This window comes from Diuraphis noxia, unplaced genomic scaffold (genome assembly GCF_037042655.1).
Source record: "Diuraphis noxia isolate RWA-SAM2 unplaced genomic scaffold, SU_Dnox_SAM2 contig0002, whole genome shotgun sequence".
NCBI classification, from domain to species: Eukaryota; Metazoa; Arthropoda; class Insecta; order Hemiptera; family Aphididae; genus Diuraphis; species Diuraphis noxia.
The window spans coordinates 79,131,765-79,589,873 of NW_028301712.1; the positions used below are offsets into that span (position 1 = coordinate 79,131,765).

Below are 458,109 nucleotides of genomic sequence, written 5' to 3' on the forward strand. Positions count from 1 at the left end.
ATGAACAAGAATTTTTTTATCGACAATCATTTAAAGGTAACTAATTAATATCGAAATTTTCTAATGCCAATAAATAGCTCAAAAAGAGTCAGATTTTTTAAAATCTTTATGGTGCTTAAAAAATTAAATAATGGTAATATAAGCATTAGATGAAAATGTATCAACAGTTATTTACTTAAGAGTTACACCTAAAACCAACAATGGAATTTGTCAAAAACTAGTATTGCCTATAAATCTCTGTTTTTCCTTATTTTTTTTTTCGTTTTCAGAAATATTTTACTTTTGACCCTTCCCCTTCTTAAAGTAGTAGGTAACTAGATTCACTATACTGCCAGAAAAGATGCTGATGTAAAAAATTTAAGCATTTTTACTGTTTCTAAAAAACAGACGTCAGACACACAAAAAAAACACATCTTTGTAGTTGATCAGGAAAATCAATACATTTATCGTTTTACTCGAAATCTAAAATGATCTAATCGTACATGTTCTCTTAAAATATGAGAATTTTAAACGCCAAGATATAACTAATAAAATATATAAAACTCATGATAAATTGGTGATCACTGATTAGAATGAAAAAGCAAAACTAATTTATAAAATTTTAATTATATATTATTTCCTTTTGAATAAATAATATGTCACCACATAATATTTTTAATTTGTACTTACAGTATTTAATTTAGGTAGGTATTCAATTGTTGGTACTTTGGTAGTCATGTCTTGTAATCAATGATTCAAGTATTTTTCATACTTAACACACATACATACATTATATTCCAAAAATGATTTCATGTAAGCAAGTGGCATATAAGTATTTACAGTCTGCATTATTTAATAATCACCATTTTTAAATATAAAATACAATTATTATATAGGTACATTTAAACAATTTTATTATGGCAATCAACATGGAGTAGGTATTTTAATTTTATAACATCTAAAATAGAATAAAAAGTGATAATTTAAATAACATGTGTGATTACATGTATATATATATATGTTGTACATTTTCATTATTAACTAAATAAAATAAGATAACAATTATCTAAACATATATGTTAACTGGAAATTTAATATATAAATAACACTTAGAGTGAAAAACAAAATATTTGGATTAACTAAAACTAAATAATTTATTTGACCAACAAAATATAATTACTAAATATTTCTATTTGCATGATTAACAACTTTAATCATGAATATTTAGTATTTATACGTATAAGATATTTATTATTTATTTATAAATAAAAATTAGCTAATTACCTACTTCTAGTAAAATTAGTCAAGTAAATTATTTTATTTAAATAGAATAACAATACATTAAAAATTAGGTAAATAATAATATAAAAATCTACATCAATGGTTGAGCAAATTTGTTCTTGTTAATCGGATTGAAAACAATAGGTTTGTACATTGAATTTTTATTTTTCATAAATGGTTGTAGAGAATTTACACCGACTATAGAGCTAGCCGGAATTTTTTCATTGGTAACTTCATTTAATTCCTAATAAAAATAAAAGTTTCATTATTATATATTTAATACCAATGCATAAAAATGTTTTTTCCCAAAAGATATTTACTTTTTCGTTATTTTGTTTTTGTTTTAAGCTTTTTATAATATGTATATAATCAAGATTGATTCCAATGTTGTTGTTTTCTCGATCAGATATTGGACTGGCTGATCTAAATGGTACAAAATAAAAACACAATTATCCTAAAATTTAAGACAAACCAAGTAACATTTACTACCAACCTATATTGGTGAAATGGAGACTTGAATATTTGACTAGAATACACACTTTATCCCGAGCTCCATACTTGCTAAAACCTGAGTTAGAATTGTTAACCAAAGCACAATAGTAGTTAGTATTGCATTTACAATATATTTTTTGTTAAGTTTATTGATAACTTGTTGAAATTGTTAGGTTATTTTTTTATTTGTCAGGTAAGTAGTTAACAAAGTAGATATGTAAAAAGTTTTATAAAATAAAGAAGAATGGCTGAAATATTATTTTTAATTTCATAATTAGGTATAATTTAGTAACTTTTTTGTGCATTATAATTTGTTGTTGAAAATGCTCAACTGATAATAGCAAAATTAGGTACTCTTTATTTTAGCCAGTTATCAATTTTTAAGACAGTTCAATTGAACTACCTGAACTATGTGTTAGGTGTCACAGCATATATTAGCTAAATAGCTAATATTCCTTATTTTTAAAAATCTAACATTGAATTAACCATATCCTAAAATCCATCTTTTTTAACACTTAACCTAATAACACCTTTACAATAGTTGTTTTTTTCATTAATAGGCATTGGTTTCACTGATTAAGATTGTATATTTTTTTAAATTATTTTATAGCTTTTACCAATGCCTTATAATAATAATAAGTCACTTATTGAAACAAGTAAAAACACTTTTTTATTACATTTGTAGAGTTCATAACAAAAAAATAATTTTATGACTAATATTATAAATTAAATAGTTTTAAGTCAAAGTTATACCTAATATGCAAATCTTACAGAACATTTAATTGGTTAAAAAAATTTTCAAAAATTAAGGTTGTCATAGAAATGTAAACGATCACCATTTTTTATATTAATAGGGACTTCTTTACTAACCTGTTCATCGTTTGTTGTGTTTTGAAGTATTAAAATATATATTTAAATTAATTAGTCATGCGTTTCAAATTCACTAAGTGGTAAGTAGTAAGTAGTATGTTTTTTTATTAGGTAAGTAATATATTAAGTTACATAATTGTTAACTTTAGTCATCAATAGTAAATATGGTTTATGGTAAAAGTTGATGATTATCTACCTGCTTCTGTGCTTTGTACGTGAAGTTGGCCGAGTAATCGACACAGACACTTCTGAGTCGGAACTTGCGACAGAATGTGGTAGGGCTCCTTGAGCAAAGTCTCTTCGGTAGTTTCCAGATGTTGGTGTTGATGATCCTTTTTCAGTTCCATTGCATTGTTTACGTACAGAATTTGGTGTCACATACACCGGAGTACTTTTTGGCATTTGGTATACAACTTTTGGATGCACAGTTGTTGACTTTTTTACTGGAGTTTCTGAACGGTTATTAGATTCATGGTCAACTCTAAAAAGTGATCAGCTTAGTTAAATGTAATAGTTTGTTAATAAATATTTTCAATATGAAATAATATTTACCTAGAAGAGTTAAAATCTTTGTAATCACGCCTTGACTCCCGAAATTCAGAGAGTACTTGAGTACTAGATGGGAGTGGTTGTGCCGGTTCTCTATCACCTTGTGTTAATGTATACAGTCTCAACTGTTGACGAATGTCTGCTTTTTCTCTTTCTCGTTTTCGTTGAAACTCTTCTTCTACTCGGCGCATAGCCTCCATTTCACTTAATCTCTGGCGTTCTATATTAAATTATTTAAGTTCAATTAGAGGTATATTAAAGCGCAAATAAATATATAAATATTATTACCTTTGTACTCTGCTTCTTTTGATAATTTTTCAGCTATTTTCTTTCGTTCAATTTGCCTGATTGTACTTTGAAATGCAAACTTTTTATTTGTTGATTTTTGATGTTTTGTTCTTTCATTTATGACTGGTAACTCTTCATCCTCCAGGTCGTCTCTTGTGAGGTCCTCACACGACTTTGATACAATAGCTTTGTTTTCAGGCACATTTTTTGTATCCCTATAAATTGGATTTGTATTTGAAAAGAGTTCTAATAACAGTTAATTAGACGTTTAAATATACTTTTGATATAAATAGTTTAACGATTTATATTCAGGCAAATACATAGCTCGTCTGCCTGCAGCTAAATATGAAAACTTTGGTAAAGATGACATAGCCAATTCTTCATCAGAAGGTTCATTTCCATTTTGACATTCTAACTGACTCCAATTTTGTGATGGGAAATTACCAACTAAACCTGATTGATGCAATGAATCTGGTACACTTCTACTCAACACCCAGTTCTCATCCAACTTTGATTTGTTTTTATCTGTCGATGTTTTTCCTCTATTTAACTTAGATTTAAAGTAACCATTTGATTTGGGTGGGTTCATTGGTGAAAAATCTTCATTCTTTATAGAACATAATAAATGGTATTGTTTTAATAACCATAAAATATTCTTATTAAGCCATTGGGTAACAAAAAAACTCACTAATTGCCCATATCTTTTATCAATTCCTGTACTTTCATCTCTGGGTAGGGATAAACAGAAACTTGGCTTAGCGACTGTACGAGTTCTTGAAAATTGTGTGGCATCCAAGCTTTGTGGTGAAACTGGAGCCGAATCCTCCAATCCTCCATCTGAACTTGTTTCTTCCAAGTCTTGCTGTGGAGTCCAAGCAACCTAAAAGTTATAATAGTTTATTAAACTGGTATTTTTAAACATGTTATTTATGTATTACCTGTGAATTATGAGCTGAATTAGGACTAGCGTCTCCAGAAATACCACTATCCCCAGATTTATCACCTGAATTATGAGGTTGATCTATAATTGGTATCAAATCTTCCTCTCCACCGCTACAAATAGGACTAACTGGTGAAGGACTTTCTAAAGCAGTGAGCAAGCGCCAAGCAGCTGTTGGACTAAATCTAGGGATGTCGAACTGTTTTCTTGGTAATGTAGGTCTTAGTTGAAGAGATATGTCACCACCACTCTAAAATATTAAAATATTTATACATAAATATAAAAATACTTAGAAGTTTTTACAAAGTTAAGGGTTTTTTATTATAATAAAATTAATATAAAATATTTTTGCTCACCTACCTAAAGTTTAGAAAGAAAAAATGCAAAGAAAATATCAAATTACCTTTCATTATGTATAAATAGAGATATATACATTAAGAGGACTCGAATGTGTTGTCTCCGTCTTACCCACGTACGACATACGACATGGACAACTTTCGCTCATTAGTATTAGTTTTGATATTAGATTGGCCTATGATCAAACTTTTAAGTAAGAACATTATCTGTTTTTTCTCGCTGGCTATATTTTGTTGGGATATTTTAATTTTTAAGTGAGTTATGAGCATTTTAAAATATTATTACTTTACACACTCATAACTCAATTAAAAATTAAAATATCATAAAAACCCAATGAGAGAACACAGATAATGTTGTTGCCTAAAAGTTTGATAATAAGTAAATTCGCTCTAATATCAAAAGTAACAGCACTCTATTGAAACTGGTGAACGAAAATTTGTCATACCGTACGTGTGTAAGAAGACGGAGACAACATATGCGGGTGCAAAGTCCTCTTAAAAAAAATATTACATAAAAATAATTAAAATTAAAAAAAAAAAAAAAACAAAACTTGGCTTAATAAGAAAAAAAAAATTAAATAGTTGATTAAATGTTGTGCTCACAGAATGTATGATATTGAAAGTTTAAGACAATTCAGAGCATACTTCTCATGTTAATAATAATTACTAAAATAAAACTGTCTTCGGGGTTTTATACCTCGTCTGTTGGGCCACTGCTAGCAATGCTATCGGAAGGCGAAGCGTTTGTTTTATTAAAGCTATCAGCGAATCGATCGACGTCTTCGGAGGATCTGTTGATCTTTGTCGTATCGTTGAACTCGTTCATACCGAAGTAGAATGTTTTCGGTTTAATATCTGGCACGCTATAAACAACGCAAAATACATTATAAACACTTGAAACGTTGAAATAATTGATTGACCGGCTCTTGATATGGGGCATACCTTGTTTTAGGATTCGCTCTCTTTTCGTGGTTCTTGTTCTCGTCGTTGGAACCCGTGGCTGACGAACCCTCGCCAGTGCATCGGACGTCATCGTCGTCTTGTACTTTTGTAGAGAGATTCGGTATCGACCTGGACATCCGTTTGGCCCGGTCGGCCATTAACCGTTGTCTGTTTGAGTTCACCGGGCTCTCGCGATGTTTGTCATTGTCGGCGACCACAACCGAACGTTCCTCGGAAGCAGGATTGGACGAGCTTTCTGATGCACGGCCAACGGGTGGATGGCGGAATTCCTTTTCTCTCAGTCTTTCTGTCACACGTTTCAATTCGGCCTGTAAAAAATAAAACAGTTGGCCGGTAAGTTAGTATTTAAAGTCATTACTAAAAAAGTTCGGTTAACCTGCAGTGACTTAAACGAATACGTCCGTAAAAAAAAAAAATAACGCAATATTTGTACGAACGATAAAGCAGCATTATATATTATATATTACAAATGAAAAAAATTTGTCTACAAATGCGTTTTTTTTCTTTTTTGTATTGCGTGAACATTACGCCAGAGTGACGATCCCTGCAAAGATCGTATTATTTCGCGCGCCTGGACCGGTACAGTCAATTTGACGCGTGCCGGCGGATATCCTATTATTCCTACACCCGCGATCTATAGCCATAGTTGCTCGACCTATTGAGTAACCGGTCCGCGCGACAATGGACGTCCCGAATAGCTGCGCAGCTGCGGCATTGTTATACACAACAGTAACCTCGCTGTGTTTAAGAGTAAAGTATAATATGCGGAGGGGTCAAATATGCTAAAATATTTTGTTGTTTAGGGGAGGCGAAGGTTTAATGGTGCTAAAAAAATGTGACGATTTTTTCGATGTTGTATAATAGCGAAAACCCTTATATATAATAATAGTGCGTGCATTTTAGATTGAATTATATAGTACACATACCTATATAATATATATACTCCATAAACTATATCATGTTATATGCTGCAATACGCACTAAGCTGTGTTATTATTTCAGAAAATTTCGATAATTATTCTTTTTGTCATAACCGAACAAAATAATATGGAATGACGCGTTACCAACACTATAAGTGTATATCGGAAATATAGTGAATATCATATACAACATATAGATGTGCGTACACGAATGAGTCTATAATTTTCTACATCACAATTAGTCGAAAATTATGTGTGTATTTACATTTTTACAATATTCTAAGATGTAACGATGAAGATGTGTAACTTACATCACGCGATATAAATAGAATATTGTAATTAAATTTGCAGAACCCTAAATTCAATTCAGTTTTATTAATCGATGTTCACTTAGACTGTTTCCGCTGCCCGATTGTAATAAATTGTCATTCACGAAAGTGGTAAAAGTTGAACAACTGTATAGTATCATAATTTATATTATATTATGGGATTTTTTTTCAAATTGTATAATAAAGAAAATACGATATAGGGACTACCAATTGAATTGAATCTTTTAAAAACTAAACCGTTTGGAAAAAATATAATAAAAGTTAACTCACTTGAAATTGCGGAGAAGACATGCTTCGATGAAGATTGCTAGGTTGTGGTTTAACTTCAGGCTGAAACTCTGCGTTTTTTAATTCATCTCTACTGACTTTACGTTTTGTCTCAGCTCTAGTCTTAAATAACCTCAATCTTGGCATACCATTGTTTTGACTAGATCTGCTATTATCCCTGTGATTTTCCCAATGTTGATACGAGTCCGGCGAAGAGCTGTCCATCTAAGAAACAAAAACAAATAACTTATATAAAAATATCGATTTCACATCAAATTCAATAGCTAGGTACATCAAGACATCAGTAATTTAATGCCAGGAAGATATTTTATTTGAAGTTATATTTTAATTATGTCGTTAAATAAAAAATTAAAAAATACAAATACGTTAAGGTTATCATAACTAATTATACTTATCATAACTGGTTATAATATAGACGTACGTCTTGAAATGCATGCTATGTATATATTAGTGTTTAAAAATTTCATGAAATTTAGAATTGAAAACATTTCATGAAATATTTTAGTAATAATCATATATTAATGTTTTAATTTTTACGTATAATTGTCATAACTTAACTTCACAACTTTATAATATTAGGGCAAATAATAACTAACAAATCATTGTTAATGGGTTTTTTTTTTTGTTAGGTTATTGATAATCAATCATCATTAATATTTGCATAGAACAAATTTTAATGTTTCACGTTTTTGTGAAATATTTCATAAGATATTTCATAGTTTCATATATACAGTGGCGTACCCAGGATTTTCGAATGGGGGGGGGGGGGCTAAATCTATATCGGTATTCGGTACCATAATAAACACAACGTTTATGCTTTGCTTATACTAGGTCATTGTTACTAAAGATGATACGTTGTATTCAATACCGGTTTTTAGAAATATCATGGTTTGTACTTTGTCTTTTTTAATATAAAATGTATTCCAAAACATGGCCAATGGGAGGGGCTGAAGCCCCCTAAGCCCCCCCTGGGTACGCCACTGTATATATATATATATATATATATATATCAAACGCGGTAATAATCAATATATACAATACTATCTACGAGTATATACTCACTCCGTTATGATGCAACGAAGATGGAGGCACTTGAGGAGCTCTGTATTTCTTTTTAGAACGGGACATCCTGCCTTTGACAGCGCCATTGTCTCCGTGATTGTGATGATGTTGGTAACCCATCGGTGGTAGTTGGCGGGAGTCTGAAAACCGTAAATCTGGTTCGCTGGTATACATATTGTATCCCATACGATCTCGTCTACCATCCCTAGGTACGTGTCTCTGAATCTCATATCCATATCCATGTTGGATCTACGACAAAATTGTATCTAATAATAAATATTTAAATTTTCCACCAAAATTATTATTATTATTTTAAAGTTATTTAAATTATTTATTTTATAAATTTGTATTAAAGGTAGAGTGAGAAATATTTTAATTTATATTTAAATTATTTGCTGTATGCTGTATTAATGCTACCATTGTTGCAGTTTTTGATAGTAAATATTTAATGACGGTTGTATTGGCTAATCAAAAATTGAAAATTCCATTTTTGGGTTAGTTTAAATAACATTTTTTTGCAGTTCAATGGATAGTTTTTTTTTTTAAACTTGCAATTTGTTAAATATATTATTTATAAAAATACAAGTAACGTTGATAATATTGCCAGATATTTGTAATAAGGAGTTTTAGATAGGCAAACGTGGTACATGTGTGCTTAGGTGCAGTGTGTAAAGTATCATAACTATTTTTAGTTATCATAATAATATTATACCATTATTAATATATTTTTATCATAGCAAACATGATTTGTATATTATATTTATTTTAACAAGATTTTGCAAGGTTTAATTTTTAAAATTAAATAACGGGTTCATGGTCAGAGTTATGTTTTATGGAATTATTATAAGTGAAAGATTGATTGATATTATTTTTCTTCTGTATGACATAAATTTAATTTAATTTTATTGTTGGTTAAAAATAAATAGCATAACATACAATTAAATATAATCATTAAATACTCATAATCATTATTATTTTAATCTGTTTCAATCATTTATTTATTGTATTAATATTCACCAAGAGTTTTTTAATAACGAATAATTTGAATCTTGCCACATTTCTCTCTTATTCTTATATATTTTATGATGTCGTTTTAATTCTCCTATATATTCGGTATTGTATTGTTAACTTTAATTTGTTAGTCTAATGTGAATGATTTTTATTCTTATTTCATATTTTATTTTATTTTATATACTTATTGAGAAATGTTTTTCTTTTTTCGAAAGGATGTACCTATACAAATATTCTTGTTTTATTCAAAAGTTGTATTTTAAATTACTATTATTATTACATCTGTTAACTCTCTACTCCATCACAAGCTTAGGCTTAAAGGAGTAGATATATTTCTTTATTTATATGATTTATTGTACAAATAAAAAAAAAAAAAAGAAAGAAAAGAAATACGTATAAACTGAAAAAGTAAGATAATTTTCAAAATACCTGTAATACTATTATACGGATTATATTTACAATTTAAAAGTAACAACTCAGGTAATTTATACCAAATTATGAAATACTTATTATACGTATATTATTCAAACCAATAAATACCATTGACTTACTTCAATAGTTAAGTAAAACTATAGGTGTTTCTAGTACACTGAGCTAACCATTTCTGTACCAATAATTATTCTAAAATAAGTTAAAGATCGATAAAAAATTCGTAGATATTATGCTGAGCTCGCGCGTAAAAATACATTTCACACAATAGTATAGGTATAATAATTATATAATTATAATAAATCTATAGATCGTGGATTTTCGTGCAATTATTTATTGTTCTCTATTTTATATTTTTATCGTTTTCTGCAACAGGAAGTGGACTTTCTTGTTTGTATATTGTTGAGCAATTTTAATTTAAAAATGATTTATTTTGCAATTATTTTTGCAATTTTTATGATTTTTACTGCATATTATACGGTCAATTGCGATACTGTTTCGAGCATAGACACATCCCTGCTTTAGATCATATAACTGAATAATAGTTAAAACGACATCAGGAAAATCGCAAATATTTTACTCACGTCGTCCGGGTGCAAATACTCGTACGGCCGTTTGCCGTTTATGGTGCCGGCCGCGTGCAGCATGGACCCGTTTTCGGTGGCCCTGAGCCGCGGTCGTTGTTGGCCCGGCACGTTCGGCGGCAGCACTTTGGGCCCGGTGATCGGTTGCCTGAAGTACTGAGAGCGCGGGAACGAGTACGCCCACGAGTGCGGCGGTATCGACCGCGCGTCGTACGACGTGCTGCTGCCGTGACTGTTCGAGTTGCCCATCGCTGCGGCGAGTGATTGCTGTCCGACTGTGCGACGGCGTTGTGATGGAACAGGACACGAAGACGCGTCCCAACCTCGCTCTCTGTGCGGCGCGGCGTTACACCGACGATCGGGTCCTCATCTAAAAAAAAAAAAAGAAAAAAACGAGCAAATTAAATTATGTAATAATCGACGGCTTGATGATGTATAGTGTAGTACAGCCGATACACATAAAAAAGGATAGCGTCGTCGACATATATAGGTACCTGCAGAGCAGTAAGACTAAATTTATTTACACAAGATTTAGAATTTTAATATTCCGAAGTTTTTTTTTCCTCTCTCCGTTTCAAATGGTTCACATACGTATTATGTTTTAGGTCTCGTGTAATTAAATGGAAAACTGTACTCCAATCACGTGAGAACGTTCTCCATATCGGTTTTAACATTTAAAATATACGAGCTTTTAAGTCTTATGTGTTTTTTAATTTTTTTTTTAAATTATTTATTACGTTATGATGGTTTAATAACGTTTGAGTATATAATTATTTGCGTTTAAAATTCATTAACAAAAAAAAAAGAAATGCGTTTATATAAGAACAGGCGGAACGAACTAAAGTGTTTTTATTTTTATATTATTTTAATTTATGCATTTTAGGCGTATTTAATTGTGGAACTTTGGTGATCAAAATATTATTTATGTACAGGTAACGTACAGGTACGTGGTTGCGTTTTTCCGTATATCATTTTTACTAGCGACCGGCTAACGTTTCGAATTTCAAATTTACTGTTGAATACTATTCTTAATAATTATAATTGGGCAATAATATCATGATTATCATATCGGGGAAATTAAAATTCGTTTTGAAAAAATAGAAAATAAAAACAAGTGTGAAACATACTAATTATAGGTAATGAGAATGGGAAATAAAGTCGTATTCGTCGAGTTCACGTAATAATTATTTTACGACTCGTAAAATAACATTCAAATTAGTTACGTTGCATATACAATATACATAATACATTAAACTTAATGTTTATATCGCATATATATATATATATATATATATATACATATTTATTACTATAATACAATCGTACGACGAGGAATAGAATATTTTAAGCCAGCTAGACGACTATTACGATATTAACGACATATTTGTCACAATCAAAATATACATTGACTCGAAATCGAATGTAGATTATATCCAGTATATAGAAATATAGTCTACACCTACATAATTTGTCATAGAGTGTATCCAATTGATACATTGTATAAGTATAGTGTTTGAAAGAAGTTCAATATTATATCGCCTCGTCTTAAATGTGCATATAATATTTATTATAAAATAAGTATAAGGAATTGTATATGTAATGAATGTAAAAATAATAGCCATGATGATATACAGCATTTGATCAGTAAGGAATGTGTTAAAAAAAAACAAATTGTGTTACTATAACACTATAATAACATAACAATGATTATAATATTAATCACGTTTATTATATTATGTGCATAATACAATACATTGATCACCATAATAAGGGCTATTAAAATTATTAATTTATTTAAATGAATTAAATTTATATTTTATTAATCGGCATTAATATGGTTTAGAAAAGTAAGTTTATACTATGTATTAAAGATTTAGTCGCTCGTATATTCAGTTAATGAATTAAATATTGTATATAATTGAATAATATTATTTAATATTTAATGTTATAAATTTATAATTAATAAACATAAAGTATTGCACCTATAATGGCTCTCGATCTATTTAATTTGAAGGGGAATCTCCTAATTAAACATTTAAAATGATTTTTTATTTTATATTATTTAATGTCATGAAACGTTAATCCCACGGATTGTAAAAAAAATTGTTGGTTTTCTGCAGTGTTTGAACATAAACGTTTATTATAATATTATTATAGATAAATTCATTTTTAATGCACATTGCATGTTTTAATGGCAAATGTTTATGACATTTTGCTATGACATTATAATATAAAGTAATTTTCAAGAACATAACATGAGAAAAAACTCGATACTTTAACCTATAACTGTATCTCCAACAACAGAGCACCATCTTATACAGCCAATTAAGTCTCAAGTCGATTTAAAAAAATAATATATTATGTAATTTTTAATTTTAATCTTATCAAGGTTCGATTTTTCAGATGTTTGGCACACTCAGGTAGTTGGGTTTTCAATAATTTTAGAAACTCGCTGTGAAAATCCAAGGTGGACGTAATCACCGGTATTTCCTGATTATAAATTATATTATTATATATAGAATAGTGGTATCCGCCTTATTAGTCTGAAGAACACTCAAAGTTTATAACACGTGTACTCAACAAATCATTAATTATAAATATTATAAATTCTTATTATATAGTAGTTACAATGTATAATCAATGGTAATATATCTTAACATTTTAAACAACGGCGCATCAATGAAGTCCCACCTGCACTTTGTCTAATTGATTCGGAAAATATGCTAATATTTAGAAAATGGATTGGAAATTCGTAATTAGAATTTGCAAAAATTGAGTCGATAACTGCAAATTAGGTTTTAGAATTATTAAACATGTCTTATGATATAAATAGTAGTTTTATACGCTGAAAGCCATATGGCACATATTTTGAATTGACCAGACAAAAATGTCAACACGGGGCCAACCTCACGAACATATATGATCCAATATACTGACATACAACTCTAAATGGCTGTCGGAAAATAAATAGTAAAAAAAATACCTCGAAACTAGCGGGTGCGTCCTCCTGAAACCCGTTCTTGAACATGATTACACGATAACTGTTTACATGATAAACGTAATATTTATCATGTACATTGCAGTGGCACGGCAGTTTAAAAACAATAATATATTAATATAATTATTGTACGCGCGTGTTGTGCGTTCTCTCGTCGGCCGCCGCCGCCGTCGTCGTCGCAGAAACCTTATCCTTTTAAAATACCGATGGACGTATAATACGTCGGTGCAGCACTCTCCTTGTGACAACAGCACACTGCGCGGACGGCGTTCGGGTCGGCCACTCGGACGGTTTTCGAGGACGAAAGCCGAGAGAGCAAAAGACGGTAAATCTCGATTTCCTGACGCAAACACGCGCCTGACAACCGGCCACCGCACACGAACTTTGCAGCGCGATATCGAACACGCGTCCGCGGACAAGGAACAACACGACCGTGGCGGAAACGATGATACACGTGACGAAGACCGCCGATAGCGTATATTATACAGTTGTTTGTTTCGGAAGGAACGCTATACGCGTATATGTATTATATTATACAGCTGCTGTGTACGACACACGGCGAGACGCGTGTTGCGTGTGTGTTCCGTTACCGGGTCGGTTCCGGCGAGACACCGTTATTATACGGCCGAGAAGCGAGAGACCAAGAGAGTGATTGACTGAGAGACCGGCCGAGAGAGAGTGAGTGAGAGCACTGAGAGCGATAGCGATGGAGCGCTGGCTGGAGACGAGCGTAAGCCGCCGCTGCCGACAAGTCGCGATCCCCCACCACACGCGCTCGCGGCGGCGGAAACTATAACGCCGTCGTCGCCGACGTTTGCAATCGCTCGACCCGCCAGCGTTAGCCGCCGACGCGTCTCGACTCGCCGCGCGATCGCAATAAATAACGACAAGTATTCGAAACACATAATATTATCATAATAAACAATAATAATATATCATATCGGTTGCGGGCATAACATTTTTTTTTTCTAAATTCTTTCTCTACAGTATCGCGACTCGTCCGCAAGCCCACGCGCGAAAAATTTCACTCGTTTTTTCCCTTGCTTGTTTACAGTATCGTTCCACCCCCCCCCCCCCCCTCCGAACATAATACATACATACAAACATACTTTTCGTAAGATCGGTGTTTATATATTATTGTATATACATTTTTCATAAAATTATATTAAACTATTTACATGGTGATAAACAAAATATATGCACAATACGCGTTCTAAATTAGCGCTGAATAGGCGTATTGCGTATATATATATATATTATATTCCTATAAATAATACCGTTGTTACTTGCGCACGGAGCGTCGCATGTTTAAGAACCTCATAATGTCATAATATACGAGATTCGCGGACGGAAACGTTCGGAAAGTCGTCGATGAAACATTTATCAGCAAAGTTCTATATAAGGTTGCACAGTCCGAACACGATAAGCTGCACGCCGACTATATCCTGCAAGTAGTTTTTGGTAAAAAGGCCATAATATTTCATTCTTATATTAAACGGTCCATACAGTTTTCTCTATATTCAATTATAAATCACGTCGTTATCCTGATTGAGAATAGTGAGAATCCATATACTTTGTTATATGAAGAGAAAAAATATTTTGTACAGTACAAGTGGATCGAGTCCCGATTTGATCCATATTTTGCCCCGACGATATGCGTGCCACCTGCTTCCCGAGGATTACACACCGCGCAAGGTAAGATGCAGAGATTTACCTTTAATCTATATATATTATTCACAGGCTCGTTTTAGGAATAGACAATTTAAGAAACGCATTTATGGCCGTTGGTAAGAAATTTATTGTATTACCGACATGACTATACATATAGTAATGTAGTAATACAAGTGCAGAATCTAGGAAAATTTGAGTGAAAATATAAATGCCATACAAAATATATACAAGCACTCGAAAATAATATGCCAAATAATTTTGTTAAATACATGATGGGTACTTAAAGAATTAAATGTGGGTAACAATTCTATAGGCGAATCACCCTGTATATATAAATTATAATTTATATAATATCGCGAGCAAGAGGTATACGATTAGCAACAGTAATCCGTCTCCGTGCTACGCAAATTATATTTCCACGCTGCCTCTATAATATAACTACTTAAAAAACAATTCTCAGCCACGCATTTCGTGTGCGTTTTTCCGGAACCACGGAAAACGTTTATTATACATCCGCACGTTGATGCAGATGGCAGTGCACGAGCAGAATAGTCTTAACCTCCGCGCGAATTCGTCGAAAAATTTAGTGCTAAATGTGGGGACAACAAAGTACAGCTATTAATAATGACAATCCATACGTCTTTGAAACAGTCGCTGTAAAAAAAAAAAAAAAAAACTGAGCACCGTCAGTGGCGCCAAAGTCCTAAAAATCTAGTAGGGCGAAAAATATTTCAAGAGGCCCAACATCTTAATATCAGAAAAAATGGCATACCGTGGAGAGGAAAATGGTCAATATGAAGCGGCCATATCTTAAATTTTCAAAATATAGTACCTTAACATAGGGTTCGGCGCCACTGAGCACCGTGGTTTGGCATAATACGTTAATAATTATGTAGGTATACCTACATGATATAATTATGAGCACCATGCATATTCGTATATAAGTGAGGACGGTTTAAGTTCGAAAGTCTGGCGCATTCTTTTTATTGGAAGCCGACAATCGCATTAATCTCGACTAATATATTTTGTCATCTCTATATTATATTGTAATCCCTTAATAATATACACAATAATCATATAGTACAAGTGTATAAAATTTCGTTTCTAGAGGTTACAAAATTATTTTTCGTTTCTATTGCATAATTGCATATATAATAATTTATTATGTACTGCACCTATATATCTACAATAGTATAGACTATACAGTATGTAGGTTGTAGGTACTCACGGGAGTCGTGGTGAACTCAAGAGCATATTTTATGCGACGATCGACCGGGATGAAACACGTGTTTTGTGATCGTTCAATAAGAAGTCGAATGACTAATGCACGTATTATACACTTTCTTAAATTATTTTCGCGATGATGTATTATGACATATGCCTATGAAGAATGTGAATTTATCTAAATATGTTAATATTTCGTAAGGTACGAGCGAGCGAGTTCTGTTTTAATTTTCACTACTTATATTATGTAATAAGTAAATTAGTTATAAAAACCGTGTATTCATTGTTATACAATAATTACTGTGGCAGAAGCACTGCCGTCATTGAGATAGGTAAATAAGAAACTCGTAAATCGAAAAGTTTTTATCTCACGCGTCCAGATGATAAATAAATTGTCATAGTTAGTGTTTTGTAAGTTACGTTACTTGTTGCTACAGCCGGCACCGCCCGCATCCATTTTGTGCAATACTGCAATCCGACCGGTATCACGGACGATTTCCTTCCTTATCTAACCCGTACAAATGCGATAAAACAGTTTCGAACAGAATATATACGATAAATGCTCAGAATGCAGTGGTTTAAGTATTACCTATGTGTCGTCGTTAACAAGGAAGTAGGTTTTGAAAAAATGTAGGTACAACACATAATAATCATTGTACCTACTGATAAAATATTATAACACCATATAATATTATTTAAATAGGTCATAAATACGGGGTATCATTATTGTTCCCGTATCCTGTACCAGGACCAGGGCCATGGGCATCTAGTACACTATACCTAATACGTGACATGTGATACATAATTCACATGTATACCAATTATATTAATTTATTATAATATGTATATTGGTACAATGGTACTCAATATCAAAAAATGTGTACAACGAATCTATTTACTTACTTACGTAATTCATAACTATATATAATATATATATATATATATATTAAATAATATAGATTATTTTTAGTTTAATTTTAATTATTCTTTTGGAAGATTCCATCACTGAATGATTTTCCTCGTCTTGTGTATCATGGCGTGTTGTTTTATATTATTATGCATATATGTTTATCTTGGTCATATTTTTTATTTATTGTGTGAAGGTGAACAAATAGAGATTTAAAGTTTTCTTAATAAAAGAAAAATTAATTTTTTTTTATTATTTCTTTTTCATATTGATTATTATTTACAAGAAAACTGGTTCCATACAACTACAATCTAGTAGAGGTAGGTTCCTAAGCTTAGGTATCTAATGTTTAAACCTTATCATATAAAATATAGATTAATAATGATTAATGAGAAACATTACGCGATATCTTTACCTATACTATTTAACCGAGATGGATACTATAATAGAGCATTGACTATGAGGCACATTATAATATTATTTTCGATCGTTAAAATAGTTGACAGTTTTATTACATTTGTTAATTTTAATACAGGCATCATAATATAATGTTGGTTTGATGGTTAGATTTTTTTTATCATATGTTTGTGTACTAGGTATAGTAGGTAATTTTTTCTCATACAAATTGGCCGATAATAATTTCACTGTAGCATATTTTTGCAGTTAAGCTACAACGTATACTACGATGGCAACGATTCAGCCATGTGACTCATGTGACCAACTTTTCTACGTACCTACACTGATTTATGGATGAGAACAATAAACAGGTTATTTTCTTATAGTAATTTTATATATTATTGTACTAGCCGTTCAAATATATATTATTTTTATTTTTTAACTGTTATAATAGGTATACGTATAAATAGTAGTAAATCTAACGTATAATATAATATTGTATTAATACTTTTTTTCGTATAGAATAAAAATTCAAAATATCATTCACCTCGACAATCGACATTATGGTATATTACTATATGTCAGTATAACTTACTAGTTATACTGACGATCTATGGGAACCATTTAGGTATTAATCCAAAATTAAACAATTATCGTCTATACTTCTTATAACTACCGAATATATGCATATGTAGTACAAAACTCTACGGGTAGTCTGCGGTTATAAAATTCCACGAGGAACAGTTTTTTTTTTTCATTATTACAATTTGTTTCACAACAAAAAATATGCAACAACAAATAACTGCAACGCGCCAATATTATAATATTATTATAAGGTAGGTACGTATTATTTGATCGTTTTTCATACGATACTTATAATTAATAAGTAATTTATTAATTACATGTGCACTATACACAATTACAATATTATTGTAGTTGCATGCATCCGTCACCGTTGCACACGTCATCACCGTCATTTATTAGTGATCGTTCACCGCCGTCTTTACATTACACATAATCGTACGCGTTATCGTATTGCCCGCGGTGCTGCGAAAGATTCGAGCGAGAGAAAGCAACGTAATATATGAATGACAATTTATAGTCTCGGATAATCATTACTTTTATATTATTATTAATTTGATCGACGTCCAATAAGTGAAATGTGAAGGTCGATGGCCCGCGCGCGATTCGTCATCGGACCGGTTCATGATGGGTTTCAGACGGTGGCAAAAATAAGCACGAAAAATTGTGCATGCATACGAAATGAAAAATGTACATATTTTATACGTCGACGTCGACCGTAAAAACAGGAAGAGAGTGAAAGGGGTTGCGGCGGCGGGCACTGATCGCGTAATTTAACGGTTAATTTCACCGGTGGTTCAAGCCGGCGGCGCGGGGTCCTACGCACTATTACTGCACCTAAAGCGGCGAGCTCACATGTGCAAACACACACACACACTCACGATAATAGTGTAATATGCAATATGTAATATGTCTAGCCCCGAGACGTGCGCATATCGTTTCCAACGAAAGCCTCATGCCGAATGGAAATCGAGATGGCTTCGGGCTGTAATATCGCGGTTCTGGGCACCGGAATAGAAACCAAGTACGTATATTATACCTACGCCTCGGGATCAATTATATATTACTATATTATATCGTATTCCGATATATTATAAAATATAATCTGGCCCTCCACGACGTGCATAACACACACGTGTAACTCGCTGAGAAAAGTGAAAACCCATCACCCATCACGTCCTAGGATTGGTATATGTATTATATATTATTACGTATATTGTGCGTGCTATTACGACGTACGTATCGTTGTCAACAACCCCTTTCTCCGAGTGCCTCGAGTCTGTTCCCGGGGCGTCGTTTCGATAGCTTTCGTTGACGTTGAGAAACGTCTGCTCGAATTCCGACTATATATACGCAAAACACTCGTACTATTATATATTATAGACTGTGCAGCATTTTGGTTTTACACGTTTGCGCCGTGACTTGGTTCGTAATACAATAAAAGTATATGAGTAACGTATTATAAATGATTACAATAATTAGGGCTACTGGACGATTATGATATTAAAAAACTTAAAAAACAAAACGTTAATACCATATATATATACTTTAATCTTATATCCAATCTATAGTCTATACGGAATCTAAAAATATCAAGGTAAACCCATAAAAAAAATCAAATGTGACATTGAATAATGAACGTTACAAATTATGTCATTCATTATCATATTTGTTCAAAATAAACTATACACTTTTAACAGATTTTTATTATTTATTTTTTTAAACTGTTCCTATTTCATATATTATGTGCATTTGAGTGAGGTGTGACACGCCGACAATATAATAATCCAAATATAATTAAAGTATTGGCATATTGCCGACAGGCGTATGTATGTAAGAAACTTTTTTTTACTTAAATAATTTATGACACGATTGCGTACTTGAAGAAAATTCCATCTGTACGCAGCGAATCAATAATAATACAAATTATAATTATTTTTTTAGATGTTCTTTAAAATCTAGAATTCAAAAAATAAGGAACTACTTACAATGAATAATAAATACTAAAAATTACTTAAAATAATATGAAAAAAAAAATGTTCAGTAAAACCATAAAGGTAACTTCTACGTCGTACCAAACAGATTTATAATTTGTTTAGTGTAATTCAAAAGTGTAATGTGATGTGCGAAACTAAATGAATAAATTAGAAATATGTAAAAGTCATGATTATCCTAAGCCCATAATATAATAACGATTAAAATACATCTCAGTTTTGGTACAGCAGTGTTCCGCCCATATAATAGGTTTATACAATGTGCATTATTATTTCATTCATGTATGATAAAGATGATTAAGAGATGACAAAAAAAAATTTTTTTAGGTGGGGGTGGCGGGGAGTGAAATAGTGTGAGAGAGTTAGTCATGTGTCGTATAACTAACACCCACCACTTACTTCTTTACCGATAGTCTGGGATGTATAATACATTGGTGCTAAAATATTTTAGCGTACACGAAAATAAATCGCTCATTTCGTTTGAAATTCAAACCGTCAAATCTTTTAGTTGATAACTGCTACGATAAATCGAGTCAATTGCAATATTGTGGCAATTATTATTCGGAAGCTACAGCTGCGGGGCGTATATTGTTAATTTACTGCGCTGCGCAGCATTGCCGAAAGAAATCCTCGACCAGAGGAAAACGCGCGCGCACGGAAAAAAAAGATAAAAACGTTCCTGCTCGAAAATAATAGCAATATGATCAATATAGGTAATGTTATAGATTTTTAATATATTATGCATATTATACACTGCAGAGTGCTGACAAGACCAGCAGACATTCAGCTGTTTACGCGTACTCGTATACTGCATTCTGCAACATTATATAGACGCATTATAACGGTTATTATGGAATATTGCAGCGCATAATATATATGTTTATTATATCAAAACGCCGTCGTGGAAATATATTATATATTAGTTATTAAATCGTTCAGAAATAAGAATCGTGATAACCAGCGGTAATATTGTTTTGATATACACGGAAACCTAATACGAGCGCTATAGTTTCTAAAATGGGTTGATATTAACGACTACATTCTTGAAACAATCACGTTTCTGATTGTTGCGGCGTAAAAATATGAAATAATGGTAACAAAACAAAATATTATAATATAATATATAAATAGAGCATTATTATATATTTTTTATGCCACGTCGTGAAAAGGGTTAAGATTTGATACTAATGTCGCGCCGTTTTTGTAATAAGGACAATATTATTAATACATTGTTCTTAACTAATATTACAAGCTCAGGTCTGTAGGTAGATTGAATTTCACGGGCTAAAACCTTATTAATATATAATAATAGTCTATATAAGAGTAAACATATAAAGGCACATAGGCAAATATTATATCGTATTATGTATAATATATTTTATCAGCGATTGCGGTATAGAGGTAGGAGAAAATTAGCGATCAAGGAATAATTTTTTCCTGTTTCGTCCAATATCATTATATGGATAGATATTCATTATAGATAATCAAATTTTACATTTGTAGTTAGTTTTAAACAAAATATTTTAAGCTAAATGAATCATATTTTTTAATTTATTACAATTTAACGCAACAGGACTATGTTTTCTTATTAATGCAATATTGTCGACAATTGTATGCATAATAAAGTATTAAGTAATCATTTTTTCTTCTAAAATAAAAACTTTAAAACGTTTAAGTTATTTTATTACGTTAATAATTATAATTGATTTAAAATATTTCAATAAACGCTTCTTTATTCGCTAAATAATAAAAAGTAACAAATTGGAGAGCTGTCTAGCTTATGTTGTATAATTTTTTTGAAGGAGGATTTTTTTTTTAAATTTGATTCCCACATAATACAGAAAAACATTAAAATAACAATTGCCCATTATTATTACACTAAAATACGTAATATTTTTGTAATAGGTAGATATTATTATCAACAGTCATATGTGAACTCTTTTAAGGATTTTCTAATTTGTTAAAATAATTTCGTTATTATTAATTTTATTGTAGTACTTACGTAATGTAAAAAAGTAAGATAGGAATGTGTTTATATAATGTTTATAATAATAATTACAATAATAAATATTATGTTTATAATATCATAGGTATTAAGTGTGGGAGTAGTCGTTTTTCAATGATAATTTAGCCATACGAGTATGTTTTGATAAATATATAAGCTGTCAAGGACGACGAACGTAGTTATTTTTCAAACGTTTGATTTTCACCTTTTACCCTCAACGAGTACTGCCGGCACTGCCGCCAGGTCATAATCGGTGGATATTAAATTGCAAAAACCAAAACAGATTATAAAAAGCTATAGAGAAAATCGTGACATATAATAATGTTATTACAATTAACGTTATGACGTGCTATATTTTGTTTTCATGAGCGTGGGGTTCGAGTACCCTGCAGAGGCCGACCAACACTCAGAAAATTGTGTTATAATATCTATGAAAAACGTATACTAATTTAATGGAAATCGGGTATGATTTCGAGCCAATTATATTTGTTCATAAAAACATGAATATAATTTTCATTAAACTGCGAAGTATTTGGTGCTTATAATTAATTTAATTCCAAATTTCATTATTCTAGATGACTTTATACTCAATTTAATCATGTTAAATTGAACTAACTAAATTACATACTAAATCACATCGCAATATACAGCGTTCCCATAGACTTTACTATGCAATAATTTTATGATTTTTTTCATAAATCTTGAAAAGTCATAATAGTAAAATATAGAATTAAATTATTATTTACTCTAGAAATCTAGAAATATGTTATGTCATAAAATGATATACCATGGTCTTTATGAATGCAAAGTTTAAAATTATTTAATTTATTGTGGTTTTTTTTTTTTTAAATATTTCAAGTACAATCTAAATATTTATAATTATTACATAAATAACAAAATATGATTTATCATTAGAACGTATAATTTAAAACTATATACCTAAGTAATATCTTAATGATTTTTGTTCGAAATTGCTTATTTGTCGAAAATACAATATTAAATATTTCAATGGTAACACCTATAAATGTTTAATCTTTTTTTTTTTTTTTGATTTGAACTTTCAGTGATAACTATTATAGTTCAAAAATTAAGATTATAACTTAATGTTTAATTTTTAAAATATTATACTTAATTTGGATTTTATTTCAATTAAGTTCCTTATTAAAAAATTAAAAAATAAAGCAATGTTTTTATAAAATAAAATTATAATCAGCAATTATTTTATCAAGTAGGTAGTTTAAAATTCTTTCATAAATACCTTTTAATTTATTATCATTAAATATTATTTAAATGAAATTAGTAAAAGCATTTTTTAAATTTAAAAATTTATTACGACAGTTATGTCACCTACCTATCACTTCTATTGGTAATTATAATAATCACTGATATTATAATGTAATATAAAATAAATATACGTATATGCACTGTCGTAATGTTTTGGTTACAAAAAAGTTTAATTTTAAAACTATTACTTCATTGGAATTGGCCAATAAAAAATAGTATATTATCACGATCTTAAAAAACAAAGCACTATTTTGTTTTGTTATCGATCATATTATATTATATTTATTTCCTTATCAACCAGCATAAATCAGTTTTCGTCAAGACCCGCGGGGTGTTACAAAAAAGCGGCAGTTTGTGTTGAAAAAATATGTATAAGAAAGTTAAAACATTAATTATAGAAACCGAATGGTCCTCACTAACTATACTAGCCAGTGTAATTTATTTTTTATTTCATTTTAAAGATTTTTGATTTCATCTTATTATTTTAAAAAATATTGCATTTTTTACTACCTACACGTTTTGTTTTATGTCAAATTGTTTGCTAAACATATGTATTTTGTAAATTTATTACATTGTTTTATGCATAGAGACTTTACGAGGAGTAAAAATGTACTGTAAATGAATTAGTAAATACGAAAGTTTTTTTGAAGAATTTCCATGCAGTACTCATACTTTCTTCAGAAATGAAATAATATACCAAACAAATATCAATAACATTGAACGGTCAATTTACCGTTTAGCCAATAAAACATGAATAAACATGTACTCATCATGCAACGATGCCTACATGGTTTTTATCCTTATTTAGTTACTTACCCTTTGCGATGATGCGTTTATAATTTTTTTAACTCCGCGTCTTTCGAATTGTTCTGTAAAAAAAAAAATACGTCATCGATTAGTTAAATATTTCAATATAAATAATAAATATATTTTATATAGATAAAAGGAATATGAGTGAGTCAAAATTCGTTTGAAATAAAAAACAATTAAATGATTACAGAAGTAAAAACAATGCGTTTCTGTTAAATAAAACATTTTTAACCACTTTCTCTCGATTCCTTATCGAGTGACACGAGCTAATCTAAAATACGGATGACACTACAGTACACATATAAGAAAAAAAAATCCAGCTGAAGGTAAACGACCCCGCTTGAGTCGGTTAGCCTACATTTAAACTTTTGCGGAAAATATTTTTGTAATAAAAGTCCATTGATAACATAAACACAACACAAAATCGTAAATTTTTTAAAGAACTCATAATGTACAAAAAGAAGTGCTTTCAAACAAAATAAATATTATTTAACTTTTAAGATAAATACATTATAAACTCATAACAAATATAAAGACATCACAATTCATCGGCAAACATTACATTACACATGTAAGAGAAAAAAGCCAATCTTTCGTTAATCGATACTTTCAAGCCTATTATTGTTTTCTCATTTCTCACATAGGATCAAACCAGTATAATAAACGCATTTATATTATTTAATATGTGGTTATAACAATCAGAAATCACTAATCATTAATCAGTATTCACCATTATTCAATTATTATTATCTAAATGAGTATTGAGTATTTTTATTAATTCATTCGACGAGAATTTAATGTTGATTTCAAAGAGTAAATTAACTTCCGATTTCTATTATATGATTAAAATCAATTTACAAACAGAAGGATTTCGTTTTTCTCGTCTCATAAGATTGCTGATACCTCTCTCTGTCTCTCTCTCTTTCTCTCATACTGCACTCTTGCAAGCTTCGTGAAATTGCTTATTTCTCACGCGGATTTCAATTATTGTTATTATCATATACATCTAAAACCACACGCGGTACACCGGGGTACTGATGCAATCCTAACCGTTAATGCACGTATATGTATATATAGTCAGGTAAATACAACATACAAAATATATTCACTTGACTCTGTACTTGACAGATATGAAGTAATATCGGCAATGAGAAAAGCGAATCTTTCAAGTGACGTATCTACGATATACAATAATATGCACAAGTATACGTTCAATTGAACTAAAAATCATTACCAAATGTAGTTATATCATTTTTGCTATAATTTTTTTATAATAAACTATTCACTTTCACTTGTTATTTTTAAGTATGTATTTCTAAAAAAAAAAATTATAGGTATACAACGAATACGACATAATATACTAACTATAAAATAATAGTAGATAGGTACTTTATAGCGGTAAATTTAGTTATATTGATTGATATACCCTATCATTTCACAAACGAAAAACCTTCGAATTGCAAACATTGACAAATACGCAAACCGTTCGATATTGTGATCTAGTTTGTGAATAGTTTGCTACGGTTTTCTTATTGTACATGTCTTTTTAATTTTCCTCATTAAAAAAAAAAAATATACGATTCTCAAGATTTGTCGAACGTTCATTGTAAACAATTTACCAAAGTTGTAATACAACATCGTTGTTGACCGATAAAAAACCAACAGTAAGTATATCGTTGTGAGCATTTTTGTTCTCATCGCTTATAACCCGTAGGCCGATACGGATCGTCGAACATCACAGTTCTCCTCCAGTCGACAGGAAAAAAACTCCTTGTAATGATTATCGTTTTTCCATTGCTGTCTTTATGCACCGGAAGAGTAAATTAACAAGGTCAATGGTTCGGAGACGAAGCAATTTAAACTCAAATGACTGTAGCATCAGCAATAGTGTACCTAATATATTTTTTACGTATTGATGCGGTTAAAAACAGTTGGGAGATGTTTTTAGATGGGCAAACAACGAATAGTTTTTAAAATGAGACCATTTAGTTCCATGTTAAATTTGATTCTTGACATCTGTCAAATAAACTTAAACATAACGCAAAATTAACGAATGACATATAAGACATAAATGTATTGTTTTTTTTTTTTACAATGAAAAGAGAGTTAGAAAAAATATAAATATTAAAATATTAAACTATTCATATTTATCTGCCATTCTTTTGAATGTTGATAATTTTATTGTATTTTTTCTAAAATGCCCAATTAAAAAATTCTTTAAAAAAAAGGATCGAGACAATAATATAATTTTTAACAACGAGTAATATACGATTATTTATATTATTCAATTATATTTTTATAACCAAGAAACAATAATTCTATAATATTTTTTTGGTAGTGTTGACAATATAATCAATATATATATATCGTATACTTTATAGAATAAATACGAGTTTTAGTTAGTGAAAGCCTATTTGTCTTTGAAACCAAAAAGTTAATTTCATATTACCACACAATAAGTGTACACTTAATTAAAAGTTTTATCTAAATATTTTTAACTGACACTCCATTTCCATAAGACCTTAAACGTCTGTCGGTTTAAACAATGATATTAATTAATATAAATAACAATTAAATTATAAGACATTAAATTTCCTTTATGTTTATAAGTAGGTTTCTCCGACTGTATAGATAGCAAATATTCAAATTTAGTAGTCACAATAGTTTTCTACATTGACAGTTTTAATACGTCGAGTGCAATCATGGATAATATATGTGGACGCAAACATAGCGACGAGTACATACCAAATGCATTTAAAAATAACGTCAATATAATATAATACGTTTAGTTTTACGAATATATAATGTTATGTTTACGTGAAAACAACCGTGAGCGAAAATTAAATTCTCATCAACGCCTGTCCTTGGAAGGTCGCACATCATAATAATGGTGCATGTACATACCTGCCAAATGCGCGTAGGTATACTTCAGGCATAGTACATAATATACAATATTTGAATATAGGTAGGCACCTCTATATATTATGATGCTGCTAATGTGTTGAGTACAATATGGTTTTCGAGAGGTATGCGAAATAATTACGATCTTCGAGTATTTACGTTTTAATAATTTTAAATAAAACAACGCACGCGACGTTGGTTTGTACCTATATATTATATATTTGAGTATACGATGTTTGAGAGGCCCCCATTGTTCGTGTATACAGCTCACGACGGTCAATTAAACAACGGCGTCAATTTCACAACACCCGAAACAATGTGCCGTGTAATATTTCAATACCGAAATAATACTGGGTCGGTCTATTGTTTTCCTGGACCGCGATGGTATCGTGTACCACGAGTCCACGACCCGCCCGAGAAAGGACGTTGAGAAATTTTAATTGTTATGAATTATGCTATAAACTGCCAGTGACGACGACCTAGCGCATAAACGGTGAAATAGATTTCAATTGTTTGAAGATATAACATTATTATTTTCAGAAAAAAATTCAAATGTTCAAACGAAATCTTTGATATAACTATGCAGCGGACTATTAGTGTTATAGTTCAACCGAAAATGATAACTAGTTTCAATAATCTACAGGCGTATTTGCTCTTAAAAAACTGGTTTTGAAATTAGAAAATAAACATTGGCGGCCAATAATAATAATATTGTCAACGTATGAGCAAAATATATAATTATACGTGCCTGTATATATATACATATATATTCGTTTCATCAAAACATTGCCTAAATGTGGTTATATAAAAAAAACACTCATTTTATCTTCAAATCATAATATGAAATACCTACTTAAAATTCAAATGTATTTTTATTTTTAATTTAATTTATAATTTTTCAGCGTATTATTTAGGTAATGGAATAAATAATTACGAAGAGCTATAAACTAAAATAATATGGTTGTGCATGGATTGAATAAATAAGTTACGGTGGAAAGTTTGAGTGAAAAAAAAAACGAAAGTTTAAAATGGATAATCTATTTCCATCATAAGACATAAATTTGAGTATATTAGGGCGCTAGCGCTAGTACTACGTTACATGAACCGTAAGTTGTGTTATTTTTCACTATTATACTAACGTACGATGTAAAACAAATGGTTCCCACGGTATCGTGGTTAGTTTTGCAACTGTGTGTAGAATCTTGCAGAACAAGGTTTGCTACGATGGAGATTGCCTCGTAATACATCAATAGCCCAATGGGTGTGTGTGTGTGTAGATGTGTATAATGTTTATGTGTGTATGGTGGGTCATTATGCGATCTCGAGACGATTAATCATTCGACTCGAGGTCCTATATAGATATCAGTAATATGAATGTATACAATATAATATAATCTATATACATATACACGTGCGTCGTAAATATGCGATCTAGAAATTGGCGGCAAAGGCTTCTTTAGATTTCCGATTTAACTAGAGCGTGACAAGGATATGTGATTGCATTGGTTATTAGTTTATTACGTTTTAGAAAAAAATATTATAATTTACAATGGCATGTGAAAATAATTAATAATTTATAAAATGGCTTAAGATACTGTCGCAGTGAGGTACAAAAATCACGATATAATAGATCATAGTTCTCACATAAAACAATTTTTCATTCACGTATTGTCATGAATTCATGATATACTATTTTTTTTTTTTAAGCTTTCACAATAAACATAGATAACTACAGTTAAATATGTTACAATGAAATATGTATATATAACAATATATTGGGATAAAGTTGTTTGCATATTTTCCAATTATTATTATCATTAGTTGTAGGTACCTAGTATGATTGCTATTATTAAAAAACTATGAATAATTTTATTAACTCGACGTTAAATAATGATTCATATTATTAAATATGATTATTTATTATTTTATTTCAATTTATTTTTTAAAGCATAGTTAGGTTTCAAATTCGGTTGTATACGGTCAAAAACACATCTTTATATACATCAGCTCTGCACATAATAAAACGAAAACTACGCCACGATGATTGAGATTCGTACAGCTTCATTACCCATTACTCACACTCCGTAAATTCGAGATTCAACCTAACAATAGGTGCAAAGAATCTTCGAAAACTACAGTTACAGTATAATACTTGAAATACCAAAAACACCTAAATTGATATTATTTTAATATAATAGTGGATTATACATCATACGCCGTCAGGATTCGCTTTGACGTGCTATATAATATAATAACAATTGATGAGAGGTAAATATTGGTCAGCCCAATGATGACCCAAATGTACTTGTACTCAAACACAATAACACATTGCACACGCAGAAACACAATAACAACAACACATCTAACGACGGATAAGATTAAATTGTTTTATTATAATGTATTATAAACTCATTAATAGGTGTTCCTAACAACAGGCGTTTTTTTTTTATCTCACTAGCCTCTTCCGTGCCCATAAGCCCTCTTGTGGGTTTGGCGTCGTCGGGCGTGAGCTATATAGGATAACTGCTTGGCATGCGATCTTGAACGGAATACTCCAACGGCGACGACAACAACACCAAATGGGTTCGTCGCAGCTGCAGTAACTCTACCTACTTGTACAACGTATATTAATATATAGGGTGTCTCGTCGCATTTGTCATTTCACGCACATTCGTTCGAGTAATATAAAATACTCGGCTAAAATTTAATAATCACTGCAAATCACAATATTATATTTGAATACCTACCAACATATTGGTAACTAGGTATAGTAATATAACACTCTTGAATTATTTAAGATAACTCTAAATATTATAGAACCAAATTCGACGCGTCGGCAAATGTATTATCGATCGGGCAAGACACGCCATGTATAGTGTGGTAATCGACGTGCTGCATGTAGTCACAAAATTAACTTTAGGTGTTGCAATACAATATTTTTGCAAAACCAAAAGTACTCAAGTTTGTAGGTTCTAAATATGTAGTATTTTTTAAGAAAAATAATACTTAATAAAGATCAAAAATCGATACTAAAAATTTATTTTTCAATATGACGATAAGGTGGAAGGTGGTTGTTATCATCTGCACGTTGTTATTACCACATGCAAATCATCATACCTAACTATGATGTACATCAATATAATATTGTTGAAAACATTTTAAAAATACGTATCGACTCTTTTCACACACATTTTTGTAGAAGAGAATTAAAACATTTAAAACTGTTGTGGGACATGCAAAAAAGAGTGATTGAATATAATAGCCATTACGAGATTAAAAAAAAAAAAAATGTGAACCAAATTACACCACCGAGACATCCTATATATATATACATATCACGTGTTTACAGGCATCACAGGTGTGAGTACAGTATATAGGTACCAACTTTGTGCCCCCACGCACGGACGCTAATATTACAACCCGCGAAATGCGTCGGAATGCTTCCAAGGCGAACGGGTCGAGATCCTCGACGACGACATTGTAATGCCGCTCGCTCCCGTGATTTACCCCGCGGCCACGCGATCACCCCATAAGTGCTCGTGTTTGTTGTGTTTTTTTCCAGTGCTCTCACCTCGTCTCAAACGCTTAAGACGCACGACCGCTGTATAATAATTGGCCAATGTTCACTGTCGTAGGTATTTTATATGATATTATGTAAATATAATATTATAATATTGTAAACACAGTGAGCATACGCGCGACTAATTTTAACTACTTTAATAATATTAAAATACTTTAATGATATTCCATAAGCGGATGCCAAAACGCAAATTAGACTGCAGACATAAACAGTAAAAACATGTTTTAACAATCAACAAAACTAATTTATCATACAATTTGCGTATTAATTCGAGTAAATCTCATCTCCGTTTTTTTAAATAGGTACTATAATATTATGTTGATATTGAAAGAAAAAATTTAAATAAAAAATTTAATTTTCGAAATTGAAATTTGGTGTTGTCATGATAATAATTGATAAACGATGTTACCATATTCATTGCATAACATTCTGCTCTATCGATTTTATAATTGATCATAGACGACAATTATAAAATAATTGCTGCATCAGCATTAAATTATTTCATAACATCAACACTGCAAAATCATTGGAAGAACTTTTTTTGCGAAATATGCGCAATTTGCGTTCGATTTTCGGCAGTAATTTAGTGGTTGTTCAACAGACGCACGTGCACACACCTATATATAGAGGCGAAAATTATATTTTCACACTTACACATATATATTGTAATGACTAATGAGTAATCACGTAAATATATTAGGTACTTTAAAATGGCGCGTAGGTCATATATACTCGTACTCATACATATACATACATATTGCACATATTGTTTTATGATGATGTTATAGATATTTAGTATTCGAAAAACGATCGTAAACTGTAGCGACTGACGGTCATTTTCACGGTGTTTCCTACATAGAAATACTATTTTTTATTTTTTTTTTGTTCAACAATGAAAAAAATAACCATGCAAAACATAAGTGACAATAATATTTGCACGGTTATACTATAGGAAGTAAGTAAATGCTACAATGTGCCAACCTTATCATTATAGCGACATTCAATATTTCATTAACCTACTCTTTCATCACATTCAATAGGTAATTTTCGAATAAAAGATTATTAATCGTCGTATTATAGGTATGATTATGTGTGTAAATAATACAATGCTCACCAATAAAAATAAAAAATTTTCTAACGCCATAAATTGACTTTTAAAGGCTATAATTATTATTGACACCTAGCATAAAAAAAAATAATCCAACAATAAAAATAACATAATATATATGATATCCACCAAACATAATAATATTTGACAGTAACTCCTCATAATAATGGTCATACGTATCATCGTATAATATGTATTATAATATAATATTGTATTAATTTAGTTATTAACCTCTGTAACATTATTTATTTACATTCATTTGACACTTACAGTATAGATATTATAGACTTTAGTTACACTTAGACGCCAAAAACCAGTTGTATAAGGAATTTTTAAAATTGACATATAGATATTGTTTTTTTAAAAGATATTCAGACGGCATACATTATGTTCCCTACGCCAGGATGTGTGTGCAATACAACTATATTATCATATTATACGATATACGACGATTTCGATTGATGGAATATAAATCGTGGTTGGCAAATCTCGTAGAGCACGTAGGCACTCGGGTCACGAACATTATGCGCGATCAGAATTTTCTTCTTTTGTATGAGGCGAAAAAGCAATCTTTAGAGCACGTTTAAGTTTGTTTTTGCATATTCGATATGAATTAAAAAACGACGACAACCTTTTGTAGTGTTGTGGGCGTTCGACTATAGTGATGCCTTGGCAAGGATGAATGATTTCTGAAATCATCGTCGAATACGCCATTGTGTCGAGTATGCGAATTTATTATTTAAATTTATTCATCAGTGTAGTATGTAATAATTCATAGAACGAATAAAAACGAAAAATCGTGTCTATAAGCAGTTAGGTAGTATGCATATATACGTACTGTGCACATGGTTTCAGTCAAGTAAACTTTATTTATTAAGACCGTACTGATCAAATAAATAGTCAAAATAAAAAAAAATTATATTTCAAATTGGGAACTAGTTGCATTTAAAAAATGTAATTACAATGTAAAACTTGTCAATTTCCTGTATAGGAAGTTAAAATGGTAGTTAGTAAATTTACAATTATTTCATATTTCCGTTGGACCATCTTGGTTTGAATTAGAGAAACTATATTATTACATTTTACAGTTTAAGATCATTAGGAATACTCAAAATGTTAGATTACATAATTATATTTGTCAGTATGTTTATATATCAGGCCATGTAACCGAAATAAATGATGGTTTCATTACATTTTTTTTAAAACATATACGCCTCTAAAAGGCAATAATGCCTATTTATTTTTAACATCCGTATGCGATATTTTTTTTATATATTATAGTAATAATCTATAATTCATTTTTGCGGTTGTAAACATGTGTATGAAATGAGTTCTTATTAAAAATGATAACAGTTGACAAACATAACATGTTTTATCGCTACACAAATTCAACAAACACAGGTACAGATGGTAAGCTTATATGCTTACAAGTTACAATCGGCCACAACAAAAAGTGAAAGGAATAAATGAAATACTATAATAGGTCCATGCATACATACACACTATATATATATGTATTATGTATTACATTCGTGTAAGTATATCTCATGTGATTACACCACTTTGTAGTTTGTAGACCAATAGGTACTATAGTAGATCGTATTGCTGCGGTGTCTTGAAACGGAATCTAGAAAATTGAAATCATATTCTAAGAGAGATTCATTATTTTGAAATCGTAATATCTAGGCATTATAAGGTATTAGAGTGCAATTTAAATTATTATTAATGATTAATATTTTATTATTATTACTAGGTTGGCGAAACGAAATCGACTATCAAAAGTATATATTGGATATAAAATTTAAATACTGTATTATGCAAGATTTTTCCATACCCGACGACAGTATTATGTTATATTGAAAACGAAATACGAAAATCCGTAACGTTTGATTAAAAGATTCTATATAATTAAAATTTAAAATACATCTAACCATAACCGGTGCGGTCCACAGCGTGAAATTTCATCCTGCAAACATCACACGATATGAATAATAATAACCCATTAGCGCGCTACACAAGAAACATTTTCTTCTACGACTACACCACGCAATGGATATAATATCATCATCAGTCATCACCTCATGTGTGCTTCACATAAGGTTTCAGTACGTCAGCTGCCAAATATATATATATCAAAATACCAATAATAATATAAATTCAAGAAATAAAATGTTTTAACTTTTTAAAAGAAAATGATTTGTAAAATGTAAATTAAATTAGATATCTACAAACGTAATCCTCTAACACAAACCCCTAACTAAATTTTACTAATGGGAGACTCTTTTGTTAATAGGTACCGTAACCCAAATAATGTTTTTATTTCCTACTTCACATAATATACTTATTGTGCTTCATTGTATAAATTGTTTATTTCATATTGTACTACAATAGTATAAATACATAATTAATAATTCTTTAGTATTTTTTTTTAATCAACTAGGTATAATATTGATTGTTTAAGACATAAACACAGAGACTCGATGGATCTAAATAATATTATAATTTACAGATAGGTACTTTTTTTTAGACTACAGCTTTGACTTCGGCGTTATTCACTATAGCCTATACCTACGTTTTCATCATTTATATTTTAAAAGCAAATTACAAACTGTGCAAAACGTTTTTAATTTATGAATTAATGAATTAGTCAAAGTACTTAAATTATAAGTACAAGCAAATGAATTATGGATAATTTACTGTATAATATTATAGCCGTGAACTTGACGATGAAACGTAAATCGCAGTTTGGCCCGCTAAATAGTCGAAAATGAGCAGCCGGGTACCGCACTGTCACCTCTATAGTCGCTGGCAAATCGTTTTGCGTGGAGAGGGAAAGAGTGGACGAGTGGAGCGTACCGAATCATTCCGCTCGAGTTATCCGGCGCCGCCGGTGAACCTTATCGCGTGTGCAAGCAGGTGTCACTGCCGATAAAACCATATACACTACAGGCGACGACGTCGTCCGTCTTTGGAGTCCTGATATACATTTTTTATCGTCAAATTATAGTCCATCCCTCTCACCACCACCCACACACATGGCCGAATATGATGATGGTTTAACATAACGGTAGCAAGTTTTTTCTCGTGTTAAATAGGTATATATTCTCAATACCCGTTAGTGTGTAAACACGATGAGTAAATATTCGATTTTCGGCCAACAAATAACTATTATCCTCGCTATTATCTATAGCTAAATATTATAATCTGCTAAACGTATACACATAATCGTATAACACTATAATATTATAATGATTAAAGGTATATAATATATATTATACCTACTCTAGAAAAAAATACAATCTCTATTATAACGCGATATTTGTTTTTCTTTTAAACTTATACTCATCATAATGCCAAACAATTCTCCATAAAATCATTATACGAAATTGTTTATAAAAATGCGTACAAACATGATATTAGTGTCGTATATCTGCAGCTGCGCAGTAGTATGAAGTCTAAAAGTAAATCTTTACCGCGACGCCGAACTAATGGAAACCGGAAACTTAATATACAAAAATCTTATCCTCATCGAACAGCTGAAAATATATATTTTATTTATCGTGTGAAATTCAATTATTTTTTCATTTGTTTCGTTTCGAAGAAGAGCGAAAGACCGGCTCATCGGAACGAGCGGATATTGAAACACTTCCGAACTATTATAATACATCCGTTACTGTTATAGACGATGAGAGTGAAAGCAGATGTTTACAATTAATAATAATGAATAACAGTTAACATTATTGTAGGAGAACGTTCATTAAAACGCTGACGAGCCCGGAAGAAGAACGCATGACGTTACTCATCGAAAATTTACAGAAACAATGATGTACTGCAAATAGTGCGTAGTACTAATATAGGTATTATACAATGTAAATATACTTAATTTAAAAGAAATCGTTTGAATTGCATCGTTTGAAATAACTAGTATATAAGCTGTAAAACTGTATTGGTTAGTAGTTAGGTTACTGTATTATGATATTAAATAGGTAATATTCCTTTCAGAGCAATTGACTTTTGAGTCTGTGGAGAGACTTTAATGGTCGCACACCACATCAACATTCTACGCGGTGTAGTTTTTGTTAATTTTCTTCAAGTTACGCTGTTGCCGTATAGCATACGATTATTAAAATGTTTAATAACACATGCAAATTAGCTCATGATTTAAATCATTAGTAAATTGGCCAACATGGCTTAATGTTAACTGTACGCTTAAGATTATCAAGATAATACGCGTGATACGCGGTGGTAACTGTATATAAATGCGATATCGCAGCGGACGTTCAACTCTACGTAAATTACGAAAAAAAAAGTTGTGTCAATAAAAGTAAATAATACGAGAAGACAATAGTTTCATTTTCTCAAAATAATAATAATAAAAAAAAACAAAAAATAACTATCAAATTTCAGGAGTAAAGTTTCGCGATGTTACTTCTTGTAATTAATATAGGTACATATATCATATTGTTCTACAGTCGCCGAGAATACGAATATATGGTGAGCATATATATGTTACGGGTAATGTTAACATTTGGATAAAGTCGACATTAGGCGGATAATGCAAACAATATAATATAATATATGAGCTTAATATTTAACTTGATTGCACGACATTTTCGTTATAATTTTACATCCTATACAAAACGCTATATAAAGCGAAAATTAAACTCATATATAACTATATAAGTACATTCAATATTGCTAATAATTTAAAATGATTATATACATTTTTATGGTTGTTAAGACATTATCCAAAAGTTCTTGGATGATATCATATTACCCGGTTAATGTTACCATTAACCAACATTTAATTATATCCAAGGCAGGTAATGTTAACAGTTGGTAATGTATTAACATTACCCGTAATATATATATAGGCATATAGCTAATACCTACATATAAGTGCAATATTATAAGTACAATGTATAGTTAAGCTGTATAATTGTTCATTTTATTTCCTTTTGTGAATTTTACTTTATTTATCAGACTTTAATATAATATAATCATATAATTGTTTACCTTTTCATCCAATACATATTTCAGAATACATGCATTTAGGTACGTACGCATTATTATAGTCACATATAGTATTACACACGTATAAGACAGAATTCGTTCACCCTAAAACTGTAGCTACGTGAGATTAACACAATCCCTTTACTATATTGACACGTCTACAAAAATATTATATAATATGTTCATTTTTATTTTAGAGATTTGAAATTTCTAAAAAGGTTTTGTTTCCTCACCTCGCACGAGCGTATAGATACACTATACGTAGGCTGTGATTCGTATAATATTAAAATGTTTTTATATACACTCACTTGGCCATTATCATAATTTATCATTCAGTTTTGAAATCAAATCAATTGTTTTTATGTCCATCATATCATTTCGCGACACATTAAAATATATCAGGTCAGTCATCCACCAGCATAATAATATAGTTTGTATACCTATAACCTATGTATATATACTTTACTAGGTATATGTATACATTTCAGAACCGAATTGATGACACATTCCAACGCGTTTCGGTGAGAGGGGGTAGTCTTATAAGTTATAACTACAAACTGTGATGAGCGTGAAGATAACATAATAATGTTAATAATAATAACAACAACGACGACCACGACGACAATAACAATAATTTAGAACGTTGAACACACGACAGAGTGTACAATATAATATACACGACCGACCGACGTCGGTTTTGATTGTCCGACCTAATTACGCGCGCAAAATATAAGTTTAATGTATAAGGTACCTCTTCTATATATAATATTATAATACTGTAGCATATATATATATATATAACTGCACGGCCGATCGCGTGTGACAGTGACCGCCGCGAACAGTGTTATAATATTATGTATACAGTTGCATGTCACCCCGGTTGTGGTCGATCTCAAAAATGGTGTACCAGTGTATAAATATAACTGCACCATCATCACATACGACATTTACGAGCTCGAGGAGTGTGATGTATAGTTACTTGCCTGTACTACTATTTTTTAAATTAAATTTTTACGAACGTTGCGCAGTGCACACGAAGGTACCAATTTTTAAATCATAAGCGAGCAATACGCCGATAGAAAGCACATTTTTTTCGATAACCACAAATAAAAATAATATATTGCTGATAATATAGGTTCACACACATTTGTACCAAATTGTGGTTTTTATTTCATTTCCTTTTTTTGTACGGTAAAATTATAATGTCAGTGCACGTGAAAACCCTGACCTACTACACGTACGGCCATAAGAGTTGTCGCTCACCATTTTGTCTCTATTTTACAAAAGAAAAGGTCCAACATTAAAAACTGTTGGACGCAAAAATAAATAGTTTGATTTTAGATCCGTAAACTTGAATAATGCTCACACAATATAGATTGTAATATTAAGCAGTAATATTGAGCTGGTTAATGTTACGACATATTGAATACAGGTATTTGAAAAATTTCTAAGAATTAGTATATAGCATTCGTAAAGTACCCACAGAAACACACAATAGATAATTATTTTAGTGCTGCTTCTAAAGTATATAGGTGACTGCGTGCAATAAACCTTAATATGTCAGCGTGTGTAAATTATTTTTGATGGATATAATATTGTAGGATTTTTCAACGAATGTTGCAAAAATACAGGTTGATTCACCATGCATGCTCATTCTCACTTTTTCTTTGATAATGAATTTATCAAAATTCTAATTTTTAGAATTTCTACTTCAGGGGCGTCATTTGGGGGTGGCAGGGTGTGCGGTTGCACCCCTTACTTTTAGAATGTTACAATTGGCCTGCGCCTTGCTGAAGCCTAAAATAATGCACGAGCCACGAATGCTCAATTATTTATATGATTAAAATCAAATTGTAATAACCGGTCTATATAGTGTATGGAAATAATTGAATGCAGGATAATATACGTATGTATATCTATTTTCATATGGCCTGGTGAAATTTCAAATGGCCTGCTTTAAACTTCGCACACCCGAAAATAAACATGAAATTACGCCCCTGTTCTACTTTTCAACTCTTATATTAATCACTTATACTTGAGGATCATAATTTTTTTCAATTATTAAAATTTGCATGGTGAATAGCTCTGTCTCTATCTACCTGTAATAGATGAATCTATATGATAAATATTAAATACAGTATACGATGAGTTAATAGCAATTGCACATTACGTGGTATAATGGTGGCAATTTTGAGGTGCGTCTCTCACTAAGGGCATATGGTATTGTACTCTGAAAATGCTTATATATAAATTTACCTCACTCGGTTGAAATTAACATTTGTTCTTACTCACAAATTTCAAAATTTATGAGAATATGATGTGGTGTATATCATTTTTATTTTAATGTTAGGTATAAATAAGCTAAAATACTTCAATAACATAAAACAATAATTATACATTTAACTTTTTTTTTTTTTTTTGTTGCGATTTATTACTGGTACATATATTGAAAATAATAAATACAAGCTGTGCGAGACAACTGAGACAAGTGTTAAAAGTAATAAAGTATTAAATAACTAATAACTGAGAATTTATTGAGCAATATACACGGGTGTATTTACTTTTTATTGTAAGCCAAGATGTAAACATTGTTATTACTTAATACATGTTACTATAAAATAATCTGTTATAGAATGACGCGTTCAAACATTACAAGGTATGATGTGTTTTTAACTGTTAAATTTGAAATCAATTAGACATGCTTTAGTTTGTTAATCATTTTATAAACAGTGGTAACAATATAACGTCCATGATGTATTGATGTGAATAAAATGTATCCTTGAATTATATAACATGCGGCTTATTCACTCATAAATCTCGTTAAACAAACATACATACATGGTTTCATCGATGATCAACAACACTCTTAAATGTAATCGTAATAAAATTATGAATCTACGAATTGAAATTCGTATATAAATGTGTATTTGATTAACCAGTTGTACATTACACACATCTGGCATGTACCTATCAATAATATGTTCTTAATACGTATTTAGCTGAAGATGATAATATGATTTATAATCGAATACCTACCTCTTCTTAAAATATGTGGACGACAATAATTGAATGAGAATAATAATCGACATGTCGACCTTGTTTTTTTGTATTATGAAACGAGGCAAGTAAGTCGACGATATCGCGTATGTAAAATCAGTTTCCGGCTATGACTAATTTATAAAACTGCAACGTACTTAATGTATTATTTTGGACTGATTGGAATGATAAATAAAGATTTCTAATCGTCTTTGAACATACACATTTTAATCATAAAAGTAGGCTTTATTGTTGCTCTATTTGTCGAAATAGAAAATGTATTTGTCCGGTGAAAAAATGAAGGAACAAACAACACTATAGGCAGGTTAAAAAAAAAAGTATTTCCATATTATGTGCGTAGTTTTCTCAACTGAACATGACTTCTCGACTTCATGCCTTATTAGTTATTATAGTATTTAAAAACGATCGCTATATTATTCTGCATACATTGTATAACTGTAGTTTGTTATCTGCGCGCGTAGGTACGAATTATTTTGTTGCTCCTCCGAATTGAATCGAGGCCTGGTCCTATACACATGCTATAACACGGCGAAAAGAGATAGTCCCTCATTTCTTAAAGACATACGCTACACGCGCTGCGCCTCTAAACATTTTAAAATGTCAATAGAAGTCCGCCGCGACAAAGGTGCGGCACTTATTAACGACTAGTGTTTTCTAGCTGGACATTTTCTCTTTGTTAAATCTCAACCATGAGCAACTAACATATTTTAATGGGCCATCAGACGTTATAGCAATCGGCATAACTATTATACAGGCATCTATTATTTATAATATGGGTTGTACCTGCTATTGCCTTCCTATAATATATTTACATTTTACCGATGATATTTTAAAATGGAATAATGGAACGAGTTTAATGCACAACGTACCATGATAATGCGCATTCTTATTGATGTAAATTTACATGATGGTTCGATCAATAAAATTCACACACATATAAATCTATTTAATATTATATTCTGTGTATGTAATATATATTTTGGTTAAAAGGTTTTGAAAGCACGTTGTAATGAGTCCGCTCACACGGTCATTACTCATAAAATAACTTACCATCACATGTTACCGATTTTAGTTAATTGTCGAAAGTTACATAGGTACGACAGACCAACAATTTGAAAAGGAAACGATTTAAGATTACGAATTAAGTAATGTGTATATTATTTCACAACGACGAACGAGGAACATATAACATATAACATATATTATTATTACGACAAACGCGCCTACTATATTCGCATCGTTTATGAATTAAGACATATCTCATTCAATACAATCGTATTATACATTTTAAATAGTTATTGATGGAAGGTTGACAATAAAACATTATTTTCTCATTTATATCAATTAAGTTGTAATTTATGATTTATCATATCACAACAACGACCGTCCAAACATATCACTTTTATAAGGGTTGGTTTTATAGAATTTCCTTGTTGTAAGTTATGAAGATATCATATTATAATAATTTGTTTTAAAATAATGTATAACACTCCAGTGCGGAAATATAATTACGTAAGGAGATAATATTTTTTATCGATTAGCATAAATGCATAATATTATATTATGGTCTTGCCGACACGTAAATGAACGTCATATTATTCAATAATATATTATATGTACTGTGTAAACATGAATTTTTTCGATTTTCGTTAATTAATCATATGCTGCAGGTATTTAAATGTGTATCAGTGGCAGCGTTTTCACTTTCTCAAGAATTCCTCTTATTGTAACTGCTGCATGTGCAACCCTCGGGGCGAACCAGATCGTGTGGGTCGCCGAACCACTTTCGCATTCATCCGGCCATCGCACCATTATTATTACGGTATTATCGTGTATACCAATATTATAATATGTATCGCCATGTGTATATTATTATGCATGCCGAGTAAGAGATATTAAAATATTATCTAAATGAGCCGGTTATCGTATTTTTTTTTTTACTATTCGCGAAGATTGATTAACGGTAATTGTCCGATAAGTTCAAAATTATACAGCAGTCACGCATAAAGATACAAATTGGTGAAAATAATTCGATTTAACGTATTCATATTTAGTGTAAAGTGTATACTGGTATATTATATATCTACTATCTAATATATGTTTTTTCTTTATGTAACAGCCGCGGCCGGTCTCGTAAAGAAAAATCGTAATTCAACATTTTAAATATTTTTCTAAACATGACAATGCTCATTAGAATTACCGATTTAAATTATATAAATTCGTAAATAGAAAACAAAATCAAAAATATAATATAAAAATTCAATAATCCGGTATATTATATTATGATATATTTTAATTTAACATTTAATACTATTATTTTATCATTGTATGTACACAGGGCAGGAGTTTACAGTATATTTAACATAATAGGTACATCTATAATTTAATCGTGTTTTTTTTTTAAATTATTGTTTGGCATTAATTAATTAAAATAAACATTTAAATTTATAATTATTTACCGCCGAAATATATTAACAAACACATATGAATATTAGTATTCAGTTTCGCTAGGACATTTCCTTCAAATTGAACAATATGAAATGTATATTGAAAATATTTTTGTTTTTTATCATATTATAAGAAAAAAACTTTATTTTAAGGTTAGACAGTTACTAATTGTCCATCATGAATATAATGTGTATACATCAAAGAAAACACAAATTATTAAATCAAACAAAAATATGCTAGGGAGGGAACACAATTAATTTTCCTCTAAGAAAAAAGAAATGTACTTTCCATTTCTTCCACACATTTTTTATACTTGAATCACATCTACTTACCTCCAACTATTATTTATTTTATTTGTTTTATGCATGAAATGATGACAACAATACTTAGGTAATTAATAATGTGCGATCATTTGCAGTATATTAGATTTTAAAGTTAAGTTATTATACCTAGTTATGAATTATTATTATAACAATTCATATTTCACTATTTTTATCTCAATGATTTTCAATTTTAATTTAATTCATAATTTATGTTTATCATTGTATAAAAAATATATGGAACAATGTTCTTGGCCAGACAATGCTACATATTATACGGTTTCAAGCTTTGGCCTAAAAACAAGCTAAATAAAGGGACTGTATATTATTCCTCTTTACAAATATTTAAGCTACGAGCATATTTAGGGGATACCAATCTACGAATAAAAAGGGAAAATAATTTCAGATATACTAAATAAAAATAACTAATGATCAATAGTTTGTAAACCTCTTTCTGTAATTCATGATTGCAGTATAGTTATTGTTTTCATTTATTGATTTATTTATTCAATATACGAGTAAATACTGTAATACGTGATTAAAAATTTTGTGAGATAGAACGAATTCAGATAGCAATGAAGAAAACATTCTTCACATCTTTAACTATCTCATTAAACGAAGATAAATTTAAAAAATTTATTGATAACCACATCGGTATTTATTAATTAGTAATTCGATGTGTTCATAATGTAATCTATAGTTTTCTATTTAATATAAATAAACGGTATTTTGCATAATATAATTGATTATACTTCCAGAATTCCTCAAGTTCGTCGCTATATTATATTATTATCATGCTGTATCTTTTAAATAATTTATATAAAAAAAAAAAAAGTTTCCAATACATATTAAAACCAATAAATTCCTCCGCACTGTGTAAGAATCAAAATATTCTGACACGGGTATACATGTTCGATTAGTTGCATATATGTATATAATCCGTTGGAAACAGTGAAAGTCCAGTGCCATAGGACCTACCGATTGTTTCGTGTCTTCGACCGGTAATGAACTCGACGTAGGTTTCGAATGCCCTTGTTTAGAACGGAAACACCGAGAAAGCTGGATACTGCCGGCGTTCGATTATCCCGCCAAAAATTAGCCGAAAAGCAAAAGTGATATCAAAATCAGGTAAATTCAATTTCACTATGATATCACACTCGCCGCCGGTGACGATAATGCAACCGCTTTATTGTACCGGCAGCAAAATCAAAAGTTGAAAACAATAAAATACAGTTATTGAAATATTGCAGTATATAGTTAATATAATGATAACAGCTGCAGATACCCGAAATTTTAAATTGTGTCGAAAAATATAATATTATTCTTGTGTTTTGCGAGTTTTCTATAAAATATTCTCCGTTGCAAAGTCGAATTAACTACAAAATAATGACATACCTATACTTAACTGCAGTCGGAAAGTAGAGTTTTATAGGTACCTTATATATATACATACTTATAGAGAACCCGAGAAGGAACTGCTGTTGGTAATACTTATCCTATTATATAGGTACCTACCTATGCTGACATAAATGACAAACGGTTTGCTGTTAATTTTTGAAAAAAAAAAAAAGAAAAGAATACCACGCGTGTAGAAAATTCATCCGAATGATAATTGATAAGTACATGTGCTGCCTAGTATCTATATAATGAAATCATTAAACATGACTACAATATAATATATATATTTATCGGTTTCAAGGTTAGAATAGGATTTCTTTTTTTATCCCGCCGGTGTCCATATATGTGTCGTCTGTAAATACGACATATTTTGAAGCAATATAATAAATATATAGCAGTATAATATGTAGGTACCCATTAGATGGTCGTATCTATCGTGTGTTTTAATAAATTAAGTCGTACGTAGACTTTTACGATCGGATATAGCGATAATGGTAATAATATGACACCGCACGAGCCGTGGGACGTATACCTATAACTATAACACATGATGTGTACACGATAAACGATATTAATGAAATCATAAAAAAAAAGAGTCGTGTGTGTACCTATATGAGCGATCATGTTATATTCTGTATAGAAAACTATGTATTGTACATGTATCTCTAACCTCTCATCCATGTATATATGTATATATTATTACATTACGAATATTATGGTTTCGGACGAGCAGAGAATTACGATTCTCGTCGTTTAATCGAAACCGTACCTATATACGTACTATGTATTAGGTATATGATTGGTCGGTGGAAATGCGTTTTCTAAACAATTTATAATGAACGGTTGCGGACACACGCGTAACTGCGTAAGTGCAATATACATAAAATATAATAACAATATTATATTGTATTATAATACACTCGTAAACAATAATAATAACGCGTTATCGGACGGAAAATATAACGATGTGAACTTGTATTGTACACTGTATACCACTGAACACGGAGAAAATCAATTTACGCGCAAAAACGTTATTTTCTCTACCGTTGTCTGCGATCACTATATATGAACGAACGATTTGCTTATGTCTTCGCGATATTCTATTCGTGAATATCCTCTAATGCGTGCGGTCCAAGTACTCGAATTTACTCATATCTATTAATGTTTTGGCTTTTGCAGACGAATTTTCGACGTTACCTCGTAGAGAGCGCTAAAAACTATTGAACTTATAATTCATGGATAACAGTGCTGCAGCGTTTTCCGATACAGTGTATAATATAAAAGCCACAAAGTGTTAGTTTCTAGTCGGCTTCAATTATTATTCACCAAAGTTTTTCCTATAATCTATTATGCAGTCGACGCATCGCGACCTTGTCTTGATTATTGGTATTCATATTATCGTCATCGCATTAAACGACAAACCTCATCGACTGGATCGATGATTAAAGACACTGCGGTATTTAAACGATCAACGTCCTCGACAATTATAACCGCATTGGAAAACGACAATATCCGTGTTTGTTCGCAGGTGTGATGGATACCCAATTTCTATTGAAGTTTCACCGTCGATGTAAACATTGTTAAACACTGACACGCGGGCGTGCCTAGGGAAGAATACAATTTTAGAGTCGACAATAACACACGGCCATTATAGTATGTAACGTGCATAAACACGCCTTGCTGTACTTATATGGACGTCTACCTGCAATATTCAAAGTTTATAACCAGTCCCCAGCTAGAAAAATATAGGCAAAATTCTCGGAGGATTGTTCAAACCCCGTTTATAGACACCTAACCTCTAACCTGGATAGTGTGAACTCATACAAAAATTTTGAACTTGGGGTACTGGATTGACGGAACTCGTATAAACCATCAATTATTATTACAAAAGAAAAAAGTCTACTATAATTTGAGCAGATATATTATATCGAATGGAATCGCTCTTATAAAATTCGGAAATCGTTTAGTTTACGTCGTATTCAATCGGTCACGTACGATTTACCAATATATAACGTGCACTCGTCCACTGACCCGACGGATATATTTCGTTGGAACTATCCGTACATGCCACAAATTCGTAATGCACATGAGTATATAAAACGTTATAACATGATAGTGATGAGACGTATTCACGTATATGATGGTGTTGTTCTCGTGAGTGTTTATTTAAAATAATATTATAATTTATACAACCCACACTGCAAGAGCTTATAGTATAGGTATACTAAAATATAGTAATATTCGTATCAATGTTATTGCTATAATTTATAATATATATATATATATATATATGTGTGTGTGTGTGTACAGACGTATAAATATATAGGTCACGAATTACCGCGAGCACCGCCGCACCGGATGATACATCGCGCCGTCGAACGGGATGTGTGCAGATTTATTAAGTAGTTTATATTTTTACACATCTACCTATAACATAATATTATATTATACGTTTTGCGCACCGATCAATGTCGACGATCTTCGTTTCCGATTTGCGTCGATCGATCGGAAGGACGCGAAACCCGTTACGTTCGCTTCGGTGTATATACATATTATATTATTATTATTATTATCGTTATACATATATTGTTATTGCACTAATAATGACCTGGTATTATCATATTACACATTATTACACGTTTGGTCGGTGACCGTTTTCGTTTGGCAGATTTTAATAAACGGTCCGACGACGGCTTCCGAGTTGCCACTTAAATAGCATACATTACAGCCACTGGCGTTGAGTATATAAGATTGAGTACTATGTATCGACACATGATAATAATACGAATACGTAAATACCTACACCTACCTTGGACTTGTGCGAAAATACGCGGCAAAGAGATTACAGGTTACTGGACTAACTAGTTAGTCGCATGATCGTAGCAGCCCACAGATATCGGGTGGTGGAAGGGGCAGACTTTTTTGTAAAGAAAAAAAATATCTTATTCACAATGTATAATACTATATACATGTATAATGTAAAGGTACGTATATACTGATTTCTTAATTTTCTAATAATATATTTAAAATTTCGAAAATAATAATGTATCTATAGGTACCTATTATTATACTTTTTTTACTTAAATTTATTATGAATATAGTAATGATACTCATATAATTTTAACTGGATTTAATTCATGTTGAAACAATTTATAAAATTCCTAAAATCTGGAGCGCCATAGTGAGTAGCCAGTATTAGTTATTAATCATTTAACTTGATAAAAAATTATTTTTTGGTTTTTGGCACATTTTTATTTTTACAATCAACCTTTTTCGCGGCTCGCAGAAGAATGCGAAACTAACGTATATGGGGTGTTTGTGGGTTGCGGGCGTCCTTCATAAAATAACAGCCTTCATTTCGGTTTTTCTATTATACCTATACATGATAAACTAAACCGTCTTCACTGTATGTGATTTGCGAAAAAAAAAATGTAATAATCTGGACACGCCTATATAATAACGGGTAACAGCAGTACGAATTGATTGTGTATTAATGTCGATTCTCGTAAAATTGATCGTTTCGATGGTAGGTCGTAGGTATAATATTAAAAATAAATACCTTATACCTCCTGTATACCTAGGTATCTTCTATAATATACCTGCGTAAAAGTCTCCGTCGAACGAATTTTTCCATTTTTTCTTATTTCTCTTACGTATAATTATACCTGTATATAAATTTCATATATATGTGTGTATACGTATCACATTTTTCGAATTTTCGAGTGACTTTCACGTTTTATAAATCGACAATGATTGCGATAGGAAATTCGGACGTGAAATGTGCCACAACCGACGGCCGATGTTTTTTTTCTTTACACTTACATATATATATATATATATATGTTTAAAGGTAATATACGTACTTATTAATTGTGCTACATATTATGCTGATAATGTATTACATATTATATTATTATGCAGACACGATGCGTGGCGTTTAGAAACAAGCTTAGCGTTGTGGTTTTGTCGTTTAAGAACCATTGGGCAGTTTAACATATAGAATATAGATGCCTATAATACCTATAGGTACATAATAATATACCGTTACTGCGGTCACCTTGAAATTTAAGCATATGCGTCGTGTATTTATCACTTTAGATGAAAGTGCGTGTGAGGAGGAGGAAGTCCTTCCGAAAACGTTTAGACACGAAAATATTGCCGTTTTAATAATGTGATATGAAAGTGATAATCCAATTAAACAACATAAACAACGAGTGGCCAAGAACTGTTCGGTTCTGGTGTGTAAAAACATTGCCCGCGGTTTTTGTGCGCTATAAATCAACAAAACGTTGCTCAAGGTTTTATATAGGTATTTTTATCTTATAATTTTTTACAGTCAGTTCAGCAGTCATATGAAAACGAACCCGATCGTCTCGAATGAAAACGATTTTACGACACTGCAGAAACTCGTTAGTTCGTTACAAATTCTTTAGAGTTTTAAATGTCACCAGAACGACGTCGGACGTTTCATAAAAAAAAAAAATAATAATAAAATAGATGCCTCTAATGCTATTAGCTATATTAGTATACACGAAAGTGGGGGTATTCTTTTTTTAAACTACTATGTCTGGATTATCGGTTCAAATAATTCTTAATATAGTTGTATTTTAATTTTATCTCACAACGGTTTAATTTTTCTCTTCAACAATAAACATAAGTACAAATTACACGTTTACTTACATTTTTTTTTTTTAGAATTCAAGCAATACATTTCAAATATTTTAACCTTATTAGATAAAACTATTATAAGTATTAATTTCATAACCTTATAAGAAATTCAACAAAATTGAAATAAATATATAAAATATAATAATATCTATAAAAAAACACAAAATATTTATAACTAAAAATATCTTATTATTCAATACCCATATAAATTGCACATTTATCTGTTAAGTACCTACCTGTCCTATATACCACTATGAATTATAAAATGTACCATTCAAATATATTTCGCATTGATGCACAAAATCAATTTTTTTTAGAAATATTATTTAAATCGAACGGCATTAAACATTTTTAAACTAGGTGGACGGTGCACTACTCGGTGTTGATGTAATAATTTGTGAACACTTATGAACTATTACGCTGTCTTCAACAGAGGAATTCCAATCGGTCACGGCCGTGTTCGAGAAACATAGTAAACATCAAAGAAATTCGTATGCACAGAACAAAAGATCACTCCAGTCTCCTCTTCTCGTAAGAAGGAGGGAATTGATATGGTTCCCTTCGATCGACATTTTTCTGCGGATTTTGACCCAAAAAACAAATAGATCACAATTATTGTTGTTTTTAGGTACATAATATTGCGTTTAGCGTACGGCTACTGACATATATTATATTATGGATTATAGTATAGATTATGGTAATGCATCATACATCACAAAAATAAAAAACGTACATCGCTCCAGTAAATTGAAAAAAATCTGAGAATAAAAAAAATCGACTAATAACTACACGTCTTATTGTTACGGGTTAAAAAAAAAATACAGTTTAATATAAGGTTAAACATTCATAAATTGTGTTCAATTGCATGAGTACCGACTGTTAACTTGAATAATAGGAATTTCAATGTTGTCTGTTATAGTCTATTAATTTTACACTTAAAGAATCGTTATTCAGAATATTTTTTGGGCACTTATAAATATATGTGCAATGTAAATAGTATATATACCTATATAAAAAGACTTCTCGTTTTTTCACATTTTTCCTCGCGATTTTTCACATTATTCACCCGACTTCTGACGCTAACAAACCAAAATCCCACGTATGCTATATTGGGTATACCTACTATAATAAAATAAAAATAAAAAACGTAACCGTTACAACTCTTTTACACCGGAAATAGGATTAACAAAACAAAACAAAAAATGAATCCATTTCCAGTGAAAGCCCTCAAGTGAATTTATTTAAAGCAATTATTTCTCAAGTTGTTTCACATAGGTCCGCACATTTATATACATATACATTATACATAAATTAAGGAGTTATATATTTGTGTAATAATATGTGTACCTATACATAATATATAAATTTATTATTTGACGTAGGTACGTGTTTAAATTTTGTTTTCCTCAAAGTTCGTCTTATAATGGTTATCAAATAATAATTTTACTACACAGTACACACGTTACAATTAAAAAAAAGAAGAGCACATTTTGTGATAATAATTAATTTAAAGTTGATGTAAATCACGCTTTCACCAGATCACGTAATGTCGTCGCTCTGATTACAACACGCACCGCCACTGCTGGGTTTTGTCTCATAATAATAATCTGTTTTTGTGTTATAATTTCCATTCGTACGCATATTTATTACAATATATTATTGTACAACAAATACAGGTTAATGCTGGCACATTCAAATAAAATAATACATTTATTTTATTCAACTTGTAAATGATAATTTACCTGTAATCGAGATATGACATTTATTTTAATGCTCATCTTATATAACGTATAAAATTATGTATAAAGTATTACCTATACAAAATTATACGTTTCGTATAAAGCAAAAAGTGTCACCGCTAGGTGGTTTCTATTTATCAGCCAATTCACGCGCTTAATTGTATATAAAAAAATCATTTATATATATTGTATTTCCAATTAAACATATAAAAAACTCAACCATACAGTTATAACTATTTTGCGAATGAAAATCGTTTTTATATTATTACGAATAAGTTTATTTACGTTTTAATCGAGCTTCTAATGATTTTATCTTCTAATTAACAATTTACTTTTTGATAATAATCATAGTTAATTAGCATGCCTAGTACAATAGTGAACAGACTAAAGATAGGAGCTTAATTCAGAGCAAAGTCATAGGTAGGTGTTACACTTTTCCCATACACTGATATATTGGTAGGTATACATTAAGAAGTAAAATATTGTATATATAAGCACAATTAAAGACAACAAATCATCTTATTTTGTAAATATATTGGTATTTACCTACAACTCAATCTAGAAATACCAATGTATTCATTCATAATATGTAATATTGATATTAAATGTTTAACAGTTGCTGGAGCTGTAACAAGAATAAGAAAAATAAAATAAAAAATGAAATATACATACACAAACACTGGCGTAACTTAGAGTACATTTTTTTTTTTTATAAAATGAGACATGCTAAATATTTTTTTATCAATTACGTATATAGCTATTAAATTGTATCAAAGTTGTACGAATATATAATATATAAATATTTTAATGAATATACGCACTGATAAATAATACTCAACGAAATCTAATGATTAAAAAAAATATATGGTAACTTGAAAATTGTAATATAACTAAAGTTAAAACTAAAAACAGCTAGGAAAGCAAAACAAAACCTATATGACCATAATTTAAAATTATACGATTCCACCTATGTGCATATTATATTAATATATATGTGTCAACGCTGAATAATAATAACACTTGAAGTGTTTGAACTTCACATTTAGATCTCCTATGTTTAAATACACTGATTTGTAATATAGGTATATTTACAATTATCTTTAGAAAATCTAATAAAATATTTACAACTATTATAGTAAGCGCGTTTATTAAACGTTAAAACGTAAAACGTGTACTTACTAATCACTATAAATCGTAATCGTTTAGGATACAAAAAAAAAAAAAAAACAAGTGAGCACAGTTAACTATAAGATCATATCTTAGAGTTCATGGGTTGGTCTGCCCTATAAAAATAAGTATAGGTACTTATAGGTCACCACATATAGTACCTGAATTTATATATATATACGTAATTTGTCTGCAATACCGTGCGATTATTGTAGGTACAATAATGTAATATGTTTGTTTTGAAAAAAAAATATGAACAGTTGGAGATTACGAGACTAAAACGCGTAAATGAGTCTGTGAATTCTATACTACGCTAAAAGTGTTATTATATAAATTATAATAATATTGTTCTAAACAATAATATAAATGAATTATCATATAGAGGACATTATAAATTATAATGCACGCAAGTATTATAACATGCTATAGTGCAGTAAATGTAAATTCCAAGGATTTTCGTGTAATGGATCCGTGAAATATGAGTAATATGACGGAATTGTCTATATTCCCCATAGATATACCTTTAATCACGATTATACGCTCAGGTGTGCACGGACGGACCAATTTAACCTTCCCGTTTTGTCAAAGTCAAACTATACTTCAAAACTTAGATTTTTGTGCACCACTATTATAGGTATATGCACATAAACGCACGTCCCTATCCGTTCGGAGTCTGAGAATATAAAAACCAACACAATTTTCTAATACATAGTTTTATGTTATTTTAATACTAACGTCGTACAATATAAATAGGTATAGGTGACGTTAAAAACAGTGAAGCTGAGAACTATTCGTACTATTTTGATGACCACTAAAATATTCAGCTTTACTGGTATGTTGGTATACCTAGGTATAACTATATAATAATTATTATCTATACGGCCCCACAGCCGAGGAGAGGTGCCTCAAGTCTCTAGCATATTTTATTAGACGGACATAAATAAATATCAAATAAAATCTGTTAAAAAAAAAGAAAAACTTACAAACGAGGTACCTATAGTGTACCGGTAAACACATAATTATTAATCCTCGTAGATATGAAATATAGATATATCATAATATTATGATTACATGATTATATGTATTATGCAACTATAAAATATCTTGCCATTTTAGATATGATTTTGTCATGGACTTATGGTATTTTACATAATATTACTGCGGTAAACGACGTACGAATTTAATATTATAGATCATTATCCTTATCGTCGTTCGACTCGAGAACTTATAGAGTTATTTAAATACTTTAATTTTTAATCAAACGCATATTGCAGGTATACTGAAATTATAATAATATTGCAGTGCGTATATATTCGTCGATGTTATCGTTTGAATATGTAATAAGACCACACTGCAGCACTAAATAGGTATAGATATCCATAAGCAGCAGTGCACACGGTCAACTATCACAAGAGATATTCATAATATAATAATTATGCTCTCGTCTGTGACGTTATTATTACTATTATAACCCAACTCATAGGTATGTATGAAGGTGGTCTATATAGGTAATATAATATGTTACAAAACAACGAAACAGTTCTCATGGTTAACTATATACCTATCTGATGCAGTGTAGTTGTGAGCCTGTGCAATAGACGCTGTAAATACGACCAGACCAATACACTGCACCTACCACTGCCTAATATTATATGACGTTATATTTAACGTGTAAATTTAAAAAAAATGTTTATCATAATATAGTCGATCCAGTGAATTAATATGACGCACAAATAAGTTTCTGTAGACTACGACACGTACACACGCATATATAGTATATAAATATATAATACGAGTGAGGTGCACTGCATGCAGGTTACATTCCTGTACCGTGGTGATTTGATATTATGAAGCAAAAAGAAAATGAGAATCCATTCCAAATAGTATGATACAATACTATATAATTATTGGTTTCGTGTACAAGAGCGGGGGGTTGTTGTCAGAGGAGATATTTCTTATTTTGGAAATTCGTGCCGACGAGTATTGTTTTCTGTCCACGGAGGAATACCTGCATACCTATAAATACAATGACATTACACGCAGAATATATACCTACTTTTCCATTACATAAAATCATAGTTAAGTAGATAGAGTTTTGCTATTATGAAATCGCGAAACGATCACGTCTGCAATAGGAGTCGAGAACGATCTCCGATGGAATCGCGATCAACCAATAACCAATAATAATATAGTAATTAAATGAATCTGCGAGTAATGACGTTTTGAAGTCATTGTAGTTGTTATACATACTATATACCATCTTACACGTCTAAATAATTGGTCCATTTTCAGGAGTCAAAAAATATAATCTCCTGCATAAAAAAAAATCGCCACACATCTATTGCCCATAAAACTATCACTCACATTTAAATGTTTATACATTTATACAGTTTTTCGCCATTAACAAAATCATAAAGTTTTGCCATTTTTGGAAATTAAAATTAGAATTGTAATTTAATATACATAATGCATTTTTTATATTTATGCATTATTCACCACTTTCGTTTAAAAATACCATAAAAATTCATTTTGTTTGTTGTCAAAATATGCTATAATAATATGCAATAGGTACACACTTAAAATATCCAAAACTATGCAAAATAAAAACTATTTGATTTGTATCGATATGAGACGATTTGTGGACATAACTAACCAAATTTGTAGAAGAAAAACGACATACCAACAACGCATATAAACCCCAGCCCTAATGACAAATAATAATAATAGTCTCTACCGCCGCCGGACCCGTGGGATCCTATGCCGGCGGCGAGGCGCGATAAAATATAATATTATTATGTGAAGCGTTTCGGCTGGCCGTCCGACGAGTACAGCTATATAATAATAATAATACATATAGGTAGGTATAATACGCATTATCATTTTATGGCCAAGGAGCAAATGGCATGGGTTCGTTTATATATAAATTATTAAAACGGGCGGGCGGGCCGGGATAAAAAACACTAAAAAAAAAAATATGCCGCCGCTGCACCCGTCGTGACCTTGAATGTCAATCGCGGCGCATATACCTCGTATGTTCCTCGGGTGTTGTCTATGCTGTGCTTCAGGGGAAGAAGACATGTCTTATACGTACGATAATAACAAAAACGCGCTCCGATGACGGATTTTTTCGTTTATTTTATTTCTGATGATTGATGCGCGTCAGCTCCCCCCTTCCCCCAACACCCCATCGACCGGGGTTCGCGCGTGTTGATTGATGACTTTTCCCCTCCGGGCAGAAGTAAATCGATCGAGACGATGGTCAGGATTGCGGTGGAGGCGAAGATCCGAGATGCAGACGCACGGGATATAGATAGATATAGTAGACCTCGCGATAGATATATTATTATCATAGAGACATATTATGCGTCGTATTACCTATACGAATTAGTAGGTAGGTAGGTAGGTACACCCAATATAAGTCGTTCCTAACATGGCGCGATTTGTAATTATACCTACGACGACGAACGCCGCCACCGAGGTAGATTTCGGGCGATTTTTAATTGTCCCCCCCCCCCCCCCCGAAGGCCTTGCGCTGTGATTTATAATCTATACTAAAAGATGACTGTTATAAAAGCGAACGGAAAGCACAAACGTACACGCCTCGTCGACGCTAACTAATAAAAAAGCTCTGCCACAGAACGCGCTATAGATCCTGCGTAATATATTACATTTTAAATAAAGGGATATTTTTTTATATAATTTACTTCCATTGCGAGCTGCAGAATAGCGATCTCTAACCACAGCTGTTTGTGTCTCCCGAGAGATCGATATACGTAATATTATATTAGAGATATGATGTTTGAAATTTTGTCATTGCATTAAAAGGTCTTTTTTTTTGGGGGGGGGGGGGTATGCTCTGATTCTTGAGTATTCACTATACGTAATACGTCTAGTATTCACTCAAGGAGATATTAACCTTTTAAATTTCAATTGTAAGCAATTGACTGGAATATCAGATTAAAGAATAAAATTAAACCAGTAATATAAATGCGCACAACAATAACATTTAACAACATTTAATATAACAAATAACTATAATAACTAATGAATATACGCCTTATATTATCATTGATTATAAATACTATTTTATATCCATAACCATTAACCAATATTGTGTACGACTCTCAGTGGTGACTCCTTAAATATTATGTTGGTTATTATAAACGTATACTGCTGTGCCCATATAACATTGATCAAAGCAGTTTGTGGTAATATTGTTATTCGGCAATAAACTGCTTTAATTTTAAAATTGATTAGGTACTTAAACGGTATTTCATTAGCCATTAGGTACAAGATGAATGTTTTGTTTGAATGCGAACCGTATCTTAAATAAATTGAACTATACACGTGAATAATTAGTTGGATAATTAGCTAAAATGTATCGTCAATATTAATGGTAAATGTGTATGTATTTCACGCAATTGATCACACTAACATTTCGTTAAAATCCGGTTTTCATACAACACTTTAAAACCTTTAAAATTTATAATGTTAACGAGTCAAACATAATTTATATACAAAGTCGTAGGGCACGAAAAATGAACTTGAAATGTTAAAAAATAAATACCAAACGTTGTAAAAAATCGTGATGTTTGGAGTTGGTTGTCATATAAGACATTATAAGACCGTATAAGACAGAAATAATAGCCCAAGGTGAACTGGTATCATAATAATTAACATTAATCAACTTTGAATAAATTATAATAAAAAGCAAAATGGAAACATTTTATTAACAATTTAATTTAAATGATTTATAAATGGGTTGTTCTCCCAGTCAAATTTATAAATTTTACAAAAATAAAACCAGCCAATTTAGATCAGATGTGTCACAAACGATGTTGATTCTACCTTCACTTGTTGTCTCATTTTTCGACAGAAGTTTAATATACATATTATTGGGATCATATCCACTTTGTTGAAAACTTAGTTTGCTGACAAATATACCAGTTTTAAAATATTTTTAAAATATTCTCTTTTCGCCGACAAGTTATTAATAAAGTTTAAATTTTCCCAGTTCGCCGACAGTTGACAATGATTTTATCGAAAACGGATAAGATAGCGATAAAATTATGGTATGTTATGGATATGAGTTCAATAATTAAATGTTTTTCCACACATAAAAATATAAAATCCAAATGTGGTATAGGTTGGTAAATTTAGTTCATTGTTCATTCCAGCTGTTTTTACAGTGAACTTAACTATAATTATTGAAAAGTGCTTATTAAAAATTGAAATAAAAATGGAATGGTTTAAAAATCTGAAAAAGGTTGAGATAAAATACGGAACACAATTAAACTATTTAAAATTTTTTTCAGATTGAAATCAGAAGAAATCTCTTTAAATAGAGTATGTCGATATAATAAAACAATTAATTTACAATTTTTTTTATTTATATTTACTTTTATTTTATATATTACAATATATTTACTGATTGAATGTATTAATAGCCATTTATACATAACAAATTTGTATTTATATTAATTTTTTAATAAGTCGGTGTATCGGGAATCGGCAAATTGGGTTTCGGCAACGTGGGAAGACACCAAAATTTGAATTAATTTATTTACATAATACGTATGGTAAAAAAAAAATTAATTACAAAAAATCTGGCGTTGAATAACATGAATAGAAAAATTATGTTTTTTTTTTTACTATTCTATATAGAAAAGAGAGTGGTTATTAATGTATATTATTCAGTTATTCTAAATTTTTGAAAACTTGTCTTCTAAAAATCAAAGAAAAAATATGGTTGTATGTTAGTTATTCCTTATTAATGAATTTTTCTATAAAAAATGAATATAATAATGTATTTGTATCTAGTTATTTAGTTGAATGTATAACAATTTTTGGTGATTGATGATAAACTGTTTTTGAGACTACTATTTAAACTTAAATTATTATAAATACATTCATACAGATTAAACTGTGTTCCATATAATACAGAGTATCGGAAAAAAGTCACTATTTATAATTGTCAATTGATCTAAGAAAACCATTATTATTGTTTACTTTATTCATGTAGATCCATATTTTAAGCTTTTAATTTGAGAAAAAATGCAATTAAAATTAACAGAACGAATCGAAAAACGGTATTTCCCAGAATTATTTAGTGCTGATTATTTATTTGTTTAAAATATTTTTTTTTAATTATTTTTTTTAAAAACTACAACATTGAAAATTATATGATATACCCTATTGGTATAGGTGTTTGGTGGTTCCAATGGAAAACGGAGAAATGACCAAATTCGGTATAACTCAAAATAGGAAATGTAGGATTGACTCATATTTTGGAATAATGACTCCGTTGTACTATTATTATTGTTTCCCTGGGGCGCTTAATGTGAATGAATGATATACTATTTTATAATATACACGATGGGCTAACTACTGCAAACAATGCATGTGGTCTGTATGTGGGTCGTTTTCAATCAGCTTCATTCATGCGTTCAATAAGTTTTAACAATACTTCTTTAGTGTATGTATTAAAAAAATAATGCAACATTATAAAAAAAAACAAATAGTAAACAGCAGTTGGAAACCACCAACTAGTGACCCACCCGAGTACACACACACCTAATGTTTAAATATATGCAGACAAAGCGCGCCAAATTATATTAGGAATGTAGTTTTTATTTTCACCGTTAACGTTATCTATGTAATTACGATAATAATTAAAAAATCAAGAGTTTTTAGTTTTATTAATGGCCAATAAATTATTAATATCATAGCATAGATGAGTACATTCTTAGTTTTTTCTCGAGTCCATTTGAGTATTGCTACGAATTTGTGGGCGATTACACAAACTATTTTTTAAAAATACAAATTTTCTTACTTTTCGAAATGGAATTAATGTCAGCGGTACTTATTTCTTAATGGAGAGTATGATGGGTGGTTTGGAGAGCACGCTGATGCTCCTAAACATGTTCAATGGGCAAGTCAAGTCACGCATTCAAGATGTACCTACTTATGTATTATATATATATTTTTTTCATAACAAAAATATGGGAGTAAAATATTAATTTATTTTCATATTTCTGATTTTTAAATTACATGTTTGTCAAATAATAATTATAGATGTTCAAAAATAAAAGAAATAACAATGCATTTCTAGACATTTATATCATGAAATAAGCCTTTAATCATAATGGTATATTATAATTTATAATCATTATGAGTCGTAAGCCATAATATGAGTAGTAGTGAAGAATATTCTATTTCAAATGTGTAGTTTTAGACAATGAATAATAATAGAATATATCATTTAAATATTTTTAAAAACGAACGTGTACCTGTGTATCATGGTTAAATCATTTGTATAATTTATACGTTACACATCTCAAAAGTCCTCTTTCATTTTCATTAAATTTCAAAACATTAAATGAATGAATGATGTAAATAATTAAAATTATAATGATGTATCTATGGTCATTACTCATTATTCATCCGAGTGATCAAAATTTCACTTTCTGCATACGATTTTTCCATTGTCTTTTTAGAATCCATTATTTCATAAAATATAATATAGGTGTACCACGTCCACGTGTGCGTTATTTAATTCAATGAATATGGTGAGTGTTAATGATTTATGATTTATAATTTTTTTTTTTTAAAGTACAATCAACCATTCATTAAATAAAATGTGAACTAATATATTCATGTAGGTAGGTATTTAAAAACATTAAGCAAATTAACATAATACAAAATATTATACAAAATACTATAATTGTCCATCGACATACACAATTATAAATGACTCGATGATAACGATTAAGTAATATGTAAACAATTGATACGTATTATAAGCATTATAATCAGTAAAAACATTGATTTTAAATTATTAAAATATCTATTTATATTATTATTATAGTCAATGGTTAAAATATAATATTAAAAGATGATAACAATTTATATATTTAAATTTGAAATAAAATTATTGCAATTGACTCCTCAGTACGAAATACTAAGTTTGATTTATTTAACTGATTCAATGTATCTCATGTTAAAATACGGACATGATCAAATCATTCTAGTAAGTTTATCAGATAAGCTGTATATTTATAAATGAATGGGATATACCTACCTAGTACCAACTATTTCCTCCATTAAATAATTTGTTCAAATAAACAAAGTATAAAAACTAAACAGTCAACATAAAGTCGATAATAATACCTTCGTATACCAACGTTTCCCAACGTGTTTACACAACAAGCGTAGTAGCCAGCAGATACCTAACTATCTGTAATAATTATAATATATAGAACTATAGAATCATAATACTGCTAATACAATACGTCGATATCTACTTATAATATCTTATCTTATATCTTACTTATAGTATCTACCTATTTATTACATCACCTATAGGCTATTAATGTCCATCTGTCAACAAAATATTTTCGACGGAATATGCTGATGAATTACTGTCTACTGATGAATCACGAACAATTTTTTTTAACGAAAACGATTTTAACTGAGTATATCATTAATTCAAATAACAACTGATATATGATGTACTTTTAAAAATGCGTGTTTAATGTTTATTCTTTAGTTTACCGACTACCTAACCTAAATATTATCCGGAATAATAATATTTTAATATTCAAAACGCCAATATCAGTTTGCTGTAGACAATCGTCTATTAAACGTGAATGACATACAGAAATGACGTAGATATTTGGTTGTGTTCTAAAAAAAAAAAAATTAATAACAAATAAATGTAATTTTGCAATCGCCGTCAAAATACAACCTACGAGTAGGTTAGGTGCGGCTAAAATATTTGGTCATAATGGCGTCGTCGTTGACAGAGTTGTTTTCTGGAATGTTTGCTGCGTAGTAAGTAGCACATTATTTATGAAATATAATACAAACAACCACGAGTCCTCCCTTGGAGGGTGTAAGACAGCTGCCGCCTGCAAGGGTGGGCGCGTCTGCGCGTATTCAATAATTTTACAGTGGATTTTACTCGGCGATTCGAACCTTGATTTATCTCGGTATTGTTGGTAACTCAAACATAAAAATTCCTACATCCATAAAAAGCCTATAATATTGGTTTTCGATGTTTCAAATTTTATACTTCTCTCTCTGACCGATCGAAAGTCAGCATTGTTGTTGTTGTTTTTTTTAAATATTATAATATTATAATGATTTTTACTTACCTATTCTGCAGTGGCCGGCAGACCGTCCTCGACGGCCGTTGCGCGGTGTATATATAGGTTAGGCACAGAAGATTCGTTGCGATATAGCTTGACAGAGTCGGTGGTAACAATGCAAATACCGTCGACAACAAAATCGAGAAAAATAAAGACAATTCGCGAAGTTAGTTCGCCGTTTTAGACGCGGGTCACCTGTAGTGAACACAATAACGCACACGTACACACACGAATACAACCGCAGTAGTACCGCTAACCGGTGCCGCGAAATGACTGACAACGATGTAATATGCGTGCCACGAGGTCTTCGCCGGAGACTGAACCTGAGCGAGTAGGAATCTGAGCGAACAGGTGTCTTCTCATAACCGTAAAAACCTTCTTTGCCCTCTCAACCCCACTCCGCCGAACAATCGGCCCGCAGTATACGCGGCCACGATTGCTCCTCCTCTCCGCCCCCCACTCGAGGGCCATTCCGTAGTGTAATCGCAGTCGTTTCGTTGCGTTTGCTAAGCTAAATATTATAGTATTATTACTTATTATTATTATTATTATTATAACTGCGTCTTCGTGTATAGTTGGTAAACATAATATTTTTATTTTTATTTTTATAGCTTTCAGTAGGTACTATGGGCTAATACAGCTCGACAATTAAATAAGATATACTTAGGTATGATGTATAATATCTTATTTAAACATAACATAATATTATTATCACAGAATTTAAAGTATTACATTATTAGAATTCAAAAATAAAATACCGCGTCAGACTCTCGCCGTAACTTGTAATTCGTAATTACTACAACTATACGTTGTGCTGTGTGCAAATGGAGAAAAAAGTACCCGAAATACACGGATAAATAAATAGTCGCTTATATAGATTTTCACGTGTTTGAACATGAATTAATTCAAAATCTATCTCGAAACGTTTACTATGTGATGACTGTCGACTGATGAAAAATGTACACCGAGTAGGCACACATTGTAATGTAGTCAATAATAATTACTAACGAATCTGTCGTTGAAATCTATGTCAAGCGCCTAAAAACCAAAAAAAAAAAAAAAATAGGACAATAATAAACAATAATAGACCTATATTGACATAATTCACATAATTAATAAAAAAACAAACCCACGACAACTACAAAAATTTGGCTTCTCATCTTAATATTATACAGAATTTAATATTCCGCATATTATATAGTGGCCGGTTGTAAACTTAAGCTTGTTTATTCATATTGTACAACAATGTCACCGTTAAAGATTGCATTGGTCTAACTGACCTACTGATGATATCATAATTCACAACTTCATAAGTATTACATAGACAATTGTTTATTTTTTCTTTCTGAAATGTTTTCTTTCAAATCTTTTGTCTGTACCTTTCTGAAATTATAATTTGCCAATTTTGATTGCTAATTTTTTTTGCACGCTCAGAATCTTTAAATTCGTGTCACCCATCACCGGAAGCTAAATGTTTAAATAAAAAAAAATATTATTATTTCGAATTATTGTGTATGAAAATCGTATAAGACATACCTTTTTTTTTTTTTTAAGTCGTAATATTCAATCTATATCAGATGACATAATAAGCATATATGATAACGATAGGTACAGATTACATGAGTATACAAATACAAAGTGAGTAAAGAAGCCACCCAATGATAACACTTTAATTTTCATGTTATATATGAAAAAGTAAATGAATTATTGTATATTTAATTTTAATTTTTCTTTTCTTTTCTATATTGGAATTTGTAACAGGTCTCTGCACCATTTACGTTTTAGTCGTCTAGGAGGACTGCCAGGGATTGAGAGGGAGGAAAGGTTTTTAATTAGGTTGTGGAATCTTTTGTAAGAGTGTTTGGCTTCCTCGTAGATAGTTTTTAATTTTAGGTCTGTATGGAGAGTAATAAGACATACCTAACCGAAAATACTTAGAGAATAAAAAAAATATAATTATTAATTATTATATAGTTTGGTATTAAAAATCAAATGACTCTATTTTGATCCGTTCTGAACTGTAATTAATGTTTAGTGTGATTAGACGATTAACTATATGACCTACTGGCTACTATGTATTATATTCAATACTGACTTATTGTATAGTATTAGCACCTAGCTATAGCATAAGACTGTGATAACGACTCAAAATTATTTATATATAAGAAAAAATAACTTATCATAATATATGATATTATAATTTAATTTATAATTTATAATATTAAATATTATGACTTTCAAGAATTATATTAAATATTAATTATAATTCAAATAACAAGGAAAAAAAATATTTTATAAATCATAATTCATAATAATGTTTGACATTATATTTTAAATATCATGAAGATGATAAAAATAAAAATAAAGCGGGTAAGTGCAATGAGTGCGAAGTTTAGTTACAAGTGGGTCACTGACGCCCATTGTAGTAGATGGTGTCATAAATAATTTATGTGTACGAAATACAATTTGTCGACCTATGATATTTTATATGATATTTATATTGTTAATACTAATACGGCAGGGGTAAGCAGTAGGTTAAATTAATATTATTTGCATATCATCACATTTGTGTAAAATAATATACCTACTTTAAAAGTTTCAAGTAGGTATCCAATATTTTTTAATCTTACAAGTATAAATATGAAGTTTCGTCCAAATTTATACATGAAATTTATCGATAAAAAACTGTATAATTTTTGGATATTTTGGTTATAGAAATAACTATTGATATGCTAACCTTGTTTAAAATGCCAATCTTTAGCTATAAAAGTTAGTCATTTTGTAATTTTTAATTCCCTGTAAAATAATTATTAGTGTATTTTTAATTTAATAAACTATACTCCCCCCCCCCCGGACCCACTACACTGAGAGTGATATCCACACACGTGTATATTCTCTTCTTAGAGAAGGGGGTACAAGAGCTACACGCCGCACTCTACCCCTCCTAAAGTGAAAAAGACGTCGATGAAGACCTCGGGGTCGTTTCGATACAAAAACATGAAAAAAAAAATTTAATAAATGTTGTCGAAATTTGGACTTCAAAATTTTATAAAAAAAATTGTGCCTAGTTAAATTCTCAAGCTTTTATTGATCTTACGAAAAAAAGTTATATTGGCATTATAAAAAATAAATAAATGTAATAAAAATAAATCTTTTATGAATTTCTACATTATTTTTTTTAAGAGTTAGTAGTTATACAAAAACTGAAATCGATTTTGTCGAAAACCGATTTTGCGTAAAATTTCCTATTTTTCCTTATTTATTTATTTTTTGTTTTCCTAGATGCTTTTGAAAACTACTGAGAATTTTAATTTTTCACTTCCCGAATACACCAACTAGATTCACTATCCGTCTATCCCACCCCAAAAAACACTGAAGTTATAATTGAAGTATTATTTAGACCACAGGCATACCTGCTTATCGTATACACAGTAAAAAAAAACACATTATTGTAATATCAATACATTCAATCACTTTGTTCAGAATCTAATATTATTTTATTATAGGTAGGTATTATTTAGGTGTGCACCATTGTACCTAGTACTACCTACCTACTTTTAAACTTTTAATATGTTACAGACGTCACAGTATGCAGGTTGCATAAAAAATGATTTCTCAATTAATTCATCTTGTACATTAAATTTAATGTGTTTTAAATGTGCTATGAGCATTTTCGTGTAATATCTGCCGAGTTGATAATTCAGAAATATTATGTAATCATGTGCTTCTTCATAACATATTAACATAATAAACATTGATTTTAGTTTTATTGTGTGGTTATGCGATTTATATGTCATCAGGTAGGTAATAAACTTTTCAGATTTAACTATAATAACAACACCCATCCCAATAATCCTATAACCATCAGAATCTGATTACACATCTATAACCTACCCAGTACCCTGCATTGGTTCGCATAATATGCTTAGCATTTAGAAATATACCTCGAAATTCCAGTAATCGTTGTTGTCGATGTCTATTAAGTGGTTATTTATATTGCTGTTAACATTTTATAGTGAATTTAATACTATTTCTCTTATATAATAATAGGTGCGTTCTTTGTATAATTTCTTGTAAATCTGCATTTCGTATTCCGCGTTGTTGTCCTAGTTTTAATCGAACCGAGGTGAGTCAATCTTTCAAGATCTTCCTTATTCTGTTGATATTTTTAATATTTTACAACTGTTTATTACAATATGTTTTAAACCAATTACACTTAACTCTTTAAAACAATATACACTACTAGTTTTCGAATATCCGTCGTCAAATGTATATAATACACAATAATACACGTCATATTATCTACTTGCGTTGTACATAGACTTCAGTAGATTTTACAGTATTCGGCTAGATAAAACGTAATGTCCTTGATCCCTGCAGGATACAAATTATAATAAACTTGGACAATCATCGGTACCAACCTAATCGGTTATGTTTTGTATTTTTTACCCACATATTTTGTACCCGATACCAGTTAACCATTATAATTAATAATTAGGTACCCATGTTATATCTTATATAAAACTTCACCAATAGACAATGCTAGGACCGAATATTCGCTATAGATATGTAAGTAGAATGTAGATAAATCATAATAAATATAATGCAAAGTATATATTTGAATTTATGATATTTTAATGTCTGTGTTTTCGTTGAAAATTATAATAATATTAGCTTATAATTAGGTATAATGGTAAGAATTCGACAATATTGTAAAGTTCTCATAGAATAAACCATCAAAGTTAATTCATACAGGCATAGTTTTGATAAAAGATCTATACTTCTAAATTTATAGGTCAAATATCACTATTTACTACATGTATATAATTTCACTTAGAACAAAACGCGTTTAATTGAAAATAGTGGAAGCTTATATTTTATTTCTTAGAATAGTTCTAATTAAATAAAAACATGTTTTTATCAACTTATTACATAGAAATGGATTTCACTTGAGTATTGAAATCCATTTATAATTCCTTTGATCTTAACCATATATATATACATTATTTTGTATTAAATTGTTATGCTTAGAAGACAAAATACAAATATTATAGATCAAATATAATATGCTATTATTTTATTAATGAAATATTAAGTATGTAATTCAAGGGAAATTCTCCTGTTATCGAAGCTTCGAATTTAATAAAAATAAAGTTATTATTATTATTTTTAATAATCAAATTGTATACCATTTTAAACCTCAATAAGGTAATAACGTTATCTGTTTTATATGTATAATAGTAATTTTAAGGGTGTTATTATGAATTTATAAAATACTACAATATAATAATGTACATTATATATAACTGGCTAAAGAAAAATTAACATATAAACACAGACAATACAATTCATTTTAATGATAATATTTTTATATTGCCATATATTGTTCATTTTATATTCTGAGAGGAGTGATGTGTATTTTTTTCGGATTATCATTGACTTTAGGGTTGGTAAAAATAATTTAATTATTAACTTTAAAAAATTAGATTTAGTTGGTTATTTTCGGTTGGATTAAATATAAAAAATGTATTCCTAGTACTTTTAAAATAACCTAGAAAATAATAAACAAAATTACTACTCTAATATATTTAACTATACCACTGGAGTCTGGATAGTATTAGTAAGCTATTCTAAAATTCGAGGCTCATATATCTCTGAGTAGTCTGAGTCTTAACTCTTGACTTATTTAAATGTTAATTTTGTCAACGAGTACTTGTTTGATATTAACTGTGAATTGTATAAAGAGCTACTTTCAATCAATGCGATAATATTAATAAAATGCTAATGCTATTAATTATTGTATAAGTTAATTAAAGTAGGTATAGGCATTTATATTTTGTTCCTCTTATATCATAATTTCATGCATTTATCTGTAGACTGAAGGTATACCTATACTGGCTACTACCTTATCCTTATGTAATATAACATATAGATTTGGTTCCACATTATGTGTTCAATAACCACAGTTGGCAGACGGCAGTTACATATTCACAATATCTAAGATAAGTTGGTTATACACGAATAGTTAAGAAATATAAAATTATATAATATAAATATTATAATTAATATAATGTTAATACTAGATTTTTATATTTTATTTACACGAATTGGACCTACGGTATACAACTATGGGGTAATGTCAAAATGTCAAATCTTAAAAAAATCGAAACGTTTTAAAATATTACTTTAAGAAAAATTACTAATTCTCCCCCGTACATATCAAATCACACCCTCCACACCGATCTCCGTCTAAAAGCCGTCCAAGAAGAAGCAAAATTATTCTATATGCGTTTTCATGATCATCTCTAGCCCACACAAATCCATTAATCCGTGAATTAGCGAAATTCCTGGTAATTCTCATCATTAGCTTGACTAAAAGTAAAATGGTACAGAGATCTCCTTAACAACTAAAAAACGAATGGTTAAAAATAAGTTAAAAAATAAATATAAAAGTCAATAAGAAGTGTCACTACAGGTTGCAGGCTTCTTCTAACAACTCATTCGTGTCACTGTAAATTAGCCCATATTCTTATTATGCCTCAAGGCATATTATATTTATATAATAATATAATATTATTTATATTTATTATATTTATATTTCTTATAAAAATGAAAAAAAAATTACATGAAATATATGCTACGTTAACCTGTTAAATGAACATGTTTAACTATTCAACTTCGTAATCATCTACCTATTTTCAATCACCTTGTCTGCTTGACTAAAAATATGTAATTTTTCAATTAATATACATTTTATATTTAAGTGGCGAATACTATGTTCAACTCGAAACAATAAAATACCCGCATTCTAATCGGTTTCAGTTAGTATACCTATAGATGTAAATTTTTGATTCTGTATTCAAAACTAATCCACATTCCACACACATGACACATATTTTATAAAACTGCCAATCTGCATTATCATGTAAGTTAGAGTGTGTATATAATATAATATAAATATTATACATTTATTGCAATTTATTATCATGATTCATGAATAACAATTGTGTTAAAAAATCGTAATCGACGTGACACCTGCAGTGACTCTCAGTCAGAATCCCATGAATTCAACAAGAATAAGTATTGAACTATTGAATACTTAGCAGTATATAATATTTGATTTGCATATTACATTTATAATGTCATATATATACAGTATACAGTTTATACACACACGCCAAAAACCAATAATACGTGAACATTTAATTTTGTTTGCTCACGTCAGCGTGCACACCATATAGTTTTACATTATATAAAATGTGTTCCATATGTATATAATATGTACTGTTTATATACAATATATATGTATTTTCTTTTCATTTTTTATTATTTAAAATATTATAGAACCATTCGAGCACCAACCAAGGTTCCAACACGTTTTTCTTATGTTCTATTAATATCGACCTAAGTTATCATAGACGCAACTTGAAGATGTAAAAAGGAAAGTAGATTTGTCATCGATAAGATTCACTATACGTAATACTTAATAATATTTACTATTAATTTTAAGTATAGATATTTAGAATATCATACAAAATACTTGCGATACTTATGAATTATGATTGTATGAATTATTAATTTAGAATAAATACTTATCTACATACTTATATAAGCAATAAATATTATTATGTTTTCTAAACATTAAACTTTTTTTTATCTCAAGTTAGGCTGCAAGTATTAACTTACTACTCGTTAAATTAAAGATATTAAACGTCTTAAAATTATGTAAACTTGTAGATATATAACTAAAAGGTATATAACTATAGGTATAAGATATATACCGATCCTGTATATACTCCTAACCTAGGTATTGCGGAGATGGCCACATTCGAATTGTATTTATATGTATAGAAAGAAAAAGAAAATATTGAAATCATTTGTAATATATATTTTTCACAGCGCACGCCAGAGGTGCTACAGCAGACTAGCACTATACTTGGCGTAAATGTAAAAATGATAAATACAAAAATAAAATAGTTAAAAAATATGGCCACATATTAAAATTATGTAATATAAATAGAAAAAAAAAATAATATTAATGTTGTCACCAAACACGATAAATAATGGTAAAATGATATTATATAATATTAAATATTAAATGTAAAAATAATAAATCCACAAATAAAATAGTAATGAATGATGGACACACATACGAATTATTAAATTAAAAAATTTGAATAAAAAAACTCATTATTTTATATTTATATAATGTATTTGCGACGCTAAAACGCAGCCTATGGATATCATTCAGCTAATTGTGGTAGTCGCAATAACAGAGGTAGTCTTGGGTGGTAGTTGCGAAAATAGCCGTAGTCTCGTATAACAGGAAAGTACCTATGTCATAGATAACATATATTATTACTATATAACTAATATTTGAATAGTAAATGAACAATATCATGCGCCTTACTTACAAATTGAGAACACGACAAACTCTCAAAAGTTGACCAAACGATAAAAAAAAAATGTATGTATGGAAATATTCTGAAACAGATCCATTCACTATCGACGACAAAAAGCGAAAAATCTAGGCCGATTATATTGAACACGTTTAGAAATTTAGAATAATATATATATATTATTGTCTTCACTGAAGTTCTCGTTGAAACCCGTTGATATGTTCATTGCTGGTTTCATTAAATGATTACAATATATACAATTATATTGTACACATTATATTATGTTCTTTTTATTTCGGAAAATAATAAAAAAAACTTTGTATAGAATAACCCAATAACCGTGATTATACTGACTATATTATAAGTTTTAATTTTGAATACAACCTGTAAATCTATTATAAAGCATTTATGTGTTATTCAGGATTTGTATTGATCAAACTTGCTCATTCTCAATTTACCTTTAATTGTGTACTTCAAATCGTAATATTATGACCTCTATTTCTCATAAAGTTATAAACTTGTTATCATGATCATAATATCTATAGTGTACCTATATTATACAGTTTAATAGTTCATATTAAACTAATAAATCTAACTAATTTTTGAAAAAAAGCATTCTATTCACTTTAAATTATTTATTATGAACTAAACACCTCTGTGTCCTTAGAAAGAACTCGTGATGCCCCTAGAGTGGCCTAATGCGCAGTTTGAGAACCGCTGATTTAGATTATCGTGGACAACAGAGTCCGAATCCCGAGATTGACATAAGAAATCCGTAATTTGTTTGTAAAATAATAAATAAAAATCGTAAGAGAACGCGCTATCTAGCGGCTAGAGTGTGCAACAGTTACAGTTGATTTTTGCTCCCTATATGCGAGAATAAAAATACGGCGGTAGATGACGCTGTGCTTACTACTCGGATCACAGATTGACAGATGACAATGTAATTAATTTGGCGACCGCCCCATTTTTGACATTTTTATTTTTGATGGAGTGGTTTTCTTTTTCTGAGGGGGTGATCATCCATCATTTGCATTTTAATTGTTTATAACTGACTGTAATGACTCTATAGCTGCGTAGAATAAAAAAATAATTTAAAATACCAAATGTAATAATATACAGAAATAAACAGAATTATGTAGATAATATGATTATATTATTTTATAGAAAAACGATTTAATGCGGTTCAACAACTTCTCACCAAATCAAGAAACATATCAGAAATATGTGAAAGTGGAGATAAGACTAATGCTGTCATCTGTTGTGCCAGTTATAATATTCCGTTAGTAGGAAACCATTAACCTCGGGGCAGTCATTAGTCACCTAAGTATCTTATATGTGTTATTATTTTATATTAGTTAATTCAATAAAATCAAAATTCAATTATTTAATTCATATTATTAGTAGGTAAGTATTTAAATTTAAAATTAACTAAATTGTAGCGTTAAAATATATTTTTTCTTTAATTAGACAGCTTATTAAAAAATGAAACGTAAATCTTTTTAAAAAATTGATTGGAGATGGTGTGAAATTTTTGAAATCTAAAAGGGGCGTTGAGTAAAAAAAGTTTGGGAAACATTGGATTTCATGAAATAAATATTTAAATAAGCGTAGGTACCTACTTCAGATTATTATAATCTGTGCCATGATTAACAAATGCGATTTGGCGATTGTACTCGAGTGTCTGTGCGAGGACAACTGTTCATGCATACAATATTGAAAATAATATCAATTCATAGAAAAAATGTCTGGTTTTAATTATTACAGATTACAGTGCATTATAATTTGTAAATTCAAAACGGACTGTTTTTCATGCTAAAAATGCCTACTTAAATTTTAATTTTTTATCAATCTTAATATTTAGATTTCGAACATATTTGGATTTTTCGTTTTGTATTCTTCGGATCATACTGACCGTTTTCGAACAATCCTTTAAACATACAAATATACAATACATTTTTTTTTTTTAAGAATGTTAAATATTTGTATAGCTTGTAAGTTGTAGATACATACAAAGGGTCTTTAGACGAACATTTAATTAATGGAAACAAATTGTTTGTATGATCGCTCGGACGAGAAGCATTAAAATCTTATCATTGGAGCGATATGAAGGAATGTAAATTGATCAATTTAGTAGTTAGTACTTTAGTAGTGTCTACTGTCTATCCTACAGTGAAGTAATACAAGATATAATATTAATATATTATATATTTATATCAAATTGTTGACTTCGTGTCAATGTGCATGTGAAAACGAGTAATTTTCATTCCACAATAATTCTTCGAACTACATTATCACACATAAATGAGTAATGATCAATATTCTACGCAACTATGTCACAATACGATGAAAACGGATAATAATATTAAAAAATAGATTTTGTTGTTATTGCCTATTCAGTACTCCTTACTAAAGCTCTTGATATGAAAATAAAACAACAAACTTAAAAAAAAAGCAGGAAAGTGGATGTCGCTCTGCTGTACAGTAGGTTACAAGTGGATGGAGTTAGTTTTGAATCCAATTATATTATATCATTGTATACGAAAAACAGTGGCGTATTTACGGGGGGGGGATCAAGGGGATCAATCCCCCCCCATAGACTGTATACACACAATTAATTATAGTCGTTACTCGTTATAATTTGACGATTATTATTTAAAATAATATGATTTTTTTTTTTTTTTATCAATAATTGATTACATTTGCAAGAATTAAAATATTATATTATTGTACAGTATTCTCATTGGTATCGCTGGTCACTGGTCTGTGGTCAGTGATTATACCGGGTGGCGGGTCATACTCTAGTATCATATGGTATTATGGTCTATGCGCTCTGTCGTTTCGATGCATGTAATCACAATTGTCTTATCATTATCATTATTTTATTTAATAAATTACAGTTTTGAGATTTTACTCAAACATAGAAAGTATATTTAATATTAATAAGCTTTTATAATTCCTGGAAACTTGGGGGGGGGGGGGGGGGGGTGAGGGGGGCGTAGCCCCCCTCAAGTTAGTGATAACGGTAAAAAGTCATATCCCCCCCCATGACAAAAACCTAAATACGCCACTGACGAAAAACGATTCTGAGTGAAAACGGTTTATCTGTCTAGGATATAGGTATTATAATATAGATTATTAAAAATGTTCAAAATTTAGATTTAAAAAGAAAATTTTTTATGTTGTCAAAATTCAAACTTTGAATGCTTATAAAAAAAAAATTGTGACTACACAGGGTGTCCTGCTAGGATTTACCCATTGCGATATCTCACGAAATAATTGAGATATCGAAATTCTGGTTTTACAATAAGATTCACCGGGATAAGAACTACAATTATTTCATTTTTAAATTTATTTTAATGTTTTTGTAAAAAATGTAAAAACTATATTTTTTAATTTAATTATCTCCAAAAATATTAAAGATAGCCATTTTGTAGAGTTTATTTTTCTGAAAATATTGACGTTTCAAAATTTTATTTTCATTAATTTCCTGATTTTTAATATTTTTTCTAGTTTTGAAGAAATAAAATATGATTATAATTTATAACTATTAGGAACACGAAAGGTATAATTCAGCCGGTTGTATGGGAATGCGCGCGGCGTGGCGAGTCACATGTTTGATAACATTACGGTGTTAAATAATTTCGCAATTTTTCTCGAAACTAAAAAAAATATTAAAAATCAGGAAATTAATGAAAATAAAATTTTGAAACGTCAATATCTTCAGAAAAATAAATTCTACAAAATGGCTATCTTTATTTTTTATGGAAATAATTAAATAAAAAAATATATTTTTTAATTTTTTACCAAAACATTAAAATATGAAATAATTGTAATTCTTGTCCCTGTGAGTCTTATTACAAAACCAGGATTTCGATATCACCATTATTTCGGGAGATATCGCAATGGGTAAATCCTCACGGGACACCCTGTATATTTCTTTTATTTTTAAATTGCTACTGTAAAAATATGTAAGGAGCCGTGTATTTAATTTTCAAATCTTAGATTTAAAAAGAAAAACTTTTATGAATTTTTAACTAAGATATTTTGAACATTGCCGTAATTTTTACGTATTTAGTCAAAATTTGAACTTTAAATGCTTATAAAAAAAATCGTGTCTATACATTTTTAATATTTTCCAACTGCTATTGTTACAATGTTTTAGAAGCCTTGTATTAAATTTTCAAAATTTTCTACCGAACAAATACATTTTTATCGATATTTATAGAAAAAAAAAACCAAAAAAGTTGAAAAATTAAAATGTCAGTAAACAGCTTAAAACAAATCTAAATATTTTGAAAATTATATCAAATATATAAAATGCCTAGATAAATATTCAGTGAAAATTTCAAGTATCTGCGGTCATTTGTTTTAGAGTTACACCAAAATAAGAAAATCGCTAAATGTGAAATCCAGTGAAAATCCAATGTTGTAGAAATTTAAATTTCAAATGCTCATAAAAATTTATTTAAATAAAGGTTTCACATAAAACAGGCTATAATTAGTGAGACAACAACTGTGAATAGTCTATGAATAAATTGAATACATATTAAATATATGGTATGTAATAAGAAATTTAATAAAAGAACAATTTTTATTTTTCAATATTCATGTTTTTACACTAATACATTGTTGACTATCAGCATTCCAATCATAGACCTATGAACTAAGTTAATAGGTCCATGATTCCGTTAAATTAATTTAAGAAATATTGTTCCACTAGGTACCAAACAATATGATGTTTGTTGTCTAATAGATCATAAGAATTATACACTACTGATGCAGTAATTAATTTCATTCTATTTTGTCTTTATAGAGAAAATAATATATTTTATCATTGAAGTTCTTCAATTAATACACAATACAACTATTATAATATTTATATTCATTTTATTATAAAGTTAGTAATCATAAATTAATAATTATAATGTTAAATATAAAAATTCAGAAGAAAGTAAACAGTAATAAAAATGTGGTTTAAAGATACATTTGTAAATCATAAGCATAACTTTTAATTCATAACATAACAGTAATAATTAATAAGTAGGTAATGACTTAAATACCTATGTGAATATATTTACTTATGTCTATAATATTATATAATAATCTGGTAATTACTCGGTAGGTAGTTGATATAACATTACAATTTTTGTAAATAAGTATAGGCATTAACAAATGAAATACATTATTTTTCTATAAATTAGATTTTTTTAAATTAATATTTAATTTATAATATTACTCTCAAGTTTTAATTGATATTATTGTTGAAGTATCATTATTGTTCCATATAGGTACACAAAAAAATAAAATAAAATAAAAACAATATTTATAGTACATTATAATATAATTTGTTAAATTGTTTTTTGATAAAGAAAATATAAATTATAATACTATGTTTGTACAATTTTAAACAAAACATATGTTAATGTTATAATAAATAATTATATAAACTGTCGATGATTATAATTTATAATATATTAATATATACAAACATTATAAAAAATTAATTTTCTTATATTTTTATGTTGATTGCTCATAACAAACATTATCATGATTTTAGTATATAATTTTATGCTCTTTGTGTGGTATTTAGGTTTGGTGATTTTTTTTGTTTGGTATAACTATACAAAAATATTGAACACATAACAAGTATTGTACCTACAACAAACTGAATACTTATAGTAAAATCGAAGAAATACATTGAGAAAACACATGCTACAATAATTGCTAAAGATGTAGCAAATCCTTTTAATATATTATCAGCATATTTTACAACCATTGCTACAATAAGTCCTCCAGCTGCTTGTAAGCTTATCAAATAGGCTATATAAAGGTCATAACCAAAAAAAAAGCCTTTATCGTTAATTTTATTCCAGTCTGTAACAAAACACATAATAAAACCTAATGGAATAGAAACAAAACTCAATTGGATATTCCGCATCCATATAGATATTTCAGCTCCTTTCAGTATTTTTTCAAAATAAACTCCAGCAAATCCAGACAAGCAACAAGCGATGAGAGCAGCAACTAATCCAACTATTCGATTTTGATCAGGGTAAGTTTTTTGAGTTTTGTCAGTTGAATTATTTAGCTGAACAAGAATGACACCTAAAATCAAAATTCCTAATGCAATCCATTGATGTCGCAATAGTTTACGTTTCAATATTAACACAGAAAACACGGCAGTTGTAAATATTTTAAGTTGATATGTGACTTGATAAGTAGCTGCATCTAAATTTGAAGTTGAAACGTACAGTAAATTATTTTGTACTAAATATACTAAAGATGGAATACAAACTTTCAGCGTGTCTATCGGTTGTTTAATAATTGTATTATTTAGTATTGATATAAAATGTTTCCATGAGATGGACTCTGTTCGATATACTAGTACCAGACAAACGGAGAGTTTTACCACTTCAGCCATGACGACAGCGGTAGATGATATGAACATGTCTCCAGGCCTGGTCCGTGCATAGCGCATGCTAAGCGCAACCATAGCATTTTGAAGGGTTAGCGTCACCAAAGTGATCACTTTCAGAGAAGAGTTGCGGCTGTGATTGGTCTGCATTGTTTCTACTTGTATTTCTAGATCTATTTCTTCTTTTTGGTCGGTCATTAAATTACCTACTACCACTTGTACTTGACTTATAGTAATAGTAGCTTACTGAGGTTCGGCTATAGATTTATCTCGATCTTGGACCATTTGTCGAAACACCGACAATCCGGCGGAGGAGACATCTGACATAGTCTGGTACAAGAGGATAGTTGGACGAAAATATTCAAAACACAAGCGTCATCTCTTCAAATTCCATGAACTGTCAAAGTAAAATCGAAAACTCCACTGTCTACGAAGACACAGCTACAGTCACTAACTACTAACTAGTTAGTCAAAAGTGTCGTAAAGCTTAGACGCTTAGAGTGAATGTGGCAACTGGCAATTGTCGGTTGCCGACTACGCGAATGTTTACATAAATTATATTTAATGATAATGCATATCTTGATTGCCACCACGTATTTATTTCTTCAAAATATAAGATGGTAACAATATTGTTCTTTGGTCTTATCTTTAACCATGGTTTACACCACAATATATGATATTATATTTATCTTATAAATTATTATAATGCGGTCCTAAAAATCAGCTGCTAAGTAACCAAGTAAGTAGCAGCTGATTAGCAGTGCAGCGTGCATAACTGTTATCAACAAATTTAATATATCATTTCATAAAATTAAATAATAATGAAATATCAATCAAAATTCACAGTTTTAACTTTTAATTTTTATCTTCTAGTCTAATTTCTGACATTCTGAGGTTCTGACGTTCATAATAGTCAAATATTACTGCTTTTTGGTATTTTTTTTACTCAATTCGTCGTTTAAATTATTGTTTTAACTTTGTCTCCCATAGTGATATTCGCTAAGACGTTTAGAACTGAACGCGTTTTGATTCTACTTTTTCCTACTAACTTTTCGACTTCGTCAATCATGAACACCAAAACCATCGTACGGTTTTATCAGGTGCGTTTCTACCAACTCTTAGTGTGTGACGAGAATGTTCATAAGAATATTATTGATAGGGGGCAAGAACTTTACAATAATATGTTTAATATCGATGTTGTTGTGACTTGTCACATAAATAATTCCAATGGCAAATCTCAAAATCAGTCGAAAAATGTATCTTGAATTCTAATCAAAATCAAATAGTTGGATTGGTTGCTGCCCTCATAGCATGTTGCTTATTGATTAAAAGTTAACCAATTGTATAATTAGATACATAATTATCAAATTTAATTAACATTAGAGTTTGGGATGTACATAAGTGTTCTGAAATAAATTTGTGTTCAAAAAGATTTTTAATATTATGCTACCTTAGTAATATATAAAAGCAGGGATTGGCAACCTTTTTGATGTAAAGTAATTAAAGTACTGAAAATAAAATATAAATTTTTCATGGGTCACAATTTGAATGTACCTCCTACCTTATTTTATTTTAAACTAAAATATATATTCATATATAATTTAGTTTATTTAAGTTCTTATCTTTAAGGTTTATTAATTTAACAATATATCTACAAGCAAACAGCATTTGTAAATTCTATCTTAGCTCGTGATTTTCTTACTAATTGTAAAATAAATTTTACACACGGGTAACATTAATTAATAATTAACATTCTACCCTTGTATTAAAGCATTATGTTTTTAATCCTGTTAATGAATGTATAGCATCTAATTCTAAATTTGTCTTTTATTGATTTTTAGACAGTAAAACCTCATCGGCCATTAATCCAGTTTCGATATGGTGTCCCAGAGATAAGTATGAAGAGTTTTTTTTAATGACATTATTAATAATAATCATTATTGATAATCAATTTTTAGATATCCATATCAAATCTATGTATGTACTATTGAGATTGCTTAGAGTAAAATACCTTTAGTCTTTTTTTTTTTACTTTTGCAAACAATTGTTATATTTCATAACAAATTATTTTTAATTAATTAAATATTTTTCAGGGAAATGTATGTAAATTGTAACTGCCCCTAGTGATATTTATATTTAATTTTCTTTAGTAATATTCTTAACTTTATTATTTGTTTTAATTTGGCAAATCTTCAACATTTGTTGGCTTTAATTCAGTAGTACCTATTTAGTATATTGGCCTAATTTAATGTTCACTACAAAATCCAATAGAAGCTGTTTACTCATTATTATGACAATATTGGTCAGCTGATTTTTAAGTTTTAGGGTTGTTCACGATTATATAAAAAACTTGTTGATAATTACAGCTTAAATTTAGTTATTTGTAATTTATTCATCATAATAAACTACTAATATTAATGGTATCCAACCTGTTGTACCTCTGGTTCAATTTCATCCAACCCAGAATTAAAATATTATAAAATTTATATATTGATAAAAGGCCATTAGATTTTAAAGTATTTATATTACAGATAAATCTGATTCAACTCCGTCACCTTCCACAATTAGTGAAGTACAAACAATGGAAGACTATCAACTACCTACAAAATTTAAAAGAGTAATAATAGATGTTGCTGAAATAAATGCTATTAACGTATGAAAATTAAAACAAATTATGATACAGTAGAAATCAATTAATTAAATAAATTGGATATATTTTTCATTATTTAGTTATTTCATTGATTTTGTAATATACCGATAAGCCATCACATAAGCGTTTTCAGTGACTAAAATTATGCTGTCAGCTGCTGGATTTACTATATTCATTTTTATTAAGCGCAATATAAACGGATACAGTGAATCTAGTAGCTGACAGTATGACAGATGACAATATCAGTCATCGAAAACTCCTATATTATGTCTTATTTATATTTTCTAAAATCAATGGTTATTGTAAAGTTTGATTGCTACTGTATGTTCATATGAATAAAATTTGTACTTTTAATTTATAGTAATATTATTTTTTTCAGAGTGGTGGAGCTGAATGAAGTTTCTAAACATATTTCAACTAATATTTATTTTAAATATTTAGTAAAGAAAAAATATATAAGCAAAATGATTTAAAATAATAATATATACACTGTATTAAGGCACCTATTTATTTACTTATTAATAATTATATAAATGTATGTATAAAGTCTACTTTAATAATTTCTTTAATTTGATTTTATTAATAAATTTATTAAAAATTCAAATGAATTTTTCTTATATTTTATTAGTATTAATGAGATAGTAAATACGCCATTGTCATTTTGTTATGTGCATTCCTTCAATTTATTATTATTATTATTTTTGTACCGCCTTAGTTTTGAATATATTTTGGTCTGAAGAAGTGCTCTAGAAGCTTCAAGTACCTTTTTTCAGCTATAGCTATATAATTTAGAAAATAATAGTGGTGGGTCGAACTGTTTGAATCTCGAACCAAACTATTGATGTTCGGTTAGGTTTGAAATTCGAACTCGGTATGAACAAAATTTGAACTGAACTATCAAGCATCTTTTACTGTTTAGAAATTGAACTTGAAAATATTTGTTGAACTGGACTTTAGACTTAATAGCCATCATAATCCAAAGACCAAATATTTGTATAATTCAAAAGTTTTTTTTTTTTTTTTTTTTTTTTTTTTTTTAATTAGGAAAGAGCCCTCGGCAGCATAGGCCATTGGGCTTACAAAATATGAATAGCTTATTATTTTTTTTTAAATAAAAATTGATAGTGATTATTTAGAAATAATTCCTTAAATTATATACTTATTAATGATAATATTTTATATATATTTTAAAAATGAATAGTACATATTATGTTGAGTTCGAGTTCGACTTAAATTGATTCTAGGTTTGGTTTGGTTCGGGTTTGAAAAAAAAAATTTAAAGTTTGATTCAAGTTTGGTTCTATTTACAAAATCAGGGTTCAACCCATCACTAGAAAATAACAATCTAAAAAAAGTTTAGTTATAATTGATCTCATATTAAAAAATGCCATTTTAGACCCTAAAATATGAATGTAGTGCTGATTATTTGTTTCAAATACATTTAAATATTGTTTATACAAATTTCAGTTAACCTTCATTGTGAAATAATGATTACATAGATACATATTTCAAAATAAATGTAGGCTTACAAATTGTATACTGACTAAAATTAACTTATCTTGGTTCATGATGTTAAGGTAATTTTATTATGATACAATATAGGATAGTATGATGGTCACCTTAATCGGCTTAATCCTTGTGCATAATAAATTATTACTAAATAGATTTTAATATATTATTATTTATTTATTTAATGTAATGTTAATAGGTTTTAACTATGTTGATAGAATCAAAAAAGTTGGTTACTTATTTAATAATTTATTTTAAACTTAAATTTAAATTAAATAACTACTAGGTAACATAATACATGTTTCTTATAGTTTACTGCCCCATGGGTCAAGATGTGTTACTAGTTCAGTGGTTTATAGTTGACGACTGCCCAGAAAATATTCCCCAATCACTCATTTCTCTCGTATTTTTAATGTTCTGATTATTCATTTCAAAATGTGTAAAATTATACATATACAAGGCAGTTGAAAAATTCCAGATGATTATTTAATATTTTTAACTCGGTGTTAAATACATAAGCATTTTATAGTTATAGATTAAATCAATGTATTAATAAAATATATACAGTATAATAATAATATGATATTATACAGTGTGCTCGTCCATATTATGTTTATGTGTGCCATACAATATGCAACTTTTGAATTCAAGATCAATAATAGTATAAAATTATTATTTTTTAAATATATCTAATTGCTTTCATAACTTATAACTTATTTTAGTAGATTTTCTATACATAATACAACACAACAGTGGCGTAACTATGGGGTAGCGGTCGTGACCTCAAAAATGTTTATGGGGTCGCAAGAGTATTATTTAGCTGCTCCAAAAATATTTACATCATATAATAAAAATAATCCGCGTCAGCGTGTATTTACTATTTATTTAATATTTACCTTTATTTAATCAGTTATCAGGGAAAAAAAACTTTATTTGTGAATTTTCGTGTTATGGAACTGTAAATATTATAATGATTTTTATAATTATTTAGAAGGAAGTTTTGTGTAAGTGGTACCCACCCATTATGCTTATTGGAGAAGGTGAAGCATATAAAAGTGTTCGCTACCCCAAACATTTGCTGCTAATTACGTCACTGCACCACAACATATTGTTAAGATAAGAACTAATAACGCAATAGAATCAGAGTAGTTGTAGATTTCTACGAAGTTGATATGTGGTCCCATCGTAAAGCCTCTTATAGTAATTTCTCAAAGATATATTGTATTTAATTGCATCTCCAACAGTGTCTCTCATTTTTACTTCGTTGCATATATTCCTCCTGTGTTTTACAGAATTATTATTTATAATTAGCAATTTACTAAAAGCTTAAGACAAGTTTATATTTATCCATGTATTAATATGTTCAGTTATTAATACTTGGTTAGCATTTGCGCAATACGCCAATACAAGAGCTAGGCCGTGCGTACCCAAGAGATTAAAAAACAAAAACGGCTCTAGTCTTCTCCATATGTATTTTTGTAAAGATGTTTAATTAAATATTAACGCGCGGTTTTTATAAAAGTTGAGAAATATAATATTGATATCATATTCGTAAAAAAATTAAAAATATGAAATGTGATACCAATCACTTATCAGATACCTACAAGCAAATAATATACTGGTGAATGGAACTATGGAAAAAAATAATATAAAAATAAGTTTCTTACAAAAACCATGGTTAATTAATTAAATCAAAATCTGTAATAGCAGATTGCGTGATAGAAGCATTATTAAAATAGTGGAGGTAAAAAAGGATAAAGAGGAGAATATGGCCTTTTTGATATGGTATATTCCTATATATGGTATCGCATGGCGAGACTTTGAAACTGAAAAGATAAAGGAGTGTAAAAGGTCTATAAGAATGTAATAGTGGCTATAATCTACATAATTCCGATTTCCGACTCTACGGACTTTGTAGTCGACGGTGAAGACATCCCTCGACATTTTGAAATTGTAGTAACTAGCAACATTCAAAAGAGGATTCGGCTGATGTGCCAGAGTCGTATCTTCACTCGTCAAGAGTGATCGATGAGACGATGACTTGTCGATCGTGATTCCCCGGTGCTCTTTTACCCCAGCATCACTCACGACTAATTTCAATGACCTCTGACGTACTAGTTGGGGTAGTTATTGTGGAAATTCCACGGTTAAGTCTGCAGTGGGATTATCTATGAAATCTTGTGTTGGTTCAGCAGTTACAATCTCCGAAAAATCAGTCGTTTTTACCGGTACTTAAGTAGCCTAAAATTTCCGATTTTTTTTTTTTTTTGATCTACAGCCCGACAGCTATGGTCATTAGTTATTGTAGTGGTTACAGTTGGTACTGTTGGTATGGTTGATACGGTTGGTTCAAACACGACGTGTATGAGTGGCAAGGATTTGCGATTTGCCACTAAGAATCCGGGTGGTCACGCATCCGAGAATTATTATAATATAGTGGCACCGGCCAGTTGCTGGAAGTTTTTAGTTTGGTAGTGTATTATAAAATCGTATAATTTTTTTTAAATAGAATATTATCAATTAATATCAATGGAATATTTAAGATTTTCCAAGAACCTTAAACCTGTACATTTTTCGTTATGAATAATGTATCATGTATGGTATATTATTGATTATTGGTAATGCATTAATGTTTGATTGGTATAGGTGTTGGGTCGTAACTGGATTCAAAACAGTATTAACGTCAACATATCGTCTTGCAGCCAAAGTGTAGTTTTTATAAAGACAAACATGAGCTCAGTTTACCCATAGGACCTTTCATCAAACTTTTAGAAAAAATGACTAAATAGTTAAGTATACCTACAATAATTTTAGCACGCCCTTCATATCATCATCTCTATTTGCGTTAACGTTGCCTACACTATAGAATATAGACAATAAAATTAATACTATCATTAAGTATTTATATATTTATGCGTAAAATGTAATTTAAAAGCAATTTTCAATGACAATAAATCGGTTTAATATATTTTAATCTTCATAAAAGTATATTAACTAGATATCAATATTAAATACTGATAAACGCAAACTAAAATGTTGAAACTTAATGATTTTACCAGCTTGGGCTTAACATACAGCCAGGCATACCACATTCGCAATGATACACATTCAAATGTAAATGAGCTTTAATCTTCGGATTTATTTTCTTTGGTTCTTCACCTGAATCTTCTTGTACGACAGGAACTTTCATGTCTTTTTCTTTATTAATTATAGAATCTTCATCACTAACATAACAATAATTTAAAATAGGTATGGCTAAATATGAATAGTGTATACATTAATTTATAAAAATACCTTATGATTACCTGCTTGTTTTTATTGATTCACTAGTACTGCTGCCTTTTACATAAACAATTTGTTAAATTGTTAAAAGGATTAAAATTACAATGTTAAATTAAAAATATACATACTATTATTTAACTTAGGTTTACAGCACTTATAATGATGTGCTTCCACTTTGAACGTGGCATTAATATTTTTTCCAGTTTTTTTTTATGTAACTTCCATATTTTTGTACTCATCATTATCCAAACATGCATCTTTCTTTTTTAAAGATTCTATTATTTTTTTTCGATCGCTTAAAGAAGTAAACGTACGTAAGTTTATAAAGTTTTATACTAATTACACTTTTAATGGGTTTGACAATAAATCAATAAATTTACAAGTCACTTGTGGATTGTAAAACTAGATAATGTACCTATAATGTACTATATAGATACAGTTGGGTACCTAATAACCATTTAATTTGAGTCAAGATAAAGTTATTCTAAATTCTAAATAAATTTAAGTAACTAAGTTAAGTACATAATATTGTTTTAAGAAAATATTAATTTTAAGTAAAAATTACTTTTTTTAATTACTCATCGCCCTTATATTTTGTATTAACTGGAAAACAGTAGAGTTTTGGTGTAACCTAATGATGAGAACATCTTAGAATTATATTTTTTTACCATTTGTAGAAAAGATAGACAGATCTAAAATAAATACACAACTGATAAATTACAATATTCATCTACCTAAACATTTTATAAAACATTTTTTTTTTAAGTTGTAGTCAGCTGTTGATCTTCTTCTTTTGTTTGAAGTTGACCTGTACTGGCTGTACTATACAATCGCCTTCCACGAGGGCTTAGTGGTATATTGCAGGTAAGTAATATATTTCATAAATACTTTTGTAAGCCAATTTTTGAAAATTTTCATATATTAATTGAAAACAATTACCTCTTTATAATGGTAAATATAAATGTATAAATAACCTTTTAGAATTAACTTAAGCTATTGCAAAATACTTAATTAAGTAAAATTAAAAATATTTATGAGATAACCATGAGCAATTATAATTTAATAATTTACTTCACTTGTTCTTTTTAAATATTATACATTTTTTATTTTATTAAGTTAAAGTTATTGAAAAGCATAACTTAACATTTATGTGATTTTACTCTTTAACTAGTTAGGTAATTAGTAATTAGTACAGTTTTGTACATAGGCACTTACCTAAATGACTAAACAAATAATTATTTTAATAAAAAATTATGTATATTGTACTGTCTTACCTGATTTCTTTTCTATGCTCGTTCATTTTGGATCTATTCATATTTTCACCTTCGTTAAAGTATATTTATATTATAAATATAATAAGACGTTAAATAATTTTTGTTTGAACTTACTGCAAGATTTTTTCGAATGATACTCCAAATCCATCATGTCATTATTGGTCTAATAAATAATAATCATGGTTAGGTATGTACATAAAGACAGTGCTTAAAATATAGTATGACATCGTATATCAAGGGATTTCCATCACCTCCCTCCACCCCATTTTAGATTCTGAGCGGAGCGATGAATGTATTGATTTTACCATGATGTATGTGTGTTTTTTTTTGTGTCTGTCATCACGTTTTGGGGCAGTAAAAGTGCTTCGATTTTTGACTTCAGTACCTCGGTCGATCAGAAAGTGAATTTAGTTGGTACTTTGGGGGGTCAAAAGTAAAAAATACTTAATATTTTTCTAAATAATCGGGATAAACAAAATTAAAATTAAGGGAAAAACGGGAAATTTTACGCACAATCAATTTTCGACAAAATCAATTTTGGTTTTTGATGTAACTTTTAAAAAAATGACCATAGATACATGAAATTTTCACCGAATGTTTATATAAGTATATTCAATCCACCACGCAATTTTCAAAAAATTTTGACTTAAGTTGAACTATTCATAGGCATATGCAATTTTCGATCATTATTAATTTTTTGTAAGCTAATATCGATAAAAATGTATTTGTTGGGTAGAAAAGCTTGAAAATTTAATACAATACTCTTAACATATTTTTACAATAGCAGTTGAAAAATAAAATAAATTCATAGTTACAATTTTTTTTTATAAGCATTCAAAGTTTAAATTTTTTACAAAATACGTAAAAATCACGAAAATTCGCAAATTATTTTAAGATAGAAATTAATAAAAAAAATTTGTTTTAAATCTAAGATTTGAAAATTTAATACAAGATTCCTTACAAGTTTGTTAATCTTTATCACAAAAAAAATTTCCACCGGAAATTAAAATTAAATTTTTATAAGCATTTTAAATTTAAATTTTTACAACATTTGATTTTCACTGGATTTCACTTTAGCAATTTTCTTATTTTGGTGTAACTCTAAAACAAATGACCGCAGATACTTGAAATTTGCACTAAATGTTTATAAAAGCATTTTATATATTGATATAATTTTCAAAATATTTAGATTTGTTTTAAGCTGTTTACTGATATTTTAAGGTCATATTTTTTTTTTACAAGCATTCAAAGTTTGAATTTTGACAACATATTATGTAAAAATCATGAAAATTCGTAAATTATTTTATGCTACAAATTCATAAAAGTTTTTCTATTTAAATCTAAGATTTGAAATTTAAATACAAGGCTCCTAACATATTTTTATAATAGCAGTCGAAAAATAAAAGAAATATATAGTCACACATTTGTTTTATAAGCATTTAAAGTTTGAATTTTGACAATAAAAAAATTTTTCTTTTTAAATCGAAAATTTGAAAATTTTTAATAATCTATAATATATCCTAGACAGATAAACCGTTTCCGCTCAGAATCGTTTTTTGTATATACAATGATATAATATCATTGGATTCAAATTTAATTTCATCTATTACAGTAACCCACTTGTTAACTACTGTACAGCAGAGCGACATCCACTTTCTCGCTTTTTTATCATTGAACTATTATGCATCAGATTTAAATCTTCAAATAAGTAATGTTATGTTTAATCGTATATTTTTACGATTAAACGTAAATTATTCTGGATGCAATACTCTGCAGTATCTTTCGAACCCCCGCCATATGACTTTTGTCATATAGCCTCATACATAAATTGGGCGATCGGCGATACTGCATAATACAAACTGCAGCAAATGCTGTAAATGAACGGTGGTCGAGTAATTCTTAAACACGAGGGATAGATGCGTTGTTTACTTGTTTATTAAGGTTCAACTTACTTAAAATTTTACTCAGCACTGGCCTAGAGAAATTTATAATTTTTAGTAAAAAAAAATCTATATATTATGAATTAATAATATTATATAGCTGGTTGTAACTCGAGGTTCAAAGGAACGGTGAAAAATGTAGATATAAGTTAATGTAATATGGATGTTTTCTACTTGATATCTATAATGGTCGAATGTTAAAATATTAAGGTCTAGCTGCTGGAATATTCTCCGTCACTACATATTATAATTTATTATATTATTATTAAATGCAGAAAAAAAATTATCAGGTTTTTAATAATTAATAACAAATCATTTTACAGATTCAAACAAACGAAAAAATAAAAAATATATCTAATGGTTAACAAATAACAAGAAAAATTCTAGGATTGGTCAATTAAAACTTAAGGAAACAGCCTTGAGTTCAGTGTCTCTTTAGTCATCACTCATTAGATCTTATATTGGTATTATCCTTGCGTTAGTTCAAAACTGTCGTCAACAATAATTGAGTCGATCAATTCAAAAGTGCACAATGTATGAATAATAAGGTATTTAATTTAAAATTACAGACGTTAATTTATTTTAATAAAAATATTAACCCATCACAGAAAAATTTTGATTCGTATACAATTAAAGAATATTCATTTTCATCAGAAATTTTCAAATAATAAGTATTGTGAACCAGCGGTAGTGGTATGTAAACCATATCTACATTGAAATAGTTAAAAAAAATGTATTTTCTAATGAGGGAATCAACTAAATAACTGTTGGTTGATTCCTCTTAATGGCATGATCATGAACGTAATTTGGGATGAGGGGTAGGGTTTGAATTTGCATAATTTTTTGTGTAAAACGCTTTCTTTGGACTGCCAAAAATGAAATCGTCGATGTACGTTTTATATATGATATAAAATATATAGATTATAGTATATTTAAGGATATATATTATATACATAATAAAATTCTTTAATCTAGATACAATCCAAATCGAAGTATTTTAAAATAACAGGAACCCATATTTTTTTTAAAAAATTACCGATTTTAATAATGATAATTAATTTTGTAATTTACTTCTGAGATAATTTATATTTTTTGGGTATAATGAGATCCATTATTTAATTATTACCTTATGTATGCAGTGGCGTATTTTTATTTTTATTTTTTTTTTTTGGGGGGAGGGGGGTGTCCTCCATGTCTTGACACCCCCCGACATTTAAAAAAAAGTCCTAATATATTGTCACATTTTATAGTATACCATTTTTTATCAAATGTAAGACTTCGAGTCAATTCCTAACATATTAATTTGTTAAAAAATTAATTCAATATCTTTTTACATTAGTAAATAATACTAAAAATTTTGTTTTTGAGGTTCAATAAATGTTGACACCCCCCCGAGAAATCAACCAAAATACGCCACTGTATGTATGTGTGACATATTACTTATAAAAAATTAAACAGATTATAAAGAATATATAGATATGCTCTAATTTTAATCCTTAATTTATATTTTTTAAACCGAAACCAAACAGCTAGGAACCAGAACTTTCTAAAAAACTAATTATTATGTACCATCATTGACACCAGAACCAGAATCGAAAAACAAATGGTTCCAGTCTCTACTTTAATCATGAATAATTTAAGTGAATATATTATTACATTAAATAATGTAATGGTATAAGTATACATTAAATATTAATACTTATCATTGATAAAAAAAAAAAAATAATAACTAATAAGTAATAAGTTATTACTAATTAATGATTAATGATTTAAATTTATATTACCTTTTTTGATCTTAAACAATATAATTGACTGTCTGTATCTGAACTAATATTTCCCTCTTTGTCAATTTTCCTATTAACGTAATATCGATATTAAATTCAAATGAGTACAATTATAAATATTGTGTGTATTTTCCAACCTAAGTTCTGTGTTATATTGTGAACACTCTGAATTCTTTAATTTTGAATGATGAACTCTTTTCATTCTGTTCGGCTGAATTTGTGTTTCTAAATATTGTGGTGAGTATTGATCATTTCCACGTGAAATGACATTTATTTTTTCTGTAACATTGGTCTTGGTGACCAGTGTAATTTTTGGTGAAATAGTTCCCTACGTGATTATCCATTGTTATTATTTGTAGTTTATTACCTACATAATATCTTTTATGTTGCTCATGCCAATGACATAAACAATGGTCTCAATTTTTTTTTTTGAAATAATTAATTTTTTAATCAGTACCTAGGTATAATAGGTAGGTATATATATTATAATTAGTTAAACAAAGCTGCATTTTAAATATAAAAAAAAAAAAAAAAAAATGTGAAAATTAAATAATGTAAATTTCGAAGTGGCATATATTTATATCCTCTAATTTGATAGGTAGGGAGAGATGAGGTCCTATTCTGCTAGATAATAACTTTTTTATTTTGTCCTCACATAAAACTATTAACATAAGTGTATAGTTTATGTAATAACTAGCTAACAATTAACAGATTACTAATAATTTATACTTAAACATGTTTTATGTAGGAAACAAAGCTAGAAAATATATGTAATAAATTCAAACTTATTTAGTAGATAATACTTTTTTGAGTAGTTGAAAAAAATTTTTTTGTCAAATTATAAAGTATTAAAGTATTTATACCTACTCATATAATAATTGTTTAAAGTATCTTTTACAACACACATATGTAGTCTTATTTCTGATAATATAAAATATCATTTATGCCTATTGTATATTCTAGGACTTATTTATAGAAATAGACAATTGGTAATAAATAATATTACAATATTGTAATTTTAATAATTTGTTAAACGCATATTGTACCAGCGTGTACTGTTTCCATCTAATAACCAATATAACATAGCAAATCTCATGCGTTATAAATAATCTATTTTACTTTGTTATTTTTAATAGGTAAAACTGACTAGTGATATATTATGATATTTAAATGTAAAAATATTATCTCATTGTAATCTTGTTTTAATTTTAAAGTAAATAAAGAGTATTTTAAAATTGTAAAATTCTATTAATATTATTTATATTATTCAATAAAGCACAACTTTTTTTTATATATGTACTCAAGTTTTAGCGATAGAAGCATTTTTTTAACGATGCAATAGGAAGGGGAAACGTTTATTTAAAAAAATACCATTATGCGTTTTAAAAATATCATAATATGAATGTCAATTACTTTAAAAAAAATTATTTAACTTGGAAATTATTTTTCTTTAAATATAAATGATGTATTCATTATATCTACCTATACTAACCGGAAATAAAGGTTCATTTTTCATGAGCAATGCAATTTCTCCATTATTACTCAACCGATTGCGTTCGGGATACAATACTGCATCAACAAATGAGGTATATGTAGCTAAAGTGATTTGCTTATTTTTGTAGGCTTGCACTAATTCTATTTTCATGCATTTTTCTTCTAAGACTTTCTGAATGTCCCTCAAGTTGGAGAGTTCTGTAAAGGTCTATTGCGCAAAAAAAAAAAAAAAATTAATTAATTAATAAAAATAACAAAAATATGGAATTATTTATATTTTACTTTGTGGAAATTAAATGTTTCATTGAAAGCTAAAGGAAATTTGGGTTCTACATACGATGTGCTACTGTTATATCCGAACAACCAAATATCGAGATATATCATTCCTTTGGGACATATCCACACACCGGGACACGTGACCTGTAGTTAAGTATAGGTATTTAATATTATTGATTTATTTTGTTGATCAAAACCGTAAATAAAATAAATATAGTAAAAACAATAGAAGATAATAATAGAAATTAGTATATTGGTGGTTTAGCAAAATAATGATACTCACGTCTAAGATATCTAAAATTACACATATATTAAATGATTTACACGACATGATCATCAACAGCTTATGTACGAGTATTTTTGTGTACCGGCGCGCAATAATGGAAACGAATAACAGTCAAACATTCCTACATAGCACCGAATAGGTATACAGGATGTATACTTGCGTGTTAAGAACTTTTGCTGGTGTATCCAGGGTAACTTGCTTTTGTATAGGTATAACACTAAACCTTAAGACGTAAGATGGTTCAATAATAACTCACTACTTGTATATATATATAAGTATGCTTACTTACCTATCAAAACTCGTCCGAGGACTTTTGGTTGAAATTTTTGTTGATCGTATAACAAGATTAATGTATTTATATAAAAAATAAGACTATGGAAACGGTACCGAAAAATAAAACTCTTCTCGTAGGTAATACCTACTCTAATATTTTTCAAATACAAATAAGTAACTGTTGTTAACCATTACTATTACTATAAGCAAATTACATAGTATTGGAAGGTATTAATTAAATAAAGCATGCAAATGTGTTAATATTATAATACAATTTAAATATTAATTAATATTTAATAATATTAAAAATATTATTATAATTGTCGAAGCTAATTATTTACAAAGTTTCTTTTAATAAAAAAAAAAAAAAAAAAAAAATATTATTGTGATTTTAATACAAATAATAAAAGTTAAATACAGAATATGCACAGTTAAATAATAACAAAATATTTTGAAATATAAATCTATTAGTATTAATTTCATGAAAACCAAAATCCCGAATCTATTTTCCCAATAGCCCATTTTACCGCAAATCACAATGCCATCTCACAAAATTTCTAAATTCTGAATTTTTTTTTTTAATGTTATTTTTAGGATATACCTATAGATGTTAATATAGTTACTATATGTAAGGTACCAATATAAGTATTATTAGTATTAAGTAGGCTTATATTAAAGAGTATCTACCTTCCTATGTTTATATTACCAGCTATATACCCACTTTAATAAGCTTAGGTGTCTTTTATATATTAATATTTGATACTTATTAATAAAATATAATTCAAGTTGGCATATTATAAGTATATAATATAAATATTACACTTGGATGGTATGTTGAGAAGAAGATTTTTTAAGACAAAATATGAAAATGGGCTCATCACATCAGAACTAAAAGATTAGCTTTGAATCATCGTCTTCGCTTACTTAAACCTTTACTATGCAATAATAAATACACATCCACTAAAACTAAGCTTCTTATATACAAAACGCTATTAAAACCACTATGGACCTACGGCCTTCAACTTTGGGGCAATGCGAAAAAGACAAATATTCAGAAAATCCAAACCTTTCAAAATATTGCACTTAGAAAACTGACAAATGCTCCACCCTACGTTTCAAATCATACACTACACACTGACTTAAAACTCAAAACAATTAATGAGGAAGCAAAAATCTTTTATAAAAGATTCTATTGCCGCCTAAATAATCATCCAAATCAACTTGTTATAAACTTTGCCACTCCCACGATACCTGGAAATCCTCCGAGACGTTTGAAGCGTAAGTGGTGCCGTGATTTCTTAAATTAATTTAAAAAAAAAATAAATTAAAAAAATTATAAATTAAATTAAACTATTCAAGCTAACGGAAAGTGTCATCAATGGGTGCAGCTCCTTTCAACAACATTTCATGACCTGTTAACTTTTGTCTAGATATAATTTATGATACAGATTGTTTATTACTTGTAAAAAATATATATATATATATATAAATGGCTAACTATAACCCACCTTGATCATATTAAAAATGTATCTACAAGTTTTAATTTTCGTATTTTATAATTATTACGCCTTTTCTTTTGATTTATTAAATTCTGTTAAAATGTTCGAATTAAAACTATTGCTGAGCCCTATTTAAATTAATAAATTAATAATTAAATAAATTATTTATACCTATATATTTTTTTTGCAACTATTATACAGTAGAAACTCGATTAACCGTCAATGTCGGTACCGGAACAATGACGGCTAATCGAATACAGAGGGTTAACAGAAATACAATAATACAAAACTATTTTTCAATATACCTATATGTTTTAATACGTAATTTGTTGACAATAATAATAAATATAATAATAATACAATAACAATAAATAATAAAATAATAATAAATAATAAATACTAATAGATAATATACCTAATATGTAATAACATAAAGAATACCATTCTAAAAAATATTAAAGAAAATAATCCATCCGTCATCTTTTTCTGTTTTTATCCTCCACCTGTTAGTACGCCACTGCAGGTATCTACCAATAGTAAGTCTGTATTTAATGATGATTTATGACGTGCACCAATACGTTCATTTGGTAATCCTTCTTTTTAAATCAAAAAATCCTGTGTTTAAAAATGTTGTGGAAATATAGGTACTAGTCGTAAAAAGAGCGCACTTCGAAAAAATTATATAAGTGGATGAGCTTATGCAGAACGTTACCTACTTAAACCGTACACTGTACAGTGCCACTGTATAGCATCAGCATAAGTACTGACTGCGCGCTGATGTATTTATGTTGGGTATATTATTATTATATTAAGTATTAGTTTATAATAATATGAAATTATACATTACATTTAGTATCGCGTGGGCTGCCCGCAACCGACATAGTTATTTGCAAATATTTGTCCTACGTCACGTGCGTTATTATTGTTGTTATTACAACTACGACGACAACGACGACAATATTATTATTTATGTCGTGTCCGCGAAATAGTGTGAATTCGTCCTCCCGCGCGGCCTTTGCAGCAATAATCTCCGCATTGTGCTGCTTGTCCTCTGAACGATCGGTCTGCCGAACCGCGGTCAACGTAACCATTTTGAAAACGTGCGGTATGTTCGGTATACTGGTCCTGCACTTGTCAGCGGCGGTGTTGCTGTTTGACCGCTATGGTTGTAACGGTCAGACGGCCGAAGTCAGCTCGCTGACGTCCCAGATCGGCGGTCACGCGGTATTCGAATGCCCGGCAGTACCGCAACCGCGGTACAACGACGGCGGTATTCGCCGTCTTGTAGCCGTACGTTGGACAAAAGACGTGAGTGCCCACTTATTCTCGTGATATAGCAGCTATATTGAATTTAAATATGATTATCTTTAAATTTGGTATATAAGAACTATAAAATGTAACTTTACTCTTCATTGTAAATCTAATGTCTTGGAAATTAAACTAATTATTATAACAATATTCAAGGTTACTACGCTTGTAAATTGTTATACAATATTATTGTTAGTAGTCGTTTATTTTATAATTAGTTAATCAATAGGTATACCTAGTTAGTAATAATATAATATTATAACATTACGACTCGTAGGTACACATAAACGACTACCATATAATGAACAGGTTGGCGTGTGTATTCGACAATGCGCTAAAACCTAAGATACTTGATATTAAATCTATACATTTTGAAGAGAAAGTTTTTTTATTAGGCTTGAATGGCTTTGCGAATAAAAAGTTGGAAAGAGTGAAGAAATTTAAATAACATTTAACAGGTAAGTCTTAAAGATAGATTTTTTTGGTAATACTTCCACAGTTTATTAAGTATAAAATTTAGCGTGTTTCTTTAAAAAAAATATCATTTAACAATTTATATTTGTGAATAGCAGGAATCATTTTGTAGTTAAAAATTATAATATGTTGCAGCAAACGCAACCGTCCACAACAGTTTGCAATTGTGTTAAATTTTATTATATTCCTTTCACAGGGGCAGACAGTATTTACGTGTTCAGAGGGTACGTTAACCACTGACGAGCGGTATGACGGACGAACTACCGTGGTTGAACCTCCAGATTTCAACAATGCAGTCTCCATTGCAATCAACGTTTCTAGTCTTCGAGAGTCAGACACAGGTAACTACGAGTGTCATGTGACTTACAGTGGTGATGCAGGTCCGCTACATCATTCTTCGTCACGATCACCTTTACCGACACTGTCATCACCCCAATCGATTACAGACTCACCGTTGAATGCAGTCGACAAGGGCATGGTGGGTGGTATAGCTGGCGTACGGTTCAGACTTGATGTGCAAGGTGAGGCCTAATTTTAACACTAATTAGTATATATAATGTATATATAATTGTTTATTATTATATTAATCACAGTATAAAAATATAATTATATTATTTTATATTTCAATCCTCAAACCTGAAGAGAATAAATTAACTCTACTTATAATTAAAATTTAATATATGATGATTATTAGTTTCCTATTCATAATAATAATACATAAATATTTATGGAATTTTTCTCTTTTTACTAATATAAGTATTTATATACCATACAAATATTAATTAACATAGGTGCAAATAGGGGAGATTTAGGGACGAAAACCTCGCCAAAATTCAAAAGTCTTATTCAATATTACTATAGTAGGGATTCAACTCTGCCAAATTTGCGTCTACAAAAAGTAAATTTGGGGATTTTACGAAAGATATTTTCTTATAGAATAGGTAGCCAGATATGTAGTATATTTCATTGTCCTTAACATTTCAAAATTACATAGATTATGCCTGTAGCTATGAACCTATAATTAATAATTATGTCTATTAAACCATTTTATTTATATTATACGTTTTTAATATTGATATATAGTACCTATACATTATAGCGTATTTGCTATACATAAAGACAAACTATAATAATTACAACGTGTAAACAATAAACGTTAAGAAATGAGTCAATTGCTTAATATTTAACAGACATTTTAAAGAGTATAAAAAATGGATCAAGAAAGACAAATGTATTAATCACGAAAACAGAAATAATTATTATATTAAAGCTTAGGTACTAGGTACCACCGTACTGTCCGTACTTGTGTGGCAATGTACCTATATGTATGAGCTGCAGAGAACACTGTAGTTAAATTATTTATTTGAATCATGTGAAGCAAGTCAAATAACTTATATAGTTATCTACTTTAAGTCTTCAAATAACAATAAATGGTTCATTATACTTATTAGTAATAAATTATAAACAAATAAAATAAATGTTATTTATTGTAGGAAGTATAATCTACCATTTTAAACGGTTTAGAATAATATGATGCAAAAAAACATAATAAATTGATGTTTAGATAGTTATAATAGTTAAATAAGTTATAGTAGTTAATGATTTAGTTAAGCACTCCATTTTAACAAATGATTTGTTATAGTAGGTGTACCTATTAATAAAAGAAGGTAATCATTAATTTTAACTTAGGGACAACTTTGAACTACCTATAGTTGTTGAAATTGATCACGAAAAATAAAGCTACCTATTAGGAACCTATCTAAATAAAATATTTTTTTGTTATATTATGTTAGGTATCTGCATTAACCTAACCTAACCAGAAATTATATGTACATTTATTTATAACTATTGGTAAGTAGGTACTTACATCTTATTCAGAACATTAATATAATACTGTTTTAATTGTTGATCTATAATAGTTTTTATACTTGTATAGCTAATAAAACTAATGATAAAAAAAAATAGTATTTTAGTGTTTACATATAAACAAAATCTCTGTGGCGTTGTTTAAATAACTGATACCTAAGTAACAGGTATAGTAATATGGACGAATTAGGCACTGATTTAGTTTGAATTTATCCACGAAATTGTTTCATCACCAACTTCAACCATCATAGAATAATACGTAAAATAATAATTTAGGAGTTTAAATACAATAATAGTAATTTCTGACTAGTAGTTAAAATATAATAACTGTCGTTTGTGTCTACTGAGTTGTGAGTAAAAAAGAATTTTTGTATCCAAGACATTTCAATATGATAATAGTAATGATTTTTAAATGATTTATTTCATTATAAAGGACGTAAAAACAAGTATACGCTTCTAAATAATATGTTTTAAGCGTTCTTTTACTGATTTAATCGTGTGTGACCTTGACTTACTGATAAAATTGAACATTGTTGAAGACTACGAGGTCAGCCTACAAGTACATATTATTCAGGGTCCCTTTATTAATTATTTATTGGAGGTATTGTTGACAGGATGGACTATAATATGAAGAAGTGAGTCGAATGGCTTGTATGTACCAATCAAAAATATCTCACAACGTCTGTCAATAAAGCTAACATATTATTTACCGTGATACTACTTTATATTTATTCATAGTATAAATTATTTTTTAAATTAAACCCTTCCCTTTCATAATATATACTTAGGTTAGGCTTGCATAATTTATACATTAGGTATGGTCTTAACTCTTTAGACATTATAAATTGACTGGATACCTATTTACAAATTCTATGATAATTGTATAATCGTTGTAACAGTTTCTCAACACAATAAAATTGTCTATGGTTTTATTATGTAGGTATCATCTAACAAAAATGCTACTACAGTATTTATATATTAATTACAATTTTAAAGTGTGAAATGTGAATAATAATATGATAATAACGACAATAACCTTTTCCTCTAAAATTAAATTAATGCTTCCGTATATACTATATACTACATTAGTTATATTCTCTACAGTTCTACCTACATAAAAATTAAAACGAGAATTTATTTATTAAAACCTATATACATATATATATATATTATTTTTTTTATTAGTTAACCCGCGGCAACATAGGTCATTGGGTGTAGGGGAAGGTACTGTAGGGTTTTTAAGTTGGGTAGATTTTTGGTACGTGTGTGTTTTTGGCAGAATTTATAGTTGGCACCCGTAAGTTTCTGCCATGCCCGTGAGGGGGGGCGGCGGACTCTCTTTCCAAAGTCCAGACAGCGTGAACTGCCCGAAAAGTGATGCCACCCATGATCGGGATTCGAACCGGAGGCTGTGCGCGTCGCAGCCGACGCCTTAATCCGCCCAGCCGATACACCCCCCCCCCCCCCCCCCATCTTAATATTTTGTTAATACAATAATACATTAGCCATTAGGTTATTTCAATAGGTATGGAAAGTAGATATTATATTTTTCGAACGGTTTAATGATAAAAATAACACATCTAAAATCCTTATAAAAATAGCAATCATAAGTACTTAATAATTAATAGTTATAATTAGAATATTATTTGAATAATGAAATTTTTGTCAAATGTGTATATGCTATATAGTATTATGACTTGAGCAATATATTATTAGCTGAGTATTATACTTATATTTTTGACGTATAATTTTTTAATAGATATAAGTCAATAGGTACATATTACTGTGTTTCATTTCATACTAATATCATTCCTATATTAATATACCATATACCCTATGTAAAAAATTTGCTGATTTTGTAAGAATAATCTCCTATGTGTCAATATTATGTTGTGAAACTTTATGATATGGTTGCAGTGGTTGCAGGTTAAAAACAATCACTAAACGAAAAACATAATTTTATATAATATTATATAGGTGTGTGCCGGAGTTTTTCACGGGATGAGAAAAATAACTTCTCTCTAAGGCAATTATGCAGATTACATAATAACTATTGATTACAATTTAAGTTAAGATAAAGTTTTAGATTCTGAGCAGATGATTCTTATTCATGGTTTATTGTTTCACAAAGGTATGTGTTTGACTGTTTGAATTTGGTTCTGTCATCACGTTTTAGCTTTTAGTACTCAAGGTCAAAAGAAAAACATGTTCAGTAATTTAGTACTTTTCGTGTCACAATCGGTAAAAATTCAAAAAACGGGAATACCTATTTACGTAATACCAATCTTAGAAAAAATCGATTTTACCGAGTAACCACAGTTCGTTGATATTTAAAAATGTTGACCAATATTTATATGTCGGTATATTAGATTTTTTTAGGTATCAAAGAGTTTTAAAAATATTTTGGCTCTTTGTGAGTTGTTTGTAGACATTTTAAATATCTGATTGTTAAAGTTTTTTTGATGGAGATTTGTGTATGATATGTGATAACAATATGTTTGCAGTTAGAGATTAAAAGTTAGCAATTAAAAAGATTGTAAATAGCACACTACAAAGTTCTTATATATATAAGTTAATTGTATGCCAATTAAAAAATATCTAAATACGATCACAGTTTTTTGTAGATTTTTGAAGCTTAAATTTATACAAATTGAAACGAAAAATAACTTCAGAAATATTATGGGGCAAAAAAAAAAATATAATTATTTGTATACCTTTAAAAAAAATGTCGAATTTCAAAAAAAGATAGGTTACAGTGTGGTCGTTGTTAATTATTGTTGTATAAAATATGATTTGTATAATTTATTACTAAAGTCATATATTATGTTATGCGGGGATATAGGTGGAGACGTGATGAGTATACCGCCGATCAACCAAACCCGTATGGAACACGAGTCCGTTCATTTCAGTTGTGTAAAAGAAGATCCTGAGTTCGTAGTCCAATGGTATAAAGATGGCGTGCCCCTAGATGATTTGCCATTTTTGAGTGGTAGATTTCTCGTGACTCCAGAAGGTTCATTAGACATCTATGATGCAGCATTGAACGATAACGGTTTTTATTCGTGTCGCATAATATCAGCGAAGGGAACACTATCTGCCGGTGCTTTTCTTAATGTTCAGTGTAAGTGTATAACTAAGAACCTTTTAATCAAATCAATATTTGGTGTCCTCTCAAATAATTTACAAGCCTAAAAAAAAATGACACATTTGATAAACAGATATTATAGTTATACTTATTATTTTAGATTCTGGACGAAGTGATGAATGTATTGATTTTACAATGATGTGTGTGTGTTTTTTTTTGTGTCTGTGTACAGCATAACTAGTCGAAATAATGCTTCAATTTCAAACTTTAGGGGTGGTTTCTGATGTAAAAGTGAATATCCTTGGTGCATTATAAAGATCAAAAGTAAACATTTTCCAACAGTTTTCAAAAAGATCGAAAAAAACAAAAAAAATGACAGAAAAACGGGAATTTTTACGCAAAACCAGTTTTCGACTAAATCTATTAAATGGTTGTAATTCATAAAAACTAATCACTGTAAATACTTGAAATTTTCACCAAATGTTTATGTTTGTATATACAGTTTAATTTTCAAAATTTTTTGACTTTGAAGTGCCGGTGTAACAGGCGATTTTTACCCCCGGTAAAGTTATCCTAGGATAATTATTCAAAATATTTTGACTTTTTTTGAGATATTTATAGACGACTGAAATTTTTAATTTTCCTGAAAATTGTTTTTTGAAGTGTCGATACAATTTTTTTGGCGCCATCAAAATACTTGAAAATTTAATACAAAGTTCCTCATAAGTTGTTCTTATAATGATTAAAAAATTATAAGAATATATAGGCACAATTTTTTTTTATTAGCATTTGAAATTCAAATATTGACAAAAATTTGTCAAAACCATGAATATTTGCAAATTATTTTGTAGTTCAAAATTCATAAAATTGTTTGTATTTATATCTAAGGTTCAAAAATTCAACACTAAGTTTTTCATAAGTTTTTCTTCAAATAGCTATAAAGGAAATTTGAAGCGTCATTATAGGAAAAATGTTTTGAGCGTTTGAGTTTTAAATTTTTATGAAATCGCGTAACGATAACGATTTATCCTCAAACCAGGTATAGGTATGTATATCTATGATAGTATAAGGTATTATGAATTATGATAATTACATGCAATGTTTTTGGAAAAATTTATTAACGCTTTATGCAAAATGCGTCCTAATTGAAAAATAAAATATTTGTTTCAAAATAGAATACGATATGACAATATTTAAATATAATATATCCTAGACTGACAAATCATTTCCGTTCATTGTTTTTCGTATACAATGATACCTATCATTGCATTCAAATCTTATTTATCCTTGTCAGAGATCCACCCCAACACCTAATGTAGAGCAGAGCGACATCCACTTACCCGCTTTTTTTTATTGTAAATAATAATATTGGATTTGTTATATTTTAATATAATTTTATTTATTTATATTTTGGTTTTTGGAAATGGCAATCGTCTCATAAAAAATTTTACATTAGATATTTAATATTTGTTGTGTAATAGCTGGTAATGTTTAAATCATTTAATCTGCCATTTGTGCGTGAGAGAAGGGGTGATTATGTAAATTTAGTTTACCATTTGAATTTTACTTTAAAAAAATCTAAGCTTCCACTAAATTTCAATTAAATATTTGTCAATATAATATATGTAATACCACACCTTTTGCAGACAAGGCGAAAGTCGTCTATTCGCCAGCTGAAGTTTTTCTTGCTTACGGTAAGCCTGGTACCTTGGATTGTCACTTCCATTCCAACCCGCCACTGACGAAAATAAGATGGGAAAAAGACGGGTTCTTGTTTGATACGTACAACGTCCCCGGAGTTTACCACAGATTAAACGGCTCTCTTTACTTTGATCGGGTATGAATCGAATAATAATAAAATATATGTCTCAAAAGTCCCATATTGCCCGAAGTATCTTATTGACTGAAATATTTAAAATTTAAATGTGGTTTTTCGATTGTTATATATTTTATATTTATGAAAATTTCTAAGTTATATTTAAGGCCATATCTAAATTTTTTTATTCTTATAAATAACATTTAAAAAAAGTATAACTATTTAGATGTATTTATTAGACACGTACATGCACGCCCGCAGAGATGCAGCTCAGGGGGGGCAAACAAATTTTTTTTAATGTTTTTCATACAAGATTTCGGCAATTACGCCTAACCAGTCAAAAGTATTGAAAATAATCGTTATTGCGATTAAATACCTCCTATATGACTTGTTAGATACAAGGATTGTCGAATAGTCGCTCAAGATCAACTTTATGTAAAAAAACTTCCAATTTCGTAAGTGACGCGAAAAATCTCAGGGGGGGCAATGGCCCCCACTGGCCCCTCCCTCCGGGCGTCCCTGGACACGTAAATAATTAGGGTGATACAGGACTATCGGAACAAACTATATAAATTATATATAGATATCATTAAATATATAACATATTTATATGACTTCAATAAATCATAACTTCATAAGTATACCGATTTTAAAATATTGTAATATGTAATTTTTAACAACGGTGTATGTAAATACTATAAATATACAGGATTTTAGGTGGTTAATCTATTATTGTTGTGTTATAATTACATGCACATTGCACGTTGCGTGTACATAGGTAGAAAAAGAACACGGTGGCAAATACACGTGTACACCATTCAATGAGTTGGGAACCGAAGGGGCATCTACGCCAATGGACGTGATTGTCCAGCATCCACCGAAATTAATTGTTGTACCGAAAGTGTTGTACTTCTGCAAGCTCGGAGATAATATCACAATGCCGTGTGAAGCAGAGAACTTCGACAACAGAGGTCCAGCGATTGTTTGGCAGAAGGTACCTCATACATATGAATAGTATTATAATACATCAACACTAGGAGATTCTAGGGCCGCGTAAATATAGTTGACCCTAGTGCCTTCCCTGCATTGTCCATTTAGGCACCACATTCAATGGGGAATCGAAAGTTCCTACACGAGAGTAACAGGTAAAGAATTACATACGTTAGTAATTCCTACATAATAATATGTGATATGTAGGTAAGTTCCTAAACGGCGAAAAAAGGAATGTATGTAAGTTGTAACACGGTGAAAATAGGTACATATATAAAAAAGCGGTTACGTCGTGGATGTCGCTATGCTGTACAGTAGGTTACAAGTGGGTTACTGTAAGGACGGAATTAAATTTGAATCCAATGATATTATAATATCATTGTATACGAAAAACGATTCTAAGTGGAGACGGTTTATCTGTCTAGGATATATTATAGATTATTAAAAATTTTCAAATCTTAGATTTAAATAGAAATTCTTTTATTAATTTTCTAGCTTAAAATAATTTGCGAATTTTCGTGATTTTTCCGTATACATATTGTAAAAATTAAAATTTGAATGCTTGTAAAAAAAATTGTGACAATGCATTTCTTTTATTTTTCAACTGCTATTGTAAAAATATGTTAGGAGCCGTGTATTAAATTTTCAAATCTTAAATCTAAAAAGAAAAACTTTTATGAATTTCTATCTATATAAGATAATTTGAACATTGCGTAATTATTATGTATTGAGTCAAAATTTGAATTTAAATGCTTATAAAAAAAAATCATGTCTATGTATTTTTATATTTTTTAACTGCTGTTTTTACAATGTGTTAGAAGCCTTGTATTAAATTTTCAAGCTTTTCTACCCAACAAATAAATTTTTATCGATATTTATAGTAACAAAAAACTAAAAAAGTTGAAAAATTAAAATGTCAGGAAACAGCTCTAAACAAATCAAAATATTTCGAAAATTTTATAAAATATATAAAATGCCTATATAAACATTCTGTGAAAATGTCAAGTATCTATGTTCATTTGTTTTAAAGTTACATCAAAAAACAAAATCGAGTTTTTCGAAAATTGATTGTGCGTAAAATTTTCCGTTTTTCCCTTAATTTTAGTTTGTTTTTCTCGATTATTTAGAAAAGTATTAAGAATTTTTTACTTTTGACCCCTCAAAGTACCAACTAGATTCACTTTCTAATCGAACGATGAATTGAAGTCAAAAATCGAAGCACTTTAACAGCCCCAAAACTTGATGACAGACACAAAAAAAAAAACACACATACATCATGGTAAAATCAATACATATTCATCGCTCCGCTCAGAATTTAAAATATACTATATTTAAAATATATATATATATCTCATTTGCGCCAAAATTAATATTTTATATAAGTAGTTATTTAAAATTGCTATCTCATAAAAAATTATATTATATTAAAAAAATGATCAATAATAAATATTGTTAAAGTACCTATATAATATAAATTTGATAAATTTGTCATAGCACTATAGCAGTTTACTTATCTCATTTCGAAACAAAAAACATAGGGCAACATCCGAACATCGTCATTATCTCGATTCGATAGGTACCTATAGTATATATCGCGATTTTAGTCGATATACTAGATTACATATCACAATATTTTCCACCTCGTATGAATTAATAATTTTACCAATCATTCCAAATTTAATTTAATTTATATATTTGACTCAATATATATATTTTGACCAGAGAATAATTATTAGCTATTCTGTAGTGTTTTAACTATCGTTATTGGTAGTCGCGATACACGAAAATTGTCGGAAGCCGTGATAACCAAAAAGTACCAATCAATGTTATTAATTAATAATTACTATCATTATTTAATCAAAAAAATAACAAAAACTATAAACATTTTAATTATCTATACTAATTTTATACATATTTATACCTAGGCGGACGGTAAAAGTTTATTTAATCCTCGAATAACAGTCAATGGCGGTAATCTAACTTTGACTGGCGTGAGGAGTGAAGACAGAGGTGTTTATAGATGTGTGGCATCCAACATTGCAGCTACTATTTCGGTGGAAACAGAGTTGATCGTTGAGGAAAACTTATTCCACCGTAAACATTTTGATTTGCACGTAAATGCAACTAACAAGAATATCGTAGCTTACTGGAAACGACCATATTCATTCTGCACTGTTTGGTTAGTGATGATTGTTACGATAAAATAAAATAAAAATAAACATTTTAATTAGTTTGATTTTTTTTATATATATATTTATTTATTTATTTACAAAACATTATTCAAACTTCACAAGGACTTGAGGGTAATTAAAACATTTCACTATTTCGTGATTAAGCAATAACAAAAATTGCAAATTTGTTGTACATCTTGAAATACTTATAACTCGCTTTAAAATTAAAATATAGAAAAAACTCGCTCGGTTGTCTAAACAATTTTTCTTACCTTTAAATTTTATAAGAGGTCATTTCAATCTAATTTTGAAACTAACGAAGCTAAACGTGATCTACTGAATGTAAAATTTGCAATGTTATGCGTTTGTAAGACGCAGACAACATAATATAGCGGATATCACGTCCTCTTAAGTTATTTTTACGAGTCAAACCTATAATAAGACAGTTTAACTCATAACAGCAGTCAGCAAGTACTTAATAGCATATGAAATAATATTTTAATAATTACCTGATACAGCTTATATCTAATACACAGAGGTAACTGACTTGTTTTTTTGTTTTTGAAAAAATTGAGTTCAACCTATAGATTGTATAATTATTATCAGTATAATAATATTAAATATACCTGTAATAAAATATTCATACTCGGAAATAAAAACTGATAGACTATCCATCGCTAAATTTTCATAAAATTGTTCATGTTTCAATAAATATGTTGCTTCATATTAGAAATTAGTGTATAAGGTACAGTTGTACATTATAGGAAATCAAATAGGTACCAAAGACACAGCGCTACTTTTAATATTATTGTCTTATACTTGGTGTCGTTGTAGGAGTAGAGACACAAGCTCAACATCGTCGAACTGGAACGCAACAGCGACGTCCAGCGACGGGAAAGCGATTCTATGGAATTTAAACATTGATGGGGAATACGAGATAATGGTGACGTGCCGCGACGAGATGAGTGGAGGAGAATCTATGTTCAGCAGATCCATTCTGACAAGTCACTTAAAAGGTAAGAGTACTTTCACAAATTACTACAATATGCGAAATATATTGAATACATTTCTATAGAGATTAATAATAGATTCTCTACTTTTTGTTATTTTCTGTTTCGGTTCTACTACACAATTAATTCATTAAAACTTAAAAGGTATTGGATCCAGTTTAGGTTTTTGGAAAAATAGAAAGAACTAAGAAGGGCTTCAGTTAAAACTGGTTTTAAGCATTTTATTAAAAATTAATATTCCTTAGTATCTAGGGTTTAGTTTTTCATACATATTATAAAATAATATAATCTATACTATAGATTCTATGGTATAGATACAACTATTTTAAACTTGATTTGGAAACTACTGAATCAATATTGATTCCAAATTTTGCACATGTATTCTTCAAAACATGGGGAAGTAATTTATAGCTCTGTTTTTTAACTTCTTTAGGATTCTACAAGGTGGCTTACCTTACATATACATTTTGTTTTTGCTCACAAAAGTCGAATAATTTTTGTTTATTTATAAATAACCACTATTACCATTACCTATGTTTGTAGGTTAACAATTTAAAACTGCTTGTCCAATGTTGTTGACAATTTCAGAAATTATACAAAATAGCTTGAACCATGTTCGAAAATATATAGACTGCAGTGCTATTTTCAATCAGACAAAAAGTAGATTACCCATCTCGGTTGAATTATTTCACTAAGTGAGGTACGCCGTGCCAATTTTACCAATCCCGATCTTTGCTATTACCAGCTTATTAGCTATTACAGGGAAACCACCATTTTAATACCGCAGAACAATGCTATCTCTATAGTATAATGTATATATACCTAAAAATAGTTAAATGTTTGTCAACTATAGATATAAGAGTCATTTTTCATCTATATAAGAGTTAAACACGAATCTCGGAAAATCTTTAAGCCTGAGGCTTCTAAACTATAATAACTACCTATATTATGTTAAGACAACAATATCTCCCCCAAGATAATTTTCCAATATATGAACCTTGTCATATTCCTCCACGGAATACACACAAGACATAATTACAAAATTGATACTAGTTTATGCACACGCCTGAAACAGTTAATCGACATTTATTTAATGGACTAATTCATACTATACTACTATACTACTAGAAGCATCAAAAACTTTAACCGGCATAAGACTTGCATTTCTACCTAATTATTCCAACTGCAAAGTCATGGCAACACTTATACATCTGAATATGTGTAGTCATACTTGAAGAAGTAAAAACAACTATTAATAAAGATAATATCAGAATTGACATTTATTCCTATATTCGCTCAGTACTCTGCCTAACTGAAAAACAGTGCTGTAGAAACCACCGGTGTAAGCGGTGCAATGCGCCGGGGCACTTGATCTTGAAAGGGCCTTACACCCTTACACTTTACAGATTATCTGATAATGTGACCTAAAATATACGACAAAGAAATAGAAAATTATGTTATAAAATTATGGGGCATCTACAACAATTTGCGCCGGGGCACACTGGCACACATGTATCTAGCTATACGGCACTGCTGAAAAATAATTCACACAGAGATTCCTTGGCTCTACAAATAAAAAATATAATTCATCAATCTAATAATGAATAAATGTATACGATTTATATAGTTCATCAAACTTCAACAAAGCATTGTGGAAAAAAATTATCATTATAAGACAAAAACAAATTCAATTGTATTCTATTTCTATTATTACATAAAAAACATGATATTTTTAATTTCAATATTTTGTCATTTCCGTTTTCCTAAAAAAACGATTGTTATTATTTTATTGTTGTTGTAGAAATCACCGGACGGTCAACTGATGAATTGCACGAAAAGTCTTCGAGTCTCGTCCACGAAAACCACCCGTTCGACATTCGAGTTGAACGCTCAGGTACCGGTTACAATGTATCGTGGACGATGGATAAGTCCAGCGTTGAACATCGTGTCAAGCGGTACGTGGTGAAATGGTACGATGCGCGCGATGGCTTAGAACTCGGGTCGGCGTCAACCACGGTCAACAAAAGATACATAGGTAGGTGAGATTCGACGTATAAATATAACCTTATCAGATTTCCTATAACTATTTCACGCTTAAAAAGCAAAGTACTTTAAAAATATTAAATTTTTAAGATTTATTTTGAGTTTTTAAGATTTATTGGAAAGTTTGTACAAAATACTGTTTGTTATTAAACTTATGTTTGCTTGAAAACAATTTTCTAGTATGTGAACTCTCTTCTAAAAGATAGTTACAGTATAGTATACAGAGTGTCCCACAGAGATCTGACATTTTGACAAATTAAATAACTTTTGTTCTAATCAATATTTAAAAAAAAATTCTTTTAAATATAATTCATAAACACTTGCGCTACATTTTTTATTTTTCAATATTGAAAATAAAAAACTTAAAAATTGATAAAATTTTTTTTCGAAATATTCAATATAGCCAATTTGTAAATCTGATTTTTAGAAAAATTGATATAGTAAAAACACTTATTTAAGTCAAAAGGCTGATTTTTCACAATTTTTTTAAATATCAATATTTTCGTTAGGTAAATTATAGTAATTTATAGTTTATACATCACTACATATTATTAAATTAAATACAATAAAAAAAATAATTAGATTTTAACATGCACTTATTTAAAAATGTTCTCATAAAATATTTTTAAAAAACTTTATTATTATTTGAAATTACAAGGTTTCTAACATAAACTAGATCGTAATTTTCTTAACGAAAATATTGATATTTAAAAAAATTGTGAAAAATCAGCCTTTTGACTTGAATAAGTGTTTTTACCATATAGATTTACAAATTGGCTATATTGAATATTTCGAAAAACTTTTATCAATTTTTAAGTTTTTTATTTTCAGTATTAAAAAATAAAAAATGTATTCTAAAAATGTAGCGCAAGTGTCTATGGATTATATTTAAAAGAAATTTTTAAAAACTATTGATTAGAACAAAAGTTATTTCATTTGTCAGAATGTCAGATCTCTGTGGGACACCCTATATAGTATAACTATATGACGATAATATTATAACATTGCTATTTTACCATGAGTAACTTAAAAATAAAAATAATATATTACTATATAATATATATATATATATATATAAATATAATTCATATTTTATAATATAGCTAATAATTATATTAATAGTTTTCAATGAAATAGAGAAAAAATGTTTGATTTTGCAAATAGAAAGGTCAAATCATTATTACTTTTTAATAATATTCATAAAATTAAATTCTAAATTCTAAGCGTCGACGTCTAAGATATCGTGTAGAATGTATTGATTTTACTATGATGTGTGTTTTTTAATTTTATCTGACATCTGTGTACTGTGTACACGATAAGTTGTCGAATTAATGCTTTGATTTTTAACTTCAGTAGATTTTCTGGTTGTAAAGTGAATCTAGTTGGTCAAAATTCCCAGTAGTTTTCAAAAACACCGGGAAAAAAATTAAGGAAAAAAGGGAATTTTTACGCAAAATCGGTTTTCGAGAAAATCGATTTTAAATATTGGTGTAACTCTAAAAAAAATTACCGAAGATACATTAAATTTTTACTGAATGTTTATATTGGCGCTTTTTATGCTTATTAAAACTTTCAAAATATTCGAAATATTTTTAAGTTATTTATGGACATTTGAAATTTTATTTTATTTATTAAATGTCAATAAAATGTTATTCGTTTGGTAAAAAAGCTTCAAAATGTAATACAAGGTTCCCCACAAGTTGATGTCAGTTGGAAAATATTAAAAAATATATAGGCACGTTTTTTTTATAACCATTTAAAGTTAAAATTTTGACAACATTTATTTATTTAAATTTAATTGAAAATTCACAAATTATATAGTTATTAATAATTTATAAAATGTAACTTGCATAGCTTAGGATTAAAAATTCAAAACGTTCATGTAGGTACGTATATTTCACATAAGTAGTCAATTCTGCAACAAACAAAAAATCTAAAAACTAAACAAACACATTTTTTTTTTATAGTTAATTTTAGTTCGAATTTGTATGAAATTACATATTAAATAAACAAGAAAAACATTTTTTAGTTATATTATTGTTGTAATTCTAAAATAGTATTCGTGGTACTTGAAATTTACTATAAGCTACTGTACCTAATGTACAAAAAAGCAACATCCACTCTCCCGCTTTTTTTCTTCTGTTATATAAGTTCAAATTTGGATGAAATTAGATATTTAATTCAAGAATAATGATCTTAGTTATTTTAAAAATGTTCTATGTTTAGCTACAAAAATTAAAAATTGAAGATTAATCAATTCATTCAGTCATTCAATCAATCTAAAATAGTAAAATGTAATATTTTATATTTTAATTCAGACATACATGAAATTTATACGTAGAACACATACATTTTCCATAAGTTATTTTTACTTCTAACTTTTATGGCTTGTTTAAAATTATTTGAAGGGAGTAATCCGTAAATAAGATTACCTTCATGTTCCAAGAATTGCACATTGATATATCTTCATCATTAATAATGGTAAATATTAAATAGTAGGTAACATTGATTATATTATAAATATTAATACAGTAGATTCTTATTATGTCAAATATCGCTATCTCAAATTTTATGTTACCTCAAACTACATAGAGTTCCTCTTGATCCTTGACACTACCATTACACCTACACGTCTTAATAGTGCTGAGTACTTGCAATCAATAATAGTTTTTGCATTATTTGGCGGTTCAACATCATAAGCGTGCGTAGGTATTCTTGGCAGGGGAGACAATACCTTAGCTAAGGAGGTCCAGACTCCAATCCCCCCACCCGATTTTCCCCAATTGGTAGGTATAATATTATATTTTGGTGTAGAGGAAAATCTCGCAGGGGAGGCAGCCGCCTCCCCTGCCTCCCCCGTGCAAACGCTTATGTTCAACATTAACAAATAACCAATAAAATATGTTAAATCTGACTAGTAAATAAAATTTTTTTAAAAGAAAATGCTGTTTCATGTAAGAATGGTCTAAAATAATATATCAAAGTATAATGCTCTAATAAATTATCAATGTGTTAGTCTAGGTTGATTAAATAGATTATTTAATTATTTGATCATTTTTGAATTTATTGATGACATTTTTGTTAAGTTCCCTGAATTTTGGTTAATATATTATTATAAAATATAACTATACTCATGTAAAAAAAAATTATTCAAAATATTCAAAATCTATGTCGAGAAATACTAATAATTTTAATGTTTTTAACCACAACATCATAATATAAATTGTATTTACAATCAATAATCAATTAAATAAATTACTTATGAGTACATTTTTGTTGTATATATTTCTTTTGGAGTAAAAAAAATTAAAAGGGTATTCAATAATATCAAGGATTATATTTAAAAAAATATTTTATACATGCATACAAATAATTTTAATACAAAGGTGTTCATAAAAGTGATAGGCTGTCTTAAATAGTCTGTAAGTTCAAGACATAACTTATAATACATTTTGTAAGTTTAATTTTTATATATATTATCTCTGGCCTTATATTGTTGTGTTATAAGATAGGTTAACAAATTTGACAATCATACATTATTTATTATTATTGAGAGGAATATAACAAATAGCATTAATAGCAGTGAGGTCATTATTGACTTTAAATAAATAGAGGCAAGCATCAAAGTTATAATTTTTTTTTAAACAAAATATTTACAATAAATAATAGTCAAAGTAAAGAAGAATATCTTCATGAATTAATCTTGAGGTAGACCTGAGTACATCAATATGTAAGAATTATTTATATAAATTCATACCAAATTAGGGAAAAGCGGGGAGGTGATTTTTAGCATCTTCCTTATAACTACTACTATCATGGAAATTTTCTACAAATTATACATTTTTAATATTCTTAGAAAAACTTCAATGAATAACTGAATTATTATGCTATTGTTTCAAATTTATCTATTGTATTACCAACATTTAATTCAAAACTTTTAAGTTCTTCAGGTTTATGTACCCAAGTCCCAAGTTTTAATGACTTAAATGTTGATAACAGTTCACATTTTGCAGCTACATAATTCTTATTTTTATTTTTCAATGAATCATAAAATATATTTGATTCGTTTTCAATAAGAATTGATAAATTATTTGTAACACTACACAGTTTGATGTATTCTTTAGCCAATGAAGTTTTGCACACTCTGGACAACTTGTTTTCAATTGTTCTACCCACACTTCCTTTAATAATTTCAATTCCTTCATTAATAATCCAATTAACACAGTGAGGTGATTGTGTAACAGATCTACGAGGAAGTATACCATAACCACGAAGTTGCGGTTTCTGTACTCTATAAGTAAAATACAGTGATATAATAGAGATTTAAAATAAGCAAATTGTTACTCACTTATAATGTTGTGGTAATTTATTAATGCTGTTTTCAACACGACCATAAATTGTTCGCTTCATATGATTTAAGTTAAATATACTTCCGATAGATATTGATTCTAAATAGATGGGTTCAATAAAATTTGATAGTAAATTTCCTTGAAGTCCAAGTACATTCCATCGTGTTAGTTTGTCTGAACAAGACATAGTAACAAGACGTTCACCCTGAGCAACTCCATCATATGTTTGAACTTCTCTACCAAACACAGATACAGTGCCTGCACCATTTTCAATTTTTGACCGTAGCAAACCACGGTTCAAACGATTAAATTGGTGTTCAGTATCACAGAAGCTAAAAACTCTAGCTTCACCACAAGGAGCTGTGTTTATATATAAGTGAAATGCTATATCTTCAGCTAATTTAAACTTACATTTTTTATCATCTGAGATAAAAATGGAAGGAAGGCCTTTCACTGATTCCATCAGTTCTTTATAAAAAAATTTCAATAGGCATCTGCGGGTCAATATTTCTGCATGGCAATCATGTAAAGATTCCCCACTAAGGCTTAAATAATTACCAGATAAACATTTTGTACCAGTAGCCAAACAAATTACTTGTGCTGACCTCAAATCATCTTTGGTCATCTGTATAAACAAACAAAAGGTATATAAATAAATATTAAAAAATGAATTTATTTGCCAATAATGCATTTACTTTGATAATACTAGCGATGACAGAGTATTCTTTAAATTTAATTTGATCAAATTCCAATTTTTGGTATACTATATCTGTGATTTTAGCGAAATGATCAATGATTTTAGCATCATTATAATCAGTACGCAACATTTCTATTTGGTTTTTGAACTTGTTATCTATTGGCTGCGTTTCGTACAAGGATTTTAGAGCATTGCGACATGCAATTTCTTTTGCTTCTTTTTTACTTTTCCCATAACCTATGTACTTAATACCAGAAACTATGACACTAACTGTTTCTAATATACCATGGGACTGCTCATGCTCGTATGCAAAGGTTTGTCCTGGAAATAATTCATGTAGGATGCATACTGCCGATGTTTGATGCTCAGTAACTTGATGTTCTATTGCAAGTTTTTTAGATAATGAGTTTTCTATCATATTGTCAGTACATTTTCTTTTACCAACTTGTACATTACTTACTACAGTATGATTAACCTTGAAATTATTATCATGATTTAAAGTGTGTAATTTGAAGTTTTTTATTGCATCTATTTTAGCTTTTTTTTTTGAAGGCCCACAACCATAAAACTGAAGATTATTTAGATATAATGAGACTTTGAAAGTAGGCAAATGTGAAGGACCATTGCATATAAAAGGAGACCATTCATGATTAGGTTGAGTTTCATTGAAATCTCTTAATAAATTAGTATTTTCAATATCGATTGATTCATCCATACTTGTAAATGGTTTTGACTTAACTACCAACATCAAAAACCATAAATCTTTGAAGTCTAAAAAAACAAAATTAGTTGTTTAAATTATAATTATATCATATATTTTATCAAGTGCAAACAAAAATTAAAATGATAAACAACTAAATAACAAAATATACATCAATAATCTATATACAATTATATAACATAGGTCTACTGGGGGAGGGGTACCTTGTCCAACTAAAGGTAGACTGAATGGGACTTAAAAAAAGGGAAAAACTTTTCTAGGGAAAAAAAATTATTAAAACCCCTACCGAAAAAAATAGGCATAAGTTTTTATTATTTTTTTAAAAAATCATTTATCAATATTTGAAATTATAACATTATTGTAATATAAATAGCAGAAAACATTAAATAGCATACAATTTTTAAATTTATTAGGCCATTAGATGAGTATTACAGTGATATTTCATGTACCTACTAATTGTTGTTCTTGTTGTATAACAGACCCAATATATAATACACAATTTATTCATTATGATTATACTAATTACAAGGTATCCTATGAGTTTTGAAATTTCTACCATTTTTTTAAGAATGTTGCATAATTAAGATAAACTTATTCCAATTATAAAAAAAAAAAAAAAAATTATAGTTATGTCACTAACTATTTTTGTTTAAAGATTGTTTTATACGTTATACAAACACTTTTGACTTATTATTCAATAATATAAAAAGGGACTATGTCTATAAAATACATCAATCTACAAGATTATTTTATCAAGAAAAATAATGTTTGTGTTATTATAGTATTGGATTATTTTTATTTGATATATTTGATGTATAAACAAAATATTTTAAAATGTTTTTAGATTGATGGGTTATTTTTGAATCAACTGAGACAAGCTAAATTATTTCAACTGTTAATTTAACTAGTTAAGTTTATAAATTGATTAGAAAATTAACTAACTGGCAAAGTTAAAAACAAGTTTTTTTTAATTGAACTTCAACTTGTTTAGCTAGTTAATGCCTTATGCCAAACTTTGTTATTATATCATATCACTATATTATATACATTTGCAGTTTTGAATGTACATAAAGAATTTAAATTAACATTTAGGAAACCTGGCCCTTAAGGTTAAGAAGTTAATTCAAAAATAACTTCTATGTAAGAAAATGTATAGGTAACATGAGTATTATATAAATATATAATGTTATCTTGTAACAAAAGTCAAAACAAAATATCATATATATTATAGAGTGGATCTTGTGGCCCACTTTTCAGATTAAAATGTAGTCAAACTCCACCATGATTTTTCGTCTAGTTGAAAATGTGCTTTACATACCTACTAATTATGAATTAAGTTTGAAAGAATTTTTTTGCATAAAAGTAATCATTAAGGCCCGGATTTGAATACAAAATGCATTGTTTTTTTTTGGAATGTTCTAGGCAATGCTTTTCAAGTACAAATTAATTTCATACAATAGAAAATTGAAAACTTTAAGAGGACGCCCATAAGCGGAAATCCATAGAAATTTCTGGGGGGGGGGGCTAAATTAACTAAAAAAAAACTATATCCAAATAAAATCACATTTCACATGAAACCTGACAAATTTTTTTTTTTGGGAGGAATCCCACAATGGATAGATAATAACTTCATCTGTCATAGGGTCATTATTTTTTTGATAAAATAAATATAATTAAAGTTATTAGCTTAAGAAAAAAACCTTATTTTTTATTTTTTCATTTAATTATTAAAAATTATTGGTTTGTGCCATAAAAAAAAAATAAAAATACATCTATGACATTGATAAAGTTCTAACCTATATGTTGTGGAATTTTGATAATTCTACTATACATACTGAGGGAACATAATTGTCTTGCTCAAGTACAGTTTTTACAGTGGCTTTTACTATGTTCTACGTTTGTAAGATGGAGACAATGCATGCGAGCAAGGCTTCTTCTTAAACTTTTCTTTTGCATTTTAGCATTGGAATTTTTCGTTAAATTTTAGTACATATTAATACATTTATGAATTTTTAGATTGAACTTAAAATTGATAATTTAAAAAAAATAGCTCAAGAAATTTTGTTCTGACCCATTTACCATTTGTCGATTGTTCTATCTATATATTCAATTAGTTGATAATATATTTATCCACAGTCTGATTAACAGCTGTTGCACATCTAGGACTCAAATCAGTATCAATTAATTATCAAGTTTGTTTTACAAGGTAAGGTTAGGTTAGGTTGTGTTTATTTCGTAAAGTTCATATTTTTATTTATTCAAGACATGTCAAACAAACAATTGGGTCAGTTTTTAAGGAAATTGGCTATTGCAGTTAGAATAGATAGGTACTTGCTATTTTTGTAAAGTTTTTAGTGCTTTTAAATTCAGGGCCAAGTAATCAATGTTCATCATTAGTTAGGTAAATATTAAAATTTATTAAAGTTCAAAAGAAAAAAAATGCAATTGTTATTATTTTTGAATCGCATAGCTCACTTACACAACCTTAAATGAATTTACATAACTATCAGAGATGTATTGGTAAAAAATGTCAAATGTATACATACCATTTTTTCCAGATAAATAACTCAATAATTCTTTTATTCTCACTCCCCTAAAATACTAGCTATTGTTCTACTGAACTAAATGCTTACTCAACTAATACAACTTTTATAAGAAATATATTTTACTTATATTACAACTATCAACTTCACAAAAACTTATTTTTATTTAAGATTATAAATACCTAACATTACCTACATAAAATTATAAAAATTATGACCGATCATAGCTGGGATTTTTTAATGAGTATAATCAGATTTTAAAATTAAACAATTCTAAATATGACTACATAACTCAATTTGTCAAAATCTAGGAACTGACATATTTTAACATTCAACTCAAACTGTTGGTGATGATAAAACTATTGATAATTTTGAATAATTAACTTTCTTAAGAGGACGCTGCATACACATTTGTAGTACCTATCCGTTTTACAGGTGGGTAACATAACGTATTTTATACTTAGCACATATCATGTTTACATTCAAAAATTTAAAATTTAGAGTGAATTGACCTCTAATATATTTTAAAGCAAGTTATGAGTATTTTAAAATTATGAATGGTTTTATATCTTAATTAAAAAAATTATATAAAACGGCAGTATAAGGTTGAATTATATTTATATTTTCATCAATGTTTATCAATGACAACACACATTTATGACTATTTTGAATAATAATTATTAATAACACGCTTAAAACCTTAAATACATTTATTATGATAGTCATTATTCGAGCTCGGATGTAAATAACCAAAATGTCATTAATATAAGTATTTGAAAAAGTCAAATATGCTAAAAAAGAGTTAATATTAATTCAAAAAAATTATATACACTTTTAAATGTGTATTTAAAATTACTTTATTACAAAATAAACAGCTATTAAACATGAAAAAAATGATTAATTAGTTTCATAGTTTCAAATTAAAGTTTACATAGATTTAGAACTTTAAGTACCAGGATTACATTATACCTATAACAATTATTTTTGATATTTCAAAATTTGAAAGTTTTTTGACGATCCGATAATATGTTTTTATAGATCAACCTCAACCTAACCGTTCCACGTCTAAATAGTTTATCCATGCAAACTTAAATTTAACAATGTCGTCAGATTCCATAGCCATTAAGCCACTGGTTTATAAATATCTAATCTCCTAATTTTTAAGTATGTTACTCAATAAGATTGTCGAAGATTTTTTTTATTGAAATACAACAATTTAACGATGAAAAATGATAATAATATGGACAATTTTTAATATTACATTTATAATGTATATGCTATGTAATCTAGAAATAATCAATATATGCATTTATATGCTGAAAAATGACAAATATGCAAAAATATCTAAAGTAAATTTACATATTAGTAATTTAAACTTCATGAATCAAATTCGTATCATACTCAAGTATAATTCTAATTTCATGAAAAAAATATGCTGTCATAAACATCTGAGCTCAAGTCATTATTATTTCAAAATTTCCAATTCTGTAATAAGTTGATACTTAAATACTTGATCAATTATTGTAACTGTGTGTAATGTCTGTACTCTGTATTGAGTATTTGAGTGTATGCCAAATTGACAACAGAACTCCTTACTCGGCAATCCTTGAGATAAGTAGACATAACAAAACATTAATGTTATGTTCATGGATAAGAAATTTAAATAAATGAGCTCACGAGTATTGGAGTGGGAGGGTATAATATTTCGAAATAACGATGGAATCGGAATAAAGAATTTACTAGCATACGGGATTATTAGATATTCTATCTCAATCCTGACAATCATCATAGGCGGGCGAACGAAAATCAATACAATAAGCTATGGGCAGGATATTATGCGACAGAACGAACAATAATAAAAATAACAATTAAGTAAATATTACACGTCCACCTTTACGACCGTCGAGATATGAGAATGCGTGAAACACTTGATATTCAGTTGATAATAACATTGTAAGTAAAATAATATCCGCCACCACAACTTTAATCATTAGTGCATAGGTACTTACGCTTAGAGAAGGGTTAGTTAAACGATATAACTTCTAGTTGTTTAGCGGTGTAATAACTATTAACTAGTAAACGGTGACCGAACGACAGCCGTTCGTGATCAGACTACGATTTTGAGTTCTATAATCTATACTTCTATAGTGATAATACGTCTTATTGTAACGGTTACGGAGTACGGAACGTATTATATTTATTTATTATATTATATTTATTGAAAGTTGTCAACCATTTAATAAATATTTAAAATTATGCTGTAGAATTCACAGCCCGTAATAAAGGTAGAAAGATAGTCAATAGTCATTCAAGCAGCCTTTTACATTCTACACTAATCGTCGAGGCCTCGAGAGTCGAGGGTTAACTGGTAAAGCGGTAATGTGGTAAAGCAGTAAGCACTAGAGCAAATTGAGCAGGTGATAGAAAAAGTGATAAGAGAAAAGAGAATCTCGGATTTGAGGATTCAAAATATTTTGACGGAGTATATTATGTTACATATACAAGGTATAATGTATTATGTATAAGTAAAGGTCTGTGGTGCAAAATAAATGGTCGCCTACTCTTAATTCGACGACGTAGATCGACTGCAAACAGTGCAAACGAGTTGTAACTTGTAGGAGATAGGAGAATAGCAGATGGTTTTTTTTTTATCTTTATCACTCTAGAGTCGTAATATTTTAAGTATTTGACGGCATTTAGTTCAGCGTATTGTCCACCAGAAGCGCAAAATTTTTTTTTTCTGTTATCGACGACGCTGCCGGAACGCATAATATAAGCATACCATACATTGCTAGAGACCCACAGGAAATCGAGCGCTCTCATTGGCTGTATTACATTGTGATAACATTATACAATTATCTATATTCAATGTTTTAAAATTATACGTTTTTTTTGAAACTATATTAATTTGAATATTTTTGATTTATTTAATAAAAAAATAAAAAATATGATTTATCCAGCATCATTTAAACATGAAATTATCAAAAAAGAAAATGTTAATATTTTTTACGAGGTACCCAGATGTTCTTAATGAGACTTTATTAACGATTATATAGGTTCTAAACAAATAAAAAATATTACTTTGATAAAATGACATGTGGTAAGCATACTACATACATTTGCGCGTACTTATGTACGAACCGCTATTGATACATATACTAATAAACTATTTTAATTTTACTACAAAGAGTAGTCTTGGTACATTTTGTTTTACACGAATAATTAAAATATTATCCTTGGATTTTTTATAAATTATATCAGAAAAAATAAAAGTCTAAACCTCTAAACCTCTAAACATAATTTTTTTGAACAGATACCTATCTGTATATGACCGCATATTGTCTTAATTTCCGAAATGAGAAAAGTCGCAGATCAAAATAAAAACTCAAAACTAGACCAAAATAAAATTCAATTATTATAAATAATAAATAAATAGAAAATCGTTCCAGTATTGGTTACAAGCAATAAAAAATAATAATCATGTCGTACCTAAAAAATTAATTTTTTCCTAGTGAATTGGAATTATTTTAGGAGTCTAAGTTCATTTAAGCACTCTCTCTATCCTCTTCACTTTATTTGCGCATATATATGGTATGGACTAGCGTCTCGCATTGTTTTAACGGTCAACTAAGTACCAGCAGGAACCAAGCTAGGGTAGGGTGCGACCAAATTTGTAATTGTAGGAGAGAAAGCATTTAGTGGAAATCATTAACATTAGGGAAATACGAAATCATGTGGGCATATGACTTTAAAAATATCACCAATAGGGGTGCACAAGATCAGTGCCGCAACTAGAGATAAAAGGGCCCAGGTGCGAATCAAATTTTGGGGCCCCCTATTTCAAACTTTTGTCTTAAAAAATTGAATAGCAGTAACAGCACCAAAAGCGCAATTAAGGGTAGGTTTAAACCCCCTGGTAACAAAAAAAAACCCAAAAATAATAAAGACACTTCGTTTCCCATCTTAGGGGGCTAAACATTTTTATTTTGGCTTTCCTGATAATGCCTATCCATAGTGCATACCAACTACCAAGTACAAATTTTAAAAAGCAAAACAATTTTTATCACTTGATTTTAAATAATTTTGCTTACAAAAACAGATCAAATAATTTATGCATAGGCCTCCAGTCGAAATGTAAACCTAAAATCATATGTGTTTTCATCTCGATTGATATTTTTTAATTTGTAAGTACAAATAAAATATTACATTAGGTATGTACCTTAATACAGTTTATTAAAATAGCATTCCTATTATAGTATTCTACTACAAATTTGAATGAATAAAATGTTAATTATATTATTCACTAACTGCAATAGGAAATAGAAATAGGTACAAATATATTATAATATAAATTAATTAAATTAAATATAAAAAAAGCTGGTAAGTCGTGGATGTTGCTCTGCTGTGCAGTAGGTTACGAGTGCCGAGTGGGTTACTGTAATGAATGAAATTAAATTTGAATCTAATGATATTATAACATTGTATACGAAAAACGATTCTGAGCGAAGACGGTTTATCTGTCTAGGATATATGTATTATAGATTATTAAAAATTTTCAAATCTTAGATTTAAAAAGAAAATTTTTCATGAATTTCTAGCTTAAAATAATTTGCGAATTTTCGAGATTTTTACGTATGCTGACAAAATTCAAACTTTGAATCCTTGTAAAAAAAAAATGGTGCCAATATATATTTCTTTTATTTTTCACTTGCTATTGTAAAAATATGAAAGGCGCCTTGTATTAAATTTTCAAGCTTTTCTATCCAACAAATACATTTTTATCGATATTTATAGAAAAAAAAAACCAAAAAAGTTGAAAAATTAAAATGTCAGTAAACAGCTCAAAACAAATCTAAATATTTTGAAAATTATATCAAATATATAAAATGTCTATATAAACATTCAGTGAAAATTTCAAGTATCTGGTCATTTGCTTTAGAGTTATACCAAAATAAGAAAATCGCTAAATTCAGTGAAAATCAAATGTTGTAAAAATTTGAATTTCAAATGCTCATAAATTTAATTTGAAGTTCCGGTGGAAATTTTTTGGTGATAAAGATTGAAAACTTGTAAGGAATCTTGTTAAATTTTTAAATCTTAGATTTAAAAAGAATTTTTTTTTATGAATTTCTATCTTAAAATAATTTGCGAATTTTCGTGATTTTTACGTATTTTGTCAAAATTCAAACTTTGAATGCTTATAAAAAAAGATTGTGATACGAATTTCTTTTATTTTTCAACTGCTATTGTAACAATATATTTAAAACCTTGTTTTAAATTTTCAAGATCTTCTACCCAAAAAATACATTTTTATCAGTATTAATTTAAAAAAAATCTAATAATGATCGAAAATAGTATGTGCCTATGAATAGTTCAACTTATGTCGAACATTTTTTAAAATTCCATGGTGGATAGAATATACTTAAATGAAAATTTCATGTGTCTATGGTAATTTTTTTTTAGAGTTACATCAAAACCAAAACAGAATTTGAATTTTTACTTTTTACCCCCCCCCCCCCCCCCCCCAAAGTACCAATTAGATTCACTTTCTGATCGAACGAGGTACTGAAGTCAAAAATTGAAGCACTTTTACTGCCCCAAAACGTGATGACAGACACACAAAAAAAAAAAACAATTGGTAAAATTAATACATTCATCGCTCCGCTCAGAATCTAAAATATATATTTATACAAATACAAATTATCATTTTAGAAATGGAGCACCACTAGGACGAACATATTTTAGAGACATTTTATATGTTTATTGTTTAAGTGAAATCAAAAATGAAAGACAAAATATGTATTCACTAACTAAAATATTGTCATTTATCAGTTATTACTTTATTAGTCATCACACACTGAACTAGTCTAAAAATAGCACTAATTCAATTATTTTCCCCAATTGTTTATCAGATAACATCATTGATAATAGCATGGAGTCGAAAACTATTATTTAACACAATATTGAAACTAACGATACAAAAATATTAAATATTAATATTAAAATATTAAGTACAAGTCATAGGTAGTTAAAAATTCATAGTATAAAATATTATCTTCATAAGTATAATCAATACTATAAAAACATAATATTAGATGCTGGACGTAACTTCACAATGATATCGAAAAATTTCAATTTTCATCATGTGTTATAAATTGGAATAAAAGTTAATATGAGTTTTTAATCTAAAAACTTTTATGTCTGAAAAGGGTCCCCTAAATACGATGATAGGGCTGTTTTGGGGGTGCCATGCACCCCCAGCACCCCCGCTAATTGCGGCGCTGCACAAGATGTGGGGTTATACATCAGTACAAAAGTTCTAAAAACCAATGTTCAAATGTAATATAATAATATATATATATTAATATTAATAATAGGTAATATAAATTATCGAGGTCTGCAGCTGCACGGGATGCGCATTTAGCTCGTATGTGGGCGAGGGACATTTCCATCAGTTTAGATGATTATACCACATCCGTGAGAACAGTGACAAGAGCAAGTAGACTATGGGGAGTAGAGGGTAGTACTATACTACTATATAAGAGATCCCGGAACGGCCTGTATTCAGACGCGACTTGACCAGACTAGCCAGAGCACCTTCACGCCAGTCTGTTCTTTAATTAATTAAATTGGACTTAGGAAAATTCTCGTAAAATAATATTCTGAACTTAGAAAATATTCGAGTCAAACCGAATTTATTCTAGCCATTCAGAATACTTAACTTGTTAAATAAAATTCAGCTTCCATGTTTATAAATAAATATATGTTTTGTCAAAATAAATAATCAACCAGTCTAACTAAAAAGAATTCAACGTTGTTTAAATTAACTCAAGAGTCACCTTCGAACATCATCTTTGACTATTGATACCTGTAGGCGACGTGATCACCAGGCGTGCCCGGAGGGGGGCAGGTGGTGCAAATGCACTACCTGAGAAAATTTGATTTTTTAAATAAATAAAAAAGGTAAAAATTCCTTCTCTATTATTTTATAATTTATGTCCATGGACCTTGATTATGCCAATATATTAAATATAGCAGGCCCGTGCGCAAGGGTGGGGTTTTGGGGATTCAAAGCCCCCCATGGCCGAAAAAATCGTGTTTTTCATTTTTAATCTATTACCTATATGTCATATTTTCTAATCTTATTTGTAATAAATAATAATGCATAACATAATAGTACAATGCTATAATAATATAATAATATATTGTTGTCTTCACGTTTGCTGTTTATCGACTTTCGTAATCGTTGCCGTTATCGATAAAATATAAAGACAATAAATGTATGAATATAAGTATAGAGCATACACGTCGCACAATAATATTTTATTCGACCACAATTAGTAGAACACGAGATTACACGATAACGGATTTTGGGTATTTTAAAAGGTTTTACATTGACACTAAAAGTATTTTGCACCTAGTGAGCTACTTCTCTGTGGGCGTGCCTGGTGATCACTACATAATATATAATATGTAAACATATGATATATAATACTAATTAAATGATACTTAATATTCTTTTATCGTATCTTAGTGGTGGAATTGGCCGGTGGCAAGACCTACGGGATCCTGGTAACGGCCACCTTGGCAGATGGACGACATACATCTGTCGGCAGCCGTTCGTTCCATTCTCCGGCGTCAGCGTTGACAGCAACAACCACATCCTCGTCACCGTCGACGGCCTTCACCAAATATTATTATATGGCGCTGTTCGGTCTGTTTATCACCGGCTTTGTCGTGTTGTGCTGCAATTGCCACAGTGGTAAAGGCAGATGATATATGTTTGTACCAGCGATAATCATATATGATATATCTGTCAAACGTTATCGCAGGCGTCAAACCTTACAAATATTTATTTGATAATAAGTACCCCTATATTACATTGGTGGTTGGAAAAAATGCTCGGTAGAAATGATATTAATGGAAATAAGGTCTCCTTTCGAGAAAAATACCCGTGTAAGTATGCATAAAAGAAAATAATACCAGATTTTAATTTGTTTACCTACATAAATATTTTATTTTATTACATTATGCACAATAATATTTTGTATTTTGTGAATATTCCTTCAATCAGTGGCGTGTCATACATGTGTACGATGTGTGCAAATGCCACGGGCCCTCGGATTGAGGGGGCCCATTATTGTTCAACGTTCCACAACAATTTTTTATTTGTATGACATAATTTCATCTAATTTCTTATGTAATTGAAATTTTAATAAAAATGGAAAGTACCTTGTGGATTTGCATAGGATTTTATAATTTTAGAATAAAAATTCTTACTTTAAATTTGAATTTATATATCTATACCTATATTGTTTAATAAAAAAACGAAGGGGGCCTTTTTAGTTTTGCACACAGGCCCATCTTCGGGATAAACCGCCACTGCCTTCAATAACGTATTTAAAATAGTGACTGACTCACTACCTATTATAATTTACTACCTAGTCATGCATATTCATCATAAATAATATCAATATAAATTATTGTTATTAATTATTATTTATTTACCTATACATTTGCTTGTTGAATAATTTATACCAACGGTGGGGCAAAAGCATACAATCGCTTGTGTATATACGTGATAATATATCAATTCGTGTATTATAATTATTATTTATTAGTTAATATATTATATATTTCATATTTTGAAAACTAAATAACTAATTTGACATACAAATTCACATAGAAACAGTTTATATAATTTGTTATTACAACTTAGTTGTTGTTTAATACCTTTAGGTATCTATTAAATATAATTAAAACTCAATGATGTAATATCGGTTGCGTGGAAGAATCATTTTACTTATAATAAGTTGGGTAGGTACTTAGGTATATTATTAATGTAAATTAATGTAAAAAAATAAATGCAATGAATATTAATATAAAATTAATAATAATATTATAAAATAGTATAAATTCAATGTACATTAAGCCTCTCAAGAGAGCTTCGCACATGTACACACATACGTTATATCTGTTTTCGTCCAAAGGAACTAGATTAATTGTATTTAATTAGCTTTAATAACAATGTTAATCAATCTATATCTAATAAATTATAATTTTTATAGGAATTATGACCGTTTTTAAATATTAAATTATTAAAAATATTAATTTTCTTAAGAATCTTTTATTTAAATTGATAATTAATAATTAGGTACCAATGATACATTATTATATTATTTAATAAATTAATCAAGTTTAAATTACATAGCAGTAAGAATATATTGAGAAATAATCCAAGAAGTTGATTAACTTAATTTAAATCTTAAATTATAAAATAATTAAATGTAATTTACATAAGATTACAATATATTTTTATGTATTATATTATTTATACTTAATCAACTATATTTTTTGAGACGCGGATGTAAATATGAGTTCATTGATAATACAGCCACAGTTTATAAATTATTTGGTAAATATTAAAAGTACAGGTACCTAGAAAAAAAAAATGTTTTTAATATAGAGATTAGAGACGCAACAAAATATACAATGATATTTACCTCCAATATACAAATAAACTTACACAATAATGTTTCCATTAATACTTAATGGAAAAAAACGTCTACCTACTTGAAAAATATTTATTTATTGTATAGGTATTAGTTGTATAAATCAATCATCTCAATTCTAATCAGAAAGAAAAGTGTTTACAATATTTATATATGTATTAGCTTAACTAAAAAGTGCACGATATTTTTACTTATTTTTTTATTTTATAGTGTACAATAATAATTCCGAAAAATACAGGCCGTTCCAAAATGATTCATCCGATTTCAAAAAATCATATTTATTGTAAAATTTGATTAATCATGTTAGAATAAATTTTACATTTTAATGTATTATTTTAAGTTTTAGTTACAATGCTTATTGCTTATATATAAATGTTTAATGTGACCCCCCTTACTTGCACGACACACATCTAAGTGATATTCAAATTCCTCATAAACCTGTTGAAGCATGTCGACTGTAACCAAGTTGATAGCGTCTGTAACGCGACTTTTCAATTCGTCAAGATCTTTTGGAAGGGGAGGTACATAAACAATGCTTTTTATGTAACCCCAGAGAAAGTAATCACTGATTGTAAGATCCGGTGAACGGGGCCATGGACAAAATGTAGCGTCATTAGCACTACAGCGACCGATTCATTGCTGTGGTAGCTGATCGATCGTAAAGAAATTTGCATACTTCTAAGGACCAATGTGGTGGTGATCCATTTTATTGTAAAATGAAATCATCTCCATCGGCTTGCAGTAGTGGTAATAGTCAATCCTTAATCATTTGTAGGTATAAAGTTCCTGTTATTGTGTTCTCATCAAAGAAAAATGGTTCGTACACTTTCTTTCTAGAAACGGTGCAGAAAACGTTAAGTTTGGGCGAATCCCTTTCATGTTTGACAACTACCCGTGAATTCTCTAATATCAAAATTCGCACATTGGGACGATTTATCTTCCCATTCAAATGAAAAGTGGCCTCATCACTGAAAATGATGCGATAGAAAAACTGTTCCTACCTCTTCACTTTTCTCAACAACAAATGTACAAAACTCAATTCTTTTTAACATATCAACGTCATGAAGTGCCTGCAACAACTGAATTCTGTACGGATTAAGTCTCAGGGGTCTCCGCAAACACGTCAAATTGTCGTCGGTGGTATTGCAAGTTTTTTGGATACTCGACGAACTAATTTCTGTGGACTTCTTACAAAACTTTGTCGAATTTGTTCAATATTTTCATCCGAAGTTCTTGGTCTACCTGATGACTTATCTTTACATAAGCAACCAGTTTCTTTGATATCTTCGAATACTCTGGGCTGTTGGAGGTCAAATGTTAAACTTTCGTCGAAAATCACGCTGCACGGTAATAACAGATTCACACTCCTCAAAGCGGAGCACACAAAACGCCTTTTGTTGCTCGGTCAACATTTCGAAAACAACTAATTAAGTTACGCCACATGACTAAACTGCACATTATCGTGACTTATCGACAATCGATAAAACTCCATAACCCCTCCTTTCAGATGGTTGGTGCTTCGTTTACCTCAAATTACAGGAATATTTATAGTCTACTAAAATCGGGTGAATGATTTTGGAACGCCTTGTATAAGTTTTTTTTATCATTAAAAAAAAAATCATAAGTACAATTTATACTTTAACTTTTCTACTATAGGTAATTTTTTTTATAATAGTTTAAATTAGGTAACTGGAGATTACAGAATGGGAAGGTAACTCTAACTACCCAACGAAAAATATAAGTAAGAACAATTTGTAATACTATAAAATACCATGTAATCCATGTCACTGCACTCTCTTGATTGAAATCTTATAATATTTGATAATTACTTTTTTAAAGAAAATTTTGAAATTATATTGAGATGTTATAATGATTTAGGGAGTTCATTTTTTAGGCTTAATTACTTGCTATGAAATAGTTTATATTAATTGTTGTTAAGACTATAGTTCCCAAGAATTAAGTACTTCGTTTAATATAAGGATGTTATAATATAAAATATTATATTGGATAATATTTTTACTTTCTATACATTTCTACAAAACGTAAAATGTTTGATATGTATAGTCGTATAGATTATAAAATTATTATAAAATTAATTAGAATATTCAATATAATTTACCTGCGTTAAAGCGGTTTACTTATGGATCAATAATAACAAGGTATTTATCCAATTTTTAATCATGCAGTTTTATCGTACATATAATGAATCAGTAAAAAAGTCTTCCTAACAGATTAGAATAACTGTATTGAGGATAAAAAGTGACAAATTGAAATCCGTGTTTCTGAAAAAAAAACAAATATGACTTATATTTGTGTATTTATTGTATAAAATCATTTTGAATAGGTACATAAAGGAAATTCAGCCATATCGGAATTAAAAAACGAATCTCACCGTATTAGCATCTTTATTTAGAACTTGATTGTCAGTGTCTTTTACAATATTGATGTCAAAATTCTTCTTTTTTTTAAGTCTTTTATGTCTAAGCTTTTTCTGTTTTGGAACTTTACCATCATTATTAATGTTTATATTATAGGTTTCTTCCAAACTAACATTATTTTCATCTAAACTATTACTTTCGTAGTCTACGGGGATTTCTTTATTCTTGTAAATTTTAGTAGTTTTTAAATGTTTTTTATGCTTTTTATTTTTGTGCCTTTTATGTTTCATCTTTTTCTTTGTTGGTGTATTATTTTGATTATTATTACGACTAGTTTCTACATAGGTTTCTTCTAAATTATAATTATTTTCATTTGAAATTGAATCATCATCATTGATATCCACAGTAATATCTTTATTTTTATGCTTGATAGATTTAGATTGTTTTTTATGTTTTGACTTCTTTTTAGGTAAAGTATTTGTTCTTTTAGTTGGGTTAGTTTTTTTGGATTTTTTTGGTTTACGTTTAATTTTTATGCCTTTTACAGAACCATTATTTTCACTACTTTTATTTTTCCTAACAGTTTTTTTACTTAGTGAAAAATCAAAATCCTCATCAACAATGTCATAACTTTTCTTATGTACTTTCTTTTTATGCCTGTCATCATATTTATTATCAATAATTTCTTTTTTTTTGCGACTTCGATTTTTTTTATATCTAACATCATCACCCATTGTATCTTTTTTCCGATCGTATTTACATTTTATTTGCCTTCCATCATCATCATCATCATCATCATCATCATCATCATCATCATCATCATCATCATCATCATTATCATCATCATTATCATAATCATCATCTTTTCCATCATAATTATCATCATCGTTGTCATACTTTTTGTTAATAACGTTATCATCATCATCATCATTATTATCAGAATTTTTATAACTTTTCTTATAATTTTTTTTATTTTTATATTTGCTGTATTTCGAATGTATTTTATGTTTACCTATCTTTTCTTTAGTAGATTCCTTAATTTTATTTTCATCTTTACTTTTATTATTTATCATTGTATCATAAATTTCTACTGAATTATTTGTTTTTGAATTAGGCTCATCTATAATATTTTCATTTTTTGATTTACCATTAAGTAAATTATTAATTGGTATAATTTGATTGGTATTAGGATCAATGTAAGGTCTATTGTTAGATAATTTACCAAATTTAGAAATCTGATCTTCAATATTATCGATTTTTTTAAGCAATTGCTCTGACAATTTTTTTATGGAATCATCGAAAACTTTATTATGAATATTAAATCTTACTTTATCATCATATATGTTTTTGATGACATCAGTTTCTGTTTCAATATTTCTATCACTATTTACATTGCTAGAAACTTTATTATACATAGTACTACCAGTATTTACAATAAAATCGTCACTTTTTTTGGGTGGTATTGTTTCCCATAAATTATTATTCGAATCACCAGCCTCAATATATTTTGTGCTAAACTTTGGTAACATGTAACCATAAGGGTTATAATTTTCGTTTATTAAACTATGGTCAGATATTAACGGTAAATTATGCTTGGAAGAAACAATAGTTGATGATGTGTAATGATTAACATTATTATTATCATTAATTAATTTTATTGGTTTATCAGTGTGATTTAAATCATAATAACTACCATCAAAACCATCATGTGTATTAATTTTTGGATAATCGTGAGATACCAAAAATTCATCTTTATCCATAATATTTTTCTCAAAATTCTTAAGGTTTTCGTTCTTGGAGTGTTCAATATTAGTTGTTGTTTGTGAATCAGAAATCTTAGCATTATCACCATCATCATTGAAATAAAGTTTTTCCATCTTTGACTTAAAATGATTTGTTAGAGGTATATTATGAACAATACTATCCTGAACTTTTTTCATATCGAAAGGTGAACCATTCGATACTCGGTCTGTGGTGTTAGGAATTGTATCCAACGCCGGCATCGTAGGAATGGATATTTCATTAGATTTATCATACTTAGTCTTGTCCTTTATAAAGTCCTTAATATACGGCAATTGGTCATTTGGTAATTCATCGATAGAATTAAATGTATTCAATATTTTATTTTTTTTTGGTTTAATTCTATCGTTTTCATTGTTAGGAATTAATTTATTCTCAACCATTTTATCGTTTTCTTGATTTTTAGTCATATGAAGGGACTTATCTTTAGGTTGTTTTTCGTCGAAATCTTCCATTGTCATACCTCCTAAATTATCGTACCCGTTCAAATTACCATAAACATTGACCTCATTTTTAGAATTACTAATTGCCGGTGATTTACTACGATCATTTGGTTCGTCTTGAGTATTTGAAAAAGTATTTCCTGGTAGATGAGGTGTTTTGATATTTTTGTTTTTATTTTCCAAAGACTTATTTTTATCGATAACATTTGTCTGAGGGATGGAAATTGAGCTAGTAGGTTTATTTCGGTCGCCTTTAGTTTTTATTATTTTTTTTTCAATATCCTCAATTTTTACAGCACCTATGTCGTCTACATTCATTGAAGACATTCCAGATCCACTATCATTGCTGTGACTATTCAACAATTCATAAATTAAATTCGAATCCTTATCGATTAGATCAACTATTTTCTGTTTACCAGGTAAACTATAAGGAAGGTCATCTAATTTTACAGGTATCTTTGGAATAGTTAAATCGGTTTTTCTATGATGTTCAACATTGTCATCAAAATCATGTTTCATAGTTTTTGGTTTGCTTTTTTTATGAAGAATACCATTCCGGTCTATAATACTGTCCTTATCGATAGGTTCATCGATCGATACTCCGTCTGTGAGGATCGGATTGGTATCCAACGTTGGGGTAGCAGAAACAGAATTTTCATGGTCTTTAGTGTACTCCGATTGGTCATCGGGAATTTCATCAAAGAAATTGGATGTATTCAATATTTTATTTTTTTTTGGTTTAATTCTATCGTTTTCATTGTTAGGAATTAATTTATTCTCAACCATTTTATCGTTTTCTTGATTTTTAGTCATATGAAGGGACTTATGTTTAGGTTGTTTTTCGTCGAAATCTTCCATTGTCATACCTCCTAAATTATCGTACCCGTTCAAATTACCAAAAACATTGACCTCATTTTTAGAATTACTAATTGCCGGTGATTTACTACGATCATTTGGTTCGTCTTGAGTATTTGAAAAAGTATTTCCTGGTAGATGAGGTGTTTTGATATTTTTGTTTTTATTTTCCAAAGACTTATTTTTATCGATAACATTTGTCTGAGGGATGGAAATTGAGCTAGTAGGTTTATTTCGGTCGCCTTTAGTTTTTATTATTTTTTTTTCAATATCCTCAATTTTTACAGCACCTATGTCGTCTACATTCATTGAAGACATTCCAGATCCACTATCATTGCTGTGACTATTCAACAATTCATAAATTAAATTCGAATCCTTATCGATTAGATCAACTATTTTCTGTTTACCAGGTAAACTATAAGGAAGGTCATCTAATTTTACAGGTATCTTTGGAATAGTTAAATCGGTTTTTCTATGATGTTCAACATTGTCATCAAAATCATGTTTCATAGTTTTTGGTTTGCTTTTTTTATGAAGAATACCATTCCGGTCTATAATACTGTCCTTATCGATAGGTTCATCGATCGATACTCCGTCTGTGAGGATCGGATTGGTATCCAACGTTGGGGTAGCAGAAACAGAATTTTCATGGTCTTTAGTGTACTCCGATTGGTCATCGGGAATTTCATCAAAGAAATTGGATGTATTCAATATTTTATTTTTTTTTGGTTTAATTCTATCGTTTTCATTGTTAGGAATTAATTTATTCTCAACCATTTTATCGTTTTCTTGATTTTTAGTCATATGAAGGGACTTATCTTTAGGTTGTTTTTCGTCGAAATCTTCCATTGTCATACCTCCTAAATTATCGTACCCGTTCAAATTACCATAAACATTGACATCATTTTTAGAATTACTAATTGCCTGTGATTTACTACGATCATTTGGTTTGTCTTGAGTATTTGAAAAAGTATTTCCTGGTAGATGAGGTGTTTTGATAATTTTGTTTTTATTTTCCAAAGACTTATTTTTATTGATAACATTTGTCTGAGGGATGGAAATTGAGCTAGTAGGTTTATTTCGGTCGCCTTTAGTTTTTATTATTTTTTTTTCAATATCCCCAATTTTTACAGCACCTATGTCGTCTACATTCATTGAAGACATTCCAGATCCACTATCATTGCTGCGACTATCCAACAATTCATCAATTAAATTCGAATCCTTATCGATTAGATCAACTATTTTCTGTTTACCAGGTAAACTATAAGGAAGGTCATCTAATTTTACAGGTATCTTTGGAATAGTTAAATCGGTTTTTCTATGATGTTCAATATTGTCATCAAAATCATGTTTCATAGTTTTTGGTTTGCTTTTTTTATAAAGAATACCATTCCGGTCTATAATACTGTCCTTATCGATAGGTTCATCGATCGATAATCCGTCTGTGAGGATCGGATTGGTATCCAACGTTGGGGTAGCAGAAACAGAATTTTCATGGTCTTTAGTGTACTCCGATTGGTCATCGGGAATTTCATCAAAGAAATTGGATGTATTCAATATTTTATTTTTTTTTGGTTTAATTCTATCGTTTTCATTGTTAGGAATTAATTTATTCTCAACCATTTTATCGTTTTCTTGATTTTTATTCATATGAAGGGACTTATCTTTAGGTTGTTTTTCGTCGAAATCTTCCATTGTCATACCTCCTAAATTATCGTACCCGTTCAAATTACCATAAACATTGACCTCATTTTTAGAATTACTAATTGCCGGTGATTTACTACGATCATTTGGTTCGTCTTGAGTATTTGAAAAAGTATTTCCTGGTAGATGAGGTGTTTTGATATTTTTGTTTTTATTTTCCAAAGACTTATTTTTATCGATAACATTTGTCTGAGGGATGGAAATTGAGCTAGTAGGTTTATTTCGGTCGCCTTTAGTTTTTATTATTTTTTTTTCAATATCCTCAATTTTTACAGCACCTATGTCGTCTACATTCATTGAAGACATTCCAGATCCACTATCATTGCTGTGACTATCCAACAATTCATCAATTAAATTCGAATCCTTATCGATTAGATCAACTATTTTCTGTTTACCAGGTAAACTATAAGGAAGGTCATCTAATTTTACAGGTATCTTTGGAATAGTTAAATTGGTTTTTCTATGATGTTCAACATTGTCATCAAAATCATGTTTCATAGTTTTTGGTTTGCTTTTTTTATGGAGAATACCATTCCGGTCTATAATACTGTCCTTATCGATAGGTTCATCGATCGATACTCCGTCTGTGAGGATCGGATTGGTATCCAACGTTGGGGTAGCAGAAACAGAATTTTCATAGTCTTTAGTGTACTCCGATTGGTCATCGGGAATTTCATCAAAGAAATTGGATGTATTCAATGTTTTATTTTTTTTTGGTTTAATTCTATCGTTTTCATTGTTAGGAATTAATTTATTCTCAACCATTTTATCGTTTTCTTGATTTTTAGTCATACGAAGGGACTTATCTTTAGGTTGTTTTTCGTCGAAATCTTCCATTGTCATACCTCCTAAATTATCGTACCCGTTCAAATTACCATAAACATTGACCTCATTTTTAGAATTACTAATTGCCGGTGATTTACTACGATCATTTGGTTCGTCTTGAGTATTTGAAAAAGTATTTCCTGGTAGATGAGGTGTTTTGATAATTTTGTTTTTATTTTCCAAAGACTTATTTTTATTGATAACATTTGTCTGAGGGATGGAAATTGAGCTAGTAGGTTTATTTCGGTCGCCTTTAGTTTTTATTATTTTTTTTTCAATATCCCCAATTTTTACAGCACCTATGTCGTCTACATTCATTGAAGACATTCCAGATCCACTATCATTGCTGCGACTATCCAACAATTCATCAATTAAATTCGAATCCTTATCGATTAGATCAACTATTTTCTGTTTACCAGGTAAACTATAAGGAAGGTCATCTAATTTTACAGGTATCTTTGGAATAGTTAAATCGGTTTTTCTATGATGTTCAATATTGTCATCAAAATCATGTTTCATAGTTTTTGGTTTGCTTTTTTTATAAAGAATACCATTCCGGTCTATAATACTGTCCTTATCGATAGGTTCATCGATCGATAATCCGTCTGTGAGGATCGGATTGGTATCCAACGTTGGGGTAGCAGAAACAGAATTTTCATGGTCTTTAGTGTACTCCGATTGGTCATCGGGAATTTCATCAAAGAAATTGGATGTATTCAATATTTTATTTTTTTTTGGTTTAATTCTATCGTTTTCATTGTTAGGAATTAATTTATTCTCAACCATTTTATCGTTTTCTTGATTTTTATTCATATGAAGGGACTTATCTTTAGGTTGTTTTTCGTCGAAATCTTCCATTGTCATACCTCCTAAATTATCGTACCCGTTCAAATTACCATAAACATTGACCTCATTTTTAGAATTACTAATTGCCGGTGATTTACTACGATCATTTGGTTCGTCTTGAGTATTTGAAAAAGTATTTCCTGGTAGATGAGGTGTTTTGATATTTTTGTTTTTATTTTCCAAAGACTTATTTTTATCGATAACATTTGTCTGAGGGATGGAAATTGAGCTAGTAGGTTTATTTCGGTCGCCTTTAGTTTTTATTATTTTTTTTTCAATATCCTCAATTTTTACAGCACCTATGTCGTCTACATTCATTGAAGACATTCCAGATCCACTATCATTGCTGTGACTATCCAACAATTCATCAATTAAATTCGAATCCTTATCGATTAGATCAACTATTTTCTGTTTACCAGGTAAACTATAAGGAAGGTCATCTAATTTTACAGGTATCTTTGGAATAGTTAAATTGGTTTTTCTATGATGTTCAACATTGTCATCAAAATCATGTTTCATAGTTTTTGGTTTGCTTTTTTTATGGAGAATACCATTCCGGTCTATAATACTGTCCTTATCGATAGGTTCATCGATCGATACTCCGTCTGTGAGGATCGGATTGGTATCCAACGTTGGGGTAGCAGAAACAGAATTTTCATAGTCTTTAGTGTACTCCGATTGGTCATCGGGAATTTCATCAAAGAAATTGGATGTATTCAATGTTTTATTTTTTTTTGGTTTAATTCTATCGTTTTCATTGTTAGGAATTAATTTATTCTCAACCATTTTATCGTTTTCTTGATTTTTAGTCATACGAAGGGACTTATCTTTAGGTTGTTTTTCGTCGAAATCTTCCATTGTCATACCTCCTAAATTATCGTACCCGTTCAAATTACCATAAACATTGACCTCATTTTTAGAATTACTAATTGCCGGTGATTTACTACGATCATTTGGTTCGTCTTGAGTATTTGAAAAAGTATTTTCTGGTAGATGAGGTGTTTTGATATTTTTGTTTTTATTTTCCAAAGACTTATTTTTATCGATAACATTTGTCTGAGGGATGGAAATTGAGCTAGTAGGTTTATTTCGGTCGCCTTTAGTTTTTATTATTTTTTTTTCAATATCCTCAATTTTTACAGCACCTATGTCGTCTACATTCATTGAAGACATTCCAGATCCACTATCATTGCTGTGACTATCCAACAATTCATCAATTAAATTCGAATCCTTATCGATTAGATCAACTATTTTCTGTTTACCAGGTAAACTATAAGGAAGGTCATCTAATTTTACAGGTATCTTTGGAATAGTTAAATCGGTTTTTCTATGATGTTCAACATTGTCATCAAAATCATGTTTCATAGTTTTTGGTTTGCTTTTTTTATGAAGAATACCATTCCGGTCTATAATACTGTCCTTATCGATAGGTTCATCGATCGATACTCCGTCTGTGAGGATCGGATTGGTATCCAACGTTGGGGTAGCAGAAACAGAATTTTCATGGTCTTTAGTGTACTCCGATTGGTCATCGGGAATTTCATCAAAGAAATTGGATGTATTCAATATTTTATTTTTTTTTGGTTTAATTCTATCGTTTTCATTGTTAGGAATAAATTTATTCTCAACCATTTTATCGTTTTCTTGATTTTTAGTCATATGAAGGGACTTATCTTTAGGTTGTTTTTCGTCGAAATCTTCCATTGTCATACCTCCTAAATTATCGTACCCGTTCAAATTACCATAAACATTGACATCATTTTTAGAATTACTAATTGCCTGTGATTTACTACGATCATTTGGTTTGTCTTGAGTATTTGAAAAAGTATTTCCTGGTAGATGAGGTGTTTTGATAATTTTGTTTTTATTTTCCAAAGACTTATTTTTATTGATAACATTTGTCTGAGGGATGGAAATTGAGCTAGTAGGTTTATTTCGGTCGCCTTTAGTTTTTATTATTTTTTTTTCAATATCCCCAATTTTTACAGCACCTATGTCGTCTACATTCATTGAAGACATTCCAGATCCACTATCATTGCTGCGACTATCCAACAATTCATCAATTAAATTCGAATCCTTATCGATTAGATCAACTATTTTCTGTTTACCAGGTAAACTATAAGGAAGGTCATCTAATTTTACAGGTATCTTTGGAATAGTTAAATCGGTTTTTCTATGATGTTCAACATTGTCATCAAAATCATGTTTCATAGTTTTTGGTTTGCTTTTTTTATGGAGAATACCATTCCGGTCTATAATACTGTCCTTATCGATAGGTTCATCGATCGATACTCCGTCTGTGAGGATCGGATTGGTATCCAACGTTGGGGTAGCAGAAACAGAATTTTCATAGTCTTTAGTGTACTCCGATTGGTCATCGGGAATTTCATCAAAGAAATTGGATGTATTCAATGTTTTATTTTTTTTTGGTTTAATTCTATCGTTTTCATTGTTAGGAATTAATTTATTCTCAACCATTTTATCGTTTTCTTGATTTTTATTCATATGAAGGGACTTATCTTTAGGTTGTTTTTCGTCGAAATCTTCCATTGTCATACCTCCTAAATTATCGTACCCGTTCAAATTACCATAAACATTGACCTCATTTTTAGAATTACTAATTGCCGGTGATTTACTACGATCATTTGGTTCGTCTTGAGTATTTGAAAAAGTATTTTCTGGTAGATGAGGTGTTTTGATATTTTTGTTTTTATTTTCCAAAGACTTATTTTTATCGATAACATTTGTCTGAGGGATGGAAATTGAGCTAGTAGGTTTATTTCGGTCGCCTTTAGTTTTTATTATTTTTTTTTCAATATCCTCAATTTTTACAGCACCTATGTCGTCTACATTCATTGAAGACATTCCAGATCCACTATCATTGCTGTGACTATCCAACAATTCATCAATTAAATTCGAATCCTTATCGATTAGATCAACTATTTTCTGTTTACCAGGTAAACTATAAGGAAGGTCATCTAATTTTACAGGTATCTTTGGAATAGTTAAATCGGTTTTTCTATGATGTTCAACATTGTCATCAAAATCATGTTTCATAGTTTTTGGTTTGCTTTTTTTATGGAGAATACCATTCCGGTCTATAATACTGTCCTTATCGATAGGTTCATCGATCTTTACTCCGTCTGTGAGGATCGGGTTGGTATCCAACGTTGGGGTAGCAGAAACAGAATTTTCATGGTCTTTAGTGTACTCCGATTGGTCATCGGGAATTTCATCAAAGAAATTGGATGTATTCAATATTTTATTTTTTTTTGGTTTAATTCTATCGTTTCCATTGTTAGGAATTAATTTATTCTCAACCATTTTATCGTTTTCTTGATTTTTAGTCATATGAAGGGACTTATCTTTAGGTTGTTTTTCGTCGAAATCTTCCATTGCCATACCTCCTAAATTATCGTACCCGTTCAAAATATCATAAACATTGACCTCATTTTTAGAATTACTAATTGACGGTGATTTACTACGATCATTTGGTTTGTCTTGAGTATTTGAAAAAGTTTTTCCTGGTAGATGAGGTGTTTTGATATTTTTGTTTTTATTTTCCAAAGACTTATTTTTATCGATAACATTTGTCTGAGGGATGGAAATTGAGCTAGTAGGTTTATTTCGGTCGCCTTTAGTTTTTATTATTTTTTTTTCACTATTCCCAATTTTTACAGCACCTATGCCGTCTATATTCATTGAAGACATTCCAGATCCACCATCATTGCTGCGACTATCCAACAATTCATCGATTAAATTTGTATCTGATTTATCATCTATGTCTATTGTTTCTTGGTTATCAGGTAACGTATTTGATGTTTCTTTATCAAGTTCTGAAATATTCGAAATAGCTTTTTTGTTATTTTTTTTATTTTGTGTTTTGTACATTGATGGTATAATTTCTTTGTTCATATTTGATGGTTTTAGTTTTGTGTTTGAGATTGTTTTTTCCATAGTTTTATTTTTCTCTATAATTTTTTTTTTTTTGCCATCATTTGGATTTGTCAATACATTTTTTCTGTGGTTTAAATTTTTAGAATTGTCAACTTCCAATGTTTTAGGAATTATATTTATGTTATTTATGTTTGCTTTGGGTGGTTGTTCATCAAATATATCTTCATTTGACCTTGTTACTGTTTCTACGCCTAGATTGAAGTTATTAGGAGTATTAATATTTTTCTTTGATGACGAGTATGAATGTGATGCATTATAAAGATCTTCTATAGTTTCATTTGAATCTGAGCATATTTCATCCATCGTTTTCTCAATTTCATTAAGCGTGGGTATTTCTGAAATAAATTCTGTTTTTATGTTTGGAACGTATTCTGATTGTTTCGGCGTTGGAATTGAAGAACTTTGTTCAAATGGTTCAATGGATTTCTGCCGAGATCCTTTTTCTATATTATTATTTACTTTTAGTGGTGTGGCCAAATTTTGTTTGTATATTTTCAGGAATTTATCATTATCAACTGTCTGCTTTTTTCTATTTTTGTTTGATTTAGTTAGTAATGTATGTTGTAAGCTTTTTAAAATATCATGTTTTTTATTATCTTCAATATCACTGTATTTTTGAATTTCTTGTTTTATTTTTAACAAGGGTGAATATGATTCATTATTCGGATCTTTTAAATTTTCATCTGAATTTGAGTTCATCTCGTGTATTAATGTACCAATTTCATTTACTGCAGATATATTTCTTGTAATTTCCTTGGTTTCTGTTTTAGTCAGTTTTGTTATGTCATTTGATTTTCTTGGTATTTCGTTTGAATATGGTGCAAATGGTTTAATAGATTTTTGCGGAGATCCTTTGTCTTTATTATTGTTTATTTCCAATGGTATAGCTTGTTTTATTTTATTTCGTTTTGGCGATTTATTTTTATTATCTAGCTGCTTTTTTTCTATATTTTTAGATGTAGGTTTTAATAAGTAGTTTATATCGTTTAAATTATCACGTTCTTTATTATCTTCGATATCGCTGTAACTTGGAATTTTTCGTTTCGTGTCTAATGTGGATGGATATGATCCATTATTTTGATAATCTAAATCTTCATCGGAATTTGAATTTATTGCATACATTGATGTATCAGTTGGATCAACTGTAGTGATTTTTGTGGTTGTTTCAGTGATTTTTTTCTTAGGAATTTCTGGTTCATCGAATGATATTTGGTTTGGTTTAATTGTTTTTAGATGTGCTCCATTTTCGTTAGTATTATTTACTTCCAATGGTTTACTTAACTTTTGTTTGTATTTATTTTTCTGTTTTTCATTATAATCTGACTGCTTTTTTGCATTATTTTTAGAGTCTTTGACATCGCTGCAATTTGGGATTTCTTGTTTTGTTTCAAATGATTGATATGATTCAGAATTCCGATCATCTTCATTTCCTACTGAATTCGAGTTCATTTCATCCATTAATATATTCATTTTAGCAAGTTCAGGGATGTTTATGGCAGCGTCAATTTTTCCTTCAATGGTAAATTCTGTTAAATTTCTTGATATTGATGGTGTTTCGTTTAAATTTTCTGTCATTTTTTGACTAGTTTTCTGATCCAATTTTTCTGTTTCACTATTATTCTTTACCGAAGTTTTACCTAACTGTCGTTCATCGTTTGATCGCCTTAGTTTGTGTCCATATGTTTGATTGTTTCTAAATGTATTTACTGGATGGTTTTTATTTTTTACGATTTGTTTTAATTTATTTATATTTGAATTTTTTAAATTTAAAAACTTTATGTTTTCACTAGTATTCTCATTAATATCACTGTTCATTCTATTTTCATATTCCTCTAAATTATCGATTAAACTTAATTCCTCTTCAAAATTGTTATCTTCATTGGACTTTTTGGGGTTTTCAAAATCTTTCCTAGTTTTTACATTTTGTTTATTTCTTAATTTAATGTTTTGTGTTTCTATGTCTTTGCCATTATCGTTTGTGTTTGATTCAGTATTTAATTGATTTTTTTTGTTTTCTTTTGAATCGTGTCGTTTAACATTTTCGGTTTGTAATTTATCTTGAAGTTGAAATGTATTATTGTAATCTCTTTTTTTCCGTATTAATTGGTTATTATTTAACTGAAATATAATTTAAATAAATTAAAATTAATGTTTCATTTTTATGTAATTGAATAATATTCAATTGTTTTCTCTCTGATTTGCTATATTTTTATTTTTACATCTATAATATTACTATTTTCCTAATTGGTGAATTATGTGTTAAATACTTACTTACAATTTAAAAATAATAGTGTATCTACAGTATAAATATGTAATCGTGTGATTTTATTGTTTAGAGTTCTAGACCTATTAATCTTTAAATAAATCTTACATTTTCCATTGATAATGCGTCATCATGTTCGTTCATTACAATTGTTTTTTCATCACTGTTGTCCCATATCAATACAGCTTTTTGTTCATCTTCATGATTTTTATATTCCGGTAGATTACCCTTACCAAAACGTCTAATTACTTATTAACTTATGTTTTCAAAATATTGAAATGTAGAAAATGAAATTTTTTATCATTTATTATATTAAAATAAAGGAATTAAAAATATTTATAATTTTATGGAAATAATATTAATTTGCTTACATTTAAATATTCCGTTGTAACTAGTCGGTAATACGACCTGTAACTTCTATTAAATCCTGTATTTTTTTGTTTTCTGTTATCTCTTCTTGCTTTATCGGATTTCTTATTCTTACGCCTTATATTTTTACTTTTAATTTGCTTAGGTCTTCTTTGTTTATCATCATTTGTTTTTTTCGGATCGTCTACATTATTCTAAAACATCACAATGAAATATTTACCAACAAAAACTTTTTGTTATAAGAACCAATAACATAGCAACCATGTTCTTCAGAAGTGATTACTTTTTGTTTTTTTATGGGGAGCGGGTGTGGGGGTCATATCCTCATAAAACTCTTTCATTTACTCATTTGTTGTCGAAACTCGAAGGACCGGTATACACCTGTAGATCTTAAGTCTAGGTCTATATTAGATAGTATATTATACAACTTTATAACTACTAATAATACGATATAATATTGGCTAAAAATATTAGGTAGGTACCTGCATATTAGAATATTGAAGATTAATTAATGATAATTGTCAAACATACTGTAATAATATTTCATATTTGTGTCTCAAATATAGAGGTGAAGGTTTCATAAATAATAAGTTTGCGATTAATAGTTTACACATCATGGACACAAATACACAATGGCAATTGGTCATTGACACTGACTTCATGAATACTTTATCCGTAGATAAAAAATAAAAATAAAAAATAAATATTGTTCTGTGTCCATAATTTAAATTGCACGTAATAAATTTGTTACAATTTGAGCTCGTCCATGATCATTTTTAGAAAAATAAAGGGTAATATGAATAAAACAAATTGGTTAAGTGATATTATAGGCACTCATGTAAAAAAGGAAACTAAATTCTAGAATTTAGTCAATTCCTACATATTTTAAGAACAGCTCTAAATCAAATGTATCGATTTCTAGATCTACATTCATATTAACTTAAAGTAAATATTGTTTAAAAAAAAACAGTAAATATTGATCCATGAACTCTACTTTAAAAGAAAAATATATTGATTATGATAAATAATTCACCCTCAACTTAAAATTGGCATGTGTTGGTTTTTTAAAAAACATTCCCTTAAGCAGGTATATAATATTTTAATATTATCATTATTTTACATTAAGGGGATTGCAAACGTCTATTATTTCATCCAAAATATACCCATATTTTGTCAATCACACCGATGGAACTGTTAACGTGTTAAGACTTCTGAAAACTGATTTGAATTTGTCAACATGTCTACTTGAGATCGATCAGTCTACTTTTTAAAATTTTGATCTCCAACTTCTTTAAATTTGGTTTGAATATTAAAAAATTTAAAATTTTTAAGTATTGTTCCTTATTTAAATCTAAAATCTTAAAATGTGGCTTGATTGATTTTAAGAAGACATATTGACGAGAACTAAAATTAGTTTTCAGAAGTTTTATCGCATCATTAGGTCCATCGGTATTCGGTAGCCAGGATTGACAAAAATTGTATACGTACATTCTTCACTGTTCACGCGCGCGACGTCGTAGCGGTGAGTAAGTTCTACCGTGCGTGTCGCTTGCGTAAGCGTAAGTGATTTTCTACTACTCCTTCACTAAATAACTTTGTTCTAAGAATCTGCAAGTATATACCGGAAATCTATATAATAGGCAATAGCCATTTCTACGAATAATGTCATATTGGAACGTCTAGAGAATAAATGATAACTCATGATTTAATAATTTAATATATCCATTGATACTAATTATTATTGTAAAATACTAAATAATGTCTGCATGTACAACTACAGTATGCATTCAGCATTTCAACCATAAAATTGCTTATCAAGTTTCACGCTGTATGCATAATTTCCACTTTCTTACGTTGATGTACAACAAAGATTATAAATAGTGTATTTGGTTTTAAAAATAGATAACAATATTTTTAATATTAAAAAGCAAAAAATTAGATTATCCAGAAGAAAAAACACAAAGAGCATGTATTATAAAAAAAAAAATACAGTCACAATTTTTTTTTTTATAAGCATTCAAAAAGTTTGAATTTTGACAAATTACGTTAAAATCGCAAAAATTCGCAAATTATTGTAAGCTAGAAATTCATAAAAAATTTCTTTTCAAATCTAAGATTTTAAAATTTAATACAAGATTTCTAACAAGTTTGTCAACTTTTATCACAAAAAAAAAATATCCATCAGAAATTCAAATTAAGTTTTTTGAGCGTTCGAAATTTAAATTTTTACAACATTATATTTTCGCTAGATTTCTCATTTAGCGATTTTCTTATTTTGGTGTTGCTCTAAAACAAATGACTGGCTACAGATACTTGAAATTTCCACTAAAAGTTTAATATTTTATATAAGCATTTACTATACTTGACAGATAAACCACCTCCGATCAGAATCGTTTTTCGTTTACAATGATATAATATCATTAGATTCAAATTTAATTCCATCCATTACAGTAACCCACTTGTAACCTACTGTACAGGAGATTGACATCCACTTTCCCGTTTTTTATACTTGCAATTTGATCATTTCATGAAGATAGTTTTATTTTATTGACTAACAAATTAATAGTTGAATATATAATTCCTTACTACTAATGAAGTAATGACCATAGAATCCGACGTTTCATATTATAAAGATCAATAAAAATTAAACATTCCTTATTAGCAACATTATACAACAACGGATATGTAATTATGATATTATCATCACCCGTATTACAAAATAATAATATAGTAACTGATATATTATATACTAGCTGAACCCGTGCACTTCGTCGCCCGTTAAAAATTCTATCTCTTTTATGGTCCATAGTTCATATTGTGTGTTAAATTCATTTCATGTGATGATGCTATCAGTATATTTTTATACATAATGATAGATAGTGGTTAAAATATATTATAATCTTACAACGGTATTCAATTTCGTATATCATTATGTAATTTTCTTCGTTTTTTCAATATAATGTTTGACAATTTAAATATTCAATTCAATGATATTTAGGCATAACACTTTCTAACTTATTATATCTTCTGCCCATATGTCTAATAAAATTCTGTACCAAATTTTGTCGCAATCGGTCCAGCTGTTTAAGAATGTAAATATATATATAACCATCACTAATAACACAGAACAATAATAACCGTCTCTAAAGCAACCATTTATAAATAAACAAAAATGTCCATCCTAAAAATAAGTCCAGCTGCTCTCGAGAGCACTTGTTTGTTTAAATGGTTGCCTTTGACTACCAAAATATATTAATATTATTTATTTTATTTTTTACTGGGCAGATGGCGCCACTTTAATTTCATCACACCCTCATCATATTTCTCTAACCCGATAACTTTCTCAAATTTTTCATTCGTAAGAACCTTCTCCTGGCAATTACGACCCAAACAAAAAAAGAGTGAGCAAAATCGGTTCAGCCGTTCTCAATTGATGAAATGTTATACATTTTATATATTGTATATATATTGTATATATATATATATGTTATATATTTTTATCTGCTAGAGGGCGCCACCCGTGTAACTCAGTTTTTGTCTCTAAATCTCTAACTCACAGGAGTTAGGTCCATAATTTATGCTATAAACCCGCTACCCGACATTCTCTATCATTTAAAAAAAAATTGAGCCAAATCGGGCCAGCCGTTCCCAACTGATGCAATTTCGAATTTTTTGTCTCCATTTTTATATATATAGATTATATATATGTGCAGAACAATTAATAGTAGAAGCGTTTACACAACCCGAAACGGGTACGAGTATGTGCCGATTTTCATAAAATATTTTTCTAAGTAATGTTATTATTATTTTACAATAACATATTATACTAAAATTAATGAACAGCATACCTTTTGAATTTGAATTTGAAATATCAAATATTTTTTAGACGGTATGTATATTATTTTATTTTACTTTATATTATTAAGCATAATATTATAAATATTATATTTACATTTTAAAGAGAATATAATTATACTCATGAAAAATGTTATTACAAAATAATGAAGTTTAATTAATTGAAATTTTCTAACTGTATTGTTTGGGTTTTGATCATCCGTATATGTGTCTAAACAACATTTTAAATTAAAAACGTTTTTAAAATCCATATCTTATCGAAATAATAATCACAAGTTTTTCCTACAAAGTGAAATTATCTTACCTTATTTTTTGAATCTGGATCCTGAATAAAATTAAATCAAAACTTAAATTACAACACATATATTTAGTCTATTTATTAAAATAAAATCTATACTTTACATATAATGTCCATTGTGGCTTAATAATTGTGTCTGCGATTTTACCAAAGTTCTGAAAAAAAAAATCAAAATCACGATAGGTATTTGGCAAATTATTTCACGTTAGAAATGTATTAAAATATTTTTAATCATTCTAAGTTTTGCAAATTTAATACAAGATTTCCCTTAAATTTTTCTACTTTTAACAAGAAAAAAAATGTTTTTTGAAAGTGAAAGTGAAATTAATGTTTTACGATTGTTAAATGTAGGCCTTGGTTTTTTTACCCATAATTAATAAATTCTGATACTACGATTTTATTGTTTTTGCCATAAATAGGTTCTTGAAATTCTCATTGAATATTTAGTTTATAATATTTTATGTTTGGTAAATATTTCAAAATATTTAGACTTTTTTAATGTTTTTTATAGACATTTTCAATTTTCGATTTTCATTAATTTTTAATTTTATTTGTTGGGTAATTCACGATTCTTCATAAGTTGATATATAATATCAGTTGAAAAATATTCAAAATAGATAGGCATGTTTTTATTAATAAACATTTTAAGTGAAAATGTTTATGAAATTCATCATATTGATTGAGAATTTGCAATATATTTAGTTATCTATAAAACGTTCGACTTTTATAACTGAGGATTGAAAATTTAAAATAATATTTCACGTATCTAGTTCTTTCTGTAATCAAAGAATTAAAAAAAATTTATAGACACAGTTTTTTTTTTTTAGTCATTTTGAGTTCAATTTGAACGATACTTATTGACTATTACAATATTACATATTAAATAATCTATAATAACGATTTTAATTATAGGTACTATTGTAATTTATAAATTATTATCCAATGAACATGAAACTTTTAAAGTATATTATTTTAAACCAACGTGAGAAATTCGCAAATAATAAGTTATCCACTTGTAACCTACTGTATAGCTGTGTCAATCATTTAGCTAAGTAGGTGCACACACACAGAAGCGCTAAGCCAACTTAATGAATAGTGAGCAAAGCAATGCCGTATCTCCCAGTAAACACTATAAGCTTTTTAGGTGGTCATTTCTCAAAGGTGGCAAATAATTTTTGATATTATATTTTTATTGTGATATATAACTAGAACTAAAAGAAATGCAACTTATTATAAAATGATTTATATTATTTTAAGTAATAAAGGAATATTAAAAGGCGACAATTTGTTTTTTAAAGCGACTCAATGGTTAAATGTTAAATCCAGCACTGGGGCAAGGGGAGGTCATATTTGAATGTTTTGACCAACGGAGAAAAAAATTGAATACCTTGATCGGCTTGATCAATATTCTGTGTTGCTGTATACCCTTAAAATACGCAATTGTTGCAGATTCACCTAGTTATTCTAACAACCATAATATTGTGTTATAAACGTACAAGCCAAAACTATCTTGCGTAGCATACAAACAGTAAGCCACTCAACAAGCTCTAGTCCAAGCAAAGCAACCAAATGTCCACCATATAAAGAGAACATATTTTACTGTGTAGCGTCATTTTTATTTTTGCAATATCACAACTACGAAAAAAAAAATATTCATAAAAATAATGAATATTTTAAACAATAAAAACTAATATTGATAATATTTCTCCTAGAAATGGTTAATATTTTATTAAACCTATATAGTTATTATCTATCGACTATCAGTGGTTATATCTTATCTGTATACTTATCTAAATGTGTTTTAAATTATAGAAAGCTTATAGAATTTTTTAACATTCAATATTCAAAACTATAGTATAATATTCAAAATCCATAATAATTAAAAAAAAATAAAAATATGCGGTATATTACCTTTTTTAAATTTCCCTGTTTAGCACTTTCCTAAAAATCAGAACAATACAAATATTATATTTTAAGCAATTTTAGAAAACAAAATTCTCATTGATTCAAAATAATAAGAGTTTGTTAGTACAAAATGTAATAAGTAATGTACTGTATGTTAATGTCTAATGTAGATATAAAATACGCTTTAGTCAATATAAGTTACGAATAGAACTAGCTTATTTTCTGATACGAAAATTTATCATACTGATTTTTGATTCTGATTCGATTTTGTCGTTGCGCCTTCTGATGAGCGCCCTTTAAATTTTAAAATTATTTTAGGCTTTGATCCCTCACACTACTTTTCAGTTAGTTCTAAAAAAAGTATGAATATAAGGATAAATAAATAAACTATTGTTTTAATAAAAGATGTTTTTACATATACCTTATATAAAGTTAAAATTTCAAATATGTTGTAGATATGAAACATAAAAAATTGATTTCAAAATTCTAAAATAGGTAGCCTATATTTTTAAAATCATTAAATATTAATTAATTGCTATAAATAATTATATTAAGAATTAAATACTTATATATCGATTGAATAAAAAAATCAGTTAATATTTATTATTTATTTGTTTTTCATATAAAATTCTGTAACCTAGTGAGCATTAATTAGCTGAATGCTTCTGGTATAGTAGTATTCTAGACATATAGTTTCCTTCCTATTAATTATTATTAACTGTTTAATAATTATAATACGATATATATATAATATATAATATATATGTATCTAAGTGCGACGTCAGTAGGTACCACGATTAAAGATAGAATATTTAATTGTGGTAGGTAGGTACTTATCAAGTCTATAGGTAGGTATACATTTTGATCGGTGAAGCCCAAAAGCGGGAAAGGTCAATTTTTTTCGATAAACCAAAAGCGCAAAACGAATTTGCGCTTTTGTACCTTAGTTGTGGTATAAAAGCGCAAAAATAAATTGTATTATCTGATACAATATTGTACCCATTACACTATAGGTTTCATTTTAAAATTATTATAGTAGTATTACTTCAGTTTAATTTAGTATTTAGTATTATAGAATTTTATCGTAACAAATTACGATAAAAAATATTTCAAGATTGGATTACTTAAAAACTGTGGGCTTCAAATTTCAAATTTAATATTAAGGTACTTATTTAATTATTTTTTTTATTGATCTTAAGCAAAACATCTATTAGTTGTTGCTATTAAATTAAATACAATTTTTATAATTATTCATAAATTTTTATGTTTAAATACACATTTTATAATCACGAATAGCATATAGTATATTATTAGTATAACTGTATGATTTTAATTATATGTTTTTAACTACCTTTTAATAAAATACACTTTTTTTTATAAAATTAATTTGCGCTTATGGGTTGTTAAAAAGGTGATTTTTTTGTGCTTATGGGATATTTATTTTTGCGCTTTTGGGTTGCGTTTGGTTCATATTTTGCGCTTATGGGCTTCAGTCTATTTTGATACTTTAATCTAGTTCAACTGTTGTATGTTTTATAATCAAAAATGGAACGATACTAAGGTATACCTATATATTACATATTTTACATTTAATAAATTTATATACCTGGGTGGTACCTACCTGCTACTAATCCTATGAATGGATTAAAAACTAAAATTAAATAAACTCAAGTATATAATATTGTATGCTACATATATATACATATAATATGTATGCTTCATCACTCACAATGTAAGAAATGGTACCAATTCTGTACTTATAGATTTATTAATTACAGCTACAAGAAGATCAAAGGTAATACATACCTAGTTATATTACTTATACCATACTTATATATGTAGGTAACTTCCAAGTCGGTGATTTATTTTTAAACTATTATAATAGGTAACTTATGCTTATGCAGTTATATACATTGATAGGTACTCACCACATTATTTACCGGGGCTGTGAATACCTGCACAATAAAACATGTACACATTACTCAAAATAATTTTATAAAATAGCCAATAGATTTATATAGGTATCATGCGCGGAACAAAGACATTCCCGCCAGCTCATTTCCTGCCTATTAATATTTTTATTGTCTTGACATTCCGGAACCATTTATATAGACATTTGCAACTTACAAGGCTGGATATTAGCGAGTTAATAAGTTAAAAGTCAAGTTATTTTTAACTTATCAACTCAACTTAATTACTAGTTCGACGTTGTAATAATTTAACTAATTTGTATTAACGTTAACTCATATTTTTTCAATATTCCTAATAAGTTAATTTTTAAAATCATACTGTCCAGAAAAATAATATACATATATATGTATATATATATATATATATATAACATAAATCTGTAAAATATAAAAATATTATTTGAAAAAAAAAAGAAGATACCTATAGGTATTTACTAAAAATTTATAATTTTCTAGATAAAAGCTAATATCGTCGTATTAATGAGTTAGGTACCCACTAATTAATATTAATATATAGGGTACCTAACAGTTCAGTTGTTCGTATAAAGACATCAAAATAGATTACGAACCCATAAAACCACGACTCAAAATACTAATAATCATTATAGTTATCCTAATATACCTATATGATATTGAATATGATTAATGTAGGATTATCATACAATATTTAATTTTCGATTTATTGTATATTAATATATTTTAAATTTAAATAAACCCAGCGAGAATTGAAATTCCCAAAAACATTTGGGTGTATTTCATACAAAGTCTGCTAAAGATCAACTCTATACAACTGTCACAACTATATGGCCTTAACGTAAACACACGTGATGGAAATACTTATTGATAAAACTTTTAGACAAGGGAAAACCACAAAACAAATTACTACTTATTTTATATAATAATAATTAAGTTTTAAATTTTCTCGGAGGAAAATTTCTGGGTGAAGTGCTCTAATAATAATGTCTTTACTTACGTGAGTTAGATATATTATAACTATTGTTATAATCGTGGCCCATATTCGCATTTTTTCGTTTGTTGGTGCTGATGTGTTTAAAAATCAAAAATAATACAGTTCATAGTAGTAAACTAGTAATAAGAAGTATACTATTTAAAGCATACTAAAACTCGATGACGGTAATAGTTACCTAGTTGTATGAACAATTGGTCGCATCATGACTTGACAGTGATTTGATGTCGCAATATTCGCGGTACCCACTCCTCACGATAAACCATGATGAACGTCAACATTGCAAATACGTTAAAATAAAAAAATGTACGTGTTTAATATATTGTAGGTTTACATGTATATTACAATCTGAAATTATTATACCTTCATGTTCATGTTTTATTGCAACACATTTTGGTAACGTCAGAATAATATGATGTAAAGGTGTATAACAAATTATTATAGGTACCTAGGTAGGTTGCAGATTATTAGAAATAGCGTCAAACTCTCATTTCTTGGATAGTTAGATATGATTTTCTTTGTGGAAAATAAAAAGTGCATAAGGTTTTAAAATTTTATGTTAGCCACTGTTTGTCGGTGAACACATTAGCTAATAATTGTATTTCATTTCCCGAATCAGAACACTTTTCTAAAAATATCGATGTAGATACACTACAATATTATTAAATATTAAGTGGTACTATACTGCTACTGTATAACCTAGGTAGTATTTATGTAAGAGACTGTCACAGTATAGCAAAAAAATCGACCGTAAAAGCCTGCTTTTTTTATTTCCAACAGTACACAGGCCTTGTTGAGCGTATAAACATAATGATTTTAGTATCAAAATAATCACTAGAAGACAGAAGTTGTATTAAAAATTCTTAGAAAAGATTTTTGATTTATATTTTCCGACCAATTTTATTTTTTATAAATTATAGGTATGAAATTCAGGTATCGAATATTTGTTTCATGAATTTCAATAGAACTTCTAGCGATTATTTTGATACGGACACCATGTTTCTGCAATCAACGAGGCCTGAGTACCTCCTGTTGGAAATAAAAAATCATATTTTTGACAAGTAAATTACGAATTTGCCGCCGCCATGGCTGCTCTCACGGCTACAGCGGCAGTGTTCTAAAACTATACTTTTAGTATCACCTCGAGTGTAGGTACCGTGTACCACTCAGTAGGTCAAAACTGGTTATTACTTTACTTATATTAATCTCAGCCACGCACGAGTTATCATTTTTAAATATTAAATAGTCAAATTGTCAATACGAAAATAATAATTTAGTCAATGAACAATGTTATTTTACTTTTTGATTTTATAATTCGTATTCCTATTCATAGATAGGGTACTATATCGTAAAATTGGCACAAACTAGCTAGAAAAGTTACGATTCAAACAGTTTATTTTTCTACAAGTAGAAAATTTTTCTAAAAAATTAAAGATGACAATTTTTAAATTTAAATCAGTACCTACCTATTACCATACTAATATTACATGTATGTAATAATGACAATATGTCGATGTATAAATAAATGTATAGTATTATTAGTATCAGTTTATACTGAGTTAATACTAAATAGGTACCCAAACAAAAGTTATAATCTAATTACTATCCAATTTACATAATATATTAATCATATTATACGATAGACTTATTATTTTCTATCAAACAAAATAATTACTGCTAGCTAAAAACCATAGAATATACTTTCAATGCTTTATGTTTTTTTTTATGTGAAAAATAGTTATGGATATTCTAAGTAGTAGGTACCCACATATTATAATTAATTTAATACAAATATACAATTGACTAAAATTGTGTTAATAATGTCCCTGTTATGGAATCATGTGTCTTAGAAGTGCTGACAATCATCCACTATACTCATCAATGGAAACAATAAGGTAAAGCTTGAAAATTGAAAAACTTCTAGTCATCTAAGTTTTGTTGTATGAAAGCTACTATTATTTTTTTTTAACTTATAAACTATAATACATATGCATTTTTTAAAAATTTATTTTAGCCAAATTTTGGATTCAAAGGACAATATTATAATTATTATACCTACTACAAATATCATGTTTAGATGTTTAGCTGCATAATTTTTAGTGTAATACTTCAAAAACATGCAGGTGCATTGTCTATGTGCTAATTAGTTTTTTACATAAAGTACATTTGTCAAAGTTTATCATACAGGTGAATCATGTGTATAAACATAAACATGTCAATGTAAGCTTAAATAAATGTTGCTAAATAAATGTTGAACATTGTAAAGCATCAATGAAAATTCACTCAAATAATTATCAATAACAACAGTTTTTAGGAATAGGTAAAAATAATATTTAATCATTTGTTTTATACTGCACAATTTTATTGAAATTATGAGTAAAAAGTATTTTAAGCCTCTACGTCTAACATCTAATAAGTTTGCCACCAATAACATATTTGTTCAAATGGATTTTAGAATGTTTTAAAAATTTATCTTAATGTAGAAATGCGTAAAAAAATAAGTAGATTAAGCAATTCAAGATTATTTTAAAATACATAAATTGATTAAACAAACATTATTTTAGTCTTAAAGGAATTGTTTCATCTATTTTTTTTTTTTTTTTGATTTAATTAAATATTATTCAAATACAAAAATATGTAAAGTATATGTACAATACATTTGGTGCATGATACAACTAATTGAATAAAATAATGATGATAATAATTTGCAAACAATATTTCGAGAAATTTAATATTTACTAGTATACAAATCTAACTAAAAAAAAAGTAAAATACAATTCATAAGATATTGAAAATCTTAAATCAAAAATATTATAGTAGATAGGTCTCAGTAATTAAGTCGTCTGTATTTGATCCATGCATAGGTCCATAACGGTTGTTCAAGATGCAGCTTTGATATAAAATTACAGCCTGTAATGTTTATTTTTTTTTAGATTCTAGAAATAAAATTTTTGAGACATTGAACTTAATTTACAAGTAATAACCATTAACTAAGTTTTACTTACATATTTTTATCGACTGCGAGATCTTGATCTGGAAATTGAACGATCACTTAATACAGACCTTGAACGGGACCGCGAAAGAGATCTTGAACCTGAACGAGAACGACGACTACGGCTGTATGATCGTGAACGAGACCGAGAAGGAGTGTATGACCTTTTTACATAATACAAAATGATTAGCTACATTCAAAGCAATTATATTAAGGCATTATTAAGTTCCCCAAAGTATTAATATACTTGATGTTTAAGTATATAGGAAATAGAACATTTTATAACCAGTGAAAAGTGAAAAAATATTTATGATTTAATTAATAGTTTAAATATTCAAAAAAATATATTAAACAACTTATGTTCTGCATTTTTGGTATGATAAAATCAGTCTTCAAACATTTAATAAAATATTTGATAGTTAAAATTTTATTTTATTGATAATTTAAATGTTATTATTAAAAACATTATCTTCTAAAATGTTTGACAAAAAAAAAAGTTCAAAAGTAAATATTTATGTATTAATGCTAGCCTTATAAAAATTACAATTTATGCAGTTGATAAATAATAATATTCGCATTATGGTTCAATTGAATATCATAATAACCATCCATAATTGGTGATCTGATCAATTTTTTAGTGTGCCGTATTTAATATAAATATCAATTATTAACAGAAAAGTAGGTAAAAATAAAATTCTTTTTGGGTAATTTGATTTAATATATTTTAGTTGTACAGTATAAAATTATTTACTATGATTTATACACAATACATTTTATTCTTCAAATTTTGGAAATGGATTTAAGTACTATTCAAATGCAACACCTAAATCTTTCAAACAAGTAATAAATTAAAATTATGCTCTACAGTTCCAAAAAAAACATATTATATCAATATAATTGATATTTCATCATTAAAATCATGGTTATAATTTTAAATTTAATTTACAACAAGAAATAAAAATAAATTATTAACTGTAAGGTAATATAATACATACTTTTTGATACACAATGGTATATTGTAATGAAATGTATGAAAAGAATCTTGGTATTTATTTGTTTATGAATATTAAAATAGGACACAATAACAAAAAAAAAAAACTACTCACAGACAAATGATGTTTTTTAAAAATATTATTTTAACAAATTTGTTTTAATAATTTATTGATAGTAATTATGCATAAGATAACATATAAAAGTATAAACCTATTCAAGCACATTTATTAATTAGTTAATTGAGTTTCATTTTGATTACAATGATGAAAAATTGTGCATTTGCAACTGAACTAGATAGAATTAATAATAAATTTTTGAGAACTACCACTTAACTCATTTTCATTTTGAATTTAATTTACCAAGGACACATACAATTAGTTGATTTTTTTTAAATGTGATTATAGAAGAAAATATATAGGTATTCTACATTTTAATTAATCTATTGAACTAATAGGTATTAAGAGGATGCCATAACAACTTGTGTTGTCTTAGTCATACAATAAATCTGAAAAATATCAAATTTTACTTTAAAAGTAATCCAATTTAATGTTTTTTTTTTGTAAGACAGATACAATACATGAGATTATAGTATTTTTTTAAATATTTAAAATATTGCATTTATATCACTACTATCAAACATTTAATTTAAGTAAATAGTTAGTTATTTCTAAAATATTTATTATTTTATATTTAATAAAACATTAAAAAGAAATTACATTTTTTAACTAATAATAGGATATTTTTTTATAAGTTGTTAATGTTCAATTATATAAATAAGCACACTTAGCATGTATTCTTTTAGAATTTAAAATAAAAATCCAATAATGTATGGTAAATATATTAAATGTTTTTATATGAAATGAATATTAGACGTACTGTATTTTATTTTATGTTTATTATTAATTTAAGGAATTTAAAGAATGTAGTATTTAACTAAACAAATTAAATATAATATTTATCCCATTGATCAATATAATCCAACCTGCTCTTGTGATTTAATTGACTCACATAAAAAAACGAAGTTCAACATTCTCCTAAAATGACATTGTGGTAATGCTATGTAGACAGCAAGTGGCGTTATGTAGATCTAATTTATAACTCTTTCTGTCTCTGAATGTCTGTGTACGTTCACCGATAGCTAATTAGAGCATCAGAATAAAAATCATTAGGTTGGTTGGGCTCGATGGGGTTCTAGTGTAGCTGAGTACATCGATAAACGCAGACAGACAGATAGTTGCGCCGTAGTCCGACGACTAACACACATTGCTCGTAGTAGAAGATCAAAATATATTATTTTGGTTGAGAGCTCTACGACGATCGACACTACGAGAAGAGACGCTCTCAGCCGAACATCCTACAAAAATGGCCAATTATAGTCATTTTTACAATTCCATTATTTAATAAATGGTTGTGACAATTATCTACATAAAATAATTTATCTTTATGTTTATAAATAGTTGGACTTCACCACAAAAAATAAAATAGGTGAAGTCATATCTTGAATAAGTTGAATAAAAAATAAATGTACCTGCGTCGTCCTCCCTTAAAACGTCTACAGTCACGAGCATAATGTCCTCTATCACCGCATTCATAACATTTGTCTTCAGGATGAAATGGACGTCCTCGTCGAGGCGGACCTCCCCGATAAGCACCTTTACGTGATCCAGCATTAGACAATTCAACTCTGACTCGTCTACCACAAATGCTCCTAAAATAAGTTAATCATTATAACAATAATAAAAGTAGGTACAAGGGATAACATCTAAATTTGATAGATATAACAATTATCAGTTAATTTTTGACATTTTATGTCTTTGCTTTGGCACATAGAATTGAAATCAAAAAACGAAAAAAAAATTGCAAAATATAATTTTTGTCATACGAGATTCGAGCTCAATATATGTGCCTACCACACGATAGTTAGGTGCAACTGCACCGATGCTTGATGTGTTTGATTCTACGACCATTTGAGCATAAACCGAATGTCAGACGTGGATGGTACACTGCACTCCTAGAGCATTACTCCTCCATAAACACACGCACACATATATGTGCTACATATGATAGCAAGAACAACAAAGACATAAAATGAGGTAATTCATTGCAGACTCGTTTAATTACCTTCCATCTAAACCTCTAACTGCATCTTCTGCATCTCTTGGATCTTCAAATTCAACAAAAGCAAAACCAGGAGGGTTACGTGCAACCCAAACATTACGAATTGAACCGTAATATGAAAAAGCATCTTCTAAATCTTGTTTGGATGCGGATGATCCTAGATCACCAACATATATTTTGCAATCTGGATTGCCAGAATCCCTGTATCTTGATGACGATGACATATTTTAAATAATATCTATAACATATGACATAATCAAATTAAAAAAGTTATAACTAGAGATAGCACAACTGCATAAGTCAATAAATAAATTAATATTATTAAATTATTATGTAAATGTAAGTTAAAAATTTGAATGAAGGATATTTAAACTAAAAAGATTAGGAAAAATCGAGAAATAGAAGAACTGTACAGAGAAAAATATAAGTATAGAATAAACTTTTCAGGAGTAGTCGGGTGAACTGGATTGGTCATATATGAAGATCCCATTGGCTTAGCCACAAGATAAAAATCAGACATAAGACTCTAGGTATGATGGATAGATAATATCGCCAGATTTAACAATGAATGAAGTAGAAAATGAAGAAAAATTGTAAAATGAGAAGGAGATATGGAAACAGTTGGAAGTCAGGCAATGATTTTAAACGGGGTGTACAAAGCCATGCGAAACTCAGAACTAGGCATACCTAATATGGCTACAACTCTGAATGGAACTGTAACATAGTTATAAGTTTTAAGTACCTACCTATTGGCTTTTTATTTTAAACAATTTCATAAAAGTTAACTTAATGTTGATTTAGTTTCAGTGGAAGATAATTTTATACCTACTTATGTATTTAAAGTAGTTTTGAAATTGAATTATTTTCTTTAAAAAAACAAAAAAAAACTGGTAGCTGTTAGATTAAATATATAATAATCTTAACATAACAAAATACTGATAAACATTTGACTTTATGATAATGTTATGTAATATATATCAATAATATAATAACATAATTATAATATAATAGGTATCAAAATGTTTCAATTCATTTTATCTTCACATAAAGTATAATATTATCTTTTCTCTTATCTATATTTTACTTTTATGCGTATTGTGTAGGTATTAGGATTAGGTACATAATGAGAATGAAACACTGAAAAAAGTACATGTTGTAAATATGGAAGCCAATATTGTTACAATAAGAAAAAATAAATACAGATAAAATAACAAGATTGTAGAATGTAGACTGAATCTACAACGAATATTACTTGTTTGATATCTAAATGTTTTAATATTATTATTATTTGTAATAATTGGTAATAAGGACCAGTGGCGCTCATATTTCATGTGAATTGATCACTTCACTTCTTAAATGATTGGATGTAGGCGAGTTTTAGGGAAGAGCGGTTAGTGGATTAACTAAGTTAAATCAAGTTTTCTAAACATAACTGAATGTATTTTTATATCATATTAGTTGACTGAAAAATTTGGGTAGATGGGTAGGTAAACAATTCTAAAATTCGCTTCACACAAAATTCCAAGTTTAGCGTCACTTAAAACTACTTACTTGTCCCACTGCCACTATGCTTATAATAAATATTAACGTTTGATCGATACCTAATTAGGTAATGTATGAATGTACAATCCACAAAAACTTTGAGGGAATCAAAAACAAACACAAAAAAAATAAAAATAGAATTTTGCAGGGAGTTTAAAGGAACAAAATAGCAATCTGCTTTAACCACCGTTGTCGACAGGAAGTCTTGAGATTAGTCTGTAAATCATCGAAGCGGCAAGTCTGAACGACGATTGACGAACACGGCTAGATCGTCGACCACCGCCTTGGTTAGCGAACTTACCTTTTGCGATTGACCTGTTGCCGTTATGTATCAGTTGTCGAGGGATGTCCTGGAAGAGCTAAACGACGACGCGACGATTGCAGTCCGTTTCAGTTTCGATATATTCGTCGGACGGACTCGGCGGGTCGACAACTGGCGGTGTGATGACTCTCGAAAAATGAGTGTTCAGTGTTGTGATTTTTGGTCAGTCACCGGGCCTTGCGAGCACAACTCGGCAGTCGGCAAATGCTGCTGTTACGTCTGTTATATGATACGGCAATTAGACTCTGAAATCTGAATGGAAACGCCGGCCGCCGGGAGACGGGAGTGTTATGGTACTCGGTGGGCGGGTGCGGGCAAGGAGTCTGGACTCTGGGCGCCATACGCCATTTTGCCCATTTTACAGAGTATGGTGTAAAAATTATTATGTCCGAATTGCGGGCCCAGTGTGACCACCAAGCTGCGGTTTATTGCCGGTTGGTTGGCTACATGGTGGCGTGGACCATTGTAGAGTAATACTCTATGGCGTGGACTCGCCCAAGCCGGTGTGGTAACTGTGATACCATGTGATACCGCTCAACCGCTGGCGTGAGCCCGTCACACCTTATACTCAAAGACCGTGGACCTGTTGATTCATCTAGCTGATAGAGAGCGCTGCCGTGATGGTGACAGTTGCTTTAAAATTTATTTTCAGAATGCACATCCATTTAAAGTAAATGATGAATAATTATTTTAAATAATTTATTTAGTTTACATAGTTTAATGCTTTTATAATACTATATTACCATTTTATACGAAAGAATAATGGCGAAACATGAAGTACGGACAGTACGGTATATCATGATACAAATTTAAAATCTCAATTACCTACCTAATACGATCTAAATGGACTAAATGTTAGGTTTATTATATACATATATCATACATAAATTCGTATTTTTACCATTAAAAAAATTTGTTATAGGTCATGATTAAGAATATTGGATATTATCTATTAAAAAAATCTTAAATAATAATTCAGTGACTGATTCCTATATTGAGCTAAGTTTACTTGCCAGGTATCGCCATCGGTATGCACAAATAGAACCAAGTTTTCATTCATAGTTTAATTAATTGGGTGTTTTTTATCGGGATGTTTTTCATAGACGGAGTTTGTTCTCAATAATTAAGACTTAAATTTTCATGATTAATAATGTCAGTCATAATTTATAATAGTTATCCCTATGTTATTTACAACCGGACTCTAGTTGAATCCCTATAGATCAGGGATGGGCAACTGGCGGCCCGCGTACTTTTTTTATCTGGCCCGCGCTACATTTTCAAATTACTTCATATAAAACCTCATACTCAAGTATCACATTAAATAATAATTGTAAATATAAATAAATAAAGATAAAAAATATAAATGTTAGTAAATTTGAAGGGCCTTTTTTTTTTTGCTTTCTCCTATGCACTGCGGCCCACTAGATTTTAAAGTAAGTACTTAAAAGTGGCCCACTAGTTACTTTGAGTTGCCCATCCCTGCTATAGATCATAGTATACATAATACACGTATATATGATCTAAGGTTGAATCTCAAATTCTACATCATATAAAATACAAAATCAGTGGCGTAACTTGTTAACAAGGGGCTCATGTGAAAATGCCCAGACTGGGGCCATTACTTTCAAATAAAACTTAACAACAATCATAGCGTCATACCTTTTATATATAGGTATATAACTTAAAATTATAATGATTTTCTCATAAGTCATAGTTATAATAATAATAATTTATATCCTATATTTATATATAAAATTATCTTTTCTTGTTTTTATAACAAAAAAGTTATAAATATTTTTATTTATATCCAATTGATGTATCCAACTACCTACTTTTATTTTTTATCATTTTTATCGTTAGGTACACATTGACAGTATTGGATCTATACCTACTGTCAAATTCAAAGTGTATACTACAGATCATCGGATCATAGATAAAAATATACGCAACTATATTATATTAATACTACAAGACACCACGTTAATTTCAATTCAAGATCCGTGACTATAACTGATAGTGTCTACTGAAATATTAGATTTTCGTTTTTAATTACATATAAAAAAAATAAAGGCAGATATCTACTAAGCATAATTATTTATTATTTACCTATTAGGGTTGAGAAGTCCACCAATTTATTTAAAAACTTAAAATTTTTGTTTACTAAACCTATAAATTAGCCACTTAAACCAAAACATTTTTTTAGGTATTAATATTTACTCTTAACAGTTACTTTTAATCAATGTAGTTTATTTGAAATAAAAATATTTCAAAGATGTAAGTAAATTTTTATATTTATAGAAATTAAAAAATCCTTACAAATTGATGTTTTGAAAAAATTTATTGAAAAAAATTTAAAAACTAATCTATATGTACTTTAATATCTACTTGAATTATAACACTTATTACAAAAAATATTGACGAGATTTCTCAATAGCCAACTGATATTATATTTTTTCTACAAACAATTTTCCAAATATGTTTTTATACTTCTAAACTTATTCGACAAAAATTTGTTATTTAAAAATTGCAAGTTCGTAATTTTTATAATATTTTACTCAAATAGGTATGCTTATATAATTAATGTATTTAACTTTTAAATTCAGTATGTAATGAAAAATTATATGCTAAAATATAAAAAAAATTTTCCGCCTAGTGTTATAATACTGATATGATACATATTTATACAGCACTAACATTATTTTGATACTGTGTGCCCCTATACTAGACAAAAAATGAAAATTAAATACTCTCATTCCTATTATTTATTATTATTATATGGTTCAATTTATTGTAATGCTATTTTTACATAGTTTGAATTTAAAATGTAGACCATAAAATATTAAAAATTATGCAAAATCTATAGTTAAAGTATCCTTCATTATTTTTTAAAAATTTTAATAAAATAATAACGTTAAATTTATTGCTTTGTGTTCTTTGTTTTTAAACATATACAACTAGGGGAGAAATTTTAATGAAAAAACTGGGGATAATATAAAACCCTATTTATTAATTATTTAAAATCTTATTATAAAATGCGTGAAAATATGACAAAATTAAGTTGGTATGAGGCACTCACCTATCCCTTTGCATTTTTCTCGAATAAATTATTACGAATTATTTTATGTGCAATACAAACCATTAGAGTAGGTATACTATAATTTACTAAAGTATTATCATGTCTTCAATTACGTTAAGCCACGTGCATTTGGTTGACGTGCCAACTACTTCATTGAAAGTCGACTGACAAAAATCTGCTAACCATTCTACGCCAAATATTGTGTTGTGGACAACTGAGATGGACATCAAAGCACTACCGTTCAAAAAGATAGTCACAGCGGAGTCGAGAGTCTTGACCGAATCCAATGTGGTGAGTACTAGCAGCAGGATATAGAATATAGATGCTGTCGTATACGATACGGTGGTGACTACAAACAGTATAAACTCGGTAAAACCTAAGCGCCGATCATTTTCGTCACATACCAAAACAATTTTGAAGCATATGTTGCGCTGTGTTTAATCAGAGAAATATTACTCTCGAATAATAAAACCTTACCAAAATATTATACCAATAATTATTATTTTAGACGGTTTCTGGTCTTGAAATTCCAATAACAGAAAATATGATATATATAATGTAACTATATAATATATTATAATTAAATCTGACAATGAATTTGCCCTACTTACATTTTGGAATTCCGAACAGTGCACAAGCTCATAATATATACATACATATTATTATTACAATAATATTGTATTAGTATTTAGATGATTTCTCGTGCCACCGGAGGGTATAATTATAATTTATACAGTCTGTAGTAGTCTGTTGGCGCATTAATTGCCCACAAACGTTTGACGAACGGTTGAAATAATTGCGAGACAGTTGTTCCGTAGGTATGGAGGATTGTAAAGTATATATGAATATGGCCACGTGGTAGGTATATGGATACTGGACCAATGCCAAGCTATATCCAATGCGCAGTACTGTAAGATCTGAGATAACAGTACATTATTACGTTGTATTATAATGTCATGTAATGATTAACAACCCTACTGCAGTCAATGTGTCTAACCCCTTCACAATAATACATATTGACTTAAATTTCTCCAATTTTTCACTACAAGAAACATACTATAGGCACAATATCCTCAAGATGGACCAGACCACCTTACTCACATCTGTTTCATTGCCTTTGGTACAGTCGGTACAGATACAAAAATGTAATATTAAGATAATGTTATTGTAAATTAATGTACAAAATAAAAATGGGGGAGAAATAAGTAACTGCTAAGTTGTAAAATAGGCGACAAAGTGATGTACCTAACTGCAGTCAATGAGTAATAATAAGTGCTTTAAATTGAGTTCAATGATAAACCATGACTTCCAAAAAATCAAAAATTATCCTGGGCGAAGACGCTCGTCAGAATAATTACATTACTAATTACTAAGTTTATATATCATCATGTATCACATTATTTTTATATTGCTAGTGATTTCTATAGAATTTATATTTCAAGATAGGTAAGTATTTTTTATTTTTTTTATAGGTATTATAATAAAGTATTTATTTTGCCATTGGTATTAAGGTAGGTTAATTTGATTTGACCCAATATATTTAATTTATTACCTTTATTATTAATATTTGATTATTATAATAATATGTTGGTATTTGGATAATTTAATATTTATTAATGTAAGTCATCTATAAAATTTTGATCCTATTCTGTTTTTCCGTAGAACAGGGGAAATAAGTATAAATATACCACGGTTCATGGCATAAATAAGCGTTGGTTTAAAATTAATTTCAAAGTTTTGAAAATATTTTTGTTTATATAAAAATATAATGATACACGAAAAGTTTCAAATCCCCATAAATAATATTTTACAACAAAATAATTAAAATTGTTATTTTTTGTTTAAATATCTAATTTCGACTGAATTTGAATTTCAAAAGTCCATGAAAAAAATTATGCCAAGTATGTATCTGTAATAAAAACTTATGAGGAACCTTGTACCTATATATATGTATATTAAAATTTTTTTACGAGTAAATAATTTTTATTGACAACATATTTTGAAAATTATTAAACATATAGAAATTAACATTGAAAATGTAAAGTATTTACGGTTATTTGTTTGAATTAGAATTGCAAACAAAATAAGGAAATTAATTTTTACAAAAACTAGTTTTGCGTAAAAGTGACCGTTTTTTTCCTAATTTTGTTTTTGTTCTTCTCAATTATTGAAAAAAGTACAAGACATTTTCTTACTTTTAATTTTTAACTCTTCAACAAAGTACCAACTGAATTCACTTTGCTGCTAGAAACTATATTGAAGCTGAAAATATCCAAGTATTTTTATAACTCCAAAAGGTTATGTAAAGAAAAACGCACACATCATTGTAAAATATTGCTTAGCTAAGAAATTTAAAAAAAAAATCCTTATATAATTTTATTAAGTTGAATATTATGTAATTTTTCACGTATATATTATATATATATATATATATATATATATATATATATATATATATATATTTATATATAGATTTTGGAATTAAACTATGCAAAGAAAATTTGTTAATTGTACTATAAATACGAGTATTTAGTGAAAATTTTAAACAGGTACCTATCTATATAATAGACTTACGGTTATTTTTTTATTAATTACAATCAAATTATAAAATTTATTGAAATTTAATTTCTGTTTATTCTATATTAATATCCTACTATTAACAGTATTAGTTTACAATTTTATATGTTGTCATACACATTCTTTTGGATTAGAAATCACTTATCTGGTGTCATAAAATATCGCTGACTATGGTGTCTCAACAAAGGTGTCTCGCCATAAGTGCAAATAGTGTTTAAGATTTGCTGGGCTGAAGCTAAAATCCATATTGGACTCTCTTGAAGCTTTATGCATCACAAAACCCCTACAAATATTATAAATGTGTAAAATATTTAGGTTTTTTTAGGGGAATGAGGGGTAGCTATACTAGAGTTAAAGGGGATTATCTCTACTAGTCTTTTCCTAACCTCTCTTCTAAATTTCTAAATAATTACAATCATAATAATATACGAAACATGTTCGAAGATATAGGTACCTATACGATACTATAGATATTAAGTTTTTGAATTAATCTTGACCAGGGCTTGATAAATTATGTACTACACAGTCTTTTAGAATTTATTTTAATGACATCTTTTTTTTCCCCGTTCAAAAACCAGGAACGGGTAGGGACTGTTCATCACAATACTGCAACCATCCATCCCTATTCTAATGGCACCTATATGTATTAATAGATACTTTTAAAATGCATTTTAAATCTTAAATGTTAGGTAGGTAGTAGGTACCTAACTATACATATATATATACCTAATTGTATTATATTTCATAAAAATTAATTAATAAACTTTCACAAATCGGTGACTTAAATTTGATTATCACTTATAATAATGAAAAAATAATCATATATTATACGTATGATATATTCGTACAATAAAAGCTGTACAGCTATTCAATAATATGTTCGTAAAAACTACTGTTCACATAAAATACAGAACATCCATGATCCATACACAGTAGAATTATTTATTATTGAATTTATTTCACTTAAAATTTTTTGAAGAGTATTGATGATATTATTTATTCATGAGATTTATTTCCAAAATAAGATACAGCCGAAAATTTTGTTAAAAATCAAAATATTTGATCCAGTGAAAACATTTTTTATTCTATGCACGCTTACACGTGTGGTTATCTTTTTTCCTACTTAACGAATTTGAGGATTATATAGGTACATATTTTACATATTATAAATATAATTTTTTTAATAGGATTTTAATATTTGAGTACCATCAAGATTGAATTATCCATGTAAATCACGTATGACGTGCGTGCAAAGGGTTATTTATATGATGCGACTAAAATAAAATCATCTCATTGGAAACCTTGAAATAAATTATTTAATTGCAGTAGGTAAACTCTGAACCAATAAAATGAATCGTTACCATGCCTAGAACTTGAGTTTCTGTTTTATATTATAAAGCATTGCAATCGTTATCATGAAGTCCGATAAAGGAATAAATAGGGACAATGTCTGAACCAATGTTTTTATACGCGTGCAATCGGTGATACTCGTTTGCACACAGTACACAATTTTTTACCTGTAAACTGACAACTCCTTTGCGTACATCAAAAAATGTAAAAACCAGGTTAATACTGATTTTGACCTGAAAAATGACGACTAGTTTGCGTACAGCTATTAAATTAGACTTATATTGCTACTTGTATAGCAAATTTTGATAATATAGATATACGTAATTGATTAACTAGTGTGCGGTTTTAAACGATAATGTTATTTTAGATAAATGTGTGCATTATTGACGACCGCTGGTTGTTACTATATGCCTATTATTTAGTCAAACGTGTGATGCTATCGAGATAGCATATTAGTCATTTTATTTCGTGTAGTACCATGGACATTCAAATATCAAATGTTTTTGAAACGCACAGAGGAAAACGTTGTTTTAATATTGAAAACTATAAGTATAGCGAGTTTCGTGTTTTAAAATCAGGTAATCTGTTGTTTAGATGTAAGGAAAATGTTTGAAAACAATCTTAAACATTATTTTTGTTAAGGGTTTTAGTAGACTTTTGCTATAGTTTTTGTACGCAAACGAGTCCTACCTTTTGGGTAATTTATCACAGATATTAAAAATTCGTGTGCGCAATCGAGTTGTACATTTGTACGCAAATGAATCGCAAAAAAGGTTAAATGTACGCAAATGGGTATCGCCCCGTGCAACAATAGCCCAGTGGATATTATTATATAGGTCTACTAAGACCTTATGTAATGTTAATATGTTATAATGAAATCGTTTGAGTTTCAAAATAGAAGAATCGGATTACTGCAGTATATTATACAGTGGTGCTATTGAAGTGGCAACGAATGGCTTTTTAGGAGTAGGTCTTGGTTTCTTTGTTATGTAAAAAATTTAATTATATAATCATAAAACTTAGACTATCGTTGAATCAAATAACAAATTAATGTTGTAGAAAAAAATATCTAAGAAATTGGATTATACAAGTTGTATAGCCACGGTTGGCTGAGCTTCAGCTACTCGACCGCCTACAAATGTAGATATATATGAACTTCAGGCTTAGGTATATACGGTATACTTATTTTACAATCCCTTGTTATACATTTAGTGTATAATGTTATTGTTGTATACATTTATATCTCGAGCTCACGCAATTAATGTATATTTAGTAAATTAATTAATATATTATACTTGAACACAGAAGAGATTGCTATTGGGTGGTGTATTGAATGTTGATCGCATTTTGCGTTTGAGCAACGCGATATGATAAATCATATTATTATGTTACCACACAGGTAATTGTAGCAGTACTATACACTGCAACTACGTTAGTGGCTTCGCGGTGATCTCACTAGTTCACTACTAATAAAATTACTTAAACAAATAAATCTGAGATTAATTAAGTCTCTGCATATTTAAATAAAGACATTCAAACATTATTTTATTTAAGTCACTAGTCAGTACTATAATGTATTGATAATAATATGTAAATGATAATATAAAAAAAAAATATTAAACTGGAATAAGGTTTATTGTCATAAAAATTATTACAAAAATACTACTAAATTAATAATTAAGTAAAATAATTATTTTTTAGATTTTTTGAATACACAATTGGTGTTGTGATAATGTCTAAAAACTCCTTGTATTTTTAAATTTCATAGGATTTAGTTACGACAACTCGTGGATGTTGTTGAAGTTATTGATGAAAGATTGCGTTAGGCACGCATTTGTGATTTTGTATCATCCACACATTAATTTTGAGTTTGGTGAGTGTATAAGCTGTATAAGTCGAATGGTTCATTCTTCTGCATTTTTATTATCTGGTTTAAAAAACAAATGTTTGCATTTTCGCAATTAAATTTAATGTAAAATGTATTGTAAATAATTTTACATCCAAACAAATCAAAGCACCGGAAAACGTGTTTGATATTAACGTAAAGTAAGAATATCACGGCATGTGTATTTAAGACTAGAAAAAAATAATACCATTTAATTGTTAAAAGCCTAGACGTAGTTTTTCACTTGAGTTACCGCTAACCCTTAATAAGGTATCTGTTAAGGGACACCATCATAATATGGTCTGCAAATTATATAAAGCCGAAAGAGGCATCTTAACCTTTTAACATGTAAACCAAAAAATTATAAACGAAGGGAGAGCTTACATAAATATAATTATAACCTATTTTATAAGCTCATAGTAGACAGTATATTGAGTCGTGTACTACATATAATAATAATTATTGAATAATATAATATTAAAAAATATTTTTGTAACACGGCGCATTGTATATGCAATTTTAACACAACTAAGTGATTCAATTATATCGTTAATAATAATATTATACCAAAATGATTGTTGTGTTTCTATGGTAATAAATTAATACATTTTATCCATTAACCACTAATTTATCTAAATAAATCAGAATGCTATTATAGTAATACAATTATAATATTTTTAATACCTAAAACGAAATAAAAACATAAATACTTCATAATATTATAAAATATAATAATATCATATACATTAATAAGAAATGCATAACGTTTAAATAATTATGTTTAAGATTGCGTATACTCAAAATGGCATTATAATTATATTATTGTCATATTTTTTTAAATCTACTTTAAATTGTCGATCTTTTATCATTGCCGAGGAATGTATATTATACAAATTAAGCCTTTTATACCTTCGCGAGCATAATAGGTTGGGACATAACTAAGTTGCTTTCTAGATGTTAATTTTGATAAAATGAATAAGTTATTAATGCGAGTCGTTGGTTTGCTCTAGAATCTAGATAATCTTCGATTTTCAGTTTAATAGGCAAACGTCCGCTATACCCATAATATGTGTATAAAATATTCTCTCGTAGTTTATAAGCTATACATATATATATATGGTTCATGTACGTGTACCTCCTTGTTTGTTCTGTTAAAGTTTAACTGAACAAGCATTGAAAGCATTCCGAGTTTAAAGTGCACGAGCTGTAACAGATTTCATAGAAATGGTTTTCAAATCAATCCTATATAGGCGCCGTTATGAAAATATAAATCTCTTATTTATCGTAAATAATCTCTAAAAAAATGTATTCCTATATCGATTTTGAAAATGGATAATTCAATTATAATGGTTATTATTTAACTATCGTTTTTTAATCTTTGTGTATTGTAATAACATAACATCCATAGCATTTATAGGTGTAGTATACAATCAATTAAACTGTACTCACAATGACAATATTCAATTTTAGATACAACATTTAGTACTTCCAATAAAATAAATATTTTGTAGATTGCTCAGTCTCTGCTGATTTAATTTTGACTCATAATTTTTGTCTATTGGTTATAAGCAGATTTAATAGAAGTTACATCTTAAGAGTATGTCAGGGCACTAATTTATCTCATTGAACCACATAAAATATAGCCAATTTGAATTCAAGTTAACATATTGTATTGTTAGTTTTGTAATTATATTATAATCTAATAGAGATGAATGACCTAAATTTAAAAAAAACTTAAATTTAAAATATAAACAATGTTTGTGCACTTTTTTTTTTGATATTTCAATTTGTATATAAGATATGAGTAGGTTTGTAAAATATTACAATTTATAAATTATCAAAAATTGCAAGACACTCAAAGTTTTGAAAAGTTAACGTATAAAGTCTTATAATTTATAAATGTTTTAAGATAGGTAAGTTCACTGTTATACTAGATAGGTTAAGTTAAAAGACATAAGATTGCTATATTGAGTGTTGGTCAAAAATAGAAAGAGATAATAGCTATAGCACGTCAACATTATTTTCTTAAGTATTATTTATGAATAAATTAAAGCTTAGCTATAACATTGGATGTTTTTTATGCGTCTAACACTTCTGAATACAAGAGCCACTTTTACGATTGAAATGTGTGTTATCGACTGCAAAATAAAACAAATTTGATAGTAAACTGTAAACATACCGTATATTATGTATTTTTCCGAGCCATATGTAGAAATACGATGATATCGAGTTGAACTAAATAACGATGACTTTCGGATTAATATATTTTGTCGTTAATATATAATATAATATTTACGACTCTATATGTATAACGCGTGTACCACTACATAATATAATATTATATTATATTACGAGCCACTATGCGTGTTGGAGTACATATTATTATTATTTTTATCGATAGTATTCCCCACTCATCGTATAATAGATTTTGCTTGCATGCGTAATACGATATTACTGTTTCGTACACGTAATGTATAATATTATATGTATATGCATGTGGACAGAAAACAGAAGTGTATAAATAGCCATTTACAGGCACGACGGCGACGGACTTTCCGACCTTCATCATAGGCATTTGAAACTCGAACGGTATTAATCCAGCATGAATATATATATGCATATATATATTATTACAAAAAAATTATAGAATACATATTAAAAAATGTTACTAGTTTGCATTGTTATACAATGTTGCTTGTAACTTGTAAGGTTTACGCATGGACGGCGTACTGTAAACTGTAATAATATAATATAGATGATTGATGATCTAACATCTAAGAGAGATAATAAAAATAACCTATGCGCGTCGAGGTATTTTACACTATTTATCATAATAATTATGCATATATTACGGTACAATTTTGTTGTTAGGCATTTTTCCAAGAAACACAATATTTTTGTACGGTTAAAAAGAAACCAAATATTAACGGTGGTCTTATATAGCTATAGCTAGTGTTATTGCACTCGTAAATCGACTATAAACACATTTTTCGTTAACGCTAGTTTGGCGTGACAATAATAATATACTTCGTTTAGGCATTTATTAAATGTATGCAGCGTGCGAATTAGATTCCAATTTAGGTTATGTTATTTACCACATAATATCAGAAGATAAAAAAAAGATACGAAACTATAATAATTAGTAATTATACAGATCATAACGGCTTTACATATATTATACTGTTATATAAGAGTGTTTATAGATCTACTCATATAATACATGTGAGAAGTATTAATTTTTCGGGTAACACGTGATTTTCTAATATCTAATGGTTTGTAATCGGAAAAAACTACATAATATCTCGAAAAAACTTAAATTTACAATAAAAAAGTCTCCAAAAGTGTTTTCAAGTTCATAGTTACAAAATAAAAATAACACATCATTGTAAATTCAATTAACATCTAAAAAAATTAAACAAATGGATTTAAAAAAATATATTTAAATTGGGTATTTTCATATTTTACAATTCCAGCTTTAAATTTGGGAATTTTAAATAGCTTATTTTATACAGCTTTATACGTTTTTTATTTATTCTTTACTAAAAACCTACGGGCTAATCTGCATATCAATGTTAAAAGAACTTCGCTTAACCTCAGTCTTCACAAATTAAAACCACTTTTCCGTTCCAAAACCTCTTTTACTAATAAAACACTAATATACAAACAAATATAATGTCCGGAAATGATATACGGACATACGGACTTCAAAAAACTCAAACGTAATTCAATTTCAAGCGTTCCAATCAATATCTCTCTCCGTGTCCTTTTTAATGCTCCCTAGTACGTCAGCAACCGCACCCTACAACAAGACCTCAACATACCATCAATATCTTCACTTGTCTCTCATCAATATAACAAATTTCATAAAAAAACCTTTTTACCATCCAAACCCGCTTATAACTAAACTCTCTTCTTGTTTAATACCTGACAACTCCCTTCGTCATCTAAAATACAAATGGCCGCGTGATTTATTAAATAACGCCTAGTTATTATTTTATATTATAAATTTACCTCCCCCCTAAGTTTAAATTGGAAGTAATGTCACTGAACCCTCCCTCCTTCAAGTTTTCATGTCTTGTAACTATCATAAAATTTACTTATCATATAAACTTGTATATAGATTGTAAATTTATTTTATAATAAAAAAACCTACTAATTTCCATACTGTTTCCTTCACGATCAAAGTTTAGAAAGCTTACTTAAATTTTAGTAAGTACTTAGTACCTAGGTGAATAACATAAATTGGAATTTTTCTTTTAAAAAACCCCAATTATTCTCCAATCAATCCACTTAGAATAGAATATATAGATACGATAGATTATAGAACTAAAAGAAGTACGACAGACTTCATTTCAAGGAGTAATTAAGTGAGGAACTTCTAAATTTTAAATTTGTGCGTACTGAAAATACTTACAAATTGTGTAAAACAATATATAATATTGACACTGTGGCAATCAGAAAATGACAAAATGGTCATGGTTTGAATAAGTTCGCCATAATGTAGATTTTTAGTAGATAAATGAAAAACTCAACTTGAAAATAGTTACATAATACAATTTGCTAATTATTAATAAAACTTTATGGAATTATTTTTAATTTTTGTGACATGATAACACAATTTTTGGAGAAAATGTACAAAGTTTATTAACAAGGATAATGGGTATGGGTAATCATAAGGGAATACGCGTGAGTGACATTCGTAGAATTTCTTATTTTTTTTTTTTTTTGATACATTAGACGAAATGAAAATTGAATAAATTCTCTATAGACATAATACACACATGACATATATAATATATAATATTTAAGATATTCTGATTGTTATTTTAACGCTATATATTGAATGAGTATTATTTTGTAGGTAGTATTATAATATTATAAAATAGTCCACAGTGTTCAATGTCTGTGAAGATTTTTTTTAATTAAATTATATACTTTCTATGTTTCAAGTTTTAACTTTGTTCTGCTTAGTATTTTGGTATAGGGAATCTAGCCATGGAGTGCTTAAAGACAAGTGCCATCACAAATCTGTCTATATATAATATATATATATATATATTTATAATCATGTTTTGTACCGGACGAAGGAAAGAATTAGGTGTGGCCGAGAGCAATGGATCGATAATAAAAACGTTAAGGCTCATTTAATTGGCACGTCGCGTTTCAGTCTATTTTCAATATGCTTCGAGAAACATGACGATTGGAGTAGTTTTCCGTAAATTCTCTAGGGTGCCATGGACGACGCCAAGATTTACGCGCTACCCTAAATTTTATGGTTAAACGATCGATATTGTTTCCGCGATCAAGTGGTATAATTAAAGACACAATCGCGCACAAAATACGATCGGCCAATGTATTTTTGTTTATAAATATAACATATTATTGAACCTTACTGACATAACTTTTGTGGAGTCCTTGCAGGGTTATTTACAATCCATGATAAATTTAGAAAGGTTTTTAAAATTATTTATAATAATAACAATAATAAGTAGATACAATTAATAAATTAATTATAAAAATAAAAATATAAAATATATTCGACATTTTATGATTAAACATGATTTATAAAAACATAAAAATGTGATAGGATCCTTATATATTATATATGTGTATAAAAGTACAGGCCTTTTTTATGTTCTCATATTGTGACGATGAAATTTAAATTTTTTCCAATTGTTTTTCACAGAGATGTTCCAAATATCTTTCTGAGTGTCATCACGTTACCCAATTTTTAATTTTTTTGTCTGAAGGGAGGGGGAGGGGGGATTGTATTTGTATTAGTTGCGCCATCTTTCCACCAAAAATATACTGCTAGCATAACCACAGGTAACGAATTTAAATCACAGTTTGAGACGTATAAGAGGTAGGATTTTTAACGGGTTATGAAGTGCATGGGTTCAGCTAGTTTGATATAAAAATGTACGTTCTAGCAGCATCATAATTATAAAGTCATTGATATTAATTAATAAATAATTTATTTTATTTTATTAATTCATTAATACCATCAATGAGTAGCTTATTTCAACAAAAGTCTCATGACCAAGTAATTGTAACTTTTGTCGCATATTATTATTTTGTCTAGCTACATAGATTGTTTATTACTTTCAAAAAAAAAAAAAAAAAAAAATACTGGAAGACATTTTGTTATCAAGATATTTACTGCAGTTTGAAACTATGCATTGGCTGATTTACAGTTATTATATTATGTATATTTATCTTATTTAAATGACAACGATAAATTAGATAGCAAAATAGCAAATGAAGAAAGATGGTCTACTTGTCAACGTTTAAAAATAGGCTATTAATTGACGCACAACTATTAACCAACTAGATTTATTTTAAATCTTCTCCAATATTTTTAAATACTTAATTTCAAGTAATACCAATAGAAATCATTAATCAAGATGGTTTCGTTAGTGTAAATGTGTAATATAATAAGTGACTTTTTAGATTGAGCGAATTTATATACTTTAATTGAATATTAAATAAAATCGGAGATAATGTTGTACCTATTGTATTACTCCTCATTCTGTTGTCAGTTCATCACTAATTGCATTATTAATTATTATCATTTGTTTTCTGGAATTCAGATAGGATGCGAAAGTATATATAACAGAATCAAATATCCCTGTACCATTCATTATAATATGTATAGTATATGATTAATTATGACGTGTATGAAGGGATTGATGGCACCGATGGAGGGTCGTATTAAGTCTAATATTGATGTACAATATGAATGAATCTCGAGACACGGTATAATCATGCAGGTAAATTGTACAATGTATATATTTGTATATATGTATGGTTTTAGAATATGACTTGTGGTGTTGAAACACGCAGAGATTGAAAAATAGATTTTTTTGGAAATCTACACAAGGTAGGTATTTATATTTATACTATTATACACAACTCTTGCCCCAGCTATATAAATATATTATGCACTGTATAATATTATAAAACACTATCTTATTTCGTTAGATTCGTGTTGCTTAATTCTAAACTAAAAAATATTACTTATCCAAATTCACAACATTTTAATAATTATTCAAGTGTCATAACAATATTATTGTCAAATAGTATTTTGGTTTTTTACAAATCTATCACTTAAAACAGAATAAAGTGGTTAATTATATCTAATATCCAAGATATTAGATTATTTTTTATCCAGGATAAACAATTATACCAAGAATAAATGCTATTTAATGTTTTTGAGATTTGGAAATTCATCTCATTCGCAGGAGTTAAAACAATAATAAACACGAAAGGCTTGAGTTAATAAATTGCAGTAGATTTCTGCGTTTTGCCTGAAAAATCAAATTATATTTCAGGGACGTAATTATGACCTTTAATTATTGACGAGAAGGGTAAGGGGAGGTAATATGGACATATTTTCACGAATATGTATTATCAGTAATTATATTCTATTAAAATTTAAATTATTTTTGTAAAATGTCGAATTTTCATGTTTTTTTAGGTAGTTTGTTCATAATTTCATATAAATTAAACCGAATACATTTATTTTAAGACATAGCAGCTATTCCATTAAGCCTAACCTAAAATAAATAAATGTTTATTAATTTCTTATAATCGACTATTACAGTAGGTGTCCGACAACACAAAATTGGATAGGCTGCATGAAAATTTGATGTATACATATTTTGATGAAATGCATCTGAAATTATGGAAACCTGAAATGTGAGCGAAGAGAAGCCAAATTGTTTTCCCCAGAAACAATACAAACATAATTTTAGTAATTACATACATAATAATTGTTGTAGCGATGAGCAAACTATTGGCCTTGGTCTTTCAATATTGTTTTGGTATTGCTGCAAATCCAAGAACAAGACTAATACCTCGATGGCACTAGGCACTACCAAATTCCAGATTAACTAAGACTGCAAGATCAAAAACAAGACCTACACTGCAAGATAAAGATTAAAACAAGACTAAGACTGTAAGTTTTTTTAAGAAAACACATTAACTGTGGTATACCTATGTAGATTTAATTAATTAATTTATATGGAATATTATAAATATTATATTATAGAAAATTGATATTACATTAATTTTTATCGGTATTCCAGTTAATGAAGAATTATTATCAAACATAGATATTTTATAATATAAATAATACAATTAACAAGAATCCGTTTAGGTACTGTACTACTGTCGCTGTATATTATAGTAGAATGTTCGTACGTATATTGAGTTACTTTTATAGTATTGGTCATGTTCTTATTATAATCGCAATAAATTAGCATAACTAACTGATGAGTTATAAACATTTAAGTGGTATCACTGGATACCCCCTTTTATCAAGTATACAATTCCTTATCTCATATTTATAAAATTTACTTATTGTATCAATAATGTATATAGATTGTAAATATTCTGTAATAATAATAATTTAAAAAAAAAAAAACTACATTAAATTAACATAATTCATGTTACTATTACCTTTATAAATTGATATACAGTGTATAACGCGTCCAAAAAGATGTAAGGGATCAAAACCTCCTGATACTGAGACAACAAAATACGAGTTCGGTGATGTCTTTGCCATTATAGATGTTGGTGTAATATTATGCATGTTCAATGAAATGGCATCGGAACTATTTTCAGACTTTTTATAGACCTTTATTGTAGGTAATAATGAAATTGAGTTCCGTAGATTTTATAATGAACTTAACAATATGGTCAATTGGTGTGTTATAGATTTTTATTATAACGAACGAAAAGTACTAATTAGTAGTTTACTGGTAAGTAGTTGTGCATAAGACTAAGACAAGTACTTTGCAATATATTTTAAGGAATAAACCATTTTATACTTTATTATGCTCGTGTTTGGATCACAATATGTGCACTGCATCATGCGTTATTGACGCTGCAGAGACTCATAGAATATTTGTGCACCACGTGTGCAGTAATATAAAACATTTGATTACAGATGTTCTATGTACGACCTTAAATAAGAACATATTTTTAAATAAAGGGACTCAATATTTCCGAAACGGAAAACGTCAAATAAAAGTGTTCACCTGCCGTTGAAATAAGACAACTGCGCGTATATAATATGATATTGTTCACTAATTCTGTATGACTGTATGTGATTGCTGTTATTATAGATACGTATTATAGATCTAAAATATTTTTATAAGCAAATCAAATAGTAGGTATAGTTATTATTTACTCAACTCATCAGTATCTCAATCGCTTCACAATAAGTTTAAACGAGAAAGGTCATATTGTAAATATTTAGTTTTTTCGATTTGAAAGAAATATATAATAATTTTAAAACGATCAAGAGTTAAAAGAGTTGTAACAAATTATGAACTGACTATAAATTATGTTTAACAGATTCATCATGGCACAAATAAATTAATAGATTTAAAATGATATATGGTAAACAGAAAAACTTATGTTTATAAACAGTCAAACTTGAATATTGTTGGTGTTGTAAGTGTTACACATTTGAGTTTTTGAATATGTAAGTGTCATACCAACTACACCGAAGAGGTTATTGGTATTGTACAACATTGCATATGGGCACTGCCAATAAAATAAACAAGACACTGCACCGATTGTGTACAACAAAATATCAATGAATTGGCGTAAATTATAACGGCATCAAAACCCATACGAAAGGATGAGGATACGCAGTTGTAACGCGAAAACGTTTGGGACGTGTAATTCGGGTGGTGCGTCAACAACTGATAAAAACATTGCTATCGTTGTTATTTCTAAAACGTTCCATCTTGTATTGGGAATTTTTTTCCTCTTATTTCATAAACTCGATTACGTGCTTAAAACGACGAAATAAATCTTCCACCGACATCATGTTCGGTACTAACACGACGACTATTATATTCCTAGAATTGAACAAGCAAAAAAATTCACCGAACACATAATGAATTCGTACGCCAAAACTTTAACAGTTTCTTATTGCTATTTTTTTCCTTCTCTGCACGCTCGTTATTCTACAGAAAAGTAAAGTATACGCCCATAAAGAGGTACCATTAACGCTGTACTATTTATTATTATATGCAGTGTAATACACACAATCGATATCTGGTTTACACGTATGGGTACACTGAGCTCGTTTACTACTTTCCTGTTATAAAGATACCTACTACAAAATCGTTATGCATTCATGACCTATCGCTTAACCGTCTTCCGATACAATACAGGACATGAATAAAAAAAAATTGGATATGCCTAGTAAAAGTTAAATAATTTATATTAATCGTATGATTACTTTGATCGAAGTATATTAAGTGTGAAAAATGAATCGTGGTTTTAAATGAGATTTAGTTTTTTTAAATTAACTCCTGATGTAATAAGTAGTATGATTATATATTTTTATAATTAAACGTATATATATATAACGTATATGTTTCTAGAATATATGTTTGGAGACTTAACTCTTACAGGTGATTGAAGTTATACTGTTATACCTATTAAGGATTAGGTATTTAAATTCTACTCAGTATAAGGCCATATATAGATACTATATAATATACAGTTATATTTGATACATATTTTATTTATTTTTTTTTTTTTGGTGGGGGGAGGGAAGGGGGAATATATTTTAGTTTTCAGTTATTATTGATCAAAATTACACATTTCATAGAAAATTAAATCTCCCTGAAAATTTTGTAGGTGACGGGGACAGTATTCCTGAGAGTTCTCTTGTACCTATACCACTGTAGTATTAAAATACAGCCTCCAGGTTGTTATGCCAAAATGTTAGATACAATTTTAAAAATAATCAATATAGTCTGTGTATTAGTAACACAAGATTAATAGTATTGACTATTTGTTGCTTCATTATAGATATTATTAATATATCATACAATAATGTGCGTTCCCGCGGGACTGCGTAGCCACTGCATAAATAATGGATAATAATAGTATAGTAACCGAATCAGGGCATGCAACCTTTGAGTCATTCTCAAATAATATATTTACAAGTACATACAATGTAGAAAACGAGATGACACAGTGGTCGCTCACTTTGAAGTGTATTATCACAACTAATTTGTCAGAATCGATATGAGTTGTCTTAAAATAACATGTACTTACCTATATTTGTGAAATTTATACAGATGACTTGCACGCAATCGATAATCGATATATTATCCAATTTTCCAAGTAATGCAAGCAGGTGCAGTACGCGAAACCTCGAAAAAAAGCACTATTTGTTTTTATCATAATAGTAAGTCAAGGGCGGGTTTATATAATTAAAACGTTAAACTACCCGAATTAGTAGGTACGGGAGTGTTTCGATGTACGTGTATTATAATAATAAGCCGGGTGCTGCGCGCTAATACGAGATTTTTATTTTTTATTTTCGTTCCAGGACGAGAGCGACAGCTGTCTGTGTGTATATATTTTACGTGCGCGTGCGCCATATTAGCATGCACGGACTGTATATAAGTATGTTTTTAGGTTCATTTTTTCCCGTTTATTAAGCTAAACGAACAAGACTACAAGTATGACCATCACACCGTCAAAAGCGCGAGAGTATACAATGACGAACTAAAACGCGACCACCATGTATATGATACATAAGAGCTTTTTTCAAGTACACAGATCAATATGCATGCCACGGAGACCAGCTCAATGGAAATAACCGTTTGACATTGATAAACATCACAACACCAAATACCACGTACTGTGGAGTCTTCTAATTAAGGGAGGGTGAATAATAAAACGGAGGGAATATATATACCGTTGTCCGTGTATGTTTAATACCTATACAAGAAATAAGATACAATCAAAACGAGACCGAGAAAAAACAGTATACTGGATTGTGATGCCAGTTTATCCTTCCACCTGATAATAATAATGAAGAAGACATGTTTTGGATTGAGATACAATAATATTATTTGAATAAAAGTATTTAGTAGGTGTATAGATATGTATTGACTTGAGGTGAACAAAACGGAGCCGATCAAAAATAATGATAATTGATCCAAACACTATGAAAAAATATAGAAAATATACAATAACCGGGTAAGCCATTTAAAATATGTCTATTTCACATATTATTTCAAAAAGTTTTAACTTTTGAAAATTCTTGTTTTACATGATTAGATTTAATCACATTTATTTCACAGTTATTTTAGTTATATATATTTGAAGTTAAGATGAACCAAGAACGGATGGTTAAGCCCCCTTAAAGTTAGCAGCACAACTATGACAGTCGTCAGTCACTCATGCAACACATCCAACAAACTTGTTGGACATTGTTGGATCAATATCAGAATTTGTTGGACATTATTTTCACCGGTAGAGCTTTGGACACTTTTGTGTTGCCAAATATACTACAACAGCACAACTTTATGTCAGCAAAATGTCACCCCTATAAAAAATGTCAAGCGTGATTTATTGGACATTGTTGGACCAATCTGACTCATAGGAGTGATATTTTTCTGACGACTAACATAAAGTTGTGCTGTTGTAGTATATTTAGCAGCACAAAAGTGACAAAAGCTCTACCAGCGAAAATAATGTCCAACAAATTCTGAGATTGATCCAACAATGTCCATCAAGTTTGTTGGATGTGTTTCATGAGTGTCTGTCATAGTTGAGTTGCTAACTTTAACCTATAAAATGTCAGTCTATCATTAATCCATTTATTTAAACATTAAATATTTATTAATAATGAACTACTCGTTCGAAATTTTATTTAAAAAAAAATAAATAATAAAATTTATAAATGATGAAATTAAAAATAAGTGTTGTCATTCAAAGAGTAAAAATAAAAAATGAATAAAAAAATGAATAAAAAAATGAATAAAAATATTATTAATATTCAAAAACTGTGCCAAAAAAATAAAACTTTTTAAAACTTAGACACACATACATCACTTTGTATGATATTATTAATATTAAGAATATTATTTAGTATTATATTCATTAACAATGCATAATAATTTATACTTGAAGTATTTCTAATTTTATGACTTTTAGGTTTTAGGATTTAAATTTAAAATTTTTATGTACCTGCTAAATCATTTACTTAATAATCTGAATAGTAAATCAAAACATATTAATTTGTTAATACTCCACTACCATATAAATGTATGATACAGAATAAAAATAAATCGTACATATGTTTTGAATTAATAACGTTTGTTATTAAATCGTACTCGGTAAGGCGTAACAGATGATTTTTTTGTATATTGTACGTAAACATATAATTTATGAATCGTATAATATGAGAACGCAGTAAAATACAAATTTAGAAAATAGTATAATATCCTGTTAGACGATGAAAAATTAATAAATGGAAAAGTTTTCGTTTTTAAATTTATTAATAGAAAACATACTGTATCCATTCGTGAAGAAAACGCTCCATTAACTGTAAACTTACACCCGCAGATAAAATCCAAAATTAAAAAGGACGATTGCGAACTGGGTTGAAAGACCCGAATATAAAATTGCGATCTATGTGAATAATGATCTATGATCATTTAGGATGTTGCAGAGATCGGAGACTGAAATCGCATAAAAATTAGAAACTCTTATGAAGTTTGAGTTCAAAATGTTTGTATTTGTATGCTCTTATTATTTGTCCAGATTAAAACTTATTGTACATTGACCTAATTCGACACTGTTTGGTACCTATATAAATAATGATTAATATTAATATAATTTTGGCATAGTTAGTCAAAATGTATACACATTTTTGAGTAAATGTTATTCACACATTTTTTAAGTATGTGATGTGTGTATAAATTTATACACTTGTATGAGAAAATTAAATTTGCTTATATTATATTACATATTTGCATAATTACATGCCATATGCAAATTTAAACTATAAGTGTAGTTGAGCTGTATAACTTATTAAGTACACTTTTTCACATATAATATTGACAATTGAAAGAACCGAAGACAAATTAATAATAATAATAATAATAATAATAATAAATTGATACAGAATCGAAACTGATTAAGTTAAGTCTCCAGACATTGAAATAATTCCGTGTGGCTGATTTTACAGTAAGACAGCTTTAAAACTGTTTTCATCTGTGCAAAATGGAATCCCAAAATTGCAATTCGAGTTGTGTCATGATTATTCTTATTCAAATAATTTTCATATATTATTTTGAACCTTTTGTCGTGTCAAAACCAACAATATATCATTATAAAAGTTATATTAGTACCTATGTTACGGAGGAAAAATATAAATACTTTTACAGAGTCAATTGATGCGAAAAGTATATAATAATATTTATATTTTTAAAGGTGTTTGAAACATGACATTTCGGGAGTGTGTGTTTTTGTTATAAAGTTATTTTAAGGATAAACAACAAAATAAATGTAAACATAAAATTCAGTCAATCGCGGTGGAGAAGAGAACAAAAAAACAAAAGTATAACATAAATTACTTTGCAAACATAAATCGTCATTGACAACGTTTTCGCAGGAAATGTGGCGACGCCTGTCGTACGATATGCATGTTATGTGTGTATAATATATTTATAGTATATGCGTTAGCGCAGTCCTCTCGGATATAATACTGTACATATATAATATAAAAATCACATGTATTTTAATAATATTGTGATCGAAGAGACGGAAAGCGATGTACAAGGACCACATAATAATATCGTACAATATACCTAACTACAATGGTGTGTATTTTTCTTGAACCGTTTTAACCGAAATTCTCGATGTTCTATTCGAGGTGAAATTTTTTGACCTGCATGTCTCACTTGTCATATATATACTTGATGGATAACTTATCTTTCTGATGATGTATTGCTTATTCTTTAAAATAATTTCGTATAGAACCCATGGGTACTCGGGAGTACTAAAAATTATTTCGTTACTGATCTTCTGACATTATTTTGTTCTTCTATTATATTTTTTTGTGAGGAGAGCCCGTGGCAACATAGGTCATTGGGTGTGGGGTGGTACGGTAGGGGTTATTTTTGTATGTTTGTTGGTAGGTTTTTTAAGTGGGTAGTGTTGTAACATGTGTTTGTGTATGTGTGGCAAGGATATGTTGCTAAAAATCGCGGGTGGTCACCCATCCGGGAGCTAGCAACTGCGGCCGGTACGTACGCTCAGTGCGTTTCCGCAGATTGAGCGTACGACCACGCCTCACCAAGCCACCTTCTATTATATTATCTATAGCAGTGGTTCTTATATTGTGGTACGTGGACTGATTTATAATATACTCAAGTGGTACATGAAAAAAAAGTTCAAAAACCACTGTTCTATAGGAAGTGGGGTATTTTGGGTGATTTCTCGGGGGGGGGGGGGGGGGGGGTCAACATTTATTGAACCTCAAAAACAAAATTTTTACTATTATTTACTAATGTAAAAAGACATTGAATTAATTTTTTTAACAAATTAATATGTTAGGAATTGACAAGAAGTTTTACATTTGATAAAAATAGTATACTATAAAATAAGTGACAACACTAATGTCCAATATATTAATATATTAGGACTTTTTTTTAAATGTTGGGGGGTGTCAAGACATGGAGGACGCCCCCCCCAAAATACGCCACTGTCTATAGGTCAAATGCACACACCGTTTCTGTACTATTTTACGGTGTATCCGAATCGCATATCTGCCTCATGCATTTTGGTAGGTACATTGTAGGATTTTTATTTAATTTTCTCTGGTCGTTTTCGGAGATAATTTGAATATACTTTGTGAGCAGTATCGCAACTACAACAGTGGAGTGATTGGTGGTCGTCGAAATTCCCCAAGAAACGTGAGATTATTTTAACAAAATCTATGACATATATGGATTGCATAATTTGTATTGAAACTTCAAACAAAATACTTTGTATGTATGTACTATGTCGACGCATACTTTACCAAGATTTCATTCATTAACCCAAACCTTTTTTTTTTTCCTGGTTAGAACCGACAGCAGAGGAGGATCTGTTTGCACAATACTACTCCTCTGCTGCCATCGTTTATTGATGAATAGCGTTAAAACATTTAATCGCAATACTTAACATCAAATATACATATTACAACACCTAATGGATAAAATACTACAACATAAATGTCCCATAGATAAATGATGACGACGATCCTATTCTCGGCCCGGTGTTGCACGCATCACCCACAGGCCTCTGGCATGCCGTTCTGCTGTTTTGACGGAAGGAGCTCAGACGTTTAGAGCAGCTCTTGCTTCGGCCTCAGCTAGCCTCTCATCTTGCTCTTTGCAGCTAGGAATGTCTTCGACCATTTCATAAAAAGCTTGAGAGGCGCGTTGAGAGGCAGCCATTATTCGTTCACTCATGCAAATTAGGACGTCAGTGGGACCACACAAAATGTCCTGTACATCACTTGGAGTAATGTTTCGGCTACCTACGAACTTGTTCACTGCTTGCCACATTCGTTTCCAATGAGCGCACTAAAAAATGGTGTGTTCTGCAGTATTCGTCTTTGGATGCTGGCAGTAGAGGCAAGCTGCATCAGGGGCGCGATTCCTCCAGTGTAAATAGTCCCTGAAGCACTCATGCCCCGTGAGAGATTAACCCAAACCTAACGATAGTTTTTTTGAAATTCATGATTCCTCACTCCCTTCACAACGAAGTTGACTCTTAATTTTGCAACGTGTGTAAATGTATTCAAATTGGTTTCCTCATCATATTATACTCGAAATGCAAATTTATATATTTATATGTTATTGTATTATACAATAATCATTATTGGTTAAATTGTATTATTTATATATTTCTGAATTATTTTCAATTTTCATTGAAGATATGTAAATAGCATGTGACTTAGGAGTCCTAATTTGTTATTAATACTAATGTATGTATTATGTTATTACAATCACAAATTGTAGATCTAACCTAAACTATTTGTTATCAAGGTACTGGAAATACCACTAACCATATTTTAGTGTTTGTAATTTTATCGTTATAATATTATTATGTAGATTAATTTATAAGTTTATAACGCATAATTTGTGATAAGGATAATCCCTATCATTAAGTTTACGTTTACCATATAAGAAACTATTTAATAATAAGGGGTAAGCATCAACACATACCTAATATTATTTCAATTGAGTTATTCAACTTAAAAAATGTTGATCAGAGGTGTCCTCCCCTAATTAATTCTTCAGGTACCTATTGGAAAATAATTCTTCTTTACCTACTTTTATCTTTAGTTATCACCAAAATAAATGTAAAAAAAACTCTGTTTCATTTCAAGAAACTAGAGAAATTTAAAACAAAAATGATCCCATTTTTTAGTAATGTACAGTGTAAAAGGTTTTTTTTATCAAAAATGTTCACAAGTTTGCTATAAATGACACAATTTCTATATTGCAAGGGAGTAAAAACAATTTTTTTTTTAACTTCAAATTTGTATATATATTCACACGTTCTACGCGTATGTAGTCTATTATTAAAATTGTTGTTAATACTTTTGCGGGACATAATATTTTCAACTAGCATTTTCGAGTGAGTATATATAATAAAATGAAAAATATATCTAATATGTGTATGTAATATATATATATCCATATAAAGGGAGAGAGAGAGTGTGTAAAATGAAAACACATTTTTATATCATAATACACAATATATACAGTTGTAGTGTATATGCGCACACTACGACGAGTGAAAAATTTTAGAAAGTATTTTCCATCATATTATATAGCATTCTGCTTTGGCTCTATGACTGGTGAGGCTCGTTCCGTTTGTATCAAAAGACCGAAGCGACGATACATCGTTTTGAAAATATGAATGAGGGCAAATTAATATTTTACGACCGTACTCAGTTTTTTTAGGGAAATAATTTTGTGTTTTCGCGTCCTTTGCGCGTCGGAAACGTTATCACGCAAATATCACATAGTGTATAATATTATGTGTGATGTGCATAATATATTAAAACATCGCTTTGGGAATAGCTGTTTTCACGATCGGTTATATACTTATATATAACGTATTCAATTAGGCACCTAATCTAGTTATATGGAACCGCTTGTGCGTATTGTGCACCGTGTTGAGTTGTAGGCTTTAGAATTTTTTGGATATACTGTATTGGTAATATTAAATAAAATACAATTTTTCCAAAGTTTGGATTATCCCACAAATGATCTAGATCTGTAAGAATAACTAAGAAGTAAGAAAAACAGGTGTTTTTAGCATTTATCGCTATATTTTTTTTTTTTAATTATTAGAGTTTAATGAAAAAATTATGACTAATTGTGAATTCCGTGGATACTCGTATATTATACAACTATCCATTTCATAAAATCAATTGTCGTTACTAATTAATCATTGCATACTACTTATTAATATTGGTCCTCTTGGCATTTCGAAATCGGTTTTATTTTAATACCTAATTAAATATTTATATAATATATATTTTAGTTATTAGATTACTATAAAATATAGATTATAATATAATTGCTCATAATTTTCGATGGTTTAATAATAACATATTATTATAAAAATGTTTTTCTTATTACAGTGTAAAGAGAATTTTTTTTTGTAATATTAATTACTTGGGTGGGGAGCAAATGTCAAAATAAGTTTAATTTTCACTTATATCTAAGAATGCAATACATCAATTATAGTAATATCTAAAATACTAAGATATAAATATTTGATGACAAAAAGGTAAATACGTTAGCATTGTTAAGAAAAATTAGAAATGTACAAGCTCTTTCTCTATTATTACTATCGACTTTAAATCTATATATACGTAAGTAATTAACCAAAAACCTAACAATCTATTTTTTTTTTTTTTTTATAATTGGCAACACAGAAGTCTTTTTTTTATAAAAAGTGTTTATTGTACAATTGATACTGATAATTGTATCTGAACAATAAAAGTCGTAATGATGACGAGCGTGATTCGAGTGACAAATTGAAAAATATCCAATTAAAACAGTGCACGTCGTATAGTGTTTATCGAATGAAATTTGTAAGATGCTAACTAAATAAAAAAATCTGTCTATTGGACTATACAGGGTCATAAACATTTTGTAACTCAACGTTTGGATAATCATGTATATAAATAATATGCACATGGCATTTATGCGTGTACCTATATTAATCTCACTACATCCCTGAAAAAGAACGCCCCTCTTGTCGAGAGTCACCACCCTTAATAGTGAATATTATGCCTATATATATATATATATTTTAAGTTTTCATAAAATAATATATGTGTATCCATTTTTATCTTATTATTATATGCACTCCGGCACTCGTTATTATAATATTATTATCATTATTGTGGTCGTTCGAAGATTTTTTATCATCATTTTAATTGCAGGATTTTTAACCACAACGAATAATTTATGAGAATAATTTTAAAAGAGCTGGACCACAAAAGAATAGAGTTCCGTGGCACATAATATTCTTGTAAAAACCGTTTTTCGAGTGAAAATTAATTTACACCCCACATTATTGTACTTGTTTACACAAGTAACCGTCGCCCGAATGTTGGATATACATTAAAAAAAAATCTAATTTATTTCATTTCACTGCGCGTTTTATTAATATACCGATAGTAATAATATATTCAGTTTGGAATTAAAAGTTTAATCGCTTCGATTAAACGAAATACACGTACAAGTAAGTATTTATGTTAATTTGAGTTTATACAATAATAATTATAATTTCGATGGGTTTCCAAATTGAGATGTGATTTTCAAAAATTCTATTCAAAAATCTGACCATCATACCACAAATATACAATATATTATTATAATAATATGCAAAATATATATTATTGTTCATTAATTATATTTAGGTGGGCGCTTTTGAAATAGTTTAGGTACATCCGTCAGTGTATCTTTATTCTATTTTTTTCGTAGCCCTAAATATTATAGACTATATTAGGTATATATGACGTATTTTTTAATTTAATTTAGTTAGAATAAACACCATTCCAAAGATAACATAATATTATAAGTAATAACAATTGAATGAAATAAAGTTAGTCGGTTATTATCACTCACTCCATTATCATAAAAACAGACGATCCAATTATAAATTTATAATACCAAAAATAGAATATTCTCTTATTCTTAAAAATACTGTAATATTAAAAATATCATAATATATCGTAAATGTACTTAAGTTTTGATAACATTACATTCGTAAAAAAGTATAGTATCTGTGGGATAAAAACTAAAAAGAATCCTGAAATCTGTTATTCCGATATTCCTAAAAACTAGAATTCTCAGTTGTTCAAGATGTATTATTGGAGCATCATTTTGTGTCTCACTTTAAAATGGACAATTTATAATGAACCTATTTCTAAATTTATTTCGATTATCGTCAAGCAAATCGAGTTTAAGGACTCGTTACTGTATTCTGGGCAAGGAAATTTTAATCAGCGACCCGCAAAACTTAAAATCTTGTACTATATTAGAAAGACGAAAATTTTGGATGTCTCAAACGATACGGCCAGTGTAAAGCGGCGAAAATATAAAAACAAAATAATATGTATAAGATTCGATATTTTGAAGAGAATTGTTTTATTATTCTACCATATATTATCGAAAAGACGTTTTATTTAAACTTATTGATTCATATCTATACAAATCTTCATATTATGATAATTATTTTAGTTCTTATGGGAACGACGTAATAAACGAAACCAATTTTCCGTGGTTCAAAATTGATTGGCATTTTTTATCGTACTTATAACTACGATATATTTAAATTCATCTCTTTTTATCGTGAAATTGTTCGTAATTTTTTTCCCCTATCAGTTGTTAGGTACACGAAAAGTTTACTTTCACAAAACGATTTGACGAAAGTAGGTACATTCAGTCGTATGAATAAAATATAAATATTCATATATTTGTGGTATATGGTTTCGATTACATAGGTACCCGTGCAACCGTATTATTTATTAGACCCGGAACGTCTTCTGGATTTCATCTGACGAAAACCATTCAGTAAATAAAATCAAAACCAAATCAAATGGCATCAATATGTTAACGATTAAACTACGTATTGCAATAGCGTTTATATGTATTATAGTCGACGGTAGATCAATGATTATCTTTATTATATTATTACGACTTCGTGCAATTGTATATATATATATACATATACTGATGTACATTTATAACTATTTTATTATGACGCCACATTTCACCAGTATAAATGAAAAATAAGGAGAAATGAGAATCACAGAGAGATTACTGAGAATATTTGTCACAGATGATAAAGCATATTATAATGTATTAAAACCGAATTATAAATCCTGACAGACTATTTTTTTGCCAACTGTGAAATTAAATTACTAATAAAATCCCGTCTAACGAAATTGACGCATAGGTATCTATATTATATAACGACTTCCGATTATTTTCAGTCCTTAACCTAATCTATAATATGAATTATCTACTAGACTATTATTAACCATGCGCGTTGATTAGACAATACAATATTAACGTACACTTTAAGACGTGTGATTTTTTTTTTTTCATATTAATCAGATTCCACAAAACATATCTACGGTGTACACATATCCAACACTTGGTCTTACCCGTTTCCGCAAAAATAATAATGATCATTTCTGCCACCGTCCTTTTCCATAAAAAAAACAAAAATGGTACGATTCCAAAGACAATTTCCACCAAAAAAGTTTGGTAACTAATGATTTTAATAATAATAAATCAATTTGGTAACTCTAATTTTTATGTAGGTAATTTAAATAATAACGTTGTTATAATTTAAACACGATGAATAGTGCTTGTTCAATTGTAAATAGTCTGAAAACTGCACAATTATATACATATATACTGCACATCGGTAATCGTTGATAGCGAAAATATGCGTATAAAGCACAGACAATAAGATATTTTGTAAAAGATTTAGAAAAATAATATTGGGTGAGATTTAACAAATAAACTTTTATAGTAGGTATCTACCTTAAATCGTTTAAACGCAACTGATGAATCTATGATTATTTATGAAATTTTTAAAAACTTTGATCTAATTGTCTTATATATAGCTTATTAGCTCATCATAATATTATGTTCTTATGGAATTTTAAAACACATCAGAAAACGTAGCAATACATTATTAGCAAAGATCGACAATGTTAAATAAATTGTTTGAATATTACACCCATTCTAGCGATGTTTGCTAATGTTATATTCTCAAATTTACAGTTTTTTAAAAAAAATGTTTGAATACAATGGATATGTGATATAAAATAATTACATATTATATATTATTATCTTATTTTAGTGAGCAAACAAAATTGTTAAGTTTGTACGTTGTTTCAAAATTATATTTGGAGGAGAGGTCTTTTCACAAAAAAATAAATTTTGTCGCAGACCGGAATAGTATCTTTTATTGTTTTTGTAAGAGGCAAAGTGTTGTGCCACCGTTTATCCCATCGTAAAGACATATTCGAGGAAGGGTAGGACATTTTACCCATACCTCGTGGCTTTTTATTAATCTTCTAGTATATAAAAGCTGCGTTGATGTTATTAGTTTCCTATCTTTTTCAACCCCTCCCCCCCACAAAAAAAATTGGTCTTGTGATTTTTTCATTTGATTTTATAACTAAAGGATGCAACTGTTATATCTGCTGTGATTTTGTTAATTGTTCTTAAACTTGAAATAATATGGTAACCATTTTGAAGTATGTTGATTATAAAATATTTACACTGCAAACGTATTATTTCCCTCTTATTATTTTATAGTTATATGTTTGTGAACTGAAACACGTAAGTAAGTTAAGGGATTGTTTATTGTAATTACTCTCAAACATATTTCATTATGTAGACATAAGTATTTTATATTCAAACTTAAAATCTTAAAATTCACATGTACTTTTTGTAATATTAAAGCAATTTATTTCACAAAGATATATACGAATCAATAGAAGTGAATACGTTATGCTTGTAATACAATAGTTTTGTATTCACCACGGAGTATAGTTGTATAATTAGTACAGCACAGAGTTGCTGTAATTTTAATTTTTTTTAATGATATCTCATGAAGATAGTAATGATATTTGATTTATATAACACAAAACTCAGTGATTGCACCTTGTAGTCTTTTGAAAGTAATTTTATTATATTTTAATATTTCGTACATTATTATACTCTTTTTGGTATTATATTTTAATTATTATTTTTTTCATGTATTATGTTTTTAAAATAAATGTATATGTACTATGTAGGTATTATATAAGTAAATAACACGTCAATTTGTCCGATCTTTCAATTATATGATAAACTACTTTTTTATTTATTTACAAACCACTATGTAGCCTTTATACTGGTAAATACTAATATATTTTACATCATCAGTTCATATCGATATTATATCTTGTAACCCTCTTGTTAGCTAGAGTGATTTTAAAAATATTGTAGTGGAAAAAAGAGAAAAAAATATACAATAATAAATTATATAATTCGTCATCATTTCCGGACCGAGTGAGTGTGTTCTTTTATGTCTACGTCATTTTTGCCGAGTAACCAGATTTAGATTTTCTGTGGAGAAAGGAATCGTTTAGATTTTGAGCTCAGCGAGGAATGTATTGGTTTTAAAACGAAATATATTGTTTTTATTATTTTTATCTTTGTTCATGCCAGCTTTTTCGAAAAACGTAATGCTCCAAAAGTTTCAAGGAAATCTCTCTATACATTTTAAATTGAACACTAATGGTAGAGTGAAGATGCTATCTGAAAATTTTCCAGTAGTTTTTTAGAAAATAGAGAAAAACTAAAATATAAATTTAATTAAGGTCTGTTGTTGATTCTTTCCAAAAGATAACTTATATAAACAATATTGTATATTACATTAAAATAAAACTAACCAAGACATGAGATTTTTATTGATATTTTATCTGATTTTTATAATATTATGTACGTGGTACATATTTTCAAACCATTTTTGGGGAAGTACGTATATAATTTTAAAAAGTAACGATTTTTTCCTTTTAGGTGTATATTCAGGTATTGCTTTTATTTCATATTTTACGTATCATAAATGGCACGTTGAACTATTTTTCATTGATATGATGCTTGGAACCAGGTATTACAACATCAAATGCTGCCATATTCATATTGTTTGGACATACAGACATTTTCAATAATAATATTATTGTTTGTTATTCACAATTTTTATGTATTTTAATATTGCAATGTCGATACAATTTCGAAATTTATTCAAATTGAAATTAAGGTCTCATATAAGTTTATTATAATCAATTAGGTAACACGTAATCACATAAATAAATATTATGTCAATAAATTCTGTATTATGAATTTCTAAAAATGTGTAAATAATGTTTTTTTAAATATTTTATTTTATTTTATTTTTTTTGTCCATGTGTATAGTATGTTGTCAAAATAATGCTTCGATTTCAACTTCATTAACTTTTCCGGTAGTAAAGTGAATTTATTAAGTACATTGGGGAGATCAAATTTAAAATTTCCAGAAGTTTTCAAAATCACAGGAATTGTTACGCAAAATCGATTTTGGGTATTGGTGTGACCCTAAAAAAATTACCATAGATATATGAAATTTACATTTAAAGTTGATATTGACATTTCCTATACTTGATAAACTTTTTAAAATTTTTTTCGTTAGGTAAAATGTTTAAAAATGTTATATAAGGCTTTTAATATATTGTTACAAAGTTAACTAAAAAATACATAGTTCACATTAAAAAAAAAAATTTAAATTTTGAATTTTGACAAAATACGTAAAAATTACAAAAGTGTGCAAATTTTTTTGAATTATAAATTCATAAGAATGTATCTATGTAAATCTAAGATTTGAAAATTCAATACAAGATCCTTCATAACTTCATAAGTTTGTCAATTTTTATCAAATAAAAAATATTTACTGGAAATTCAAATTAATTTTATATGAGTAATTGAATTTCAAAATTTTGCAACCTTGGATATTCACTTGATTTTTCTTGTGCAGATATCCATATACTATAATAATAGTGTTGTTATTTAAAAACAAATGACTGTAGAAACTTGATATTTTTACCATATTATGTTTATGTTATCAATTCTTATACTTGATAAAATTTTCAATAATTTTCAACTTTTTTTTAGTTATTTATAGATATTTGAAATTTAAAAATTGTTTAGTTTTTCATTCTAAAAAAATAGAAGTCAATAAAATTGTGTTCGTTGGTTCAAACAGCTTGAAAATTGAATTCAAGGTTCTTCATACGTTTATATAATATAAATATTAAAAATAAATAGGAAATTAAAAAAAAAAATAACCTTATAGACCACATTTTTACAAAATGTACAAAATTGAAAATGTACAAATTATTTAACTGCAAAACTCATAAAACGTTCAACTTATATAGCAAGGATTGAAAATTTAAAACAAGGTTTGACGTAAGTATTTAATTCTATAACAGTATAGCATATAAAAAAATCTAAATACTATACAAACACAGTTCTTTTTATTTGTTATGGAATTAAATATTTACGTCGAACCTTGTTTAAAATTTTCAATCCTTGCTATATACCTAAGTTGAACACAGATTTTTTATAGTTAATTTAAGTAAAAATTTGGATGAAATTAAATAATAAAGAATAACAATTTTAGGTAAATAATTGTAATTAAAAATATGATTCGTTGGTACATGAAATATTTAGAATATACTTTATATTCTAATTTTATTGTTCTAATTGAGTTAGTCTGAGTTAGTCGGGTACATAATAAATCTGATTTGATTAATTTGAAGTTTATTTTATAGGTATGCTTATATATATATATATATTTTAAATAATATCAATAAAGTTGATATATAGTATACAATGTTCTAAATTGACAAATAATCTCCGCTTAAAATCGTTTTTCAAATAAGATGATATTTTATCATTGAATTCAAATTTAATACCATTGGTTACAGTAACCCACTTTAACCTACTTTATAGCTGAGCAACATACAGTTATCCGCTTGTTTTATAGAACGGCGCTTTATATATGCAATTTTAATACACCATTCAACGGGTTAGCGACTAACCGTTAGCCTCACTATGCGTTTTGGCGGGTCCAGGTAAAACATGCGTTTTGACTGAACAGTATTCACTATGCTACACTATGTGGTTTTATTCCTGCCAAAAAGCTTCCTCTCACCAATTTTTTAACTTGCATAGACCAAAACAGATCAAACAATGTAGGAAAGTAGTCGAATAGTGATTTTCATATTTTTACGACACTATTTAATTTAAAATCAAAACAGTTTAATATAATGTTACAAAAAGATTTATAATAGCTTCGATTCACACTTTTATACTAGGTGTCGGATAGTATGGTGTATAATTATTGTGATTATCGATTCGAAAAATAAAGACAAATCGTTACGTTCGAAATACGATTTGGAGCAAAGCGCAGTCAAAACAATAATAGCACGCGATCAAATCTCTTCCAATATTTTCACAACGGTTTTAGTTTCGCTCGAGAAAATCGGAAATCTGCCACACTTGAAAGTTCAAAGGTATGGTGTGTTAAACGTTTCCGACAGACGTATATTATATGCCTATTTATATTGCATACGTATAGTGCAGACGCTTTACGGTACTAACTTACCGTTGGCCGTTGGGTGTTGTCCGGCTGAATAATTTAATTTAATGGTAATTGCACGTGTAGAAGAAAAAAGAGAAACCTTCGTTATAAGATCTATAGTCAATAATGTATCAGTGGTGCTTTAGAATCTAAGAAATCTAAAGACGGTTTAGTTTTGCATTTAATGAACGGCTTAAAATATCTAGTGTTGTGATAATATTATAATGTATGACGTCTGATTAGGAGCAGTCACTCGAGATCTGAGAGTCCTATTATTACTATAATGTATTATCCTATTAGTGTAAATCATTTTCGGTTATACAATATTGTAACTAATTAATTTGTGATATGAAATCTCTGTACCTGCATAATTACCGGACTTTTTCACTCCTTACAATTCTAACTAACATTTTTAAATGAAAAATTACTACGAAAAAGCTACACAATATGTACCGAATTTATACAAAAACACATTCACCCGTATTATAATAATGAATAATAAGGGTCAAGGGAAAGCAAAGTCAAAAAGCATTAACTCGACATATTACGCCGTCGGCACTCGACAGCGCAGTTACACTTTTGAGTGAAAACGTCGTGGCAATTATTGCATTATTATTTATAATCGGATTGGCGGTGTCACCGAGTTGTTCAGAAGAACACGACCGTACCTACCTATCATGTTCAGTGGTTAAGTGGTGTAACTAGGACTGTAGGAGTGTAAAACCTCTTGGATCCCCAAAAACTTAACGATGTACAAAAGATAATTGAACTTTTAATTCCAATGTAAAGTAAATAAATTTGGCATTACAAATTTTAAGTATCAAAACGTTTCGAGGGGTATGATAAACATATTAATAAATAAATTATAATCAAAATAATGATTGAATCGTTTGACATCATGAGAATAATAAAAAATAAATGTATAAATAAATCGTCGTTTAATTTAAATTTTGTATTTGAAGGATCCGGTGCACCCTATCTCTATGTCCTATTGATATATATATATATATATATAGATCATTGTACCTATAATACTGAACGAGAGATACGTGCGTCTGAATATTATATTGCGGCGGGTCGGATGGGTTGGAGTGGGCGAATCAAAACGATACCGCCGTGCAAACCCACACTCCTCCGGAATCGGACCGACCCTATTTATTTTTTTTTTTTTTTGCTCTTTTCTGCGTGTTTTGTGTTTTTTTCCACTTTCCGTTGTGGCTCGTAATAATTAATTTCGCTCACGTTCTGTTGTACACTATGACTGTAACCGGCCGATGGCGATTACACGCGCGCGCGTCCGTTCGTGAGTCTCTCCCGCGGTCGCAGTCGCGGTACATTATATTGTTGTTGTTGTTATTATTATTATGATTATTCAGACACACGTGCGGCTCGCGGGGGCGTATCGTATTATATAAGCGTACACCAGTATAATAATAATAATATGCATTATGCACGTATATGGCGGAGTTTGGGTCTGTTTCGGGGACAAGAGCAGAAAAAAATATGACAAAAAAACAATTTGCGCTGTAGATAGGTATACAGTATACAATACAATGCATACATATATACATATAATATATTTATGTGTATATACATATAACATGCGTGTGTAGCACGCGCGTTACAAATTGAAATCACCGCCACCATCGCAACTCGTAAAAACTTTTGATCGTATCTGCAGGCGGTGGCGTGGCGGGCGTAAACACGAACAGAATGTTCGGAAATTTCTTTCGGCGGTTTTCTCTCACCGTACGTAGAAAAGTATAATTTTCATACCCTCGCGTGCGTTTGAATCTCGGACGCACATGGTGTGTCCCGCACGATCGCGTTAAACATTTTACTACATAAGTACCTACTATAATAATAAATCAGAGCTTCGCATTTGTAGAAAAATTCAAAAATGCATTATTTTAGATTATTTAAGACAGTGCGAGTTTGTATTTATGAAATTGATGAATTCAACTTTAAAACATTTTAATTTTTGATTTTTTGACATTTTAATACTTTATAGGTAGGTGCTTACGTGTTTTTAGACTATTTTTCTATTTTTTTTTTTTCGAAATTTTTAATAATTTCCATTAATTAAGACTTTTACACTTTACACACATTTATGAATTACTTTTTAATTGTTGTCTTATTTTCTTATAAATATCTTACACTTTCTGTACACCTGTTGTTGCTAATTACCTATTAATGATATCTTGAGTTTTAAATATTTTACGCTTGATAAATTTTTATATTTTTTAAATTATGTTTTCTAAGTACATCATTATCTTATGATTTATATTTGAGGTTATGATGAATTTATAAATGCATTAAATTTATAACCATAGTTATTATATTTGTGGTATAAAGAGAACGTCCTCGAAAACTATTGAACTATTTGTATGTACCTGCATCGTTGGAAATGATATTTGAAATAATAATAATAATAATAATAAAAAAGATTTATTCTCAATACACTTATTATAAATCACGTTTGCAAAAAAAAAAAACTGATAATAGGTAAGTATGAATAACATAATATATTATTTTAAACAGGTATAGGTATATAGGTTATATGAGCTTAACCTAGTAGTTTATCCATAAACAATTCATAACACAATAATATTTTAATCAACAAACAAAACGTACAAATTTTGCGATTAGGTTTCAATCGCTTTTCGTAATCATAGTATAAACATAATATTTTAGTACCTATACAATTATGTCGCATGGCCTTGTTACACATAATATTTTAATTAATATTTTTTATTAACAACACAATATAATTATCAACGTAGTATTTCATACGACGGAGGTATAAACGTAGTTTCTAGGAATCTATAAATAATATTTTTTTATTCGTTTATAAGCTAGTTTTCTCAAAATATACATGCAGTACGTCTTATTCATGATTATAAGACTAAATGAAAACATAACAAGACAATAAAACGTTGCACGGTAAGTGAAACGTCGTCGGCTTACGTAAATCGGGCAGTGATGCAATTAAGTCGTTAAATGGTTTTCGGGACAAAAAACCACTTTGCGTGCTACAATACGATACTAATAAGTATTATGTACAACAACGAGGTTAATTTTGGAGAATTTCGGATTTTTAATTTCACATTTTCTGTAAACAAAATAGTTATTTAATATATTAACATTTGAAATCGTTCTCGTACATGGTAAAAAAATCCATAAACGTGCATTCATATGAGTTAAAAAAAAAATTGTAAAAGAAACATAACAATTTAAACAGTTACCTGCGTTCGGTCTTATATAAACGATTTGGTGCAAAAATAGCGCTGAAACAGAACAATAAATGTCGTTCTAAGATGACTAATGCGCGTTTTTTTCTCTTATAAAATCAATTGGTAAAAATAAAAATTGAAAACGATTTGCACTAGACTTATAAACTTTTCTCTAATCCGATTTTTCGACGAAAACCGACAATGTCGAATGTTGATTGCAATGGTTAACGCTATAAGCGATGCGCGATGGACGTTGGTGTACAATATTATATGATAATTCATAGTAATTCATTATCTATGTTTAAAAAAAATATGATTTTCGAAAAACCACTAGTTTTGAGCACACAACAACAAAATAGGTAGGATTTTAAAGGATAATATTATTTAATATAATAATATTATTCAATAATTTCGGGCTTGCGTAAATTTTCAATACGTTGACGATCAAAATTAATCTAATAATCTACAGTTTTTTAAAATTATGTGAACCTTTCATTAGTTCATTAATTTAATTGTATTACATTGTTAAACATGTAGAACATATGGTTACATATATTGGTTTTCATTCTATTTCTGGTAAATCAAGTTGATTTGAATATAAGCTTATTAATCAATAATTGATTAACTGTACACATTCGGATGCAAGTAAAAATTCGGTTGCTGATTGATGGAAATAACTCACCACCGATGATCGGTGTTACGATGGCAATGATCAAACCAAATGACGCTGAGCATTGATTCTGCCGGGCATTTATTTTTTGCGTAAATCAAGCCATAGATTAGCAATCGCATTATCATTTTGGGTACGTGGCACTTGGAAAGGTTGGTGCGTGGGTGGGATGTAAAAGTTTCTTATCTCTGATTGTATAATAGTAATAATAAGTGTGCTATGCTATGTCGCCTCCACTCCCGTTGCGCTTGAAAACGGTTTTAATTAATAAACAGTTGACTGCCGTATAATAGATCTATCGCAAACACAAACATGTTCGAACGCGTGTTTCTATTGTAAAATCGAAAATAGTTTATAACAATATATTCAGTATATACACGAGAGTACGTTTACAATTTCGATACCTATACCAAAAATATCAGTTATTTTTGTGAAAAACGTATGCAGATAAAATAAAATAGTTTTTTCGTAAAAAGATAACCAAATCGGTCTAATCTTCACATTTAACAGTAGCTATTTTGTGGTAGGTATTAAAATTGTATCACATATAAATTGCGTATACATTTGTATTTTAAATATCGTATACCATTCAATTTGAAACTTAGGTAACCATTAATGCGAACTATTGGTATTTTGTACAAACGGGGCCTGGAATAGATAGGAACAAATTTATTTTTTCTACAAAAACATTTTTTTCGATTAGTTTCAAAAATTAATCAGTTGTAATTCTTGAATCTGTTGGAAAAAATTAATTATACTTATAACCACTTAACAGTTTAACATTGTAATTAATTTTTTTGTTAATCTTATTAAAGTACATCATGTTATAGGTATGTTCTTGTTAACAATTAACTATAGGATTAAACATGATATTACAGTATCGCTTAATAATAATAATAATAAACAGTATCATCAACATAAGAAAATTTCGTTTAATGTACACTAGTTATCGGGCCGATTTGACTTAAAGCAGGACCAGCGATAATTGGGTCAGTGGTATGCAAAGAAAAATGCCTGTATGACAGATACTCTGGTGGAAGTGGCTGTTCCCTTTTTGTATCTTCTCTTTGTTTTTTTATTTTCAGGTATCCAAGCACGGACACCAACACGATAAACACAACACAGCCCAAACAGCTACCGATGATCAGACCTAACCGCCTCGTGAGTATTGAGCTATTGTGATGTTCATCGGAGTAAAATGCCATGTCACCTTCCAGCGTTTTCACTTCAGCGCAACGGCTACTCTGAGAGCTATCCTGTAGATGGTGTGAACTGTTCAGCGGTATCCAATTGCCAAGGCCTAACACACATACCAAGTACCGGGTCTCTGGTTTCAGATTGTCCAGGAGTGTAGTTTGTGTATTTTTATCAAGAAATTTGTTCATAATCTGTCAAAATAAAATATATATAATAATAAAAATAATTTCGTACATATTAATCTCCTTTATAATCATTGGTAACAGTAGGTACGCGGTTTCGGACTTACATTTGGCGTTACAGCAACCGATGAGATGGCAGCCGCAGGATAATCTGGATCTTCAATCGGGTAATACGCAACTCTGTAACCGTGAAGGCCTGTATGATTGCGCCCTTTCCACGACACAAAGATCGAGTATGGCTGAATGTCTTGAATGGTGAGTTTGAGTACGACAGGCATGGCACAAAATGCAGGAGGCTCAAGTTCCATGAACTTCCGGCCTCTGAGTTCTAAAGGCTGTTGACAGATCAACCCTTTCGTGCTTAGATCGGTCGTCAATTTTTGATGGTCTCTTATCCATTCCCATAGTTCTTGTTGGTCGCAGTCACAGTTAATTGGGTTTTCTGAAAATAAAAATTTAATGGATCAACAATTTGTTAGTACATCTTCCCAAGTATAAAAATAATTTACTCGAACTATTTTTATTTACCTTCTGTTCGCAGACTTTTTATTTGTGTTTCCAACGGCCTAAGAGCGTTTATTGGCAAGTTTTTGAAATTATTTTTACCTAAATCCAATGTATTGAGTTTTTTTAGTGATCGGAAAGCATCTGGAGATATAAATGATAGTGAATTTCCGTATAAACGAAGTTCAGCCAAGCTTTCCAAGTTTCGAAATAAGCCTTTGCTAATTTTTTCTAGTTGGTTGTATGAAATGTCAAGTACTTGCAATGATATCAAGTCCGAAGAAAGATCTTCAATTTCTTTAATTGAATTCCGTGACAAATTTAACAATCGCAGACGTGATAGTCCTTGTAATCTTTCTTGGGGCAAAAATTCCATGCGATTATTACTCAAGTCCAGTGTGTGCAGTTCTTCGAGGACGCTGAATGTGCCGGGCGATATTTTTGATATTTTATTATCAGATATGTATAGACGGTGAAGATTGGTGAACGACAAAAAATCGTTACTTGCCAGCACTGATAAATTTGTTCCACACACGTGGAGTTCTTCTAAATCAATATGCTCAATTGTCATGGATTTTGTTGTTTCGCGTATTTGGCCTAGTGGGTTCTGAGTGAGATTCAAGAACTGGAGATTCTTGAGCCATTGAGGCACTTTTCTGAAATGATTATTGGACAAATCTAGACGTTCTAGTGACTGAAAAAAATTAAGTGGCAATGACGAAAGTATGTTATTTGCCAAGTTCAAGTCAGTCAAAAGCGTGAAGTATGAAGATGGAAATCCAGCAAGTATTTGAACTCGGTTTTCAGAGATAGAGAGACTTTGAAGGTTTTTCATATTAGTTAGTTTTGTCATATCTAATTCAGTTAACATATTTCTAGCCACAGATAATTTTTGCAAGTTCTCACAGTTTGTCAATGTAGCGTAGGGCATAGTGTTGAAATCATTTCCGTCTAAAATGAGAGTTTTTAAATTGGTCTGTCTTTTGAACAAATCTGCAGGTAAATATGTTAGTTTGTTGTTGGATAAAGACATCATAGATACTTCGAGATTGAATTTAAAGGTAGTGTCCATGATTTGACCTATGTTACAATGGTTTAAGTACACTTGCTTTAAGTTAGGCAGATATTTTAAGACAGTTGAATTAAGGCCATCTAAATTGTTGTGTGATACATCCAAGATAGTCAACGTAGGTACGTCCACTTGAAGTAACGCATCGGCAAATAAGTAGTTGTGTGTCAAGTAAAGTTCGTTAAGAACGTTTAAATTGGAAAATGTTCCGTTTTCAATGGTTCTTAAAGAGCAATTGCTAAGATATAAATTTTGAATGGGTAAATCTTTTTGAAACATGTATTTATGTAATTTTGTGAGTGGGTTATTGGACAAGTTAAGACTCGTCAATTTTTTCAGCGCCGCGAACGAATTTGCGTCTATACGCGATATACGATTGTCAGTGAGATGCAATTCATTCAGACCTCTGAGTTCTGCGAACGTTTTTGAAGTAATTTCTTGCAATTGATTGAAACTTAAATCTAGAAAAACCAATGCTTGCATCGATTCAAATGTGCCTAGTTCGATGTGCTCAATTGAATTATTATTCAAGTAAATCCTTTGTATTTGATACAAGTCAGCAAAAAGGGATTTGTCCAGTTTGGTTAGTTTATTGTGGCTTAGCCACATTACTTTCAGATTGGATTGACCTTGAAGTGACTTGTTATTTAAACTGGCCAACACGTTGGAATCAATTTGTATGGATACTAATGCTGGTGCGTCATGTAGGAATACGTCACCTAAATGAGTCAAGACGTTACTTTGGAGATTTATATGTTGTAGACTTTTGAGAGTTTTGAATGCACCCGATTCAACTTCTGCTATTGCGTTATTTTGCAAATGTAATTCCAACAATTCGGGCAATGTCTCAAACTGCGTTCGTAATATTTTAGATAGTTTATTATTTTGTAATCTGAGTTCTTTTAGTCGACTATTGTTTCGGAATGCACCGTTTTCGATGTAAGAAATGTGATTGTTGTCCAAGCTCAATGATGTGAGTTTGTTACAATAACAAAATACATTAGCATCCATGGTTTCTATGTAATTATCACTCAAATATAATTGCATTAGATCAGGTGAACTTGAAAAAGCTCCAGATTCGATTATTCTGATAGCATTTTGCTGAATGTATACAACCGATAACTTCGGAGAATTAGAAAACGAGTCACCCGAAATCTCCAGTATATTGTTTTCAGATAGAAATAGTTCTCTGAGCTCTGGAAGATTAGCAAACAATCCACTAATGTAATGAATATGATTATGACTTAAGTCTATTGTCCGTAAGTGAATATTGTACTTGAACGTGCTACAATCCATGAACACTATTTTGTTACGACTAATGTCGATAGTTTCAAGTTCAATTAGCGTGCTAAAACCTCGTTTGTGTATGCTTTCAACTGAATTGTAGTAAAGAGACAACATTTTGAGCTTAGGGAATAAACGGAATGCATCTTCAGGAACTGATTCGAAATTGTTAGAGCTCAAATCTAACTGCACCAGACTTTTCATGAATGAATAACGGTCGTCGTGAATCGATGCGATTTCATTCCATGCGATTCTCAAGGACATGAGACGCTCTAACCGTCTGACAGCGGACGTTGGAAACGTTTTTATTTTGTTATCGGATAGATCAAGCTCAGTGAGACTGGTTTCCAGACCAGCGAATGAGTACTCTGATATTTTAATAATTGAATTACCCTTGAGGTTGATTTTTACTAACTGTAAGCCAGAGAACGCATAACTACCCAGTTCGGCTAACTCATTGGATTCAATATCAATTGTTGTCAACAGATTCAAAGCGGTAAAAGCTTTTTGTGGTATTTCCCGAAGTTTACCTGATAGCATTGCAAAAGACTCTAAACTTTTAATGTTCTTCAACCCATCTTCTGCAATTACAGATAGATTAGAGTGGGATATTTGGAGCTGTCGAAGTTTGGTGTCCGGAGGAAATAAGTCTGCTGACAAGGAAGAGACGGAGGATTCCAGGTCGTAGATGCTCAGTGACTGAATCAAGCCTCCAGTCACCGAGGACAATGCATTTCGCACACCTGTTCCAGTAGCTCCTGGACATTCGAGAAAAATTCCGTCTTCAAAATCGTAACAGGAACACGACTGATCAGACAGCTGACTCGGACACGTAGTGATTATAATCGACGTCGGTGATTGACCACCGACGGAATGAGCATGGAACCAGAGGAATATGCATATCCACAGTAACGACCACCAGTCATTGGATCTCATCTCATCGCCATGTCAACAAAGACGGCTTAATTGCAGCTTGTGCGTAATAATCCTGAAACAAAAAAAAAAAAAATCGAATCATTAGCATAATTTTTTAGAACATAATTAATTTTTAAATAACTGCATTTTGAAAGAAACTTCATACATTTTAGTTCAATTCGTATTACGTTCCACACTTTTATATGATATGCAATTTTACTATTATCTAAATAACGCTTTGTAGTGTTATGTTCTAAAAGTAGTTGTATTTTTTTATTTTTTTTTTTTTTGGAAGGATGATTCATTATTCATTGGATTATAAATTGAAAAGGTTATAAAAAAGTTTTACGGTAATATGTATAGTTATATACATATTTTTTTTTTTAAATTACTGACATTGATACTAATCGAAAAATATAAATTTCAAGAGAACCTCAATAAGTGGTCATAATGTTTTAAATTATTATTTAAAATCCAATAAAATTTGTACATATTTATAATATTTTTAATTAAAAAGGTTATTTATATAGTATATAATGATAGCATTGTATGTTACGATTAAATATTATAACATACCATTTAAATTAGTGTTGTTGTTAACTAAATTGCTATGTGCCACGGATAAAAACCAGAATTCGTGTATTTTGAATAAAAACTAAGAATTTTAATTTATTGAGTATAATCAAACTTTTAGTTAAATAAGTATGTTAATTTTCTTAAGTTTTGTATTTAGATATAATTTGTATATAGACAACAATATTTAGTAACTTTGAATGCATATAATATTATATTATTTATTAAAATCTGAACTTTATATTTATGTACTAATATTTATCTTTATTAAGTTAGCAACAAGAATATAATTAAATTATTGGATTTTGTAATATGCAATACTATTTTTTGAGTAATATTGATTGGCAGTATCAAATTAAATTGAATAATATTTTCGTTCACGAATTCAAAATAGTACAAGAGTACTATTTAACTTTTGTTACTATTAACTTTTGTTAATAATTAATAACATTTATATAAATATTAATCTTGTTAAAATTAAAAAAATATTTCAATTATTTTCATTGTCTTATTATAAATGACATTTGTAAACAAATACTCGAGAGTATGTAATATGTACTCATTATGAATTGAGTGCAAACGAAAAATATCCACTACATAGAATGCATCAAAGTTAATTTCAATGGTCGCGAATGTATTCATGTGTATAGTGTAGTCTTGTGTAGAACGATCACTGCAGATTTAACTCGAATTTTAATGTAATTTACTCTCACGACCAATACACACTTTCTGTCGCGTCGCACAACACCCGAAACAAAGTTTCCAACGCCGATAAAGGTTAAATAAATGCAAAAAGCGCTGTCTATACATACTTATCTTAAGTTGGGATCAATTTGAATAATGAATCCAAAGTTGTGTGAAACCGAATAAGTGCAAAGCGGTGAACCCGAACCGAGACTGGGACGTCTGCGACTGTCGTGAGTTTGTATATATACGAGATTAAACTGACTATCAAATGTTGAAGTTTTAGTAGCGCAAAGCGCGACGGAAGGCCTTTGGATTTTTAGCTATTACGCCCCGTTTCGGCGAGCGCACGTACATATTATCATATTATTTTACGTACCTACTACAGCCGGCGTTTCTTTACCGGCCACTGAATTATATTGGAGAGCGAGTGAGCAAAAAATAAAAAATAAGATCGAAGGGAGAAAAAAAAGCGTATCGTTTCGCTTTTGGCTGAATTTCTACGTCGCCGTTGTCGTCATCGTCCGTCTCTATACCAAAGGATAGTGGTTTATTATTGCATTATAGTCTTTCGAGCTTAGTATAAAAACAAAAAACAAAAAAGGGCTTCTGCTTTTCTCGTAGAACCCTTTACGAGAACCCTTCCCATCGCCTAGTCAATGGAAAACTAAATTTTCCTCACCGTATTCTCCAGGGGCGAAAACCGATGGTTTTCGTGTGACGACAACGGCGGCGCGCCCTTGTCAGCTGTGCGACCCACGTACCTTATATATGTATAATATAATATAATACTCGCATATATATATATATATATATATATATATATATATATATATTGTATACTTGCGGCAGAGGTTGTTAGCATTTTATATTTCGTACGAAACATTTTGCGCCGCATATTTCTATCTCAGATATTATACCGTAAAACGTATGTACTATTTATTTTTTTTTCCTCCACATTCTCGAATGCCGTGAATTTTATTTCGGTATTTTACCATTTGAAAGGAATCGAACGACGTATGAAACTCACACCACCACCACCACAATAACCACCACAACCACCACTACCCCTCCACCAACACGTATATATATATATATAATATATGTACACATTATTTTTTCCACCTCGACGCCGCCGCTATTGTAGACGCATATTTCTACAGCTACAGCCATCGAGTTTATATTTACTTCGGGAGTATAAAATATATTAAAGCCAGTGATCGAATCGCGGACAACATATACTAGACAAACACGACCGAACACTGGTGGGACACATAATATTACAATATTATATCATATATAGGCGCGCGCGTCTTTACCTATAGGTAAAGTCATTATATTATTAAATATATATATATATATATATATATATATATATATATATATATATATATACGAGAACGTAATATGTTCTCGCACACCCGAATATAATTTAAATTAAAAGCCCGTGTAATTAAAATCCAATAAAGTTAATAAATTGTTTAGACGTCGAGAAAACATGTGTACATACTATATTATAATCATGATATTTACACACGTGCCGATCCGCGAGTGTATTATCAATTATGCTGAATAAAAAGTGTCTGAGGCAGGGACGTCGGTCGTGTGATGTGTATGAGGTGAGCAGTGGGTACGTTATTGTCATGTAGATAAATGTAGAACGTAGATACCTAACCTACCCGCGCATATCGTTCTTAATAAATTTATCTATAACTGACATTATGTTTAACTACACACCACCGATATACGATAACTATTTCGAGGCGCCGTTAACCTTGATATTATGACCATCGAAACGCGACTGTAAAACAGTATGCAAATATTGCAACAGAAACTAGACGGAGCACGGAAAAGGAAAACATTTTTTTTTTTTTTAAAACAACGATTCCGGAGATTCTCACGTTTCTGCACGCAGTGACCGTTTTTTTTAAAAAATTATTATTAATTCGTAATTTTGTTTGTTTTTTTTATTTTACCCGCCTGTCCATGGAGACTGTTTAATTATTGTTTCCTTGCACGTTTCCCGTTCGATATAATATATACGTTCCTATTATATGAATGAGTATTCATAAATCAAAATATTGTTTAGTAATATTTCATCTGGAACGGTACGAGAGACGGATATTTCAATTCGATTTTCCTTCCGTACCAGTAGAAATTCAATTTTTCATGTGTTTTTTACGCGTTTTTTTAGCTCTAGCTTTATTAAAAAAAAAAACAACCACAAAACAAAATGAAGAAAAATGAAACACATTTTGAGAAAATGTCATCTTTAAATTAAAAACACATGCATATATTTGTAGGTTTAAATATATTTTTTTACAAATTGACTGCAGACTGAAGTAAACCTTTAGAAAAATTTATCAAACATCTATCAGTTTAGAAGAGGGAGTTGATGGAAGATGAGACTAACAAAACTAATAAAAAGCACATAGATTTCGACAGATTAAAAACTTAATCATCCCCAACATGTAAGTAGGTAAACCTACCGCACGCACTTCACACTGTAGTAATTGAAATAATAATAATAATGATAATTTCTCTAAAACTGTCTCACAAAAGTGAACAAGTATATCCACAAATTATTTTCTCCGTGAAAATTTTAATAGGCGTTGTTTCAATCAACTATATAAGTTTTTCTGTCTATCACGCGCACTGTCATTATAAATTATCATAATATAAAACACGAGTATGATATTCGTTATCGCGTAATTAAATTTTCAATATACGTACATAAAATAATATTATTCTATCATAATAATTATAAATGCACATGGTCGGCATTCCACGCCAATTCAGTAATGTAAGCATAATATTTACTTGTTTGGTCAATTATAATATTATTTCGTTCCACTGTTGACTATGTTGTTAGATATGATGTTATTATTCAACTACCATAAATTATATAATTATAATAGGTTACAATATGTACCTAGGCATTAGAAATAAAAACGACAATTTTGCTGATTATCATGGTTATAACGTGTGTTATTATTAGGTTTTTGCCGTCTGGAAACATATAAGGATATTAACGATAGTGTCGCGTCGTTGCGAGTTTGGTCGCGTGCGGTCTAATAATAATAGTATAACGTCGTAATAATAAATTATGTATATACTGTATAAAGGACATCGGTGGCATCGTCTCTGCGGCGAAAAATTTCGTCGGAAACGCGCAGTTATTCGGAGACCAGCCATCGCAATAACTATAATAATAATAATAATAATATAATATAATATATTATTATTGCCATTATACTTCGACGAATTTGTAACGACGATATAAAATATAATGTATTATTATATAATATAAATAATGTACCTGCAGAATACTTTTGCACGAAATCTCTTAAAGCGAAAAGTATGCGAGCTATGACGAAAGGCATATCATTCTGTTCTACACAAATATTTCGAATCGCCCAACCAACTAAATTATCAATACGAATCCACAATACCGTTGCATAAAATAACAGTTTTTGTTTTTCTGTAACTCGTCTAGTCGTCGTAATAATTCATTTCAGCATTCAATAGATGGCAATAACTGCAATTAAATTTCGTCTAATATTTTTTCTAAGCTTCACTGCAAAGGAAACGGCATATTTTATATTTATGCATAAAAAGTGAAATTGATTGAAAACTATTAATTTAGGCGTACTATGAAAGTAGCTGGGTTGCGAGTTCATTTATTTATCTTGGACCGAAGATCGTCATATTATTGTGTAGGAAAAACGTATAGTTGAAAACTTGAAAATCGAAACAAATGCTCAACCGACATATTATTATGCCAACAGCGCACGGAAATGTCTACGTGATGGACAGACTTTTCTCCTGCGAAAATCGACGTCGGAAAACGTCAACAACCTGAAGCCAATGCACAACAATACTCGATCGGGTATCAGTACGATGGTGAACATAATGTTTCAGTAATATTATACGGTTATAATGTTGTGTAAAAACTAAAAGCAACGTTTTGGAGTCAGTGCGTAGAGATTCCGATAGCGTTATCCGTCGTATAGACTAATATTATTATACACGTGTGTGTTACTAAATATGGAAAACGACCAGTCAATAGTCGAAACAAGACCCGTTATCGAATATTATCGAAACGCTAATGGACAACAGGTATCATAATATTCGACTTATGATACCGCAAAGGCATTCTCCGTCCGCTATTACGTTACGGAACTTATCGATGATCGACGTAATTCCTCCTCGTGTGTTGCTGATTTCCCTTAAAACGACAATAATAATAATAATAATAATAGCGATTTACACGATTGTAATAGTATAGTTCATAAGCTATATCATAAACTCCTCTGTACGTCATTCTCTCATCGACCCTTTGTTTCTGTATTTCTTGAAATTACGTTTTGCAGGCACGAATCTATGCTGTAATATTTATTTTTATTACCTATTATATTGTTGTATTCGTGACAGCTTTTAATCGCACAACGACACGACGGACGTTAAAAATTATTATTGATTTCGATACCGTCGGAAGTTGGTACGTATTTAGTCATTATGCATTACTTTAACGCAATGTTGTATTTAAAGAGGTATTAAAAAATTGAATTTTTTATTATTTTTTCCTGGTGTATTTAGGTATACATATTATTATATTGTAACTATGCGTTTTGTTAGTAATAATTAATAACTTTGAACTTACAATAACAACTACGGACATTAATGAATATTGATAATAAAACGTCTATAAAATATGTGCTAAATGTCAGTCAACCGATTAGTAGAGATTAGAGGTAATGCTAGTTAAATTATTATTGTCAAGTATCTAAAATCGTAAAATAGTCAATTAAAACTAAAGAATTTAATTCAATATAGGTACACAAAGAAATGGGCTTGTTTTTTTAAATTTAAAAACAGATTATTTGACATTTTCTATGATATAAAAAATAAATCTTTATAAATATATTTTTAAGTCTACAATTTAAATAAAAATCATTTTTTTAAAATTTAATCTTTACCATCCAAAGCCATTCTACAAATATTCGTTTAAACCGTAGAATAAACAAAATTAAACTAACGAACCTCAGTTCATGTCTGTAAGCTGTGACCCTTACACTAAATGATATTTACATGATAAACACTAAACTACAATAAAAATAATAAATGTTTTTAAATGAATTCGAATAAATATTTTAACAAGAAATCTCAAAAGTAAATCATTTATTTTTCAAACTTTATTGTTTACAAAATCGTTTGTTGATTTAAAATATCGATGAACATTTTATCAATCAATATATAACAATACTATTTATTAGATTTTAAACAGAATCTATGTATGACTATATTTTAAATTTAAGTTAATCTGAACCTTATTTGTTTTTATGATTTTGCGCGAAAATTTCTCTTTTTAGAATTTCTGGAAATTCAATATGTCTATATACATTTTATATAACTTTTTTTTTATTCTTTGTTTTAAATATTTTTCTTTACTTACGTTACAAGGTGAAACTTTTCCTTTCGTTGGTGATTTTTGATAAGAAAAAGTATTTCGACGGTACCGAATAATAAATTTGTGTATAATATTCGAGTATGATATTTTATAATTATTATCAACTACTATTTACTATTAGATAACTAGTATTATAAACAAACTATAATGTCGTATTCTGTTTCTATATTTTTTGATTGAAAAATTAAGAGGTATATAATATTATTAAAAATCGAGGTTATGTATATCTATGCAAATACAATATACATCAGTATTGAAATTATGCAATAAATGCCAAAGTTAAGAACGACTTCAAACAAATATCATAACTTGTGAAAAAAACAAATAGTAAAACAAGTCGTGTCTTGTATGCGAATTTTACCACGGCGAAGACGAAGCGGTTCGAACGTCATGAATCAACTGCGAAGGCGTCTCGACTGTCGCGGGTGTATACTGTATAGGCATTGACTATTAACGTGCCCTTTCGATTGGTCGGTTAGGCGCTAGTTGAATAAACTTCATCATTTATCACTGACTGATCGGGCGTACATCTTTATACCACTCAATTTAACACCTTTCACATACACTGCAGCACGTCGACCGTGAGAGGACGTGCAAACGTTACAAACCATATAATAATAATTAAAACAGTAATAATATCGACGATCAAACTACTACGCTCGTACCTAAGTATAATGAATCGGTACTAACATAAATACATGGTAGATGTACAAGACGATAAAACGAGCTTGGTTTGTGCTTTATACATAATACAGATATCCATACGGGGCTAAGATGGAGTTGCACTTGATTTAAAAAAAAAAGAAACTGGAGGTTCGAATTAAAACTATAAAACCTAAAAATATACTAACATTTATATCAGTCGATGGTCAGAAAAATAATTTGTATTTTTAATATCTAATGTTTATTGTTTTCATCGTAATAATATTATTCAATTTAGCTACAATTTAAAAATAATATAAAAGTAAGTGTAATTTAAATATTGCAGTATACAAGTTACGATTTCAAAACAATAAAATACAAATATGTATTTAACTATTTGCTTTAGTTTATTTTTAAACTATAGTCACGCGGTTGATCGGATGCAATTTTAAACATGGAGTATAGTTCGATAATATTCTCGTAAATGGATACCATAAAGATGCAAGTAAGTTGAACTTGTAAAACACGTAAAATTGTATGTACAACACACAGCTCGATTTTGATTATAAAGTTATCAAGAAAATCGATTTTCTATGATAGGTGCTCTCGAAAACTACTCATCTTCATGACAATAAATAGATCACCCACCTTGTTTTCCTCGATTAACGACGATTGTGTACATGAGTGTGAAAATCGATATAAGGTAGCAATTATATAACATTATTCATTTAGTAACTTACTAAGTCATCTTTATTATTATAAGTTTATCATCATCATCAACTATTACTAGTATTACTATTATAATTAATTGTATAAAAATATTTTTTTTGTTAATGTTAATAAACACTCTGTTATTTACTTATGAGTTATTGCTGTTCATTTGTTTTTCATGACAAAGGAGGCGTGCATAGACGAGTTTTGTGTTTCTCCTCGCCCAAAGCTTTCAAATCAAAACTGACAGATTAATTAATCCAAACACAGTGACCATCCCCGCTCTTCAACGTATAACACGTCATAACATAACTTTTTATTAATATACGAGTATAAAAGAGAAAACCACCAAAGTTCTACCAACAAGGCAACAATAACCAACAACATTATATTACTTTCTGCAAACACAATATAACTATAGGACCATATTGATATTGATTTCAATGATATATTTCTATTGAAATAAAATAACATACAATAAGTAAGATGTTTTGAATACTTGTTAAATTCTAACCGTACCTATCTTCTATAATGTATTTCGAGTTATTTAGAAATTTTAAATTTTGTTTTTTTGTTTTATGTTGATAAAATTTTAAAGATTTTTGACTTAAGGTCTTCCAAAAAATTTAATGTAAATGAAAAAAACCAAAACTATCATATTTAAATTTTCCTTATAAGTTGATTATATCATAAACAACTTAAGACTTCTACCATATAATTTTTATTTTTATTTTAAGTTAAATTTTGAAAAAAAATTTTAAAATTAAAAATATAAATTATACACATAATTCTAGAAACTTGAAACATTCCACTACCTATCACTAAAATCGTTGTGTTTATAAGTAATTAAAATAAAAAAAAATGTACTATACCTACCTATAGTCCTATTCCTAATCTATCCTGTTCTAACTCTATATTGTTGAATTTGACTAATGAATCAATAATGTTATACTATATATTTTTATATTTATATTAACTAGTTAAATATAACCTTATATATTTCATAGTTTCGGAAAAAAATAAACATAAAAATAATAAATATTAGTTTTTAGGATAAAAATTATTAAAAATATTTTTGAGGATACTCCATTTCAAAAAAGTTTGAAAGTTTAAGTATTGAGTACCTACATTATATTCGTTATTTGAAACGTTATTATAACAAAATTACATATTAGAAAGGTAATAACAAACATATGTTAACATCAAAATATCATAGGTACTCAAAACGCTCGTAAAAAATAAAATAAATAATTTTCATTTTAGAACTGACAAGAAACATGAATTAGAACTTAAAATGGAAATCACAATTAATTAAATAATTAAAATACTTCAATTAATTAATTCAAAAATTCAAAATCAAATCCGTCATATCTCAAATCAAAAAATATAATTATGATGAAAATTAATTACTGATAATTTAAATATCATTCAACTATTTTAATTTTTTTTTTTTTGTCAGTTTTAATAAGTCCTGCGTTTTAGTTGCAATCATATAGAAAATACGCAATAATATCCATTACATCGGTAATCGGTACAATATGCATTTTGGTGACAATTGACAATAAATTACCTGCCTATTTGGGTTTTAAAGTATACATTTCTGTTAAATAATTTAAAGTCATATAAATAATAAAATAATATTGTTTATTGATGTTCTTAAATTTAAAAAAAAATCACTTTAAACCGTATCATTTTTTTAATCGTACGTCTGTACGTTTATGATGGTAATTAATAATATAAATTAAAATAATGCTTTGTGTTGTGAAGAATCACACATCCACAAGGTTCACTCAAAACTAAAAATGTCAAATTTTGCTGGCGGGTAGACATATTGTAATTCTTAACGAATACATTATCACTATCATAATGATATATAGCAGAGATCGTCAAGTAATTTCTGATTGAGTCCGGATGATTAAAATATTAAATAAATGAGGTCCAACAAAAACAACTTTTGTCAAATCTTTATATTTATATAGTAATTATATGAAGACAAAAAAATTTTAAGACATGTTGACGGTCAAGTTTTCTGCCTTCCGCATTCGGACTCCTGTTCGCCAGTTGCCGACCGTTGATATGTACAGTGTTATAATACCAAACCAAATAAAATGTTCTTAAAACGTTGACACTGTGGTCATCGTCGTCGCGTCATCGTTGGTGTATATGGTATACGAGTTATCATAATATCATCTGGTACGTATATACTATATTATAATATACTATTATGACGTTAAATAAACACATATTATACAGATATTCCGGCTGCATTTTCTAATTTTCACGTGTCCGTAGCTTTACCGCTTCACGAAAAAGTACTTGAGGTCACTTTGTATTATAATAATAATAATATATGCATCGCGGTGAATGCCAAACCCGGTGGCGATAGAGTTTCGGTCCCGCGGGAGAGAAATACGGTGGATGTTGGGGCCCGGAGACAACATCGTTGTGTTCAGTATATATTATATACATAATAATAATTAATATATTATCATAAATGTATACGATAAAACGGTTTACGTCAAGTCTCGGATGACCATACCGCTCCGGCCATATATCCTCGGACCCAACTCCACCTATACCTACCTATATTATAATTTAGTTTCATGCCATATAGCGTAAAGAATGACACATTTTTAGCAATGTATCGAATTATTCGACAACCTAGCCTCATCATGCCTCGACATTTTATTTTATTTATGCGTATTACGATTTACGACTACGATGCCGTCCATCAGACCGGTATTGCAGGTCGACGGTCATTGGATCACGTGACATTCCGAGACGGCGGCATCACGTCCGAATTAATACCGCACCATATACCTATCTCAGCGGTCGTTCATCGTAATCAAATTATTAACGCAAACAAAAAAAAAGTTAGGAGTATAAATCGTCGACCCTTTTATTTTTGTTTTTAATTACCGAAACACCCTCGTCCAACCATAACATTATCATACTATCAATATTTAAATTAATCTAAGTTTTTGTCACGATTTTTTCGATCCGATCTGTTGTTGGTTTACGACTTATGTACGATAAAAATATAACAGACTTTTTCATAAAATATATAAACAAGTATGAAGGATGATTCGCAAAGCTTGGTCACATCTTATTCAATATTGCAGTCGTTCAAAATCTGATTTTGGAATTTTGTTATAAATATGCTTAAGGATTCTTTTTTCAAATTCTCAAGATTAAACCTACTTCATGCTGTCCTGTAAGTTTCTGTATTTCAAATGAATACCCCCCTTCTTTTCTACTGTAAATTATTTAGTGGATAATTTTCAGAAGATGTTAACAAATCAAAATTAAAATTCGAACGAGTAGTTTTAAACTTTTTGAATACTATAATACGATAATAGATAAATGATGTGATGGGCTTAGAAAATATTATTTTGGTTATGGAGATTTTAAAAATTTATATTAACAAGGGAACCCCTTATATCATTCAAAAAATCTCAAAAATTTGAAAGCATATTTTGAAAAAAAAAATTCATAAAATAAAAATGCATTATTAAAGGAATAAAAATTGGGGGTGAGCACGCTTGGTATATCATCTTGTATATAATATATATATATATATGTATAATGAAAATGTCGTGACACCATTTTTTTATGTATGGGATAAGAAAGACCTTACAACAGATCCACGAAATATGTGTCTTTAAAGCCCTCCAAACATCACATCAGGTCTAGACAGTTATCGACTTAATTATTTTTACGACTTTCGTAATATATATATATTATTGCGTAAATATTATGTGAGCAAATAAGAGGTGGCGTGGTTTAATATCTTGGTGAACGTTAGTTAATCGATGTGAGCTTAGATTTAAATATTACAACCAATTCGAAAAATTACCCTTTGAGGATATTTCAAATATTTGAGTTTCATAAGTAATTATTAATTAATATTATTACTACCTTATTTCTCAATTAATAATGTTAAATGATAAAATATATAATAATAATACATAATATAAGCTACAGATAATAATAGTTTAAATAAAATAACGATATGAAATGTCATTATTTTATTTTTAATTAATTGTTGATGAAACAAAATGATTTATTTCTGAGATGAGTCTCATCAGAAATAAAAACTATTGAACTCATAAATATAACCCAATTTACAGTTAATTACAAATAACAAATCGTTCCAATATTAGATGCTACAAAAATAAAAAACTATAGGTACCCTTTAAATCTGAAAAAAATTTTAATTTTTTTTGCGGAGGAGTTTGGAATAGCCCTGCCGAAATCGAAACCTAATCGTTTGAAGAACTATAACAATGGTGTACATTGCTCACTGAAGCATTCACCACAAGTTGATTGAACGGTCAAGACGACTATTTTACATACTAAATTGCGTCCACTGCAAAATCGTCTGACGATAAAAACCAATCAACATCCAAGACTGCATACCTATAAACAGTGTTTACTTAATATTATACAATAGTACATATTATTTATGCTTGGTATACGTTATCGTTAGACGACCGTTGAAATTTCTATGCCAGTAAAGTCGTTTTTATCAATTCTTATATTTTTATAATCCTTTATATTCGACAATAAATTCAGTTTGCATTGGATACTGAGCTAGAAATAAATATAAAAATATAAATTACGATTTTTCATAATTCGGTATCTATATGCAATATGCATACTGGATACATAATATATGTGAATAAGTTCAAAACAACATTTCTATTAAATTTATTAGTTTTTGTCAAGTTATACATAATTAAATCATATATGGTTTTAGACTATATGGGTATATCGTTAATTCCGGTTTGACAAAAAAAGAGTATAATAAATAATTCATATTGTATTCTATTTGAATTTTTTTTAAATAAAGATTGGATGTGTAATTATTTGAAAATCATTTCCTGTAGATTCATTGAAAAACATTTTTATTGTTTTTCTAAAATCTTATATGGTATTATTAAAAAACCCGAAACGAGTTTCATTTCTTTTTAAACCACTAAATATATTTTGTAGTTTGTATTAGAAAATTTCACAATAATAATTATTTATGTTATTTATTGTCATTATTAGTGTTCAATATTCCTATATTGATATTGTGTTTTTCAAGATAATATAAATTCCAATGTCTATACATAATATTATAATAATTATTAAGATTTTTTTATTTAATAACATTGATAGATTTTATATACTTTGACACGTCATATTAAAAGTTTTTTTTTTATTAATCCATTTTTAGCTAATAATATTTATAATACTATAAATACATTTTTTTTTCCGTTTTAACCGACGACGCGCCGCGGGATCTGCTTTCGCATTGCTTACGCAGCGAATACTATAAATAATACATACATCATTTAATATTTAAGTGATAGTAAAACTTGACTGTTTTTTTTTTTGTATATTATATATTTTAATATATTATGTGCGAGTTTTCATAATTATTTTTGTATTTAATTTACAATGAAATAATTGTTCTAGACGATTTAAAGCATTTTAAGAGTTGGTATGATTGTTATATTTTGTAGGCATTTATTATTGAAGTAAACTCAAATAACTAATATTGTTCAAGCGAAATAATTATTTGGCAAAATACCCAGTTTTTGAAAAACTTTGTTTGTCATTATGCAACATACTGACAGTTTTGAAATCCGTACATAAAGAATTTTAGTTGACTGCGTGTAGGGTTAAATAAAATATCGACCAACTGTCACGTTTTCATTAGACTTTTGTGTATTAACTGTGAAATAATAATGGTATACATACTGCTTAAGTAAGTCAAAGGAACATTCTACAAGTGGCCAGGGAACTTCTCGTCCTAAAACTTTCTATATTCAAACATTTGACTCATAAAGTCATAAATACCTGATGTGCATCGGAGCACAGGAGCGTGCACACCGTAAATTGAACAATAGTCAGAATTTAATATGAACCAATAAAGTAGCTGTAGTAATAATAACGATTAACTTTTATCAATAATGCAAAATACGATACATACGAATTAAATTAAATAAAAATATCTAAAATAATATGTAATAATAATTTTGAAAAAATCTATACGGAAAAATTAATTGTAAAATATCCGAGGGTTGAGGGGATGTTAGTAATATGTCTTAAATCCAGAAAATAGTCGTAAAAGTGGGTCAAAAAGCCAATCGACCGGAAATCCTGTATAGGGACTGCGTAAACGGTTTATATAGTTTAAAAAGCAGTGTGAAAATTATGTGACATTTCTTTGTACGGCGTGCGACGTAGTTATAATGTCTGTTCACGAGTTTTATGTGCGTAACTTACTAAAGACGCAGATAGTTTAAAAAAATCTCGCTGGGCAAAAGTTGTGAACAGGAAATGCTAAGTGCTTTCGCAGGTCCGCGAGACATGTATTAAAGAGCGTATTTAGCGCATTCGTCGACTGGGGCGTATACCAACACTTGCGGTCGACCACGCAAACACACGCACCGAGGAAATCGATTAAACAACCCAAGCCGTGATACCTAGCATAGGTCTTCCGCCTAATTTTTTCAAAATAATTTACTGTTATACTATAGGATGAATATTATTATATTTTAGCGTTGGATTTAATGGTATATTCACTATATTTGCCATAATATATATTCTAAGACAAGATTTTTGTTAATAAAATAAAAAAAATCGTTTAGTATTAGGATGAAGTATCTGCAGACTGACTATATATTGCTATTATTTTGATATCAAAGTTTAAATCTCGTTCATTATAGGAAGAATTACATAGCTTCATCCTAAAGCAATTTTTTCCACTGATTGGTTTTTATCTCTCGTAGGCATATGGTATATAATAATATATAATATCTGTAAAAAACAAGCCAATGGTCACGTTACCGAGGCTTTTTCCTTAATAAAAAAAAATAAAAATAAAAATAATAATATATAAACTTAATATTAACTGTCGTTAAAATATAAAATATCCATGGTCAGACACTCAGCGGCTTAAAATACTTTCAAAACAATTTTGAAAACTTAAATGAGTGGACCTGGGTAGTTTTTTTTTTTGAATATTTGACGGAGCCCCATCTACTTACTATTACGGCCATGATAGTGATCTTTTAAAAATATATACAATATACGAGTGCAGATTTATTTTTTTCCATTTCCTCAGTCGTTTGTGAAATTCAGATGCATAAAAAATGCAATACGTACGCTTTAGAGGGATCGCTCCATATCATCGTTGCGGTGAGAACCAAATTTTTCAGAAAAACCGTATGCGCTTATTACATATATAACTTTCCAGCTCGTGTGGAATATTCGGCCTGTGTGTCATATACTAGACCCGGCAGGTCAATGGGAATATATGAACACCACATTATTATTATTTTTTTTTTTGGCCAAAAATGCGTTTGACAGTTAATTCTATGACCTGCGTGTATTGTTTATATAATATTATTATTTATTTGTATACCGTATTTATTACACGGTCATTTTACGTTTTCCATAAAATGTTTAATTTTATTTATTTATTAAAGGATTCCGGGATTGTAGATAATCACGTATAATGTAGGTACATAGAATTAGCACCGGTTGGAATTGGGTATAGCGATTGTTTCTTTTTCCTCTCAGCTCTACATACAGATTGGTTAGGATCTTGAATATGTCATCGTAAGAACGTCGAGGATTAGTACATGCATGCACAAGTGAACCGTATAAATGCTATTCATGCCCGGAGCTAATAAATTATGTCTTTGTAACTTGAAATTCCAATGGTTCTATGCGTCTGGTCTTTATCGTTAAAATTGTCAATAGCCGATCGATATGGGTTCTCCCATTGTACATGTCTACATCTATTTTATCCGATGATAATAATGTGTAAATATCATAGAATAATATTATTTAGATGGAATTATATTGATATCTCAAATATTATTAATTGTATTATATATTTTAATTAAACATTTTAGTATAGTTAGGTATTATATAATTATTACATATTGATTTAATACATTTGTTTGCGTGCATAACGTTTTAAAAAGTTTGTCTACTTACTATAATGTAATGACGTTCATTAAAACAACTGTCCAAAACTCGACTGAAATTAGATAGTGTTTCTCCGAGCGACATGTGTCAAACACACACATACACATATGCCTACTGCAGATTTAAAATTCTGAGATGGATAATGGAAAATAGTTAATGAAACATTATTGTGTATTTAACTCATATTATAACTAAATAAAAAAATCAATATACGAAAAAACTGAGTATTAAAAAACGGTTTTTGATTCTACAAACATTATTCATTAAATTATTACCTATAATTATTTGAAATAAGTAATTACTTAAGCGTAAGAAAATAATATATTAAATATGTAGTATAATTACTATTATATTATATAAAGCAATAAATATTTAATATATTACTTAGTGTGGATAGGTACTCATATTATTATAGTTATCGCTGACAACGAATGCAATATACTATAGGCATAATTTTTTATAGATTTTATTTTTTACGCACTAAATCATGTGGATGACAACGTCGTCGTATTTTTTGCACACACAAAACGTCTGCAGAAAACCTATAATTTACATTGTACACCGTAAAACCGTCCGGTGCGTTTGATATTTGATTATAGATACATACTTACAATAGTACTTATCGAACGCTATTCGTCGTAAATTATCTGCACCCCGATATTTCACGATTAAAATATCAAAACCAGTAGTACATATACGTATTATGTATCTACATAACATAATACGATTCCGTTAGTAGTGGTTGAGTAGTGGGTCGAGAACGGCGAAGTTCTCGAGAGGTGTTTGGGAGAACAAGAGGGGAAGGGGGCGTTTCGAGTTTTACGATGTTCGAATGGTTTTACGTCGTGGTGTCAATGTAAAACGGGTTTTGCGGGTAATCATTATTATTATTATTGTAATAAGACTATAAACCTCGTTTATTAGACTAAAATGTATGAGATATACGGTAGTGGTACTAGAATATATTTATGTCGTGAAATGGAAATATCCGCATTTGACACAATAATATCGTAATATATTATATAAACTATAATTATAATTTATTACAAAAAAAAAAAAAAAAAACGTACATACCATATAATAATATTGTTGTGTCATTATACACAGTTCGCGAAGTTAATAATTATTCTCTAAAGTTGTCCATAAAATGACATATAATAATAAAATATTTTGTTGGTAATTTAATTTGTTTGTTATTAACTGTAGTTATAATATAAAACGAATTTCGAGTAGGAAATGCGTTTAATTCATCTCCAGACGGGTAGTATACCACTTAAAATTTATTATTATTGTTTTTTTTTTCGTGCACAGAATGTCGTGCCGATTCTGTCGTCGAAACTTAATATAGAAAAAAAATCAATAAAATTCACACCCACACAAATAATATATATTATTATATTAAAATCATAAAACCCGAAAATTCACAAAATATTTACTTTTATTCAAGCAAATACGTATCTCGGCAGCGACGTTACCACACCAATCACCATCAGTGCGAGACACAGAATGAACGATATCCGCAAGTGCATTTTCCTTTTATAGAATTCTCGCACGATGCTCGTAAGTCATAAGTCATGTCAAAATTTAGTATTTTAACAATTCATTTTTATTGTATTTAGTAACGTGCATACTTCAGTATTACTACATAATTAAAGTAAATTATTTGTGGATTTTTTGGTTTCATTATTTTAGTGTAAAAATACTCTCAAGTATTTACTCAAATTCATAGTAAATATATTATATCATATAAAATAAATACTACTTATTAAGGAGTATAATATTTTTTATTCTCTTATATATTTAGTTTCTTCTTTACTTGATTCTTTGATGTTCTTCTTTTCTTCGTGTTTGTTTTTATTTATTGTTGTTGTTGTTATTAATATTTATAACACGGTACTATGTTTTATCATGAAATTTAAAATCGTATTCGTATTATTATTATTATTTATATTTTTTTTGTGTTTGTTTGGATGAAGATCGTAGATTATCTAAATATTATACATACACACGTATAGCTATCAGTTTTCCGTACTTGGTATATTTAATAATATAAATCAATCCAGTATTCAGTATCATGTAGAATTTGGGTATAACATTTACACAAGCAGCTATCATCCGAAAATGTTGATACCCCGTCACAATTATTATGTAAACATTTTTTGTATTCGATGAAATGTTGTCTACCGAATATAGATAATGAACGTCATTTGTAAAAATAAAACTTATTGCAATATAATATTGTAGGTCACAAAATATAAAAATGAAAATATTCATAAACAAAATCACGAAATAAATTTATAAAAAATACACAAAGGAAATAAATAATGAACATGTGCAGAAGTTAAAGTAACAACTATGTATCTAATCGTTCAATCAAAATGTATTTTTACTAGTGGAATATAATTTTCGAAAAATATGAATGAATAAATAAATACCTTTTAAAAATGTTTCATGTCTATTTGAAATTCCAAACACGTTGGAAAAGTATCCTTTATATGTGAGCTAGTTTGGGAAAATGAGAATGACAATGAACAAAAATAAATATGTAGAGTTAAAGTTTGAATAAAAACTATTTCTTTGTATACGATTACGATAATACTTAATGAGAATAAATATGAAAAAATTATTTTAAAGAGTAAATCATATTGAAACATAAAAATTTAACCAAAAATTAATAATTTTTCTCGACATGTGCAACACCAATAACAGATTTTATGATAGGTGCAGTTAACATAAACCCAATATAATAGTTATTTATTTCTGGTTTTATGTTTTGATTCGTCTTATGAAATGATATATTTTTTTAAACAGATTGTAATTTATTATTTGTAGTAAAATTAATAATCAAAAATGTGTATTTTTCCTAGTAGTCGTTGCAACAAAGAACTTATAAAATTCTAATACATAATCATATCTAGAAAATAGTGAGTAATGTGTGTATATTGTACGTCATTCTATTCATATTATAAAAATAATGATTAAATAAAATACGTTTGTCAAACAATCCCTTTGTTAGATCATTTCGTGTCGATATAGGATTTTAATACGTTAACAATGACGAATAACAAACACGGCAACGATATTATAATGAACGTAAAGCAATTTCGTAAATACATTTCACCATAATATTATCATATTATGATATTATAATATTGTGCCATAAACTGTTTGGTACTCTGTGAAATTCGTTTTCATATTGCTTTGATTTATTCTCTTTGTTTTACACTCTATACGGAAAACTCCAATACTTGTAATAGCGTCTCCCCGTAAAAAGTGAATGACCAAAATACCATATAATATACACACACACACAACATAATATTGCTATCAGTAATCATCTATTATGTACTAAAGAGGTTGAATGGTAGTGAAAAAAGGAAGGAGGAGATTCCTATAAACAGACGACTACTATTTTTCATCTACACGCGTCGTTATAGTATGTATTATTCTTGGTCTTTAATTTTTTTGTATTCTGATTGCGATTATTATTGTTGCACCGATTACAGTTTTTCGTAGCAGTGGCTAAGGCAGGTTTTTTTCACACTGTTTTCAAACGAAACGTGAAAAATGAAATAATATAACATGACAGTCGTCGGCGGATAATGGACGACAGAAAACCCGCGGGCCGCAATATTTTTTTTATTAATATTTTTTTAACTGCTCGGTCGAAAAACACTAACGGTTTACGACAATGGAACATTTCATTATAATTTGTCCCGTTAACGGGTATTTTACGCGGATACGGCGAAATGTGAGAAGATAAAAACTCGCACAGTAATATTTATAAACCTTTCAGGATAATAGCACAACTTCAATCTGTGAACTAAATATATAATAATATCATGACTATTGAGGTACCTATACGCTTTATTATGTTTATATTTATAATAATTATTGAAATATGGCGGAAAAGAATAAAATATAATTGCAGCACAAAGTCGAAAAGCGTATATAAAATTATTGGCATGTGTTATAAGAGAATAATAATAATAATTTTGATAAAACAGTTTGCGTATAACGACTGTTGGATCTGAATGCAAGATATTATAAAATGCCTGAGATTATTTAGATGAAATTTCAAATTATCATATTATTGCTGAAGACCGTTAATAATTTTCTTAGTTTATTTTTTTATTTTTATACAAATTTTATAAGCAGTACTTATTATTATCATAATATTCATTTTGAAGTTATAATTACATTTAAATAATAAATCGATAACATTCTGATTTTTATCATCTCATTCACAATATTTATTGTGGCTACTAACATTTTTAGATTGAGTGAAACAGTGTGCTGTAGTTGCAGTAAATACCCTAAACATCTATGTTTTTCATTCATAAATTTTAAACTTGCTAAACAATATCACAACCTTTACAATATAATAAGCACAATACTAAATGTGGTTCCATAGCAGTCACGAGTACAAACTACTTCAGTGTGGTACTGCTAACGATCGTTATTATCAATCGTAACTTCGGAATAAAAATCGGTCGATTTTAGTATATCGTTAATCCTTTAAAATACACACGAGCATTTTAAGTCAAATCGCTTAATATGATGACTCACTATTAAATATGCATAAAAACCTATAAAAATAATCGCTTAAAAATAGAATAGAAGTAATGCCTAAATGGAAAGAGAGTGGTTGTTAAAAAAAAAAAAAGTTACTTATTATATTTAAATTTATATTATTTTCTAAATAATACCTGTATGATATATTAATACGTCATAATAATATGATATTTACTACTTCATTGTTGTAGATACAGCATAAATATTTTATAATCTGAACGGAGTAGAAATTATTTTATACTTACACAATGAGTGACAACGTATGACAGTTACCCAGTCGAAAACATAATGGTGTAATACATGCGATTATGAACACACGCACTACTCGTCAAACTATAATATACTGTTATGACAGCATCTGCAACTTTACGGACGAACGATTGCGGCTGATTTAAACGCAAGACGCGATGATTATAATTATTATTAATACTACAACTATGCTATTATTATTAGTTTATTACGTTCGGTTCATTCAATAATAATTAATGGAAGAGCATGTCTCTAAATCCGTCAGATCGGAAGGACAGATTTAGCGTAAATTACTAACAAACGATATTCAATCCGGATATCCTTCGAAATAATATCATACTGTGTTATCTCATTATCTGCATTGCATTTCTTGTCATTATCTCATTTAGAATATTTTTCTTATGTGGACTATTTCGTTCGAAGAATAATAATTACCAATTATATTATTTTAACAGTGACTATGATGATATCAAACTCATTCAATGTGTAAAAGAATTAATCACTATATATGAGATTTTTAAAAATGCACATCATAGCTGCGTTCTATCATGGTTCTCTGTTTACGAAAGGTCTGTGCAGTGTGCACATATTTTGCTGAGCTATTACTCCCTCCCCCACACACTAAAGTAAACGGGGTGGAAACGGGTAGCACGAATAAATAAAAAATTATCGACGGCGGTCAGTACAACGTTGTTTTAATTAAAATGTTAACGAACAAAGGCCTTATAGACCAAAGAAGATGAAAAATACAGAATTAAAATAAATTAAAGGGTAATTATACTTCCTAAAATTGTTCCCATCATATGAATCCTGATAATCGGCATCCCAACATTATACTTTTTAGTTATTGGAACATTAATTATTAGGTTATGGGTTAAAACCATTCTTGAAGCGAACTTCGAAGTTCTATAATTTTGGCGTAACGAGTTGAGGATAAAAATGCCTTAATCTTAGTCTCAGTGTATTGCTAATGAACGTATTAATGATGTATCTGCGTGTTTTTGTTAAACGATAAAAAAACAAAACGAGTTTCTCGTATTTTTGGCAACTCTCCCGGACCTTTTTTTCTTAAACGAATAATAATATTGTTTCACAATATTCAACTGGCAGAAAGAAACAATATCGTAAAATCTCAATAATATTATTTTTACGCAGTTTTCCATTCACAATAATATATAACAATATACAGTATAAATATTGTGTCTGATGCAGTTAACTGTATATAGGTACTGAAACTTGTATATATATATATATATATATATATATATATATATATTATCTATGTACAAATATATTAATAAATATTATTATTAAATCGAAGATTTAATCTGCCGAGTACGGAAAAATATAATGTATTATAAAATATCATAACACGAAAATCCCATGTATATAAAAATTCTTTGTTATTTTTAGAAATATAAGATTATTGAGAAAACATCATATTATACCTATGCTATGAATATAATTGTATAACTATCATAAACAATAAACTTATATTTTGTATGTACTTGGAAAGTTTCAAAGCATCGTTGGGTAATTTTTACGCTAATATTATTATATTTTCAGATTTTATTCACATGCCATAATACAATGACTTTAATATACGTGTTTAACATATTTAAGTTGAATATAATGATAAATAATTTCGTGATTTATTCAGTACCTATTTCCAATCACACGCCGACTCTTAGTAAAACTCTTTAGAATGTTATGTGGTACCTGTTTACGTTTATTGTTTAAGTCTTGTCTACTATTGATTTACAAAGTTACGGCGTTTAAAAAAGAAAAGAAATCATTTCATTAATATAATATATCATACATTCCTACGACCTACATACTAAATATCTATATTCTAAACAAGCCAACGTCAGCGTATGACATTTTATTGTTCTTTGCAGATATTTATTTCATAGTTGTTTTTCGTGTCCAAAATACATTTCTCAGATCAATCATTAATTATATCCTGTCCAACCGGCAATCGCCGTGCTCTTTGACACCCCCACGTCATAGTCACCCACGCGACCCATCGTTGATAACTTCTGACGTGACTGATTACTTGACAACGTTCACTGCGTCACTATCACCCCTTTACACGATGTTATCCATATCGTAACGCACTTATATAGTAGCTAAATAACGAAATGTAGGTACCTAAAGGAGGTGGACAAATAAATAACAATAAACGTCATTCAGCCGACGTATATTAGACTGTATTGTTATTATATTACATTTATATTGTTTTTATTTCCAAGGCTCAAGGTATAATATTGACATTGTCGTCGAGACAACTGTCATCTGTGCGATTTATTCAAACCGTCTAATATTGAGTCTGCAGTATAATATTATTCAGCAAGAAAATCATATTTTATATATTTTTTATGTTTTATATATAAAATACATTTTGATTATTAAAAAAAATATAGTGGCGACCTTACGTGTAATTTTGGGGCAACGGCTGCTAAAACGACGCATCTCTCTCACACACATATACACACACACATATATATTATGTACATAGTTACTTCGTGGTAACGTTTGCGGTATTATTTTCGCTACGGGTTTGGTGTAATGGTGTGCACGCGTTGAGTTTCGACTTTCACGACGACGCCCTACCGCTTACATCTTAATTGGCGTAAAAAAAGTTCTTCGGTACTTTGGAAGTAATTATGGGGTGGAAACGACCTTTGTACGAAAATATTTCGACCACAATTAGGGACTGTAAAGTTTCTGGCCACCACCGGCAACCAGCACCACCACAGTCTCTATTTCTTTTGAACCAACTCATTATCATCATGTTATGTTTAACAGTGTCATCTTCCTTGAACTTCAACACACACACACACTAATCCACGCGTGAATAACGGACTCGAAAAAGATAAAAAAATAAAAATATTCACATAGGTAGTAGAAAAAATAAATAACAATTGCCAAGTAAGTCAATTCACGAAGTAGAAATATAATTTGAAGATATGATGAACATAATAATAAGCAGCTATATTGAAGTGCATATTTTACAGAATACAGTTTAAGATTTTATAGTACTTAAATAAAATAAAAGCTCAACTTTTCAGAAATCAATTGTTATGTTACTACCTCGGTTTGATACGTGATACGTTTAATGTATATATTATTATAATTTATAATATTATGTTTAGACGAATTGGTTTCAGAATTTCAAAACTGAACATAAAATTTCCACTAAACTTCTCCAATTTATAAATACGGCAGTTTTGAGCAAATATTTTACATTTTATATTTCTATAGTATATTATAATATACCTATACAATATGATATAATATATTCAATTCACGGAATAGGAATCGAAGATATGGTAATAATATATTAAAGTGTATATTTTACAGATTATAGTTTAAGATTTAATAGAATCAAAAAAAAGCTCAACTTGATAAAAAAACCAATTTTTTTTATCACTATCACAGTATGTGCGTACGTTTAACATATATTATAAGTATAACATTATATGTTAAGACGAATTGGTTTGAAATTCTGAGTACAATATTTCTAGAAATCTTCTTCAATTTACAAATACATCAGTTCTGATCAAATATCTTACATTCTTATACTTATATACTATATACTTTAAGCAACTATAAATTACATAATAAATGTATAAATGCCATATTATATCGATAGTTCTACTCATATGACGAATAATCACAATTTTATTTATACTTCAACGTAAATATTTTAATTTAATTACTTGATTGACATTGCGTATTATTTTAATTTTTTAAGATAGGTCATAGTAATTTAAAAGTGTCTTGTGAAATGTAATTATAATGTTATGTTATCAGCATATTATTATATTTTGGTCAGTTAAATCGAAAGTGTATTTATATATTTTATAGCAATATTTATTTTCACAGTGTTAGGTAAATACTCTATACGTATAAAATACAACTACGCGTGTCTTCTGAAGCAGGAATAATAATTTCTTCAAATCAATGTTTTAAAATTAAAATTAAATTGAATTTTATCATACATAACAATATTTATATTTACTAAGTGTATAACATGTGTTTACTTTTACAACAAATACATTAGCATTGAACTGATTTTTTCTCTGTATCCAATATAATAAAGTAACTGTTACTATAAAATTTGTGAAATAATATTATTTAATATATTCACATGTACATATTTAATAATATAATTTATATCGTAAGAAAAATAATGACTAATAAATTCATCCATGAAATTATTCATAATATTTCTAATAGCCTAATACTCGTATTATTGTTGTGTTATGTATTATAATGCATGAATAAACGTATAGTTTGCGATATAATGCGTATATAAATATTATGTAATACATTTTTAATTTATCATTTTCAAAAACATGAATTTTAAATTAACATCATAATTAAATTTGCTCGTTTGGAAAATAGTTACGGCGCAAATATAAGTTTGTTGTGAAAACGTTTCGCAAAAATAATAGTATTATTTAAGAGTTAATGGTGACATTTAATATATTACTCTTTTAGTAGGAAAATAAAAATTTTCGACGCTTTTATTTTTAGCCAGAGTTTGCTTTTCATTAATATCACTTTTTTTCTCAAAATACGTGTTTTTCTATTATTATTTTTCGTGAACTATAATATATTCCCTGAACAGCTTTCACTCCAATTTTATTTTCCAGGTGTTTATAGGTATAGTTATTATAATATGTGAATACCATTGGTTTGTGAGTGGTTAGTCACAACGGTATTATATTATGTTGTGCAATCGTTTATTCTCGTATTCGAATAAATTATGGTTCAAAATGTTTATGACATAAAAAAAAAAAAAATAATAATAAAAAAAAATAAATATATTTATCAAAAAAAGTTTTCAAAAGTTGCTCAATAGAGATATCTTACCTTAAAATCTAGATTTTAGTACAAATTACGTTTTTCCAGTGTACCTATCGAGTTTAATAATAGAAAAAAGAGAATATTGTGAAGAATACGGTTCCATGTGCGGGGGACGTTTAAATGAAAGGAAGCTTACGAATTATCGCTAAATTTTACATAATATGTTAAGACCTAATTAGTTATGTGGCCTTTTTTGAATCTCAATCCATATTCACAAATATAGCGTATATTTCTTTGGTTTAATGTAAGAATTTTAATGCATTATTTGACTTTACTGATAAAAGTCAGCTTTAAATAAATAAAACCTAAGATTTTTATTTGTATTAATGATTTTATTAATGTAGTGGTGATTTAGTTTGACTACACTGTGGCGCCGTAGCGTCGGCTGTGGTTCGCTTATACGGTTGAATTTATATTTATAATATTGATGTCCAAAACTAAGGACCATATAAAAAATAATCTAAGCAATTACTAGAGTAAATCAATAATTTCGTTGTGCGGCCACAGTTGCAGTTTATAGTAGTACGGTATAAGTCTATATGGGAGAAACGTTGTCATCCACGTCAGCGATTCGGCGGAAACGGCGTTCCTATCCAAAATATTATACCATATTATTATATACACATGCGTTTAACTCCCGGTGTACAACAACAGTGCAGTACAATATGTAGTCGTGGCTTGAAAAAAAATTGCGAAAGCAATTTCGACCTCAGTAATTGATGCCGCTCGAAGAACAATACACGACTATAATATCATTATAACAACATTATACGTGAGCGTCATTCATATAGTATTACGATATTGTCTGGGTGCCAACACGCGGTGTCCCGGGGGCTCATTGTTCGCCTATCACTTCCACCCTAATAATAATATACGCAACAGAGTTGGGTCGCGGTACACTCACGCCCGTATGAATCTCGCTATAGTCGATAGTGATAGTAATAATAATAATAATAATAGTAATAATAATAATTATAATAATAATAATAACAATAATAATAATGATGTTGATTTAATCATATAGTGATAATATCCCGATGGTTGTTCGTGTGTATGTGTGTGTGTGTGTATGTGTATGGCGTTTATCCGTGAACAGCGCGTAGGCATCTGATCGCACGTCGTGTACCGTCGACTCTACAGCGGCGCAAATGCGGCGTATATAGATTGAGGAAGGGTGTAATGTAAACGATAAATACGTCATATTGTAGTTTAAAATATGAAAATCGAGGAAAACTTTTCAATCGAAATATTTGCCGTTTGAAACCCGGGGGAGGTAAACAATGTATATAAACAGTATGTATTAATATAACAGTATCACAACCACCGCTGCACGTATTTCACCAATATTATAAACGAATACGATTCCACGACTTTGCACCGGACATGAGTTATTTCACAATAATTATTGTAAAACCACAATTTTATCAGTCTGAAAATATCATGAAAACAGTCTATACTAGAACACGAGCATCATATAATAATTATGATTATACTCAGTGTTGAATCCAGACAATTTTTCTGGGGGGGGCTCACTTTTTTTCATTGGTGAATGGTGATACGTCATTTTAGTATTATGAATTATATCTATTAATAGGTAGTTATTCTTATTACAATTTATAATTTAGACATTTCAAATTTATATAAAACTACAAAACAAATTAAAAACGAATTTTTTTTTAAATTTTTAAATCAATCTAAGGTTGTCACACATTATAAATCGTATTGCCTATTATGATTTATTGCAATTCAGAAATTATAAATATTGAAAAAATTACAAAATAAATTAGAAACCTATTAATTATTTATATTTAAATTAGTATTGTGCATTTAATAAATAAGTACATTTTGTTGAAAGTCAGAAAGTTGTATTTATCAGTGGGGACGAACGCCCCCCCCCCCTGAAGTATACCTGGATTCAACACTGATTATACTCAATAATCAAGAATGTGCAGAGGTGTCCGGCCATGTGATTATACGCTGAGATTATTATTGTTTAGACGTGTGTCGTGCCATGAGTATATTATAACGCTGAAATACGCGTTGTAATGACGTTTATAATGTGTCGTCGTGTCGAAATCGTTCACGATTTTTGGACGTACGTGATGGAAAACATTATAAATAATTGCGAGTAAAACGCATCGTAAATATGAATAATTTGGATTTTGAAACATGGGATTGCTTTACACGACACGCACACGCACACACATATACACACACACACAACCTTATTTCATATATTATATCGTCGGTATTCGACTGAAAACTGAAAGTGTTTTCTATAAAAAAGAGCGTCGTAAAAAGTTGTGCACAATTCAATAAATCTTGTCTTTTAAACTTACAAATGACGTCTTTAATTTTTCTTCCTAAAAATATTTCACATACACAGAATTACGTTCGGATAAAACGTCTAAACGGAATCGCCCGGCATTTCTTGAGCCGTTTGCTTGTTAAATCTTTTTAATTATTTCCTGGCCTGCCACAATAATAATATTGCAACAATGATTTAATACACTGTTATTCGTAAAAATCTGGTGGATTTTTTTCCGTCCTTTTTTTTTGCTAAGGGTTGCGGTGAATAATATATCATATACTTTTTCGACACAACGATGACTACCGATCACACAGCCATTACTAGAATTATATTATTATTAATATTATTACTATTATTATTTTAGAATACGTGCATAAACTTTGGGTAATGTGATATCACCGCCATTCACACGCGCGCCAACCTGCACCAGTCTAGGTTGACTCTCTTTTTTACGTATTTGTCCACACGATAAAATTTTATTGCTGTGGCGGTGGCAACGGGAATCGGGCGGTGAAGGGTCACGAGATTGTAAATATCGCGCAAGACAGAAACTGAAAAACGAAACGAACGTGCCCATAGATAATATCATAGTGTCATAAAAATATCTGGCAGGAAGGATAAGAGGGTCAAAATACAACATAAAAAAAACAAAAAAACAACCCTCTCCGTCGTATTTGCATTCCGATAAAATACATTCGAAGTCGTGCCGTGTTGGTGTGTTGTTGTTGGTCGGTGGCGGCAATGATGGGTGTTCAGAATAGCGTATTCTCTTGTTTTATTTTTATTTTTTGGGGGGTACACACACGCGCGTGTACACACATAGACAACAAAACGACGTGCTGGTATTTAAACGATGGTTTTATATTGCAAATGCATAACGGCACCTGATGGCCATGATAATAATGTATATAAAACGGAGGGTAGACGATTGAACGAATAGAGGTAGAGGAATGGGAGAAGCGTGCGAATATTATTATTGAGTGGAAAAATCGTATTTCTCCGAGTTTCGGATCATGGCGCATAATATTATACATATATAATATGTGTACAAAAGCACAAAAAATATTATTACAAACACACATTACTACGCATACAGACACACACACGTATGTGGGCACACACTATATTATTATTTGTATGCACGTATAATAATAGGACGACCCAGAGAGAACCTGAGTTATTGCGTCCCAAAGCGTAAAACCGTCACGATAAATCTGTCAGTCTCCGACGCTATTATTTTACACATTATCCGTCTTGGTGGCGCTGCGAGGTGCGTACGTGATTTAAATGTTCCAAACGGTTTCCTCCGACTACACCCCTCTGACTGCACCCTCATCCTTTTCGGGGAACCACACAGCCGCGCCACCCACACCCAAGTCTAAAAAGCATGACGACCGCCGTTGCACGAGATAAAAGGTGTCGTCTGTATTACGAATTTTCTTTTGTCGCAAGAAAATAAAAGACCAATACAAAATCATTATTAAAGATTTTGCCTCTTGCACGTGTAAATATCGTATAATATACACCACTTTATCCATCGCCACCCAATTATTCAATTGCGTGCTGAAAATCGACATATTTTTTCGTTTCTCTACACATAAAATATCATAATATAATATAATATATATGAGTACGTGAATCCTCACGGTCGGCACTTACACCGGTTAATGAATAAGAGAGATATTTTGACATTTTGAAATGAATGAACACGCAAATCCAATGCTGAATGATCGGGACTGAACAGAAATTCGGTATATAAAAACTTCGAGGTAACAAGGTTCTACTGTAGTTATAGTATAGATATACTTATTGAAGTAATAATAGTACTTAATATATAATGGGAATTATTGAAATATTGTACAATGTATTTTGTACCAAAAATGCGATATTTACAATCACCCAATAGAAGGTTGATTCGTTAAAATCTATAACACTATCCAAGACAATTTTGAAATATTATGATAGTTACATATGTATTCTACGAGCAAAACTCAAGACAGATCTCAAAAATGCACATAGGAAATTTTTCTTTTTAGGATATAATATGTATAATATTATTTCACTTATAATATAACAATATTGATACATAGACTTAAATATCTAGATTCCGTTAAATAATTGTATAATACGAAGACAATATTCCATTTTTGCAGGTTCCTATAATTTCTATTTTAATCATATTAATAAGTAGTATACTATAAGCACAAAATGTCTGTATGACATTTTATTTTATGAAAACATTTAATGTCTAATTGGCACCTTTTATAAACTACGTAAGAGCTTATAAAAATTTAGGAAAAAACTTTTCATCATGCAAATGATATACGTAATACTATTTATTTATTATATTTATACTAAAGTATCGTTGTTTCAAAATTTTAAGTAACAACTATAACAGTGATATTGATTTAAAAACAAAATATTATAATACTAGGGATGTGTTGGGTGTTGGCTATTTATAATATGTTTTAAATGTTTATTTATGACTCAATTTTTAGTTTATTTTTACATAATAATAGAAAAAAGATTGTCTAACTAATATACATTTAAATTTAATTAAACTAATATTATATTTAATTACGTTATACACGAAAGATTTCTATACATTGATATATTTTATTATGTTTCCAATAGAAAATATTATAACAGCATTATATTGTAACGAAATACCGTAGATATGGTAAAATATCACTGTGAACTTTTTTTTTTTTTTTTTTATTAGATAAGAAGAATATTTACAATCTGTAATTTATATACATACAATAAGTAAATATGATAACAAAGAAAAGGTAGGTATAACATGAATGGCGTGAAGAGGGAGGTCCACCAGTGTGGATACCCTCTAACTTGGGGGAATACTGTGAACTTTAAATAGTTTATTATTATAAGGTCATATTGAAACGCAAAAATGATTAAGATATTATAATATATACTATAAGTACATAATAATTATATAAATATTTAAATTGTGTATATTATACCAAAACTGATTTAAAAAAAATTAAAATTATTAGTTTTATACGACAAGCATTGTCATGGAAACTACTACATGTAATATTAAGATCTCGCGTTCAATCTTTTTAATAATTTTTAAAATTTGTAAAATTTACGGTAGGTACCTATAATGAAAATGTATAGTTATATTTTTTAAATAATTTATGGTTTCGTAAATCATAATGAACAAAAGTAGAAATTAAGTAAGCACAATATAAAATTTTCCCTAATTTTAAATTTTTAAATTTTCAACTCGTATTTTACTAAATATTTAGTGAATAATTGCTCATGTTCAACAATGAAAGTAATATTATTTATTACTATTATAAAATTTTAAAGTCAATATAATTACTATCTTTTGGTAAATAATGATTTAAATCACAAACAAAAGTTAATAGTAATATAGCTTTTGTATGGCTATCGGTAAAAATATTAGAATTAGTAGTATCTTCGAAATAATATGTCATTTATTTATATAAATAACATATTTATAATATATTACGTCTTATAAAAGAAGATTCAAATCAAATTTAAATTCACTTGTATAATATATATATATAATACAAGTATTGTCTAATCCATAACAAATAAGCATTTAAATTAATTATAAATAAATATTTTAAAATCTGTACTAATTTAATAAAATAAAATTGTATAATGCAAATAATTAAATGAAACAAAATAAGATAATTTTTGAAGTCATTTATAAGTTATACCTAATCATTACTATGAATTGTATATAAATATATGATACACTTTTAAATTTTTCATTATATTTTTAAATATTATTTTTTATTTTTTATTTTCTACTTTTTAGTTAAAAGTAAATTTTTTTATTAAACGTTTAAAAAATATTTATGAAACAAATTTCTTATATTTAATAAAAATAATTTTTTAATTTTTAATTTTTTAATCGACGATCAGCGGCGGGTGATACGAGCGCGTGATACTTCGTCGGAGATGAATTTGCACACCCGTCATCGCCTACCTGGAGATCCGTGTTCCAAAATGACAACGAATTATTGTATTGTCATCCAAGACCAAGGTCTATACCAATTTTCAGAATTTTTCATCGTCAAAAAGTGCCTCAAATCGAGCGTGCAAGATTTGATTACAGACAAATAGACAAACAGACGTGAAAGCGACCTTAAGAAAAGTGTGTAATAAAATAATTGATTTTTGAAGTCATTTATAAGTTATACCTAATCATTACTATTAATTGTATATAAATATATGATACGATTTATACATGAACATTTTCAGAGTAATTTAACTTGGAATAAAGCCAATGATGTAGTAACTGGCTCATTACAGAAGAATCAAGAAGTGAAACATCTAAAAGTAAAGTTTTTTTGAATAAAACTTCACTTATTATTCATTATCTTTGTACATTTTTATTATATTCATCACTAAGAACTTCGAAGTTTTCGAATATGTACTCTAGTGTATATTTAATAAAATTAGTAAGAAAACCTTCATACACAATAATACATTTATATATGGTAATATATTGTTCGTTTTATAACTTTTCGGGATGACGAAAAAATAGTTTTTATGTTAAAAAAAAATACATTATCTGTGAAATTGGTGTGCGAGCGTAATGATGTCTAAAAGCATAGGGATTTTAAGAAAATATTTTTTCTCTTTAATACTAATATAGAAATATCATAGAGGTACAGAGAATGAAAATGAAGATTATATTGTGTATAATAACTAAGATAATACAAATTATTGAGTTTTACTTCCATAATTAGGGCACTAATTTTCATGACATATTATTAATCACTTTTGAGTATAGTGTCTCATGTTAATGAATAAAGTCACTGTTTAGTAAGTTCTATTAAGTTATATCTCAAATCTTAACACTGAAATACGCTTTATACATGATGATTTATCAAGCATGATCCACCCTTTTGTATTCAATAGTTCAATTTTTTAATATGCTTAAACGCCATATTTTCTTATTCTTCATATTTTTGTTCTACGATTACTTAATAAGTGTCCTGTAGAGATTCAAACATCTAATTTTCAATTTATATCTGTACATTATTATTAACAGATACATTTTCTAAAATCATTGGCGGATCAAAATCAAAATTTGAAGGTGTAGTTTATAAGTTATTAACTTAGTGTATCAAAGATAATATGCCTATGATATTAGGTATGGAAAATATGAGGGCTAAAGGGTTTTGAACTTTTGAACATATAAATGATCAATATTAATCTATCAACAGTTTATCATTTCTAAAAAATGATCTAAATATATTAAATACTAAACAAAAGTTAACAGTAATGCAGCTTTATTAGATTCAATAGAATTTTTTTTTTTAATTGATGCAAAACAATTTTTAAGGGATATTACATTATTATTCTCAGTATTCTCATGTAAATAACTGTGAAATAACTGTTTTAATTTTGAATTAGGAACTCATATCAAAATATAAACATTATAAACAATAAAATTATCCACTCTACAGCTTACGGTAAAAAAGGTAGATTCTCACTTGAAAAATAGAAGTTAGTATATCCATAAGATATTTCTTCAGTTTCGCAAAAACTTCAAAAATATATTTAAATGTTATATAGGACAGGTATATTTAAAAATTCCAAAATGTAGAATTTGAATAAATAATTTAATATCGAAATGTATGCTAGGAAAATATGCAACCTTTATATCCCTTACACCTTGTTATTCCAAAAATAAATTTTATAAAAATGAAAAAAAAAACAATTTTTCCTTCAATTATCGTAGGTTTTTCCTAAAAATGAAAAATATTTAAAAAAAAAACAAAACAAAACAAAAAAAACCCTAATATAAAAATAGTTATAGTTTGATGGAATTCGAACATTTTAGGTATAGTTAGAAATATTGTATAATGTTGGATGTAAAATGTTATTATTTAAAAGCTACTAACAACTTACCATATAAAAATATTGTTTTCTTTAGTTTCTAATATTTTATATACTAGTTCCAACATTATCACTTCACAGTTTTTCCTGTATGAGAGATACATACTGACGTACTAACTAAAGTATTTTCCATTCTCAAAGGTATTATATTCTTCTTTAATTTTCAATAACAATGTGCAAGATTACAAAATAACCTCCAAAGTTCACATAATTGATATAATTTATGTTTTCTCCTGTCTGGCAAATATTTCAAAGATAGAATTTCTGTCGTGTAATATTTGAAGTATTATTGTTCTTATCTTGACCGTTATAATGACGTATGTCTTGTTAGTTTGTTTTTAAGAAATTTTCTGTTGAGACAAATGGCTAATCGATTGGTTTTCACACACCATTACTATTCTATTGGCTTACTTAAACTATAACTAAAAAAACAATTCTTCTACTATAAAGCCATATTTAAAATACAGTCTAAAAACTATATATTTACTTTCACTTAAATCAAATGATTAGAAACTAAACAGTTAATCATAAATAAAAAGTCATAAATCTAAAAATATTTGTGATCGAATAAAAAATTATTGAAAAATTAGATACAATATTTATTTGAAAATAAAAATCTTTATACTTAGAAAAACTATATTTCCTTACTATTCATTATATATATAGTTAATAATAGAGTACATCATCAGTGCTCAGTATTATAGGTACTGATGGCCGACAGGCGACAGTCAATGATATTATTACGGTTCAAAAAGTTCATGAGTGATCAAATTATATACTAGACTTCTCATCAAACATTATAATATATAGTTTTGTGTGACCGACAAGTTCTACAATAGTAATTTATAATTACTAACTATATAGGTACGTAATATAAAATGGACAATTCTGTAATATGGCTATTATAGTCAATGTGTTATATTATTATACAGTATATAACTATCTAAGTATATGAATGGACATTAATTAATATTTAATTGCGTTGAAGATAACTTAGTAGATTTGAATCGGTAATATGTAAACAATTTTATTGGAACAATAAAACAAATTATTCAACTGATAATGTTGTTTTTTTTTTTTAATTATTAAACGAAATATACCCTCGGCCACATAGGCCATTGGGTTGATAATGTTGTTATTAAGTACAATAATATTACACTGCAGAAAGTCGAAGTCAATTACTCAACAATAATAATTATTTTTTTATTCAACATGATATTATGTAAATAATAAATTTAGTGGGAGACGAGATGGCCTAGCGGCCTACTGCGTCGGCTGTGGCTCAGCCGGACCGGGTTCGATCCTCGACCATCGGGCTACATTTCTCTCCTGGCAAGTCACGGTGTCCGGAGAACAAGTGCCGCCATCCCCCACTCCGGAGCACGACAGAAACCTACGGGTGCCCCAATAGAAATTCTGTCAAAAATCACCCACGTGTAACCCACCTACCGTTCCATAAATCAACAGTACCACCCCCTTCCCAATGGCCTAAGCTGCCGCGGGATAATAAATTAAAATAAATAAATAAAATAAAATAAGTATAATATTATCTATTGTAAAACATTATACGTGTATATTTGTATACTGATGTCCAAAAAATATCAATTACCATTATTTTATTGTATAATATTGTTTTTCTAAATTTATTATGTAATAGATATATTAATGAATCTGTTTAGGGTAATTGTCGACCAGATGTATGTTTTGATTCTCATCATGAATAAACTCTTACATGGTACCTCCACAATATTAATACATTTTCTTGCATATATTATAAATGTTAATTATTTTACACATTGAACTCATTGAATTTTTTTTTTCAAACAAAGATCTGGATCTTAACTAGGATTTAAAAATATTTAGAGAACAGGGAGTCTACATTAGCTCCACCTTACATACGTCGATGCACAATTAACGTCATATTTTGTACATATTATCCTTGTAACGATATTATGAATTTTACGTTTTACCTTTTACCTATATTGTTTTTTGATCAGGTGAGCTTATTATTTGCTTATAAGTAGAAAATATTTACAAATGGACACGTAATGCTATTCATGAAAACAGTATTGATTGTTGTTGAATTTCTATTTCTCTATATTTTATAATTATTTTCGAAGTACATAAAAATGTTGGCCGTATTGTTACACTTCGGGGTAATATCATTAATTGTAATTTACTGCGTTGTAAACATAAATGTACTTTACTTAAATTGTTCCATTATCGGTGGTACCATGTTTAAATTATTACAGATTTGCATAGTTAATATTAACAAAGGATAATTATAGACTCAATAATACGTGTATACATATTTTGTAGTTGTATACTGGTTAACCACATTATATTATGTTCAAAATGACGTGGGTGGCCAAGAATATGATTTTCTATGAACATGTGTTAATATAAAGTGTTTAATAATATATATGTACAGTATTTATACACATATCGAAAACCATGTTTAGTATGCTTAAAATTAGTAATCTCACTATTATATACAATATATTACTCGTAACCAGAGAATATTTAATAGCTATAAATAAATTGAAATACAGTCAAGTTTGCCAATATTAATATAATTTTTTTTTCACTCACTCTGCTTATAAATATGATAGGTATTGATAAACTTTGAAATACATAAAAAATATTAGTATAATGTGTTTACAAAGCGATAAAAAAATGTATACACATCATACTGTTTTAAATGGTCCACACTTCATACATTTAATCCCTCTCTGTCTCTCTCGATGATTTTTTAAAACCTCGACAATATTTATATAATATTATACCATTTTCATTTAAATTTCCAGAGAACTATGTTTATTTATAGATTTTATTAAGACACTATACATGATTTGAATACAAAGAACAATTTTACATCATTCGCACTTCAGTGGTATTTACAATTCAAACCTGTCATAACTAATATATAAGAGGTGTAACAATTTTGGTGGAAAATATTCGTGCATAAACCATTTGGATCAATGTCGGAGAGAAATCGTGTGCTATCCATTTAAATAATGCCGCTTATCAATTATTAATGGTGATTTAATTGCACTGCTACTTGTACACGATTATCATTGATTAATTAGATTTTATTTGTGTGTCAACTATTCGGTAAATTATATTTTGAGCGGTTTGATTTTTATGAGTATAAATTATAATATAATAATAATAATTAACTGTTCAGCATATAGTTTTATACTTTTAATATAATATAATATCTGTTTGAACGAATGTCTGGAGACGTATATTTTAAAAAATGTTTTAAATTTATTTTAATTAAGAACCTAAAAAACGTAATAAAAATAAAAAATAAATTTTAAAAAAGAATATAATATTGTGTACTCTTTTGTATTTTTTTTCTGTTCTATTCGATATTGTATTAAATAAAATGAATCAGTTAAAGTTATTATACAAAAATATTGTGAAAAACGTAATAAAAAAGGTTTTTACGATAGGTATAACTAGATATTGAAGTAATTGAATAACAAAAATAATACATATTAAATTACTGCGCAGAAATTAAATATATACTATACATAATAGAGTATCTGTAGAACTCTTTAACAGTTTATGGAAAAAAATAGTATTTAATTAACTATAATTAAAAAGCTTAATACTTTGATGGCTAGTAAAAGATTGAGTAAAAAAATTATATGAATTGTGATTTATCGGAAAATATATAATTTTGTTATATTTCTATACAATAACATAAAATAAGAAAAATGTACCTATATATTGGGTATAGCTATATTATGTTTATTTTGAATCTATTTAGTTAGAACATCGATATCTCATAACGCTGAGATTTAGCGTATAGTGAAGTTGTTTAATAGAATTACGAGAGATTAAACGGGTAAAGAGCAAAAACCTGCCAAACGAGGATTTTGAATAAGATTGAAATGGTTTATGGTCCTGACAGAAAGATTAAAACGTAAAATATTTATAATGAATTAAACAAAAATCCGCATTAAACGATTTTTTTTCTCAAACAATTTAATACAACTACACGTTTCGGACAGATTTCACGGAATGATGCAGTTTAACTGGCAGATATTTTACAATAAGAACAAATTTTGTTTCTCGAGAAAATAATAAGCTATCCAATTTATCATTGCACTTAAACAATTCACTCTGAAAAGCAATCATTGTGATTGTTTTGCAACAATACACATATACCTAAGAAATTCTTTTCGTTGTATTGTCGTATTATTGTATACTATGAATGAATGTATACATATATGAATACATTTTCAACAAATAAATTAAACATTGTTATTAGGATTTCAGTTTATTAATATTATTACTATAGTAGTAATTATTTTAGTTACAGAAAATAAAAGTTTTTATTTAGAAACCTATTTCTTTATTTAGAATTAAAACTAATTTATATTTTGTTGTGTACGCGATAATATAATATAATAAAATAATAAATTATTTAAAAATTCGATTGTATAACTTTAAATTTTCTTAGTGAAATAATAAAACAATTAAATGTTATTTATTGTATGAATTAGGTATAATAATAACAAATATCTAAATCGATAGTTGACATAATTATATTATGATTAACACATAATATATAAATGTCATTTATACTGATTATTATTATGACACCATTATAATGAATGTCTTGGATTTCTATGTAATATATACCTATATTAAAATGGTTTAAAAATCACAAATACAATCTGGCACATCTTGATGATATCATTTATGCATCACAATTTAGAGACGTATTGTTAATTTTCTGCTGTGGCGAATTGTCGTAAGAAAAATCAATGTCAATCGTACCACGGCATTCTGACATTGAACTGTACCTGCCAGTAATTAATTGTGTTTTAATTTGCATTGTTCACGGAATACTTCGTTACGCCGATATAATATTATAACTATTATTATAATATAATATATTGCACTGTGCGAATGGTAGGAACAGAGTATACCGAGGGTGGAATTGTCATTAAACGACAACGACGAGCGTGGCGTGGGAACTTTGACGTGAAATCGGGGGTGGAGGTGGAATTATACTGACTATGGTTATAAGGGTGACCATGGTTAGGGTGGTGGGTGGGTGAATACCTGCTTTTGTCAAATTATAATGCGCACCAGATGATGTATCATGGAGGAGCGAATACAAAATAATAATATAAAAAAGAACCATATAAATTTAAAATCTAAAAAAAGTTGAAAACGAAACACAAATAATCATATAATATATTACGACGGTAGGACAATCATGCCCGTTCGATCGGTTTTTCTCTTCACGCGTCGTTCGACAACCGCCTCACACACCGCACATTGACGGTGACCGGGTACACACGACGAGTACGACTATGGCTTAGTTATTCAATATATATATCACTAGTTTATGTTTATACGTAACCAGATGATATTATATATAGTATAATTTATCCTCCCCTAGCCATCCAATATACCGACCCACACTCACCCCTTCGATCTGTCGTTCTGCTTCCGACGACCCGAAAAATGCTCGACCACACCTGCTCTCCACGCTTGCGCAAATAATGTACACGTGAGTGTATGTGTGTTTAATTTTCATATTCTTGTCACCCCTAGGTCGTGATTGCTACTGAAAAACTTAACAATATGTTGGTCCGAGTTCTGGCCGGACAACGACTGGCCGGTGAGTAATAGGTTAATATACCGCGGATACCACTGTAGCAGCTGTACTATTATTAAATTATATTTATTTATGTTACCGACTGCGATGATAATATTTCGCTTTACCGCAGGCCTTGTGCTATTTCAACCGTCGAGCGTAATACCCCATCGCGTGCGCGAGTCGTTTATCGGCCAGTCGTATTATTATTATTATTACCATTATTGTTATTGTGTTTTTGGCTGTCGTAAACAACAGTGGCTTATATAATAACGTACATCGACACGCACTACAATATTATGTCAACGGGATAGTATAGATCTGGTTCGTAAAATACGAGTACTAAGTATTAAGCCGTTGCTGAAATTATCTCGTCAAATGCCCTCAAAGCCGGTGTAAAAACATGATACACATATGTTATATTTTTCGTCGAGAAGGTAAATGTGGAAACACGCGATGGATCACTATGTACACTCATCGTTTGTATCAAACAATGTCTTGTCAAAATCCAAATACACAAAAAATAAAAATTTAACATCGTCGCCGGATAAAAAAAAAACTATGTAGAAATGTAAAAAATAAAAATGACAATATATTATAACACAACGGTAATAAAAATAATATATCATTCGCGTGCTCGTGATGGTACAACCGACGCGACAAAACAGTACGGAAAAAATAATATAATATTATGAGAAACGCAAGCACGCATGAGTGTAGCAAAATTGCATATACGATGCGCCGTGTCAACTTTTTTCCCGCAAATTTGATCGCGTATTCACGTGTGACTGCTAATTTATTTATATTTTTATATTTTACATTTCCATATGGACTAGATGGACAGTTTGAACTGATTTTACGTTTTCTGTTTCATTTTACGATAATTTTTAAATATGGAAGATTCTAATACATATTGTAAGTTGTCGGAATGTTTGTATTTTATATTGAATCACTATTACGGTAATCCCCTCGAATACTCAAGTTAAAACTGAAAAGCGATCATTTGAAAACTTTCTACATGTTTCCAATATATATTATATATATATACACTGCAGAGTCGATATAATGATGATTTAAAATAATTAAAAAAGTTTTTTGCGCATTTTGCGGTTTTTATTCTAAAATGGATTTTGTTGAAGCGGTCTAAGATACCTAAAATATGCTATGCAGGTTTTTATGATTTAATAATAACATAAAATATTTTAGACAGTTTATATCGTATTATTATTGAATAAAAATAATATTATTAACGTTAAATTTGTTGACATTCATAATTTATTAATCTACTCTAGAATTGTGAAAAACTTAATATTAAATCATATTGTGCATTACCATTCGATTTTTATTTATATGCATTTATAACATCTCATTGAAAATATTTAATAAAGCAATTTTAATTTCGTAAAGATTTTTCAATTTTTTTTTTTTAAATAGTGTTATAAATGCATTTACCAATACTACAATAATATTATACCACGTGTGTAAGTTTGGATAATCATATTTTTCCGAGTATTAGTTATTATTAAAATATTATGTATTGTAAATAAATTCATTAGTGTATAACGGTCGGCTAATTTTCTATTAGTCAAATTAACTGTTTTTACACACACATATATAATATATATATATATATACATATAAATAATAAGTATATTTACTAAAGATTATAACAGTGTTAAATATATCGTGACTTGTCTAAATAATAAATTACGCATAAATAGATTAAAATATAATACAGTTAACGAAAAAACAAACACGGACTAATAATTTTGAGTTAGTACATCAAAATTATATTTATTTTTATTTTTTTAACAGGTTTGAATTTTAACTCAATAATATAAATTATCATATTTTAATATCTTTTATAATAATGTTGTATTTTATATTAAAATTCATATATTATATGAATGGTAAAAACTAAAATTATTTTGGTGAATATTCATTAAACATTGCGTACTATTTAAATGCTAACACTACAAAAGCATATAAAATGTAAATTTTGTATTAAAAAAATTTTTTTCAAGTTTCTTTTACTTATATTAAGGCTTTTAAAGCATATGAATAAGAGTTATTTAAATGCTTAGGTACCAAAATGTTTTTAATACTATTGCTGTAATTTATAATCAAAAAATAAAAACTGAAACCCAGGTAAACAACCGAAATAAAGTTAACCGTAAAACTTTTTAATTGCTTTTTTTGTATTAAATATATAAACGTATTAAACATTTAAATTACAGTAAATAAAGTAGCTTAGTGTAGGGGTGACTTTTTTTAAACGTTTAATTAAACACCAAGTAACGAGATCATTTTGAGTATAAATCGTTGTTTTCATTTGTATAGTATGCATCTTTTTAATTTGATGTTAACAGTATTCTTGTTTTACATAAATTGTTTAAAAACGTTTCGGAAAACATGTACGTAATTATTGTTGTTAAACTTGCACTTAATGAATATCCACTGAAGAGTAATTAGGGTGAGCTATTTTGTTATACATTTATAACAATATCAACAAGATATTACGTTTAGTATTAACGCTATAATTAATTATTGTGCTAAAAAATAAATTAAGTGAATTTTTATTTGAAGCTTTCATATTTTAATGACTGTTTGACGTTCGATTACTAATTAATTTTATAAAATATAATTTTCCGAATAATATCTGATGTTATATTTTGCTAAAGTAAACAAAAATGAATTGACGGCATACATTTTACGATACTAAAAAAGGGATTTAAAAATTAAATCAAATTACTTTTATAATTATTAAAAATGTTTGATTTATTTTATTAAAAACTATTTATTTTTTTATTCCAATATTTTCAACAGAACGAAAGGTTTTATCTTTATGTCAAGAAGTATAATATGGGTCTCTGGTATGATTTTTTTGCACACCCACGATGCCTCCGCACTACCACACCTGAATCGTAAAAAAACTTAGCTTTGAACTTTACCGTTCCACATAGTATCCATAAAAAAATAAAATTTTTACACGTTTATGTTTCCGCCAACTGTCAAGCATCACCATTCACTTTTTGCTCACTTTTTGTTTATTATCTTTTATCAGCTATAACAAACACGATTTAAGGTAAATCGTATTATTTGAATTAATTTATCACAAAGTGTTAATGATACTACTATTCGAGTTGAGTACTGTCAGACGGTAAGTCAAATATAACAATAATGCATCAGTATCACACCTTCTGTATTAATTTCACCCTATGAAAAATATAATTTAAATAAGAAAAAATTGTTTTTATTAATTTTCTGGATACTCGTATGATCAAAATCGAACGTGACATATTTTTATGTGATTTTAATCTTTTAACATTCTGCAATCTTCACTTTTAATAGCTGAATCATACCGGTTGATTTATTAAAAACGTATGACATAGGTATACCTATAGTGTGAAAAACATTGATCGAGAGTAGGTACGGCACGACACTTAAAATTGAAATACAATTTAAGCTCAGAAAATAATAGAGATATTAAATGTTCATCAATTATTGTAAAATATTGAATGCATAAATCATTTATTTGTTTTCGGACTTAATCAATTACGCCAGACTTTTATTTTTTAGAATATAGATGATACATCTAGTATCAATTCCTTCAGGTCGTCTTAGAACAATTATTTATCGATTTCATAAATTTGCGATTATACATTAACTCTGTCTGATCTTTCTGTATTGGATACCGAAAATTGCGAATTTCTTGAACTGAGAAAGCATGGTGGATGTAGTATAAACTTTCTAATTAAAATTTCTAATTATTATTTCATCAATAATTTTTAAATTTATATAGATAATATTATTAATATTTACTTTACAATGTTTTGTTATTTTTACAACTATATTATTGGCCTACTCATATTTTAATAATATAGTGTTACATACATTATAATACATTTTTTAAGGGGCTTTCGTTTTTATCGCTAGTTTCTAGATAGTCAAATTAATAATAATGGATATTGACCTAAACTAATCAGTAAATGTGGATTTTTTTTGATGTCATTATTTAACTTAAATATTATATATATATTATATATCACAATAATATCTTATGAAATACAAAATGAAGTTTAATTTAAATATTTTAATTTAAAAAAAGTAGCTAATTAATTTTTGATTTATATTTTTGAGTAATATCATTATTATTTTACTTTGTAGGTTTGAGCTTTTCTACAGACATTGAAATACAAGTAGGTCACTCATTTGACATTTATTACCGTAGTGTAAATCTATTCAAAATGATTGTTCTTTTACATGACTATTTATAAAATTACTATTTTTTTAACTCCTTTTGTAAGGAAGTTAGTTGCTATTATATTATTATAATAGTAACTAAGTTTAACTTACTATTTTTATTTAAAAAAAAAATTTAAATTTTCATTTTAGAAGTACGTTTATGTTGACTACACTGTTTGATAATCATATTATTCCGTTTTATAAAAAAATATTATATTTTATTATTCAATAGTAATCATTACTTTTATCAAAAACAAAAAATTGTACTTATTTTTAATATCTTTAAAAACGACAAAAGCTACCAAAAAGCTCCATAAAATTTTTCGTTTAGAGTGCATAACATTTTATTGAAGTTTGAGAAATGCCAAATAAAAAAAAAAAAAAAAACAGTTTAGTACACTGTACATTCATTCACTTTAATTTTTAATTATTATTTTAATTATTGTTAGAAAAACGAAAGTAATTTTTCAATATAAATTTAACAATAAAGTTAATGAGATTAGTACCGTAAATGTTGAATCATAACAAAACAAAAATAACTTTAAATTATAAACATTCAAGGTATCATTGGGTAATTTATATAGATTTTGATTTACTATTATTTATAAATTTATAACATTATCACGAAGGTTAAAAAAAATGAGACAACCGATGGATTTGGTTTATTTCTCGATATTTTTTTTAGTAAATATGTTATACCTACAACGGCTAATACACATAATAACATAGTGATTATAATGTTGTTATGTATTATAATAATATATGAAGGTATATTCAGTTTAAAATAGATCACTAAACTTTTGCCTAATTTAGCTTAACTTTAAAAGTTTATCTTGCATAACTTTAAAGAAAAATTTCACATAGCATTGTAATACTCAAACTTGTAATTCCTCGCTGGTTTACTCATTTATAAAATAAATAAATTTCGGAACGTTTTTAGAAGTCTAAAAATAGTACTTCCACCTAATATATTATAGTAGTACAAAATCCGTTTTAATTAAGTGATGGTCGTCAATAGTGAATAACGGCTGAGTCCTTGCATTTATGGCTTATATTATAAAAATATTATAGATTTATACCTACAAAATGCATACCATACACCAACATACCAGCATACTATATTTTTCGGACCTACTATTTCAAACAATATACCTGCGGTATAATTATATATGTCGTAAGCATATAGTCAAATCAGGCATTTTATTAAATACCTAGGCATATACATAGTCAAAGAATTTAATGTTTATGCAATTTCATTATCCGCCTAGACATTTAGTTAAATGTCTAGTCATTTGACTAAATGCCTATTTCATGCCAGGCAAATAATAAAAAAACATTTTGTATTATTTTAAAAATTTAAATATATTTTCTATCAGTTATTTATTGCTATTTTATGTATAAAAAAAGCTGTACCTATATTATTTATTAATATGAAAAACACGTAGGTATATGAAATAATATGTTTAATTTTGTGTTAATTATTATTTAATATTGTTTTAAAAATTAAATCATAAATATATTCAGGTAATAAATAATTAGATGTGATAAACATAAAATATGATAGTACGAGTATATTGTATAGTCTATACAGAGTGTCCAACAGAGATCTGACATTCTGACAAATGAAATAACTTTTGTTCTAATCAATATTTTTTAAAAATTTCTTTTAAATATAATCTATAGACACTTGTGCTACATTTTTAGAATACATTTTTTATTTTTTATTTTTTAATACTGAAAAATAAAAAACTTAAAAATTGATACATTTTTTTTGAATTATTCAATATAGCCAATTTGTAAATTTGATTTTCAGAAAAATGTATATGGTAAAAACACTTATTTAAGTCAAAAGGCTGATTTTTCACAATTTTTCTAAATATCAATATTTTCGTTAGGTAAATTATAGTAATTTATAGTTTATACATCTTATATTATTAAAGTAAATACAATAAAAAAAATAATTAGATTTTAACATGCACTTATTTAAAAATGTCCTTATAAAATATTTAAAAAAAAACTTTATTATTATTTGAAATTACAAGTTTTCTAACCTAAACTAGATCGTAATTTACTTAACGAAAATATTGATATTTAAAATTTTTTTTAAAAATCAGCCATTTGACTTAAATAAGTGTTTTTACCATATACATTTTTCTAAATATTAGATTTATAAATTGGCTATATTGAATATTTCGAAAAAAAAATTTATCAATTTTTAAGTTTTTTATTTTCAGTATTAAAAAATAAAAAATGTATTCTAAAAATGTAGCGCAAGTGTCTATGGATTATATTTAAAAGAAATTTTTAAAAACTATTGATTAGAACAAAAGTTATTTCATTTGTCAGAATATCAGATCTCTGTGGGACACCCTGTATAGTCAGCATAGTCTATAGTACGAGTAGTGAGTACCTACAATATATTCTTATTAAATAAAAATAAAAGTTCCATTGGTTTTTACCTTGAAAAATTAACGTAGGTACTAGGTTGTATGAGAACCTTATCTATATTGAGTACCGTGGGACAAATTATAATCTTATCAATTATAACGACAAAAATAATATGACGTTATGGAAAAAGATACAGAACATGCGATTGAATTGTACAATAATTTAGTTTAGTACGTCTATTACATTTAAATAAATAACTGATAGAAAATATATTTAAATTTTTAAAATAATATAAAATGTTTTTTTTTATTATTTGCCTGGCATGAAATAGGCATTTAGTCAAATGCCTAGTCATTTAATTAAATGACTAGGCATTTAAATAAATGTCTAGGCGGATAGTGAAATTGCATAAACATTAAATTCTTTGACTATATGCCTAGGCATTTAATAAAATGCCTGATTTGACTATATGCCTACGACATATATATATATATATATATATATATATATATATATATATATATATATATATATATATATATCATGGTCTGATGGAAATTATACATGATTTCCAAATAACATTAAGCAGGAAAAAAACTCGTATAACAATAATAATAATAATAATAATGAAACAAAATTGTTTAGATGTTTGGTTTGTGCAGTTTGACAATGAAAGTTTATTACGATTTAGATACATATATGTAGTGTATCAATGCTTGCGACTAGTGCGTAATAAATAAAATAACCATGTTCAGGAACAGCAGCAACAACAACAACAACAACAACAACGACTATAATAATAGTTTATCGCCGAGTCTATGTAAGCTAAGACTTGGTTTAAATCGGCACAGCGCATTAAACGGATATACGCGTAGGTTACACTGCGTGGCCCTATATAGACTATGCGCCGCCGTTTTTCGGAAATCGATTATCAGAGGTTTTTACGTGTAGGTAGATACTCGTTGTGTTTTTACTGCGGTCAGTTTACAGTTTACGTCCTATATGGCTATTATATACGTGAATATGTATTTGTGTGTGTGTGTGTTTGTGTGTGTGTGTGTGTGTGTGTGTGTGTGTGTGTGTGTGTGTGTGTGTGTGTGTGTGTGTGTGTGTGTGTGTGTGTGTGTGTGTGTGTGTGTGTGTGTGTGTGTGTGTGTGTGTGTGTGTGTGTGTGTGTGTGTGTGTGTGTGTGTGTGTGTGTGTGTGTGTGTGTGTGTGTGTGTGTGTTCGTGTGTCCGAGTATACAAAGGTCGAGCATGCGATCTGTTGATGGCAGTATTATGTGAAATAACATAATATTTTTAATGCTGCCAAAATGGCCTTGAGCGCGTCTCAGCTCTCAAATCCATACGGAAAATGCAGAAAAACGACGACAATCATCGTATAATGCTGCAATATATAAAATTAACAATATTACACTGAAAAAAGGTTCGTTTCAAAATAAAAACATAATAAGGTAGAATGTAGTCGACGTGTAACAATATAATAGTTCAATAGTTTGTATCTTCTGAGAAGTACTAAAAATATTATTACGACGTATATTATTGTCGTTAATGTAACAATATATACATTTTTTCATCTCGTCGAAATTATTTTGACAGGGTCTGGTACAGAAAATATACATAAAATTAAAACACAGAATTTTAGGCTTATCACTAAGTATCACAATTCTTATGCCATATTATATTATTTTATTATAATACGTAACAATTTTAATGAAAATATACGAAAAAAATTTTTAAATGGGTTATATCTTTTAATGGCATAAAAAAATTGTATACAAATATATCATTTAATTGATAACCGTCACTTTGGTAAGTATAAAACAGTATATCGAGAGGCAAAGGCGGGATGCGAGCTACTTCAGTCGAGGGTCACACATTCCACCCAAGATTGAAATTGTCTGCCTGTACGATCTGTACGTCATACAATTTTTATCAAGCCCTGTGTTCATCGATAATAGCATAGATAATGCAGAGATCAACGTAACAACTAGACTATTCTAAGAAAACTATTTCACGGAAGAAACATCATTTTCTTTTGATGTAACAACCATCATAATGAATAAACAGGTTTATAAACTTATCGGTAACGGCCAACGCACATTAAGCAGGAACAATGCAATTTAAATATGTTTAAATGATTACGCCTCATTTTAGGAGGTTATAATATGAATAAAGGATGAAACCAAATTTTATGTTCTGTAAAGAGACAGTGGTTATAGATTTAAGTGCCTGGTTGTGATACGCTTTGCACTTTTTGGGGATTTACACTTAATTACCCTGCTTATCCTTGTTAAAAACAATCAAATTAATATATGATTACAAAAAAAGACGTTATAGATATGTAGTCAAAAAAAATGTTTTACAATAATACAGTGAAACATCTTTACAACGAAATATCGGAGAGCATCAAAATAAATTCGTTAAATAAAACAAAATAAATTTGATTCTAACTTGGTTATAGATTTGTGATTCTCAAAACAAATTTAATCATAACAAAAAGTGCAATGGAAGTTAGTTATACCAAAGTTTCAATGTATAAGAATCGTCTACATAATATCAAACCTTTATAACCTAGGTATTAAAAACTGTATATAATTAAATTTCATATAATATCAAATTTTGTCGAAATATTCAAAAATATAATCATTTAATTATCATCAAAATGCTGAAAAAAATTATTCTATAGCTTAATGATTCATAAATATTATTATGAAAAAAATCAATAGTAAATGTCATCAAAGTCATGGGTCTATATAGGTATAATAATATATAGTCAAATGGTCATGTTGATAATAAGAGATAAATGCACGACTAAAATAATTTCCTGTGCGAATTGTGACAACCGTTTACCAGGTAACAGCGAATTTTAAATCTAACAATAGACTCGAAAAATGATTGCTGTCGTAATAGATTATAATATTATATTATACCATATACTCGTACACGCGTATTGCCTCCGACACCTCTGCAAAAACTCGATGACATAATGATATATAATTCTGTCAATTAACTATCCACGATAACTCAATTCGATCGAACAGCTATTAATAAAAATTAATGTTAAGACCTAATTACTGCTTTTATATATTGTTTATTTCGCAACTTTGTCTAATAATAGCTTATATAACTCGCATATAAACAAGATAAATATTTAAATTTTTTTCTTTTTGAAACTGTCAACTAATATGAAATCTTGTGTAAAAATCATTTAATATAATCTTTTTAATCTATATTGTAATTGGCTAACTGCGTGTCAAATTAATAAAATAACAAATAATTATAAAAATGTATTTTACTATAACAAGCATGATGACAGACAGAGTAATATTGACAACTTAACGAATTAGCATGCTCGTCCGTTTCAAGAACCTGTCGAAGTCTCTGGCTGGCAAAACTCAGTCGTTTTTTAAACGTTAAAACGCTTTACCTATTACACTCGTATTATACGATATTATGTATTTGATTGACAGGCTTTTCAGATCCACTTATCGTCGTTATGAGTGGACGTTTTTAATACGGAAAAGAATTACCATGATATGACTAATGAATTGGATTATTTTAAACGCATATAATACGATAATTATTATACATAACGCATCGCATTGTTCATATTGTATTACACGTCATAATGTTTTATTAACTGTCTCAACCATATATAAAACACCATACGGATATACTGGTGTATATTATGTAGGTATATATATAATCATATAAAGCGCATCAGGCTTCTTCGGTTCCTCATTATAATAATATATTAAATATTTAAATAATACGATTTGTCCAACTATAGGATGATAGGAGCTTAATATGCACATTTTAAAATAAATTATATTGTAAAGGGAGGCAAAAAATTACTTTCACCTAAACATTTCATACTTACGAATGTTGAATATTTTACAACTTTTCTTTAATAACAATAATATACTGTACATTTAAAAATAATATTTTCTCATCGAATATCGAATTGATATTATATTTCATTACAATATATTATTATAATTTATAAGTAAGAATATTTACGTTCATACCAATGATAACCTATATCACTTAGTGTTATATTATCACACATTTTTTTCTATTTCATACGAGTAGGTATCAAGCTTTAATATTATTGTTTAAATTTCAATAGGAATTGTGCAATTTCATAAAAACAACTGTATAATATTGATATTGCAATGTTGGGTAGTTACTATAACTTGACAGAAAATTAAAGACAAAATAACTAATTGGTATTTAATATTTATTCATAATAACTTTCTAGCTTAACTAATTATATCAAATGCAAAACTCATCCAATTTGTCGAATTAAAAACGAAACTTTTTTAAATAACTGCAAACATTCAAATGTTTCGTAATACTACCAGCTTATGATTTTTATATGCTGAATAGATAATAATAAAATTAATAATTAGTACAAAGTATTTAATTATATAACTATGTAAATTACATTTATTATTACTTTAAAGTTTGTGGTTTATACTGACATTTATTATCTATTGTCTTAGTGGTGCCATTAACTACTATCACTGCAGCTATACATCCTATATCTATATTTTAATGAATAACATTCCTATTAGGTAAAGTAATTATTAGTAAGAAATAAAGGCCAGTACTTGGAAAATTTGGTTAAATAGGTAATTAATTAATTATTACTATATTTAATCATCAATCAACACTAATAGGTAACTGCGGTTTTGGTTTCAGTTAGATAATTATTAATAATTAATATAACCTAATATAATACGTACTTAATGCTTTACATATTTTGAACCAAAAAAATTTAAATTTTTAATTTTTAACTATAAAAACTAAATTTTAACTAACTTAATTAGAAATCAGGGACATTTTAGAAACTAACTTAAATCCTATCTTAATTGGTTTTTATATTAAATTAATCAAAGTTTAACTACCTTAGACGAAAAAAAATTAACGACTTGTCCAGCTTTGAAGTATACATATTACATATAGTAATATAGTTTGGTGCAACGAACGTTTTAAATGTGCATGCATGACGACCGCACACTATAAGTACAATATGTTATAATAATAATAATAATTATTATTATTATTTATTATATATACGTATATTATTCAAAACACCCCTCAAAATGTTTTATCTCTACTTCCGGTATATCGCCACAGGATCGCGAACCCAAGCGTATAATATATACCCAAATAAATATATATATATATAAATACAAATAATTCCGTTTTAATGGCTACGAGATTCTCGAAGAATTCCGCAACAGCCACCGTTCTGTGCACCTGCCTTTAGTCGGCAAGCGTCATTTAATTCTTTACGCGGAAACTGTTCATGTGGCGCAAAAGCAATGGCGGTCGTATGTATATTGTACATACCACGACCTACAATCTGGGGGGGAGGGGTAGAGGGATTGCTCGTTTCGTGAGAATTCTGCAATAATTATTGTTACATAAATACTTACGCGTTTTCACGGTACCTCGGTGAATGCATAAGTGTTTTTGGCCCGTCCAGCCAAGAAATACGCCAACGCTGAAACAACAACAGATAGCTATAAAATTTAAGATACATATTCAGAGGCGTTGATGGGAACCGATGGGTGGTCCGAGATCACAGTTAAATTTAAAAACGCCTAAGTGTTAGTATTAAAAATGGAGTTACTTTACAGTAGCAAACACGTATCAAAATATAATTTAGTAAAGCATATCTCTCTGAAGTCAACGGTTAAACCTAAAACGCAAAAAACCTGTTAGTTGGAACATGTAGCCCACAGCATCCGTGGTTAGTGTATCATAATACAGGTTATAATATTGTTAAAAATGTCAACCATATATTATGTCGATGTCCCACACAACATATAGGAGTTTGACTGTTGTACCGCACTCGACTATATGATATTATTATCAAAAATTATTTCATTAGTACGCCACGATACTCACGCCGTGCACGTAAGTATATACGTATGTATATAGAATACATTTTATGTAAATGTGAACCGTATTTTAACGATTTGTCTCTCGACTGAGGACGCCAACGGACAAGGCGTATATACGATGTCTACAAAATGTATGTGTATATAATATATTATTATTCATATTATACACGTTGGTACGTATACTATATAGATTCGCGTTTCGTCCAGACTCTGCTCACGTCACGTTAATTGAATACATTTGTAAAACTGTCACGCGGAGTAAACGAGCTGGGGATGGAAAAAAAAATTCCAATCGTTTAAATTATCGATTGGCACGATTAATATTACGAATAAATGGGGTTTTTTTTTCTGGCGTATACGCATATTATATACCTATACGTATAGATTCTCACTTCTCATCTTACACGCGTGGGGAAGGGTCGTAAACGGTACCTGTGAAGTATCGTCATCGCACACACATATCATATAATGTATTACTATTTATTTCATTATTTTTATTATTATTATTATCATTTACCTCTCCCTCCTTGAGAATTTATATTATATATTTCTTCCGTCTACGTTCTCCGGTACATCAATAACCACATCCCACGTAGTAAACTCGATTTTGATGTATACGTGCGATCGTCGTCGACGGTATAGCTGCGCTGGTGCGAGAGGTAACTTTTTTATTAAACATATATTACTTGTACATGTATTATATATATATAAAAATTTTTTCACTCTTTTCGCTCGTTGTCGGGAGCTTAAGTGTTCTGTCAAAACCGATGGAAAGATTTTTTCTTCACTTCTCATATATTATTATTATTATTAAATATAATAGCTCTTTTGCGACTTTCACCATATATATGCTATATCGTTTCCGTGCGTAAACACTTTGAGGTGAAAATCTCGGGATAGAGAGCGTGTGTGACATACATTTACGACTGTAGTACAAGTGATGTGTGTCGAATAGTCTTACAGTTATATAATATATTATTACTGTATACATAATATTATGACGTGTGTACAGTCCGTTGAGTGCTTGTATAGACAAATATTCGATTTTTCGCCAATGTGCATCCATTGGGTGAGTTGTGACTGACACACAAGCCAAGTGTTCGAGTGCGCCAATAAGGGCCGAGGTTATCGCATAAAAGCGAGTAAGCTATGTAATATTGTAAGACATCGACGACAACTATATTTGACGGTAATTCCAGTTCTAGTGTTATGTTATGTATATTATATATAGAATATTTGGTCAGCGTGTGTTTCGACAGTTCAACCCTTTTTTCTTCTCATACACTGCGTATTATATGTTTATGTGTTTTATTCACGGTATAACGGTATACAAATCGTTATCATATATGTATAATATTTTTGTTACATTATATTATTATTATTACCGTTAGAGAATGTGCTCAAATATTTTCGATCTATTATATAATATATTGAACACACATTATACTTTAATGTACTGATACACAAATACACACTCATACAGAGCAGTTAAGTACCTATAATAAGAAAATTCTATTTGCTAGCTAAGCCAGGTGAAAAAGATATTTGTCATTAGAGATTTATATGCCCGTAGTTTACATATTGATCCTTTTTTATCCATCGTTTTACATTTAAATTCTATTTATTTATTTTTGTCTCCTATATGTCTGAGTTCATATATATATATTTAATAGTAAACAAAAACGCGACTAGGTTAATAAAAATTATTTTATGCTAATATATACGTTCAATCAAGAGGTATTTATATATTTGATTAAATAGTGGTCGTAGATTCATTTTTTATATTGGATTATGGATAAAATATCAATCTTCCTAATCCGGCTTAACGTACACAATACATACAGTACTTACCGCACTGAACTATACAGATGATTACTGTGGCACTGAAGTATATGTATTTTGAAACTCGATGGTTAAAAAAAAAAGAAAATTAATTTAAAACCGAAAAAATGAAGGCTTTGTGGTGATGAATTTACTCGATTTAAATATATTATTATAATGTGTGTTTTTTTTAAATAAAAACTACTGATTTATATTTATTTATGCACGTTGCATTGTTTTAATTTTGATCGGATTTTACTAAAGGTTAAAGATTAAAAGTACCGAAGTGATTCATTCTATGAACTTGCAACATTTTTGGTGACATTAATTAACTTTTTGAGGTTTTTAATAAAATGTTTTTTACTTTACATTATTATATATGGGCCATGCTTATTCATGCCACAAATCATAAAATTAAATGTAAATAATTAAAAAAATATTTAATACTACCACTAGATTAATATCTTATTTTAGGAGAACAGGGCAATAAGTGATCAGTTTGAAATTTTTAAATATATAATACTTCTGATTTTTCTAAAATATTTTAGCAACCAGTTTTAAATTCCAATATTAGTTGTATTTATAAAACTTTAATTTTGTACACTTCATTCAGATTATACAACTGTGCAAAAGTATAGCAATCACTACATGTGCGATTAAAGTTTCGGTTTACGAATTAAAAGTACTTTTCTTAAATTATAAATAAGATACCATTAAAACAATGAAAATCAAATGACATCAATGAGGTAGGTACATCAAAAACTTTATATACTTTTTAAATAATTGCCTAGTATTTTTCTCTGGTGTTGGTTTCAACAAATCTACCATCACGCGTCTTCAAGTTTTTTTAAATACATTTTTCTTCATCATTTTTTGTTCAATTAATAATAATTATTATATTTACTACATAATATTATGTATTTATGTTACGAAGTTATGTCATAATAGTTGGTGAGTAATTTCCAACATCAACAGTAATTGAAAACTAAATCTATTTTTATAACAGCAAGACAATTTTATTGTTTTATTTAAACTATGTTAAATTGTATTTAATTGTAATAGAATACACTTGATTACATATGGGGTAATGAATAACACGAATAAAATGTTCAGGCTTCAAACATATCATATTCAACACGTAATATTTTATATCGAAAATTTCTTTTAAAAGGTACCTATATTTTTATAAGCATACCAATGCAAATCATCAATTTTATTCAAACAGGTCCCTCCATTGTGTAATATTCAGATCCTTTCGCCTTGATAATATTTTCCCCGTCATATTGTCTGATGGATTTATAATTTAAGATAAAAGAAAATCACTTGAAGTATGGAACAGCGCATGAAATATTACGGCACACTGCTAATGTATTTTGTTTAAAATCTTTATAGTTTTCAGGTCAAAAGGACATATAATTTTTGTAATGTTTGTATATTTGAAGAAAACTACTCAGAACTATATGTATATGTTAATTATCTATGAACAATATACTGAGTAATATTTTTTCACACCATTTTCATAAAATTAAAATTTGTTAAGAATATAAACTATGCAATTACTATATACTTAAAAAAAAAACTATTTGATCATAAAAAAACAAGCTTTAGCTGTTTTTTTAAAAATATTGATAATCGATAGGTACTTCAGGATTTAGTACATTTTATGTTGTTTGATATATAAAAATATTTATATTTTTGATACTATACATGTATATGATTAGTGATTAGTGATTACTATTCATTAAATTAAATATCATTAACAATTTATTATAAAATATCCAATTTTAGTCATTCATATCTCAATTAATTAATGGGTTAGGTGTACCATGTCTATAAGATTGCATTGTTAGAATAATCAAAATAACAGTCAACAAAACAATAGTATCACCTAGATAAAAAAAATATAATATGAAGACAAACTCATCAAAATCAAAATTTTAACAAAAGTTCTTTGGAAAAACATATGGGAAGAAATATAAACAAGATTTAAGAAATTAAAACATCAATAGACGTATGAAAATACCTCATACCTGTAGTCAGATATGAAGAAGTTATCATAAGGAGTTCATCTCGAGTTGGATACTCCTGTTTAACGCATTTGCACCTTATAAGTTATAACAAAAGAGGAGGGTCCAATCTGTGAACTCTGTGAAAAATAACAACAGACTATCAAATATATCATTCTAGAATACCCAAATTCAACACATCCAGACAAATTCTTGGAAACCTATCAACAATGCAACAAGCACTTGACCAGAGAAATAAATACAAGTTTAGCTAAATTTCTGTAAAAAAATATATATTTAAATAAATAACCAAAATATGATTTTTTTATCTACATATATCCTAACACTTTTAATTCATGAATCATAAAATTTAATAATCAATGATGTTGGTATATAACTTCTGTGACAATCGCGAATCAAAAAAATGGAAGTTTTAATCATGATTTACAAATCCGTTATTAGGAATACGGTAAATGTTATGCTTAGTTTTGGGTAAATAAGGCAACAAATTATTTATTATTTGTGGTAAAAATAAGAGCAGCTGAATTTAGAATTTGGAATGCATCTTATATGTTTATTATTACGTTATAACATTCTGAAGGGACGAGACGAAGTTCGTAAAGACGTAATCAGCGACTGATATGAAAATAAGCAGGAAAAAATGTAATCTCGGTTCCCAAACGGTGTCTAATAATAATAATAATAATAATAAAATTAGGTGGATATATAACAATAATAAGTCGCAGTAATTGATTCTTTTGAGAATATAAATCCACATAAATCAAGTATCTACTTTAACATATATATATATTTACTGCGACACAAGTTAAAACATACCGTCGAAAACTTAATATCGCAGATAAAAAAACTTCGTGGGTATATAAAAAGAGAACATTATAGATGTATACTGTATTATAGTACACGTGTGTTATTATTATACAGTATCGTTATGATAAACGGTTGCCAGATATGACATGTATGCATCTTGTAAATATGTATAATATATTCTATGGGTATACATATAAATTAAATAATAGTACATAAAACACACTAGTTCTTGTACAAGTACACTGTATCCAGCCGAAGGCGATCACCCTACCCAACCCCTCCACCCGGACTAGAAAGAGTTTCCAATTTTTTGGGTAGCTGTCGATTTGTTCACTACTATATAAAGCAGTTCGAGTCAACCTTTAAAAATTGGTCACAGTTATTTGTACAAGTGAAGCATTTTTTTTTTTTACCACGTACAACTTATTCTAGCCTATAGAGTGCAGGCTAAGAAACGACTAAATCGACGGAAGTGATTTGACTGGTAAACAAATAACTTCTCATTATTTCGAGTAATTATATACAATTTTAGATACTACTATGAAATAATAAAATTTAATAAAATATAATATGAACATAAAGTGGCTGCGTATGAGTACCTAAAGTACCTACCTGTTTACCTACACTGATACCGTTGAGTTGATTTCCGGGTCATTATATATTTTTTCCAATGTTTAGTAAAATATTTAGCCTATTAGCATAACCCAAGAAATACCACGAGGAGGTTGGCAGACAAGTTTCTCGAAAATTTTGTTTTTTTTTTAGTTTTTTCATATTTTGAAAATCATTTTATTTTTATTTATTAATTATTTTTGTATTACATTATATTATATTTATTATTTATTAAAAAAATACAAAAAATTTAGTAATTTAGTTAAAAAAAATAAAAAAAAATAGCAATTTGGTAAAAATATCTATCACATTGTAACGGAGTAACCGTCACCACACAAAATGGTCCTTTTCAGGACCACCAATCGAGCAAACACACCGGAGTGACAATATAATGTGACATATTTACCCAACGTGACACACGGAAAAAGATAGGTTTCATTGAATAGGTTTCACCATTATGACGGGTGAAAACCACATGGATGGAATAGAAACCAACGGATCGAGGTATGGTTGTTACTTGGTGAAACAACCACCCTCGACCTATCAGAGAAGAGAATAACACAATATAGAGTATATATACCGGTGCTTTTTACCTGATCATCATTGAATATATTCGACCATATTCGACTTCTTGGAAAAATCCATACCCCATCCAACTATCAAAGGAAAACCCAAACCATACCCATTTACGTGGATCAATCAATAAAACTATTATCCATCCACTAGTAAAAGCGCAAGCCTGGTATAGTTAACGGCATAGCCACCCCAACAAAGCAAAGCAAAGGATCATCATCAGTCTTCAATTCATCTTCTATCAGTCAACAACTCAAACACTTTGGAAGAATAGAAGACCTGAAGACCACCAGCCGTAGCAGCAGCCAACGAACCAGCCGACTACGACAAACATCGACGAAGCCGATCCAGCTCGACCAGCCGTCGCCGACAAACCGATCGACGTAGCTGACCCGGATCGACCGGCCGACGTCAACGAACCTCGACGAAGCCGATCTAGACCGACCAGACGGCAGCCACGAGCATATCGACATACCGAACAAGACTAACCGGCCGGGACCTTCGAGCATATCTACGAAGCCAACCGTGCATCGACGACTGTATCAAGACATATCAACGGCCGACCTACCAGCGCGGTCAAACAAAACGGTTCTTGTCAGAACCAACATCAACACCACGGTCCCACCCTCGGTGCGCCTGCTTAGGCGTCACTGCGAGAAAGGGCCGCGCAGAGTACGACTTGCTTGAGTCCGTGCACGAGCGAGCTTAACTCTCCAGTTATTATTATATAATTAGTCACAATAAACCAATAACACCCAATACCTGTAATCACTTCGCACCTCTACAGGTCCGAACCCGCCCGGGGTAATTTGTCAAGTATGTATTGTATATAACACAACTGTACTATAATATATAAATCATACAATAAAAGGCATTATTTGTATGCAAATCGTACATTCATTCACGATCACGATCGTCGAGTAACGACGGTCTGTATCAAAATTGATTTTATAAATTGGTATCTACAGGTAATGAGATTATAGGTACAACAATAGGGAATCAACATACCTCTTAATGACCGGGAATCAACTCGTACATACCTAATAATTACCTGGGAATCAACTATTACATAAAATAGGTCTCGGGAATCAACTCACCTATCGCGCATAAAGTACCTAGATATTTTCGTCTTTTGTGCACACTGACGTTTGAAGTAGGTACACGCAAGGTTGTGGATTGGAAATAATTGTTGATTAATTGTTCTGTGCAATAATAAAATATAGTCATTGGGAAAAACGAAAAAATGATCAACTATTATTAATGCATATAAATACTATCAAAATTTACAATATAATATAAATAAACTGCTTTGACCAAATGGCTTATGACTCATATTAAACATTTGACTAATCGTCTCAAACATTTTGTGAACCTTAAATGACCACAGGGTTGTAAAATAATTGATTAGGTATGCATTTTGTAGAATATTCTTACAACGGATGTTTAAGATATTATGTATCATAGGTAGGTACTTGAAAATTATTGTATCCATAGTCCATACTCGTAAATAGCTACATGTAGTTGGTGGAAAGTTTAATTGAATATCATATATAGTAATAATTAATAATATCGAAACAGCACTACAGCGACTAATGTTATTGGCTATTTCAGACATCATTGCCGATGTTTCTAAATATAATCCTATGTCATGAAGTACAACATAATAATATTGCATAACTATTCATCGTCTATGTGTTTAAATTAATCAATGAGAATACGATATAATAGTACGGGGCTAAGTAATTTTAATAATAATTCAATTTTTCAATATGACAAACACGATTTATTCCACTTGAGTGGAATTGAAAAATATTTACATTTTTGTATTTTTATAGTATAATCACGATTATTATTATCGTTCTCGACTAGGGAAATGAAAATGTTATTAAAATTATTTTACATATTATTATTATATTATAAGTTTAATTCGTGTACGGTTTAAAAAAAAATTCAATTAGTATAATAACAGTTAGATATTAAATGTTGTGTTTTCTAAGTTGCGATTTGGCTGATATATTAAAAGGGAGAGAAGCCATTACTTTAATTGCATTATCTTTAGCGTATATGATATAAGTAGACACTATTTACAGTGCGATTATCGGATCGCATAGTACGTACATATAAAAATACACTATTTATTAAAAATGATACGGTAGCGATATTCGGTCATTTCTATTCATTCAACATGATGATATTATATATTATTATATACGCTGCATGCACAGCACGCTGTAGACTTTTCCTAGTCGTAGTGAGAAAACAAAGTCAATTTACAATATTTTTTTTCTCGTTTTATCTTATCTGGCACTCTATTCTAGATGTATTTTCCATGTAAAATGTCCTATCCAATTCCATCCCGAGATAAACTTAATGTTTAACATTTTCACGCAATTTATCGTTAAAATCTCTCACAGTATAAATTGAGTAAATGTGATTCGGTAAATTTCAGAAAAACGATGATCCGCGAGCGAGTTTTCAAGACTTGACTGGAATAATGAACGAAGGATTGAAACCGAGTGAATATACGAACAGTCTGACCGTCCATGAAATTGATTTCTTTAATATTATAGTTCATATAACATTAATAAAGAGGAAAAATATTATATTTATTCGTTTGAAAATTATGAAATACTCACAACTATTTAAAATCTAAGGGATTCAACTAAACGGTTCGATGTAGTTTTATAACAATAATTATTTATAACAATTTAATTTTAAGTTCTATGAATTTTGTTCACTCGAGCCTGATCACATACCATCGCGTGTGTAGGTACTGGATTTTAATGAAATTTGCTTTGTAAACCCGAATAATGGAAAATATTGAGTATACTTGAGAATAAATTAAAACGTTTCCACATATTGAAATTAATAATACTATAGATGAAATTACAAGAATTTTGTAATTATCATCGTACATTATTAATACATAAACAAAAAAAGATTTTACATACCCAAAAGCTACATAATATTATTATATTATACGATAGTATGCAATGAAGTTGTTCATAACTGTTTTAAGCATCTTTATCAATATTGACATATTGTCTTGTTCATATTGTCCGAAAATAACATCACTACTGTCGTAAGTAATTTATTAAAACAGACATTAGGTAATTAGATATTTAATTTTGAAACAAACACTACAGCAGTCCATTATTTTGTGCGAATAAAAAGCGCAACTGTCAATATTTCACATCCTATCCGTGGACGAGACTATGACAAAATTTAATTCAGCTCAAACACTAGCTGTGGTATTTATTATGCCTCGATTAGGTTAGGTATTTGTACCGTTTACAAAATAATAATGATGATGAGTATTATAATAATATGTGCATAGCTAATCGGAGTGGGGCTTACCCACCGATACTGAATTATACTCGCCTATACCACCGCAGGTGCAACGATAATATTATAATGATAGTAATGGCTAATACAACTAAACCATCTGTTTAGGGTAGCGTGAAGAGACTAAAAGTGTTTACCCACGTTCGTGGTACGCAGGATCATCAGAGGTATGGCGGATAACTGTAAATGAGTATGCATCCAATGAATACTACAGGTTAGGTTAGGTTAAGTTAGGTGTATAAAACTTGAAGAGCCAGGTATTTAAAAAAGTGAAAAAAAAACTAAATAAATTATAAATATGGATTTTTGTTAATATAAAAAACTTTTGACAGCATTCAAAAACAAATGAAATGTATAAATGTTAGTTAAGAGTATTTCACAGGTGGTCTCTGATATTACTAAAGTTATTGGTTGATAATTTATTAAGAAATCTTTAGAGATGGATTGAAAAATGAACAAGCCATCGAAGCAGATCGTTAATCAGTTATTACGTCATTATACTGTTATGTTTTAAAATTAAATCAAATCCATTTTTCAATCAATATTGTATTTATTCAACAATAATTATTTATGGTACCAACAGAAGACGCTGTATAAGATATTAAGTTATTGATGGTACGCTGCGGTAAGGTGAGTACGAATATATAATTCGAAATTAACGTTTATTTACATGGCATACGTATATATATATATATATATATATAGCTACAACGAAATTGTAATGTATTCGTGGTTATCGGAATTATACAATAAAGGTTTGGTGAGGACCGTTCGTTTGTCGGAGGACCGAGTTTATCTGAGATCGTCGCGAAATAAATTATGCGAAAAGTTTACGGACAAAACGTCTCGTTGGGCGAATTGTCTACATCAGCTCTCGTTTAATAATATATATTATTCGCACACGGTCTTTATTTTTCGACTGGATTTTTGTTTGTAGTTCTGTTTGTCTTTAAAATGGGTGCCTCCACCGTGGGTAGTAAACTTGAGCAATAAACGTACAAACCGTAAACAGATATACACATATACACGAAAACACATTATAATATATATATATATATATATATATATATATGTATATTCGTCTGCACAAAAATCGAGTTCTGAGTAAAACCAATATATTTTATTTGACGGAAAAAGCCTAAATTTCCGTTTCCTTATTTCCGGCTGGTCTTTCTGAAGCGGACCCAAACGTTAAAAACAAAAACAAAAAAATTGCATGCGTTTAATGTGATTTACGAACGAACTATTGTGGTTTTTTTGTTTTCGCCAAACAAGATTTTTCACCACTAACAACAACATAATAATAATTGGCGTACCATTGAATCACGTCCGCCTCCGCCAATTGCACAATTTCTGTCGACACACTATTATATATATATATATATATATATGAGACGGGCTCTTATCGTATTACCATTGATATGGAGAGGGTATCATTTTTCTAAAAGACATATACTCAGATAAAATATCATATCACTGGTCACTTTTAAAATTGTTCAATGTATCTGAATAGTACAATAAAAAAAATGTATTAAAAGTTCGAGTCACATCATTTCATGTGCCATATTATAGTTAACTAATACATAATATTCTGTATAATAAAATGCTTTTTCATATTTATTTTGTGTATACGAGCTCAAAAAAAAAAATATATATATATTTTTATCTATGTAGATATTTATAGTTTTTCTAAAAGAATATTTTTAATAATTCTTTGAAGTTTTATATTCGATTATACCACAACAATTTAATTTCAGTTCCAATAAAATAGATATACCTATATAGATATTATACTAGTAAAATAATAATATGTAAATGTAATAAAAAATAAATAATTACACGACGCTGCTGTATAGCTGTAATAAAATTACAATATTTAATAATAATTTCACACAAATCAAAACCTATAATAGTCATATTATTTTGAAAAATAAAAACATTTTAGCATAAATTAAACTTTAGAAACATAACTGAATTTTCTTAAGTGTTTACTGTATTGCTTGAATATAAATATATTAATGAACTATAACTAATAATAAACTTCTTTATCATTATTTTTATGTGCACAATAATTTTAAATTAAAATTTTCAACAATAAATTAAAACAAAAGCACAGAAATGAAAATACTAACACGGGTGTTCTCCTTGTGTTAATAACTTTCACCTACAATAACTATACTCACTTTTGTATTATTAGTTTTACTAGCTTGTCAAGAGGCGCAGAAATTCACAGTCGATAGACTGTTACCTAGTCGAACAATAGTGCAAATGTATAATATTGACAACGTTGTATTAAATAATTTGATTTGATAATACATTATGATAATCTAAATATCTATTATTTTATTAAATTTTAAAAATTAGTTATCATTATAATACACATAGTTTCATATTTTGAAAGGGCAAAGGGTGTTTTGTCTAAATGTGTTTAATAATATAATGAGCAACCGTATTTGTGCGACGTATATGATAACTCTGATGATTCATTTATCAAAATGGAAATTTTAACTTCGAAGATTACCGACGGAAATAACAGAAAGAGCCGTTATTTTCCATATGTGCTTGTAAAAAAAAGGCACGACACACTGTCCGACGCATAAAGTTGAACAGCCATAAGGTTTTACTACGGTTCAATATATTATACTATAGGCAATTACATTAATTTTACAAGTGGTAAGAGATGTTATTATGTGTATATAATAATATATATATATATTTAATATGAATAAATATTAGGTTATAAATTAATTCAAAATTTTTATTTTGAGAGAAAAAAATGTATGACAAACAATTAAATAAAATTCGTTGTCATTCAATCGTGGTCATGTAACCGTGTAATTTTAAGTATTTTTTTACATTATAATATCATATCCGCCTTTCTCATAATATTATTTCAAAATCCACGAGATACGATGGATTCGAGCGAAATATAAATTGTGAACTATACATCTGTACCTATAATGAAAAGTAATAATATACCAATGTTAATAGGTGTTAAAAAACTATGAAAACTTCCCAAGTCTCGAGGGATATCTGTGCTTATTGATTTAGTAGTTTGAAATAAACCATATACAAACGTTTATTAATAATTAAATATTAGGTAGGTATATAGATAATATACGTACACCATATATTAATACCGTTATAAACTTATAAGGCAATATTGGCATAACGTATATAACATTATGAATAGGTCCGTGGTATAAATAGTTTAAAATTAGTCTAAATATTTAGAAAATTGAACTACTTACCTATCTAAAATGGTTTTTATAAATATTTATAGATTTTATAGTTGTATGTTTCAAGTTTCTATGGTTATTATCTTTTTAAATACAATCCAAAATTGTAAAATTTAAATCGTATTAATATCCAATTACATAAACATTTGAACTTCAAACGTTTATAAAAATGCTTTGCTTGTGTATTTTCGATTATATATTTAAATTATTCTAAACTTGAAAAACTTATAAAGATTCATGTATTAAGCTTTTTGACCTAGAGAAAACATTTTTATTAACATTTATCAAATAAGGAAACTAAACATTTTATAAATTTCAAATGTCTGAAAATAAAAATTAAAAATTTGGAATACTATATACTTAAAACATATCTGTAAAATGATAATCATATAATATTTGGTGAAAATGTCAATACAAAAAAAAATCAATTTTATGATTATTAAAGCTGTTGTTGCGTTAATAATTCCCATTATATCGTATTTTTTTCATAGTAATTAATCCTCCTAATTTATTTTGACCCTTCAAAGTACCAAATAACTCTGCTCGGAATCGAAAATACAATAAATTTATAACTATAAAACAAAAAATAATATTAAAGTAATATTTATTTTTCCTTTTTTGCAGGCTTAGGACAGCTTGTAACAATTTAGTTGCACGCTTTTTAATTTAATTTTTAGTTTATTAATATATAAAACAATATTGCAATTATGAACGTAGCTGATGATGCTTACCACATACTGGCTTCGCAGAAATTTGGTCATTATGTGTGATGATGCATTAAACTATTCAGAATATTTATACTCACTTTTAGGAGCTTATTTTCCGTTAAAAAATAATGTTTAGTATCGGGGTAATAATGTTTGCTAGAACATTAAATATTGCAATTTATTTACAAAACATAGTCAACATATAATATTTATGCCTATATATTTATATTTTGATGTTGATGGAATAAGCCACGAAAAGAGAAAGAGCAAATAAAAACGTCATGATGTATAATCGAGAACTTTTATTATAACGTCTGAAGACTAAGCAGAAGACACCAAACGGCACTCGAAACGAAACCACGTAGACCAAACATTATTTAAGTCACGTGACTCGACAACGTACAATGCTATGTCAATCTGGCCCAGACGCCAATGCCAGCTAGTCTCGTCAACGACGGGGCCGCTGATCTACCCCATTGTCATAGTTTAATGGACTAAGATCGTTTGATTTGAGGACGAATGACGTTTCGACCGGAGTGGAATGAGAAGAAGCGGAAAGAGGCGTTCCAGTTCCGGTTGTGGAAGTTGATCGGTAGGTACTTGATATTGTGAACGGAATCAACAAATTCTTCCGAACGACCGGAGTGGAAGTCTTATTTATCATTTTATTTGCGCGAAGTATTTGGACAACGCACACATATGTCATCCACAAATATCAAAGGCCGGAATATTACAATTTCCTACAGCGTATTATTATTATTACATGTGCAGCATATGTTGACGGCCTTCTGTAGTATGTCATGCGCAGGGGAGTGGAAGGGGAAGAGGAAGGGGAGTATTATTTTTAAGTGATTTTCGCATTCATGCAAGAGCATAGCTCAATAATGCAATATGATTTGACTAAATATTTGTAGAAATGTACAAATAACTGTAGTGGGCATTTTTCTTATTTCATCTAAATATTCATTATTTAATCGAGTTGTTACCGATCTACTTATTTGTTGACAGGCGTTTAAAATACAACATATAATATATTGAAGAGGACGTAGATGTGTAGTGTATGTGATGTTTACGTCTCACAACTCACAAGTACGTAACATAGCAAATTGAACGCTCAAGAGAACAACTTAAACGTTAGTTTAAAAATTAAAGTGAATTGAACTATTATAAAATTTAAAGGTGAGATTATTTATCAGACAATCTAATAAGCTTTTTATTATATTTTAATTTTTTAGTGAGTAATTAGTATTTTAAAATGTATATACCATTTACAATTTTGAAATACTTATAATTCGCTTCAAAATTAAAATATAATAAAAAGCTCATTAGGTTGTCCAAGTAATAATCTTACCTTTAAATTTTATAAGAAGTAAATGCACTCTAATTTTAAGCTAACGGAGCCAAATATGATCTGCTGATCACTTTTATGACGGAGACAACACATGCTGGCGGGCCTAATGTCCTCTTAATGATACAATTTAATATACATCATCTTGCGTTTGTAACAGGCGATTTTTACCCCCGGGCCCCGGATATTTTTACCGGAGGTAAAGAAAACCTAGGATATTTATACTCCCGGTAAAATTATAAGCGGGGTAAAATTGTCCTACAGGGACACTAACCTCCCCCCCCCCCCCGGTAAAACGCTTCCAGACGGGGTAAAAATATTCTAGGATATTAATTTTCAAACAATTATAACTGCCATAATATACGTTATAGCGTATAACTAGGTTAGGTAATAGTATTGTAAACTATATTAATTATTAAATTTACATTGTAATTAAAATATATTTATAATCGTATTCAATTATTTAAAAATAGAATAAAGTAAATAATACTAAAATAAAATAAATATAGGTACCAAGGAACTTATTGATCCTACCTATGGATAAAAAATTTCATGATTTATTTAGTTTTTAAATTGTATAATAATCATGATAATTTTGATTTTTTTCCTCATTGTTAATCTTATGTATTGTTATTTATAGTGTTATTTACTCTTAAATTTATAAGAATTGTTATTTATTGTTAATTTTAATATATTATGTACTGTACTTGAGCCTTCGGGCATTTATTCAATAAATAAATAAATCATACTAATGGTTAATCACATTAATTTATTATTTTTTTTAACGTGTAATATTTTTACAGCATGTTAAAAACAAAACAAAACACGTAGCCAATGGATAATGCAATATATTATTATTATAATAATATTCATATCCAAATATAAATACTTTAGGTAGGTGAAACGAAATTTAGGATACCGAATTATCCAGATGGTTTCAAAAATTACTGAACATGTATATTAAAGACTTATATAGTTCCTATACTATCCTAACCTAACCTAACCCTACCTATCAACGACATATGAATAAAATAAAAGTCTTCTGCATGTATACATATATATATATAGGTATATACATGTATATAGGTATGTTTATTTCAAGTAAACAAACAACTATATTCAAAAGCAATGTCTACGATTGTTAAAGTAAATATGATTTACTCTATTGTTTTTTATACATTCAAACACATGTATGTAATAGGTTTATTGTACTTGTACACATCTATGCTGTTTTGTTATACAGAATGAAATGTATATTATGTGAATACGAAAATCGTATTATACATTTTGTCATATTCAACGTTATTCCAAGTATAACTTAATAAATATTTATCGTAATGTAGGTAAGTATAATGTAAACAATATAGTTATATATGCTTGGTGACCCATTGAATTATTCATATTCAAATGTATTTAAATATTCTTAAAGATGTGACAAAAGCAATTATGTTAATGATTTCAAATATAGAAGAATCCCCAAAAATAGTTTTAATTAATACTTAATAACTTCTGAAATATAATGTATACTATCAATAAGTTCAGTGTTTAAATCATGATACACAAAACACGTAAAAGATGACATGATACGGTTAGATTATACAGGTAGGTTATATTAGGATATTAAGATATTCATAATAATTACACACAATGAAATTGTATTACATATGTTTACGAAATGAAAAATATTGTAATCGGTGTTGTTGTACAAGGTACAACAAATCAATAATGTTGTCAACTCACCGCTCACCGTTAACATTAATATTACCAAAATAAATTCTTGCAAAAAAATAGCTTTACACACAACAGTGAAGAAAAGCGCTTTCCGTTATCGATCATATTTTACACTTGTTTAAAGTTTTCGTCGTAAATAAGATAACTATTTTGACAAGAGTAAGCTTCAATTTCAAAACTTGTAAGACAGTTCAATACTGCGTTGTTCGCCGTTTATATTATTTAGCGAATCACCAAATGAGATACACACCAACGCACCTGTACAAGTACAAAAAGGATTTCGATTGTACAAAAACAAAACAATATATTAAAAGTAAAACAATACGCAGTGAATTACTATTCAACAGAAAAATGCTTACAGACGAATCCGGTCGAAAATATCTATTAGGTATATATTAATAACTATTAAACGAAAAAAAGATATACTTACCAATACCACATGCCACATACCAATACGTATTCTATAGGGAGGTACTACATTCCATATTTTTTTGTATGAAATATTTATTTATTTTTCATAGAATTCGAAATACATTTATCTCGTTACAGAAATATTTATAATATTGTACAATATTACAGTGATGCGTTGTGAGTTCCAAAAATAATGTCAACAGTTAATGATATTTTTATTCGGGTATACGATTTCGAATAAAGGTTAAAATATGGTTGTTATGTACACTTATATCATAGATATAAATTATTTGAATAAAAGTAGGTAAATATAAATGCATGCACCTATATATGCATACCAAACAAATCATCTCATATTCTTTTTTGAAATATCGATCAAGATATTTTATTCATTTTCTCTCAAAATCAAATGTTCACACGAGAAGACAAACTGTTGAACTAACACCAATGAAGCTATTTTTTTCAAAAATAATTTTGTTTCCACGAAAAGAAAATAGCAGATAGAACGGACAACAAAATGTTGGTGTCTAACGTTCTCTTTTTTCCCACGCACATCATTGCACGCACAAGTCAAAGGCCAGGTAAACAATTTTACTGTCTGATTTACCGTTCAAAAATAGTTTAGTTTATATTCCAATTCGATGCAGAATACAAATAATTGTATATTTGAAATTATTGAGTGTTTACTCCGAATGAACTTTATTTGTACAGTAAAAATCATATGTGACATTCGGTATTCGGACAATTGACACCCGGAACATTTGACAACCGACAGTTGTTTCGATATCGGACTTTTTATAAAAGAAAATAATATAAACGATTTGAATATCTTTTTTTATAGCTTATTGATATTTTTTCATATGGCAATGATGTGGATGATATTTTAACATACTTCTGTAGGTGTTGGTCGGGATGGGGTTAAATAACGGACACGTTTATTCCGGAAACACACTTTATTTGTTACTTAAATCAACTGGATTGATGACGGTATGCCCTCGTCAACAGTCTGGAAAAAGCTGTCCGCCGTTGGCCGGGCCGGCAGCTCACACCACCGGCAGCGGCCAAACAGGTTGTCGATCGCGATCTAACGAACATCGATAAAGACGCCGCGATAACGACCGTCGTTGCGATAACGACCACGACACTTCGAAGTAGCATATGCTAATGGGACATACAAGTTAATTAACAATATGCAAGTTATATGCTTCAAAATGAACATATAACTCCATATACATGGAACATGAACAATGTGGAATGTAACAAAATTAGGATAACATAGTGGGACTAATAATATATCAGAAGGTTGGAATAATAAGTTCCAACATTTAATAATTAGATTTAAACATCCACATATTATAATATATACATTTACTGAAGCTTTGCAGATGATCCAACTTCATAACCTCGATGGAGATTTTAAAACTAAACACTAGTATTCAAATAAATTGTAAAATTAAATCAAATGAAGAAAGCTTAAACATATATGTTGAACTTCTCAATACAAAACAAATAGATACTGAAATTATTATAATTAAAAAAAAAAACATATTGTATGTAATCAAACATTAAATATATGATAATATATTTTATTTTTATTATCTATTAATTATATTTATATTAATTAATATCTACAAGATCTACAAGATCTTTTATCTTTTAATTTTATTAGAATAAACTTTTGAATTATATTATGCTGATTATTCAGTATTTATAAATTTTATATTCGGTGTCAATTGTCGTATCGGCAGATGTCATTTATTTTCCTATTATTGGGTGTCAAATGTCTTATATTCGTCAATGTCATAAGAGAATATTATTATCCTACTACAGTCTCTAAGTTGAAGAATCAAAGACACCACCGGCACCATCAAATATGTCAGATAAATACATGTACTGGTTATTAATATATTATTATTATTACTTAGTTACATCACGGTATTAAACAAAACGAAAATATTTATATGATAACATCATTGATGAAATGGAAAAGTAATATCGGAAAGTGTTCAAAAGTTTGAGATTGGAAATTCTTTTCGGAAACTTTGTATAAGTATAACAATCGATGTTATCGAATCGGAGATAATACTACTTATAAATCATTATTGGCGAACAAAACAATATTATCATAACGGTGTGGGATACAGAGCGAACGTGTTATGAAGAACCACATGGGTATAGTTTTTAGCAAATATTAAATAATTTTCATTTGATAAAAACGGTGAAATTTCATCAACACGCTTTTGAAGAACAACGAAAATCTGACGAGCAATAATACTCTCACGATATATGTTTTTGATACGTTTACAATTCACTCTTCGGATTTTCATGTATCATGAAAATGTTGTTTAATCTGGTATGCAATGTGCGTATATACCACGCGTAACAATTTATTAATATAGTACCTATAAACTCCCGTATTTTCAATAATAATATATTTTACCATAATATCCAAATTTATTTGGCTGCATTCAGTATGGAAATTTATTTCGGAAAATATTAAAAACATGCATATTAGCGAGTGCATGGTGTCTGTGTGTGCTCGTGTACATGCTCACCGTGACCTAACCTCACCGTGAGCAGCTCACGCATGCTAGTATAATATGATGCACATTTTAACTACAGTATAAAATTTATAATATGCTTAGCACACGTTGTAGGTGCAATGGGTATGTCACGTGTGTGTGTTGATTTTAATTTATGTATTTTATGCTTGTTGACTTGAAAAATGTTTACGATCCATATGGGTTGTAATGGTTACACCATGTGACGATATAAAACGGTATTTATCAAGACCACCAATAAAATTGGTATGACAAAGGAGTGACGCGCATAGGGCCAGAAACACACAAACAAAATAGCAAGTTTTCAACAGATAAATTTAAACGGATTGAACGAGTGAAAAGCGCACCGAGCAGGTTACAACAACCAAGCAAAATCCCTCGACATACCAAGGAGTTTTCAGACAATCAGCACTGGTTTCTATCACCCAACGGGTTATATACTGGTACGTCCATTGAGAGCAGACACATCTACTTCAACATTCTTCTCAACACATCTTCGATCCAGTTTCAACCAAACAACGCTCGAAGACCAGAAGAAGTCAACCGGAATGACCAAACGCTGACGAGCAATATTGAGTAAAATGCCAAGCTGCGAGTAACATTCGGCGATATCTCGACGCCAACAGAATCGACGAGCAACAACACAGCAATACTATCCTTGTACAGACACGTGAGCAACCCGTCTGGGAATCGCTACACATGTTTTTTGTACGAGTTGTACTCACTGTCTGTTTAGCGACGACAAAATCAAGCCACCCGATACGACCAATCAAGAAAGCCGTTTTCACCAATTGGTGAACATATCCCAATACTACTCGTGTAAACACGTAAACAGTTCGTTAGAATAATTACTAACCATTGACACGGGCCAGGAAGCTCCACGGCCAATTCCATATACACCTAACCTAACCTAACCAAGACTTGGCAATCAAAAAAATTTGTTGCATTAAAACAGCTTTCAGCTGCACAGGTCCCAATTAGATTGAGTGAATGCCCAGAACATGGAATATACTTTGCTTTTGGATTTATATTCTTGATTCGAGCCTGAACACCTGTATACTGTCCTGACATATTAGCTGCGTTATCATAACTTTGACCACGGCAGTATTCAATTGGTATTTCATATTCTGATAGTAAATTTAAAACAGTTTCAGCCATATCTTTAGACTTGTGTCCAACATTAGCAATAAATAATAAAAACCTTACAATTGGTAGTTGTAGGAAGTATTAAAAATTAAAATCAGACATCAGTCACCAACAAACAAATTTCACGAACGTTAAATAAGAAAATCAAAATTAATAATTTATCACAAAACATTATTGATAATATTATAATACACATTATCGATTATCATATTAAATTATCAGTGATAAACACTCATCAATTACAATCATGAACTACTATAAAAAAGGTTAGGTTAGGTAAATTCATGATAACAATAAAGACCGTGGAACCACTGGTACCTACAAATCAAGGTTTTTAGCACGGTTTAATATAACCGTGGTTTATTGGTATAATTATTATCAATTATCTGTATCGTTATCGTAACTGCTGCACTGCTGCAGACGTAATCAAAAACCATATTTAAGATTAATTATTAATAAGATTTAAGACATTCGCCACAAACGCCCGGATAAACTGACACAGTGCCACTATGAAAAAAAATAGCCCCCTCTGACGGCCACTTTTATCTAGCCCTAGGCACGTGCCTACCCTGCCTATACGTTAATCCGGCACTGAACCAAGTGATACCGGGCTCGCCGACTTACCCGAACCATTCGAACCAATATCAGTGACCGGATAACTACCCCGCAGAATCTGTCAAGTCGCCTAAGTTTGAGAGACGTCATTCACCGTGCCCGTACTCACGACCAACGGAACCCACCTTACCCTACCTTGATCACTTTTAAGAGCCTACCATTCTCGGGTCCGATTCACGGCAACAGTCATTATTGACAGCTAGACACTGTATGTGGTCGACCCATTTTCCCTAAACTGTGTAATTTCTTGCATTATCCGTTACTTTTTGTGTAAGACCGTGCCCTTGGCTCGTCGTAGAATCATGCCAAACGCGGCAGCTCGTCTTCCGGCCTGGCTGTCGCGCTAGTGTACTCACTCGTGTAACGATTATCGTCATCGATATCGTACATTACTCACTACGTTGAGCACGGCTAATATGCTGAATGTTAGTAATGGCAAATACATATTATAGTCTCGGAAATGCGCAATGTAATATTATTCTGACTAGAGTTTAGCACGCGTCGAGTTGATGGCCAACCGAGACTCCTAGCGGTGGCAATGGACAGTTGAGTGTCAAGAGTTGATGGTGAAGATGTCAAGGGCTGACAACAACTCGAAGAGGACCCACGACGTTGAGTACTTTGCTTCACATAAGGAAACCCTGATCGCTAGTAATAATATGACACGCCAGGACATGACGACACCTAAGGAGTGGTGCGAACCGATATAGGTGGAGGAGAAGACGTTATACTCGCTATACCCATTGTATATAAAAACTAGCATAAAAATAAACAGATGAAATGATTATCAGGAAATCAGTGTTGTTATTTCAAAATACGAAGCAGGATTAAGAGAAACTGTTTCAGGGTTTTATCAATGTGCAGTCAGAAATTTAACTTGTTCAAGAGCAACCTATAGGTTTTAGGTGTGATTATATTTTCAGTTCAACTCGTAAACATTTTCTCACTAATGAGGGTTTAGTAGGAATAGAACGAGCCGTATTTAACTTGTAATTTTCTCTTTAAATATAATGTATATATATTATTGTTAATATTGTTGCCATCAAAGGATTATAAATGAAGTAGGTACTCAAAAACATTTGAGTCACATGATTATAACGTACGCTTTTGAGAAAAAAAAATGATTTTAACATTTAACATAATTAAAACAAAAAATTTTGAATACTACAGAACAAACAAAACGTTGAACTAAAATTAAAAAAATTATCAGAAAACATAATATTTTTTGAAAATATAGTTTTATACTTATAGGCTATAGCATAGGTGGAGATCAGGGAGTGCTTGGAAGGGCTTATCATCCCCAAAAATTATCGAATATCTTTCAAAGTATAAAATAGGTACTCGAAGTAAAATAGGTAAAGAAAGATTTAAGCCTAATCGTCTAAAATTAAATCCAATCTCCGCTTATGGACTACTGTATAGTATATTGTACACTATACATATTATTATATATTTACGATGAAGTAATAATTAATTAATACATAAATATTAGTGATATACGTCAATGATATTTACCTACTGTTAATTTTAAATGTAACCATTGTACAACGTACAACGATACAAAGTCAAAAATTGCAAATTTCGTTGTAATAATGTATATAATAACATTAAACGCATAAGGAAAGTAACGTTAATAATTTGGTAAATGCAAAATTTAATTAACATTAAAAATATATATATTTATTTTTTGATCCAAACCTTCTATGGGCACATGCGTTTAGTCAGATAGTATATATATATATATATATAAAGAATACCTAAGAATAAAATATACTACGCGTAACATTGATCCGTATATATTTACGATATGTGCATGAAAGTAAAATATATTATACGATAATTTTTAAATTTAATACGCAAGTAACCGAGAAGATTAATAAAATATGAAATGAAAAAGTACCCACGTCATTTTTTGCACGAGCATTGATCATACTATAGAAATCTAAACATAGATTCATAAATATTTCAAAATTTTTCTTCATGGTATACTTCAAATATTTTGGATAACGAAGGTACCTATATCATATAAAGAAGCGTATATATATACTACAAATTACTATACTATATGCAGTGTCTGTGTAACTGTATATTAATACGGTATATGAGTTTGAATTGTGAGTTTTTAAATTCATATTAAATGTATATTATGTACATGTATTCATCGTAAACGTAACAGCTTTAATGTCTCAACTTTTCTATACTGTAGGTTGTAGGTATAATGTATATAATAAAAAGTTCATTACCTTATTTTTTTTACTTTTACTTAATGTCCATATGGAGTGTGCTTAGTTTTAAATAATGTTTATAAAATTTAATCTACCTACTATTACATATTATTTAAATACACCTAAGTTTTAATTGCGAATCGTTATTATGGTATAAACTATTATTTATATTTTATTTTGTTAATCTTGAGGAAAATTAAAAACCAAATTATCTTATTAAATAAATATTATGAAAATGTATTGAATATCGTTATATTGAAGAAAAAATTAGGATTTAGATTTTTATTTAATTATTCTTATATTAGACTAGTGTAAAATACACAAATAAATTCTAGAAATAATCTTATCAACGCTCAATGATATATGTTGAAACTACATTGCTATTATATTTATTATTATCTTCATCGCCATCGTCATCATCGCATATGAGTGTTTAATATATGATTTTTTTTTTTATTTTGTTAATTGAAAATCATATGAACTGGAAATTTGGCGTGTCGGAATAACTACACGTAAAAAAAAATTAAATAAATTCAATATTTCTCTGAGCACTTATTCAGGTGACGAATAACTTGATACGTTTGTTTAGTGGAGGGAAAAAAATAGAAGATTAAATTATGTGGAAAAACTGTAAATAAAACCAAGCTATCCCCTTGTCCCTGGGGTCAATAATTTATAAAGTCAACCCATTCAACTGAAATGTGATCGGTTCGAAAAGCTTTGTTGAGGTCACGAATGACAAATTTCTTTTTCAAACAATGTCGGGGTGAAAGGGGCCCCGGATAATATAAAAGAGGAGTATAATATTTTATTTTATATAAACTCAATGTCGGACAGTTCGTAAAAAAAAATGTTTAGGGTCATTTTTGTATACACATAGGAGCAATACGATTTAATAGGTCCTCTTTAATTGCATTTTATGTCAACCATTTGCATACTACATTCACACACAGACCCATATAATAATATGGCGTCACCGCCGACGCATTTTCACTTCGTGAGTATTAACTTTATGCGAACCGCCATGGGTTGAATAATTGTAGAAAATTATAGAGTATTCTAAAAAGTATAATATAAACAATATAATAGGAAAAAAAAGACTGCACCCAAAATATCTCATCGTACATTATTCCAATGTATTGTGATATGTGTACAAAGATATTTAATATTTATTTATTTCAATTCCAATGGAGTACCGACCAGAGTACATTAATTTCCTGCCTGGACAAAACAATTGCGCGTATATGCGATCCATCCCATATCAGCATGTAAATGCATTCGACCCTTTCGCTTAATCGTATTCTTGTCAATTTAAATGCGTCTATTCTAGAAATCCAAATTAATTTACCAGCAGCTGAGTATGGGTACCACACGATTGCGTACGATGTTTCTTTTTGAGAACACGATTGCGTACATTAACACGATTTCGTACGTTAAGCCATTAACTATAATATTTACCCCAAAAGTCTAACGAATGCGTACGATTTACTGTGCAACGTTGCCAAATTTATGTTTTTATTTTTGATCAGTAAAATTTAAATTTTGGAAAAATTACTTAAGTTATGGTACCACTTAAAATTCTCAATTATGACAAATATGTTAGAATAATATTGTACGAGTATCAAAATAAAATAATTAAAAATAATTAAATGTTAAAATGATATAATAAAAAATAGTTATTCAATAATAATAAAAAAAAATTATGGAAGTAACCCCTGTTCTATAAGTTCAAAGCAAATGGCAACAGTGCTTCAAAGCTGCAGATAAAAATCGTACGCAATCGTGTTTTACCGCTGAGTATATTTTTTGTTATTTAATATTATTATTCCGTTCTATAGATTAAAACATATAATCTAAGTATAATTTAATTAAAGTCGAATAGTTCCGCCTAATGATGCTCTGCTGTGACCAAGCTTTGTGAAAAGAACCAGTTTTTTTTTTTTTAAGAGATATTAGAAAAACTCCATATTTCTATCATTAATATCGATAACTCTAACTAATGGGAATATTAATAACATTTAAAAGTTGCTCGTGATTCTTTTTTTTTTTTTAATACTGACAATGCCAATAGTTTCAAATTTAAACGATAAATTATTGCATTTTCAAAGTATAACGACAACGGCGATAAAGTTTTAAAACAAGATTGTGCGGATTATTTATGATAATAAATAAACCACAACGAGCGTTAATGCAAGCAAATAAACTTAAAATGTGTCTTAGAAATATTATGTTAAGACCAAAATAAATACGATCACCAATCATTCGAGTAACTCTGGCGTTCGCTATACCTATATATTATATTAAAACGAATGAGATTTTTTTTTTTTAACGTTGACTAACTGATTTTAGACGAAATTCGATAAACTCGGTAGCAGTAATATTTGTATATTTGGGTCTAAATTTACTGCCGAAAGTAGAGAGGTGCCTACTTAGTTACCGTACATAGGAAGTAATGGACTGTTGGCTTTTCCGACGGGAAGTCAAAACGTTTCGTTATTATTATAATTCATCCGTTGCCGTGAACGTGCAATGTGCATCATGTACGTGACGGTGTCTTGCAAATTGAGAATTCACGTGTTTTAGCAGCGTTACAGTCTACGGAATAGTTTTCGTACCTACAAAATAACAAGGTGACACGAACTAAAAAATCGCTTATTGTGTGTACTTACACTGAATCGAGTCTCTGCGAAACGATTTATAATATTATAATTTCTTGTTATAGTAAAACCGTCGAATTTTGTGTAAAGAGACTACAATCAGAAACTATATAATAGTTATGTACTACCTACTATATGTAGGTTAGGAAAACGACTTGCAGGAAATAATAATATAACGATGATGTCTGTAATGACTGATTTGTCATTATTTTATAATTTTCACACGCGGTAAACATTGTACAGGTTTACGTTTTTTCGAAAAATCGTACGCACATATGTTACGATGATAATAACAATATATAATAGTGTTATATAATATTTATGGGACTTTTATATAGGTTGACAAACTTGTTTCGTCTACGGTAGTTTATCGTTGAGGACTAGCCACTGGATGCTCCTTCAGCTGGCTGCTGTGCGAGCCGTTAGCGTACCATCTAACCCTCTCAACAACTATACCCTACCCTCCCCAAACCATCGGCCATCGGGACGCAATAAAATACATCCACATTACATTTATCTATCTCGCAAGCGCAATTGTGTTTGCATGTCAAGTTTAAGAGGGGAACAAAAAAGTGGTTCGCATCTGGGTAGGTTCCCAAGTTTAGCGCGTGACTTGTGTACTTACAAACTCTACACACCGACGCCGCGCCGAGTACGCTATAAATTATTAACTTCTTATGTCGCGATTGGACTTGGAGTGCATACAGACTGTTCGGTAGGGAAAAAACGCCGTCACAAAGTCCGTGCAAATATTGTTACTAAACTTCGTGCACCTATATTATTGAAATGATTTTTGTTGTTGTTATTATTATTATTATTTATATATAATATGATTACATCAATAACATTTTCAGTGGGTATAGGTACTTACACAGTGTGGCTATCCCACGCACAAATATACTTATGATAATACGGTGTTGTACGATTAAGAACGTTTTACCTTTTTAGCAACACGATTAGAAACGATTTTACGAGCGACGTTGTAATTTATCTTAACTTTTAGTAATATTTTTTAGGGCTGGAATTTTGATGCAAGGGCATCTTTTTTTTGGTGTTTTGAACTGTTGCTGATTAAAACAGATTTTTTTTGCATTTCTTGACAAAATTCACCTTAAATTTGTTTATAAAATGAACGAAAATTCTTGCGATTAACAAAAGACTTTCGGCAGGTTTGATTTGATTTTTGATTTTGGTTTGAATTGGTTTGATATTTTTTAATTTTTAAACTTTAACTGACAAATAAAAATAAAAATATGTTGTAAATAAATATTATTTTTTTAAATTTTAATCTTAATAAAATGCCTTAAGCTGACAAATAAGTGATAAACTCATAAATGTTTTGTTTTTACAATAATGTGTGTGTGTGTGTGTGTGTATTTTTTATTGATGAAATTTAATTCCACGTAAGCTTATTCTGTAACCAAAAACTCAAAGAAATAAAGTAATTGATATCTATTATATATAGGTATTGTATATTTTATTTCTATTTTGTATTTTAAATTAATGTGGCAACATTGCATAAAATTTAGCAGGCTAAAACGTTCTTCTTTCGTGTTATTAAAAATGGTACCACCGATAAGTACCGTTCTCAATCGTTTTCTAACCATGATAATAATATGGCCATAGTTTATGACGTACATAGATAAATAGGTACTTGCATAATATTATGATTAGGTACATAATATTATGTTGGTCAAATGACAAAATATAATATTATAATGATTAAATGGACTAGATTTTAATAATTATTTTCATATTTTTTCTTTTTAAAATTTATTATTCAGAATAGTTTTGGAAGTTATACTGGGGTAACACCGGATTAAAGGATGGTGCAGAGTAAGCACACTATTATTTTCCATATTTCTCTCTATCATACGTATAATAACGCTAAATACCAGGAAACGCGAGATGAAAAGGTATCCCTATTATCATAAATAAACGCAATATTTTACAAGACCATTCGTTTTGTTAGCAACGACCTATTTTATTATCACAATGAGACAACAAATTAATAATTCATTTACACTCTCATACTTTTATATACACGAATATATTATGCTGAACTATATGTACCTATACTAAACTTTAGTTCTATTTTATTCAAGTATATTTTTCTGCTCAACACGTTTTTATAGCATATTAAATTCGGTCCAAAGGATTATACGAGAACAAAACATAATTCAAGACTTAAAGATTATTCATACTTTGTAGCCAATAACATTGTTTAATGTTTATTAGTTTTAGGTAGGTAAATCACGTGATTTTATTACAAACTATAATTTGATAAACAAGTTAAAATTATTTATAGCAAAAGATTATTTTTATTTTTTTCTCAATAAAAATAAACTTACGTCTAGATCAAGTTTTAACGTTATCGTGTAGGTAATTGTATACATTGCTATTAAGTAAATGAAAATGAAAATTACTTTAGAAAAAAAAATGTGTAGGATATTTAGAATTAAAAATTTAATGAAAAAAAGGATCAAATTGTAAAAAAAGATCCCTTTGCGTGTCTTGTTGATACTTTTTGATAATATAAATCAAATTAGACCTTTCAATGAGACTGTAAAGCTGTGATTTTTAAATTACGTACGGAAAATTTATCTGGAAATACCATTAATATATAATACCGTGTTTTGATACTTAAAATTACTTTTCGTTGATGTATTGCTATATTTTTTTTTAAGCAAACGTCGCAAATTCTTTCTAGTTAACTTCAGATTTTCGGTATAAATATAAACCTTTCATTTAAATTGTATAAATAGAATTTTTTTTTAATACTATACGTAATCAGTAGTAGGTACGTGAATACGGAATTTTAATTTAACAATAATAATTGATTTTATTTACGTACCGTTTTCTACATTCTTATTTGTTATTCTCGAATCTGAAACCAGAACAATTATAACTTATTAGTATAATATTAAAGTTAATTTTATCATAAACAAAAGTCAGTACAGCTATTTAAAGTATTGTTGTATATACAATATTAGTAAAGTCATTATTTTTCTGAGGATTTCTAGATAGTCAAAGTTTATTAACCATTTTACTTTTAATGACAAAATTATACATACGAATCATACGACTCTAGTGAGTTATAATGAATTTTAAACATGCGTGTTTTGTGATTCAGTATTATAGAAACCTTTTCTTTTTTTTCACTTTACCCACAAGAATAAGTTGAATACATAAGTAAAAATGTAAAATAGCTGACTAATAGCTTATAAATATCGAGTTAGAATTAAGATATTAAATTTATAAATCGAAAAGTATAAATAACTGACTAATTTCTATAATTGCAAAATAATATTAAAATATTATACAGAAATACAAAAAAAAACAACTTATTTTTGAATTTAAATTGATTTTAGTGACTATACAACGGAACGGATGTATTCATTTTGAACACTTCACTGGACAACCAAAACATAGTTAATCATATTATTGTAACAACACAAATGAATTGCGGTTTAATTAGTAATTACTATGTACTAGATAAATGTGTATTGAACGAGAAAGTTTCGTTGATATATAAAAACAAAACTAAAATAGTGGTTCGGATTGAATATATTCATTGTACCACAAACAAATATATTATTAATTAAAATGTATGATTACAATATACAGTTCAGTTATTGATTCGTAAATAATATACATAACACCACCGTTATCGGATTGTTTATTTATTAAAATATAATAATAATAAACTTGGTACATAAGCAGAGTTAATGTCTAACAACAAAATATGAGAATAATATGAGAATATTTCTTTGAAAATCATTATCATAATGTATTAAAAAATAATAATCTTTATACAATACTTCAAATATTTATACGCGTGGCTGCGACTGTTGTACTGTTTCTCTAGTTCCGTACAAGCAAAGATTTCAATATTATAAGTTTTAAATACATATTATAAGCTTTTTCATTTTGTATAACGTTTAAAGTTTAAATTTAAAAACTTATCATAAACGTTTTCACTCTATTACCATACCCAGTCAAATAACAAACTTATACAGATTAAAAGTATTGTTGTAATATTATAGTCTAACCGATAAAGTGTTTGAAAGTACTTTACAATATGACACATACATTTATTATCACTCATTTTCAGAAGTCTAATAAAATCATAGATAGTAAATATATGGATAGGGCATAACGATCTTATCATCGATAATTAAGGGGGCAATTGAGGCCAAATAAGTATATCTATATCGAGTTTCGACTATAAATATAAAGTCATTGATAAAAAGGCCTCAATTGCCTTCCCCTCCAGGAACGCGGACTCAAATACATTTAACATAGTCAAGGCCTATTCACATCTGTATTATCTATGAATAAAATCAAAAGCAATAAAATTAAAGAGACGACAATAAATAAAATCTGGTCTGATATATTATTACAATATATGTATATATATATTTTGTATATATTTATATTTTTTATATTTATATTTTATATTTTTATATATATATATATAAAATAATTAATAATCATCGTAACTCGTATAAATATTTTTCCCGTGACTGCGATTTTATTTCAGCGACGAATGGCACTAAAATAATACTTATACTCGTGTGACATTATCCTTTTTATACTGTATTATACAAATCGACTTGTATTAGGGGTATAAACATTGAATATATAACATTGCATGCGAACTAAGGAATTTACGGAATAACATGTTGAAACCTAGTGACATTGTGAACGCTGTGCAGCGATAGTACCAATACGTGATATCGACTTTATAAGGCTTTCCGGTCGAAAAAAAATTTATGAAATGTTAAAAAAAATAAAAACAATTGTCTGAACATCGCCGGTATTACATACGGAATCTCGCGCCGTTATGACTTAATCCGACAAGGTATTATTTTTGTCATGTGAAGGGTGAGGGGGTGGAAAGCGTCTGAAAATTGTTCAGTTGAATAAATTACGACTAGGAAAACGACGTACCAAAACGATCCGTCGCGTCTTTATCATAGTATAAATGTATCATATATATATAATATATATATATGTGTACACAGCTAACAGCTGAAACGTGTATATAACCCGAATGCAGCCAATATTCGTCCGGCAAAAACTGGTCGGAATTTCTTTTTACTCATTCATTTTATCGTTCTTAATTAAAATTGGTAGAACTATATATACTATATACCTACACTAGGTAGCTATATAATAATAGTAATAATGATATAGCAACTACGATATTCCTCTTTAACCGATTACTAGACACAGCCAAAGACGACGAGAACTATATTATACGACTGTAAATAGTATGCGCGTTTTTATGCTCTTCATAGCGGACAAAAAAACCTGGTATTTTAAACCTGTCCAAACGTCATTTCATGTTATGCTTTTTAATTCATAATTATTTATCTGACAGAATAATATTATATCAAATATATATTTAATATTTAAATTGAATTTTTTTTTTTTACATTTAATCAGACCTTTTTATAACGTCAAAGATACTGTTGCAATATTGTATATACACTGTATATTATACAGTCCGGATTATGGGAAGCTTTTTTTAATCGAAATTCAAAAGTATTTTAAACGTTGCACCGCTGGGTTCGTATGCATGTACCTATGTATGTATGTATGTATGTATGTATGTATGTATGTATGTATGTATGTATGCATGTATGTACGTATGTGTATATAATATACATTTTTTTTCAACTATGGTCCTTTGATAACGTTAATAACTTATTATGAAGTCAATAAGGATTCGATAAGAAAATATTATGATTGACTTTGAAAAATATATAAATTCTTTACGTTATAAAATATTATTTTCATTAAAAACAATAATATATAGATATGTACACATATAATAGCTTTTTGCTGAGATTTGTTTTTAAAATATACTGCCATGCCATCGATATTATAGTACCAACTAATACTTCGAAACACACAACGTAATAGTGTAATACAACAATCTTTTCATAATTTTTAGACTAAGCAGATAATCAATTGAATAATACTGCATCATGTATCGAAATCACATGACGCATTTTATTATGTTAAGATGACAGTTTATCAGTTTTAAAACAAATTCCCGTGCTCTGAAATCATTAAGTTATCATTATGATATTGCAATTCAATTTACAATTGAGTATTTAGTTAGTGCCAATATGAACATATAGTGGCCCTGGTGGTAACCGGACAATTTACCCCAGGAATCCCCCCTCCTGCGCCCAACAATTTTTGGCATAGTAGGATATTTTCCCACTGAAAAATGTTTCGATGTGGACATTTTCTCCCCATTTTTCAAAAATTATTTATTTTTTTCATAAAAACAATAAAAATAATAATTGTAAATGTAATTTTATACATTTAGGTATTTACATAAAATATAATTAATAATTAATAAAAACGACTAAACATTGTTTTCATAAAAAAAAAATTGTACAATTAAACGTAAAAAATTTGTATGTAGGTATAAGAGTAAAATAGGTTGAATTTTTTTTTTTTTTCATAAATATTATACAGTATGCTAGTACTATTATTTTTTACTTAGACAATCTTTTAAATATATTACTATTATTTTATTTTTTCAAGTAGTTGAATTGATCAAAAATATACATCTACTATAATAAGTAGTTATAGTACCTACCTATAATTGATTATATTTATGAAAAAAAAATTATTTTTTATAAAATAATAAATAATTTTATATTATTAAATAGTAAACTTAAAAATAAAAATAAAAATGGGGGTAAAATTTCCACATTGAAAATATATTGGGGGAGGGGGGATTGTCCACTATTCGGCCCTGGTGTAGCTCAATGATTTCCCTTAATCACATATGCGTTGTGAGACCAAGCATTATTCTGTATCGCCAATTCCCGGATGGGTGACCACACGGGTAAGGTGGGTTTTAGTGACAAATCCTCGTCACATATATCTACACGTTTTCTAACCAACAGTACCCTCTCCCTCAGTTAAAAACATGATAAATAACCAACAGCATAATGGGCATAAATGTTGTAGCCTTAACTCAATAAATAAAGAATCATGTTCTTTACAATAGAACACGCGTGGATGAGGTAAAACTTCTTTAAAAAGTCTATGGAAAAAAGATCCATCACGGTTTTTGTTTGTACAGGCACAGAGTTAGATTGTGGTAAACATACAGTGGCGTTATTTTCGGCTGTTCACCTCACCCAGATCAACGGCTCCGGAGTACTTACCACGCTAGCAAGAACACGGTAACATGATTGAAAAATTCGATAGTCTGTTTGGACTCACAGAGTTAAATTATGGTAACAGAAAGTGACGTTTTTCACCCGCTGGTCAGTTCATTCAGTTTAACCGGATTGACGACTTCCGAATACTAACGACTTACGCTAACAAATAAGTTTCGCTTCAAAAAATGTGTGATACTTTAAGGTATTACAAAATATGGCTCTGTTATAGTTAGTACATACTTAAATTTGTCAACTAAAAATATCTGTTTCACCCTTTATATACCAATTCGTAATACTATAATTACCCACATTGTTTTTATTCGTGCTATAATACCCGAAGTAAATTAGTTAATCCTTATTTTATGCTTGCAGAATTTTGATTACAATTTCCACCTTTCAACAAACCAATTCAAAACAGGTATTGCGTTATATTAAAACTTTTATTTGCAACGTATTTTCCTAAGGTTATTTGTTTGAACAACTGTAAGCTGGCATTGGATATTATTACATCTAACTTTGTTGTATTGTTGGTAATAACGGAAATACTAATCTCAAATCACTCGTGAAAGCATTGTTTTTAAAATCCGTTCGTTTGGTTAAAAAAAATTATATATTTATATATAATGTATATTATATTATGCCATATTTATATGGGTGCTTTGTAGGTAAAGTACTCAATTTTTAGAAAGAATCACGGACTTTTTTGCCCTAACGAAAATATAATGAAACGCATTGTATACAATAGTAATAAATTATGTCACAAACAAGAAATATTAACTATTATCATTGCATGATCTTAAAAGTGAAATTTTTACATCCTAAAAAATTACAAAAATTTCTTGATAATCTTGAATTATCCGCTATAAAAATTCGTTTAATAATGTATTTCTAACATATTAAAAACATAACAGAAATATGTTGCACAAAGTGGGAATATTTTAATTTTTTTTTGTAGAAGGCATACAAATACCAAAGAAGCGAAATAGAAGTTATAAGAAGTTATAGTAATAGATTGTTAAAGACTATTAGATTATAAGCAAATATGAAAACGGTGCTCGTCAAATATTGCATATATTATATACAAGTTTAATACTTTCAGTGCACTATTTTACCAAAATAATATAATTTGTATTACAAATTATTAACGTTCGGTAAAATAAAACATTATAAAAATGTTCCAACATTTTAAAAATGCCATAAAAGACGTATGTGAAGTTGCCCTCATTACAGCCAGTTTATTTTTAGTTATGTACTCATTTGGCAAATAATTTGCAAACATTTGCTAATGTGTTTTTAGAATTTGCAAATCATCTATCTGCTGACTGCTCAGTATAAAAAATTAAGACGAAAGGCCAACTTTACGCAGCTTGCCCCCCCCCCTTCTTGAGCCACATATTTCAAAATACCAAAACATTTTTTTTTTAATAGATATTAACTTATTTATAATTTATAATCCAAAGTCGTACTAATCGTCAGTGTTCATACCTATATATAGTTTATAGTTTATAGTATGATGTATTATGTAATATAAAATTAATAATACGGCTTAGAAACATTTTACTTAATATATACGGCTACTATTTATATACTTAAGTCTTAAGCATAAATTTAAAATAATTAATAATAATAATAATATATTTATTTAGCAAACAAACAACAAACGTAATAGTTTAAGACAAGATAATAATAACATGTTTGCAAGCTCATCCTATAAGCATAGATATGCTTGAAGACGAATGAGCTGGATTCGTGTTATGAGTAAATTATATGTATATAAAAAGAAAAAAATTTATAAATTTATAGTATTTAAAGAATTATCATTGAAAAAGTACTGGAATTACGTCTAGGTTAAAATACAGTTAATATGTTTCTTATACTTCTTAAAATTATCAAAAATAGCTAAATTAATATTATATTTACGCAGTAAATTAATTCCTTTGATTATTGGACTCTGTGTTCCAAAGATAGTATTATTACGTGGTACAATTAAATTATAGTTATTTTTTATTCTAGTGTTGTAACAATGTAAAGATTGAAATTGATTTATGTTTACTTTATACATATATAATAAAGACGCTCGTTCATAAACTTGAATAATAGTTCCAACTTTTAACTCAGAGTAAATCAAACTAGCAGGATACAATTTTGGTTTTCCAAGTATAATTTTAATCAATACATTTACAGTAGAAAATATTACATTAATATGTGTGGAGTAAGTACACCCCCATATTGAAATACCATACGAGAAAACTGATTGCGCAAGAGCCAAATAGATTACTCTAAGAGTTTTAATATCTAACATATTTTTGAGCAAACGGAATTTGTAAAGTAATCTTCTAAGAAGATTATTTACATAAAAAATATGATCATTAAATTTTAATCTATGGTCAAAATTTATTCCCAGATATTTAATATAATAAACTCTATCCAAAGGTAAACACTTACAGTGATTATTTAAATATTTACAATTGTACGAGTGCACACATAGGAAGAAATCAGTGTTAATAAAACTTGAACTATTCGTGATATTAAAAACATTATATTTAGATTTAGATAGATTTAGTTGTAAGTTATTGTTATCGCACAAGTCATTTACTGCAGAACGACAGTTAATTTTAATAGATATAATTATAAACAATATTAATTGATTATAATATTTTTATCATCTCCAGACACACGATCAGTGTACATAAAAGAAAAGAACCACAAATTTTTAAATGTATGCGTATTTTCATATACTTATATATACTTTTTTTTAATTTGTTAATTCCTTTTAATGTATATTTCTTGGAACGTAATATAAGTTAAAGAATTTATAGCTCATGACCATCAAATAAGAGCTCACATTAATTAATGAAACATTTTTATTTTATCTTACTAAGCTTTTTAAATAAATGAATTATGCTTTTCCACTCCACTCCATATTGCATTTATTTTAAATTTACTTTTTTTAATATTTAATTATTTAAGTGAGAAATCGTTGTTCTTAATTTAAAACTTCAGGTCAATAATTCAAAAAAGTAAAGGAAGACTGTGTGAAGTTGGCCCTCTATCTTATTTGTTTTATACCAGGCGGCAGGCAGAGAAATCATTTGCAAATTATTTGCAAAATGAGTACATAACTTTCAAATAAATCAGTTATGGTGGAGGGTAACTTCATGTACATTATAAAAAATCAGACAATGTTCAAAATAGTAGAATTTGTCAAAATAAATAAATAAATAATAATAACGTTAAATTAAACGATATATCCTAAAACACGTTTTCTACTTGAGGAGCTATATCTGAGTACATTTCAAAAAAAAAAAAAACAGAAAAAAAATATAAAATGTAATAAAAATCCTATTACCTGTAAATTATTAATCATACACAATACATGTAAAATAATTATTTCAATATAGTTTTCTTGATGTAATTTTGAATACATTATATTCATCATTTCTATAGGTAAAAACATAACTTCTTCTAGAAGAAAATAAAAAACTAGTTTTTATCTATCGAATTGTTAATGAATGTGAATGTTATTTGGAAACCATTCTAAAAATTAAGTTAATACATTTTTAACATGACTTTATCATAATTTATTTGTCTAAAAATGTATTAACAAACAACTTATGTTTTTTTTTTTTTTAAATTTTAACTTATCAAGCATTTGTCAACATGTTTCTTGTTTCTAACAATTAAGAAATGTATGAGAAAAAAAACCAGAACGGTCATTGTTCCTCTAGATACCATAAACTGAAGTCAAAAAATCATTAAGGTGAACCAATAAATGTACCAATCAATAAAAAAAAAATGCACAGTCTGGAGCAATCACACAATTAAAAATCCACGACGCCAGGAAAAAAATACGAGGTTTTGAAAACCGTATTAAAAGTCATTTATTTTAAGGATTAATAATAAAAACGTAGATATTTGCTCGTTTATTGAATTTTATATCCCACGGTGTACGGAATAAGGGAAGAGCTGCGCGCTGTATTTATTATAGACACCCTATGCAAATAATCTTGCAAAACACTAAAGAATTCCAGGAATTTTCTTTTATTTAAATAATGTAGATTAGTATTTTTAATTGTCCTATAAATGATGTATGTTTCAGCGAGTTTATGCGTTATTGTTTTTTTTTTTTTTTTTGGGGGGGGGGTCAATGGTCTGTATATTATATTATGTATATGAAATCTGCCTATATTGTGTATATAAAACAAAGGTACCTTGTTAGGTATTATGTACATAATATGAAAAACAGTATATTTGTTTAAGCATTGTTCACAGTTAATAATTGTATGTATTAATTTCCAAAGTTATAAGATAAAAAAATATTATGTTCAGTTCACCAATCACGAACAGTACCGTAACATCATACAATCGAGAGATACGAGTAATGATAATTATTAATAAATCGATTCATTTTCGCAAAAGCAGCTTTCTATAACAGATTTAAATACATTTGTAATACCTAAAAATGATATATTTCCATATGATAATCGGTATTTAATTATTGTTTTATCGCTGGAAGGAGATAATTTATTATAAATTTAAATTTATTGTTCAAGAGTCCAGAGCAGCTTAGGTATGCCATAGCAGAATCGTATTTTATCAATTTCAAGTTATTTTTATTTACTTTTTTTTGGTCATAAATCAAAAATATGATTAACTTCCCAATTTCTCATAATAGAATACTAAAACTTATTTAAGTTAGTGAACAATCACAATTCATTGATAACCACTGAGTAACAATGTTTGACTTAACAATAATAATAAAAAAATAAGCCGTGTCATAAAATATTTATAGAATACGATTAGGTAAATTATATTTATTACGCTGGACAACTTTAAAATGGTGTTTCATTATCTGCGTAATTTATGATATTGATATTTTCGAATTTTTACCAAATAGGAACCTGGAAAATATTTATCAGCTTACCTAACCACAATAATTATAAGTCACAAAACAATTTCAAGTAATTATAAAGCTCATAAAAAAAACCAATTTATGATTTAAGTTTATTAATTCGAGTTTGAAAAAGTTCAGAAAGAACTTTTTAGTTATTGTGCGTTAGTAAGTTGAATAAAACTTACCGAGATTATAATCTTAACATTGCATTATTAAAGTGTCTATACGAGCATGCATATATTTTGTACATCGTATTAATATTTCGTATACACTTTGTAATCCGTAACTATGTAAATAAATTTATTCATTTTATGAAAAATAAAATAAAATGTTCTCATTTCAAAGCATCCATGATATTTACTGATGACGATAAATATAAATCCTTACAAATATAAAAATAGAAATAAATACATAAAATGGCAGATTGAAAATCTAGGGCATAATAATTTTGTCAAGTTAAGAGATTAGCGTTTATATTATAATGGTCAGTTCGATTGTATTTCATGGTAAAAGCGTTTAAGTGGCGCAATTGGTCACGTTCGCCAGTCACATACCTCGTGTATTATTAAAACATTTTATTCAAATCATCCAAAGTGAATATATTTTTTACGTTGAAGTAATGCATTTTGCAATGCAAATAAAATTCGATTGGTCTGTCAATACCATACGAGTGAAATATTAAAAATTACGTACACTTGAATAACAATTCAACTCGCGAATCCAGTTGACATTTCATTTGCGAAAATGTGTTACTGATATTAAATTCCAGAGTTCAAATAGTTCAGTGATTTGATTTAGTCGTACAAAATAGTGAAATAAAATATTTAATACTTACAGTTTACGCACATTATTATTATTTATTTATTTTTTCTTTTTTATCTAATACAGAATATTTATGTCCGAGATTTACTTCACGGTTTAGTGTCAAAACTACCTAGAAACTTGATATCTGTTCTAAACAATTTACGCCGAGTAATTTTTAATTTCACCATCAAGTACATCTCAAGTATCACTTACATACTAACACTGGAGAAAGTAAAATATAAAACAACTAGAAAATTAAGGAACTCTTCCGGTACCCAAGCTTAGAGTTAGAGAAATAATAAAAAAAGATTATAGTGGCTTGAAGACGGAGTTTTTTATACATATGGTAATAATTATAAAATCTGTTAAAATACCACTAAGATGCTTCAGGTTCAGATGGTATGACTAAATTGACCACGTTGTGTTAACGTGCACGTCTTGAAGCAAGAGATAGTTATAGATGGCGAAAAATATCCATATGTCAATTTGGTCTTAAAGACTAATAAGTGATAAACTGATTACTAAAAAGAATAATTATAAGCTGATTACAATATTGTAACAATATTATAACGCTATAAGTAACGTTTATGTAAAGAAATTAAGTTAACTTAAAATGAATTTAATATACATAATTTTACGATTAATGAGTCATTTACGCTATGAACTCTGGACATATAAATATGTATACATAAATATACGGTTGACCTTCAATAAAATTACTATAATTAAACGTACACAATGTAATTCACGATAACAATAACAAACTACGATAAGCCAACAAATGAATATTCAGCATACAAACAGTCATTGAAAAAATTATAATTTTGTATTTTGAATTAATAAAGGAACTATAAACATTTTTGTTGTGACTTGGAATGAAAAAAAAACCAATACAAGTTAGATAATAAATCTATTAAAATACGATGCGAGTGTAGAGGGATTATGGCCTGTGTAATACAAAATAAATTAAGCATTTCGGATATGTTGAAATGACTACTTAGTAATTTTAATAGTTCACTAGACCGACGAGGCATAAATATGAACGGATATTTTGACATCTAAGAAAAATCAGATCAATTAACGATTTAAATAATAAATAAATTTATTGTATAAAACAATACCAATATAATGATAAAAAATAAAATAAAAAAATAATTTTCGGAATTATAGTGTGGCAATATAAATTAATTTATATTATATGTCTATATGTACCATGTAGGTACCGTAAGGTGTAGTCAATGACCTACAAGTCTGTATAAACTATAAATAGAAAATAGAAAAAAATCTTCACAAATGTTTTGCTTCCTACAATATATTCTTAGAATTTTATAAAATCCTGTTAACTCTAGGAAGTAGGAAACCCATTCCTTGTTTATACCACAACATTTGTAATAATACTATAAAATTAAAAATATATATACATAGTTTGATACCATTAAAAATTAAATTTTTTTTAAATTAAAGTACCCTATGTCAAATCGATTTGAAATAACGAGAAAAATATTTCTAAACGTCACCGTTGTTAGCATAACGCTTATAAATCAGAGCTACCTATAACATACCTCAACAAAAATTATCATTTGATTTCTGAAGTATGTAAACGTGTGAAAGTAATAAAACATAGATAAAATTAAACCATAATGCGTTGGTGTAATATTATTATACAAATTGATGACGTGCTTAACTTTATTTTTTTTCAATTTATCTTTTTTATGATGGAAGGTATGATATAAGCCATTTTCTCAAACGGAAACTCAACTAAAGTAAGTTGTCAATCGACTCTAAGTTATCAAATGTTATGAAGACGGATGGTATAATATAAGTCTACTGGGAATACCTATCATTGTTAGTAGACAAGACACATAATAAATTGACTCTACAAAAGACAAAATAAATATAATATATTATGATAAAAGAAAAAAAATTTGTAATAATTTAATAAAATAATGTGTTTGAAATAGTGAACATATTATTTTACTACGTTTCAAACAATTTTGTATTTATACTGATTGACACGCATAATTGGATAGTTCATTAAAACAATCCTATTACAATCTGGAGCACAGCGAGGAACGGTTTGTACAGAAATCGATATTAGAGACAGATTTACATAATTACCGCCCCTAGGCAAATTTTATTTTGCCACTTCATTAAATTTAAAAATGAGAAAACGTATTTTTAAGTACTTATTTAACATAACCACTACATAAAATAAATCTTAAAGACTGATACTAAACAATAATAAATTATTGATTATGTTTATAAACTATTCTGATTATAAGAAAATAGTACACCAATCCAATTTTTAATAAAGTTTAACCTACCTATATCACAATTTTTTTTGAATAAATTTGCTCTACCAATCAAATATAATTATTGTATATATGTATATATATATATATATATAATTAAGTTTCGAGTTTCTTTAAACAAATTAATATGTTTAATCAACTTTAAATTATATTACTATAAAAAACAACAGCAAATAATCAAACATAAAAATGCATGCTTATTATTGTTAGGTATACAACATATTATAGCTAATGAAAAAAACTTATATAAAAATAAAAAAATAAACTATTTCATTTGTTTGCATCTTGCTTTTTTTTTTCTGCAAAAGATTGAATTATGTCTTCAAACAGTTCAAACTGTATTTTTTGTATCATTTCACTTTCAATTGACAAAATCGTTAAGGAGTTTAATATTTCTTATACTAATTTTTATCCACTTTAAAGAAGAAAATTATCTTTCCTCAGTACAGTTAATAATACTTAATATGGCAGGTGATGAAATATTCTCAAAATTATTTCTATGTTTGGAACATTGATTTCAAATAATTTTTAAAAATATTTCCAAAAATTTTAGTGCGGTGAATTTTTCTTCAATATATGTATTTGAAATCTAAAAGAGATTGAAAATATAATAGTTCATACTATTATTTAACATTTTTATTTGCCATCTTTCAGAATAATTTCATCCTTAATTACAAAATCTAAAAACCCTAGTATTCCTAAAAAAAATATTGGCCTTAAATGTCCACCCCTAAAAATCTGCACTTTAGGCACCTGCGTACTTTGCTGACGCTAAATCCACCACTGGGTCGACTTGAAATATATTTATAAAAATGTTTTTTTTTAAACCTCGATTTTGACAACATATTAATTAGATTGCAAAAAAACGATGGTCATTCTTTGATTGTGTTAAATATCGAAATTGAACTGCTGTCGTGGTCGATCGATCGAACTAATTAAAATCAGTAACATTTAATGTCATCATGGATTTCACATTACAAATTTATATTGTTTTTTAGTAACCGACCGTCTATAATTTGTAACTAGTCGTGCAAACTGCAAGGATAATTTGAGTTAAGAAAAACGGTTGATTTTCAACCATATTACCTAATTATTATTATACGATCGAATTCAAAATAAAAAGGTATAAACTTCATTCTATGATGAAAAAATAAATTGTGGCTTATTTTATGTTATCGCCATATGTTTTAGCAAGGGAACTTCAAAAAATGATTAACTTATAGCAATAGTATGCATTAAATTGACATTATACTTTTGAAACAGGCTTTTCTTATAGTAAACAGAAATAATAATATATTCAATATAGTAAAAAAATGAAATTTAAAGATTTTTATACCTATTTGTATAAATAATGTGTAGGTACGTTTTAAAAGTTTTCAGTCTGTTCTGATAGTTATATTCTTAGTAAAAAAAACAATCGTCTATTAGAAATATTTCGGTGTAGCTAAATAATTATTTTATTGTGTTGAATATTATGATCGAATGTGGCTTAATATGCACGGTACATCTCGCGTATGTAAACATTGCAAACGTGTAAATTATTATTTGATTTTACGGTATTAATTTCGGGTCATGCACACGTCAATTATTCATATTCAAACATTTTCCTGTCCCTTAAAGGATAAAATGTGACCATCAGTGATTGGTCAATTCATTTACAATAGCCCAGTACATTTATTAAAATATTATGTACCTAATTTGAAATAGACTAATGCATTAAGTGGTTAAAATACAAATTATGAAAGAAATAATGCCCGTGTACACGTGTAAGTTTAGTGAAACACTTACGGATTTAAACTGTCATCATAATATATTGTGTATGCGTACAGGCTAGTGTCACATTGTGCGTAGATATAGAGAAATACATATTATGAATATTATTAAATAAGGCAGATACACTGAACTTTTTGAACACTATATTCCATTTCCATTATATGTTCCAGAAGAAAACGCCAACAGAGCCCATCGCTTTTAGCTTACAAAATAATAATATTTAGGATAAACGATAATCCGACGTGGTTGTTTTTCATTACTAAAGCCGAGGGTCAGAAAATCCTTAAAGTGATTACATAGGTTTCTCTACACAATATTACACGCCATTTCAAAATTATCCGGACAATTCGGCATAAATAAAGGGATATAAATGTACGCTGCAGTGATGGTGTGGCTGGCCAATATAATAATACGTGTGCGTTGTGTTCACTATACGTTTTTACATTTAGGCTTATATACATATAACGTGCACGCAATCTGTGGTAGTTTAATTCCCGTTAAGCCAATGTCCGTATAATCTGCAGTGCATGGCGTGTCGAACGTTTCTTGTGGATTTTCTTCAGACTACAACAGAAATGTCGAGAAGCGAACCAACCTGCACCGTTATCCACACGGCTGAGTGAAAAACAAAAAATCCCCTCGAAATTTACCGATCTTATTTATTATTCGTATGAAAAAAAAAATAAAAAAATACCGAGCGATTGTAAACTCTCCTGATGGTAAACTCTCCCGGGTCTACTCCAGTACTACCTGACGGAAACGTGTTAACTCTCCCAGGTCTATTCCTGTACTACCTGATGGAAACATGTAAACTCTACCAGGTCTAGTAAAAATCGTAAAATAAATTTAATATACATTTAAGTTGCGTTTAAAAATAGTCGATCACATATAATAACAATATAAATTAATGTCTTTAGATGCTATGAGCTATAATATTATAGTCAAAATTGAAAATACAATAAAAAATAAAATTTCAAAAAATCTAATATACATTTAAGTTTCTTTTAAAAATAGTCAATAATAATAATAATAATAATGATATATAAGTTACAAATATAAAATATACGTAAAAATGTTAAAATTATTGTTTTTGATAATAAGAACATACAGATTTTTAAAAAGTTAGGGAATCTATTTTTATTTTCTTAAAAAAATGTTTTAGCATTTAAAACAACTCGGGAGAGTTAACACACTTCCTACAGGTAACTATAAAGTTAACCCGGGAAAGTTTACACACTTACTTTAGGTAAACATAATTTTGACACGGGAGAGTTTACACATTTACTTCAGGTAAACATAATATTAAATCGGGAGAGTTTACTATTTTTAAAAATCGGGAGAGTTCACCACCGCCCAAAATAACAGCTCTACAATCTGAGACGAGAATTTTACTCGAATCGTACACCGATCTCTGACGACGCGTAATGGTGAAAATTCAAAATTGATTAACGTGTATCCTGCAACTAGTTGGTTAATACGTTATAGTTAGTTATACGCTCTAAAGAGTAAAGAGTGAGTATATTATTATACCGTACGTAATAAATTGTATATTATGGCAGCAAAAAAATGATCTTAATGTGTGTGTGTGTGTGCGTGACAATCGAAAATGTAACGCGGTCATTTTATCGAATTTTACCCTATATACTGAATAATGTCAATAGACACGATAAACATTAGTCTTCGCGGAGCAATTCCGTTTCCAAACACTTAGCCAAATGTTTTTCTATTGACAATTGTTTGGGGATACGAACGTTTTAAGGTTTATTATCTGTAAATTCATCGTGTCCATAGAATTTATATACCGATGATTTTATTCGCAGTTTCCAAACAGATTACAAAAACGCATCATGAAACGTTCACGTATAGTATTATTATATGTAAATGCCAACCCATGAATATTCCAGTCGCAAACTGCATGCAGTTGTATGTACCTATATATTATATTTTATGTTTAAATTTTTTTGTGTATTCGTAGTATAGTTAAACAGAAATACGACACGATCATATTATGATGCCACCAATCATGAAAACATTCCTAATCAAAAATAGTAGGTATCTATTTAAAAAAATCATTTAATTTTCTAATGCCCATATTAACGGATCAAACGCACTCGTAGTTTATTTCATTAATATCATAATTCCACGATATTATTATTGACTTGTGTGAATAGTAAAACTTCAGTAGATAGACGCATCAACGATTCAATTCTCTCCTATTAATCCGTGTGACATAAATATTATATGATAACAATAGTGCAATGCATTATGTAAAACCGATAATTGAAACTGTAAAGTGTAGGTATTCATAAATATGTATTATACGCACACACGTCTGACTAGGGATTTTCGAAAATCCTCTCCACATTCGATACCATTAGCAATACACACAAACGCACATTTTGGGGGGCTTCATTCGTGTACCGATATGTATTTATAACTATAAAGTATATAGCTTTCAACGAGACCGTTTGCGAGATTATGATATTTGCTCGGTGCGTCGATTAAGTCGATTTCGTTGCCCAAAATAGAATACAATTTATTCGAAATCCGACGACACTGATGCGATGACGATCGACACACGTTTGACCCATAGGCGTGCGCAGGCCTCTTTTTCAGGATATGAAGAAGGCTGACAATAGCGCGCCCTGAAAGTTATTTTAAGCTCGTAAAATTCTGATTATATGTATACACAATTCACAAATATTGAAAAAACCTACTGTTTAATTAAAAAAAATATTGTAATAAATACCATTACATAATACATGAAGTATGCATTTCGCAAATACTTGGTAGTTGATAACTGATAACTGGATGTTTCAATTTTCCAGAGTCGATGTTCGCCCCTCACAGAACTTCAGAGTATGCAGCTGCATACCCTGCATACCCCCTGCGCACGCCTATGGTTTGACCCAATGAACAGCAGCAATGCCAACATAATACATGTTATTATTGTATACAATTATGATGATATTATGCTCAATGCTCGTTGTAATATAGGCTAATTTTAATATTATAATAAACAAAATGGGGGGTGTAGTGGCCGGGCGGATTAAAGCGTCGGTTATGACGCGCACCGTCGCCAGTTCGATTCCGGGTCATGGGCGGCATCGCTTTCCGGGCAGTTCATGTTGTTTGGAAAGTGAGGCCGCCGGCCCCCACCCGGGCATGGCAGAAACCTACGGGTGCCCGGTCTGCCAAAAACATTCACGAGAGTCAAAAATCAACAGTTCCCTCCCCGACAGTTCCACAGGCTAATTGCCCTTGTTTTCGAAGCCTCAACACCCCCCCCCCCCCCCAAAAAAAAAAATAAAAATAAAAAATAAAAATAAGTAAAAAAAAAATTAAAACAAAAAAATAAATAAATAAAATGTTAGCTGATAATTTATAAGGTATTTTTTGCGTACATGGGACGGCCACTTTCAGTATAAAATATATACAACACAGAGTACGTAATGCTATCACGCAACAGGAAGATAACTTATATTCGGATAACATACTCAGTGCGTGGATTTTATATGTCGATAGAATAGAGTGATATATACTAGTAAATCAATCTATGGTCACAAAAGAAAACACGTGACTAAGAAAGAGTTATGACCTCGAAAAAATATATGGTAGTTGGGAGCTCAGAACCTTTACCTCAGCTGACCAGTAGTGTGATCTTATTTTCCTATCATCTGCAGTCATGCATACTACTTATATGCAACCGTAAAGTATAAGTCCTTATGATCGGGCCATGTGACCGATAACCGGACTTTTCACCAAACGGTCGTTCAGTGTGTTCTTCTTTCGACTATCCTCATTACTAATAATAGTCCTATTAGTGTCGTAATCTTAATAAGAACCTCGCAATAAATTCTATTTAATTCTATGTATTTAATATCTAATTAATATCTATTTAATTTTTAATTTACTCGGTTCTTAAATACTGCAAGACCTCGACAACCCTCCGAAAACCAAAATGAAGGTTATAAAGTTATCTCAGATTATTAATCTGATGACTGACAGTTCGGCAGTCATTATTGTATGGAATTTATCCGTAAAACTTACAACTTGTTTTCTCTTTAGTTTAGTTGGTTCTAAGGTTATCACTTATTACCTAGTTATTTAGTTACGCAGCACTCGTATTATGGTCGTGGTGGTTAAATTTATTTTCCTCATCTCCGATCGTCCATGCATATATTATTTGCATTTAAATATATTTAGTTTTTTTTTATTATTATTAAAATATTACCCTTGATATCTTATCCACTGGCTCAGAATTAATATTAATATTTTCTTAATTCTTTGATCCTACTTGCCAGTTCCCCCCCCCCATATAAGTTAATTTATAGCTATAAATTCTGACCTATCTACTGTTGCATTACACATTAAGCAGTCTCTACAACCTGTCAAATTATTTTTTATAGTCATTTTAAATCCACAACGGCCCAAGACACTATTTTTTCCACAACATTGAATGCCTGTGATAATAGAACACATACATTATGTTACATTGCAGTTTATTATCACTTTTTTATTTCAACAGCTTTATTTTTAGTGTAATAATATTTATTCAGCGCACAAAAACAATTACTCGTTAGCTTGTTACTAGCCTAACCTGCGAATAGTGGATGAGCGCGTCCTGTGGACGTTTGTCATAAACGTATTATTTTAATATATTTTTTTACGTGGAGTCAAATGCGTTAAAATTAGTATAAATCCCTTGTGCACACACAGACGTTTGCTGTGTGAAGTACAATCCGTTGGGCTTGGGTTACGTTCACGTGACGAGAAATATAATTAATTTACTGAAACAACGGCTAACTAAAACTTCTCTTGCACAAACACACCCGCGAGTATATACATTTTGAGTAATACACATTCAACAAAGTAAATATAATATATCGCACGTCCCGGTGGCGGCGATCCGTTGAATGAACTCTTTGCGTGTGACGATGAATATTCCTCGTGAAAGATTTACGAAGGATGGAATATAGAAGTGATGTCGGCGGAAGGTGAAAGTAATTAAAAATACAAAGAAAAAAATGGAGTTAACCACAAAGGTTTTTATTTTAATTCGTACGCAATAGGAACGTATATGGCGTGACATTTAAATGTGTTTATAAAAATTGAATCGCTCTTTTCCACAAACTTCATTCAACCGAGACTCAATTTACTAAGCAAAAGAAACACTCAAAGTGTAAATGGACTACAATGGAAAATGTGGACGTTTATATTGAATTGTTTCTTTTTTAATGTCGTAGAACAGAAAAAAAATGATTTTAACAAATAGAAAAAATAAGAAAACGCGGTCTATAACATGATGATTTGGACGTCAGCTGATAGCTAATACACTTAAAGCATTTGTTTTAGCTGCTGTAGATACATAAACCGATCAGTATGTGCACAGGAAAGATAAGAGCAAATCAACATTGGACATTTTGTTATAGAATATAAAATTTTGAAACACTAACGGTACTATAAAAATGAATAGTTTTGAGCAAAAAAAATTTAAAAAATTAAAATACACGGACTAATAGGGACAGAAAAGACCGATATCGATTACTTAAGTAGCAAATTTATAAATTGTTCAAACTCGAGAAAGTATTAAACAATTATTCACAAAAAAATGTATGCGAAGAGGAATTAAAAACATCAAATTCTTACTCATACGTAATCACCACTATATTTTATTACCACTAAAACTTAAAACTGCTTTTATAGGTATTAGTCAGCTCAGTCAATACATATGTTTATATGTTTGTGTAAGTATAAGAATTTGGTCGATCTGGTAATAGTATTGACGTAAATTACTTTTATTGAAGTGTAGGACGATGAAACGATATAAAGTAAGTACCGAACGAAAATTAACTCGGCTATACTTATAGAATATATATATATATATATATACATAAAAAAAGTAATCAATGGACAGCGTGATTCTATATTATACTTCAATACAAAGACGATGTTAATTGAATTGCTCGCAAGACTTGAATTAGGCTCCGTGTGTACAATATACAAAGCTTTTAATTTAATACTATGTAATCTTTAGATATTTTGTGAATACATCATACGCCCAGTACTGCAGCTTGTATAATTATACAACATAGTATATAGACTCTTCCCCCATTATATTATGCGCAGCTGTTGGCTTTTAATCTGTCACAAGCCTTTAATCGTTGACATGCAACTATTCAAGTTTAATTGTATGACACAATTCCTAGACCGTATTAACAAATTATAAATAGATACCTCTAAAGGACATAATTAAAATAGTGCCTACGTGAATAAAAAATGCTCAAGTGTCTTTCATTAATTTTGGTTCAGTCACTAACTGCACGTGATTAATGCTCCTTTTAATGAACAATATTATTTTAATTCAATAAAACTGATAAGTATATACTTTTTACTTTTTATATACTATTTCCCTATTTCCCATCATGATTTTTCCTCCTATAAAATACCATTATATAATAACTCTTGATGAATAGTATTAGTTATAATAACTACTAAACTTATACATGAATAAAATGTAAAATGAAAATTAACACGATTTCGGCATATTAGAAAGATCTAATTTTTATTTATTTATTAAGCTTATATGCTTATTAAAATTTGTTTCCTAAAAAAAAAAAAAAAAATTTTAAAATAAAATAAAATTTGTTTTATTATTTGATTGATAACTAAAAAATGAAATAATTTCAATATCTTTTTTTATAATTCAATTTATTTGAAATATTTTTTTGGGATAGAAATATTAACATGGTACCTTATAAAATAAACAAGATTTTTCTGTTTTTACTCGCATTGTAATTCAATAATTAGAAAGTTTAAAAAAATGTGTTTTATTTATTACAATCTATTCATGTGAATAAAAACAATAAATAACAAGGTTGGCGGAGAGAAAGAGTTCATAACATAAAACACATAAAGATGAGACCATTGAGTAACAAAACTTCAGAAGCATAATACAAATTTTAAAACGTTTAAAATAAAAAATGCTAAATAATATGACAGAAATAATTCATGAATATTATTAATGATGTGACAGTTTAAAAAATTTTCTATATATTTGTTATTTGATAATTGATAAACTTTTCAAATATTATAATAGTTATTTAACTTTTTATGATATTTTATTGAACTATGGTCCATTGACTGTTCGTCTAAATGTATCGTCCTAATTCATTAGTAGAAATATACATTATTTTTTTTATTTTTTTAGTTTATGTTAGTTACAGTTTATGTTTAAAACTCGCTTGAATATATTTTTTTATTTTGTTTGTGGCATTTACGTACCTATTTTGACTAAGTTAAACTTGCATCAGGATATAAGGCATTGTAAAACTTCTTAATTCGACCATCCGATATATATGTTAATCATATTATTGAACTGTTTTTATAATGATATCTTGTGGGGCTCGTTAGGTTTTTAATAAAATATAAACATAATATAAGATTCAACAAATTAACTACAAAACTAATAATAATAACTAATAATTGGAACTAAAAAATTTAATATATACAGATAAATATTTTAAAATTATATTTATTTATTTTATTTCTGAGAGAGTGAATATATACATATATATATATATATATACCTATATTGTAATGTTCGTAACTATATTATGCAGACACAATTTGTATTCATGATTTTTTAATAAATAATGTTGCTACCTATACTAATATTTATAATATAATATATTATATTCCTTTAAAAACCATATTTGCTCAATCCATCAGAATGGTATATAAATTTATTACATAAATCTAGACCATGTTCAATGTATCTTTTATGAACGTTGTAAATATAAAAAATTTTTTATTTAAATAATTATATTTTACTTTGATAACTATACAAAATGTAGATATACAAAGATTAGGTGTTTTATATTATAAGATAAAAAAACTGTTAATATACCTAATAATAAAAAAATGTGCAATGATTAATTTATAAAGATAATTGATATTAACAAAACAAAATCCTAACAGATATTGAGTATAATATTATGCTAAATTAATTCATGAGAACTTAACGATATATGAATATAAAAAAGACTGATTTAAATTTAAAAATATAACATTTATATGTATAATTATATTAAATATGCATAATAAACATGAATAGAAAGAAACTAACATAGATATTATGTTATATTTGTATGCGATATTTATCACTTGAAATTATATTTCTGATGTGCGTAACCACTCTAAAATGTACGAACATTTGAATAGTCTTATTGTATCATTATTCTAATAAATATTATCATCATAGTACAAACATAAATATTTATTTATAGATATAGTTTTCATAATGCACATTTTCAAGTATGATGCGATAAAAACCGGAACCGATAAATATTTTAAGTCGTAAAAAGTATTTGAATTGATATCAAACATATTCAATTATATTTTTAGATAAATAAATCTTAAAATACTTTTAAAACTATAATATTCTCATATCTTTATATTATTCTGATATTGAATACAGAGTATTAAAAAAAAATAGTATAAACTATAAATGCATTTATATTATATTAATATAAAAATATAAAATAAAATCATGAGTTTTATTAATAACTAAAACCGTGGCCAAATGATGAGTTATAAAGTTAGTAATGAATTAAACTTTTGATTTAAAAACTCGGTATGATAGTAAAAATATTCAGTAAAATCAATGTTTTACAATAACTATTGCATTTTAATAAAACGTGTACAAAAAATAATTAATTAAAAATTGGAATAAAAATTACAATTTTATCATTATAAATTAAAACTTTAATACTTTTCATCCGTTCTCAGTTATTTTTTTAATTCTTGAATAATGTAAGTCATGATAATTATAACAACATCTAATTAATAATAAATATTATAATAACCTATCATCAAACTTTTATGAAACTATACTTTTTAAATACTGAGTAAACAGTACACGACAATGGTGTACCTTAAAAGACTATCTATAACGCCGTGAAACATGATTTTATTTTTACATAATATTTTGTATTATGTATTGACGATAACTGGTTCATGTTCATATCACTTTATTACTTAATGTGGAATACCTAACGGATAATCAGACCACACGATCACGATGAATCTAAAAAACTGATCAAGAAGTTCAGAACGTTTATCAACTTAATAATAAATTGAACATTTTAATATTATGGCAAAGAAGTCGTTTCAGTTTTATTATAAAACCATGCGTCATAAGAAAAACTTCCATGTCTAGTGAAATAGTCAGATTTTGATATTTTTTTATATTCAAGTTACCTACAGACTTAATACAAATCACATTGGATTCTGATTTGTAAAATTCTACTTTAAATATTTTTAATAAATGTTTAAATAATCTGAAATTGTTGAGTTTTTTGAATTTAACTGGGATTATTTAAATTTAATTAAAAAATCGGATTTCCTATGTGACCTATATAAGGTTTTATTTTATTTCTTTTTTGAAAGAGGAAAAATAAAAAAGATCAAAATTCTACTCTCCAATGAGTCGTGATCGTTTTTCTTGTAAAGTCGTTTTTGACCTTTGAAATGGTTGATTTTATTCTTTTCATACTACGGGCTGGTTATCAGAGTGTAGCCTCGCAACCTACCTAGAAATTGCTTACATGATAGTCTCAATAAATAGCCAACCTCGTTTCCCTTAACATAGGAAACACGTTCTTCATAGTTGTACAATATTGTTAGGAAATAAAGCAAATGAAAATGAAAATTCATTACAAAAATGATTTATTCACATAATACCCGTATGCCATCATATAATTAAATTTAAAAAACAGCTGTCACGCCCATAATAATGCTGTGTCGATGATAATATTTATGTTTAACGACTGACAATGCTATACTCTTCGCAAAGCATAAAAAAAATATTAAATTGTAAGTATAAAATAATACAAACACAATAGAGTTGTAAAGTTGTAATGATTAAATGGTAATCAGTGTATGTCACGGGCAAAGTTGGAACAAGTTAACATTATCCGGGTATCGTAGGTTAAATATTTAATAAAATTTAAAAAATAAAATTTCATACTTATTATTTAAATAATTAATTAATTATTTAAAAAAAGGTACGTTGGACACATAGGGTTATACCATTACATTATTACATTACTTTATTTATTATCACAAGCACAACTATTGTAGCACATTGAGTTACAAAGTCGACATGATTTTTTGCATTTACACCGGTCTTACATAGTGTATTTTAAGTACATAAATTTTACTTGGTGAATATCTTATACAACGGTGAAAACTCCTATTCTTCATAAATTGAACGAACTGAAGACCGTCGCTCGACTTTCTGGAATAATTATCGACTAACCACGGTACGAGTATATTTTGAATTGAATAATAAATTAATTTTGAATTAATTTTATCGTTGAAATTATGAATCGGTTCGTTTATCAACAACCGTCGTCGCGTATATTTTGTATGATTAGGTAAGCACATAATATATTATCAATCATAACACGTAAGTGGTATTACGTAACAATAATTTACTACAATATACCATTCGATACATAAATGTGGCACCGCACTGCAGTATTTATTAAAAATTTCTCACCTGAATCCAGACAGGGTACACTTTGCCCTGATAATCTCGTACAGTCTTCAGCCAATGTATGAAATATGTCAGTATTATAATGATCATTCTTACATTGCATTACTACATTGCCCAACATTTTAGGACATTACAAAACAATGCCCAATTTCCAACTTTACTCATAACAGTCATAACATGTATAAACTATATAAAGATATTATATATTACTGACGTCTATATTTTTGTAATTTAATATAACCATGTAAACAATGTTTATTGCTGCCATAAACGTGATTGAACACACACATCACACTGCAGACCATGCAGTACGTTACGTCTACAAATGTTCACTTGGCCAGCGTAGTGGTCTCATTTCGTGCGATTACTAGCGCATTTCATAAATAACAACAGCAAATAAACATACGACAGATATTTGTCAATGTTCTATTTTCAATATAGGTGTACGATATTTTATTAGTCATAAGATTTCCGTCCTTTGAGTGGTCATAATAATATTGGTTAACGTATCAACCGTATACCTGAGAACAATTACTTTGAAAAGAAAAAACAAACGAATTTTATAGGATATATGCTTTAAACCCGTATACAGCAAACGTCTTCAATTCAGTATTTTGTTCTTCCATATTATACATTTTTCGAAAGGGTAATTTACTGTAGAAAACATGTGAAAATATAAGCAGAAAAATTCGATTTCAATCCAATCACACCCGTGTGGTTACTGGATACCCATGATCACTAGTGTGTACCTATAGTTTATTGTTGCTAGTAATAGGTTCTTGAAAATAAAAATAGTTCTTGCCACATTTTTAAGCTCTATGAATCTTACCATTTTCATATCGTTTTAAAAACAAATTAAAGTTTTACAATGTAAGGTAGACCTTAAATATTAAAATTAATTAAAATATAGAAAGAAAAAAAGCGAAACATTTATTTGAACTGTAGCAAATAATATTTTAAAATGAATTGAAATAAATAAAACGTAATTAAAATAAGAAACTATTTTATTAATGACATTTAAAAAAACTTTTGATTTTAAAACCGTACTATTGGAAAAAATAATATTTAAAATGATAAATATTTACATACTTTTATTTATTAATAACCAATATGCATCATCTATTTAATACGACGGACGTACATTTCATAAATCATCTTAATATTATAAACTTTGCTAAATTAAATTAATAAGTAGCAGATCACAAACGAATTTGATCAAATTGATAGGATTGTATAAGATGTTATTATGTTAAAAACCAAACATTTAATTAATTACCTATTTAATAATATATTTTACCTTTTACATATTATTAATACTTACAAAATTTAAGAAACATAGTACACATGCAATACATTTTTATTTATGAAAAAAACAGCGAATTTTTATGAAATATGTCTAACGATTTGATTCTATTCTCTATCGATTTAAGACTTTAAAAGATTTTAATTATAATTCAAAAGTGTAAATACGTTAATACTTTTACAAAGTTAATGAAACAACAATCGTGAAACACGATTAACGTCGACGTTATTAAACTAGGAATCATTTGAAGGAAAATACAATATTTTAACACGAGAAATATTACTGAAATTTTGCACCCTATTAAGTTTTAACCAAAGTATAATCTTCTCTTATATATTACATAGAAATTAGTTCAATTAACAGGATGTTAACATATCATTAATAATCAATGTGTTTAGTATGAATTTGGTTGTGTTGCTAGATTATTAATAACTGAGACATAAAAGCAATAAAATATGTACAAAGGATTATGAATTAATGACATAATACAGGTGTAAAAAAACTTCATTCATATATATTAGTCTTTAAAACGTGATTAAAAACGGTGTACCTACATTAAACTACGACTATACAACCACCAGCAGGTGAACAAGCAATAGCTGATGAAGTAATCTTCCTGTTTATAAATATTGAATGCGTTTGCGTTACTAATTGAATCTTGCGATGAAACGTACGTATATATTTTCATAATACTATATGCATTCTAAAAATCTATACGTAATTGGATGTACGATCCAGAGTAGTAATAAGGTCATATAAGTAGAATGTATACCGATAAACTGTGCACGGGTGTAATACGGTATAAAAGAGCTGCAACAATATTCGCATAAGACATATTCTTGGCTAGTTTGTGCACCACCATTAATAATTGTCGATTTATGCGTGAAACTTTGAAACCCGCACGATGGATAACTAGTGCACATCGATATACCTACGTTAAAAAATAGTAATAACGAAAATAATATAAATAATAAAACGAAGCTAAAGTTTATAAGAATAAATAAAAACAATCAAAACGGCCTGTTCAATAGTAGTGATGATGATAATAATAATAATAATAATGATCCAACCTTGGCGATGGAAGTGCGTGTGTGGTGGTTCGAAGACAAACGCGTTCCGGACGTCATAATATTATTGTTTATGTGAAATGTTGTGTCGTGAGACAATGCTCGCGTGTGGACCCGACAAATGGGGTGGCTGGTCGTGAGGACGGGACGAGGTACCAAAACTTATCAAAGAGAATAAGGGAATTCGGTACCCGACAAACACGCCCGAAATAATATTCACCTCCCGACAACAAACCCGAAGTAATTCGACTTGACCGTGTGACAGTTGTTGTCAACAATATCTTGTCCAGTCCACATGCATAAATAATATATTATTATTGTCACATCGATTTTGGTCATCGGCTGAGGGTTACCGAGTCATCAGCTGAAGCTCTTCGCCTCGATTGTTTAACAATTTACAATGATTCTTATTGATCTATCATTTTATGGAAATAAAATAATATTTTATGTATCTTATCCAATCAAATATTTTGGATCGACAATGTACTTATTTTTATATAAATTTGTAATAGTTACAAGCACAACATTTGGCTGTTTTATGTAAACAAGACTTTTTAATAGAATTTTATGTATTTTTTTTAGTCAAAAATGTCTATATAGTGTCTGAGATGCAAATTTTTGCAATTTTATCATTGAGGATAAATTATTTTTTAAAACGACTGAAACGTCGATGTTTTGATTTTTTTTTTAATTACGATTTTTCCACACAGTTAGAAATGATTTTCCTTGAAGAGTTATTATTAAAATATATAAAAAATAATAATAATAGCCATTGCGTATATTTTCTTGTATAAAAAGGATAAAAAAATATTTTTTATCTTTGGAGTTACGTCCTCTACCAAATAATCTGACGATTTATTATTATGCCTTGGTATGCATTATACGAGTACAAATAAAATGAAACAGACATTTTTAAAATGTTCTAACTTATTGTGATTGATCACCATATTATTATTGTATGTTACGCAATACGTTTATTAGAAACATCACCTTACAGAGAAAGTTGCACTTAACATTTAGTTTTTCAAAAAAAACATATAAACCAATAAAAACACGACAATTGCGTAGTAGGATATTTTTCATTGTAAACCCGATAACCCTATAAATTATTTGTTTCAGTTGTCCCATATGGATATAAATATTAGATGGGAAATGTACTGAGAAGAACAGAATTTTATAGTGCATAAAAGTTATCTACTAGTTATTACTACTATACTTACATGGTAATAATAACCAACCGAATTTCACCAAGACAGCGACGCGACGTCGTCAAGTTTTATACCAACATATATATATTATATTCAACGTCCTTTAAATTTTTCAATCTGTATATTTAATAAACTATCCACAGCTGTCAAAATATTCTTAACTCTTTTATAATATTTTTATTTAGTTGATTGATTTTTGTGACTTGTAAGTATATGTATATACATCAAGAAAACAAATAAAGTAATAAAATTATTATTCTGTAATTGACATAATATATTGTGTAGATTAAGAACGGTATCACAGATACCCCATAGATAGATCAAAATTTAATAATACTTGTCACCATTGACCATGTGAACCAGTTTTCACTGACTGGCTGAGGCTTACACACAGGAGTGGGTGTAATCGTGATAAGAGATTTATGGGCCAGGGCAATAACAGTAATAGTAGCCTCAAATTCACAATTTTTTTCATGAAATTTATAAATGAATTTAAGATTAGTCAAAAAATTAGTTCTACCCACCTTAATTTATTTACTACAATTTCTAAATGATTATGACGTGATGAATAGTTTTTCTTTTAACTGTAAGTCTGGAGAAGAAAATCTGCATGAAATAATCTAGTTTAGAGGTCCTGCCTGGTATTTTTTTAATCATTGTATACCACAAATAATATCTAATAAAAATAATTGATATTGTGATGTATGAGTAGTTGATGAGGGCAAAACACCGTTTATAATCAATAGTATAAGTTGATAATAAAAACTATTTTTATATTGAACCTATAAATGTATGCAAAAATGTAATGCAAATGTTTGTGGGCAAGTTACTGTTATTGAAACAGATATATTATAATATACATAGGTATAAAATAATAAAATATGAGAAATAAGAAATATGGTCTACAAAGTTGGCACATTATTTTTGTAATTTACTATTATAGAGGTTTTACATGATAGCCTATCTGTCTCTGCTGACATATATTATACATTACTTATAAATAATTATGTTATAATCAAACTGTATACAATACTATATAGCAGACACCTATATAATATTATATATATATACCATTGTACTATATTATACAGAGGTAGCTTTGCCGGCATTCAATTTACTTCGATGGAGTTCTATATATTGTATACATATTAATTCGACCGTATTAAATAGCCAGTGATTTACATCGCGTTTTACATGTAAATCAGCCGAGAAACTCGTTAGGAAGTTCATAAAGACGTAAACAAACGCGGTGGAGGTGCAGCTACAGACCGCATTAAAAATCGACCAACGGAGCATCCGACACCTCTCGCGCGCCTTCCTCGCCAACATTGTCTCGCATAAATTTCACAAAAAAAAAAAATTCTATGCTGTAGCTGGGAAAAACGCGCATCTTGCTATAATATAATATTATACGTAGGTATCATAGTCTCGTTATTATATTGTGCAACACTATATAGCACCGCATTATATATAACTTTACTAGTTCAATACATATACAGGAAGATCCATAGACGTAAGTTGTAATAATTTTAAAAGTTAAATTTTGTGTTTTTAAATCATTTGGACTAAATTTTATTAAAAACAAAAGTGTTTTTAGGTGCATATGATCAAGTCATACGTAACTCGTACTTAATAAAACTTTGAATACTTAAAAAAAAAAACAATTATCTATTAAATTACCTAATGTGCTGCAATATTTATGATTCACCAAAATTTTTTTAGAAAACTATTCTATACTTAATCTAAAAAAAAAAAAAAAAAAACGATTGAAATAAAAACTTACACCGTCTAGCAATATTTGTATACTAAAAATAATTTTTTTTTAAACACATTAACTTGTCAAAGTGTACAGTAGGTATTATAGTTTTGAAGTGAAATTTACTTTGCAAAATACAAAAATTCATATTCTCAGTTATCAGAATCACTCTGTATATAATATGTGCATCGTGAACCCACCGTATAAGTTTATTAGGAATATTAACATAACGCCAGCTGCGGTTGCGGATGTGATGACACGATATATCACGAAAATGGTATACGTATGTGTAAGTTATATACAAAGTTTAGACTGATTTTTTAAATTATATTTAAATAAATATATTATTATGTAACTTAAGACTAAAAAAATAAAAAGTGACCTAAGTGAATCTATTTTTTAAGACCTTGTGATCGTATCAACGTTGTACCAATTTTTTTTTATTGGATAAACTAAGGATTGGGGAAAATATTATTTGTATCTAATCATACCGATAGCGAAATGATAAATCAACTGCCTACCTGCATATTATGATCATTGAGTTATCTGATACACTAAATTGAAAGTTTAAAATTTAATTTAAAACAGAATTTATGATATTATATAAATTTTTCAAAATAACTAATTAAATTCATGTTGGTTTCAAATTTTTAAGAATTCAAAATGTGTATTTTATATTAACTTATCTCTCGGTTTATCTTCAGCAGTAATAACTTTAATAAATTAAGAATACGTTCTTATAAAAATACCATCTGTACCATAAATTTAAAATAAATAGGTAGGTATACTAATTAAAAAAAAAAAAACCGTGAAATGTTGCTTTCTAACACGAGTAATTCATAAGTATAACACTACTACAGATAATCAAGATCACGATACATATCAACGTTTATAACTTAAATGAGAAAAATCTCAAAAAATGTATTCAAAAGCCCAATCATCTCAAAACAGTGCCCAAAAAACGAGAAGTGATTTTAAAGTTTCGAACCAGTAATCCTTAATGGTTGACTTTCAGCTTGTTGAGTCTTCGTTCAAGTATAAACGACGTGGTTGTGGTGTGAAGAGGGGTCAGAAGAGCACTCCGTGCGTATGCGTGTACACAAAGGAATTTGTGAGACGACTGTAAAAATGTCCATTAGTTTTATATTCTACATAATATATATTATATAATCGTAGGAGTCGTATCAGTCGCCGCGACTATTGTGTGAAACTATTGGTCCCATTTGTATATTACATTGGTCGTGTGTGTACGTGTGCGAGCAAGCTTTGTTCGAGGGGTCGGACCCATGTCGATTTCTGTAGACGTTCGACAGTCGATTGGATTATGGCAGGCAAAATCGACATGGACATGGTGCAACAGCCACTGCAACGCCGCGCGCCGCCGGAATGTCATCACTCACACACTGACACTGCAGTCGGGTAGTCGGGTCTAGTGACCGACATGTTTCTATAATACGTCCTACCTACTATGGAGAATAATACACCAAATGCATGCTATCCCGAGGCTTTTGTCCTAAAGCTAAACCAAAAACGGCCTGCACTATATCATTCATACGACTGACCTTTATTGAGTTCCACCGATCATAATGTCTAAACTTTTAGGTGGATGTCGCGGCGTACCGTTTGTTTTCTCTTTCGAACTCACGTGCAAATTTATGTTTAGCAAAACTAATCCTGATTAATTACTTTTAATATTAGAACGAATTCATCTATTATCAAAATTTAAACTATGATGAACATTACTTGTGTCCCGAAGTTTATATTTACAATATATTAATTTGTATAAAATGTATAAGTATTTTTAATTTAATTGTTTACAGATTGTAAATATTTTCTAATAAAATATAAAAAAAAGTATTTTTAAACTGTAATAATTTAAACGCTTAAAACTTATACAAGGTGGTTCAGTAAGATCCGAAAAAAAAATCATGCCAATTAAACGTATGATAAAGATTGTTAATATTATGTGAGAAGTAAATAATTTAAGAAATATACTCATCAAATTCTCAAAAATCATATTTTTAAAAAATGTAATAAGTTCCAAATTAATTTAACTAAAAAAATATTGAATTTAAAAAAAAAAAATTTTAAAAATAAACTACTTGACTTAAATAAATCTTTTACCATCAAAATTGTTCTTATAATCAGTTCACAAATAGGCAATTTTGAATTGATCCAAAAATATTTTTAAGTTTTTTTTATTTTCGCAATTTTGCACATTGGTTAGAGAAAGAAAACAAATAGTGAGCTGATATGCTTTTAAAATAAAAAAAACAAATCTACATCATACGGGAATATTTTAACCATTTTATATACACACGTGCAAAATGTTCATACAAAACTCACTCGCTAACGGATTTTGTTAACATTCGATGGCTATCTTATAGGTACTGCAGTTATGCGAAATTCAATAAGTTGAAACGTTAATTCAAAAATGAAATGCCATGTTTTCGTTCACAATTATTTAAGATAGAACGTAAAAAAATGATTTTTACAGTTTTATTAAATAGCTGCACGAATGAAATACTAATAAACTTGTTACACAAATTTAAACAATGACATAAATACATAATAGAATAAATTATGAGAACAAAATCATATTTTGTTTGTGTAATTGATTTTCGAAGTTTATTCAGATTTTTTTTATGTATTATTACATATTATGTACCATACAATATATCTAATTTGTTTATTTCGATATGGAAACTGTCTGATAATGGTATGTTATATCTAATGTACGAACTTGGATAGCATTTGCCTTTATTTTACCAGTTAAAAACGAAGTTTTATCAGCCACAAATGTGATTCATATGACTTAATAGAATAAAATGTTTACATTTAAATTAATCATTTTATTCCACTTTTAAGATAATTTTTAAATACCTATATTCTCTTTTTCGTTATTTTTAATGGTATTTTAGAATTTTAACCAATTTTAATGAATTCGTTATATTTAAAAAATATTCGTATACACATACTAAAATTATTTATTATTTTTTTTTTTAAATAAAATTGAATTCACACTTCACGAGTTGATGTAGAAAGTTTTTTTTACATTAACATTAATAAATATAAACAAAAATTTTTTTATGATTGTTAGAGCTTTATTGTTTTATTTTCAATGTTCTTTTGTATGGTTCCTTAAAACTCCAAAATTTGTACTGAAGTATAAGACATTATAACTTTATAAGTACCTATAATAACAATGATGCTGCATATATAACTTACAAAACGTAGGTATGTGTTGTTTGTAAATGTTTTTTTATTTTTTAATGTTACCTCTTTTCCAGTTTTTATGATGTGGTGTATTACAAGAACCATATTATATGGATGAATATTTAAATAATTGGAAATCGTATTACAAATTTTACAATGCCAATACAATTAATCAGTTGGTACGCACAGTATAAATTAACAACTCCCTATGATAATTGGATTATTGTAATTTCCACGCATATAAAAATATACGTAAATACTGGGTCTAAAATATAATTACCATCTAACATTATTATAAAATATACAGAGCATACATTTTTGTAATGCTAATGATATATATAAATAGCTAAATTTCAAAATTAAATTAACAAAAATAAGTGAACTAAATATATTTTGTCGCAATCATACCCAATCTAAAATTAAAATTATATACTTTTTGAGTAGATAACAAATGGGGTTCTACCTTAACCCACGTGTAACATAGGTAGGTATTCGGTTTTATGAAAAATAGTATGTTGATAATTTTTCCAGTATGTAAAATTTTTGAAATATACATTTCACACTACTTTTCATCAAAATACTAAAATTTTTTTTTTTAAAGTGTTTCTGACATACAAGGTCATCGAACTTATTGATATAATAAAATTAAAAATACTAAAAAATCCATTACTAAAAACGTTATAGTTTTTAAAAATATTACACATACACCGAACTCCAGCCATGACCATTAAAGTAAAAGTAAATAAATCGTTTGAATATAAAACAATAACACAGCAATCCCCCCCTTCACCCCCCCCCCCCCCCACACACACACACACATACAATATTAATCAAATAAAAATGAAATTATTTTCACGATATTAAAGTACAAGTTAACGACCAATGCTAATAACAAGAAAGAAATCTATAGAACCACTAGAAACTCTGTGTATATGTAGTATGTATACCACACACTGACACACTATCACCCTGCATTTAAGTTTTAAGTTTTAAAATCAACTGAACATATAATTTGTTTTTCACTGTACATATATAATAGCAATACGCATTACGTATATGTATAAACGCTCCGCTGTACTTACATGATACGTGTTGAATTCGCAGGATATCAGCCACCGAACTGTAAAAAAAAAAAATATATTTATCATCTCGTATATTTTGATAGTAATATTATTTCTCAGTCGACGAGATAGACTCGCGTAAAATAATAATTACCATTACGGTTTTATTCGTGTACACGAGACGCGTTACTTCGAAATGAGCAAAGGTTCTGCAGTGTATAATAATTTTGCGACACATCCCGCGCGTAAATATTATATATTTTATATTACATTATACACTACTCAACTGCTGTTGTATACACTGGAGTATACGATTTATGAACTACCAGTAGGTTGTTGGGGGGGGAGGGTCGGGTATGAGTGTTTAATGGCGTTTACGATAAACTCGAGCGGGGAGGAGATTCGTATATGTGCGTACAGGTATATATATAATATATATCCGAACGAACAAACATGGCATAGTATAAAACGTACGCCGTACATCTTAATTACCTAAGTGAAACTCGAAAACCCTCGAATCGGAATGGTGTGTATGATTTACATATTCACAAGATTGTTTGTCAACAAGAGACTTCGCGTGCAAATATAATATTATGAAACTGTATGTGTGTGTGTGATATTATAATATTCAAACGTATACCTATATAATGTGTAAACTAAAATGTATTTTTGATATGGGTAGGCATATATATATTATATATGTAGTTTTTGGTGCGATTGTTGACGGTGGCGGCAGGACGATAACTTAATAATATATTATTTTATTTCGTGTGACTTTTCTCGGCACGCGTCACCTATATATAGTGTGCGGTTCCGTAATACGTATACACTGCAGTGTGTACACCGCGCTATACATACATTTTCAAACTTGAAATTAAATCATAAGGAAACGAGAAAAAAGGCACGCGCGCTCGACTCTCGTGTGTCAACGTTCAAATATATTATGTATATATATATATATCATACACCCACGGCTGTGAAGCTCGCGATTCATTCATACGCGAATAATAATTGCTACTAAGTTAGTGTGTATACTGTGTTCTGTAACCAAAAATCTTTTCAATTCTTTTTTTTTTCTGTTATCTATCTTTCGACGCTCTTTTAAGTTTATTTTTTCTCCACACCGTATTTTGCGTTTGAAAACGAGCAAAAAAAAAAAAAAAAAAAACAATAAAACGATAAGCGTTTTCAAGTTTCTAAAGATGTGTGTTCATTTGCAATCTCTTTAGAAAAAAAAACAAGCTTTAGCGAAAAGTTTAGTTCAAAGAGCCCGAAACTTAATTGTGTTTTTTCCCGCGAAAAACTAGTTAATTTAGAATAAGATAAAAGCGGGTCAGATAACTCATTTGAAATGAAAATGTAATGGTGTGTTGGCTAACGTATGAGTAAGTCTATTTTATAAATCGTATACAGTATATATGTACGACAAGTTTAACAAGAAAAAAATATGAACGTACTTTATCATTAAATTACGATGATATATAATAAAATACTATGGAAGTTTTATATCGGTGCACGGGAAATGTCAAAAAATTAAATGGAAGAAGTATATTTATGTATATACATCGGTCTGATATTATATATAATTATGTTTTCATATAATGGATATACCACCTATATGTATACCAAAAGGCTAATGATAAATTTGATTAATGTATTCTAATCCCCCGGCAATACTCTTTACAAATCTTACTTACATTATTACATTTTTTACTATTACTAATGTTATTATTATTGTTTTATTTAATAAAAATGAGAAAGTGTATATAGGTGGTACACTAGCTGGTACCTACATATATAATATTTTCATAGATTAAATTCACATATACATATATAGTACCTACTACTTCCATAGGAATAGGTATATTTCTTAACAATGATGTACATTGTAACAATGAGTGCCCCGATTATTGATCCAATACTATTACGGTACAGTTGACCTCCACAACGAAAGTCCAAAATCCGTATACATATACCTTTCCGTTTTATTTTTTTTCTCGGTTTCTCGCTCTTTCTCTCTCGTTTTAAAAACTGGACTTTGGCCAGAGATGGGATGAGGGTTAGCCGACTGCCAAGTTATAAAAAAAAAAAAACTTTTTACTTTATATTTTAAGGGTGTTGGATAATATGGTGTTTTAGGGAGAATATCATGTCGTTCTCTATTGACCTTGCTTGTGTTACAGTCCAGATTATATGTGATTATTCACCTAGGGTTGGCCAAACTTTGGGAACATCGACTGGAAATGGGACAGAGTTCAGTATTGCAGTCGCCAATAGCCATTATCAGCTTCCGGTTTCCGCGTTCTAGCACAAACATGTCTTCGACACTATAACTGCTATACGCAGAGAAAGATAAGTCAATTTATTTCAGCAATCTAATGTAACAATCTTAATGCCCCAATCACGAGATTTTAATAAATTTAATTGAAAACAAAAACTATCGGAAACATGAAAATGAACACAATTGTTTGTATAATTTATAAGTTTATAACATTGAAGTACCTTCCAATTGTTTCAAAACAAATTTCGTATTTATAAGTTAATCTCTTAGAGTATTAATTCAATCCCTATTTATATATTACTCTAGATTAAATATATATATTTTTTTTTTTAAATCAACTATTATGTTGTTTTTTTATAATAAAAAGTATAATAGGATTTAATGATTTTAATGATTTTAACAGACGATTAACGGCATATTAACGTACAATAGTTATTTTGATTTATTATTTGAATCAAATTCCATGATTTGTTTGAATTAATATCAATAATCTTATCATTGAACGTCTAATTCTGTATTTTTATTTTTATCTTCGTAATAGTAATATGATAAATATTTATATCTACATATAAAAATAACTTTTGTACCATTGTATTTTAATACAAATCAAATGAAATATATTTAAGTATCAAAATTATTTTTATGCAAATACCATTTTTATGTCTCACACACTAAATAATATAATAATTGTGTTATTTGATAAGTTAACAAGAAGCCCATAACTATATTATATTTATTATTAATAAAAACTGCCACTGTATTCGTTAACCATGATATAAATAACTTTTAAACATTTTCATTTATTCCCATACACGTTTTATATTTCTTGTTTCAGTTCTACTTAGTACTTTATTGTGTACCAGGTAAAAAAATAAATGAAAGAAGAGCTGTTCGTGTTTTAACAAAGGTTCGAGTTATGTATTTGATTGGCTTTGTTTCAAATACACCATTAATAAAAAAAAACTCCGGTCGTGGTCTGATTGACCCTGCTCCGACACATACTTTAACAAAACCATTATAAAAACCAACTAGTTCTTTCGCACACGAAATGCGATTTATCCCAACAATACCTACTTGAGCTGCACACAAGTAATATTTTTCTAAGGTTCAAATCGTTAAAACAACACTATAGTAGTATAGTAAGTTATACATTATCACGATAAAATGGAATTTCCGATGAAAATAGTTTAATTTTATTTAAAATCATTAATATACAATTCTATAAATTATAGAATACGATATAAAATTATAGTATTAGTAGGCAATTTCAATAATTTTAAATCGTATTACTAAATCGTTAATCATACAGATTAATACCAATGAATTTCCATTAAGTAATATTAAAAAACATTAATTCCAACATAACAGTTTATACGGTCCCATACCGACCATGAAGTTAAAATAATATGCGAATAGATAAAATTAATTATTGTTTTTATTAACATAATAATATTACCCAACTAAGTCTATCTAAAGCGAAAGCGAAATTAAAATTCAAAGTAACAACTACTATATAAGCAATACTACGTGTAAATTTACATTCAAATTAAATAATAATTATACGAAAATGTTTGTAATAGTTCCAAGAATATTTTATACAAGTAAGTTTAGGTACAAAGGCTATGTGGTTAAATTAAAACATTTATACTTTATTTAACAAAACATTTCGTTGTTTTTATTATAATGCCAAACTTTGTCTAATTTTCTAAAATTACGTTTTATCTTAGATTTTCTTAAGCTGAAAAAAAAATTTTACTTTAAGAATTTTCTTCAAGAAGCTCATTTATACAGTAACTGATTAAACGTTTCGTTCTTTTGTATGAAAAGGCGATAGATCGACCTGCTGAATGTTATGGGCGTGCAATTTTTTGGACGAGAACCAACGACCAAAACTTTTTCTGTCTACAGATGGAGGGTGTGTGAAGGGTTCATTTGGTGCAATCTCAATCTCAATTGTTATCCAACCCAATTTACTGCCCACGTTTAATATCAGTATTATATATATATATATATATATATACAGGATATAAGGCTTCTGCAAAGGCTTATGTAGTTATATGAAAGAATAAAATATAACTAAATTTATCTGTAATTTATTTTACGTCTTTTTCATTATTTTTCGGTGCAAACGGAGACACAGCTGACATTTTATGTAGCATTATTTACTCTATAATATTTTCTATTTTATTTCATTGAGTAGGAGTTCAACTATGATATTGTGTATGTTATATGATAATATAGAATAATAATACATTTAAAAATAAAAATCAGTCGTATTCAATCACCGCAACGATGAAAAATAATATGGAAATAATGAATACCTTCCTTAATGTTACACATTAAACCAAACTACGTATTGTTATTTTTATGAATATTATTTTAAAACTAGGCACGAATTATTAATAAAAAATATCAAAAAAATACATATTATTATATCTTAAACTGCAGTTGGTTAGGTAGGATGTTCGTAAGATTCAATAACTGTTCATTACCCATGTGTGTCAAATCCACAGAGTAACCAAACGTATCAGTAAAATCATATCCATTTTATGAAATTAGATCATACAACACGTGAAAAGTCGTTTTTAAGTTCATATTATGTGTACACAAATATAATAAATTTCATGAAACAGAAAACATTATTGTATAATATTGATGTAACCTTTTTTTTTTTAATAAATTTACACTATATTGGGTAACTTTTCTTAAAATTACCATTGGAAAATAGAAATTGCACACGCTAAAAAAAATCACGTCCAGGAAAATTTCACTAACTTTATAAACTCAAAACTGTTTTTATTCTAGTGATTGTATAACCTACGTACATGAATACAATATAGTATTCAAAATGAGTGATACTATAAGTTGCATACAGTTCAAATATTTTATTTAAATCACTTTGGATGAGGGCAATTTCTCGTGAAAAATAGTATTGTTTATAAAAAAACTAATAATAATACACTAATATTAAAATTTAAAGGTTATTTAAATAATATTACTGAACATAACATAATATTTTAAGTCGATAATTATTAACATGAATAAAATACACGTGTTTTAATTTCATTGCTAAAATGCAGCTAAAGGTATCTATTCTTAGTGCAACATTATTTTTTTAAATTCTATACATAGCTATAGTATAATATATTGTTTCTATTATTCGTACAATACAGTAATTATTATAGTTTATTAATATCCATATGATAAAAAGTACTCATATTATACTTAAATATTAGTTTATTACATAGTAATTTGTAAATCGATCTATGTAACTTTAAATTCCAATTAAATATATTTAGATTTTTAGTTGATAAAGTTACAGACTTCAAAACTTCAGATATCTATTTCTATGGAATAAGAATTGACAGGTAAAGCTAAATAGTTAATTTACATACTGTCAATAAAAATCCAAGCGTTATACTTATACAAATTATACGCTACTGAGTTCCTACCCAAAAATTATAACTTATAGATACAGATTACACACCACTGCCATATATTTTATATATAATCCAAAAGCTAATTTGATTTTAATTCAATTCATAATTCTGATGGTTTTATACAATTTCATAAACATATTTTTTATAGAAGAATTAAACCTTTTGATTCGTACATGTCAAACTAAAAATATGATGCGACAACGGGATCTCAAAAATGTAATAACGTGGCAAAAATGTTATGCTTTAATATTTTATCGATTTGAGAATATTATGGTAGGTTATCAAATTATATAATAATCAAGTACGAGTATATTATACGTATACCGAACTATATTGTAAATAATAAAACAACATAATGAAGGTTTATTAAAATTGGTATGTGAAAGTATAACAAAGTCGCAATCAAGTCAGTGTGGTTTATATACTCAAAATAAAAATATATGGCGTTATGGTCAATAGTGGAGAAATTTTATTGCATTGTTCGAACGCAAAATGATACCAATAAATCAACAGTAACATACTACAGACGATGATTATCAATAAAAATCATCATAATGAATACGGGTATAAGTTTACTTTTTCAATGCAAACAAATGGTCGAATAAACATTACTAATGAATATTTCCTTCGATTATGCGTATTAATATAATAACGAAATATTTATTTATTGATTTTATTGTATTATGATACGCATATAAATACGTACATACTAACCCATGGAGTTACGAAATCCAATTATACAATTTCGAGTGCATAGTTCATTAGAATAAATCTGTTACACGCACCTCTCAAAACGAATCACATAAGTACTCCAGTATATTGTTAAATAGGCCAGGGACATCATTGATTCAACAGAATCATTGTTAAAAGAACAAAAGAAATTTCGGAAACGTTAATTCAGATACACAAAGCCATGATAATGATAAAATAAAACGATTTAATGTAATATTATTAATAGAACCGGAAACCATTTACTAAAAGGTCAACGATTATCAAAACGGAAAATTTGAAAATGAATTTCAACTAATAATCTTTAAATTTCCAGGAACATTTTTCATTACATTTAAAGTTAATATCTTTCATGAAACCTGGCAGGTATATTATATTCATACAACGATTTAACTAAATTTTTAATATTTCTATATCGCAAAATGTATTGCAGCCGCCAGAAAAAGAACAATTCAAATGACAAATTTACAATAAATGTTGCAAACAGAATACTGTGGGTCTGTGAGGCATGCAATGTAATACATTTTTAAACAACACAGTTGATCTATGGAAATTGAGTATTGCGCTATCTTATATTATTTGAATAATCTAAACATTGTAATCTATCAAGTATGAACTTAATTCTATTTTTGTGAGGTAAATTTAAATTGAATTCACAGCTTGGAAAAAAATCACATGCGGTCCATACGCTTCATTTGAACTAACTTCATTGGTATTTAATAGATTATATACCTACTAACTTAGGAATCAAAATAACTGCATTCTAACATTTCTAACTAAAAAGTATATGTATCATCAGTTGTTTTGTCAGCTAACAATAATATTGTAAATTTCTTAAATGTGAAACAAAAATTTAAATTTAAAAAAGCAAATAAGAATTACATCAAATTAAAATTCAAACCATCAATTATAATAATATCTGTTCTGTATTTTATTCAAACAGAAATAAATTTTTGTAATTGTAAAAAAATAAACATAGTAGTTTATAAAATATACTTAAATACCACCACCATAGGTATACAATAAATATGCAATATAGATGCGCACTTGCGTAATAATAATAAAGCTATATTAGCTTGAAAAAAAGATTGTGGAACAAAAAAAAAACCATTAACTAAATGCGCCAGAGGACACTTGTCTCGATACTTTATGAGTCTTTTAAAAGCCCGATGGTTGTATAAACAGTGTTGGTAGTAAATATATTAAATAACTATGAATTATTATACAGAATGATTATTTTAATAGTTAACAATCATTCAGATAAAAATTATTGGACGTTTTATTAAATAATTTTTCACGACAATTATAAATCACAAAAAATCATATTATTCACTGTTTGACATTTCTAAATAACATCATACATTTTTAATTTCAATTATTCCGAAACGGAATATTTTACTGAAGAATATTGGCTGTTCAAAAAAAGATTTATTTTCTAAAATATTACAATCAAATAAGTACAGTGCTCGCTATTATTTGCAAATTGTAAATTGTAGGGAGTATTTTATGCTCATTACAACCTAGTGATAACTGATAAGGATAACTTTCATTATAACTTCCACCCTTCCATTACCACCAATCAACTTACATCTCCAGTTCTATGAGACAGTTTATTGATAATGGATTATCGTTGTATTCAAAACTTATAAATTTATAATAGAGATTTCATTTTGTATCTTAGTTTATCCACCCCTCATTATTTCACCAACTTAATTTTAATAAAACCCAAATTATTATTTTTCTCATCTCGCTCTTAATATTGTCATTATTATTATTAAATTAGGTATAGTTATACCATGGATGTTTATGTATGCCATGTATTATTGTTATTAGGTACTATTATTATTATTATTATTACTATCATATTATTTTATAGTAATTTTAATACGATAACTATGCGTAATATTAAACAACGGTAGCGAAGACGGTTTTAATGCTTTTTTTTTATCATCCTTCCCCCGACTTCGAGCTCTGCTACACCAATAGACAAACTATATCAAAAATTACGCAGAACCAAACGAATCATTCGCACTAAGGCACCGCAGAGGGATGCCAAGTGTTTTCCCCATACTGTTAATTACGTCTCAGCGGTGTGCCTATATAGATACTCGTTTCCTCGCTCGCTAGCCCCATTGCGGCCATTACAGCTCCCATTTCGGCTTCGTTTCACAGTAATAGTATCTAATAACTGCCGCACCTTCCCCTTTCCAACGCAGTTTTCTTTTACTTGTCGTTTTAGTGGGAAAATTACAAACTCCAATTTGCACCATTCTACAGCCCCAAACCACCACCGCCATTATGTGATAATTTATCGCCTCATCGGTTTTGTCTCCATCGATAACTTTTTTCCCAATACACTTAAAAACGTTTACCTACTGTATATCATACACAATAAAAATTGATCATAATATTTTATATATACATCTTCTTTCCTGCAGGTTTTTCTAAACTCAAAATGATAAAAACTACATTTATATAAATATAAATACTTTTAATTATAATTTTTTTCCATCAAGCATACAATATTATATATAAGTTGATTCTTAGAGCAACACAACACATTTGTTTTTTTTTAATCATAAATTTATTCAAATTCGGATTTTTAGAATTTTTATGTGTGCTCGTAGACCATGAATTTTTATTTTTATTCCATTGAAGGCGTGTGGCGTGTGGCGTGTCCTATGGTAGTAAAAACTTCTTATTTAAAATCTAAATCTTACTTTTTTCTTGTAAACCATTGTAAATTACAAGAATTTTTAGAAAATAATTATGATCTACATTTTCAAAAATAAAATTTGATTTACGACTTACAGGAAAAATGGACATTTTAATTTGAAAATTTAAAATTTAAATATTATAAAAAACTAAATAATTATAAATAACATGATCCTTAAGTATATACTCTAAAGTATCAAAAACTAACATTTAAATAAATTCGTTATTAAAGAAAAACAATGGAGGTTATAATGCTAGGCAAATCACCTGTAGGTAATTATAGAAGTTGTAAACTATAGTCAGAAGGTGGTTAGAGGGTTTCCTTTTGGTTGGCTATGCACGAGTAAATAAATATGCAAGATATATAATATATATATAGTGATATATGTATATTGCTATCGTGGCTAATAATTGTTATCGTTATGCTCGAAACGAACATCGTGAAAACGGAGTTTAAATATGTATTATTCACTTGCGATTTTCGGTAAACAAATCGTGGTGTAGAAAACTTCTCGAGAAATATAATAACTTTCCATTTGTGGAGAATTTGTTTACTGGAGAAGTTTTTGTATCAGACAACAAAAATTTCACCGATGCTCCGACTACATATATTCCATAGTTTTATTCATGTCTAAACGAAACTTGAGTCGAATGGCAACGACAGACGTTCATATAATTGTTGAGGAATTTAATTTTTCCTGAACATAAACAATACTGAAGCTGTAACGTTTATACAAAATATTATGTTAATTAGGTATCTGAGTGATTTACTATGCCCCAAATATTTTTATAGGTCATCGTCGGTTTTACGAAAAATAAAATAATTACAAACACAGTTACCTAGGTATACAGTATGAAATATTTTATTCATTAAAAATCGTAAAAAAAAACTAAAAACTTATAACATTAACCTTCTAATATTATTAAAATATTCTGAAAAAGTAAAGTAAATATATAATATATTTTTAATGACAACTGATATTTTTTAACGATAATATTCATACAACTACACAACAATCACACAAATATAAGGTATTCGACGATCAAAATCAGTACTAAAAATTGGTTAACACTTTAATATAAACTATGTTTACAGTACGTGTTCGACCTCCGTCCAAGACACATGTGTGTTACATATTTATTAGCTTCCGATAGCACTATATGTATAATTTATATCATCATAACATTGACATTAACCATCGGGCAGGTATGTATAACTCTTTATCTTAACCCGTAATATTACTTAATTAAGCCGCCCGTGCATCCCAGCGCAATTAATCGATAAATTTGCCACGGCAATTTTGTCAATCATGAATTCCCAAGAAGAAAATATACAATTTACATTTCAATTAAAAACTTTCGCCGAAACCACTGCTAACACTAAATTTCCCAAAAAAGAACAAGCCATTGGTTTAAACACTATCAATGATATACCCCAAATAGAATACATAAAAGCCCTCTGCAAAATTACACCAATAAAAAATATCGTTTGCATCTCGTATTTCCAATAATCGTTTCTATGTTTATTTTACGGACAAATGTACCTACCGTTGATGAACTAATTCAAAAATTTTCTTGTATAACAATAAATGAACACCTAAAACCTTTTCGTCTCAGCGAGCTTGCTCATAGCCAATTAACATTGAACTTAGCTATCTTGTAAGCATCAAACCCCTCTCATTATTTTCAAAAACTTTTTGCATACTCAATAAAGCTTCCCTTTTGGGTATACGTATCACCAGGTGATACGTATAATGTCAAACCTTTAGAACTATGTTAACAGTCAAACACATAATTGCGGAGTGTTTATTGTACAACCAAGAATGAGTTGAGCACAGGATATCACACAACCTGGACTCCGCACTCGGTCTCAATCCAAAAAATAACTCAGATTTTTTAATTTTGTAAAACACTCCAAAATTATACGATTATATACAAAAAAAATGCACAATCCCATTTTATTTATAACTCATCTTAGTAAATATCGTTGTAAACATTAATTCGTGCATATCTTTTGACTTTCTGTAACTAATGGCCTTTGCTGTCGATGTTTTTGTTTTGTGATCAATAATAATAATAATAAAAAAAACTATGCTTACAAAAAGTGAAATTGAATACCTAAAAAAGTATAAAAAAAAAATATTAAATCACTTAAAAAATGTTATATTGCTTTATTTATACTATTTAAAATCTGAGAGTAATTAAGTTATGGAAATAAAATATCTGATGGAGATATTAAAATTTCACTAAATTGTATTAAAAAATATTTGATTATAAACAACGGAATATGATTATAATATTTTATTTTGAAATAAGAAAATAAAAATGCATATTTATATTTTAAAGACAATTACATTGACTTAATTTACTACAGTTTACAAAAGTATTCAGTTTTTTTTTTTTTTTTTGTAAAAACCTGAACGATCATCCATTCGAAATTTATCAAAATTATTTTAATATTTATTTATATTATTATTGTTAGATTATTTTATTAATTCAAAATTTTAAGTTTAGTTTTATTTGATAAAATATAATATAAAAATAAAGTTAAAAGAAAAAAAATCCGACGAATATATTTCTCGATTATAAATTACTATCTTTATTTCACAAAGATTTTTCGGATGATTAATATAATCATTCAATGAATTATATATTTCTATATAATATAATGAATAATGTAAAATAAACCACCAGAGTACTGCTAAGTTTTTAGATTAGGTCACAAAGTTATTAATGACTTATTCATTAAAATTAAGTGTATGATGCATGAAATAAAATAAAAGTATCTTCATTATATCTAATATCTAGCTCATAAATCAGATTAATAATAAAAGATATGACGAGCAAAACTGTATCTTTATAAAATATATTATTATAAACACGATCATGCAACAAAATATATTTTCAAGTGAAAATAATATTGTCGACATTTGCATAATATTATATTAAACGAAAACGAAATTCTCGGACGCGTAATATTTATATTATATAAAATATTTTGCAACATAAATAAATAGACTGCAGATAAGTAAAGTTTGAATTGTATTGTTTATGAATAAAAAGGGGATATTTTTACTATACGTGCTATTCTATACCCTAAAAACTCGTAAAGTTTAAATCAAATTTTAATAATATAAAAAATAATAATAATAATAGTAAGCTAACAAATAAATAAATAAAATTATAATAATAATACGCGCAGCGTATACATTATATTATTATTATATATTGTACATAATTTTCTTCCTTTTCCACAAGCAAAGGCCTCATAGTAATAACATGTTTGCTGTGCACGTCGAAAAGAATACTATTTAATATATCATATTATTATTATTATTATTATTATTATTACATAGGTACTGTTGCGAAATAATTTCCGGAGATAAAACACCGGCGGCGGGATGGTAAACATAATATATCAATATCAGCACCTCCTGTCTACTATACTACACGAGCATCGCTTTTGTTTCGAATATAAACATGTATAGTTGGGTACCGTCGAATTTATGGACGAAGCGATGGTGGTAAACAATAATATTACGGCTGCAATAATAATATTATATTTGATGCCGTTAACCGTATGATAGACCTCTTTACCTCTACTACTTGGGGCCGAGCGGTTTATCTATAATAATTGTATTGTCGTACACAACGAGTACACGATAATGTGTGTGCGATTTTCGCACCTCGACAAATAGAGAGCCGTCTTTAGGATCTTCGAGACACGGGCATAGTAAATATCGCGAAGCCCAGCCTAAATTTCTGTACCTAAAATAGTGACGTGAAAATATCTAATTTTTTACCATTCATATTGAAATATATTAACTGATTCAAAATTAACAGACTTTCTGTCTATGTTTTGGCTGAAACAGAAAAACAGTGTGATCTGAATAGCACCGAAAATGCTATAAAAGCTGATATGTATGTTACCGTATTTTTAGATATATCATGCATATTACAAATTAATTGTAACATAAGTTTGATAATATATATTTTATTTTTATCCAAGTAGCAAATAAAGTAAAAAAAAAAGCTGTATAGGTTTCTGAAAATATTACTATACTCATTGATTTGTTCAATCAAATTTTCCTTATTACCATATTATAAAATAAATTGACCAAAATTGATACTATATTTTACTCGTTAGGTCCAATAGATCCATATTAAGTATACCTATTACCCATGGCTACTTTATAACTCTATGAACAATCTGAATGCTATGAAACAATATAATTAATGGTTCAGCAAAAAAATTTCAAATAAGTATTTTAGTCATGAGGGTTATTATAGGGGCACTTGCAGCCTAAAATCCCCACTTAATTTTTGTTTTATGCACGATTGCACAAAAAGCGCGGATGCAAATAACAAAAGTTAGGACGCTAATTATAACAAACTTAATATTTACCGAAAAAGCTGTTCTTGAAAATGACAATGGTAGGTAAAGGGTGAATAATGACGTACAGTCGTGGACCCTAGACATTGCTGTGTATATCTCTTAAATGCATAATAAAGTAGTAAATCTGGCTCCGATGGCGTGTCGATAATAAATCAAAATCTACATTGCTCACGGCGTGTGTATAATATATTTTAATAGTATACGCTGCTCGATGACAACGATTTAGTAGACTGGGCTCGAATTAAACCACATGACGAAAACGATGAAAGAATAAGAAAATATTATACATATATTATTATAGTGAATGTGCTTGGTGCGACGGATAGGCATTATTTGCAGTGGATATACGTAGGTAATGCGAATGCCGTGGGGGAGGGGGGACGAGAGTTGAAAGCGTTATAATAAAGCAATAATAACGGTTGCTCCATTGTGCTTAAAAATCCAAACCCTTTTTGGACTGTTTCCAAAGCTCGGCGGCAACGGCGATGACGGTGTCTACGGCGGTATTGTTTTAATGATTCAATTAACGTCAACCGCTGTTGAAAAAATAATTATAATGCCGTATATATATATTTAATATGTATATGCGTGTATGTGCAGTGTATATGTGTTTGATATTAATATGTATATACGGAGAAGGTCTGTATATATATAAGTACATACACACATACATAAAATACGTGAAAGGGACGATGTTGCGGACGCGGCGAAATACGTTGTACTAATTAGACACAACGACGACGTTATACGCGGGCGCTCGAGTACGATTACCCAAAAACGTTAAACGCCTACACCATCCGAACTTTTTGTGTTGTTTCGCGTTTAATTTTATATGTATGCATGATGCGTATTATAATATAGTGATAATAATATACAGAGTGGGTTATCACTTTGACCGCCATGAGATCCACAGCTGGGTTTTTTCTTTACCACATCAAAAGGGTTTTTTTTTGTGTGTTACTTTATAACACAAATTAATTTTTTTGAAAAAAAATCGTACAAATTATTTGAAACCATATTAACAACAACGTTTTAAATACCTTTCTCGTGCTGTTAATAACATATCTCTTAATGAATCTCCAGAATAAGATTGAATATTGAAACCGTACGAAGTTATCCACTAAAGTAATCAGTTTTGATACTCAACATTGGCACTCGTGTAGATATCATACTTATTCATTGTGTTATATATATATATATATATATATATTTATGTTATTGCGTTATAAAATTATACAAGCTATTATAGTGATGGTACAATAGATACCAAATAACTATTTATTTTAGCCATCATGATAACTTGTATAACATTTTTATAAAGACCTACGATAACCTACTTTTGAATATCATAATATTAATTTCTTCTGTAGTGGCTTATTAAAAAATATCACGGCAATTAATTTGAAGTTTTTCGGGATTACGTAAAAACAACTTAATCATTTGAAACGTATTTAAATATTTGATAATTGTCAACAATAGATACATTAAGTAAATTTTAGTTTAGTAAACTGTAAATTAGTAAGGTAGTCAGACGTCAGACACTTCTCAAGTTTTTTTTTTTTTTGATAGGTGTCATTTTACGATTGACACTAAGATAATGGTTTCCTTGGTATTAAGGGTCCTATCAGATGATCTAATTTTTCCAGCTAGTTGCAGTTGTAGTTTCTTAGCTTGATAAGCATGCCTAAGCCGGTGAAAAAACGGATGGCAGGCGCCTAAAATGTTTATGGTCATAAATAATAATAAATTTGTTTTATCTTTCTATAATAATTATAATAAATTAATTTCAATTCAAATTTTTTTTTTGCATCAAACTTGATATTTTACCTTGATGAACCTTTTGTCATATTATCCTCTGTAAAGGAGTTCCACTTTATCCACACGTACTATTGCAACGAATATGATTTTTTTAATAAATATTTTCCATCAATAATATATTACTTTTAAATGATCTATTTCATAAAAAATTATAATTGTATGACTCTTATACCATGTGCAACGTAAATAATTTACAATCAATTAAATATATAAAAAAATGGATGGAGTTTCTTATCATATTAACACAACCATATTATTCGGTGTCAGTTGGGTAAAGGATATTTTGTATATTATAGTGAGAATAAAAAAAAAAACACACAAAACACCATTCAGATTATAAACATAGTCGTATCTTCTTATTGAAATATTAATCATCGCAAATAAAACATTTTACAGGATATAATATGTATGAAGAATGTTAAGCATCAGAGATAGACGGTTCTACATTAGCAATAAATTGTTGTGCAAAGCTGATGTACCTACGTAAACACTGCAGCAGTGCAGCTCGACAGCTGAAAGGCCTTTCGTCAAGTATTCAAAGGGGACATGAGGATAAGAAAACCGACCACGGCGATGGTGTTGGAGAAACCGACAGATAAAGGATTATTTAGACACGGTTATTATAGTATTATTATCGGCGTTTATGAGGAGCACCCACACAATATTGCCACTCACGTTGTACCTATATGTATAATAATATGATACGCATGCCATTATTACTATGTATTATTATTATTCGATAAAATTATTTTGATCGTCAACTAGTGGATGATATTATAATCGTATCGAGTAAACGACGTATCAAAGAGTGATCGGTTTCAAAGGTTGTGACTACGCGCATTATGTATAATAATATACCTGTATGCGAGTACACCATTTATGTCTATATTCATAATTTCAGATCCGTACAAATCTCTCGCAAAAAGCTTGAGCGTATTCGACGTACAACATAGGAAATATCCGCGTTAGTGTAGACAAAAGCGATATTTAACATTTAACCCGCTCAAACGCCTTGGTGCTCATTTAGTATTAACTATCTTGAACTCTTATTTTCGTAATTGTGTTATTATCGTTGTAACCTATAGTTAGGTATGTATTATTGTGTTATACACTTATACATATTATGTTGTATGCGTTTGATTTATATTCAGTACTTATACGAACCGTTTATGTTATGAGTACAATGTGACGTATTTATATCACGAAGATTATAATGTAGAATATAATACTACTATAATATTCTAGTATTTATAATTTACAATAGTTATAATATAATAGTAGGTAATAAATGGTATTATGGTATAATTATAATATTATCCACTAATAATAATATATATATAATATATATTTTATACCCATACTACTGTATAGTATAATATTATTAGGTATATGGTACACGCTAAAGTAATATTAAACGCCAATAGCTGTGGGTTATTATTTAATTGTTAATTAAGATTTAATTAGAACGATATTCTTACCCTTAATGTAGGAGTGTTCAACGTTCAGTGTATGACAACACAAATAGTTTAATACTAAGACATTTTTAATCGAACGTTGTAACTATAATTTATTTAATTTAAATTGTATAAACGATAGATAATAAAACCTAATAAACAATTCACAATTTTTAATTTGTATTCATAAAGCGGTATGTGCTCGTAAAAATGGGGAACAGCGAATACTCAGTAGTTCTGCGATCCGATGAATACCTATTTTAAAATCCAGTTTTTTTTTTTTTTAATCGAAAATATATTAACGATTCTATATTTTTTTAAACTATATATGATACATAGTTTATTTGAAATATTTCGATATATTTTTTTAAACATATGATAATAATAATGATAATAAATCTTAAACGAATTTTATATAGTTCTAGATTAGGAAATGAAATTCATGAAAATTAAAAAAACGAAATGGTATGATCTGAATTTTGTGATTTGTTTTAGTTTTAAACTCATGCTTCAATAAGCATTTGCTTTAGTTGATTTTGTAGTAAAACCGTAACAAATTGTGTTTTACGTACTTCAATGTTTAATGTTTAATTTCACCAGTAGGTATCACATAACATAGTTTATGATTAGAGTAAAAAGCAAAATTGAACGTGTGATTTGTAAAGCATGCAAACTCTAGGGGGTTGAGATTACTAAATACACTATTGCGGTTGAATTCTGTTTTTTTTTTTTTTTTTGTCGGTGTGTAAGAAATGTAAGTCTATTAGTAGTTGTATAAAAGAAAAGTAAGTTTCACGAAATATTAACGAGTAAAACGACAATATCACTTATTATTCATTTGCAGACCTTTGCGGCCATAAAATACTACCTTTCAGCGTGGCGAGAAGAGCTGATGATAATAAAATGGTTTCGCTAAAAGAGGCTCTAGGGTACATAATAAAAACCAGCTCTATACACTGTCAAGCAACTGACATTAATAATTCAATGAGCACATTTATATAGACACAGTTAAGGAGGAAAAGATTTTTTGGGGTTTTTTTCTTTTTGGTTTTTTATGTTTTTATTTTTTTTTTTATTGCTTAGGACATTTTAATTCAATTGAATGATCCTTAGGGACGACGTTCGAGTTTTATAGATGTTTCAATTAAATTGCGTACCTACGTGAGATAGTTAAATTTTATAGCTGCGAGTTGGAACCTCGCGGGAGGGGGTGTACCACGATGTGACTATGCCCCCATCATAATGAATGTGTTTATTACGATTAAACGTACAGAGATTTCATGTACATTCATATAATACATATACACTCTTAGAATACGTACTTATTCCGTATCCGCTTTGCGCTGCTGGGTTCACCCCGGTTCTCGAGTTAAGTGAAATCCGCTCGAATTAATCGATAAGTAGCTGTTACGTTTTGTAAAAAACGTTTCCTGGTGATTATACTTAACGGAACAATGTACATTGCACGATAAAACGACCTTGTTCAAAGCAAAAGATATCCGAGTTGTAGTAATTGTTATCACTGTCCCGCTGAGAGAATATATACCACAACGGAAGTAGTGAATCTAGTAAAACAACCGCATTATGTTTAAAAGCGACAAAAAAAAAAGCAAAATGTAAAAACGTGAGCGAAAAAGTGAGACAATGCGACGGTATTTAAAATAAAATAAAAAACCCTTTAAAGCCGAGAATACTACTATAGTGAAGAATGAATATTATTCAAACCTCACTTTATAAACCATTTTATAACTTAATTTTATTTTGGCCTTTGTTCATTCAATTGTATAAAATACACTTGTAAAAACCACGATACTCATAATACATTTAACATTTACACACGTAAGCCTAAATAATTTGTAAATTTTATCTTATCGACTTTCAGGGGTAATTCAAAAATACGTATACCTAATAAGACATTTATCTAACACAAAATATTACATCTGAAAAATGATTCACTAACACGTAAAAAAATACTGATGAGGTTGGAGCTGATGTTATATGAAACAATATAGAATAATTCAAGTTCAAACGACTTAACTCGTGTTTAGTATTTACGTCCGAGTTAACTGTCACTGTTATATATCTCTCGATTTGATTGTCAAATACAATATTATATCAATGACTCAATCATTTGTTCTATACTCCCTAAGCGCAATTAACAATATAAAAAAACATATACAATCCATCAGATACTACTTAGCCTACACATTCAAAATACAATTTACGGACCTTAACATTGCAACCACAAAACCAAACTCAGCTAGACCCCCATTCTCTGGACACTCCAGCATAAAGGAAAATGAACGTGCCGTCCAAGCTGCCAAGAATGCAATTACATCTCCTCTATCCTTACAAACTAAAATAAACTCTTCCAGAGAAATACAAAAGCTAATCAAAAATAAATACATATAGAATGGCACAATCTATGGATATCCCATTCTACTGAACTCCACAAAATTAAACATAATATAACCAACTGGACATTTTACTATGAAATAGACAGGAATTTGAAGTAATTTTCATTCACATTAGAATATGGGCTCAAAAAGCTCACACGGAATTGTATGATAAAAAAAAAGATCCACCTAAATTCACCGTAAGAAGGAATATAGTCTGATGAAGTACTATCACCATCCAAAACACTTATTAATGAACAGCATACCTTTCACAAAACTATACAAGCCTGATGAACCATCCACACTCACTCTCCAAAATACTGAGCAACAATCTGCAATAAAATTCATAATTCCCCCCAAATTCAAAACCAAATATTTAATATTAATCATACCACTTATTATAAAACATCGCTATTGCCTATAAGATTATAATTATTGCACTAAAATTTGTATGATAATTTAAGGTTGTTCATCCAATGATCTCATGTCATTTAGGGTTAAATATTTTTTTTTAAAACTCAAATTTTTTACCCCTAAGACTCGATATTTTATATATTTATAGCCTCTAAAATCAACAATGTCATCATAATAAAAATTGAAATCCATTAAAATTTCCATATTGGTTTAATATTTAAAATATTATGAGCATTACGTTTTATTTTTTCATTCATTTTTCTTCATTTAATCACTAACCATGTGATTATATTGGTTATGAATGTTAAGATATAATAATTTTAACTAATATTTGATTAATAAAAAATATATACACTGTGTTATTTATAATCTGGAATATTCTTATTTGAATATTTCTAATTACTATTAATAAAAAAAATAATTCAAAATGTTTTAAATTCGATAAAACGATAAAATGAAATAAATTATCCTAATATATAATCTAGACGGGACTTATTTAAAAACACAAAACACACATCAACACCTAGTCTTAAAAAACATTACGTTTTAACAACCATCATAATTAATTTGACAAGCATAAATTATTTATACACAAAATCGATTTAATTTGAATTTCTATAGTATTATTATATTATATTAAGTTATTATCCTGTATAGAATTTTATACGATATGTGATATTATATATTATAGTCTATATATTAATATTTAATACCTAATTCAAGCATAAACGTCACGGACCAAATTTACGTTACTGTCAATTGTAGCAGAATTAAACTTTTTGGACGTAAGTGAAATGTTGTGTTCAGACGACTAAAATAACTCGAAATAAAAATGCGGTTATTCGTTCTGACATCGTCGGACGAAACCGTATATAATGCGTAATACGGCGAAGACAATGATAATTCAAAAATAAATACGCGAAACATCTGGTTATTATAATACACGCAGAGGGTTGTATTTATAAAACTACTTTCGGTCAATTTCTAGCCCACAAAGAAAAGTCCATCCGACGAACCGAGTGTATTGTTAACGTTTTCTTTTTCCATCGCCCGATAACAATAATTTTATTTTTATCATTATTGTTGCCGATTTATTTCGGCATTTCGTTTGAAAACCCATAGCCGTCGCGTGTGCAATAATAATATTATCATATTTACGGTACGCATCGCACCGTTGTGCCACGCCAGATGAGACCTGCAGTGATGGCTGATGATCCTGTACGGTCTCCGGATAATTTATGTACCTGTACCCGCCGGTAGGGTAGCAAACCACTTTCACTGAAAATCCGGTACAGTGTAATACACTTAGGTATTGTAATTTTCCCTTGAATATTTTTCGTCCACGATAATATTATTTTATCGGATAACGATAAGCAAAAGCTTAATCCGTTATTGATGAAACGCGAAGACTCGTCGCGTGTTTATTACTCTTCTTCGGTATACGGTTTATTCGAGGGAAAATTAGAGAAAATCACATAAGGGCGTACGAATCGGACGTATTGTGTCGTGTGCGAGAAAAAATGAAAAAAAAACTCGACGAATATCAATAGTAACCAGATAAATTATACAATATAGCTGTGTGGTCGTCGGACAATTCCCTCGGGAAACCTCGACAAGGACCGGTGCACAATCGATTGTATGCCAAGAACTCTAATTTTCTTTTTTAAGGATGACGCGTGACCACGTGTTAGGGGTGCTGCCAGCAAAGGAGCGTTTGGTAAATCTCGAGCAAAGTCCTTAGCTATTGTTGTTAACAAGGACAAATCGCTTCGCAGCGTACAAAGGTATTTGTATATAAATATATTATTACGGTTGGGCTTACGGTATGTCGTATCTGTATACAATAAGGTCTTCGGAGAATCTCAGTTGACGTATTGTACGTAATTTATAAACGAATAATAAAGCCGACGAGGCGATAAATTCTACTATTATTTTTAATTGCAATAATCTTGACCTTCTACCAAGCTGAATATTTAACAATATGTAATATCAAAAAATATAAATTAAGCACTATTTATCATATATATTTATTATACATATATGGAATTTCTAACTTTTATAAACACCGAAAAGAAAATGCTCAAAATAGTGCCAGCTAAGAATTGTATAATTATTGTCATTAGGCACAGCGTTTTAACATTAACATTCGAAATCCAAATAAAGGTTCTGAGAAAAATATATTTCAATAAAATTAAACACCCAAAGTTAAGGGGTATTAAATTAATTCCGTAAAAGTAAAGAATAGATTACAACAGATAAATAGATTAGGTATAGATAACATAACTATAATTCTTAAACAACAAGAAAAAAATGATCAATCTTCTAGGCATTATTATACTTTCATATATTAAAATTGTATTGTATTATATTATAACATACTTTTCGAGTTTTTATACATTTTATTTTGTTAATACAATAAGCCGTATAGTTATTTTTGAAATATATTTATCGTTTCTTACATGTTACATCATTAACATTACGTTGGTGTTGTACCCGTACAAGTCACAGATCTTCAAAACTTACTCAACTCCCACAAAAACATCTGCTGAAATCCAGGCTTACTGTTAAGGCATTTTTAATGGGCCCATGATGATGCGCACAGTATTATATATTATATATGATATGGAAGTACCTATGCAATATTATATAATATAATATATACTAATTAATACAATAAATGTATTTATTTTTACTACAAACACTTTAATTATTTCCGAAAAGTTATTAGCAATTGTTTTTTTTTTATTGATCAAAGTACATCGACAACTAGGCCATTAGTAAAAGAAATTTTTTTTTGGTTACATTTTTAGTATTTTAAGCATACATTTTCTACATTAAATTAAATTGTACAATCCTGTTTTTTTTTTTAAGAATAAAATTAAGTTTTTTACATCCTGTGGGTTTGGTCTAAGTGCTTGACAGATTTGTTCGGATATGTGAAATTGATTTGTATACTGGTTGTATACATTTTTTTTTTATATATATAAACATACCTACTAAATAATGAAAATAATAATTTATTTGATTGCATTTTTAAAGCATAATAAATAATTTTAATGAAGTTTTTCATTACACTACGAAAACTTCAGTGTGCTGGATTTCAACTCGAAAGCATTTTACATGATTTATATACTTAAAATATTATAAACATATAGCAATGTTTAAACTTTAAGTATTATTTTTATAAAATAATATATTATATTATACTTAAAAAATTACAATAGGTTTTTAATAAAACAGTATATTAAGTTACGCTTAATAATTGATATAATAATAATCCATTATGGCGATGCGTGAGACGGATTTAGAAATTTTCGCTTATTTTAACAAAATGTAAATTATCAGCCTAAGCTGTAAATATAATATTATAAGCTTAACCGTGTTTTGCTTTACGTTAACATACACGGCTTCTAAAGAATATCAACTACATACTTTAAAACAAGGCAATTTCGTATAATCATGTACAGAATACTTATTATCATCTTGGCTATACTGCTATATAATAATATTTGATGTGCCGTAACTTTGAGCTCACACAGAACATTATATAATATTCAATGGGAAAAACGTCGGATGCACCACTCTGTTTTCTTTTGTTACAATATTTGATATTAAATATTATTTTTCGTAAAACATTTTTGAAATACTATATTTTCTGAGTACACGTTTATAACTTATAAGATAACGCAATGATTATTGTTAATGTTTCGTGAATATTGTTGCGATATGCAAAACTCAGTATTCGTGCGCGACAAAAGTCAAGTATGATAATTATTAGTATACTGTATAATAATGTTATAATTTCCCGAAAACGATAACAGACGTGTTATTTTTTTAAAACTTTTGTGTAATGGGTTACGCTTTTTTCAATATAGGTACACTTATTATTTTATTACATCTTTTTATATATTAATTAGATGTATAGAACATACAATGCATTATTTAATAAAATTATAACTGTATTTATAAGTACCTACCCATGGAACGAATTCGTCAGGACAAATATAATAAAAATAATAGTTATTATGTTTATTAATTGATTTGATTTTATTACATGTACGATAAAATATGAATACTAGGACTCATAGAGACAACTTGAGTAAGGCTCAAGAATTTCAAGTTACACTCAAGCAATAAATTTAAAATATACTTATAAAGTATAATTAAAAATTTTATTTTGTATTTTATATTACAACTGTCAAATTTTTTTAATGAATACATTTAATAAAAAAATCATAACTGAAGACTGTGTTCAATATTACAGAATTTAGTGCTGAGTAAACTTTCATTTCAACCATTACTGATATATATTTAAAAATATAGATCAGTAATGGTATTTAGCATTTTATTATATCGGATGTAACATTTAATGGTTTAGTTTTATATAATATTGTAATTAACCTGGAAGAAGCTCTAAGTCCACAGCCAATCAACATAGAAAAATTAATTAATTATTTAAAACAAACTAAGCTATACCAACTAATTTAATCTAGATAATATATTTCAATCCTTTTTTTCATACTATTATTATTGTTAATGCTTTATACTTTTGTAAAAAAAATATTAATGTTTAAGGCCAATAACCTTTGTTGCTGAGGTTCAATTATAATTATAAAAAAAAAAACATTGTAATTAATTTCTGATATGATTAGGTTAGGTTGTGTATAGTAGTAGCACGTGTTATTCTATATTACGTTTATTATATATGTATACAATGTAATGAGAGAAAGCATTATTTTGTTTTTAATATTTCTGTTGAATAACTTAAAACTTGAATTGTACATAGCATAACAAATATAAATGTTGTGTATCATTGTTTTGATTTAACTCTCATAATATTTATAAAAGATACAAATCTTTTTTACTCATATATTTTGTTTACATATTGAAAAGTAATAAAATACAATAAAAATAATTTTGGAGGATCTACAAAATTTAAAAAAACAATTTAAATTTTTTATAAAAGTTTAGTGTTTTCATATTGCATAGAATATTCGAATTAAACATACAACAAAATTATTTTTTTAATGAAATACAATATGTATATAAATTATAAATTAATTTATAACATCGTAATTTATTATGATTTGTGTATGTACCTATATTATAATAATGTTCGTACAATTGTTTTTGGACTTACAATTTAGAAAAATACATAAAATTATGCTTAGATTCAAATATTCTCATCCATTAAGAACGAAATTACGAAAAAGTTTTGGTAACCAAGTTTGAATCGTCACATTAATATTCAAAATAATGACACAGAACGTGCAGGTACCATTAAGTTTCTGTGGATTAAGAAGTCTACCGAATTGAGATAAAGTGCTATAAAACTATCCAATCAAACGGAGTCTTTAAATACACTACCATGCGAAAATATAGCCTCAGACTGTTTTTATTTTTTCAATTATAGAACATTCTCTTTATAAACCTTTGACACTTGAATGAGAGAGTTCACAATTCAGAATGTAAATTATATTCAAATAAGTAGAGATGAGATTTCGGAAGACGAGCAGTTAGTAGTTGATGGAAAGTTTTTATTTATTTTAGAGAAACGAATACAACAAAGCGGGACAATGGGCAGCACAATTAGTCCAAATAAACCGAAGACAAATAAAATCTGTTACAGAAGTTCGTAGAAAAAATATATATAAACATACCAACCGAGGTACTTAAAGGAGTTGTTCTGCAAAGAAATATCCGCATAATAAATGTAATTTATTATTCTCTGCAGTTATTTAATGCAGTTAATTGAGTTCAATTTGAAATTCCAATTATTAAGACAATAACCACATTTTTAAAGTAATAACCAACTTGTAAATTAATTCAATTTCACACTGAGATTAAGAACTTTGAATTTTGTTTTTATTTTTTTTATTATTTTGTAAGGTAGTTACTGAGAATAAATTAAATCTGGTAATATATAACTTAGCGGGACATTGCTATTTGCTAACAACTTTTGCTCTCCAATTTCAAAGGTTTCAACGCATAGAGTATCTCATTACATGAAAAATATAATTATCAAAAACTTAAGAAATTTAGAAGACAAACCTGCACTAAACGTATACAGAAGACTTAAAAGAAGCCAATAGTGTTACAATTGAAACCTACCCACGAATAAACTTCACATTTTAAAAACCAATCTTCTATACACAGGACTTGACAATCAAAATGGATATTGTGGAAAAACACAAACACAAGTTTGTGCACCGTAATTTATTATAGTATAATAGTACCAGGTACCATTTATTTCGTATTATTATATATTTTATTTTATTACATTAAATATCTATAAATAATATATACATATACCTATTACCTGTATGTATAATATATTTAAATTAAAAATAATCAAAGTTATGATCACTTTTTATTGTTTGATAAATCCGTAACAAAAATAATGTACTATACCTTAAAGACATTTTTTAAAAGGGAAAAGTACAACATAATACCTACGAAAGATTTCAATAAATTGGGTGAGTTTGACTGAGCACAAAAAAATTGATTAAAAAAAAAATATTATAAAACTAAATTCAATTAATTATAATCATCGAAAACTAAAATACATATATAATATATGAATAAAACGTGAACTATAACAACAATAATACGTTTTTATTAAATTAATAATTTTACAGTGGTACCATATGGTACTTAATCGAATAGAAAAATTGTTATCAATTATTATTTCAATAGAAACTCTTTTTTAGATAAATATTAATTATTTTTAATTATTTACAATATCTTATTAACTAATTTAAATTGTGTTTGATACCAGTCTTATTAACTTATAAATTTGTGAAAAAATTGTATATTAATTATATTTGTTGTATTACTTATACTATAACGTTTTATTAATTTATTTACTATATACATTATGTTAACGGATGTTAATTTGCATGTTTAAAGCTCTGTGAGTATTAATATTAAATAATATGAAAAACGTTAGAATACACAACTCGTTTGTCGTACCTCAATACATTTTGAAATTTCGATATTGCCTTTAATAAATAACTAACAAAATTGTAAAGATATAGGTACAATAACTTCATCGAATTGATATATTCCAATGTATGTATTTTATTTTCATACTTCAAAGCGTAGTTACTCTAACTGAATTACGCTTCAACGGTGTTTATAATGTTAAAATGTATATGAATCCAATCCTACTAGAAATAATGAAGACATTATATGTTATAATATCGAGGAACTTTCCAGAACACTGCGGAATAAATGGGAGTAATTAACACCCATTGTGCTTAGTTAAAATCAGATTATCTCTTTTGATATCCATTCGTTCGGTAGCAGTTACTTATTATTATTATTATTATTGTTGCGAAAAAGTTCAAACTTCCCTCCCTCTCACAATGTTCGAATGATATATAGCTATCCGTCATCTGTATACGTTTTCAGCAGCCATAAGCACGGATGCTGTATTTTAAAATATATAAATGTAAAATATGACGAACCACAACCCCAAAAATGCATAGGTATTATTTCTCTCCACTTTTACAAAATATGATATAATACGATACCATAAAGTAGCGATATCATTCCCATCTATACTGGCATATGTCATATGATATATTATATTACAGTCGTTAAATTGAACCTAACTTGTTGTAACCGAAATCAAAAATAGCTCATAGTGATCATATTCCTGAGAGATCTAACCGTCGATTAAGATATAACAACAAACAAGTATTAATTATCGTATTATTTACACTCGTGGAAATTAGTTTATACTTTATAGCTTCAAGTTTTGCTAAACTTTGTATAGTAATTGTATGGTTTGATCAGCGTGTCAATATTAATTACAAAACTATGATTGCTTGCTCCATCCACTTGTATAAAACCTTTAACATTTATGAAAACCCTGTTAAGTTTAAATATGGTAAGAATTCGCCCTACCATATTATTTCGAATAGATTTAATAGTGAAGTTATAAGAGTTTAATTTTTTTTTTTCATTGGTTAAAAAAAATGTAGAATACCTACCTAATATCTACCGGGTGATTCTTTTATCATTGAACACTCATTATTTCAAAAATTACTAATGTTTTTGAAAATATTTCTTTACATAGTTTCAAGGTTGTTCAAAAACCAACGTTTTTATTAAAAAATTATATTTTTAAATATTTTTTATCCTTATAATTTTTTAAGTTTTTTACTTTTTTGAATACAACATAGAATTTTAATTTCATATCCCAAAGCAGAATATTTTTCTAAGTAATAAATAAAGTTTTGATTCATAAAAATTGAATTTAGGACGAGTAGTTTATGAGTTAGGTATACGTATTTAAAGTTTGATTGGCAAAGTGGAGTTACAGGGGTAAGGGGTTACTCCGCAAAATGTTTGTCCACTACTCCGTCTGTCTAAACTTTAAATACTTATTATACTCATAAAATACTCGTCCTAAATTCGATTTTTATGAATCAAAATACTTAGAAAAATATTCTGCTTTAGAATATGAAATTAAAACTCTATGTTGTCATTCAAAAAAGTAAAAAACTTAAAAAATTATAAGAATAAAAAATATAATTTTTTAATAAAAACGTTGGTTTTTTAACATCTTTAAACTATGTAAAATAATATTTTCAAAAACATTAATAATTTTTGAAATAATGAGTGTTCAATGATAAAAGAATCACCCGGTATATAAAAAACAACAGCTATCATAAAAATCCGTGTAAGTTTGTATTTTTAAAAGTGAAGATACAGGATTGAGTTCCGAAAATATCATTAAAATATCTTTGAAACAACCAAAATAGTGTTTTCTATCTAACCTTCAACCTAACCACCAAACGGGAACCTCAGAGATAAATAATTATAACACATGATAATAATCACACGTTTGCCTTAACAGAAAACGATGACGGTGATATGCAGTGTAAAAGTCGAATTAGGTAACCGTGGTAGATAAAGTGTGAGAGAGGGGTGAAAACCATCTTCGGGGTTGTATGTGTGGATAACCAGAGTTGCCAAAATACCACAGAGGTTTCTTCTGCACCGTCGGAGGTGTGTTAATCGACAACGCAAGACAAACGGGTTTATGGACGAGTGCGTGTTGCAGCGGTGGTAGGTACACATACGTGGCATCTACACAATATTATATCCACATATAATTTAGTATTTGTATATCGTATATTATATAAATGCCCAACAAACTATATCTACATATGCATATACGCGTATAATAATTATGTATATACCAACCGAAGTCTATATATAATTACAAAAGGTAAGAGACAAACGGCGACTGTTGTAATGGCACCACCGCTACTTCCGTCGTGTTATCCTTGAGTGACTGTTTGAACAACGTCAAAACTTTAAGTTTGATTAACGAACGAAATTATTGCAGACCCCGAAAAGCTAGTCATATATGCATAGTTTAGCAATATACGAATGCGGTATGCCGGTATATATATATATATTTACGTGTGTGGGTGAGTATGTGCGTGTGGGTGTTTTATTATATGTGTACCTATACCACGGAACGATCAGAGGAGAAATGGTCCTTCCAGGGTAGCGTGAGGAGGAATGGTGACACGTGGTTAGTGATGCAAAACTATTAAGTGAATATTATATAGTGAGTGGCATATATACTGTATATTATTAATAATTATAAATAACGCGATGAAGATACGATTCAATAAATGAACCATTCCGATGGCACGTAATGTTACTGTCTTAATACTGTACGTAGGTAACCAACGACAACTATACTACAAAATATTAAATCGTCTCACTGGTTCATCTGCATAATCAAACCTCATCGAATGGATGCAAATATTAAGCCGACAGTGGTCACCAATCATAGCTTTATATGGTTCAATTCGCCATGAGAGTGCACCAATCGTTTGATTCGGGAAGAAAAACTTACCCTGAGAGTTTTGATGGGTGTGTACGTGCGAATACGATTGTTGGACGAAACAACGTTTGCCAAATAAAAGGTCTTCTGTTTAACCTACTCACAAATCTGTTTTAGGGATTTTTCAATAAAAACTTTCAAACACCTATATTACTACATCGCACCACTGAAAACTATCATTTATCTCATTTCTATTAACAAAAACTCTCTAATTTTAAAATTTATCATGTACCTATATAAATATAATGGCAATCATAGAATTTCGATCCCGTAAAATTTTACTTGAATCGGATATTTTATAGGTGAAAATTATAAAAACAAAATTATACTATTAACTCTACACTACTCTTTATACGATTTTCAATAGATTTGAGCCAGAAAAAAAATATTTAATAATGTTATACGCACAACAATTATTTCTATAGATTAAATTAAGTCATTACAAAATAAACTACGATTTAAAAAAAATAAATACAAATTAAGAGACTTTGATAAAAATAAACATTTTTTTTTTTTAATTTTTAAATTAAACATATTAATCCATATAGTTATTAGAATTTATATTATTATTTTATATTCATACAAAATTTTGTTAAAACCTTGTTTTGCAAGATGTTTGAATTTTAATGAAATCCCTAGTTTTATAATATGATTGAACAATTCATTTCCCAAACTCATATACCTAAATACCTAATGGACTTTTGTTAATTTCTTAATTAACATTACTCCAAACATCAATTTATCATTATTTTAAAAATATATAATTAATTACCTACTAATCTTTAGACTTTTAATTATGTTCTGATTTTTTTTTACCTGGAAATGAAACCTTTGGGCTCTGAGAAATCATAATTTTTCATGATGACAATTCTGTTAATTATTTTCAAAGTCAAATTAATTTTTAATTAAATCTCACAACTATTAGAAAATATATAATATCAACCTCTTTAATTTGAAACATATTTTGGTTTAATTTTAACCTCAAATGGAGTTTAAATTTATTGTCTGTTAAGAATATTGTTCTATACAAATATAAAGTTGATTTAATTTAATTGTTAATATTTATAAATATTCAAGTTTGGTGATAGTAGAACAATACAATAATCACCTACCGGATACTGTTTAATTAGATACGATAAAATATTTATTTAATAAGGTTTACAATAATATTTGTATTTATTTATGAAATATATTAAATTGTACAATATAGTTTAATTAATTTAAGTATCTAATGTAAATCAATGCTCCTGTTATCAATGTTTCAACTTAGATAATAATAATAAAAAAAGTTTGTATTTAAATCATGAATTATATTTAATTTGCAAATAAAAAACTATCATCGTTAACATACCAACGAAATCCTAAAATAAAAATCTAATAAAATAACATACTCGTATAGTCGTATTATTTGTAACAACTAACAAAATATATTTCAATACTGATTGATGAAAATATGTAATATTGACAACATTGTATAGGTGATCAATACCTATTAGATACTACAGTTGTAATTATTTATGCGTAACAATAACAATACTCAAAATACTCGAACTTAATTTTGAGTTTAATTATTCAAACATCCATTAGTTTATTGGATCTCACATGCATCGTAAAAATAAAATTATAAACTTTAACTCTACTGTTGAAGATGAGTAATCCATTAGTACTATTTTCAAAGATTTATTATTTACCTATATACCAATGCAAACTAAAACTAGATGAATATTGAGTATCTACGATAATAAATTATAAAAATTATTGTATATCTGCCACATTGTTTTCGGGTTTTGGCGGGTAATTCAATCATAAGATCAATATGATATCAGCCGTAAATAATTACATTACTGTTATAAGTATAAGCAAAAACCAAACCCTCATAATTTCCCATCATGATAATATTTGGCTATTTATCACGAATAAATCGTTGATGAAGCTCAATTAATGTGGTCGTTGGATATACCTACATCCGTCAACGTTTTGTACAGGCAAATCATGATAGGTACAGTCGCTTGAAACATAAAATCACCGGAACGTTATTATTCTGCCAAGCTTTATTTCACGTTTCTTTGATGTAACAGATATTTTGAAAAAATCATAATTATCCGAACAGCTCAATAAGTAGGTAGGTATCAGTGTATCACTACATACACATAACATAATGGGAGTATATATACAATCAAACGCCAATATGGATCTGTGGTGGGTGGGAAGCATACACACGTGAACCGGATATTTGATCAAGATGTCTATAAAATGACAACAGGTATAAGCGGATTGTGGCGGTCGGTAAAGCGAATGCTATACCTGAATCTGAAGCCATTGGCTCTTTGAAGGCACGTAAGTCCTTTTTTTCTAAAAAAAACACTACTTCCTGTATTTTTCTACCACGGTTATCAGTAAAAAGTCTTTATAAGTTGCAACTTATTTTTTTTTTTTGTTTATTTTTTTATTATTCCCTTTAACGACACCATTTCAAGCGTAAATATCACCTATGAAACTTGCTCAGCCAAACATATAATATATTACACGACTTTGAAAACCAAACTAAAATCTATTCAGTTAAATCTTTTAGACACATTTCACCCACTGTATGTATAAAATATTAATATACCCCAGTATTAATTAATAAGATTTATTATATTTATATAAATTATAATGTTTAATTCTTACTCACTATCCGCTGATATTCGAAACGTCAATGTGCTTGTATTTATTTTCATATCAGTATATAATGGAATTTCATTTATATTTTATAACTGTTGAATTCATTTTTATAATATCATCAGCATAACATATGCACTGATGTATCTGCATTTTTTATCAATAGTTTTAGGAATTTATCTAATGTTATTTTATCCGAATATACATCAAAGAAATGAATAATAAAAATATGATTCACCATACACCCATTCTCGATAATTTATGTACAGTGAAAACTTTTTATAACGAAACACGTTATAACAAAAAACTCTATATTACGTAAATAACATTAAGTTAACTTATAATGGTTGGTTTGATTTAAAACCTATTAATAACTCTCTGTTACGAAAACTCTCAATAACGAAAGAAATCACATGGTCCCTTCAGATTCGTTATAGAGAGTTTTCACTGTATTTATAAGTTCACTTTAATAAATAAATGTAATATCAAATATCACTGAAAATTTAAATAAAAACAATATTCTGTTTAATCAATCTCTAATGACTAGATAATTGTAAATAACCAATTTGACATAGTAAATAGGTAAATAATATTTTTTTTTAAATTATGTTCGATGTAATATTTGTTTATAAAATTAAAAAGTAGTACAAAAATATAAAATCTTCTACCACCATAACTTCCTGTTTTCTTAAACATCAAATGAATCAAAATAAATATTATCGCATACTTAAACTACTATGATAAAAGTTATTGTTAACAATCCTAAAATGGTAAATGTACCTATCTGTAAACATTGAATGATAAAATATACTGTTCGCTGAGTATAGTGAATAAAATATATTCAAGTAAAATTTTTCTATATTTCTATTAAAGACAATAATATTAATAACAATGTTTTTAAATTACCATAATAATCTCTAAGATTTGGTTCAATAATGCTGTTGATTAGTTTTTTTTATTAAAATCAACAATGGTAACGAAGACAAAAAATGGTGACGGACAGACATCATGAATATTAGCATCATATAAAATATGATAAAAGTATTAACAACAGTCAGCAGTTTAGAATCTTAAGAAGACCTATATTACATTAAATGATTGCAATGATATTAATTATGTTTTTATAGTATATAATTATCATCCCGGAATTTAAGAGTTCATAATAAAATGTTGTATATCATATAGTATTTATGAAAACAATACTTTAGATTTCACACGCACGTATAAAGTTTTTGATAGCTTTATACTTCATAGTACCAGAATATTAAACTTTTTCATTATTATTATTATTATTTATTTTGTATTTATGACATAAGTGCCTACTTGAAAATATTTTAGTTTAAGATAAAAATCGTAAAAGATTAATAATAAATTAATCAACACTATTATTGTTTTATAAAATCTTAACAACATTTTCAAATCAATTTTCAATTTCAATAATAATAAATTCAGAAAATGTTTAACTTATTTTATTATACCACCACTTAAATAGCAATTTCTATGTTTCTAATTTTAATGCCTTAATTAGTATGACTTAATCCCTGTATCATGTTAATTATTAATAAAAAATATCTATATAATTTACGTTTCCCCGAAAAAAATACGTTGTAAAAACTAAAAAGTCTAATATTTATAATGATGCTGTGAAAAAGTAATTTAACCAACTTTTCTTCTCTCCTAAATTTAGATTATTTTCTTAAAAATTAAAATAACAAAATTGAAAGATTTTTTGTTTAAATTTGCTGTGAAAATATAAACTAGTTAAAATAAGTAAAGACATAATGTTTTCTTTGGAAATTTAAATTTAAAGTGTAATCTGTTTTCAAAGAAAGCAAAATCATGTTATATAGATAACGTTAACAAAATAGAAAAATATATTTCCGTGATAACATGGGTAGAAGTAATTTAAGTGACGATAATTAACGCATTTTCTAATACGGAAGTGTTTCAATGAAAAATTATTTTCTATGCTTTCAGGATAATAGTCCCTAGTCTCTCTTATTGACTGGGAATCCCTTCTGATACACTGCTTGCAGCCAATATCGTTCACTATATGTCAGGGTAAGAGTGATGAATTTAGAGGGACGGCTTACATTTAGAAACTGGAAAACTTGCCAATATATAAAGTGAATAAAACTGAAAAAGTAGATTTACTTATAAAAATTGAAATTAAATTAAGATCGTTTTGATAATAGATATACTTTTATGAGATTAACGACATGCTATTCATAAAAACTATTAAAGCTTTCACTAATTATGTTATAGACTTTAAAATTTATATTATTTTGATAATTTTACAAAAATGCCTCCGATATAGACACATAACTCGTAATTATTTCATGAGATAAACGTTAAATATTTAACGTTTGGGAATATTCGTTAGAGGTTTATTTTATGATAACACGTATTATGTATTATTTATCTGGGTAAAGGATAGTGAAATTATAAAAATTATTACTTATATTGTTTTTAAGAATAAAAGTTGATTAATTCATAAAATATGTCATAATAAAAAAAACTTAAATATTAATTTTGAATGTAATATAATGAAACATTTTAAAAAACAGTAAGTATTTTATTTATAATAATAATTAAATCAAATTAAAAACCAAAAATATGGGATTTTATAACATAATCAATTTTTATAAAGAATTTAATAACTTAATTGTATGTAACAATGTGCAATAGTATAATACTGTTTGATACTTACTTATTTAAAAAATCATATCTAGTAAATATTCTATACAAAATACGATTAATATAATGGCAATATACATTTCTAATATAAATATATTGATCAATAATTTTGTAATAGTATGCATTTTATTTGTGATGTAAAATATTGAACAATTTTTACAATATGAATTAATTATTTTAGTTTCAAATAAGAACAATGAATGTTGCGTAAGACAACTTTTAAGCTATTCATATCAGCCTTCTAATCAAATATAACTTTATTTTGAAGCTGATGTGAATATTTTTAAGTAAAAGTTTCAGAATTTTTATCATGACAAAAAACAACATCATCTGTCTTTTCAAACTTTTTTATACTATGTTAAGTTTGCAGTAAATAATTAAATACAATTTTATTCATAAAAATGAAAAAAAAAATTCAGCGTTAAATTCAATAATATAACAATATTATTTTAGGCACACGTTTGAATTAAATTTAAAATGTTATGCTATTAAAAAATTGGTTAAATTATTTGATTGAAATAAATTGATAAAGAAAAAATGTAGTAATATAATCACTAATAGGTGATGTGCATCTCATTTATGGCATATTTAGTTTTAACAAGGTAGGTATAAAATTAAGGTTAAGACGTAAGTCGTTAGTTTATAAATCTAAATTTGAGGTTACCATTTAGGATTATATATTGAGTCGCTGTAAATTTCGGCCTATTTTTAATTTTTTATGTAAATTGCCGCCTGGGCATATTTTGCACATACGTAAATTGCGGCTTGGCTATATTTTATATATACGTGAATTGCGGCCAGGGTATAATTTTTATTACCTACCCTAATATTTTTCATCAATAATATTAAAATCAGTATATTCCTTCTCATTTTCCAGACTTAGGGCATTCAATATAATTGTATCAATATTGGTATGATTAAGAATATTGGTTTTGCTATTTTTTTTTTTTTGTTTTTAATTAAAAAATATATTATTAGCAATTAGTAATGATGTGTCAGTAAAAATGTGTTATTCAATAAGGTCTTCGATCAAATGCACACTGACTGCTAATAATATACGAGTATTATATTAGTGAACATATTATTATTATCTAAATCGATCATTCAAAGATTAATACTTATCTTTAAATTGTACAACCGATCGGAAAATCGGAATATCTCAGGCCGCAATGTACGTAGTATATTAACTATGACCTTTTTTGAGGGACGCAATTTACCGACTCTGTATATATTATATCACAGTAAGTTATTGTTCTAGTATGATTCGCCTAGTTTGTTTACCAAATGCAGCTATTCAAAATCTAGTTTTTGTAATTTTTATTCAGATAAGTACTTAAATACAATTTTTCAAATTCTCGTGATTTTTTACTATTAAAGGAGTGTACAGTAATGAAACAAATTTCTATTTTCTGAATGATGATCTTATTTTCTATTGTAAATTATTTACAGTATTTGCTGATAAGTTTCTTGAAAATGTTGACCTACGAGAATCAAAAGTCAAACCAGTAGTTTTTAAAGTCTATTAACCTGAGTAATATGAATATTTTAATAACTTATTATAAGCTTCTACTATAAGCTACTAGGTAGAATTTTTAATTAGGTATATCGTCATTTTCTTAAAGAACTATAAAGAATTCCTGTATAATGCATAGTAGAAATAAGCTGGTTTCTCATTTGAAAACTAGAATTTGGTATAGCATCATCTGTAGAGTTTGGACACTCAAGTACAAAAATTCTAAAATTTGATAATATTGTCTTCGTGTATGTTTAAAAGTTATTAATGGAATATTGGGGGTTAGAATGTTTGGCGAATCAATCACTTTGAATACCTACTATGATTTATAAGAAACATATTTTAAATTCTAAAAAATATTTGGTATATAATTAATATAAATATATTTAAAAAGATTCAATGAATGATCAATGAAATCGTATTCATGTAAATAAAATAAAACATTAATCAATATTATTATAAATCAAATAAAGGTCTGATCGCCAGATGAAGTCAGAATTTCCCAACGTCTAAAACACCTAAAAAGGACTATTATAAATAGTATTTCGAGAATAAACAATTATTTTCTAACGAATCCTTGACGACCCGACATGGTTGTACATTCAATTAATTGATTTTAATTCTTAGATCTATAGTTAGGGCGTGGTTGTTTAACAATAAAAATATTTATACATACTACTGTGTTTTTATTATTATTATTATTATTTTTTTTTTTTTTTGTATAAACAACGCTCCAACTCTAGGCGCAAGATTCGACGCATTACGATGCCTTGGGTGCAAGTTTTATACTATCTATAGTATGACAGCCGTCTTTTTTTACTCTTCCGTAAATCGGTTAATTCCTTGAAAAGCAGCTGTCGTAAACTGATATAAATAATATGTGTATATATATTTGTATATTAGAAATTATACAAACAACAAACGACTACCTCGACGAAAACAGACACTATATTATATAGTCAATATTATTACAATGGTGTGACAACTTACTGCATAACTATAATTTTAGAATACTTCAGTATATACATATACTGGCCGAAAAAGTTCTTTATGGCCTATCTTTTAGATTGATGAAATTTCGAAATTTTTAATGACCAGATCGTATTTAAAGAAAACATGTCAGACTTTATAGTGTTCAAAAAAAAAAAATAACGATTAAGTATTTTATTACTTTAAGTCATATTATTATAAAAATATTTTGATTCCCAATAATGTTATTATATACCAAACTAACAAAATTTATTCATTGTTATTATTTTTACATTTTTGGAAACCTCGAAGAGCAAAAAATCCATTGTTGTAGGTAAAATGACATAAGTAGTTTTTTTATTTAAGAAATACGCCTTAGTTTGAGTACACGAAATATGCTTGGAATTTTAAATAGAATAGAATTATATTTTTGATTAAAAATTAAATTTTCATTCAAATTCAATAGTTGCGGAATATTGGTAGTTTCCTACTAAAAAATACACATAGGTATTTCACATTAAAGTAATCAATAATATAATTAGTGTAAGATGAAACTGAAATCAACTTAGGTAAGTATTTGAAATAATAAATATATGAACTAAATATATATCTAATATAAACTTATATATTTTATTGTTCTTCTATGTTAAAAATATTGTAATATTATCAAGTTCGTTCTATGGCAAATTTAATCAAGCGTATAATTTCATAAAAATAATAATAATACAAAATGTGTTAAATCGATATTCTCTATAAAACATTCGTGCATTTGGATTTAATGATGAATTGATGAATGTTGACTGTGAAAAGAACCATCCTGTATAATACTCCTGTTTTTCATATACCCATTTTAATATATTATATATCACTGGGTGCAGCATCGCCATTGCAACTAGGACATCGACCACATTATTCGTATGGGGCACACAGTGTTTAATCTCGCAGATTAAAAGTGCTCTTTCTAGTCTACCCTCTGTTTGCACATGAAATAAAATCTTTTCGAGATTCCTCTTCAGAAATACCCGTATACTTTTACAGATCAAACAAAATGTGGATTTTAATCAATCTGACAGTAAAGAAACATGATGGTAAGCTGGACAACAGACTTGGAGGAGAACTATAATGAAGGTATGAGTTTCGGTTTTGTGGAGCGTTAACAGCTGTTCCTTGAACGGACGGCAGATGACTACAATGTTTGAAAGTAGTATCAATTATTTACTTAGACGTAATACGTAATATATTTTCTATAGTTAAATTGGACATTTTACAAAACTGTGATACGTTTAATTAAAAATGCATAGTTATACGTACGAAAAATTCAGTAAAAACATGTATACACAATATACTCGTATTTTACCTTGTAATATTAATATCATAGATTACGTACTTATATACAATTTAAGATGAATCGCTATTTATTTATTTGAATAATTTATAAATGATAATATAGACAACAGAAAATATAGAAATTATAGTTATGTCCTTCACCTGCATCATGTGTAAAAACGTAAATGAACACTTCTAGCGAACATATTTTCCACAGTTACCTTAAAAACTTCCAATTAATTAAGTTATTAAGTACTCAAATAGTTTGGAAATTAAACATTAGTTATGCCATAAATCGATACTAAATGGAATGAATTTGAATTCATAAATAACTATTTTTTTTTCACTCTTCAATAAGAATAGTGTGCATATACAAGTTTTAAAAAGTATTATTTATATGTAAAATTTAAAAATGGCTTATTGAATAATATTAAAATAATTGTATTAGTTAATTGTGTATGATGTATGATGTATCTATGATGTATTATAATACCAAATTATGAAGATAAATTGTAATATGAATAATGAGTAATAAATGATGATGTTTAAACATTTAATACTTCACGAGGCTATTAACACATTTATTACTTAAAACTGATTCTGTTAAATTACTTATAATTATCTATATACATATTGGGAACTAAAAGTATATGTACGAGTATATACGAGACATGGGTCATGGAGGCGTGAAGAGATTAATGCATTTTTAATTTAAAATTTATATTAACTGTAAGTATTGAATTTCCAATTGTATACCTAGTACCTACCTTATTTAAATATAAAGAGATTATATAATTATATTTATAAGTTAATAATTAAAAAAAAAGCTGGGATGTCGCTCTACTATACAGTAGGATACAAGTGGATTACTGTATTGAATGGAATTAAATTTGAATCCAATGATATTATATCAATGTATACAAAAAACAATTCTGAGCGGAGACTGTTTATCTGTCTAGGATATATTATAGATTATTAAAAACATTTTCAAATTTTAGATTTAAAAAGAAATTTTTTTATGAATTTCTAGCTTAAAATAATTTGTAATTTAAAAAAAAAAAAAAATTTAAAAAATTAATAATGATCGAAAATTGTATATGCCTATAAATAGTTCAACTTAAGTCGACATTTTTTGAAAATTGCATGGTGGATAGAATAATCTTATATAAATATTTGGTGAAAATTGCATGTATCTATGGTCATTTGTTTTTAAGTTACATCAAAAATCAAAATCAATTTTGTCGAAAACTGATGTGCGTAAAAATTTCCGTTTTTTCCTTAATTCTTAGTTTGTTTATCCCGATTATTTAGAAAAATATTTAAAACATTTGACCTCCCAAAGTACCAACTAGATTCACTGTCTGATCTAACAAGGTACTGAAGTCGAAAATCGAAACATTTTTAGTACCACAAAACGTGATGACTGAAACAAAAAAAACACACATCATGGTAAAGTCAATACATTCCTCGCTCTGCTCAAAACCTAAAATGTATATTTAAATTAAAAATTAATACACTATTTAGGTAGCTAGGTAAGTACCTAACACAGTTTCACGAATTTAAATTTCATACATATTTTAAAAACATGTATAAGTTCTATAACACTATGAGAACTGTCAATTAGAGTTAAAAATATATTCATAAGAATAAATTTGTTTTTAAATACTTACTAACATAATTAGATGGTTTATAGTCTAAAAATTGAAATGGAGAATTTCATTGTAATATATAACCAATAAACTTTCATCAGAATAACAAAACCCTATCGTAAACTTAAATTGGCATGCAATGAGGGTTCAATGTGTTGATATGTATTGCTACAACATTGAACGAAACTTTGGTTATGTATTATACGTTTTAACTAAATTGTAAAACTTTGAGCTGCTATAAAGTAGCTATGACATTAGAAAACTTGTGTACCTTGGAAATATGTAAAATATATACCCACAAAATTATACGTTACGTTTTTATGGGTTTTTTTTTTTTTTTGAATAAAATATTTCCTTTCATAAAAATAACAGACCGTATTTATAATTTGATATTTTCTATACCTTAAGAAAAAAATTCACAATTACATTGAAAAGTTGAAAATTTAATAATATTAATATGCTATTCTTATAAGATCTAATATTATTATACTTTATACATGTATTTAAATTATACGAGTAATGATCATAAATTTAAGACGCTTTTGAATTATAAAAATAGCAACTATAATACAAATAACTATCATCACGTGTAATATAAAAATAAAAAACTTTTCAACTTTAAGTTTAAATTTAGTTTTTGAAATAGTAGGTATACAATATACATATACAAATAAATTTATAAAATAATATACAAATTAAATTCAAGCACATAAGCAATGTCTGATAATAAAATATATCAACCCGCAATTAATTCTACTAAAATATTATTTTAAATAAAAATAATCGGCTGTTTCATTATAATGTGTTTTGTCAATATTCTAAATAATTTAAAAATTGTATCTATCGACAGCTGAACTTCAAGTATTTTATATTGGAGATAATATTTATTGCGTACATTATAACAATGATTCGCGTCGATATGTACATTATAGCAGAAATATTTTATTAGCAATTCACAAAAAATATCATAAATCTAAACATATAATATAATACAAAAGGTAGTAATAGATACGTTTTTTTTAATATTTGCGTAACACTGAAATGGGTAATTATATTTTACTACATTTTCTCAACTACTCTAAATATTATATCACAAACTTTTAATAACAGATTTATTTAAAATTATATTTTAATGTTAGAAACCTCTAAAAAAAATATAAATATACCAAATTTAAATACTGGAATGAACTATCAAATCGTTGACTAAAAATAAGTAACCATAAGTCATAAACGTGATGATGTCTGAGAAGAATCAATGGAAAATTGTTGTATTAATTAATTTAAATTTTTATAATTTTTATTGAAATTCTAAATTCAAACGCTCATAAAAATGATTTGGTTTGATTTGATCAACTTTTATTTTAATTTCCACCTAGGTACAGCAATTTATGAGGAACCATGTAATACATTTTTAAGTTTTTAACCGATCGAAGTTTTTTTTTATCCATATTTATCTTAACGTCGAAAGCTTCATATATCTATAAATAGTTCAACACGAGTAAAGATATTTTGAAAAATTTTGAAAACTATCTGGTACATAGAAAATGCAAGTATTGACATTCAGTGAAAATTTCATATATCTACAGTAATTTTTTTATGTTCTTGAAAATCATTGGGAATTTTCCACTTATGCCCAAAACAGTACCAATTAAATTTAATTTCATATCAACAAACATGCTATTTGACAAAATTTAACCATTTTTACTGCTCCAAAAGGTGGTGACACATAAAGAAATACACACACATCATTGTAAGATCAATACATAATTATAACTTTAAGCTAATATAAATTATTAATAAGAAATCATTTAAACCTGTTTCTAATTAGTGCTCGATTATCATCATAGCTTGTTTATCATCATGAAAAAGTTCAAGCAATCTCTAGCTAGTTACGCGAGGTAACGGTCGCCTTACAGTAAGCTGTACAAAAAAAAAGAAATCAAACGATTTCAACAACCTAAACAACTTCACGAGAAGAACAATCACGCCTTGTAGAACAGTAGGATTTTGATATTCTTTTATTTGAAAGATGAAAACTTTACTTAGGTCGCATTGGACTTACGTTTTTTAATTTAATTTAAAAATGCCAGAAAAATACAATTCAAAATACTTAACAATTTGTAATTATTCATTATACTTTTATTAAAACTTCTGAGAATACAGTTTTTTAAATCTGAGCCCAATGCAACTTACATTAAGTTTTTATTTTTCAAATAAAAAATTTCTGACTATTTCACGAGGATAGTTTTTCCGAAGAGGCACGTTTTATAAAAAAAAATATTTCAGCTCCAACACCCTTAATTAGTAATACATCCAGTTTTGTTTATGCATAGTAGCCAAGTGTTGACCTTTTTTAAGCATGTAAGTGTAATTTTAGGGTGATAAGGGTGTTACCTCCTTCCATTAATCAAAAATATTTAATTGAATCGTATCTAAATTGATCTTTAAATTTAAATTTAGCAATGACTTGAATATTTAAATGAAATACATCATTATTTAGAATTATTATGATACGAAGATTTTAATTCGTTTTGCAATTCCAGTTGGACACAATTTTTAGATAAAAATAATAAAAATATTGAAAACCATCAAAATCGTGAAATAATTATATCCTCTAATTAGTTTACATCATAAATAAAATATTTATTGTATTCTAAAAACGTGGACTCTGATAAAACAATAAAAGATTACAATAAAAAAATTTAAAACCATACAGATATTTGAATGAAATATGTTAATTTATTCTTGGTTCATGAATATACGCTGTTCAATGTAGGTATGTTATTTAGTGGTTAAATATCCAATATAATTTATCTCAAAAGTAATGAAGTATAATAATCCTAATAATTATTGTTACCTACCTACTTATTGATAATCTGATCCAATATACATCTATAATTATGTGGCATATTTTTACACTAACTCTTAAAGAAATTATAATTAAGTTTTCATATATTTCTTTTCATTATTTTAAGGATCTATATTAGACACAATTTAATACATTTTAATAATGATATGATTTATAATATATAAATTTCAGAATGTACAAGTACATCCAGAAGAGGAAAATCATAAATCAACGACTAAAATAAGGTAGGTATTCAAAAATTATTGAACCAGCATAATTTTCCAAGGTCACATGTGCCCTTTTTTATCATTCTGCATAAAAGTCAGCATTTTTCTACAATACAATGACCTAAATAGTTACTCTAAACCACTCCTGATAGTGTTTTTAATGTCTAATGTGAAATTAATAATAATAAATAATAAGTAATAATAATATTATCTATAATTTTTTACCTAGTGTAAAAAAGTTGATTGTATTATATTTTTGCATGATTGATACTACCAATGAGATTTGTTAAATTATCAGTATTATTTCACTAGTGAGATAATTATTTATGATATAAAGTCAGTATTGGAGCTTTTTAAAACAATTTTAATTCCGCTTTATAACTAGTCATTATAGTTGTATCACAATTTCCTGCCTTTACATAAATATTTTGCTTTTTAAATTACTCGAATTCTTGTTAAATCTGCTAAGTACTTAATTAATAACAGCTAAATTATTGACCTAAAATCTGAAAGATTTAATATTATGTGTTTTAATTATAAGTAGTAAAAATAATTATTTTAATGCAATTCATCACCCATTAAAAGCAACTGATGTGAATATATGATAATTTTCCACAAAAGGCACCCAATCACGTACAAAGCACGTTTGTAACTCATAATTTCACAAGAGGAATCCAATTTAAATCAATTGTATACAACATGTCAACATCAAATAGAAAATATGTTTTTGTGAAATTCAAATATCCATACTAATGACTTAGTTTTTAATCAAAACTATAAAAATAAAATATAAGCTATTTACTCTACTAAAACAATAAAACACATTATCGGCCTATTATTTGCCAAAGCAACACAAATTCTCCAATTAATATAAGTTTTTAACAACTATAATTGTATATATGTTTTTTTCTTTGTTCTTTGTATAATATTAAATGTAATTCTTGCTAATAGCATCTTTGTTGTCCATGCAGAAATTATTAATTAATTTCAAGACCAATAAAAAAAAAAAAAAAACTATTTACTAAAATAAGATTTAATTAAATAAAGCATGTGCAGAATATTAAACTTTATTAGCTGAACATTGTATACAAAACACTTTTACTTCAAAGAAAAATATGTAAATTTAGAATAGAGTGAATAGACTTTTCATTCTTTAAGACACAACTACATTCATTTAAGGCAACTATAAACTTTTAAAGTTAATACCTCATAACGTATGAACTGTATAAAGTACAAATAAATGAATATGAATTGTATGTTTTCCACACAATTTGGTTTTTAGTAGTATGCGTTTAGATACCTACTAATTAAATTAAATGAACTAAATTGGTGGGAAATTATTAATTTGAATTCTCTATATACATATATAACCAGTATTTTCTTAGATATGTTTACAACTTATGTGTAATGATATTTAAGTAGTGTTCATGAAATGTTAAAGCTGCTTATACTTATGCTATTGATTATAAAATTATAAAATTACGTTTAATAAATTTATATCTATATCATGTCCACTTATAACTTATTATTTAATTTTTTTAAATAATGGACTATTTACCAATATAATTATTTTAAATCAAAAGCCACTACTATAAATTGAATAAGAAAAAAAATTATATTAAATATGATGTAGGTGTTTACCGATACAATGTCAAATTCAGTACTTAAAACAAAATTAAAGGTTCTCATTTGAAACCTTAGATATACGTATATTTTTATGGTACAGTTTTGAAATATAAAGTTCTAATGCAATAATGAAACTCGTTTCTTTTTGCAAATAATAAGGTTCTTATAATACTAAATAGGTATAGGTATTGGAAATATATGGTGTTCTATCTAAAATTTTATGAGATCATGAACTGCATTTTACCAGTAATTCCTAGGTTTCACCGGCATTCGTAATCTACAGTAACATCTATTCATAATAGGTATGTACAATGAGAATATGTATAGAAAAAATACAATTAGGTACTGTTTATTTAACGATCAATTACAACAGGTACATGTAATTTAAACTGTTTACTTTTATACGTTCAAAAAACGTATAATTCGGAACTTGCCACACGAATTTAAAAGGGAATTATAAAAAAGAACTTAATCATTTTTTACTTTAATAAACATAAATAGAAACATACATTTTTTTTACAAGACCACTAGTTAGATATTGAGCAAATATTTTATAGTTCATTGTTTTTCACACCATTAAAAAGTTCTAAAATTATAGTTAAACAGAAATTCAGTATTTTATAAAAATATTTATTATAGAAATATAAATTTCTCTTTAGATACCGAACCCATATATTTATAGTCAAGAATTCAAAAAATGACTTTTTGGTAGCAATTTTACAAATAGAGCCTGCAGTCTACATTCAAGGTTTAATTGAACGGGAACTAAAATTTTGTTAAAAGTTAATGTTTTAACTTCTAATAAAAAAAATCTCGTTTGTATCATAATTAATATATTATAAAAAATATACCAGTCAAAAAACTTTTTCAATGGTTCCCAATTATTACTATAATTATTTTTGTAGTATTGCAATAAACATACAAAATATAGTTTATAATTAATTATTATTCACTTACCATTTTTCTTTTGTTTAAAAAATATACTGATTGCAATCTATTAGGGCTCTAGAAAAAAAAAACCAACATAATATTAATTAACATGATAATATATAGATATTATTTTAAATGTTTTTCAATTTTTTTTTACCCTAACTTACAATGCTTAGTATAGCGTACACAAAAAAGTTATTCATATGAATCTCCAGTAATTTCCAATAACAAAATAATTTTAAAAGTTTCGAAAATATAATGTTAACGAATTAAAAGTAAATATTTTTTCAAAGTTTAATAATACATTGCTCTGTATCTACAAGTATCGTTAACTTGATAAATAAAACTAATAAAATAATATTAGGTGTAAATTATAAGGGTTACGTAAATATAAATTAAGTAGTCTTTAAAATATACCTATCAGAAAAATAAATTAACATTTAATGAAACAATATGATTTGTAATCGTTTCACTCCAGCCAAAAGCAATAGTAATTGGTCTTTTCATGAAATAAAATTATGCACTGATAGGTATTGTAAATTATTTAAAAGCTCTTTTAGCCATATAAAATTATATATCCATTAATCCGTAAATAACATATAGGTATAGTATAACAATAGTACAAATTGAATTTTTTGTATAAGTAATTAATTAAAATTTTGAAAATATTGTAATCAATATCGTTGAACAAAAAGTAAAATGTAACCCTGTTAACCCCGAACTAATATAATAATATACAATTATTATTAAAATCAACTGTTTATTAGTAGGTACTTAAATCAGATGTTAATTATTTGGCTGAAATAAACTAATTGGTTAATGCTAAATAATATTGTGTATGGTTAATTAATGTGTATTCAATGATAAATATAGGCCTTTCAGAAAGAGTAGACTCTCTGGAGTCAAGACAAAAATGGATCCAAGTCTTGGAACCAAGAAACATGGAGGTATTTTTGAACAAAATATAGATTGTACAATGTACATGATATTATGCAATGTAATATTAATAAACTATCAGGTGCCAACTAATAAAGTTAATAATATTAACTATATGAATTTGGATTAAAAACATTTTCAACAATATTGTTATTTGGACGTAGGTGCCTATGATCTATTAATATTAAATTATTAAATATTATATTATATTCACATTGATTTAATACAAATTCAAAACTAGATACCTATATACCATGTACATAATACTATAAAAACAATAATATTATAGCCATAACTAATTAGTAATTGTCTCCACTCTGATACATACATATATCAAATAATAATTTCGATACATACCTCAAAACTCAAGAACCTAAATCAACTATCAAAAGTGCAGTACTTCTCATTTCATCAAAGAGTTGAAAATCACCGAAATCCATTTATAACATTTCTTTTTTCTTGCCCTATTTCAAAAAATCCTCACACACTAGTAAAAATATGACTACAATCTAGTTACCTACCTAAATAATCTGTCTGATGGGGGACGAGGTGGCCGAGTGGTCTACTGCGTCGGCTGTGGCTAAGCCGGACCGGGTTCGATCCTCGACCATCGGGCGGCATTGTTCTCCGGGCAAGTCTCGGTGTCCGGAGAACAAGTGCCGCCATCCCCCACTCCGGGGCATGGCAGAAACCTACGGGTGCCCCAATAGAAATTCTGCTAAAACTCTCACCCACGTGTAAAACCAACCTACAGTTCCATAAAAACCTACAGTACTACCCCCTTCCCAATGGCCTTAGTTGCCGCGAGATAAAAAAAAAAAATCTGTCTGATGACACTTTTTGGTGCTCATCCATCTTTTATTTCAATATTGTAATTTCTTTGTCACCAGCATTACCTATCATACACTCATTTGTAATTATATAGATCATAATTATTGTTGATAAAAAAAAAAAAAAAGAACTATAATAAATAATAACTACACAAAAGCTATGTTCTCATATTTTTCCAATATCAACAAATTATTCTCATATATCTTATTTTATATTTATTATATTTTCGAAGTGATTAGCATTACTAAAGCGTCGTGGCACCCTATCTTAAGATATATGAAATCTCTATGTGACAGGTGGTCTTGAAATGTGTAGACGTTTTATTTTATTTTTTTTATAGAGTGTTAAATTTGTGGTCAAATGTAACTCTGACGAAAGATGACGAGGTCGATGAGATAATATTCTATCGATTCATATAAAAAGGTTATTGTCGTCTAGAAACTGACGGTGTATTCTATATCGAGGGCTTCCATCCACGCGACGGCAACGTGCAATGTGTGGCCGTGAATCAGTGAATGACGGTACCCACAACGGTTCCCAAGACCGTCAACTTCTGTGGTTTTTTGAAAAATTTTCATTTTATTCCTTCTCGTTTTGCAGATACGCTTCGTCAAACTAAAAGCATGACTTTTACTGTAGTTTACGAGTACGTGGAGTAGGTACGTGTGTATTTTCAGACGTGACGAGGCCGCGAGGAGTGCTAGAAAAAAACCACACCCGTGATTGGCTAACTCTCCTCTCCTGCAGTAACCACTGTACCACAACCACTCGCGTCAGGCTCTCCAGCTCAATATCAAACTCTATTGTCGAGGACAAGAAGATAAACGAGACGGGATTTCAATCTCTACGTGAGGTGCAGAAAAATTCAACTCGCCTATAGCCGTCACCACAGCCGGTCTTATATATTATATTATATATATATATATATATATTATATAGGTACCTAATATGAAAGCGCACCCCAAAACCTTTCGTACGACTTCAATGAACGGCCAATGGAGCTAATGGCATTATCGACAAATGTGAAGAGTGTGGTTCATACGTCATCGTTATTTTTTTCTCTCTCTCTCTTCCTCTGTATTGTCGGACTATTGCAACCATTATTACTATTGTCGCAGATTTTCCTGATCTCCTGCTTTTAAACCCAATGGCCTCTGCCTGCCATTACCACCGACACTACCATAACTGAATACATAAGTTGGTATACCCATACCCATACCACATGCATCTGCCTATATGTGCTTGGGCAATCGTAAAAAGCATAACGCCCACTTATTTTATTATTCGACAAAAGAACGCAATGCGCTAAACTGTTCGCTATTTCACAACAGTTGGAATTAAGTTTATGGGCCCAAAGTTTATGTTGAGATAAAATGCTATGTATAATGTGCATAAAATTAAATATTATTATTATAATGCTAATTTGTGTTAGCACGAATTTCTATCGAATATAAAAATTATCCCCACTGCAAGGCTTAAAGAGTGCATGCACTTTAAGATTTGTTTTTCTAATCAGAGAAAAACATTAAAATACATATGTATGTACGTCATATTATATATATTTTTTTTTTTGTCAAAGAATATATAAAATATAGTTACTTTAACACATTCCACCAATAAAGTTAGGTAGAAAGTAAAAAAATAAAGTTAATTTTGCATAAATATAAATTTCTTGTCATCATTTATATATTTGTAAAAAAAAAATAAATAAATGAAAACAGTAAACAAGTTGAGATCTATCTCTAGATGGCATCTCTTCTCATATCATACCATTGTTCATTTTATAAATAATAAATGTATATTAAATTATTTATTTATTTTACTTATTGTACAATATGGCATAGATTCTAAGTAATATTTTGTTTAAGAAATAAAATCAATAATAAATGAATTTGGAAACTATTCTATCGAAATATCGAATATTACTTAAAATGTGTACCTATATTGTGAATAATATTATGGTATATTATTTTAGATAAAAAGAACGTTACAATAACATGCCTATAAAGTGTAACTTAATTTATTTCGATCGAATTTTAATTTAATGTAAATACTGGGAATCGAGTAAATTTGTTCGGTCGTACTCACTAGACACAATTTGTATCGGGTTGCATCAATAACACGTGGGTGGAAAAAGAGTACCTCGTAAATTTCACCTTTTTTGGTTACGCCTTGTCAAAGGGATACAAAAGTTTCAGGCAAAGAAGGCGGCACGTGTGTCACTCTGGCCCGCATAGCGGACCAAAACATCTACGATAGTGGTAGATCATAAATTACTTAAGTCACCCACCCACTCTTGTCGTCATTATTTCCTTACACGTCTAATCTCACTACGTTCGGTTTTTTCATTCTCACCCTTCCATGGTTCACATATTTCACAGTCGACGATTTTAAGACAAACAAAAACAAGATTTTCTATACCAGTAAGTTACTTTATAATATTATTCACCTGCATTAAATATAAAACCAAAGTTTATTGATGATTGCAGCTTTGCTGAAAGATAAATCTTGGACGGAGATACAGTATGTATCTACACGATTACCAATATTATTTTAAGCATAATATTATAAGTAGTCAAGTTTTGTAATCGTATCAATGCATGATTAGCGCATTAATAATAAATTTATATATTGTACCCAGACTTAGTCAGTTTTTAGAGATAAATTAAGTATACTACTTCCAAGATCGTTATGGCAATCATGCGTGTGTGGTCGAATTCATATTATGATTTATGAAAACAAATATGTAGGTACTTATAATTAGTTATACAAATTAAATATTCAATTTAGAAAAAAATTTAAATTCTATAAAAATTAACAAGTATGTTTCAGAATCATAGATAATTAAAAAGGTAATACATTATATTATTATTTAAGGCATAAATGTGTAGATTATATTCAAAATTCACGAAGCGTGATAAATCTGATTCTTAATGAGTGATGCATATATAATTATAAAACTAAAAAACGACAATATTAACTAGTGCTTATTTTTTGATCCATTAAGTTCTATTATTTATTATTAGATATACCAATAAATTTTAAACAAAAGAATATTAGAAAAGTAAAATTAAAGTCAAATAAGTTAAATGTATTTTGTCAAGAGTCTTACAGCAAAAATGAGATATACATTTTTAGGGAATAGTTTCAGTTTATTCATTTAAAAAATATTTTTTAAATTCTAACAAGATTCATTGAATAAGAACTTAGGCTGTATTAATAAAATAATAAACTGTAAATTTATGCTTACGTATTTAACTTTATTTAATTATTTATTCACGTCTATAGATTAAAAAGCTTAATATAAATTTGTTTTTTAACCTAATATGGAACACGTTTTAGATCTAATGAAATAAGCTATCACCGAAAATGAATTAATTTTTTAATTTTATGGTTCAATATCTTTTATTTTGTATAATAAATCTTCTGGATTACTAAATGCACGTGATTTCTAAGCAGAGTTATAGAATTTTACTAATCTCAGGCATAAATTTTCTAAAATATTAAAACCACTTTTTTCGTAAGGTAATATATTTTCATTCCATAATTGTTATGTCTAACAGGTAAAATTTAATATACATGGATCGGAAATATTTTTAATAGGTGGGAATAGCTTATTATATCTGTTGAGAAAAATCTAAAATTGTGTAACGTATATGCATTAAATTAAAGAACAATGAGTATACAGTAAAATATATACAAAAATATGCACAGATTACAAACATTTGTAAAATCTCTTTAGTATTGTGTTTTCAATACAAGGAATTATGACCCTTTATTATAGCTCTTACAAAAGCAAAACAGTGGACCAAGTGCGTAGAATGCATTAAGATAAAAACATTTGAAGGTGTGGCTCAACTGGACAGTAAATTAACCACGCAGACGAAAAATGCTTTAAACCGGGTAGCCACTTTTGCTTGGAACAATAATTATTATTATTGTTAAAAGGGAACGCGCGCAGATTGTGGGGAACTTGGAAGAGATTTATTTTACATAGAATTTTCCCTTCTTTTACCGTTGTTTATCTTTATGGTCATATAATGTATGGGAGTTCATATCGCAATTTTTGTCTGGGTTTTCACATTTTTATACCACCTTAAAAACATAATTTAGGCAATGATTTTTAGATTAATCTAAATATATATTTAGCATAGCTTTGTTATTTTCAAAAATAGCATAGGAAACAGATGTTTCAAAGTATTCTACAGTCAAATAGTTTACTATGAAAAATTAATTTATCCATGACCATTATTATCAGGTTACCTTCCGAACTCTAGAATTAAAAAAACAAACGATACAGCATAATATTCACATCGGCCACAATCACATATATTATTAAAACATTTTAAAAATAATCTCATTATAAAATATTAAAAACATTAATGATTTCTAAATATTTAAATGTTCTATTATTATAGGTGATAAATAAATGTACAACAAATAAAATAAATCATAAATGTTATAAGTTTATTATACTTTTACAGTCTTAAAATTAATTTCAATTTTTCTTCAAAAATATAAAAATCAAGGTTGAGTTACACGCTATCCCGTCATGAAATCTTAAGAATTTGTTCACTGTACCAAAAGCGTTGTCTGAAAAAGTAAAAAAAAGTGATTTCATTTTAAAGTTTAAGCCAATAGCTTTGTTGCTTCTCAAAAACTTAAGTGTAACACAAGTTGTTGTTTTCAAACTAATGAAATGAAAAAAATATCGTAACTCCATTACGCTCATAATATTACACAACGGGACATTTACATAGGTGTTAAAATATTCAAAAATTTAAATTCCACAGCTTAAATCTTATTAATTTTCCATATTTGGATTATATAACTGTATAATTTATACAACTATTTAATTATAATATACAATTTTTTTATGAAAAGTATACAAAGTGATTTTTTTATCGAAGAACACTCATTATTTAAAAAAGTATTGACTTTTTTCAAAATATTTTTTTACATAGTTTCAAGTTGTTAAAAAACGAACGTTTTTATTAAAAAATTATGTTTTTTAATATTTTTTATCCTTATAATTTTTTAAGTTTTTTACTTTTTTGAATGACAACATAGAGTTTTAATATCATATTCCAAAGCAGAATATTTTTCTAATTATTTTGATACGTAAAAATCGAATTTTGGACGAGTAGTTTATGAGTTATAAGTATTTAAAGTTTAGACAAGCGGAGTAGTGGGCAAACATTTTGCGGGGTAACCCCGTACCACTCCACTCCACTAATCTAAACTTTAAATACTTATAACTCATAAACTACTCGTCCAAAATTCGATTTTTACGTATCAAAATAATTAGAAAAATATTCTGCTTTGGAATATGATATTAAAACTCTATGTTGTCATTCAAAAAAGTAAAAAACTTAAAAAATGATAAGGATAAAAAATATTTAAAAATATAATTTTTTAATAAAAACGTTGGTTTTTTAACAACTTGAAACTATGTAAAAAAAAATTTTGAAAAAATTCAATACTTTTTTAAATAATGAGTGTTCTTTGATAAAAAAAATCACCCTGTATTTTTTATGTCTGTGTTGTAACAAAACAAACGGAATTAACTGTAAAACAAAATTTATTTAAATACTATCAAAACAATATATTATTGGCTTCGTAAAGAAGAAATAATAATATTCAGTGGTGAAAAGAGGGTTTGTATTTTTTATGATTTATATGTGTAATGCGTATATATTATGTTCGCACAAGAATGAAAAGCGAAATAGATCCCCCTGGGGGAAATTACATTTCCATAACCATTTCCATCACCCATATTCTTAGCCATCAACAAGGATCTAAATTTTATCAATTTCTCAGCTTTTGATACCCGGACGCCAATATCGTAAAAGTTATTACATGTGTTTACGAGCGTTTGATGTATGTTAGCTTCTTGTTTCGAAAAAAAAAAAAAAACAAAAAAGTGGTAAAACAAAAATCTCAAACAAACAGTATTAAAACTAAAGAGCGATGGAAATAGTAACAAGTGTTATAAAATAACGAACTAGTAGATACTTAAAAAAATCAATATATATTATATTTGCATTTTTCGAAAAGGTATATTATGCGTTATAGTGTGTAGCAATTATTGTTCTTACATTTAGTATATTGTGTTTGACATTTTATTGTTTTTCCAAATACGAAACAAAAATGTACGATTAAGTCGAATATAACGTCAAAAATAATTAACATCAATAGTATCACAATCTTATTCTAGTCATATTCAAATAATTAGAAAACCGATCATTCAATAAAAAATATATTATTTCTTAATACCTACGATGATAAAAATAATATTTTTGTTGAGATCAATGCAGTGGATACATATAATGTAATAGAATATATCTGATATCAATTAATTGGTCTTAAATCTACAGAAAAAAAACAATTGTTTTCAGTTATTGAGAGTATATAAAACAATTTAATTACGTAATTTGTTGATAGATTAAGGTCTTGGAGTACGTCTAATCAAAATGAGAAAAATCAGTTTTTCTATACTGATCATTGCTCGGGCATTTGAAAAATTATAAATCAAATATATAATTTTAATTTAGTATAACATCTGCTTTTTGATTTTTAGAGTTTAGAAACTACAGCAAGTAACGGATAAAAATCAAATGCCAAAGTTGTGAAAGAGGAAATAATGGATTTTACTTGATGGACGAATGACAGGAGGCAAAATATAATAGTATAATCTAAATAACGTGTTATTATTATAATAAAATATTCAAAAATATACTTAGCATGTTTATTATTTTAAAGTTCAAAGGTATCTATTGAAAATTTGACATTTTGCTTGTGTAATATTCGTTAACACATTGACAATAAAAACAGCTTTAAAATTATCAAATAAAAAAAACACTCGTTGATCGGTATATTTATTATACTACACATTTATTTATTTTATATTATATTATTTAAAAACCATATTATATTTTTTATATTATACTTAAACATAATTCATTTTTTTCCAAAGTTCACTAGGTACAACGCTATTTAATATTTTGTACGTACTACTTTCTGTGTTTACCATTGCGTTTATAATTAACTTAATGGTGTTTATAAACTCAACATATTATATAAATTTTATTAAAACCTTAAAACAAATTATAATTATTTAAAATCAATTATTCATATAAAATATAAAATCATTGACGATAAATTAAAATATAAAAACATAAGTATAATCAGAGATCGAGTTGAGAGGAAATGCAGCGAGACGGAACTCCTCTACTATTTTTATATTTGTTTGCGAACTACAATTTTTTTTTTCACTTGGACAAAAGTGGCATAAACTAAATTTTAACTAATACCCAAAATAATTTTTACTAAAAATGTGGATTTAAATTTTTTGTCAATGATATGCTTAATAAATTTTATAATTTTTGAAATTAGCTTATTATTTTTTCCATGGTCATAACTACTTAACAACTATTACCATACGTTGCTATTTTTTTTCCTATAGTTTGTTTATATTGTATCATGCATGTTGTTTGCCTTATGCAGTACCTAATGCACTTCAGAGGCTATTGTATTATCAAATATCTATGAACAAGTGTTGACAATTTACATATGCGTCTAAACTACGAATTAAGGTAGTATCACTGATTATTATTACTTTCTTTATTTTCTACTGAAATGTGTAGGTATTATAAAAAAAAAGGTATCAAATTATATAACTATAAAAATGTTTTTTTGATTGACTGAATGTATAAAGAGCTCCTCTACTTGCTCTACTGAATTTCCCTAAATTTGATCACTCAGTATAATTATTGTGCTCTAATGTAAAAGTTAAAACAAAAATACTTTTAATTCATAAATATTATAATTTATTAATTATTATTTGATTTATTAACATGAAAAACATAAATCTAATCTATAATATATCATTCTGAAAACCCAATTATGATAGCTCCATCATATTATTGTTATATTTATAGTGAATTTATTTACAATATAGCTAAATAGTAAAATGATACATATTAAAATGTGTATAATCAAAGTCAAACTAATAAAAACGACTATAATATATTAAATACGGCATTATAAATTAGTAACTATTATAACAATCATGCTGCACAACCAATAATTATATGCGTGTCTTACAAAGAACGCTAAAGAGTATAACAACATTTTCAAAATCGTTAAAGCGATGTTTTAATGTTCCAGCCAGTCCACCACCACATAATAGTATATAGAAAAACCCGAACCCCTTTCGCTGACGTTCTGAGTATGTGAGTAAAAAAAATTGTTTCTTTTGTAACGGTACGTACTGCATCATCAATTACCGGACCCAACGACATTGTAGAAACCCCTCCCTCCACTAGTCCTTTCATGAATAATAGAACCTTCTGGGTTTTCTTCATATTACGCACCCTCCCATCATTGTCCGCCTCGTGGAGATCGATTCCCATGTTTTGCGGTCTCTAAGGGTAATTAAAACAAGGCCACACAGGCAGCAGTTTCTAGACCATGCTGCAGTGATCATACATCCCTAGTCAACCCGTCACCCTATTTTCCTTTCTCGATGGTCTAGATTGAAGCGAAAGGGTAGATAGGGACATTGTTATTTCGGCAGATTTTAGGGGCCATGTCGTCGTACTTCCCGATAACATTCAGGAACTCTGACCGGACTATTAACTGCACCCGGTGGATACCTTGAAAAGTTAAACCAAAGATATACCTAATGATACCAGTATTTCCTCGTTTGGCTGAAATCCAAGTCACGATAAATAATCGTAACGAAATATGCACTTATACCAATATTATAAGTATATATAAATATTATCATGTCATTTATTTTCAATCTCAAATAATATATAGATCATTAATAGCCAATAGGTTAGAAATTCAGAACGGTTGATATTTAGAATTTTTAAATGAATTTCTGTAAATTATAGATACACACTAAAAACTGTAAATGATATATCACATGTACCAGTTTACAATAGAGAATGAGAAAATATCTTCACTGATTATTTATTTAAATAGGTAATTGATTTTGATTAAATGTATAAACATATAATGAAGCTATTATAAAATGTGGTTAGGAAGGTAGTTTAATACTTATAAAAAAATGCTATTTGAATACAATATCATTCATACTATATTAATGCATATTAATTTATATCATAACAATGTTTATATTTAATAAACTATGCAATTGTAACATTGCATTTCCGTCAAAATAACACAAATCAATAGATTAATATAATATGACAAACCATGTCATAAGTAGTAGATATATGTTATACCGCTAAATGTATACACTATATAAACTTGAGAAATTAATAAATAAGTTCAAACAATGAGATGTTTAACATTGGATATTAATTTTAATTTGATAAAGATTTTTATACGTTTTTGTCTTCTTTTTTTAACGTAAAATGTAACTCTGGCAGGGATTTGTATCCAAATAATTTATCCAAACTTTAGATTTCTGATACTGTTTAGGTGTTCAAACAGAAAAATAAAAAATATAAACAGACGTTAGGCAAGATGCTTATGACCGTTTTTATTTATATAGGTTAATATGGGTTGATACCCGATTAAATAGTTCGAGAAATCCATAAATAAAATACAATACTCTATAAATACGAATTTGGTGTTGTATATATAAATAAAAAAAGTTATAAAATAGTGATTACATACGAAGCAGGAGTCAATCAAGCCGAGTCATCGGAATTACAATGATTACACAAGGTGACGTCTACAGCGACGGGAGCGGGGCTATTCGATTCATTGCGCTTACTGTCGCAACTAACAACTAGTATTTTACGTTTCTTTTAATTTTTATAATTTTTTTTTTTTTTTATATATATTTTATTATATTTAATTCGTTTTTAACTAAGTGTTACTTGTTTTTCTTTAATCTTATTTTAATGTTTTATTACTTATGCGTACGGAAACGTTTGTGGTAAATAACAATTTTGGAAAAGGTAGTAAGACACTGTCGTACATACTTTCTCATCCAGTACCTACTTGTTATAGTGGTCAGTCGAGGAAAAGTAAGACTTTTCCTAGGTTAGAGATATCTCACCCCCCCCCCCCCCCGAACATCCAGTTTTCGTTATCATGATCAGTTGTTCGAGAGTAAAGTAACCTTAGAGGTGTATAAACTAAATCCTGTTGGACCTAGTTTAATTGTCCTTTTGCGCAGTACTCGTTATCATGGTCACCAAAAGGAGAACTTCAATAAACTCATACAGCAGGTATCAATAATTTAATAATTTTACGGTTTGAGAATCAGAAACCGAAATATATCTGTTATATACGTCAAGTCTTTGCGTGGCATATGTGACAGTAGACTATAGAATCTCTCTTAAAACATTATTTCAACCTCATTAAAAATTAATGATGGATGGTACTACTGAATGAAAGGATAAACAAATATAATGTTCTGCATAACTTTTAAAAGTGTTGATAAAAAAATAAATATTTTATACCTAACCAACCTACCTTTATTGTAAATTCATCCATGTCAATACTAATTATCAAATAATTAGTTATAAAGTGAAAATAACCTCTAAATACATTAAAAATCACATATTTAAATTTGTAAAATAAAATATCCGGGTTTCAAGTGTGTCATGATGCTTTATTCCAGTGTTTAAAAAAAAAAAAAAGAAAAAAATATAATTTTGGTTATGAGTTTCAGATGTTGGATTTTTTGGGGTTGTTACTGATTTCGGTTAATCCGAGGATAAGTGCTTTCTAGAAAGGTGAAATACAGATGAAATTGAAATATTGTTTATGTACGTGGTACAAATATAATATAATAAAAGAATTTAATGAAAAAATTTGATTTGGTTTCTTTCTTGAAAATATTTATACTAAGCAATGAGTATAATCAAATTATTTGTTATTTTACAATCAGACTTTCTCGAGTTATAGCTAATAAGAAATACAAGTATACAAAACAAAATAAAATCAATACATATTACATACAATTTGTCTAACTATATAAAACTCAACAATGCCTACACTAATAAATTGTCGAAACAAATGAAAAAAAAAACTATCAACCCGTTTTAAATATAACTTAATTTATTAAAAAGTGAATATTTATATTATTTCTATTATTAGACAAGGTAAGAACCACACAAACTTTTATTTAAACAATATTATTTTATAGTTTTTATTAATTTAATAATGTTAACAGAAAGTATTTGAAACCAAAAATATTTGTGTGACAAGTTCTACAACTATCGTCAAAATGTCAGATATTAAAGGGGTTCTATCTGTATTATTATTTTCCACAAGTAATTTAAATTCGCTTAGCACAATAACTGTTTGAATTATCTAATTATTATTATATTATAATTTATCAAATTAATATAAAATGTTATGAATAACTTAAATTTAAATAAAACTTACAAAAGTTCTCTTTCTATTAAAGAATATTGTGCGTTGGGACTGATATCTGTAAACTATTAAATGTAACTTTAATACAAATTTTTTTGTTAAAATTCATAAGACTAAATGGAAATTGCGAAGGAACACTTTTAGATTCAGATAACGAAGAGTTTTTGTTAATTATGGAGATCAATAATATTTCAGCCCATATCCGAGTATCAGCTCATTATCAAGATTCGTTTGTTAGTGATAATGATAATACAATAAACAATGAATTAATTATCTATTTTATGTCTTAGTTTATTTTAACTTGTTTCTTTTTCCTTGTGTATAGAAAATATAAAAGAATTATTATTTCAAACTTATACAACTATAATTCGTTTAAGTTCAAAATATCGAAATAGTTTATCATGGAATATATTCAAGTGCCTAAAACTTTAAGAATAAACCGAGTGTTTATTACAACTTTACCACCTAGGTACTTTTCAGAATAACTTTCTATGGAATCTTTTAATAAGGTGTCAAAGTATAACTAAACAAACCTTAAGTAACAAAACACTTTAAATGCAAAACATTGGTTATTTTTTAAAGTAACAATGTTGTTTTTTTTTAATAGGTGTATAGGTTAGGTATATTTATAATATTATATACAGTACCGGATCTAGGGGAGGGGGCGATCCGGGGCCCATGTCCCGGGCACTTATTATAGAGGGGCGCAAATTTCAAATTTTAAACTCATCATTTTTATGATTTGGTGACTTTTAGAGGCGCTAATATTATGTTGTGCCCCGGGTTGCATAATTTGTAGATCCGGTACTGATTATATACTTATATACCAAATTAATATACAACAAAAGACACAACTAAAATATTAACTCAGTTTGTTTCTATTTGATGAATAATTATATAACTTTCAAGGACATTTTTTAACTTATAACGATATAATCTATTTTATCATTCGCAGTTCTGGGCCTGATGGCATTTCTGCCATTCTTCTTTACCACTGTTGTGCCTCTCTAAGTTTACCAGTAACTTTAATTTTTAATTAAAACTATTAAAGAACGTTTTCCCTTCCCTGTGGATAATTAGTCGAGTTACTCCTATCTTGAAGTTTGGGAATCCGGTTGATGTTGCCAACTACCGACCAATTCAGGCTTACCTCTCCAAGGTAATTTGTTTGAGTATATAGTACTCAGACGAATCGAGCGTTCCCTTTCTTGACCAACATTTCTATTGACCAACACGGATTCTTTCCAGGGCGCTCGACAGTGACCAGCCTTATTGACTTTGTCTCTTACCTTCACTCAGCTTTTGATTTGGGTAATCAGGTTGATGTTATATGTACAGAATTTTCCAAAGCGTTTGACTCCCTAGACCACAATGCACTTCTTTTTATCCTTGACAGACTTTGTGTTGTAGAACCACTCTTATCGTGGTTTGATTCCTACCTTAGTGATCGTAAACGATTTGTTAGCCTCTTCGACAAGTTTTCCGATTTTTTCCGAGCGTCATCCGGAGTTCCGTGGGTAGCCATTTAGGCCACCTATTATTTAATATTTTCATCAATACCATGTGCTCTGCAGCTATTACAGCTTGTCATCTTCTACTTTTTGCTGATGATTCTAAAATTTTTCAGAGAATAACCACTAATAATGATTGTCTCACTCTTTAAAACGCCCTAGATAAATTTACTAATTTGTGCAATATTTTTTATTTATCTCTTAACATCTCTAAATGTAAAGTTATGTCTTTTCATCGCTCCAAGTCAGTGATTTATTTTGACTATAGGCTAAAAGGTATATCTATTCAACGTGTCAGTCAGGTACACGATCTAGACATTTTATTTGTAGCATCTCTTAATTTCAGCCCTCATATTGATCTTATGACTACCTAGTAAAGCCTTTCGTGTATTAGGATTCATCAGACGTCATTCAACTTTAGTTCTGCTAATTGTCTTTTGGCTCTCTATATAGCATTAGTCCGTTCGGTTATTGAATATGGATCTATTGTTTGGTCACCTTGTACCACCGTTGACATTTGTCGAATTGTTCGTGTTCATAACTGTTTTATGCGCTTTGTCGGTTATTGCCTCAATATCCCTCATGCACCACATGATAACAGGTCTGTTAGTGAAGCGCATAGACTAGATTCCCTTTCGGCCAGGGATGATAATTTTGGTATCACTTTTATTCAGCATCTGATCGAAGAGCCGAGTTGATGCTCCAAGGATTCTGGGTGAACTGAGTTTTCGTGTTCCTAATAATACTAGGCTTCAAAGTACTTTCTATACATCTAACTTCTCTAGGAATGACTCACATTCAAGATTGATGCACAATTTAAATAAATGTTCTGAGTATTCCACTTTTTCTACAAAATACAATAATAACTACAAATGCCTATATTTTTTTAATCTAAATAAGATTTATAACATGGATTCACCCAATTAATGTTTAAAAATAAATTAGAAACACAATTCTAATTAAAACTCAATCTTTTAAGAACAATGTTAGCATTGGAGAACGTCCAATTTATCCATTTATAGCAATAAAAATATTTTAATTTTTTTGTACAGTTACATTATTCTAAGTTATATACGGAACAAGAAAGGTATTAGTTTTATACATTTTTTTTTTCAACACATTTTAATACAGTCAGGTCAATTGATTTTTGTTTCAAATCTAATCGCTCGGAAATTAAATATGTACTCTCGGATAACAAAAGCTATTTCAAATATAAAACTGTATAATAAGATTTTCGCTAAGTTATTTTTACACTGGCTAATAATTAAACTTAAATCTGCAGTGATGAATTTTGTGAAACAACTAAAAATACAATATTCTAATAATATTATTGTTACATTCAATTAAAATAATTAATCACATTATGTATACCTAATAGCTATGTTTAATTAGATTTTAAATTAGTTTAAGAACATTTAGCCAATAAAATCACCAATATTCTTATAATTTAAGTGTCTTGAATGGAGCAGTGCAACGTCTTCGTTTTATGAAAAACTAATATAAAATACAGAGACAGAAACATACAGAAACATATAAATGCAAATATCATGACATATATTCCTCAATATTTAATGAAACAATTTAATAAAATGTTATTAATTTTATAAATGTTATCAAAAAAATGTTTTTGGGAGTATCATGGATTGCATATTATTTTCTTCAGTAATTTTAAAAATATTTATAATTATGCTTACGAAAACTTAATTGAAACAGCTGAAAATGAAATATTTTAAGTACCACCAAAAACATTATAGAATTCACTAATCCAGACTCAATTTCCGATATTTTTAAGTGCTATGCATAAATTTCTTAGCATTCCTTTTACCTAAAATACACACACATACTTGACTTAATGAGACAAAATTAGACGTAAAATATCAAAAATTATAAAATGTTTAGTAATGTATAGTTTGTAGTTATATTAAATAAAAAGTAATTAGTCAAGAATACATATTAATAATAAAACATACAAATCGTAATTTGATATAAATAATAAACATAACACAGCCAACATCGAACATAAACGCTGCGTAAATGATCTACTGATCTACTCGATATTCTTTACTCTAAAATGCCCTTATATTAAATTATTCTTGAATTAATTTATAAATTTATTTTATTTCGATTGGTCGTAGCATGTTTAAACAATTAACTCTGAAGTTATGCACATACATTACGTTACCTTATGTTCTGGTTCGTATGTTTATTGGTACCTATACAATTAGAATTCATGTCTTGGTATAAATTTAACAGAATATTTGAGCAGTCTGTAATTTTTCAGCAGTGCTTACATTTTTTTAATACTTCTATAAAGTAATGAAATTAATTCAATTTCCAAACGATTGAATTTTCTACAAGAAATATATTATAGCACTTTGGGTACCTTAAATGTATTTTCCACATAAAAAATAAACATTCCAATAAAATTCTTCTCGTATTTCTAAGGATCTATTTTATTTTTATTTTCTAAATAAATTGTATGTATGATAGCAAAATGTGTACACTTTAAGCACAAGCTTTACTACTGTACTGTATACATTTATATAAACCTATCTAGTGTATACATTATATGAATATAGCTATATTTTTAGTAAATGTATTTTAAAAACACACTATTTAAAAAAAAACTTTATGACTGTCAACAAATCAATTTTTTATTTTTTAATGAAACTCCTGTAAGTTTGAAATAGTTAGAATGAATTTGAATATAAATTTTACTGATAATTAACAGAAAATATGTCTTCTTGAAAAAAAACCTATAGTGGAGTTAATACTATTCAAACAGAAAATATCTTGTATTTTACTAAATATTTTTCCAACAACCCAGTGAACTCAGCAGTTAAATTTGGTCGAGGAATACCAGCTTAATGATCATCATTTACGAAGTATACTGTATTTTGTTTAGCCCCAACTGGTGTAGAATATAACTTTTGAGGATTTTCAGTTTTGTAAACGGATTTAAACACATCCGAATACGGAAGCAAAAATGTCCCTTCCATTACCTACTTCCAATTGCCGCCACTACACTGAATATTTACATTTCTTTAGAAGTATAATAATAAAATTAATTAGGTAACGTAATTAATATTTTTTTATAAAATGAAAAACATTGAAATATTGTAATGTAAAAAAAAAAAAATGTCTATATTTGTTTACTTTATTAGGTAAATCTACATTATCGCATAGAGGGAGAGTTATTATTATTACTAATCCTAACCTATAGTTTAAAAATATAATGTACAAATACTGATAATATAATATAGGTAAGGGTATCGTATCAATTTAACGGGAAGAGAGAATATTTAGAGTACCTATATTAGGGTAATAATGAGAATTGAAAGAACACATTTGTTTAAAACGATTAAGAGAAAATCAATTATTTGAAAAAGATGAAATATTAACCAGAGATTATTATTAAGTTTATTATAATCTGGTATAACTTATAAAAAGATACATAAATATTCTAAACGTGTAAAGTGTACATAACTAAAAAATGAGAAATATTAAAAACCTTTGGGACTTTACAAATGGCATGCACTTAGTTCGAAAATACTTATAATATAAGTTTTAAAATTTTCTCAAACGTTTGGAATAAGACGATTGTACAATAAAAAAGTTCTTTTGTGATAAACAGCAATTCTCTACCTACTTTCAAATATCTTTTAAGGTCATACAAAGTTTTTAGATATTGCACTGTAACATAAATAAATAATAATCGTTTATTACTACGTGGACAATTGTTAATATAATAAAGACAGTTTAACTGCTAAATGCTTCAAAAAATGATTTTTTTATTTAATAAGATGTCATGAAGAAACAATTTATTGCCATAATAAATTCTAAGAAGAAGTGCCTAATTAATAATGATTGCCTAGCATAATACAGAAATGTATCAAAGTGAAAAAATTCCATGTTATGCCAAGCGATAATCTAGAGCCTAGAACTCTAGCACCTAAATATAATATTTGTTGTAGTTTATTGTTTTAAAATGTTTATAAAACATAAATAATATGAAATTTAAATCTCAAGTACCTACAATAAATTTGAAAATGCAATAATGCAAAGATACCTATACGAAGTATAACAACAAAATAGCTATAAAAGCACATTTATTGGTGCCCAACCCTCCTCCACACCAGAAAAAAAACTGTTTGTGTCTATGCCTATGAACACCGTCATATATATCAGTTATATTTCTCAGAAGAAATTGTACAATAATTACTAAAAGATTATATTACTCAATGAAAAAAATATGGACAATTCATAATAATTTATAGTGTATTATAACAGACTGAGATAAATTATTATGCTTATATTGCTTATCAATTATTACAATGCAATGGTTAAAAAAACTTTAGATATAATATGTAAGGTACATAAAGTAAAGTATACGATATTGTTCGCTGATACTCTGTAGCTTATAACGTTATTATAGAAATATAGACAGGTAGAATAAGAGATGAATGAAAAAAAAAAGATGAAGAACTAAGAATAAGTAGGTATGTACCTACTACAGCACTACAGTTGCGTACATTAATTTAGAAAATAAATTTCTATTCAAATTATTATTATTACAATTTAACTAATAAAAAATTTTAATTTTAATTAGTCATATTTCTCAATCAATCGTACAAGTAAAATAATATAAGTGTTAACAACACTTAATTTTTATTTTATTTGTTTTTTTAAACAAGAGAATTATCAATATTTTTGATCATTTCCTGCAAGTTTATAATAGTAATTATATATACAAAGTATTTAATTTTAAATATTAAACTCAAAATTGATTTCGAATTTTCACATTTTATCAATTGTATAGATAGTCAATGCTACATTTGATTTACTTATTTTTAAAGCTATGCATTGTCAAACTTAATTTAAAATTGGGTTTTTTGAGTTGTATCTAATTGTTGCCAATTATGTATTATTTACATATTATATTTCTGTTTGGTTAAACCACTTTAACGTGTTTTTAAATAATTATTATTGGTATGGCATCGAGTGGAACCCTGAAAATTGGAAATCGTAATATTTACGAGTTGCATAACTGTGCGATATTAAAATAGACATCTTTTGTTCACAAATGTATACTTTTATTTCTGTTAATTGATTAGACCTTTAATATTGATTACGGTGAATGGGGAAGAAATCCCCACCCCTCTAAAAAAATTAAAAAATAACCACTCACAATATCTGCATTCACAAAGTAAAGGACTGTTTCCAAATTTAGGTCATGAAAAATTATTGTTCATTGTTGTTTTCATATTTATTGGTTGTTTCTTTAATTGCTTGTATTATAATATCAACTATCAATACTAACCAACTGTATACAATATAATATAATTATTTACTATAACAATTTGAGTAATAATAAAATATTGTTTTGAAACGTCAATACTTTTAATATTTATTTGAAACTTTATAAAGTTCATGTGAAATAGTTACCTAAATTTATGTATTCGACAATATTAAACAAAAGATAATTAATAACTACCTATTCATATGTTTGAAAATATTATACACATTTATACACATAATAGTTATGTGATTTCAATACAGATTGACTGTCAATTTTTTTTATAGGAGACTTCAAAAAATATATTATAAACGGTTATCCAATTTTTTAGAGAAATATAATTGTATAAGTTTAATTCATTAATTTTACCTGTATAGTAAACATAGCATAGGTATTATTATAATTATTATGTAAGTACTAACTATATATTGAGTGACATTAACAGTTATTATTAAGTATGTATGCAAATATTAAGGTTCCTCATTGGTCTTTATGTTCTATAAATAAGAAATATTAAAAATACGTAAAAGCGCAATTTCTTTTAAGCATTTGAAATTTAAAATTGGATGACTTTAAATTAATAACCTAAAATAATGATTTAGTTTAATTTTTTTTAATTAAAAAATACAACTCATGGAAACGTATATTATAATTATATTTTATTATATCTACGAACACAATGATATTTTCAAAAGCAATATTTTTGGTGAAAATTAATTCAACCTACCGTATTACTATTAGTAAAATTAATTACTTTTATAACTATAGAAATATCATAAAACATAATATTATGTAAAGTGGCTGAAAGAGACCATCTTTACTCAAAATCGTAGTACTTACCTACGCAATATTATATACTGAATTTAAATTTTAACACATACATTATATAGTTACTTACTTCGACACCTACTCTAAGCGATTACCTACTTTATTCCTTTTTTTCATCAGTTTTACACTTTTACCCAATATTATCATTTTATCTTGTCAAGGTAGTTATAACAATGTTTAATGTTATCTATTTACTACATATTTTATTATATCTAGTTGCAGTTTTAATTAAAAATGTTCCTGTTTCAAAATAAATGAGAAATTTACGATATAAATGTTACTTTTTGCTGGAAAATATTGTATCGCTAAATATATATCAATTATACCATATACTAGTACTTAAATTTAATATTTATAGAGCTCATAAATAAATATGTATTAGTAATATAATACATTGTTTTACTAACAATAGTTTTGAGAATTTTGGTTCTTTTTATTTTATTTTATTTTGATAATTATACGCCCCAAGAAGCATTTGATTGAAATTACAGTAAAGTAGATATAACTAGGTGATTGATAACAGTCAATTAACAGGTAGTGAAAATAAGTAAGTTGAAAAAGGTAAGTGGTTGACTAAGGTTGGTTTAACAGGTGTAACATTCTGTGTAGAAATAGAAAAAAGGGTATGGTGTCTCATAGAGTGGGAGGGAACATGAAATGAAACAGTGGCTAGTAAATCGGGATAATCGATGATGCTGTTGAGTAGTGATCTGATTTTATGTTAAATTTTCTTTTTTGTGAACCTCAGAAAATTAGTAGACCCTTTCAAGTACCTATACAAAGAGTTAATATTATCCAAAACAAATTTATTTTCCTCTTATAATATCGTCAAGTAGGGTTATGTTCAAGTCGGGTCTTCGGGATAACTACTCAAATAGATTATTTTACTATAAAACATTCACTTATGAATTTCAAAACAATCAGCCCTATTGCGATTTTCCATACAAAATTAATAGCTGATATGTACAACTATTATCAAATAAAATTAAATAGTAGGTAAGTACTTGTAGCAAGTAGTTGAGATTAGCATATAATTATTTTTAGTTATTTTGCATGAACTAATTTCAATAAAATCCAAAAACAAATACAATATTACTTAATACTTTATAATATTAATGGAGTTTTTTGTATATTTATATTTTGTAGTGAATACCAATTATAAAAAGATTTCAGAAACATATAGTCGACTGTAGTGTGTATATACCTAATATTTCAAAGTGTGTAGGTATTTATTTACATTACTAAATAATAATAACATAAATTTCAATAACATCAAGTACATGCATTTTAAATCTTTTTTTAATTGGTACCGAATACGATATGAACAAATAAAATATCGTAAATCGTCTATTTCGATAACTATCGTTCGCGGAATCGTTGTACGTGTTGTATTATATTATAATATGTTGATGGGTAAAATTTTGTTTGTTTGTAACTTAAGGTAGTTTTGTATGATTCACGTACATACCAGTGTTGCAGCATATATATTACAATTCGTACAATATTATACTAGTGGGGGGGGGGGGGGGGGGTCAAATGATTTTTTTCAAAGAGGGGGAGGAGGATATGACTGATTTTCAAGATGCTCTTTTTGATTTTATTAAAAATGAAATTAATAATTTTTAAATCTCTAGAAATTCTTTTATAAGATCACCCTCACATAGAGGTTTAGTCCAACTAGTTATTAAATTCGCTATTTTATAGCTTGCTTGCTGCAACAAGTGCAACATTAATTATTGTAAATTAATTTAATTTTTTTTTTTTTTAATGGAAAACATTTTGGATGTGGATATCTTTTTTGAATACTTCTAATTTAGTAGTACGTAATTCTCCCAATTAAATAATATATATGGCATGTGTTACTAAATTATATTGAAAATAATAGCTTATACCTATTAAATAGGTGGCCAAATTTGTCTTGATGTTTTTCTTCATAATGTCGTTTATAATATTAAATTATTCAAAAACCAAAACCGTTTCATGACATACAAGACAAAGAGCTATTCTGAAAAAGTAATTTATTGACAATTTTTCGTTAAAAATTCGGTAATCACCATTGAATTTGTTTTTTTTTTTCAGTCAGTTATTTTAATATAAAACGTTATGATTTAATATTCATATCAACAGTGTACTTCAAAGAGCGTACTAACCAAACTAATGCTTATACCTATCTACAATGTGTACCTCAATCTGTAATCTTTTCAATAATCGATAAAATATAAGAAAACAAGTCCAACTACATGTATATTATAACCTACTACGTGTAACAAAATCATATTATGGTGTTGAGATTGAGATTATTCGTATTTTTATATTTGGTGGCCGGATCAATGATAATTGTGTACCAAAGTGTCCCGCCGAGGAAAATGTGTTGATTATCACTGGTACACAATATGACGTCGATGGTGGTGTTGATGCAGGACACATTTAAGACAAACGATATATAGACAAGCAGGAGGGGAAAGGATGAAATGTTTAGACCAAATATATATAGCTTTGTACATATATGTGTGGTAAATAGGGGGTGCTCGCTACACACGCACGCCCATTAATCACGTTCATCATAAACTCTGCCGGATGTCTAATTCGGTTGTTTTTTGATATAAATAAATGCATTTAAGTATATAGATAATGTATAAATCTGTGTTGTGACTGAATGCACGTGCGCGTGTGTTCGAATCATGCATGTCTCCGAATAATATATACCGGGTGTGACATAATTAAATCCCGACGTCAAGCTTGACGCTCCGACAACTGTAATATATACGTGGCACTATATTATATATGTATATAATTTATATATGTGTGTATCAGAGACTTTTTCACCTCACTGCTCTTTTGTGTATGTTTACTGCAATATTTTGACGACTTGCAAATTATTATGAGAAAATTGAAACAATACGGATACAATATTGTCAGTAGGTACGGGTGATAATACCTATACACAGTGAACTAAGTACTAGAAATAAGACTTACGATGGTCGCATGATGTGTTTCGCTATCGTTTCCACGATCGCATTATTGATTTTACAAATAATATTTATATATGACGTACATTAATTTTGGTTTCCGATCCTATGACGTGACTCACTTCGTCAAATCTCGTGACGCCCCTGGGATCCAAGACGCACAGTTTGAATACCTCTGATACGTCATATTATACACCTATAGTGACCTATCCATACTTACCTGGTACCTACCACAAAAAATGCACTCTGCGGGTTCATGGTGACTCGCTGAACCTGTCACCACAGTCAACACCGCCATCGCCGACACTACAGAATCCGAGCGATGATTGAACGATTTCGCCAGCGAGATGACTGTAGGGATGAGCGGGAAATCTTATATTAACTGACTGCACGAATTTTATGTATATAAACATGTGTGTGTGTGTTCGACGTACTTGGCTCGTGTTTCACAACAGTTATAGTGCATTTCGCAAATAATTCGATGTCACATGGCGTCTTCCACGATGACACCAGTCCTCGCCAAGAATAATAATCACACCATTGAGATTATGCCTTCAGATATGCATAATATAATAGTAATATAGGATCCGCATAAATCATAGTCGATGATCATTATAATAATAATAAGATTATGTAAATATGTATAAAAACTAGTAACTACTATTACTAAAATTACAATATACATATATAATTAGTCACACATAATAAAATGAATTAAACTAGGTACTACTAAAAATTGAAAATACTATAACACAGCACACCACCTTTTTTTTCACCTAATATGTGGAATATTCACGAGACAACGTTAAATGCAGAACAAAAGACAGACAACGTCTGTGAAAGTCGGAAAACCCGATTTTTACATCTAGTCGGTCAAATACATTCGATATGGAAACTTATACGCAAGATGAGACAAGGTATTGGAACAGACGGGGCACGATTAGCTATCAGTGACACTGGAGAACAGTAAGCAAGGAAAAAAATATAAAAAATGCAATGTCGAGTAAACAAAAAAAGAAATTACATTGCATGAGTTTTTGTTATAAATATTGAACATGATATTAGAAAATAATCATTTGATTGATTTTAATTTTTTATTAGTACCTAGTTTAATTCATTTGGATACATTTTTAGTAGTTAAAATAATTTTAAATTAATATTTTTAGCATACACAAATAATTATAATAGTAGTAGTTATTATTTTTTTAAACGTCATGCTATGCTTATAAACGTCTTTATACTATTTTATATTTTTTTCTCGACTACTTTTTATCCTGGTACTTATTTTTTCTAATATCATCTAAAAGCTACAAATGTATGGAGTATATCAATAAGCGCAAGTTGATATTATAAAATCATGTCATTCAACGTGCCTTGTAATGAGCACAATAATTAAATGTTAATGTATCTAAAAATCAATTATTTTTATTGACGCGTAAATACATTTTTTTCAGATTCGACATCTTTTAGATGTTCTGTATACTTTTTTCGAGCACAACCAATAGTTATCACGTATAACTATTATAATTTCATGAAACGTTATTACAAGAACATGTTTAATTGAATAATTAATTTATAATAGTATATTTTATATATATATATATTTTTTTTTTCAATGGTTTAGAGTATACCCCGTTATATAGTTAAATAAAATAATGACACAGAATTATCAACTTAAGATTATGATATAATGTTATACGGTACTGATCAATATTCAATATAATGTCCCTCTATGGCCGATTTTATGATTTAATATATTATGTTATGCATGAAACCTTGCGTGGTTACATCTTACATAAGCCGTAATAATCATAGAATTGATTTATAGTTTTTGCCATATAATTTAAATCAAGAGAAGAACACAGACATTGAAATTTTGCGACTTCTTTAATTAACCATCAATATTTTAAACAAACTTTTAAAATATGAGTCATGTAATTTGACCCAAAAGGGATAATACCTAAGTGGTCGACAGTGGAAACGAAACCTTAATATAATAATATTGTACCTTATATTATAATTTATATCAACAGTAGTATACAATAATATTGAAAAATATTAAATTAAATGAATGGAAGACAAGCCGAGAAATTTTATAATACCAACACCTATAGTTACCACAAAAATAATTGATATTACTCTATGTCTCATCTAAAATTTATTCTTTGGTTTCAGAAATAAAAATATTTTCCAAAAATATTTAGGCGTATTACATCAAAGACAATACCTATAAAAATATAATATTTTATAAAAAGTAGCTCAGTTACGTACTCGCGGTGAGTATACGCATCGGCCGGCGTTGCTAGTTCCCAGATGGATAATCACTAATCACTCGGGATTTTAGCAACAAAATCCTTGCCACATACAATACGTATTCCAAACCGACCAACCCCCATGCCTTTACAAACAGCTAATGGCTATAACTGTCGGACTTATGATCAATAAAAAATAAATAAATTATAAAATATTATATACATTTAGAAAATGTCTTAAATATTTAAACCCAAAATATAAAATAAACATTTTAAATATAGAATTTAAAATTAAAAAATCTGAAGTTCTATGTTTAAATAAACAATTAATATACATATTATATTAAATGTAAATATGTACTGTTATTATATATAGTAAAAGATTAAAAAAAAGTAAATATTTTTTAATTGGTTTCTACTTTTAAAAATAAAAAATACAAGTTTGATGTTTTTATACGTAAAATATTAATCATGGAACAATATCTATATGACTACATCAAACTTTACTGAAATTAATTGAACAATATTGACTAATAATCATCGGTACATTTGAAATCAAATTTAAATTCAATTCAATTGGTTTTAAATTAGCATGAAATTCAAGTCGTAAATTGAAGATAATTAATATAACAATATGTATTAGGTAAATCAATATTGATAATGTCAAAAAATACATGTATAGTTTGATATTAAATGGTAATAAGTATTAAGTACAATTCCTTAATTTCCAAAAACAATATTGTTTTACCTATACTATACTAAAGTAATATAAAATTTTTAGAAAAATCCTGATCTTCCTAAAAAAGATTTATAGAATTGTAAAATCCATTTTTTTATTCTTTACCTATAACTTAAGGAATTTTTAAGTTTTAAAACATGACTAACTGTATAATAATTACAATAGTTTTCTACTAAAGTACATAAATTAACATTCCAATCAGATAATATTTTATCACATTATTTGTTGATTTCAAAGGCGCTTTAACAATCAGCATAGATAAATGTAATAATATTACTATCCATGACCACAATATAATAATTTATTATATAACCGAGAAGGTAACAATAGTATATCTACAATTATTTCAAAGGATTTATATTAATTTGTGTAAACTCTAAGTAACATTTTACATTAATGTGAGTAAACTTGTCATCTACTGTGAATATTTGATATTATATCATTATCAATTGTTTATGAATTTATGAAAATTGAACCAATTGAACCAAATAATTATTTTAATTTTTAATTTACATATAGATAGATTATTATGTTTAAAAAAATATACAAGTACATACATAATATACATTAATTTCATTAATGGTATGAGTTCAATTAAATTATAGTAGATATTATAAAACAAAACTAAATATTGTTCCTAATTTCAAGCTACATATTGTGTCATAATTTTGAGTCTATAAATAATTACATTTTTGAAAGTAATACATTATTTTTTTCTTAAATTCTAGATTTCAAAGAACATTTTTAAAAATCTTTTTTATTATTAGATTTACCACGTAAGTATCATCCATTTAAGCGTGTCATACCCGTACATGCTGTTAAAGACATACGCCCTTAGGCAATATCTAGAGGTATTAAATATTATTGTTGTGGTCACAAAACTCTCACGAAAGTAATAATATAAAACGAGTATATAGCTTATATCAATCATCTATTAAAAATGTGTATCGAGTATGTTTTTAATGAATAATGAAAAACTTATAACATTCGTATACCATTTAATAATGTAAAATATTAATTATTACACCGACATCTTTGCATACAGTTCTTAGAGTTTTCAAAGACATTCACATTCTAACCCTACATATTTTATTAAAAATTAGTGAAATACAAAAGATAATTTCAAAGTTCTAGTTATAAAACGTATTATTACAGAAAAATGTAGTGGAGTTATGATCTTGTAAATCGTGTCATATTAACAACGAATAATAATATTGCACGTAAACACATTATCGATATCAGAAATCATTACCAAACACCCTTTCCTCGTGTTATGGCCTAGGTCGGTGTGTTCTTTGCGTCACGTTCTGTACCTTCGTGGACATCGCCGAGGATGATCCCCAGTCGGTATTTACTTCATGTTGATGGAAATTTAGTATAATAATAAGTAATAGGTAAAAAAAGTATTACCCAATATTGGGCATAATCGAGTTAAGGTAAGTTTTAACATTTTAACTTTACTTTTCTGCGTTTACTTTTTATTAACTTACCTTTTAACTTAATTAAGTGATTTTTATTGATATTATTGCGATTATAGCTAACTCAGTAAATAACGAGTTATTTCCAATTAAATCCAAATCATGTTTATTTAATAATAATTAAATTATAATACCATAATTATTGATGACGCATAATAGACGCATCAAAATTCAATTTACGCTTCTTGTTGCCATTAATGATAGTTTAATGAAAATATTTATTTACTTATGATACTATACAGAGATTTTGTTTCAACAATCCATTAACTACTTATTAATAAATAAAGTAATACAAATTTAAAATTAAATTAAAAAAAAAAAAAGAATCTACCTATTATTATAGCACTATTGAGAGTAAAATGAAAATTCTGGCTTTGATATGGCCTGAAAAAAATTGCACATCTTACAGAAAAAAAAATTATAAAAATTCAACAAATCAATGAGGAGTGAGAGATTTGCTTTCCTGTGAAGTTATTATTTTTAAATATAATATACCATATAAGCCCCCTTCCCAATAGGTATCGATCAGTAGCTAAGTCAAAAAGTACTATAATTAAGGTACCAACCAAAATATAATATGTAATTTTCAAATTGTATCAAAAAAAAGCAAAATTTTAAAAACCTTCACCGGTCCCTTAACCTTATAATAAGTTAATTTTTGTTTAATAACTTGATTGTATTTAAAAAATATACATATACATATATAATATATAGTTAAATCTAACTTTTTGAAACATTTTTACTTTACTGAAATCGATTACGAAACTTCTTGTCAGACTAATTATAATACTTTAATACTTAACATATATAAATTATAATATTATTAACCATGTCGAACCGATATTTTTGTCGTAGACGACGCGGTAGAATGAATGCAGAGCAAGTTCACGCGGCTACAATGGAACGTCACGAGCTGATCGTCGTCCATTGGAAACTTTGTGGGAGACTTATACGATAACTATAAAATTGATAGAAAAAAAAAATTATGATTGTGCAATCATGGACAGATAAAGTTTAGTTGGTGCACTGAACGTGTGTAAAATGGTGCAGTGGAATTTTCGCACATTGGCGCGAATCCCGAACGATTATTATTTTAATTATGTATTATAGAAACAAAAAAGTACAAAACAAAATACACGTTGCCAAAAACGAATGAACTAATCGTTATAACTTACAAGTTTATTAGTAAAAACTGTGTTTATAAATTAAACCAGTTAAAAGGAATTCCAATGGTTCTAACGTTTTACCACTAAAAAAAAAACATCACAAAATATATTGTAATGAATGGTTTCATTAAAACAATAGTATGGGCATTTTAATAATTTTACCCATATTATATTTGCTTGTTAATTAACTATTTATTAGGTAACAAAAATTAAATATTCATATTTACAGTTTTACAGTTTTACACTGTATTTTCTTTAATTTTTAAATTGTTTCTAATATTATATTTAAATTAATAACAAATTTTCAGAACGCTTTAAATATATATAAGAAAAAACATGACAACATTGAAAAAATAAAATTTTGTTGACTACTATAAGATTACCTACTTATTGCTTGATAAAACATAATTCAATTTCTAAATATATTATTAGTGAAGATCAATAATTTTGTACCAGCGAAGCGGTAAGTATATTGTTATAGTCGAGCAGTTTTTGATATATTATTTAGGGCACAGGAGAATAGGTGGGCATTTGACAGTTTGGATGCGATCCAAAACTCATCACGCGTGCGGTGACTGTAGGGTCTTATTTATTTATTAGTTTCTGAGACTTGAAAAATACTCGACAACACAATTAATCTTGCATCATACCCCAGTTTACGCCCATCGGCAGTCGTGACGAAACGCCAAAAACTCTACATTTTCTCGTCATAATATTCTATTAATCATCAAATAAATAGATAGAATTTGGTAAAATGAAGACAAAATGTTTAAATATTTATACAGAAAAATAACGTAAGACATATATCGTGCTCTACCAAATGCATTAACTCGTTAATATTCTAAATTATGATAACGAATATTTTTTGAATGAAATTATGAAAAAAATATTAGATGGTACCCAATATAAAACCATTGAACTATATTATTATAAGTAAAAAGTATTATTCAATACGCTGACGATAATCAAATTTTAATAATTTTACTTAAATCTCACTGTTCTTTTTTAATTCTTAACAAACCAAGTTGTGCCTGAAATAAGTTTCACACAGATTCGTTTTAAATATTTAAAATGATTTATTTATATAATTAGATTTATTTTCATGTGAAAAATAATTCAGTAATTCGACTTCAATTATAAATAAAATAAAATTAACTTTATATTATCATAATTAATTAAAAACTATCTTGCAAAAAATTATACGACTATAAAATGTTTTTTAAAAAGTATAGTAAAATTTGCTTTATAATAATTTTATGATAACACTTCATTCCCTTTTTTGAGTTAACTTAACGTTAATGATTGTGAAAAGTTTTTGTAGTATAGGAAAAATATTAAGATGGAAAATTTATCAAAAAGGTCCGTAGATTGTGATTAATCCCTCCTCATATAAAAAAATATAGTCAAAATAAGGTGAAAATTATTCAATAATTATGAATTATGATAAATATTTGAATTAATATAACAGAAATTCTTCATTTTTGTTAAATGGATTTAATTAATACGAAATAAATGAATGTCATCTTACAAGTCAACACCTTTTTATTTCAAAATTATAATTTCTGTATTCTGTAGTAAGTACTTACATAAAATCATCATTTAAGGTTTAGTTGGTTATATTCATCTTTGGAATTTATCAAATTCTATTTTAACAACAACAAATATATGTCAGACACTCTAGTTGTTTATTTAATCTAAATATAAAAAATATAATTGGCAGATAAGAAAAATCTTCAATCATTCAACAAGTTATACAGTTTTCTTAGAAATTCTATTTCATGGAATTTAAATATGTAAGTACGTAATACGTATTTTGTATACATTCTCCACAAAATACGTACATTTAACGCATTAAAAATATGAACGTTGGATTTCAATGACATTTCAATCATTGTTATAACATTTTCATAAAATTAAATCCTTCTAAAGTATAAATTATAATATTATGCTTTAAGAATAATATGGTATTTTCAATTACATATCGTAAATTATTATAAAAAATATATACCTAAAATACTTCTATTTTTATGTCTTTCAAAGTATAAAACCATATTAAAAACAATTTTAAACGATTGTCGATGTTCCAGAAATTCATAATTAGATGGAATCGTAGGTTTACATTATTAATGTCTAAAAACATTTTTATAAAGAGAATAGAGTTATAGTTCCACACATCCATTACCGACTATCGTATCATATCCGTATATTCATCATTTTATCTTTAAATTATTAGCATAATAATATTATGAATGTCAAGTGGTGACGAACATTTTATTAAGTCAATCCAATTTAATTGGGTAATATCGTAGATTGGGTGATTGATTTATACGTAATACTCGGAAATTAAAGTAGAATGTGATTTTTCGTTATAAAAGAACTTTATTAATAGTTATGTTAATGAATTAAAGCTTATGAAAGAATAGAAGAGAAGCATTTCATTAATTAACCAGTCTAAAGATTTGAAAAATACCATATGAACATATGAATATATCAGTTAAATCAATAAAATGAATTAGTTCTTATTAGCTACTCGTTGAATTACTTATATAAATTTAATATATATTTTAAAATAATTTAGCTCTAATTATGTTCTAAATAATGTTATTTAAAGTACTAAAATATCTTACCTATTTCAATTTGATACAACAGATGTAAATGTTCCTAAAAAAAAAACAATTTGTATTATTAATATATTTTATTTCATCAAATAATTAATTATGTACAGAATACTATTTAAAATGAATAGTGACAATATTGTCCCACTAATAAACTGTCTATAAAACAGAAAATTAAATATGATTATTGGTTTACAAATACATATATATTTTTTTTTTCGAAAATATAATTTCTTATCAAATTACTTAGCCAAAACAATAAAATTGTTATTTATGCAATATCTATAATATTATATTTTTGATTTGGTACATCGCATGTGCACTTAACAAATATATTTTGGAAAAATCAACATTTATTAAAAATTAAAATAGAAAATCATTTATGCTAAAATATGAATAAATGTATAATGTACATGCCATATTAAATAATTGGGTACATTATGTTTCATCAATTTTTATAAAGAACATTTTTATATTTTTAGTTGTCAATAGATTCAATTATTCATTATATTTAAATAATAATATTAACTCATAAAAAATCAATTTTCTATCCCTACAAGAAGTTAATAAAAACAAAAATTAATTTTAAAATACAAATTATATTCGAAAATATTAAACTATATCAATATATATTAATTTTTAAATGTGAAAATTTAAAATTTAATCAAACAAATAAATAATATTTACATAGGTAAAACTTAAAAATTTTAACTGATATTAAGACAAAAAAAGCTATTAAAATTATAGACATGTATATAACGCGATCACTCAAATCTGTATTAGGTATCCTCAATTCACTATTTAAAAGAGTAAATTAATTTTTATATATCTTTAGCATAATATATGAACGAAAGCTACAGTAAATTTTCAACGACAAACCATGATTTTTCAGTTATTTTTACTGATAAGTTTAAATTAATTTATAGGTTTTAGATGAAGTACAAAATAAGAATTTTAACGTGAATATTCCGCCTCTAAAATAAGATTTTTTTTCAGTTTAAACATTATATTTATAATTTATTACCATGAGTATATCATTATATTAGAATAAATCACACTTCAACTAACTCAAAAATTTAGACGGTAAATATTCGATAAAATCTAATAAAATGTTATTGTTAGCCCACACTGGGTATATCAACGTCATTAAAAATAAATCCATAACAGCTTTTCAAAATACATTACTAAAAATAACTTTTAGGTTTTAGATGGAAGGGAAAATGTGTTACTTTTACAATGGTATTTTTTTTTATCTTAAATATTTTATAATTTAAAAAAATGTCCAATTTTGAAAATGGTTAATGGGTATGAAATCCTATTTAAATGGTACTTTGAAGGGGAATATCAAAAATAAAAAATTCTTCGTTAGTTTCTTAATAATCAAGAAAACCACATTTTTTATATACATATTCGATTTTGTTCTTTATTAATTAAAAACAAATAATCAACAATTATATAGATTCTTATACATATTTTTTTATAAATTATTTATTTTAGCACTCCCTAGGTATGATAAAATTTTCAAAACTCTTTAGCTCTTTTTTAGCTTTTTCAAATGTTTAAAATTTTGGACTTTTAGATTCTGAACGTGGTGATGAATGTATTGATTTTACAATGATGCGTGTGTTATTTTTTTTGTGTCTGTGTACAGCATAACTAGTCGAAATAATGCTTCGATTTCAAACTTTGGGGGGGGGGGTTTCCGATGTAAAATTGAAGATCCTTGGTGCATTATAGAAGTCAAAAGTAAACATTTCCAACAGTTTTCAAAAAAATCGAGAAAAACAAAAAAAAAATGACAGAAAAACGGAAATTTTAACGCAAAATCAGTTTTCGACCAAATCGATTTTTTTATATGGTTGTTATTAAAAAACTAATCACTGTAAATAGGTACTTGAAATTTTCACCAAATGTTTATGTTAGTGTTATCTATATACAGTTTAATTTTCAAAAATTTTGACTTTTTTTGAGTTATTTTTAGACCACTGAAATTTTCAATTTTTTTGAGAATTTTTTTTTGTAATTAAATTTTTTTGGCCCTATCAAAATACTTGAAAATTTAATACAAAGTTCCTCATAAGTTATTCTTATAGCGATTAAAAAATTATAAGAATACATAGGCACAATTTTTTTTTATAAGCGTTTATATTCCAAATTTTTACGAAATCTGTCGAAAATGCGAAAATTTGCAAGTAATTTTTAAGTTGAAAAATCATAAAAATTTTTGCGTTAATAACTAAGGATTAAAAATACAAAACTAAGTTTTCCATAAATTTACATTCAAGTAGCTATAGAGAAAACTCGAAGCATCATTATAGGAAAAATTTTAAGTGCTTATGAATTTTAAATTTTTACGAAATAGCGTACCGATAACGATTTATCCTGAAACGATTTTAAATATTTGTTATTATTCAAAAAGTATAAGTCCTAGATACTTGAAAATTTTACCAGTTATTATGATTGGCATTTTCTTTACATGATTTAATTTTCAAAATATTTAGACTTTTTTTGAGATATTTATAGATGACTGAAATTTTCAATTTGTACGAAATTTTTTTTTTTGAAGTGTCGATAAAAATTTTTTGGTCCTATCAAAATACTTGAAAATTTAATACAAAGTTCCTCATAAGTTATTATATATATATATCCACCTTGCTTAAACCCATTGATATTAAACATAATATGGATACAGCATTCCTTTATACATTCTCCTAATTGAAAAAATAAAATATTTGTTTCAAAATAGAATATATGACAATACTTAAATATAATATATCCTAGACTAACAAATCATCTCCGTTCAGAATCGTTTTTCGTATTCAATGATACCTATCATTGCATTCAAATTTAATCCCATCCATTACAGTAACCTACTGTACAGCAGAGCGACATCCACGACTTACCCGCTTTTTTCTATTAATGTTTATAAAAATCTTAATACTAAACCAAAAATCAGATGAGTTACCTTAACCCAACACCCCCGCTACTTACTTTATATATACATGACAATGAATGGAAAATAATATAATATAATTTGTAATAATTTGTAAGTGTTGTAACAACTGGAAAACAATTAATCATATTACTCAAATATCTTAAAACACTTCTTATTAATAATAAAAATATTTTATAATTTCAGTTTCTAAACAAGAAAATGGTGCAGATGGGCGGTGGTAAACTCTCCCGATTTTATGGTAAGCTCTCCCGATTTTTAAAAATAGTTAACTCTCCCGGGTTAATATTATGTTTACCTGAAGTAAATGTGTACTCTCCCGGGTCAAAATTATGTTTACCTAAAGTAAATGTGTAAGCTCTCCTGGGTTAACTTTATAGTTACCTGTAGGAAGTATGTAAGCTCTCCCGAGTTGTATTAAATGTTAAAACATTTTTTTAGAAAAAAAAAAAATAGATTCCCTAACTTTTTTAAAATCTGTATGTTCTTATTATCAAATACAATAATTTTAAAATTTTTACGTATATTTTGTATTTGTAACTTATGTCATGCTTATTATTATTATTATTATTGACTATTTTTAAAAGAAACTTAAATGTATATTAGATTTTTTGAAATTTTATTTTTTATTGTGTTTTCAACTTCGACTATAATATTATAGCTCATAGCATCTAAAGACATTAATTTATATTGTTATTATATATGATCGACTATTTTTAAACGCGACTTAAATATATACTAAATTTATTTTATGATTTTTACTAGACCTGGGAGAGTTTACATGTTTCCATCAGGTAATACTGGAGTAGACCCGGGAGAGTTTACCATCAGGAGAGTTTACCATCGGGAGAGTTTACAATCGCCTGGTGCAGATATCTCCAAAACAACTAAAAAAACGATGGTTAAAGTAAATAGTTAAAAAAAAAATTAAAAGTCAATAGGAAATGTCACTACTGAGTTCTTTCAACAACTCATCATGTCATTATAAATTAGTCCATATTCTTATTGTGCTTCAGGGTACTAGCTGATTGTATATTTATCATAAAAAAAAGTTTTTAAATATTTTACTTCAATACATTTTTAGTAGACATAAATTATATTACATAATTTTCACTAGGTTTTAGGTACATAAAAGTCGAACTTCTGCAACGATGAGATGCATTGAAGTCACCATAGCACCACCCCGTAGAAACATATAATTTAATAATAATAATAAAAAATAATATAAATTATTTATTTAAAAATATTATTATTATTATTATATATTATATATAAATTATATACAATTCACAATCAGTATAAAAATACATTTTATTTTAAATAACCAGTAGGCACCATTTATAAACAAAAAAATTTTAATTCAATCGTGAATCCAAAAATCCTTGGATAAGCAGTCTGAGTACCTCTTTATAATGTGAATTTTGGAGTATCCTTTTTTAGTGCTCTACTGCATGGTGGTTCGAATGTACTGTCAAAATTTCAAGTACTTAGTTATCATAGATTAAGTTCAATATTTATCAGTTAGTCAGTCATGACATATTCAATTATGTATTATATAAATATTAAATATTATGTGATATATGTTTAGCAAAAATTAGTTCAACAATCTATCCAAGATCCAACCGCATATTACTCATACAAAAATAAACTGTTATTAGAATTGGTTATAAATTATAATTAGCCAACGCTAATAGCAATATAAATAATAAATATCCTTAGAAATATAGGCTGAACGTCTCCGATCACAATTATTTTATTTTTTTTCAGAAATGATTTATCAATAAATTCAAATTTAGCACGTCAATTTATAGTTACTTACCATTTATAACCTATACTCAATGACTTCCCATTTAAAAAAAAAAAATTATGTACCGTATCATTGAAATACGTATAGAACCATATTCGGTGAGGTCATGAGTTCCATCTTTTAACATTGAACATTTTAAATTCTAAATAAAGCACATTTATAAATATGTAATTAAAAAAAAAATGTTATGAACCATTTTTTTACTGTTAAATTATTGTAGGTAATTCAGAATTCTTACCTTGGTAAATATAATAACTATAAATTAAAATTATCATTTTTAGTACTAGCTGGTTTATATATTTTTACATTTTTACCAATTCAACAATTAGGTACCCATTGTTGGAAGTACCTATTTTGGATTAAAAGTTAAAAATTTTGGAAGAATTATTGGTTTTTAAGTTATATATCTAGCGGGCCATTGCCCTGGGGATTACTGTGAATTGCAATAAGGAGTAGGAACTGCTAGATTTCTAACAAATGGGTTCTTGTGGGTGGTTTAATTGAAGTGGAAACGCTTATAAAATATTTTCGCTTCCCTTTAAATAGATTTGATCTTGAAATCCGAGTATATTGTGTGGTTATAGAGACGTAAAGTGGAGCATATATTAATTTTGTTGGTGCGATATTTTGGGAAATTTGAATTTAACTGATAACATTTTCAACTCTATAGTTAAAGATCAAAATATGTTCAGATAAGTTTAACTAGGGATTTGTAAATAGGAAGTTTTGCATTGATGTGTGTGTATTTATTGTAATTATAAAATGTTTTTAGTCATCGTAGGTAATAGTTTAAATTAAGTCTTTTGGATTTTAAGTGAGTAACCGACGTAAATCTTCGATCAAATTTTAGTCCTAGATAATTAAATTTGGTTGAAACAAATATTTAGGTACTTTATGGGCTCCGAGCAAAGAGAAAGTGATAAAAGATGTAAATAGAATCTTCATTAAAAAATATCGCAATATCTTAACTATAATAGGTATGGTATTTTAGTATCGGTCTTTTTTTTTAATTTTTTAAAAGTACAAATACAATAAACTACGAGTAACTTGTTGTAAGCTAAACAGTAAAATTTAGATATTCTTAGCTTTTAAATATATTATTTTTCCAAAAATTAAAGGTTAATACTTTTTGAAATAACGAATGTATAGCGTTAAAATAATTACTCTATAGTATTACATTTATGATACATAGCAGTTTAATTGTGAAACATTGTTTCTAAAGCATTGATAAAAGCTAAATTTACATTAATATTTATATAGTACACATCATAATATCTCATAATTCAAACTCTACACGTCATTTGACTGTACATGGATAATTCATTCCTATACTGTGTATTCGGTCTATTGAAGCAACAAATCTCGTTACGCATAGTTTAAATATGATATAAATATATGACTATATTTGATTTGCAGGATTCACCTTGAAGTTGATTAGTGATTACTGATTAATAACGAATAAACTAATGTTATTATGTTATTAAATTTACTGTATAAAATATATAGCTATAAAATACTTATAATAATAAAATAAAATTTACGAATAAATTATATTATTAATATTTGTCAGACCAATTTTTCAATCAAATTTACTCGTTTAATAATCCTAGTTATCCTTACCCTGGTAGGCGGAAAAAATGGCCACGGAAAACCCCAAACTGAAAAATACACCCCGGAAAAAACCCCACGGAAAAAAAGCCCAAGAAAATAAAAGTGCAATCATTGTAAATTGTAATATTTTATAAAATGTGGTTGATTGTTGATTATACAATGGATTTACAATCATATAATATTTTTATTTCTGTGATAGAATAATAAATTTTTTACAGGGCATATTAAGAACAAAATATTCACGTTTCTGGACTTGTGGTAACACAATAATATAGATTGTATTGTTAACTATCACACGTACAAAAAATCTAGTGTTGAATTAACAACAAAACACTTATTAAGGGTTAATTAATAATCATTTACTTGGATTGTTTAACTCATTTATTAATGCAATTATTAGAATCAATAGGTATTTAATACAAAATGATTTTGACATTATAGCTATTTTAAATATAACTTATTTAGGTCACTATAAAGTTAATTCAGCTACACGCTGGTGTTACCTTAACTACCCAAATCACATGATTTACTTGTAAATTAACTTAACTGTACAACAATGATAATTAACTATAAAAAGCTAAGTTAAAACAATTAAGAGTTTGTTCAGCGTCAAATAAAAACCATAATTTTATATTTTTACAATAACAACACATATTTATTATTTACATCTTCAATTATTGTTCAATTAATAATTATTATTGTTTATATCAACATTAATTGTGTTACTAAATCATTTTAGACCATATTATATTATCTTCATAAATCAATAGGTATAAGACTGGACATCATAAAAATTAAGGCTAAGATTTCAGTACAATTTCATTGTGTTTCAAGAAGTGGTTTTATGAATTTATTACGATGCTCATTTTAATACGAATCGTTTTCATATCTCACTAAATGAATAATTTATTGAATTTTATTATTTAAGGACTTTTATACGCAGGGATAAAATTTCAATAAAAACTGAGGGTACCTACTAACTAATTAAAGATCCTATTTTTCAAATATTCTTTTGATCCTGGATTACATAAAAAGCAACTTAATCACAACCTCAGATTCAATAACCAAATATTTAATTACTATTAAGTAATGGCTTTGTACTTCAAGTACTTATCAATATCATTAGCATAAAGTAAGATTAATTTAAACCGAAATTAGATAAACTATGAGGATGCCAAAATTGAAGAATGCTAAGCACAGGGCTAATGTTAGTAAGTTACCTGTGGTTATTCATAACTCATTAACTTAACGGTACTTAATACATTTTGTACAATAATATATTTATTATTTATATATTCTACCATCGACGTAAACAATTACAATTTATAATGCATTTTATTGGTCTTTTTTACATATGCAAATAAATTGAAAACATAATAGCTGGTACCTATCTATTTATATTTTATAGTATTTAAAATCGATTTTAATTTTTTTTTAATAATTTAAATACTTAGAAAAGTGCATCAACTATAAGGTTATTATTAGCAGTCGTTACATTATTTACATTACATTTAATTACTAAAATTAATATTTTATTATATTTGTTAATATTGTTGGGTAGGTAGTATTATTGAATTTAATGACAGAGTTCAGTTTCGTTGAATAACGATGTCAGTATAGCTATTGTGGTATATTTTTATCATAATTTAAGGTAAACTTTAAAGAAATATATTTGTATTTTTATAGTAAACTATAAGTTTGTATTTTACTTTATTTCACTATATCCAAAAAAGTTTTATTCACTATGTGTTATAAAATATGTCATCATCCAAAATCTACAGCTTACAAACACACGTATAATAGTTTATTATAATATAATATTGTTTGATACTGTTAGGGAAAAGGATGACTTAATTCCAGTAACCAAACATATTTCAAAATATACGATTTAAACTAAAACAAATTTACATAGCTCCAATTAACTTTCCATAATATTATGTGCGTACGTGTACAGTATAAAAATATAAAATATAATTTATATATTCAACCTTTATACGTGAAAATATACTTAATCATTGATTGAAGATATATGTATGTCTAACCATTGATGATTATGATATTTTGATACAAATAAAAAAATGATTTGGAAAAAGTGAAAATAATAACTACATTGTCTCAATAAAACTAAAATAATGAATTAGTTAAAAATTGTTATTGGCTCACCATTCATGTGATAACTATATATTTTATTTTATAATGCGCGATTATTTAATCAATGTAAAATTCATAAATCATAACCATGATAGTTATTATTTTGTATTTTAAATGTTTATGAAATATAAATTATAACGGATCAATAAGTATAAAGTATAATATATGAATATGTATTATATTTATATTCATGAATTAAATTTTTTATCAGTTGAAATTCATTTACTGTTTTTTTTTCAGTTTTATTTTATATTACGACAATGAACACACTCTGTTTAAAGTAATGAAAGGACTTCATTCTTTTACTATTATTCAAGTTTTTGTTTTACAGTAGCAAATCTATATGCACACCAGTGAGTATTAACACTTTATTGTTGATATTATTTTGTATAAATAATAAGATTATTCATGAATAATGAGAACAAATGATACAAAATCATATAGTATAAATGTACCTATCACGGAATTATTTTTCATTTTTTTTTCTGAATTGAACATTATTAAAGAAAACTCAACATAAAGAAAATCGTACAAGTGTACAACTACTAAATAATGTAACAAATAATTGTCAAAGAATATAAAATTTATAGGTATATATACATTATACACTTATAGGTATCTAAGTATCTTAACACTTAAACATGAACTTACTATTTAATACCTATATAATATATTTTTTTATTTTTTTTAAACATACAATTAAAATTAACAATAACTGCAGAATGATATCTATAGGGGCGTGTGTGTGTAAACACTAAACATATAATTTTAATATTTTATTGAATATTTAGTTATTGTTATAAGATTTAGTTTCGATACAATAGAGTATTTGTGCAGCCAAGATAAAAACTAAAATTGTTGTTTTTTTATTATTATTTCATAAAATCGAATAACTTTCATATAACATTACCCATATATATTTTTCTCTTTGTAATAATAAATTCAAAAATTTTATCAAAAATATTCATACTCAAAAGAATTTAACTTATCATACAAACAACGCAAATAAATTCATACTATCATTTTAGCAATTAATTAAAATTGGTCAAAAAATATGAATAAAATAGTTATATTCTTTGGACCAATTTATTTTAGAATTGATGGACATTTATTATTTAAATAAATCTAGCACTTATCAAATTGTGCATAACTAAAAAACTAAAAACAGTCACTCGACTGTTTGCAAAATGAGAGCTGATCGTGTAAATGATTTAAAGAGAATATAAAATGTAAATGATGCATCAGATAATAATATAGAAAAATAATCATGACTAACAAATAAGCTGACGCCTGACAATTAATTTAATTTGGTGAATAGTCGCACATGTGACAAGTGACAAGTATATGATCATACGGTAGGTACATGATTATAAAGTAGCACATGTTTTAGTTCGTTGTTGAACAATAATTAGATTCAATACAGTTTCAACGTAATAACGCAAATATTACGGAAATAGGTGAGATAAAGCATAGTTACTAATAAACTTACATTAACACGTTTACATAAGTGAAATTAACTATTAGATAGAAAATCCGTTTTCACTACAGTTAAAATCAAAAAAAAAAAAAAAAAACCACTGTAAAAATAACGAAGAATGACGTCACCCCTTACTGCTTGTAGATTATAATCATTAAGGACCGCAGCAGTTCGGGAGCCGGGAAAGAGCGACGGGGCATTTAACTTGAAATATGTTCGTAGCACGTGCTTCACACAAACGGTGCATTCTATCCCTTAGTCCCTTTACAACGTGTACCTTAACCTCTTTTACAGCCACTGTGTGTTTTAAGACAATACCGGATATCCTAACACATACATTCACGCACACACGCGCTCGTTATTATACACGGTTCTATAGCCCTGCTGCAAATAGAGTGTATCATAACGGAATAACAAACAGGCTGTTATGACAATAATATAATACTTTACATTGAAAATTGTATCCGTTACGTATTTTTTTTTTCATTTTACGCAGTACATAGGTACCTTCTAGTATGTATTTGGGTTATGCTCGTTTAGTTATACAATAGGTACTTACGTATATCAGTTATAAGACTAAATAGATATACTCTGACACAAAAGTCAATGACTTTTGTTACATTTATACTTAATAAGTTGTATCTAGATCCCTATAAAACCGTTTAAAATGCCCTAAAATGGTTATGAAAAATGCCTTTAAAACTGTTAAGCTTATAACTATTAAAAAATTATATAACGCATGTATTCAATAAATCATTAATTATAAATATTATAAATTATAATTTAATAGTATGAGAACAACACTCCTATCACTCCAACATCCCCCAAGGAAATATAATCAATTATAACAAAACTAGCAAGCAAGAAAAGTCTCAGCCATGAACTAATAACAAAAAAAATCTTTAAAAACCTAACATCAAAAGCATTAGCGTATTTAGCTTCTCTATTCAACTCAACTATGCGTTTAGCTACTTTTCCCCCTTCATGGAAACATGCTATAATACTCCCCATTCATAAACCTGAAAAACAGACAAACTCTCCCACAAATTACAGGCCAATCAGCCTATTACCAACCCTATCTAAACTATATGAAAGGATTCTACTGAATAGGATAAAACTCTATTTACACATAATTCCAAAACACCAATTCGGATTCAAAACACAACATTCCACATCCCACCAGATCCAACGTATATCTCGTACAAAGCTTTGAAAACAAACAATACACCACAGTAGTTTTCTTGATTTAACACAGGCTTTTGATAAGGTCCGGCACCATGGGCTTGAAATAAAACTGAAAGCTCTCAATCCTCTATTTACCTGTTAAAAACCATCACATATTTTATAACTGATAGAACATTCCAAGCGAGAATAAACACTGACTTATCCCCACAACCAACATCAAATCTGGAGACCCACAAGGATCAGTATTGACTATTGAGACCAACGGACTTCAATATTTATAGTATCGTGACATTCCCAATCCCCTAATTCTCAATTGGCAATGTTTACGGACGATACGATAATCCTCACACAAGATAGCGCATTAGATTTATCAATCGAAAAACTACCATCTTCATAATCAAACGAAATCACCTCCTGGTTCAAAAAATGAAACCTAAACCTAAACCCAACTAAAATCGTGGCTAAACTATTCACCTTAATAAGATACAACGATCCAAGAAACATTAATATAAACAATCAGATTATTCAATGGAATAGAAAAGATGATTCAGTCAAATATCTTGGTATTTTTCTCGATGAAAAACTAACATGGAATATCCACATAAATAAAAAAAACTCACACAGAGATATGCCAGGATGAGAATCTTGTACCCCTTAATCAATCATAAATCAACCTTTCAAATGAAATCTTCTCTCCTTATTTATACTGCAAAATCAGACCAATGATATTCTATGCCCTTTACTGTATAGGCCGCAGCCTCCGCCACTGAAATAGATAAAATCCAAATTTTATAAAATAAATTTCTAAGGATATGCCTCAAAGCACCGGGGTTCATGAGGAATCGTCAGATCCATAATGACACAGGAATACCCCTGATAAACACATGGATCAAAATCCAGTTTAAAAACTTCCTCACCAAACTAAAAAACTTGGACAGTACTCGACATTTCAACCTAAGAAAAAACATCTCAACAGACGTCTGTGACATTGACTACCCAAAAACATTCTACAAACAGACAGTGAAAACTCACCATCAGAAAATGAAGATTACTATTAATATAATACATAAGACCTCATAACATTATTTCTATCTCTATTTTTATTTGTATTTTCATATACACTAGCACTAATAATCTGTCATTAATTTCAAAACTTATAAGCCACAAATTGTAAAAAAAAAATTGTTGTAATAGCACAATATGTGCAATAGGTGCTGAAATATTTTATAATTAATTTAAAAAAAAAAAATAAAAATATTTCTCTATATTAAAAGATAATTTTAAGCGCAATTGGTAAACTCCCAATATTTACTCCTACATTATACGACGTTTTATTGGATAGTAATTTTTCACTTATTCAGTGGAAAATAATTTTAAAAAATGAAATTGCTTAAGTATCGCAATAAGAAAATTATAGAAATCTAGACAATGTTGTTATAATATATAAACATATTCAAAAACTCTTTATGTACCTTCCTATTATGTATAATTATTTTTTCTATTGTTTACACTGGTAATAATTATTTTTAAGTAATATATTATTTTTAAAATTAGTAAAGTGATGACTAAGTACTGATGACAATGAAACTTATGTATATTATTTTCTCTTCTATTTTATTGCTATTTGTTTGAGTACGAAACTAAAACAGAATGTAATTTTTTTATCGATATATATGCTCAATATAATCGGTCGGTCAACAACTTTTTAAGCAGCTTTTCTCCAGTGCATCTACATCAAAAAATTTAGAACAAGAAGATTAATATCGACGATAAAATAAACAAAGCTTAAAAAAATAGGGATTACTACAAAGACTTTACTTGAACGTATATGTGGTAAATCTTAAATATTTCCAATACTAATTAGATAACTTCTGTAGTTATTTAATGGTTTAAGTATTATAAACAATATCAAAATATTCGAAACTATAAGATTGTTTACAACCCCCATACCAAAGTAAGGCAATTATAATTAGTCTTTGGGTTCTCACAAGTTAAAATACAACCATAATAATGAAAAGGCATTATAAAAACATAACAAATTCTATAGTATTTCCTTATTATAAGAGCTGTGCTGTTAAGATTTGTCACCCATGGCAAAATTAAAAATCTTCTCCCTCTTAAAGTTTAAAATATTATTTAAAAAAATTTTGGCGGCCCTTTAAACAATGCACCCGGGGCGTATGCCCCCTAGGCTCCTCCCCACGGCACGGCTCTGCTTATTATTTCCTATATATAAAATATATAAATAGTATTAAGTGAGCTATAAGCACATCTGTTTTATATGTACCAAGGATTTAAATTATAAAATATCACATTCAAAGCATTTACCTATATTTTCAGAGCATTTTTTTTGATAATGCCTATTTTAAAAGCGAAGTCATGTAGGAAAAACATGTACAGAATAGGTAGAAAATATACCCGTATTTGTTTTTCAAATAATATTGATAGTATAATAATTGAATAACAATTAAATTTAAGATTATAAATTAATATCTTTTTTTGAGTCTTGATTAAAACTTAATATAACCTGCTTACAAACTTCCCTACTCAACTAGAAATTAATAATGAAAAAAAAAAAACATATAAATTATTTCTCTATCAAAATTGTCACTGCAGTTTATATAGACACTGACATAGTAGTATGTTTTCCATTATTTTTTTATTAAGTTGCCCTATAGGGAAAATCTAAGAATATTTTTCAAGCACTCATTTAATCAACTTAATGCATATTGGTTGTAAAAAAACTTCATCTTGTTTAACTAGGTTACACTAAAAACAAAATATTACTTTGAAAGTTTCGTATAAAAACACACCTACTAAAATGTTAAGAACTACAATATTTTTTTGTAACAAATAGTGTCTTATTTTAATATTTAAAATAGAGAAGTACAAGTTCGATATAATCATACTGATTATTAAGCGAATATATAATAACCCATTATTGATTTTAAGATCAAGTAAATCAGTTTTTTTTTTTTAATTTAATTTAATTTTGATTCCTTTCGGTACTAAAAACAATAGATTCTAAATTATAGAATTTCTAATTTAAAAGCTTATTGAAACATTAAACAAATCTCATAAAATAAAACAAATAAAAAAAGGTAACAGTAGTTATTCTAATGTACGGTAGCAGTCGAATGTATATCGTCAATGAGTAGATCATTGCGATAGGTGTGGTAAATTTGAATACAATGATAAATCACTGCATATGAAAAATGATTCTGACTTAAGTCAGTAAACAGTCAATTATCATATACATATAATACTATTTATTGCTATAATAATTTATGTCATTGTTAGTATAAGCTACAAATTTTCAATTGTATAAGATTAATTTAAATTTATTGAAAATGGCATGATGTATATATTGTATAAGTATCAAATCCTTCTGAAAAAAATTGAGTTTCATCAGTATAACTGAACTCGTTATCTTTCGTCAAACTTTCAAATTATTATCGAATTTCATCCAAATTTTAACTTAAAATGCTAAAAAAAAAATCGTGCATATGAACTTTTCTTTAATATTTTTAAATGTCTACAGTAAGAAATTCTGACGAACTTTGTATTATATTAAGCGTCAAATTATTTTAAATATTTGTCATGGATAAATGCTAATATGGTTAATATTTGGCGGAAATTTCAAGTATTTGCCGTTATTCGTCTTGGAGTTCCACAAAATAAAAAAATAAAATCAATTTTACCAAAAAAGGGTTTTGTGTGATAATTCAAAAATTGGGAAATTAACTTAGGGTGCGTCGTACAACATAAATTGTTTATTGATAGAGGAGGCAAAATATACTCTTTAAGTGCCCATATGCTGTTGACGGTGACTACTAATACCTATGAATTATACATGAACGTAATTTATGATAAAAAAAAAGCTACGATAGGTATTCCCTCGACCACGTTTAATTTGAGTTCAATTTGATTTTTAAGTTCTCAAAACCATTTATTAATGATTTTTGTCCATGCACGCGTGAATGTACAATGAATTATTATTATCATATGGTAACAATAAATGATGATTCAGCCATATTATGACAGAATTATAGACAGTAAATGTCGGCGCGGCGTTTGCCTAACATTGATCTTTTTCCATCCACATTTATATTTTTACATAGAGTTTAAGTTCCATAACTTGTTTTCAATGTCACTGCTTTTTACGACCACGTTTGAAAAAGAAATATTCTAACATGTGGGCGCTCGTAGCGAATACGTCGATGTCATTGCATTATTTATAAACTCAGTTATAGCTCGACTATAGCCATTAAACCCCTTCGAATATGTCTACCTTCGGTGCACCGAAATAACATTATTAAAATCAGGCAGACAAGATGGAAGACATTGTAGTGTACACACGATTTAAAGCGCAAAATTAATAAATGCAAGTTGTTTTATTGGTAAAACATATTATAATGTTATATTTTTATGGTAAGTGATTAGTGAATATTAATTACATATACTAATTATTACACATTTCTATAGTACAGCGCGTCTATTTTCATCAAACACGGCTCATTTATAATTTTTAATAAATTAAATTTGTTTAAAATTGCTATGAATTATACAGCCTCTCAGATCGGTTTAATGAATCATTCGGTTTTAGAACCATTGAATTTATTAAACGTTTTCAACTAATGAATAAAATTCGAACAAGTGGACTAGTGATTACACGTTGAACTCGCTTTTCATGAATTAATTATGTTGGTACTTTAAAGTGGTAATTAAATTGCTGAGCTCAGGAAGCTATTGGATTGAAAACCAACAAGGTCTCACACGACCTACTATTATATTGACATTAAAAAGGGTAGTAAAGGTAAAATATTGCTTTTTACATCCCTTGACAATATTTAAAGTTAACATATTGTTATGGTAGAATGAAACTGCATTGATATAAATATTTCATGCATACAAATAACGTCATATGTCACGAAAATGTTATTTGAAATATTTAACACATTTTTTATACTAGAGAATAAGATTGATAATATTATTTTAACACAGAAAATCCATAAAACGTAAATCGTATTACAGATTAAAGTATTGTACTAAAAGTTACACACTTCATGCAGGTATCATAAAACTTTTAATGTTGACTGGGATCCAATTTCTATTCGACAAATTATATTTACTACCCCAAAAGTTGACCATAAAAAAAAAACTATAGTAATTATAGAGGTAGCTTTATCGGTTACCATTCAAAAGTCTTCGTTTCTTCGACATTTGGGTAAAACATTATAAACCAGTTTTATTTTAAGCAACCAAATACAAGGTAGACTACTACTATGTTAAAACATTTAATTTGTTAATTCCTATAATTTTAGATCTTTATGAAAGTAACCACATTTCCTAGTTTCTATTACTCTACAACGAATATCCCAAATCGCACAGTATAGTCTTTAGTATACGATTTGTTAGTTTGTCACTCAGATTTATTATTATTGCATTAAACAAATATCTTTTTAGCGTGAGATATCACATAATTATTTTTTTTTGATTTCTCTACACTTAATATTTACTATATTTTGTGATGAATCACACTTTAGGCAATGTATTTTAAAATTTTAAAATGTTTAACAAAAAAATAATAAAATTTATAATCAATATTGACTTTACAAAATAATAAATACGTAATCTCAAGTAATTTTTCTACAGTATACATATTATGAAATTATATTTCCATTTTGATTAAGTTAAATTAACATTTTTTTAATATTATTTGTTTCCGACTAACATACATTATAAAATTGATTTTTAAAAGGCTCAAATTAAATTAAGAAACATAGAATTGTTGACAGTTTTTGCGTTGTTCTTCAAAAAATATATTATCAAATTATATTTCTCACACTGTAACACTTGTGAAGTTATTAAAACTGATAAATGATAAAATACATAAAACAATTTGTATAGAGGTTAGTAAATGAGGATCAAAAACCGTAAAATGAAAAAGAATTCATCATCTGTACTCTGCTCTTTCACACAACATTCGCAAAACAATCGTTACACAATATTTTTATTAATTTAGACTAACAACAATTTAAATTTAGGTACGTATTCAATATATATAATGAAATTATAAACAAATACACAAACATTTAAATCTCAATAAATATTTGTCTTTTTAATGCGATATTAAAAATTTTTATAACAAAAAATTCTACATTAATAAACTAAGTTGAGTTCAAAATAATAATTATTTTTTAATCTTAATTCATTGTATTTTGTTACTTGATGACCATCGTAAAAAATTGTAATTAACATGTTAACAAAATTTTTAGTTTTTGCTTTTAACAAAATTTGTCTACTCAGTGGCGTACACATGAGCGTGTTTTGATTGTTAAAACACTCAGTCTCATCGCCTGAATTTCTGCACAAATTAAATTACAATATAATTTCTGTATGATTCCGGTTTCTGAAAAATATAATTGTCATATTCCTAACTTCTATTTAATATTTAATTTTATGAATATGAAAATCGATGGCTACTGGTATGTAAAGCCTTCCAAATGTTAAATGTATACTTAAATATAAAATTAAAACATCTTCCTAAATGAATTTTGGCCCTCTCCCCACCCAATGTCTACTAACCTACTTAATAATAAATATCTGCAATTTACAATTCATAATGAATCCTTACCTAGATAAAGATTTTCGTTTATGTCTTAACTCTATAATTCAATACGATTTGTATATTTAACAATGTATCAATATATTATGATATTATACAAACATATACAAATATTCATTAATAAAATTTATGATTTGACAAGTATTTTTCGACGACTTTGTCACATATATGGAATATGGCATTGTGTTTTAACATCGATGTTATTTTATCTATTGCAATTCACTATATGTCTATATCAGCGGGTTTTACTGGAATAAACTTCAATGATTTACAATAGTCTTGCTCCTTAAATCTCTAAACACGCAACTGTTATTGATCGCTTCTATAAAACGTATAAAAGAAAGACGTTGCTAATATACATGAGCGGATGTACTATACGAGAAAATTGAATTAAATCCTTACACAATAGCACCGTATTGTTTTCTCCGTAGGAAATGGTCAGTCCAAACAGTAGTTTGTATTCTTGGGTGTAGGTTTAATTTCGAAAGTTTTATTTCCCCGTCCTTTATTCTTTTTAGACGGCACTCGAAAAGCGACTGAACCATGGCCGAACCGTAAATTCATATTGGACACAAAAAAAATAGCTGTCATAAATCGATTATTGATGCTTCAACTTTGTTCTGACTTCTATATCATTCAAAACGAACTAAAATAAATATGAATTTGGCATATCAAAAAGTCTTGAATCAAGGAGAGGAAAATATTAAATTTTTTTACTTAGATGCATTACACGAATACACGATTTAAGAAATATTAAAGCATAACATGACTACTATTCAGACTGTCATTAATACTTTAAATATGTATTATGTTTACAGTGAACAAAATTAAACATAAAATCACACAAACGTAAAAGTATTTTTTTATTCACACTTCAGTTTTTGATGTCGACAAATTGATGACTAAAAGTTCACGAAATATTTTGCATTTCTTAATCAGCACCAACATAAAAGTTCTATTATTTAAACTAAATTCGAACTTTGCTCTCATATCTCGTAATTTTCATTTTTAAATACAAATGTCTGTGTTTAGACGTTATCCAAATGTCACACGACAGTGAAGTAACTATAGTAATTACAGTATAGTAAAGCTTTCTCGTACATATTAATCACAGTATTTCACTTGTATACCTAGTAGATATACACTACCCGGTTACCGTATCACTAGATTTGTATACAGAATACAAAAAGGTACTTGCAATATTCAAATTCAAAATTGTATATGGAAAATACGAAAATTAAATCTAATTAATATTCTTAAATTCTTACAATATCGAGCCATTTGAAAAAGATTACTCTAATGCTACATGTTGGGAAGGACTCTAAATTCTTTGGAAAATTTGTTACAGTTGAATTTTCACATAAGTATGAACTGAAAAAGGTAAATAAATCATAAACTACAGTTCTTTGATAATGTTTCACTATGATTTCCCTAATCAAACGTTGGTCGAATTCAAATATGCAATAATCATACATTAATTCCTTGTTTGAATATTAAATATCAACTGAAAATCGAATTTTAAATTAATATTGGAACATGCAATTTACAGATTGAAAATATACGATAAATAATCACCACTCAAGAAAGACTTCAAAATTCCGTCATCCGAAAAATTACATGATTTTATTAGAGCACAAGTCAATTTCACGTGTATTAGAAAAACTGTATAATAATATAATCGTAACTTTCAAACCCTGTGGATGAATATTGCAACGTATTCAATCAATCTCGGAAATTTTTTAACACTCCTCGTCTGTTTCCACTTAAAATAATATATATTTCATAATATTTTATCTCTGTAAAGCACAAATCTAGATATAATTCAGTTTTTAAATAAATCATCTCCAAAACCTAAAACTATGATTTGAATATTGAATTAATTTAAAAATTTAAACAGTGCATGATCAATAATATTATTAACCTTTATAAAAAAAGAAAAATACCATTTAAATACCTATTCCAAAACCAGAAAACACGCAACATAAATTACATTTTTTAAGTATATCATATAATATTAAGAATTTTTAAACTGAAATTGATAAACTTATTTATGTAATACGCCATATAGAAGGAAAAAACTATTCAGGCGTAATTAAATAAAAGTAATAATATAGCATGATTTGTAAAACATGACGTGTAAATGTACAATAGGCTTATTCAATAATTATTAATATATCGATTGCCGATTAGTATTACCAAGTAGGTATTAATATAGTACAAGTTTGTATGCAAATATTTTTTTATTTCAGCAAAATCAATATCATAATTTTAATACAATAATTAAATTTCAAAAGTTAAATTATTACAATAATAGTGATAAGAGCTAATACGTATACCAACTGAGCAAGCTCGTTTCTGGTATACGGAGTTCCTATACATATTACTTATATAATATATAATAAAATAAAATAAAATGTGTCTTATACCTTGATAGTATGTTAGTATTTTTAAAAATATCTATTGAAGGATATGTTGGCCGTAACGAGTAGGCTACTTTTATAATAATTTTCTGGGCAATATATACCGATTTTATGTCTGTTCTGCTGGCGCCTCCCCAGCATGTTATACCATATAATAAGAGTGAATTACATATTGCCATATAAATTTGCCGTACCACTGATTTCTTAAGGAAGCGAATTTTATAAAATAAGGAAATTAACCTCCGGATTTTATTTTTGATAAATTTTATATGCTCAGACCATTTCAGCTCCTGATCCATTATGACTCCTAAATATTTAAATTGTTGTACCATTTTAAGTGGTTTACAATTACAGATTGATTTATTTGCGGGACGTTGATGTAATATGAAGTTCACTCCAACTGGAAGCTGTGATCGGTTTGTGACTATCGGCATGCATACTGATTTCTTTACATTAAGTGATAATAAGTTTTTATTGATATGATATACAAAGACAATCATAGGTACATAAAAAATTGTAAATTTAGAATAGCTGGCAACACATTTTTAATACTCTTTATTTATGCGTATTTAATAAAAATTAAATAATAAATATATATTTTAATAATTATCTTCAATATTATGTTTGGTGAGAATTTCAAGTTTCATGCATCATAATATCATTATTGCCATTACATGTATTGTAATTTTCTTTAATAAACAATTTAATTCACAATTATTTGAATATAAAATTATTTCTTTTTAGTTTCACAATTTTTTTAATTTGTAAACTATTAATAAATCGTTGATTTGTTTGAATTAGTGCTTTGACACGACGCGACGGCATCTCGTAACACTACAGTAAATATAAAACACCATGGTTAAAGGAGCATGGATAGTTTTCACCCTGTATAATTTGTTAGGTTAGGTTTGGTCCTTCTTCGTTTAGGTACTTAATATTTATTAATACTAATAATAATTAAATTATATTTTAGAAGCGCGAGTGTCCTCATATCCTAATCAGTGTTGATCAAACAGAAGGTGATGAGGGGGGTAGAGATCTGCTCATGACTTTTTTCAATGTTTAATATTTGCCAAACATAAATTATATTTTGAATAATTAAATAGTTGTGCACGATAAAAAATCAACCACCCCTATCACTATGACAAAGTAATTTAACCACCACTGATTGTAATGTGTTGATGAATAATTTAAACTAAATCTAAATATTTAATAAAACGAACTTGCAAACTGGTTTCAGTCTATTACTGGTTAAATTAATTTGAACCTTAGTTAGAATTGTGAAGACATATTATTTTATATGTTTTTAGAATATTAAAGTTTTGTATAGTGAGTATTGGTGACAGTAATTTATTTAATGATACAATGTAGATATTTTTTAGCTTATAATGAGTACATTATTTATAACAATAGGAAAAACAATATTTAAAAAATAAATTGCGAGAACATAAATAAAAATAACGATCATTTAATAACATTTTGTTGTGGCTTAACAACTTACATGTACTTAGGTACTTATTGAAAAATAGATAGCTTTATAGTAAAATTGTTGAAGACAACGATAATATTCTTAAATAATGTTATAAAAAACTATAAACTATAGGTAACATAAAAATATAATAACAATTTTAACGGGTTCGTATATTATATGGTTTTAAATTTTTAGTATTACTATTTATTCTAAATAAAAATTAATAAATTATTTATAGGATGAACCAATGTGTCGTTTTTCTCTATCTTTAACGATATGATCGATAACTTTAAGTATATGAGCCTATGTATTATATTAACCCTTATACTATAGTTTATATTATTTTTAAATTACGCATTAGTTAAGAACTGATTTTTTACACTCCTATAAATAATTTAAATTAGTAGAATTATGTTGCAATTCACTCTGATGCCATTGTTATCGTTGTTCAATTTTTTCTAAATTATAGCTGTATACGAACAAAGAATAGTATATTATTAATCATTACATTCATAATTAATAATTTAAAACTAGGTCTTACTTTTCATGGATGAAATGAAAAATATAACATTCCAAACACAAGTTAGAAATAACATGTTACTTTTATTTCCAATAAATTTAATATTTTTCAATGAAAGAATTGTAACACGTATTTTAGAATTTTGAAAATCTTTCACTGCAGACATGACAGAAAAATCTTTATTTTTGAATAACCTGTGGTTTCCTAGCTCGATTCAAAACGAGGTTAAAACTGGTTGTTACCTAATGTTACAATTACAATATACAGAAAATTTAACTTAGTATAGCAGTGGATTTAAATGGGTTTGTTGAATATGTATATTCAGAAATAATAAACATGTTAAAACAGTATATAATAATACATACCCCTGCAGAGCATGAGTTGTAAACACCGCAAAATTATAGGATGGCAGTAGAGCTTCATTTGGGTCACCAAAAGGAAACTAAAGCTAATTAGTATTGTTTTAATTGGAAAAATAAAAATTCGACATGGTTCAATGGGCAAACATAAATGCTTTTATTCCCCTACACATCCATTATGAACATTAAACTAAATATTATTCAATGGAAAAAGAAGTAGAAAATAATTTTTATTTTTGATAGAGGGTGTTAAAATATTTTTTTTCATTTTACGAATAAACTTTGATTGGGTATTCATTGTACAAAACTACAAACCAATTCTCGCTAAGCTAATCCTCTTTTATTTCATTTTTAATTCGAAAAATACAAAGCGAATTCTGAGGACAAAAGTTCAATCAATTTGTATTATAATTAATTATACTAACCATTGCAGTTGGACACTAATTATGATTTTGTTTGCGCTTCACTAGCCATTCAGGTTTTTTACCACCAAAATAAACTCTTTCAATATATTTTTATTTAATGCTGTTTGTAACGAACTACATAGGTGTTCAAAAATATATATTAATATAAAACCTAATTATTGCGATGCCAAAAATGTATAACGTGAAATATTATTCTGAACCATTATAAAATACATGTATTTAACATTCTAACATTCTATATGAATTCGCCTACAAAACGAAATATAAACATTATTGCGCACGTTTATATTATAATACAATAGAAAATATAATCTGGGCCAGATGGAGCCTACTAACTACAAGAGCATTCGAGATAATATCCCTAACTAGTGTATGCTTATTGCTTACGATTACGAGTGGAAATTCGAAGAACTCATTCCTACTATTTCTCTTTTTATAATATTATACTTTTCAGAGTATCAACGAAGTATTTTTTCCAAAGTATTCGTATATACCTATTTTTTATTCAACTACTTTGAACCACGACGATGATCAATTATTTAATAAAAAATGGTTTTTGCTTAGGAATTACAACTGTCGACTGTATTCTATAAAAATAAATTATAGATGGGATAATATGCTTGATGTAATTTGTCATGTCTTAATGTTTAATATCATATTAATTTTGTTTTAGTTTATGATTAAATTTACGATCCAATAAAACAATTAATCAATACCTGATAGATACCAATACATTATTATATGCCTATACCTGAAATTGTAATTCCAATAATAATTCACTGTATATAAGCAAGTAGCCATACAGTAGATAAAAGATGAGGTGTTAGTTTTATTCAAAGAAAATTGGTGATAAAAATTAAATAACTATAGAAATAGATGTAAAATTAATAAAATAATAAAGTTAAATATTACAGCCTTCTTAGGGTGGCAAAAACTTAAATATGTTTAATTGTACTAAATAATTAACCTACTGACTGCTTAAAAGGAAACAAGTAAAATCTTATTTTTTTTACGGGAATTAAAAAGTATTAAATATTGAAAATAAAAACTATGTAAATAAAAAATATTTTAACCTTTATATTATAAAATTATCATCTTCAGTTACAGAAAACTATATGCAATTTATTTAAATAACATAATATCAATAATGAGGAAATTCTTATAACCTTCAAGAACAGAAATATTATTATGTTTATTTTATTTATGGAAGCACGTGTGTATTTAGTTTCAATAGTAATAAAACCTGAAAAATACATCTAATAAAAATCTTTTTTTTTTCTAAAGAAAAACTTTCACTTAGTTCTTAGAACCCAAATACGAAGTTGAGTATACTTTCAGTAAATAATATTTTGTTAAAGCAACATCACCAAGTAAAAACAATATTTTTGTACGATTAAAATAACTACCTGCGCAATTAAATTTTAATTAACAAAGCCAAGTAAACTTTTCCCAAAAGTAATAATAAATTTGAGTTAGATATTAATATTACTTTCGATTTCTGAGAAAAAAGAATTATTGTTATTAGTTTTTGTATTTCCTGAGTGTAGCCAGATAAAAAGGATTTCAGTTAGCAATGGATAAGACAGAACCGTCAAGTAAGAACCGTTTTAATCCGTTTCAGACAGACTGATGACTGCTGTAAGAAAAACAAAACTAATAGTCGGCTATCAAATTCTGCTACCAGTATTAAAGGATTTCACTTAATGCCGTATCTCCAAACACCTCGTCTTTATTTATCCAAATATCAAAACTGATTTTAAGTTCATAATATGCTTCAATTTTCCATCCAAATAATTAATGATTTAACAGATAAATTCTATAAATCAAAAATTAATATTAAAGTATTAAATATAACTCTGTTTGAGTTATTCAGAGTTGCCAGTAAAACAAAAATCATGCTAAAATGTAAATTAATTATCAATAGTTAGGTATGTTATGTAAATGTAAAATTTAATTTAGACCTTAACCTCTACTGTTTAGTGGATGACAGATGTATAAGCAATATTATTAACTCAGTATTCATACAACCATATTCGATACCTGGAATTGTATTACGATATAATATTACTAAAAAATGTATTTTTCCATAGTTTTAGACTTTTACGTAAACAATATACATAATAAACATATTATATTTATAGACAAGAAAAGTGTATACAAGAAAGTAAAAATTTAGAAATTATAGCGCATAAAGCTCTTCATAACAAAATATTACTTTATTATTCTAGCATTATATATTGTTTTCTCTAGTGTAGAATTTTTATATTTTTAAATGTAATAATAACATATACTTCAATATATAAGCTAGTATATTCGTAAATAATTATTTTTATAATATACTTTCACAGCTCAAGTTGTAATTTTTCTCACTACGATACGACTCAAGTGATGAACTCTTTTTGCAAACAAAATATACTCGTATAATATTTATAAGAACATAATAATGAACAATAACTTCGTGTACCTACATATTATTATGTCGACTATTTAACTGACTACTAAAACACTAAAACACCACTAATTGAACCAACAAAATTATAAATATCCTATGAAAGAAATATTATCTTAAATGCAACCTGCATGTAGATTAAATTGAAAACATCATAAAATAAAATATATTTATTAATTAATTAATTTTATAAAGTGCTAGGTGGATCTCCGAGTTAACCATAGAAAACAATCAAACAAGTGCCTATTACTAACGTAGATACCATAAAGGCTTTCTAAAAATATATTTTAGTGTTTCTTTACATAGGCAATCTAAAGTCCTTATGCTTTCCGATGTCCTTGTAGTTTTTTACTGTATAATATAAATATATTTATATTTTTTAACTATTATTAGAAACATAAAATAATTCTTATCGTTATAAATTTATAAATGGTCAACTGGTGAAGACATTTTTTTTTTTATAAAGTTAAGCTGATAATCTTAAGCCATCGAGTTTTGAAGGGTAAATTGGACTATATCTCATGATAAAGACAGTAATAAGATCAGCGATAGCAGTGTTTTAAAAGATTTATTTATATATAAATATATACCTTCGAATACAACTTAAGATTAAAATTGATGAAATAATTTAATAATTTGATCGATTAGGATATCCTGACAACTAATACAAGTAGGTACTCTGATAATTAATAATTACCTTTACCACTGAATTGCAAAATGCACTTATTTAACATTAAACTCTTTTATGTATTTTATTTATTTATACCTTTACAGATTTTAATTATAATTATAATCATTTCAGTACATTTAGATGACAAAATAATTAAATGAAAAAGAAATGTAATAAAATATAGGTAAATATGGTCAATACTGATGATCGCATTATACTGTTGAAGGTACAAGTATTTTTTGAAAAGTTTATTTTCCTCAGGGAATTATAAATAAAATTCAAGTGACCTGTTCTATTTGTTGAGGCATTTCAACATCTAAATGGCCTCTTAAGAGTACCCCATATAAAGTGTGTGCCAAAACTCTTACGCTTTTCTTCTGAAGAATTTAGGCCTATGACTTGTATACAACAAGTCTATAATGTTCATGAGGAAGGAACGTAATATTTAGGATTAAACCATAAAAACTGATAAATGTATTCTGGACACGATTTATCCTCCAAATATCAGTCACAGAATAGAGAGACCAAATCATCGACCCATTTATTAATATTTATAACGATCCAACGCGTTACAGACAACAAGGCAATTTTGCGCATTAAGGTTCACGGGTATAACCAAGGACGCGTATAAAACGAATCATATTACGGATAATTAAATCAACATAAGAACAGAAATCAAGAAGGGATACAAATGAAGAAACTCTAAGTCTATTTTAATAATTAAATAATAACATAATGAGTAAGAAGTTTTTCAACACTTAAGAACATTCGGATACATCATACGCGTCTTAAAAGAATATTTAAAATTACCTAGGTATTTAGAAGAGACTTGAAAATATATTAATTTATAATTTTTTATTTTACAGGATCGAATGCATGATAATTAAAATAAAACCCCTCAAATGTAAGTAAACCTTTTTTTTAAGTAGGTTCAATAATAACTATGCATTATTACTTATAGTCTATAGATACCTATACACCACAGCATTTATGGTAATTTAATTTTTCAAAGAAGTACTCCACTATAATTGATTTTATTTTTGTCCTATTACCTTCAGTTTATATAGATTCTTACAGATGTTTTTTTTTATTATTATTATTATTATCATCATCTATGTGGAATAATTTTAAATTATTAAGACATATTTACGGTATTTCAGAAGCTAATAACACAAAAAATTTGATACCTATGATCCAACATAAATGCATCAGCGGGAACTAACCAACCACTGGCCTACCAAAATCTACCATTCTTATAAAAAATAGCTTATTTTTATATTTAATTTATCTAGAATGAGCAAAATTCATGTACCTCATACGTCTTATATCAATTCAATATTCAGGTCATCAAAAAATGTATAATTACACTCTTGATTTTCACATGCAACAGATAAATATAAACTACTTATAAGCTCATAAATTTATAAAAATTTTCTAAAACTTTTTATTAAGTAAGTAGCTGGTAGGTACTATAAAAATGATTCAAGTTCAAACTCTAGTCTTATTGAAAAATAATCATACGATCAAATGTATTTTTCGTTTCAGAGATATTGAGGTTTATCAACTATCTCATATAGTTATATATGTCAATAATAAAACTGAATTTGATATTCCTATGGTAAATAATAATTTATTTTCACATTTTCCTAAATCCGCTTGGATATGAAGTATTTGAACACTTAAAACTTTTAAATTAAGTATCAACCTTTTATAATTAAATTCACAATGTTATACATTGTAGTTTAAGTTTTGAATTGTAAGTTTATATAAGCCCGCTATAATAGTTCAACTAAATCGAATATATTTTACGTATTGAAAATTATTTAGATATCTATAATACCTACCTATTATTGGTAACCTACATGAATTTAGATATTTATTTCTGAATAATTAACCATTGTCAATAAAACTAAAAAGTTAAATAGGCACTACGAGTTCAAAATCCAATGTATTACAGTTTTGATTGTGTCGTAATTTAAAAAAAAAATTCCCAATAAACAATACAACTCTAATACAATGAAATGAGGTACCTATATTGTTATATTATTATAAATACATAACTGTATTATTATCTACTATTTATTTAGAGTAAAATTATTGTTTACCGATACTGATAAACATTCCTATGCCGTATCTCTATATTTTTATTAAACAAAGACCTGAAATATTATTAGCGAGATATTGTAAACTCTGTCTCTTGCTCATAATGGGCACGACAAAATAGTATGAAAACCATTGAATATATTTGCATTATTTTATCCGTAACTATAATTTATTCTAAAAAGCAATATTTTACAATAGTTAATATTTCATTTTTATTGTTGCAACATTAGATAACTCGAGATTCAATGGTATTACACGCTTACATTAAAATTTGCAACAGAAAAATGTTTTTTTTTAATTTTTTAATTCACGTATATAGAGTTTTGATACTGCTGTGGGAGTGAAAAAATATAGGATTTTTTTTGTGAAGCATCTTTTTGAAATACTGCAACCTTAATAAAAATGATATCCAAATAACAAGAGAGAAACCTGGATGTGAGTACGCATAATTTGTTTAGAGTAAATCCGCTATAAACAAACTCTAAAAGCATTAAGCAAGAGCGGGGGAGAGAAAAGCAAAATAAATACCAGTTAGATTTATAAAAAACAACAACAAAGAACTAACAAACGAATTTTCCTTTTAACCCGTAAATGTTGAACTCCACCTTGCAAGTCAAGTAAAATGTATGCAGATATGAAAAAGAAAAAAACTTGTAACTCGTTTCAGATGTATTTTATGAGTTGATTTTAATATAAGTTGATTTGTATACGTAGACATTTGGAAACATAATTCTTTATGATTGCACTTCACCGAATCCTTTAATTACATCCAACCTGCAGGTGCAGCATATTATAGTTAAATAGATCATATACATAACAAATCGATAACCCGCCCGGTCGAACTCTCGTCAAGGACCATGTAAGATAATATAATGATTAGGATCAAAATAAAATAGAATTTTTTTACTCTTAAATATAAAATTATAGATCTTGCCTGTACGCAATCGTCCAAATTCAAACACTCGCGCGATATTGCGTGGAACAATTTGATTAAACATGTAACTAATCATCTGTGATTATTGTGTAAACTTTCGAAATTCTTTCAACAAAAGCGAAAATGGCTTGTTTCACAAAATCTATAATCATCAACTGGCTAGACTCACAGGCTCCGCCGAGAGGGTAGCCATGTGTTTTCCCAAAGGAACAAAAAAAGAAAACAAAAACTATTTAACAGTTTCCGAAACACTTCAGACCGAGACCACCACATGCATATGTACTTGACACCCCGCAAATAAAACACTTAATATTGAATAATATTCAAAACAAATATTTATGTTTGTGTGAGTTAATTGCCTCGCTTATATCACAAATATCTATCTCATTTTATCCAAATCGTTACAAATCCAATTCGAAGATTTTTTTTATCTCAATACAACTAGCAAAAATAATATAGTGTTGGCGTTGGTATAAAGTTTAATAATCATTAATAATCAGTAATATATAAGTAGTTGTGCGTATATCGAGTTTTACATTTACTTTTGCTAAGCACTTGCCATTATTAGACTACAATAATACATAATACATATATATAACATAGTTTCATATTGAAAGTCATCCAAAATAATATAAATTTACTGATAAAAAAGGAAATTTTTTAAATTCTTACATTGATCTATATAAAAAAATCACTAACCACATTAATGCAAAAATATCTATTTTTTCTAACTCATGGCAAACTTTTCAATTGAATGCATTAAATAAAATACATACTTACTCGTATATGCACAATAAGTCATTAGATATTTTAGTTGTAAATTTTTTCCTGTCTAAAACATTTTTTTTTAAATTCAAATATCAACAAGATATTATAAACTATATGTCTATGTATATAACATACATACATGGTATTGGAAGCTTCCTTAGTTTATTTCGTTCATCAATTGTAAAACAATATTAAATTATTACTTTGAATTTGATAAAATTGATGAATCATTGCATTCAAAAAACAAATTATGATCCTATCTAACAAAGAATCTTAATTTTCAAAACATAAATTGATTTAAGTAATCTTATATTTCAATTTAAATCCTAAACATCCAAAACTCTAATAAAGTTAAATCTAAAAAAAGCGGGTAAGTCGTGTATGTCGCTCTGCTTTACAGTGGGTTACAAGTGGGTTACTGTAATGGATGGAATTAAATTTGAATCCAATGATATTATATCATTGTATACGAAAAACGATTCTGAGCGAAGACGGTTTATCTGTCTAGGATATATTATAGATTATTAAAAATTTTCAAATCTTAGTTTTAAAAAGAAAAATTTTTATGAATTTCTAGTTTGAAATAATTTGCGAATTTTCGTGATTTTACGTATGTTGTCAAAATTCAAACTTTGAATGCTTGTAAAAAAAAAATTGTGACTACGCATTTCTTTTATTTTTCAATTTTTATTGTAAAAATATATTATGAGCCTTGTATTAAATTTTCAAATCTTAGATATAAAAAGAAATTTTTTTATGAATTTCTAGCTTAAAATAATTTCTGTATTTTCGTGATTTTTACATAATATGTTGTCAAAACTCAAACTTTGAATGCTTAAAAAAAAATTGTGACTATGTATTTCTTTTATTTTTCAACTTCTATTGTAAAAATATGTTAGGAGCCTTGTATTAAATTTTCAAATCTTAGAATTAAAATGAAAAACTTTTATGAATTTCTATCTAAGATAATTTGAACATTGCCGTAATTTTTACGTATTTAGTCAAAATTTGAACTTTAAATGCTTATAAAAAAAAATTGTGACTATGTATTTCTTTTATTTTTCAACTTCTATTGTAAAAATATGTTAGGAGCCTTGTATTAAATTTTCAAATCTTAGAATTAAAAATAAAAACTTTTATGAATTTCTATCTAAGATAATTTGAACATTGCCGTAATTTTTACGTATTTAGTCAAAATTTGAACTTTAAATGCTTATAAAAAAAAATTGTGCCTACGAATTTTTAATATTTTTTAACTTCTATTGTTACAATGTGTTAGAAGCCTTGTATTAAATTTTCAAGCTTTTCTACCGAACAAATAAATTTTTATCGATATTTATAGAAAAAGAAACTAATAAAGTTGAAAAATTAAAATGTCAGTTAATAGCTCAAAACAAATCTAAATATTTTGAAAATTTTATCAAATATATAACACGCCTATATAAACATTCAGTCAAAATTTCAAGTATCTGTGGTAATTTGTTTTAGAGTTACACCAAAATAAGGAAATCGCTAAAAGTGAAATTCCAATGTTGTAAAAATTTAAATTTCAAATGCTCATAAAAATTTAATTTGAATTTCAGGTGGAATTTTTATTTGTGATAAAGATTGAAAAACTTGTAAGGAATCTTGTATTAAAGAAAATTTTTTATGAATTTCTATGATTTTTACGTATTTTGTCAAAATTCAAACTTTGAATGCTTATAAAAAAAAATTGTGACTATGAATTTCTTTTATTTTTCAACTGCTATTGTAACAATATGTTAAGAGCCTTGTATTAAATTTTCAAGCTTTTCTGCCTAACAAATAAATTTTTATCGATATTAATTTAAAAAAAACTAATAATGATCGAAAATTTGAAATGCCTATGAATAGTTCAACTTAAGTCGAAATTTTTTGAAAATTGCATGGTGGATAGAATATACTTATATAAACATTAGGTGAAAATTTCATGTATCTATGGTCATTTGTTTTAAAGTTACATCAAAAACCAAAATCGATTTTGTCGAAAAATGAGTGTGCGTAAAATTTCCCGTTTTTCCCTTAATTTTTAGTTTGTTTTTCTCAATTATTTAGAAAAGTATTAAGAATTTTTTACTTTTGACCCCCCAAAGTACCAACTAGATTCACTTTCTGATAAAACGAGGTACTGAAGTCAAAAATCGAAGCATTTTTACTGCCCCAAAACGTGATGACAGACACAAAAAAAAAAAAAAAAAAAACACATCATGGTAAAATCAATACATTCATCGCTCCGCTCAGAATCTAAAATATTGTTAATTGTTAGTTAGGTATTTTAGGTATAAAACAGTTCCTAGTGTAAAATGTTATAAAAAAAACTCATTTCATAGCAACCTGCCTATTTTAAAAATATTTATAAAATGTAAGAACATTGTAACAAACGTCTTACATTTATCAAACACAAAACACAGTTATCAATTTAAATCAAAAAATGTACTTTTGCCATTTGATCTTAGACAAAATTGGGCTAAAGCGTTGATCAATTAAACAAGATTTTTGAGACTAAAGCTTTTTAATAAATAATATGTGAATGAGCTTATCTACGACTGAAAATTGTCTTCAAAATTAAAGTTAAAATCATAACAATGACTAATATTAACTGAATTCAAAATATAAATAAGTAATAATAGGAAATCAAAGTTCGTATAGATAATTCAATAATTAGTCGATAAACTTTAACTTGTCTCTAATATTACCATCCTATTTGGATTTTCCATTAAACAAAGTAGTATGTTATTATTTTATAACAAATAAAATTTAATAAAAACAGTATATTTTGTAAAATAATTATACTAATAATATCTAACCACGACCATTAAAAAAAAAAAAAGATACCTGATACTACTTGCACTGCACATTATTATTACGTCCAGGTAGAACAAATCACTATTACATTGATATTGTATTTAATTTAAAAAACCGGAAACATTAATCAATCATCGACTTACCAATTTTGGACGGCAGCCCTAAAGAAACGCACTTAATTTGTCCTGTCTCAGTTGTCGGGAAGACCGCGTGATACGGACGAACGACGTCAGTGTATAGCACGCGATATCGCCGGAAGTCGTTGCACCGATACGACCGAACGTGAGTGCACGAAGCGTGAGCGAAAACTACCCGAAGCGGCAGCCGCGGCGAGACTTTGGACCGCGCACCAGTGCTGCCTCCCACGACGTCGTCTATCGTCATATTATTATTATTATTATTATTCTTTCGTTGTCACCGTACCGGAATTATACCAGACACTGTCACCAGAGACACCCGCGCCATTCGACGACCGCGACTTGCACGGATTTCTGTCTACGATGGTATAGGTAGCTACACCATTAAAATACAAGAAAAAAACATTTAAAAAAAAAAAATTGTTACTAAGACGATTTTTACTGCAAAGGTTTCTACCAAATGTTGTGTTTTATTTTTTATTATTGTTATTGTAATTAAAATGAGCGATTAAAAAACAGCAGTCACACGCGTCTACTTTATATTATTTTATATTATAGTTTGCAATGCATTTATAAAACGATTCATGATCACCCCTTTTATCATTTTTAAATGTATTTATTCAAATTCTGATTTTTTTGAATTTTGAAGTAGATATACTTAAAGACCCTATTTTTAAATATTTAAATTTTTCATATCGTTTACGAAGTGTCCTGTGGAGACACACACATATTTTTTCAAATGAGAACCGACCTTCTTTATTGTGTTTTTTTAGACAGATGATTTTTTTGAAAAATTTTATTTACCTGTCTAAATTGAAATTCGAAAGAGTTCGAGTTCAGATTGTGCAAGACTTTCGATTATAATGATTTAAAGCGGACTATATGGTGATTTGAAAAGATTAGTGTTTAGTTATATTGACATCAATCCGTTAATAATTTATAATTTTTAAATATTGCCTGATCACAACAAATACTGCACCAAATATTACATCAATTATTTATATTTTTATCCTTAATTATCTCTGGTGTATACATTTTAATAATTCAGAAACAAGAAAATTATAACGAAATGTTTTATTAGGTATTATGTTTTAAGGTGTTCCTTTTAAATTCTTCCCTAATTTTTATTTAGATGCATAAAAACCTTTAAAAAAAAATCATTTAATTCTATCACCATCACTGGGCACTCCTTCAACTGTATAAAAATCTAAACAACTAAAAATATGATCATTATTATGAAGATATAGGTAAAGAGTTTAGTATAAAAATTCGAAAAATCAGGATTTGGTTGGATTCTTTAATAAAGAAAATACTTGGGGTGAGCTCTGAGCACATGTTTGGCGAATCACTCTGTATAAATATTATTATTACTGCGTATACTAATTTATGCACCAAAAGCGTGTAAGAATATAAAATAACTTACGAGACTTACACAGAGGTGCTACACAACACGTGTTTCGTGCACCGCCTAGCCAAGTGTGATAATAATATATATTATTATCATCAATCATCTATACCGTGCCATCCGGACTGTGTTTAAATTAATAATTCTATTGTTATTTGCTGTAAATTATTGAACACGCTTAACTGCGTGTACGTCCAATGTGTTTTCTTTAATACTTTCGAATAGCGCAAATTTATAATTGGTTTTTTACCAACGTTCAATAAACAAAATCTAAGTTATAATTAAAAATATATAGGTAATTTATAATTAGTCTGGCGTGTATTCCCATTGTTCCCCGTACATTTTACATGATTTAATACTGTTATTGCTCGAATATATAGTTGTACAGAAGTTTAAAAAAAACTTTATACCACTGAATTATCACAACAAAAATTCTATAAAATATGCGTTTTATTGTTCAAGTTCAAAAAAAAAAAAAAAATGATTATTTTAATAAAATCGTTTTATTTACTTAATCATAAAATTACTATATTTCATTGTGTAACTTTTTTTTTAATCTTAATTTTACTAAATAATGTTTTTAATTAATTTTAAAGTACAATAGAACATTACAAATTAAAAATATCTTGAATGGACACAAAATTAAAATAAACTAATGTCGTTCCCGAAAATTTCCTTTTTACCATACCAATTAAACAATCGCATAATTCCTAAAATTATTATAATTGAATGAAAAAATCATCAAATCGCATAATTCTAATACATTGTGTCATTGTGTATTTATATCTTACTGTCATGGCTAACAATTAATGATTCTATAATATTATACTATTTTACATTCGTATGATATTTAATATTTATAAATATATATACATATCTAATACATAATATAACGATTAATAGTGAATATTTATATTTATATAAGTGTCTAATAATTTTCATAAATAAACGAGTGTCAAATTTAAAAAAAAAATACCTATTCCTATGAATATTTAAAATCATATCATTCAAACTAATATTAATAATATTAATATATTTTTAATACTTCCCGTTTCCCGACTTGATCAAGCTAATTTTTTAATAAATTTTCACTTTTAAATTTTCATTTTTCGTTAATCCGTTGACGAGATATAGTCTCCCAAAGTTGGATGGTTTTGGGGTGGTGTTAGTGTATAAATGTGTTACACCATGTCAGTACCGCGGCCTCAGCAATTGGGATTTTTATACTCTAGCGTAAAAAATAATACACTTTTCAAATAAATGCAGTAAGTACGATCGTTAAGCTTAAGTTGTGCCCCAAAATAGGTAAACATATTTACACAGGAGTAGGTATAGGACAAACACCACCCCAAAACCATCCAACTTTGGGAGACTATATCTCGTCAACGGATTAACGAAAAATGAAAATTTAAATGTGAAAATTTATTTTAAAAATAGCCTTATTAATTTATGATATTTTTAATATAGGTTGCCATTTAAAAATCAAAAGTTGATAGTGATTTACCTAATAAATATAAGTGTGAAAAATATTAAAAATGTATATAGTTTTAGAACAGCATAGATCTAAAATTTTGAAAAAAAAAAAATTGAAAAATTAAATAGTTTTTATAAATAATGAGTGACGCCTCATGAATCACCCTGTATTTGTTCGAATATACTATTCTTTGAACACAAAATAATCATTTACGAGACGACCATTACTCATTAAACGTTTAATTATATTGTTATACAAAAAACTGATATTAAATTAAAACGCATAATTATTATTATTTTAAGCTCTCGCTTTATAATATGTTAATACTAAATATCTAATATTAAAATTTTACATCGAAAATACAAACTGTAAAAATTAAACACATTGGTAACATTATTAAATGTATTTGCTGATGTACGCTTTTCATAAAATGTTTAATTAATAAACTATAAGAGCAACATCACTCGACACTCGTTACAGACAGTCAAAGCATCTGAATTTTGCGCAACCCACTGAAATATTTTTCTTGGAAATACTAAAACGTCACAAAAGCAGAACTTTCTTTCTCTGAGCTTTTTTACGATACAATTTATGTTTATACTTGATAATTTGAAATATGGTACACATTTTGTTTATAACTTGCTTCATATACTACATTGGTACGTTTATAATTTAAAAATGTAATTATAAAACAAACTTATAGTGTTTAATCATCAAAAGAACACGATTTTATTCTATAATTTATTTTATGTAATAACAGTAAATTTATTCTAGATACACAATAAAGATAATATAGTACGATTATAAATGCTTTACCTCTCAATAATTATTTCTACAAACTTACTATCCAGATTTTGTAAGTACATATACATACTATAAAATATTTATATAGATATATAATACCTATGGAATGTTGAAATAGCATTTAAATAATGAATTTCGTAGAATTATATTTTTAATTATACTAAAGACGCAGTTTTTTTAACAATATACATTTTTTGAAAACATTATTTATATTATACTAATTATTACTCAAATACCTATCTATTATTAGTGTTGTTGGACAAAAAATAATTTGCGTACGCCATAATATAAGTAATATTGTTTTATTTTATTATTATGATTGTCCACGGTCACATGTATTTATTTAAATGTGTAATTGTATAATGTATTCAGATTATAAAACTAAAATATTATCTAGAATCTTGATAAGCATTAGTGGACTCGTGTTGAAGACGACGCGTGACGGACCCGTCCTGATATTTTCATGTGTAAATTCATAATACATTATATAAGAATTAGTAACTTATTTAATATTTTTAGAAAGATAACTAAAATGTCTATGACGGTAAACTCAGTAATGCGAGATAATTTTGATGATTATTTTTAATAGATATAAATAACGTAACGATAATCACAGAAATATTTTCTGAACTTCTTGCTTACGATGGCCATACATAACCCCTGATGTGTCCTAATCATGTGTCCTGGAACGCCTGGATTATATCTCGTAGGCTGTTTCCCCTTAAACTGCATATTGGACCGCTTGAACAAACTTACACACTAAATACATTTCCACGGTTCAAACCAGCCCGGTCCAGAATTGTCCGTTTTGGAGCACCAGACGGCGCTTGGTGAACTGAAATATTAAACACCAAATATTGTTGACAAACATTGAATAAATAAATAACAATATACCTATGTTATGGTAAAATATTTGAATAGAGAAATAATATTGTGAATTTATTAATCACAGTTACAGATAATTGTTGAAATGCTCATCTGAGATACATAATTGATCAGTGTATAACTTTAAGATTTTTATCTAGATAAATCTTTCACATCTGTACAAATAATAGGTGAATATGACATTCCACTGCACATTCATACCAAATCAAACATTAAATTAATGTTAAACTCGTAGTCATGATTTGTATTATGTATTTTAGGTACATAATATCAAATTTAGTATTGCGAAAAATAATATGAAAAAGTTCGTCAAACTGATTATGATCGGGTGCGAGGTATAATTTTTTCAAAATGTTGCTGAAAATATGTGTTTAATAATCAAATAAAAGTACTATCAAATTTTAAAATAAACTAAACTGTTGTTTTAAAAAAAATAATGATTACTGTTTCTAATTTGAACAATCTTCAAAAAACTTAATCTTTTTCTTAATAATTACAAGTTGGAATACCCCCCGATGATTCGAACAATCTACCAAGTTAATATGGTAGTATGAAAATTGAGTCTTTCAGGAATGTCAATTAAATAATAACATAAAAATATGTACTATTTCAACTCCTTATTTGTAAATAATTTTATAAAAATTACTTTGAACAGTTTTGATATTGTTTTTAAAATTGTGAATCGAACCTAGTTAGTACTATATATACATAAACAACTAATGATTACATTGATTTAATTTATATTCCTTTTTTATAATTATATATAATTAGTAAAAAAAACATACTTAAAATATTACGTATAATATACGTCTGTATATGGTTTCCTTAATTTAGAATTCTTAATTTTCATATTAGATAGGTAATCAATTTTTATAAAATATACAATAAAATACATCATTTAGGTAAATGTTAATAATATTTGAGTTCGTTGTGATACTTAATAATATATATTATGTTTAACATTTTTATCTTCAAACTTAAAGTTACAATAAAATAAGGTGGTATTTTATTTCTGACAATGCCATAAAAAAACTAAGAATACGTAGGTTATTATAATAATAATTATATTATAAAATACAATATTTTTATAAGGTAAAAAAAAAATTAACACAGTCATATACAAAATGGATTTAAAATCATAAATATTAATATCATCAGTTTTACCGGGAACCATAAACAATAGTTATTATGAAATGTTATTATTTTAATTTTCATTACTTGATTAAGAAGTCATTTTACAAAGATAAGAACTAGATACTAATTATAACAACATATACAAGATAAGTGATATTATGTCTATTGAAACACAGAAATTAATATTTAAAAAAAATTACTTAATTCGTTTACACATTTATATCAATACTGTACATCTGTATTACACAAAAGACATAAATAATCTAGGTTTCCTTACACATTGATTAACTTAATAACTATCTTTTTTTTACATATTTTTGTATACACGTGGTTAATAATCGAAAAATCGATACAAATTATGAAATTATATACATTCCTAATATGTAATATTCACATATTACCACTGTTACATCATAATATTATTTAACAGAGTTCTGTTTCATTAACAAAATGTATTAGTTTATCATTGTTGAATGTTGACCGATATTTATTGTTGTAGGTGCGAAAGATTTTCTGTTATCAACCTAAAGTTTTTGGAAGTTGTTGTTATTGTGTCCTAATATCCGCTAGTAATGTGAACTGTTATATGGGTGCATATCAAATAAATATGATTGGTCAATGAATAGGTGTTCAAATCAAATCGATATTTTATATTTATAATTTGTTTGAAGTACTCATAAGAAGTTTGGTAATAATGAAACGCAAGGGCGATTAAACTTAATCTAACGGAAAGTAATTTCGTTTTTGAAAGTTGGACAACACTAATGTTACGATTTTATAGAGAATCCGAATAAAGGAAAAGTTTTTTAATAATGAAGTAGTTTTACAGTTATTACTTCGTCAATTGGCACTTAGACGATTGTTGTGGATTTATTGTGGTTCTATGACGAAATAAAAATATTTCAGAGTGTCCACTATTTCAATAGGTGCACCTAAGCAAATATTAAGTAGCATTTTAGGTATAAATGTAAGATATCTTAACAAAAATCTACGATTTCATTTTAATTTTTCAATTGCATTATATATTTTTATTTAGGAAAATACGAACATTGAAAATTGAATTTGAATAATGATAGAATATACAAACATTTTTTAAATTTGTTTAGTGTCTATTTATGATTTTGTATACTATAGTTGCTTATTTTATTGAGTTACTTATCATTTAAATTATTTATGTTTAAAATATTTAAGTATTTTGACATACCACCTCATATTTACTTAATGAAAATACCAGCAATCAAAACAATTTAACATGAATAATAATTAAAATATTTTAAGTACATTTACATTGTACATATTATATAGTTTGTATAAGACATAATATTTATAAATATTCATTTTAAAATATATCAATAGAAATAATACTAAATAAATCTATTTTCGACATTCATTCTGTTAAAATTTGGTAATAAAGATACTTACATTTAATGATTATTTAATAGTATTAATTTTTTACTATCGTATATTTTGTATCATTTATTTATTAAATAATTGCTTTTTAGGCCATAATTATGTATTAACATTCTAAACTAGTCAAATGGATTAAAATAATAAACTCGTAAGCTTTAAAATGTATTTCCTATATTTTTTCTTAAATCATTATGATGCCAATTTCCAATATTGATTTCAAATTTGTACCAACTCAATTTATTAGTACTATGAAATAGCTTCAACATAATTTTATTATTTTTTTTTTTTATATATATATATAATAAATCGATGAAACCTTATATCTTTTTACTCTCTATGCCATACAGTCTCTAGTGCTATGGTTCCGTGTAAATTTGATCTATTTCATTTTTTGTTTGGTAGAATAACAATCCATTTATCTCTCATATGACGTTGAACATGTTGAAATACCGACCGCTGCCACTTTAAGGAAATAATATTTTTCTCAGATGAAAATTCTGAGTAAAACGAGTTGGCAAACTGCTTGGACCCTTTGCCCTATGGGAGTAGAGTTGTATATTGTTATTTGATACCGTATTACACAAAGTTACCTTCGACGTTATTAGAAGCCTAAAGTCATATCATTAAAACAATTATTTAACACTTGGGTCATTTACTTCAATACAATAAATAAGCTTAAATATTTAATATTTTAATAACATACTTGCATAAAATTTAAATATTAAAAATCATTCAAAAAATTACCTAAATCAGGAATATTTTAAAATATTGTTTCTAGTTAAAGATTCATGTATTTTTCAATTTAAATACCTAATCAAGCCTTTACAATTTAATGGAATGTTCCTCGCTGTCCTTCATACATTTTTTTTAGCGATATAAAAATGTCAATATTCGTCATTTCAATTAATATATAGGTAAGTGAAATATTTTTTATAAATATTTGAAGTTAATAATTAAATAAACTTGGATATGGCGACCCCAAAATTTACTGCTTGTTGGTTACGTGACCCACCCCCACCTACACTAAAGAAAAATATGATTATAATATAGTATTATCATTGGTTATAAATACTACTAGTATTTAAATTTAATCAACGGTATTATTAATAATCATTTTATCATTCAATTTTAATAGAATACAATACTGAATAATACATAATTCAGTTTAATATAAAGATAATTTTTCAATTCAAGTATTATGTTGGTAAAATAATTTAATTATAAAAAACAATATATCCATTGTAAAAACTATTTACCATAATATTATATTAGTATATTCTACAATACTAGTTAGACTACACATTATTACCTATTATACGTAGGTAAAGGTATCAAATAAAACATAACTAAAACATTTGTAGATTTATGGCTAAACATTTTTTTATATATTTCTTACATATTTATAAAAAAAATTCGTGACTTAATTCTAAGTAGCGACCCATAGGTCGGGAAACACTGATCTATACCTGTACAATGCAATTTATATGAATCTATTTACGACATTATACGGTAAGTTGGCATTGATTTATAAAACATAAATTACTAGGTACCTCATAAAATATTATTATTATAATATAATTATTAACAATACTATAATATAAGATGTTTTTATCAAATATTAATTTAACCTACCGTATTGGTGTTTGCTAATAGCAATAATGTAATAATCAATAAAAATAGGTAACCAGTTTCGCTGTTCAGCAAACGATAAAACACGACTATTTTTATTTCTATTTAAATCAAAACTTTAATTAGGAATGTAAAAGTATTGCCATGCTGAAATAGATATTTTATTATTGAAATGTGAAACAATTAATATTTTTTTTATAATTATTCAAATACATAACTTGGTCAATTTTTATATTTTTTTTTTTTTTTTTTTTTTTGAACTGTTTTAAAAAATATGTTTAGCAAAATGGTGGTTATCTTACAAATTTTAAATTCTTAAATGCATAAAAAAATTGAATTTCATGCCATTCAGTCAGAATTTCCATACTTAGTATTGAAAAAAAAAACCATGTTTAAATATATTGATTTCTCATGAAGACATAAAGGGTGATACGAGACTTATGGGACATACTGTATAACACAACTTTCTGAAAACAAAAGCTGATTCGCATTTATATAACATTATTTAAATATGTTTACTTTTTATCAATATTGTGATATCTGATTGTTGCACCTATATGATTTTCAATATCAAAAGTTTGAATGTATTTACTAAATTGTTATTTATAATGAATACTGTAGAAGTAGAACACAACATTGTATATTATAGTCATTTTAAACAATAGTGAGAATTATTGTGCATTAAAAATATGAAGTTCGCAATCATTTAATTCAGCTGCGTCAAACTAAAAATTAAAAAATATAGTACATAATGCCTTGGAGAGCAAAAGTTTAACTTTTAAACTTTTTTCTTGCGTTGTCCATCCACATGGAATTAATTTAAGTGGCACATTAAATAACTTCATTTACCAACAGAAATCAACCAATGAAATGCCAATCTAACTATGAATGATATTCACACACGTCTATATTGAATACAATTTTAAATAAAGTAAAATATAATTTTTATTTAGACACGATAACAATAGGTACAAATACATTCAAAGTCTTTGTAAATTGTTACTCTCTTCTATGTTTAAATTTCTATAGACTATTATAATTTAAAACTTACAGTATAATACGGCTAAACAATTAGATGGAATTGTCGCATTGATATCACAATGATGTTTAAAATAAACAACATTTTATAATGTACATTTTTTATAACTCAATTGAAAAAGATTTTGTATCATAAGTCCAAAACAATATAGTATAATAATATCATATTATAATAAGTATATATTTCAATTACTGTAATATACATTTTTTTTCTTTTTGTCGTGAAACAGAATTATAAGATATATTTTTTAATTAATTTTTTGTACTCAAAATTTTGTGTTAAACTTATACCATACAGAAATACCAGACCCAGACCATAAACCACTTGTCAATATTTGTTTTAATATCATCATCTATTCAAATGTTATATTAAAATACAACCACAATATCAAGTTATTTGTTCAAAACAACTATATACGATACACTCGAAGTGTATACAACAGATTATGAAATTCCTGTATAGGTCGACAGTAACGAAGAATCATATTTCATTGACAGTAGATATAATTAAATAATCGTCATCTTCAATCCACATTTTCTCAAACAGAACTAAATCGGACACGATTGAACAGTTATTTGATTTTAGTTTTGTCACATGGACAAAGAGTACGCTGTGTAAAATAAGACACGTCCACAAACTTCCTCGACGTCGGTAAATGCTTTGATAATACAAAGACTTAACCATTCAATATTATCATCGCAAAATGTTGAAAACACTCGACACATTTCGGAAATACATATGACAGAATTTTCGTACAATAAGTTTACTTGAATGAATCATACTATCTCGTAATCAGTTGAATACATTACACAAGAAACATTGGTACAGATCAATAATTTATTCATTTTAAACAACTCGATTTCTTAAAATGTATTTTACAATAATTAAATAAGTTGTTAATTATTAGTTATAAGTTATAACTTAAAACTAAAAGGATTTATAGTGAATTCATTAATTCAAAATAATTAATAAAACTAATAAAAAAAATATATCAATTGAAAATATTACTTATCTCTGCGTAAATAATGAAATAAAAAAAAAAATGGCATATAAAATAATTGAATAATAAAATGATTTAATAATAGAACTATACAAAAAAAAAATGCAATTACAATTTTTTTTTTTTAACTTTAATGGGTATATTTTTGTATAGCAACTTTTATCAATGTTAGCACATGATTTGTCCATCGTGTAAATAATAGGTAATAATAATTGTACACCATATTGATAACACACGTAATTTATTTGAATAAAGATAAATAAAACGATACTGAGGCGAGCATTTGCAAAACAAACCTAGTCTGGCAATCATCCTCTATTTGAATTTAATGTCAATTACCAACTTCAAAAAGGGTTATCGGGAGAATTCGGATATATAGGTTGTAAGTCATGTATACACAATAGCCAGTACTTGAATTTAGATAATAATGGAAATAATAAGTTATCGTCGTTTGTTTCAACAGTGCCAATGGGTAGAGATTAGTCGCGTAGTTGTTTAAATGTTGAAACTCCCGTGTTTTACGATCAAACATCTCGGTTAATGTTTCCTGGAAATCTGCCGAGGTAAAAGATGTTTTTATTTTATTTTTTTTTTTTTAATTGATAATTACTCATTGTTCTACCCATATCAAACTAACAAATAGGTACACATGTATTGCGAACATTTCATCGGATACATCATCCATCATCAAGATGAGTGCAAGGATTTTGACGGCCATTCGTACATCGCATACTATTATGGGTAGGTAGTAAAACACTTTTCACTATGCCTGCAATATTAGGTATTCAATGCATAACATTGTACCTATGTAAAATAGATATTTAATAACGATAAGTATACATCTTGTATATATACTAAGAATGATGTAAATCATATTTTTTTTAACCCAAACCCAATGTGGAAAAAACATGTAGACACCCATTCGCATACGCTATAGGTATGACCGATGTTAAAATATGTTCCAAATTGAAATTTAAAAGTGTATATACTTAATTAAAAATATTCCACATAAAAATTATAGGTATTTAATGAAATTATTTGGTAAACGGAAAACTGATTGGTATGGTCTTTATAAACGCCGAATATTGGTACGTTCCAAAATAATCAAGGTTTTCCAATGTATGGAAAAATAAAATAATAAAATATGAACGATTTTTTTTAATTTTATTTTACCGATGATCGATGGGTAACCATGAGTAACTGTGAGTGAAAATAACCACTATTTGATGTCTTAACCCGTTTTGAATTAAATAGGTACCTTATTCCTACAATACCTTATAACGCCTAATATTTTATTATTATAAATAAAAAGTTATTATAAATAACTATTTATTATTGATCATAAACTGTATATTTTATATTTATTTTAAACATCTGCTACTTTATATCTACTTTTTCATGTTTCTTGTTCATTTTGATTGCTAAAATTATATTTTTGTTTTTAACATATTATTCAAATTTAACTTGTTGACGATGGTGTTTTATCAAAACTATATAAACACTATAAATATTTTAAAACCCCTAAAAATTAAATTTTGAATAGTACCAGTATTTCGCGTTTTTTTTTCTTTTGTTATAAATTCGATGGAACATACCAATATTCTGACAATCAAATTATATAAGTTCAAAAATACAATATTGCTGGTTAATCCGTTAAAACAAAATAGAAATAGGTCTTTTTTAAATTGATGATGAAAATATATAATTTTTTCCCTTAAAATATTATAATATTTTTATTGAAATAGGTATAAATATAATTATTAGAAAATGCGAATTACATTAAAAAAAGTATTTTAAATGCCTCAAATCTAATTATAAGTATTGATCATGTAATGATAAATTAAACCACTAACAAAATCAATATAAATATTAATAGGCAAAACTATTGCATAAAATTGTTCTATTTTGATATTTAGGTATTTTTAATATATTTTAAATAGAAATACTAACTAGAATACATTTTAGATTCTGAACGAAGTGATGAATGTATTGATTTGTTACTCTAATGACAATGATGTGTTACACGATAACGATTTATCCTGAAACGATTTTAAATATTTGTTGTTATTCAAAAAGTATGAGTCGTAGATACTTGAAAATTTTAGTTTATAATCAGTTATTTAGATTGGCATTTTCTTTACATGATTTAATTTTCAAAATATTTTGACTTTTTTGAGATATTTATAGACAAGTGAAATTTTCAATATTTCTGAAAATTTTCTTTTGAAGTGTCGATAAAATTTTTTTGGCCCTATCAAAATACTCGAAAATTTAATACAAAGTTCCTCATAAAATATTCTTATAGTAATTAAAAAATTATAAAACTACACAATTTTTTTATTAGCATTTGAAGTTCAAATATTGACTTAATACGTAAAAATTACGGCAACTTTCAAATTATCTTAGATAGAAATTCATAAAAGTTTTTCTTTTTAGATCTAAGATTTTAAAATTTAATACAAGGTTCCTAAAATATTTCTACAATAGCAGTTGAAAAATAAAAGAAATGCATATTCACATTTTTTTTTTACAAGCATTTAAATTTAAATTTTGACAACATACGTAAAAATCACGAAAATTCGCAAATTATTTTAAGCTAGAAATTCATAAAAAATTTTCTTTTTAAATCTAAGATTTGAAAATTTCTATTAATCTATAATATATCCTAGACAGATAAACCGTCTCCGTTCAGAATCGTTTTTCGTATACAATGATACCTATCATTGCATTCAAATTTAACCTACCCTAGTCAGAGGTCCACCCCACCCCCAATGTACAGCAGAGCGATACCCACTTACCCGCTTTTTTAATAACATTTATATTTTTAAAATAATTTAGAAATAATTTTAATAAATGCAATTTATTATTGATGAAGTTATTAACGAGCCACAATTCTTAAATAATTAATAATAAAATTCCTTATTCGTCACAAATTTATTAATTTTATTTGATCTTTATTTCGCTTTGATTACTTGAGTCATTAGCTTGACCATCGGGGTTAAATAAATCTACGTTATTGTAATTACAAATTAGTAATACAAATATACATAATAGAGCATTGACAGTACGAGTATATTATTATAGTAATAGTGTATCTGTTGCATATATTACGTCACAAGCCCACAAAAAATATTTTGTCTATATCATAATATATAGTGTGTACAATATAATATTTTACACACACATATATATCGTACATTTTAAAGCCATATATTCGTCATTTCTTCTAAACTTTTTTTTTAAAGTATCTACTAGATTCCTATAGAAAAACGTTTGAGCCAAAACCCTTGTTAGCCTGTCATCTAAGATTTATGTCCTATAATGTTTTCTGTGATTTTCATCCATGGGAATATGAGATACTACGAAATAATAACGTTCATTCTATATACAATCACAATCCAATGTCGTTCAAAAACTACAAAACAGTAAAATTGTAAACAGTATTGATTAATTTTGGTTCCGGTAAAGTGAACTTAAACATTTTTGGAAATCATATACTTTGACATTAAAATTGACGAGAAAACATCAGTATTCAATTTTATAATTCATATACTTTTCAACCATTTTTTTTTTCACTTTTTATAAGATAACACTTCAAACAGACGATACATTTTAGACCTAAAATCTATTACGATTTTTTTTCAAATTCAACTATCCATCGATATCTCTAGATAGGTACCTATAATTTAAGAATAAATACCATTAAATCCCACAAAAGTCAACATCAGTTTCGATGTGAAGAGTAGACTGCAACGCATTCACCAAAGAAAATCAAATTTATTCGAAATGTTATTTAACTTTAATTGAAAATATATAGCTGTCGGTTTCATAATTCCAAATAACACCAAAATCTATAATTGCGGTACCCATCTGGGATTGTGGCACTCGAATTGGGGACAACTGCCAAATCTAACATTAAACTCACTCAGGCTTAACAATCGATCTGTTTTAGATATAATTTATGTGTTGTTTATTGCACGTATTTGCACACAATAGGGCTTTATAGTTTAAATAAAATACACAACCATAGAACAAACCATAGTTAAATTAGTTAGAAACTCTAAACATTTTGTTAATTCTCCATCATCAATCATCGTCTTAAAATAAAATAAATATCATAGGCTAAGACTTGAAATTTTCAAAATAAATTATCTTGAACAATTCATTCTAACTCGTATTGTTAACATATACAATCGAAACCGTTATTATTACTTCACTGAGACACCAACATTAATGTTATATTATACAGGAAAAAAATTGTAGTACGTTAATGAAACTGTCAGTTAATAACCCAACCATCGAGGCTCATTTCAAAAAAAAAAAAAAATAGTAAATAATAAATATATCACATACAATACATCAATGCATATAATTAACTGTGATTAATGAAACATATAAAGGGTGTTCTATTTAATGTTTACACAATTAATATACAATGTTTTTTTTTTACCGAGTTTCAATTTTTTTAATAATGAATCATGTTATATGATTTTATCGTATTGTTAAAATCAAAAAAAAAAAAATCAAAATAGAAATCAAAATCAAAATCAAACTTTCTGACGGTTAAAATTATTATAGTTTCTGATCATTGTATACTTGATTTTTTTCTATAAATGTTGATAAAAAAAATTTTACTGGGTCAAAAATATTGAATATGTATTACAAGGTTCCTCTTAATAATTTGTTTATATTACACCAATTAATAATTATTAAAAAATATACATCATCATTCATCATTCATCATTCATAAATCTTTTTATAAACGTTTAAAGCCAAATTTTTAAAACTCTTCAAAACCACAATAATTTGCAAATTATTTTGAATATCCTTTGGAAATGTCTTACTTAGGTACATCATCAATATTCATTACGCACAACTATTAAAGTATATAATTATATTTCTTACTCAATGTTTTTGGTAGAAATGAATTCAACCTATACTAGATAATGTATTACTATAATATTAAAATAAATTACTTTGACGGAAATAATATCAAAAAATATAATTAGTTATCTTATATGCTGACAAATCGTCTTCGCCCAGAATCCATTTTCGTATACAATGATTTCAGTCGTTGAATTCAATTCAACACATCCATTGCAGTGACTCGTTTGATTCATTTGATACCTACTGTGCAGCACAGTGGGAATCACTTACCCACATTTTTAAATATTGATTTACATTAAAAAATTCAAAAGTTATAAAACAAAAAAAATCTTAAAATGTATTGGTTGTGGCACTCATAAATAATAATGATAGCTGTATATTTGAGAGACATGTCATTATTCTTAGTGAATACTTTTTTATTTTTTACATGACAGAATCGTTGTATGTAATTCCAATAAATATACGTTGAACAGATCATTTGTACAATATTTAGCATCATTTTGAATATGTTCTCTTAAGAAACGGAAGTGTGTGATAACTTACTAGGTAAGAAAAGTGCGACAAAGATTGATTATTATTTTTTTATTTTATTTTTTGCAAAAAGTGTGTTAAGAGAATGAAAAGACCGCCAGAGGAGACTAGGAGTGTTAAAAAACTACATAGACTGATGATGTTAGACTTAAAGTTGATCGATGTAGTAAATTTTAGATGTTTGTAAAATAAATGTGGAAAACCTCAATCCTAGTCCAAGATAAATCGAGAAGAAATAAATTTAAATTATTTCTTGTTGAAAATGTTATAATTTGTCATAAGAACAATGGAAATCGTATAGATAGCTAACTGAAATAAACAATACCTTTTATGTGAAATGTAAAACAGTAACAATTTAAATAAATAGATTGAAGTATTAATAAGTTTTAAAAATTAAATGATATTAAAACAAGATAATGTATAAGTACAAAATATAAGTACCAAGGTAATGATACATTTTTAATTTTTTCACATTTTGATTTAGAAAAATAAATATACTTTCGACTTGTTTTATGGTACAATACAAAAATATATACATAATGCATATGAATATATAACTCTATAATATTGTTTGTTTGCTTTATTTAATTATTTTAACCTGTTCTATTTAATTTATCTATATTCATCCGTTTAATTGGGTATAAAAAAAATTAATATACTTTTACTAAATATTTTTATATAAATATATCTATATAAGCTAAATTAATAAAAAAAAATATTTCTCATACACCCATATTATTGATGATTGCTTAACTCTTACTCTATATCAATATTGCTTCACATTAAATATTAATTTAAAGCGATGCGATTGTTTAATTATTAAAATGTTTTAAGATATTCGTTAAAAAGCACACAATTTATGTATACTACATACTATAATTTTATAATAAAATGACAGTATTTTACAAGGACAAAATAAATGTATATTTTTAATTTTTACCCCATTAAAATGCTTAAATTGGCTGAAGATAATTTCGAAAGAGGAATGTTTAAAATTGATGGAAAAGTGAACAGTTCAACATTATCTTATATAAATTCTAAAACCACTATAAATTCTTTTCTTGAACAAACTTTCTTTCTCAAAAAAGTATCATATTCAAAAGTTGTATTACAAAAGCATTAAATTATTTTAAAAGCTATAAATATCATGTCTAACTTAACGCATAGTATTCTATGGAGTTATTCTACATATTATATTGAATTATACCTTGGTTTTAAGTTAAGTAAGGATGGCTTACAAACTGTAAATTTTTTTCCCTACAGTGTATAAGCATATAGCTTATTTTTAGCATAGCTAATAGGTATATTTAATCAATAATATAAGTATATAAAAATAAAATAACGTCTATGTTTATGGTACCCATTCTATTTTATTGATTTGATCAACATAATTAAATTAACTAAATCTCCAATTATTGATTCTTATTACAAAACTTAAAATAACCAATAATTATAATATAAATTTTAGATATTTTTACTATTTTGGTAATTTTTAACATATACCTAAAATTTTATTGGGAAATAATACTTTATAGATTTAATGTATATTAATGAATATAATATGTATTTAATTATAGGTTCATAAGCTGTGTTAAAACCCTAAAACAGTTATTTATTTTAACGTATTAACTGTATTATAAATACTAAGAACCTACTTAAACAATAAATATCATTTGAATAAATTCGTTTTTTACAACCGTTACAAAAAGGTGAATAAATAAATAGCAACAAATTGATTTTTATGAATCATCAAAAGATAATCTCAATGTATCTAATTCTAAAATATTTATTTACCTACTATACTAGGTTTTATTAATTTGTCATTAATTTACAAAATAAGATAAACATTGACTTTGTATTGATTAAGTAGTGATATTTCGGATGATACAGAACATTTTCGGATTGAAAACAAAATAATAGACACTCCTATCTCAACTAAAGGACAAACTCCATTTACCACGAACACAATGGGGTCACGCCGGATGTCCGGCCATTATCGTCTATGTAAACCTGAAAATTGATCCAAGCGCAGACAATTCATAAGAGGATTCGTCAATGGAATCCTCACGTAATCAAAAACGTATTAAAAAGCAAAATATAATAGTTCAACAAAATCTTATCGTATAAATAATACAAATATCTTATCAGCGAATTTATGTGATTGCGATGATATTTGATCTTTGGTGTTTAACAAAAAATATAAGATAATACTATTACTTTGACCAAACATCATACGTATCATAGAGATATAGGTAATATTTAAATAAAGCTATACACTTTAATATTTATTTATTTAGTTTACATATTAATGGTATAAATAGGTAGGTACACTGTTTTTAATATATAATTCAAAATAATACAATATCATAACCATAATATCGAATGTTAACATAAATTTTCGATTCAAATATTTGGGGAAATATCTAGGTAGAAGTATATTTTTAAAGCCGCCAACGGGGAGCTGACTGATACATTATTGCCGATAATTGTAATCCAAAAACGTTAAACAGAGCCTAATTAAAACCATTAAAATGTTTTCTAAATATTTTGACAGTTTTATAGTTTTTCTAAGCGCGTAAATTAAAACTATTGAGATAATCGAAAAATTACCACTGCTAAGCTCCATGTATAGACTCAATTTCAAATCAATAGATTGAGTAAACTGAAACTTTTGGAGCACTCATGAACAACAAGATAAATAAAAAAAAAGCACTGTTGTACACAGCGAATACATTCCTGACAGCTCAGTATCTAAAACGTAATTCATTTTAATTGTTATTGTTACATGTATATATTTTTTTTATGAAACTGTGTTAATTTTGTTCATATTATTGGCAAATAACACGGATCCAAAAGTGTATATTATTGTGCCTTAATATAAATTAGAGTTTGCCACGCCCGATCCATCGCACTAAATTTTATATAAAATGTCTTTAATTGATATGGGTTGTGTATAATATTGTAAGCTACTTGATTATTGTAGCCTATAAATCCTCCAATAGTACGGTCAAAAAAATTTAATAACCGAAAAATAATTACCAATAATAGCAAAAACCAGTCGATATGACATATTATTATGTTATTATAATATAGATACCTAGATCTGACAAAAAACAATTTATTACAAGTACCTATAACATAAACTTGTAAAGCAAACTTTAGGAAAACATATTATATCGACGAATATTAGGTCTATTGTATTTTTTTTAATTATTATAGCGCAAAGTTTTCATCTCAGAAGTTTTCGAATCAAATTACACCAGTTAACTTTTTTCAATTAAATTATACAACTCAATTATTAGTTTATTTAAACAATTTCTCCTTGGTATATTTTGGCTCGCTAACCCAAGTTTACATAGACAGATATATATGTACAATAATATTGTCAGAAACTGTTTTCTTATCATTAAACCATTTAAATTCAAAACTCATCGTGTTTATTTTTTTCATAGCAAACAGCAAAAAAAAATTATAGCAATTTAAATACAATTTCTTTCAAAATCATACTTATTAAAAACTTATAACTTTTTCCTTCGCCTTACCATGGAAATACCATGATAACGAATACATTCTACAAACTACAATAGATTTTTAATTTACTTATTTTCTACTAATTATATTGATATTACTAGATAATATTATCATTCAATCATATTTATTAATTACTTTTAATTGTTTTCAATTTAAATCTTCTAAGAACAACGTATAATGATAGTAAAAAATATTTATAATTTTAATACGAAAGCATTGGTTTAATCCTTGCCATTTATTTTTCTTTTATTCTTCATTTAAAAACACGAACGACTCTTAATTTTCAGTCTTAAAAGCTGCCTTACTTAATTACTTACTTAACAGTTTTGATTATTTTTATCGTCAGATATTTAGCTGATCAGTTTCTCGAAATAAAAAATAATAATCTTAGAAGTGATTTTATTATGAAATGTCCCCTTCTGTCGTCCTTCAAAAAATATAATCTTCTACCAAGCATACTCCTTTAATCCCTCACCTAATAATTATTTTCTGTGCCATTGTCACAAATCCCTCACAATTTGAGTAACATATTTTATTTGCTATCTTACCTTTCAATACATTCATTATTAAAATTATATTTAAATAAAAAAAAAATTAAAATTAAAATTACCATGAACAAAGGCTATTTGACACATTTCAAATATTTGAAGCCTACTTATTTATTCAATAATATTACAGATATATACGCTTAATACTTATGCGAGACTATTATAGAGCAAAAAGGCTAGGAAGTCTCTCGTTGCCTTATACTTTATAGTAAGTTTCAAGTGTACTTATCATCATTAAGTAGGTCACTGTAATGGATTTATTTAATTTGAATTCAATTATGAGTCATTGTAAACAAAAAAACAAATATGATGGGAGATAATGTGCTATGCCTGCAAACTGTACCGTCTATTAAGGATATTATGTAATTTATTGATATCCTAAAATTAATTTACTTTTACATTATAAAAATGATATGTTGATCTATTTTGTTCCAATAAGTATGTAATATTTATTTATTTTTTGAACCATATCTGAAGGTTTTTTTATCATCACGATTAATAATCTTTAACGATACATCTCAAAGGTGTGGTACATAAATATTTTTGTAGGAATATAGGTAATATATTAATATATTATACAAAACGTGTTTGGTTGATAGTACTCTAATCCTAGTGAAGAGGCTAAGTTTGGGACGCTTTATGTCTTGAAATTTATCAAGTAATTGAATTGCTGCTGAATTGGTGTGTTGATCCAGCATATTATCTCGTGTTTGCGGGTACTTAGGACCGTCCTGGATAGGGTCATCAACAAATCTCGGTGAATAATGCCGTTTCTGTCGTACCGGTATGCTTCGACTATAGTGCGGAGAGCGATGTTTTGGTAGTGTTGAGTAGTATCAATGTTGAACTTACAGGCCCCCAACCTCACAGTTATATCCCATTCTTGGTCCACATACCATATTGTCATATTGATTTAATTATCTCTACGTACAATAGACGTTTGCTTTTAATGTCGAGTTTGGATTGTCTTCCGACCACCAAATACAGTTTCTTCATGTTCTCTTTTATTTAAAGTTTTTCTGACGTACATGATGCTTACAGTTGAATTATGGGTCAAAGTGCAAAGTATTTGGTAGAATCTTTCTGTGGGATGATAAAAAAAAAAAAAACCATTAAAAAATAAATACAATATAATTTATTATATAGATAATAGATATATAACATACAACGAAAACAAATCCACCAAATCTATTACTCATATTATTAATTCGGTCCATATTAGTTTACATGACATAGAACCAATGTGTATCATACAAATTGTTATATTATGTATATACTATATAGGTATAGCTATAGTTGTATAACAAAATTGTTAAAAAAAGAAACAAAACATTTTACTATAGAATTAAATTTGAATCAATAAACATGCAATGTATAATAGATATATAATTTTAATTTTGAGTTTGAATTCAACTACAACAATAATTCAATGTAGACTAACCTAACCCAACTTTAGGTATATTTAATTACTACAATTGTTATTTGTTACGTTTCCGTTATGGACCAATAGCATTTAAAAATAATGTAAATAATTTAGTGCAAATATGAAAGATATATATTTATTCGTAACACGATGTGTAAGTATTAGGTACCCACAAGACCACAATATCTTTATGGTTAACAAACATTATATGTTATTGAGAAAATATTGAGAAAAAAATAATAATGGTTGTAACTTGTAACTTACTTAGTAAGAACTTAAAAAGTTAACACATAAAAATACCTATTCAAACTTTTATTACATAAATATATAGTTATTTTACTTCAAGTTATAAACATAGTTAATATGTTTAATTTCTGAGTAAAACAATAAAATATGTATTGTGTTTACATACACATAGTTTTATAAAAATGTATTATTTTAATATTTCTTCAGATCTTTATTTCTTTATTCATTTAATTGTCGGAACTACAGTAATTGTTAGTTGAAGCCAATAAAAATTAAACAATATATATATATATATATTTAATATTTATGAACCCTACGTTTTACCATCAAGTATAAGAATAATAAATTATAACCAATATAGAGCACTGTATTAAAATTATAAAGGTACCTATTATATTATAATATTCTTGTGATTTACTTAGCATAACTGATGTATTATGATGAGTGTTAATTGAACAACAGAACAACTGCCAGAGGGGGGTTAATCGATGGGAAAATAATTTCTTTGATAGTACGAGAACTTTGTACCCACTTACATTTATGGTAATAAATTCTTTTTATTTTATACACATTAAGTACGGGTATAACACGATTGCGAACGTTTTACTTTTTTTATAACACGATTGCGAACGAATGACGCTTATTGATGAATTTGTTTTTTTAGCCGAAAACCAAACAATTGCGAACGTTTTTTAGGCTACGTTGCCAATTTTATATTTCAATATATATATATATATTATATAAAAATAATATAATGTGACGTTATAACTACGTTACAAAATAAAATTATACAAAATAATAAGTAATGTTTAAAATGTTGATTGATTGAAAAAAAAATTCTATATGAATACTAATAATACTGTTCAATAATGTTTAATAAGTTACAAGCAAATAAATTTAAAAAATTTAAATAGTTTTTAAACATTTTTTTCTGTATTTTAATTTTTTATTTAAATTTTTTCTAGGAATTTTCAATTTTTATAAATATGAAATTAGATTTTATAGATTTTATAATCATTTAAATTTTTTGATGTTGATTCAATTTTAGATTTATTTTTTTGGCTATACTTATATATAGGATTAAGTAGGTACCTACTTTGTTCTTAATAGAATTTATTATTGTCAAAGTGTGTGCCTGTATTTGTTTAAAAACTGAAAACATTGCGTGTGTTGGAGGTTGGGGGTTATGAAACTGACTTAAAATAATATATAATATAAAATATTTTTGTAATATAAATATAATTTACTAACAATGAATCTGGCAACGCTATAACGGAAAAAGACAGGTAAAAACGTTCGCAATCGTGATACGAGACTCCGTTCGCAATCGCTCCATTTGCAATCGTATATCACCCATTAAGTACCTATATTATACATACATATATATAATTTTTTTTTTTTGTAGGGTTAAGACTTCGACAACAAAGGTCACTGGCCTGATTTATAATACTATATAATTTTTGTTTTTGTATTCAATCCGAAGATTGGTTTTTAACAAATTCATTTATTGGTTTACTAGCGAGTTTGATGTGGTGGTTTCCCCTTGCCTTCCACATCGCAGAATAATAGCCGTGGATATGGTCTCCGTGTAGGCCTATTACTGCTGCCTGGCTATAGCTGTACCTGCTTACGAAGCATCCACCTATAGCCAATACTGAAGGTGCTGCTGCCCACCTTCAGGTCCATTTTAGTTGCCTCATAAGACAGACATGGATTACCGTAGATGTATTCTGGCCCCCTACCCACAGGGGTGATATAAATTATAAACTCAAATTAAATAAAAATTATATAATTCTATGTATATGTGTAAATTATTTATATTTTTAGTGAATCTGTATATCACAAGAAAAATTGAATTAACACAAAAAAAGGGGGTAAGTCGTGGATGTCGCTCTGCTGTACAGTAGGTTACTGTAATGGATGGGATTAAATTTGAATGCAATGATAGGTATCATTGTATACGAAAAACGATTCTGGACGGAGATGATTTGTCAGTCTAGGATATTATATTATATTTAAATATTGTCATATATTCTATTTTGAAACAAATAAATTATTTTTCAATTAGGACGCATTTTGAATAAGGCATGGTTAATCAATTAGTGTAGTTATCATGTAGTTATCATAATTCATAATACTTTATATTATCATAGATATGAATCTAGAGATGAATTTCGATCTAAGGTAATTTGAAAATTGCCGTAATTTTTACGTATTAAGTAAGTCAATATTTGAACTTCAAATGCTAATAAAAAAAAATTGTGCCTATGTATTCTTATAATTTTTTAATCACTATAAGAATAACTTATGAGAAACTTTGTATTAAAATTTCAAGTATTTTTATAGGGCCAAAAAAGTGTATCAACACTTCAAAAAAAAAATTTAGTTGTCTATAAATAACTCAAAAAAAGTCGAAAACTTATGAAAATTAAACTGTATATAGATATCACTAACATTAACATTTGGTAAAAATTTCAAGTATTTACAGTGATTAGTTTTTGAATTACAACCATATAAAAATATCGATTTGGTCGAAAACTGGTTTTGCGTAAAAATTCCCGTTTTTCTGTCATTTTTTTTTTGTTTTTCTCGATTTTTTTGAAAACTGTTGGAAAATGTTTACTTTTGACCTCTATAGTTCACCAAGGATATTCACTTTTACATCGGAAACCACCCCCAAAGTAAGTAAGTTTGAAATCGAAGCATTATTTCGACTAGTTATGCTGTACACAGACACAAAAAAAACACACATCATTTCGTTCAGAATCTAAAATAAAAATTCGATTAAAGCAAAAACGAAAAACTAGTAAATACAGTTTTTTTTAAATATTATTGTTACTTATTATTTAATGGTATTAAGGATTTAAAAAAAAATATATTAAAGTTTTTCATTTATAATATTTGAAACGACTGGTGTCTAGAATAAGAACCTTAAATATGATATCATTCGAGCTTTCTTTCGTTTAAGAATTTTTAGGACTTGACATTACTATTAGCAGTATTTTTCCCCCGAAGAAACAGGAAAAAACATAATATTTTAAATTAGTGTGGAGAATTTGTCTTGGTAAACGAAACAAAAACCACTGAGTCCAAAAACTCATCATGTCCTGGTTCTCGACGCTTGCATTAGACGAAAACTATATAGAACATTAAAAAGTAAAAAATGTTTCGTGAGTGTCAAGCCAACAACTTTTTCCGAGATTCATTTCTACAACATTAATTGCGATTAAATAAAAAGTATAATGAAAAACTCCGGAGACATTTATACCTACGTATTTTTCATTTTCCTAAGCCTAGTTCGATATGTTTTAAGTAATTAAAATTAAACCTCTGACGACAGAGACTAATAATGTTAATAGTGTTCCCGTACAAATTTAAATTATTTTTTTTTTTATTATTTATTCACTGACTAACGTTACATGACTCAGTTAAATACGTTTAAAGAGTTAGGTCACCTTATTTAAGCTTTTTTGACTGCAGTGCTTGTATATTCAAAAATTTTAATTTTCATAACTATAGTAAAATGTGTTTATATTATTTAAAAATATTTAATAATAATATGTAAGCTACATTATTATTACATAGATGTCTGAGGACATTAGTACTAACCAAACCATTGCTCAATAATAGTGACATAACCTAACCTATTTCAAACTTTCAGTTATGTTAGAAAATATTAGGAATTCCTTCCTTCCTTCCCAACTCCATGCAGCCCCCCCCCCCCACTTTATCTAATCGCCTTCGAAATACTGCCAATTAATTGTTAATTGTAAACAAATTGCAAATAATTGCAAATCGAGTTTCGCTTATTGCAAATCCTTTTTTTATATTTTTAAAAAATTTTAGCCAGCCCCGCACTTTGTCAGATCGACATTTTGTTATCTGTTTTCAACACTGTAATAACCACGCAAATGATTTTTTTTTTTCATTAAAATAGTGACTTACTTACTATGCTAATTCAATTTAATTTAACCAAAATTTAATTTTTCTTTAATATATAAAAAAGTAATAGTATAATAAGGTAAATTAACAAATTGCAAAAAATAATCAAGATATTGTACTCGTATTTGTGTTAAAACATTTTTAGATTTGTTTGTAAGTATGATGGTTAATGTGAAATATATTTATAATTTTATATTATTCTTCCAGAATATATATAAGAAGGTGCTGTGGGTTTACTTTTGTTGTATCTGCGTTGACATGTGACTAAATTTTTTTTATAGATCATTACGTGTCTCCCATTCACCATTGAACCTTCTTATATGGGACACATAATGGCCATATCCACAAGATCCCACACCATGAAGTATATAATTGAAACATCAAATTATTAATTTTATGACTGTTTATTATATATTTTATTCAAAAGTATGTAGAATACCAATTATTTGCCTAACTTATTTTCTTTGGCATAACATATTTTAAAGTGTGTGACTTATAAATCTTATAATTAAATTGCCGTGTATATTATATTAAATATTGTTTCAGATAATTTTTAGTAGTTATCTAATTAATAATTACTTTTTTTCGCTATACATATAACAGTGGTGGATTTAGCGTCAGGCAAAGTAGGCAGTTGCCTAGGGCGGCAATTTTAGGCCAATATTTTATTGAAAATATACTCTAGGTTTCTTTTTGATATTCTTATGTACGGTGATTACTTTGAAGGATGGAAAATGAAAATGTTTAATATTTGTACAACATAATATTCTTGTTAATATAATTTCTTCATTATTTTATAATACTAATACATAACAATAAACGTCCAAGTAAATAATCGAACGACTGCCGGAACGTATATTATCTATTATCTAAATACTAACCATAGATTACATATTTTGTTATTTTGTTTTTTTACTAAGTCGTAATGGGACGGCAAAAAAAAAATTTTCTAGGGGCGGCAATTGTGTAAATCCGTCTCTGATATATGATGACTTATTATAACCTAACCTAACCTAACTTCATTATATATTTCCAATGTTATGATCAAATCAGAGTTTCCTGTGTGATGAAGTGATGAATCACAATGTGCATCATTTTCCAGTAAACCCAAATGCTCATACGCTTCACGATACGTCGCGCATAAATGACCATTAACTGTTCGCAAATCTTCAAATGAACGTGGCCCCACCCACGACATTCACTAATAACAGCCGAAAATAATAACATTTTACCATATTGAAAAACTGTGTATAGTCTTCCCATAGTTTCTGTATAGAAAAGACCTGTTCCCTGTTTACGCCGTTGCCATGTTTTTTGTGCAGTTCAAGTGTAATAATTCGTTACATCTGAATACAGCAAAGTTCTGGTAAATTCATCACTTGAGCACAATCAAATCGAACAGAAACAGAGAAGATAAACTAAAATCAAGTTATTAATATTTAATTTAACCTACTTATTTCCTATATACATTATTATAGGTACACTTAAAATTCGCCGAGTACCATTATCGAAATATAAATGTTAAATATTATTAAACCACCGAAATTTTCAAGATTTACCGAATGTGTAAAAAAAAAAAACGAGAATTTTACAAAGTATGTAAAAAAATAAAATATGTCTTATTTTATTGCACATTACGTGAAACGAATTTATCATGTTTTTCTAAAAATATGTATTATTTACATACAAATCCCAGCCCTAATAATAATAATAATAATATGTGAAAATATAATACGCTGCAATTCTATACGTCCGGTTTGTACTCACCCACACGGTAAACGAAAATAATAATATAATAATAATATTGTGTACAGTCTAAATGGAAGTCTTATGAACAACACGAAAGTCATTTAACCGCCTATATTTAGTGTGACTATATAACAAAATAACGTATAACTGTGTTCGGCAAGACCTATAGTGGGTAGTCGAAGGCTATTTAGCTGCTGTTCTTAACACGCGAGTGAGCACGTGTTCGATAATTTTTATTTTATAAAATTATTTGGATGATAAGTGTCTACACCACAGCCGTGTTTGTATAGATTTTGGCACACGGACAAACGGTCGTACCTACCACATAAAATTTGTCATTTACAGTATTTCTGAATAGATACATAACGAAAATAAAGCGATACTCCACACCTAAATAACACAACTGTCTATATCGTTCAATTATCAGAAAACCCGTAGTAAAATATTGATTTAGCATTGAGTAACTTTTTTTTGCTCTCTGGGGGGTTGAGAGGTTTAACCTGGAACTCTCTGATAAATACGCCACAGGTATTAGGTATTAAAATAATTGTATTATTTATCAGCATCTCGAATATTTGGGAGTTTACCAATTGCGCTTAAAATTACCTTTTCATATACCAATAGCGCTCTAAAAATTTTAGGGTCGATAGACCAATTGCGCTCTATACATTTTTTACACGTATTAAACAGTTTTACAAGGTTTATACAGTTTAGTCAATGAAATCTAAAATAAAATAATATTAATAATAATCAGAGAATAGGTGGTTAAATCATAATAAGGTAATAAGATTTTGAGTTTAAGGTAATCATGATGTTTGTATTTTGCATGCTTTAATAATAATAATATTTTTTTTAAATAATAATTTGAACATGGCATTACAATTTAGAATAATATAATTTGGTTAGTTTACAGAATAATATATTTGTTCAATAATAAATTTTTTCCATACGAGGAAAGGAGAATACTCGTATAATCATAAGTATAACAGGACAATTACCTACATTAAATATTAAAATAATTAATTTAGTCACCACGAGGTATAATAATAATATGCTAATTTAAAAAAATATATAATACAAATAAATTAATAAATATACTAACCAGTCACAAGTTAGAACGATACTGTTATAAAATATATTAAAACCAGTCACTTTAGCTAATAATCAATTGATCAATAAATATCAGGCAAATTTTAATACAAGCGCAATTGGTATATTGACCGCAAAATATAAGAAGCGCAATTGGTACACTGACCCAAAATTATATGCAGCGCAATTGGTATATTGACCCTAAAATACAAATTTTGTTTTAGGCGCAATTGGTCCATAGCCGAATATTTCATACGGTTATCGCTTCACGTAGGGGAAACAATATTACAGTAAAATATTAATTGTTTAGAAATTAGATCGTGACCGTGACTGGAGAATTATCGAGTGATAACCATAATCAGGACCCCCACAAGGGGGGGCGATCAGAAGGACCCGTGGTAGTGGACTAGTGGGGCCCGGCGTTCGTGTAAATAATTACTTCAAAATAACTTAAATATATACATGGGCGGATATGCCCATCGGGAAATCGGGATTTTCCCGGTAGGCCCCAATCAATATTATGCTCAGAGGCCCCAACCCCGAAAAAAAAATTAATTTTTATGGGACTGTAAAATAATATCGGCTGCGTATTTGTAAATTGTAATTTTTGTATATACCATGATGGTATTAATACCATATAAAACTACCATTCTTAGATCATATACAATGGATGAAGCCATCGGGCTAATTCTTGAAGCCAGAATAACCCAGAGCCCCGACTGTTTGTGCGCATGCGCGTAATTCTGATTAGTTAATAAATTATCACAAAAAATAATATGATCATAATATCACAGAATAACTAGGTTATTCTGTGATAATATCATAAACTATACTATTATCAGTAATTTACGCATGCGCAAAAATAATCAAGGCTCTAGCGTTTTCAATCATTTTGGCTTCAAATCTAATACACAAGCATATACCGAGTGGCTACATCCATAGTATATGATCTAAGATACCATCAGCTATTAGAGGCCTCTGTGTTATACGCTTTGATACCCGTATAAAAGTATATAGGTACCTATTTTGTTGTATTTATTACTATCATATCAATATTCAATGTAGATATTGATAATAATATCATATAACTGTTTTATTCTTACTCTATGCCAGTATGCCCTATGGTATAAACCGATTATTAATTTTTTCAACTGTTATTTTTATTTTACCTTTTGGCTTTCTATAGTAGTCGTGGCTTTTAAGTTTTTGCTAATTGTGTTTTAATTTATTAAATTATATAAATTATACTACAAATTCGAAAGTGGAGCTTCAAAAAGAAAAAGAATGGATCAAGATTTGTTAATGAAATGTGCCAACGATAAAACTCAAAAAAAGTTAAATTTTTATTTAGCAAAAATTGGTGAAACTAGAGATGCTTACAAGATGCTTCTTTAACCAAAATCTTTGGTAATTTTAATAATCCTGAGTCTGGACTTTTTGTGGACCTTAGGTATATTAACATTAAGTGAAATTGAAACAAATTCAAATATAAAATCTGAAGCTCGTTTCAAAGCAAGTGGATTAAAGGCAGGTTTATGTAAATACGAAATAATTTTAACAGCACATTACCTTAGAATATTTGAAAAAACTACACCGCTTTCTAAATATCTTCAAGGCAAAGGGATCAACATAATGACAGCGTATCAAATGGTAACGCAAACTTTACAGGATTTAAGAAAGTGTACACGTGAGTTTTCTAGGACTAAAGATGCAGCTGATAAGTTTGTACAACATACCAATAAAATGTTTCAAAAAATGAAAAACAATTTAATAGAAATCGCAAATAGTCTACCACAATCTCGTAAAAAAAAAAAAAAACTAAGCAATTTCATGATTATGAGGCAGATGATGATCCTATAATAGACCCATTGCATTCATATGAAGTTAATGTTTACAATCAAGTACTGGACACTGTTATTGAGAGCATTTCTTCAAGATTCGAAAAACATGGACAGTTATGTGCAGATTTTGCATGTCTTGGCCCTAATAATTTCAAACCAGATGTAACACTTCCAAAAAATGCTCTTATTGGTGTGTTTGACAAGATTTGCAATTACTGTCCAAGAATTATGTACGAAGACTTTCGAAATGAATATATTGACTTCAT

The 458,109-nt window shown here is 28.1% G+C and overlaps 9 protein-coding genes across 18 annotated transcripts; 2 read left to right on the plus strand and 7 right to left on the minus strand.

Moving 5' to 3' along the window:
• Nucleotides 1-812: 812 nt before the first annotated feature.
• LOC107167037 (uncharacterized) lies at nucleotides 813-61,088 on the minus strand. 3 transcript variants are annotated; one of them, XM_089219847.1, is made up of 15 exons: nucleotides 60,767-61,088; nucleotides 24,219-24,271; nucleotides 10,342-10,711; nucleotides 8,318-8,566; nucleotides 7,238-7,459; nucleotides 5,698-6,026; nucleotides 5,453-5,618; nucleotides 4,398-4,649; nucleotides 4,148-4,339; nucleotides 3,738-4,066; nucleotides 3,460-3,674; nucleotides 3,175-3,391; nucleotides 2,819-3,103; nucleotides 1,581-1,683; nucleotides 813-1,504 (listed from the first exon to the last, which is right to left on the minus strand). In XM_089219847.1, the coding sequence occupies exons 3-15, from the start codon at nucleotides 10,588-10,590 to the stop codon at nucleotides 1,352-1,354; spliced, it is 2,961 nt and encodes a 986-aa protein (XP_089075973.1). In that variant the 5' UTR covers nucleotides 10,591-10,711; nucleotides 24,219-24,271; nucleotides 60,767-61,088; the 3' UTR covers nucleotides 813-1,351. The 3 variants fall into 3 exon arrangements, 2 of the variants coding, with proteins under 2 accessions (XP_089075973.1, XP_089075974.1); XR_001506149.2 differs by lacking the exon at nucleotides 813-1,504 and adding an exon at nucleotides 1,754-1,828 and having other exon boundaries at nucleotides 1,646-1,683; nucleotides 60,767-61,087; XM_089219848.1 differs by lacking the exons at nucleotides 24,219-24,271; nucleotides 60,767-61,088 and adding an exon at nucleotides 13,325-14,016.
• Nucleotides 61,089-73,734: 12,646 nt separating this feature from the next.
• Ugalt (UDP-galactose transporter) lies at nucleotides 73,735-76,158 on the minus strand. The gene has a single exon (XM_015515917.2). It carries the CDS (start codon nucleotides 75,773-75,775, stop codon nucleotides 74,729-74,731), a length of 1,047 nt encoding a protein of 348 aa, XP_015371403.1. The 5' UTR covers nucleotides 75,776-76,158; the 3' UTR covers nucleotides 73,735-74,728.
• Nucleotides 76,159-76,386: 228 nt separating this feature from the next.
• LOC149058970 (uncharacterized) lies at nucleotides 76,387-78,831 on the plus strand. The gene is made up of 4 exons (XM_089219818.1): nucleotides 76,387-76,677; nucleotides 77,419-77,473; nucleotides 78,109-78,230; nucleotides 78,607-78,831. Exons 1-4 carry the CDS (start codon nucleotides 76,645-76,647, stop codon nucleotides 78,622-78,624), a joined length of 228 nt encoding a protein of 75 aa, XP_089075944.1. The 5' UTR covers nucleotides 76,387-76,644; the 3' UTR covers nucleotides 78,625-78,831.
• A 1,150-nt stretch (nucleotides 78,832-79,981) lies between these two features.
• Nucleotides 79,982-90,248, minus strand: LOC107167035 (spermatogenesis-associated protein 6). Of its 2 annotated transcripts, none has more exons than XM_089219816.1 (11): nucleotides 90,070-90,248; nucleotides 89,793-89,930; nucleotides 89,509-89,718; nucleotides 88,154-88,344; nucleotides 88,017-88,086; nucleotides 84,407-84,455; nucleotides 84,293-84,341; nucleotides 83,147-83,313; nucleotides 83,042-83,075; nucleotides 82,793-82,960; nucleotides 79,982-81,015 (listed from the first exon to the last, which is right to left on the minus strand). In XM_089219816.1, exons 1-8 carry the CDS (start codon nucleotides 90,121-90,123, stop codon nucleotides 83,229-83,231), a joined length of 846 nt encoding a protein of 281 aa, XP_089075942.1. In that variant the 5' UTR covers nucleotides 90,124-90,248; the 3' UTR covers nucleotides 79,982-81,015; nucleotides 82,793-82,960; nucleotides 83,042-83,075; nucleotides 83,147-83,228. The 2 variants fall into 2 exon arrangements, with proteins under 2 accessions (XP_089075942.1, XP_089075943.1); XM_089219817.1 differs by having other exon boundaries at nucleotides 83,031-83,075.
• Nucleotides 90,249-92,789: 2,541 nt separating this feature from the next.
• bdl (borderless) lies at nucleotides 92,790-124,768 on the plus strand. Of its 2 annotated transcripts, none has more exons than XM_089220929.1 (9): nucleotides 92,790-93,152; nucleotides 93,823-94,147; nucleotides 98,335-98,613; nucleotides 100,224-100,414; nucleotides 101,172-101,387; nucleotides 103,309-103,562; nucleotides 104,389-104,570; nucleotides 106,366-106,603; nucleotides 122,452-124,768. In XM_089220929.1, the coding sequence occupies exons 1-9, from the start codon at nucleotides 92,814-92,816 to the stop codon at nucleotides 122,681-122,683; spliced, it is 2,256 nt and encodes a 751-aa protein (XP_089077055.1). In that variant the 5' UTR covers nucleotides 92,790-92,813; the 3' UTR covers nucleotides 122,684-124,768. The 2 variants fall into 2 exon arrangements, with proteins under 2 accessions (XP_089077055.1, XP_089077054.1); XM_089220928.1 differs by having other exon boundaries at nucleotides 92,798-93,152; nucleotides 106,366-106,599.
• On the minus strand, nucleotides 109,925-117,322 carry LOC107167039 (double-stranded RNA-specific editase Adar-like). Its single transcript, XM_015515926.2, has 4 exons — nucleotides 116,927-117,322; nucleotides 111,652-112,424; nucleotides 110,956-111,581; nucleotides 109,925-110,898 (listed from the first exon to the last, which is right to left on the minus strand). The coding sequence occupies exons 2-4, from the start codon at nucleotides 112,399-112,401 to the stop codon at nucleotides 110,490-110,492; spliced, it is 1,785 nt and encodes a 594-aa protein (XP_015371412.1). The 5' UTR covers nucleotides 112,402-112,424; nucleotides 116,927-117,322; the 3' UTR covers nucleotides 109,925-110,489.
• Nucleotides 124,769-126,551: 1,783 nt separating the features above from the next.
• Nucleotides 126,552-149,024, minus strand: LOC107172868 (uncharacterized). The gene is given in 10 exon segments (XM_089220927.1): nucleotides 126,552-126,644; nucleotides 126,646-126,711; nucleotides 126,822-139,355; nucleotides 139,609-139,728; nucleotides 139,872-140,063; nucleotides 144,029-144,049; nucleotides 144,127-144,177; nucleotides 145,934-145,963; nucleotides 147,856-147,882; nucleotides 148,871-149,024. Coding segments are annotated over 10 exon segments (13,119 nt in total). The 5' UTR covers nucleotides 148,922-149,024; the 3' UTR covers nucleotides 126,552-126,617.
• Nucleotides 149,025-151,869: 2,845 nt separating this feature from the next.
• On the minus strand, nucleotides 151,870-157,183 carry LOC107170137 (serine/arginine-rich splicing factor 7-like). The gene is made up of 4 exons (XM_015520166.2): nucleotides 156,811-157,183; nucleotides 154,971-155,205; nucleotides 154,378-154,557; nucleotides 151,870-152,020 (listed from the first exon to the last, which is right to left on the minus strand). The coding sequence occupies exons 2-4, from the start codon at nucleotides 155,189-155,191 to the stop codon at nucleotides 151,876-151,878; spliced, it is 546 nt and encodes a 181-aa protein (XP_015375652.2). The 5' UTR covers nucleotides 155,192-155,205; nucleotides 156,811-157,183; the 3' UTR covers nucleotides 151,870-151,875.
• Nucleotides 157,184-194,680: 37,497 nt separating this feature from the next.
• LOC107169961 (uncharacterized) lies at nucleotides 194,681-427,440 on the minus strand. Of its 6 annotated transcripts, none has more exons than XM_089219647.1 (9): nucleotides 427,283-427,440; nucleotides 394,395-394,428; nucleotides 362,425-362,472; nucleotides 316,459-316,496; nucleotides 282,141-282,173; nucleotides 252,991-253,058; nucleotides 198,059-201,375; nucleotides 197,638-197,972; nucleotides 194,681-197,539 (listed from the first exon to the last, which is right to left on the minus strand). In XM_089219647.1, exons 7-9 carry the CDS (start codon nucleotides 201,321-201,323, stop codon nucleotides 197,084-197,086), a joined length of 4,056 nt encoding a protein of 1,351 aa, XP_089075773.1. In that variant the 5' UTR covers nucleotides 201,324-201,375; nucleotides 252,991-253,058; nucleotides 282,141-282,173; nucleotides 316,459-316,496; nucleotides 362,425-362,472; nucleotides 394,395-394,428; nucleotides 427,283-427,440; the 3' UTR covers nucleotides 194,681-197,083. The 6 variants fall into 6 exon arrangements, with proteins under 6 accessions (XP_089075773.1, XP_089075774.1, XP_089075775.1 ...); XM_089219648.1 differs by lacking the exon at nucleotides 427,283-427,440 and adding an exon at nucleotides 427,170-427,260; XM_089219649.1 differs by lacking the exon at nucleotides 362,425-362,472.
• Between the last annotated feature and the right edge of the window lie 30,669 nt (nucleotides 427,441-458,109).

Excerpts from the sequence above, each read along its gene's own strand:
- LOC149058970 (XM_089219818.1), top strand. The coding sequence starts at position 76,645 with ATGAACACCAAAACCATCGTACGGTTTTATCAG. Across the intron at positions 76,678-77,418 it reads CCATCGTACGGTTTTATCAG|ACAGTAAAACCTCATCGGCC; the intron begins GTGCGTTTCTAC and ends ATTGATTTTTAG. Across the intron at positions 77,474-78,108 it reads ATATGGTGTCCCAGAGATAA|ATAAATCTGATTCAACTCCG; the intron begins GTATGAAGAGTT and ends TTTATATTACAG.
- LOC107167037 (XM_089219847.1), bottom strand. The coding sequence starts at position 10,590 with ATGGGCAACTCGAACAGTCACGGCAGCAGCACGTCGTACGACGCGCGG. Across the intron at positions 7,460-8,317 it reads CTTCGTTGCATCATAACGGA|ATGGACAGCTCTTCGCCGGA; the intron begins GTGAGTATATAC and ends TTTGTTTCTTAG. Across the intron at positions 4,067-4,147 it reads ATAAAAGATATGGGCAATTA|AATGAAGATTTTTCACCAAT; the intron begins GTGAGTTTTTTT and ends TGTTCTATAAAG.
- LOC107169961 (XM_089219649.1), bottom strand. The coding sequence starts at position 201,323 with ATGAGATCCAATGACTGGTGGTCGTTACTGTGGATATGCATATTCCTC. Across the intron at positions 197,973-198,058 it reads AAAAAGTCTGCGAACAGAAG|AAAACCCAATTAACTGTGAC; the intron begins GTAAATAAAAAT and ends TTTTATTTTCAG. Across the intron at positions 197,540-197,637 it reads CGGTTGCTGTAACGCCAAAT|ATTATGAACAAATTTCTTGA; the intron begins GTAAGTCCGAAA and ends TTATTTTGACAG.
- bdl (XM_089220928.1), top strand. The coding sequence starts at position 92,814 with ATGTCGTGTCCGCGAAATAGTGTGAATTCGTCCTCCCGCGCGGCCTTT. Across the intron at positions 101,388-103,308 it reads CAGCGATTGTTTGGCAGAAG|GCGGACGGTAAAAGTTTATT; the intron begins GTACCTCATACA and ends ATTTATACCTAG. Across the intron at positions 106,600-122,451 it reads GGTCAACAAAAGATACATAG|TGGTGGAATTGGCCGGTGGC; the intron begins GTAGGTGAGATT and ends ATCGTATCTTAG.
- LOC107170137 (XM_015520166.2), bottom strand. The coding sequence starts at position 155,191 with ATGTCATCGTCATCAAGATACAGGGATTCTGGCAATCCAGATTGCAAA. Across the intron at positions 154,558-154,970 it reads GTTAGAGGTTTAGATGGAAG|GAGCATTTGTGGTAGACGAG; the intron begins GTAATTAAACGA and ends AACTTATTTTAG. Across the intron at positions 152,021-154,377 it reads TTTAAGGGAGGACGACGCAG|GTCATACACTCCTTCTCGGT; the intron begins GTACATTTATTT and ends TTATGTAAAAAG.
- LOC107167035 (XM_089219816.1), bottom strand. The coding sequence starts at position 90,123 with ATGATCATGTCGTGTAAATCATTTAATATATGTGTAATTTTAGATATC. Across the intron at positions 88,087-88,153 it reads CAATATAACACAGAACTTAG|GAAAATTGACAAAGAGGGAA; the intron begins GTTGGAAAATAC and ends TTACGTTAATAG. Across the intron at positions 84,456-88,016 it reads ATTGTTTAAGATCAAAAAAG|ACCAATAATGACATGATGGA; the intron begins GTAATATAAATT and ends ATTATTTATTAG.
- Ugalt (XM_015515917.2), bottom strand. The coding sequence starts at position 75,775 with ATGACCGACCAAAAAGAAGAAATAGATCTAGAAATACAAGTAGAAACA.
- LOC107167039 (XM_015515926.2), bottom strand. The coding sequence starts at position 112,401 with ATGTTGGTAGTTAAGTCAAAACCATTTACAAGTATGGATGAATCAATC. Across the intron at positions 111,582-111,651 it reads TCATCGCTAGTATTATCAAA|ATGACCAAAGATGATTTGAG; the intron begins GTAAATGCATTA and ends TTGTTTATACAG. Across the intron at positions 110,899-110,955 it reads AAATTACCACAACATTATAA|AGTACAGAAACCGCAACTTC; the intron begins GTGAGTAACAAT and ends TTTTACTTATAG.